A 509,614-nucleotide genomic window follows, 5' to 3' on the forward strand; every position below is an offset into this window, starting at 1 on the left:
AGCCATTGTAACTTTGACAAGATAATGCAGCAAGAAAAGGATTTTGACAAGATACAGCATTTTCACTCTACATTTTCTTAGCTTTTATTATATTTCCAATTATCAGTTTTATACACGCACTGATTAACTAAGACTAAACTTTAAAAGCATTAAAAAAGCATTAAGCATTAAAAAAGGTATCCTTTTGTGTAGTTAAATGGGGGAGGGGAACTTTGAAGTAGGGAAGGGGTCAGTGGCCTCCCACACCAGGATAGATAAGTAAGAGGTAAGTTGTCAAAATAGTTTTAGAAGTTGTTTTAAAAAAATAAATCAAGAGCCAAAGAATCAAGTTGTCTGGAATTACTAAAATTAATTTATTTATTGAACTTATTACTCTCTTAAAAGAGCACGGAGCACTGTAGCATGGAGAGGAGAAGCTGAAAAACTTGAAAGAAGCCTATGCTTTCACCTGGAAAATCTTTCATTTTGATGCAGGTGAGGAATGACGTGGAGGGAAAAAAAAGGCATTTATTCAAGCCGCTTCCCTGCAACCGACCCGCTGTCAGAATCGGACGCCATACTGTACAAAGAGGCGTTGCGAGCGATCCCTACACCTGGGAGGGCTGGCCCGCCTAGTAACGTCACCCCGCACCTTTCTTCGCGCTCTCCTTCCAGGAACGAAAAGTGGGAGGAGAGGAACTGGACGCCTCTATCTCTCTAATTTGGAGGGTCCTGGGCTGGCAGTCCAACCCCCGCAGGAGCCCGCCTCCTTCTAGTGCCTGCCCGGTTGCTCTTTGGACTGGGCAGATGCCCGTCAGCAGAGCTGAAAGTCGGCGCTCGAAAGTTTCTGTCCTTCCTCACGGCCGCGCGAGGAGCCCCCGTCCGTGGGAGTTTTGCGAGGAATGAAGCTAAGCTCCAGGACCCCCGGGAGACGGAGCGGCGCGCGCCAAGCTTAAGCCCGTGAGTGGGTGAAGCAGCACGTGGCAGTTCGGCTGGGCGGGGCGGGGCTGCGTTGGCAGAGGACGTTGCTCGAAGGAGGCAGAGTTGTGGGGGGGGCGGGGGCGGGGGCGGGAGGGAGAGAGTGAGAGAACGCTCGGCATGGGGGAGTAGGTTGGGTTGCCATAGAAACGCGATGTCTGTTGTCCCCGCCCCCGCCCCGCCCCCCTTTCAAAGCTCCTGGGCCAGAGAGCTGAGTTGGAACACTGTGGGAGTCAGCCGGCCTTGAAAAGAAACTGCTTTTCTCTTGTGCAACGGGTACAAATCCATTGATTGAGGGAAAGTTCTCAGGAAAAGGAAGGGCCAGCTTTCTTAGCCCATGGAACAGATGCCGGGGCCCTTTGCGCTAGGCTAGGCGAAGGAGGGTGGGCGATGTGAACGAAGGGTTTGCCGTGGCAGGTATCGTCAACGGAGAATCCAAAGCACTTGTGTGAGAATTTTTGTCATATTCGCGTCGCCCTCGCCGCTTCCCCTTCATTTGATTCGAAAATCATTTAAAATTAGAAGTATTGTTCTGCATGAAATTAATCTCGGTTCTCCATTTCAGAGTTTGCCTTGTTTAAACCTCTCTTAAATAGGACTTTTAAGCATGCATCTTCAGTTATTAAAACTTAAAATTTAAAGGGGAGTGCAGTTTCTGTACTGTGCTGGGTATTGGACAAGGGTCACTGGTGGCTCAGACTGCTAAGACAGTCTGTTATTAAGACAGCTGCTTGCAATTACTGCAGGTTCAAGTCCCACCAGGCCCAAGGTTGACTCAGCCTTCCATCCTTTATAAGGTAGGTAAAATGAGGACCCAGATTGTTGGGGGCAATAAGCTGACTTTGTATATAATATACAAATGGATGAAGACTATTGCTAACATAGTGTAAGCCGCCCTGAGTCTTCGGAGAAGGGTGGGATATAAATGCAAATAAAAAATAAAATAAAATAAAAAAAGGCTCAAATTCTCCCTTGGATCAGGGAAATCATTCTCACACTACTAATTAACTTCAGGGGTTGGCAAGAAGATAACAGAGGGGATATACCACGTCTGCTGCCTTGCAACCTCAGAGCTCAGTGCAGTAAATAAAAACAAACAGTAGCTCCTGGCTCAGGGAGGAAACCTACAGAAAACCTACTGCTTTGCATAGCCTGAGGATTAGGAGCATTGCATGGAGTGACCTTTCTCCACAATCCTCCATCTGGACATTTGAACCCATATTGGATTTAATTGGATTTGATGCATGCTTCTGAATACACATCGGGAGGATCAGTGCCCAAAAATGGGGATAGGAGAAGAAAATGGAAAGGTTTGATAGTGAATAGGGGGAAAAAACCAAAATACATGGGTCAAACTTTGTTTTGTCTTTTTGAAAGGACTCATCCCCACCTACCTTGGACATTTCCATTCCCGTGATATTCCACAGTTCTTCAAAAGGTCTATAAAAAATAAATACAACTAGTGAGTAAGAAGTAATGTTGAAAGTGGTTTGGCTTTTGAGAAATGCAAAGTAACATGAGTTTTGTCACAATTGGATGATATGTGAGTGAGGAACTACAAAGTATTATGTTTAACAATCCATAAAGTAAAGAAGTTTTTCAATGGCAATAAAAGTTTCAAAGTACCATGTGCACTAATTTAGCAATCATTAAAAGAAATTCAAATTTTATGTCTTTTATCCTGCCTCTCCCAATATTACAATTTTTGTGCTTAAATGTATGATTTAAGCCATCTTAAATGATACAGTGACTTAACTATAGTTTATTTTGTACATTACAATATATTGATTCTTTTTGTGTTATATTTCATTTTATTGAGATCATTTTTCCCTTTTTAGGTCAGAATATTTGGACCCAAATTGACTACATCTGAAATAACATTAGGAAACAATGTCTTTCTTAATCAAAGGTGCTCAAAAGCATGGCTTTATCTGTCAAGTCCACAAAGAATTATTCAAAAGATGTATACTGAAGAGTTCAAAAGCTTTCAATGGACAAAAGATGAGATCTTCACAAGCATCCTCTCCAGTTAATTCTAAAAATATAGACTCTTTCAATTATATAATAGTCGGAGCTGGGTCTGCAGGATGTGTTTTAGCCAACCGATTGACTGAAGATCCTAACAACACTGTGAAGCTATTTGAAGCAGGTCCAAAAGATACTGTTTTAGGTAGCAAACAATTATTGTGGAAGATTCATATGCCTGCTGCTTTAACTTACAATCTCTGTGATGAGAAATATAATTGGTACTACCATACAACGCCCCAAAAACACATGGATAATCGGATCCTGTACTGGCCCAGAGGACGAGTCTGGGGTGGTTCCTCATCCCTCAATGCCATGGTGTACATTCGGGGCCATGCAGAAGATTATAACAGGTGGAGTAAAGAAGGGGCTGTTGGATGGGACTATGAATTCTGTTTGCCATATTTTAAGAAAGCACAAACTCATGAGTTGGGGGCTGACCTTTATCGAGGAGGGAACGGCCCACTTCATGTGTCAAGGGGAAAAACAAAAAACCCTCTTCATTGTGCATTCCTGGATGCAGCTCAGCAAGCTGGGTACCCCTTCACAGACGATATGAATGGTTTTCAGCAAGAAGGCTTTGGCTGGATGGATATGACAATATATAAAGGTTAGCTTTGACGTGTTCAGTTTGGAAGCCATGTTGTGAGGTAGCCATGAACACCAGTCTTCATAAACTCTTATAATGGTTTGGAAACTTTTTTATAATGAAAAAAGCCCATAATTGCGGGTGTTTTCTTTTAAGGGCCTCATAGCATGCGTTGAGAAAGAGTTAGGACTAGACCAGAGGTGTGAAACTTTGAGGGAGGGACAAGGGCTACTCCTAGTATTTAAGTGGAATATTGAGGGCTATATATATCAAACCTAAATTTCATTTAATTTTTAAATTTAAATTATATTAGGTAATTAAACTAATACTCCCGGTATACTTAATAATACAGGTAATCCTCGATTTACAATGACAGTTGGGACTAGAATTTCTGTTGCTAAGCAAGGTGGTTGTTAAATGAATTGCCCTCAATTTCACAACTTCTTTTTTTTGGCTATTGTGAAGTGAATCACTGCAGTTGCCTATTTATTTATTTATATATCATTTTTAGAGACTGCCCATCTCCATCATAGAGCGACTCTAATTGAATATATAGTCATTAAGCAAATCCAACTTCCCCCGTTGACTTTGCTTGTTGGAAGCCAGCAGGGAACGTTGCAAAATGTGATTACATGGTTCTGGGACACAGGAACCATTGTATTAAATATACACCATTTGCCAAGCACCCAATTTTGATCATGTAACTGCGGGGATGTTGAAACAGTTGTGTGAAGACCTGTTGCAAGTCAACAGGAGCACTGTTTGCAACCTAGAGCTGTTTCCTCCATTTAGCTTGCTTTGATACTTTCCGCAGAAGCTGCTGTATTCAAGTTAATTCTTCCTTTCAAAGTACAGCTGTGAATAAAATAAATTAATTACAGCATAAGCCTTATACCAAGTAATAATTGATTTTAAATATTCATTAGGAAGAACTGACATTTCAGGATATGTCATAAAATTGTTTCTGATGAGTATCTCTGTCTTGTAAAATGCTCTGGACAAAAATCAAAGTTGAAGTATTTCTCCTGCCAATATAGTGTCTATACATATACCTAACAAAGTTCCCACGAGGAAATGCTTAACCTTGATAAATCAATATAAAAGTAGAATTATACTAATTTATTTATATTTTTCATTTATATAGTTTTTATTTTTTATTATTATAAGCTGCCCAGAATTACCCTGAGGTAAGATGGGTAACCTATAAATTTTATAAATAAATAAATAAATTATAAACTCATAGCCAGTATTAACTTCATTCATTTGCTGGTTCACTGGAAATGTTTATTTTGACTGACAGCTCAATTTTTTTCCACATTAAATACACAGTAGAGCAACAACTGAATGATAGCATATTAACCATCTGGTTTTCGTTTAACCTGTTTCATTTTTAAAGGTGTGGAAAGGTAGATACTTCTTTTGCCAAGGCAAAAGGTTTGGCATACAAATCCAGAACTGCAACTTAAAACTCTTTCTGCTTGATCCTTAGATAATTGTAATTGTCCACAATGGCAGCTGTTAAAATTGAAATAGATGCCTGAATTAAACCCAGAATATAGCAACAATGTAGATTTAGGGCTAGTACTGCGTGCCAGACTTAAAAGATTTTATAGGTATTTTTCACCCATTGTTTATGAGAAACGTTACAGTCTGTCACACCTGACACAAACTTAAGCCTCTAAATAGAAACAATCCTTGGCTCCATTTATTGAGACAGGTATAGTTTTATTAGAAATCAAATGCAATGTAGTAGTGCATAGCCAGAATTGTGAGAATAGCATGCCAAAATCCCTAAGTTCCACTTTTTCCTCCTTCAGCTGCATTCGGTCACTGCCTCCCCCCCAATGACCAATCAGGTCCAAGCAAGATGTTTTGAGAATGGTCACTTCCAGGATAGGTTGGTATGCAGCTCTGATTTTCCTCCCAGCCAGGTGACCTTGAAACACCATTGGGGGAGATAAATCAAGCAGTGTTGGTGGGGGGATGCAACAGTTACTCTTGCTTTCCCCAGACTTTACTTTCACTTTCCCCCAGTGCATGGTATCGAGGCACAAGTGAGTATGAGGTGGCAGCTGACACAGTCCCTTATGCATTTGGATGCATGTTGATTTAATACCATTCTAATCAGTTTGGTAGATTTTTTGCTAGAAGCTAAATGGCTTGAGTGGCCGCCCTACTCTATTGAAACCTCTTGTTGGGCTTTAATCCCATGCTATCCTTATGAACTCTCCAATAGAGTTTAACTTTAGCGGCATTCTTCAACGTGATTCCAGACTTTCTCAGTGTAAAATCCAAAGGGAGATCATTTGATACAAGCAATACAGTTTTCTACATGGCTCTGTTTTGGCCATTTTCAGTTATTTAATATTCTGTATAGAATTGCTCAGAGGAATTCATCCAGAATTTTAGAAAAAGGCATCATCAGTATCACATCTGATACAGTATTGTAATCTGAGTGCAAGGAATATCTCAATGTGCTCAAACATTATCTTCCTCAATATCAAGCTAGAGAAGTAAACAATTTAGATCAAGGCAATGTTAAACCTACAGTCAATTAACTAAAGAGGTAGACTGAGATTTGGGTTTTGAATTGGTTTCTACCCACACATATAGCAGCAAGAACATCAGGCTTGTAAGTGGGGTATGGCAGTGGCCCCCAGCCTTTTAGACACCAAGGACCGGTTCCGTGGAGAAAGGTTTTTCTGCAGACCAGAGGGGACATGGTTTTGCATGCTGCCTGCATCCCACAGATGGGGCTTCACTTGTTTTCGCAGCCTGGTTGCTAACATGCTGTGGACTGGAGGAGGTCCACAAATTGGGGGTTGGGGACCCTTGGTGTATGATATCATGATAAGATCCCTCTCACTGAAAAATCTGGTTGTCGTTTTTGTGAACAGAGGACTCACAGTTCAATATACAGTGGTATCTTGATACTTAACTACTTTGAAACTCATCGAATTTGGTACTCAATGCATTTTGTCCTGGTACTCATTGTTTGTTTGGTACTAAATGCACAAGCTAGAACTTGTCGATGTCTTGGGGCTCACTACATTATTCTTTATGGGAAAAATTTGCTTGGCACTCATCGTTTTTGCTATTCATCGCATATCATGGAACCAATTAACAATGAATACCAAGGTACTACTATATTTCATTTGAGAAATTGTTAAGGTTTAGCACATGGTTATTTTACAGATTAATCTGACTGTCTGGATTAGAAGTGGCTTTTTCGCCACTTTCAAAAACTTGGCCATCAGGCATGTAGTAAAATATTTTTCTCAAACTATGAAATGGACTCCATTTGCAGATGACTTGCAGTTAGTCTTCACTTTCTTTCTGTTTCTCGGAAAAGGATTCAAGATGTTGTTTTAAATTTTTTAATATTGTTTTAGCATTTTTGTCTTTTTAAAACAAACTTACATTATTGCTCTGGCTTGATGAATCTTGTGGACTACAGTAATAACTTTAAAGAATGTTAATATATAATCACAGTAGAACAGATAAAATTATTTTGGTATTTATTTTATTCATTAAAAATTTAAAACCAGATTTTCCCAGAGCAGTTTACCATACTGAGATAACATACATTATACGTATTGGTTACTGTTACAATAAAAGCATGTATTTTGTAGGTAAAAGGTGGAATACAGCTAGTGCATATCTTCGTCCTGCTTTAGCACGTCCAAACCTGTCTGCAGAAGTCAATACACTTGTTACAAAAGTTTTATTTGAGGGGACTAAAGCAATTGGTATTGAGTATATTAAAAACGGAGAAAAGAAAAAGGTAAGAATGTACAGTATTCTTTCTTCAACTATGAAAAGAAGATCAACTAGCAATCAACTTGTACTAACTTTTCACTTCTGGCTCATTAGAGTTGTAGTAAAGGTTCTTTTATTGTTGAAATAAAAGCAAAATACAACTGACACTTCAAGTCCATATCAAGAAAGCACTGCACTAACCTAATCAAAATATATCGGGTACCACTCCATTCTGCAGATGAGGTTAATTTCAGTTTTCCATGTATTTTGAGTTAACAGAGTCTCCCCACCCTCAACTTCTACAAATGAAATCCGTACTGGTTTGAAAGTAGGTATTTCTTTCATCGAGAGTCCTATCATTCTAATATTTTAAAGAGAGAGAAAGAAAAAAGTTTGTATTTACTAAATTCTAATACTTCCCTTTAAACCTCGGAGTAATTTTTTAATACTTGTTGTGACATGTGAATCAAACTAGTGCATATAAGAAGAAGGAGTCAGAACTGTATATATTGTAGCAAGGAAAAAAATCAAGAATAGAAACAAAAACAATTAGCCATTGTAAAAATCACATCAAAATTTACTGCTATTTAATGGACTCCAGCCAGATGACAAAGGACAAATACTGTGAAACTGTATGGTAATCAGCGTAAAAATAGCAGTAGCATTTAGATTTTTACAGTGTTCTCCAGCCCTCTCTAAACAGTTTACAGAGTCAGCATATTACTCCCAACAATCTGGCTCCTCATTTTACTGACATTGGAAGGATGGATAGCTGAGTCAACTTTGTATCAGTCGGCATTAAACTCCAGACTGAGGGCAGTGTTTGCCTATAGTACTGCATTCTAACCATTGCACCACCAGGACTCTGTAGCATAGTAAATGCCATTACATGATCAACAGATTTGATGATTTTATGAATCTTCAGGTTTTTTTTCCTTTGATAATTGACTTTTTGGTATCTTGATACTTAACTACTTTGAAACTCATCGAATTTGGTACTCAATGCATTTTGTCCTGGTACTCATTGTTTGTTTGGTACTAAATGCACAAGCTAGAACTTGTCGATGTCTTGGGGCTCACTACATTATTCTTTATGGGAAAAATTTGCTTGGCACTCATCGTTTTTGCTATTCATCGCATATCATGGAACCAATTAACAATGAATACCAAGGTACTACTATATTTCATTTGAGAAATTGTTAAGGTTTAGCACATGGTTATTTTACAGATTAATCTGACTGTCTGGATTAGAAGTGGCTTTTTCGCCACTTTCAAAAACAGCCATCAGGCATGTAGTAAAATATTTTTCTCAAACTATGAAATGGACTCCATTTGCAGATGACTTGCAGTTAGTCTTCACTTTCTTTCTGTTTCTCGGAAAAGGATTCAAGATGTTGTTTTAAATTTTTTAATATTGTTTTAGCATTTTTGTCTTTTTAAAACAAACTTACATTATTGCTCTGGCTTGATGAATCTTGTGGACTACAGTAATAACTTTAAAGAATGTTAATATATAATCACAGTAGAACAGATAAAATTATTTTGGTATTTATTTTATTCATTAAAAATTTAAAACCAGATTTTCCCAGAGCAGTTTACCATACTGAGATAACATACATTATACGTATTGGTTACTGTTACAATAAAAGCATGTATTTTGTAGGTAAAAGGTGGAATACAGCTAGTGCATATCTTCGTCCTGCTTTAGCACGTCCAAACCTGTCTGCAGAAGTCAATACACTTGTTACAAAAGTTTTATTTGAGGGGACTAAAGCAATTGGTATTGAGTATATTAAAAACGGAGAAAAGAAAAAGGTAAGAATGTACAGTATTCTTTCTTCAACTATGAAAAGAAGATCAACTAGCAATCAACTTGTACTAACTTTTCACTTCTGGCTCATTAGAGTTGTAGTAAAGGTTCTTTTATTGTTGAAATAAAAGCAAAATACAACTGACACTTCAAGTCCATATCAAGAAAGCACTGCACTAACCTAATCAAAATATATCGGGTACCACTCCATTCTGCAGATGAGGTTAATTTCAGTTTTCCATGTATTTTGAGTTAACAGAGTCTCCCCACCCTCAACTTCTACAAATGAAATCCGTACTGGTTTGAAAGTAGGTATTTCTTTCATCGAGAGTCCTATCATTCTAATATTTTAAAGAGAGAAAGAAAAAAGTTTGTATTTACTAAATTCTAATACTTCCCTTTAAACCTCGGAGTAATTTTTTAATACTTGTTGTGACATGTGAATCAAACTAGTGCATATAAGAAGAAGGAGTCAGAACTGTATATATTGTAGCAAGGAAAAAAATCAAGAATAGAAACAAAAACAATTAGCCATTGTAAAAATCACATCAAAATTTACTGCTATTTAATGGACTCCAGCCAGATGACAAAGGACAAATACTGTGAAACTGTATGGTAATCAGCGTAAAAATAGCAGTAGCATTTAGATTTTTACAGTGTTCTCCAGCCCTCTCTAAACAGTTTACAGAGTCAGCATATTACTCCCAACAATCTGGCTCCTCATTTTACTGACATTGGAAGGATGGATAGCTGAGTCAACTTTGTATCAGTCGGCATTAAACTCCAGACTGAGGGCAGTGTTTGCCTATAGTACTGCATTCTAACCATTGCACCACCAGGACTCTGTAGCATAGTAAATGCCATTACATGATCAACAGATTTGATGATTTTATGAATCTTCAGGTTTTTTTTCCTTTGATAATTGACTTTTTGGTATCTTGAAACTGCCCTGCTATTTTGAATGCCTCTTCACTATACTAATTGGAAATTTTCATAGATACTTTGTGTTTTGAGTTATTTTACTTAGTGACATCCGTAACTCTGGATGTAATTCTTTCACCTCTGGATCCAGTTCATTTATTAATAAATTCAAATGCAATAGTTTCAGGCTTAAAATTAGCAAATCTTAATGACTTCTTGTAAATTGTGAAGTGAATAGTTTATTCCTACTCTTTCTTTAAATAAAAAATGTTGGCGGTTCATAAGACAAATTGTTTTCTTATGCTATAATTGCAGTACTATAAAAATGTAGTGTGGAAGTTTTTGAAGAATATATTACATTGTTAAAATTGCACTATGGAATTAACCACACTAAAAATAGATAAATCTAGCTAAATCTTTCAGTACTGTATTGTTTTCAGTACCACTGTTCCTTGTAGACCACTATTGTTCTTTCAGTGATTAGCGAGAATTGTAATAAAACACAGTAAAATTTAATTATTGTAAACTTTAAATTAGAAAGGATGATAACAGATGTCTGAAGGATAAGAGATCATCATTCTGGGATAACTCTTTTTCAGACAAATAAAGGATATCATTAGTCATTTGCAAATTTGTGCTGCAAGATGACTATTCAATAGAAGAATGTGAGAACCCAATATTTATTTATTTTTTTGATTTTCAGAATGTGGATTCTTTTTCATTGATAAGTGATGAAATTATTGTTTTGGCTGATGATACAAAGCAAACATTTATTTTATGCGATTTTGTGAGTAATGTGAGATGCAGTTTAGGGGAAAAAGAGGCATTTGTAAGGAGAAAAATACATTATTTGCACTAATAAAAACCTTTGATTTGAATAATTTATGTTAACAAAGAGAAAAGTTTAGCAAATAAGTTTGGAAGGACAGGAAATATTAGCATTGCTTAAGAGGAAAGTTTATTTAAAAATATATGATAGAGCATATTTTAATAATTTCAAATTGTCTAGATTACAAAATGTCTGGCTATAACATGAGTATGAAAACTAAGGACTATAAATCAATAACATTATTTTATATTGACTTCGGTCTGCTAAAATTTAGCGTGATTACATTGCTATTATTTTATTTCAGGTTTTTGCTAGTAAGGAAGTTATTTTAAGTGGTGGCGCCATAAATTCTCCACAGTTACTTATGCTATCTGGAGTTGGAAATGCAGATGATCTAAAACAATTAGGAATCCCTGTTGTCTGCCATCTTTCAGGTGTGTATGATAGATTCAGTATAACTCCATGTAAGGTTGGGTTGGATTTGAAAGTAAAAGATGTTTAAAATGTTCATGTAGCCTCTGCCAAGAACTCTTTAAATCAGCTGTGTCCTTTCCTAGGATGACATGAATCCCATTCTTAGTAGTCACATAATCCCAGGAACGACCAATTTCATTTATAGAGGTGTAGACAAGGATCCCCACGGGCACTTTCTGCTTTTGACACCAAATTTTATCCCAATTCCATTGTTTGTAAATATTTGTAGTGTACATATATTGGACATTTCTTGTCATTTCTACTAGGGGTTGGCCAAAATCTCCAAGATCATTTGGAAGTGTATATACAGCAAAAGTGCACTCAACCTCTAACACTGTATAAATCACAAAAGCCTCTTCAGATGATCAAAATTGGTCTTGAATGGTTCTGGAAATCCACAGGTATGATTTAGAATTATATCTTGTTACATTCTCATTTTGCTAGAGATATAAAATCAGCTTTTAAAGTAAAGCTTTAATGAATGTATCCATTCATAATAGATTTTATTTATTTATTTATTTATTTATTTTATCAAACATCACAGTATATATAAGTATAAGCATGAAATAACTATATGAAATTGTATACAATCAAAGGGAACATTAGGACAGGAACGGTAGGCACGCTGGTGCTCTTATGCACGCCCTTTACAGACCTCTCAGGAATCGGGTGAGGTCAATAGTAGATAGTCTTTGGTTAAAGCTTTGGGGATTTTGGGAAGAGACCACAGAGTCTGGTAGTGCATTCCAGGCATTAACAACTCTGTTACTGAAGTCATATTTTCTACAATCAAGATTGGAGCGGTTCACATTAAGTTTAAATCTATTGTGTGCTTGTGTATTTTTTTTTATTTGTCACAACATTATATATAAGCATAAGCATGAAATAACTATACGATATATAAGCTTATATATAAAACCATAAGTATGTAATAACTATATGAAATTGTATACAATCAAAGGGAACATTAGGACAGGAACGGTAGGCACGCTGGTGCTCTTATGCATGCCCCTTACAGACCTCTCAGGAATCGGGTGAGGTCAATAGTAGATAGTTTTTGGTTAAAGCTTTGGGGATTTTGGGAAGAGACCACAGTGTCTGGTAGTGCATTCCAGGCACTAACAACTCTGTTTCTGAAGTCATATTTTCTGCAATCAAGATTGGAGCAGTTCACATTAAGCTTAAATCTATTGTGTGCTCGTGTATTGTTGTGATTGAGCTGAAGTAGTCTTCAACAGGAAGGACGTTGTAACAGATGATTCTATGGGTTAAGCTCAGGTTATGTTGAAGGTGGCGGAGTTCTAAATTTTCTAAACCCAGGATTTCAAGTCTGGTGGTATAAGGTATTTTGTTGTAATCAGGAGTGGAGAACTCTTCTTGTAAAATATTTCTGGACACGCTCAATTGTATTAATGTCCGAAATGAGGTATGGGTATGTTGTATATTGTATATACCCATGTTTTGTTATAATATAACAAATATAAGGTATTTTGTTGTGATCAGAGGAGTGGAGAACTCTTCTTGTAAAATTTTTCTTGTAGATGATTCATTTGACACACTATCATTCCAAATAAGGAAATCAAAGATTTTTCAGAAGTTCAGACTATGTTTACAAGTAGCTTTGCTTCACTGGAAGGAAGTTAATGTTTCTAGAAATTCTTGAGAATTCTAAGATTTGTTGTAGCAAGACAAAGAATGTTTAGAATAGAAGCACAAATAACTATTGTTACTGTTGTATAACAACACTGGTTTTCTTGTGTGCTGGTCAATAACTCTAACAAAGTACTACCGCTATTCCATGTTAATAACTTAACATTCTCAAGTGCAATAATTTTATGACAGCTATGGCAACTTAAAATATATATGAATATATTATATATATTTAAATATTTTGAAATTGTCAAATAATATATAAAAGCAATTATATCCAATTACAAATTACATTTCATGTCACGCGTGCCTCCATTCAAAACCCAAGAAAGAAAACCCCCGACTCCATGTTTGTAGAGGAGAGGTACTTTTACTGATTTTGAAATGATAGCAACGAAAGAAAAGCAAGAGCTGAAGTAAAAGGCGCAAAAGTTACATATTGAAAGTATCCCCAAATCCCTCCCCCCAAGGACTCAAGCTGAATGTCCAATCCCCAACCCATATGGTGTCATGTGGGGTGCATCTTCAGGTGTTTTTGCCCATCTGGTATTCCGGGACCGTTGACTGGGTACAAACAAGTCCACCTGCGCAGTAGAACATAAGAGCAGTCCTCCCTTTTTGTTCACACAGGCCATCTCCAGCTCATTTCCGCACCCAAATGCCAATCTTCCCCCCACCCTGTTACTATGGAAGCCGATAGCAAGCAAGCGTCATAGAGGCTGACATTTCATGTTATTAAAGAACTGTATTTCTAAGGTGAAAAGAAAACCTTTTTGAACTGTGAATGCTTTCATGATACATGAGATATGCTCTTTATTTCATAAGCTATAATATGATTTGGGTTTGTTTTGAATTAACATGTGACTCTAACACTCTTGCTTTGTAAACCATATTTTGTGTTACGTTAAGTAACTGACCTGCGAACTAGACTGCAACCAGAAAAGTAATGAGACTTAGACACAACTTTTACTGTGTGTGATGATTGTTTAAAGTAGAATGTAATATAAAATACAAGGAATGTAAAATGATCTTTTGAAACCCTCATTCTTTCATTTTCATTATTTATGTATCTGGTGTTTGGTGTTCCACCTTTCAGGAGATGGAGCTACTGCCCATTTAGAAACTGGTGGATTTATAAGAAGTCGTCCAGGCATTTCTCACCCAGATATCCAGTTCCACTTCCTCCCTTCTCAGGTGATTGACCATGGGCGAGTTGCTTCACAGTTGGAAGCTTATCAGGTGAGTAGTAATACCAATTACTACACAGAATATCCAGTGGACAGAAATATTTTCCTGGAATATATCTGTTCATTTGTTCATACAATTAAAGAAGCATGTTGTACTTTTGGAAATAGTTCCCAATCCCTTTGTTGGTGGCCAAAAGGCTTAACCAGAGATGACAAAGGTTCTCTTTCAATAAATATAGACAATGTAATTCATCCTATAACTCTAAGAAGGCATATTCCCATTGTAAAGGGTTTTGTGAATCTCGTGTGTTTGTTAATCAATATTAAACAAACTACGCTCTTTTGAATATAAGAGCTCCAAATTAATACAAGATGTGATTTTCACTTCAAAGCCAGTGAGTAATGACAGAAGTAGAAACCAAGCACTGAAACCTGGAATAATTGTCTAAATCAACCATGCAGTGTCCAAATAATTCATGCAACCCCATGTTTCTATGAATACCATTAGTTATTCTATAATGAACCTCTAGATGCCATATACCGTGGCTGTTTTTGGGATTGTTACAGGTCCATATTGGCCCTATGCGAAGTACCAGTGTAGGAAAGCTGAAGCTGAAGAGTTCAGACCCTACTGAGCATCCAATCCTTGAGCCTAATTATTTGTCAACAGGTAAATGCATAATTATCTATATTCTATTCTTTAAAATAAACTCGCCTTCTATAGTTACACTTACAATATAGACAATTACACCTTCTATAGACAATGGCATACCATATTACTAGTCTTATTTTGATGGCATTTCCCATTTCTTTGTATCTTTTCCACTTCCATCAGTCTTGGACTTTGTCAAACATGGAATAGTGACTGCATTATCTAGTAAAGATTACACCACAAGTGTAAAATGAGTCCAAGTAACTGTTTCCCCATTATACCTAAGTCTTCTATTCGCTAGACATTTATCAGACACAGTAATTCATCAAGTAGGACCCAGAAAGCAAGGCTAGTTTTTTGTTGCTCTTGCCCTGTGGCATATGGATAGTCCTTGTTCAGCAACTGTCTCATTTAGTGATAGTTTGCAGTTACAGCAGTGATGAAAAAGTAACTTCACATCCAATCCTCACATTTGCAAGGTTTATAGGATTGTAAAGCAAAGGAAGCCTCAAATAAGATCATAAGCAGTCAGTTTGATTTAGTCAGTCAAATAAGATCATAAGCAGTCAGTTTACATTGTTGATCCCAATAAAGGACTTTCTCAAGGACTACCTGTAGCATTTCTCCAGATATTCATAAAGCCCTCAACCTCCCATTTTAAGTGCCTCACTCTTTCCGCATTCTTTGGGTTGCTATAATGATCAGACCTCTTTTAAATTGGGGAAGAGTGTCAGGAGCAACTGGCCAGAGTTTCTCCTCTTAACTAGCCAGAACCTGAAGCAAGTTTTTATTCTTGGATTTAGATTTTCATTTGTTCAGGGTTGAAAATGCCAGTTATCCCGGTTTGGAAAGAAACAAATCAAGGACAAGTATTCCCTGATTTTTAGCTCTTTTTTTCATTAATGAAGAAATATGTTCTCTGTTTAGGTTATGATTATCAGGATTGCTAAGGCAGTGCGCATTGATGTGTTTGTTCAATCTTACTGAGCAATTTGGAAAAATGCTGGCTTATTGTAATGTCCAAACAGGGTCAGAGACTTCATTATGCTGGAATTTTCAGACAATCCAGTTTAACTGAATTTCCTTAGGCAAAAAGTTTCATACTTAAGGGCAGCATCTTCTGTTTGCTTAAAGTCTAGTACACATGTGAGAAACTCCATTTTGTGTCTATGAGAGGAAAAAAATGCACATCAAAAGGCTGGACATCTTAAATTGTTATGTCGAGCCATTATGACTTTAGGTCCTGCAGTTTTTAAAAAATAAATATAAAATTGGCACATAAAATTGTTATTCATGGATTGTAATTCATCAGATGCATAAAATAAATTGTGTTGAATTTTGAAGTATAACACGAATGAAATGCAGATGATGCAGACAGTGATAATTATTTCCTTAACGGATCATTGCAAAGCATTTATTGACGAAATCCTTGCATGGGTGAGCTAATGAACAAAGATGGGATGATTAAAAGCTGTTGTCTAGTCAAGGAAATAGAACTAAACTTTGTACAGAACCTTTATTACAATAAATCTATCCTTACAGGCCTTTGTGTAGTTGTTGCCATTCTGAATTTCATTTCTTCTTATCCCATTGTTGATACTTCAATTGTAGGGATATGGTGTGTGTGTGTGTGTGTGTGTGTGTGTGTGTGTGTGTGTGTGTGTGTAAGTTTACATCAGAATTATATATTTGAAATAATTTTGGTTATTTTTGGGAATAAAGAACTATCTGGATGAAGGATTAAATATCCAAAAAGCTGTTTCAAAATTGCTATTCTGCTAAATGGTATGAACAGGAAACCTATTCAATTTTCCTCATTTTATATTCAAATCTTTCTTTTATGGTGAATAGATACTAAAATACAAAAGCAATATCCGCTTCCCTGGCTTTCCTGTATCTTAGATTGTGTCATTTTATTCTGAATTGTCTGAAAATAAAAGAACGTTAGCATTGTGACTGCAGTGACTCAGGGGAGGCGTCCGAGAGTGGTCTTGGTGATATTTTATGGGATGAGTTTGACCCTGTGGCTCCCGAGGACATGGACAGGTTGTTGGGTAGGTTGAATGCCACCACATGTTTACTGGACCCGTGCCCCTCCTGGTTGGTGCTGGCCACCCAGGAGGTGACACGAGGCTGGCTCCAGGCAATTACGAGTGCTTCCTTGGTGGAGGGAGTCTTCCCGGCCGCCTTGAAAGAGGCGGTGGTGAGACCCCTCCTCAAGAAGCCTGCCTTGGACCCGGCTGTTTTAAGTAACTATCGTCCGGTCTCCAACCTTCGCTTTACGGCGAAGGTTGTAGAGAGTATGGTGGCATATCAGTTTCCCTTACACCTGGATGAAACTGTCTATCTAGACCCGTTCCAGTCCGGTTTCCGGCCCGGTTACAGCACTGAGACGGCTTTGGTCGTGTTGGTGGATGATCTCTGGAGGGCCAGGGATAGGGGTTGTTCCTCTGCCCTGGTCCTATTAGACCTCTCAGCGGCTTTTGATACCATCGACCATGGTATCCTGCTGCGCCCGGTTGGAGGATTGGGAGTGGGAGGCACCGTTTATCGGTGGTTCTCCTCCTATCTCTCCGATCGATGCATGAGCAGTGTTGACGGGGGGGCAGAGGTCGGCTCCGAGGCACCTCACTTGTGGGGTGCCGCAGGGGTCGATTCTCTCGCCCCTCTTGTTCAACATCTATATGAAGCCGCTGGGTGAGATCATCAGTGGCTTCGGTGTGAGGTACCAGCTGTACGCTGATGACACCCAGCTGTACTTTTCCACACCGGGCCACCCCAATGAAGCTATCGAAGTGCTGTCCCGGTGTCTGGAAGCCGTACGGGTCTGGATGGGGAGAAACAGGCTCAGGCTCAATCCCTCCAAGACAGAGTGGCTGTGGATGCCGGCATCCCGGTACAGTCAGCTGCAGCCGCGGCTGACTGTTGGGGGCGAGTCATTGGCCCCAATGGAGAGGGTGCGCAACTTGGGCGTCCTCCTGGATGAACGGCTGTCCTTTGAAGATCATTTGGCGGCCGTCTCCAGGAGAGCTTTTTACCAGGTTCGCCTGGTGCGCCAGTTGCGCCCCTTTCTAGACCGGGATGCCCTATGCACGGTCACTCACGCCCTCGTGACGTCTCGCCTAGATTACTGCAATGCTCTCTACATGGGGCTCCCCTTGAAGGGCATCCGGAGACTGCAGTTAGTCCAGAATGCGGCTGCGCGGGTGATAGAAGGAGCCCCTCGTGGCTCCCGGGTGACACCTATCCTGCGCAGACTGCACTGGCTACCTGTGGCCTTCCGGGTGCGCTTCAAGGTGTTGGTGATCACCTTTAAAGCGCTCCATGGCATAGGGCCGGGCTATTTACGGGACCGCCTTCTGCTACCGAATACCTCTCACCGACCCGTGCGCTCTCACAGAGAGGGACTCCTCAGGGTGCCGTCAGCTAGGCAGTGTCGTCTGGCGACACCCAGGGGAAGGGCCTTCTCTGCGGGGGCTCCCGCCCTCTGGAACGAGCTCCCCCCAGGACTTCGCCAACTCTCGGACCTTAGAACCTTCCGTCGTGAACTTAAAACACACTTATTCAGGTGCGCAGGACTGGATTAGATTTTTTAGCTTTTAAATTTTAAATTTTAAACTTTATACTGATTTTAATTGGTTTTATTATTTTTAGTTCAATTGGCCGGCTAAATATTTCATTTTAAAATTATTTTAAATTCATTGTCTATCTATGTATTTTAATATGGCTGTACACCGCCCTGAGTCCTTCGGGAGAAGGGCGGTCTAGAAATTTGATTAATAAATAATAAATAAATAAATAAATAAATAAATAATATTCCTCTTGGTTGTACAGAGAATCATTGTGGCTTTGTTTTCTTTTCTTTCAACAGAAATAGATGTCTGGGAGTTTCGCCAGTGTGTGAAATTAGCGAGGGAGATATTTGCTCAGAAGGCATTTGAAGAATTCCGCGGACTTGAGATTCAGCCAGGGGAACACATTCAGTCTGACAAAGAAATAGATGCTTTTATAAGACAAAAATCTGATAGTGCCTACCATCCTTCATGCACTTGCAAAATGGGACAGAGTTCTGATCCTACTGCTGTGGTTGATCCTGAGACCAAAGTTATAGGCACAGAAAATTTAAGAGTAGTTGATGCCTCAATAATGCCCAGTATTGTTAGCGGGAATTTAAATGCCCCAACCATCATGATAGCAGAGAAGGCTGCTGATATTATCCTGGGATTACCACCGCTTCAAGAGAAAAATGTTCCGGTATATAAACCCAAAACGCTGGAAACTCAGCGTTAACTTTTTGCTCTCCACTAGAAAGTTTGCCTCCATAGGAGAATCTTGGCCTACTTTTTCTGTAGGAATATGTATAAGGAGTAGCATCACTTGATATGTTTTTCTGTACCACTAAATCAGAAATCTATTTTCAATGTCCAGAAAAAGGATATACAATAGAAACGATTACTTCAGTTAATATTTGTTAATAATAGATTCTTGGAAGCATCTGATTAACCACATAATTGTTGTAAACCGACATTTGATGGTATGCATAGTAAATTTTTATCTCAGAACAGAAGTCAGATTCTGTACATTAGTACAAAACAGTGGAAGGAAAAATAACAAAAATAGAATGCAGTTTATGGCTTTTGATTTGATGGGCTAGTACATTTCATATTTTCCCTATTTTTCACATCCAGTCTAAAGGTGGAGAAAATAGCAATGTATTTTTTCAAGCACACAAAGCAGTATTTAATCTCAGAATGAAATAGCATTCTCAATCTAAATAGTTGAGGCCAAATTATGTTCAAGTTAGACCTCTTTGACCTATATTCTGTATTTTGTACATTTGGGTCATTTTTTTTTCAATTGTCACTAAAGAATTTAAAAAGAATGGTAGTCATGCTGAAGTGATGCAATGGTTTTAGTAGAAATAATCATGATTAAATTATGCTGCTTGTACTTTGCAAAAATATTTTATTTCTGGAATAAACAAATTCTAATTAATATAGTTATTATTTTTAGCCTCAGGTTTTTATATTTTGTTTTGCTCTCTTTTACTTTACGCACTACTACAATTTATTCTATCTTATTGTTTAAATACATTAAGAGAGTAATAAAGGCCTTGCATTGAATTGGTCTCATTAAGCAAGATTGTTTACATCCATAATTGAAAACTAGGAATTGACTTTAATCAACAGAACAACTGGGAAGTGGTCTGTTAAAAATGGCTAATCGGCTAACCTATAGGAGGATGGATTTAGTAGTGAACTAACTCAATCACACCGAAGGTTAAATTAATCAATGTGCTGTATTTACAGGAACTTCTAAACTACATTTTTGTATACCTAGGCCTCCAGAAAAGAAAGAACAATAAGATGAAATGATAAGATGGGATAGGTGGACTGAGACTGAAGAATTCTAATATGCAACCACAACATGCATCAGGGCAAATATTATTTAAGAAAAGCTCATGGTTGTCCTGAGCCAACGGAGTCATGAAGGTTGAAATACTCCAGCATAAACAGCTGAGAGCATTCAAAATCCAACTCGGCAATTTCAGGAAGAGATTAGCTATGCAGCCTGGCAAATGATAGACAAGCATTATTCCCTACTTGTTCCTACAGCCTGAACTCCACACAGATAGAGTACCTGGACCATATCACCTTAGATAGAGTACCTTTGCTGACCATCAAAATTTTCATGAGTATCACAGCCATCCTCCTTCCCTTTCCTTAGAATCATGAATAGTGAAGAACTCAGAATCTTGGAGAGCCTATCTCTAAAAGGGTAGTATCTGTGCCTTCACAGATTTCAGGTTTCAGCAATGTGCACCATCTTGTTTGTTCAGAATTTGAATGGCAAGATCCAAGGACCAAAGCACCTCTCTCCCTTTCCATAATGGTTGGCCAGCACCACTATCATAATAGCTTCCTTGACTTGACCTGAAATTACTACTCTTTTCTCTTTCCTTTCCTCTCAAGTTGCCTACATGCCATCCTTACTGCCTTTCAGCCAACTAGACATTGTCTTAGAGCTTATCTCTGCCACACTCAATTGGCAGTAATCTGCCTAATTTTGATCTCAGTCAAATACCCATTCTCTCTTCTCCATTCCTTCTAATTTTACCTGATCTAGGTTCTACCCCACTCTGACAGGAGTTTAGAGGATCAATCCCTATTTCACATTGGGGAAGAGGGATATTGTCAGTCATTCCCTACTTCTCATCCAGGGTAACTCTTGTTACATAGTCCCCAAGGACTTCAACAGCTTTGACAGGGCAAAACCTCTCACTGTTTTCTGGTCCTTCTATGGCTTGCTAAGACCCTGTACATTCCATCAACAGATTCATCCAGCCTACAAACCCCTCAGAATTCAAATCAACCGCACAGCCAACCAGAAACAATACTGACCTTCAACCAACCCATGTAAGCCCACCCACAACCAGCACTTTACTTCCCAATGACCCTCACCTGATATAACCTCCCCATCACAAGACACTAACTGGTGACCCACATTTGACCATCACAAAACCCACCACAAGGCCCTCACTTAACACACCACTCCTGGCCCATCCTAAGACCTTGGTCTGATATGACTCTCACGTGACATGACCTCACCATCACAGGACCTACTGACTATATAAAGCAGGGGTCTCCAACCTTGGCAACTGTAAGCCTGGTGGACTTCAACTCCCAGAAAAGCTGGCTGGGGAATTCTGGGAGTTGAAGATCACCAGGATTAGAGTTGCCAAGATTGGAGACCCCTGATATAAAACCCTTATAAACAGAACACTGACACCGACATCCCCTAAACTCTGCTGAAGATGTTACCCAGCTTGGTAACGAAAAGTTCAGAAACCAACCCACAAGCTCAGAGAATGAACCTCTACCCTCACCCTATACTTTGCCCAGATTCACTAGGGAGATTTTCAGACCAGCTTTCATTGAGGCATCAACACTTTTTGCATGTCAATTCTGGCAGCCCTGGTCCACAAACCAAGCTCTGACACCAGCTCCTTTTGTTACCTTGCCATGACAGCCATTGCAGCTGAATTCTCTTGCATTTTGTCTCCCATCTGATGTGCAGTTTCATGGTTCTAATCTTCCATCAACCCATCCAACACTGCCAACAATAGTTCAAAAGCAGCAGCACCCATTTCACTGTACATTATTCTGAAAACCTCAGTTGGATCACAGACCTTAGAGTGTGTTTCCTGTTGCCATGATGTCACTTGCAAATTCAGGTTGTGAACATAGGAGTGACAACTGATTCCTACTTCCTTAGAAAACTCCCTGTGGTGTTACAGAGGTCAGTGACTTGAGAAGAAAGAATCAACGCCTGTAGAACCCCATAGTTCAGACAAAGAACTGTGGGGCCAAAAGAAATCACCAATCTTTAGAATTGCATATGTTGGTAAAAAGAGACAAAGTATAATAACTTTATTACACAATTTTATTCTCAGTAACATTTTGCATTTATTTTCATACAAAATGATGTAGGTCAAGAAATAATATACAAACCTTTGAATTCTCTCCTGACATTTGAAAGAAGAGGTTTGTAAGGTATTTATAGCAAATTGCCACTGTGTACAAAAATGTTTATATTAATCTTAGCTGTGTATGTCACACTTTGAAAACGTGACACTTGCTACTTATTTTGTTAATACAGATAACCCTGATAAAGTTGCTTGGCAGAACAAGTCCATTTATCCAATGTTAATAAAATAAACTTTTGATATTTATTGATCTCCAAAATCATTGTCTTCAGTATCGGGATTTTACTGCATCACAAACAACATTGAAGCCCTCCTTTGATTGCATAAAAACAAATCCTGAAACATTACATGTAGAACATCAAAAAGTTTGTCAACCATGCCATATTCTCACCAGTTTAGGAATGTTTTGGTTATGTAAATCATCATCGTCATCATCATACATTCCACTTCAAGCTGTGTAACTTGTTAACTATCCATCTTGTAAATTATATCTATGTAGGAAATCTCTACTAAGAAGAATGCTCATAGTGGTTCAATCCTATGCACCTTCATTAAGAAATCCCATTTTATACAATAGGGCTTTCTATCAGGAAAATGATGTAGGATTGGAACTTCAGTTTGTGTTTATTTCAAAGTAAAAGAAAACCTTGCCAAATGGATAGCTTTTTTGATTCTCGTTTCTAGCTGTTATTGCAAGAGTTGTCGTAGAGATAAATAAATCCACAGTTTGTTTTCTGTCAAAAATACAGCAGATTCCAAATAGCTTTCCAAATACAATATTGTAATTACTCATTTTCTATATCTTAACATTGTAAAGTGAGAATCCAATTGACTGAAAATATTTTATAAAATCTCTGTTGCATCAAGTTTTTTTTTTAAATCTTTACTTCAAAAACATTTTATAATGAAGGTGGCTCTATTTAAATATTTAATTCTATAGTGCTATACAGTCCAAGTAAAAATACTTCTATTTAGAATTCAGTGAAGAATTACAATAATGAGGCTCCATAAATATTGCTGCGGTTCAATTACGGTACAATAATTACAAAATATAGAACATCTCTTTACAAATACAAATTATGGTAGATTAGAATTTATTTACAATAATCTCTGCTATATAGTTTTTAACAAACTGTCCTATCTAACTCTACTTTAACCTGGTTGCAAGTGCATTAGTAAAAATGCAAATATTCCAGTGTATTTTGCCCTTGATACGATAGTCATAAAACAGACTATTCTTAATGATATTTTACTATGTAAACTGCTGTTACATATGAGAAAAACGCTTTCAGCAGCGGATGAAACAATCTCTTGCAAAAAAGAGTTTGATAAAATGTATTAAGGAACTTTTTCAAAAATAATAATAAACAAATTTTAAAATAATATATCTGAGTGGATATGCTGAATGCAGTGGGTTTCTGATATGCTTTGTGATCAGAGGTAATGACATATTTGATTGTCATCACCACAGCCTTCTGAAGACCTTGTTAAAAGTGCCAATCTTTTTTCCACTGAGCATTGTGAACACCCTGGAAGGCAGCAGAACACAATTGGAAGACAGCAATCTTTCCACTTTCTGTTTTTGTTTTAACACAAACGGGTTAGAATCATCTTGGTTCTAAAGATCCACCTTCGTTCCCTGATGAGCTCACGACTCTGTAGCAAAGGCCTTGAAGAAATCATTCGAATCCTGATTCATCGTACTGGAAACACGTACTAATAAAGAAAAGTATGGCTTCCGAGACGACTTCCGGTATCCAGTGGCAACGGACGTCTGGAAGGTTTCTCCTGCCTCCAGCGCCCGAATCCGGCCGCCGCCGAGGCCCTCAGGGGCCAGGTGTTCCGAAAAGGACACCTGCCGTACGGACGGCTCGCCAGGGGTCTCCCAGCCGACATACAGGACTGTGGGGACCGATGCTGGCGCGTCCTAGGCTTGGCGGGGTTCGGAGGCCACAGGCCGCGGCCATTATTTTGGTCGTCGCCTGGGCCGCTGTGCCCGGTGACACCGGGGCATTGGATTTATAACTGCAGCAGCCTGGTGGTGAACAGGGCACGGAGTAGAATTGAGGAGGAGAAGGGAAGGGAATATCGGTGGCGTGGTGGAGTGCTCCGGTGCGGGGGTTTTCTCCCCTGCGGTTGGAAGGAGCACGAGTTATTTTGGAGAGAGGAGAACTTAAAATAAGAAGATTACGGTTTTGTGGAGCTCTGGAGAAGAGGTGAGGGAAAAATTGAGGGGGGAGGGTTTGAGGCCCCCCCTCCTTCTGGGGAACAGTGGTGGCGTCCAGCTTCCGCCTTCACTATGAGAATTTTGATGACATCACTTCCCTTCGGTTTCCTGGTTGACTAACTGTACTCTGGACTCGTTGCTCCTGTGAGTGCCCCCTGGTGGATCCGGAGGAAATTACAAGGATACTGTGCTTGCCTGAGGATTTTGATTCTTTTTTTTCAAATGGCAAAGGTCAGAGACCAACTGCTGGAGAGATGGAGAGAATTCTGGAAAAGTTATCCAATATGGACAAGAAACTGGATGATTTGCAAAGAGGCCAAACGGAAATAAGAGAAGAAATTGTGACTATCCAAAAGGATTTAAAGGATACTCAACAAGTCTCAGCAGAAAACAAGCAGAAAGTGGAAGGTCTGGAGGGTGAAATGCGGGCAGTGCAGAAAAGAGAGGAGGCGACAGGCAATGCTGTGCTTGGACTACAGATGGATAAAATGTCTTATTTCCTTAGGTTTCAAAATTTGGAAGAAGTGGACCAAGAAGACTTGAGAGATGTTGTGACTAAATTGTTGGGAGAATTTCTTGGGAGAAGTGTTGATTTCATGAATTGGGATGTGGATCGAGTTTATAGAGTTAATTCGCAATATGCACGCACGCATGCAGTTCCCAGAGAGGTTCATGTCAAATTTGTGAGAAGAGAGGCGAGATGAAATTCTTAGAAAACATAGGAGTGGGGCACTGATTTACAGGGGCAGGAGATAGCCATTCTGAGGCAGATTCCCAGACAGGTACGTGAAAAAGAAAGAAATATTATTTTTGTCAAGCAAATTGTACCAGAAGGAGTGGGCTTCAGATGGCTGATGCCAGAGGATTGATGATTTTCCGGGAGGGCATTACGAAAAAATCAGTACAATTGCGGAGGCTACGGCCTATGTGGAGGAACACAAAGCCTTCCTGGAATCAGATGACCCAGGAATTGAAGAAGGGGAGGTTATAGATCATGGGGCTGAAGCGGCTGCCGCTGTTGCGGCCCTGGAGTTGGGTCAGGCTGAACCCAGAGTTCTGAGATCCAAAACTAGGAAGTGATAAAGATATTTGGGATTGTGTTGGTTTTCCTTATTCTCTTTTGTACGATATTCTGTTTATTCTTGACTCTTCTTTATTACGTATTTAAAATTTGCAAACTTTGCTACTTCGTGTCACCTGCTTGCCTTATGGCTGTTGTATGTGTTAAAAAATTTGAGTAAAATTCTTATTTTAGATAAGAAAAATGAAAATTTACCATACCTGATATGTATTTGTATAAACCTTTTTTGACTAATAAAAACTTTTTGAACAAAAAAAAGAAAAGTATGGCTTCCTCACAACATGACAATATCATCACTCATGCAAAGCTTGATTCCTTATTGATTCCAACTAGTGCCTAGCATAGAACTAGGAGGCACTTCTGTTTGTTTAAAATCAAACATTTTTTCCCCTCACTAAATACTATAAGGTTGTAATGCATATCATTTCATCAGATAAGTCTTCTTCATATTTTCCAGTATCTGGCTCTTCATCACTAAAGCCAGGACCAAATTCTTGAAGTTCGTAATCTTGTCTATTTAAAATAGGGAACATGTCACCGTTAGTTCCATTGCTAATGTCTCCATTGAGAAGGTGGCTTGCAGCACTTTCCATCTCATCAATAGTCATGTCACAAGCATCTGCAATCTCATGTTTTGTTGCAGAAACAAACTTTGGATCCCTTGCATAGTGTCCTAATCCTTCAGATATAAGCACCTGAAAAGGTAACAGCATAAACATTATGTTAGCATTATGTTATCAAAGCAACAGTGCAGAACAGCAGAAGCTTATATGGCAAGTCTATTGCTGAAGAGATTCTCAAAAGAAGGCAACTAAAGTGGTTATTAGATTAAAGCAGGGGTGTCAAATTCAAATTTCATTGAGGGCCACATTGGGGTTGTGTTTGACCTCGGGGGTGGGTGGCCATGGCCAGCTTGATGTCACTCATGTCGGGGGTGCCTGTGACGGCCTCCTGCAACCCTCTGCGAGTGAAAACAGAGCTTGCGTGGGCCACACGCGGCTCTCCCGAGCCCCACTTTCTCTGGCAGAGGCACCATGGGCCAGTCCTTCACTGTTTCCAGGGTGGCCTCACGGGCCAGATCTAAGCACCTCGTGGGCCGGATTCACCCCGCAGGCCTTGAGTTTGACATCCCTGGATTAAAGCTTCTTAGAAACCTATAATATTTGCCAATTCCCTGTTTTGCTTTTTTATAATCTATCAAGGAATTTGATCTGATTCTTCTGTGCATGCCCGATATGGCAGCGTCTTGTGCTCCTCAGTGACAGTGGGTCGGGTTTCCTGAGCCGGGAAACCGCGTGGAGCCGACCACCAAACTGCCGAAAGCCCTCCGCCTCTTCTTTAAGCTTTCTGGCGGCCGATGGAGAGGTTTTTGACCTCATTGGATTCTCGGCCGCCGAGAATGAGGCTGGAGGTATGACTGGGCAGCGGACGGCGGCGGCCATCTTGGGGGGTGCGGAACGGCGCTCCCTGAAGATTCGGCGGCCAGCTGGCTTTCCGGACTGCAGACTTGCGGGCCTGTGGGCTTGCCGGCTGGCAGGAAACGGACGGCGCCGCTCATTTCGGGGGGGTGCGGTTCGGCGCTCCCTGGAGATGGACGGCCGGCCTTGCCGGCCCTGCTGGCTTGCAGGCCTGCCGGCCTGTTGGTTTCCGGCCTGTTGGCCTCCCGGATTGCCATTTGCCGCAAGTACCATCAGCGGCTGGAATTTTTCCGCTGGACTTAAGACCTAATACCATCCGCTGGACTTAAGACCTAATACCATCGACCTGGTCATGAGCCTGGACATCGGCTCTGTCATGAGCCTGGACACCGGCTTAGACATTGGCCCCGACATCGGCTGGACATTGGCGGCTTGGACGGTTTTTTGGCTTACGGTACTCACCTCACCGCGAAGGACATCAGCGGGATTATCATCCTAATGGGAACGACGTTGAGGGCCTCTTACCACCCCAGGCTTTAAAGGCCTAGATTATGGCTGACTTTAAGTTAACGATATTTGCCGCTATATCTGTCATCAGCGGCATTGCAGACATAATTGTTAACTGTCTGATGTAGTTAACTCCAAATATGGTCGCTCCTTACGGTGATTGCCTTGGCAGCGGTGTACCGGTCCGCTAACTCCCTCAGCGGACTTCGGACAGTTCGATCCCCGTTTGAATACATCTTATACGGACAGGGGGGTCGGTTTTATTACACCTTTAGTGACCTGCCGGCTTGGGATACCCTTCTCTTCCATTGTTATCTGAACTTTTTATGAGTTACTCGGCGCTTGAGCTCTTACGGCTGCGAGGTTCCCCCGCCTCGCAGGAGTGGCCCTCTGTTTTATCGAGGGCCTACCTTAATGAAGGGTCTTGGGACCCAGAGAGGTGGCATGCATCGAAGAAGAATCTTTGGGGTTTTTTTAATAGGTTTTTTAATAAGGGGTTTTTAAGGGGGGAGGGGATTGACGGGTAGGGGGAGTAACCCGTCGGGGAGGGTATGTCCAGTCCCAGCGTGGGCTCACGACACTAATTTAGTTGGTCCGAAGACAGGGGGGGAGGGGATTGTGCAGAGCAGAGAATGCTATCCCATCTGTACGGTAAGTGGGAGGGGCAGATATGGCGGAGGCAGGGGGCCGTATCGTTCTTCGGGAGCACGTGTTCGATGTTTAAAAGTGATCACGTGCTTCGGCCCCTCAGTCCTCACTCGTTCCCTGGTTGGTCAAGACCCTCAGAGCTTGGGTCTTCGGCTGATGCTTTGCAATGCCCGGTCCGTGGCTAATAAGGCTCCCCTGATTTGTGACCTTATTCAGAGGGAGTCCGCGGACCTTATGGGCATTACGGAGACCTGGTTGGGCACAGAAGGGGGTGTACCCCTGGTTGAACTGTGCCCTCCGGGTTTCCATGCATTTCATCAGCCGAGGGCCCAAGGTAGGGGTGGGGGGGTGGCGGTTGTGATTAAAGAAAGTCTGGAGCCGAGGGAGTCCACTGTTCCTCAGATAGCTGGCTGTGAATCCTTCCTTGTGAAGTGGGGCCACCGGAATCAGATGGGGCTGTTGATCACGTACCTGGCTCCTTGCTGCATGACTACAGCCCTACCTGAACTACTAGAGGTGCTTGCTGGCGTGGCGGTTGAGATCCCCAGACTTTTGGTCTTGGGGGATTTCAACTTGCCATCGGCCGGCTTGTCGTCAACGGTGGTTCAGGAGTTCCAGGCCTCCATGACGGCCTTGGACCTGATTCAAGTAACTGATGGCCCTACACACATCGGGGGAGGCGCGCTAGACCTGATTTTTATCTCTGGTCAGTGGGTAAATGATCTGGATTTAGGAGATATAGTGAAAGAACCAGTGTCATGGTCAGATCATTTTCTTCTTCGCCTAGACTTTCGGACCGCCGCCCACCACCGCAGGGAGACGGAGCCAATGCGTTGGTTCCGTCCCAGGCGCCTGATGGACCCGGAGAGGTTCCTGACGGAGCTTGGGCCGTTTCCTGAGGATCTTACCCACGGCACGACTGAAGAACTGGTTGCGGCCTGGGAACGGGCTGCGGCTGGGGCTTTGGACCGTGTCGTGCCTTTGCGGCCTCTGACCCGGCGTAGATCTCAATTGGCTCCCTGGTTTTCCGAGGAGCTGAGAGAGATGAAACGCCGGAGAAGACGCCTAGAGAGTACTTGGAGGTCTAGCCGTTCCGAGGCTGATCGGACACTAGTGAGGTCTTTTACTAGGACCTACCTAGTGGCAATGAGGGAGGCGAAGCGTTCCTACGTTTCCACCCTCATTGCATCGGCAGATAACCGCCCGGCCGCCTTGTTTCGGGTAACCCGTTCCCTCCTTCATCAAGAGGGACGGGATGACCCCTTACAGGGACGAGCTGAGGAGTTTAACGGTTATCTATACGATAAAATCGTTCAGCTTCGGGATAGTTTGGACCAAGATTGCGATGATCCAGCCGAGATGACAGAGACACGTCTTGTTGAGGTTATTTGGGATGAGTTTGATTCTGTGGCTCTCGAGGACGTGGACAGGTTGCTGGGGAGGTTACATGCAACTACATGTTTACTGGACCTGTGTCCTTCCTGGTTAGTATTGGCTGCTCAGGAAGTGACACGAGGCTGGCTCCAGGGGATTATAAATGATTCTTTGGTGGAAGGGGTTTTCTCCACCGCCTTGAAGGAGGCGGTGGTGAGACCTCTCCTCAAGAAGTCTTCTCTGGACCCAGCTATTTTGGGAAATTATCGTCCAGTCTCCAACCTTTGCTTTGTGGCGAAGGTTGTAGACAGTGTGGTTGCATGGCAGCTTCCCCGGCACCTGGAGGAAGCTGTCTATCTAGACCCGTTCCAGTCCGGCTTCCGACCCGGTTATAGCACGGAGACGGCTTTGGTCGCGTTGGTGGATGACCTCTGGAGGGCCAGGGCCAGGGGTTGTTCCTCTGCCTTGGTCCTATTAGATCTCACAGCGGCTTTCGATACCATTGACCATGGTATCCTGCTGCGCCGGTTGGAGGGATTGGGAGTGGGGGGCACCGTTTATCGGTGGTTCTCCTCCTATCTCTCTGACCGGTCGCAGACGGTGTTGACAGGGGGGCAGAGGTCGTCCTCGAGGCGCCTCACTTGTGGGGTGCCTCAGGGGTCGATTCTCTCACCTACCCTGTTCAACATCTATATGAAGCCGCTGGGTGAGGTCATCAGTGGTTTCGGGGTGAGTTATCATCTGTACGCTGATGATACTCAGCTGTACTTTTCCACCCCGGACCACCCCAACGAAGCGGTCGAAGTGCTGTCCCGGTGCCTGGAAGCTGTACGGGTCTGGATGGGGAGAAACAGACTCAAGCTCAATCCCTCCAAGACGGAGTGGCTGTGGATGCCGGCATCCCGGTACAGTCAGCTGCATCCGCAGCTGACTGTTGAAGCGAGTTAGTGGCCCCAAAGGAGGTGGTTCGCAACTTGGGCGTCCTCCTGGATGGACGGCTGTCTTTTGATGAACACCTGGCGGCCGTCTCCAGGAGGGCCTTTTACCAAGTTCGCTTGGTTCGCCAGTTGCGTCCCTTCCTTGACCGGGATGCCTTATGCACGGTCACTCACGCCTGGTTACGTCTAGGCTGGATTATTGCAATGCTCTCTACATGGGGCTGCCTTGAGGTGCACCCGGAGGCTGCAGTTAGTCCAGAATGCGGCTGCGAGTAGTAACGGGAGCCGCTCGTGGCTCCCATGTGACATCGCTGCTCCGTAGCCTGCACTGGCTTCCTGTGGTCTTCGGTGCGCTTCAAGATTTTGGTTACCATCTTTAAAGCGCCCATGGCTTAGGACCCGGTACTTACGAGACCGCCTGCTGTTACCTTTGCCTCCCACCGACCAGACGCTCTCACAGAGAGGGTCTCCTCAGGGTGCCATCCGCCAAACAGTGTCGGCTGGCGGCCCCCAGGAGTAGGGCCTTCTCTGTGGGGGCAGTGATGCTCTGGAATGAACTTCCCCCTGGCCTGCGTCAAGTGCCTGATCTTCGGACCTTCCGTCGTGAGCTCAAAACATATTTATTCATTAAAGCGGGACTGGCATAATTAGCGATGAATTTTAATTGGATTTTCTTAATATTTTAAAATTTTAAATCTAAATTTTTAATTATCAGCCTTTATAATTTGCTTTTTTTAAATGTTGTTTTAACTGTATATATTTCGTTTTATTTTGGCTGTACACCGCCCTGAGTCCTTCGGGAGAAGGGCGGTATAAAAATTTAATAAATAAATAAATAAATAAATAAATACTATTGACCTGTATTTGCTAAGCAATCTACTACCTGACATAGACCCAAAGGTTATTAATACATGGAAGTTGGTGTTCATGCATGTATATGGTAAATGACACTATCTTAACCTCTATACTTCCGGATAAAAATGAAATAGAATAATAAATCTTCTTTACTGTGTTTTGAAAGGAATGTAATTTGAGCCATGGTGGTACAGTGATTAGAATGCAGTGGTGCAGGCTAATTTTGTTGAGTGCCAACTGCCAGCAGTTTAGTAGTTCGATTCTGACTGGCTCAAGGTTGACTCAGCCTTTCATCCTTCTGAGGTGGGTAAAATGAGGATCCAGATTGTTGGGGGCAATATGCTGACTCTGTAAACCACTTAGAGAGAACTGTAAAGCACTGTAAAGAGGTATAAAGCCTAAGTGCTATTGCTATTGTTATAATTTTATCATGTAAAGCACGGGTGTCAAACTTGTGACATCATGTTACTGTCACATGATGTTTTGCAATGTTTTTCTCATTCACAGAGCTGGGGTAGACGTGGCCTGCATGTGACACATCCGGCCCACAGGCCATCGGTTTGACACCCTGATATAAAGTAATGTATTTTTTGGTATATAACACGCACCTTTTTACCCCCAAAAAGAGGGTGAAAATCTGGGTGCGTCTTATATGCCAAATGTAGCCCCAGCCACCCACCGGGAAGGAGCTAGCAGCTTACTCCCTTCCCCGAAGCCCTGCTATGGTTGCCTGCCTTCCACATCGGCTTCCGGTTGCTTGCCTTCACAAGCTGGACACCGAGACACTGGGAAGGTAGCTCGCCATCCGGTCGCCACCCGCTCGCCCTTCGGTCAGGTGCCAGGACCCATTCCCCGAGGCCCCGGAGCCGCCACCTGCTCACCGCCTGCCTCAACTGGGTCGGGGAATGCACCATCCCCTGACTCCAGTTTTTTCCCAGAGCTGCCGCCCACTCACTGCCCATTTGCCGCCCGTTCACCACCCGCTCGCTGCCCACTCGCCCTTCACCTTCAGTCAGGGGCTGGGGCCCAGGGGCGCCCCATTCCCCGAGGCCCCAGAGCTGCCACCTGCTTGCCGCCTACCTCAACCGGGTCGGGGAATGCACTATCCCCTGACTCCAGCCTTTTCCTGGAGCTGCTGCCCACTCACTGCCCATTCGCCACCCGTTCACCACCTGCTCTCTGCCCACTCGCCCTTCACCTTCAGTCAGGGGCCGAGGCCCCGAAGTCACCAACTGCTTGCCGCCTGCCTCAACCGGGTCAGGGAATCCACCATTCTCCGACACCAGCCTTTCCCCAGAGTCACCACCTGCTCTTTTTTCACCACACGGCGTATACTTACCTTCCTCCAGTGGCTGGCTGCCAGGAAAAGCAAGTGTCCGAAAGTTACCGGAGCTGCTCTCCTTGAATATGCCACGACCATCGCCACCTTGTTCCATGCGCTATTTATTTCATTCATTCATCTGTGGCAGGGTTGGGTGTGCACTTGCGCAGCCAGCGCATGGAAGAAGGCAGCAATGGTGGTGGCATATTCAAGGAGAGTGGGTCTGGTAACTTTCGGATGCTTGCCTTTCCTGCAAGATCGTTTTCCTGAGGACATGCGGCTGTGCGAATTGCATCAGGGAGGAAAACGTGATACAGGGAGGCAATGCTCTTTTTCCTCCCCGACTGCCCGAAGCAATTCGCAAAGCTGCGCACCCTCCTCCTCCTTTTCTGCAAATTGCTTCGGAGAATTGAGGGAGAAAATGCCAGAAAACGCCATGCAGGGAGGCAACACTTCGGGCAATCGGGGAGGAAAAAGAGCCTGCTTTCATCTTGATATTGGGTTGTGTGGACGTTAGGAAAGGAGAAGAAGAAATAACAGAGGAGTTGATAGATAGCTTATTTTGCAGACAATAGTTTAGCCCCAATGGGAGAAATCTAGAATAAAGCATTTCAAAGTTCACCTTAATTAACTCATTAAAAATGAGGCTGGGAATTCCTGCCGCAATTTCCATGATTTGATGCTGAGCTCAAACAAAGAATCAAGAAACCTTCCAGAAGTTTTAATCTTGCGCAGCCGTTTGGGGGTGGACTTTCTTTACTGCCAAGTTAAAAGAACCAGAACTTGTTCCAGCAGAAAATTACACTGGTACAAAATTTGCTTTTCTATTGCCAGTCTATATCCTGCCAGTATTGTCTATCATTTGTTTTGCTATTCAGTAGTGACATCTTGTTTTTGATTCATGCAGTACATATTAAACAAAGCAAAAGATAAAACTCTCTGGGTGCTGTTTTCTTGCTCTCTATCAATGGGCAGGAAATTGTTTGGAAATCAGTGCAATGGGCTTGGTGTGTATGTGTGTGTGTGTGTGTGTGTGTCTGTGAGAGAGAGAGAGAGAAGAGACAAGTCTTAACAAGTGACTGTACCACCTCTCTTGCTTTACTGCATGAGTCAAAGTGGATCAAACCTGGAATATGTAATTTAAAGTGCTTAAACCAGGAGTGGTTTCAGCCTGGGCTGAAGTTGTCACACACAGGCTATGCCCACCTCAGCTCCATGAATGTGAAAAATGTCATGAAACGTCATATGACGGCAACATGACACCATGCGTTTGACACCCATGACTTAAACCATCTCTCTCAAAAGCACATCACTGGGACGCTAAAAAACAAACAAACATGAGGTGGCCAAGGTGTGTTCATACTGTGATGAAAAGGCCTTGCTTAATTCCTTTGGAGAATGTGGTCAGGATTCATCATACTATGACGAAATAATTTAATGTACATTAGGAAATCTAGGGCATCCATTTTATCGTTATCACCAGGGAATGCTTGTAAAATTACAGAATTCTTCTATGGTATCCCTCTGCTTAGTTGGTTTGATTTGCAAAACAATATTGTGATTAATTCCAACCTTTGCTGCATTCATAATAGCATGTCGCCAAATGAAGGCTCTATGTCTGAAGGCTGAAAATGACATTAATTAATAAACGTACATGTCTGTGAAAAACATCGCCAATTACACAGCACCATCAACTATTATGGTTCTGTGAGAAAATATAGGTGACATTCCAGACCACTGTGATCATATTTAATGCTTAATTGATGGGTGCTGCACAGGTGTAAGGCAAGGCGCTGCCACCCAAAAACTGTTGCCATGATCTCTGCTGCCTGGAACTGCCCCAAAATGCGATGCTCTTTCTTTGCCTCTGCACACCCCATTTTTAGAACTGGGGAGGTAGTGGAGATCTCCAGGCGGCGGAGATCGTGGCAACAGTGTTTTTGGGTGAAAGCGCCTTGCCTTTGTCCCCTGCGCAGTGCCTGCTTCGCCAAGCAAGTCCTGACCTCCATGCTTCCCCAGGCTGCTCCCGTTATCAAAATCTGAATGGAAGTGAGGACGCCACTGATCCTGATGCTGGTAGGCAGAGGCAGAATTCTTTTTTTCTTGTTTCCGCCCCCGCCCCCCCCAAATTAAGGTGCGTCTTATACTCCGGTGCGTCTTATACATCGAAAAATACGGTATATTTTATTCTGAATATACCATTTCTCATAACATAATATGATAAAACAAAGTATTTGTAAGGTCAGATAACACTCCATTTTCAAAGGTTATTTCATGACCAGCTCAGAACAAAGGTTTGAAACACTTACCGCTTCTACTAAACTGTCGGCGCTTCTCTGCTTGTCACTATACTTATGCCTAAAGTCACTTGGTACAGTCAAATTAGCTGGTGTAAATGTCCGATATGCAATATCAGGGTCATCGGTATACCAGGAGCTCCTATGCAAAGATGGCAGGCTACCATTCATATATTCTGTAGAATCTGGTTGATCAACTTGTATAAGAGGTGTATAATAAAGAGTGCGGTCCCGGTTAGGTGGTGTAGCCCAGGAACGTGTTGAGCGACTTGGAGAATGCCTATGTACTTTAGTGGCATCCAGACCTGCAACCGCCATGACCTGAGGAAGAGACGAAACGTTCATACCATTCCAAGGTTATAGAGGCAATGTTCTAAAGGCTAGGGTTTTAAAGACTCTGGAATAATGAAAGGAGGGCAATGGATAAAGGGACAATGAAACATCTCCCCTCCTTAATATATTCATCCAGGAAGCTTTCATTTATTTCTCTTCTCTGGCTCATATAATAAAGCATATTATTAGCATGGATTATTAGGAGCTGTTTGTAGATTTAGAAAACTATTTTGGAATTTGATTAGCATTGGATGTTTGCTGCATTAGGATGCTGGCCTCTAAATACATTCTTTGCTTCTCTGCCCACATGTCCATATGTAACACCATTAATGTGTGCCAGAGACTCTCAAATTAGGTGTCCTAAAATGTTGTTGTTTACCATGGAACATTTCTTGACTTCTCTCTGCTTTCCTGTTTCATGAGAAATGATGATAAACTATATTCAGAACTGGTTATGGTTTTATATGCATCTTCCATTTAGTTATATGAATGTTTATGAATACTGCTCAATACACACAGAAAGACACAGGTATGTAGATACATAATACATTTCCATCGCAATATCTATCTCTATGTGAGAATTATTCTATCTTTGTTCTTTGACATGTCAGCATCTCCAGGGCAAGGTTTTAAGTGTAACATTTCAAAATATGTTTTTGTAACTCAATTACACTCATCATAAACTATTTTTAATATAATGGTTTTTTTCCAGATGTGTGTTTTTTAATGGATGTTTGATTTGGGAAAGATAAACAGAAGTCAGATTGCATCTGCTATTAGTGATTCTGCCCAGGCAAAATCTAGCTGGGATATCTAGAGTCTTTTGTGGTATTGTTGGGGATGAAATTGTTTTACAATTTGAGTGAAGACCTTTTAGTTTCTCACCTTGCTTCACTGGGGACACACAGATGTCAATACTCAGGACCTGACAAAGTTGAGTTTCCCTTTTTCTCCTTCTCTCTCCTTGGAACTTTCCCTTATTTTAAAATATGGAAAATGGGTAACCTGCCATCTGATTCTTTTGATTACTTCTGATGTTGGGAACTTAGGCTGTCACTATTCACTGGCAACGGGTCATGCTTTTCTATTCCTTGCCCAGCAGCCCTTTTATAGCTCTTGAGACTGAGCTGGGAGCAAAGTTATTTGCCATGTTTTAAGCCTCCTCGAGGAGTCCTACCATGGAATAGAGGTAGCCCTCATTACTGACCACTCATTCAGTTGAACTGAAGTTGTGAAAGCCTTGAATGAGTGATACTGATGACCAGCCCTCAAAATTCCAACTGCTGCAGTGTCACCATGGACATGTGATTGGGATTTTGAGCACTCAGCTACCAGTTCGCATTTATGATACCTGCAGCACCTTGCAATCAGTGATTATCATTTGCAATCATCCCAATCAACTTCCCATAAGCAAAGTCAATACAGAAGCTGGAAGGGAAGGTTGTAAGTCATTCTGGTAAGTCCCTGTGGCCTTCCTGCACCCATGCCTTGCCACAGCAGCCTTGTGTTTGTGCCATTCCTGCCCTTCTTGTGCTCATGCGTAGCCTGCTCTGAGTCTCGCAAGTCATTCCCTCCGATAGTATCCCCATCCTACTGCATCCCCATAGTCCTTACCTGGAACTCCCACTGCTTCCCATTTAACAATCCATGCATCTTGCTGTCACAATGGCAACCAGGACTGCCAGGATTGCCATCGCAAAACAATGCGGTGATTTGACACTGGACTTTTCAACTACATTGCTTAGTGACACTGGTCCCAATAGTTATCATAACCATAGGACTATCTGTATCTGCAAGGTTCAAAACAGTGTTACAAAGCTATGCAGCTAAAGTTAAGCTTTCACTTACCTGCTGTTGCATTAAATGCAGAGGTAAAGCAGTGCGCTGATGAAAGGTAGGGGAAGGTGGTAATTCATCATGACTGCTCTGCCTGCGGAGGCATTCAAAATTAAAGGAAGAGCGGCGATTGGCTGAAATATGAAAAGGTGGAATGGGTTGTTACTGCTTTCTAGAACTGTCATAGGAGCAGTTGGGTTAATCTGTTAAGGTGGAGTTTGAACTGAAGAAGCTTCTTGGATGAGAAGCGAAACTTTTTCAAGGGAAAAAAACCAAAGAAGTCCAATTGCCTTTTGAAAAGCATCTTTGGGACAACCATGACCTCGATGATAAGACATCCTGACCCACTGCTTTGCTGCACTGGTGACAAGATGACAGTCGAAGAGGAGCAGAGGCTAAATTTGTTTCTTTAATACTTGTATGGGCGTGTGAGAGATTAATTATTGGCGAGAATGGAGTTGTTCACCTTCCAGAAGGCTCTTGCTTTGATGCTCACTCTGAGTTTCCTAGCACTAATTTGTGCTACTGAAATGTGGCAAGCTTACTACTGTATTTCAGCAGTTTAATTTTGTTCTGGTGGGGGAGTGGCCATGGAAAGGTTAAGGGAAGGAAAGAGAGTGGTTTGGCTCTCAGAGACTTCTTAGAGCATTCTTATTTCCACCCTTAATTTTGTAGACAGGCAGGCAGGCAGGCAGGCAGAAGCAAGCAAGCAAGATCATGCCATCAGCCATTCAGCCACCAACTTCCAATCTGCAAAGTATTGGGGAGGACAATGAGATGCTGCATTGATTACTGCATCTATTAGAGGTAGAAGCTGTACAGTATGAAAGCACAAGAAGTAACTTTTTTTCCCCTGGGCCTCTTATTTGCCTTCACAAGCAAGGCAAATTATCAGGAAGTTTCAACTCTTTATTTGCCCTCACAGCTTAGATTATCAGGAAGTTTCAATTTTTAATCTCACCTTGTCACTACCTTAAGATCTCTATCTAAGACAAATCAGGTCATCTTGCCAAAGAGAGTTAATTTCTAAGAAATGTTTGTGCCTTTACTGAATATCAAAAGCGATACAGGACTGAGTGATGTAAGACTGAGTAAAATATGAGTCAGGCTTCTATGAAAATCAGATTTCTAATCATTATAGTCTTGTGACATCTGTGTTTCATAAGGATCACTGACATGCTTCCCTCCCTTCCCTCTTTTTTCTTAATTTGTAAGGGAGAACGAAAACTTTTCCTCAAACTTTAAAGAATTAGTTTTGTGCTCATGTGATCTCTAGGGTTTCTAGCCTAGAAACCAGGAGGTTGTGAATTATAGACCCTGCTTATGCACGAAAGGCATCTGGGTGACTTTAAGCCAATCTCTCTCTGTCTTTGTCTCATCCCAACCTGCTTCACAGGATTATTGTTGTGTCTTAAACATTATTTTACAAATGTCCATATGAATAGTGCTTTGGTTATCAGGCTGTGAAGCAATGTGGTAGCATGCTGACTGGAGAATTCTGGGAATTGAAGTCCACGCCTCTAAAATTGCTGAGGTTGGGAAAACCTGCTATAGAACATGAGAAATGTGAATGTAGCACCTGCATGCAGCACCCTTTTAGCAGCTACGATTTTTTTCCAGATAAGGTTCGGCTCCTTATAGATATTGCAGAGAAGTGCTAGTGTCACACCGTGGCACAGTCTTATATCTTATAATGTTATTTTGTTATTTATGACTATGTATTTTTCCCAAGTTAATATTAACTTTGATGTTTATTGTGGGGTTTGTGCATTTTTAGTTATTAAGTTCTCTCATTTTCAAAAGGCTTCTCTCTGGAGTTGTGCTATTTTGTTAAACAAAATTAAATGTTAAATTGCAGCCACCTGAACTAATTAAAATATGCATCAACCCTAATTCTGACAGTTGGAGAAAATTAAGGACACATTTCCAGTAGTATGGGGGGAACGGCAAATACTGTAAGCAATCCAAATATAAAGGTAAATTCATCCACAATTTTTGATCATGTTGTTATTCTGTGAATGAGCTCATTCTGCTGTTATAGTTGTGTATGAAATCCAACAATGGTCCTCAGTTATAAAAAGAAGACATGAGAAGCTACAGGAAGCACCCCACCCGCAAAGAAAAACCCCTCCTTGCTTCCTTTCCCTTTGGGTCACTGGGATGCCCCTTTGTATGACTTAAATCAACTAAAATTGAGAGCATAAGCAGAGACTACACATGGGTCTAACAGTAAAGCAAACACATCCACACCAGCTTTTGTAGTGAACTCACATGTAGGTGTTGGAGGTAGCAGCCGTCTCCTAGGAGATCTCTTGGAATCATAATACACGGGTGAGTCATCTTCTTCAAAAAAACCATGTGGGTGATGATAACCCTTTGGCCGTTCAAAATCTAAATCATTACAGTGATATGTGCTATGGTAATCGTGAGAATGCCTAAAGGTAAAGAAACAGATAATTGGTAGTGATCACCATAGAAAACTGAAGGCTCCAAAAATTTCTAACTTGCCCAAAATTATGAACTACCTCCCCCCCAAACAAAAACTAAAACAAAACACCGAAGTAATTTTTAAGAAGGAAAACAGTAATAGTGATTGATATCTAGCATGCCTTCTCAGTCAGATATCCAAAATTTCCCATCAACCTGGGTCAAGAATGCACAAACTGAATCTAAATCTTGTACTCCAATATATCTGGACAGCATTGAATTGATTTAAAGTAACCAACTCATTCTCCAGCAAATTTATGTTTATATTTCACAGTCAATTTTCTATTTTTAAATACAAATGAGAGGATGTTAGAGAAGCATAGTGGGGGGAAATGCACTTTGGTAATAACGTTTGAGTGCTTTTGCCCTATTTTCTATCCTGCATTTCGTAACTAGCACTTGTTGCAAGAACTTCCTTCTCTTTACAAGATACTTCAGTTCCAAGCATCCTATTTTTCTAAAGTACAGAACTCATACAACTCATTGGGGATTTGACAGGCGACTTTTTAAAACAGCACACAAATGGGGAAACTGCATTGATCAGTGATTAATAAGGAAATAAAGAAAATTGCACTGTTAAAATGAAAATGTTCAGTGAGTCTGATGAAATGATCTACTGAAGAATAGGGATCAGATTCCAAGCATCACCAAAACATGAGAATTTGATGGGACACTAGTAATTTGGTGGGTATCAAATTACACCATGGTTATTTGAAATGAAAATTATTCTCAACAATTTGTCACTAAAGAATAAAATCAAGTAAAGGCAGAGTTTGATAGCCCAGTATTAAGGGTAGATTAAACCTCTCTAATATTATAGATGCCTAAAACTGTAAAAATAAAAAATTCACCAACAGTAAGTGCATGAGTAATCCATTTTTTATTTTGTATGAAATACAAAATTTAGTATAAGATTTCTTTGCTGATCCATTATTTCCATTTTACCTCCCTCAACCCATTCTTTCCTGTTTGGTATAGAATTCTGTTATGATTCATTACATAATCAATCAGATGTTTAGCCTGGATTTGATATCTTTATCCACCTACTGAGTCTTTCCCAAGACCTGGGATAGGCAGGTATTGTTATCTGACGATGTTAAAGAATCGCAGGATGTAAACCGTTCCAAGGAAAGTGATATTTGCAATTGACTGATGGTGATTTTGTCATTGCTGAAAATGTCCTATTGCTACACCAAATGTTTTGGGATTGCAGCCAAGGTGCCTATTACCATTGGTACTACCTTTGCTTACTTTTGCCACAGTTGTTCTATTTCCATTTGCAGAACTTTGTATTTTATGGTTTTCTCCAGTTCTTACTCTTCTATTCTACTGTATCCAGGTATTGCCATGTCCACGATCCAGATTTTTTTTTGTCTTTCTTATCAACAGTTGTTAAGTTTGGGGTGTTATGTGGCAAGTGCTTGTCTGTTTGAATTCTAAAATCCTAGAGCATGTTAGCTTCTTCATTTTCTACGACTATGTCTATTTTGTTCCACCGGTTCTTGCTTGCAGGCAAATCATATTTCTTGAAGATATTCCAAGGCACTATTGTTGCTACCTTGTCATACCGTTGTTTGTAGTCAGTTTATGTGATCTTCTTGAAGCATCTTACTAGGTGGTCCACTGTTTCTTCAGCTTCTTTGCAGAGGTGACATTTACTTTTTCTTCTTGTCAATTATGGCTTTGTATGCATTTGTTCTTAAGGCTTGGGCTTGTGAAGCTCCACTGTCTCTTTTGTCAACTTTCCTGCTCTTAGTTATTGGCATGTCTTGTTGTTATCTGCTTGGCTATTTTTTTAATGTACTGGAACTGAAATACTCTGCTTTGCCACTTCTATTCTTCTATTATCTGTTCACAACGATGTGAAGTCACAGCTGCTAGTTATTTTGCTGGTATTATCCTTCATACACATCAAGTTCTTCCCAAGAACCTGAGATGTGGTAATATATCATAGTATAAGTATGTGTGGATCCAAGCATAGTGGCCTTTTGCAATTGACATATGGAAATATTATCTAAGCCAGGGGTCTGCAAACTTGGCTTCCAACTCTGGGAGTTGAAATCCACAAGTCTTAAAAGAGCCAACTTTGCAGACCCCTGATCGAAGCTGTTCAAGGGTTTTATTATTATTCACACAAATCTATAGTGACTCCGGGCGGCTTACAAAATACAACAGCGAAGGCAATAAAATGCAGTATAATAAAATTCATGCACATTAACTGTTGTAAAGCTAAATCTTACGCTCACATAGACATAAATTAGTGACATCTATCTCTGAGTAGATTTGTAAGTGAGAGGAGAAGGCCTGAAGTTCCTCCAGGCCCCCAGATGCTATTGGTTTCTTCATGCTGGAGGATAATGGAAATCATTGTTCCTTATATCCTCTTAGAAAAAGCAGGTCTTTCAGGGCCCTCTTTTCCCCATCATGAAGAAAGGAAATGTCAGGATCTACTTTTGAGTCTTGTCAGTCTTCTGCCTCTCTTTTCAAGGAAGGAAGGTGAAGCACGGAACAGACAGCCCTACTGAGGGAGTTCTCTCAGGAGTTCCAGCAGTGGTGAGGAGGGAATTGGGGGCAGGGGGTGGGGGAGGTGGGACCCACTCAAGGCATTCACAAACTGAATAAGCTATCTGAGATGTTACATCTCAGGAGCTCATCTCTGATGTACAAGAGCTGCTACATCATTTTAAAAAAAAAGGAACTTAAACGTACCAGTTTCCTGACAACATACTGTCTTCTTCATAATACTCATCACCACTAAAATATTCCTGATCATCCAGATAGCAATCATCATTATAATAATCTCTAATTTCATGTTCTTCTCGGCAAATTGTAGGTAAATGTCTATCACCCGAGTCTGACCTACAGTTGGAACAGAGAGATATTTTTATTACTTTTTATATAAAAAACACTTACGTATATCCTTCCCTCCCTACCTTTTCCCAAATCAAATTAGCAAGAGCTAAAACAGTAATAAAATAAAAGGATTTAAACGAACAAAAGTAAGACTGAAAAAAATACCAAAAACATACATAGGTTGTCCCTGACTTACAACCACAATTGGGATCAGGATTTTTGCTGCTGCAGTAAGAAAGGCAGTTGTTAAGTGAGTCATACCCATTTTTATGATGTTTTTGCAAGGTTATTAAACAAATCACTGCAGCTATTAACTGAATCATGGTCTTTAAGCAAACCTAGCTTCCTCCATTGACTTTGCTTGTTGGAAGCTGGCTGGGAAGGTTGCAAATGGCAATCACATGACCCCAGGATGCTGTAACTGTTAATACATGCCAGTTACCAAGTGGCGAATTTTGTCATGTGGCTGTGGCAATGCTGTGACAGTTGTAAGTGTGAGGAATGGTTGTGAGTCACTTTTTTCAGGGTCATTGTTATTTCAAACGATCACAAAGTGAATGGTTGTAAATTGAGACTACCTGTAGTAAAATCAGCAGGGCATATAATATAAAGTAAACTTTACTACACTTCCTATAGACTGAATGCCTTCCTAAAAGAAAGAATTCAACCACTGATAAGAAACAATCAGAAAGCTTGGCAGGATAAGAAGCAATAGATGGAAACTAATCAAGGGGAGAAGCAACTTAGAACTAAGGAGAAATTTCCTAACAGTTAGAACAATTAATCAGTGGAGCAATTTGCCTCCAGAAGTTGAAAATGCTCCAACACTGGAAGTTTTTAAGAAGAGATTAGACAACCATTTGTCTGAAATGGTTTAGGCTTTCCTGCCTGAGCAGGAGGTTGGACTAGAAGACCTCTAAGGTCCTTTCCAACTCTGATATTCAGTAAAATCAATTTGCATACCTGGCCTCCTCAGATTGAGAAATTCTACCATGGAGACACTCAGGCTATTGAGAAATTGTACTCTCCTTTTGCCTGATTATTTATTTGGCCTGACTTCTACTTTTTTCTTTTTTCAAAACACAGTTGTGACTTGGAAGTGGATATTACCCTCTAGATTAATTTGATTTATAACTTCCCGCATATACCTCTCCAGTGATGGCAAGTAAAAGAAACCTATGCTGCAGTTTCATTCTATTTCCAGTATCAGTAAATTGGCTGCCTCTTACAGGGAACTGGGGAAATTAAACATAGTGTTGTCCTAGGGATACTGATAGATGCAAGGGAAATATAAATCAGTGGTAGAAACATGAAGTTCCATAATGTTCTGCATAATTTCTAATAGCATCAACATGCAAAATGGTTTGGAATTCATAGGAAGTTCCTTGTATTGTGTCAAACCATTTGTCCAACTTGGCTATTATGCTGAAAAGTGGTTTATATACTTTCGAATGTGAATTTACCAGCCTTATTTTGAGATGCTATTCTGTACCACTGTGACATTCCTTCCTAAGTGAACACCTCATAAAAATGTAGGTTAAAGTCCAACTCTGGCATTTTGATATGGTCAATAGATAGTGTTGCAATTCTAGTCCTAATACTGTGCATCAGGATACATCCCCAACTACAGCTAAGCCAAGCTGTATATTCAGCTGTTCAGGACTGCATGGAGATTTCAATGTTCATGCTCAGTGTATGGGCCAAAGCTATGTTCATATCATATTCATGCTTCAGCATCATCTGCAAAGATAATGACTGAAAAAGGCTTATATGATGTGTTTCAATAAGTTTTATTGCAGCATGAAATGCTGTTTTCCATGATATGACCTTATATATACTTACCTAATGTAAGTTTCATAATAACGAGCTCTGCTAGAAAAAAAGAATATGGAGAAAAAAGTATAATGAATTTTAATGAAATGATGAGAAAGCAAATGTTATATTGTACTTATCAATGGATACATTTGTATTTACCCAAACTTTCCCACAGGATTTAATTCATAAATTATTATGATGAAAGAAAGAAGCAACAATTTGTCTTAACTGATTTTAGCTTATCCTCTTTAGACATTTTTCTACTGTAATTATGCAACAGTCTAACTATTAATGTTGTGAATTTATCTGATTATATTAATCTGACCAGTAAAGAGCTAGTTTGGGGTCCAGTGGTTGAGGCACCAGGCTAGAAACTGTAAGACCATGTGTTCTAATCCCTCCTTAACCTGAAAGCCATTGGGTGAATTTGGGCCAGTCACTCTTTTGTTGTTGTTAGTTGCGAAGTCGTGTCCGACCCATCGCGACCCCATGGACAACATTCCTCCAGGCCTTCCTGTCCTCTGCCATCCTCTGGAGTCCATTTAAACTCATGCCTACTGCTTCAGTGACTCCGTCCAGCCACCTCATTCTCTGTCGTCCCCTTCTTCTTTTGCCCTCAATCTTTCTCAGCATTAGGCTCTTCTCCAGTGAGTCCTTCTTTCTCATTAGGTGGCCAAAGTATTTCAGTTTCATCTTCAGGATCTGGCCTTCTAAAGAGCAGTCAGGGTTGATCTCCTCTAGAACTGACTTGTTTGTTTGCCTTGCAGTCCAAGGGACTGCAGGAGTCTTCTATCTCAGGCCAACTCAACCCACAGAGTATTGTTGAGGGGAAAATAGGAAGAAGGAAAGTTGGGTGAATTTGGGCCAGTCGCTCTATCTCAGGCCAACTCAACTCACAGAGTTGTTGTTGAAGGGAAAATAGGAAGAAGGAAAGTAATAGGTATGTTTGCTGCCTTGTTTATAAAAATAATAAGGGCAGAATCTAAATAAAATAAATAAGTAAATCACATGGCCCAAAGAATGATAGTAGTTGAAAAATGTAAGCCATACCTGGCTTGTAAACTACAACCTAATCAAGCCGATCAATGGAGTTATGTTAAAATTAAACTAGACAATGAATAAATTAGACAATCAAATGTAACAGTTCAAGGTGTTAAAAAAAGTAACACGAGGATTGGCATTTTCAACCAAATGTAACATTTTAGTGTACACTATAAAAATATAGGGATTTACCTCTTTTTGGATGATCGTCTACGTTGTTCACGGTGTTCTTTTCTGGAGTATGAATGGCTCCCAGTTTCTGACATACGTTCATGACTTCCAGTGCTTCCATGTTTTCTGTTTACCATCTTGGACATGTTAGCATTATTGAGATTAGCATTTGTGGAGTTTGGAACTTGCTTCCCTACTGAGTTGTGGTTGTGATGGCTATGATGATTATGGAATAAAGAGTTTCCTGTTGGTGGATGCACATTTTTCTCAGTCGTGTCCACCATACACGAAACCAGTGGCCTTTGCACATGAAGGGGGCGATGGGTAGTATTGATCTGTTGAAATGAATCCCTTGTATCAGTGCTAACATGATTGATATGGTTTCCAAACAGGGCACCATTTCTCTGAAATATAAAAAGTGATAATCAATTAATAACATAATATTACTTTGTTTGTCTTCACGTGCATATCCCGTGTGGGTTCACTTGGCATCCTCAGGTCAGACAGTCATATTGCCATAATATCACAATACCCTCTTCTAAACAGTCTTCTGTGTGATATAGGAGCTACCTATGATCACTGCAATTATATCACACTGCAATTAAAAATGTACCAAGAATAATTATTTTTTTAAGGTGGCACGTGTAGCCATATCAGTGGGCATGCGAGCTTAGCTCTGGTGTGCATGCGCGTGCTGGCCAGCTGATTGTCTGGCCTTCTGGGCCACCAGAAGTAGGGAAACAGGCTGTTTCCTGCCTCCAGAGGGGCTGGGGTAGTGGTGGGGAAGGCCCATTTTTCTCTCTCACCTGCCTCCAGAGTCACTCTATGAGTCTGGGGAGGGTGAAAACAGCCTTCCCCAATGCCCTGAGGCCCTCCAGAGGCCAGAAACGGCCTATTTGCCAACTTCCGGTTGGACAGGAAGTGATGTTTTTTGCTGTCCCAGCCTCCAGAGCCTCTCTAGGAGTCTCTGGAGGCCGGGGACAGCAAAAAATGTCACTTCCTGTCCAACCGGAAGTTGGTAAATGGACCGTTTCTGGCCTCTGGAGAGCCTCCAGAGGGATGGAGAAGGCCATTTTCGCCCTCCCCAGACTCATAGAGTGACTCTGGAGGCAGGTGAGAGAGAAAAATGGGCCTACCAGGCCATCGCGTGCCAGGAGCAGGGGGAGCAAGGAGGGGTCATGCACACGTGTGGGGCGGGGCACATAGAATTATGGCTGTGGGCACACGTGTACATGACCCCCCCTCCTGGCACGCGATAGCAAAAAGGTTAGCCATCACTGGTATAGGTGGTACCTGGCTCAATAATAGTAATTGTGAGAAGGATCTTGGAGTCCGAATAGAGAATCATTTAAATATGAGCCTGAAGTGTGCTGCAGCTGCCAAAAAAGCCACACAGTTCTAGGCTAGGGGGTGGTGAATCAAGATCATATGAACTGTTAATATTACTTTATAATGCTTTGGTAAGATCACACTTGGAATACTGCATCCAGTTTGGTTGCCACAATGTAAAAAAGATGTTGAGACTCTGGAAAGTGTGCAAAGAAGTGCAACAAAGATGACTAGTGGACTGGAGGCTAAAACATGATAGAAGAATTAATCAGTGGAAGGACTTGCCTTCAGAAGTTGTGAATGCTCCAACACTGGAAGTTTTTAAGAAGAGATTAGACAACCATTAGTCTGAAATAGTATAGGGTTTCCTGCGTGAGCAGGGAGTTGGACTAGAAGACCCTCAAGGTTCCAACTCTGTTATTCTGTTAAGTATCTGACTTCCCCGTTAGAAGAAAGCTTATGAGTTTTTACAACTAACCAAGAAGATGCTAAAGTTAAATGTGAGATAGGAGTGGTATTTCTTGGAACTCAATCTAAAGAAGACAGATACAATGATAACTAGCAGGAGGAAATAGCCTTGAAGTCTTAGCCCTGATTGGTTCTAACAGTGATTGCTCTGTTCTCAGTTAAATAGCAGGAATAATTTTTGTTCAGTTGTCAGAATAGCATTTTTGGATTATTTCAACTGGATGCCTCTGAAAATTCAAAGATAAAATGGGATTTGTTTTATGCTGGGTTTATCCCGAGCATTGTATCCAGATACTCACTTTATCTGTACTTAGCATCCAAACATATTCTGTATACAAAGCTTGTGATTTAACAAATCCTCAGTTTGACGGATCTTAGTTTTGCAAAGATAACATTTTCATTCAGACAGCACCCTGAAATAGTAGACTATTAGTCATCATTTGGGTAAAGAAGTCCAAACAGCAACCATTACTTTGCCTTAAAAATGGGCAAACTTTTATGCATGATTCATGTCTAAATTTGTGAGGAGAGAGAATTCAAGTAAGATTGAGAGGGATGCATGAAAAATATATTTTGCAAAGTCATCATGGGACTTGCCAAGATTCAGGAAAATAGCGTGATTGGAGAAAGCATGGACAAATATCATTTTTTGAGACAGCCACAATTTCTTAACCTTCACCTCAAAAAGTGAAACAGCCCTTGCTTTCTCAATCTAAAGGTGCTACATTTTTAAAAAATATGAAAAGGGAAAAACAAAACATAGGGCACCATTTCTTAACATTAAATACTAGAACCTTCAGTGACCAGCTGGAATAGAAGAATTAATCAGTGGAAGGACTTGCCTTCAGAAGTTGTGAATGCTCCAACACTGGAAGTTTTTAAGAAGAGATTAGACAACCATTAGTCTGAAATAGTATAGGGTTTCCTGCGTGAGCAGGGAGTTGGACTAGAAGACCCTCAAGGTTCCAACTCTGTTATTCTGTTAAGTATCTGACTTCCCCGTTAGAAGAAAGCTTATGAGTTTTTACAACTAACCAAGAAGATGCTAAAGTTAAATGTGAGATAGGAGTGGTATTTCTTGGAACTCAATCTAAAGAAGACAGATACAATGATAACTAGCAGGAGGAAATAGCCTTGAAGTCTTAGCCCTGATTGGTTCTAACAGTGATTGCTCTGTTCTCAGTTAAATAGCAGGAATAATTTTGTTCAGTTGTCAGAATAGCATTTTGGATTATTTCAACTGGATGCCTCTGAAAATTCAAAGATAAAATGGGATTTGTTTTATGCTGGGTTTATCCCGAGCATTGTATCCAGATACTCACTTTATCTGTACTTAGCATCCAAACATATTCTGTATACAAAGCTTGTGATTTAACAAATCCTCAGTTTGAGGATCTTAGTTTTGCAAAGATAACATTTTCATTCAGACAGCACCCTGAAATAGTAGACTATTAGTCATCATTTGGGTAAAGAAGTCCAAACAGCAACCATTACTTTGCCTTAAAAATGGGCAAACTTTTATGCATGATTCATGTCTAAATTTGTGAGGAGAGAGAATTCAAGTAAGATTGAGAGGGATGCATGAAAAATATATTTTGCAAAGTCATCATGGGACTTGCCAAGATTCAGGAAAATAGCGTGATTGGAGAAAGCATGGACAAATATCATTTTTTGAGACAGCCACAATTTCTTAACCTTCACCTCAAAAAGTGAAACAGCCCTTGCTTTCTCAATCTAAAGGTGCTACATTTTTAAAAAATATGAAAAGGGAAAAACAAAACATAGGGCACCATTTCTTAACATTAAATACTAGAACCTTCAGTGACCAGCTGGAATAGAAAGAATTCAGAAAGATATGCCAACTTTCAGCAGAAATGCTTCCCACAGTTGTAGTTTGATGGAAATTTTGCTGCCAGCTGACCATCAAGACAAAAGTTGAACAAAGTTTATCAAAATCACAGAGTTAGTCTACAAGAGTCATGTCAACTAGAAGTACAGTCATAGTCTAGCATTTGCAGCTGACTAATAGTTTTAAGGAAGGACAATTTCCAGTGCCAGAAAATCCACTGACTACAATGACTATGGAGATTCTCAGTCATCCAGGCCATGACCTGGATGACTGAGAATCTCCACAGATATTTAGCTATGCACTTTGGGATGAACACCCTTTGAATAGTGTGGGAGTATGGACTGATTTCCAGAAAAATTGCAGACTGTAGGAACCATTTGTGCTTCAGTTTCAGATGCAAGCACTACTCAGGTGACCCTGAGGACACAGATAAACCCCCAAGTGGCCTCAATGATTCTCTAAAAGAATGCAAATGACCAGCTGTCCACAAAGAATATAAATCCTTCCATTTCTCACCATCTAGTCAGAGCTGAAGAAGCTGCTTGGATGAGAAGTGAAACATCTTCAAATAAAAACAAGAAAGTCCAATTGCCTCTTGAAAAAATACCTTTGGGACACTGATTACAAGAGTTGAAACACTATTGGTTCTGGAAGTTGTTCTTCCCTAGGAATGGAGCAAGGTTATTGGGATGGTCTGCATCTAGCCACAACTTCTTTCTTGCTATTCTCATACTCATTCAGACACCCTAACATTTCATTTTAGGAATAGGTAAGTAGAAGGGGCTTTTGAGAAGTCAGGAGTCTTTAAAAAAGAGGGAAAGAATTGAAAAAAGGATTTTGATGGAGTGAGATGTAATGGCTGACACCTAAGATGGAACTATATAGTGATTGTTGTGAAAAATTTGGGTTGTAAAATTTGTTGTAATATTGGCTTGTGCACCTATATTGCATCTGGTAGTGTTATAGTCTTGTTGGGTCAAGACAGTGGTGAAATCCATTTTTTTTACTACCAGTTCTGAAGGCGTGGCTTGGTGGGTGTGGCAGGGGAAAGATACTGCAAAATTCCCATTCCCTCCCCACTCCAGAAGGAAGGATATTGCTAAATCTCCATTCCCACCCCACTCTGGGGCCAGCCAGAGGTGGTATCTGTCAATTCTCCAAACTACTCAAAATTTACGCTACCGGTTGTCCAGAACCTGTCAGAACCTGCTGGATTTCACCCCTGGGTCAAGGACAAATTTGGAGAAGGAGAAAATTACTGAAGAGAGTTGTTGGGTGAGATCCAGAAGAAGTTTCACTGAAGACTCAAAAAGGATAATGTGCTATGAGACATTTTCTACACAATACAGATTTAGGGGTTGAAGAGACATAGAAGTGGTCAGCAGCAAGTGCTGAGGGAAGAAGAATAAATGCAGCCAATGTTCAATCTGTTGTTCAACATTATAGCTTGAAAACCTATGCAGATAGAGCAAACTTATGCTACAATTTTGAATACAGAAAAAGGTTCCATTACATTTTTTAAATCTTGAAATACTGCAGGCAGGAGAAGGAGGGAGAGCAGAAATGGCCTTTCTCATAACTTGATGAGAAATGTGGTGAATTTTTTGCTTACTTTGATGTGCTTTTTGACTAAATGGTAAAACATCCAAAGTAATTTGATGTGCCTTTCCTCAAATCCCAAGAACTCACAGAAGGACTGTGACAGTCATTGGCTTACAAACGCCATCATCTCTGCACGATGCTCAATTGCCAGTTACCCATGTGGAAGATGCCATAAGCATGATAAGGGATCTATTTAGCTGGCAGCCCTTTGAGCAAAACAGAACAGAGCATATGCCCCACCTTCTGACGCATGTGCAAAGGGAACACTAATTCAGAAGTAGCTTGCCTTCATTAACTAGTACTGTATTTTCTATGAGCTTTAGTAGTGTGGGGATTACTGCTTCCATGTTCCATATCTATTTCCTTTGTGGCATTATTTTCTATCAGTGACCATGTTTAAAGAATTCTTTTGTCAAAAAATAGAAGACTGCCTCAAACTTGAGCGCATAATGAAATAGCTTGGAAATGAATGAAATGCACAGATTACTTTATGGGGGGAAATTCTTGCATTTGCTTAGTAAAGTGGAAAAAAGTCTATTTTATAAACTGAAGACATCTATCATACAGCCATTTACTTTATATACTTCTTCCTCCTCATGATGATTTTGTTCTGGTTCATCCTCTTGCAAATCACAGGAGATAGCTCGACGAATTTCAGGTCCAATATCATGAAGTGTTCTAAGCCCAGCCTAAATATGTAAAATATAACCAAAGTATATTAGAAATGACAAAATATTTTTCTTTTAGATTACTCATTTAAAGGATTTATGCCAAGAGTGTCTTGTAAACAAATAGGGCTGACATGGAACTTAATTGTTTTCATTCCAGTCCAGAAATATGGAAACATTTCCAAATACATAGTTCTACTTTTCTGGATTAAAACTCCTACTTCTAGATTTGTACGCATATCAGAAAAGAGGCAAATCAGAATTTTTTCTAATAAAAAGAAGAGCGTTTTATTTAGCTCTAGCATCATATTTTTACTTTTAAAAAAACTAATACTTCTACGAGATAGAAAATATGGTCACTGACATTTCTGGCTTTATTTCTTCCTCTTTGGGGACAGGGGAGTTTTACAATCAAAATGGTTGCATTAGCCTTACACACGTATTATTATTGCCATTTTTACAAAAGGAAAGATAGTAAGCCTGCAAAGATAATGCTGCCGAAACATACCCTGACTCCAATTTCTAGTGGCATACTCTTATGTTGGATAATTGCATATGGCCCATCCCTGGCCGTCTTTGTTTTTTGTATAGTATAACTAGCCTAGCATGGGATCAGTCATGGGAATTGCATCATGCTAGTAAAATCTAACAACACAAGCCTTACAAACCAGTATTAAGTTAAACTTTAAAAGAAATTGGAAGGCTTTTCAATTTCAGCTAAGAACTAGCATCTCCCACATTAATTTGGAATCCTAAACTGAGAATTTGAGAAAACTATATTGAAGAAGGCAATGGCCAATAATTTCTGTACTGCTACCAGGAAAATTTCATGGATGCAATCACCATATGTAAATTCCAATTTAAGGGAATCCTCACTCTTTTTTTAAACCCACAAATGTATCATACTATGTCTATTCCAGTATACTGTATGTTCTACCAGGCATTCCAAAACAAAATGTGAGAATCACAGGGATGCACGTTCTTCTCCACATATGTTGTGTGTTAGCAGCTACCATCTACAAGACAAGTATTTGATTCTACTTGATTGCACTATTTCGTAGAGTTATCAGAATCTAGGTTTCCAATCAAAAATATGCTCAGTAAATACATTTAGAGTCCTCATGGAATTCTTTTCTTATAACAGCTCATACATACAAGTTCATTCCCAGTCATCCTGCAAAATAAAATTCCTTGGAATTTATGTGATTGCTTAAAAAGTAGATTTCACCCAATTGCTGAATTTTTAGTGGAATTTTAAAATATTTCTATAACCAATTTATCAATAACAATAAGAAGCAATGATCATAAATGTTTCTTGCATAATAAAATATGATCAAATAATCATACAGCATCAGACCATGCTCCTTATTACAGAGAAAGTCTATGGTTTAATACTTCTGTATATATTTCTATTTGTTTTATATATATCTACTAAAAGAAAACTTTTAATTTATCTTGGCACAGAGAGAACTTTCCTTTTTGGACTTTTAAGTTATAGTAAAAAATAATTGTTGGTTGGTTGGTTGGTTTGTTACAATGGCACCACAGCATTAATATCACAACTTTTAATGCCTATAATGGAAAGTAAATGTAAGGTTCTTTCAACTACTCAACAGAATAAAAATATGGATATCTATTTTTAATCTTTCTTCAGTAAATCCACAAAGATGTACATAAATGATTGAGCACGTGTATCTCCCACAAACCCATATTCAAGGGCATGTTTTAAAATTAAAATATTTACAGTGTTGTGTTATTTCATCAATTTTCTTCCTGATTCTTTGATAAACATAATGCTACATCAGTCAGTCTATTTTTAGAAACAAATATGAAAAAAGACCATTCAAAACCTAGCTTTCAAGGGTTCAAAGGAAAAAAGGAAGCTTCAAAAGCCATTTTCAAATAATTGACAAGAAATCATAAAAACATGGACAAAAACATGTCCTGTTTCCTTGGAGATGCAGTGAAGTAGCTTGCTTATTTTTTTCTATAATTATAGAGCACTAAGATTCCACAAGAAGTTCATAACTCACCCAAAATCAACCAACACACACACACACAAATACAAATCAAATTCCACAATACAATAAGATAAACACTATTTTGTTTCTTTCTCCACAATAAACTAAAAAATCCCTGTGAAATAGCTTGTTTTCACTAGCTTCCCAAGAGAGAGGCCACCATACAGATCATTGGAGGAAGGCTATTTCATAGGATTTAAAACATTGGCTCTCCCTATTGGGGATCTGTAGTAGGTAGATGGCACAAAGGAGACATTTCTGAAGATATTTTAGGACCTAAGCTTGTAGGATTGCCTAGATGAAAACTAGCACACTTTGAATTATTCTTAGCCTATTAGTGACCAGTGTAGAACCTGAAACACTAATATTATCAGTACAAATTCTCTCATCTGCCAAAGTATAGGGTACTGTATTTTATACCAACCACATTTTCCAGGTAGTCTTTAAAGGTAACATATGTGTTACACCTTTATAAGATATTTCACCTGTCTATTCTAGAGATAACATGGAATGTGATGATACTGCTGTGGCCTCTTTCTCCACAAAGTGACTCCTGGCACACTAATCAGAATTGGGGAAAGTCTGTGAGTGGATGATGTGTGTCTACGTGTGCATAATAGGAAATGTATTTAAATTTCTGTAGTCTATATTTCAGCTTCATGCATAACTTCAAAAGTATATCCATCACTTCAAGTTTAACTCTGATTCAACTCTCCCCAGTGTCATATATGTGATTTGGCCTTCAACTCCAAAATCTTTTACAGTATATGTCATCCTACGAAGGGCGCAGGGAGCATTGGAAGTAAAGGAATAAACCAATTCTAAAGTAAGACTCAGTGGTTGGGGGAAAACAATCCAAGCTAAATGAATTGCAGATTATGCTTCCAAACTTTCCAAGGATTTTCAACTTTCAAAGACTTCTTCTTAATTTGATAGCCTAATTACTTTATCAGATCAAGAATGTCTTTCCAGTAGGTTGTTTTGTAACACACAAGGTTATAACTTAAAAGTGACATGATAATTCACTGCAGCTATGCTTTGGAAACATGCTAATACCAACTATTTACAATGACATTAATCATCAATACACCCACATTCCCCTGGCATAATTTCTGAACACACAAATATTGTTTTTTCTTTTGAAAAAATAAAATACCAAAATAAATAACACATTTGTTCTTTTAAATTTCCACAGAGAACTAAATAGCTTTCATAGATAAAATGCATTTCTATTAACAATTTTTATGTGATACATCAGTAATAAGAAACCATACTCCCACATACAGCTTTACAAGAATTATATTTACACCCTAATGCAATGTTCTTAGAATCATAAAACCTAAATTTAAGATGTCTGAAATCAGGTTTAATTACTGCCAACTCATTTCCTCCTGTTTCCGTATAAACAGTTAGATCTAGATAGGTGATACTTGTTAACGCCCCTATAATAAAAGCTAATAAACTCACATATCTCTTATATACAAATATAGATGACTGAACTTACCTCTATAATAAATTCTAAATAATATTAAGGACCTATATTGGAAATTGTACTTAAAGAATAACAATGAAATTTGAGCTGTCAGATGAAACAATAAATACAGGGGAAATGCAACTTTCAAAATTTAAATAATAAAGCTCACCAAAACAGTAATAATAAATAACTGGAGGTAATGACCTAATATTTAATCCCAATGTCAGTGAATATTCAGGATTCTTCCACCCTTTCATTAAAATAAATGCTGCTTGGTTGACTTTAAAAAATTACTATTCTTTGTAAATTTTCTGAAAATAAAGTAGAAACCAATCAACCAACCGCTGCTGTAAGACCTTACAACAAATAAAAATACCTTAAATAAGAGAAAGCTATCCTAATACTTTTGATTTCACTTACCTGATTTGGTTTATACAATTGAAAAGTTTCTTTACAAAGAATAACTACTAATAAAATACTGCATAATGCAGTATTAAACCAGTTAAGACACCCGCAATTCCGGACCACACACAATCAAACTATTAAAACGTGGGGCACCTACGCTATAGCAGTGGATGTAAGAAACGTAGTAGTCAAGTCCAGAATCCATTGTAGCATTTGAATTCACAGGGTCCATCATCCTATCTCAGTGCCTAGAAGCTGTGTTCCCTTCACATTCCTTACACAAAGAGATCTGTGTTCTATTATTAAACCCTGTTCAGCTGAGCTTGATGTGAGCCCAGTATGAACATTGCAGGCCAATGAAGTAAAAGCACAATGACGTACAACCCCCATTTGCATTTGATAACCATTGAAAACCTCTTTGTGGAATGTCATCATTATATGTTATTACTCTTATGGTAGCTAATTGAGGGTTATAGATACTGCACAAAAATAGCAAAGCTTTGTTAAATAGAATTGCACTTGATATTTTACAAACTGCAATGCCTTTATCTTTTATTTTACTCTGCAATCAGCCAGGTGTATTAATTTGTCCAAACACTGTATGGCACAATCTATTAATGGACACCTGTCATAAGCACTTCATGTATGCCATTCATGTATGCACTGCTGATTGCTAATTTTGAAAATGCTATTATGAATGTTTACTGAAAATATTATTCCCAGCTCAAACGTTGGACCACAATTTCCTTTTACCCAGGAAATGGCATAATTGATTGGGATTGACAGGAACAACATGGTTGGTGGCTACCAGGTTAGGAAAACAAACAAATCTATCATTAAATTAAAGCAAAAGATTGCCAAACTTCTTAGTTACAAAATTAATTTTGATGTGAAGTTGCGGGTGTTGTCACAAAACAGCTTCATGGCAGATACAGAACTCCCAGTTAGGAAAACATACTGGTGAGAGACCTATTGTCTCTTCCTCAAATGGTATTTCTTATCTCCAATGTATCATTTCCCTTTCCTAAACAATGCTTCCAAGCAACATCCTTGACTTTGAAAAGTCAAGTGGGGTTACTTAGTAAGGCTTGAGATGTTGCTTGCAACTTTCATTTGGGCACAGATTAATAGTTTTCAATTTGATGCACTTCCTGTGTGTTCTTTAGATAACAGGTTTATGTAAATCAGTGGTTTGGAGGGAATCTTGAATAACATATCAAAGATCAAAGATCCTTTCGACATTAATTATTACATACAATAATTCCTTCTGTATTTCTTTTCCTGGCTTCTTTTGAAATGCAGTGATATTGTAAGATGAATTTCTTCAAAAATACCTTTTTTCCACACTACATACTGTTACACATCATTAGCATATTGAAGGGGAAATGTATTACATAAATCATAATTGTTCAAGAACACCTTCCTGTATTTCTGAGAATTTCCCCAATTTCTCACAGTGCTTTCTTGAGAAAATCTACTTCCTATTAGATTAGATCTCTCTGTCTGTAGATCTGAGTCTAAGTGTTTTTCTTTTCACAGTGGTTGTATCTTTTGATGGTGCTGTGCTTTTTAAAAATACTAAACAGACAAAACCTAATATAATCTATAAAAAATAAGAGGATTAAAAAATAAAAAGTAGGAAGTGTAGAAAAAGAAAGAGAAAAATAGAAAAAATATAGCAAACAAAAAGGATGACTTCTCTCTTCATCACAAGTTTAAGCAATTTTAACAATTTATCACTTCTCTTAAAGTACAACTATTTCTTCATCCCATATTTCATCTTTTATCTATAAACATATCCTTAAAACCTTGTCAATCAGTTTTAATCAGGCTTACAAGAAATAACACCTATTTCAATTTCAATTAAATAAATCCATTTTGATAAAAAAAACCATTTTATATTCCTTCCTTTTACTTTTAGCAATCTTGATCTTTAATCCCTTCAATAATGTCCTGGAGCTTGTTTTTTTCCCCTTCATTATTTTTGTTGCTTTTCACAAAATCCTTCCAAAGTTTAACAGGCTTCCTTTGTAAATCCAATTTAAGTGAATTTTCCAAGTTGTTCTTTCAGTAGCTATTTTTATATCCCTGCTAATTATGAAAACATCAGCCAGTTTCACTTGTATATAGCATCTTTTTCCACATCAATCTTATAGTCTGTCTTTTTAAAATCCATTTTCAGATCAGTCTGTCTTATTTAGTAACTTGTTCCTATTCTTCAGAACATAGTGTGTTTATTATAATGGACACTTTTAAGATTAACTTCTGAGTCCATTGTTTAAAAATATCTTTCATCGCATCTTATGTTAAGATATTTTGCTCCATTCTATGCTAATAAGTTAAATGTAAATGTTTTTCTCCTTTAATTGTAATTTTTAGTTCCTTCTAGCACCCTCTAATGTCCAAAATTAAAATTCCCATCTTATCATGGTTTTTTTTGTTTTTAAGGATTCAAAACAGCAGCATTTTCCCTTGGGAACAATTCTTATACCCTGTTTTCCCCAAAATCAGACATCCCTTGATAATAAGCCCAATCGGGATTTTGAGCACATGGCAATAAGGTCAAGCGCTTATTTCAGGGTTCAAAAAAATATAAGACAGGGTCTTATTTTCAGGGAAACATGATAGTTAATTTCAAAATCTTGTTAAAATCCATCTTGACCCTTAATCGTCTTATAAAATTCCAAAATCATGTTCCAATTACCCTTTTGTTTTACATTCCAAAAAGGCATTTAAAAAAAAATATTAAGCTTACCTTTAAAATTTATTTCATTGATTAAAAGAAATTCACCTAGTGCATATTAAAATTTTTAGATCAAAAGGTTCTTAATAGTGGAAAAGCAGTGAAAAAGCAATTTCCAAAAGTGATTAAGAAATGAGACTCAGCAGAATTTGTTTCCATAAGGCTACATTGTGGGTATGAGCTTAATGGAAATCCCTTGACACACAGTTGCTTAGCTCATGAGCTGACTGCAGAAACCTCAATTCCTGCCATTTACTCATGAGAAACAGCTGTCCAGATGCTATCAATCTCATCACAAAACTGTCTCCACTCCTTTGGAGACATCTGCTTCATCATGAATCCTCGCTAGAAGCTTGGCTTTAAGGGATTTCTGCTGAACTGAATCCACTCAAGGTTTCTAATTTTTTTTATCAGTCTGGCATTAAAGCTCTCCTTCCACCTCAGAAATGGAAATTAGTTTGTAAGTTTTAATGGATTTTTTAAAAAATCAGGAGTGGATGATGATCATTTGTATAGTATGTTGTTATTTCTGATAAACCTTAGCAGACTTTTGCTGATTAAGATGGAGTGATGAAGATTTTACTGTAGAGAATGGGGTCAGATAGGGGGTTCTTTTTCCCTTTATGACAGGGGTGTCAAACTCAAGGCCTGTGGGCTGGTTTAGGCCCACGAGGTGCTTAAATCTGGCCCACAGAGCTGCCCTGGAAACAACAAAGGACCGGCCTGCGTTGCCTCTGCCAGCGAAAACGGAGCTCAGGAAGGCCACATGCAGCCTTCCCAGACTCTATTTTCGGGTGTGATAGCCTCCTGCAGCCCTCTGTCAGTGAAAATGGAACTCACATGCGGCCCCTCCAAGCTCTGTTTTTGTTGGCAGAGGGCTGCAGGAGGCGGTCATGGCAGAAAACGAGTGATGTTGAGCTGACACGGGTGATGTTCAGCTGGCCATGCCCACCCTGGCCCCATCCACCCAGCCCCCCCGACATCAAACACAACCCTGATGTGGCCCTCAATGAAATCGAGTTTGACGCTTTTGCTTTAGGAGATGGTCGTACTTGCAAGGAAGAGTCTTCTTCTTGTTTCTTTTTTATTCTGTACTTTTCTCCTTTCCTTTTTCCCTTTTTAACATATTTTTACTCTAGAGCGGGATTGGCAACCTTAAACACTCAAAGAGCCACAAAGGTCCTAACTGGAACCCCTCCCCCCAATTCAATTCTGGCACCAACCGGAAGTCCGGTTCCCACACCATAGAGTCTCCTCCTAGTGCAGCGTCCTTTTTCCTCTACCTATCTTAACTGAAAGCCCTATCAATTGTGGAGCTGACTGGCAACAGGAAGCTACAGCAGAGGGATGAAAGAGCCACATGTGCTGACCCCTGCTCTAGAAACTTTATTTGTATAATATAATCTTTAATAATATTACTACCAAAAAAGGGGGAAATGCAAGTTAGCTCGTTTTCTACATGGAGAGCAGTGAAATATGTAATCCATATATAAGTAATCACAGCAGAAAAATCACATTCAATCCTGAAAAATATAAACAGAAGGGTCTTTCCCACAATATGCAGGAATGTTTATAAAGGACATGTTTTGGATTAAAAAGTAGCTGCAACTTTTTCCAGGTTCATGCAATTGCTTTCCCATCCCTGCATATATTTAGAACCACAATCCTGGAAAAAGATGTGGCTACTCTGATGGTCTTTGAAGACATTGCCACATGTCATCTGTACCTCTATAACTGTCTGGTTTGGGTTTGCAACCAAACAAGACAGACATAGACTTCAATGGATAATTAGAACTGCAGAAAAAAGCAATTGCTACCAATCTGCCTTCCATTTAGGACCTGTACATTGCACGAGTCAAAAAGAGGGCTGGGAAAATATCTACAGATCCCTCACATCCTGGACAAAAATTGTTTCAACTTCTACCCTCAAAATGATACTATAGGGCACTGCACACCAGAACAACTAGACATAAGGACAGTTTTTTCCCGAATGCCAGCACTCTGCTAAACAACTAATTCCCTCAACACTGCCAAACTATTTACTAAGACTGTATTACTATTATTCTTCTCATCCTTCCTATTACCTATCTCCTCCCACTTATGACTATAACCTTGTTGCTTGTATCTTTACGATTTATATTGTTTTGTTTCCTAGTATGATTTGATTACTTATTTGTACCCTATGACTATCATTAAGTGTTGTACCTTATGATTCTTGATGAATGTATCTTTCTTTTTATGTACACTGAGCGCATATGCACCAAAGACAAATTCCTTGTGTGTCCAATCACACTTGGCCAATAAAGAATTCTATTCTATGTGTGAAACATAGTTTGGAAGGACATGCCCTAACCCTAATCCAGCCCCAATCAACAATGTAGTTCTAACCATCTAAATATGCCAAGACATGCTAATCTAATTTAGTGGCAGGAAAAGTCCTCTTCTTTTTGCAAAGTGTCTTCTGAGATTTTGCTTTTTTTTGTACAATGAAATATTTATAATTGTAAATATGCATATAAATAATACAGTGCATATGTGTGGGATATTCCACAAAATGAATCCCCATAGGCCAGTCATAATATTTTTAGTCTTTTCAGAGAAAATGTTACTATACTTAAGAATGTTTGAAGATCATGCATCAAAAATTAAATTAGTATATGGGTGTAGTATCTTTCACAGCAGTATCTATTGGGCAGAGTGGGGCTTCAGGATTTAATGATGGTGACTTAGACAAGATGCCCTGTGGCTGGTATCTTTAGAGGCAAAATAGTCTGCTTTGTAGATCACAAACAACTGAGCAAGGACTGATGGGGGGAGGGGGCTCCTGTCATTATAGTCAGGTGTCTTGATTCTTTAGCCAAGTTATCTCAAATTATCTCAAAATCACATCATCAAAAAAGGACAACAAAGAATGTTCTTTCTGCGCCAACTCAGTAAGTTCAAACTGCCCAAGGAGCTGCTGATCCAGTTCTACAGAGGAATTTTGAGTCTGTCATTTGCTCCTCTATAACTGTCTGGTTCGGTTCTGCACCAACAAGAAAGACACAGACTTCAGAGGATAATTAGAACTGCAGAAAAAAACAATTGCTACCAACCTGCCTTCCATTGAGGACCTGTATACTGCATGAATCAAGAAGAAGGCTGTGAAAATATTTACAAACCTCTCACATCCTGGACATAAACTGTTTCAACTCCTACCCTCAAAACGACGCTATAGAGCACTGTACACCAGAACAACTAGACACAAGAACAGTTTTTTCCCGAAGGCCATCACTCTGCTAAACAAATAATTCCCTCAACACTATCAAACTATTTACTAAATCTGCACTACTATTAATCTTCTCATCGTTCCCATCACCAATCTCTTTCCACTTATGACTGAATGACTGTAACTTTGCTGCTGGCAATCCTTATGATTTATATTGATATATTGACCATCATTTGTGTTGTAAATGTTGTACCTTGATGAAGGTATCTTTTCTTTTATGTACACTGAGAGCATATGCGCCAAGACAAATTCCTTGTGTGTCCAATCACATTTGGCCAATAAAAAATTCTATTCTATTCTATTCTATTCTATTCTATTCTATTCTATTTCATTCCATTCCATTCCATTCCATTCCATTCCATTCATTCCATTAACTTTCCATTAATATAGCTGAACCCCTAAGTATTATCTTTGATAAAGCTTTCACTACCAGTTCCCTTCCCAAACTTTGGTCACTAGCCACAGTCATCCCTATCTTCAAAAAAGGAGACCCCAGCTTAGTCGAAAATTACAGACCGATCTCTCTTTGCTGCGTCACCTGCAAAGTCATGGAATCAATCATCAACCAATCCATTACCTCACACTTAGAAACTAACAACCTACTCTCCAATAAACAATTTGGTTTCAGGAAAAAATTATCATGCAACTTACAACTTCTCCACTGTAAAAACATATGGACTACAAATCTTGATCAAGGCAAATCAATAGATGCAATCTACATAGACTTCTGCAAAGCTTTTGACTCAGTAGTACACGATAAACTTCTCCTAAAACTAACATCCTATGGCATCTCAGGACCCCTTCACAAATGGATATCTGCTTTTCTGTCTAACAGACAACAAGTGGTCAAAATTGGCAATGCTTTATCAAATCCTGTTCCTGTCAAGAGTGGTGTTCCTCAAGGCAGCGTCCTTGGACCAACACTCTTTATACTATACATTAATGATCTTTGTGACCACATCTCAAGTAATTCGTACGCTCACACAGAGAAGGACTTCTCAGGGTGCCGTCCGCCAAACAATGTCGGCTGGCGGCCCCCAGGAGAAGATCCTTCTCTGTGGGGGCTCCTACCCTCTGGAACGAACTTCCCCCTGGTTTACGCCAAATATCTGACCTTCGGACCTTTTGCCGCGAATTGAAAACGTATTTATTTACTCGCGTGGGGCTGGCTTAAATTTTGTTGTATTTTTAAATTTATATTTTATATTTCTAAATTTTATATGAATTTTAATGGGTTTTTAGAATTTTAAATGTTTTAAAGTTTTCGGCCAATTGTATAATAAAGTTTTTTAATTTTGTTTTAATTGTATATTGTATTGTTTGGGTTTTTATTCTGGCTGTACACCGCCCTGAGTCCTTCGGGAGAAGGGCGATATAGAAATCTAATAAATAATAATAATAATAATAATAATAATAATAATAATAATAATAATAATAATAATAATAATAATAATAGTGTTCTCTTTGCTGACGATGTCAAACTATTTAATACCACAGACAATACTTCTATCATTCAAAACGACCTTGATCATCTAACTGCTTGGTCTAAAAATTGGCAGCTCCAAATTTCATCCAGCAAATGCTCAGTCTTATATATAGGAAAAAACAACCCAAACACTAAGTACATACTAGATGGACATTACCTTACTGACGACCCCCATCCCGTTAAAGACCTTGGAGTTTTCACATCAAATGATCTAAGTGCCAAAGCCCACTGCAACTACATAGCAAAAAAAGCTCTAGGAGTTGTAAACCTAATCTTGCATAGCTTCTTTTCCAAAAACACCACACTACTAACCAGAGCATATAAAACATTTGCTAGACCAATTCTAGAATACAGCTCGCCTGTTTGGAACCCTCACCACATCTCTGACATCAATACGTGTCCAGAACGTGTCCAGAAATCAAGGTTTTGGTAACTATCTTCAAAGCGCTCCATGGCTTAGGGCCGGGTTACTTACGGGACCATCTGCTGCCACCGATTGCCTCCCACCGACCCGTACGCTCTCACAGGGAGGGTCTCCTTAGGGTGCCGTCTGTCAGGCAGTGCCAACTGGCGACGCCCAGGGGAAGGGCCTTCTCTGTGGGGGCTCCCACCCTCTGGAATGAACTTTTTTTTTGTTTGTTTTTTGTTTACATTTATACCCCGCCCTTCTCCGAAGACTCAGGGCGGCTTACAATGTATAGGGCAATAGTCTCATTCTATTTGTATATATATTTACAAAGTCAACTTATTGCCCCCCCAACAATCTGGGTCCTCATTTTACCTACCTTATTTATTTATTTATTTATTTATTTATTTAATTTAATTTTTATACCGCCCTTCTCCCGAAGGACTCAGGGCGGTGTACAGGCAAGATAAAAACCAACAATACAAATATACAAGTTAAAATACCCTTTAAAAAACTTATTTAACATAGCCCAAAGTTAAAAAATTGCCATCAGTTAAAACCCCATTTAAAATTAATAAAATTCCCCTTATTAAAATCCAAATTTAAGCCAGCCCCGCGCAAATAAAAAGATGGGTCTTCAGTTCGCGACGGAATGTCCGAAGGTCAGGTATTTGACGTAAACCCGGGGGAAGCTCGTTCCAGAGTGTGGGAGCCCCCACAGAGAAGGCCCTTCCCCTGGGGGCCGCCAGCCGACATTGTTTGGCGGACGGCACCCTGAGAAGTCCCTCTCTATGGGAGCGTACGGGTCGGTGGGAGGCATGTGGTAACAGCAGGCGGTCCCGTAAGTACCCAGGTCCTAAGCCATGGAGCGATTTAAAGGTCGTCACCAACACCTTAAAGCGCACTCGAAAGGCCACAGGCAGCCAGTGCAGTCTGCGCAGGAGCGGTGTTACATGGGAGCTACGCGTAGCTCCCTCTATCACCCGCGCAGCTGCATTCTGGACTAACTGAAGCCTCCGAGTGCACTTCAAGGAGCCCCATGTAGAGAGCATTACAATAATCCAAGCGAGAGGTAACGAGCGCATGAGTGACCGTGCATAAGGCATCCCGATCAAGGAAGGCGCAACTGCGAACCAGGCGAACCTGGTGGAAGGCCCTCTGGAGACGGCCGTCAAATGATCTTCAAGCGACAGCCGATCATCCAGGAGGACGCCTAAGTTGCGCACCCTATCCTTTGGGGCCAATAACTCGCCTCCGACAGCCAGCTGCGGCTGCAGCTGACTGAATCGGGATGCCGGCATCCACAGCCACTCCGTCTTGGAGGGGTTAAGGTTGGGCCTGTTTCTCCCCATCCCGACCCCTACGGCTTCCCAACCCCCGGGCAGCACTTCAACAACTTCATTGGGGTGGCCCGGGGTGGAAAAGTACAGCTGGGTATCGTCAGCGTACTGCTGGTATCTCACCCCGAAACCACTGATGATCTCGCCCAACGGCTTCATGTAGATGTTGAACAACAGGCGAGAGAATCGACCCTGTGGGACCCCACAAGTGAGGCCCCCCGCGGTCGACCTCTGCCCCCCCGTCAACCCCGTCTGCGTCCGGTCGGAGAGATAGGAGGAGAACCACCGATATACGGTGCCTCCCTCCCAATCCCCAGCCGCGCAGCAGGATACCATGGTCGATGGTATCGAACGCCGCCGAGAGATCTAATAGGACCAGGGCAGAGGAATAACCCCTGTCCCTGGCCCTCCAGAGATCATCAACCAATGCGACCAAAGCTGTCTCCGTGCTGTATCCGGGTCGGAAGCCGGACTGGAACGGGTCTAGATAGACATCTTCATCCAGGTATTGGGGTAGCTGTCGCGCCACGGCACTCTCTACAACCTTCGCAACAAAGCGAAGGTTGGAGACTGGACGATAGTTACCCAAAATAGCTGGGTCCAGGGAGGGCTTCTTAAGGAGGGGTCTCACCACCGCCTCTTTCAAGGCGGCAGGGAAAACCCCTTCCAATAAAGAAGCGTTGATAATCCTCTGAGCCAGCCTCGTGTCACCGCCTGAGTGGCCAGTACCAGCCAGGAAGGACACGGGTCCAGTAAACATGTCGTGCCGTGAAGCCTCCCCAACAACCTGTCGACGCCCTCGGAGCCACAGGGTCAAACTCATCCCAAATGGACTCAACAAGACGTGCCTCCTCTCCCTCGCTTGATCATCCCAAATTCGGTCCAGACCGTCCCTCAGCTGAGCGATTTTATCGTATAGATAACCGCTAAACTCCTCGGCTCGTCCCTGCAAGGGTCATCCCGCACCTCCTGATGTAGGAGAGAGCGGGTCACCAAACAGGGCGGCCGGGCGGTTATCTGCCGACGCAATGAGGGTGGAGGCGAGAACGCCTCGCTTCCCTCATTGCCACTAGGTAGGTCCTAGAATAGACCTAACTAGTGTCCGATCAGCTTCGGAGCGACTGGACCTCCAGGTGCTCTCCAGGCGTCTTCTTCGGCGTTTCATCTCCCTCAGCCCCTCGGAGGACCCAGGGGCCGGACGAGATCTCACGCCGGGTCAGAGGTCGCAAAGGCACGACACGGTCCAAGGCCCCGCCGCGGCCTGTTCCCAGGCCACGACCAGTTCTTCAGCCGTGCCGTGGGCCAGATCCTCAGGAATGGCCCAAGCTCCGCCAGGAACCTCTCAGGGTCCATCAGGCGCCTGGGACGGAACCACCGATAGGTTCCGTCTCCCTGCGGTGGTGAATGGCGGTCCGGAAATCTAGGCGAAGGAGAAAATGATCCGACCATGACATTGGTTCTGTTACTAAATCATCTAACACCAGATCATTTAACCACTGTCCAGAGATATAAATCAGATCCAGTGTGCCTCCCCCCGTGTGCGTAGGGCCATCATTTACTCGAATCAGGTCCAAGGCCGTCATGGAAGCCTGGAACTCCCGAGCTGCCGTTGATAACAAGCCAACTGATGGCAGGTTAAAATCCCCCATGACTATAAGTCTGGGGGTCTCAACCGCCACAGCAGCGAGTACCTCCAACAGCTCAGGCAGGGCTGTGGTCACGCAGCAAGGAGCCAGGTACGCGATCACCAAGCCCAACTGATTCCTATAGCCCCACCGCACATAGAGGGATTCACAGCCGGCAATCTGAGGAACAGTGGTCTCCCTCGGCTCTAGATCCTCCTTAATGACAACCGCCACCCCCCCACCCCTACCTTGGACCCTCGGCTGATGAAATGCTCGGAAACCTGGAGGGCACATCTCGACAAGGGGGACCCCCCCCTCTGGGCCCAACCAGGTCTCCGTGATGCCCATAAGGTCCGCGGACTCCCCCTGAATAAGATCACAAATCAGGGGGGCCTTATTAACCACGGACCGAGCATTACATAACATCAGCCGAAGATCCAAGCTCTGAGGATCATGGCCACCCGGGGAACGGGTCGGGACTGAGGGGCCGGAGCACGCGATCGCTCGCAGACATCGAACGCGTGCTCCCTCAACTCGGTACGGCCCCTCCCCCCCGCCATATCTGCCTCTCCCACTTACCGTACAGATCGAACAACCCACTAAACCTGGAACGTCCTCCCCCCCTGCCTTCAGACTAGATGGGATAGTGTCCCGAACTAGCACAGGGGCTGGATCCTCCCGACGGGTTCTCACCCCCACCCGCCACATCCCTCCCCCCCCTTAAAAAACCCTTATTTAAAAAACTATTTAAAAAACCCCACAACTTCTTCTTAACCGCATGCCACCTTCCTCGGACCCAAGACCCTTCGTTAAGGTAAGCCCTCGATAATTTGAGGCCATTCCTGCAGGCGGGGAACCTCGCAGTCGTAGTAGTTCGCAAACGAGTATCTCATGGGAAATAGTCAATAAATAGCGAAAAGATGTCCATCCCTGACTGGCGGAGATGTTCCGGTCATACCAATAGATCGTTGGACCTAATATTAGTCATATTACTAGCCACTCAGGCTACAATATTGGTCATAGTCCGTAGAAAATCCAAAGGGTCCAGAAGCAACCAAGGCCGAAAATCCGGTTCCGATCGAATGACCTCCCTCTCGGAGGTTGGCATAATAGCCTCCCTTGGTTGTTTCCTCGGCTACGAAGATGGAAAAGTCAATAGCCGGAATAAAAGTCTCCTCGATTTCGGCGCGTACCACCGGGACAAACCCGTGTGGTACGATAATCGGGACGAAATTATGCCGCCAGTGCCGTCAGTGCCGTCAATGCCGTCCATACCGCTGTCCATATCACCACCCACCAGCCGCGAGTTTTTTTTTCCGCTGGGCCCAATATGGCTCCAGCGCGCCGCTGTGCCGCTGTTGTAAATGCCTAGGCCAAGCCACCTCTCAGTTGCCGATGGGGAAAAAACAACCCAAGAAAGATGTAAGCCGTAGATGACTTGCGGCATTTAGACAAGCCATTAGTAGGCAGGCCATGGCAAAAAGTCAGCAGTGGGGGGAAAAGATGTTCCGGGCCTTGAAGGGAGGAAGGAAGGAAGGTAGGGGGAGGGGCAATAATCATGCCCGTACAGGCCCCACTCCAGCCGCCGATGTTACTTGCGGTCCAACTCGATCCAACACCCAAGCCCCAGCATACCACCATCGATGTCCTCCATCCTCTGTCCTCCATCGAGGTTTGGCACGCTCCCCAGCTGTCGATGACATCCGCGGCCGAAACGGCCGACAAACAGCTGAGTCAGGCTGGGCGTCTCCTCGCACCCCCCCCAACATGGCCGCCGCCCTCCGCTGCTGTTAAGGACTTCGGCTCCGTACTCAGCAGCCGGGGGCTCAATGGGGTCCAAAGGCCTCGCTCTCGGCTGCCCGAAGGATCGCATACCGGGCCGGAACCAAGCAGCGAGGCGGCCGACGGAGCGGCATTGCGGCCAAAGGACACTCAGCCGCCGTCTCCACGAAGCCTCAGAACGCCGCCATAACGCGCATGCGCAGAAGAAGAATAAAGGATGGAAGGCTGAGTCAACCTTGGGCCGGGCTCGAACCTGCAGTAATTGCAGGCTTTGTGTTCTTAATAACAGGCCTTACCAGGCAGAGCTAAACCGGCCCCCAGGACTACGTCAACTTCCTGACCTTCGAACCTTCCGCCGCGAGCTTAAAACACATCTATTTATTTGTGCAGGACTGGACTAGAATTTCAATTTTAAATTTAATTTTAATGGGGTTTTATCATTTTAATTGTAGTTTTAAATTTTGGCCTATTTAAATAAGTTTTTTAATTAGTTTTTATTTTGTATTATATTTGTATTTTTATCGGGCTGTAAACCGCCCTGAGTCCTTCGGAGATAGGGCGGTATAAAAATTCAAATAAATAAATAAATAAATAAATAAATAAATAAATAAATAAATAAATAAATAAATAAATAAATAAATAAATAAATATTTTACAAGAAGAGTTCTCCATTCCTCTGAAAACAATAAAATACCTTATCCTACCAGACTTGAAATCCTAGGCTTAGAAAGCTTGGAACTCCATCGCCTTCGACAAGACCTAAGTTTAACTCGCAGAATCATCTATTGTAATGTCCTTCCTGTTAAAGACTACTTCAGCTTTAATTGCAATAATACTAGAGCAACTAATAGATTTAAACTTAATGTCAACCGCTTTAATCTAGATTGCAGAAAATATGACTTCTGTAACAGAATCATCAGTGCTTGAAATACTTTACCTGACTCTGTAGTCTCTTCTCATAATCCTAAAAGCTTTAACCAAAAACTTTCTACTATTGACCTCACCCCATTTCTAAGAGGACCATAAGGGGCGTGGATAAGCGCACAAACGTGCCTACCGTTCCTGTCATATTATTTTTCTTTTCTTCTTCATATATATATATTTATATCTTTATATATATATATATATATATATATATATATATATATATATATATATATATATATATGTATATATATATATATGTAGATCTTTGGTTATTCGGGTTTTCTCCCACGTAAAATTGGAAGTGTCTTGGCGACATTTCGACGAAGTCTCATTCGTCATTCGTCATCTCACATTGCTCCCAGAAGCACGAAGCTGAAGCCTGAAGATGACGAATGAGACTTCGTCGAAACGTCGCCAAGACACTTCCAATTTTACGCGGGAGAAAACCCGAATAACCAAAGATCTACATACAAACACCCGCGAAAACCTCAGAAAACAAATATATATATGCTTATAACTCCTAATATTTACTCAAATATGTGTTTATATACTATATAATCTTTTTGTATGATACCTACATATATTGTTGTGACGAAATAAAAATAAAAAAAATAAATTCTATTCGATTCTATTCTAAATTGATGCAGGTTGGTAAGGTTGCTGATCTTTTGTTCCTGACCCTGATTGGTTGTTTTGATGGTGGTTCCTAATTGGTCTAGCATGAGCAAAGTATTTCTACAAAAATGCTTTAAGAGCAGAGGTGGTATTCAACAGGTTCTGACCAGTTCTGGAGAATTGATATTGGAAATTTTGAGTAGTTCAGAGAACCAGTAAATACCACCTCTGACTGGCCCCTGCCCTATCTATTCTCTGCCTCCCAAGTCCCAGCTGATCGGGAAAAAATGGGGATTTTGCAGTAACCTTCCCCTGCCATGCCCACCAAGCCACACCCACAGAACCGGTAGTAAATTTTTTTGAATCCCACCGTTTAAGAGGCTGGATTGAGTTCCACTGCAGGCCTGAGTAACTGTGGGTTAGGGGATCTCCCAGAATTAGGGATTATCTTTAGTTGTGAAAGGGGTAGTCCCTCTCCAGGCAAAGTTAGTATGTAAATTGGCATTTCTCTAAACTCTAGTTTCCTGCTCAATGAGCAGGTGATAGCCATAGCTGGGAGGATCTTTGCACAACTTAATTTTGTACACAATTTTGTCCATTGGTAGACTGAAAGTTTCATTCACTCATGCTTTGGCCATTTTTCATTTGGACTATTGCAATATGCACTACATTGGCTTCCTTAAAGACCACTCAGAAGTTGCCGATGGCTCAGAAGATAGTTGTAGGGGTGCCTCAATTCATCCATGATGTAACCTCTCTATTCTGCTGCATTAAAGGGTTGGAAAGGATCTTAACAATTGCTTAGTCTTATGGCCTACCCAATGCTGTAATCCACACTACAATAGTACCTTGAAAGTTGATCATCCATCATCTAAGCGCCACTAGCAAAGGAGAATTTGTCACCCATTGAAGCAGTCTATTCAATTATTCCACTCCTCTTATCATTAGGACATTTTTCCTGATGTCTATTGAAAAATCTAATTCTTTATAATTGAAAAATGTTTCTTTTCCCATCTTCTGTAAAACTGAACAATTCAGCTACACACTCTGCAGATTCAGACACTTGAATACAAGTATATTGTTTTTTCACATTCTTCTCTTCTGCAGATCGCCAGTGCCTCCAACTTTTCCTCATGTATATTTTTTTTACAGATTCCTTATCTCAGTTGTTCTCTATTCCAATTTAGCAATATGTTTTCCAAAATGAGATATCAAGAACTAGACACATGTTCTAGATAAGAACTGATCATCAGAGAACAGAGTGAAAGAATGACTTCCCTTGATTCTGATACCATACTTTTGTTGGTGCAACTTAAAACTGCATTTGCTTTTGTATCTCATGTTCAACTTGTGATCTAACAACAAACTTAAATTCGTTTTGCATGTACTGCTACTCAGTCTGGTTCCCTAACCCTCCAAAATCCTATATACATGCCTTTGATTCTTTCTATTTTTGAATTGTTGTACAAATTAATCTTGGTGGTTTCTGCCTACTGTTTCGGTTTGTCCAGGTCCACCTGAATGTTGACATTGCCTAAAGGTGTTTGATATATTCAGCCTGCAAAGTTTATAATCATATTTTTTTAAACTTTCACCTTAGTCATTTATACATACAATGAGCAGCACAGAGTCTTCCTTAGGCATAATTGTTAAACCAACTTCTATTCAACAAATGGCAACATAGCACAGCTCACATTTTGTCATCTTGTACACTTTTTATCATCCTGTACACCTCCTAACAGACTGACTCAAATTCCCATATTGTAGACATATGTATTTCTTTTATGTATATTACTTTTCTCATTTTGTCTGGGCTATTTCTTTACATTATCATAGATAACAACCAGGTTTCACCAATAACTATAAATGATATTTTCTTTCCAGCCTTAGATTTCTCACTATTCCTGTTTCTTCGCCATATTCTGCGCTTTTGTATGGAATTTTTAGAACCTGAACTATTCCTTGCTATATTTGTCTTCATATTTTTATTAGATTCTTGCTAGGCTACTTTGTGTTTTCACTGAGCCATCTGAATGGTTTCATATATGATAGTGATCTGGAAGAAGTTATTGGTCCAATAATTGGTTCCAAGACAGGAGAATGCAAAAAGTGAAGATTTTTTAAAATATCAACGTTTCCTTCAGTATTAATTTGGATTAGAATCTTTTAAAAAATAATCTCAATGTTGCATTTTTAAAGGTGATGTCTGATGCTTACAATAAACTATTTTGACAAGATTTCAGACAGGATGCTGTGGTCAAAGAATATTCCGCAAGCTCCTGAACAAAATACACCCATGGCTGTGTATCATGAAGAAAACTCAAGATAGTTTGAGCAGCCTTACTTCTTTCTCCCTTCAAGGTTATTCTTAAATATTTGATCAGTAGCTAAGGCAATGAACAACACAGAACTGGAGGAAATATCATCAACTAATTTATGATACACCTTCAGAAAAAACAAATAGTTATACATAAAAAATTGAAATATTTGTTCACTGTATGTCTTGCAATACTGAATTTTTTTTAAAAAAAAATCACAGCTGGTGCCAACTTCTGGTACAGAACAATAAATATATGTTTCAGAGAAACAAAAAATTTCCATATTGCAACCAAAAAATCTGAATGTTGCCTTTCTTCGTGACCTAAACATCTAAGCAATATACATTCCAGCTAAAATATTATAGTGTCATAAAAGCAGCCTTCGTTTTAAATGAAAAACAAAACTGTAATAAAGGAACCACTAGTCCAGGGCTGTTAAACTCCTGGCCTGTGGGCCGGATGCATCATGTGCTGGCCACACCCATATCCCATTTAGCTAAGGGGGGGAAAGTCCCGGTACGTCATGTGACACCGCAGTGACGATGTGAGTTTGACACCCCTTATTTATTTATTTATTTATTTATTTAATCATATTTTTATACCGCCCTATCTCCCAAGGGACTCAGGGCGGTTTACAGCCAAGTAAAACATAAATATAAATACAAGTTAAAACCCCAATTTAAAAAACTTATTAAATACGGCCGAATATTAAAACCACAATAAAATAGTAAAACCCCATTAAAACCAAATTTAAAATTTAAAATTCTAGTCCAGTCCTGCGCAGATAAAAAGATGTGTCTTAAGCTGCACTAGGAAAAATAGCTAGTCATTTTAGCTACAAAAGAAAAAAAAATAGCTAGCTAGAAAAGATGGCTACTAGGAAAAAAAGCACTACTCTAGCACCTGTTAGAGCTATTGTTGATTATTTGCGAAGGTTGCGAAGGTTGTAGAGAGTGCTGTGGCGTGACAGCTACCCCAATACCTGGATGAAACCGTCTATCTAGACCCGTTCCAGTCCGGCTTCCGACCCGGATACAGCACGGAGACAGCTTTGGTCGCATTGGTGGATGATCTCTGGAGGGCCAGGGACAGGGGTTATTCCTCTGCCCTGGTCCTATTAGACCTCTCAGCGGCTTTCGATACCATCGACCATGGTATCCTGCTGCGCCGGTTGGAGGGATTGGGAGTGGGGGGCACCATTTATCGGTGGTTCTCCTCCTATCTCTCTGACCGGTCGCAGACGGTGTTGACAGGGGGGCAGAGGTCGGCCGCGAGGTGCCTCACTTGTGGGGTGCCCCAGGGGTCGATCCTCTCGCCCCTTCTGTTCAACATCTATATGAAGCCGTTGGGTGAGATCATCAGTGGCTTTGGGGTGAGATACCAGCTGTACGCTGATGACACTCAGCTGTACTTTTCCACCCCGGGCCACCCCAATGAAGCTGTTGAAGTGCTGTCCCGGTGTCTGGAGGCCGTACGGGTCTGGATGGGGAGAAACAGGCTCAAGCTTAATCCCTCCAAGACGGAGTGGCTGTGGATGCCGGCACCCAGATTCAGTCAGCTGCAGCTGCGGCTGACTGTTGGAGGCGAGTTATTGGCCCCAAAGGATAGGGTGCGTAACTTAGGTGTCCTCCTGGATGAACGGCTGTCGTTTGAAGATCATTTGACGGCCGTCTCCAGGAGGGCCTTCCACCAGGTTCGCCTGGTTCGGCAGTTGCGCCCCTTCCTTGATCGGGATGCCTTGTGCACAGTCACTCATGCGCTCGTTACCTCTCGCTTGGATTATTGTAATGCTCTCTACATGGGGCTCCCCTTGAGGTGCACTCGGAGGCTTCAGTTAGTCCAGAATGCAGCTGCGCGGGTGATAGAGGGAGCTTCGCGTAGCTCCCGCGTAACACCGCTCCTGTGCAGGCTGCACTGGCTACCTGTGGCCTTTCGGCTGCACTTTAAGGTTTTGGTCACTACCTTTAAAGCGCTCCATGGCTTAGGGCCTGGGTACTTACGGGACCGCCTGCTGTTACCGCATGCCTCCCACCGACCCGTACGCTCTCACAGAGAGGGACTTCTCAGGGTGCCATCCGCCAAGCAATGTCGGCTGGCGGCCCCCAGAGGAAGGTCCTTCTCTGTGGGGGCTCCCACACTCTGGAACGAGCTTCCCCCGGGTTTACGCCAAATATCTGATCTTCGGACCTTCCGCCGCGAACTGAAGACACATCTTTTCATTCGCGCGGGGCTGGCTTAAATTTTATTGATTTTAAATTTTAAATTTTATTGATTTTAAATTTTCTATAATTAATTTTAAGCGGTTTTAGTTTTATATATTTTAAAGTTTTTTAGGCCAATTATAAAATAAGTTTTTAATTTGTATTTTAACTGTATATTGTATTGCCTGTTTTTACTTTTGGCTGTACACCGCCCTGAGTCCTTCGGGAGAAGGGCGGTATAAAAATCGAATAAATAATAATAATAATAATAAATAATAATAATTTATTTATTTATTTATTTAATCAAATTTTTATACCGCCCTATCTCCCGAAGGACTCAAGGCGGTTTACAGCCCGATAAAATTGAACAAGGATAAATACAGGATAAAAACAATATTTAAAAAACTTATTGGATTAGGCCAAATTAAAATTATAATTAAAACAATAAAGAAACCCCATTTAAAACTAAAATTCTAGGCCAGGCCTGCGCAAATAAATAGATGTGTCTTCAGCTCGCGGCGAAAGGTTCGAAGGTCAGGAAGCTGGCGGAGTCCTGGGGGAAGTTCATTCCAGAGGGTGGGAGCCTCCAGAGAAGGCCCTTCCCCTGGGTGTCGCCAGTCGACACTGCCTGACGGACGGCACCTTAAGGAGTCCCTCTCTGTGAGAACGTACGGGTCGGTGGGAGGCAATCAGTGGCAGTAGGTGGTCCCATAAATAACCCGGCCCTATGTCATGGAGCGCTTTAAAGATAGTAACCAAAACCTTGAAGCGCACCCGAAAGACCACAGGTAGCCAGTGCAGCCTGCGCAGGAGTGGTGTCACATGGGAGCCACGAGCGGCTCCCTCTATCACCCGCGCAGCTGCATTCTGAACCAACTGGAGCCTCCGGATGCTCTTCAAGGGGAGCCCCATGTAAAGAGCATTGCAGTAATCCAAGCGAGAGGTCACAAGAGCATGAGTGACCGTGCATAGGGCATCCCGGTCAAGGAAGGGGCGCAACTGGGAATCAGGCGAACCTGATAAAAAGCTCTCCTGGAGACGGCCATCAAATGATCTTCAAATGACAGCCGCCCATCCAGGAGAACGCCCAAGTTGTGCACTCTTTCCATCGGGGCCAATAACTTGCCCCCAACAGTCAGCCGCAGCTGCAGCTGAGTGTACCGGGGTGCCGGCATTCACAGCCACTCCGTCTTGGAGGGATTGAGCTTGAGCCTGTTTCTCCCCATCCAGACCCGTACGGCTTCCAGACACCGGGACAGCACTTCGATAGCTTCATTGGGGTGGCCCGGGGTGGAAAAGTACAGCTGAGTGTGATCAGCGTACAGTTGGTACCTCACTCCAAAACCACTGATGATCTCCCCCAGCGGCTTCATATAGATGTTGAACAGGAGAGGCGAGAGAATTGACCCTTGCGGCACCCCACAAGTGAGACGCCTCGGGGTCGACCTCTGCCCCCCTGCCAACACCGTCTGCGACCGGTCAGAGAGATAGGAGGAGAACCATCGATAAACGGTGCCTCCCACTCCCAAACCCTCCAACTGGTGCAGCAGGATACCATGGTCGATGGTATCAAAAGCCACTGAGAGGTCTAATAGGACCAAGGCAGAGGAATAACCCTATCCCTGGCCTCCAGAGATCATCAACCAATGTGACCAAAGCCGTCTCCGTGCTGTATCCGGGCCGAAAGCCAGACTGGAATGGGTCCAGATAGACAGTTTCATCCAGGTACCAGGGTAATTGACATGCCACCACCCTCTCTACAACCTTCGCCACAAAGCGAAGGTTGGAGACCGGACAATAATTTCCTAAAACAGCTGGGTCCAGAGAAGGCTTCTTGAGGAGTGGTCTCACTACCGCCTCTTTCAAGGCGGCAGGGACAACCCCTTCCAACAAAGAAGCATTGATAATGCCCGGAGCCAGCCTCGTGTCACCTTCTGTGTGGCCAGCACCAACCAGGAGGGGCACAGGTCCAGCAAATATGTGGTGGCATTCAACCTCCCCAGCAACCTGTCCATGTCCTCAGGAGCCACAGGATCAAATCCATCCCAGAAAGTCTCAACAAGACGAGTCTCCGACCTCTCATCTGGATCTACCCAATTCTGATCCAGACCATTTTATTTATTTATTTATTTTATTTATTTATTTATTTGATTTTTATACCGCCCTTCTCCCGAAGGACTCAGGGCGGTGTACAGGCAAAAATAAAACAGATAATACAATATACAATTTAAAATGCAGATTAAAAAACTTATTTAAATTAGCCTGATAGGTTAAAATATACTAGACTAAAAACCCCATTTAAAATTCATTAATAAAAATTTAAAATTAATAAAATTCAGTTCAAGCCAGCCCCGCGCGAATTAAAAGATGTGTCTTCAGCTCGCGGCGAAAGGTTCCAAGGTCAGGAAGCTGGCGGAGTCCTGGGGGAAGTTCATTCCAGAGGGTGGGAGCCTCCAGAGAAGGCCCTTCCCCTGGGTGTCGCCAGTCGACACTGCCTGACGGACGGCACCTTAAGGAGTCCCTCTCTGTGAGAACGTACGGGTCGGTGGGAGGCATGTGGTAACAGCAGGCGGTCCCGTAGGTACCCAGGCCCTATACCATGGAGCGCTTTAAAGATAGTAACCAAAACCTTGAAGCGCACCCGAAAGACCACAGGTAGCCAGTGCAGCCTGCGCAGGAGTGGTGTCACATGGGAGCCACGAGCGGCTCCCTCTATCACCCGCGCAGCTGCATTCTGAACCAACTGGAGCCTCCGGATGCTCTTCAAGGGGAGCCCCATGTAAAGAGCATTGCAGTAATCCAAGCGAGAGGTCACAAGAGCATGAGTGACCGTGCATAGGGCATCCCGGTCAAGGAAGGGGCGCAACTGGGAATCAGGCGAACCTGATAAAAAGCTCTCCTGGAGACGGCCATCAAATGATCTTCAAATGACAGCCGCCCATCCAGGAGAACGCCCAAGTTGTGCACTCTTTCCATCGGGGCCAATAACTTGCCCCCAACAGTCAGCCGCAGCTGCAGCTGAGTGTACCGGGGTGCCGGCATTCACAGCCACTCCGTCTTGGAGGGATTGAGCTTGAGCCTGTTTCTCCCCATCCAGACCCGTACGGCTTCCAGACACCGGGACAGCACTTCGATAGCTTCATTGGGGTGGCCCGGGGTGGAAAAGTACAGCTGAGTGTGATCAGCGTACAGTTGGTACCTCACTCCAAAACCACTGATGATCTCCCCCAGCGGCTTCATATAGATGTTGAACAGGAGAGGCGAGAGAATTGACCCTTGCGGCACCCCACAAGTGAGACGCCTCGGGGTCGACCTCTGCCCCCCTGCCAACACCGTCTGCGACCGGTCAGAGAGATAGGAGGAGAACCATCGATAAACGGTGCCTCCCACTCCCAAACCCTCCAACTGGTGCAGCAGGATACCATGGTCGATGGTATCAAAAGCCACTGAGAGGTCTAATAGGACCAAGGCAGAGGAATAACCCCTATCCCTGGCCCTCCAGAGATCATCAACCAATGTGACCAAAGCCGTCTCCGTGCTGTATCCGGGCCGAAAGCCAGACTGGAATGGGTCCAGATAGACAGTTTCATCCAGGTACCAGGGTAATTGACATGCCACCACCCTCTCTACAACCTTCGCCACAAAGCGAAGGTTGGAGACCGGACAATAATTTCCTAAAACAGCTGGGTCCAGAGAAGGCTTCTTGAGGAGTGGTCTCACTACCGCCTCTTTCAAGGCGGCAGGGACAACCCCTTCCAACAAAGAAGCATTGATAATGCCCGGAGCCAGCCTCGTGTCACCTTCTGTGTGGCCAGCACCAACCAGGAGGGGCACAGGTCCAGCAAATATGTGGTGGCATTCAACCTCCCCAGCAACCTGTCCATGTCCTCAGGAGCCACAGGATCAAATCCATCCCAGAAAGTCTCAACAAGACGAGTCTCCGACCTCTCATCTGGATCTACCCAATTCTGATCCAGACCATTTTATTTATTTATTTATTTTATTTATTTATTTATTTGATTTTTATACCGCCCTTCTCCCGAAGGACTCAGGGCGGTGTACAGGCAAAAATAAAACAGATAATACAATATACAATTTAAAATGCAGATTAAAAAACTTATTTAAATTAGCCTGATAGGTTAAAATATACTAGACTAAAAACCCCATTTAAAATTCATTAATAAAAATTTAAAATTAATAAAATTCAGTTCAAGCCAGCCCCGCGCGAATGAAAAGATGTGTCTTCAGTTCGCGACGGAATGTCCGAAGGTCAGGTATTTGGCGTAAACCCGGGGGAAGCTCGTTCCAGAGTGTGGGAGCCCCCACAGAGAAGGACCTTCCCCTGGGGGCCGCCAGCCGACATTGTTTGGCGGACGGCACCCTGAGAAGTCCCTCTCTGTGAGAGCGTACGGGTCGGTGGGAGGCATGTGGTAACAGCAGGCGGTCCCGTAAGTACCCAGGCCCTAAGCCATGGAGCGCTTTAAAGGTCATAACCAACACCTTAAAGTGCACTCGAAAGGCCACAGGTAGCCAGTGCAGTCTGCGCAGGAGCGGTGTTACGTGGGAGCTACGCGTAGCTCCCTCTATCACCCGCGCAGCTGCATTCTGGACTAGCTGAAGCCTCCGAGTGCACTTCAAGGGGAGCCCCATGTAGAGAGCATTACAATAATCCAAGCGAGAGGTAACGAGCACATGAGTAACTGTGCACAAGGCATCCCGATCAAGAAAGGGGTGCAACTGCCGAACTAGGCGAACCTGGTGGAAGGCCCTCCTGGAGACGGCCGTCAAATGATCTTCAAACGACAGCCGTTCATCCAGGAGGACACCTAAGTTGCGCACCCTATCCTTTGGGGCCAGTAACTCGCCTCCAACAGTCAGCCGCGGCTGCAGCTGACTGAATCGGGATGCCGGCATCCACAGCCACTCCGTCTTGGAGGGATTAAGCTTGAGCCTGTTTCTCCCCATCCAGACCCGTACGGCTTCCAAACACCGGGACAGCACTTCAACAACTTCATTGGGGTGGCCCGGGGTGGAAAAGTACAGCTGAGTGTCATCAGCGTACAGCTGGTATCTCACCCCAAAGCCACTGATGATCTCACCCAACGGCTTCATGTAGATGTTGAACAGCAGGGGCGAGAGAATCGACCCCTGCGGTACCCCACAAGTGAGGCACCTCGCGGTCGACCTCTGCCCCCCTGTCAACACTGTCTGTGACCGGTCGGAGAGATAGGAGGAGAACCACCGATATACGGTGCCTCCCACTCCCAATCCCCCCAACCGGCGCAGCAAGATACCATGGTCGATGGTATCAAAAGCCGCTGAGAGATCTAATAGGACCAGGGCAGAGGAGTAACCCCTGTCCCTGGCCCTCCAGAGATCATCCACCAATGCGACCAAAGCTGTCTCCGTGCTGTATCCGGGTCGGAAGCCGGACTGGAATGGGTCTAGATAGACATCTTCATCCAGGTATTGGGGTAGCTGTCGCGCCACAGCACTCTCTACAACCTTCGCAACAAAGCGAAGGTTGGAGACTGGACGACAATTACCCAAAATAGCTGGGTCCAGGGAGGGCTTCTTGAGGAGGGGTCTCACCACCGCCTCTTTCAAGGCGGCAGGGAAAACCCCTTCCAACAGAGAAGCATTGATAATCCTCTGGAGCCAGCCTCGTGTCACCTCCTGAGTGGCCAGTACCATCCAGGAAGGGCACGGGTCCAGTAAACATGTCGTGGCGTGAAGCCTCCCCAACAGCCTGTCCACGTCCTCGGGAGCCACAGGGTCAAACTCATCCCAAACAGACTCGACAAGACGTGCCTCCTCTCCCTCGCTTGGATCATCCCAATTTCGGTCCAGACCGTCCCGGAGCTGAGCGATTTTATCGTATAGATAACCACTAAACTCCTCGGCTCGTCCCTGCAAAGGGTCATCCTGCACCTCCTGGTGAAGGAGGGAGCGGGTCACCCGAAACAGGGCGGCCGGGCGGTTATCTGCCGACGCAATGAGGGTGGAGGCGTAGGAACGCCTCGCCTCCCTCATTGCCACTAGGTAGGTCCTAGAATAGGACCTAACTAGTGTCCGATCAGCTTCGGACCGACTGGACCTCCAGGTGCTCTCTAGGCGTCTTCTCCGGCATTTCATCTCCCTCAGCCCCTCGGAGAACCAAGGGGCCGGACGAGATCTGCGCCGGGTCAGAGGCTGCAAAGGCGCGACACGGTCCAAGGCCCCAGCCGCGGCCTGTTCCCAGGCCACGACTAGTTCCTCAGTCGTGCTGTGGGCCAGATCCTCAGGGAATGGCCCAAGCTCCGTCAGGAACCTCTCGGGGTCCATCAGGCACCTGGGACGGAACCAACGTATAGGTTCCGTTTCCCTGCGATGGTGAGTGGCGGTACGGAAGTCTAGGCGAAGGAGATAATGATCGGACCATGACATTGGTTCTGTTACTAAATCATCTAATTCCAGATCATTTAACCACTGTCCAGAGATATAAATCAGATCCAGCGTGCCTCCCCCCATGTGCGTAGGGCCATCATTTATTCGAATCAGGTCCAAGGCCGTCATGGAAGCCTGGAACTCCCGAGCTGCCGTCGATAACAAGCCAGCTGATGGCAGGTTGAAATCCCCCATGACTATAAGTCTGGGGGTCTCAACTGCCACAGCGGCAAGTACCTCCAACAGCTCAGGCAGGGCTGTGGTCACGCAGCAAGGAGCCAGGTACGCGATCAACAAGCCCAACTGATTCCTATGGCCCCACCGCACATAGAGGGATTCACAGCCGGCAATCTGAGGAACAGTGGCCTCCCTCGGCTCTAGATCTTCCTTAATGACAACCGCCACCCCCCCACCCCTACCTTGGGCCCTCGGCTGATGAAATGCTCGGAAACCTGGAGGGCACATCTCAACAAGGGGAACCCCCCCCCCCGGGCCCAACCAGGTTTCCGTAATGCCCATGAGGTCCGCGGACTCCCCCTGAATAAGATCGCAGATCAGGGGAGTCTTATTAGCCATGGACCGGGCATTACATAACATCAGCCGAAGATCCAAGCTCTGAGGATCATGGCCGCCCGAGGAACGGGTAGGGACTGGGGGGCCGGAGCACGTGATCGCTTTAAGACATCAAACACGTGCTCCCAACTCTCGATACGGCCCCCCCCGCCATATCTGCCTCTCCCACTTACCGTACAGATTGAACCACCCTCTAGTCCTGGAACAACGCCCTCCCCCCCTGCCTTCAGACCAGATGGAGTAGTGCCGCGAACTGGCACGGAGGTTGGATCCCTCCCCGGCGGGTTCTCATCCCCACCCGTCAAATCCCTCCCCCACCCCACCCCACCCCTCCCAACCCGAACCCGTCGGTTCCCACCCTCCCCTTAAAATTCCCATTAAAACTCCCCTTAAAAAACCGATTAAAACAGTTAATTAAAAATCCCCTGAGTCTCCTATTTTTGGCATGCCACCTCTCGGGGTTCCAAAACCCGTCCTCAAGATGGGCCCTCGATAATGTGGAGGGCCAAACCCGCAAGAGAGGGGAATCTTGCAGGTCAAGAAGGTCGGCCGCTGTAAATGTTCGCATGACAATAATCTGGTAAACCAAAGGGTTGCGTCCAGAAATATGTCATATCATAGAAATCACGAGAAATGGTGGAAAAGCAGTCCTGGTTGGTCAAGTTGTTCAAAAAGATGGTATAGTACACGGGACAGAAATCGGCTGAAAGGAATCCTTGACGACAAAAAAGGTAGGCAACGGACCAGGTGGTGGGGGAAGGGCCAGATGATTCAATGTTTATGTGAAGGTAGAGGGTCATCCCCGCAGTCGTCGCCCTCATTACGACGTCAACTGCCGTCGGGAAACCATCACCCCCAAAAAGCTGTCCAAAGAGACCCGTGGGCCGGCAAGCTATCTGTTCCGCCGAAGAGGGGGCAATGACATCGAAATGCCCCCCCCCCACCGGCTGCCGTCATCTGCTGGTCGCTTCTGGTCAGTTCTGCTGTTTCAATTTGGCTAAAAAGAGGGCGAGAGGAGGGCGAGAGTGACAAACGCCCCCTCCGCCCCCTCCGAGGGCGAGAGGAGAGCGAGTGAGAGGAGGGCGAGAGTGACAAACGCCCCCTCCGCCCCCTCCGAGGGCGAGAGGAGGGCGAGTGAGAGGAGGGAGAGTGTGTCAAACGCCAAGGGGTGAAAGGAGGGCGAGAATGTCAAACGCCCCCCGCCCCCTCCGCCGACCACCGCCGCCGCCGTCAAAAAACGGCGAAAGAAAACGCCGGTGGCCAGCCGCCACCCCAAAACGAGCCGACCGAGCTGGCAGAACATGTCAGCAGCATTTGGGTTCGTCCTGCCGGCCCAGCTCTTCCCGAGGGCAAAAACCCTCTCCCTGGGTCGGCAGGAAATCAGTTCAACCAGGAAGGGGGGGCAGCGATATCAAAATGCCCCTCCCTTCTGTCCAGACTGCCGGACAAGAGAGACCACCATCGCCCCCGCGAAATCAATGCGGCGCCATCTTGCGCATGCTCCGTTCATCCCGAAGCTGAGCAATTTTGTATAGATAACCACTAAACTCCTTGGCACGCCCTTGTAACGGGTCATCCCGGACCCCCTGTTGAAGGAGAGAGCGGGTCACCCGAAACAGGGCGGCCGGGTGGTTATCTGCCGACGCAATGAGGGAGGAGACGTAAAAACGCCTCGCTTCCCTCAGTGCCACTAGTGTCCGATCAGCCTCCGAATGGCTGGATCTCCAGGCACTCTCTAGGCGTCTTCTCCGGCGTTTCATCTCCCTCAGCTCCTCAGAAAACCAAGGAGCTGGTTGAGACCTACGCCGCTCTCAAAGAGGCCGCAAAGGCTCGACACGGTCTAGAGCCCCAGCCGCGGCCAGTTCCCAAGCCGCGACTAGTTCTTCAGCCGTGCCGTGGGCAAGACCCTCAGGGAACGGCCCAAGCTCCGTCAGGAACCTCTCTGGGTCCATCAGGCGCCTGGGACGGGACCAATGCGTCTCCCTGCGGTGTTGAGTGGCGGTCCGAAAGTCCAGACGAAGGAGAGAATGATCTGACCATGACAACGGCTCAGTAACTACATCTCCCAAAACCAGATCATTCAACCACTGTCCAGAGATAAAAATCAAATCCAGTGTGCCTCCCCCAATGTGGGTAGGGCCATCAACTACTTGCGTCAGGTCCAAGGCCGTCATGGAGGCCATGAACTCCCGAGCCGTCGTCGATGACATGCCGGTAGATGGCAGGTTAAAGTCCCCCATAAGTCTAGGGGTCTCAACCGCCACCCCAGCAAGCACCTCCAACAGCTCGGGCAGGGCTGTTGTCACGCAGCAAGGAGCCAGGTACGTGACCAACAAGCCCAACTGACCTCTATGGCCCCACTTCACAAAGACACTTTGTGTCTTCACTTCACTTCACTTAACACAATGTAAGCCGCCCTGAGTCTTCGGAGAAGGGCGGGATATAAATTCAAATAAACAAACAAATAAACAAACAAGAAGGATTCACAACCAGCAATCTGAGGAACAGTGGTTTCCCTCGGTTCTAGACTCTCTTTTATAACAACCGCCACCCCCCCACCCCTACCTTGGTCCCTTGGTTGATGGAATGCTCGGAAACCCAGTGGGCACATTTCAACAAGGGGCACCCCCCCTTCCGTGCCCAACCAGGTTTCCGTAATGCCCATAAGGTCCGCGGAGCCCCCCTGTATAAGATCACGAATTAGGGGGGCTTTGTTAACCACGGACCGTGCACTGCACAACATCACCCAAAAGGCCCAAGCTCTGAGGAGCCTGACCATCCGGGGAACAGGAGAAGTCTGAGGGGTTGGGGCGCGTGATCGCTTTCAAACAGCGGGCACGCGCCCCCAGAAATCGATACGATCCCCCACTTCCGCCATATCTGCCCCTCCCACTTACCATATCAATAGAACCACCCTCACAAATAGGAACACAATCATCCCCCATTACCTTCGAACCTAGTAAAGAACCGCCGCGAGCACACGTAGGAACTGGCCCCCCACCTGACGTGTTTATTTATTTATTTATTTATTTATTTTATTCGATTTTTATACCGCCCTTCTCCCGAAGGACTCAGGGCGGTTACCCCCGATACCCACCCTTTCCCTCCTTCCCCTTAAAAGTTCCCTATCTAAAAAACCCCACAAGTTCTTTTTTGCCACATGCCACCTCTGTGGGTCCCAAAACCCGTCATTGAGGCTGACCCTCGATAATGTGGAGGGCCATTCCTGCGAGGCAGGGGCACCTCGCAGGCGCAAGAGTTCACAAGAAGAGTAACGTATAACGCATGAAGATAGAAGTCGGCGATAAAAAGGCTCCATCTCCGGATTGGCAAGAATATTAAAATACGATGGTTATCCATATTAAGGATGGGCATAGGATGAAAACAGAAGGGACAGTCTAGATGGTAATCTGTCCAAAGCCCAATCCAAAGATCATGGAACAGGGGGTGGGGGTGCTTCAGTCGTGAACAGTGTCCTCCTCTGTCCCCAAGCGAGTCTCCCATCTACTCCCAAATAGTCCAAAAAGGACCAATAACGGCCATAAGAGTCCCAAAAGGCCGGGGAGAGGCATAGATGACATTGCAACAAACGAGGGATGACTGGCCGAGAACAAGTCGGGAATACCTCTGTCGCCTCCGTCGCCTCCCTACAGTCCTCCAACATCCACCTCCAGGTATGGCCAGGAGATACCATCCAGGGGGTCACCTCCATCTCCACCACCATCACCCCCCTAGTAAATCCAAGCCATTCCGGGGGCCAGATCTCTCCAAACCTTTCTCTCCAAGAGGCCAGGCCTGTCCAAAGGGCTGAGCCTCTCCGAGAGGCCAGAGGATTTGAAGGACGCCAAGTTCGTAATCTGGCAGCAGGAAAAAGGCCGGAAAAGCCAAAACTTCGTGGCAGATGAAACATCTCTGCTACAGTCCAAATCGTAGCAGAGAAAAGCCCAAGACACCGCAGTTAAGAAGCAGACCGAAGACCAGGCCAAGAAACCGGCCCGAAAAAAGCTGACTCATCGCCCCACCTCCTCGCCTGAAAAAACATGGCCACCGTAGTCCGCCACTCACTCTCCCGGCCCTGTACTCAACAGCCGTGGGTGCAAAAAGGTCCAGAGACCTCTCCCACGGCTGCCGAAAGATGATCAAACAGACCGGGGGGCGCAGGCGGCTAGGCGAACGGTCCAGGCACCGCCATCCTTAGAAAGCCCCGAGATCGCTAAAGCCGAATCTTCAACGCGGCGCCATCTTGCGCATGCGCAGAACCAGATTAATCACTGGTACCACCGTCCAGGACTCAACTATATATTTTTTCATGTGATCTGCTGGAGGAAGCCTTTTACACTATTATATGACTAAGTCCTCATCCCTAGGAGTTCAATTCTAACCATTCCTCAGTTAGACTCAGCTGATGCACACTCAGTGCCCTTTGGCGTCATAGGGGCATTTCCATAGTTAATTTAACTGCACTGAGAGTTTTGTCTTTTAACCTGCCGTCACCAGAACATCTTGCAATTGTTGTGGTTATAAAATAAAGGAATTTCAATATCTATCAACAACTATTTGTTCTGAGACCCAATGTTCTATCTGGATTAGGATGCCATTTATAAATACCAGTTGCAAAGAAATGACAGCAGGAAAAAGTATGTCTCATTTTTCAGGGCTGTTGTTTTTAGCACTGAGAAGCAATTAGTTGGCTATGACTTGAGTCATGGCTTGATCTAGCAGGCAGCTGTTTTCAAGCTCTAATTCCCGCCACCTGTGTATCACTAAACACAGTTACTATAGCCAACAGAAGATTTAAAACTGAAAATGTCCAATATTAACTTTCACAGTTTGGCAATCAGCCATAGAATCAGGATGAGAAAAGAAGATTTAATTACCACTTCACCCATCCAAATGGTCTTCAACTCAAGAGCAATTATGAAGGAAGAAATACACGCCCTATTTACTTGAGTATCCATTTCTAGAACATTTGTGTAAAAATGTAAAAAACGTAATAAGCTAAGGATCCTACAGGTCCAATAAAATGTTTTCACGTCCTAACAATACTGCTTCAGAAAAGAAAACTTGGACTTTATCGAACTCGAACTTCTTTAAATAGCTCCTACTTCAGCTAATAATTTAAAAAAACAAGATGTGACCCCCAAAATGACTGAATATCCTTTAGAAAAGTATTTATCAAATAAAAAAAAAGCAGGAGATAATTGAATCATCAGATTTCCAGTTCTGAAGCATATGTTCTGGTTGTGCTATTTGTATCACACCAATTGGATCATATAATTTAGACACATCTCTGGAATGATACATTTAATAAAAGAAATATTTCACAGCAACAAAATTAGCCCTGAACAAAAATGACATATCAACATGTGTGCAGGCCTGCCCTTCATTGCCCTCACATTCTTGATCCAGTTCTGGATTTTGCCAGTGTGGGGTATTAAAGGAGCAGGAGCCAAAGCAACTTTTTGTGGTTATAGAGAGATCTTGAGAATGTGTAATTTGAAGTAGGGAGTCAGGTTTTTTTGCTTGCCCAATTCTATTTAAAAATTTCAACCATAAAAAGTTGCGGCCCAACCAATTCTGCATTTGCTTTTTTAAGATTTTTCCATCTTTGGCTGCTGGTTGGACTGGTAGTTAATATCATACTTCATCTCCGACAATGAACTAGAATCTGCCATCTTCTTTAAGGATAGCAGGCTACCTTATGAACTGCAGGGCAGGCTTCCTAAAACAATCTGATATTTCACTGGTTGACCCCCAGGATTTGCTTCCTGAGGAGGCTTCTTCATTTTGCCCAAGGGTAGGGCCACCTCTACTTCTAGCACATCTTGAACCAAAGCTTTACCTCCTTTACCAAATAATGCTTCACAAAGAGCTCTCTTTATGTCCTTATCTTTCAGCAAATGGGAATGGGATAAATGCAGGCCAGCTTTTTCTACTGGATCATCATGTCCATAGACTTCATACATTGATAGTGAGATATATGTAAACAGAAAACCCCTTGCTCAGATTTATTAATGCTTCTATAGAACCATACTCATCTGTTCTTAGAACATACAGCATTATGTCCATGTGGATTTAATTAATGAGATGCTTTCTTACATACATCTTATAGTGTAGCTATTATATTGCTGATTAGGAAGGAGTGCAGATGAAAATAAGAAGTGTGTTAATTCCATGTACATTCATAGTATTTGGAGGTGTCTGTTTCCCCTCGAGGATCACTTTTAAGCTTCTTTATTCCTACTATCAATGTAGATTTCTGGTTCTTCTTAGATCTTCATGTATGCAGAAGGCAGTTCATATAGAAAGGTTCTTTATATACTACTTAAATTCACGTGGAACCTGACCCTCATACATGATGTTGTGGAGATTGGCATCTTAAAAAAATGTAAAACCTACCTTCAACCTATCTGCTGTGGCTTCTGTAAATATTCTTCACTTACCTTTCAACCCACAGAAAAATAAGATTACTCCTCTTAATGTTGAAGGGCCCAGGCATCATTACAAAGAACAGTCCTTGTAGCATTGCTGACTGCATCTACAGCCATTTACCTGTGGTTATTAATAAACTTGCAAGATGGTTAGTTAAAGTGTAGGAAAATAAAGTCACCTGTAATGCAACGGTGGTGTTCTTTGCAGGGTATTTTCCCACCAGTCCTTGTTCTTTCCGTTTCTTGAATTTCCTAAAGTAGTCCTGTATCAGAAAGGTGGCATAGAACTTCCCCACGGTTACCTCATCATCTAAATGAACAGACCAGAGAGATGTCTCCCACCTCAGCGCATTTCATTAAAAGCCAATATATACTCTATCCAAGTGAGAAAAAAATGTGATCGGTGCTCTGTGCATTAGGATTCTGGCTTATAACAAGGCAACCTGAATCTAGCATAAAGCAATGTTTAACAGGCAAACTAGGCTAAGCAGTAGAAGCAGATAAGTGAATTATGTCTTATGAAAGGAAAATAAATTATTTTATTAGAATTCAAAGAGGAAGCAGTTCTTTTAAGAGGCTGATAGCTACATGGACTTGAAATACTTTCATCCATTTGAACCAAATTGCTACAATAAGAGCATCCTGGGAAATTCTCAGGTTTATTTAGACTTGGTCCTTTTAAAGGAGGGATGTGCAACTTTTTAGGCAAGAGCTGCATGTTGGAGACGGTAAAATCTAAATTTAATTAAACAGCTAAACTGACGATTTCTCCTCCATGTCCAAAAAAACTGTAATTTCACTATCAAAATTTTATGGGGCTGCATGTAGCTTCGTCATTATTGATAAAAGGAACATATTTTTATAACAAATTCAAGTATGTCCAGTTACTGTTATTCACCTAACTTTCTAAACTATTGAGTTGCTATGTAGGTTTTCTCTGGGTGAAAATACTCAGCCAATTATACTCATATAAAATAAAGTGACAGGTATCAGAAATCAGACTTTGGAGCAAATGCTACTATTTTAAATTAATTACACTGGAAGCTTTGCTTCATTGGGTCTTTAGGAAGTTTTTGCAATGGAATACAAAAGGATTTTGGCAATGTTAGTTTCCAATAACTGGATAGGTTGAATGTGATGACCATTATTACTCATGAGTGATCATTTCAGGAACAAGTTAACTTCTACGTTTGGCTCACAGATTCCTATTGCTCTACTCTTATTCCTCACTGACAAGCTCCAGATCTCTGGATGGCCTTCCACACTTTATGATTTGAAGGTACAAAAGGGACAGTTTTTCTGAAAACTATGAAGAGTTTCTTTAAATTACTGGTGTTATAATCAAATATTTTGTTTTGCTACCATATCTGATTCTAATTTCAGAAAAGAATTTTTTTTTAAACAAGTCATCCATGTTACTTTTTACATTATGGACAATTACAAAGAATTTCATTGTGAAATGGTTTTAAATGCTTTCCCAAAATAATGTTATTATTCTGGTTAGATTAACAGTACTACCTACAGAGCAAGCCCATATTTGATAATTTATTTTATATTATGCTCCGTTAGAAGAATTAGAAGAAAAAAAATTAAGATTTAAAGTCGCTTGGTTGGGAGTCCAGTCTGTTCCATGCTGTCTCTTAAATAGCATTGCTGAGCCTGATCTTATCATGTGACAAAATGTCTTTTGAAAAGGTCCTCATCAATCTCCATTTGTGACAATGAAAGCTTAAAAGTCCTAGCAATTCAAAATCAAGTAATTTTTTTTCTTTAAAAAATTTAACTATATTTGAAAAGGATCAGAGCACCTAATGTGTAATCTACCTTGGAAACTATTTTCTTAAAATGAATCTCATCAAGACTATACCTGAATTAACTTCTCCTTTGAACCACTAAAATACCCACGGAATGTTTTATTGCACTGAATGTTCCCCTGTCCATATAAACAGAATTATTCAGAATTTTGTTAAGTAGAAAATCATGCAATAGTGACATGCATTTTGAGCCTACAGGAAAAAAAATGATTGAATAATTGTCATGGAATGATAAGAATTTGATTTTTTGATTAAGCCAACTGCCAGTATGTTCTCTCCTGATCAGTGATGCCTATATTAATCTAATATGTTGAAGGAGACAGCAACTGACAAAGTACACACCTTAAGGACTACCTTTGAATAAAAGATGGTGCTAAAAGTTGGATGTCATAAAAGTAATAAAATAAAAGAAATATGCACACAGATCTGATATTGGTAATGGTTAAGGTACCAGGTTAGAAAGCAGGAAACTGTGAATTTTAAGTCCTAATTTAGCCATGAAAGTGAATTTCGGCCACTCATTCTATCTCAACCCAACCCACCTGACAGGGTTGATCTTATGGGGAAAATAGAAAGAAGGCATGTTGGTTATGTTTGCCACTTTGAGTTATTTGTAAAAATAATAAAGGCGAGATACAAATAAAAATATTTATGAAGATAATTATGAGCTTATGACAAAGCTTCTTTTCAAAAAGTTCTCAAACTATTAATTTTAATAAGGGAATGCTATTTAAAATGGATTTCAGAGGACTAAGAAATAAACTAAATGGACCAAAATATTTTGTACGCTATAATAGACAAACATGCCTTAAGCTGACTTATCATAATATACAAATGTTTTTTTTTCTGATACATAAGCATGTTTGAAAGTGGATATTTACAAATTTGTATTTCCACATTCACCTGCCTTTGCTTGCAATTTCTTGCTTGTAGTAGAACAGCAGAATGAATATGCAAAGGGGAGAGATGCAGATCGTATTTCACAGATCAAACATGGATCCTTTCTGAGTTTCTTAATTTGGGCACAGTATGCAGTGCTAGGTATGTGAAGGGGAACAGTTAGGAAGAAGTGAGCATAGAAGAAACAGAGCTGTTATCTACATGAAAAAAATATTAGAAGGGAATGAATTTCAACAAAACGAATATGGAAGAAAAATGAGAATATTAGATAGGTGTCAGTGTGCTTGGACAAGAGTTAAGAATAGAAATAAAGAGAGACTTGGTGCCACCTTTCTCGCTGGGTGCTAATTTATGGCACTTCGCACTGGATATGGTAAAAGCCGGTGAAAATAGCAACGAACAGCTGTTCCCGGCTTCAATTTCCCTCTCTGGTTGAAAGAGAGAGAAAGAGCAGGGGGGAGAGTGGTAGATTCCCCTAGGGGCTTTGTTTTTGTTATGCAAAGTCCCAAAAGGTCGAATCCCATTGAATCCTCCTTTAATCTTCAGTATTCACTGCGCTCCTGCAAAAGCAGGAAAAGAGGAAGGTGTCCACTTCTGCTAACAACTGATTTCTTTTTGTGGATTTCTATAAGCAGACGGAAGAAGCATGAGTGAACAATTATTGGTTTGCAAGTATTTTTGATTTCCTGACTTCCACCTTCTTTAAAAAGAGGGGGAAAAAATTCCCCCCTTCCTTTAATTGTTTAAAATGGCATTTGAGAGCAACTGAAAGTAGAGCGATAAAGGAAAGGGAGCCTTGCTGCAAAACCGAAACTGAATGGAGATTTTATTTTATTGTGTTGGACTGTGGATTGTTGGATTATATTATGTTGTTTAAGTATTTCATAAGGGGATTCTCAGCAGGAACTTTGTCCTGAAGGTTCTTTCAGAAGAATGGATTCGTGACTTTATACAGGATTACACAGAAAGAATGTATTTAATTATTCAAAAATACGAATTGATAAAAAAATGGGGACGTTTTGGATGAGAGTTTGGAGGAAATTAACCAGTGTAATCAGAACTTGGAAAATGGAATGGAGGAGATACAAACAAAAGTGGATAAATATGAAGATATGATCGTGAATAAACAAGTTGATGTAAAGAAGTGTTCTTTAAATAGTTTGGATGAAATGCCTGAATTTGTGTTACAGGAGGCTGTCTCCCGAACCGAAAAAACTCACAGGGTTAATGCTTTCCAAGAGTTCTCTTTTTGGACTGATGGAATATACGGCAGTAATTTGTGGATTCTTGGACATAAGGAACTACTAGGAAATATTGTGACTGACTTTTCAAAAGGAATAATGAAGGAAAGACAGAGATTAATGCATCAAAAAAAATGGCAAGAGACAAAAGTATTATCCTTGAAACAAGGTTTTTTTGAAATATTAACAGACAAAAATATTAGTGTCCCGGAAAGACAGTATGTGAGGAAGATCTGGAAGAAATGGGTTGATTATATGTTTTATATCTATCATAAAAGACTAGATATTTGGATCTATACTGGATTTTGACGAGGAAGGATTAAAGTTGAATAGATATTGTAATTTTCTGTATTGAAATTTTATAATGTGTTGCACTGAATTTTAAATAGAATATTCTCGAAAGATCTTATGTAAGAAAGACCTGGGGAAAAAATTATATGGTTATAGAAGCTATAAGGGAGATATTCTCTGAATTGGATTGGATTTTTATGCTTTAGCTGGTTTTAAATACTTTAGGATTAATTTGTTGTATTGATTTATATATTTTATTACTGTTCTTCTTCTTCTTCTTTTTTTTTTTGAAGGATTTTGGTTATGTTAGGAGGAAGTCAGAGCTAGAGAGGGAAAATTGGTATAATAGTTTTGGGGAAAAATTTTCTTAGCATATGTTTGTTTTATTTTTAACTATACCTTGTGCTTGTTCCAGGAAGTCAGGGGGGAGGGTATTAGTGAAGGGAGGGGGGTTGGGGGGAAAGGGGGGGGAATTTTTTTTTGGTAAAACTTTTTGAATAAAAAAAAAAGAATAGAATAGAAATAAAGAAACCTTGGAATAAAACAGACGAATGGTGTCTAGTGGGTTTTTTTCCTATTATCATTCGTTTTGAACTACATTTTTTGCAATGTAACTTGTCACACAATATGCCAATCACTTTTAGTCTCTTTCAAGATATTAAATTTTTTTAAAAAACTGGATTTAATGCTAATAGTATCTAAAAATATCTAATACCTTCTTGTATTGGTATTTCTTATTCCGTAACACTGCTTATTATTGAGAGATGGTGAAATGACTGTAACATTTAGTCTGTTTAGGTGTTGTCTGAGAGACGTAATGCATATTGAAACTAATGAAATAATGTGATCTAATTTAACATAGTTTAAAACTTTGGTCTGTCAAATATATATCCTACATTTATTTATTTTCATTCTAAGCCACAGAATAGAATAGAATAGAATAGAATAGAATAGAATAGAATAGAATAGAATAGAATAGAATAGAATTTTATTGGCCAAGTGTGATAAGACATTGGTCTGATCTGAAATAAAACCAGTATAATTCACAAAGTTTTCTTCAAATTATGATGTTGCTTAAACTGAAGCTATATAATCTTGAATTTATTTCAGGCTCCTGAGAATCTGCAGGCTTGCTTTTCTATAGGTTTGTTTTTATTTCATATTCCTAGATTATTATTACGTCCTTTCCTTTTTCATGTTGCCTATACTCTGTAAAGATTTCTCTGTGCTTGTGAATTTAGTGTTGCACTAAAATTTGGCGGTCTTCCGTTTCCTACATTTTAATGACAACTTTTGTGCCTTTGCTTTAGGCAGGTTCGGTCACTCATCTTGTCACAATACATTGATATCTTTTTGTACACGGTGATGCAATTGGGCTGAACTCTCCAACTCCACTTTAAAGAAGGCCTGCATTGTGTGTTAGGTCTGAATCATATACCCACTAAAAGGCTCTTCATGCTCAGTTTAGACAGCCATGGCTTGCTATTCTGAAGCATGTCTCGGTATTTCAATAAAAAGAGGGGAATGAAGCTGGCCAGAGGCAACACTGATTCCATGCCACCACCCTAAAACAGAATTGCTTCAGAATATTCTGAAAAGACTGATAGTTGAAAGGAATAGAGGCTGCAGAAAAAGCTCAAGCACATCGTTACAACAAAAGCAAACTCATCTAGGCCATGCAAGAAATCAGCTGTGCGGCTAGAAAAAAGCAGAAGGGGACATAGAAATGTCATTTTAAATGTGCAGTATCTGTTCTCTGGACAGTTGGCATTGCTTGGCATTATCCCATCCCACCCTGAATCTGAATTGTCAGTTGCCAGGGGCTTCTTCTGGGCTAGCTGAAAAGTAGGACAGCTAAACATGCTCTTTCTCTTTGTCTCTCTCTCTCTCTCCTGAAATACTAAGGAGGTCATCTTTGGAGGGAGGACCGAATTCAGTACTTTTAGCAGTTAAGCCATTTTTAAAAACCTAAACCAGAGTGATCTTGAAGGGTGCAATAATACTAAAGCAGTACAGTAAAGCATAAACATTTTAGAAGATGAACTCCAATAGCTGGGTCTCTTGAATGTCTGACAGCAGCCTCAGATGTTTTCTAACTATGCAAGAGATTCTGCACTTTTAAAATGAAAACAGCAAATCAGAACATCACCCGCAGTCAACACTTTATCACTGTATCTATGAACAAGTATATAGCCATCCATATATAGTTGATATACATATTTGCATTTAACTTAGATGCATAATTTCATTTAAATCAATCATAACTTTCCTAGTTACATAGTTCTAGCTAATAGACTAACATTAGCGGATTGTTTACTCTGTATTTCTTAATAAAATTACTTACTCTTATTAAATTTAAGAAAATAAACTATTTTCTTAAATTTTGGAAGCAATTTAGCTTACATAATCATTTTGTGTTGAAGGAAAATAAATGAAAGAATGGCTCAAAAATTGTAGACTAAATTCCAAATTTAAATGCATTAGTGAAGATAATAAAGGCTTCTTATTAAATTGAAAGGTTTATGTATAAAGGAAGTTTAAATTCTTTATTTCAGAATGCTATGTTATGTGTTTTATTGTAAATTAGTATCTAAAACTTTACTATCTTGTCATTTAGTTAACATTAGCATTCTCTTATAATATTTTTTCTGTGTTTTGTATTTAAAATGTGGAAGCTATAGGAAATCATGTTACTAACCACCAGCAGGAGGAACAACTTGGTCCAGGAGCTTCATACTGGTTTTCTTCCAGATTTTCTTTATGACGGCCCTGAGTTCTTCATTTGCTTGCTCTAAATTTCCTGAGGAGAGTGAGAAGGAAGGAAGGAAGGAAGGAAGGAAGGAAGGAAGGAAGGAAGGAAGGAAGGAAGGAAGGAAGGAAGGAAGGAAGGAAGGAATTACATATATTAATATGTAACTAAAGAGCAAAATGTGGTTTGGAGCTCTACAGCTAAGCCAAAGTTAAATGAAGTTTCCACAAAAGGTCAATGGCTTTGACACTAGTTTACTTTGCTTTTGCTTTGGGACAACATCACATAGTCAAATATGACTGCCTCAAGATTCAAGAGACACAGATCCAAGAGATGGTCTATCACTTCCAGTAGCTTTGTGATGTTCTCCTCCCACAGCAAGTCTGGCCGATTGGATTAATAGATTTTGAAGTGGTTCCTATCTGGCTTGGACTGTTTCAGGTCCTCTGGTCTGCAGATACCAAATTGAAGCAAATGTGCAAAATAAAGAAGCTACTAATACCGATAAATTTCATATTTGATCAAACATATTTTCTGATGCATGTTACTTTGTCAACAATAACATGTTCCTTTCTATTATATACAATTTTTTGAAGGCCAAAGATTTTGAGAAATCAAGACAGTGTTCAAAGTGCAACTGATTCCCACCACCTATCCTATTTTTCAGTAAAAGGAAACTATTGCCCCACAAAAAACTGAGATAGTTGTGAAAGCCATTCATTGCTTCTCATCCAGGAAGGTTCTTCAGTTCTGACTGGATAGTGGGAAATGGAAGGATTTATATTCCTTGCAGACAGCTTGTCATTTGAAGTTTATATTAATAACAGCAGAAGAAGCTGCTTGGATGAGAAGCAAAACATCTTCAAAGAAAAACCAGAAAGTCCAGTTGCCTCTTGAAAAGAAGCACCTTTGGGACAACCATGACCTGGATGACTGAGAATCTCCATAGCCATAAATGCAATTTTTTACATTTACAAGGTCCACCACATATATCAAAAATCAGTACTAATTATTTGACAAGGAGAAATAAAGAACGATTAAAATATTTATTATAGACTCCTACCTTCAGTTTTGATCTTCAAGGCTGTTCTTACTAAAGCAAATAGAGTAGCATTAAACATAACTGTTCCATCACTGTTTAGGGGCATGTTCATGGCTACCAACCTCTGCAGATATTTAAAAAAGAAATAGATACAAAGAAGGCTTAGTATGCGTTTATCAGATGTTTAAAGTGTATGCCCAGGAAATTAATCTAAAAACATAGGAGGACATATCATAGTCAAGTGGTTATTATTATTCATATAATAATATGAATGAATATAGATGATGTGAGCTGAATACTACAGGGATATCTAATAAAATAGAGGAAATTCTGCCTGACGTGAGATTTCTATAAGTGAGTGTGTTTTATAATCAACACATAAAACAATTCATACCAAGCATACTTTATACATTAAAGGAAGAAGATAAATATTTAGGATGAGCATACCACAATTACTATAAAGTTTCATTTCTTTTTATTTGATAGCTTCATAGTTGTTTAGTTCTCTCATAAAATCAGTGGGAAATATTTATAGCTGCAGGAAGAATAAAAAGTAATTTCTGTGGATAATGATTCTAACTATCTTTGAAATTTCCATTGTTCTGAAATGAGACTTGTTTTTAAAAAAAATAACTATAAGAGTTTTATTTACCAATGAAAATAAGATGATCCTTTCCAGCATGCTCTCCTCATGAGTAATTTAAAGACATTTGTTAATCTAAATTAAGGGTAGAATGCTAGTTTCATGCTATGATTCAATTGTTTACTACTTCTTTGGTATAAATGTTAAGCTATGTCTAGGCATTACCACAACACTGCTGATCTGCTGGATAGGATGGTGTTTGTATATACAACTTCAGTATAAACTTGGAAACATCCACACAACCAGAAGCTACTGTGTTTTTCCTACTTATATTCTATGTTGATAGGCAACCGTTTTTGATCAAAGGACCGCAGCTGGCCTTTTAGTTCTAGCTGGAAGTTACATGAGCCAGCAATCTCAGGAGCAAAATTCATGTCATGTATTTTTTTAAAACTAAGAATCATCAATCTTCTTGCTTTTATTAGGGGCAGCTTTTGATGTATATGGGACTTCTTTACCTCCTTTCATAACTGTGAATAGGCAGTTTATAAAAATCTTGACTATTGGATGAATTCTCCAAAACTTTCTTTTGCTACCAGCCAAATACTACTCCATATCAATGAACCAGAACAAAGGAAAGAAGTGGCATTATTTTTGTAATAATATCCAACACAGCCTAGTGAAAAAGCTAATAATTAACACTGGAAAATTGGGTGCAATGAATACACAGGTATCTCTTCTCTAGAAAAGTGCATTACGTAGAGGTTTTCAAAGAATCAATGACCTCAGCCTACCTTGCAGGCTACTCTGTGAGGACATAACTTCCCAAAACCAAGGGGAGGCTGGATGCGTCGCAATAAAGTAACAACATCAAGGTGTTTTATTCTCCCTCTATAAAAAAGATTTTTAAAAAATTAAATAGCTCCAGCTGACTTAAATTAGGCATTATTTTGTTTTGCTTTTTACCCCCTTTGATAGGGGTAAATTGATGATTGTAGTCATGAATGTAACTTACTTTGCTTCAGGATCATATTCTGACCATATTCTTTTAAATTCATCCAGATGATGTGGCCCAAGGATAGACCAATCACGTGTCAGATAATCGAAGTTGTCCATGATAACAGCCACAAAAAGATTGATAATCTTAAAAACAATAGAAGACAGTTTTACCATATAGCTCAGGTAGCAATCAGAAAGATCACCTTGAAAGTTTTGTTTATTAAATTAGATTTGAACTCTGAAATAAATATATCTCTTTTTGGAAAAAAATTTGGTGCCTGTGAATCAGTCTTGATTCCTGGTGACTGTCTGGACAAGTCCTTGCAGCTTTCTTGGCAAGATTTTGGAAGTGGTTTGCAATTGTCTGCTTCCTCGGGCTAAGAGAGAGCAATTGGCCAAAGGTCAGCTGGTTCTCCATATTTATATTATGCCTTAGATAAATATAAACGCTTGCTAAAAAATAAGGTCTATAAACTTGCCTGTAAATTTAATTGCCTGCATTTATCTGGCTGTAAACACCCTTGCTTCAGAGTAGAATAAATGCAGGATTATGTTTTTTGCTCCTTTTGGCACAATGTTCCATAGGAAAACCTTTTCTTTTATGAACACCTTTCATTCTTTAATTGGCAAGTGGAAGGGTTATTAGAGCAATAGTTGGACAGATTCCTATAAGTGGAAGCTAATCTTAAAATGGCTTTGGTCCAGGGGTGGGCTGCTGGTGGTTCGCAGGGGTTCAGGACAGTGGTGGGTTTCAATTTTTTTTACTACCGGCTATGCTTGGTGGGCATAGCATGGCTTGGTGGGCGTGGCAGGGCAAGGATACTGTAAAATCTCCATTCCCCCCAGACTCCAGAGGAAGGTTACTGCAAAATCCCCATTTCCTCCCAATCAGCTGGGACTCAGGAGGCAGAGAATAGATGGGGGTGGGGCCAGTCAGAATTTTTACTACTGGTTCTCTGAACAACTCAAAATTTCCTCTACTGGTTCTCCAGAACTGGTCAGAACCTGCTGAAACCCACCTTTGGTTCAGGAGAACCTCTAGCTAATATTCTGTGCAGTTTGGAGAATTTCCAAATCCCACTACTGGCTGGCCCCGCCCACCCTGCCCCACCCAGGTGTCCCCATGCGGCCCGTTTTGGATGCAGTTAAGTGCAGGGTGCACATGGAGACTTGGGGAGGATGAAAAATGGGCCTACTGGAAGTTCAGGAAGGCCTGAAATGGGCCTGTTACCGGCCTCCAGAGGGCCCCTGGAGCCTGGGGAGGCTGTTTTCGCCCTCCCAGAGGCTTGAAGAAAGCTTCCAGAGCCTGGGGAGGACAAAAACTCCCCCCGCTATGGTGCAGGAGTCTGACTAGGCCATGGCCACTATGGCCATGCCCACCCAGCAACCGGGCAGAGAACCCCTTGCTAAAATTTTTGAAGCCCACCCCTGCTTTGGTCCCATACCATTTATGGCTTTGAAGATTAGAGTTAATGCAAGATATTCATAAATATACTAACATGTCATCTTCCTGTGAATTTGGAAATGTTATACCAACTCCGGGGATTTAAAATGTTAATTTTGGCAAACATTTTATAATAGAAACTGCAACAACAGTGACAGGAAAAAGTTGATTATTAAAGAAAAGGAAATGCTATGTTGAGCAGGTATAATATTATGTCAAGTCAAGAATATTCATGTCAAGTCAAGAAATATGTTCTCATTAGTCAGAATGCTATTAGAAGAAAATATTTGGAGAAAAATAATAGAAATATTTCCCTCAAATACTGGAATATTGCTATCATGTCACCCCTAGTCACTTTTTTTCTCTAGACTATCCAAACCCAAATCCTGCAACAGTTCTTTATGTTTTACTCTCCACGCCTTTAATTATCTTAGTTGCTCTTTGCACTTTTTCCAAAGTCTCAACATCTTTCTTGTAATGTGGTGATCAAACCTGGATGCAGTATTCCAGGTGTGGTCTTACTAAGGCTTTATAAGGTGGTACTAAAATTTACCATGATTTTGATTCTATGCCTCTGTTTATACAATCAAAGATTATATTAGCTTTTTTGGCTGCTGCCACGTATTGCTGGCTCATGTTTAAGTGATTGTCCACTAAGACTCCAAGGTCCTTCTCATAGATACAGTTTTTGAACCAGGTTTCGCCTAATCTATGTTTGTACCTTTGGTTTTTCCTGCCTCTGTAAAATCTTGCTTTTCTCCACATTAAATTTAATTTTGTTGGCTAGGGCCCGTTGTTCACATCTGTCAAGATCTTTTTGGATCCTGAGTTTGTTTTCTGGGATGTTGGTTATTCCTGCCAGTTTAGTGTTATCTGCAAATTTGATGAGTTCTCCTATTCCCTTCCATCTGAGTCATTTATGAAGATATTGAAAAATACTGGACCTAAGACGGAACCTTGTGGTACCCCACTGTTTACTTCCTTCCATCTAGATGTAGTACCATTAAGGACTACTCATTAAGTGTGTTTTGTCAAATAGTTACAAATCCATTTGGTGGTGATACTGTCTATCCCACATTTTTCTAATTTACCAAGAAGTTTTTGATCTACTTTGTTGAATGCCTTATTGAAATCTATGTATACATACATCAGAGATACAGAATTTCACTGGTCTACTAATTTAGTAACTTTGTCAAAGAATGAAATAAGATTGGTTTGGCATGATCTGTTTTTGACAAACCCATGCTGGCTTTTAGTTATAAGTTTATTTGTTTCTAGATGTTCACAGATCTGTTTTTTGATTATTTTTCCCAGTATCTTGCTAGGTATTAATGTTGGGCTGATTGATGTTAGGCTGATGTCAGACAATAGAAGGAGATCAAGTGCTCCATTATGGACTGCTACAAGACTTTATCTTTCCCCACTACCATGCAAAGCCACTAAGCTAGATCATCTGCTGGCATGAGTTGAGGTTTCAATATGCTGATGGTATCCAATCCAATTATATCTCCACTATGTAAGTGATATGGTAGAAGTCCTACTCAGTGCCTGGAGGCTATTTTGATCCAGAAATGGATTTCACTAAAATCTATCAAGACAGAATTGGATTGACTCCAGAAATAGTTCATATTTGATTCTGGATAAGATGTTATTTCTGCAAATAGAGCTGTCCCACAACTTGGAGGTCCTCTTGTACTCATGATTCTTGACTGAATAACAAGAGTAGGCTGTAGGCATGGATGCCTTTCTATAACCATCATTATATTGATTATTTCACTTGTTGTGATCTTTTCTGGATCAAAAGGCTTTCCTCTTAGTCGCTCATACCCTTAGCACCCTGTAGATGGATTACTGCAGTGTTCTATATGGGACTGTCCCCCACTTTGGAGGGTAACACACATCTTACCCTCCAAATATTTATAATCCCCTCTTCTTCCTATATTTTTGGAAAGCCATAAAATCCATGCCCTTCAGAAAGCCTTTTGAGGAAAAATAAGAGCATGTTATCTTGAATAGGGATACATTGTACTGATGGATAATAATTGAATTAACTCAACTTTGGTTTTACTCTGATATTAATACTGCAGGCATACAAAGTCTTTGAAAGTGGAGCACCACATAAGTAACAGCAACAAGGAAAGGAAACTATAAACTAAACTAAACTAAATAAACTAAACAAAACATAACATAACATATGCTTTGTGACTTAATATAATTAATCTTTAGTACATTTTCTTGTTCAAATTTTAGTCATTCAGAAATTTTACTTTCTAGACTCACCAAAAAAGCACATAACATATAGAAACTGATGAAATAAATAATAGCAAAATTGCTCCCACATGTGTATTCTTCTCCAGGGTTATAATCAGACTCTGGATCACAACGTTTTCCTGGCATGCAAGCTAGCATGATGTCTTGCCAAGCCTCTCCTGTAGCACACCTTTAATATGGAACAAAGGAAGATAAAATAAAACAAACAATATTGTTTCTTCTAGCACAACATTGCTATTATTGTTTCTTAATAATGGTCCCAGACAATATGAGTGAGGGCACAGTAAAGAGATTCCCATTAAAATCTTTAAAGTATAAGTACATTGATTTTATCAGTATTAATGTACTATTAATTACTAGGTTTTTAGTAATTATTCTCAATGGTTGCCTTATGATGTAGTGTAATAGGAGTTATATATGTTTTTGTATTCCTAAACTGCTTGTTCATGTAACGTTTAGAGCTCACATAGATTTAGGGGTTAAATGAATAAGCAGCCCGGAAACATAAAAATATGCAGAACTCCAATTGCACTTTATCATTAGGCAACCATTGAGAATGGCACAATTAACACAGGAGGTATTCTACTGTAGTTCTCCTTCCCTCTTATACTTCAGAGTCAGGGTGGAACCAGGTTGGGTCTCTTCCTATTCTTTCCTTGTTTCACAAGTTTAAAACATGTTTTTGCACATGTTAACATTTTACTTGTTTATGACCTATATTATATGTACTGTTGAAGGAACAGAAGATTAATTTCTTAGGTTAATAAAGTGTTTTTTCACAACCTACCACAAAACCATTCCACACATTTTTGAACTCTTTCTTGTTGTTGTTGTTGTTCCTAGAGTTTTCCCACAAGTTTAGAGTATCCTTTTTCCAGGTCGACCAAGAATTGATCCATTTGGTTGCAACAGGAATTGACCACCTGGTTTATTGCCCTAGCCTGATGTTATGGGCTGAGAGAGAAAGTGACTGGCCCAAATTCACCTAGCTGGCTTTCATGCCTAAGGTGGGGCTAGAACACACAGTCTCCTGGTTCCTAACCTAGTGTCTTAACCACTAGACCAAACCAGGTCCTTATGAATTCTATGCCAATAATAACAAATTCTACCGGAAAAGAAGAAGCACCGCTTGGGGGAAGGTTTGAAAGTTGTTGTTCCTGTTAATTTGATTGCCATCTTTCAGAGCAACTTTGCCAAATACCTGAAAGAGAAGTAACAGCTTACCGTGGTAACCTTTTGCAACTTTTATAAGCCTAAACAGTTTATTTTCTGCAGTATTGAATCAAATGCTTGTAATATGAAACGTTTCCTATTTTTGAACCCTAATACTAATAATGCTAATACTACTACTACTACTAATAATAATAATAATAATAATAATTTACTGGCACGTTGATCCTTAGCCATAATTGTCAGGTTTTACAACACAAATTGATAGTAAACCTCATCTCTCCAGGTGTTTAATCCCTTATTCTGGATTATTTTAACTAAGAAAAGACTTCTAGATATGAATCAATTGGATGAAACTCCATTACAGAGAAAAATGAAGCTATATACACATAGATTGTCCTCTGTGATATAAAGAAGTCAATGCCTTTATATAGGTCTGTGTTCCAGTCTTTCTTCCCATCATTCTTAGTTAATTGATGCTTGGTCAGTTTAAACACATTTATGTAATTCTCTAAGATCCAACACACTGTTTGCTGCTTTGCTATATTTGGGCCTTGCATCATCTCCATCTCTATTATCTTCTCCCCTTCTGTGTCACCCATTTCCTCCTTCTGGTTATGGGTTGCTGGAGGGTCTTTGCCTGTATTTTAGTTTAAACTGTAGATGAGCCACCCAGGGAACAGGTTAAGCTGTTAATCTCTGCTTCTCTAATATTGCTCCTCCCGATGCTGAATTTGAGCACTATAGGTCTGGCTTTGTTTCTTTCTGTCAACCAGTTGGCTTATTAGCAAGCAGCCAAAACATTAAACTTTAATTGCTTGCTACTACCGTGTAAATAAATAGTTGACTATGTCAATTGCCATATTATTGCCTATTTGGAAGCTTTTACTATATCAAATAAGGTGTTGCAATAAAGAAACCTCATTTCCCATTTGTAAATGAATTAAGTAGCATTGACCCCAGTTCAGTCCAGGGATTTAAAAATATATCCTTTAACTGCTAAATTTGACCTAAGTCTTAATGAAAGTGTTGGCAGCAAATTAGCACATTCTCTATATACAGTAGGTATTCCAACACAGATTGGCAAGAGACTGTCAATATCCCAGCCCTTAATAACTGACTTATATCATATACTTACTCATCAGGAAAAAAAAATGTTTTTATTACCTGCATTCCAATAACTGCATAGATGAAAAACAACATAGCTATCAGAAGGGCAACATATGGCAGAGCCTAAAATGAAAAGAAGTTTGAAAAGAATAACTTGCATCTATTTTTGAAGCTATTTTGCATGGACTATACATTTTTCTATTTTTAATTTCTACTCATCAGAAATAAATAGACAAGGATTGGCAGGGAAAGCTCTACAGTTATTTAAAATGCTATCCACACATGAAAGTATGTTGTACTAAATTATACTAATAGGTTGACTTCATTGTTGCTTGCTGTTTCAGGGTGGTGACTCAACATAAAACTGAGTCTTATTTTATTTTAAATGTTATTTTAAAATAACATATACAGGTAATCCTTGACTTACAACAGATCATTTAGTGACCATTCATAGTTACAATGGTACTGAAAAAAGTGACTTATGACTGTTTTTTTCCCAAATTTTTTTTATTTTTCCATAATATTTCCAACAATTTAACCAGTGTACGATACATTCAATTATCCAACATTTATTCCTCCCCATAAATTATGCTCAATCGGGCCTGGCCAGTCCCCACTCCCTTCCTTAAACCTTTCTACCCTTCTCTACCTTCTTTTACTTTCTCCACCTTCCTCCACCTCACTTTCCTACTTCCTCTCCTCCTTCCCATTTCTCACTTCCATCCTTTCTAACCCTCTCACATCCCCTCCTACTTCTCCCCCTACTACCTACCTACCTACTTTCTTCCTTCTCTCTTCTCCTCTCTCCCTACCCTTTCCCTTCTGAAGTGGTTGCTGAGCAGGCCCGACTTTGCACCATTCCAACTTAATTAATTCTTCAATTATTCGTGTACATTGGCAATCAATCAATTTATAATCTTCCCCCTTATGACTGTTGACTCCCCCTTAAGACTTATGATTGTTTTTCACAGTTACAATCTTTCAGCATCCCCATGATCATCTGATCAAAATTCAGGTGCTTGGCAACTGGTTCATATTTATGACCATTGCTTTGTCCCTGGGTCATGTGATCACTTTTTGCAAACTTCTAACAAGCAAAGTCAATGGGAAAACCAAATTCACTTAGCAACTGTGTTGCTAACTTAACTGCAGTGATTCACTTAACAGCTGTGGCAAGAAACATCATAAAATGGGGGGAAACCCCTTAACAAATTCTCACTTAACAACAAAAATTTTAGGCTCAATTTGGTTGTAAGTCAAGGACTATCTGTAAAGGATTAGACTTTATGATTAATAAATGCTTTTGAAACTAGTATTCCAAAATTACTAATAATTTTAATTAGTAATTTCCATCCTGTTGGAACAATTAGGAAATACGATGGCATATTTCTGAATGAAGAATTAGCATGGTTGGAATAACAGCAACAGTTACAAATCAGGTTATTACCCTCAGTCTGTAATCATGGGCACATAGTGCCTCACCAATTTCTTGTAAAAATATTTAATCAGAACTGCAAAGAATTGGACACAATTTAAGTGCTATGCAGATTATTATATTATTCAGATCTGTACCCACAATCAGTTCTTTGTTGGAATGTGGCCAAGGTACCTATGGAACTGTCTTCATCCTATCACATCAGCCCATCCCACCCAATCAGGCAGGGAGGGTATGTTATCTATCCCATCGTTTAAAGCAGGGGTCCTCAAACTTTTTAAACAGGGGGCCAATTCACAGTCCCTCAGACTGTTGAGGTGGCGGACTAGCTGGGTGGGCATGGCTAGGTGGTCATGTGATCAGGTGGGTGTGGCTAGGTGGTCATATGACTGGGTGGGCGTGGCCAATTTAACAGCCCATTTTTTTGCCTTTCTCCTTCCTAAGCTCCTGTTTAAATTGTTTTCAAAGACTTTTAATTTAAGGCAGTACTTTACAAGTCCAGAGCTGCTTTTCAAAGCTGCACCACCCCCTCCCCTATTCAAACACCAGCCCTGGTTCACATGGCTGTGAAAAAGACTTTTAATTTAAAGCAGTACTTTACAAGCCCAGAGCTGCTTTTCAAGTCTGCACCGGTGTGATCACCCCTGAGCTGGCCTTTCAGCTGGCTCGCTGGAAGATAAGGCCCACGGCAAGGAGGGGGGCTTAATCACACCACTCCGTCAGCCAGATACTTTGCATTGGCAGGCCGTATCCAGCCCATGGGCCATAGTTTGAGGATGCCTGATTTAAAGAATTCTTATTGGTGGGTTCTAGGAAGAGAGCTCTTGCCCCCACCTTGTGGAATATTATTCTGCAGAGGTCAGACTCACCCCCACTTTCTTGGCATGCCAAACAGGAGTTAAGACATGGCTCTGCAGCCTCACATGGTGAGCCCAGAGAAATATGCAGTCATGGGGCCAGTTAGTCTCTTGAAAGCCCTCCCTTCGCCTTTTAACTAATTTTAATCTCTTGTCTCCTCTTAAATTTTTAAAAAATGTTTTAACTTTCATATATACTGTTTTATATTTTAACATTTTATTGTATATCACCAGTCCCTCTTTGAGGGAGCTGGGCAGCACATAAATGCAATAAATAAATAAATAAAATAATGTAAATATATATTCCAATCAATATGATGCAAGTAAGATATGCATGTATATGTATGCATGCTCATGCACACATACACACAAAACACACATACACACACAACAGAGAGACACAGATATTGAACATCCTGATAATACACATCACCATTGTTTATACTGTGTTTCACTCTGGATCACCATGCAATACCTAACATATTGCATTTTGACTCAAGAAACCCCACAATTCTTTTAAATGTTATGCATACCTGAAATGACTTAATAAATGTCCACAATAAAGTTCGGATTCCTTCTCCCCTGCTGAGAAGCTTCACTAATCGCATAACTCGGAAAAGACGGAAAAATGTGATGGAGATTCTAGCACTGTCTTCACTGTTCTATAGGGTATTAAACAGAAATCAAACCATGTAAAAAGCAGAATACAGAACAATTCAGGGGAGAGAAAAAAAACAATAAAAAATGCAAAGGTGGAAGAAGTATGGTTGGAATATGTGTCTCTGGGTTCTTTTCCATTTTATAAGTATGAGGTGACAGGAAAAAATTACATGCTGGTACACAAAATCTGTACAAATGCTTCACTCATCGCATGCATTAACATGCTTTCCACATTGTTAATAGGGTCAAGTTGAACTTGCCTGTAGTACGGTTTGATAGGTACACTGACAACAAAATCAATCACTGCATACATTTTTTTAAGGATAAATAAAAAAAAAAAACCAGTGGAGGAAAGAATAATAAAAAGAATAAACTTGAAGTAGAAGTACAATCACTGGGGTTAGTTTGCTATCTTACCCCAGATTCATCAGTTGTGACAGTTTCACTTGGCTTTGGCTTTAAAAAATTAAGAACATTATGTATTAAAATCAAAGTAAAGATGCTGAAAAATAATTCTACTTGATGATACTGTGAAAAGGGAAAAAAAGAATTCAAATTAAAGTTTCATAATATGATGTTGATTAAGAAAAAAAATCCTTTTCACCTATGCCTTCATTAGTCATTTATGCTACTGACAGAACTGTGTAAAATGTGATGTTCTACTGTAGTAAAATACACTTTGTTATTATTAAATTATCTGATCATGATAGGCTTCCCTCTAAATCGTCTTTCTCCCAAATGATGTCTTCCATATCTTTTGGGATCACAGCTCCCCAATTTCTTACCACATTTGTGTAATTTTCAGAGTCCAAATGCATCTGGAAACCATCAGGTACGGAAAAGTTCTATTGATCCACTAGTCTCCAATTTGTGGGTAGTTATCCTAACCAAGTTAGGAGCTGATGGTATAGAAGTAATACTAACACAATTTTTTTTTAAAGTGAGAAGTTGTAAAGAGAGGAACAGAGAAAATGAAATAGAAAAGAATGGTGCCTCTCTATAAATTATTGTCCTTTTTACTATAAAACTCAGAGGCATTTTTGAAACTTGTTATTTTGTATTTCATATCTGAACTCTTAATATTATTGTTTTGGTTATCATAATGCTTCATAACAGAATAGGATTTGATAAAGGGCTATTAAGTTATTTACTGACTGTGGCTATTCCATAGAATGGTGAATTTACAAGTAGGGATATGGTCTAAGATGAATACTTGGCATACTGTTTGAACAAAACAACACTGTGTTGGTAACTTTAAAGACACACCTGAATTTAGATGGATAATAATTTATGATTTAGAAAAAGTTACGCTTCAGTTTTCATCATTATTCTGATTTTCTCATAGTACAGAGTTCTAAATGCTTATCAACTTCAGAAAAGTCCCTGTTTTACAGTCTATTCCTGCCTTTGCGCCCTCTAGATGTGATGGAACTGCAAATCCTCAATTCAGTCTGGGAATGGTGCATTTTGCAATCCAGGTAATTCTGTAGGGTATGAAGTTGGAGAAAGTTAATCTATATTATCCTTCAAGAAAATTTTTTGAGAGAAGTATAAGTTGTTCTATGTTCAACAGCAAATTAAATGAAGAAAATAAAAACTGAATAGAAAGTTCCAGTGACAATCTGTTAATAATTTTGTTTCTTAAGAGACAATATGGAACTGAGAAATTTTGAAAAGTCTCAGACTTTAATAGTTGCATGATTGTATTTTTAAAGGGAAGAGAAACCACAAATGCAACAACAAGGGAGCAAGAAATACAGTTCTTGTAAGAATGTTTGCATGTATTATCAAATGAGTATTGGTCAAGAAATCATTATGAAGCATAGGCAGCATATTGTCAGAGTACAGAGCAGATGTACTGCTGGCAATAACATTCTGGGATGATAAGGCTAATAGCATTTACTATCCATGGGGGCTTTCCATTCTCTGTGGAATTCAAATTACCACCTGATTGGGAAAAACTGAGATAAAAGGTTGCTTTAACATCCTGAATATTTGATTGATTCCTGGGGGCAGCAGAAGAGCACTGGATTATAGATGTCTTTGACTTGATTAAAAAAAAAGCTTTTCTCATATTCTTAGGAAAAAGAGTACATTATTGCTCTACCATTACTAATTTGGTTATTACTCATTAAATGTGATTTTCTTGCACCGAGAGACATAAATATATACAGACTACAGGGCACAGATTGAGTTAATTGCAATGGTAAAGAAATAGTGAGAGAAATTCCTAAATCCCTGCTTCATATGGCCAGCCATTTAAATATAAACTGTTCTAGTAATGAAGTTACAATTGGAAAACATGCTAATTAATACTGCTAATGTGCATAAGGTACAGACTCCTAATATTTAGACGTTAAGAAAATGGACTATTTGGTCCTTACTTTATTAAAAATATTTTACCAAAAGCAATTACCGTATATACTCGAGTATAAGCCGAGTTTTTCAGCACGTTTTTTGTGCTGAAAAACGTCCCCTCGGCTTATACTCGAGTATATACGGCTTATACTCGAGGTTTTTTTTTTTTCGTTTTTTTCACATTATACCGGCCGGCGCGAACTTGGCGGGCTTTTGCTTTAGCGCGGGGAAGCCCTGCCGGTGCAGTGAGAGGGCGGGGCGGGGGAGCCGCCAGCCTTCTCGGCCGAGGGAGGGAGGGTTTCGCCGACCGGTAGGTGCCTCATTTCCCACCCTCGGCTTATACTCGAGTCCCCAGTTTACCCCAGTTTTTGGGGTAAAATTGGGGACCTCGGCTTATACTCGGATCGGCTTATATTCGAGTATATACGGTAGATCATTTTGTAATCTGACTACATAAATTTTTAAGTACCTATGTTTGTCCACTGAAAACTACAGTATTTGGCATACCCCACAGGCAAGCAAAATACTTGCATGGAATTGGATGCTTACTGTTTGATCATTTTGTTTTTAGACAACAAACCTGAATATTAATGCATGATTCCCAGGATAATCTTTTTATATACAGTGGAGATTAGACAACCATTCTTTCCTGACAAAGGTATGATCAGGAGTCTCGTAGCACTTTTTTAAGACTTAAAAGGCTTAAGCTTTTGTGAGGTATCTCTTCTGATTTCTGCTACCATCGGCTAACATGGCTCTAATTTTACTATGTCTTTAAAATAGTGGTTCTCAAACTTTTATTCACCACAGATGCCCTTTAAATATCTTTTGTGGCCACAGACCATGGCCACAGACCCCCAAGACTTAACTCAAGATTTAAATCATACATTTCTTCAAGCCTTCATGGACCCCCTGTGTTGACATCATGCTCCCCCAGGGGACCACGTACCACAGGTTGAGAACTACTGCTTTAAAGGACTGAATGCACCTAAAATGTGAGGACGAAAGAAGAGCTCTAACCTGGATTTTATTTGAATGTCTAAATATGTCTCCAAGGACTCTTTCACAACTTTTTGTGTTTGTATTTTGCATTATATTTTGCATGTTAACATCTCAGTCTACAGTTTTACAGGTCAATATGCTGTAATGTCCTTTTATGTGGATTTTAAGAATCTTTGTAAACCTATTTTTAGAAACAAAACAAATATGACACATCTTTTATACTTAAGTTGTCTACGCAAAAAGCACAAGAGATGTTTAGAAATAAAATAAGGAGGAATGATTACTTGTGCCTGCTATGTATCATTCATTTTTCCCCTTTAAGATATAAAATATTAGTCTGTTACCTATTGGGGAAAATAGTGTGATATCACGAGCATGCTATTTATTTGTCAAGGCTAAGGAGTGCTATTATCTAATCTCCACATTTGGTTTTACAGATAACTGATATCCATTTGCGGTCTAATGAAATAGCCTGTATCTGTTGATATTGCTAATGCTGCATCCTGTTTTCACAAGATAGAAGTAGCTGCCAAAAGGTAACAAATTTACGAAAATAATTTTAGATTTTTTTACCTGCTGGATTTATAGATGTCATATATTTTGTAACACCACTGGATTGCAAGGTATACACATTTATTTAGATGGATGAATGGATAGATAGATGATAGGTAGGTAAGTAGATAGATAGGTAGATAGATAGATAGATAGATAGATAGATAGATAGATAGATAGATAGATAGATAGATGATATGTCTGTAGGTAAAGATCCACCTTTTAAAAAATTAAAATATATAAAAATCGTCTTTTCTAATCTTGTCTCTTATTTTATTTTTGATTGCATGTATCTATTTGTAGCTTCTGTTTTCAGTTTCATATCTGGATGAATTTAAAGTCATTTTGTGGTTTCTTTGAATACATCATTTATGTCTCTGAGCTTATAGACATCTTGGGAATAATGAGTGCAGGCACATATGAAAAATATTAAAAAGGCAATTCCAAGCATGTAACCAAAACACTCTTCTTTTTTCTGTGAATTGTGAATGCAATGCATGTTTTAAAGGGGACAAGGTTTTCTGCCATCTTGCCTTGCCTAAATGCACTTGGGGGAGAAAGTTGAGATATAAATTAAATACATAATCCCAAAATAATTTTGAAAAGTGGCACAAAATTGTTAAAGCTAAATAAATCTTGTGTAGAACTGCCTTAAAATATAGCTGATATACTTGAAAGGCCTCAGCAGAGAAACAGCACACCTAGTGGAATCACTGATTCCACAATTCAACTTCTTACTCCTACTCCTAAATTTCAGATGAAATCTACCTTCCTGTAATTGTGGCCCATGAGATCTTGTCATGTGCTCAATGCAGAGGACAACATTGGAAACAAATACAAAGCTTTAATTTTAAAAACATGTCAATATTCCTTGGTGTTCCACATTGTTCAGACTACATGCTGAACCAAGTTTTTATCATTGCATTTTAGGAAGGACAAACGTAAAGTGAACATGTCCAAAAGAAAGAAATCAAGGATGGTAAGGAACCTGGGAGGAAATATAATCAAAGGGTTGCTATATAGAAAACAGGTCTATTTATTTTGGAACAACAGACAGTCATGCACCTTGAAATACCATCACCCAACAGTAACAAGGAAGAAAGAGAAATAAGATACAATAAGTGAATGCTTCTTGGTCCTGATCACATGATATGCATACTTTGGGACTGTGGTTACTTGCGACCCCATGTAAGGAAAAAAAATCTGATTTTATTGGCAATGAGGAGCTTTCTCTTTGTTCTCATTTGACAAGAATCATATCTCACAGCAAACATCCCTCCTTGCTTCATTAAGGGTTGATAATCCATCACTCAAAGTAAATACCATTGAATACATAAATATGAACCTCCTCTTTCTTCCATATCATCTTGATTTTAAAGTTTGTTCTATTGAATCAGACAGTGTAAACAAACAATGAACATGTTTTTAAAATAGCCATCCAAACTATTTCTCAGCCTGACATGTTAACATTACCATAAGTTCTTATAAAGATAAGTATGTCCATAGTGATTTTTCCAAAACACTTGACTTCTTTATCCCAAGTGAGAAGGCTAACTAATTGCTAATACTAGTTTCAGAAATCTGGCACAACCACAGCTATTTGACTGTCCAAAAATAAAACAGAGACAGTATAAAATATATTTTCTAATTGTTTATTATACAGCAGAACATAAATTTCACAAAAAACTCACCACCGTAAGCCTGTAGTATATAATCCAGAATGAATCATTTAGATCATTGTTTCTCAACCATGACACTTAAAATCCTGTAAATGTCAACTCCCAGAAGATCCCAGCCAGCTATTCTATGAATTCTGGGAGTTGAAGTCCACGTTTTAAAGTGATCAAGGTTGAGAAATACCGATTTAGATAACTAGAGCTAGCTCTTAAAAATAAAATGAACATGAAAACTAGTGTCAGCGCTAGTAGAGAAACCAGAGTAGGAAATCAACTCCACAAGAAGGCTAAAAGTACTTCTATTGGCTACAATAGAATCTTGCAAGTCTGATTGTGCTGTACCTTCTCTTCCTATAGTTGAGTGAGTTACGGAGGTTTCTATCTAAGAGGCTTCTGAATCTTATCTGGACTTTAAAAAAGTTTCAGCTCTTTCTGCCTATGTAAGTAATCCTTTTCACACATCTCAGTCACAGTCATTTCCTTACTCCTTATAGCCCATTAACAGAATCTCATTATTGCTTGATAAATTAAATCAAAGAAGCAATTGCCCCAAATAAACATGAGGAATATGTCCTTAATAGATCAATGACACCAAACCACTTTGCTTAGCGACCACAATTAGACCAAAACTATGGTCACTTAACTGCCACAATCACTAAGTGGAAAATCATGTGTCTGTGACTGGCTTAAGACCTTATTTCCCATTTGTGAACCACCGTGATCATTAAGCAAAATATCACATGATTGAGACTTCCTCCTTATCTAGTAATTCTTTTGCCATAAGCCAAGAGCCCAAGTGGCAGTCGATAGCTATGGGATGCTGCAATGCTCATAAATGTGAGGATTGGTCACTAAGCAATTTTTTTCATCAATGTGACTGAACAGTTGCTAAATAAGGCAGTCAGTGAATGAGGGCTACCTGTACTTTTTCTGCGTCTTATGTTCCAATGAAATCAGGGAAGAACCTGCCTAAATTCTTTTGAATACTACCTTGCTTTCCAGAATTTAAGGTAAGTTTCAGCCCCCTTTGTTTATAGAATGGTTCTTGCCTATTTCCTTCAAGGTCATCACTAGGTTAGTATATTCTGGAGAAGCTATAATAAGGTGAAATAAAAACCTCTTTGTTTGCCAGCTGTTATACAGAGTTTTTTTAAAAAATAAATGTAAGCATACTTTCTAAAGGCAACTGAAAGTTTTTGAAGGATTTATATCAACTGTCCACATGCCAAATAGATAATCACAATAACTCTTCAATATATTCCATCAGTTTTGCAGCCAAAATCTGAATCTCTTGTCTGAATATCTCTTTTAAGAGCAGGATACAAAACTTCAGGGATTTTGAGTTTAATACTGGATTAATTTGAACCAATCACAATATTTCAGTCACATCTTTCTTTACAGTATGATGATAAAATAATGAAAGAAAGTTTGTTCCCACAATTCTGAGTTCTTTGTGAAAAAGCATTGTGATAAAAAATGTAATACATAAATTGTAGCTACACACTATGAAATGCAGACATGAACAACAATGAGTTTAGAAACAAATGTCCGATCTTCTTGGGCCAAGAAGCAAGCAGAAGAAGAAAAGAATTCAGACTTCCCAAAATGATCTACTCTTGTTCGACAAATCAGCTAGTTTATTTGTACAAATCAGAAGCCATATTAGCATGTCTCCAAATCCAGATATAGTTGAGTGCTCTGAATTCGCTAAAGGAAATTTCCGGTTCTATTAGATTAAGGCTGAAGCGAGATGAAACTAGCTAGCTTATCCAAAATTGGATCTATACCAAGACCATTCCTGGTATATTGTGAATTTCTCAATTCACAGTTATAGTTAAGATTAGAAAAAAAAGTATTATAACAGTAGTTAAAAAAGGTGCGTTTGTACGTGTACACAGATACTTATAAATAATTTGGAGCTTGATAAGTATTCCTTTCCCATGGACAAATACTATTGAGAAATTATAAATAATTAGATATATATTTATAACATAAAAACATGTATGTTGAAAAGCTTACAGCTGAGTTTTACACTCTAATTGTAAGCAAGCTCTGCTGTATCAATAAAATTTATAATTCTAGTTATAAAATGTCTTTACTGAATTTGTAAGGCTATTTATAAAATATGATTATTAAATTTTGGATAATATATACTTTATCATTTTTTTCTGTTTGCAGTACAACCTAATTTTCTTTGCTTTCTTCCACCTTGGTCTCCAGTCCCAAATATAGCTCTCTGCTAATGATGCATATATCTCATGGATAGCAAACTGAATCAGGTCTATGCAACTTGTGACCCATCAAAGAGATCACTTATTGTGCTTGGGGAAACTTGTGTTGTGCAGTTGTGATCATATGGTTTTTTAAATGTGATATCTCAATTTCCATTAGAAATCTTTGCCATAGAAATATGTGACTAGAATTCACAATTCCTCTTTTAATTTTGGGGCACAGTCTACAGGTATTACTGTACAAATGATAGAAGTTTCCATACAAGGCATAAAAATCCATCTCTTAATAGAAGGGGAAAGGATATATAACTCTTCCATGATGCTACCCTGATGCTAAATGGTCAGCCATTACTTTGTATGGGGAGAATAGGGTTACTTACATTAACTTCGGTTATAGCAATATCAACGACGCTACCAACAACAATTAAGGCATCAAAAGTGTTCCATGCATCAGTGAAATAGTGCTGTTAGGACAAGCATTCAGTAGCACGAGAAAACAAAAACAGAAAAGAAAGAGAAGAAAAGGACAGTGTTATAACACAGAAACACAATGTACCAGTACTGCATCTTTCCATCTCAAATCTGAGAAAACGGGAAGCAAACTATGAATTATGTCTGTCCTGCGTTTGGAGTTAAGAACATATCCAAAGTTCTGTGACTTGTCCAAATAACATAATAAAAGGGGGAAGGGAAAATAGAGATAAAGAAGGAGTTGGGGGAAGGAGAAAGAAAAAGAGAGAGACACAGCACAGTGGGATTGCAGATGTTTGCTGGGAAATACTCACATCGGCTTCACTGAGAACGATGTCTACTATGCTGCCAAGAACGACGAGGGAGTCAAACGAGTTCCAGGCATCACTAAAATAGCCCTGAACAGAGCAGGCAGGGTGCAAATGTTTGTAATTACATATGAAATGTCAGAATATTTGCATACTTCTGTTTAACTTTTTCATAAACAGAAATTACGTCAAACAAAAATGTTGTGGCCTCATGAGAAGAGAATAAACAATATTGCCTACTGAAGAGAAAGGCGTATATGTGACATGATACCACTGCCATATGCCAACAAAGGTCTGCAGCAGATGGTTTATGTTGTAAACATGAACATAGGGTACTTACAGTATGAGCAAAGAATATCTGTACTCCACACTGTTCCAATGATACTTCACTACAAATTAAGATCACTTCTAAAGTAGTTATAGTTATGGATGAGAACTACCACAAGCCCTGTCCAACTGACATTGCCCAAGGACACCAGTTTGCCACCTCAAGTTTAAGCTGTTGGGATACTCATGGACACCTGATAGCCTCCCTCACAAGTCACCTTCCACTGCCCAAATGCATCTTTCATAACATATACTGAAAGAATGGCTGCCTGTGTAAAATCCTGGTGGGCAGGACAATTCAGAGGAGAATATTAAAATCTAAATATAACTTCATGCTTCTATGTAGTTTACTTCTGCAAACTAATATGTTGCAACACTAAACATAAAGAAGTGTCCAGTAAGTACCCTATGTGTAGAATTATGTTTTAAGCAGAATCACTCCAAATCTCACCACGTAGGTAGGATCCCAACAGCTTACACAGTGCCAGACCATTTTCCATCAGAGTATGTTTTTTAAAAAACTTTGGCTGTGTTCACATGGCATGCTTAACTCATCATTGGTAGGACTAATGGTTAGTATGCTGTGAGAACACCTGTGCTCAGCCAGAGGTTGGAAAGGGGTAGCTTTAACCTAAAATAGAGCCAGGATAGTTGGAGTTTTCCAACAGTTTCAAAGACAGTTTTGTAGTAGCTGAGCTTCCTACAAAGATGGCTGCATTTTGGGTAGAAACAGTTTGGGTCAGTTATGTGATATGAACTGATACCTTGTCTAATAGTTTTGAAAGGTTTCCAAAAGAAAAATTCTCCAGTCCTATTCAGAAGGGCTAAGGATTAAACCACAGATCTTCTGCCTGAAAGCAAGTATCCTAGCACTAAAGTATGATCCTTCTGATATTGTGTTTAATAATGCCCAAAATGAATTAAAAATTGAACAAAGTCACTTTGACATAAAATACAAGAAATTATAAGGATAAGTGTGAAACTAATGGGCAACACAAAGATCCAGTGGCAGTTTAAATGAGCTTATATGACTCTTTTTTAAAATAAAATTCCCTGGGCACTCCAAAATGCTTGCCAATCCTTAACCAGAAAATGTTTGAATGGGTCCCTGTCTTACTAAGTCACTCTAAGATTATTGGAATTTTAAACTGCATGTCACATATTAATCAATTAAAGTACACCTTTCTCATGCTCAATATTGTTTTCAGAAATATGTAGGGGCAAAGCAAGCAAATACAAATAAGAACACAAGTGAAAGAAATCGAGATGATTCTGGAAAGGGGAAAATGCAATATATGGACAAGTCACAGCAAGTAAACTCGCATCACACATCTCATAACCTTCATCACTGCAATAACTGAAGATGAAATTACTTACTAGGTATCTTTTCTTTTTTGGCACACAAATCTGATACAAAATGGCAAGGGAAAATAATTCCATATTTGATTACAGAATGCTTGGTTTTCATGACCTCATGAACTTTGCAAATAATTTATGGTATTCAGTTTTTTAAAATTGGAAAACAAGTAGTGGGATGGCTTGGAGCATAAAGCAGGATGTTGTCTCCCATTCCTTCATTGGTAAGTTGCAGGGCTAAACCCCTAATGGCTTCTGGGAACTGAGTATGCCCATCGGGAAAAGAATTGCTAAGTTCAAGCAGCTACTGACAAAGTTGAGACTCTTGGCTCAACAGACATTCTGATTCCATAGGTCGCCTTATATGGAAGAGCCTGTCTTCTAATGGAGGTTATTCTCCATTCAGCATGTGGATATTGGAGGACCAGATTTTCATTAGTTATGAGAGATGACATGGTTTCACTCCTAGTTCAAAGTATAATTGACTACATGATGAATGGCAGAAACTATTATGCATCTACAAAGCCTAGGATCAGATTGGATCCATAACCAAAATAAAAATCTGATAATGGCTTAAATTGTTATTTCTGAATAATAACTGAGAATGTTAAACTACTGAATTTTAAACAAAAATGCCATGTTAAATTTCTGGAGTCCATTTGCTTATTTGCAAACTGTTTACAAGCTATACTGCTTCCAAAATGTGTCAGTGCCCACCTACATATGCATAACATACGCCTGTTCTATTTGCTCAAATTATATTTAAAAAATCTCTGAAATGTAACACATAAGGACACTGCCTGTTTTGTGTTATAGTACTACAATGGTTAAACATGCCTTGACATTGACATTCAATATGTTTGGGAGTGTAATATATGTTCAGAACTATCAGAAAAAAATAGTGGATTTATAACATTCATATACTCCTTATTTATATATTACCAGCAATACATTTTCTTTTTTTTTAAAAAATAAAGTTTCTACATTTTATTTCCTGCAGTTGCATAAATACTGCTATCAGATTTAAGATTTCTGGTGAAGATACTGTATTTCTCATGATTAACCATGAAAAACTTACATTTACCTACTTATGTGTGCTGATCTAAGCAAAAAATACTTGTAAATTAAAAAGAAGCAACTAAAAAAGAAATGCTAATTAAATCCTACATAATCTCTTACCTTCGGTTTAAATGCAATGAGTTTCAGAAACATTTCAACAGTAAACACCGCAGTAAACACCATATTCAGAATATCCATTGCATCATTAAAAAGTTTAGACTGTCCATAGTGCTATGAATAAAACAAATGAGAAAATTATTAATGAAACTAAATATTTTTTCAGACAATAAACAAAACAATACTTCGCTAACACTCTATTGCAAATCTGGTACTAAAAAGATTAACATGAAATCCTACGTTGTTACTACTTGACAAGGAGAAGTTTGGAAAGTGCAGCATAATACACTGTATTATGCCTTATACACTGCCTTATACACTGTAAGCCGCCCTGAGTCTTCGGAGAAGGGCAGGGTATAAATGTAAACAAAAAAAATAAAAATAAAGGCTAAAACTCAGGAGATGGTGTGTTCTAGTCCCTCCTTAGGCACAAAAGCCAGCTGTGTGGCTTTGAACCTGTCATTCTGTTCAAATATAAATAAACAAACATATGACAGCCTCTTATTGCCCAGCTACAAATAGCATTTATTTGTTGTGTCTTTCTAAATTTAGTGTGAAATAACATATTGACATCAAAGTAGATTATTGTTCCCTAAAAAAGAGGTATTATTTCTCCCAATATTAGGAAATAATTGTTCTCAATATTTATTAAGTCACCCCTTTATCCTAAAAATACCTCTTTTCCTAAATCCAATTGTTTTTTACCTCCAGATCATTAAAAAGATCATTAATATTGATATTAAATATCAATAACAATGATATTAAATATGATAATGCAATTAAGTTTAGTCTTAAGCAAGATTTAAAGCAATGCTCAAAAGCTAGCTTAACATTAAGTCATGATTTCTTTTAATCAAATCATGTTATTTGTTAAAGAAGCCGGGCATAGCATGTAAATTCAGGTAAAACCTATAAAAAGGAACTGACTAGCTTTGAGCAGTGTTAAACTGGAAGCTGGCAATTGGCTGGATTCATATATTGTGCTAAAATGCAATTTCTTTTCATTTTGGCTTGTGGAATAAACCAATGTGGCTTGATCCATATATAACTCCAATCCATAAGCAATGGTTTACAAACCACAGTGGCTGGGTTCATTAATACCTATAGCAAGCCAAGAAGAGACAGAATTATTAAAATGTGCACTATGACATCACAATGTAAGCACAACCTTTTCATACTGCAGTAAGATTGCAGACAAGTTGCAATAGCAATAGCACTTCTATATCGCTCCATAGTGCTTTTATAGCCTTCTCTAAGCAGTTTACAGAGTCAGCATATTGCCCCCAACAATCTGGGTCCTCATTTTACCCACCTTGGAAGGATGGAAGGATGAGTCAACCTTGAGCCTGGTGAGATTCGACCTGCCGAACTGCAGCTAGCAGTCAAGTCACTGCGCCACCTCGGCTCTTTACAGGTAGTCTTTCACTTACATCACAATTGTGCCCAACATTTATGTTGCTAAGTGAGACAGTTGCTAGGTGAGTTTTGCCCTGCTTTGTGACCTTTCTTACTACACATGTTAAGTGAATCTGGCTTCCCTACTTGTCAGAAGGTTGCAAAAAGGGATCATGTGACCCTAGGACACTGTTGCTATCATGAGTCAGTTACCAAGTGTCTGAATTTTGATCATGTGACCATGGTCATAAGTGTGAAAATGGTCATAAGTTACCTTTTCAGTGCTGTTGTAACATTAAGCAGTCACTAAATGAAATATTGTAAATCGAGGATTACCAGTATACAAAAGTATGGGTTTGGGGTTATGACACAATATTCATTTTTTTTTTGTTTACATTTATATACCGCCCTTCTCCGAAGACTCAGGGCGGCTTACAGTGTGTAAGGCAATAGTCTCATTCTATTTGTATATTTACAAAGTCAACTTATTGCCCCCCCAACAATCTGGGTCCTCATTTTACCTACCTTATAAAGGATGGAAGGCTGAGTCAACCTTGGACCTGGTGGGACTAGAACCTGCAGTAATTGCAGGCAGCTGTGTTTTAATAACAGGCTTCTTACAGCCTGAGCCACACCGCGGCCCGTCGTTCCCCTTGTTCACTGATACTCTAACCCTAAAGCAAATATGATAGCTTAGTATGAATTATGAACCCAGACAGTGTAATGGTTAAGCATTTGTTCAATGACTGGTTGAAGGGAAGAAGCACACAACTAAATGCCTGCTTCAAATATAAGGATTAAATATATGCAACTGCTATTACATAGGGAAATTTAGAAAGTCCTCATTACTAAGGCTTGTAGTTTTGCTTCCATTGTTCTTGTACAAAATGTTTCTCATTTCAATTAAATGTCCAAACCTGAATTCTAGTGAATGAAAGCAAGAAAGTTGGAAGTATTTTATTTTATTTATTTTATTTTTAAAAAATCCTTATGGAACAGACTTTCTGAACAATTATAGGGAGACCTGGAGAATTTGATGATAATTATAAATGTGGGCAAAAGTATTGTTGCCCCTCTCTTTTTCCAATTTGCTGTGAAACAAGTTGAAGCAGATACAAGTAAATGGTATACACCACTCTTCATTCCACAGTCCATAGAGCAGACATTGTGCTTTTGATGTATGACTTAACATATTCTCGTAGCAATAGCAATAGCACTTAGACTTCTATACTGCTTTACAGTATTTTACAGCAATAATGAAATGCTACCGGTTCACACTGATTCGGGCGAACCAGTAGTGATAAAAACTACCGGATTGGATGAACTGGTAGTAAAAAAAAAGCTACCTGTTTCTCCGAACTGGTATTTCTGACAATCAGCTGTGCCACCTGATTAAAGTTGCTAAAAAGCAGAAAATCCTGCTTTCTAGTGAATCTAAATCACACGGCGCAGCTGATTCCTCCTTTGCTGTTCTACTTACCTTCCCAAGCCTCCTTTTGGTACGTACTGTGCATGCATGTGCAGCAAGTGTCTGCTATGTATTGTGTAGGCACACACAGTGTGTGTGTTGTGCCTCGTCCTCCCTCCCATCTCCTGCCGGGCCTGCTATCAGATTCAGAGTCTGATAATGAAGAGGAACGGCCTGGCATGCCTCCAGCCCCCAGCCCTGGCCCCATGCCTGGAGGGGATGTCAGGAATGAACAAACAAACCTCACTCACACGCAGCATCAGAGGAAGTCAGCCACGGATTGGAATTGCCCAGGCCTGCTCCTTCTGACCCCTCCCTTTCTCAAACAGCAGAAGACAATCTAAAGTGGGAGAATCCTCGCTTCTGGAGATCTGAGAGGCGACATCAGCAGAAGGAAGGGAGGGGCAGGCCTGGATAAGTGCTGAGTCATGGAGCCACACCCCATGGCCGATATAAAGGACCAGCTTGAGTCAAGCATTTTGAGTCAAGCAAAGTCTCATCTGGTTTGCTGAAGTCATACCTTGGATTCTTGCCTGCCCTGAGAAATCTGAAAGGAATTTGGCAAAGCTGCAGAGGCTTCGTGGCCACGCTTGATACAGACTTCCCAGACCCGGTCGTTGGAGGGGGAGGGGGACACGACAGCGTGTTTGGCATGCATTATGCATGCACATGCACGCTGTGCATTTGGCGTGCACCATGCATGTCCGCCACACAGCAAGCTTGGTATGCACCAAGCATGCGCGGCCAGCAAACTGGTGGCAAAGCTGTTCAGATTTCACTACTGCTTTACAGCCTCTCTAAGCAGTTTACAGAGACAGCATATTGCCACCAACAATCTGGGTCCTCATTTTCTGACCTCGGAAGGATGGAAGGTTGAGTCAACCTTGAACCTCGTGAGACTTGAACTGCATTTTAACCACTGTGCCATCACAGCTCTTGTAAATAATAAAACTAAAATTAAAAGTAATTTTCTTAAGATTTTAGTAAAAAAAATAATAATTCCAAAACGATAGATCAAATCCACTGTTGCAAGCAAGGATACTTTCTGAAACTTTTCTCTGTGCCATCTTGCAGTATTTCTAAATCTGTAGGAAATGCTAATCACGTGCAGGATAATTCTTAACAAACAAGTATAGACGATTCTAAATAAAGTGAGAAACAAACTAATTGTAAAATAAAATGACCATACCCAATTTTCTTAGGAAAAGTGGCACCTTGTTTCATTCCTACCTGCATAGCCAAGCAAAGGGTGTTGAGCATGATGAGGACAAACATGATATATTCAAAGACAGCAGAGTTCACCATATACCAGAATTTGTACTGGTAAGGATTTTTTGGAATGTATCGACGCAGCGGCCGGGCTTTCAAAGCGTATTCTACACACTGACGCTGAAAATAGTAGAAATATCAACATCATGAATGAACTGCTATCTGTCTGTGGTTCAAGTTTTTATTTCAGAAACAAATCCATTCGTGAACAGTTCCATTGTATCAATAGTTACATCCCATACGCAGAGCCAGAAAGAATGATCCATTCCAAACATATATTGGAACTAAATTGTAGTCACAATGTAATTGTTAAATTCAATGCTTAAAACTGGCTCTTGAATCTGTAGCTCAAAATTTTCATAGTAATCGCAAGGAAGGAAACATTAGAATTCTGAAAATCATTATATATTTGATTATAATATTTAAATAGGTGTTGTTTTATTACCTGATTTTTGTCAAGTTCACAGTTTTTGTATTCTTGTTCTCCCTGTTCTTGGAATGTGACAATGACAAAGCCAACAAATATGTTCATCATGAAGAAAGCAATAATAATGATGTAGATGATGAAAAAAATAGAGATTTCCACTCTGTAATTGTAGACCGGTCCTACGTTCTCTCCATTTGAATCTATAGCTTTATAAAGAAGCCTGCATATTAAAGACAAATGAACAATGGATTCATCATGAAAACAGAAATTTCTAATTCTGGTTTCAATATTCAAAGGTATATTTTAGAAGGAAGATCCTTTTCTGGTCATGGAACAAGAGGGCAAGATGTCTGCCACTAAAGTATGATTCAAAGCATATTCAGTATTATTTGCAAAATGGTGGTAACATCAACAATAGAAATGTGACGGACTAGTAATTATTTTCATCATTATTTACAGTCTGTTTAAAATGTAGAAGATGTTCATTTTCTCTGCTCCAGTAACAGTATAGCTCTGTAACATATTGTACCTATAAAATGGTACATGCTCATTACATCAAGGCAATAGTATTTCTAAGAATCCCAGCCATAGTCTTCCTGAAAAGAAATCTATCACCTCTAAAATGGTTAGTCAAAACAAAACAAAATAAACTCTTTTGTAAATGATACACTTACGCAGGCCAGCCCTCAAAAGTAGAAACAGTAAAAAGAGCCATCATAGCAGTAAGGACATTATCAAAGTTGAAATCGCTGTTCTGCCATTGTCTCTCTCTCACCATTGGACTGTCCATATCTCCATCTTTATAAACAATAAATATTCCCCTATTGGAATGAGTTGGGGGGAAAAAGCAGATAGTTACTAGGGTAACTGACAATTATTTTAAAATTTCTTTCTATGTTTCTTAAAGTATGACAATCCTTTGTATGTTTTAGTAACCCTAATTAATAATGGGGAATCTTATAGCTCACTGAAATATTTCCACTTTTGGTGTTGTTTCTATTGTATTTATATGCTTAGCACTGATAATGTTACCTAATTTGGGTAATGAAATATCTGCAAGAAAACAAGAAAGCTCAGAGAGCGCCAAGATATTGAAGAGTACTGGGTCAAGACAGAACCTTGGGATACCACACTGCTTCTCTCGTAGTTCCATTGAAGACATTCAGTTACCTTTGGTGTCTACTAGGTACTTGAAGATTTATATTCCACCAAAAATCGGAACCTTAGGAACTATATTGCTTCTCAGCAACATTTGGAGACCCAAAAGTTTTTTTCTATCTAAAAATGCAGATTTTAAAATTTAAAAAATGTAGAAAATATTCTTACCGGCAGTCCACAGGATTTTGCTTTGCTTCATCTGTGCATCGATAGAATTTTCCCTGTGCATAAAAAAAGCATAGCGATAGACTCTAGAGCACCATTCCTATTTCAAAAATGTTCAAGTATCTCCGCAGAATCCTGAGGAATGATTTACAAGAGCAATTTTTATGTATCATTTGGTTTTTCTATGCTCTGGATTTCCCCCCCTTGTTCTTACCTTAAAGAGCTGGACACCAATACATGCAAACATGAACTGGAGTAGAGTTGTAACGATCATGATATTACCAATAGTTCGAATGGCAACAAAGACACATTGAACAACATGCTGTAGAGAAAGAGAGAGGGAGAGGGGGGGGAGGGAGGGGAGAGAGAGAGAGAGAGAGAGAGAATCAGTTCAATTTTCACTTGGTATGTAATCACTATGCTTAATAAAGCAGCACTTCATTTTTAAGACATCAATAAAAGGTTTCATTTGATATTTTAAATTATACCTTACTATTTCGATACTCAGAATAGGGATACAATAGAAAAAAGACACCTTACATTCCACAAATTCATTCTCACTATTAAACAGTCATAAACAGCATATAAAGAAACTAATAATGCAATATTAAATATGTCTAAAACAAACTCTCTTGAACTTGAGCTCAACAAGGCTTATTCCCAAGGAATATAATTAGGATCTCAAACTTTCATTGCTAGAAGATATGAAAAAATGGATTTCGTTCCTAGGTAGACTAAGAAATTAACATCTCTTTTAGATAAACTAAGATCAAGGATTAAAGTTCAAGAAATAGGATGAGGTGATGGGTATATAACCAAACTGGAATTCAGAAATAAGAGTTAAAAAGAAATCAAGAAAATACAGGAATATATGACAAAAAGCCTATTGGTTAAAAATATTTGGAAACAAATAAAGGCATCATTAAAACCAATTGAGAAATATGAAGCTCAAAATGATACAGATGGATTTATTTGAGCTAAAAGTCCCCCAGGCATTCTTAAGGCAATCTACGTTGAGGCAATTGATATATTAGACTCTTACTATATTTTATTTATAAACAGAATATGCACTTTTCAAAGAAAATTCAGATAGAAACCTTAAGTCCTTTTGCTCTGTTGATAGCCCTTAATGGTCTTAAGACTCTTAAAACTCTCAGAATCTTCACAACTGATATAGCACTTGATCTAGATGAAAAGTAAAATAAATAATACATTAGCTTGACATGACTTAATGCTACTCAAATAATATGATAAAGTTAAGTAATACTCATGCATATAGCAGCCCATAAATTCTAAAATTTAATTTGTTTCCAGGAAAAAATACTGACAGGCTTTTATTCCCCTGTTGTTCTATATCTCTTTGATGCAAAAGAAATCTCTGGAAATGGATAACACCTTAGTAAGCCGTTCTTTAATACTTAATTCCTAAGTAAAATGAATAAAATAAGGTATATGGCAGCACACAATTGGTCCCATCCAGGTTTTTAATTGTGTTTAATAACACAATTTCCCCCCTTCAAACTTAAAAAAACAGAACAAAAACTTTCCTCAGTTTTTGCTGTTGTCTTATTTATTTACGTAATATATATTGAAAATATTAAAAATATTTGCATTTTTATTTCTTAGTCTACAAATGACTTTTATTACCGTAAGTCTACAAATGACTTACAGTAATAATAAAAACCACAACAATACAGGTAATCCTTGACTTAACAACAACTGTTCCCAAAATTTCTGTCGCTAAGTGAGATAGTTCTTAAGTGAAATTTGCCCCATTTTATGACCTTTCTTACCACAGTTGTTAAGTGAATCACTGCAGTCGTTAATAAAACAGTTGTTAAGTAAATCTGGCTTCCTCACTGACGTGCTTGTCAGAAGGTGACAAAAGGTGCTTACATGACATCGCAACCATCATAAACATTAACCAGTTGCCAAGCATCTGAATTTTGATCTGGTGGCCACAAGGTCACAAGTGTGAAAAACAGTCGTAAGTGTTTTGAACGATCACTAAATAAACTGTTATAAGTTGAGGACTACCTGTATTAATCCTCCTTTTGGTCTGTTCTTTTACAGTTGTAATCATCCCTCTTATTTGTCTCTCAAAGGAGTTCCACAATAAAAGTACAGTATAATTAAAATGTTAATAATAAAATAAATATAATCCCTAAATGACAACACATTGTGAAATCTATTATAGGCAATATCCAGTACAATTGAATAAATGGGATCAAAATGGAAAACCTATATATCAGGGGTTTAACCAGCCAAAGCATCACATGCTAACATGGGATGATGATAGAAAATACACAAAAGCTTAGTTAATCCCATCCTTACTCTCTAAATACCACAACATATTTGCATTAGAATGGAAAATTGGGTGCCCTTGTGTCACCCCAGTCAAAATGTACCCCTACTGATCAGTTCTATTGTTACCATTATGAAGGAATACTGTGATATCTATCACATCTACATTTTCTCTGTCTCATTAAAAAATATTATTGGAAAGGCTAGCTTAATCAAAGAAGAATTAGTGGTAGAATTAGGATCTCCATTCAGTAACCGAGTTGGAAGGGACCTTGGAGGTCATCTGGTCCAACCCCCTGCTCATGCAGGAGACCTACACTAGGGATTCAAACCGCCAAACTGCCAACCTTTCTGATTGACAAGCTCAGTGTTTTAGCCACTGAGCCACCTAGCCAGGATCTAGTATCTATAGGCTCATGGACTAATGACCACACCAAGCACAATATTGTAATTTGAAATATCAAATGGGGAAATAGTAAAGAACATGAATTACTGAATGATATAAAAGAAAAATATGTTGTCTGCTTGTGTCACTAAGAATAGAGACTCATAACATGACTTAATGAAAGTGATCACTACATTCATGAAACTGAAGGTGTAAGTTTGATTATAAAAGGTAGGCTAAAACATTTGTCAGAAAATCTGGACTCATCTAGATTGTAATAATTTCTAAGTTATTGAAATAGAATTCTAGACATTGCAAAATACCTATGACTTCTTTTTCTCAAAATACAGAGAAAGGGAATACAATCTATTAGCCATCAAAGTTGATACAGGACGCTAAGCCCACAAGATATGACCAATGTACGATGGAGAAATAGTACTATTTATATTCAAGTCATAAAGGAATAAAGTAAAGAACAAGATGAACAATACTTACTGAATGCCAAATGACACAAGGGAAACACCTACTACCAACAAATCTAGCAAGTTAAAATAATTCCTGCAGAAAGACCCTTTATGAAGGAAGGCTCCAAACACAGTCAGCTGAAAACATAACAGTTACAGTTTGAATCATTTATAGGTTCTTTACAAGATATCTGCAGAGGATGTATGTTGCTTTCTATATCAGGGGTCTCCAACCTTGGCAACTTTAAGGCTGGTGGACTTCAACTCCCAGAATTCCTCAGCCAATTTGCTGGCTGGGGGATTCTGGGAGTTGAAGTCCACCAGGCTTAAAGTTGCCAAGGTTGGAGACCCCTGTTCTATATCATTCAGAATGCAAAGAAAAAGGGCCTCCCTCTGTTAATATTAGAAATCTTGGTCTAATACTATGTCACAGCATTTTTGAACTTCGCTCAATTATTAAATAAAATTAAATTAAACCAACATCTCAAAAACAATCATATGTTCGCTGTCAACAGCTTTCATGCTTACATAATGCACCCGCTAAACATTTTAGTTTTAGGTTTACACGTACATAGAACGGGTTTCTTAGAACAGGGTCTCCAACCTTGGCAATTTTAAGACTTGTGGACTTCAACTCCCATAGTTCCTCAACTCCCATAGTTCCTCACAGCTTTGCTGGCTGAGGAACTCTGGGAGTTGAAGTCCACAAATCTTAAGGTTGCCAAGGTTGGAGACCCCTGTCTTAGAACACGGTTACAAAACTTATATTTCACCCCAGAAAATGCTATAGTTTTAATAGAAGAGAAAACTGATAATGTATCATGAATAATCACATCATAACAATTTTTTTCTTTTGGTTCTATCAACTTTTTGCAGAGATGTTCCTCAAAGGCCAATTTACCTTTGGCTGCAAAAAGGTTGCATACTCCTGTACTTAAAATATGGAAAAACACTGTCATACTTTGCAAGAACATCGTGATATATCTTCTTGAAAAGCGTAACAGTACTTTGCAAGAATATAGTGATATACTCTTTTAGCTCTATGTAAATCTATTTCACAAAAAGTAATGAAAAATAACATGTTCCTCCTCTGAAAATTTAAGTTCTTTTATGATCTTTCTTTTTTAAAAAACAAGAGAAAAGGAAGGAGGGAAATCCATCACAGCGAGATATGTTTTCCTTCTTCTGACAGATTTTAAAAACAAAAGGGTTAAAATAAATTGCCAAATTGATGTAATGATAAAAAGGAACTTTTACATGCACCCAAAGGTTTGAAAAGTATATTAAAAGCTTAATAAAAAGTATCCTATCTGCATAAGTATATGGAAGGTAAAAAAAGAATAATACTTTATTGCTAAAGTTGTGTTTGAGTTAACAAGGATCAATGAACAATTAATTACCTTTAAAAGGATTTCCACAGTAAAGATGGCTGTGAAAGCATAGTCAAAGTAACCAAGTATCTGCAAAGCATAATATGCCACAGTGAGACATTTATTTACAAGCGCTTATGTTAGAATTTACAATGTTGGATATATATTCATATATACATTCTAAAAATACTGTCTTCTTATGGGAGTTTTTCAACTTTCATTATATGCCTGCGATTTCCTTATGGTGTCTAAGTTAGTGTCCAACTTCCAAACGCCATTCAAAATCAAGCCTACTTAGCATTTTCAAAAGATCACCGTGATTTCCTCAAATCATTAGGAAAACTACTTTTACCTCCTCGGATAAAAAGTTATACAACTAGATATCTTCATGATTACTTGTAATAAAATTATATAAGTTCACATGGATGGAATTATTTTAATTTTTTCAATGTTGATTACACTGAGAATCCTTTCCCTTTTCCTTGGTATGCACATGTAGTATTTGCTTTGATGACATTTTAAAGAAAGTGTTTCTGAAATCATGGCACAGGATAGATCTTATCATTTGTGGGCATGCTTAAAATGAAAGTGGGTAACTGTATAAAAAGTGACATTGCCAAACTAAACGATTTTAAGAAACTGGAGAAATAAGCATCTTAAGTAACTACTTAAGGCGATAAAACCTCCCTCGAGTTGAATTCAAATCTGTTGAATACATAGACACATCCATGCTATTTTCTGGGCAGATGTAGTTTGTCATGATATTTTGTAAGATCCTTGCCTAGTACATACAGTAGTCCAAGAACTAATGAGGTTTATTTTCAATATTCATTGAAAATATATCTGTAGAATAAGCATTCATGCTTATTCTATAGATATAGAAAAAGTAAGCTTTATCCATGCCTCTGCCTTTATGTAGAAACCATCATTGAAACAACACAGTGTCAACTTCGAAATGGATTGGGCCTGTCACAGCCATTTACTCAATTTCTTAGCTTGACACACTTTGGAGTGGTGGGGAGCTTGGAATGTCTAACCAGACATCAACAACTTACTATCTTGTGGGAACAAGGTCATCCCAACAGGTTCTGGCCAGAGACTGGAAGAGGTTATCAAGGAGACACCAGAACACCTAATTAGACAATGTGACCTGTGACAAGGAGGGAGGGAGCTATCTATTCTTTAATTATACTGAAAGTGCAGGAAATAGCCAGAGCTGGTTTTGTTTTTCAACTGTGCCAAAATGATGTACTTAATAAAGCAGTTCTTTGAGAAAGCTAAAAGTCTCAGAGTGGCTGGATTGGTTGGGTTCCTTACTTGGAATCTTGACATCCAGATTGTCAGTAAATCTAAATGTAATTTGAAACACACACACAAACACACACACACACACACACACCAAGATGGCATAGCTAATTTGCAAATTATAGACAGGTTATATATTGGATTATATTTGTGCCATCATACTGTGGGAGACTGAAGGAATATTAATTCAAGTAATGTAAACCTACATTTCTAGACATTTCAACTGCTTGAAAACAATAACCAAGTCTGATCCTGTGCAACTCAAGTTCAGCTAGATCAGGGGTGTCAAACCTGATTTCATTGAGGGCCACATCAGGGTTGTGTTTGACCCTGGGGGGCTGGGGCTGGGGTGGGCTGGGTGTGGCCAGCTTGACTTCACTCGTTTTTGGGGTGCCTGTGAGGGCCGAATGCAGCCCTCCTGAACTCCATTTTCATTGGCAGAGACACCGCGGGCTGGTCCTTCACTGTTTCCAGGGTGGCCCCATGGGCCAGATCTAAGCACCCTGTGGGCCAGATCTGGCTCCCTGGGCCTTAAGTTTGACACCCCTGAGCTAGATGGTGCCATCTTTTGAAATGTTCATGGACTAGTCCACTTTGAAAGACACAATTTAAAAAGATCATACATACAGATTGTAAATCTATTTTTTCTTACATTATTTCGAAAAGAATGACTGCGAATAGGGTCTTCAGCTGCAAGGGAAGCACTGCTGAGCATGATGAAGACAAGAATGAGGTTGGTAAAAATATGGTGATTGATTAATCTATGACAACCCACTCGAATCCTGAAGAACAAGAAAAGAATATGGAATATTACGTTACGACTGGCAGGTTAATTACTCCTAAGTTTTAAACAAAGGCAAAAAATGCTCATCTGAATATCTCTAATGTGGAAATCGGTTACTTTATTAACTGTGTTGATAATTCAGCAAAACTATAATTGTAATATAACACCGCATTTATTCTGTTGTAAAGCTATTGTATGTTGGATAATATTAAAGCACAATTTGCAACATTTCCATTTAAAGCATCCTCGTTTGGCATGTTTAAAACACAAATGTTTCACAATCCTGCTAGGAGTTTGATTTGAAAACAAATCCCATGTTAAAAAATATTTAATTATATGTTTGATCTTGTGCTAGATAAATCAGCAGAATAACCACCTTTAGTGGTTATGTGTTATCATTTTATGTGGAGGAAAAAAATCCTTTCAAGGGATATGCTTTTAAAAGGTTATTTACGGGTTTGTAGCGCTGAAAATAAAGAAGGAGCTGCCTTCAGGAATTGGTGTCATCTTCTCCTTCATATTAAGTTCAGATATTCTTCGGGGTCGGGGACCTGCAGGTACTTCTGGCTCTTCTTCTTCCTCCTCTTCTTCCTCTTCACCTACTTTATAGTGAAACTTTATTTATTACGAAGTAAATTAAAACATAATTCTGATAAAAAGCCATGTTCAAAATAGCCACCAAGATTTATATATTAAATGTAAATATATATGTCAATGTTAAATGAAAGAACATTCCTGGAACTTCTCAACAGTAGGTAGCATAATTACATTGTCATGCTGAAAAAAATGTGAAATTAGTTCTATAGTTTCTCTATAGCTTCTGGCTGACAGCAGTGCTTTTCGGTGACCTGCTTCTTTCTTGTTCGGAGTTTAAAATTAGTTAATTCTTTATTAGAGTAACTGACCAGGATTCAACAGGTTAAGAAACAAATTAAACATTTTCTATTTCAAGTAAGATGAAAAACAAACATAAAATTCCACATATATCAGAGGTCTCCAACCTTGGCAACTTTAAGACTTGTGGACTTCAATTCCCAGAATGCCTCAGCCAGCTTTGCTGGCTGAGGCATTCTGGGAATTGAAGTCCACAAATCTTAAAGTTGCCAAGGTTGGAGACTCCTGACCTATATCATTAAAGTCATGAAAACAATATATAAACAATTTCAGGGAAATTTTCCACATTTGGGGAAATTAAGTCATATTGGTCTGACAGGAGCAGCTGTACCTGAAATCAATCAGAACTGATTGGGAACTTCACCAACTTCACCAATTTTTATATTTGGCCTTAAGATATCTGTTGAAACATGCTAATATCAGCACTCTTTGGAGTTTAGGAATAGTAATGTATTTAAATATCTTGTAGGTCTGAATGACAATTTGAAATCTATTTATTGGTAAAACCATTAAGTTGTAAAAAGGTGATATAATGGCTCCTAACTATTGGTAAATCCTCTGCAGATGCCACTGCGACTCTAGCCCGTATATTGTATTTTTCTTCTTTAATTAAGGCTAGAAAAAGCCAGAAATATATTTTAGCCATTTGGCCTTTTGTTTCTGAATTGAACAGGAAGAACGGTCTTGCTATGGGGACGAAGCAATTATTTCAGGAATAACTTCAATGGTGTTCGTGGCTGTATATATTTTATCCAATTTAAAGGTATGCAGAAAATATTAGATTGGTTATAAAGATTATGTAAACCAAGGATTACTAGTGCTAGAATATCTTCAGACCATTTTCATTTACCCAGCCCCAAAAAAGGCTTTTTCAAAAGTCAGGGGACTCTTCATTATGGGACCAAAATGGAGGAGGGAAATAATTGCACCATTCAAATGGACACTGTTTGCATTTCATAGTTGCATTCACATAGTTATGAAAATATTTACAGACCCCTCAGATCCTGGACATAAACTGTTTCAACTCCTACCCTCAAAACGACACTATACAGCAGGGGTCTCCAACCTTTTGGACCTCAGGGACCACCAAGTTCATAATTTGAAATCCTGTGGACCACTAATACCAGCGCACCACTTGCTGAAGCGCCTGAACTCCCAGTGACAGGGTGGGGTTCTTCAGGCACTGTCCTTCCTGTCTCTTTCTTTCTTCCCCCCTTCCCTCTCTCTCCCACTCTTTCTCTTTCATTCTCTCTCCCCCCTCTCTCACCCACTCATTCTCTCTCATTCTCTTTCTCTCTCCCCACTCATTCTCTCCTCTCTCATCTCTTCCTCTCTCCCCTCTCTTTCTCTCTCTCTCCACTCTTTCTCTCTTAGTCTCTCTTTCTCTCCCCTCTCTCTCCTCTCATTCTCTCTCTCTCTCTCACTCTCTCTCTCATTCTCTCTTTTCTCTCCCCCTCTTTCTCTCTCCTACTCTCTCTGTCTCATTCTCTTTCTCTTTCTCTCTCTCCTCTCTCTCTCTCTCTCTCTCTCTCTCCCACACACTCTCTCATTCTGATTCTCTCTCTCTCTGATTCTATTTCATTCTCTCTCTCATTCTCTCTCTCTCTGATTCTGATTCTCTGTGCGTCCCTTTCAGAGCCAGGTGGCTTCGAGCAAGAGCTGAAAAGAGTGTGGGCCCCCGGGCAACATCCCCAGGGAGGCGGGCAAGCCGGGAGGTGGAGCACCCTTTGAGGTTTCCCTCCGGTTGAGTAAGCAGCCCAGAGACTCCAGGAGGAGGAAGAGGAGGAAGAGGCGGGCAGAAGCGGGAGGGGAGCCGGAGTGCTCCAGAAAAACAAGGCACACTAGGAAGGACTGAAGCCTGCTGGGCCGACCTCACAAAATTGAGGTGGGGGGGGTCAATACTTAATGGAAGACATCCCCCTTCACACACACCCGCACTTCTTCCAAGAAGGCAGTGCTCTCTCTCTCTCTCATTCTCTCTCTCTCTGATTCTCTCTCTCTCTCATTCTCTCTTATTCTCTTTCTCTGACTCTCATTCTCTCATTCTGATTCTTTCTCATTCTCTCTTTCTCACTCTCTGATTCTCTTTCTCATTCTCTCTCTCTCTCATTCTGTCTCTTTTTCTCTATTTCGTTTTGTGCGGCATCAGCATTCCACCTCGGTATATTTGCCCAGCTGGTGGAGCAAAGTAGCCCTCGTTTCCTGCTTTTTGGGACTTGGAACTGTAAACGGCATCCGATCAGGGGAGCAGCTGGATTTTGCTCTCCATTGCGGATGCCAGACGCCCCCCTGCAAGCTCTTGTCTCTCGAGAAGCCTGGCTGAAGTTTCTCACGCTGCTTCAGCGAGCGCTCCTTGAGAGACGAGAGCTTGCAGGGGGCCGATCTGGCACCCGCAATAAAGAGCAAAATTCAGCTGCTCCCTGGACCAGTCGCCATTTACCGCTCTGAGTCCTAAGCGGCAGGAGATGAGGGCTGCTTTGTGCCACCGGCCGTGCAAATATACAGAGGTGGAATGCTGATGGTGTGCAAGTGCAAGTAGTGCTTCGCTCCCACAGCTTCCAGCCATCGCAATCACTGCTTCAGCCCGCTTGCACCGCAGCTATTCCACCAGGGTAGACTGGCAAAACTACGAAGATTTCTCCACGGACCACCAAAATTTTTTCGCGGACCACCAGTGGTCCGCAGACTACCAGTTGGTAACCACTGCTATAGAACACTGCACACCAGAACAACTAGAACACAAGAACAGTTTTTTCCCAAACACCATCACTCTGCTAAACAAATAATTCCCTCAACACTGTCAAACTAGTTACTAAGTCTGCATTATTATTAATCTTCTTGTTGCTTGTATCCTTACGATTTATACTGACTGTTTTCTAATATGATTTGATTGCTAATTTGTACCCTATGACTATCATTTTTTTTAATTTTGAATTTATATCCCGCCCTTCTCCGAAGACTCAGGGCGGCTTACACTGTATTAAGCAATAGTCTTCATCCATTTGTATATTATATACAAAGTCAACTTTTATTGCCCCCAACAATCTGGGTCCTCATTTTTCCTACCTTATAAAGGATGGAAGGCTGAGTCAACCTTGGGCCTGGTGGGACTTGAACTTGCAGTAATTGCAAGCAGCTGTGTTAATAACAGACAGACTTAGTCTGCTGAGCCACCAGAGGCCCCCTATCATTAAGTGTTGTACCTTATGATTCTTGACAAATGTACCTTTTCTTTTATGTACACTGAGAGCGTATGCACCAAGACAAATTCCTTGTGTGTCCAATCACACTTGGCCAATAAAATTCTATTCTATTCTATTCTATTCTATTCTATTCTATTCTATTCTATTCTATTCTATTTTATTCTATTCTATGAAAATTCATAGCCTTGGGGTAATATTTATATATGTGTATGTTGGTGTGTGTATACACACATTAGATTTGCAATTCAAATTACATAATCTTATAATCGTATATATTTTATCCAAGTCTTTTCTTTTAATTGTGTTAATGAAATTGGAGTTTTTTTGAGTTATTTTTTGCATTTGACACAATAAGTCTTTCTGCCAGTGTGCAAAAGTGAGCTGGTACCTGGGATATCACAAGGTGGATACGGATCTTTGTCTTCTTCTTCTCCATATTCATTGATTGTAACCTCAAGTAACAGAAAAATAAACATTTCAAAAAGAGGAAAGTAGCAGAGTAAACTGGTACATCTTGCTAATTTCAGGACACTTTTTCATCTGTTTCTTTCATTTGGAAATGCCAAATGTTACAATTTTTTAAATCAAGAATTCTGGCTGAATAAGTAAATTTATGAAATTAATATTAATCCAGAGCATCTCACAGAATCTCTACTATGTGAAATAGATAATCTAATATCTCTATTATTAACTCAAACAGTTGGTAATTTTTTTCCAAACCAAACCCTTTCACTTAATTATTGTTAAACAGATGGCACCTTACAAACATCTGGTAGACCATTACTAAAAAGCTCGGACACCACCAAGGACCCTTGTTACTATAAAGTCAGGATGTAAATGGGAATGAAATCTTCATTTAAATATGCATTAAGAAGAAATCAGGACCAGCTATGACATATATCCATTCTACCCTCTAAACTTATCACAAGGAGATCCAAAAAACATGAGTCAATGCAGAGGACAAGGTTGTTAGGATTAGATGGGTATCTGTGTATTCCTGAGCTGAAGAGTTTCCCTATGAAGGAGGAGATCTTAGGTACCTTAGTATCCTTGGCCTTCTTTGGTTCACCGTCTGGTTTGTCCCCCTTTTTAGCATCCAAACTCTCTTTTCTACAAGGACCATAAAAACAAAACCATGGAGAAAATGATAAAAGATCCAGAATCATTGTTAATTAATGATTGTAATAAAACTCGAAAAATAATATTTACAGGAGAAACAAAATAGAGACAGAATAAAATTTTCTCTACACCCTTATTTTATTTTGCATTATGTTAAATAATTTTGCACAATTTAGGATAGTTTCACCATTATTATTTCTTAGATGGGTGTGCAGTAAAACATTCAGAGATGTACTCATAACTTAAATATTTTACTATGTGTATACAGTTCATGATAACAACCATATCATTAATATGATGCACCAAAAGATAGAGAGTGAAGGCAAATGCAGATTTATAAACAAATCAAGGTGGCAAACATAACTAATATTAACCATCATCTTTTAATGACCCCATAATCCCTTTCCGGGCAACTGAATGGAGCTGAGTGATTACTGGCCAGATGCCTTCCTGTCGCCAATGCGGAGTTATATTCAGCAGATATATTTTTCATTGTGTCCAGAGAGAGAAATATCTGCCTCTACTTAGGTTCGAATTCACAGCCTCCTGGTTGTGAGGCGAGAGCTCCACCTCTAGGCCACCACACCACTCAAACATATCTAATACTAACAAAGGAGAATATTTGTAGCTCAGGATTGAAATGGGAGGGGGACTCCTTGGTGTTCCCTGATCTTGGTTGTTTTAGGTATTAGGTAATATCATCAATGCTAGTACCTCTACTTTGGGTAATGAAATGCCTGAAAGAAAGCAACCAAGCTCAGAGAGCACCAAGGACCTCTCATATCTAATATTTCTTCTTCCTCCTATTTTCCCCAGAGCAACCCTGTGTGGCTGGGCTGAGAGAGAGTGGCTGGCCCAAGGTCACCAACCAGCTTTCATGGCTAAGGCAGGACCAGAACTCCCACTTTCTAGCTTGGTGTCTTAACCACTAGACCATACTCTCATACTCTTGATGATCCAGGTGGCCCTAAATTCAAATTACATAACAGACCACGCCCACCCTGATTTTAAATTGCTCAGCAGCTTCTCCTTTTTGTTCTTAAAATCCATTTCTTCTTCCAGATGGATGGGTAAATGGATGCATGGACAGATGAGGCAATCGTTGAACATATAATTGCAGCAACATTATTTGTAGTTTGTGCCTCATTTTTTACAACCATTCATACCCTGATGATTTGCACATATGGATGAATTTTGGTAGAAATTCTTTCAAAGAATGGAGTAAGACATCTTCTATGCCCATATGCTTTGCAAATAACATAATAATACATTTCTTGTATATACAGTGTACTTTGCATCAGTTTTCTACCCTACTTATACTATCCAAATTTTCTCTTTCAAAAGAATGAAAAGAGAAAATGAAGAAAACTACAAAAATGTACATATCTTGCGTGATTTTCTCTGTACCTGGCACTCTTTTTTCTCTCCTTTTCTTCAGCTTCTTCTTTCTGAGCTGTGTTCAGACTTTCAGCATCTGCCAGGTTATCAACCGCAATAGCCAAGAAGACATTTAACAGGATATCTAATTGAAATCATTTTAAGGATACTAAACAATCAATGCAAGTTCTCTTGTTAATTGGTTATTCAACAGTAACTATCCAATTGTGACAATTATGTTATAATTTGACTTTGGAAGTTCCTTGCACAGACCAGAATAAAAGGACATTTCCGTTTTATTCTTATTTATTAAAATAGAAGTATGAATATAAAATTCTACAAAATTCAAAAAATAGTTGTTGTTTCATGCCAATTTGTTGTTCTGATACACTAATTTTTTTCCCCCAGTAGCTTTTCTTTCCTGACATGGAAACATCCCCTCAAGTTCACAAAATACCACTCACGGTGCCTTTTGTTTTTTAACCTTTTCATCTTCTACTTTGAATGATGTCATCAACTGCATCCAAATATCAGTTTCTTGCATTTCCTGTACTCTTAATCTATTTACTCTACCTTCATAGATTTGTTTTGAAACTTTTACATTTGTTTTACGTTTTTTTCTATCCTAGTGCTGACTTTTACTTATCATCGGAATGGGTGCTGTCAGTAGATGGTTTTTAGTTGTTTACAAACTATTGAAAATATGTGTTTTGGGCTGAATTGTGGAGCAGCCTTCCAAATTTGAGCCTTGAATAGGCTGAGCAAGACGCCATGGAGATTAATTTAACAGTAATCAGTGGGATCTAAAAGGATCTTGTTGAGAGCACTGGATTGAAAATCAGGCCTTACTCCCACAGATGAGTGCTAGGCAGGGCAAGCTTGGGATCATAAGCTTTTTTGGGAGGAAATGGGAGCAGTAGAGACAGGCATGTGCTTTGAGATTTGCTAGCAGTTTCAGTAGTATTTCATCATTCAGTAGTATTTCATCTTAATTCGTATTACTGCTTTTAAAATTATTTTAAGTTGTATATTTATTAGTTGCTTGAACAAATGATAGTAATTTACTTCAGAGATTTATCCCCTTGAAGAGCATCCGGAGGCTCCAACTGGTCTAGAATACGGCTGCGCGGGTAATAGAGGAAGCTACTTGTGGCTCCCATATAACACCTCTCCTGCGCAGACTGCACTGGTTGCCGGTGGTCTTCCGGGTGCAATTCAAGGTGTTGGTTACCATCTTTAAAGCACTCCATGGCACAGGACCGGGCTATCTATGGGACCGCCTGCTGCCACCGATAGCCTCCCACTGACCTGTGCGCTCACACAGGGAGGGTCTCCTCAGGGTGCCGTCAGCCAAACAATGTTGGCTGGCAACCCCCAGGGGGAGAGCCTTCTCTGTGCAAGCACCTACCCTCTGGAATGAGCTTCCTCTGGGGCTACGATTACTCCCCGACCTCCGGACCTTACGCCGTGAACTCAAGACTTTTCTGTTCCACCGTGCAGGGCTTGCCTGATACATTATGGTTTTAATTGGGGTTCTTATTACTTTTATTATAGTTTTTAAATGGGGTTAGCCTAATTGAATAAGATTTTTAAATTGCTTTTAAATCTATTTATAATTTGTTTTATCTTGGCTGTAAACCGCCCTGAGTCCTTCGGGAGAAGGGCGGTATAAAAATCTAATAAATAAATAAATAAATAAATAAATGAATGAATGAATGAATGAATGAATGAATGAATGAATGAATGAATGAATGAATGATTGATAATAATAATAATAATAATAATAATAATAATAATAATAATAATAATAATAATAATAATAATAATAATAATAATAATATCATCTATCTGATTGCTTGCCAACATATGGCTCAGTGGACTAATTGCAATAATACTAGAACATGGCTTTAGCTAGACAAGAATATAAAGTGCATGGTTTTAACTGCACTGGCAGAAGAATAAAGGAGAACAACCACTATAATAACTGAGTGATTTACAGGAAAACAATCAACAACTTATTCCTCTATTGTTGCAAGCCCAGTACAGGTGGAACTATTGAATTCCACTTCCTCTCAGTTGCATGCCACTGAAATGAGTACCATTACTATATGCAAAGCAACACTGTGGGCAACATCCTATATTTAGGAACAAAAGGGGGGAAAAGGGTAATTTTTTTCTCATTTCTGATAAGCTCAAAATCCAAAGCGTATGTGATAATCTCAGCTGGTGGTGAGTGACTTTTCCTCCATTAAGAAAAATGTGGTTATAAGGTTCCTTTCCTTTCTGTCCACTGGCCCATGAGGGGGAGTTTTAAGTTTCTCCCTCCCTCCCTCCCTCCTTCCCTCCCTCCCTCCCTCTCTTTCTCTCTCTCTCACTAACATATTCCATTTACTTAAGCCTAAGTTATGGCCACTATATAACCAAAAGGGTAATATTCATTTGCTTTTTTCACATTGCAGGGAAAAAAAACCTATAAAATATAAAAAGTAGAAGGAGTCCAATCAGAATGGTTGGGAGCTATAGGCTGTAGTATGTTTCTTGTTCCTGGATCTACAATTCAGTTGTGGGTTGGTCTGGTTCTATAGAACCAGTAGTAAAACCGGCATGAGGCTCCACCCACCCGCCACGACATCATCATGGGTGATCTGCACATGTGCAGAAGCTTCTGCGCATGTGCAGAAGCGTGCACACACAGTCCCATTGCAAACCGGTAGTAAAGGTAAGTAGAACCCACCCCTGTTACAATTCATAAGAAGGGAAATACAGCACTGTGTATTGTAAGAGAAAAAGTTGAGCCATTTGGAATATAGCAAATTTAGAATATAACCTTTTAAAAAAATTTCCATGCTTCTTCTTCTAAACCTTTAAGAACTTTAACCAGTGCTTAATTATAAATTAAGAACATGACATGAATAATTAATTTGAGAAGTTAGAATAATGAGACTTATCTGAAATTAGAACATGGAAGATAGAAAGATTATAGATAGATGATAGATAGATAGATAGATAGATAGATAGATAGATAGATAGATAGATAGATAGATAATAGATAGATAGATAGATAGATAGATAGATAGATAGATAGATAGATAGATAGATGGATAGATAGATAGATGATAGACAGACAGACAAGCAAAATGAAATCATGCCCTTTTAATGACCCTTCCATGACTTGGGAGGATGGATGCAGTTTTTAAAATGAAAGGATACAGTTACCACAGATGAAGAGGATGATGAAGTAAATACAGACTACCATTCCCGATGAAGATGGGCCTCCATATGCCATAATGCCATCATACATAACAGCATTCCAATCCTCACCTGTTAGAATCTAAAAAAAAATGAATTACTGAATTAGCACATATTATTAAAAAAAATTAATAGTTCCTTTCGCATCAGAGGAAAACGAATCAGCAAAATCTTTATATAATTGCATTTTAATTATTTTATAAGATTGATGACACTCTTTATTTCTGAATGCATTATTTCATTCTTCTGCAAACTAAGGCATACTTTTGTTTGAATGTCATTAAATACCCTGGAATACTCCAAGAAAAATAACTTTGTTAATGGAGATAAATATTTCAAATGGTTTATCTCAGACTAATATTGATAGCAGCAGATGAACATCCCACTGAGTTTATGGGGAAGAATAAATGTTAAACTGGAGTTAGACATTGTTAACTCCAAGATTGCTAAATATTCTTACATATATATATTCGCTATGCATTGCAAACTCTCATGTGAGAATTTTAATTTTCCACCATTGGTCTTTAAATTTGACTTCTTATTCTTTGTGGACTTATGATTATCTCAAAAACCACAATGAAATATTACAAAATTATTAGACCCAGTTGATATCTTGACTGGGATTTGGTCCTATTTGCTTATTGATTGATTAGGTGTTTTTTTTTTTATTAAACCTTGCAAAACATACCATGTGTAATGTTGGAAGGAAAAATTAATTTCAAAACATTGTTTTCAAAAGATGCTGACACTATGCACTAGCAATATTTGAAACATTTCAAATAATAATTATTATTTATAAACTCAGATATCCTAGAAATGGATGTTGAATTTACTAAATTTTACTTAATTAATTTTTTGGGGCATAGTTTCATGAAAAAAACATTTTTTTAAAGAAGTATGGACATTTGGGACTATTTCTATGACACTGTATTTCCTATCATGATGAATTCCAACAGTTTTATATATATATATGTATATTCACTTGCTTGTACAAAATGGGACACATCAACCTAACATTTCTGACATTTATTTAATGCAATCTTTTCCAAGTCTGCTGCCCTTCAGACATGAAGAGCTTCAATTCATATAATTCCTAATCTACATTTTGAAATAGCAAAGTAGATAATTATAGAAATTGATCCAAAATAAATCCAACCTAAAATAGAAAACCAACGTAACAAATCTTAAGCCTTTAAAACTCCCTGCATAAATTATCTCAGCAGTTTTTACAGCAAGTCTGAAGTTGGGTTTATTTTACTAATAATTGTTTCATAACACTAAAGTTATTAAGACAGGATATTCCACAGGACCTGGCTACAGTCATAACCTCAAGAACAATTCCCAAATTACCTTTCCTCGTTTTTTAAATAAAGTTATTTGTGAGATTGCGAAATCCTGAAATATTTTGTCATTGTCTTTGTGTAAGATAACTCAAAACCAACCTAGGCTAAGAGATATAGCGATGGACTAAGTGAACGAGGACCAGGTAAACCTACGTGCAACTACGTTATCTACTATGAAGCTTAAAAGATCCTTTTGGGTTAGTCCCAGTCTCAGTGTACCCTCCGCATACACTGTTACTGTGGTAAAAAGGATGGAGGAATTCTATGTGTGTTGCATGGAAGAAAGCAGACTTATAAAAGGGGGGCTTTGAATTGCTCTGGCTGGTATGCCAATTGTGATATAACCTTGTTACACCCTCATCACCATCTGATTAGATTAATGTAATGTGCTCCACATGGATCTGCTTTTGGAGACAACCTGGAAACTGCAAACTAATATAAATAATCCTGAAGCAGGATTGCTGAGGAGACTATCCTGCAGTCCTGTATAGAATAGTATCTATTTTGAAATTAGTGCATTGGCTACCCTTAGGTTTCTGTGACCAATTCAAATGTTGGTCATTACTTTTAAAACTTTTAATAATGCAGCACTGAGATGCAAAAGTCAAGTTGAATCCTGAATTGTGGCTGATTTTAACTACAGTATGGTTTCTTTAAGTAAGTCATCTAATTAAATTAAAGTTTGGAGTTATCTTGCTCCAGTGACTAACAGACTAACAAGACTAACAATATATCTGGCTAAATATAATGATGAAGTTTCTAATCCTTTCATTGTGAAGAGCTGAAATATGAGCGCTGCGGTTATCATTACATCCCAAAGCAATTGCCCTTGACAAGAAAGCTAATTTTTAAATTGGATTAAAATAATGGCACATTAAATTTGGTTATGTGCTATCAAATTGTTTTCAATTCATAGCAACCCTCTAGGTAGATTTTCCATTCCTAACTTGTTCTTTCAGGTCTCCCAACAGTGCACCCATCGCCACTAAAACTGAGTCCATTAAATAAAACTGTGAAGGTGCTGATTAAACTGATCATATTAGGAACCTTTATACAATATTTCTATTGTAATAAGTAGGCTTAAAAAAGAGCTCATGATCCTGAATTCTAAAGCATTGGTCCTTCGAAATTGGTTAGGAAAATTAACACAATATTGTTTTCAAATGTTCAGTTTAGATTCAGTATGATAATTTTTACTTGTTTTCTCCAATAATTCATAGCATTTTTTCCTGTTATGGTTTGTTTTGTCTGTGGAAGCTGAAGTAATAAGCATGGGGGTTTCCACTGATTATATTTTTGTGGTGACAACCCTTTGAAGTAAGTTAGGCTAAGAATTACTGGCCTGAAGTCATCTAATGAACTTTGGAATCAAATAACATCTGAAACTCCTCAAACCAGTTCCAGTTCCTTATCTATAATATTAAACAGGTTGTCAGTGAAGATACTAATGTACATATATGAATTTAGGGGAGAAAACAAGAAGTGAGTGGACTTACGCTTGTGGAACATTGGACAGGCCTAGATTTTATTCAAAGCAAAGAAATTAAGCAACCTTGTTTCATATGAAAAAAAAAAAGAATGTTTAATCTAAAGGTCTGGATCATAAATAGGAGTAACTTACCAAGGTATAGATTTAAAATGTGCACAATATAAACAATTGTATAAAGCAATTAACCATTACGGAAGAATTTTGCAATTAATAACTGTTTTGTTAGCTGTATTTGGATGAACGAAGACAACTTAATATTAATGATGTTAACATAAAAGCTATGCTGCATAGAGAGATTGAATACGTGATATGAACAAATGGTACAAAATGATGCAAAAATTACCAAAGATTGACTTTTAATGAGCAAAATGCTATTTAACATAAACAGAAGGAACTATCGTTGTGATAAGTGACTTTTATTTTTATTTTAGGAGACAGGATTACTTAGACAGTGTTGTTGTTCACAGATTTTTTAAAAAAATGTTTTATAGTGGGTGAATAAAATTACCTGGAATACAGTTAAAAGGGCTTGTGGGAAATTATCGAAGGTGCTCCGTTTTGTTTGAGTTTCATCAAAATTAAATTTGCCTCCAAACAGCTGCATTCCAAGCAATGAGAAGATTATGATGAAGAGGAAAAGCAGAAGCAACAGTGAAGCAATGGACTTCATTGAGTTTAACAAGGATGCTACCAAGTTGCTCAGGGATGTCCAGTGCCTACAAATTAAAATGTGTGTGTTAACAGAAAAAAAAAACCGTAAAAGAACAGTGCATGATGAAATATTACAAAAGAGCAGCGGGTCATACAAGGGTCAGTAAAACTCAGCACCAAGGAAAGTAAGAATAAGTTTCTCTTACCTGGTGACTTTAAAAATACGGAGTAGACGGACACAGCGGAACACTGAAATTCCGAGAGGGGACATAATTTGCAGCTCTACCAGGATGGTTTCAACAATGCCGCCACAGACCACAAAGCAGTCAAAACGATTAAAAAGGGACACAAAGTAAGACTGCAGCCCAAGACTGTACATTTTTATTAACATTTCGCAGGTGAATAAAGCCAGAAGGACTTTGTTTGCAATATCTGGTGGGGGGAAATATTCAAGAATTAAATTGATTGATGAGTTCCAGTTTCGTGTCTTATATCTAATATGAGCAATGATTTTTTTTTCCTATTTCTCCCTCTTTAGACAAAAAACCCAAATTAAGATAAATAAACAATACATGAAATAATAATACAGGCATTTAGGCCATTATATTGTATAGTTACATTTTCTTCTTACAATGTATTGAAGATTAACTTTCAATATGGACATGATTTTTAGCAACCAAAGTTTTGACATCAGTATATACAGTTCCTAAAGTTACAGTCTACTTGGGCAACAACCATCTAAATTGAGCCAAAAGACAGAATTGATCAGGATGGTTCATAAAGAAGAGCTCTGCAAGTTAACTGAAACTGCTCCTTGTAAACCAAAATCTGGCCCTATGAATATAAGAAAGTATTTCCCCTGGTACAGACTCTGACTCAGTAAAAATACTGTACTAGACCAAAGAAATCTTTTTGGCACTCATAATGAATGTCAATCACCAGACTAGGCCACTAGACCAGTGGTCACCAAACAACAGCTTTTGATCCAAATCTGCCACACCGCCTGCTTTTGTACAAATTAAGAATGGGAAGAGTAGGAGATTGCCCATTTTCTGCCAGACCCAAAGCTCAGCAGAGCTCCTAGTCAAAAAGTATCGCTGTGGTAGGGGCATCCTGGATGGCAGCAGCAGCCTATCAGTAGTCTCCTTGCTAGCACACCAACCCTGTCCAATGACCATTGCACTCTTTGGCCTGCTGTCTGCCTGCCATGGCCATAGAGGCAGAGATAGGGCATGATTTTTAACCTTTATGGAACAAAAGTTGGCTTTCTTGTGCATTAGACTATGATTAAATTGATATTAATCTACAATAAAAGTTCTGTAGAATTTGGCTAAGTTCAACTATGGAGGTGGACAACCTACAACCTATATGTAGGTTTTCGTAAGCCCTCCTCTCCCCAACCAAAAGGGCTTCCAAAATGATGGGGAACACCCCCCTCCCAGAATTGCTATGGTCTAATTTCTTAGGATTTTAAGAAGAAAACAGGCTTAATACAAATTATTAATAAAAAGGAGGCTTCCTATTATCTCTAGCTTTTGGCTCCCCATTACAAAATGATGCAGATCTCTTCATTGCTACATTAGTAACACATGTTTATTTATTATTATTGTTGTTGATTGCTCAGTCAACCAGATGCTTAGACTTGATTTGGCATTTTTGTCCAATTATTATCCTGGTTCATTGCATAATCAGTCAGATGTTTATACTGGGTTTGGCATTTTTATCAACCTATCAAGTCCATCCTATGGACATGAGATAAGCACATGCTGTTGTTTGTTGGGGTTAAAAAGTATTCTCACAGGATTATGCTGTGAGGATTTACTTGAATCTGCCTTATTGTTAAATCTTGGATGTTACACACACTTGTTTGTTTGAATTCTACAGTCCCAGAGGAATTTAGCTTCTTTATTTTCTATTACTTTGTTTATTTTTGTGATCCCACCAGTTCTTTCTTGCAGATGTTCCAATAATCTATTGTTGCTACCTTGTCATGCTGTTGTTTGTCATAAATCTATGTGATCTGTGCTCCTCTTGCAGCAGCTAACTAGGTGAGCCACTGTTTCTTCAGCTTCTTTGCAGAGGCAGCATTTGCTGTCTTCTCAATTCTAGTTTTGTATGCATTTGTTCTTAAGCTTGGACTTAATCAGCCAGAATTAGCTCTTCTCTTTCTTCTACTTTGCTGCTCTTAGCCCTTGCCAAGTCTTGTAGTTATCTGCTTTTCTGGTAGTTTTTATATGTATTGGCCATGTAATACTTTGTCTTGCCATGTCTCTTTTCTACTCTTTATCTGGTCTTTCTCATAGCCCAATTTGGTCTCTCTGGTATTCAGTAAGCTTTCATGATGTACCAGCTTCAGTGCATCTTCTTCACTGTCTTTCAGATAGTCTTCCAAAGCCATTTTCCCCCTTTTATTATTAGATTTATATCGTATTTTTTTTACAACTCATGATTAAGTATATAGTGCTCTCATCCCTTGTTTTCCCACAACAACCAACTGTTAGGCTGCTGAAAGAGTTTCTGGCCCAAGGTTACCCAAATAGTTTTCATATCTAAGGGAGGACTAAAACTCACAGTCTCCCAGTTCCCATCCTAGCACCTCACCCACTATGCACCATTGGCTCATGTCATCTCACTGGTATTTACCATAACACTGAACAACATAGACTAAGATGTACAAAAAGGAAAGTGAAAGTGTTTTTCATTGATTATAATAAGAAACAGGAAAATTATTTTCATTTTACCTTGTATTTCTGTTAGCCAGTCAGGCTGATTATAATGCTCAGATGAAATAGTTAATGTGTTTAGGAAGACCAGGAGAATGACTAACCAATAAAAAGAAACAGATTTTACAGCAGCTCTACATCGTCTTCGACTGAAACGGTTCCATCGACGCCAGCGTCGGCTAAAATGACAGCATTATAATGAAGAAACATTAAAATACAGAATATAAAATTAGACAACGAATTCCGACTTTTAAACATAGTCCCAATATTTTGATGCTATCATTACACCTACTTTCATGCCCAGTAGATGATGGAAATGAAGGTTTGTAACTGAGAAGGATCTGTAAGGAGTCAGGACTGGGATTTGGCTGGATTTCTATGCCCATAAGCACTATGCCTTTGTAAAGCAGGGGTATCCAACCTTGGTCACTTTAAGACTTGTGGACTTCAATTTCCAGAATTCTGGGAGTTGAAGTCCACAAGTCTTAAAGTGACCAAGGTTGAAGAACCCTGTTGTAAAGCATACCGGCTGGAGCAAAGAATCCTCCACTTTAAGTATTAAAGCAGCAACATGAGCAGCAATTGAAAGAGTTACACAAAAGACAGATCTTATCTGTCTGTATACTGACATGGATGCCAACTACTTCATTTGACTGGTGACCCCAGAGAAAGTGCTGTCCATACATGAACGCTGACATGCAGACCAGTGACAAACTTTGGGGGAACTGTACAAGTCTTCTTGTGAACACAACTGCTTTGATGCCTTGATGGGAAGGCTTTGCTTCTGGCAATATGTTTTAAGTGCCCCCTTTGAATGCCAGGCAGGGGAACAAACATTAAACTCTCTGAGCTTATATTTGCTTAAAGTCAGAACTACGTTGCAAACTGTCTCCAAAAATGAATGGACAGCTAATGCAGATTATAACATTGTTGCTGTTTAATATGCTGACATGCTTTACCTAATACACAATCTGGCAGTTTCATTCAGGAAATTTCTAAACTGTTTTCAGAGATAACTTACATAAATCTTATTGAAATAATCCATGAGCAACTATTGACCAATCCACATAGGGCAGATTTTGCACTTCTCTATTGTCCCAGCTCCATAAGATGTTTGGCGAAAAGGAACATTTTTAAAAATATATCTTTCCCACATCCTCAACTAGAAATCCTGTCATGTGTATGTTTGGGATCCTCCATATGCCACAGTAGGGATGAATTCCACTATCACCCAGAGATGTTTTTGGGACAGAAGATACACTGTATCTGAGTGTGTATAAATGTATTGATATTTTTTTTCATAAAAATTATGTAAGCGAGAATGAATTTTAAAGTAGTTTGGTTACATGTATAACCTGATTCATGTTTGGTTGAACTAAGGAAGACATACCCAATGGACACTGTCAAATATTCTAAATGTTTTATACAGATTTTATTTACTTCTCTGACATATTAGCTCTCTATAGGCCTTTCAATGTATCACAAATCAGTATTTGTTTTCTAATCTGCTACATATATATTGATTCAAGCTACAAGACAGCCACCCAGACATTGTGAGACCTGGATAGCAGCAGCAATGTTGACTCATTGGAGAAGAGCCTAATGCTGGGAAAGATTGAGGGCAAAAGAAGAAGGGGACGACAGAGAACGAGGTGGCTCGATGGAGTCACTGAAGCAGTAGGCATGAGTTTAAATGGACTCCAGAGGATGGTAGAGGACAGGAAGGCCTGGAGGAACGTTGTCCATGGGGTCGCGATGGGTCGGACACGACTTCGCAACTAACAACAACAAATTGCATTTTATTTCATTTTCCAATTAAAAATACCAAACTGATTTGTGATAATTATAGCAAATGCAGTATGGCATAGAATAAACACAGGAAAATCAATAATATAACCTTGAATTTAAAAATAATCATTCAGGCAGCTGATGAAATCAAGGGAAATCTTATGATTTGAAATCTCTGGCAGAAGTCCTCCCATGAGACACCCACCTTATCTCTATTCTACCCAGTATTTATTACCCAAATGCTGGGTAAAACAAAGATAACCCTTTCCTACGCTTATTCCATGCCAACCCTATAGAGGTAACCCTATCCCAAGCCAACCCCACATCAGTAAATGTGGTACTGTGATCATGAAGACCTAAGTAGAACTAGATTGAACCTTAGATTTTAGGACTAACTATTTCCAAAGTAAATAATTTTCACATTTTTAATGTGAATATTTGTAGGTCTGGAGAACAGAAAATGGCTCAAACAACCAGAAAAAATACCCTATATCAATATTACGGTTACTTCTGGAAATGACAGTAGCAGTAAGATGACAGAACTGTAACCACAGCTAAAAATCGGCTTAATGTTCAGGCAATTCTATTCACTTTGCTGAAAGGCAACAGAGTGAATATGGGCTTTAACATGCATTTCCATGATAAGGATTTCCATCACCCATTCATATTCCATGTTAAACAAGTAATGATTCAAAATAGCTAAACAAGACTGTTGACCTAGCTCAACCGTAGTTTACTAAGCAGTCAGATTTTATTTTATTTTATTTATTTATTTTAGCAAGAATGTATTAGGTAATAAGTATAAACATTGATTGATACATAAAATAGATACAAATAGAGGAAACATTAGAACAGGGACGGTAGGCATGCTGGTGCGCTTATGCACGCCCCTTACAGACCTCTTTGGAATGGGGTGAGGTCAACAGTAGACAGTCTAAGGTTAAAATTTTGGGGGTTTGGGGAAGAAACCACAGAGTCAGGTAGTGCCTTCCAGGCATTGACCACTCTGTTGCTGAAGTCATATTTTCTGCAATTGAGTTTGGAGCGGTTCACTTTAAGTTTGTATCTATTGTGTGCTCGTGTATTGTTGTGGTTGAAGCTAAAGTAGCTATTGACAAGTAGGATATTGTAGCAGAAAATTTTATGAGTTATGCTTAGGTCATACCAAAGGCGGTGTAATTCTAAGTTTCTAAGCTCAGAATTTCAAGGCTGGTGGCATAAGGTATTTTGTTGCGAGCGGAGGAGTGGAGGACTCTTGTTGTGACATATTTCTGGATTAAATCGTTCATACGAATCAGGACACCAGAATATCAGTGACAGAAACATTTGTGAATAGATTTCATCCCTAAGAACCCAGAAGCAGAAGAGATGAATTGGAACTGCAGGAATAGAATATTAGAAATCTTAGATTCAAAAAGAAAGCAGCTGTGACAGTGCAAAGGAAAGAAGGCCTGGCCTTAAGAATTGAGAAGGAATTGGGATTTTCAGAAAAGATTATTCAGTTCTGAGAAAGAGGGAAGCATGAGAAAGAAACTCAAACTAACCCTATCTTGAAGATGGAGCAGAGAGAATCTCTTGGAGTTCTCATATCAAATGACCTTAATGCCAAAGCCCACTGCAACTACATAGCGAAAAAAGCCCTAAGAGTTGTAAACCTAATTTTGCGCAGCTTCTTTTCTAAAAACTCTACACTACTACTTAGAGCATACAAAACATTTGCCAGACCTATTCTTGAATACAGCTCATCCGTCTGGAACCCATACCACATCTCTGACATAAATACAATAGAAAGAGTCCAGAAATATTTTACTAGAAGAGTTCTTCACTCCTCCGAAAACAACAAAATACCTTATACCAACAGACTTGAAATCCTGGGATTAGAAAACTTACAACTCCGTCGACTTCGACATGACCTGTGTTTAACACACAAAATCATCTATTGCAATATCCTTCCTATAAAAGACTACTTCAGCTTCAATCACAATATTACAAGAGCAAAAAATAGATTCAAGCTAAATGTCAACCGCTTCAAACTTGATTGCAGAAAATATGATTTCTTTAACAGAATTGTTAATGCTTGGAACTCATTACCTGACTCCATAGTCTTTACTCAAAATCCCAAAATCTTCAACCAAAAACTGTCTACCATTGACCTCACCCCATTCCTAAGAGGACTATAAGGAGCGTGCATAAGAGCACAAAAGTGCCTACCGTTCCTGTCCTATTGTTCCCTTCATCATATCAAATTGATGATGCATATTTTTTTACATATATGTATATATTTTCTTCAAAATATGTTGTTTTATCTATGACAATTGTTTGTGTATACTGTTGTGACAAAAAGAAATAAAAAAAATAAAAAAAAATAACAGGCTTTCAAGATTCAGCAACAAACAGCATTCATAGAGCCCCTGCTGGTTCTTTGAGCTGGAGCTGGCCTACACAAGATCACTGATTTAGAAAGCAAGAGGTTTAATCCTCTCTTGAAGGGCAGCTGCAACTTCAGCAATCGGGTGAGAGGAAAAACAAATGAAGAATCATGGAAGGAATTGTAGATTGCTGGGCCACCTTTTTTCACAAGTTTCATCATGCAAAATGAAATATGTCTCCATTTACTGTTCCTTTTACCCAAACATAGAGCATTTCTTTCTCTCTGGAAGAATATTTGCTTTAAATTGGGTAGGAATATCTCTTGTCGCAAAGCAAAACACCCCCATTATATATTAAGGCCCTGAGTGAAATCAACAGAATAAAAGCAACCGTTTGTAAAAATCAAGCACATGAGACCATGAACAAAACCATGGAGGACTTTGAATTAAGCATAGTTCTCAGAAATCAGTAAAGGCTGAAAGTCTGCAGGGAACTGATCAAATTTCAGATTGAGCATTGGATATGCACCTCTATAACTGTCTGGTTTGGTTCCGAAACCCAACAAGACAGACACAGACTTCAGAGGATAATTAGAACTGCAGAAAAAACAATTGCTACCAACCAGCCTTCCATTGAGGACCTGTATACTGCACAAGTCAAAAAGAAGGCTGTGAAAATATTTACAGATCCCTCACATCCTGGACATAAACTGTTTCAACTCCTACCCTCAAAACAACACTATAGAGCACTGCACACCAGAACAACTAGACACAAGCACAGTTTTCCCCCGAACGCCATCACTCTGCTAAACAAATAATTCCCTTAACACTGTCAAACTATTGACTAAATCTGCACTACTATTAATCTTCTCATCGTTCCCATCACCCATCTCCTTCCACTTATGACTGTAACTTTGTTGCTTGGATCCTTACGATTTATACTGATATTGATTGTTTCAATATCAGTATAAATAGACTACATTTGTAGTCTATGACTATCATTAAGTGTTGTATCATTAAGTATTAAATTTGTACCCTATGACTATCATTAAATGTTGTAAGTGTTGTACCAGTGGTGGGTTGCTACCAGTTCTCCCCGGTTCGGGAGAGCCAGTATAGGAAATCTTGATGGGTGAGCAAACTGGTTCTCTCCGTCTGTCAATTGGGCCCTCCCGCCCACCCCCACACTATACATACCTTTATTCCTTTGTTTTTAGCCCAGCTGTAAGGCGTGGCAGAGTGGATTGCCATGCCTCAGCTATATTTTTTAAATGTGCTTGCGCAAAGCGCAAGTTTGGTGCGCGTGCGAGCGTAGCAATTAGGTGTGTGGCAATCACACACAAAGCGTGTGCACGAAGCAAACCGGTGGTAAAACCAGTTAGAAGCCACCACTGTGTTGTACCTTGATGAAGGTATCTTTTCTTTTATGTACACTGAGAGCGTATGCACCAAGACAAATTCCTTGTGTGTCCAATCACACTTGGTCAATAAAATTCTATTCTACTCTATTCTATATATGAAGAGATCTGTTGCTTACGTCCAGAAAATATCATATTTTGTGACTAAAGCCATGGGTAAAAAACTTTGTGTTCTTCAGTTACTTAGGATTGCAAGTCTTATAATCACAGGCCACTGAGCATACTGGCTGGGGTTTGTAGGAGCTGTGGTCAAAAATATACAGACACTTGGTTGGCTCTTTTAAATACTAGCCTCAAACTGAAGGTGAAATTTATCTGGTTATCAATGTAGCTTTAGTCATAATTTAACTACTTCTGTTATCAATATATCCAGGGAGGGAAATAAAAATTCCTATCAGGGAAAATTTGAAGCCCAGTTAAAGTAATATTGACAGTTTGAAGTTTAAGATCAAGTTTTAAAGTTTAAGTTGGACAGAGTAATAAATGCAGAATTTTGGAAAGCTTTAAGAAAAGAATTATATCTATGTCAGTACATATTGTTTGTTTGTTTGTTTGTTTGTATGTATGTATGTATGTACAGTATGTATTGGAAAAAATACTACTGCTTCTTTTAGCATTCTTCAGGTTTTAATGCATATAAAGATAAAGTTAAGAAATAAAGCAAGATGTACAGTATTGCAAATATGACTGACATTTTATTGTGCTTGTAAATATTTGCTCAAAGAAAAAGAGACAATTACTAATGAAAGAAGTCATCAATAAAAATAATAATAAAATAATACTTGAACGCATTTTTAAAGAAAATCATAATATTTGGTTCTTGTTTCTGACATATTATTTGCAAAGCTGCCTCTTTGAAATGAAGTATACAATGTTCATTTTATATTTATAAAATACAGTATAACTAATTCCATTTATCAACTGCCACACACAAACGTCCTCATAAAGCATTATTTTAGCAATGTAAATTGTTTTGTATGTAAGTTGAGTGAAAAGGCTAAATCGTGTATGTCAAACATTCAGCAGATTGTCTTCTGGTTGAAAAGACAAATGAAAATGTCCAGCAAAGCTTTCTTTAAAGAGCTTTTCATGAAGGATATTGAAAAATATACCCATTCCCACTAAAACACAAGAATTCTGAATGCAAATCTTCCATACGTTAGCTTTCTACTTTATGTCAATCAGTGCCTACAGAGATGAGATCTGTATTTGGCCAGGGAAGAGTATTTTATCAACACTGTCTAATGGATTAGAGAGCTGAACATGGATTTTGAATAGTGATTTTAACATGAACTTCCAAAGTTTAAATCACACAAACTTGCCAACCTATCATAGTTACAGAGTTGTAATTTATTTATTTATTTATTATTTATTTATTAGATTTTTATACCGCCCTTCTCCCGAAGGACTCAGGGCGGTGTACAGCCAATATAAAACAATAACAGTGTACAATTAAAACAGAAAATTAAAAAACTTATTATATAATTGGCCAAAATTTAAAATGTTTAAACCTAAAAACTCTTAAAATTCATATAAATTACAACCCCAGTTAAAATTAATATTTAAAAATTAAAAATTAAGAATTTAAAAAGTTTAAGCCAGTCCTGCTCGAATAAATAAATACGTTTTCAGCTCGCGGCGGAAGGTCCGAAGGTCAGGCAATTGACACAAACTAGGGGGGAGTTCGTTCCAGAGGGTAGGAGCCCCCACAGAGAAGGATCTTCCCCTGGGGGCCGCCAGCCGACATTGCTTGGCGGACGGCACCCTGAGAAGTCCCTCTCTGTGCGAGCGTACAGGTCGGTGGGAGGCGCGAGGTAACAGCAGGCGGTCCTGTAAGTACCCAGGCCTTAAGCCATGGAGTGCTTTAAAGGTAGTAACCAAAACCTTAAAGTGCACCCGAAAGACCACAGGCAGCCAGTGCAGTCTGCGCAGGAGCGGTGTTACATGGGAGCCGCGTGTGGCTCCCTCTAACACCCGCGCAGCTGCATTCTGAACTAACTGAAGCCTCTGAGTGCACTTCAAGGGGAGCCCCATGTAGAGAGCATTGCAATAATGTACTTATTATGAGCTTATCACTGGGCTGAATTTAGGGTAGGTCTAACCAATAGGTACCAAATCGTGGTAATAATATTCATATTTCTGTGCAATTTCTATCAGCTTGGACATTGTTTCCCAAGCTTTCTAGCTTTGCGGACTAGTGGGGGGGGGGGAGAAAGGGGATGTTTCCGCATGAGTGCATAGAGAGACGAGATCTGTATTTTTGGTAAGAAGAATGAATGTTCATCAAGATTTTGAAACCAACTACCAAATTACATTTGGAAACAATGGCAGAAAAACTACAAGCAAGGGACTGAAAACAAACATGATATAAGTTTTCTTTCCATCTCCCAGCCCTTTTTCTTTCTCCTTGGCAGCAGATAAACCAGCAGACTGTTTGAATTGCCAGTTTAAGAGAGAAAATATTTTGGGGGGAAATCCCTGCACATGAAATTAATGAGGATATATTTATTTTATTTATTAAATTTGTTATGTTTAGTTTCCATTATTGCAGATCCCTTGTTTTATCCGTCCTTTTGTGCATAAGAAATGGGACATTCTGATATAAACAACTATTTGCAAAGTAATAGAATTAAGCAATCCTTAAGATAATCCATTAAGCAGCCAAGAGTTGAAGTCATAGTAAGATTAAAAAAAAGGAGGCTCAACAAAAAAAAAAACCCCAACCTCTACCGCCATCATATCAAATCCTTCAGCAAATATATCTAAACTAAAAAAAAAAAAAAGATTTTTATGGATCAGGAATTCCAGAGACAATCAGAATTCCCTTCTCCAAACAGTGTGATTATTTCTTGATAGTGTCTATTTTTATATAGAGTGCTTTTATGAACAGCATACAGCTTAGTAAGCTAATCAGCAAGAGTTCTTGCTCTTTCAGATGCATTATACACATCATGATATTAATCATCTGCCATCCTAAAACTTGAAGAAACACAGAACAGCAGCATTTGTGGGAGACACATAAATTGTCTTCCACCGTTGCCATTGTCAATGAAATAACCAGCACAGCACTTTCAAGTTAAGGCTTATGTTGGCATCTTAAGAGGATATTGTTAATTACTTATGCAATTAGGGCATGGAGCTGAGGTTCCCCAGTTCCTGTCTCCTCTGGATACTCACACACCCCTGCCCATATATAACATCATTTGATACTTGCTCTCGATGGCATTTTTCTGCCCGAAGGAAATCCTCATTATCTGTTGGATGATGGCTTTGATCCAAGCTACACCTTAAATGTAATTTGATGTAACAATAAACTGCTGGCACTCTTCTTTTTATGAAAAACAACACTGACAAGAACAAGCAGGAAATTGAAGATGTATAATCTTTTTCCTGTGTGCCAATTTCTCTGCAAATGGCTCCGCTACCTCTCTTTGTGGCTTTTTTCCCCCCTGAGGAATTTCAAATGCACAGATGTCTTCAGAAAGTCATATTGTCAATCATGTGATGACCAAAACAGGGAAATTAATTTAGAGTAGAAAAATCACTGAGCAAGAAAACAATTAATTACTCTCCTTCATTCGTTCATTTTTTTTTCAGGAAAGAGGGTTACATGGAATAGTTATTTTGTAGTTCTGTCTTTCTTTAAAAAGAAAGAAGCTATAGCTATTATATAACATAACAATACAAGAGCAAACAATAGATTTAAACTTAATGTTAACCGCTTCAATCTTGATTGCAGAAAATATGACTTCTGTAACAGAGTTATTAATACTTGGAACACACTACCTGACTCTGTGATCTCTTCTCAAAATCCCCAAAGCTTTAACCAAAAACTGTCTACTATTGACCTCCCCCCATTCCTAAGAGGTCTGAAAGTGGCATGCATAAGAGCACAAACGTGCCTACCGTTCCTGTCCTATTGTTTCCTTTCATTGTATCCAATTAACATAGTTATTACATACTTATGCTTATATATATGCTTATATATTATATAGTTATTTTCATGCTTATGCTTATATATACTGTTGTGACAAAATAAATAAATAAATAAATAAAAATTATAACAGCACAATGGAAAGAGTAAAATGTGATGATGTATATAGTCCTTTTTATATTTACTAACACAATCTTAAAAATCAGTCATATTCACCCATGATATTTATAGATAATCAGCACAGAATTATGATATATAGCAGGAAAGGGAAAGGGAAAGAATACTGACCTGAACTTGGATTTTGAGATAATTTGACTAAAAGAAAAGGAAAACACATTTTAAAGAAAATATAAAACAAGAATATACACATCTCATTTCACCTTGAAACCATAATTGGAATTATTTATATATTGGATGTCTGTTAGATATGGACATATTCAACCAACATAAATTGTATAATAATGGCCTTTCTTAACTGCTCTTAATAAACCACTATCATAATTAATTATGTTTTACAGTTATACCTTTTTTGAAATTATGAATGCACGTTTTCCTTGAAGCTCTTACTCAACAATCTAGAAAGAGATTCTAATTAAACTACTGAAATAGAAATAACATGATAATTGTAATCTGGCACTCTTTCAAAAAAAAAATTGAAAAATTGCTTCTTCACGATAAGCCTACACTATAGGCCAGGGAAGAATATTTTATCAACATTGCCTAATGGATTAGAGAGCTGAACGTGGATTTTGAATAGTGATTTTAACATGAACTTCCAAAGTTTAAATCACATAAACTTGCCAACCTATCATAGTTGCAGAGTTGTAATGTACTTAATATGAGCTTATTACCGGGCTGAATTTAGGGTAGGTCTAACCAATAGGTACCAATTCGTGGTAATAATATTCATATTTCTGTGCAATTTCTATTAGCTTGGACAGCGTTTCCCAAGCTTTCTAGCTTTGCGGACTAGTGGGGGAGGGGAGAGAGGGGATGGTTCCACATGAGCAGTGGGCAAAAGGAGTACATATGCATATGCTCACCCACTACTCCTGCAAGTGAAGATGTATGTACACTTGCTGCTTGCTCCGTGGCCCAATTCTGAGTGGGTCACAGCCCAGTAGTAGGACACAGCCTGAAGATTGGGGACCCCTGAGCTAGGACACCCTATAAATTGTTATATATAAATTAAGTACAGTAGGATACAAATGATAGTCTTTAAAAACTCCAGTCTGCTATATGATGATGATCTATTTAAAAATATATTGTCTTTTTTAAAAACAAAATCTCAGAGAACTCTTTCTTATAATTCGCAACCAATAAAGCAGTCATGATCAATGTAATTGGCTATGTTAAGACTTACAATCAAATAAAAGTGAACTTTTGTTTCAGAAAACTTGGTCCAATCCATTCCTCCAGTGAGTGTTGGGCTAAAAGCTTTCAAGAGTTCCATCATATACTCACCACAAATTTCCACAGCATGTGGTCTCTCCTTCACCAGCCACATTTTCTGTATTCACTGATTCAGTCTCACTTGCTTGCATGCTTGCTGTTGCAAAATAATGAAACTATAATTAGCTTTGTTATTGAAAAACAACATATGAAAGTGTCTCAAATGTCTCTCAAATATTATTTTTATTTTAGAAATGGTCTCTCCTGTAACAATTTGTAGTAGAATCAACATAAAGAATGAATTAATAGCACCTAAAAGGTACAAATAGATCATAGTTCAGGATTCGAAGCAAAGAAAATCCTAGCGCACGAGCAGAAAAGCACAAAAGAAAAGAATTTTATTATTCTAGGCACTATCAATAGTGCAGAATTATTCTTCTGCAAGGTATAGTGAAGCTATTTACAGTTTTCCACAAAATGATATTTTCCCCAATGCTTGTGTTAATATGATGAGAGCTATGAGTCTTCAAATATGGTTGCAACACTTGGAACAATTTCTTATTGAACTGTTCTCAATGACTTACTTCTGAGTTATAAGAAGTTAGTCCTGTCTCTGCTTTCAGCTCACACAACATTCTGTCTTTTCATTTTAGCAACCTTGGATCAATGACACTGGTCTACCCTACAGACCTGATGTTCCTCAAGTATAAACTCCAGTTACCAGGTCTAATCCATGGAGGGATGGATCATGGCATATAATCTGAATCTATCCTGAATGTATTGCCTGTAACCACTTTAAGAATGTATGGGCTGACACAAGCAAAAATATTTTCAATTGCTAGCACAAATATACTAATACAACTCTTGAAAGTCAACTCATAATTATTATAGGTGCACATGTCAATTCAGATAAAAGGATTATCTTAGCATCCAGAATATAAATGCACTTTGTTGCCTGTCCACAAAGATACGCTGTCATCTAAAGCAGAGCAAGCAATAAATTTACTTTCATAAAGTGCCAGTTGCATTTCTACTTTATGCCTTAGCAAGTTTTGCCAGGGACAGTTCTGACAGCTTTTATTATCTTGGTCCTTGTTTAAAGTGAACCATCTCCTCAGATGTCATTGTTTCTGGAAGAACTGCCCTTGTGGATATTTTGAAGAACAGCTAGATTAAAAACATATTGTTCACAGTTTGGTCCAAGCTGCAAAATTTATGAATCACTAAAATTGAAGGCTGCCAGCCAGCTATACACAGTGATCTGCCAAGTTTAAGACTCCTCCCTTTTTTTGAATCCCGAACAGATAGGAAGGTCAAGAGATTACTGAAGTTTTTCTGGGGCATATTTTATAACTGGAGGAGTCATAATATATCCAGGCATGGTTCAAAAATTATATATGTGGACCAAAAACTTACAAAGTTAGGAATATAACTGCAGGAATATAATTCTGGTTTATACTTGGACTCATGAGACTTGAAGGAGAAAACTCAGTGCTCCATACCACCTCTACCTACCCAATACCCATTTCCTTCATTTCACTTCCTCTGGTCCAGAGGTGGGTTTCAGCAGGTTCTGACCAGTTCTGGAGAACCGGTAGCAGAAATCTGGAGTAGTTCGGAGAACCGGTAAATACCACCTCTGACTGGCCCCGCCCCCATCTATTCTCTGCCTCCCAAGTCCCAGCTGGAGGAATGGAGGAAATGGGGATTTTGCAGTAACCTTTCCCTGGGAGTGGGGTGGGAATGGAGATTTTACAGAATCCTTCCCCTGCTACGCCCCCCAAGCCACACACCCCAGCCATGCCACGCCTCCCAAGCCACACCCATGGAACCGGTAGTAAAAAAAATTGAAACCCACCACTGCTCTGGTCCTTTTCATATTACAACTGTTTTCTGAAACATTTATCACAATCGTACATGCAGAATTAATGAGAAGGAGCTTGTGCAAAAACACTGGAGGAAACCTCTATATCTCACAGTCAACTGGGGAAGATATAATCTGACTGTGATGCAGCCCTTTGAAAACCTTGTGAACACTTCAAACAAGTAACCATTCCTAATTATTTTTGGGAGATTCCTTCATTAAAGCAAACATTTGTCCCAAATTATAACAAAATTGTAACCTTCCAATTTACTTTTGTAATAAAGTTATCTTCCCATCTGTTATGTGAAATAATATGGTATGCTTTGCAATAGATTCATGGCTAGGGAAGAATGCTGGTAAAAGGGGTAAGAAAGTAATTATCATCCACAAAAGGGCCTTGGATTTAATTGCAAGGGAAATAATCAGAACCTGGCATATGTAGATTTTTCTGGTTGCTACAGTTGCCAGACTCTGATAAGTATCAGAGCAATTAATTATACCATTCAAATATCCTCTGATTTATGTGATTTCCCTTTATTCTGGAATGGGTACATAACTCTTATGCTCATAGAACAAGGAGAGCTTGTGTTAATTATTTTAGAGACAAAATATAGCATAAATTTATCTTTGGAGGGACCAGTACACGTGTTCCTTTAAAATAAATTTTTCTTATTCGTATTTAGAGTTATATCCTGCCTTTTCTTTATGTGTTCAAAACAGTGTGCTTAATACAGTATCCTCCAAGTTCCCTAAATAAGGAAATCTAGAGTGGACAGTGAAATAAGGACTGGTTCAAAGGCAACCAAGTTTCATGAATTGGAACTTGAATCTGGGTCTTTCTGGATAAAGTTCAGGATTGCAACTACTAGATCATGTTGGCTTTCAGAAGTTGTTCTAAACTTTTCATTCACACACAGGATGAATGTAGAGATGGGTAGTATTGAGAGACAATCCTGTAAGTGAACATCCCACAGAGAGAAAGAACTAACTGCTGCACAACTACTTATTGTTTATCTGATACAGATGGAAAGGGCAATAACTATGTGGACGAATATGGTTATTATAAAAATTCTAATTAGACCATGGGGTTTTCTGGTTTCAAACGTTCAAGTAGTAAACATATATGGCTGTGTGTACCTGCAATAACTGAATTATTAAACCAGCGTTTTTCAACTTTGGCAACTTTAAGATGTGTAGACTTAACTCCCAGAGTTTTCCAGACAGCATTTAAAACATTAATTAAAATCAATAATATGCACTGAACAGTTTAACATACATAATAACAGAGTTGAAAGGGACCTTGGAGGTCTTCTAGTCCAACCCCCTGCCCAGGCAGGAAACCCTACACCATTTCAGACAAATGGCTATCCAACATTTTCTTAAAAATTTCCCGTGTTGGAGCATTCACAACTTCTGCAGGGAAGTTGTTCCACTTATTGATTGTTCTAACTGTCAGGAAATTTCTCCTTCCTAGCCTAGAATTCATTATACGATGAGAGCTTTTCTAAAGGTTCATTGTTTTATCACTTTGAAATTAAAATAATGTACTCATATCTTGCTCATTTGCTTTTTTTAGCTTGATTGGGTGTATATATTTTCTAAGAACAACAAACAAAATTTCAGTGTTCTAAACTACTACAGAATAATCTCTCAAAAACATGTAGTCAAGCAGCAAATCATGCTCATGCAAAAACATGCGTAGGTGTTTTTCTAAATGTGTGTATGGATTTTGAAAAGTAGCATTCAAAGTTCATCATTTCAAATGAAATGTTCCACTGCAAAACACACACACACACACACACATTTTACCATGTTTGTGGGCCCCACGACAACAGCTAAATCTGCTTTTCTTCTTGTTTTCTAATAAATCAGCCAGCGTAACCCCTTCATATTAAGTACATGCAATCCCATCCATAATACAGTAGATGGCAGCAGCAGAAGTGCAGAAGACAATAAATTAGCCATATCATTCAGTCAGTGCAAGCAGACTGAGTAGTAATACAAAAGTTAAACTTGGTTGAATTATCAATAATACTTGCAAACCTATACCTATGCTTGTATAGTGGTGTTAGTCAGGATAATTGTTAATGGACTTCTATCTCTCTTCATAGTTTAACCACTTGTATAATGTCCAAAGCTCAATTATATGTGATAGCTGGGATATAACGAGGCCAGATAGATAGATGGTTGCTGAAAAGATTTCCCAGCAATTTAAGGCGAAATTGCAGTGCATTCCTTCCTAACTCTAATTTAAATAAGCTATGTTAGCTACCTCTCTGTAACTAATATGGGATAAAATTAAGCTATAGGTGGAATATGTATTTTCCATGCAAAATGTCCTAGATTCAGCCATGTGTATTTCCAAGAAATAATTTTGCTCAAATCTGAAAAGCTTCTGGAATCTAGTATTCCAAACTAAATGATCCAATAAGGCAACTTTTTACAACCCAAAAATGTAATGTATTCTACATTAGTGTAATATTTTAAGCAATAATTTACTTGTGGATATTGATGTGGATTAATACAGATTTCCCTAAATTAAATTAGAAATAGAATAACAGAATTGCAAGGGACCTTGGAGGTCGTCTAGTCCAACCCCCTGCTCTGGCAGGAAAACCCTGTACCATTTCAGACAAATGGTTATCCAATCTCTTCTTAAAAATTTCCAGTGTTGGAGCATTCACAACTTCTGGAGGCTAGTTGTTCCACTGATTATTTGTTCTAACTGTCAGGAAAAATTATTCCTAGTTGTCAGGAAAATATTCTATAATCTATCATTCTTAGCCAAGATCAGACTGAAATAACTGTGAAAACAAAGATGAATTACTTCTTCTAACAGTTACGCAGCTCATTCAATGTCTTTTACTGAATAATAAGCGTCCAAATAGTTTTACAAGAGTATCACATGGAGTAAATAAAGATTAACGTTGAATTACAGAATCGCAAATCGAGATTGTCTTTCTGTTTATGCTAACTGTTTTTCCTACCTGGCTGAAAGTGTTAATTCCTGCAAGCATAAATTGCATATGTATATTGGCATTCAACCTCATGATAGGCAGTGAATCCAGAAAGCTCTATTTGTGATAACTGTAGGCCAAAATGCATTCCTACCAGGCTTACAAACCCCTTAGCACATACTGTGAAATCTCCCTTATTTGTATGTCTCTGTGAAGTTTTTCTAAAGAAAGAATGGTGGACTTTGATCTCTGACTGAGCCTGTAATTCTAAGTATATTTATCAGGAAACAAGCCTGACTAAACATAGTGTGACTTTCTACCAAGTAAGATGCAACAGGGAGGCTTACACATAAATAAATCAGTTTCTCCACAGATTCTCAACAGAGAGCTAGAAGAGTCTAAGCCAGCCCATATCCAATTCTAATTCATCCAAATATTCCAAATCAAAACCAAAAAGGAAACAATGATGACTGTACAACTTTATTGCAAAACAGTAAGATTAAGAAAGACCACACAAATCCTGCAATTGAGTATTATCGATAATAAAAGATTAACTTCAATGGAATTTGTATATTAAAACTGACCCATCTCAGCATTCAGCAATGCCGAAAATAGCAATACTGGTGCAGCAGACGTGTAAAAACATTTTGTCATGTAGGAAAACTTGTGTCACTAGTTGTACTCATCCATTGACAAACAGTGTGCCATTTTCGTAGAAGATAGCAAGTGCTTAATTTTCTCTTCCTTATCAATAGTTATCACACAATGGTATTTTAAGTGGCAGTGTTTGTGAGAATTAAAAGAGATATCTGCACAATTTCACAGGCACTCTAGATTGTGTTTTGGGAAACATGAATTAGCAGAGGTAAAAATGAAGAGAAAAAAAACACAATCAAGCAAGCCAATAAATAATCTTATGAAACATTAAGGTTTTAATTTAGATTGATTTAAGGGATTCTAAGATATCACATCTAGTCTACTAGCTACTCTGCAACATGTCCCATTAATATTAACATCTCTCTTGGTTATAGGATGCTATTTGATATGCAGCACAAAGTACTGCTTTAAGATGTCATTAACAATAAGTCATAAGGACAGTAGATACTTAATCAGGAGGAAAGAACATCTCTGCAGACCAAGTTTCTAGTGTGAACTCTCTGAGAGCTTGACATGTTTGTCTCTAAATTTAGCTGATGAAGTAGATGAAATGGTTCTTCCCTTTTGCAGGTTCTACGTATTCTATCTACAGAAAGTCAAATTTTTCCCACTTCCACAAAATATTACTATCCTATTTCAATTGTTCTATAGCTATCATTTATTTCTAAAGGAAGATTGAAAATATAAAGGATTTTCCAGCAGCCCAATTCTGCCTTCTTTTAATATGTCTATCGATTTAATTGCTCAAAAGTGTCTGTGAAGACACAGAAAGTCTCAACAGAAGAATTCTGGAGTGGTGCAAGAATAAGATGGCATGTCAAAGATGTTTAATTTGATATAATGCTGTTCTGTCTAGAAATGGATGTATGTTTAAAGAACTCATTATTACATCACACATTTCTACGCAGTATTTACAGGTATCATTAGGTACCTTAATAATTAATTAAGAATTAATTAACAACAAAAATGCAGCCTGACGTTTTGAATTAAGTATATACATGTTTCAATTCTGCATGTATCTACATAAATGTGCATCTTTTCCTAACATTGAGGAGATTAAATGGGATCTACTGCTACAAATAAGATAAAGAAATTGTTCCTCAGTCATGCAAAGTGACCCTGGAGCTCACTAGATGAATCCCAAAAGACACAGGCCTGTGAAAGCTCAAACCAATCCTCTTTTCTATACTTTTGCAATGTCTAAAATGTATGGTAGGAGATAAAGTGGAGACAGCAAAAGGTTATATTCCTTCTGCCAGGAAAACTTAAGCTTCTACTTTATGTTACATAATATATTCCATACTGTAAACATGCTATAAATCAAATAATAAGAAATAATTGTCATGAACAGAGTAATTCCCAATTCCTAGCTATTGTTTGTGGCTTCTTCTCACATGCCTGACTTTTAGAAATAAAAATTATAAAAGGTAACAGTTGTTCTGACATCTAAACCCCAATATGAGTTTATATATATACATATATATATATATATATGTATGTATGTATGTATGTATGTATGTATGTATGTATGTATATTTGTTTTCTGAGGTTTTCGCGGGTGTTTGTATGTAGGTCTTTGGTTATTCGGGTTTTCTCCCGCGTAAAATTGGAAGTGTCTTGGCGACGTTTCGACAAAGTCTCATTCGTCATCTTCAGGCTTCACCTTCGTGCTTCTGGGAGCTTCTGGGCTTCAGCTTCTTGCTCCCAGAAGCACGAAGCTGAAGCACGAAGATGACGAATGAGACTTCGTCGAAACGTCGCCAAGACACTTCCAATTTTACGCGGGAGAAAACCCGAATAACCAAAGACCTACATACACACACACACACACACACACACACACACACTGTATATCCAAATTATCTCTTTATCTTTTGAATGAATGTCAGTACTGTATATATTGCATGCCTCTCCTAATTAGTGGAATATGGACAACAGTATTTTAGCTTGCAAGATATTATTTAGATTAAAGATTTGTGTTTGCACAAAAGTGTATTAATATTCTTGAGTAAATCTGGACTTTGGTTGTGCTTGTGGCCTAATGGTCAAAATCAACCAATAGAGTTCTACTGTAAGCAGAGAATGTAACCATGTGGCACGGATGCAGCTAAGGCCGGTATTCTAGTCTAGACTGCACTTTTGTATTTTACAAATAAATGTGAAAGCTTTCATAAACCAACTCTAGGATAATAGTGGAAGTCAGCATCTGGGGGCCATCTGGCGACAGTCATAGTATATGAAAAATTGTAGGTTGAATGTAAAAGGAATAAATAAGAAGGAGCATGAGTTTAGAAGTGGAATAAAGAAAAAGACAGACTTTGTGTCTTTAAGCATAAGAGAAAGGGAAAGTTGCAACAGATCTAAAAGAAAGAAGGTAATTGGGGAGATGAGTTGATGAATTCATGAGGGAAAGTAAAGTTTAGGTTAAGGCTCTTCTGTTGCATACAAAAGAAAGAATCAATACGATGACTGAAAGAAAGAGAAAACGCAGGCTAATTTTGGTAGAAATAAATAATGGCTGTGGAAGTGCACGAAAAGGAGTAGACAAGGAGTTTTCATCAGAGAGAATGAAATTAAAACAAATGTAATAAAATGATTTAAAATAAAACCAAAGTGAGGGAATGTGGGAGACTTCAGAGATTTGTATAATAAGGTTAATGTCTGAGAAAAAAACTGATGAAAAGGAAGTAATAAATGTGAGAAAAATGGTCTGCATTGTTCTTGGTAGAACTGGAGAAGTGTTAATATACAAATGGGATTTGCTAATGGAATGGCTATGCTACTTAGTTAACATATGTATAATGAGGGCATTTGTACCTGATAATTAGGAGAATACTGTCGTTTCGTTATACAAAGGGAAATATAGCAAGAGAGAATGCAAAAACTACAGGAGTATTAATATGTTAATATGGGGCCGGGATAGCTCAGGCAATAGAGAAGCCTGTTATTAAGAACACAGTAGCCTGCAATTACTGCAGGTTCGAGCCCGGCCCAAGGTTGACTCAGCCTTCCACCCTTTATAAGGTAGGTAAAATGAGGACCCAGATTGTTGGGGGGGGGCAATAAGTTGACTTTGTAAAAAAATATACAAATAGAATGAGACTATTGCCTTATACATTGTAAGCCGCCCTGAGTCTTCGGAGAAGGGCGGGGTATAAATGTAAACAAATAAATAAAAAATAAATAAATAAATAATAATAATGTTACTCCTAGGAAAGAATTTGGCAACATACTATTGGATGGGGTTTGAGAAATCAGCAAACTTTGAAAAATGCTGGACAGGCAGCATGCTGACCTCATTTGGGAAAAACATATGAATCTGAGAAAGTTGATTGTATGTAATCACGTCCTGCCTTCTCCAACCTGATATTCTCCAAACTTCTAAAATTCTCAGCAAGTTTACGCAATATGTACTCCCCAAAGTATCTATGGAGATTCTCAGTCATCCAGGTCATGGTTGTCTTAAAGGTGCTTTTTCAAGAGGCAAACTGGACTTTCTGTTCAGCTCTGAAGAAAGCTGAAGAAGGGGACATGTATCAAAGGAAAGTTCTGCATTGGACTTCTCAGGGCAAAGAGATATGTGGGATGGGGAAGTATAGCATGGAAGCAAAAAATGGGGATCAGGATCAAGGATACTCCCTGAGATAAGCCAGCAATGTTGGGAACACAAGGTTTTCCAGAGAATGGGATTCTCTGGAGAAAAGGAATTCCTGCACTGAGTACCAAAGGTGCTTTTTCAAGAGGCACTTGGACTTTCTGCTCAGCTCTGAAGAAAGCTGAGAAAGATTCTTAGATGAGAAGTGAAAGAGCTTCAAAGAAAAACAAGAAAGTCCAGTTGCCTCTTGAAAAAGCACCTTTGGTATTCCCCAAAGCCATGATGATGAAGTATTCTGGAATTGCTGTCCAAACATATTTGGAGGAGGTCAATTAGAGAAGATTATTGTAAATCATTTTAACAACACAGAATCTTCTTTTATCAGTGAGTTTTAACTGAGGAGCTTTGACATACTATTTCGTTTGCCTTCTCCATCACCTTCCTCTTCATTCTCTGGGTCAATGTCTTCTGCTTGAGTAATCCAATCCAAATAACCTTTGAGGTCTTCTTCTAGCTGTTGTTTTTCACGTAGCTTTTGAAAATCTCCCCTAGCCTTGGCTTTTTCTCTTTCCTTGGAAAATTCTCTATGGATGCAGATAAAACACAAGATATACTGATTTACGAAGCTTTCAACAACAACAAAATTCAAACCCCAATATTTTTTCTTTATTTTTCCTTGACAAGATTATATAAATAAAGAAAATTTACAAAAATACAAACACTTTCCACATATCACATAGCAATTCACATCACTTGCCATGCTACATTCCTTATGCCTTATACTTTTAAGGACTCATAACAAAATGCATTCCAAACCTTCATCTGCCAGACTTGCTCTGGCATCATTCTGGATCTCCTCTGAAGTAGACTGGACGTAATGCTTTCTTTCATCTTCTTAAATATAATTAGGGTCTCAAGTGACCCTGCCAGCTATTTTATTTATTTGTTTTGTCTAATTTATATAGCCTCCCATCTCACATGAAGTATCCCTGGGCAGCATACAATATAGCATACTATTAAAATATAGTGCAAAACAAATTAAAAACAACACAATAAACATAGGTAAAAACAAAACCACAAGCAGGAGAATATTACACATAGTGCAGCCAACATGCAGGTTCCCTAATACCAGAGGATCCCCAGGCTTGTTTTAAGGGCTTTTGGAAAGTAATGAGGATTGGGGCTACCCTCACCTTAACAGGGAGGGTGTTCCAGGTGGTGAGTGCCACAGCAGAAAAGACTTGCCTTTGGGTCCCGTGAGATGAGGCTCACTGCAGACGGGACCCACAGCATGCCTCTCCTGCCAGACCTATAATTGGGAAAAAGCAGTTCCTCTGATACCTGGCCGCACGCCATATAGGGCCTTAACGGTCAAAACCAGCACCTTGAATTGTACCCAGAAGCAAACTGGTAACCCATGCAGCTCATGAAGCAGAGATGTAATGTGTATACATAACTGCCTGTGCTGTTGCATTTTGCACCAGACGAAGCTTCCCAGATACTCTCCAGGGCCAGCCCATGTAGAGTATAGCACAACTGTTTGATGAGTCAAATTTCAAAGGTTTCTAGTTCCAAATCTAAGTAAATACCTTCCAGGAGCAAAACTGCTGTACCTGTCTGAATTTGGCAGGTGTTTTTATTCATTGCCCAGAGAACATCAGATTAACAATATAATGAATACCGTATATACTCGAGTATAAGCCGAGTTTTTCAGCACATTTTTTGTGCTGAAAAACGTCCCCTCGGCTTATACTCGGGTCTATACGGCTTATACTCAAGTTTGTTTGTTTTTAAGCCCCTCGGCTTATACTCGAGTATATACGGCTTATACTCGAGGTTTTTTTTTCTTTTTTTCACATTTTACCGGACTGAAGCCCTGCCGGTGCAGTGAGAGGGCGGGGCGGGGGAGCCGCCAGCCTTCTCAGCTGAGGGAGGGAGGGTTTCCCCAACCGGTAGGTGCCTCATTTCCCACCCTCGGCTTATACTCGAGTCCCCAGTTTACCCCAGTTTTTGGGGTAAAATTGGGGACCTCGGCTTATACTCGGATCGGCTTATATTCGAGTATATACGGTATATAAAAATGTCCTAAAATAGCACACTGTGATGGTAATATTTTGCTCACTAATACCTTTATTGGTTGTGCAGCACCAAAGATCAACGTTGTTGGACTCAGAACCATATCTTCTCAACAGTAGCCCCTGCCCTGCCCTCACCATACAGATGGCTCCAACCCTGTTAGTCTTTTCACAAGATATTGAAGACTTGGCTGTTTTCCCAGGGATTTGGGTCAGATAGTTAGATGACCTCTGTTGTTTATTTGTTTATTTATTTTATTTTATTTTTCTATATGTGTGAATGGTGCTATTTGTTTTTGAGCGCCTAGGGTTATATGTTGTGGGCTTTTCTGTGTTTCTAATGCTTGTTAGCTGCAGAGTGTCAACTTCATTTAATGGGTAGCTATAAAAAGCCATACAAATGATGAATGAATACATAAAATGTTGGTTTTATTTTTATTTTTGTTAGACTCTTTGTGTTAGAGAAGGGAAAGCTCTTATGTTCTCTTCCTATTTATCCTTAGCTCTGTTGAGAAAAGGAATGCTGTCAAAGTGACTTCGTTTGCTTTTGCCCAGAAACTGAAACTGACAGTTCATTGCCATTTTCTATTTAGTGCATCATTATTTAAATGCCTTTTTCTCTTAATCCTGTATGTGCTACACTGCAGCTGTTTTTAGGGAAGTATCCACATAATTAACTGAACAGTTTCTCAATAGAGGAATCCAAGGGCACCTACTATAAGAACAACACGGCTGTAGGAATTGCCAGGAATCTATATCCTTACAAACCCATTACTTTCCCATATAGAAGGGTCGTTCAGGGACATACCAGAACATTAGTCTCTTGCTGTCCTCAAGCAGGACAATATATTCAGGTTATAGTATGAATGTATGTTTGAAAAGTGTGTTCCCATGACTACTCAGAGAAATAGCAGTGCTTCCAGTAGAATCTGTCTTCACAGAAAGCATCCTCTGGTGGGTAACACAGTTCCTGAGGAGCAGATTAGCCTGCCTCATTAAAAAAAAAAGGTCTTCCACTTGTAAATAAGAAATGATTCTCTTACTGCTTCAAATATTTTATGTTAACAATATAATAACCCCTGAATGGTTGACATTTTAAATGTGCCATTTTAAAAATGAACCTGTTTAACAAAAACAACTGCTATTTCTATATAATTCATTCCCACTCTACAAAGGAGTGGGAGTGATTTTATAATCTGAAGGTAACAAATCCACTGGATGATAAATCACAGTTTGAGCAGCTCCCTTAGATGTGCCCAGAATCAAGGTTGTGGTCTTGACTAAACCAAAAATTCAACAGGAAATAAATAAATAAAACTACTCTGAAAATCAAATCAAGTGTGATGAAAAATATTAGTTTCCTGTGGCTTGTTTCCAGAAAGAAATGTCCTGTTTAATGTTGGGAATAAATTTTTCACTGAGACCCCTGGGAACTTTTTTCATATTTTTGCAAACAAAACAAATAACCTCCAGTGATCTAGCTTTGTGGTTTGCTTAACTAGTTTTGTAGGTTGTATGGACCTAACCATTGTGTTTTATAAACTAATATCATCAATCATTGTAGCTGTTGTCTATCCACTGTAGGATGAAGGCCTCTTCCACATGTTTCCAACCAATATAGTCCTGAACTTTCTTTTGCCAATTGGGCCTGCTTTATAAACTATGTAACATAGTTTAGGATGTTGTATGAATCACACCAATTATGGTTTTGTTGTGGAATATAGGCTGTTAGTAGGTATTCAGGAGCAAAAGATCTCTCATTAATTAATTAATTAATTAATTAATTAATTAATTAATTAATTAATTATGTGCTTTGCTGAAGCAGCTTTGCACTAGCTATAAAAGAATTGCTCTCTTGGTCTGTGGCCTTGTGCAATTCACAGCCAGACTGCTTTAATGCATTTTGTCTAAACAGATTTGCAGAGCCAAGGAGTTCCTGAAAACAGGAAAACACCCAAATTTTCTGTAACAAAACAATACTAAACTATAATGGAGGTAGAGGAAGAAAAGAGAAGCAGTGCTTCAATTTAGAGTTAAAGGAGAATTTCAATCACATTTGCTTTATACCGTTCTTGAATGTAAATATTTTAAACCTCTTTGTACAAGGAAAGAAAATATTGTTTCTCAGAATTCTGAGCTTCATTCAAACAAGGTTACTTGTCAAATTACTGTCAAACAAATACAAATGATACTCTGCTCAGCAGCTCCCCACTTGAATTCTCTTTTCCTCATCAACAGATGGATGAAATAGATGCACTTAAAGTGAGTAAGATGGTGAAGATATTAAATGTTTTCACAGCTTATTCAATAAACCATGATTAAGAAAACTATAATTTCGCAGAACATGCAGACTCCAGTTTTTAAAAAGCCATCTGAACTAGTGGCAATCAATACATGATGCCTAAGTTCCTACAATAATTATAATTAGGTGCTTGTCGGTTCAATTATAGAAACCACCCCATTAGATTAAGAGACCTAAAACAGCTTTAAATATAGATTCAGTTAATTAGATCTTTAAAATTTTGCAATTGCAAACAGTGTGAATCCTATTCTGAAAAGATAATAAATTACAGTGGTTAAAATATTTTTCATTAATCAATTATTCAATTTCAACCAACTGCACCCATTAATTAACTACCTGGTTTAATACGTATACTGCAAAGTTCCTTTTTTAATGGCCATAGTGGTCAGCAAGAATCCCTTCTCATGCTTAAAATTGTATAAGAATGTTTTGATTTCCTTTACTGGCTGCATTTGTGTTATGGTTGGCTAAGTGTTAAATTGTAAACTGGCAAGTCTACGTTCACACTTATCCTAACTGCAAACACTCTGGATGGTTTTGAGGAAATGATTCACTTCTTTCTATAAACTATGCCTGGTAAGGGCATTTTGAAAGTAAAAGAGATAGAATTCCAAAATATTCCCCCAGTTATTTGAAATGTTAAATAAGGGCAAATGTCCTGACACTCTCTCATGTGGTGACTGTTATTCAAAAGACTTTGGAGCATGTACTGATAACTCTGACTTAAATTGAAGCATGCACATATATAATATTTTCAAAAATACAAATATACTAGATAGGTTTGCATCAAGATTACGTTCTTAAACTGAAATAGCAATTCAAAGAATATAAAGTTTGAGGCAAAGAAAATCCATATAAATGAGAATAGATTCAGGAAAATTTTTAATCTGAAATATGATTGAGGAGTGATACTTGATGGACAGCAGTGATTGAAGTAAAGTCTTCCTAGTTCAGCGGTGTTAAACCCGCATCATCATGGCATCCTGTGACATGTCAAGACTCCCCCCCCCTTTACTAACGCATCCGGCCCATGGGCAGGGAGTTTGACATCCCTGTTCTAGTTCCTTAAATCAAAGTTTGGCAACTTGATGTCTTCAAATGTTTTGGGTTGTAACTCTCACATGACTAGCCAGCATAACTAATGGCCAGATTTAGTATGAGTTAACATTCAAAATAGGTAAGCATCAGTTGCCTACATCTAACTTAATCTTATGAGTTAACTAGAAATTAATTAAGATAGTCATATGCACTAAGAGATCTATCAACTGCCACCATAATTAAAAAAACAGTGCCATCCAAGTATCTCTGTTAATGCATGGGCCAAATAAAGTTATGATAAAGATCAGACAGCGAGCCCTTCACTTGGACTGGCCAATCCAAAGTTTTAAATTATTTTAATGGAAGTATCTGTCATAAACATTTCGCTGTTCCTATTTCCTAACATAACTTCTAGAAGGCAACTTTACATTAGCAAAGTTTAATGCTGAAAAGGGTTGGACAGCAAGTTCAGAAACAACCCATATTTGGAGCCTATGCTTAGACCAGTGCTTCTCAATTATTTTCTGTCATGCCCCCCTAGGAAGAAGAAAACATTTTTCGCGCCCCCCCCCCGCGCAACTGTAAACACGGGGCTTAGCTTATGACAGTGTTTGCCGAAGGTCAAACGTGCCCCCCTTTACGGAGCCTCGTGCCCCCCCTGGGGGGCCCGCCCCACTATTTGAGAAGCACTGGCTTAGACAAAGCCACAAAGAGAGCCTGGCATGTTTTACTTAGTGTTTTGGATTGATATTCTCCATCTTTGTTAAATATACGAGTTGTCTTTAAGTTGTGCACTTTTTACTAACAGATCCATCTGCTGAAATGTCCATGAAAGTTGCTAAATGCTGCTCCGTTGTAACTGCCATCAGAGGTGCAGGGTTTGTATCATAATTAGGCGTGCTTGCTTTGCCTATTTATTGTGGGCTTAGAAGTTAGAAAGTTTATAATATAAACTACCTGCTCTATCTTTCCAGCATGCTAATGTCTTACTTTGTTTATGGTTTCATATTGTATCTGTGTATACTTTCGGTCCATGAGTGTAAAATTAATTCTACATGCAGCTGTCCTTGAAGAGCATTCCAAAGCCTCAAAAAGCTTCTGCTCACCTGGAATGCAGAGCTCATTTAATGTCGCTGCTAAGTGAACTATATTGGCTCCCTATGGGTTCTGGGTATAATTCAAGATCTGCTTGCTTTTACTTGTAGGACAGCCTCTCTGCAATAGTTTCTGACTGTCTCACCAGATCTGGCAGAAGGCGCACACTCTAAATTCCCTCAATGAGACAGTGTCATCTGGTAGGTCCTAGAAGCATTTCTTCTGTCATAGCACCTGCCTTACTGAATAGCCTCCCTCCAGAGATCTAGATGGCTTTGACCCTACAGGCTTTTCAGAAGACTGTGAAGTGGTGGCTGTTCCCCAAGTAGTGGGGGCTAGGCTATTAGTTCTGAAAAACTGGCTGTCAACCCTGAAGCTGACCTGGCTGAAGCCATCTTGGAGCTTCAGTGCTGCCACACTAGAGCAAGGGAGGGGGAGATTAGAGCTGGCTAAGGAACTCTGGTAGTTGAAGTCCACAAGTCTTAAAGGGACCAAGGTTGGAAACCCCTGGATTAGAGAAAGCCAGGGTTGTGTAGTCAAAATAAAATTCCTTCGCCTGGGAACCAAGGATATTCTCACACCTGGCCAGAGGAAGGAGGAGTAATGTCACCAGATGAGTGGACGCTGCTGTGATTGGGCCAAATGACTGATTGTTTGGGATTGGGGGGAAAACTTTTAATTTTAATTAGGTGAAAACCAAAGGGCCCTTCAGGGTTGGTTTTCACCAGACATGTGCCAATTTGATATTTCCAATAAAGCTATTCTTTGATGAATCCTCCTGTTTTGGAGTTTTGCCTGAAATGGATCTATTACTTGGAACCCTGACACTGGCATGGATGTATGCTATGGTGCCTATTGAGATTTCTATTGCATGGAAGGGGGGTAATAGGTTTTTCTTTAGTGTTTGAGATTGATGTATTTTGTTTTGTTTGCTGCACAAAGTTTCCCTGGATCAAAGGGTAGGCATTATATGTTTGTTCGATTAATAAATAAATGATATTTAAATCAGAAAAGGGGTAGTTTTCCTCCATCTCCCTCAGTCAGCTTATGCCATGCATTCTGTCTATATATAAATATAACCCTTCAGATTATTTTGTGCAACAGGAACCACTGGGAATATAGAGAATGTGATCAATGCAGACTAGAGGAGATTAGCATTGTGTCTATTTCAGTATATGGTCACCTAAGTGTCTACATAGGTTAATGAAATTTCCATCTATCCTGCAGAAAAACTTGCCACAGTTGGAAAATTATAATAATAAATGGAATATGGTTCTTCCCTTCCACAAAACTCAGGACAATTTGACAAAATATATTTTGTATTAAAATTGATCCGTTGGCTACAATTCTGCTTAAGAAACATTCTTCCTTTTTTGATGCTTATAATACATGAAGCCCTAAAGGACTTGGGGCCTGTCTCTCTGAAAAAGAGCAAATTCTCCCTCTGAGCTTACTGTTAAATTCTCTAAATGGAGGTTTTTTGAGTCTGAAATATTAAAGAAAACTCCTCTGATCCATCACATAATGCTCTCTCTGTTACTCATTCACTGAGAGTCCAACTGAGTTACATTCAGGTTGGCTGTGTAACTTGATTATATATAATTGACTGGATAGTATATTTTAATGAGATTCTTATGTTATTCAACTTTACCTTACTCTCATTAGGAAGTTCCAATTTAAAGGAAATAAATTGTTTAAATTCAATAATAAATTAAATTAAATTAAAATCAGGGCATTGAAACTATTTAATGAAAACAATGCCAGAAATTGTAAATCAAAGTTAACTAATATGCTGAAAGGAACAGAACTGCTTCTTTAACCATATTCTCTGAGCTTAGGAATGAAGTATGTGATAAAAGGGGCCTCTGGTGGCTCAACGGACTAAGTCTGTATGTTATTAACACAGCTGCTTGCAATTACTGCAAGTTCAAGTCCCACCAGGCCCAAGGTTGACTCAGCCTTCCATCCTTTATAAGGTAGGTAAAATGAGGACCCAGATTGTTGGGGGCAATTAAGTTGACTTTGTATATAATATACAAATGGATGAAGACTATTGCTTAACACATTGTAAGCCGCCCTGAGTCTTCGGAGAAGGGCGGGATATAAATTCAAATTAAAAAAAAAACTAATTTTCAACTAATTCAATTCTTGAAACAGGAGTGTCAAACTGGCGGCCTGCAGGCCGGATGCGTCACCCATAGGCCATGCCCATCCCAGCTCTGTGAATGGGGAAAACATCACAAAATGTCACATGACGACAATGTGATGCAGCGAGTTTGACAACTGTGCTTTAGGACATCTGGCCCTAAAACAATGGCCTTTTGGCCAAGATCTGTGGGTTTTAACCTTCTAGATTACATGAATATTAATAATAATAACAACAGAGTTGGAAGGGACCTTGGAGGCCTTCTAGTCCAACCCCCTGCCCAGGCAGGAAACCCTACACCATCTCAGACAGATGGTTATGCAACATTTTCTTGTTGTCCTGACTCACAGTGGGGTGGCTATTTTATAAAACAATCAATAAATTAATGATGTCTATATTTAAAATTATATTCCTCTCTGTATTTAGTTCAAGGAGTAAGTAGTTCTCCAGATGTCACCCCTCTTCAATCTTTGTTCGTGTATTCTTAAAGGATGATTTTCAATTTCCTAGTCTACAGCCTGGTTATTTCCTGATAGTCTTCCATCCAAGTATTATTCAAGTCCAACTCTGCTTAGATTCCAAAATCAGGCAAAGTCAGCCAGCTACCTGCTCTAATTGCTCATGAACGGTAATCAAAATAATGGGTCACATTCTGTTTAACAGTGAATGTCTGTTTCCCAGTTGTGACTTCAGCAGTAGTTGCAGGATAAGGCAGAGAAAAAAAGAGTATATGCTTTATGGTACATGGTGCAACCACTATTTTTGGTTTATGTTTTTTTATGATTTTATACTACAAGCAATTTTTCATATGTTAATACACAAACACTACCTTGAGCCAGTTATTCTTTCTCTCAGCCCTAGGAAAGAGGATGCAAAGGCAAACCATTTCTGAAATTACTGACAAGAAAACAGCAAGACTTGCTCAGGCAGTTGCCAGAAGTCAAGACTGACATGGAAGCACCTGCACTAAACCGCAAAGCCAGAGGATGTGAAAAACTCATTGATTCGGAAACAGAATGTTTTAAAGAACTCCAAAATGGTCTATTCCCCCTCTGGAATGATATGGTCTCTTCCAAAGGGCATATCTCCAAATTAGAGGGCATTTGATGTCTCTTGGGTAGGTTCTATCTCTAAAATAGAATATTTTTGGTCTAACATACAGGGGGGGAAATCCCAGTTAATTTAAATGTATTCCATTTTGGAGGAATTATTTCTGAAAATTGTTACATAGCTTCTAGAAAATATGTTCTAAAGGAGATTTAATATGGACTGGAAGGAGAATGAAATGTTCAGGGGTTTTCTAGAATGTTCCATTTCCAAATTGTTAAGCTTTGCACCTAATAGGCAATCTGCCAGTATTCCAGGTTCTTTTTTTCAGTACAGGAAATAAACCTTCTGGAACACATGATGGTGAGATGACAACCTTTCCCTTTGGCAATGATGAAATGGCTTGCACTGATAAATTGTTATGTTTTTTACAACTGACAGCAAAGCAAGCTATTTATACTATTCCTTAGATTAAATTTCATGTCTTTAGACAGGATGTTTCCCTCAATGTTGGAGCAGCAAACACTTAGAAAAACCAAACAATAGGCACAAATAGAAAGAAAAATGAAGTGCCTACTAAACTATGTCTTACAGATGATTTACATCACGGGTGTCAAACTTACAGCATCACATTGCCATCACGTGACTTTTGTGACATTTTCCCCCTTCACAGAGCTGGGGTGGGTGTGGCTTGCCCGTAACACATCCGGCATGCGGGCTGCCAGTTTGACTCCCCTGATTTACATGAAAAGCCTGTGTGCTAATGTGAATGTTGCATTTGTGTAGGTAACAGGAAACAACAGCATTATCCATATTTAAAAATACTACTTAAACAGGTGATTTAGAGTACTCATATCTACAAAGGGTGCAGTGGTGTAGTAATAGCAATGTTAGTTCTTCACTGAATTGAAGGAACTGGCAAGCACTGTAAATGTGTCACAGGCAAGTACAATGATAAAATTCAGGCAATCGGAAAAGCAAACATTCATAAAATAGCATACCAATCCAAGGCACATGCAGAAAAGCCAGCAGTGTGAAATTTAAAACAAACGCACAGACCATTTTACACACTGGTGGGAAATGCAAATTTAATTTAACGGCTTACCCACTAAGTACACCAAGTACCAGGTTAAGTACGAAAAATGAGCCCAGAATGATAAGACTAACAAAATAGATCCATGGCCACTCACATCCTATTGCATCATTTACCTGTAAAATGTAAGGAAATAAGTTATGATTCAGCCGTTCACTATACAGCAGAGTCCTTTCACAATTGACAGATCACATAGGTTTTCAGTGTATTGACACCATCTGCTCTTTTTAGCAGCACACTACTTCTTCATTTACCAGATTTTCCAGCACTTACTCATGATGTCTACAATTTCACTTACTTATTATCATGAAAATTAGATAACTTTTTGTATCCTTATACCATGTGGAAGTATACAATATGAAAAGGGTTGATTAATTAATTAATTAATTTCTATTACTGTATTTTTCATATCTAATGCTATACTTACATTTAAATTGATTTACTGGGATTTTCTTTGTTTTTAGAAAATGGTCTTCAGGAAGCTCTGGTCCACCATGTTTTAATTTGGAAATCTTATTCCCAATTCTTTCGATTTAATCTCCATAGTCTACCTATGTGTTCATGGCAACTGAAATATGGACTCTGCTTCTAGGATGAAAAAGGTGTGTGCTTACCCGCTCAATACACCGAGAACAAGATTTAGAACGAAAAATGACCCAAAGATGACGAGACTGACAAAATACACCCATGGCAATTCAAATCCCATAGCATCATTCATCTGTAAAAAATAAGATGACCTTGTAGAAACATTTGCTTCCATTTGCAATAGTGATCAGCTGGTGACCAAAACACATGCATGTGAAATGAATACAGTCACTTTTATAAAGTACCAGACAGAAAGGGAAAAGAAGATTAAAACACCCATCATTTTCTTGTTACTGTAGATGTATATTTAGAAACGTCAGGGAAAAATATAAAAGCACTAAAGCTCCATACATCTTATATAATAAATTTTTACATACAAAAATGAATAGACAGAACTGAGTAGCGATACATATATTGCATCAGTGCAATGATACCACTGAATACAGTTCCAGTCATTTAAATATGAAGTTTCAGTGTTCCAGTCCTTTGTTTTCTGTGCATCAATTCAAAATCAAAAATTTATCTTTCTCTCTGTGTCTCTCTGTCTCTCTCACACACGCATACAAACATACACACACACAAGCAAGCAAACAAATACTGTCCAAAGGAGAAATCAGAAGATAACGTGGACAGTTTTGCTATTGAGTCAAAATGTTATCATTCTACCACCGATTCTCTTTTAATTTCCAAAGATGTATTGTGGAAAACCAAGCACAGAAATTTAAAAAGATTACCAAAAGTGGTTTTATAAATAACTCCTCAAAAACTTGTCTGAATACTCAGATAAATGAGTACAGTATGTAAATTTAATAGTCAGAAACACATTTGTGAAAAGTAAATTGTATGAAATAGATAATTCATCAGGATTATGAATTGTTGATGTTATGCCGACCATTTCGTATAATTGAGGTTTAGATGATAATAATAGAAAGTAACATTGTTAGAATATGTGCCTAGATGTTTAATAGTTCTAAGACAGTTCTTGCTATTATAATAGCAAGGAAAGAAAGAAAATTATATACATTTAGGATAGGACACTGAAAGTAACCTTAATTTAGTTTTAGGATTAAATCCAAAATCCGCTCAGTTCCCCAATTCCCACATAACTTTGCATCTGTTTTTAAAAAGCATACATACATACATATACAGTATAAATGCATAGAAACATACCAGTAGTGGGTTTCAAATCCCGTCACTACTGGTTTGCTCGTGGATGCACGTGTACGCAAGCGTGCACACAACGCTTCTGCACATGCGCACAGATGTCTGGGTGGGTGGGCGGAGCCTCCCGCCACTGCCGCTACCGGTTTGCCCGATCCAGGGCAAACCTGTAGCAACCCACCACTGAAACATACACATGCTAGGAAGAAAACACATTTGGGGGGATTGGAGTGGTCCATATGAAAGAGCACTTTGTTTTGTGTGTATGCTGAGGAAAGAAAAAAAAAGTTCAGAAGTACAATAACTCAGATTCCAAAAAGCAGAAAGAGAAAAATAGATGGAAACACTCCAAGGTGCTTTGGAGAAAAAGTCTATCCATTCTTCTCTGACAGCCTCTCAAGTACTGGAAGACAGCTATCATGTCACCCCTAATTCTTCTCTTCAGGGTCTCAGCATCTTTTTTAAATATGGTGATCAGAACTGGATGTAGTATTCCAAGCATGGCCTCACTAGTGTAGTATAGAGCCATACTCTCATGTCTCATGATCTTGATGATATCCCCCTGTTGGTGCAACTTAAGACTGCATTGACTTTTTTGGCAGCTGCAGTACACTGCTAGCTCATACTCAAGTGATAGTCCACTAGGACTTATCGATCTCTTTCATAGTTATTACTGTTGAGCCAGGTACCACCTATTCTATACCTGTGCATTGGGTTTTCCTTGCCTAGGTGTAAGATCTTACTTTCCTCAATACTGAACTGCATCTTGTTGATTAGGGCCCAATGCTCAAGTCTGCCAAGATCCAGAGGGATAAAATCAAGTTCACATGAAGTGTTAATACCACTTTATAATGCCTTGGTAAGGCCACACTTGGAATACTGTATTCAGTTTTGGTCGCCACGATGTAAAAAAGATGTGGAGACTCTAGAAAGAGTGCAGAGAAGAGCAACAAAGATGATTAGGGGATTGGAGGCTAAAACATGAAGAACGGTTGCAGGAACTGGGTACTGTATGTCTAGTTTAATGAAAAGAAGGACTAGGGGAAACATGAAAGCAGTGTTCTAATATCTTGGGGGCTGCCACAAAGAAGAGGGAGTCAAGCTATTCTCCAAAGCACCTGAAGGTAGGACAAGAAGCAATAGGTGGAAACTAATCAAGGAGAGAAGCAACTTAGAACTAAGGAGAAATTTCCTGACAGTTCGAACAAAAGTGGAGCAACTTGCCTGCAGAAGTTGTGAATGTTCCAACACTGGAAGTTTTTAAGAAGATGTTGGATAACCATTTGTCTGAAGTGGTGTAGGGTTTCCTGTCTAAGCAGGGGGTTGGACTAGAAGACCTCCAAAGTCCCTTCCAACTCTGTTATTCTATTCCTTCTGAATCCTGAATCTACCATATTTTTCCATGTATAAGACACCCCCATGTATAAGACCGTGTATAAGACACCTCCATGTTTCATGTAGTTTCTTGTAGGAAGCACACTATAAGCCATCACTGTTCAGAATCCATCTTGTTAGAGTGAGTAATACAACAAGAACAGGAAATGCATCATAGGAACAATAGAGATGAAATTTAAAGTGGCAATGTGATACAGGAAACAACTACAATAGGGAGGAATGATAGAGCTGCATATAAGATAGAGGCTTATCCGGCATGTTCAGCCTTCTCCTCGCCCTCCTGTATATAAAACGCACTTCAATTTTCAAGTAAATATTTTAAAGAAAAAGTAGCGTCTTATACATGGAAAAATATGATATTTTCCAAAGAGTTGGCAATTTCCCCCAGCTTGTTGTCATCTGCAGATTTGTGTGTGTCATTCTCAAGATCCTTTCTTATGTCAGTCTGTCAACAAATTATCAATGAAAATTGTTTTCGTTCAAATGCAATTTTTCCCTCATTTGGGAGGGCGGGAAATCTATCATTGTCTCATCACACAACTGCATACTGAATAGAGGTTTTGACTGGCTTCATACTAGTGCTAGGCAGAGAATTTAGCCCATGTGATTTTGTATTAGTTCTCATTCAATCTGATGAAAGAGAGTTTCCTTTGAAAGAAATTCAGAACTTAGAATGAACTCAGACATTCTATTCTCCTTTGAAAGAAATTTCAAAGGAGAACAGAATTTCTAAGTTCATTCTAAGTTCTGAATTCATTCATTATAGCCTTCCTTTTATTCAGGAGCTCAAAGCAACATGCCTAGCACTATGTCCTTCTATTTTCCACACAATACCAACTCTGTGAGGTAGACTGGACTGAGAGAGAGGGACTAGCCCAAAGTCAACCCGTGAACTTCCACGAGGCCGATGATGGCTTAGACCCCAGGTATTATTGCTCCGAACTCAACACCTCAACTACTACACCATAGTCCCTCTTTTAGGCTTTAGAAATGTAGTCATTTTGCACAATATGCTAAACAAGAACAAAACAGAATTGAATATTCTGTGAAAATCCCACTATCATGTTAAGCTGTAATATATTTATTTTGGCCCCAGCATGTTATAAAAGTACCTCAGTGGTGTTTTCTTAACCCAGATTTAATATTTAGTTAATTATATGAAGTGAGCCATTTACTGTAAAGCTCTCAAAAATATACTGCCTTTCACTGTATAATCATCCCTTTGGGCTCCCAGGCGTTGATTAAATCCCAAAGGAAAACATCAGGAAGGAACTCTACCAGCTGACAATTTTCATTAGCCCTTGGTGTTGTCACTAGCACTAAGGTATCCTTCCTTAAAAATTAGAATTTCTCCAATTTCTCCGTCTGCAAATTTGGTGAAAGAAAAAGGCCATTTGTAACCAGCTTTAGTTCATATATCATACTAACCTACAGATCGATTGCTTGGTTTTGGGCTTGTATGTTGTGAGTTAAGATAACCATACTTTAATGCCATGAATATAACAAGCATGTTCATTTTATCATTTAAGGTGGTGAAGCTTTGTCATCTTATGCTTTATTTGTCCTCATTCCATCACCCAAATCTCTCTTATCCCAGTCTGGATCTAGTAGTGAATCTGAGCTAGGCTACATACAACAAGTAACGATGCTAGATGGGGAAGTAGACAGGAAGACTCAGATCTTATTTGCAGCTCTAACTTCTGATAAGAGAAGAAAGGAGAAAGAAAGGTGAATATTCACCTTCCTGGAAGAAGTAACTTTTATAGACTGGAGATTAAATAAATGAATGTTTCCCTTTTGCTTTTAAAAAGAGAGAAAATAGTCTTTTACTTGCTTTTAGTTCTAGGGAATATCTCAATACTTCATATGCAGTAGTGGACAAAATCAGATTGATTAAGACCAACCAATAAGCATTTGTGTTCAGGTTGCCTTCTGTCTCCCTTCTGTCTCTTACCAGACAAATTATCTGAAATTCCTTTGATTATTTGGAATAAGGTCAATTTCTGTCCAAGGCTACCACAGTATTGCGATATTTAGAGCTGGGTAAGAGATGCCTATAGTATTACTATATCGCTAGTATTTGAGATCTATCAAGACTTTTAAGAATTGTAGGCTGTGCAGCAAGAGATCCAGCTGAAATATTGTTTTTCAACACTAGAAAATGAAATCTACAGCTGATTTGCAAAAAAGGAGTATTAATATGTGCCACTGTGAGTAAATCCCACTATATTTCTGACTAAATATTAATCTTCAACAATTCTATTGGAACTAACTGCTCTTTCCTGATTCTTTCTGTCAGCAGGAGCAGATGAAAATCCAGCAAATCTTATTCAATCTTATGCTCCTGGTTTGTTAAGAAAGGATCAAGTCAGAGATCCTGGTTAGCTTTCCCACAGTAGCAGGAGGCAGCATGTGCTATTCACACAACTATTTGCCAAACTTTATTGATTTCAACTTTTGCTTCTTTTACCAATATGTTTTAAGTTAAATTGGCTTTAACAATAATTTTCATTGTTATAAAGACATTGATATTTCACAGCAATTGAAATAAAGAGAATTTCTGGTTGCTTTAAGCTTCTTGGGAAATACATTCAATCTTCGTTAGCTTTCTGGAAGGCTTTTAAAAGATGTTTTTTGTCACCCACCTTGTAGATCCCAAGGAGAGTCTGCAAGATGACGATTTGAGATTAAGTGGGGTTTGTTCTCCCACAATCTTGGGTTTTATGTTTGCTTTTTTATTTTACTTATTTTTGATTGTTTGCAGATTGTTATGGAATGTTTAACTATTGTTGTACTGCATGCCCCCAGTGTCACATGTCTGTGAGATTGGCAGCTGTATAAATAAATGAATAATTCTAAATGAATAAATACTTACCAGATTAATACACCAATTTCATCATTTAATACAATTACATGTCCACTGAGAAGTAAATACCGTTTACTTCAATGAACCCTTCTCTTATACATACATACAGTACATCTCCATTTTAGTCCTTTTAAATACTGTACCTGTTACATGTCTTGAAATGTGGTATGTAGTGCATGTGTGTGCGTGTGTCACATAATATTTTAATTGGCCTTTAATATACTGGAGCTTTTATCAGCATCTAGAATAGCCTTGAGAATCAGGATTTTCTGAAACAGTGCAAGCTGTTCTAATAGGCTTTGATGTCTGAATAATAGGTCAACCAACCCTTGAACGCAGACTTCTAAGTGCCTGGCCAGAATGACATACAGTTTCTCCAAACCTTGCTGATTTCAAAGGCTCTGCTCTAAGGTCTTAGAGGCTCATATATCAAACAGGCTTAAAAGGGAATGCTTTTCAAATCTAACAGCTTACCCACAGCTTATCTGTCAGAAAAACTGCCCTATGTTCTTCCCTGTGTTCTCTGGATTTCAAAACACAAACATACCACAATCTGTCTCTTATCTACATCCTATATGTCAAGTGCATTGAGGGAGGATATAGTTGCTACAAGAATCACAGCACTGCCATTGCATGCTTTCCACTTGGAATTTAATATAATACAAAAAAAAAAAAATAGCCCAAGAGTTCTTAGAATAATTGTTATGCCTCTGTGTGCAGCCCATTTACTCCTAAAATAATACGTAAGCATAAAATAATTTGTCACGTGTATAAAATGGGCCTTTGGCCTTGTTTGATTTCCTTAGAAGTCAGGATCATAAAATAGGCATTCTGACTGAAATGAACATTAAGGCAGGATCTGCTGCTCCAACTAGACACTAAAAAGAACCTTCCTGCTTAGTGGTGGTTTCGAGTACATTTATATGTGTATGGTATTTGTTCAGTGTCTCAAGCCAACTGGACCATCAGCAGTTTGCGGATATTAATAATGCATAAATCCCCATATTAGTGGGGATTAGGTTCAAGTTCTACATGACCATAGAGCTCACTGGAAGGCTGTAGAACACTTGCATTTTTATCCAAGCTACATCAGATAGTTTTTATGAGAACACAATGGAAGGATTCCCATTGAGCTCCTTAAGGGAAAATTTGGATATAAATAAAATAAATGACTAAAGAACTAGGACTCAATGAGCTGAACATGGTAGTATTTATGTCATTTATATTATACTAAGATTCTTTGGACTTTTGTTTTCTTGTTCTCCACAAATATTTAATATATTACCTATATCTTCTTATCTATACTTCCCAATACCAGCGTAAGTGGTATTAGTTGGGTTAATTATATACGGTAGTTGCCAGAAACTGGGGGACTGTAAACACCGGATTGTTTGACCAAAACCATTAAAATTATGTCACATCACACCTGATTTTATATTTCACATTTTTGGGAAAAATAAGAAGGTAAGAATTTTGGGGGGGGGGGATTTGCTGAACATTCAATTAATTATTGCCTAATATACATAGTACTTGAATTATGAAGGATCAGAAAAGATGCACTTCTACAGTAACAAAACACTAACCATTACAAATTGGGAAAACATTAACAAAGAGCTAGATTTAAATCTAGATACCTTCCAAAGAAATCACATTGACTTTTAAACTCCTAATCAATTATGACAATCCACGTTGTCTGCTCCATATAGGTGTTATTTTTATTGCGTGACATACATAAGGTTAAATATGTAATTATAAATAACTTATAGAAAGTTTTAAATAATTAAGAGACAGATTTGTTTATAAATATTACATAAAGACACAATGACAGGTTGTTACAAACAACACTCAGATCAAATTACCTAGTTACCTATTGAACTCTGAAACCAGTCTCTAAGAATCAGACATGACTGAACAGATTTAAAAAAAAGAAAAAGAAAAAGAAAACACTCATTAAACCATATCCAGGGCTTTCTACACAATGCAAACAACTAGAATAAACAAAGACTCATCTTCTCACATAGACTCAGCTGTAATGTGTCCTTCAATTATTGCTAAAAACTATTAATTAAAAGCAGTGAGTATAAATTTAGAAAAGAAATTCTACACTCTGATACAATATGATCACACCATAAAACATGAGTCTAGGATACCCCAGAGTAGTCTGGATGACCACGAAGTGGCAGCAAATGGCTATAGTTTTCTATATTATTTTTGTTGCCATCTAGTAATTGATTGGATTGTTTGTTTTTTGCAGCCTAGATATGGTAGCTAGAATCATGGTGTAAATGAACTTAGTCATTTGTGATAGGTTCTACAATCAAAACCAGATTAGCTGCAAAACTCCTGAAGTCTTTAAAATAATCAAAGTTTACAGTGTTAAATCCATATAAATAAAGATGGTTCAAAAATATTCATTTATTTAGTTGTCAGACTTATACCATGCCTTTCTTCCAGGAGTGCAAGGTCACACACATAACATTCTTTCCGCCATCTTTTTCCATGCAACCACATCCTTGCTGAGAGACAGTGATTGGTCAAAAGTTCCTGAGTTTCTATGGCTGATGGTGGACAAGAATCTGCGCTCTCTGATTCACATTCAACAGCTTAAGCACTACATCTCACTAGTTCTTTTTATAGTGAGAAAAGCGTCTTTCAAACCATCTTCTGGAGATATGTAGAAAATTCTTACAAGGGAGTACTTCTATGCTTTTCTTACACTCTCTGTTAGGTACTGTATATTGTAAAACCGAAAACACAAAGAACTATGGCAGATTAAGTTTTGCTCTGTTGGGATAGTATTCCATTTAAAGCAGATTCAGATAATTACTCTCCATGTGAGATCCTCATGGTACATGGTTCATTTAAAACTCTTGACATTTAACCAGCATGCTTCAAAGTTCTTTTCTAAGAGAGGCGCTTATTAATGGATTCTCCTTCTCTGGATGTGATCAAATGGAAACCAGCCAGCCATCTGCTGGACATGAAATTTATATTTCTGCCGTAAACAGATGGTTGGACTCGGTGGCCTAAATGGCTTCTTCCAGCTTTAGCATTCTAATAGTTTCATCTGGCAACATTCTCCACAAATCTGAACCTTATTAATATAAACTTCACTCATTTTCTAGCCTTGTGGTGCAACCAAAACAATCTGGAACTGAACACACTCAAAACCGTAGAAATGGTGGTAGACTTTAGGAAAAACCCTTCCATACTTCCACCTCTCACAATACTTGACAATACAGTATCGACAGTAGAAACCTTCAAATTTCTGGGTTCTATCATATCGCAAGATCTTAAATGGACAGCTAACATCAAAAACATCATTAAAAAAGGACAACAAAGAATGTTCTTTCTGCGCCAACTCAGTAAGCTCAAACTGCCCAAGGAGCTGCTGATCCAATTCTACAGAGGAATTATTGAGTCTGTCATTTGCACCTCTATAACTGTCTGGTTCGGTTCTGCAACTCAACAAGAAAAACACAGACTTCAGAGGATAATTAGAACTGCAGAAAAAATAATTGCTACCAACCTGCCTTCCATTGAGGACCTGTATACTGCACGAATCAAGAAGAGGGCCGTGAAAATATTTGCAGATCCCTCGCATCCTGGACATAAACTGTTTCAACTCCTACCCTCAAAACGACGCTATAGAGCACTGCACACCAGAACAACTAGACACAAGAACAGTTTTTTCCCGAAGGCCATCACTCTGCTAAACAAATAATTCCCTCAACACTGTCAGACTATTTACTGAATCTGCACTACTATTAATCGTTTCATAGTTCCCATCACCAATCTCTTTCCACTTATGACTGTATGACTATAACTTGTTGCTGGCAATCCTTATGATTTATATTGATATATTGATCATCAATTGTGTTGTAAATGTCGTACCTTGATGAACGTATCTTTTCTTTTATGTACACTGAGAGCATATGCACCAAGACAAATTCCTTGTGTGTCCAATCACACTTGGCCAATAAATTCTATTCTATTCTATTCTAAATTCTATTCTATTTTCCCCTCTATTCCTTACCACTGCAGTTTTATTTTTGATTCTGTAGTTTGTAAAGAGATGGCTGAACATTTCTCTTGGATAGAATTTTAGATAGGAAACCATCTAGGAACATTCTTTTTGAATTAGCAAAGGAATAATTTTCAAAGTTCTCAATCCTCTCTGAAATGCATTATCAATTATTCCTTTGCATGTGTTACAATGGTTTCCATAAGAGAACTTAGCATTGGTCAGATGCCATCTTGTGCTTTGCATCACACTTTAAGAAGGAGTCTGACTAACTCATAAAGAACTCCGAGAATGACAGAAAGAATGGGCAGGGAGTAGGAATTAAGCCTATATAAGGAAAATGAAGGAACCTGAAATGTTTAGCCTTGAAAAAAGAAGGATAAGACAGTATGTTTCAAATGCTTGAAAAGATGGCAGCCAGATTAAAGGCCTGACTTCTACTGATCAAGTGCAGGACACAGGATAATGGATTTAAATGGCAGGAAGGCTGCTCAATTTGGATTGAATGTTAGAACAGAACCTCCTAACGATTACTGTAGCTTGGTAGTGGAAACAACTAAATGTTTCTGGTTAATTGGAAGAGTTACCACTAAGAATTATGAAGAAATGGCCATCCTAGCCATTTATTTCTTCTCATAAAAATAAACCGGGGTCCTTTCCATGATATGGCAAATAGGACCATATTGTGGTGAACTTCAGGGGGGTACTGTAATTGTGCAGTATACACAAATAGAGTGTACTACCCATATAGTAATGCGAGATATTTAAAAAGCTTATACGGTAATTAAATGGCACCGATAGACAAGAATAGCATCTTTGTCTATTGTTTTTGTTGCTGAATATGTAAACACAGAATAGTTATTTTCTGTTTCCATGGGTGGCAGAAGCTACTTTAGGAATTAGTCCCACATGGGAGATATTAATTAAATCCCTGTTGGTTGTAGACACACTTAATATTAATGGAGTTCTTCTGCCACCTTCAGTAGGAAGTAGCCTTTAGTTGAGGAAATAACTCTCTGTCCATCACAGTGGTTAAAATCATTACAATGTTTGACATTGCAAACATTTAAAAAGTTGCCTAAGGGAGGAATACGGTATATACTCCAAGCATTTGTCAGCCTTCTGCGGCATGACATTATGTTCAGATAATTTTCAAAATAATTTTCAAAATCATACAAGAAGTCCTCACATGAATAAGACAGTTTTATAAATAAAATAGATCTGGAACCCCAGGAACCAACCCTAACCCTAACCCCCTTTTTTTAAAAAGGACAACAAAAAATACTTTCCCACTCAAATTTATGCTGCTAAAATAAACAAAATTAAACTAATTGTGCAAAAGTATTGAACTGTGCAAACGTATTGAATTTTGATATTCAAAAAGAAATTCCAAGGTCCAGAATAATTTCAATCACCTGAACCAGTTTTCAGATTAGGTGGAATATGTCTATAACATATGGACCCCAAATCTTTGCCTGCTGTCTCATAAAAATGGCTACAGCTTGAGTCTAGTTCTATTTCAGATAATGAAATGGCATTAATATTATTTCCCATGTACTTTCCAATTTGATCACAACAAACATTGCAATTTGGTAGCATTTTAGAGAAGTATCAGGTCAGCTGTCCATCCCTATTGTAAAGGACTGGAATCACTTTGAATATTTAGATCTAGGCTGCAATCCTTGAATACATTTGCTGTATAGGAAAATGGGAATACTTCTGTGTAAAAAGGCATAGAATAGTGCTATTGATATTTTTATTACTTCGATACATAATTTAAAAAGTATTTGTAGCCATCCAGATGTCTTATTTGTTCCCTATGACTATTATTATGTGTTGTACAGTACCTTATGGTTCTTGATGAATGTATCTTTTCTTTTTTGTACACCAAGAGCGTATGCACCAAGACAAATTCTTTGTGTGTCTAATCACACTTGGCTAATAAAGAATTCTATTCTATGTTGCGGAGCTACAACTCTCATTAAGAATGGCAGGAAATGTAATATGTTTCATTATCATAGTAAAAGGAATTTGAAGGAGATAATTTAGTCACTGCTTTTAATTATATTTTATATGCTCAGTACTTGCCAAATAGAATAAAACTTTAAAAAAAGGTTATTTTTGAAAGCATGTTGACATGGAATTGTAAATATTTTTAATACAGAAATCTCAAAGTGCTTAAAAATCATCAGATACAAAGACTTCCGCAAAACTGGACATCTTGATGAAACATACCGTGGGAAAACCTAAAAACACAAATTTTTAAAATTGTCCATACTGTTTTAACACAAGTAATCCAAGAAAAGTGAGCTGCAGCTACTTACCAGAGTGGCTCACAATTATAAAATAATCCCAGAACTCTTCTTTTAGGTGAAATGTTTTCAAATATACAAAAAAAAAAACACCACTTACCCAGTATAGCACATCTGTCCAGCCTTCCATGGTTATACACTGGAATACCGTTAACATTGCATAACCAAAATTATCAAAGTTTGTTATGCCTCCATTTGGTCCAGGCCAACCGCCCTTACATTCAGTGCCATTTTGGGGACACTGACGACCACTCCCTGAGAATGCACAAGGTGCAGGTTCCTCTTCAACTAATATTTCTAAAAGTGAATAAAAATATTTCAGGTTGAGCAGTCTTCAGTCTCTGGCTCAGAAAAAAAATCACAGCAATCACAAGGATCATGTGTCTGAATGAACATTAAAAGCTCGATCTCATTACTGCAGAAAAAATAATTGCTACCAACCTGCCTTCCATTGAGGACCTGTATACTGCACGAATCAAGAAGAGGGCCGTGAAAATATTTGCAGATCCCTCACATCCTGGACATAAACTGTTTCAACTCCTACCCTCAAAGCAGCTATAGAGCACTGCACACCAGAACAACTAGACACAAGGACAGTTTTTTCCCGAAGGCCATCACTCTGCTAAACAAATAATTCCCTCAACACTGTCAGACTATTTACTGAATCTGCACTACTATTAATCGTCTCATAGTTACCATCACCAATCTCTTTCCACTTATGACTGTATGACTATAACTTGTTGCTGGCAATCCTTATGATTTACATTGATATATTGATCATCAATTGTGTTGTAAATGTTGTACCTTGATGAACGTATCTTTTCTTTTATGTACACTGAGAGCATATGCACCAAAACAAATTCCTTGTGTGTCCAATCACACTTCGCCAATAAAAATTCTATTCTATTCTATTCTAAAAAAAATTAGACCTTGAATACTGGTTTACCCAAATCATTCTTCAAACAAGCTTACTCATGTACATGCTGTCATCTATCTGGGGAGGTTTCTTTGTGACTGAATTATACAAAGAGCTACATACTGCAATGCCACAGTTTTCACATCTGATGCTACAATGATATTAGAGTTTAACCTTGATGAAAAATGGCCTTGAATATACACTCTGTGTGTGTGTGTGTCTGTGTCTGTGTCTGTGTCTGTGTCTGTGTGTGTGTGTGTACATTCCTATCAACCTATTAGGAATGTGTGTACACATTCCTCTATACTAATGTGTACTTACCAGTCTTGACTTTCTAATAAAAATCAGGTAGAATGGTACTTTATAAAAAAAAGGTGTTATATATTAATTAATATAAAATATTATATCCCATCTTTCTAATGAAGCCATCCCCTTTTTGATTTATATTTTATACATATAAAATATATTTTATATTACATGCCAATAGAAAAGAAATCATATAGGGATTAATAATTACAGATTTTCTTCAAAAAATAAGCAAAAATATGTTTTCATCCATTTAAGAATAGTAAAACTGTGCCTGGTCCCAGAATCATGTTTCCTATGGTATTTTCTTATTTAACACTACATTGCTATATATTAATAATACCTAATTCTAAGTCAGCAGATTTCTATTTTGAACTTTGAACCGTTTCTTTGTGAGATTGTCAAAACGCATTAACCATTAAGAATGAATTTTAAGCAGTTATATTCTTTTTGAAAACCTAAAGATACAGAATCAGCCTCAGAGAGAATATCCTTTTTCAGGTTATATTAATGGAAAATCCTTCATAATATTGCCAGACTCCCTATCATTATTAATCATCTAGTACTAATTTTCACTTTTAGGTAGCAGGACTCAGCATCAGTCCCATAGTAGTATTTATTGTACCCTAGCTGGCTGCAGATCTGAAAACCAGTTACAAATGGTTTTAACATTTTCTCACTATTTTGTTCTGACGTAGAGAACTTGAACTGAGAATTTTTACTGTGAATGTCACATTGAGTGATGCAGAAAGCCGTAGATGTCTCCCATGCAGAGGAAGACCGGGAGGATATAATTCTGACCCCATTAAATCTGATTTTTCAGAAAAAAGCAATCTGTAATCTGTATTTATTTGGTGAGAACTATTACAGCTTTCAACCAATGGTTTCTGATGCCAATTTGATTCAATTCCAGCTAAAAGTAAGAATTGCTTTACTCACCTGAATCTTCAAAATAACATGATTTGTGCATTTTTCCAATAAAAAGTTCCAATCCTATAATAGCATAGATTATGATTACAAATAATACCAAAAGGGCAATATGGAGCAAGGGGACCATGGCTTTTATAATTGAATTCAGGACAACTTGTAAACCTGTAAGATAAAGAGCACTGGTTATACTGTTTTGTTTTGGGGGTTTTTTGTAGTTACAAAGAACAAATGCAAAAACACAAGTAGGCATCAGGACTAAAACTGCTGCCACCCCCTCCTATTTTTAGTACAGCTTTTACAACCTGGGGCACTGCAGAAATATTGGACTACATTTCTGACTCTCTTGCATGATTGTACTGGGGGTGGCAGACAGCACAGATAAAATAAAATCTTCATGCAGTACTTAATAAAATCTTCATACAATACTTTAAGATGCATTTGAGCATAATACAAGGTCTCATTTTGTTAAGGGAAGGAAAAAGAGCTAACTCTTATCTGAACCAAGAATTGTATACATACAAAATTAGAGATATCAACAATGAGAATTTTACATCTTACTAAAAGGCTTTTTCTCCATTTATGGACTATCTCTGACAATTGCTTGATCCTCCATTGAAGTGATTTTCCTGAACCACATCAATTGCCATCATTTCCATGGCAACAGATTATAGTGTGATAAACATAGCATTATGACCTTGCGTATGGGTGAAATATTAAAAGCAAAGAGATTAAAAGAACAGATGCTTCATTCAACCAGAAATATTCTCAGAGAGAGAAAGAAAAGAAACAAGAAAAGAAAAGAAAAGAAAAAGAAAGCCAACGAATGCTTGTAAAATGTTATATTAAAGGATTACATGTACAGTAAATCCACCTGTTATTTTGTTGAACTAGATGTTCCAGTAGCCTTCCTGCATACAATAGACCCACTCTCATTAGTTAGGGCCACAGTTTAATAGGGTGAAAATTGATTTTTTTTAAAAACAAATTATCTTAGAAACTTTTTGGAAATTCTAAAAAAAGGTCATGAAAGGAGATAAGTGATTTTGTATGGCCAACATGTTGGACACAGCCTCAAGTGTAACTCCTTGAAGCATAACAATTACTTCGCTCATCTGCATATATTGGCCACATTCACAATCATACTGCAGGGCTTTTTTGGACTTTCAACTGAAACATTAGGTGAACCCAATCACTGCTGACCGCAAGATATATGGCATTATTTTATCTCTATGCTAACAAAGCCATGATTTCCATACCCAGTAAACTATGTTTAAGTAGATCATGGCTTATCAGAACATATTGACACACATAGGATTATGTGCCATGGTCAGACCTGTTACACAGAGCAGATGAATTATTTCTATAATGCAGAATGTTTAAAAACTGTTGCTCAGAATAATGACGTTGTATGTTAGTCACATTATATGAAAGTGGAAAAAAAAGCAATCTAACTCACACGCTGCTGAAATTACCTTATTGACTTAATATCTTGATACAAATATTATTATCTTCTAGAAGGCATTAACTTTTAGAAATACTTTAAGGGCCTAATGGAAGTAAATTACATATGTGAGAGCCACCAAAGCTGGCAGCTGTGCATTCGGTTCTCTTTAAAATTTACTTGAATTTAACTATATAAGAGGTGTCAAACTCCCAGGCTGCTGGCCGGATGCATCACGCGCTGGCCCCGCCCATGCCCAGTTTAGCGAAGGGGGGGAAGTCCCGATACATCACAACGATGAGGTGACAACATGTCATGCCCCCATCAGAGTCTGAATCTTATGGAAGATGAACAGCTGAGAGAGAGCACAAGAATGGCTCTGTTGGCTGTGGAGGAAACTGGGGAAGGTCAAAGTCAGGCTGGGCAGAGCAGGGGAGAGATAGAACAAGGGAGAGCTGGTTCAGATGACGACCAAGGCCCATCTCCTCCTCATCCTAAGGCACACAGGGAAAAACGCAACATGGGTTGCGTGGCTTACAAGGAAGGAGAGGGCCCCAATTCCCTTCACAAGGCACACCTGGGGATGGAGTTTAAAGGCAAGGCAGTTGGGAGAAGCGTTTGTCGGGAACAAATGCTGAATTCATCTAGTGTTGAGAGTTGTGGCCTGGCATTCCTCCTGACTATTTGAATTAGTGCCGTGATTCTGTGTGCTTATCTTGTCTTGCTGGAATTATTACCATGATTCTTCACTTCTGGGACTCATTATCTTGCCTTGCTGGAGTGATTGATTGCAGTCATTCTGCTTACAATGTTTGGACTGGAGTATCTGCAGCCAAAAGCTGCTGCAGGTTTGTGCAAGAGCTTTTCTCCAGGCCGGAGTGTAAACGGGACGTTGGGGGCAAAGTTGGTGCCAATAAAGGGACTGGTACCAGTTCTCTGGCTGTGTTGCCTTTGTGCCACACGCCAGGTCATCACACGACGTAAGTTTGATACCACTGATATATTCTAATTTCACATGCAGCAATGTCAGTGAATGATGTCATATAATATAATATTCTGACACTAGGTCACTGGGTGAGTTCTGCTAGACTCTTCTGAGACAAACCATACATGCATCAACCAAATCTGTAACAGTGGTGAATATCTGTAGCTCAGGTATAGGATGAGCGTGAAGGTTCATTCTCCAAGCTTGTGGGTTGGTTTCTGAACATTTCGTTACCAAGCTAGGTAACATCTTCAGTGGAGTTTAGGGGATGTCAGTGTTCTTCTGTTTATAAGGGCTTTGTGTGGTGAGTCTTGTGATGGTAAGATCACATCAGGATAGGGTCCCATCAGGTCAGGGTCTTGTGATGGGTCAGGTGATGGGTCAGGAGTGGGTGTGTCAAGTGAGGGTCTTGTGGTGGGTCTTGTGACCTGACCCATCACAAGACCCTCACTTGACACACACACACACTTGAAATCCTTATAAACAGAAGAACACTAACACTGACTTCCCCTAAACTCTGAAGATGTTACCTAGCCTGGTAACGAAATGTTTGGAAACCAACCCACAAGCTTGGAAAACGAACCTTCACCCTCAAATCTGTAATATTCCAGATGTTTTCTACTTCCAAGTATTCAATTTTATTTTAGATTGCCTTGAGTGCTACAGGCAGAAAGGTATCCACCACCACAAGCAGCACTAATAATAATGCCTTTTTTAGGGGCAGAACAATACATGCGTAATATAACAGTTATTTTACTACCTAATGTGTAAATTATGGCCTAAACCATGAAGCATAATAATCTAAACTCTTTTGCTTGCTTTGTGGACTTGAAATAGATCCGTATCCAACTTGAAATCTCAGTTTGGACTGTATCTAAGTAATCTTATACTATGTCATCACATTTTACTGTATTGTACTCTACAGAGAAAGGGGAAGGAGAGGATATACTTCAGCCTGCAGAAAAAAATTATCAAAGTAGCCTAGGGATGTTTTTGTTTGAATTCCCAAATAATTAATGAAGTGATGACTTACTGGGCACTCCTGATACAAGCCGGAGAGGTCTCAGGACACGAAAGGCCCTTAGAGCTTTTACATCAAAACCACCTGGTTTGCCACCGGAATGGCTACCCCCTTCTGTTTCTTTGGTTAATTGTTCCAAAATTACACTAAACAATCTGGGGAACAAGAAATAAAAGATTCCATATTGTTGTTACTATAACATAACATAATAAGCTTTTTTCATAAAGGAGGTTTAAATTTGGTGTAATTCAGAAGAACCTTTAATGATTTATGCATACATACGTATGTGTATTGTGTAAAACCTAAAAGATCACCATTACAACATTAGAAGAGCAACTTTCTCCCTTTAAAAAATAGGTAAAGGTAAAGGTTCCCCTCGCACATACATGCTAGTCATTGCCGACTCTAGGGGGCGGTGCTCATCTCCGTTTCAAAGCCGAAGAGCCAGCGCTGTCTGAAGACGTCTCCGTGGTCATGTGGCCGGCATGACTCAATGGCAAAGGCACACAGAACGCTGTTACCTTTCCACCAAAGGTGGTCCCTATTTTTTCTACTTGCATTTTTACGAAATGCTTTCGAAACTGCTAGGTGGGCAGAAGCTGGGACAAGTAACCGGAGCTCACCCCGTTACACAGCAGCACTAGGGATTCGAACCGCTGAGCTGCCGACCTTTCGATCGACAAGCTCAACGTCCTAGCCCCTGAGCCACCATGTCCTGGCTTAAAAAAATAGCTCAGAGTAATTCAAATGCTTCCTCCTTGGAACTCAGGGAGAAAGTATCTTTCAGGAGTCAGACCTAAAATGTCAAATTCAAACTCAGACTCACTACAACTATCCAATTAATATTTCTTCATGTTCAGACCGAAATGTGTTCATATCCAGATGTTGCAGTCAGTTTTATGCACACTTTTATATTTAGCTATTGCTCAGTTTTTGTGATAACCAGTGGCCAAGATAGACTGCTAGAGATACTGTTTAGTCAATACATTGGAATTGGTTTATTTTGTCAGGGAATAGTTCAAGTGATGCTTATCTTTTGGACTACAGTTTCCACACAAAACAATAATTCAAGCAATATCACTCAGAATGCAGAATAATACTTTAAATGTTTGCAAACTATTCATTGGTGAGAGATTTGTTTCTTAATAGCTCCTCATTTTTGCCACTTTCATTTAAATAATCTACATTAATTGTCTAAAAGCAAAAAACTTATTAATTCTTCTGATACAGTATTCCAAGACAAAGTTACTGGAATTATTTCTACCAAACAGAACTCTCATTATACTTTTCCTGAGTTTTCCCTTATATCTTTAAATTCTCAGTTTTAATAATTATGGAAAAATATACATAAGAACCCCACGTTCCTCTCATGTACTAAGTGATCTCTTTGGAGTGAAGGAATCTGTCTCGTGCTACATTTCACACCTCAGAATACACATATACTGCTTGCTATGCAGATATTATTTCTGTAAAAGAAAACATTATACAGAACAATTCTAAGTATGTGTTTATATAAACCTTACTAAAGGATGTTGTTATATAAAATTCAGTGGTGTCTTCTTAAAGAGCAAGGGAGGAATATATTCAAGGATTATATTTCCTATTTGGGAAATCATTGCAAAGCAATTAAGTATTTGACAACACTGCAATCTCATAAAGCTGAAGAGAAGGATAATTACAGATTTCTTGTTTGAATGTTATAGCAAATACATAAAGTAGAAACATTTTAGATGTTAATTTCTTAGAAAAATTAAAAATTGTACTTACCCTACTATAACTATTACAAAATCCAGTAAATTCCATCCATTTCTAACATATGCGTTGGGATGTAATAATAATCCATATGCTACAATCTTCAAAAATGTTTCAATTGTAAAAATAATCAAGAAGGCATATTCTACTTTTTCCTGCAATACACACATTAAAAAAATGAACAAACCAATCAATAAATTAAGCACTGAATTATATAATACATTTATAATTTGTCTCTTCTAATGCTTGAGCATCAATCAAACATTAATAAAAAGAATATCCAGTATGTTCTTTCTTAGCATTCAGATAACCAGTGAGACTGAAATACCACAAATGCATGCACAGTGTCAGAGTAAACTTCAAGTAAATGCTTAATCCCTTTTAAACTACTGAAATTGCTCACAAACTTCAATGAGTGATTTTAGACTAATGGTTCCTTAAATGATAATATCATTATATTGTGCAGCTTATTTATTTATTCAATTTGTATAGTTGCCAATCTCAAACTTGTGACTGGGCAACAACGTTATTTCATCTTTATTTCATCTGTGTGTTCTTCAACAGTTAATGATTGTAAACTGTTCCTTTATAAGTTTAAAACAATCTAAAATGAGTTAAAGCATAATAAAGATTTTAATAATAAGCACTCTGCTACCATTAATGCAAATTGTTTCCCCTATAAACTAATAACATATTGAATGATCAATTGTATATTGCAGTCTTCCCCGACCAGATGCTCAATGAAGAATAGAATAGAATTTTTTATTGGCCAAGTGTGATTGGCCACACAAGGAATTTGTCTTGGTGCATATGCTCTCAGTGTACATAAAAGAAAAGATACTTTCATCAAGAATCATAAGGCATAACACTTCATGATAGTCATAGGGTACAAATAAGCAATCAGGAAACAATCAATATCAATATAAATCATAAGGATACAAGCAACAAAGTTACAGTCATACAGTCATAAGTGGAAGGAGATGGGTGATGGGAACAATGGAAAGATTAATAGTAGTGCAGACTTAGTAAATAGTTTGACAGTGTTGAGGGAAGTTGTAGGACATTTACATTCTCTGTAAATACTGGTAGATAATCAGAAAGACATCAATCAGAGACCTTCAGAATGACATTACGTTGTGTTAAACTTTCTCCAGCTGATCAACCTGGAGCCAGAAAAGCCATCAGCTAATATTAAAGCATAATTGGCTGATTGCAAATAATACATTCAGCATAATCTTGCAAAATGACATCACACCAGCATTGCACCAGTCTCATGAAAGCTCCACAAACTGGTATTTACAGTTATCTAAAATTTATGTAAGGTTTCTTTTATTTCATTTACAGATTTTGGGGTGAATAGGAATTGGGAGAAATCCATTCATTTTTAATGTTTTTCTAACTGGCCAGGAACATGAAAAAGGATGTTAACACAGTAAATATCACTGAAACTGGAAAGCAGTAGGAAGGTGCCAGTGATGAGTTTAGAGAAGAGGAAGAAATGAGAAGAAACCCAGATGAAGCGTTTATAGAAAACCCAGGGATGGTGATGTAAGGAAAGTAACTGACTGGGAAGTAGAAAGGCTGTTCTTCTAAAGCACTGGGTGGAGCTGAGATAGGGATTTTGAAAAGTCTTTAATGTAGTCCCCTTTAATGTAGCCTTTAATGTGTCCATGTCTGTGTGTGTATTTGTCTCTGTGTGTGTACCCATCTTACTGATAAGATGATTCTGGGTGACTTACAAAGTGTGTGTGTGTTTGTGTGTGTGTGTGTAACAATTAAAATCTTAAAAAAACTATATTAAAAAACTAGTACCAGGAAGATAGAGGCACAGGGTACAATCTTCTTCTTAACCCATCCACCACCGGCAGTATTGAGCACCCCTCTCAGGGACCCAAGTCAACCACAAAAAACAGGTTTTGATAACCTTCCAGAAAGCCAAAAGAGTGGAAGCATTTCTCACCTCCAGTGGTACAATGTTCCAAAGGGCTGGGGCAACAGAAGAAAAAGCTCCTTCACTTGACCTCAACCACTGGAATTTCTTAGCAGACTTGGTCCACAGGCAAGCCCCTTCTGCTGGAGTGAATGGAGTGAAGAGCAGGCCCCTTCCACTGGAGTGAGAAGGCTACTCAGATACCTGAACCTTATATTTTGCCATTAGAGATTATAGAAGAGGTAGGATAGGCTCGGATAGGGCTTAGAATATCAGCAGGAAGGACTGGGAAACTAATAGGGTAGATTTGATCAACTTGCGCTATAAAATCTCTCCTTAATTTCTCTCAACTGAATCTGGAACAAACATAATGTTCTGAGTTTTTGTTCAGGCAAACCACAACCTACTCAAAACAGTTCAATCAAACTTCTACGGCACAATTTATTTATTTATCTTTTTAAGGTCTGAAGCAAAACACATTTCCTATTGCATATGTATCTCTATCTCATACCAAAATGGCTTTCTGTGCTCTTAGAGTGAGTCGGACTATTAAAATGGACCGTAATAGCTCAGGCTGTTAAGAAGCTGTTAAAATGGACCGTAATAGCTCAGGCTGTTATTAGAACACAGCAGCCTGCAATTATTGCAGGTTCAAGCCCGGCCCAAGGTTGACTCAGCCTTCCACCCTTTATAAGGTAGGTAAAATGAGGACCCAGATTGTTGGGGGGGCAATAAGTTGACTTTGTAAATATACAAATAGAATGAGACTATTGCCTTATACACTGTAAGCCGCCCTGAGTCTTCGGAGAAGGGCGGGATATAAATGTAAATAAAAAAAAAATTGGCTCTTTCCATGCTTCAGAATCAATATCGTACTTCTTATGCTGTTGTCTATTTGGCAATTTCAGACCTGCTACAGCATAACCCAAGTTGGAAAAAAGCAGTGTTTCTGTTTGCAGCGATAAAGCTTGATAGAATTTATGACTAATGTATTTTCCAATTACAGATAGTCCTCTATTTACAACCATTCATTTTGCTACGGTTGCAAAAAAAAATGGCACTAAAAAAAGTGACTTGCAGCTGACCTTTGCACTTATGGCACTTGTAGCTTCCCCATGGTCACATGATCAAAATTCAGGCCCTTGGAAATTGGCATGTATTTACGACAGTTGCAGTGTCCCAGGGTCACCTAACCAGCATTTGCATCAGCATTTGCAACGGAAGATGTCCAATTCACTTAATGATCATATGATTGGCTTACTAAACATGGTAAAAAAAGGTTTTAAAATCAGATGAGACTCTCTTGACAACCCCCTTGCTTAGCAATGGAAATTCTTACAATCACCAGGTTTATCTGTATCAGAAATTTACCTCCTCCCACCTTTTCAATTCTCAAACTTCAGCTGACCATGTATTTACTTCGCATGTTCTTGGGAAATGGAAAATATAATATGGAAATGTATTTACTTCAGTTACTCCGTCAGTTATACTGTTTAAAAGGCCATGAGTTACACAGACAAAAGTAGAGGAAAAGAAATGCTAATATTATGACATTGGTGAAAACCCTATCACAGGGGTGTCAGACTCAAGGCCTGAGGCCAGATCCGGCTCATGGGGTCCTTAGATCTGGTCTGCAGGGCTGCCCTGGAAACAGTGAAGGACCGGCCTATGGTGCCTCTGCCAGTTAAAATGAAGCTCAGGAGGCCCCCATAGGCCTCCTTGAGGTCAAATCTGATGCAGCCCTCAATGAAATCTTGTTTGACACCCCGCCTTATGAGAAATAAACAGCTATTTGCTTGCTTTGACTCCACTTCCTGTAAACTGACATCAAATGGGTGTGCATTTATCAAGCTTTAAATAGTGGCTATGTTTAAACAACATGTTGAACATGGTTATTGAATTACCACAGAGATCCACAACCCTTGGGCTGTAGATTGACACTGGTCCACAGCACGCTAGGAATCAGGCTGTGCAAGCTACAAAGCCCTATCTGTGCTCATGTGGGATCCAGGCAGTGCATGAAACCACACACACCCAGTCCATGGAAAAACTCATCTCTAGGGAACCACTGATATAATACACGAAATGACCAAAAATAAGCAAGATTCAAACTATATTTGACATGTCCTGTGAATGTGAATTGTATATTTTTACTGAGTTGAGTTGTATTCCAGTCCATAAGTCATTGGTTCGAAAAAAGATAATTAATCACAACCCTATTTTAAAAAATTAAGTCTCATTAGTACTTAAATTGTATGTTTCTCATTCCCTTAAAAAAGTTAAAATTTTCCTAATATATTTAGTAATACAAAAATCAGTGAAGAAATTATTTGTTCCATGTATTAAAGCACTGGGAATATTAGACCAGATTATGGCCCATGGTTAGGTTCTTATTTGTTTTGATTTGGGGTTACTCTTGCTTTGTTATTTTGTTCTTGTTTATTTTGTCCTTCTCTAGAGATATGAATGAGAATAAATCCTTAGAGGGCAGATTCTACAAAGCCAATGAGTAAAAGTAGAATGCTGGAGGCAGATAAAGTATTACTGGAGAAAACAATATTCCCTTTCTCTACTGCTGGTTCTAGAGTTGTTGAAGGCAATCCTTCACTGCAGATTAAAGAGATAAGGTCTCATGTTAAACTTGATTCCTGATGACTTCATTGTCACATATCCATGTTGTTTTCTAGGATGAGAACAGAAGTGATTTACTACTGACTTCTGGGATTTTTTAAAACTCAGTTTATCCCCTCCATCAAAAGATTAATTAGAACCAACCCTGAGGTGGCTCCAGAAAAGCCCAGAAGGATGGCTTATTTCTTATTGGTCAAAACAAAGGCTATACCTACCATCCCTGTCCTACTGTCTCCATTTATTCGTATCAATTTACTATGTTCATATTTATGTTTATACTTATACCTGTTATCATGTACATGTTAGACAAAATAAATAAATGAAATGAAATGTTGCCATATTACCTATCTTGCTGCTCAGATTTTCTGTGCTCCAGCAAGACTTTAATGGCTGTCGCAAGTAATATCAGGTTCCACAACTTACTTAATTTTATTCGTCTTTTAATACACTTTTGAACATAATTGTTCAAAATGATGTTCAGAGGACTCACTAGCTCTTTAATCTGGCACTATGAAGCAGTAAGTAACTCAAAGAATGATGGAGGAAATTTGAGAAAATGTCTACCGGATAGCGACTAGACCAGCAAATTAGATAATCACAAAGTGTATCTGTCATAATTCCATTGGCATTCAGTGAACTAACAGAACTATTTCCTACTCTAAAATATTCATTACAAGAAGAATCAGTGAAAATTGAAAAAGTCAACTTGCTTGTCTGCTATGAAATTCGTACGAGAAGTTTTATAGATGAAGTTGCATGTATTTATGTATGTGTGTATGTATGTATGTGTGTATGTATGTATGTTTCACATTATCCAGACTTAGAAGCATGAAATAAATCATGTGTACAACTGTTTTTTGGCTGTTCTGGCAGATTAAGGCAGCCTCTGTAAATTTAGCAAAGTAATCCATCCTTAGATTGAAGCATATGATCGCGGCTAGAATTCCCAATTTGTAGCCTGCTTACTAATGCTGGTGGAGTTGAATGCAAAGCACATAATGATAGCCAGATCCATGGATTAGTAATAAGAAGACCAAAAGAACACCAGACAAGGACAAAAATTGAGGCATGCAAGCAGATTCCTGCTAAATCTTTAAAAACTGCTGTTGTGTGGCACCACTAGCTGCAAAACAGCTAATTGGCATACTAAGCATGGAAGCTCACCTCTGCTGTCAAGCAGCTCACAACATTCTGGAAAATTTAATGAGTGAGCCAATTCCAACATACCACTACATGCAAGTGAATTGCCAGAATGTGAGTTCAGAGAACAGGGTTATGAGAATAGTGATGTTTCAAAGAAGCAATTATTAGAACTCTCCGTTGTTTGATATAACAAATACATCAGTGGTGGGTTGCCCCCGGTTCGGACCGGTTCGCAAGACTGGTTCGCAAGACCTGTTCAGACTGGTGGGAGGCTCCGCCCACTGACCCGGATGTCATTGGGAAGCTTCTGCGCATGCGGTCCCATTGCGAACTGGTAGTAAAGGTAAGTAGAACCCACCTCTGAAACACATTGCATTTAAAAGTACAAAATCAAGCATAAAAAAATAAGTTAAGCAAAACAAAGGAAGTTTGTTGTTTAGCTCTATCAACCATTAACAAAAATTCTATTTATTGGTCATGTTTCAGTAGGACTCTTATAGTTGAGAAAGCAACTAATTATAAGCCACGCATCTGTTCTCAATTACTTTTCAGACCAAATTTAAAATATTGGCAAAAACTTTTAAAGCCTTAAAGCAGGGGTGTTAAACTCAAGGCCTGTAGGATGGATCTGACCAATGGGGTACTTAAATCTGGCCCGTGGGGCCAGACTGAAAATATCAAAGGACTGACCTGCGGTGCCTCTGGAGGCTAAAATGGGCCATGTGCAGGGGCCCCACACTTCATTTTCACCCACCATGGCCTCCTGCGGCACTCTGCTGTCCGAAAACAGACCAAAAAACGGGCTGAAAAATAGGCTAAAAAATGGCCTGCATAGTGCTGCAGGAGAACATGTAGGGTAAAAATGAGGTGCAGGGGGGCCGCACGCAGACCCCCAATGCCCCATTTTGGCCCGCAGGGTGCTTCAGGCAGCATCCATCCTGCCCCACCCCGCTAACCCATAGAGAAGAATTACAGTGCTGATCCGGCCCTCAAAGAAATCCAGTTTGACATCCCTGCCTTAAAGGAACTAGGTCCAACAAATTTCCTAGTTCATTAATGTTTTGTTGGCCTGTTTTATTTTCTTTCTGCCATACTCTTTCACCAATGTGAACAATATATATTATTTCAAATGTCCTGAATACTTGTGTTTATGTTATCTTCATAACACAAAAATAATACTTTTTGCATGTTCTCTGAAGATGCAGCTACAATAAATGACACAAATATGCATGGACACAACTACGCCAACCAGTTTCTTGAAAAAAGCAACATTTAGTTAAAAATATAAAGTATTTTCTGGGGTTACCAAAAATAATCTAAAATAATTACAACAGGAGAAAGCAGTATCCTAAGAGATCTTGAGCAAATATCTAAATTTATCAGAGAAAATCATGGGGGAAAAAACCAGCACTAGTTTTTTTTTAACATACCACAGTGAATTTCTTCTTTCACCTAACGTAACCTAACGTGACCTAAGGTAACCTAACCTAACCTAACCTAACCTAACCTAGCCTAGCCTAGCCTAGCCTATCCAAATCAAATCAAATCAAATCAAATCAAATCAAATCTTTATTTCGGACATAGATCAGCATATGTTACTAACCTAATTCCATAGAGAAACTGTTGTAATGCCAACGTCAAAAAACTGTCAGAAGATATTAGAACTTCATTTTCATAGTAGAGGACGGGGTTTGGTTCCCTCTTACAAGCAAATCAGCTTAGTAGAAACTAAATTCTCAGAAATCTTTGTTTCCCAGGCAGATGGTATATATTAATCATCATTTATCTATGTATTTCCAAAATCATCAGTGAAAATATGCAAAGCTGTTACTACATGAAATAAGCACTGAAAGTATGTTAAGATGTCTTTACAAAAATGGTTTTGAAATAAAATATGCATAGCTTGCAAGTCTTTCCCCTCCTACGTATATTTGCTGTATAGCCATCTTAGAGCAGTTCTAATTTGTCTTTTTTTAAAAAATCAAATCACTTGTATGTTCAGAATACTAATTTTGAAAATCCATAAATGAAGATAGGAAATTTTTCTGAGATATGAAGCATCTTTATGAGACAAATCAAGATTATAATGAAAGAAGTGGATAACAAAACTTTCTCATGCTACAAAACAAATTACAAACGAAATAACTCAGAGAAAGGTTTTATAATTAAGATTTCTTTTAAAAATATGTTTTCTAAATCAGACTCCTGTGTTTTGGGCATTTCAGAATCCATCTTGTCCATCATTCCATTCTATGGGAATATTGTGCTTCTTCCTTTAGAAAATGGGTAGGCTTATGGGTGGAAAATAATCAAGGAGAGAAGCAACCCAGAACTAAGGAGAAATTTCCTGACAGTTAGAACAATTAATCAGTGAAACAACTTGGCTCCAGAAGTTATAAATGCTCCAACAGTTTTTAAGGAGAGATTGGATAACCATTTGTCTGAAATGGTATAGGGTTTCCTGAGTAAGCAGGGGGTTGGACTAGAAGGTCTCCAAGGTCCCTTCCAACTCTGTTATTCTATTCTATTCTATTCTATTCTATTCTATTCTATTCTATTCTATTCTATTCTATTCTAAATACTTTTTCTCTTGCTTTGGATAATTTTACTGCAATGTGTTTCTATATAAATTACAAACTGCTTTTACACTTTATACAGAAAAAGCAATATGATTGGAACCAATAACCCAGAGACATAATGGTTCTCCTTCACCAGATGACTTCAAGAAGAGGCTCAACATATGTGACAGCTTATGAGGAGGCTGGGAAATGAAGGGGACATAGATATAAATAATCAAAAGATAATGGGCAAGTCAAGTGATAATTGAACAGCAATTTAGCATGGGTAAAAAAAAATCTAGGAATAAGCATTTCAAAGCATTCAAAGAAATTGCTTTAGTTAGCTCATGAAGGATTGTAGGAAATTCCTATTACACTTTCCAGATTTCAAATAGATTCCAAACTAACATTAAACTTACCTCACTGAAATTTGTGTAGTTGTTGCTTCTTGATCTTACTTAACTTTGAGAGAATCATTGGGAGTGGGAGATATCAGTGGGTCATCAATTGAAGATGCTTTAATTTGGATTTTTATACTGAGAGAGAGGTTAGATTTAAAGCCACACTTCTGTGATTCCATCTACTGAATTTTATAGGCACCAAAGCACAGTTTTTACCGACTATTTTCAAATCAGGACCTTACTCCTACCCCACTGCTGTTCTCTTCACAGTGCTGTTCAGTAAAACTCTTTGGACTAGGGAATCAAGTATTAGAAGTAACTTGTTTACAAAAGCTTGGTTAAAAAGACCAAGATTTTAGAATGCCCAATTTTACAAATGAAGAGAAGTATGCTGTGGGCAGAAAAACTTAAAGCAAAAGAAATATAGCTAGCTGGAAATTGTTGAAAGAAAAATGAGGATAGTTCTGTTTGGACCTTATTATACCAATGAGAAAGAAAACTAGGAGATGGCTAAAGGAGCCAATGTAGTTGAACAAACAATCTGGAAAGGACTTCAGACTAAAGTTCATTGGAAGAGGGATCTAACAATCAACTAATTCTACAAAACTTCAACGCGGTCATGTAAAAATGAAATCAGGGAGATAAAGGTAGAAAATGAGGCAAAGCTACTAAGAAAGGGAAAATCTAGAAAGAACAGTTTCTTCAAAGATGTCAACAACAAAAAGAAGATAAAGGAGGTGGAGATAATAATAATTTATTTATTTATTTTATTATTTATTTATTTAGATTTTTATACCGCCCTTCTCCCGAAGGACTCAGGGCGGTGTACAGCCAAAGTATAAAAACAACACAAGGTACCATTAAAACAAAAACTTAAAACAAACACAATCCATAAATGGCCGAAATTAAAACAATCAAATTTAAAAACCCTTAAAATTTATAAATAATAACCTCGATTAAAATTGTTTAGAATTAAAAGTTTAGAATTAAAAATTTAAGCCAGTCCCGCTTGAATAAACAAATGCGTTTTCAGCTCACGGCGGAAGGTCCGAAGGTCGGGTAATTGGCGCAAACCAGGGGGAAGTTCGTTCCAAAGGGTAGGAGCTCCTACAGAGAAGGCCCTTCCCCTGGGGGCCGCCAGCCGACATTGCTTGGCGGACGGCACCCTGAGAAGACCCTCTCTGTGTGAGCGTACAGGTCGGTGGGAGACATAAGGTAACTGCAGGCGGTCCCGTAAGTACCCGGGCCCTAAGCCATGGAGCGCTTTAAAGGTGGTAACCAAAACCTTAAAGCGCACCCGAAAGACCACAGGAAGCCAGTGCAGACTGTGTAGGAGCAGTGTTACATGGGAGCAGTGTGGGGCTCCCTCAATCACTTGCGCAGCTGCATTCTGAACTAACTGAAGCCTCTGGGTGCACTTCAGGGGGAGCCCCATGTAGAGAGCATTGCAATAATCCAAACGAGAAGTGACAAGAGCGTGAGTGACTGTGCATAAGGCATCCCGGTCAAGGAAGGGGCGCAACTGGCGGACCAGGCGCACCTGGTAAAAAGCTCTCCTGGAGACGGCCGCCAAATGGTCTTCAAACGACAGGAGAACACCCAAGTTGCGCACTCTTTCCATTGGGGCCAATGACTCACTCCCAACAGTCAGCTGCAGTTGCAGCTGACTGTACCGGGGTGCCGGCATCCACAGCCATTCCGTCTTGGAGGGATTGAGCTTGAGCCTGTTTCTCCCGATCCAGACCCGTACGGCTTCCAAACACCGGGACAGCACTTCGACAGCTTCATTGGGGTGGCCCGGGGTGGAAAAGTACAGCTGCGTGTCATCAGCATACAGATGGTAACTCACCCCGAAGCCACTGATGACCTCGCCCAGCGGCTTCATATAGATGTTGAACAGGAGAGGCAAGAGAATCAACCCCTGAGGCACCCCACAAGTAAGGCGCCTCGCGGTCGATCTCTGCCCCCCTGTCAACACCGTCTGCATCCGGTCAGAGAGATAGGAGGAGAACCACCGATAAACGGTGCCTCCCACTCCCAAACTCTCCAACCGGTGCAGCAAGATACCATGGTCGATGGTATCAAAAGCCACCGAGAGATCTAACAGGACCAGGGCAGAGGAACAACCCCTATCCCTGGCCCTCCAGAGGTCATCCACCAACGCGACCAAAGCTGTCTCCGTGCTATGTCCGGACCGGAAGCCGGACTCGAACGGGTCTAGATAGACAGCTTCATCCAGGTACCGGGGGAGCTGCCATGCCACCACACTCTCTACAACCTTTGCCACAAAGCGATATGATAATAATAAAGCGAATAATAATAATAATAACAACAACAAAACAACAACAACAACAACAACAACAACAACAACAACAATAATAATAATAATAATAATAATAATAATAATAATAATAATAATAATAATAATATAATTTTTATACCGCCCTTCTCCCGAAGGACTCAGGGCGGTGAACAGCCAAGTAAAACAATACAATATATTACAATAAAAACTATTTTAAAAACTTATTCCATATGGCCTAAATTTAAATATATCACACTATTAATTCCGATGACCAAGGGGGAAAAAAACCCAGAAACTCAACTTGTCTCTCTTTACCTCAATTTACCTTGATATGCTTTGTGTATCAAAGACTAGAAAACAACAACACAACACAGGAGGGTGTAGGTCAGGAAGAATGTGATAAAAGATATGTAAACTTATTTATTTATCTCCCATTTTCATTGTTTTATTAATAACTCAAGGCAGTCAACATATCTAGTACTCATTCCTTCTCCTATTTTCCTCAGAACAACTCTGTTAGGTGAGTTGGACTGACAGAAACTGACTGATCCAAAGTCACCCAGCAGGCTTTCATACCTAAGAAGGGACTAGAACTCACAGTCTCCTGGTTTCTAGCCTGGTGCCTTAACCACTAGACCTAACTGGCTCTTCTCCCAGATTCTGATGAAATACACTCCAGAATCCTCAAGGAATGGTGAAAGAGCTCTCAGGAACTTACTTAGTTCCATCAGAACAGTCTTGGAGAGCTGAAGAAATACCAGAGGACTAGAGAAGGGGAAATGTCAAGAAAGGAAAATAACAGGATTCCAGTAGTTATTGCCCAGTGATCTTAACATCAACACCTTGCAAGATGTTGTGGCAACAAACATTTTAAAGCTTTTTGTGAGCTTTTTGTAGACAATGCCCCAATTGCTCAGCATAGCTTTTTCAAAAATAGGTCATATGAAACAAAGCTCATCTCCTTCTTTGACAAAATAACTACTTTAGCAGACAAAGGAAATGCTGCGGATACAATTTACCTCAATTTCAGCAAAACCTTTAACAAGGCTTTCACTTGACATTCTCACTGTAAAACTGTTGAAATGTCTGTGAAGAGTAAGGAAGATGACCTTGAGATATACAGGAAGTGTTGCCTAGCCAAAAAGGGGCTGAAGCATTTTTCAAGCGAAACGGTATGAGATAACTTTCGGAAGTGGCTCGGGCACATGCGTCCCTAATTCACTGAACTATAAAAAGGAGGGAAATGTACAGCATCATGAAACTGCCAAGATTCTGTTACTATAATTAGTCTCAATAAAAGTAGCCTTAGCCTTGGTGTGGCATTGATTTCCTGCTCTGGTGTGGCTGACAAAGTGGTTGGGATGGCACTACATTTAAGTGGCTCAGAACTGGCTGACTAACTGCACTCACAGAGTGAGTGGTAATGAATCTAATCAGTAACCAGTGGAATCCTTTATTTTATTTTTTTTTATTTATCTATTTTCATCAAGCATGTATTTTATGACAGATACAAGTGTAAACATAATTATAAACACATGCAAAGCGTATGAATAAAAGAAAACATTAGGACAGCGACGGTAGGCACGCTGGTGCGCTTATGCACGCCCTTTACAGAGGGGTCAGTATTATTCAATTTTTTAATCAAGGTCTGGACAACATGAGCAACGGTGTGTATTAAATTTGGAGACTAAATAAATTGGGAGGGTTGGACAACACCCAGGATGACAGTATGAGACTGTAGTTTAATCTGGACAGGTTAGAAGATGGGGCCGAATGGAACAAGATGTTCCTCTGCAGGGAGAAATTTAACATATTACATCTAGGGAGGAAAAATATAAGGCAGATATACAAGATGTGGGATTCATGGTGTGAAAGTCCTTTATCGGAAAATGACTAGGGTGTAGACACTGACAACAAACAAATAAGTGAACAGTGTAAATCAGATGCCCCCTTTGGGGTGCATTAGAAGAAGCAGTCTATCAAAGGCATATGAAGTTCTTATTCCTCTCTACTCTGCACTGATGAGACCACACATGGATTCTTGAAAAAGTTTGGACAAACTTGCAGCTACCCAAACTTCATTTTAAAATAAAGATCTCCCTGCCCCCCCAATAGCAAGATCTGTACAACAGTAGAAATAGCCTCTCTTTTGGGATTGTGGTTTCTCCATTTCCGAAAGTTTTTAACCATTCCAGCTTCTAGAATTCTATGTTTCTAAAATGTGCTATATAAGTAACACATTTTACAGATAAAATAATTCACTGGATTATACCTTTTTAAACAAGATTTTAAATATAGACTATTATGATGTCACTTGGTCAAATCCCTCCTTTTATCTCTTATGTGGCACAATCAAATTAAGTGAGTCTCTTTGGACCAAGATTTAGCCATAAATAATGTGGTTCAAAGTACAGAGTTTGGTATCTACCTCTGCCTAAAGGCTCTAAGGGATGACACTTAGGGAATTGATCATGCAACACCAGATATGCCACCAGGCTTACTCTCGGAGGATTTGATTTACTTGATTGCTTGTAAAAGATGTGAAGTAACAAAATGAAAACGATGTTGAGATTCGCCTAGATGATTTGAGACCTGTTTATCTGTCCCATTTAATGTCTGGGCAAAAATTCTAAAGATTTATAGTTATGCACTAATTTGTGACATTCACAGCTGTCTGTCTTTCCCTCGCCTATACAAGATAATAAATTTGTTGTTGTTCATGTTGTGATACATGCAACAAGACATTCACAGCTAGCAGGTGCTTCTGCATTCTCATTTTGGGCAGGTTTGGTTGAGCAGGCCTGTTTTAATCTCCAAATGATGGAACTGCTAGCCTGCCTATCTTAATATCTCATAGAGAATCTAACAAAGGAAAGTCAGTTTCATTTTTATTTTATTTTTTTCATTTTTATTTGTCAGTTAATTCAAACACATCTACAATTAATTCCTGTTTAATTCCTGTTTCATTCCTGTTGCATTTCAAGCTGAAAATCCTCCAAGGTATTTTTTTTTTCTTGAAAGGTCAGTGTAACAAAATATTCAAAATAAGAATGATGATATACTAATATTGATAAATATTTTCTGTACATGGTTCAAAGCCAATGTTATATTTTTAACATTTGTTTAACTAAAAAGGGAGGGAAAAATCCAAGTTTTGAATTACACAAAGAAAAAGAATGGCATGAAGGCCATACATAGTTTTTTCTTAGATTGGTGACCCAAACTTTGCTATAATACAAACCACACTTAAGGTCCAGTAAGAAATTCATTTCTAGTGCCATGGCCAAGCCACAATCAATATGACATATAATTAGTTTAACATTTTAAAAATTGAAACCATGCTTCTTTATTTTAACCTGTATTTTATACAAAGCATGTGCTTAGTTCCTGTTTTAAAAAGTTTGGGGTATATAAGTATTCAGAATTTACTAAGGTGTTTGACCACAGACTCATTCTTGACAAAATAGAATAATGGGTAGAGGATTATTCTACTACCAGATGGATTGACAATTGGTTAGACAATTCACCTAGCCCATGATCCTTAATGGTTCTATTGTATGCCATCCATGGAATGATTTATCCAGTGGGGAACTCAAGGATGTCCAACACCTTGTGCTCTTCAACATTTTCATGTGTGATTTAGAGAATGGATAAGACTTAGAGCAAATTTTAACGACCTCACCAACAGTTCCGAAACAGCTAAAAATTTGCCATGCCAGCAAAGATTGTCAGTCATATCTTATCTTAGTCCCACTACCTTGCTCATACACATTAAACACACCTTCTCTACCATGAGGCCTATATCCCTTAAATCCTTCCAAAAACTTTTCACCTGTGAGAGCCGATACAGCTGCAGCTGATCCAGGTGCTGGAAAGTGTTTTTTATTTTTTTAGTTTAAAACTTAGACTTGAATATTGGGGCCTATTAAATACAATTGCATGAAAGTTACACAAAACGTAAAAGTTTTGTTCAGTTGCATAAAATGTAAAGGTTCTGTACATAGATAAGAAAAACCAAAATGCAGCTATAGGATAGGTGGTACACAGCTCAACAATAGTACTTGTAAGATGCATCTGGTATCCTGGTGCATCAAAGATTAAACACAAACCATTAGTGCACTGCAACTGCCAAAGTGTTAATTAAATCTATAGACAGATATATAGTACAAAGATCACAAAAAATGATAGTTCTAACTATGTTAATCAGATTGCACTTGGAGTACTGTGTCAGGACTTTTCTGACTGGACTTTTTGCTTAGCTGTACTAGCCAAAGCAATCAATAATATAAAGTTTTTCTTCTTGGAACTAATGAGTTGGAACAGTGTTTCTCAACTTTAGCACTTTTAAGAAGTGTGAACTTCAACTCCCAGAGTTCTCTAGTTAGCATGCTTCCATGGGAATTCTGGGAGTTGGTTCACAGATTTTAAAGTTGCCTAGATTGAGATAGTCTAGGAAGCAGTGGTGGGTTGCTCCCCGGTTCGGACCGGTTCTATAGAACTGGCAGTAAAACCGGTGGGAGGCTCCGCCCACTGACCCAAATGTTATCAAAACTCTTCTGCACATGCGCAGAAGAGTGTGCACATATGCAAGTGGAGCAAGAGCGCAGGCACGATGTGAATCAGTAGTAAAGGTAAGTAGAACCCACCCCTACTAGGAAGGCCCGTCAAACTGGTGGCCCATGGGCCGAATGCATCACATACAGGCCACGTCCACCTCAGCTCCGCAAAGGAAATAATGTCATGATAGGTCACAATATGTCACGTGACGTGATTGTATTTGATACCCGTGGTCTAGGCTAAACTATCAATATTTAATACAAACATTTAAACTTATAAATACGTTTAAACAAAGAATTTTAATTTCTATTGTATATTGCATACTTTTACTGCTATTAATCCACATAAATATATCTGCTATATGTTAGGATTGTCAGAATTCCCCTAAAGAGTTAAATGTTATCCAGAGTGAATTCAAACTATACTGTCAGTTGTGATTGTTTGCCTTTTTCTCAATTCAACTTTCTTTTTGCAATCAGTAGTATCTTCCAACAGCATTTTCTAAAAAAAGCAACAATATATGTTAAAAATGATTGCTGCTTTGTTTCTCTTTGCTTCTTTTTTAATGAAGATATGAAGATAAGTTAAAGGCTGCATTTTACTTGTATTTTAAATATTTATCACAGTATGAAAGAGATGGCATCATAACAGAAACGAAAGGTTGACTTTTGCCTTGAGTATCTTTTATTCTCCACTGAAAGCTTCCAGCTGGAACCTGAAGCATAACAATCGGGGTCTGCAATGAAAAGTAGTGACTGTTTCCGTCAAGTAGTAAATGTTGTGATGAAAGCTATTTAGAATTAAATGATCTATGCAATTAATAGACAAGTTAAGGGAGGAATTGATTTTGAATAAAAATACCAGGAAGTAATCCACACTAAATGGCATGGTTTGACTTTTAGGAGAGCTTCAGAACTACTTCTCTGGTTTATACTCCTACTGATAGATAGAGATAGGTTTTGGAAACACAAATTATAAACCTGCTCTTTCACTCAGTTCAGCAGGGAAGGCCCTCTTGGAAAAAAGTGTGTGTCAGTTTGGACTAAGGGAAAGGACTAGCTGCTTAAGGAGGATACAATTAGCTCTGCCCTCCCAGCTTTTAAGTGGTTGGTGAAATCATGTATTTGCTTTTCCAACTTTCTATAAAATACTCTGCTCTCACTTACAGAGTTTTTGCTGTGGAGCAGGGGTGTCAAACTTGATTTCATTGAGGGCCGCATCAGGGTTGTGTTTGACCTTGGAGGCCAAGGGTGGGCGTGGCCAGGTGGGCACGGCCAGCTTCACATCATTCATGTCGGGGGTGCCTGTGGTGGCCTGAGCGCTCTGCCAGCAAAAATGGGCTCCTAAGCGCCATTTCAGCGGTGATGGCCTCCTGCAACCCTCTGCCAGCAAAACCAGAGCTTGGGAGTGCCGCCCGTGGCTCTCGTGAGCTCCATTTTTGCTGGCAGAGGCACTGCAGGCCGGTCCTTCACTATTCCCAGGGTGGCCCCGTGGGCCAGATCTAAGCACCCTATGGGCCAGATCGGGCTCCTGGGCCTTGAGTTTGACACCCCTGCTGTAGAACTAGTATTCTGGGTAAAGGACTGAATAGTATTAGTTCAGAAAGATAATGTACATGATTGTAACGTGAAACACATTATATATTACAAATAAAACAAGCAAAATAAAACAAGACATGGCTTCAGACTATTAACAGCAGCAGCAGGAAAATCAGCACAGTTTGGACACCACCATTGATTACCTTCAGCCATAGAAGGCCCTACCCCAGTATCTCATGTTGTATTATAAGTTCTTGTATGTTTCATATATAAATTCCTTTTATGACCCTGTAGTCCCTTAGTTCAGGATAGAGTCAGGGCGACTGGATGGAGCTGAGCATTTACTAGCCAGACGCCTTTCCTGACACCACACAGTTTGCAGCATGTATAAAGGTAAAGGTTCTCCTCGCACATATGTGCTAGTCGTTCCTGACTCTAGGGGGAGATGCTCATCTCCGTTTCAAAGCCGAAGAGCCAGCACCATCCGAAAACGTCTCTGTGGTCATGTAGCTGGCATAACTAAATGCCAAAGGTGCATGGAACGCTATTACCTTCCCACCAAAGGTGGTCCCTATTTTTTTACTTACATTTTTTATGTGCTTTCGAACTGTTAGGTTGGCAGAAGCTGGGACAAGTAATGGGAGCTCATCCCATCATGTGGCACTAGGGATTCAAATCATTGAACTGCCGACCTTCCAATCGACAAGCTCAGCATCTTAGCCACTGAACCACGACGTCCCTTAACGTGGTGTATGCCTCCCCTCAAAAAATGAGAGAAGGTAATTTTTAATTATTATGTATATACATTACAGAAAAATTATTATGTACACAGTCAGTCAGATGTTTAGCCTAGATTTGGCATCTTTGTCTACCTATAGAATTCTTCCCAAGGACATGGGATAAGCAGATGTTGTTGTTTAATAGTATTAAAGGTATGATTGCACGATGTAAGCTGTTCTAAGTAAAGCTGATTTTTGCAATTGACTAGTGGTGATTTTGTCATTGCCGATGGTGTTCAATCCTCCAGATATTTTGGAAGTGTACTCAAGGTTCCTCTTGCTATTGGTAGTATCTTTGCTTTCTTTTGTCACAATAATTCTACTTCTATTTGCAGGTCTTTGTATTTTGTGATTTTCCTTCAGTTCTTTTTCTATTTTGCTGTCTCCAGATACCGCAATTTCTAATATCCAGGCTTTTTTTGTCTATTACAGTATTGTTGTTTTGTTGTTGTTGTTACATCAACAGTTAAATATTTTGTATTTTAACACATGACTAAATTTTTAACCCATCAAATACCAGAATGCAAAGGAAATATCTTCCAAAGCATTTGCAAAGTAAACCTCAGACTCACAGGGAAAAAATAGAGGCTTCTGTATTATTTCTGGTGCAGTTACTTGTAGGCTTAAAAGAATACCACAGATACAATCTGCTTGTTAAAAAGACAGATGAGAATCAAACTCCATCTACAAATGACTGAAAACAAGTTCTTTATTTGTCCTTCATCACATATTTATGCTTGAAGCTGTTCAGTAATCTTCTGTATCTGGGTGGCAATTTCCATTGCCATTGGTGAACTTCTAAATCAAAAAGCAGATTTAGAAGGATAATTTGTATTATGATTTCGAGTTAAGATTGGCCTTCCCATGCATCCCAGATGTCACTTTATGATGTTACTATGCAACATTAAATTATATAATTGAATGTCATATGAAATTCAACTGGTAGTTTTCAAATATGCTAGTCTTACTTCTCATAATTCTTATACTTATAGATCCCTTCTACATCATCTTTATTTTTACCCCTCAAGATTTCAGGAACAGTTTAAAGTTGACATGCGTTTGTCCGCACTGCAGCTAGCTGACTATGAAAAGCTGGGAAGTCTGAAACCAAATGGTACACCTGTCAACTGATGAGTTGCAGAGTTAAAAATGGTACCAAATCACGAATCTGTAACCTTTTGTGTTGCATTTATTTGCGAAAAGTCACCTTGGACTGAAAAGGGGCTGAAAAACCACTAAAGCCATATTCTTTTGTAACAGAAAATACAGTACTCAAAAACAAGTGAAATTTTCATATGGAGCTATGGTGGCTTCCTCGTACGAGAAAGGAGATGATCCCAGGGTCCAAGAGAAAGGAATTTTTGTCAGTGGGGACAAATGTTCCACAGAGCTCCAGGCTTTCAAATGAAAACCTAAATTCACAACAGCTTCCAAAGCAGAAATAAATTAGCAGAAATGTCACTGAGGACCAGTACAAATGCCACCTATGAGATTGGCCAAGTCAACAAATCCCATGAGCACCACCCTTGTTAAGCTCGATTACATGAAAATGACTGAGATTCCCTGGAATCAGCATATACATTTTTTGAGGCCAATTTGAGTAAGCATATTATAGCTTATTTTAGGCATTACAGATCACTTGCTCTCCTTAGCAGTACAACACAATACAATATTTATGAAAGGAAACACTTCACCGTGGATAGAAGAAGCATAGACTTCTAACTTCAATTCCTTCTTGTTTTTTTAAATACGCAACACATGCAAGATTTAATAATCTCTTATTAAAAATGTCAGGGAAAAATGAGACTACACATATTGCTAAACCACGCAATAAAAAATTGCATACTTTGATGGAAAATTTATTGTGCTGTCAATGAAGGCTTTTGAATGCCCAATTTCTGATATCATAAATCACCATGATCACCATTATTGTCATTTCATTTTTTTCTTTATAGAACCAAGTGAGGTGTGCTGTAAATACAGCAGCAAAAAGAAGTGTCTTGTTACTGAAAATAATTTATGCTGTAACAAGATGTCATATATCATATCTCTCAGGGCTACTAATAGTAATTGTGTCTGATACCTATTCCTTCCCTGAGAACATAAGAACATTAGCCGTGCCCTGCTGAATTGAATCCTCCTTGGCCCATATAATCCAACAGTCTGTTCTTGCATTGGCCAACTGCTGCACAATGAAACCTATTAGCTTCCCAGCAGACAGCCTTCTGTCATACTATCATCAAGGTTAATAGCTATTGATCCTCATGATTTCTATAATTGGCCCAATCCTTTTTGAAGCCAGCCAAGCTGACAGCCTACACCACATCTCATTGTAACAATTTCCAAAGTTTAATTAGGTGTGGTCTAGAAAAAAAAAACATTTTGTTTGTCCTCATTCTTTCAAGATTCAATTTCATTGCGGGGGGGGGGGGACTTTGGTTGTAGTATTGTGGGAATGGGAAGGTAGTTTCTCCTTTTTTACTGATGTGTATAATCACCAAGTTTCAACCGTTCCATATCACTACTTTCCCATGCTTTATAACTACCTGAAAAAATAGACACAAAGAAAAGTACAGAAAGGCATAAAATATCAGTACCAATGTTAGCTTACTTATTTACTTAAAAAGTTATTCACTTTTCATTAAAAGGACATGCAACCTTTGAAAAGTCAGGAATCAAAACTTACCCCTTCACAATAATATTGTGATACCCAGATCTGCAAGATGGGAGCTGGGTGGTGTTTTTTCTCCCCCATAGTGGGAACAGGAACAGTGAGCTTCTGATAAGCACATTACTTCCATTTCTACCCTATTTTCCTAAAAGTTTCCCAATCAACCATAATTCTTCACTTAAATCTTGTTATAAAATTATGGGTGTTCAGTATGCTATTTGGGAATTTTGGTGACATGATTAAGGAAATAAATGAAAGTAATTTGCTTCTTTGAGACATCTCCTCCTCCTTTAACATTGGCTGCCTCACAGCTAAATTTTTATGATTATGAAGGACTCAAGACAGCCTAGGTGTAGGGATTTGGGAATGGAATTACACAGTCCAGGCATAGCTAGAAGCAAGAGGAAGAAACTCAAAGTAATCCTTTCTGGCTTTTGTTTAGTATAAATGAAACAAGGAGAAATTTGGGCAGGCATATTTTGTTATTCTACTTTACTACAATAAACAGCATTCCTGAAATCCCTGCCATGCTTGTTTCTTGGTCTGGCCTACCTCAAATGCATTTGGATGGCAAGGAATATGCAGTCCATGGATTGCCCACCCTTGATTAAAAACAATTCTAAGTAGGGTTATTTTCTTAACATGATATTCCCTGACATTTGTATCTACAAATACTAGGCACTGTTTCAAAAATGTAATTCCTATCATTGAAGGTCTCGAACAAAGACTAGCTTTAATTAAAAAGTTGTTGGGAGTGGGGCCATTTCCACTTCATGTAGAACAGATACGCCATTTTCACAAGTGCAGTGGCATTTCAATGATTAAGATCTATAGTCCTTGCCCAGTTCTTTGAAAGATGGAAGCAACATTAGCATGTCAAAACCACTCCTGAAACAAATAGAGATTGGCCCAAACCCAGGAGTGAAATCCAGCAGGATCTGACAGGTTCTGGTGAGCCCGTAGAGGAAATTTTGAGTAGTCTGGAGAACTGGCAAATACCACCTCCGGCTGGTCCCAGAGTGGGGTGGGAATGAAGATTCTGCAATATTCTTCCCACAGGAGTGGGGAGGGAATGGGGATTTGCAGTATCCTTCCCCTGCCATGCCCACCAAGCCATGCCTCCCAAGCCATGCCCACAGAACTGGTCATAAAAATCTTTTGATTTCACCACTGCCCAAATCCATTGGGAATCTATCATGCTGAAAGTGGTAGGTAGACACAAAAAGGGAATGAATTCCTTTGTTCGGCTGCAGCATTTTTAAATAAAAGGGGAAAAAGTGTGGTTCATAGCATTTGCCTCAAAGTATTCTTCTGAAAATGCACAGCCTCGTGAAGGAGTCCTGTCACATTCTCTAGCTTTCTTTGGGGGAAGTAAGGAGGAACACAACTGAACTACAGCTGCTGAGGTCATAATCCCAAAGGCAAAAGAAATTGACAAATGAAAGACAACATTGTAGATCATACAAAGTAGTTTGGATAGAAATAAACTCCCTTTTCTTTTACTGAATCTTGAGTCACCTATCCTAAGAGAAAATGCTGCAGTAAATATCAGAACAAAAAGGAAGATAGACATCTGGTATTCTGTCAAATTTTATACATTTGGGGAGGGGGCAGGGAGTAATTCTGAAACATGTTAATAAGAACTAGAAATATTTGGAAAAGTCCAAACTCAAAACTACAAAAATTGCTTCCAGGTGAGAACATTACTAATTTGATCATGCTGCTGACAGACCTGTGAAGTTCTTATTATTGAGTTTACTTTGCAAAACTAACTTATTTATTTACTTATGTCGATTACATTTAATAGGCAATGTTCTGGACATTACACATTATATTGTGTATATACACAATATATTAAAAAGTTACATTAGTTTACATTAGTAAAAGGAGACATTGTTAACTAAATATATGGTGGGACATTTTTAAAATCAATGATTTATGTTGTTTTTAAAGTAAAGCAAAGTAATAAAGTCAAATAGGCCTCTCTAGAACATTCAATCTTCCACAATTTATTGTTCAAAAGAAAACTTTCCTTTTCTTCTTCTTCTTTCCCTATTAATAAAATGGCTGCAGAAAAGATTACATTAATTTCTAAAATGGAAATATTTCAAAACCAGGCCTAAAATTTATCCTTACTACTAAAATATTGTGCCTTTTGCTTTGTAAGTTTAGGTTGCTCAACTGTCAGTTGTTACTCTCTGGATGCCAGTTAGCTTAATGGAACACCACATGTATACTTCTCATAAAATGTAATATCAGGAAAAAAATTGCATAAAGATATGAAACAGGATCTGCATTATGAAAAGATAGGCTATTCCTAAAGAACATAATAAGATGAAGATACCTAGAAGAATTATTATTACATGGTTCTAACAAAAGTTTGTAAAATTCTATTAGGTGGGTTCTGTTAGGTAACTACAAAACCAGTATTTGCATAAGAGAAGAGCTAATAAGTGTTTGGTACAACAATTCAACGAATTGTTGTACCAATTCATTTTTTTGAATTGAATTGAACGATTCAATTGAACAAGGCGGCTGGATGGAGTCACTGAAGCAGTAGGCATGAGTTTAAATGGCCTCCAGAGGATGGTAGAGGACAGGAAGGCCTGGAGAAACGTCCTTGGGGTCGCAATGGGTCGGACACGACTTTGCAACTAACAACAACAACAACAATTCAACAGGAGCAGGAGAAGGGAGTTCCTGGAAAAGTATTGTATTGAGAAAAATAGTATATCCAGCTATAAAAGATGAAATGTAGGTTATCCCAATGGGGAGATTACTAATATATACGTTCTTTCTACTGCTGGTGCCTTAGGAAAGATGATGAAAATATATGGACAGGACTCTTCAATCAAGGCTTACATTGCTTGTGGCATATTTGTATTCCTATCTAAAAACAAACTAGAATATATCTGCAACAAATTCATTCCTATATGAAGCTTGGAAAAAAGAATCAGAAGGTTGAAACAACATGTCACACTTTAGTTAATAAGAAAGAATGGAGATTTATGAGAACAAACCGGGGGGGGGGCATTAGGACAGGACCTGACAAGGAAGCAAGGGTACATAAGAAAGAGAAACTAAGAAGCCTAGTGAATATCACCAAAAACCAGAGTTAAAAAAGCTACATTATGCTATTTGTACTCAAAATATTTATAACATAGCAGAGACTGTTACAAAGCTCCAAAATTCATATTTCTTTTTACCTTTTTTATTATTATGAAAACAACTCAGTGTACTTTGCTTGGCACCTTTTACTACTCTTATATTAAATATCACTTTTACACTTATAATAACTATCTGTCCATATATAGAAATTATCTTTAAAATGTGAAAAGTAAATGAATATTCGGCATTAAAAACTGAATAATAGCTGCTATAGTAAACCTTAGCATATGCAAACAATGTATGTATACGTCCAATGGTGGGTTTCCGGGGCGAACCAGTAGTGGCATAAGGAGGCTCCGCCCACCCACCCGGACATTATCACCGACGCTCTGCGCATGCACAGAAGGTTCTCTGCATGCACAGAAGCACCAGGCGCGAGTGAAGCGAGCGTGCACGTTCTCATAGTTCCAAACCAGTAGCGAAGGTAAGTGAAACCCACTAATGTATATGCCTATACATAGAATAGAACATAGAACATGATCATACATAGAATAGAACGGTGATGGTGAACGTATGGCACACGTGCCTGAAGTGGCACATGGAGCCATGTCGCCTGGCACGCGCGGCATCACCCATTTCAGTAACCTGAAGACTTGCCAGCCGGTGCGCATGCGTGCATCAGAAACAGGAAGTACATTTTTGGTGCTTGTTTGCCAGCTGATTGGCGTGTCCGCATGAATGGCAGTAACCTGAAGATGATGGACCTGAAGCTTGATGGACATTACCTTATTGACGACCCCCTCCCTGTCAAAGACCTTGGAGTTTTCATATCAAATGACCTAAGTGCCAAAGCTCACTGCAACTACATAGCAAAAAAAGCTCTAAGAGTTGTAAACTTAATTTTACGTAGCTTCTTTTCCAAAAACTCTACACTACTAACCAGAGCATACAAAACATTTGCCAGACCTATTCTTGAATACAGCTCATCCGTCTGGAACCCATACCACATCTCTGACATTAATAGTATCGAACACATCCAGAAATATTTTACTAAAAGAGTTCTTCGCTCCTCCGAAAACAACAAAATACCTTATACCACCAGGCTTGAAATCCTGTGTTTAGAAAACGTAGAACTCCGCCGACTCCGACATGATTTGTGTTTAACACACAGAATCATCTATTGTAATATCCTTCCTGTAAAAGACTACTTCAGCTTCAATCGCAACAATACAAGAGCAAACAATAGATTCAAACTTAATGTCAACCGCTTCAAACTTGATTGCAGAAAATATGACTTTTGTAACAGAGTTGTTAACGCTTGGAACTCACTACCTGACTCTATAGTCTCTACTCAAAACCCCAAAATCTTCAACCAAAAACTGTCTACTATTGACCTCACCCCATTCCTAAGAGGACTATAAGGGGCGTGCATAGGAGCACAAAAGTGCCTACCGTTCCTGTCCTATTGTTCTCTTCATTATAGTATTATATGCATATTTTTACTTATACTTTTACTTATATATACTTTTTCTCTCATGATGGGTTATTGTTTATATTGATGATTGTATATACTGTTGTGACAAAATAAAAAAAATAAAAAATAAAAGATTTGCCGGCAGTAACCTGAAGAAACCACAAGTACATTTTCCAGTGCGTACATGTCCCTGGCAACTCCTATTCCTGGTCTCAGCCCAGACGTGTGTGCGCATGTGCCGAAAAGGTTCACCATCACTGGAATAGAACATAGAACATGATCATTGTACTCTGCTGATACTTCTGGAAACCAGATACTGACTGAATACTTTTCCTGTGTGTACTTATTAATTCTGCCAATTCTTCTGTAGGAAAAGAGGAGACATAATTAAAGGGGGCTATTGTTTACTTGAATCTTTAGCTAAAAATATCAATCCAAGCACAAAAAAAGCTGGAGCCATCTGGTTTTCTGAATGAATTTGTCTTGGCTTGTTTTTTAAACTTTTTTTTTTTACTCTTAATAGGGAACTGAGAAAAGGTGAACCCTGAGACTCTACTGATTAACGAAGAGTTTAAATGGAATCAATTTTACACCATACCAAAAAGCAGATGTAGCTTTTCATTTGTTCAAAGTTTTGTTTATAAGACTTACAACTCAGTCTTATGCCTGGTTATTTGGAAATAAGTTCTACTAATTTCTTGTTCCTTAATATACACACTTAACTGTGATTAAGTCCCTGGTAAAGAATGGAAGACATACTTCCAGGTTAATATTCAGTTGTGATCCTATATGTACACTTATTTTAGGATCCTTCCCACAGATTACTAGATACAAGAAGAAATGTGGTCACCTAGCTTTATTCCCTGCTCAATACAATAACTGCAAAACAGCTATAAAATCTTAACAAAAGGCTGTCGAACTTTTATTTACATGTCGGAAATGAAGAAAAAAACCTACTACTTTCAACTGTAGAAACATAATACTTTCCACATCTCTTTCATTATCAAAAACTGTATTATACTCTTTTCTGACCTACCCCATCCCACTGCATTCCATTCCATTCAGATTTTAGGTAAATCTGCTTTGCAACAATTTGCAGTTGATGGTTGAGGTTCTACTCTATGAAAGTGGATAAATCTTCTATCTGACAGTCTTTTTTGTCTTTCTTTTTAAGCTTCTCTTTTCGGGAAACACACTCAGTTATTTCAATTGTTCTTCATCATAGGCCTCTTCTCTGTTTTCAAAGCCTTAGGCAGGGAACAACAGAAGCGGGGAGGAGTTACAGCTTTTTTAGGTGGGAATTCTTTCTCTATTCACCAATGCAGAACACTCCAGCAATTGCAATTACAAGGGAGGAGATTTTTAATTAGGACTTCCCTTGCTGGAGGGCTTCCTGCTGCTGGATGTGGGAGGTCAATTTAAATTTTAAATAAATTTAACACCCTATAAAAGTCTCTTTAAATAATCATCTAATTTGAATATAAATTGCCTGAGTGAAAATTAGTGCCCACAAGAACAAATTAAATATGGAAAAAACTCTGATCCAAACTACCTTGGGGAGGGGGGGAGCAACAGGGAATTGAATTCAATAACTATCAAATGTTAGACTGTGTAATGTGATAAGGAGCATGAATATTATGTCTATATTAGCTGTGTTTGACAGCGAAGGTAGAATAAATAATTGACAATAAAAACCACAAAGGACTGAATCAAACAAATTTGTATGTCTTGGTAAAATGTTTATGCTAAATGGGAAAATGGGAATAGAAAACATGAAAAAGATACATTTTATATTGCCAATCGCTGAAAACACAGATTTGAAGGGAAAGAAAGAGGCCTAGGGAAGAGGATCTTGCATTACCAACATCCGTCCTTTCCAGCAATTAAAGCCAATCTTAATCTATTAATGCCAAGCAGCTCAGCTTTCCGCTTTAGAAAAGGAAGATGATTGTGCAAATGTCAAGAAGTTAAATGGGCTTTCCGACCAAGAATCAGAAGAAACCAATTTCAATCCATTAGACCAGGAACTGAAAAATCACAACAGTAGAATATCTAGCACTGATGTTATTATCATTAATAATATATAAGAAATTTCATTATTAAATGAATGTTCCCCAATTATCACTTGAGGTTATATAATAAAGTCTGTGGCTGGGTAAACCGCTAAGTGATTTATTCAATTTTTGGCTCAGCACGTTAAGTGCAACTTGCCACCATGGTTTGTAAAAATGTAATAGCTTAGCATAATGTGTGAACAAGACCAAAAATAAGTTATGTTCAACAAATTATAACTAAAACAAACCATGGTTTAAAATGGTATGTGAATCCACATGCTTTACTCCTTAGTCTTTTAGATTCTTCTTATATTGTAATTGAACCAAAAGAAATTAAGTTTTCATATATTTAATTAGAATAGAAAGTAGTATTCATGCCAAACAAACTTACATATGGAATTGATCTATTCCATTGTTTGATAACAACTTCATAGACATCCCTATAATTCTGTATATTATATTTAATTCTACATTAGAATTTCCATACAATTCTCAAAATAAAAAAAAATCTTTTATATTAGAAATTATTATTAGCTCCATTCAACAATTAGGTTTCTGAAGTCAATGAAGAGACATGCTTCCTCCATCCTCAATCATTCTATTTTGACAGGGGAAAAATAATGATATTAAGTTTTTGTATTTGCTGTCATCTATGCATTCAGAAAATGTATGTTCCCTGAAATGATACGTTTTGAACACCTGACAAGGATATACTGTATTATTGTTTTGAATGGCTGCCCAATTTCACAGAAGAATTGGTTGCTCTTAATGCATCTGCTGTGACTGGGTAATGGGCAAAACCTAAGATAGGGAAGGAATGAAATCAGAAAGCAACCCTTAAGTAAGCAGTTGCAGATAAACATTAGCAGCAACAGCAACAAGGAGATTATTTAAGCTGGCCCCCATACTTCTGCTTTGCCCTGCTGCTATCACCTATAACTCCCAACACCCCACCTATCTCTCCCCCCCCACCGAAAAAATCTCTGCCCTTTTGGCCTTCTTGCACTCTCCCACTGTCACCTATCCCTGATGCCCACCTGACACTTTGACATCTTCTTCCTCTTGTTGCTGACAAAGCATGCCTGCCCGAGACAGCTGACAGCCTGGGGAGGGTTGGGGGAGAGAAATATGGGCTGGTGGAGTTGAAGCATACAACTGTGACTTTGAAGCCCAGTCATAGCTACTGTTTGTTCAATGGCATTCTAACTCTAAATAGTTGCTAAACAAACAGCCACTAAACAAGAATTACCTGTAACAGAACTTCTTAATACTTAAGAATGCAATAATTTTTAACTACATGTAGAAACTCACTCCTTTGGCAAGTACAGCTGCTATTTAAGAAGGCGGTTGTTATGGACACTTTCCTATTTATCCCAAAGGAAAGGAAAGTTACCTGACTTTTTCACATCCCCAAAAGAAGAGAATAAGCTCATTTATATTTTTCACGCCTTCTCTGTGGTGGCTCCCGCCCTCTAGAACATCATTTGACTGGCCCCCACTCTGACAGTCTTTCGTAAGGCCCTGAAGATGTGGTTTTGCCAGTGAGCCTGGGGAACCCAGAGTGGGATGAAGCCCATTAAATGGCTGGTATGGGTGTGAGTTGTCGCCAAGTGGAGTAGGGAGGTTATTGTTTTATTTTATTTTTTATTTCTTCTATATTGTGTTTTTGTTTTCTGTAAGTCACCCACAGTCGCCATAAATGAGTAAGTGGCTATATAAATTTTCCTAAATAAATAAATAAAAATAAATATATCCTTTATTTAGTGACTATAAGAAGACCCTCCCATTTTAAGATAAATTGTTTTAAGGGTAAACTATTTAGGAAAAATTGTCTTCATTTTAGTAAATGTGGTACAGTATATTTATAATGATATGTATGGATTGTTGCAGATAAATCTGTAATTCAAAAATATAAACAGAATCATGCTGAGATGGTGAGGCTATAATATATGTCAGATAGAAGTGAATACAACAGGGGTGTCAAACTCAAGACCCAAATTCGGCCTGCAGGGGGCTTAGATCTGGTCCGCAGGGCCACCCTGGAAACAGCAAAGGACTGGCCCGTGATGCCTCTGCCAGCAAAAACAGAGCTCAGGAGGGCTGCCCATAGGCTGGCAGAGCATTGCAGGAGGCTGTCACAGATGAAGATGGAGCTCAGGAGCCATTTTCGCTGGCAGAACACTTGGGCCACCACAGGCATCCGCTGACGTTGAGTTGGCTATGCCCACCTTGGCCCCTCTAGGCCAAATACAATCCTGATGTATCCCTCAATGAAATAGAGTTTGACACCTCTGCTCTACAATGATTAATGTGTATCACATACGCTAGACTGTGTAGTGACAGGTTTAGGAATAGGATTATTCAAATCTAGCATTGGTCACAGAAGCTCTCAGGGTGATATTGAACAAATCTACCTTGTGAAGAACAATGGCATATAAATCTAAAATAAATAAATATGAATACATGGGGACAAACTCTACTAAATCCAGCAAACTTGTCTTGTCATAGTAGCACTGTATTCTCAAATCTCCTAAATTAAATAATCCAATAGGACCAAGAGAAGAACTTAAAAACTGGATCGAACTATCCTAAGTAATCACCATTATCATTTTTATGCATGAGTTTTATTGTCAATGTGTCAAGGTTCCAGAAATGTATAACTTGATTTGCGAATTGTGTTCTTCAAAACCCTGAAGAACTCATTCACAGAGCTAGACATTTCTCATTATTTTCCTTATTGTACTGCCTTATCTACTTCGACAGTTATGGCGAATCTATGACATGCGTGCCAGAAGTGGCATGCAGAGCCATCTCTCCAGGCACACCAGCTGTTGTCTGTTGCTCTTCTGGGTTCCAGCGCACACATGAGTGCCAGCCAACTGGTCTTCATGCGCGCATGCATGCCAGAAACCGGAAGACCAGGTTACCAGCACACACAAAGGTTCACCAACACTGTACTACGACCTCAGAAGAAAAACACCAATGATAAATAAACATAAGGGCTCAGATGGTGAACAAGTGAACAATTAAGATTTCAATTGTACCAATGGTTCCATACAATTCTCTTACAGGTTCCTTCCCCTTGGATGATGATGTTGATGACGATGCTTCTACTATTAATTTTATTTTTTCTTTTATGCTATGTCATGTATAACCTGTGGACACTAGAAGAAGCTTATTAATTGATTGACTGGTATTTTTTCATAGAGCCTATACCCCTTTCATGGAGGTTTTAAAAAATCTAATATAGTATCCTAATGGCCAGGGTCAAAGTTCTCTTCCTGACTACCTTATTTTTCTAGCACTCAAAAAGTTTATCCCTTTTCTTTCCTAAACATTTTTCAACAATAATCATATGAAGGATTGGGCATTCCTCCATTTTAACTTCTTTTAATTGCCATTGAAAAAACTAAATAAAATGTGTTTTCAGGAATTTAACCAGAGAAGGATGATTCTTACTTTTGCAAAGCTACACTTTTCATTATATTTTAGGTTATTTTAACAACTAGATCAGGGGTCTGCAACTTTAAACACTCAAAAAGCCATTTGGACCTGTTTCCCACAGAAAACAAAACACTGGGAGCCACAAAACCTTGGTGGGTGTGGCCAACTCAAAGTTACTCACTCCCACCCAGTCACATGACCCCTCTCAGACATGCCTACCCAGGTTTTATGGCTCCTGGTGTTTTCTATGGGAAACAGGTATCTCTCTCTCTCTCTCTCTTTCTTTCTCTCTCTCTCTCTCTCTCTCTTTCTCTTTCTCTCTCTCATTTCTCTCTTTCCCTCCCTCTCTCCCTCTCTCTCTTTCTCATTTCTCTCTTTTTCTCCCCTTTTCTCTCTTTCATCTCTCTCATGCATGCACATGCGCCCAAGTGGGATACCCTCCTGGCCCAGGATCATGGCAGTGGCAGGGAAGGTGATTCCTCCTCCTGCTGCCACCACTGTGCAGTGAAGTGAGCAGTGGGCTGTGCTGCACAGGAAAGCCCGCCCACACTGCGCAGGAGAGCCTGCCCATGCTGCGCAGAAGAGTCCATCCTGTGCAGGAGAGCAGGAGCTCTTCTTTCCCTGCATCTGGCAGTGGCAGCTGCTCCTCCCCGTTCCTGTCCTTCCTGAGCCGACATGAAGGGGACCACGGCTGGTGCTGAGGTGCCTGCGAAGGATGCGGAATTGCAAAAAGCAGCCGGTCATAGGCAGTGCGGAGAAAATGGTGGGGCACTTCAGCCACGCGCCTCTGCAGAGAGGCTTGCGCCTTCTCAGGGCGGAGAGCAGATTGTGCTACTGTGTCAGCAGGAAGCCACAGGAGAGGGGTCAAAGAGCTGCATGTGGCTCTGGGGCTGTGGGTTGCCGACACCCGAACTAGATTAATAAAATGTCTATGGAGATTCTCAGTCATCCAGGTCATTGAATTGTCCCTAAGGTGCTTTTTCAAGAGGCAACTGGACTTCCTGGCTTTTCTTTGAAAACGATTTGCTTCTCATACAAAATAAGCTTCTTGGATGAGAAGTAAAATGTCTTCAAAGAAAAACCAGAAAGTCTAGTTGCCTCTTTAAAAAGCACCTTTTGGTTAGATTAACAAAAGAACATAAAAGTGTCAGTGCATAATATAAAAACAAGACATACCTGGGAAAAAAAAAAAAAAAATCAGGGAAGTTTCTCAACTACAAAGGCTGTTTCAGCTTTTTGTACTAAACTTGCAGACTGTCAAGAATTTATTTTATTTATTTATTTATTTATTTATTTATTTATTTATTTATTTATTTATTTTGTCACACAGTATATATAAGCATAAGCATGAAATGATACAAAGCTAGTTTATTTCCCTTGATTTTGAACTTGCAAAAACTTTTAAGTTTCTCAAAGAAATATCAGGAACTAATAATTAGAAAGTTGAAAATAATAATGCATTTATATATTTTTCACTGCTTATATTAAGATGCTAATTCTGAAATGTCATATTTTGCTACAATTAACTGAATATGTATCGTTCGGAATAAATTTCACACTACTTTCCAATGTTTTCTTGTTCCGTCAGGTCATGATGCTATCCCAATGTTGAAGAATCAAACTGTGAACTATTCTTTCTGTAAAACCCAAGAGTTTTCTTAGGACTGGCATACTGTAACCCAGGGGTGTCAAACTCGTGGCCCATGGGCTGGATGCGTTTCCCCTCAGCAAAGGGGGAAAAAGTCGCAATACAACATGTGACGACACAAGTTTGACACTCCTATGCTCCATGATAGATCAAGCATTAAGAATTTCATCTCTTTCACAGAATCTTACAAAACCTTCAAATTATTACTCTATAAATTTTCAGGTACCCTGTCTCTATGTCATTTTGTCTTTAAATCTGGCCTACCAAGAACTTTTTCCACATTCATTTAGAGCTGTTTGAAGTTACAATGGCACTGAAAAAAGTATGATCATTTTTCACACTGAAAACCATTGCAGTATCCTCCATGGTCACATGATCAAAATTTGGTCACTTGGCAACTGGCAAGTATTTATGACAGTTGCAGTGTCCTGGGTTCAGGTGATGACCATTTGTAATTTTTCCAGCCAGCTTCCAACAAGCAAAATCAATGAGGAAAGCCAGATTCGCTTAACAACTGCATTATTTATTTATTTATTTATTTATTTATTTATTTATTTATTTATTTATTATTTATTTATTTATTTATTTATTTATTTATTTATTATTTTAATTTATATACCACCCTACTCCCGAAGGACTCAGGGCAGTTTACAGCCTAGTAAAAACAAAGATCACAAAAATTAAAAAACATAATTAAAAAACTAATTCAATTAGGCCAAGGAAGACTAAAACTCGAGTAAAACCCCTATTAAAACTAAATTAAGCCAGCCCTGCGCGATGAAACAAAAATGTCTTTAGTTCGCGTCGAAAGGTCCGGAGGTCGGGGAGTTGACGTATCCCCGGAGGCAGCTCGTTCCAGAGGGCAGGAGCCCCCACAGAGAAGGCCCTCCCCCTGGGGGTCGCCAGTCGACATTGTTTGACTGACGGCACCCTGAGGAGACCCTCCCTATGGGAGTGCACGGGTCGATGGGAGGCAATTGGTAGCAGCAGGCAGTCCCGTAAATAACCCGGTCCTATGCCATGGAGCGCTTTAAAGGTGGTAACCAACACCTTGAATTGCACTCGGAAGACCACCAGAAGCCAGTGCAGCTTGCGCAGGAGAGGTGTTACATGGGAGCCTCAAGGTACTTCCTCTATTACCCATGCAGCCACATTCTGGACCAGTTGGAGCCTCCGGGTGCTCTTCAGGGGGAGCCCCATGTAGAGAGCATTACAGTAGTCCAGGCGTGAAGTGACGAGGGCATGAGTGACCGTGTTATTCACATAACAACCACGGTAATCCACTTAACAACTAGGACAAGAAATTCATAAAATGGGGTGCAACTCACTTAATAACTGCCTTGCTTAGCAACAGAAATTTTGGGCTCAAAAAACTAACTTGAGGACTACCTATGTAAACAAGACAGAGAAAAATCAAGGAATCAAATGAAAATGCCACCGAGTTAGAGCAGCGCTCAAACAGTCCCAATAACATGTTGGGGTTCAGTTTATAGTAGCCTAGGTTTAAATTATGATGACATTAGTTTTAATTAAGTTACTTGAAACACCATCCACAAAATATACTATTTAAAATAGCAAACAATTTTACTTTGCTGAACTGTGCTGGAATGCAGTAACAGCTGCTACTGTATGGATTAAACTGCTCAATTACCTTGAAGAGATGCTGAAAATGCAGTAATAAAAAGACAGAAAATAATATTTCAACTGGGTTTTCAGTTCTGTTGATATTTGAATGAATGCTACGGAGGAAATTAAGAAATATCAAAAAATTAAATATAAATAATAAATTAGATGGAATCATACCTATCACCTCATTCTTACTATTTTACATTCAATGCATACTTCTATATTATACAAAATGCTAGATTCTCACACTAAAGGCTTATTTTTCTTTCTGTAATTTCCCATATGTCCTGAATTTTTCAATCTAAAAAGGGATGGGAGGATTCTCTCTCTCTCTCTCTCTCTCTCTCTCTCTCTCTCTCTCTCTCTCCATACATAAATGCATACACACACATACAAAATAATGTTGCTAATCTGAAATTATACACACAATTAATATAGTTACACATACATCTGATTCTTATTATTTAGTCACCTAGGGTAGCCCTATGGTGAAATAGGTAGCAAATGAATTTAACAAACAAATAAATAAGCAAACACTGATATGTGGTAAATTGTATAAGTGTATGATTTTTACTTAAAATAGTGTACATAAATTATTGTTTTGTTAATATAATTTACATCTCCAGCTACTGAAGAGGGGAGGGGAGGAGAGGGAGGGCAGGGGAGGGGGAGGGAGGGAGGAAGGAAGGAAGGAAGGAAGGAAGGAAGGAAGGAAGGAAGGAAGGAAGGAAGGAAGGAAGGAAGGGATTTGCTCACAAAGAAATGACTATGAATGGAGGCCAAGATGAAAACATGGTTAATTGAAGTCTAAGGGCACTTTGGGATGAAGACTCAGATCCACTTGCACACCAAATTAACTTCCAGTACTATTCTGTTCATAGCTACTGGACCCATGCAATTGTGCTAGATCATTTTTTTTTTTAATTGCTCCAATTCAAAAGTGGTTTATGGTTTATGTTGCAAACTAAGAAAATCCATAGTTAATGCATGTTGCCAAAAACCAACTAAGTTTTTCTCTAATCTCAGTTGATGGCCAGTTGCTGAGCAATGATGGTCTGATATATCTCTATTTATTTGGGTAATCGAATTATCATTTGATTATCACCTCTAAATGAAATGTATAGTTGATTAAGAAAGGGAAATTGCAGGAAGATTCTATCTAGTCAAAGAAAGTTAGTTAAATCATATGTATGTTGAATTTGGTACATTTTTAGCAAGATGTAAAAAATCTCCAAAATGTTTTTCCAAACTTCTAGCATTTTTCCTGGAATAAGATTTTTGAGAACACTTTTAGCAATTTCAGTTGAAGCTATGTATGATGAAAGATGAAGAGGTTTATATTGCTTTAATGTGTGATATAAATTTTCTTCCTCTACCTCTGAAAGAATGCAAAAGGAAGAACAGCTTGGAGATCTAAATACAAAGAGGGAAAGCATAGTAATGCTTAATCATAAGACTTGCTCCAGGCCCTCAATCACATTGGCTGCCCTTTTCAGCATCATTTCTGGCTTTACACAATCTTTTCTGACATGTGTAACTGGAACTGAAATTAGGGTTTGCTTTGGTGAGAAGAGTATCCCATGGTCGCCAATTATTAGTTAAGTGTAAAACAAAGCAATGCTGTGCACCTTTCAATTTTAATATATTCCTCCTGACCTAAAAACCCATAGATTTTGTGTGTGTGTGTGTGTGTGCGTGCGTGTGTGTATGAGAGACAGAGAGGGAGGGAGGGAGGGAGGGAGGGAGAGACAGAAGGGGGTATACATTTATATAGGTACATATTTTTTCAGTTTTCTCTCAATGTAGGTTTTCCTGAAATATAATGCACTATATGTGTTCATCTGACAAGTGGCAGATATACCAAAATGAGCAAATTAAAATCTATTCGAGGTTTTTTTTCTTAAAATAAGAAACTCATCTTCCACACAAGAAGGTCCTTTTATTTGTGAGTTAGATTAGTCAAGTACACATCAGAGGAAATTCAATATATGCAAAATCTACTTATTTTTTATTAATAACTACATAAAACATTTAATGCAACAAAAATAATCAATTCAGAAAGATACTTTTAATATATTTGTTCTGAAAATCTTTTTTTTAATTAGGGCATGCATCAGATAATAGTGGCTGGGGGTTATAATTGAACTGTATGCTGCTTATTAGATCAAAATATTATCCCACCTACATTTAAATATGATACATTAGAATTTTGCTAGTTAATGTATTTAAAACCTTGCAATAAGAATTTACTCTCTTTTCAATTTCAAATCAGATTTATTCTTGAGTAGATTTGATTTTGAAATCTCAAATTGAGTTGAATTTTTCAAAAAGTAGTATATTACTATGTTTCTCCGAAAATAAGGCCCTGTCTTATATTTTTATAAGCACTTGGCTTTATTATCACGCACTCAAAAGCTCAATTGGGCTTATTATCAGGAGAAACAGGGTAGTATTTATTTTGGGAGAAACAGGGTAGTATTACTCTACTGTTTTATCAGAAAAATAGTTTTAAAAAATAAAATATCGATCAAACTATCTATTCAGCCCTCTCTGGGTGGTTAACAAGAGTGATTAAAATCACAAATAATAAAACCAATACAAAAAGAAAAAAAATCAAGAAAAAACAGACACTTAAACCATAACGATATCCATTTATCAATTCAATCCAGAGCCCCAATCTTAAAAGTCCAGTTCATGGAGTAAAAGCCATCTCTTCACCAATTCTGGAGGCTAGGAGGGGGTCTACCAAATCTCAAGGGGAAGGGTCCTACAAGGAAAGAGCTGCTATGGAAAAGACACACTCTCTAGGTCCTGCAAGAAGACAAGTTTTAATGGAAGGGACTTATCCAATCTAATGGAATGGGGAGATGCCCTCATGGAGAAAATATCTCATTCATTGATTGTTGTTTCAATCATTTTAAGTATTTGTGAACAGTTATACAGAAAAAAAAAACACCTTGTGATTTTGAATATGGGGGGCGGTTACTACAGAGAAAAATCTATGTCAATAGATTAATAGATTCCAGTTATCTTATAGAAAATATAAGTATAAAAAACAAATAATATTTACCTAGAGACATTCTACATTAGTATCTTTACAACTTCTAGCAATTTAATTCTATTTAACCCACCAAAAGTCACAATTTGTGAGCCAGGCAACCATACAAAAAAAATAAGTAAATATATATATAAACATACTGGATTTTTAAAAGAAACAGGTAGTGAAGATTGCCACTACTGTATAACGGACATTATTTGCTAGAATTCTGGAATAAGGAATTTGAGTAATCTACATTTGCAAATCAATGACAATGGAATCTCAAAAAAATTAAGCATACATCTGTTATGATCATAAAATTAATAAAATCAAAATAATAAATAATAAAATCAAATAAAAAAGTTTTATTGAACTCCACAGAAAATCTTTTAAAAAGATTTATACTGCACTAGAGTATAAAATGGATGGCGGGATGTATATTCTAGTGATAAAAACTTGTCCTATCAATGCTCCATTGTTGTTTAATATCTATTAGATTCACAACATGGTGACGCAAAGGTCATTATAATTTAATTATATTATTGTACTTTTGAAATTACCAAATAAATCATAACTCATCACTATATGAAGAACTGTGGATTTCTCGAGCATAGGAACAGTAAAGAGCATAATCTTCAATGTCAGAACCTGGATAAAGGATATGTACTTATTAATTGTTTATAAGATGACTTATATTTATTGACTTTTTATTATTTATTTATATCACTTATTGATTTAATGGACGGACTGTATTTATGTGGTAAATTTTAATGATATAATGACCAGGATAAATTTTGTGTAATGGAGTGTTATCAATTATTTTTGTATGTGATTTTTTTTAAAAATTCTTGATATGGGTTGGGCATCAACCATCTTTAGCAGTTATATAAAATAAAGAAATTCAGCAGATTAATTTGTTACACAAACTGAACTCTTAAATTCTCTACTTTGAACATGCAGTGTTCTTGCTACCTGGATTTTAAGATTCTATAGTTCCATTGTTTGAAGTATAATGATTTATAGTTTTATATTTTCAATCTTATTTCATATTGCCTTTACAGCTATCATAAATATAATATATTCCTCTGATAAAATATACACTTTGAAAACACTATTGCATATCTTGGTGCTTCAGAGACCAAATTTTAAAACTATAAAATTTTAAATATAATTAAAAACAGCGATCCCCAACCATTTTTGCACCAGGGACTCATTTTGTGGGATACAATTTTTCCATGGACCGGGGTGGGTGGGTGAAGGAGGAGCATGCAACCCAGATCCCTCACAAGCACAGTTTACAACAGGACTCATGTTCCTATGAGAATCTGATGCCTGATGATCTGAGGTAGAGCTGAGGCAATAATGCAAATAATAGGGCTGCAAATGCAGATGAAACTTTGCTGTCTTGCTCACCTCCAGCCCAGTGTGGCCTGGTTCCTAACAGGCCGTGGACTGGTACTATCATTGCATCTCTTTGCCAAAACTATGCAAGGACTTGGAGTTACCAAGGCTGTTGATAGCAATAGCCTCCATACAAATCTTTAAACTATACAGGTAGTCCTTAACTTATGACCACAATTGTCCTGTCCTAGTCCACACACACACCAATGAGTTTTAGCGTTAGTCATTTCTCAGGTTCCACTTGCAAGAAGCTGGCCAACAAATGGCACTCTACACAGTCACAATAAATCAGAGCCCACAAAATCCAGGCATGAAATCAGATGACAAGGCACGAAGTCCAAAGTCCAGGCACAAAACTGGCAGGAATAGCCAATACACCAGAAAATAGTTCTCAAGGTACAGAAGGATCAAGAAGGACTTGAACATTGTACCAGGGCTGAAAACTAAAAATTCTCCCTACCGGTTCTGTGGGCGTGGCTTAATTGGTGGGGGTGGCTTGGTGGTCAGGTGACCAAGTAAGCATGGCCAATAACAATAAATAATATAAATAATAAACAAAGTACACAAAACAGTAAGAGGTACCAAAAACCAACTTTCACACTTTACACACACACAACACAACTGACTCACACACAATGTAAAAGCAGCTGCACTTCACCCAAAATGGCCCCTGCAACAAGCAGGAATCTCACACAGCCACAAAAAGCTCAAAAACCAACTTTCACATTTTACACACACACAACACAACACAACTGACTCACACACACACACACACACACACAAAATGCCACATACAGCTTTGTGAGATTTTGTATGTTTGTGTAATTAGAGTGAAACACTAGTGAACACCTGTCTACCTTAGACGAGTTCAAATCATCAGGGCCGGATGGATTACACCCCAAGGTTCTGAAGGAACTGGCAGACGAAATCTCAGAACCACTGCACTATATCTTTCAAAAATCCTGGAGCACAGGGGAGCTGCAAGAGGACTGGAAACGGGCTGATGTAGTTCCCATCTTCAAAAAAAGGAAAAAAAAAACAGATCCAGGAAACTACAGACCTATCAGCCTGACCTCAATACCAGGGAAGATTCTAGAAAAGATAATCAAGCAACGAATCACCAAACACCTAGAAGCAAACAAAGTAATAACCAAAAGCCAACATGGATTTGTCAAAAACAGATCATGACAGACTAATCTTATTGCATTCTTTGACAAAGTGACAAAATTAGTAGACCAGAGGAATGCTGTCAATATAATTTACTTGGACTTCAGTAAAGCATTTGATAAAGTAGACCATAACCCACTACTAAATAAAACAGAAAAATGTGGGTTAGACAGCACCACCACCAGATGGATTCGTAACTGGCCGACCAACCGCACTCAACGTGTAGTGCTCAATGGAACTACATCCACATGGAGGGAAGTATGCAGTGGAGTACCCCAAGGCTCTGTTTTAGGCCCAGTACTCTTCAACACTTTCATCAATGACTTGGACAAGAGGATAGATGGGGAACTCATCAAATTTGCAGATGACACCAAGCTGGCAGGAATAGCCAACACTCCAGAAGATAGGCTTAAGATACAGAAGGATCTTGACAGACTTGAACATTGGGCGGTATCTAACAAAATGAAATTCAACAGTGAAAAAAGTAAGGTTCTACATTTAGGCAAAAAAAACCCCAAAATGCACAGGTACCGTACATGTGGTACCTTCTCAACAGTAGTACCTGTGAGAGGGATCTTGGAATCCTAGTGGACAACCATTTAGATATGAGCCAGCAGTGTGCAGCAGCTGTTAAAAAAGCCAACACGGTTCTGGACTGCATAAACAGAGGGATAGAATTAAGATCATGTGAAGTGTTAGTGCCACTTTATAATGCCTTGGTAAGGCCACACTTGGAATACTGCATTCAGTTTTGGTCGTCACAATGTAAAAAAGATGCTAAGACTCTAGAAAGAGTGCAGAGAAAAGTAACAAAGATGATTAGGGGACTGGAAGCTAAAACATATGAAGAACGGTTGCAGAAACTGGGTATGTCTAGTTTAATAAAAAGAAGGACTAGGGGAGACATGATAGCAGTGTTCCAATATCTCAGGAGTTGCCACAAAGAAGAGGGAGTCGGGCTGTTCTCCAAAGCACCTGAGGGTAGAACAAGAAGCAATGGGTGGAAACTGATCAAGGAAAGAAGCAACTTAGAACTAAGGAGAAATTTCCTGACAGTTAGAATAATTAATAAGTGGAACGACTTGCCTGCAGAAGTTGTGAATGCTCCAACACTGGAAATTTTTAAGAAAATGTTGGATAACCATCTGTAGGGTTTCCTGCCTGGGTAGGGGGTTGGACTAGAAGGCTTCCAAGGTCCCTTCCAACTCTGTTGTTGTTGTTGTTGTTGTTGTTGTTGTTGTTGTTATTTTTATTACTACTACAAAACACACCAAATCTCAGAATGCTGCACAAATATTTTATTTTATTATTTTATTTTATTTATATTTTTTAGATAAAAGCAGTTAAACTTCCTCAACTTTAAATTGCTGTCTAAAAAAAACTCCTTAACAAAAACCCAATTAACTATTTTCTAAAGCCTTCCACCCCCTATTTACTTACCCAATTGAAGGCAGGAAGATTGAGTTGCTCACCAATGAGATGGATTGCAGGCAGGCAGATTGAGTTGCTAGCTGATGCAATTGATTGCAGCAGCCAAAGCAAAGCAAGCCAGAGGAAAAAAAGCTTTTAAAGGGTTCTGATGATCCCAACTGAGTTGCGCAATCATCAGAGGCTTTTTTTTTACTTTTAAAAGCATTTAATTTGGCTGAAGAAAAAATGCTTTTAAAAGTAAAAAACAACAACAACCTCTGATGATTGCGCGGCTCAGCTGGGGCAGGAGGGTGCAGGGATTTTTGCTACTGGTTCTCTGAACAAGCAAAACTTGTGATATCCTTTACATATATTTATTGGTAAGTAAGTTTCTTCTGTTAGAATCCACATCTAATTCAGCATTAAACTGTTCATGAATTTTTCCTTTGGTTTTCTCAATTTTTTTATTGCTGTTTTAAGCCACTCAGAGTTGTTTTAAGATGGGTAGCAAAATAAGTTTTTAAAATAAATGAATGAATAAATGAATGAATGAATAAATAAATAAACAAATAAATAAATAAATAAATATACATCTTAATTGAACACAAAAAATATGAACCGTAAACTTTAATATAATTACAGCATTTATATGCTTTATAAACAGGCTTGTAAATTGCTTAGAACACATTCAGCCATTTTATCCATATTATTTTTACCTTAAGAGTACAGTATACCCAATATTATGTATGGATAATTTTTTTTCATGGGATCTTTGACTAGTTTTTCCTCAAGGTTGTTCTCTATGAATGTGAAACTGTCCAAAATTTAGGGGTTATTTAACAATAGGACATGGACTGTTATTTTGCAATCCTTTAGAACAAGAAATACTACATTTCAGCTTGTGCACATGTAAATATCAAAATCAATATCAAAATAGAGCTGGAAGTAACCTTCAAGGTCTTCTAGTCCAACCTTTGCTCAAGCAGGAGACTCTATCCCACAGGTGTCAAACTCACCATGTCACGTTGCCGTCACGTGATGTTTCATGACATTTCCCCCATTTGCGGACCTGGGGTAGCGGTGGCCTACATCCGGCCCATGGGCCACCAGTTTGACACCCCTGTTCGATACCATTTCAGACAAGTGGTGTTCAGTTTCTTCTTAAAAATCTCCAATGATGAAGCACCCACAACTTCTGAAGGCAAGTTTTCAAATGGTTTATTTCTACATTCATAAACTGGTTCTGAAAATTGCTATGAATATTTTTCTTATATTCATTTGCATCAATGATCTAAATCTGCAATCAATCCGAAACCAATGTTTCCGGAAGAGAAAACTGGGTTCAGGAAAGAAAAAAAATGTCAAGTGTTTTAGATTGCACAAATAGACAAAACTAACTGAAGGAAATACTGTATATCTATAGACCTTTGACAGTTTTGCCTTCTGAGTTTGTAATAATAATCCTAATTTATAAATTGACAAACTCTCCTAGTGGCTTCATGTAGATGTCCAATAACATAGGGAAAATACAAAAACTCTGTTGTGACTCACATTAGAACTGCCATGGATTCGAGCAATTTCCAATTAATATCAACAGGCCTGACTACTCAAGCAGAACTACCATATAAAGGTGACCTCCAACTCCCAACATTTGTACTGTCCTGTACTGAGATACAGCCTGGACAATGGTTATCAAAAGCTGCTGAGAAATCTAACAGACCAAACCAGGTAGCCCCTGCCTCCATCTAACTCATATACTCCACCGGGATGCCCTATGCTGTTTCTGCCTCATAAACACAAAAATATCCAAATAAAGAAATTCCATTAGGATCCTCTCTGTGGTAGATGATTCTTCACAGCTTCTCAATCTCATCTTAAAAGCCTAGAAGCTGGGCAAAAATTGCTAAACAGGGGTCATTCCAAGGATGGCTTCTTCCAATGAGGGTGCTGTGCTGCTTCCTTTCTTCATTCATTCACTCCCTCTCCCCCTAAAGGAAGTGCTGGTTATCTCCCAATGGCAGCCTTTTACAGTCTGCCTAGCCATCTAAGAAGCAAGAGAGACATAGCGAAAATCTGTAAGTGATTGAGTACAAATTAAGAAAACACTTCCTGCTTTCTGTGGTTCCATGAATTCAAAAGAATCCCAGATTACATGACAAGGAGCCCCTTCACATATCAGCATGGGCTCTGCCCAACTGGCATCCAGAGCTGAAACAAGAAACTTTATCATTTATCATTAACTTTATCATACCCGGTTCCCTTATTCTTTTGTCTATTAAAGGGCATCCCATCTACTAAGTACTATAACTCAAAGTTATTACAAGTACTGAGTACTCCATTTTTTTGTTTGTATGTTTTGAAGAATGAGAGAGCATTATTGAGAGAATGGCAGAGTAATCAAATATGCAGATAAAATAAATAGGTATTTGCTCTCAAACAGTTCCTTTAATAGATCAACCTAATGCTTTTTAACTTCTATGCTAAGCCCCATTAGCTCAACGGCACACAAGATGATAGCCTAAGTGCTGTATCTCAAACATTAGGCGTTTAATGCCTTTGAACATCTCTCATGCTATTTAGAGCAATTTCTAATCATGTGGAAAAAAGACATTTGTAATGCAAATAAGCACTGTGCTCAGCTGGGTTTTACAAGCACATCACATAGGAACTTGAACTAGGCATCCTCTTTGGGATGCATACCTAGGCAAATGTCTTTCACTTATTCTAAACTTTCCCAATAAGGTACCCTTCAGATGTATAGTAGTACAACTGTCGCCATCCCTAGACAATATAGCCAATGATTGCATTGCCTGTCAATATTATGGGCTTAAACCAAGCTGCACATCTGGAGAGCAACAAGTTGGGAAACTACACACATATAAGAAGAAGCATTTAGTTTTGGGCTGAAAAGTATTTAAGACAATTATATATGACAGAAGTAGTAGTGGAAAAACCTCTAGCCCAGCCAATGGTGCTTTGTAGGTATCCCAGGAGTTTAAGTTATGGTAGAAACTCAAAAGAAGGTAGCAATGGGAAAACACTTCCATACTAGAGCCCAAACCCATCCATGATGGTGTCTACGTGCAGTAGTTACCAGAAGATGACTTCAAGGAAGCTTTGCTTCTTTATGGGTTTGTCATGTTGTTTTCTTCCAGAGAACTGACCACTATCTTCATTGAAGTTAATTTTTGAGAAAAAGAGTATATCAATTAAAATACTGTATTGTGAAAGAGTTACAAGTAAGATGAAATATAAACCACAGACAAGAGGGCTGAATATTGGCATTTACAAGAGACATGTGTATCATAAATCTATAGATTCCCAAGGCATGCAACCTATTATAGACTACTTTTTTCTGTATAGAGTTATAAATGACAGGTGACAGTAGTTAACAGCATTATAAATTTCTCTTTACCCTGTGTTCTCAACTGCTCATCCTTCGTAGCAATAAAGGTGGCATAGGTATAGGTCAGTGATGGCGAACCTTTTAGGCACCAAGGGCCCAAAGTGTGCACGCATGCCCAAACTGCAAGGCACAGACACAGGCACGCATGCACCCGGTGCATGTGCTGCAGAACCCCAAAGACCAGCTGGCTGGTGGGAGGCACGTGCACATGCGCGGCAGAGACCCAAAACTGAGCTGGGGTGATGATGCGCATGCCCACAGAGAGGGCTCTGCATGCCACCTCTGGCACATGTGCCATAGGTTCGCCACCACTGGTATAGATCAAGTTATAATGACAATTGGGACCAAAATTTCCATCATTAAATGGTACAGTTTAAAAGTGTGATGTCATGTAATTACTTAAGCTGGGGGGGAGAGAGAGAGAGAGAGACTTATCCAAACAATTTGCAATCTTAGTTTTCAGCTTCCCCATTGACTTTGCTTGTGGAAAGCTGGCAGGGAAGATTGCAAATAGAATAGAATAGAATAGAATTTTTTATTAGCCAAGACAAGGAATTTGTCTTGGTGCATACGCTCTCAGTGTACATAAAAGAAAAGATATGTTCGTCAAGAATCGTAAGGTACAACACCTGATGATAGTCATAGGGTACAGGAAATAATTAGGAATCAGGAAATAATCAATATCAATATAAATCGTAAGGATAGAAGCAACAAAGTTCAGTCATAAGTGGAAGGAGATGGGTGATAGGAAGGATGAGAAGATTAATAGTAGTGCAGATTTAGTAAATAGTTTGACAGTGTTGAGGGAATTGTTTGTTTAGCAGAGTGATGGCATTCAGGAAGAAACTGTTCTTGTGTCTAATTGCTCTGGTGTCCAGTGCTCTATAGTGTCGTTTTGAGGGTAGGAATTGAAACAGTTTATGTCCAGGATGCAAGGGGTCTGTAAATATTTTCACAGCCCTCTTTTTGACTCATGCAGTATACAGGCCCCCAATGGAAGGCAGGTTGGTAGCAATTGTTTTTTCTGCAGTTCTAATTATCCTCTGATAATAAATGGAGTTCACTTGACCACAGGAGCACTGCAACAGCCAGAACTTCAAGGATCAGTTGTAAATCCCTTCTGTTGTGACTCCACCCCGAGCCTGTCCTCATGGAAGAGAGTGACTCGGAGAGTGAGGGAGAGGAGCCAGCAAGGCCTCCCTCACCAGGACTCTCCTCGCTGGCACCGCCCCAAGTTCCAGCTGCAGGCCAGGAGGAGGAGCTGACAAAGCCTCCCTCTCCTGCACCCTCCTCCTCCCTGGCAATGCCTCAAGTCCCAGCTGCTGACGATCAAACCTGGATTGATCTGAGGCAGCGATGAAAAGATCAGTGTGTGCAGCAGAGGAAAAGGTGTGGCAGGCTCAGAGATTGCTGAGTCACTGAGCCACACCCCACAGGGTATAAAAGTGGGTGGAGCTGCCATGTGGCCCTTGTGATGGACAAAAAAGCTACCAAGGGTGCAATGCAGCTCAGTTTTGGAGGGTTAAAGGACTTTGTCAGTGAGTTTTGGCAACGGATCTTGGACACGAGATAATGGACTCAGAACTTGGCAGGCCTTTGCACGGTCACTGCCAAGTATTTCCTCAACTGAAGAAAATGAAAAAAGGTCTGTAGCAAATAAAAAGACTGGGAGACACGCGTCTTTGCGTTTGCTCTGTGAAGTGGGGAGGGGGACATAACACCTTCATTCAGCACCACTATAACTTTGAGTGGTCACTGAAAGGAATGGATGTAACCTGAGGACCACCTAATATAGCACCATTCTTTCTCTAGGCCTTTCCTTTAAGGAATGGAATAACTACAGATAGTCCTCAACTTAACAACATAAATTTTGGGCTCAAATGTGGTTGTAAGTGAGACATTTGTTAAGTGAGTTTTTGCTACAGTTCTTAAGTGAATCACTGCAGTTGATAAGTTAGTAACCTGGTGGTTAAGTGAATCTGGCTTCCTCATTGTTTGTCAGAAGATCGCAAAAGAGGGCCTTGGGACACAGCAACGATCTTAAGTATGAAACAGTTTAAATTTGATCACATAATCATGGGGATGCTACAAAGGTCTTAACTGTGAAAAACGGCCATAAGTCACTTTTTCCATTGCCGTTGTAACTTTGAATGGTCACTAAATGAACTGTTGTAAGTTGAGGACTAGTTGTAGTCCTATATTTTCCTCCATTCTGTATCCCCTACTTCTGTAGGTGCTGCTAGAGGTTCAAGCAGCTTGGTAACAATTCCTTATTACAAATTGCTTCTCAGACTGTCATTCCTTATCAGTTTATAGGTGGGTAGAAAAAAATTACTTGTTCCTGGCTTGCTCTAACTGGTCTATGACTTTGGAAAGCTATTAAGCTCTGCTACTTCTTTGCCAGCTGTATTAGCTTCAGACTCTTGTTACACACTCCACCAAACTCTTAATGTTCAGTTTTTCCTCCTCCATGCACGACTGCTTTCTCCTTCAGTTCTCCAAGTCATCTTACTTTCTCTCTTCCACCAACACCCATGCCCCTGTGCCTTCAGCATTTCTCTTTTTATTTCTCTGAAGCACAGGTTTAGTTCTTCACCCTTTCTTGTTAAGAGTTTTTCCTTCTGCATGTAGTTCTGCGGTATATTTAATTTTAGCAGCAGCATTTTATTTCCAAACGCATGAATAAAAACCTTAGAACCAATATCTCAAAGGAAAAGTGGCAATCCAAAGAAAGTTGAAGATTGTATGCAAGGATAATACCCATACGGTATACATTACTCCTTTTCAAATGCCTTCCTTGTGAAAACTGGATTTGTTCATTTTTCTCTGTAGAGTCATTACAGTTTTATAACACACAGTTGCTTAGAACAGATGATCAGGTCCCAGTGATTTCAAAAAGGAAAAATGTACTTTCCCCTAACTTGGTATTCCCCAGTTAAACAGAGACCTCCATTCTTCATAAACTTTTTTCAGGGGTGAAATGGTAGGGGTGAAATGTGGGGGCTTTTTTCAGGGGTGAAATGTAAAATTTGTTACTACCGGTTCTGTGGGCGTGGCTTGGTGTGAGGGGTAATGTGACTGGGTGGGCGTGGGCAACTCTTTTTTTTTACTTTTAAAAACATTTTTTCTACAACCTCTTTGACTGAAGAGCTTGTAGAAAAAATGCTTTGAAAAGGTTCTGACAATCCCAGCTGAACTGCGCAATCATCAGAGGCTTTGTTTTTTTACTTTAAAAGCATTTTTTCAGCCGAAGTAAAAAAAAAACTTCTGCTGATCGTGCAGCTCAGCTGGGCATGCGTGGGACGGGGGGCACGGATTTTTGTTTCTGGTTCTCCAAACCATCCATCACCATCGCTACCGGATTGGGCGATCCGGGTCAAACCTGGCTTTTTTCCTTCTCTTTAATTCGGCCTGATTCTCAGAGACTACCTGGATAAGTCTATTTTTATTTTATTTTTTTATTTTATTTTATTTATTTGTCACAACAGTATATATAAGCATAAGCATGAAATAACTATACGATATATAAGCATATATATAAGCATAAGTACTGTATGTAATAACTATATGAAATTGGATACAATCAAAGGGAACATTAGGACAGGAACAGTAGGCACGCTTGTGCTCTTATGCACGCCCCTTACAGACCTCTTAGGAATGGGGTGAGGTCAATAGTAGACAGTTTTTGGTTAAAGCTTTGGGGATTTTGGGAAGAGACCACAGAGTCTGGTAGTGCATTCCAGGCATTAACAACTCTGTTACTGAAGTCATATTTTTTGCAATCAAGATTGGAGCGGTTCACATTAAGCTTAAATCTATTGTGTGCTTATGTATTGTTGCGACTGAAGCTGAAGTTGTTGTGCCTCGTCCTCCCTCCTCTCCTCAGCCGGGCCCCTCCCACCTACACCCGGGCCTGTTATCAGACTCTGAGTCTGATAATGAAGATGAACAGCCTGTCATGCCTCCAGCCCCCGGCCCTGGCCCCATGCCCGGACAGGATGTCAGGAATGAACAAACAAACCTCACTTCTACAGCATGTGAGCAGGGAGCCAGCCACGTGCTAGAATTACCAACAGCAGATCCAGCTGAAGAGAATTCACAGTGAGAGGATCCTCGCTTCCGGAGATCTGAGAGGCGACACCAGCAGAAGGAAGGGAGGGGCAGACCTGGATAAATGCTGAGTCATGGAGCCACACCCCACAGCCTATATAAAGGACCTGCTTGTGGCATTCCAACCTTTAGTCAAGCAAAGTCTCATCTAGTTTGCTGAAGTCACAACTTGGACTCCTGCCTGCCCTGAGAAACCTGGAAGGAATTTGGCAAAGCTGCAGAGGCTTCGTGGCCACGCTTGATACGGACTTCCTAGACCTGGTCGTCGGAGGGGGAGGGGGACATGACACAAGTAGTCTTCAGCAGGAAAGACGTTGTAACAGATGATTCTATGAGTTAAACTCAGGTCATGTCGAAGGCGGCGGAGTTCTAAATTTTCTAAACCCAGGATTTCAAGTCTGGTGGCATAAGGTATTTTGTTGTAATAAGAGGAGTGGAGAACTCTTGTTGTAAAATATTTCTGGACACGTTCAGTTGTATTAATGTCTGAAATGAGGTATGGGTTCCAGACAGGCAAGCTGTATTCAAGAATTGGTCTAGCAAATGTTTTGTATGCTCTGATTAGTAGTGTAGTGTTTCTGGAGAAGAAGCTACGCAAGATTAAGTTTACAACTCTTAGAGCCTTTTTTGCGATGTAGTTGCAGTGAGTGGGCTTTGGCACTTAGATCATTTGATATGAAAACTCCAAGGTCCTTGACAGAGTGAGGGTCATCTACAAGGTAATGTCCATCGAGCTTGTATTTAGTGTTCAGATTCTTTTTAAGTCTTAGTAAGACAGAGCATTTGCTGGTTGAGATTTGGAGTTGCCAAGTTTTTGACCATTCCGACACAAAGTCAAGGTCTTTTTGAAGGGTAGCTGTATTGTTGGTAGTGTTAAATAGTTTCTTGGCAAAAATTTTCAGAAGTGATTTGCCATTGCCTCATTCCTAGGGCTGAAAGAAAGTGACTGGCCCAAGCCCACTCTAGCCTAAGGGGTTAAAATTCAGTCTCTAGGTTTCTAACCAGATGTTTTATCCACTCTACCAAACTGGTTCTCTATAACCTTGGTTAGCATGGCATAATTAATAGTTCACTGAATGAACTCTCTTGTATGCTTTTCTACAATATTTTAATCTTGTTTTTATCTTTAGAATTTAAATTTTAAATGTTTCAGGGTTTTTTATTCATTTGAATTGTTTTTACTATACATGATACCCAGACTGAGATGGTTTTATCACTCAAAATCAATAGAGCAGTCTTAGAGCATCCTTTTAAACAGTTTTTACACTTTACATGAGTAGGAGAGAAAAAGAGATGAGCTTCTCTTCCTGACTTCCTGAAACGCTGAATGAAAGAGATTACAAAGGTTATAAATTGGTGGGAAATTGTCACTGGGGGGAAGTTCTAGATACATAACTCTTTCTTACACTCTGATGATTTGTTGCATGGAGCATTAATGGACTCAAAAATGGAACTGCTAAAATAATGCCTTTATTTCGCCGCGAACTTAAAACTTATTTATTCCGTCTTGCTGAACTGGCTTGAATTTTTAAAATTTTAAATCGATTTTATGGGTTTTAAATTTCTGTAAATTTTATAGGGAGATATTTTATTTCAATGTGGCCATTTGAATAAGTTTTTTAAGGGTTGTTCTTAGTATTGTATGTGTAGTTTGTGTATTTTATTCTGGCTGTGCACCGCCCTGAGTCCTTTGGGAGAAGGGCGGTATACAAATTAAAATATTATTATTATTATTATTATTATTATTATTATTATTATTATTATTATTATTATTATTATTATTATTATTACTACTACTATTATTAATGCAGATTGCTTTCCAGTGCTGTAAAAACTTTTGTGAAGTTTTTCATTTTTAATCAAGTACTGTTTAGATCATGCAGTGGCTTAGTGGTTAAAGCACTGGAAAGCCAGCAGCCCAGATTCGAGACCTGCGTGTCACACAATGGAGTGAGTTCCTGTCCATGCCTCAGCTCCTAGAAGTTCAAAAGCATGGAAATGCAAGTAGATACATAGGTACGACTATGGTGGGAAGGTAGCAGCACTCTATGACTTCATGCTGGCCTCATGAGCATGGCAATGTCTTTGGACAGCGCTGGTTCAAAGGCCTTGAAATGGAGATGAACACTGTCCCCTACAGTCGGCAATGACTAGCCAAATAAAATCTGCAGGGACACCTTTACTTTTCCTTTATTGTTTGGGTGGCGGCACCATGGCTCAGCAATTAAGATGCTGTGCTTGTTGGAAAAGTCTGACAGCTCCTGTTTGAGACAGGACCATTGTGCGATGGGGTAAGCTCCCATCATCACCCGAGCTCTTGACAACCTAGCAACCTAGTTTGAAAGCATGCAAATGTGAATAAATAACTAGGTATTATTTTGGTAGAAAAGTAACAACACTGTGTGACATCATGCTGACCATGTGACCATGGAAATGTATTTGGACAGCACTGGAGATGAGTGCTGCCCCACTATAGTTGACAATGACCAGCAGAGTAAAATCCTCAAGGACTCCTTTAATTTACTGTTTGGGGTTCTAAGTAACGTGATGAGATAGGTAATGAAAATTGGTCAGGCTTTTAAGAAGGGAGAAGAGAATTTGACATTTGTTCTCTTTTCTAATTTAGAGTCTATTCTTGATAACTACCAAATGTTGCCATTCGGTACTAGACAGTAACTGGAAAAATGGTTTTGTTTCCAAGTTTTATCCTAGGGGGAAAAAAATCGCTTCCACATTTCCTGGCTTACAGTATGTGGCTTTAACGGTATCTGAGAAATCCATGACAAACGTTAAACCCACAATAAAAAAAAAATGACCCCAAAGTTCAAGATTAATATTAAAGTGGGCATAACTGGGATATACAAAACATAGTCTTTGAATCTTTAAGTCCCATCAATGGTTTCAAGACCTTCAAAACATTAAAATGGTATTGATGAATTTGACACTAAAATTGATTCATCCAAATATTTTATTTCAAGTTTATTGGACTCTCCAAAGAATTGTATTATCAAGGACGTCAGCTTTTCTTTGCTGGAAAATATTCATCCAAATATTTTATTTCAAGTTATTGGATTCTCCAAATAATTGTATTAACAAGGATATAGTTTTTCTTTGCTGGAAATATATATATTAAAAAATGAGGGTTTCTTGACCCATATGATTTGATCTTGTGAACTACCGGCAGTGTTTTGAACAGTATGTCAATGTACATAAGGAGATTTGTGGGGATGTTAAAGATGTTAACATGATGCTGAATTATCTGCCAAAATTCTGGAAGCTGACTGTCTTTGAGGAATTATTATTGCATTGGAGGTGGGAGGTAGCAAAAAGAATTATATTGACAAACTGGAAAAGTGCTACTATTCCAGATGTTAAATTCTGGCCTCTGAAAACATGTTATAAATCCATCTAGAAAATAACGAAGGAATATGATATAAATTTCATGATATTTTACAATAATGCAGTAGCATTTTAAATGATAATCCCATCTTTTTCTGCATGATAATAATATAAATTATCTTTTGCAAACCAGCAACATCTATATGTTTATCATATTTTTAGATGTTTAGTATGGCAATGTGCTAAGTTTTATTAGAGTCTAAAATTTTTGAGGGTGATTTTTTTCCCTTTTATTTCTTGGCTTAGTTTGGTTTTATTTTATTTCTGTTTATTAATTGTATTTAGTTTTGCATGGCCCTGTTCTATTGGTTATATTCTGTATTCTGATACTCTCTTTTTGTAATGTTATTTTAATAAAACTAAACAACATTTTTAAAACAAAAATGATATTTTTGAAAGAAATGTTATGCCACTGATGAGTACCTATTAGGCTAAAATCAACCAAACAGGGCATATGGTAAGATCTACTCTAGTCCAAAGGAATGATAGTACTGAAAAAGTGTCTTTCTGCCTTAATGTGTGAGGCCAATTTTATTAAACATCTATACTTCAGGCAAAGGTAATTAATATAATTATAGTTTTTAATCTGCTAAATCTGTTTTTGGAATCTGAAAGCAAGCCTTTGCAAAATACCTTAGAGTTATACAAGGCTTCATGGCCACCGGCTCATTCTCAAAGTAACTGGTAACTAATATACATTCTGATTTTATTACTGTCATATTACATTAATCTGTACTGTACTTAGCTGAGAGTATTCTATTTTCACGCTGTGCAAAGATTTCATAGCTGCAAACTATAAGATATATTTGCAGATGTACATATTTCTTAATTCTTGATCTCAACCAAGCAAATATTTTTTAAAACAACATTAACTTCATGCATGTGTTTTAATGTGTAATATTCCCCATTTAAAATTAGTGCTTTTTGAATTCTGATGGAGAAGATTGTTATTGAGAATACCTTAGGCCAAAAGAAGAACAAATAATTCAAAAATATATGAAGTATAATTTACTGTTCACCCCAACAATATAGTGACCAGATTTTAACATTGGTAAAGCGGGACACCATTGACCGGGGGGGGGGAGGACAGGGGGGGGTTCTAATTTTTTTTACTACCGGTTCTGTGGGTGTGGCTTGTTTGGTGGGTGTGGCTTGGTGGTCATGTGACTGGGTGGGTGTGGCCAACTTGATGTCATTCACGTCAAAGGTTAGGGTGCCTGGCCTCTCCTCGCCTCAATTTGTATCCATCCATCCATCCATCCATCCATCCTCTATCTGTCTGTGTCTGTGTCTGTGTCTGTGTCTGTCTGTCTGTCTATCTATCTATCTATCCATCTATCATCTATCTTTCTATCTATCTTTCTATCTATTATCTTTCATCTATCTATCTTTCTATCTTTCTATTATCTATCTATCTATCTATCTATCTATCTATCTATCTTTCTATCTATCATCTATCTTTCTATCTATCTTTCTATCTATTATCTATCATCTATCATCTATCTATCTTTCTATCTTTCTATTATCTAACTATCTATCTATCTATCTTGCTATCTATCTACCTTTCTATCTATCATATGTCTGCCTAACAATCATCTATCTATCTCCCTTTCTATCATCTATCCATCCATCTTCTTTGTCTGTCTCTGTCTATCTATCTTTCTATCATCTATCTATCCATCCATCCATTTTCTGTCTGTCTGTCTGTCTCTCTCTCTCTCTCTAATCTGTCAAATTTGTCATCTGTCAATCTTATCATCTGTCAGTATCTGTCAGTCAGTCAGTCTGTCAGTCTGTCTACCAATCCTTCCTTCCTTCCTTCCATCCACCCACCCACCCATCCATCCATCATCCATCATCTGGTAGCCTTAAAGCTAAATACAGGTATATGTATGTGATCCCAAGAGTTGGCCCTGCCTACAGGTATCTCTGTCTCGAAACTTCTCCTTAAATCTGAACTGCCTAACTATGCTTGACGGTCCCTTTACAGCAGCACCCAGTTCTCCCCGCCCCGCCCCACAAAACGCAAAGTCCGCACCCTTCCTTGTTCCACAAGTTGACGACGACCAAAAAACAAAACAAAACCCAAGAACGTGCTGACGTTGTTGCAGTCTAATAAACTTTTCGCGGCTTTGCCTCCCTTCCCTTCTACAGCGCAGTGATCAAACGCGGCGTAAGACAAGCGCGGCCACCCTCAATCCCCCCTCCCAAAAAAAAAGATCTCTCTCTCCATTTGCTCAGAGTGAGACGCTGCCTCCCTTCTGCCGGCTGCTTCCTCTTGCAAGAGGGGGACTCTCCAGGTTGCCCTCCTCCCTCCATCCCTTGGAGCCCTCTTCCCTTGGCTCCTAGCTGCTTCCTCAAGGAAGGCGCCTTTTCCCTGGGCAGAGTTGGCTTTGCAGAGCCGGCCTCCAGGCGAGCCCTCCGGAGGGTTCAGCTGGAGTGGCTGGAACGGGGGGCGGCCGGAGAAACGGTCCTGACGTGCTCCCCACCTGCCCTGGCGGGGATGGGGACTTCACATGCATCCGTGGCAGCCGGCGGGCTTTTCGCGGGTGGACCGGAACCGGCAGGGTTCCTCCTGCCCACCCTTCCCCTCCTTTCTTCCAACTCCTCGCCGCTCTCTTGGAAGGAATCTCCTGTCTTGGGGGCTCCTCTGCCTCCCCGCCCGCCCCAGGTTTGCCAAGGCAGCATCGGAAGAGGCAAAGTGGAGCCCAACTTGACCGCGTGAAAACTCTGCCTCCTGGTCAGCCAAGGACCCTCGCTCTCACTCTCCTGGGTGGGGGGAGATTCGGCTCTGCCTAAAATGAACGGATGCCGTAAAATGCACCCTCACCTCTTCGGTGCCTCCGCAGGAAGTCTCAATCGGGACTTTTTCAGAACGACGCGGGACAAATTTTAAAAACACGGGACTGTCCTGCCAAAAGCGGGACGTCTGGTCACTATACCCAACAAAGAATATTTACACCAAAGCTTAAATACTTTATACAGATAATGCAAAGTCAGCAGAAATTGGAGAAGACTCTGATATTTGGAAAAGGCAACTGAAAAAGAGACAACCAAAGTTAGCTAGATATTATCACTGATGACACCAGTATGAGATTGCAAGAATCTAAAGAATCAAAATGTTTATTGGCTCAGAAAAAAAAAGTTGGAAGGGATTGAACAGCATAGTTCTAGGTAAGAGAAACACCATAACTGAAAGGGGAGCAATATAGTCCAATATTATTATTCCACGTTCTGATATGTGTTGTTGCTGTTGGTGATTTCAAAAAGGAGGTCCAGGTGAGAGAACTGCAGACTTGATTATGGCAGCAATACCAAGGGAAGGGCAGACTATGAACCTGATTGTCTTTTCATTCAAAAGAAGATTAAGGTTTTCCCATTCAAGAGAGAAGACTATGGACTTTTGACACTGACACTGAATGGAGAAACAATCCAAAGGGCTATTTCCCTTTTCACCAGGGTAATTTCTGCTATTACTTTACTGTTCTTTGCCTCCATTTCCTTCAATCAATTGACAAAGAATTCAGCTCTGTATTGTTACTACCATGGTCTCTTCCATCCCACCTGGCCACTTTCTGACCATAATTCTCCATCTCAAATATGCACACACCTTAGGAAAGAATGTATTCACTCAAAGGCAGGTTTATTCCAAATCCAAGCACCTGCATTCACTTTCACCTCAAAAACTCATTTGGATGCTCCCCTGAATCATGAACCACTTCCTGCTGGCTTATTTTTGCATCTGGATTGTTTTGTGGCATTTACTTTACCTTTAAAAAAAAAAAGCCAGTTATTTACTATGGACACACAGGAGAACTGATTACCATCTTATTTCTAAAAAGTACCTACATTTGCTTAATTGCTTATGATGCCATCCTTCACGGGGTAAGGTTAAGGCAAGGTAAGGTAAGGTAAGATCAGCGTACAAGCGTTTTTATCTTCCACTGCATAAAATTGAAATTTAAGGTTTTTTCCCCCTCCCCCCCCCCATGTAATAAAGAAGAGTACGACCTTTTCAAGCTGTCAAAAGGAAGTAGATGTTAACTCTGGCATGGCATCACTGGAATAAAACTGGAAGCAAAAAAAGCCTCAGAGCCTTTCCCTCACTCCTTCTGCTGCTTGATCTGCATCTGACTAAGCCAGGGGGATTCAGCTGACTCTGCTCCTAATCTTATTTTGCAAATGTATGTAAAGAAAATGTTGCTTCAGTTATTCCCAATTACATATTCAATACCGTGCACATATATTAGCAAAATGCAAACATGTACTTTTTCCTAGTGTGGCTTATCTTGGTAATTAGATGCCTAATGAGTTTTGAACAGAGTTATATAATAAGCGTTCTCATATTATGAAGCAGACATTGTTGTGTACAGCAGACTATCTTTGTAGTCTGCAGACTCAATTTTCTGGAGGGTATACAGCAACAGAGTTATAAAAAGATTGTCAGGGGGGGGAAAACAAACCTTGCTTTACTTATTACATTCATTGTTTAAATTAAAATTGCCAGCCCCCAATACCTCTGATGATTTCAGAAAATGTTTTGACCCAAGGCAGGAAGAAGTGACTTGGAGAGTCTCTCTTTTCAAGTAGATTTGGGAAGATTTGCCTGCAGAATATCGAGGAGCCTTATGAAATTAGACCAAGAATCTATCTTGTTCAGCCTTCCTTAACATAGTGGACTCAAGGCAATGTGAACTTTAACTCTCATAACTTAGGTATCCTGGTTAAGCCTATAAAGTTGAAAGATAACACATGTGAGAGAAGGACAGGAAGGCTGAATAAGTCCAGCATCTTGTTTTCCATCTTGTCTGGTCAGCCAGACACCTCTTGGCAGCTGATCAAAAAAGAAACGTTGTGCATTTATACTTTATATCTGAAGACTTGCCGTCATGGCCATGCTGATTGCTTCATCCTTGGGGATCAGGGCGGCGGGGAGGTGGGGGAGGGGCAGGGTGGAGGAAGCCTAAGCACCATTTTAAACTATTTAAATAATCTACTCTCCTCCCGCATGTCAGAATGGGACTTCTTCAAAAAGAGTCAGATGAAGAGGTTTGCGGTAGGAAAGATGGTCCCTTAAGAGAGTCAAGCTAGCAAGACTTTTGATTGCTCAATATTGGAAGAAAGAAGAATTACCTACAATTGAAGAATGGACACTTAAAGTATCAAATCTGGCAGAAATGGCAAAAATCTCTGCTTATTTGAAAGCCTATACACAAGAAAAATATATTTTAGAATGGAAAATGTGGATTGATTATATTCAGAATAAGTATCAGATAAAAAAATATCGAATAGCATATGAGTAAATTTAGGAAATATTTTGTATTAGATATATTTCTGAAGGAGAGGGGAATTGAGAGTGTGATTAAGTGTGGAGAGACTAGAGATTATAATTTAGGAATTATTTTAGATTATGATTGTTAGTTTTGATACCCTGCATTTTGTTCTGGGAAGTCGGGGTGGGGGTGGGGGTATGGGGAGGGAATTGGGGGTTGAGGCTAGAGATGGAGTGATGGTGAATGTACAGGGATTATTGAAGATGTATAAATATAATTAATGTAGGGTCGGGTCTACCCAGTTACCATTTTAGAACGGTGGGGAGGGAGAAAAGAGAGAGTAGGAGGTAGGAAAGAGGAGAAGAGGAAGGAAGAGGGGTAGAAGAGGGAGAAGGAAGGTGGAGGGTGGAGGGAGGAGAGGATGTAGATAAGAGAAGGAGAGGAAGGTTTGGATAGTAAAAGAAGGTAGAAGAGGGGAGTGTTAAAAGGGGGGGGGTGACTGGGCAGGCCCGACTAAATGTATATAACTGTACATTGAATGAATTGTTTGACATGATTGTAAAAATAAAACTTTTTTACTAAAAAAAAAAAAGAGAGTCAAGCTGTAAATCTTTGGGTCTTTAAAAAATAGAACAAATACTTTGGATCCAGAAAGCAAGTAGCATTATCTTCCTTGCTTTAAAATGTTAGCAACTTACCGTATTTTTTGGAGTATAAGATGCACCTTCACCCCCACCCAAAAAAAGGGTGAAAATCTGGGTGTGTCTTATACTTCAAATGTAGCCCAGCCCTGCCCTGCCCAACCTCTCAAATGGAGGTTTCAGAATGAAAAAAGCATCAGAAACGAAGCTTCAGAAAAAAAGCCTCAAAAAGGAAGTTTCAGAGGCTTTTTTCCTGAAGCTCGGTTTCTGAGGCTTTCAGAGGCTGAAAAAAAAGCAAGGCACATAGCTCACAACCAACGAATCTGTTGCTAAAATTCACCTCTGAGAACAGCTGATTGGGGGTATTCTGGGAGGCCGATCCACCTGCCAATCAGCTTTTTTCTTATTTTCCTCCCCAAAAACTAAGGTGCGTCTTATGCTCCAAAAAATACAATAGCTGCCTTACTTTGTACCAATATAGCCATGTAGAGTACATTCCAATAACCAAACAGGATACAACAAAGGCTTGAATAAAAGTTACTAAATCCAGCTGGCTCAGGAAGGGTTGCATTTGGCACACCAAGCATAATTGCACCAAAGCACTACTTGCCATAACTACTACTTATGAATTTAGTGACAGCTGAAGATCATGGACCAGTCCAGAAAGCAAACTTGCTCTTTCAGAATGAAAGCAACATACCCAAACCAATTTTCTAACAGCACGCCAAATTTAACTTCAGCTTGTTCTACCACATTCGCTCTTCATCACACTGGGCAACATTTGAGGGTATTAAATACTTATTTGGAAGTGAATGGTTAGAAATAGCAAGGATGGTACACGCATCAAGATCTATCAGTGCAATCATACTGGCTTCTTATATAATGAATCTGCAACTTTAGGCACATAACAATAGAAATGTTCTACATTTGTTTCATAACTGTTATTGTGATTACATTGGTCCAGACACTTTGTCTTTCTGAAGTATGTTTAAAATACATTATTTGTATGTGAATACGTACATATGCACACCACACGACAAAGAACACTTTAAGAAAATGCCTCTGCAAGCATAAAGTGGTTAATTTTTCTTTTACAATCAGATTTGTATCCTAATCTATTGTAATTTTTTAAAGAAAGGCATTCAATTCATATTTCAGGATACTGTCATTTAATCCAATACAACCTATAGAAATTAGGGGAAAAAAAATATTGCTTTCTGTTTTTAGGAACCACTAAAAAGATTAGCTTCTCTGTTTTATTCCAGAAATATTCTCTATTCAAATATGTATTTGTGGAACACTAAATTTCCTTTACAAACACATTATCATTTTTTTTCCTCACGCCTGAGCAGATTGAACTGTAAAACCAACTTCCTGTCAAGCATTCACCATTTTAAATTCGCTGCTCAGCTGGCAGATTGTTAAATTGTCAAAAGCTTCTTTAGACGAAGTAGCTTCATTTATAGTATGTTCCCACACAGGGAGCCTCAACCCTTTTCAAAACCTTTTAAGCTTTTTATGTATGCTGCATGATTCACTTAAATCAAGGGACATCCATACCACACCCTTTCCCTTAGAATAGGAATTGATTTCCATTTAAAACTAATATAATCTCATCATAATTTTTATTCTAGTCATAGAGTATAATATATATATAATTATAATCATTGCAGGAAAATGAATTTAAGGTATAGAGTGAGAGTTGCGAGTTGCTAGTTATTCCTATAAAATAGAGAAATTACTAGCATAAAATTGTAAAACTTTATAACATTAAGATCTGACTACAGGAATTATACTGATGTTAAAACTATGATTATTCAATTTTTTTACCCAACCATTTTTAAAAAAATAATAATTAATAATTAAGAAAATATGAAAAACAATAAGAGGTACCAAAAACCAACTTTCACACTTTACACACACACAACACAACACAACACAACTGACTCACACACAATGTAAAAGCAGCTGCACTTCACACTTCACACAGCCACAAAAAGCTCAAAAACCAACTTTCACACTTTACACACACACAAATGACACACACACACACACACACACACACAATGCCACATACAGCTTTCTGAGATTTCGTGTGTTTGTGTAGTTAGAATGAAACACTACAGAAACACACCAAATCTCAGAAAGCTGCACAAATATTTTATTTTATTTTATTTTATTTTATTTATTTATTTTATTTTGGACTTCAAATCCCAGAGTTCCTCAGCCAGCAAAGCCAGCCAGTTGATCACCGAGGACATAGATTAGCTAAGCGATTGATTCTGTCTGGCTGAAAGTGAAACTGCTTTCGGGCTGGAAAAAGAGCCATGCGTTCATCAGTAATCAGGTAAGTGCCTTAGAATCTCTACTCTTACTTGTAGAAAACATGTTTTCTACAAGTAAGAGTACAAGTAAGGTTCTGCTAATGAGGAACTCAGGTGAGATCGCCAGTGGAGACTTTAATTTTTGTTTTTAAGTTTAAAGTCTCTGCCGATCTCAGCTGAGGGGCGGGATCCTCAAAGGCTTTTTTTTACTTTTAAAGGCATGTTTCAGCTGAAACAAAACTGGCTTTTAAAAGTAAAAAAAAAAAACCTCTGCAGATGGTGCAGCTCAGCAGAGGCAAGAGGGCGGGGCCAGGGATTTTTGCTACTGGTCCTTCGAACCAGCAGCCGCCATTGCTACCAGATCGCACAAGGCGGTCCAATCCGGGAGCATTTTACCCCTGCTATGAACTATATTAATATTTGTAAACTAAAAACAATAAAATATTGCAATACAATGTAGATGGTAAAACAAGATAGCATAACGTAAAATAAATAAAATAACAATAACACTTAGACTTATACTGCTTCACAGTGCTTTACAGCCCTCTCTAAGCGGTTTACAGAGTCAGCCTATTGCCCCCAACAATCTGGGTCCTTATTTTATCAACCTCAGAAAGATGGAAGGCTGAGTCAACCTTGAGCCAGTCAGGCTCGAACTCTTGGCAGTGAGCTGTGAATAAGCCTGCAATTCTGCATTCTAACCATTTTGCCACCAACAATCTAAAATATAAGTATAATAAATTTACTATATTTTAATATAAATTTATATAAAATTTATAATCAATTTACATTGTGAGTATTATGCTATAGATTTTATTCATTTAGTTTTGTCCAAGACTAAGATCTGGGAAAGAAGCAACAACCAGACAACCAGGCACACAACAAACACTGAAATGAAAAAAAAAATTTTTTTTCAGACATCGGCTTTATGTTGAATCACGCCATCACCTCCATTATGCAAAAGAGAAGGTACTAGCTATTCATTTAAAATCCATCATCAACATTTAAAGCATTGTCCTGAATTAATTCCACAGATAACAAGTCAAAATACCCTAGATAGAATAAGAAAGCATGAGGTATCTGAAATTACATTTTCCCTATTTTTGGGTCTACATTTCTCACAAGGCATAATCTGTATCTGCAAATTCTGTCTCTGCACCCTCCACATGACAAAACCCATCTGGACTTGTATATAGCCCACAGAGTACGACTTGTTCAGTAAAGAAGAAAGCCCTCATTAAAGTGGATACAAGGTCACAAAATGCTGCTTTTTTCCTAGGGAAGGGACTTCTGTCTTGGTTCTTGCAAATTTGGCACAGTGAATTGTTTCCATAGCAGGAAGGACATTCAGATCTTACCACCATATCAGAAAAAAAATCTAAAAAGATTCTTCGGCCACATTTTAGCAGCATGTGTTCTACTTTAATTGTCCCCAAGTGATGCATTTTTCAGCCTCCAAAGAAGTTCTAAGGCCATAAGTTCCTAAAAGTACCCTGAGACATTTACTCCACTGATAGCACAGGAAGCACAGAACAGACTTAAAAAAAAAAAAGACTAGTCTCTCTGTTTCATTGTAGAAACTATTTATCCATTCAAATATCTATTTGCAGAACACCACTTTTTTCTTCACTCCCTTTATCCAATTTTTATTTCATCTGAGCAGACTGAGCTATAAAATTAACCTTCTGATAAACATTAACATTTCTGTAGATATCTACTCAGACATAAATTGCTTTCATTTCAATGGGATTAGTAGGGATTCTATCAGATTTTATCTGTTTATGACCCTACATAAGAAAGAATGTTCATGGACATTGTGGAGCTCAGCAAATCCTATTTTCCAAGGAGCACAATGGATTGAACATTTTATATACATGGACAGTGTCAACTATCTATAACATTTATAGCCTTTCCTCTAGGAAAATTACAGCGTGCCTATATAGGCCATATGAGGTCTACTGTTTTGTTTCAGACAGGGCACACATAGGCCAGCATGATTTATTATATACTGGTAAGAAGCAAGAAACCAATGTAAAGGGAGGCACAGAATGGAGTGCAAGTGTTGAAAAGAAGAGTAAGGTCTTCTCAATAGCTGCGTGGTTAAAGTTCAGCCCAGAATCAGATGAAGCAGAGGTTCAGAGAAGCAAAGGTCATCCACAAAAGTCCAAGATCAACACCAAGAAGGTCAGTGACCTGGACTGAATTGAAAAGCCAAGAGGCAGCAAGCAGAGTTGGGAAGCAAGGAGATAGGACTGCAGAGCTCAGGACTGCAGAGCTGAGGAAAGTAAGGTTCTACATTTAGGCAAAAAAACCAAAATGCACAGGTACTGTATATGTGGTACCTTGCTCAATAGTAGTAACCGTGAGAGGGATCTTGGAGTCCTAGTGGACAACCATTTAGATATGAGCCAGCAGTGTGCAGCAGCTGCCAAAAAAGCCAACACAGTTCTGGGCTGCATAAACAGAGGGATAGAATCAAGAACACATGAAGTGTTGATACCACTTTATAATGCCTTGGTAAGGCCACACTTGGAATATTGCATCCAGTTTTGATCGTCACAATGTAAAAAAGATGTTGAGACTCTAGAAAGAGTGCAGAGAAGAGCAACAAAGATGATTAGGGGACTGGAGGCTAAAACATATGAAGAATGGTTGCAGGAACTCAGTATGTCTAGTTTAATGAAAAGAAGGACTGGGGAGACATGATAGCAGTGTTCCAATATCTCAGGGGTTGCCACAAAGAAGAAGGAGTCAAACTATTATCCAAAGCACCTGAGGGTAGAACAAGAAGCAATGGGTGGAAACTAATCAAGGAGAGAAGCAACTTAGAACTAAGGAGAACTTTCCTGACAGTTAGAACAATTAATCAGTGGAACAACTTGCCTGCAGAAGTTGTGAATGCTCCAACACTGGAAATTTTTAAGAAAATATTGGATAATCATTTGTCTGAAATAGTGTAGGGTTTCCTGCCTGGGCATGGGGTTGGACTAGAAGACCTCCAAGGTCCCTTCCAACTCTGTTATTATTATTATTTGGCAAATTATTCCCAATTAAGACCATCTGCTGGCAACTGCTCTTAAATAGCTCCCCAGGCAGTGGTGAAATCCAAATTTTTTTACTACCAGTTCTGTGGGTGTAGCTTGGTAGGCATGGCTTGGTGGGCATGGCAGGGAAGGATACTGCAAAATCTCCATTCCCACCCCACTCGGGCCAGCCAGAGGTTGTATTTGCCGGTTCTCCAAACTGCTCAAAATTTCCGCTACCGGTTCTCCAGAACCTGTCAGAACCTGATGGATTTCACCCCTGCCCTGAGAGTATCATTCATATACAATATAACTAGCACATAAGCTCTACACCATCACTGGACCACAGGTGGAATAACAAGAAAGGCCAGCAGGGTTGGGGCCAGTCTAAGCTGCAGGGGAATAGTTTTCCAAATGGCAGGTGCTGCAGCAATAAAAGGACTTCTCTTGGGTCCCGTAAGATGAATTTTTTGGTAGACAGAACCCACAATATACTTCTCCTTTTGGTCCTGATGGGACAGGTAGATGTAACAGGGAGAAGTGATCCATCTAATAACCTGTTTCCATGTCCCATGAGGGTTTATAAGTCATTATCTGTACTTTGAATTGGACCCAGAAGCAAACTGGCAACCAGTGCAGCTCGCTGAGCAAAGGTGTAATATGTGTTGATCGAGAAGAGCATACATAGCTGTCTTCACCAAACTATTTTTCACCATCTGTAGCTTCTGGATGCTCTTCAAGAGAAGCCCCATGTACAGCATGTTTCAGTAATCATTCTGCCAATGAAGATCAGTATCTTCTCAATCCTGCTTCACCAACATATTTATATAACCTTTTTTGTTTTGTTTTAACCCAAGCAAGAAAAATTAGTTTTACTTGAAATGCATTTTTTTTCTTCAAACATTGATGCAGGTAGTATTCAACTTACAATCAATCGCTTAGTGATTTTTCAAAGTTACAACTAAAAGTACCTACCCAGATTTGAATTTCTTTTTTTTAATAAAGGTTTTTTTATTTATAAACAAACAAACATTTAATACATCAGTCATTTCTTCCATGTGACATCTTGTTGTTTTTTTCCTGGCTTTTCAATTTAATCTTACAGTTTTTTCCAATAATTCAATATTCTAGTTATCCCATTTTCTTACATATTTATCAATTTACTTATTCATATCTTTTTTTCTAACCAATGGTAAAATTGACCCCATATTTTAAAATATTCTGAATCCTCTCTTTCTTTGATCATCAAACCAGATTTGAATTTCTGATGACCATCCACTTCCCAATCATGTGTTCATATTCTGGGTGCTCAGCAATCAGTCTAAATTTGCAGCCATTTTCAGTGTCACACAGTCATGTTACAGTTATTCTGGGCTGCATAAACAGAGGGATAGAATCAAGATCACGTGAAGTGCTAGTACCACTTTATAATGCCTTGGTAAGGCCACACTTGGAATATTGCATCCAGTTTTGGTCGCCACGATGTAAAAAAGATGTTGAGACTCTAGAAAGAGTGCAGAGAAGAGCAACAAAGATGATTAGGGGACTGGAGGATAAAACATATGAAGAACGGTTGCAGGAACTGGGTATGTCTAGTTTAACAAAAAGAAGGACCAGGGGAGACATGATAGCAGTGTTCCAATATCTCAGGGGCTGCCACAGAGAAGTGGGAGTCGGGCTGTTCTCCAGAGCACCTGAGGGTAGAACAAGAAGCAATGGGTGGAAACTGATCAAGGAAAGAAGCAACTTAGAACTAAGGAGAAATTTCCTGACAGTTAGAACAATTAATAAGTGGAACAACTTGCCTTCAGAAGTTGTGAATGCTCCAACACTGGAAATTTTTAAGAAAATGTTGGATAACCATCTGACTGAGATGGTGTAGGGTTTCCTGCCTGGGCAGGGGGTTGGACTAGAAGGCCTCCAAGGTCCCTTCCAACTCTGATGTTATGTTATGTTATGTGACTATAATTTATGACTTTTTTACTTGAATCTGGTGTTTATTTCTGGTTTCTGGCAAAAAACACCCATTGCAGGCAATGAATTTGCTTAATGCCATTTACATTCATTTAGCAACTGCTGCAAAAAGGATTGTAAAATCAGGGTGGTCACATGATGATGTGCTTAATGACTGACACAACTTATGACTGTAATTTCAGACTCAATTATGGTCATAAATCAAGAACTACCATATTTTTCGGAGTATAAGATGCTCCGGACTATAAGACGTACCTACCTTTTGGGGGGAGGAAAACAAGAAAAAAATCTGCCTCTGCATCCCAGCAATTTGCCTCCTTGCAGCAAACAGCCTGTTTTAGTTTCATTTTCATTTTCAGCACATCCTGATTAGCACAAGAAAAAAAAATCTGCCTCTGCCTCCCAGCAATTTATCTCTTTGCAGCAAACAGCCCATTTCAATTTCAGCTTCAGCACAAGCAGCTGATTGTAGCTTGGCTCGGCCTCCCGAAGATCAGCTGTTTTTACTCCGAAAAATACGGTATCTACTTACATAAATAAAAAAGAGGATACCCTGATAACAACCCTATTATTATATATGTTATATACAGCATATAAAAGAAAAAATATAAAATATTTTATTCAGATACTCCAGATGTTATCCTATTACTTTTGGTATGTTGTTCATATGAACATGAATTTGGACAAACTCTGGGAGACACTGGACATCAGGGGAGCTTGGCATGCTATGGTCCATGGGGTCCCAAAGAATCGGACATGACTTAGCAATTGAACAACAAATGTTGTCCTTAGAATTATAAAAAGAAAGTGAATATGTGATGTTCTAAACCAGCCTTCCTAACTTCCTGGTTTTGGGAAATGCAGTTCTCAGAATTCCGAGGATGCATTGCCCAAACATCTGGATGGTGCCAAGTTGTGGAAGGCTGTTCTAATGTCTTCTAAATTTGTACTAATAAAGCCACAATCTATCTATTTGCAAAAGATGTTGGTGTTTTGTTCAATCAAAACATCCAAAATTGAATATTTTGACTGGATCTTGAAAATGAGAATCTTAGAATTCTTAAAAATAAAAAAACGAGACCTGAGAAATATTGCATTCCCTCCTGGAACAAAATTGGGTGCTGATAAATTATTCAGCAACCCTCCATTGCCTCAGTTATTTAGAAAGTTAAAGCACAGAGGGATCTTTCCCCCCAAACATAAGAACTCACTGACAAAATATGAATCTGTGCTTACTCCTAGCAGATATATTTGGATACATCATGTTATGCAATCAGTCACTACATTTTCACAAGAGGTTTATAATAAGAGCTTTGGAACTTCAGCAGTCAGGTCTGCCTACATTTCTGAATAAAAAATCCCAAATCATTTCCTTAACTTTTTCCACAACATCCACAGGGATGGTAAGAAATTCAAGATGGCACCCACGATGGACAGTTAAAACCCTGTCTGTTTTATGAGTATCACACATAAAAAACAAGCATAACTTCAATAGCACCATCATGGCTACCAACGTTTTTGTGGTTTGTATACACGCGCGCGCACACACACACACACGTGTGTGTGTGTGTGTGTAAGTGTGTGTGTGTGTGTAAATATTGAAATATTAAAAAAAAATAAGGGAGAAAGAGAATGTTGAAATAGAAAGGGAGGAAAGGAAAAACAGCAATATATTTAAAGGACTACAGGTAGTCCTCAACTTATGACCACAATTGAGCCCAAAATTTCTGTTGTTAACTGAGTCATTTGATAAGTGAGTTTTGCCCCATTTTATGACCTTTCTTACCACAATTGTTAAGTGAATCACTGAGGTTGATAAGTTAGAAACTCAGTTGTTAAATGAATCTGGCTTCTCCATTGACTTTGCTTGTTAGAAGGCCCAAAAGAAACATGACCCCGGGACACAGCAAAGGTCATAAACATGAACCAGTTGCCAAGCATCTGAAATTTGATGGTGCAAAGGTCGTAATTGTGAGAAATGGTCATAAGTCACTTTTTCCAGTGCCGTTGTAACTTTGAACAGTCACTAAATGAACTATTGTAAGTCGGGAACTACCTGTATTTGATTTTTTTTTTAAATTGAGATATAGCAATCTTTACTTTTTTACCATACCCTCTTACGTCTTACTGACAAATCTGCCTATTCAAATCAAATCAATAGGCAAATCAGGCTATTCACTAATACATTCATATTTGCATACAAATCAGAACAAAAGATTGTATACATTTCAATAGTAATTTTTTTGAGCAAAGAACATTTCCCAACCAATAATATTCTAATCAATATAATGTTCCAGAGAGGTAGAAATTATACCTCCTCCTCCTCCTGCACAAGTATTTGCATTTTCTCTCTTCAACTGTTCTGTAGTTTTCAAAGATCCTCTTCTTTCCTTGCCTGACTTAATATATTCTTTTGGATGAGTTTTATTCCTCTTTTTCTTAAAGTGAATCCAAAGTCCCATTGTAATTACCTTGTGCAACACATTGGTTAGAAACAAGTATATGTTGTTATGAGGATAATTCAAATGAATGCCCTCATTTAGAATTGGCTTCATATGGCAGCACCTTGTCAATTCAGATTGAGGGCATGTCATATTCTGCTTAGATAGTCCCGATAAATGATCACCCTTTCAATAATTTTGCTTTTTTTCTTACTATCCCCAGCTCACTAGAAACTGTGATTTTTAAAGATAAATGATTACCCTTTCAATAATTTTGCTTTTTTTCTTACTATCCCCAGCTCACTAGAAACTGTGATTTTTAAAGAGAAAAGGAAAATATTTATGAAATGCATTCCAACCATTTGAGTTTGACTGATTTTAAAGACTTTGGGTACTTTTTACTTAAGCTTAGTAGAAGTCTAGTGGTCTTAAGAACCATTTCAGAAACTCACATTACGTGTGCTTTTTCTCAACATGAACTGATATTCTTTCAAACAAAGTGACAGCTGTATACACTATTCGAAAAGATCTGTTTATCTTTTACAGCATAAAATTTGAGGGTAAGGATAGCTGAACATTTTTACGTAGATATTGTTAACCAGTTTAGGCTGTGAAAAATCTTTCCAAAACTGTACATTATATTATATCCAATAAGATGGCTGCTTACCTTAAGATTTCTAACTAGAACAGTCAAAAAATAAACAGTACCTTAATCAAGGAACTACCAACACAAACAAATACGCTAATACAGGTAGTCCTCTAATTATGAATGGAGCCTGTCCATTCCATTCGTAACCCGAGGATTCGTGGGAGTGAATCTCATACTTTGAATGGGATCACTCACTCCTTTTGCCCATAATAGAATGCGAAGCTCGTTAAGTGCTCATGAGGTATTTTAGGGTGGGGAAGGCTGGGGGGGGGGGCCTAGTGATGGAACAGGCCATCTGCCTAAGACCACCCCAGGCCTCCTCAACCCACTGAAATACCTCGTGCTCACCATAATTGCTTTTTCCCCCACCTAACTTGCTGTCCGGGTCACTTACCTTGTGAAGATCTAGCAAGCAGTCACTTCTCCAGCCTCTCAGCCACGTGCACCCCTCTGCACTTCCGTTCAGGCCTCCGTGGGCCTCCCCTGGCCTGTTGAAGCCGAAATAGAGCTTCTAAGGGCTGGATCCACCCTTCAGAAGCTCATTTTAGACTGTAATGAGCCAGACAAGGCCTCCAGAGGGCCGAACAGAGTATCGGAGGGGTGCATCCAGCCAGTGGTGGGATTCAGCCAGTTCACACCAGTTCAGGAGAACTGGTTGTTAACTTTCTGAGCAGTTCCGCGAACCGGCTGTTGGAAGAAATCTCTTTCCAACAGCCTTTTGTTTTTCCTACCTTAAGGGGTTCATCCTGTCAGGAAGGCGGCAGGAGACATTCTAGTGTGCCTCTGTGTGTTGTTTCTAGTCTAATCCTGTTTATCTTTATTACCCTGCTTAAGTGTTTTCAGAAACTGCCTCTTCAGTTAAACCTTCTTACATTGTAAAACTGTTAATGGTTTTTGGCAATACGCCCAGACTTTCTATAGCCTGAGCGGCTTCTCTGGAGATTTTTTTCCCTTTGCTGGTACTTTTATTCTTTACTTTCTTAAAGGGGAAGGGTTGTTTTAAGCTTTTTTACTGCTTTAGTGGTTCCTGGCACTGTCTTTTTGGGATGTGCTTCCAACATGGCTGAATCCCCTTCCAGCAACTCCTTGCCTCCTCCACCCCCAGTTAAGGGTGGGAGGGGACAATCATGGGCCTCTTTCTTCCCTGGATCTATAATCTTCTCTAAATGGAGCAATCTGGCTAGTCTTTGTCTTCTTTGTTTGCTACAAAAAAAGGGGTTGGGGGAGGTCTTCCCCCTGCCCCACTGATGGAAAAGTGATGCGGTAATCTTTTTGGACCGCCACTGCCTGCCTGATCGAGTTAAGCAATGCTGTCAAGAAAAAAAACATCTTTTTCAAGCTGTGTCTTTTCCTCTTCCCTCCAACACAATCTTTCCTTAAATCTGGACAATTTCCTTAAGACATCTTGTGAGATGAGTCAGACCAGCTGGTATCTTTAAATGGTGCAAATGGATCTAAGGATTACTTCTCCTGGGTGGAAAAGGGTGCTTTGTCAGTTCACTGAGCACAGGAGTCTCTTGTCTATGGGGATTCTTCAGTCATCCAGGTCATGGTTGTCCCAAAGGTGCTTTTTTCAAGAGGCAACTGGATTTTCTTGGTTTCCAGAAAGTCCAGTTGCTTGAAAAAGCTCCTTTGGGATAGGAGTCTCTTGCATTTTGGAGTGGCCAAGGCACATGATTGCCCATTTATAGTAAGATTTAAAAAAAATAGGAGGTAAGGGTATGGATCCACTCTCCAATTCATTTTAGCTTTCTCTCATGATAATAAGGTTTAGTAACATGACAACAGGCTTGAAGTTTATTTAGATATCCGTGGCATGTACTAATTTTATTGTGATCCTAACAAGCTTGGGAGGGCAGAGATTTGAACTTGTGTCCCCTTCTATTTTGTTAATTTGTCTCTTTAGCTCGGCATTTTGTAGCCCAAGTATGCCCACCCACTTTCTGGGGAGCTTAAATGACCTCTCTGCTAAAGGGTTTCACTTTATGAGTAAGAGTTGGCTGCTGATAGTTATCATTGCATTTAAACTATTTTAATTCCTCAAGGTGCTCTGGCACCCTGCCTGATTTGTAACTCCGGGTTGCAGCTATTGTTGATGAAAAGGAAAATTTTCTGACAGAATGGATTAGGTTTCCATGACCGCTGTGACTCATTGATCTTCAGTATGTATTCCCCCATTTCTAATCTAATGATTGGTATTTAGGGCAGCTTTTTGCAAGCAATGAAGCTATTTGTATTTTTGTACAGGTAATCCTTGATTTACAACATTTCATTTAGTGACTATTCAAAGTTACAATGGCACTGAAAAAAGTGACTTATAACCGTTTTTCACAGTTCCGACCGTTGTAGCATCCCCACAGTCACATGATAAAAATTCAGATGGCTGACAACTGTCTCCCGTTTATGACAGTTGTAGTCTCCCAGGATCATGTGATCCCCTTTTGCAACTTTTTGACAAGCAAAGTCAATGGGGAGGCCAGATTCATTTAACAGCCATGTTACTAACTTAACAACTGCAGTGATTCACTTGACAAAGAAAAATCTTGAAATGGGGCAAAATTCACTTAATAAATTAACAGCATAAATTTTGGGCTCAATTGTGGTGGTAAGTCAAGGAGAGGCCAGGCATGACAAGGAGGGGTTGGGAGGGAAGGGGAGAGGTGAGGCAGCTAGGCATGGCAAGGAGAGGCCAGGTGAGGTGAGGCACCCCTCAACATGAGTGATGTTGAGTTGGCCACTCCTACACAGTCACATGACCACCCAGCCACGCCTACTCAGCTGGTCATTAGGATAGAGAACCGGTTGTTAAATTATTTGAATCCCACCACTGTATCCACCCCTCGGAAACTCCATTTTGGCTGGTAACACTCAGGATGAATGTTGCAGAGCCTCTGCGATCATTCATAAGGGCGAACAACTGCCATGGTGCTGCAAGATTCATAGTTTCAGGACTTGTTCCCAAACGCTAGGGGGCACTTATCACTTAACTTCAAACATTCGCTAAGGGAACATTCATAACCTGGGGATTACTTGTAGTAAACAACAGCCTAATCAAGGAACTACCAAGAACACTTCATCAAAACCATCAGGGTAAGCTACTAGTTGTGGCCATCAAAACTTCCTTGCAGTCACGAGAGCAATTTGGGCACTTGGCCGCCAACTTGCAATTACAACAATCATAGTGTCCCACAGTCATGGGATCACGATTTGTGACCTTCACTGCCAGCTTCTGACAAGCAAAGTCATTGGGGAAGCTGGCAAGAGGTTGCAAACAATAATCACATGATCATGCGACATTGTGTCCATGCAGATTCACTAAATGATGGTAATTGGGACTGCCACAACATAGTTTCATATCATGTTTTAGGAGCCCTGAGGGAGCAATGGTTAAAGGGCAGTAGGGCAGGCAAACTCTACCCTCAGCCTGGTGTTGGATCCGGAAAGGGGCTCAAGGTTGACCTTAAGTTGGTAAAATGAGGGCCCAGATCATTGGGGGCAATACTTACATTGTAAACCACCCATAGAGTGCTGTAAAGTGCTATGAGCCAGTATATACAGCTAAATGCTATTGCTATTTACAACCATGTCGTTTAATGATGGAGTTGCCAGTCCCAATTCCCATAGTTAAGCAAGAATTATTTGTAGTGCAACTCACAGATTAGTGATATAATACTGCTATAGTGAGGTATACCTTTACCTGCCCAGCTGCTATATTCTGAACTATTTGCAAGGGTAGCCTCACGTAGAGTTATTATTGCAATGGAATAATCTATCCAAGAGGTGACCAAGGCATAAATGATGGTGAGCAGTGCCTCCAAATTCAGAAAAGGGTGCAATTGGCATATTAGATACATGTAAACAAAGGATCTCCTGGTCACAACTATCATCTACTCTTCAAAAAGGAACTATGAGTCAAGGAGGATCTCCAAATTGTGCACTGGTTCTATATGGGTTAATACTACCGCACTGATACCTAACAAGATCCCCTAAAACCCAAAACCACTCAGTTTTTCTTGTATTGAGCTGAAGACTATTCTTCCCCATCAATACTGACTGGAACCAATCTTGGACAAAGAAGTAGAACCACCACAGTGCCATGCACCTGACTGCCCGGGCCAGTCCAAAAGGATACCACAAATAATAGTACCAAAAACCAGGGAGAGGTCGGGGAAGGTACCATCCTCATCTCATTGCAACCAGAAGTCATCCATAAGTGTGATCACTACATTACACACTTTAGCTCCATACCCAGGCCTAAAACCTGACTGGAAAAGATCATTTTCCTATGGGATTCTTGGAAGCTACATTATGATCATCTCCTCAAAACTTTTTCCCAAAAAGAAAAGGTTGGAGACAGAATGAAAATTATCCAATACATTAAGATCCAGACACAAATTGTCTTCCAGAGGGAGGGTTATAGCTCTAATAAGGAAGGATAAAATCCCAAGTAGCCTATGTCACATGATCTTTTCAAAAGAGTGACCAGGATCCCAGACCAGACTTCCCTCCAACCAATAACCTATACTTAGATAGCAATAGCACTTAGACTTATATACCACGTCATAGTGGTTTATAGCACTCTCTAAGAGGTTTACAGAGTCAGCATATTGCCCCCAACAATATGTGTCATCATTTTACCCACCTCAGAAGGATGGAAGGCTGAGTCAATCATGTGCCGGTGAGAACCGAACTGCTGGCAGCCGACAATCATCAGAATTAGCCTACAATGCTGCATTCTAACCACTGGGTTACCATGACTCTTCTAGATATGCATATACATACAAACATACACTGAATTTGGGGAAAATGTGGACTTTTAACATTTGGGCAGGAATGGTATTCAATATTTATAATTATGATGTTTCTATTCTCATCCAGCTTAGCTTAAAGCTTAAAATCTGATCCATCACTTGGTTGCCAAAGCTGAAGGCTGTCCATCCACTGTTTTTAAAACCTAGATGAAAAATCTACAGAGAACAAAACTGTCAGATTACCTAATGTCATTTCCAAAGGTCCTAGTCTTCCATTTCCAAGAATCCTAGTGGCAATTTATCTCTGAACTAAACTCCCACTTTATACCACCCAAACATTCATTTTTGGAGCCCTTCTTTTACCGTTTCCAAAGCCGCAGAATAAAAGATGGGCTAGGTTCTCTTCTGGTACATTTTTTCTTATACTCCAGTTGCATTTGCTTCAGTACAAAGATGCAAAATCCTCCTCCTATTTCCAAAGCAACCATGAAAAGCAGAAGATTGGATGGAGAGGAAGCCCCAGCGTGCCTAATTTCCCCTAGCAGGATAATTTGCTGTGAGAAAGAGGGGATAAGGGACTAAAGCGCTCCATGGCATAGGGCCGGGTTACTTACGGGACCGCCTGCTGCTACCGAATACCTCTCACCGACCCGTGCGCTCTCACAGAGAGGGACTCCTCAGGGTGCTGTCGGCGCGACAGTGTCATCTGGCGACACCCAGGGGAAGGGCCTTCTCTGTGGGGGCTCCCGCCCTCTGGAACGAACTCCCCCCAGGACTTCGTCAACTTCCGGACCTCCGAACCTTTCGCCGCGAGCTCAAAACTCACTTATTTATTTGCGCTGGACTGGGTTAGCTTTTTATGGGTTTTTAATTGGGTTTTATCGATGGGTTTTTAATGGGTTTTTAATGGGTTTTATTATTTGCTAAATTTTAATTGCGGCCAAATTGAATAAGTTTTTTAGTGGTATTTTAATAGTATTTATTTTGTAATAGGAATGTTTATTTTATCTGGCTGTAAACCGCCCTGAGTCCTTCGGGAGAAGGGCGGTATAAAAATTTAAATAATAAATAATAATAAATAAATAAAATAAATAAAAGAATCTTTTTATTTTTTGTCACTAAACAAATGGAATACAGGCTTTTTCTCATCCAGAGCTTTGGAAAAGGATCTCAAAGCTAAAGCTCTCAGCATTCAATAACACCCCAATAACACCCTCAAGAATGACAGTGGCTCACCTTCTTCCACAACTTCCACTTTCCAAGTGTGTTGCTCATTCAGCTCTTTCTTCCACTGCATGACACAACTCTCTGACTCTTAGCCTGTATTTCTGTTGCTCTTATTCTGCTCTTAGGCTTGACATCCAGAGTGGTTCATGGAATTCTGTAGCACTATAACACTGGCTAGCTATGGACAACAAACATATCTCTACTTCTGCCTTCCTTCTGTTAGAAAACCACCAATGATTTAAATTTAAGATGTCCTAAGTGCTCTTCAGCTAACATGGAAAATTTATGAAATGCCACAAAACCTTTCAGATTTGTATTTATTTTCTGATTTGTTTTGGATGGCAGAAGAGAAATTATCAATTGATTTCATACGTTTTTTTCCTGCAACCTAGATAGGTAAATAGTAATTCTATTAAGTAGCGACTTACAACCTGAAGCCCATGTAAAATTCTCCGTTCTCAAGCATTACATCCAGCTATTCTATTCTCACTTATCGTACCTTTTTATATCTTCTACAGCCTCTTCATTTACTGGTTTTTAATCTAAACCTGCCTTTCTCATTTGGAACTCTCTAGAGGTGTTGGAGAAGCAACTGCAGTTCTGGTATAGCTGGAAGTACTTACGGGACCGCCTGCTGTTACCTTATGCCTCCCACCGACCCGTATGCTCTCACAGAGTGGGTCTTCTCAGGGTGCCGTCCGCCAAGCAATGTCGGCTGGCGGCCCCCAGGGGAAGGGCCTTCTCTGTTGGAGCACCTACTCTCTGGAACGAACTTCCCCCCGGTTTGCGCCAACTATCTGACCTTCGGACCTTTCGCCGTGAATTAAAAACTTATTTATTTATCCAAGCGGGACTGGCTTGATTTTTAAATTTTCAAATTTTTAATTTTTAGTAATTTTATATGGGGTATTTTAGGCTGGGTCAATTTGACGGTTTTAATTTTGCCATTATTGAATATGTATTTTAATTGATATTTTAATTTTGTATATTTAACTGTTTTAACCTTGGCTGTACACCGCCCTGAGTTCTTCGGGAGAAGGGCGGTATAAAAATTTAAATAAATAAATAAATAAATAAATAAGATGCCAGGATGGAGAAAAGCAGCTTAAATAAAGCAGCTGGCCAAACTGGAGGAGGGGAGACATCTGGCCAATAAAGCAATATTAGACTAGTATAACAGGCAGGAATCAAATGTTTGATTCTAAACTGAATCAAGTTTGATTCTAAACTGAATCGAGTTTGATTTCCAAACTGAAACCAATTTTTCCTCTAAATTGTAAAAGGCTTCACCTACCTATTTCTTCAGAACAAGCTGCTATTAGAGAATAAGACAGACCTCTCCCACATGCATGCACACACTTCAACAATCAGCCCCAGGAACACCTACTTACCAGCCATTTAGGATGTTTGAAGAACCAGAGGAAGATCATGTTAAGTGCTCAGCATGGATTCTCACATGAGATCAAGTCCTTGAGCTAACAGGATTTGAAGGGCCCTTGTGCTACCCCAGCACTGATCTGCTACTCAGTATTTGTATATGCCTACATAGACTTACACAGTCAAAGAAATCTAACCATAATAATGCAAACGCATTTGATTTATTATATATACTATTACATTCTCAGATGCATTATGTTCATTATTTGTCCTTACTGGGGAAAAAAGGAAGCTCGTATTTTTTCTAATCCTACACAGTTAATCCTTCTCCATCCTACACAGTTCACAGTTATCAAAATAAATATACACACATATAGGAAACATAAATGTACAGAGAAATTCTTACACACACACACACACCTTTACCTAAAGATAAGCACATGATCCCCTGCTTTAGACATAACCACTAAACTAGACCAGAAACAAGTCTTATTCAAATAACATGAACTTTTGTTGTAGCTTTATGTACTGTGGAAACCTGGGGTCATATGCAAATAGACCAGGCCAAGGGTCTGCAAGCTTGGCTCTTTTAAGACTTGTGGACTTCAACTCCCAGCAAAGCTGGCTGAAGAACTCTGGGAGTTGAAGTCCACACGTCTTAAAAGAGCCAAGTTTGCAGACCCCTGGACCAGGCAGACACTTTTTTGGTGGTAAAATGCTCTTTCCTCCCAAATTCTCCGTGGATTCCTTGGGCAACTACGTAAGTACATTTCAACCTTACTTACTCAGGAGGATGTTGTATGAAGACAATATTTTGAATATTTTAATTTTGTAGCTGGAAGAATAAGTGCATAAGCAAAAATAAGAATAAGAGCATAAGCACACAAAAAAAACCCCACTCTGACACACATATACACACACGCTAAACACAAGCACAAAATTGCTTTCTTTCAATTATAAGGAAATAGATATTTAAAATCTCCGTAGCTCAAAAGTTCCCGGCACCCTCAAAAGATCTCACGGCACCCCTTAGTGCCGCGGCACACTGGTTGGGAACCACTGTCCTACAGGGTAAGGCTATTGTATCTCGGATACAAAAATCCAAGTGACTGTATTTTTTCACTGTATTGTTAACATTTTGAAGTAGAATAACTTCTTTTGGCATCTAAATAGGCAGCAATGTGCTGCATGACATTTCGTTTTTTTCCCAAATGTTTATGTGTAATATCAAGATGCATCCCATATTATAGAACCCTAAAGAAGAAAAGGAAGCCTCTTGGTTTTCAACAACTGTTCATTTTGAAGGAAATATCAACACAATTTCCATTATTTCTTTATTTATTTCAGTATATATACATGCTATTCCAAAAGTACTCTGGGTGGATAACAGCAAAATAAAGTTGGGTTTCTTTCAAAGCAATTGGACACAATAGTATCCTGTAACTCAGGGGTCTGCAAACTCGGCTCTTTTAAGACTTGTGGACTTCAACTCCCAGAGTTCAACTCTGGGAGTTGAAGTCCACAAGTCTTAAAAGAGCCGAGTTTGCAGACCCCTGCTGTAACTCATCTCCTACAGGGTAAGGCTATTGTATCTCGGATACAAAAATCCAAGTGACTGTATTGACAGTATTTTTTCAGATCTGATACTCCTATTATAAGAACTAGAGCAGATATAGGTAAACTATTTTCTTTCTTTCTTTCTTTCTTTCTTTCTTTCTTTATTTAGATTTTTATACCGCCATTCTCCCGAAGGACTCAGGGCGGTGTACAGCCAAATTATAAAAGAACAACACAATGTACAATTAAAACAAAAACTTAAAACTAGCATAATCCATAAATGGCCGAAATTAAAACAATCAAATTTAAAACCCTGAAAATTTATAAATAATAACCCCGATTAAAATTGTTTAGAATTAAAAATTTAAAAATTTAAGCCAGTCCTGCTTGAATAAACAAATGCGTTTTCAGCTCACGGCGAAAGGTCCGAAGGTCAGGTAATTGGCGCAAACCAGGGGGAAGTTCGTTCCAAAGGGTAGGAGCTCCTACAGAGAAGGCCCTTCCCCTGGGGGCTGCCAGCCGACATTGTTTGGCGGACGGCACCCTGAGAAGACCCTCTCTGTGTGAGCGTACAGGTCGGTGGGAGGCATAAGGTAACAGCAGGCGGTCCCGTAAGTACCCGGGCCCTAAGCCATGGAGCGCTTTAAAGGTGGTAACCAAAACCTTAAAGCGCACCCGAAAGACCACAGGAAGCCAGTGCAGACTGCGCAGGAGCGGTGTTACGTGGGAGCAATGTGAGGCTCCCTCAATCACCCACGCAGCTGCATTCTGAACTAACTGAAGCCTCCGGGTGCACTTCAGGGGAAGCCCCATGTAGAGAGCATTGCAATAATCCAAACGAGAAGTGACAAGAGCGTGAGTGACCGTGCATAAGGCATCCCGGTCAAGGAAGGGGCGCAACTGGCGGACCAGGCGCACCTGGTAAAAAGGTATTCTTCTAGATAGTTTGGATTATAATCTGAGTCATCTCTATCACTGATCAGCGACGTCAATAATTATGAGAGCTGTATTACAGGTTGTCCTCAACAACCACAGCTGAGCCCAGAATCTTAGTCACGAATGATTGCAGTCATTAGCAGATTACCACATGACCTGATGATTTTACGACCGTTTTTATGAAAGTTGTGAAGTGAATCATCGTGATTCTTGGGAAAATCAGGTTATTAAGTGATCACTGCAGTTGTTAAATGAATCTCTTCTCAAATATCTTAAACAACATGTGATCGAGGGATACAAATGCAAGTTGTAAAGGTGAGCTGGTTGCCAAGCCTGAAATGTGATTATGTGATGGGGAGGGCGGGGGATGCAGCAGATGTAACTTCAAGAACAAGTTGTAAGTAACTTTTTTTGGTTGACATTACCATAATGTCAACTAGTTGGCTATATGACCAGTTGTTACGTAAGGATATAATCTATAATCTAATCTGGATACATCAGATTTTCTATCTACAATAGAGGTTCTTAACCTTTCCTACAATGGGCTCCTTTGAGGTTTTGATGAAATCTACAGATCCCCTTTTCAGGGAAAAAGTATTTAAATACATAAAATAAAATACACACTAATTATAGTATAAAGGAAACTAATTATTCTCACAGCCGGCCAAATATTGAAATACAGCAAATATATGCCTAGCGGTATATGTTTTTATTTATTTTAATCCATTAAATCAGTAGCAAGACAATACCCTTTTTAAGTCTATAATCATTTTATATAGATATACCGTATTTGCCAAAATTAACCAAAAAAAATTGAAGTCCAGAGGCTAGAGATTCGTCACCTTACATACAGTATATTACTGAAAATTGCAGCTTGAGGTTAAACGGAACAGCAGTTTAGAATCTGGACTAGGTTGTTTGAAGCTAATATAATATATCCTCTGCGGAGTTCTGCAGATCTGATACATCTAAACAAGTACCGTAAGTGTGCATTCAGTACTGGCATGCTGAATTGGGGATTTCAGCTCTTTGAAGACAAGGATTTATCTGAAACATTTACACTGGAATTTTGTACGCTTAGTATTAGAATAAATTTATACATTATAAATTGCCACAATTAAAAGAAAATGAGTTCCATCTTCTTTAGGTCCTGGAATTTGAGACTTAATTTATTAGCCACTTTAAAAGCAAGTATTTCAATTTCTTTTAATTTGGAAAATCAAGAGTCTGTATCAGATTCAGAGACCATGCTCAATTTGGTATTTTAACACCTTGCTCCAGAAGACCTGGGTTTTGCCCTCGGCTATTTTAACACTATGTCACAAGGCAATCTCTACAGGAACTATGCCTCAATGTAAGCAACCCTTCCAAACCTCTTAGTTACATTTAAGAGACAAAGTAAAAAAAAACAGTGCAGATAACTGCATTCAGGTGTGATATGGCATGCTTTTAGCACGGAGCCTTTTATCAAACAAGAATAATATGCATCACAGATTGAGGTTTCCAAGGAGCTTAGTAGAGCAGCTCAATGTGGAAGCAATTGCAAATCAGGTTTTTTTCCCCCTGAAATGCTGGGTTATACTGTATATTGTTTGTTCAGCCACCTGCTTATTGGGAAGTAAAGCCTGCAAGAATGGTGATAATATCAAATTAGCTTTTATTTACTCTCCCTGATAGCTACATTTAGTCAGGTTATATTATGGTTCCTCTGGGTTTATGGAAAATGTGAGAAGGTGGGTGCTGTTATATTAAGGAAGAACATTTGTTTTTCTGTATTTCTGTGATTCACGAGAAACTTAATCTTTTCCCCTTAGTACTAAATAAACATCTGGTACTTCCATGCAAAGTTAGTAATTTCCTTACAGAATAGAATCCTCCAAAGAATATGAGTTATTGCAAAACTTTATAAAACTTCAATGGGTAAATATATCCATTTTGAGCAAAGACTGAAATGGAGCAAATTATCTTTAGAGAAGCCTCATAATGATAACTAAAAAAAACACATCAAAATCCAAGGCAAAGCCATGAATTTAGTCTAATTAGAGTAAGGCAGATTTCATTGCCCTCTCTTTATAATGGCCTTTTGTAATCTGAAAGGGAATTTTTACCTGGTCACATAAAACATTGGCATTGAGATTGGGAGAACTACAGACACCTTGGTTTAAAATATTGCCAGAAACATTTTTCACCAATTCAGTTACTTTTAAACTGAAAACCCGAACTCAAAAAATATTGGGTTTTTGGTGAGGGCTTAGGCTAGTGCAAAAAATGTTATTAGGTTCTGTCTGTTGCTGAATGCTTTTCTAACATAGATCTACCTATCCTACATTGTGAACCTGTCACTGTAACTCCTTTTCAGATATATCTACACTACTAGTACAAGCCTGCCAGAAGACATGTGGCAGAACTGACTTTGTAACAGAAAAAGAGCAAGTAATACCAAGTCCTCCTGGCCCTAATATCAATATTTTACCCCGACATTGAGTTTGGCCAAAAATTACACACTGAATTCAACTATCAAAAACTCTTACAACTCAAAACAACTTACAATTGTGATTGGTAGGAGCCTGTAGGATTGCTATAGCAATTGTGATTTGGCTGGTAATGCTACACCAATCTGTTTTCTCTCACTCAACTTCTGTGCTGACTGGATTATAAAATCTGAATTAGGCTAAGTAGCCCAGCGATGTGAAGTTATCTAACTCCTAAGTATCATAATTTACTTCCCCATTATCAATGCACAAAAAAGACCAGCAGTCTGTCTCTTTCTCTCCAAGTATAGAGAGACACAATGTTCCTTCATCAAGGAACAAAATGGGGCAAGCTTTGTTAGCCAAGCCATCTGGCCTCATCGCCAAGACTATTCTAAAGTTTCCTTCCTTTCAATATGGTAACTAAGGAAAGAGCAGTGTTCTTTCCTGAAGAAGTCAGTCCTACAGCCTTAGATGTCATCTTAAAAGATAACCACATGGCACCGTTAAAATTATTGGCCAAACTGTAGAGATTATAATTTCCATTTCCAGATGACCACTAGATAGCAGGGAAGAGTTAAGGTTTTCTGTATCTCTTTACTGCCATCTATCGATTGTCCAGATTTTACCGCTGAGATTTGATAGCTTTATTATAAGGGGTTTCAAACTATATGTGGTAACTCTCTAGGGACTGCAAACTCTTTAGAGGGAGAATCACGATCAGGGTTGTGCAGAGGGAATGGGAAGAAAGCCCAGAGTGAGTTCTGAGAAATGGTTCAACCACAGATTTAGCCATCTGTCAAAATCACATTACAGTCAGCAGCACTATGACTGGCAGATGGCTTCCTGTTGGCTGGTGACTTCCATTCTGGTACACGGTAGAATATCCATCATGTTTGCACCATTGTGGAAGTGTACATTTTAATGAAGTTCAGTATCTCTGTTATTTAAATTTCAGACCTTTCAAACTGAATAGCTTTTGTGGAGCTCTCTGAGCTTGTTTGTCTGCTTGACAATGTTCCATTATCCAACTAGGTAACATTATCAGTGTAAGTGTCTGTCAGGTTTGTTATTTGTTTGTATACAATAGCTTACCCTGGATAGCTTTTGTTGTAGTAAGAGATTACCAGTGTAACCCAGTGTTGATGACAGTAAGCCAAAGTCAACGTAGTATATGGGTAGTCCTCAATTTACAACAACAATTGAGCCCAATATTTGTGTTGCTAAGCAAGACAGTTAAGTGAATTTTGCGCCACTTTACAACCTTTCTTGCCAGAGTTGTTAAATGAATCGCTGCAGTTAAGTTAGTAACATGGTTGTTAAGTGAATCTGGCTTCCCCATTAACTTTGCTTGTCAGAAGGTCACAAAAGGTGATCACATGACCCCTGGATACTTCAACCATCATAAATATGAGACAGTTGCCAAGCATTTGAACTTTGATCACATGACCACAGGATGCTGAAAAATGGTCATCAGTAGCTGTTTTCAGTGACGTCGTAATTTTGAATGGTCACTAAATGAACTGTTGCGAGGTGAGGACTACCTGTAATAATGTAACATCTAAGTAATCTGTAATTCTGTAAAAGGTGAAAGGAAAGAGAAGAAGATGAATCCCAGCAAGGTAGATGGACTCAAGGTGAACTCAATTATGGCAGTAATGGGTGCACCACTGAAATATCTGATGGACCAAGTTGGGAATAAATCCTGCTAGAGAAAACCCATCTACATCATCACTAAGACTTCATCGACTTGAAGGCATATAACCAATCTGAAGAAAGTATGGTGAAATGTATGCATTGCATAGTGTCATATTTCCTTATAGTAAAACAATAATCCTTATCAAATCAATAATTTGATTTATGAGAGAAGTTCCATAACACAAAACTCATGATGTAGTGGAAAATAATGGATAGCAAAAGAAACCAGCAATGGACCTTGATGCAGTTGGATACAGGAGAAGCACATTTAACATGCCTGATGGAAATGAAAATTCTCTTATATTTACTTTTCTCTGATACAGTGAAACCAATACCTAAACTCATCTTGAGATAAAACATGTTTGATGAAGATGCATTTCAATTATTTTCAATTATTTTGGAGGAGCAATCAGCTGTTTTCAGAACTGATAACCCTGTGCAAAATAAAAGGGTTTTTTTTCTGAAAAAAATACTTTGGATAACTTGAAGAATCAGTTTACATTGTTGTCTTATGGCGCACAGATAGGGAGCTGCTTCAGATTCTATTTTATAATTTTATGGGATATATGCATATCTAAACACTGAAACAATTACAATTAGTAATGTATTTGGAACCTGGTCAAAAAGTGGCAAGAAATGAATCTTTTGATATAGCATAGAAGTTATAACCAAGACAACTGCTGTTCAAATCTTCTGAAATAATAACATGAATAATGTATGAAATATATATTCTGTCTAACTCTTAGTGTCTCCGAGCTGAGATTAGTGACTATTCTTTAGTAAATTATTTTTTTTCCCTACAATCAAAGCTGCTCTATATGAAAAGCACTGAGATAATATAACAAAATATGCATGTGTATTTATTTAAATCATCTTTGGTGCTTCCCAATTCCAGAATGACTCTGGAATATAATATAAATATATAGTAATGCTAAATGCAGTTATGAGGTTCATTGTGCAATATAGATTTAGCTTAGTTTTACTTACTTTGTTTGTTTGTTTATTGACTGTCATAAAACAATATACTGTAACAGTAACATACACAATTCCTAGGTTGGCATTTAATCTATATTACTGGGAAGCAAACCTTATTAAACAGAATTTGCTTTTTAGGCATGTACAGAACTGTATTTTAACTCATATCAAGGGTATATTCAGATACATCTTTTATTATCACCCTGCCTTTTCTATGAAGGGCCAGGTCCTGGTTATATTATATTATAATATAGAATTTTCCAGTTTGCAAACTATTTCTTCTTCTTTTTCTTAACATAGTCAATACCAAAACAGCTCCAGGAGACAGAAAGTACAACAAAAAAGTGTCCATTATCATTAACATATTTCTTTGCAAATGATCTCAGCAGAAGTTGATCATCACAGCAATACTCTAAAGTTAATTAAGGTGAGATTTGCCTAAACTCATCTAGGATTTAATGAGTAGGGATTTGAACTTCTGTTTCTTGCTTCAGGATCTCAAGTGAATACTGTACATACAGACAATGTATGGTTAGTACTGCAGAACTACAGCTCTCGTCATCTGTAAACATTGGCATGACAAGGATGGAAGTTGAAATTCAAGATTGCCCGTCCTCACTAGCATCAGCATCAAATCCCCAATGTCCTGAACTGAATGGAATGGTTTCTTAAACTGATTTTCTTTGAAAAATAATACCTCCATCAAATATTGAAAAAAGATCATTCTGTATATAATGAAAAGGATTATTCTGTATATTATATCATTGAAACAAGGCACTGATCCAAAAATTTCTTTTGCTATAATCAGCATATACCTCAACACCATAATGCAGCAGCAATTATACCTATAATCCCTCCTGAAGAGCCAAAATTCATGCTCCCCATCATTGTAGATTCCAAGAAACAAAGCTATCACTTCAAAGCAGAACAGAAGGGAGAAATAATAAGTCTTAACAGAAGTCAAGAAAGAACCCAGAGTGAGAAGCACAAAGAAAGATAAGAAGAGGCATTCACTAAAATAATAGAGCTAAACAGTATCTGGGAAGAAAGCCAAAGGATATAAAAACAGAAAGGAAAATACCATCAACAATGTTCATAAATTAAGAGGCAGCAGTCATTAGATTCATTGGATTCTTATCTGGATTATACAAAGAGAGAAAAGAACAATTCTCAACAGAACTCTAACATGGCATTGTTCCAAAATTCAGGCAGGTGTGGGATCGAATACTAACTTTCTAAAATTTAATAAAAACCTAGATGACGAAGATGATGACATAATTTGTATTCAGTTGTAGAAAGCTTACTCAAATTTAAAGAATACTGATTTTCAAGTTACGTTGTAATAAAAGATTACAAATAGTGGGTTCTATTCATGAGGTAGGTCAAAGCGGGGTGGGGACCGCACTCGAAATACCTTGCTTCTCTGACTGGCACAAGCAAAAATCACATGAACTAGAGTCTTTACTAAGAGGGATTTTAAAACTGCAATACTTTTACAGTCTTGGAAATCAGATTTTTAGTTTTTATATTTTCTAATGCCATAATTATGTCAGAGACCAGATCTAATTTATTAAGTACTTCTGGAACGCACACAATTTCACAAACCGTTATTTTGAAAAGGGGGGGTACAGATCAGGGGTGGATTCCAATTTTTTTTTACTATCGGTTCTGTTGGCGTGGCTTATTTGGTGGGCGTGGCTTGGTGGTCATGTGACTGAGTGGGCATGGCCAACTTGAAGTCACTCAGGGCAAGGTGGGGTGACACCTTGCTGTGAGTGACATCAAGTTGGCCACACCCACTCAGTCACATGACCAATGCTGCAGAGACAGGGCAATTTCTCCCGGGGGACAGCCAGAGCTTCGCCGCTTCCTCTTTTCCTCAGAGGAGATGCCTCCAAGTCCTTGCAAAGGGACACACACACACACACACACACACACACACACACACACACACACCACAACACAACAGACTCACACACAATGTAAAAGCAGCGCACTTCACCCAAAATGGCCCCTGGAACAAGCAGGAACCTCATACAGTCACAAAAAGCTCAAAAACCAACTTTCACACTTTACACACACACAACACAACTGACTCACACACAATGTCAAAGCAGCTGCACTTCACCCAAAATGGCCCCTGCAACAGCAGGAACCTCACAAAACCACAAAAAGCTCAAAAACCAACTTTCACACTTTACACACACACAACACAACTGTCTCTCTCTCTCTCTCTCTCTCTCACACACACACACACACACACACACACAAAATCCCACATAAAGCTTTGTGAGAGTCTCTGTGTTTGTGTAGTTAGAGTGAAACACTACAGAAACACACCAAATCTCAGAAAGCTGCACAAATATTTTATTATTTAATTTTATTTATATTTTTTAGATCAGGGGTCTCCAACCTTAGTAACTTTCAGGTTTGTGGACTTCAACTCCCAGAGTTCCTCAGCCAGTAAAGGCACTGAGGAGATGGATTGCAGGCAGGCAGGCAGATTCAATTGCTAGCTGATGCAACTGATTGCAGAAGCCAAAGGAAAGCGAGCCCGAAAGAAGCAGTAATTATGTAAGTGGGGAGGGGGGATTGGGTGGGCCAGAGGAAAAAAAGATTTTAAAAGGCTCCTCTGACGATCCCTGCTGAAGTTGCCTAATAGCAGCCCAAAGCTCTTAACTCAACTGGGATCACCAGAGGAACCTTTTAAAACCTTTTGTTTTAACAACCTCTTCGGCTGAAGAGGTTGTTTAAAAAAAAAACTTTTAAAGGATTCTGATGATCCCTGAAGATCCCTGAAGATCCCTGCTCAGCTGCACGATCATCAGAGGTTTTTTTTTTACTTTTAAAGGCCTTTTTTTGGCTGAAGAAAAGATGCTTTTAAAAGTAAAAAAAACCAAACCTCTGAGGATCGGGGAACCGGTTTGGGGGCGTGGCCAGCCAGCCATTACTACCAGTTCTCCCAACGCCAGCAGATTTTTACTACCGGCTCTCCAGAACCGGAGCGAACAGGAGCAACCCACCACTGGTATAGATTCCTAACAAAATATTCAGCATTTTCACACAACAATCCTTCTTCTAATTAGTTAGTTGGTTGGTTATCTATTTATTTATTACAACTATTTCTCTCCCAGTTTTCAAGGTGATTTAGAAGAAATATACAAAAATACTTGATATTTGGTATTAGGAGTATTTATTTATTTATTTATTTATTAAACTTTTATCTTCCTTTATTGCTATTTTTATTCCCATTAAACATATTTGTTAAGTAACAGTAATGCTTATTAACCTAATCACCAACAAAATTTAAAAACATGCAGCATGAAACTAAAATCAAATGAGATAAAATAATAACATGAGTCTCCATAATAAAAGTTTTTAACATACTCTACTATAATAGTTAATTGTGCAAGTATAAATCTAAACTATTGCAATCTATGAAATAAAAATACCTATCACCTAAAACAACGTAGCTAATATATAATAATATACTATTATGTATAATAAGACTGAAGAAAAAACATAACAAGTGGTTATTCCTGTGACTAATTACTTGGATGACTGCACAATGAAGGGTTAAAATCTCCTACATTTATTAGTTTTGTTATTGGTTTTCTCCAGGAGTTTAAGATGGTTGACATAGAAACCTCCCTTCCTTTTATCCTCACAATATCCCTAAAGCTGAAAGAAAGAAATTGGCTCTGAGTTATCCGATGAGTTTTTCTAGCTCAGAGGTGTCAAACTCGATTTCATTGAGGGCTGCATCAGGGTTGTGTTTAACCTCGGGGAGCCAGGATGGGCACGCCTTGGGTGGGCATGGCCATCTCGATGTCACTCATGTCGGAGGCACCTGTGGTGGTGCCCTACCAGTGAAAACGGGCTCCTAAGCTCCATTTTTGGCTGCGACGCCTTCTGCAACCAAAAATGGAGCTCAGGATTCCATTTTCGCTGGCAGAGGCACCGCGAGCAGGTCCTTTGCTGTTTCTAGGGTGGCCCTGTGGGCCAGATCTAAGCATCCCACAGGCTGGATGTGGCCCCTGGGCCTTGAGTTTGTTAACCCTGCTCTCGCTGAAAGTGAATTGGAGCCTACTCTTCATCCAGCACTTGAACTTCTACACCAAGCTGGGTTGGAGAATCTTTCCCACATACTGGTGGGCAGAAATGGCTTGATTGGAAAAGAGAGAAGAGTCCTTCCAAGGTGGTTTCTTGGTCTTCGTGGCCTTCCTTTCTTCTATTCCTAAAAAGAATGTATGAGTTTTCTTTTTCTAAAAAAATGGTTCCCTTAAAAAAAAAACTGTCAATATTACAGACTGATTTTTTTTTTCTTCCAGCAATGTCACAATAGCACCCGCTGGGTTTTATTTACAACATCACTGCAGCCTTCTTACAACAGGTCTTGTACTATTTATTAATTTTATGGAAAGTAATGTCTGACAAACAGCTATAGAAGAAAACAGTTCATAGGTACTCAGACTGCCTCTCCTGAAAAACCTATCAGCAAATAACTAACATGACTCACTAGAAATAACAACTGACCTTCACTATTATTAGATAGAAACAGGATTGTCATTTTGGAAACACATGTCATGACCTTAAATGGATGATAGATTTCAGTTATAAACATTATCAATGCCATTCATACTACTGTATTCAGTAGTTTGTTTTTTTTAAAGAAACTCTACAATTGATCGACTTCCTTTATATCACCTTCTGGATTGATTGTCTTTGTAGAAGGCAGAGTAAATTTTAAAGTTTACTGTATAAGCCACCTAAGAATCTGACATGAATAAAGATGAATATTCTTTAGTAAAGTGAGCAATTCACCAGTAGAATCAATTATATAGCTAGAGCTGCATTGCCTCAGCAAAAATAAAACCCGTGCCTCTTTTTTTAAGTCTTCAGACATTTTAAAAGACAGTATCATTGTTTTTGAATGTAGGCCAGAGATGAAATCCAGCAGGTTCTGACAGGTTCTGGAGATCCGGTAGTGGAAATTTTGATTAGTTCAGAGAACCAGCAAATACCACCTCTGGCTGGCCCCAGAGTGGGGTGGGAATGGAGATTTTGCAGTATCCTTCCCCTGCCACACCCACCAAGCCACGCCTACCAAGCCACACCACACCAACCAAGCCATGCCCACAGAACCGGTAGTAAAAAAAAATTTGGATTTCACCACTGATGTAGGCTAAGAATTGACAATAAGATAAAATCACAACTATAGAAAGGCATTGTTTATCTTTAAATTAAATCTTTACATTTAAAATGCCAGTTCTTTCATATGCCAATGACTTATCTAGATCCTTTTAAAGTTAATGTTAACTTTAACTTTAAAGTTAAAGAAATCCTGCTTTAAAAAATATTTTATGTAGAAGGCTGTCCAGAGACTATACCACCTAAAAGCCAAATGCAATTTTATTCTGAAAAAGACTGCACCCCTGATTTAATGGGGGTTTAATTTAAAAGGATTTAAATTAAATTAAAAGATTTTAAGGCACAGTCTTTGTATTAAATTTGACAATGTACTTAATTACTGTATGCAGTAATTAAGTACCAACTCATGAGAGAGAGAGAAAGAGAGAGAGAGAGAGAGAGAGGGAGAGAGGATGGATCAGTTGCTGCACCCTTTTTTCTAAAAAGAAATTGCAGAAAACAATTTCTAACCATTTTTTTCTCAATTACGTTGTACAAATCCTTACTCTCTGTACCTTCCATGAACAATGCTTTCCATGTCCTCATTTGCAGTCAATCGTTTGCTGTACAAAAATACACAATTAATGCTGCAGACGCAATCCATTAGTTTTTAAAAACATCTTATTTATATTAATAATTGTTTTGAAAAGACAATTAAAATGCATATTGTACAAATTAGCTTAATGTTCAAAATAATCACTGAAAAAACATCATGGGCCATGAGAACCATTAAAATAGGCAAAATGATGGACACAACATTGTGAATCAAAAGGTTTTGATTCACCACATCACACTTGCTACCTTGTTGATATCCATGATAATAATTTATGTGCACAGCCAAGGTACAATATGAAACATATATCTGCATCTGCGTTCATATGCAGCATTCATAACTGCTTTAAAGATATACATGTACTAACCAAAAAGAACTCACATTTGCTGCTTCCAGGAAAACAGTGTAACTCTGAATTTATTTAAACAAAAAATTCTAAGGGCTGAAACTATGTTTGAAAGAAATAAACCCTCAGATAAGAAAAAAAAGAACCTTACTCTTTGCTTAGAAGACATATATATGAAATCTAAATGTTCTATAAAATGACCTATCCTACTCGCACCAAGAACAGTATTTGTTATGTATAAATTTGTTATTTATATAAACTTCTAAATGGACTGAGAGCAAAGTAGAGAACGGAGTCCTAAAGTTTTAAAAACAAAATAATCCTTTGGGTCAAATAATTGATCCAACATACTGTTCTTCTATCAAGGATTTTTTGTATTATCCTGAAGAAATAAACCTATATAAAACATACCAAATTACTGTATATATGCAGCATATTCTAATAAAACAAGTAACAGTTTTAAATGGCTGTTCAGCTGTGACTGCTTTGTACAGAAATATACATAGACATTTATTCAATAAACCAAATGTAAACAATTTTTTACTGGCCAGCTTTAAAACATTCCCTATATACACCTCTCAGACTATGAAATGAGAATGAAACACTGCTTATCAGAAATTCCTTCTTTGTTTAAACGCTTCTTGCAAGTATTTAACATCCATAGAGATCTGCACTTGTCCACGTTGCAAATAATAGAATCTCCCTCCTCCAAGAATGTATTACTGCATAAGCATGTGTGAACATAATGAATGCTTTCACTACACTCATGCAGTATTATCATTTACCTGGATATGACTTTATGCATCCCAAGAAAATCTGGTAGTCCTCAAAGACTTATGCCATAATAAAATATGAAACAGTTGCTGTCACACAAATGTTACAGTTAAATGATGTAGGAAGGTGTATAACAGCTACACTGTAGCTAGGTAGTTAGATAAATAGATAGAGAGACATGACAGAATCTCTAGAAAACAGCAATACAATCAATAAAACATGACTATCAACTTGTTAAGGATTATTCAAATATCTATATTTGAAGTAGCAATCATGTGCCTCCTTCTCCAACTCTGAGCTCCCAAATCTGGATGATCACTACATGGTATCAAGCAGACCATTAAATGGCTGGTTTGATCATTTGAACTCCTGCAGCTTTAATTTAGATCCTCTCAGTTTTCAACTATTTTCTACATGAAAGTTATCGCACTACACAGAAGGCATTCAAATATGAAGGCTTTTCGTCTTAAGTTTCCAGAAACAATTCACGGTATAATAGATACAGTTGTGTCACATGCCTTTAGTCTAGAACAAGCCTTTGCATTAGTGCCACATCACAGATTTCTGATCACTGAATATTCATGGTTACTTCCATTGTCTCAGGATCATGACTAAATCGAAAGCAAGAGAAGTATGAAATAACTCTGTAGCGTTAGAATTCTCCGTATGATTACACACAAATGGAATACTTGTCACAGAGTATTACCATAGTCATAATATGGTAATGTTGTAATTTTTTCCCCTTTTGTTCAGTTGTGTCCAGTTCTGGGACACTACCTGCAATTTTTCTTGCCAAGGTTTTTCAGAAATGGTTTGCCTTTTGTCCTTCCTAGGGCTAAGAGAAAACGACTGACCCAAGGTTTCTAGCCTGATGTCTTAACCACTACACTAAACAAAATGCTAACACAGTACTGTACAGTATGGTATGGTACGGTGTGGTGTGGTGTGGCATGGCGTGGCGTGATATAGGTATAAGCAGGAGGGAGAACATTGTAATACATCAGCAGTTTGAATTATAGTGGGAAAAGCCACAGAGGTACAGGGAGGAGGCAAGAGGACTCAAGTAATGAAAGCAGGGTCACGATATGATAAATACATACAAAAGCAGTGCAACATGGCTTTTAATATTTTAATTAACACCTTTAATCCTGAAGCTTTGAAAGCCCAACATAGAGATAAAAATTTCCAATAGATATATTTGTTTAATTAGTAAAGGATATTAAAAAAAAACCCTGCATATCTCATAAAACATAAATCTCAAAAGTTGAGTATCTTTTGCAGATACATGACAAATAACAATGCAAATCTAATTTAAAATATCCTATTAAATTCAGTGGAGATTACTACCACCTATGTAGGCATAGTTTATCAATTTTGGTTGAAAGGCATGGCCATTTTGTTCTTAGTTGTGCATGGTAGTTATCACACATAATTAGTTTGTTTTTCAGTTGCCATGATTGCCAGCTGAAAATGGCCCAATGGTTCCTTCACAATGGACCAAGCCACAAAGAGGAACTTAAAACCAGCCATATGTTTCTTTTCTGGCACACTGCAGCCAAAAGAAACTATCATTTTCCACCTGGAAGACTCAGCAACCTAAAAGCAAGCCGTGATACTTCACAACTGTACCCTTGAGTCGAGAAGACTGTAGGCAAAATTTCAATGAAACCATAGTAAGCTGCAAGCATTTTATATGCATGTACTGAAAGAATGACTTTCTCTTTCATCAACACAAATACAAAAAAATTCAATAATGCAATACTTTATCTAATTATTTCAGCCAAAAATCTCTTCATCCCATATCATATTTTATCCATTGGCAAATAAAGCCTCATATTTCAATCTGAATCAGCAAAACTCCATTAAAGCTGCCAGAAATAACAATATACATATAATCTGTAAACCAGTAAACCAATTTAATATTTTTTCTCTTTCTTTATTCAGTATCATGTCATTTTATCTAAAAACACAAAGAAGAAAACCCTTCCTATGTCTTATACCTATAAACAAAACTTTAAAAATTCATCATTAAATCTTAGCCTTAAAAAAATCCATTAAGAACTACTAGAAACAACTGATTAAATATTAATATTTAACTTCTTCAAACGATATCCCACAAATTAATTTAGCATCATCTTTTTATCTCTCCTCAATTTTAATACCATAAATTATTATTTTCTTTAAAAATACAACAAAATTCTGTTCCACCCATTTCATATCTACTAACAAATGGTAAGAGTCTTAGGATTGAGTCCTAATCAAGAAAAATCCATTAACAGCTCTTAGAAAAAAAGGATCATAGACGGTTTAACCTTCATAGAATAAATCAATTTTATTAACTTTTGTTTTCAAAGTCTTAATTATTCATTTTAGTAACATCCCAAAAAATAGATTTCTTCTCTCTCCTCAAGAATTCTCTCCTCAAGAATTCCTTTATGAGCATAACATATCGTTTTTGTAAATCCAAAGTAAGAATATTAACCAAGTCAATTTTCTAAATTAAAATCCATGTATCCAAGTCACTCTTCTCTTTTATTATTTGTATATCCCTTTTAACTATTAAATTTTCATTGTTTCATTTGTAAATCCTGTTCTATATAATCTTCTGTCAATATCATCCTTGTATCCTTTCAATTTTAAATCTATGTCTAAAACAGCTTTTCAGTTATTGTCTTCTATCTCTTCTTTTTAAGCCTGTTTTTATTGCCTCAGACAATACGCTCAATGTATATTGTTCTCAAATATACTTAAATTCTTCTAGAGTGAATTTATATGTGTGCTGTTGTTTCTCTTCTATGTATTTTCCTTTTTTTCTTTTCCCTTAGCTTTTTTCTTTCTTTCTTTTTGCACTTATTTTTTTAAATTTTTAATATTTTCCTTAGTTTATCTTAATTTTATCTAAACAAAAATATTATGAATGTACACAAAACTGATGCAATCTCTGGAAAAATGTTTTTCCTTCAAGCCTTCTCTGTTAAATGAGAAACCATTCTTCCATGATTGGAAAACACTTTCTGCTAACAGAAGCCAAGTCTATAATTTTAACATGCATCTATTTATATGAATATCGTCCTGCTAACACACTTTCTTTAAAGGAATATCTGACATCTGATTATCTGGTTAGGAAGGCAATTACATATGTAAGTTATTTTCTGGAATATTATTCCTGCCTTGAAAATATATTCAATATTTTCTATTGATAGCAAGGAAGCAATCAAAACGAAGTGAATAGAGAAATAAAAGTTCATGTGACAGCCAGATATAAAAGAACAGAGAGCACTGACACAGCAAACAGCATGTAAGATTAAACAGCAGCCACCTATAAATCCAATTACCATTTTCCTGGTAATGCATCTTATTATTTCAGAAACCAGAATATGCCTCTCAGACCTTACAATCAAAGTAATATATTTAATGTTTAAATGTTGATTCACTTTTTTCACCTGACTAAATAAACAATTCTTTTTAACTTTTAAGGGCCACCTGAGCAAATTCAAAAAACATTTTAAATATTTAAAGACAGTTTAAAGATGAAGGTAAAAATGCTACTTACCAAATCATGGTTTGTTGAATTAGAATCATCTTCTGGAAATGGGATGTAAACAGCTAAGGCCACACAATTGGCAAAAATAGCCAATAATATAAATATGTCAAACGGTCTTAAAGATCTTGTTAAGGAACATTCAGTTGTAAGACATAGAAATATTTGTCATAGTACTATTTTCTGTTAATTTTGCATTATATACAAGAAATGTCTTTCTGAAGTTAAATTGGCATGCTCCTGTCATTTGGTTTGGTTTTGTGATTGATGAAAGTGACAGCTACCTTCCACAGACAATTATGTTCCCATGTCGGATTGTCTTTGAGCACTTAGGGCCTTTCAATGTCTTATTACTTCACATTACATTTTTTCATAGTAGAGTTATTAAAAAATAATCTAAGTTGTATATGTATATAAAATCAGTAATGCTTAACCATTATAAAATGCTTTCAAAAATTTTTGCTACTTCGTGTCCATCCATTCTTACCACTAGTACTTAAGGAACTCGAATACAAGTAACATGACAGAGTTGTCTATATTCCTGCCTAGTTACCTACACATTTATTGGATTTAAGTGCCCATAGTTCCCATCAAAGAAGAAGCAGGAAAGATGTAGTACAAAGCAAGAATTTCTCTTCCTCATTTCCAGGCTATCAAAGATTCAGTCAACAGGATAATGCTTCAGAATCATCAGACATCCAGTTGCTTCCAGTAATAGTGAAATTGTCTTCTATTCTTTCATTTCACCCTCTCAACAGCTAATCTATGAGGTAGATTTGGCTGAGAAAGAACAAAGAACCCAAAGCACACTCATAAGGGTACACTTCAACATGGATCTCCTTGGCCCTAGTTCAACAATCTAATCACTACCCCATGCTTATTTTTTACCAAATACTAAATCAAACTATGCACCTTTTACATTACTGAGAATGAGCATAGTAGATGCAAAGGTACATCAGTTACTGTAAGGGACACCTGCAGGATTCAGCATTTTTGTCAATTACCAAGAAGTTATCATGCAAATATGATGTAAACTGAGCCCCATCATATCCATAACACATTTACAAAATGATTAGAGTGAGCCTCATGATGTAATAGATAGGTAGTTGATATTTTGCATCCTTTTTCACACACCTCCTTGAAAACACCTATAGTAACTACTTTATCCCAAGAAATCATACCAAACTGACTAGAAGCTGACTGTCCGCCATTATGAATATTGTTAGCTGACTTCAAATTCTTAAAGTTAGACCTTCAAATACTTTGAAAAATTGCAAAGAGGAATGGATGAGTAAAGGATGTCACGTGTATTGTGACATCATCATGGAAATGACACAGATTGTGATTATGACATAAAACCAATAATATGAATTATACAAACTGGATCATTTCCATAACAATGTCACAATGCAATGACATGGTTTGCTCTCCCATCCCTATTTGAAATCTCTAATTAAATATTGAGTGAATTTTGGGGCATTTGTTTAATAAAGCCACTCAGATTTAAGAGAACATGGACTCCATCTAGATAATGACAATAGAAATGACTGCGTCTTCATTCTGGGAAGCCATCTGGAATTATTTGAGCCTGCCAATCTTGAGGAAGCCGAGTGGGCTTTCTATAGTATTACTACCATCAATTCTCAATTGGATTACTGCTCTTCATGGTTGGTTAATATTTCCCATGAAGTGGCAAGAAGTTGGATTTGAGCAGTAATCAATACTACTTTGAGCGAGGGTGTTCCTATCACTTTAAGAAACCGTCATACAATCTGGGATAATCTTTGTAGCCATTCACTGGTAGCCTTGCAATCTAGAGAGCATAGAGGTAGCAAATTATATGGATTTCCTGATTTTCATTCTAATTGCCAAGTATTGAGGAGTATATTTCGGGTGGGGGAGGGTTTCTTTTGGGAAGATGATTCATTTTATGATCAAAAATTAGAATCTATAGGATTGGGCAGCATACAATGACGTAAATAAATAAATGTTGATTGACCCAAAATATGCCCAGTAAATGCTGTCTCAGTAGAAACAATATCCAACTATAATACAAAGTACATTGGGTTAAATCCAAAAGTTCCATTCCACTGATGGAAATGCTCCTTCTATAGAGTTTTTGTATCGAATCCAATTTGTGTGCGTCAATTTTACATATGCACAAAGTGATGAGTTTTTAGGGGAGAACAATCTAAGAAGCTACGTCACTTAAATAACAAAAAGTTGTTGATATTTTATGAAAGATGCACAAAATTCCACTGAAAACTCAACACTGACTGAATGTATGCATTAATTTAAATGAAATTAGAAGCATAAATTTACACTTCTTCTAAGAAGTAATGACCACTTATTTAATGGGAGTTACTGCCAGTTCATTGGACATAAGAAACATTAGCTTGGAATGGCTCGTATTGAGCTGAATTTAATTAAGAAGGGAAGAATAATTTATCATATATTATTATTATTATTATTATTATTATTATTATTATTATTATTATTATTATTATTATTATTATTATTAGGGTTTCCTGCCTGGGCAGGGGGTTGGACTAGAAGACCTCCAAGGTCCTTTCCAACTGTTATTATTATTATTATTATATTTATAACCCACACTTTCCAGCAAGTCTACTATGGTAGCAAACAATAAGGATTGAAACAATGCTTAAGAAATCCAAAATTAATTAAATATTTTCAAAAGCTTCACAATAGAATATAAAAGCTTTATATTACAACATCCAACAAACCATAGTGTTTAATGTGAAATGTAAAAATATATTTTAAAAATCAGTCATATTTTTTTAAAAAACTACTAGAAAAGGAAGAATGAGTGGAAAAAAGTTTTTAGACTCTTAAAAGAAAGCAGATATGGAGGAAACCAGACTTCATTTGGTCATGAATGGTTCTATTACTGAGAAAGCTTTTCCTAGTCAAGGCTGACCAGTCAGTACCTGCAATAAACCTTTTAAAGACAATATGATTTCAGTCTGGCAAAAGATGCTGTCATACTGTGCCAAGGAAAATCAGCACTTCCAATAGCATATTATTTCTTCAAGGAAAAGAAACACCACCTAGTGCAGCTAAGATATCATCCATACCATTAAAAAAAGAAAAAATGGAAACAGGTATTCTGCATGACACCCAGCCCTACACTTTCTTGCAATCACTCCTAGCAGTATGTTAAAAACATGAGTGGCAGAATAAAAACTGTACAATAATACCATCACTTCCCAAAAGCAGTCAAGGATACCAGTCAACAGTATCAAAACCTGCCAAAACTTGCCTTATACATTGTAAGCCGCCCTGAGTCTTCGGAGAAGGGCGGGGTATAAATGTAAACAAACAAACAAACAAACAAAGCATCCAGGATGAGAAGAAAAGAAATATTATCCTTGTCACACTCTCTTAACACATTGTCCATAAAGGTGACTCACTGTCCTTGTGCTCTACTTGGGCCTGAAATCCAACTAAAATGGATCCAATAAATCAGTTTCAATCAGACAACGTTAAAGTTACCACTTTGCTCAGTCCCGTTGACCAAAAGTGACAAATTCAAAAATGTCCTGTATTGTCAAAAAGCAATGGTTCTTTCAATAGGAAATGTACCCTCCCTCTCATCTTCATGGCTATAACCAGTGGTGGGATTCAGCCAGTTCGCACCACTTCGGGAGAACCGGTTGTTAACTTTCTGGGCAGTCTGGCAAACTGATTGTTGGAAGAAATCATTAGGGCAGAGAACCGGTTATTAAATTACTTGAATCCCACCACTGGCTATAACCCTACCTTCTCACTGAGGAAGACCCTAATCACCAAGCATATTATCTCCCTTAAAAGATCCCAGAGCCAGTCTCAGCCAAGAGAAAGAAATTCTAATCTATATGAACTCATCAACATCCTGCCCATGTCTTCAAGAAGGAAGGAAAATGCAGACTTTCTTTCGACCACAATTTATTCATCATAACTTGCACTTTGCTCAGGTTGACGTTGCCCTAAAAGACCTCTAAAAAGTACTGAATTCCTTCTATTCTAGAGAGTGAGCCCAAGTATGTCTTTCTGATATGATCTTCATGTCTGCAGAGAACAGGAGATAGAAGTAAATTCCAGTAAAAGGATACTTCCATTCTACTATACTAATGCAGGCTCTTCGGAGTGGGTTATTGAGGGATAGACAGAAAAGAGCACGGGCTGGCCGACTATTAGATGTATTACCCTGTTTTTTGCTCTTGGCATATTGCTGACGCTTTCTTTGGGACAGAGATCCTATAGGTTGAGCTGGGGTGGTGCTCATGCCTTGGGCAGCCTTAGCTTGTCTAGCAGCATCAATTGCAGCTTGCCAAGATAGCACCGTTTGCTTGGTAGGTGCTGAATTGTTCGGCTGGAGTGCTGGGCTGTCACCAGGAAGAGGAATTCTGGTGCTATTTGCATAGCTTGCTTCTGTGGAAATACAAAAGAGAAGAAGAAAATTAACCTGAGTTTTTCTGAAGTAATCCAGTTCTTTCAAACTTCTTGAAAAGACTTAGGTTTTGGTAAAATTTGAGGCCTTTTCTTTAAAAAAAAGAATAAAAATCAACAGACCCTTTCTACTGAAATTAAAAGATTCAGGAAAAAGCATCAAAGGCCTCTGTATCTAACACTTTGCAAAGCTAAGAAATTTCCCATTTAGATACACCTTTAAGAAGCTGAACATCATCTATTTCAAAAGCAAGGGGGAAAACATTCCAATTTCTTTCTTCCTTGGAGTGTTAAGTATTCATTGTCTAAGAATCAAAAAGCCAGTCCAACCCACCCTGCTCAGAACAGGGATTTTTTAAAAAAGCATCTCATTAAAGGGATCTTCTCTTGCTCTGAATATATGAGCAAGCATTAGATATTCACTGATGTGTAATATTTCTATTACTATGGAAACTCAAATGAAATAGCCAACAAGAAATATTCTACTAGAAATATGGCCTGCAATATTCTTTAATATATTTGATTATCAAATGGTAATTCCACAGAAACTAAGACAGTTAATAGTGAACAACTTGTTCCACTGATTGCAATGAGACTATTCCTGCCACCACTGAAATCTGGATTCACTAATCTTGCTTAGTGACTACATATATTAAATAAGAGAAGACTGAGTCCATTCACCTTGGTTGGCATTGTTTCCGGTTGCTTTTTTTTTTAAAAAAAAAAGTCTTTTCTTTGGCCTCCAAAATACAACGTGAATTCAGAATCTGACATTGTCACTCTATCACATCTCAACTTTAGGAAAGGGATAGGAGTTTGCCCTTTCAAATTGCATTTTGAAGTTTGACTTTAGGAAGGGTAAACTCAAAATCAAGTGAAAGAAGAATCAACAACATAGGGGAAATAATAATTGAGGTGACTAAGCTTGTAAATCCGTGACCGTAAGTTGCAAAATGTCAATTATTTATGTCAATTATTACACAGTCAATGTCAATAATGTCAATTATTACACAGATGGTGGATGTTGAAAATACTACTATGAGATTTCATCCACACTGCAGTACTGTCCTGCATACAATATTTCACTTTCCTGCCCTATTTAGAACAAAATGGCAACCACAGGGCAGAAAACAAAGGCACCTTCGAAGAATTATGAGATCATAAAGGAGCTCCCACTTGGCTGTTCCTGCTAGTTAAGCAACTAAAGAAACCAAAGAAGCTATTTCTGCACTTTGTTTAGCACAGTGTGTTACATGTGATCCAGAAATTGCCTCATTTCTCTTCTAACAAATCAGACTTAGAAGCCAAAAACAAAACACAGGTAGTCCTCATCGGACGACCTCAATTGAGCCCAAAATTTCTGTTGCTAAGTGAGACAGTTGTTAAGTGAATTTCACCCGTTTTACAACCTTTCTTGCTTCAGTTGTCAAGTGGATGACTGCAGTTGTTAAATTAGTAACAGGGTTCTTAAATGAATTGTCCCATTGATTTTGCTTGTCAGAAGATTGCAAAAGGTGATCACATTACAACTATCACAAATATGAATCAGTTGTCAAACATCTGAATTTTAATCACATGATCACATGTTTGCTGCAATGGTCATAAGTGTGAAAACAGTCATGAGTCACTTTTTTTCAGTGCCATTGTAACTTTGAACAGTCACTAAATGAACTGTTGTAAGTCGAGGACTACCTGTATGGCTTGCGGTTTGAGGCTGTCAAAAGTTTACAGATCAGAGTTTATACTAACAAATTGTGAGTTAGCAGAAAATCTTGGCAGCCATGATAGAGTGATGGACCTCATTGCAATGCTCATGTATGATCTTCTTTTGAACTCTATTGTGCATGTAACATGACATGCAAAAAAAAAGGAAAGGAAAGGAAGGGAGGGAGGGAGGGAGGGAAGGAGGGAGGGAGGGAGGGAGGGAGGGAGGAAGGAAGGAAGGAAGGAAGGAAGGAAGGAAGGAAGGAAGGAAGGAAGGAAGGAAGGAAGCTTGAAATCTGTTCCTTTCTCTTCCCTCCCTCCTTAGTGATATTTGATTTTTAAGATCAATACTCTGAATGTAGCGGAGTCTGAAAAAAGATTCCATCCAAACATGATTTAACAGTGAAAGAAAGACCAAAGTTAGGAACATTAATTTGGGGAGGGCAGGGGGCTTATGTGAAGTTTTAAAACTGTCATTTTGAACAACCCTGAATCTAAGAACAAATTATTTTTATTCATTACGTTATCTTATTCTTCTCCAGAAGTGTAAAACATCCTGTATTACTGAATCTCTAGGCAATTGGCTGGTCCTAAAGATAAAATTAATGAATCAAGTTATTTTCCTGCTCTTATTTTATATCCATAAAAATATTGGAAGGTACCAAATATGTGCAGATCTGAGCCTGTGTCAGCCTGTTTGTAGTTCAACACTCAAATCATTATCCTATTATCATTGGTGGCACCTCTCCCCACTTTAATGACTAATGCCAGATTGAGTATTTTCAGCTGAGAGATGGATAGAAAGACAGAATTGTCTCACAGATGGGGAAAGAGCTGTTCTTCCATGTGTGTGTAGTGAAGATGTTTGGTGTTGCTGTGTAAATAAGGTTGCTGCTTTATATTTGAAAGTGAGTCAGTCTCTGGACAAATCATACCTCCAGTTCACACCAATGTGAACACAACCCACCCACCATTTCCAGAGGGTGTGTCATCCTCAACCCGCCCCTATTCAATGCAACCTCCAGCCATGTTTTCTGGATTTGTGTCAAAAACTGCTTTACATCTGCATTGGTTCAGTCCAGGGGTGGGCTGCTGGGGGTTTGCAGGGGTTCAGGAGAACCTCTAGCTAAGATTCTGTGCAGTGCGGAGAATCCCCAGATCCCACTCCCGGCTGGCCCCATCCACCCCTCCCAGGAGTCCAGACACGGTCCGTTTTGGATGCAGGTAAGTGCAGGGCACACATGGAGGCTCAGGGAAGTTAAAAAAAGGGTCTACCAGAAGTCCAGGAAGGCCTGAAAGCCTCTGGAGCCTGGGGAGGCCATTTTTGCCCTCCAGGAGGCTCATCAAAAGCCTCTGGAGCCCAAAAATGCCATCTGCCCTGCCGTGGTGTAGGAGGCCAACTAGGCCACGCCCACCAGGCAACAGGGCAGAGAACCCCTTGCTAAAATTGTTGAAGCCCACCCCTGGTTCAGTCCATGCAACCCTGTTTGCATGCTTTAAAAAGCAAGACCCTTCTTCTCCAACCAGCTGTTGTGGCCTCTGGTACTCTCAATCACTGTTTTTGTTGCTCACAATGTCATTTTCTTTAACAAGGTCACAGGTGAAAGGCTGAAAAGCTGAACTTGCTCCTCCCTCCCTCCCCCCCTTCCATTTATCAATGGAATTGAGCAAGTTTAAACTACTTTGTTTTTGTTTGTTTTTAAAACAGGTGAATTTCTGCCACTTTCCCTTTCTATCCAACTAGTGACAAGAAAGGGGTGTAAAACTTATTTTTTTAGGCTCCAATCTGGCCGGTTGCCAGGACCAGAGGTTTTAGCCTCCTGAGCTTTCTGACTTGTTCTGGAGCATCTTCAGAGTACTTCTCTCTCACTGAAAAGTGTGGGGGTTTTTTACATGGTAATGGTGGAGCTGGCCACAGGCCAAAAGGGGACCCATCAATCAGAGGTTGTGGTAACAAACAGTCCAGATCAAATATAAGCCATCACCATGGCCAAAGCACTGCATGGGTTAAGGCAAGGTTGTCTGAATCCACATTGATTTCTAACCAAATTATAAGCAGGACAAAAGTAGTTAAAGCTGCTGAAGTAAAAAAAAAATTAAAATAAAATAAGAAATTAAAAAAACCACCCTGAGTCTTGTGAATAAAATCTGTAAATCTTTTTTACGTGGTTAATTCTTTGAATATGTAATCCATATTATGACTCCCCTTGCGGCCTGTGCTTTGGAGTACATCCACAAAACACTTTTCTGTGTTTTGAATTCTTGTTCATATTTTCTGGATTAAGAGTCTGCAATAGTAATTATGGAGAATTCTGTTACTGTGCGTTGATCTACCTAGTCTGTACCTAGTTTCTACCCATTATAGAAACAGTTACAGTAAACTAATTCTTGAACTGTTAGATACATTTTGAAGTTAGTAATACAAAACCAGGGATATAAAAACTCGTAGCTAAGATAAGAAAAATTTGAAGGAAGCCTTTCAAAGCTTTAATGCAGAGTAGAGAACCATATAGAACAGGGGTGTCCAAACTTGGTCCCTTTAAGACTTGTGGACTTCAACTCCCAGAGTCCCTCAGCCAGCAAAGCTGGCTGAGGAACTCTGGGAGTTGAAGTCCACAAGTCTTAAAGGGACCAAGTTTGGACACCCCTGATATAGAAGCTTACAGCTAGTCTTGGTTTAGCAACAACATTTGGGACCAGCAACTTAAGTCATTAAATGAAATGGTTTCTAGTAGAACTGTGACTGTGCTTATGATCTTCAACTTTTCTTTTCTTTGCAGAAATGCAAAGGTCATAAATGCGAGGACTGGTGATAAAGTTATTTTTTCATCACTGTTAACAGTTGTAAATGAGTAGTACCTGTACTATATTACAATTAAGCACCATGTTGAAAGTGAGATTGTTCATTTCATCTCTATGGTTGAGCTTACTAATAAGTTTACTAATATCATCTTTTAAATATTTTTTCCAATTACTTATATGCTGCATCTCACCCAAAGCATTTCCAGAGATATTTACAAAATTAAAAATACATTTAAACATAATAAATTAATATAGAGATAACGTGGACTAAAATAGAGTAATAAACACATCATACAAAAGTTGTCACGGCTGAACCACACAACATTTTGAGTCACTGTCTTAATTTGGCTTTACTGTGGCATTTCACTTATATACTTCTGCAAGTGGCCTGCTACCTAACTCCAAAAAATCCTATGTAAAATGCTAAAAAACAATCATAATGAAATGAGCGATGAAACTGACATAATTATAAATTCAGAAGAGTTCTCAAAGTTAAAAAGGAGAAACGACAAGCTATGTAAGGGAGCTTTCATACCTGAAATATATACAGAGAGAGACATACAACAAATCTGAGCTTGTCAGAAATTATGCCCAAATGGTGATCAATGAAGATTAGACACGTTAAAGAAATATCACTTTCCTTTGCAGATATCACTTCCCTTTCTATCAGCACAATAATTTAACAAAAAGAGAGGGAGTTCTGGACTCCCTTCCATATTATAGTGATAATAACCATGTATTATCTTTTGGAGATGTTCCTCTCCTTTCCACTCCTCCAGAGGTACATGCAAGTATGCACACATCCAGAGAGAGGTGAAGAACAGAGGGTGGGAGGGTGGAGAGGGGAATGTTTAAGATGGCTCCCTTAATGTGCAGCTGAGTAAAGGTAGCTCTCCGAAGTAAAGGGCATTTTTTACTGACCAAGAAACTACCATGGATCTCACTCAGGGATCTCTTGAGAGCAATCCAGGGGGTGGAGAGCAGACAGGACCGCAACAAGACCAGGTTATTCAAGGAGCAGAGCGCCCTCCTGGCCTGTAATCACTCCAGAGGAGAGCAAACGCGGTCAGATCCACCCGACAATGGTTTCTCCTGAAATCATTTCATCATTTCTTCCACCACCACCCCCCACTTTCCATTTATGCATTTTGTTTGTTTATTTGGCTACTTCTGGGCCTGGATCCCAAGGAATAAGGCAGCAGATACCACCCCCCCTCCTGCCCATTCTCCTTTGCAAGGCACCTCTGAAAGTGAAGCAGGTGGGCTCCCGAGAGAGTCGCTCTTTTTTTTTTTTTTTTTGCCCTCTGGTCACACACGCGCGCGCGCGCGCACTTTCTCAAAGCGCCTGTCAATTCAAGCAGGATGAATCATTTCCACGCAGCTCCGGGAAGCCGGGGAGGGAGGTGAGGCGGCGGCAGCAGCAGCGTCTCCCCGAGTCTGTTTGCCAAGGGGAAGAATACACACGAGCCCCGTGCGCCTCCTCTCCCTTGACGCTTTGGCAAGCGGGAGAGGAGGCAGGAGGAAAGGCAGCGCTGCCTTTCCTTAAGACCACCTCGCCGAGCCCCTCCGGTCATCCCGAGCGCTCTCGACAATGTATACGCTGTAGCGTGACCCGGGGGCCACCGCCGCCACCAAACGCCGAGGGAAATTGTCCTCCCCCGCCCTCCCATCCTCAACACAGCCTTAAGGCAAAACAAAAAGGGGGGGGCAGACGTGCCAAATCAGTGCAAGGCGCCCGGAGGCGAAGGCGGCGGGTTGTGAGGGCAGCGTCGCTTGTGGCGCGCCCAGCTTCGCCTCGGAAGCTTGCCATAACCCCTGACCTCCTCCCTCGATCCCTTGGCTTCCTTCCTCTGCTTTTAATCCTTCCCGCGACCCCTTTCTTTAATCCACTGCACTCCCGGTTTTCCCCCAATCCGCCGCCACTTAATCCCGGCACGGCGGCAGCGTTTTGTTGCTTTCCCGCGGAGGGAGCGAGGAGCGCTCGGGTCCGGCAGCTTCTCTTACCTTCAGGGAATTGCTGCTGCTGCTGCAGCAGCAGCTGTTGGGGCAGCATGGTCACTTTCCCGGGGAGCCCCGAGGCGCGGGCGCGCTCCTTCCTTTGCTGTTCCGAAGCGGGTGGGCGAGGATGGTCCCCGTCTCTTCGCCCCAGCCCCTTTCCCTGACTCCGCTATCCGGCGGTCCTCCTCATGATGGTGGTGCGGGCTGGCAAGAGGCGAAGGCTGGGGATCGCTGGGTCTACCACCACCGCCGCCGCCGCTGGGTCTTCCCCTCTGCCGCCGCCGCCGTCGCCTGCGAACCTCTTCGAGTTGGGGCCAACATGACACTCACATCCGGGTGACACGGGCGCCCTCCATCCCTAGCAACCCACCGCCCGCCGCTGCCGCCGCCACCACAGCTTGCACCCTCCGTCGGTCCCCGGCTGCCGCCTCTTCTCCTCCCGCAGCCGCTGCCTAGCTGCCCCCCTCACAGTCGCGGCCACGGGGTTAACTCTCTTGCGCCTCTGCCGCTGCCGTCGCTGCTGCCGCTGCCGCCGCCGCCACCTGCTGCTCGGGGAGGAGGAAGAGAAGGAGGAGCGCGAGGAGACTGGCCAGGCGAGCACGGCCGAGGGGCAAGACTGCGTACGCCGGGCAGCCTCGCCGCGAACTCCCAACCCGACCCTGCAAATAGAAAAGTGCGCGTCGCGGCCTTAACCCCTTCCTTTCCCGACGCCGCTTTAAATACTTCGGAAGAAGAGACTTTCAAGGCTGCCGCGAAGCCCCGCCCACGGACATGCAAATTACTTCGACGTGCAAATTGACCTGACCCTGGATGCTCTGATGCCAAAAAGCTAAATTAACGAGCCTCCAGTCCACTATAGGGACCGACTAACTCCAGATGCTTGGAAAATAATACCAAGAATCTGCCTCCTTCCTACTTGTGAATTTCCAGAATTGTAACTTCTGTGTGTGAAACAGCATGGGAATTCTTCACCTTAGATGTAAGAACACTTTTCTCACAGGAAAAGGAAAAAGAAGCTGAAGAAGCTTCTTGGATGAGAAGTGAAACTTCTTCAAAGAAAAACCAGAAAGTCCAGTTACCTCTTGAGAAAAAGAAAAAGCAGCACCTTTGGGTTTTCCCACAGGAGATCTGTAATATACTACTATAATATGTATATTTTTGGCATACCAGTTGCACAGCACACAAGCGTTAGCAGTGTAACAGCTATACTGGTGTTTCTTGGAGACTTTTTCCGGTCACAATTCCTATTCTATGGCAATTTAACAACTATTTTAATAATGCATTCAAGTAAGTAAATAATTTTCTCATTGTGGAAGAATCAGTGACGTTTGAAAGGTCATATGAACAGAAGCCATGAGCCACAACACAGACCTACTGCTGTTTCAAGTTATTTTAAAACTGGATGCATTTTTATAACTATGTAGATATTTATGGTTAAAAATAACAATGATGTAGTTACAAATATGTAAGGCTACAGTAAAAGATACCCTGGATCAGGGGTCTCCACCCTTGACAACTTTAAGACTTGTGGACTTTAACTCCCAGAATTCCTCAGCCAGCAAAGCTCTGGGAGGAATTCTGGGAGTTGAAGTCCACAAGTCTTAAAGTTGCCAAGGGTGGAGACCCCTGCCCTGGACTATTCCTGGCTTGCAAACCCTCTTTGTGTGTGTGCGCGTGTGCGCACACACACACACACACACACACACACAAAGTGAAAAAAAGTTATACTCTCACTCATAAATGTTGCATTTTTGTTGGATTGGAACATATAATTTAATAGTGCAGCAGAATATCAGTGTGTCTTTTATATCTAGACTAGGGGGGAAAGTGGAAAAAAAACATTTGGAGTATTAGTTGAAAGATATACCCCTTGCCAAATAGGTGAGCCATAATCACAAATGTTGAGAAACAGTTTTGAGATGAATGCAAGCAAATCACCTGAAACCAGAACAGCCCAGTTCCTGTTGGTGTTTGCACGATATAGCTGTGTCTGGATCACTGACTACTTGTCTCCTTTTCCTGCTTAACATAAGCCACTCTTGATCTTCTTCAATTGTGTCTTTTCAGCTGCTTTGCCTAAAATCTGCAGCACCATCACATGACCCTAAAACTAAGTCTCCCACATCCAGGATGACTGTGTTTCATTCCCGGACTGAGAGGATCATACAGACCCTCATTTGCTATACCAAGAAGGGCAAGCACAGCTCCTGGGTGTGGGGGGCAAATTCTTTACTCCTGTGCCACATCCACATACCCAGAAAACATTTTCAGTAATTTAGTGGGGTGTTTCTTTGTAAATCTCTATGGGGTTCTTCAATTCTGAAGACATCTCTGAAAAAGATACAGATGTCAATTAAAGATGGGGTTTGGGTTTTCCATACATTGAATTGCACCATATACTTTCTGCCTAGCACCAAATTCTGGAAGTCTTCACTTAATGGACATTCTCCTTTCTGAGCCCTCTTGGAAATCTGTATATAGCATCTTTAATTAATTGGATGTCCTGTTACTATTATAGCAGGTTGAAAATGGTGGAATATTCTTTCTGGAGAAATTGTGTTTTGATTGTTTTTCTCATGCTATATTGATGCTATGGGTTGATCTAAACTTCAAAACTGATTTAAACAACTGGCTTTAGGAAGTGCTGATGGATGCTATATTTTTATATTAGATCAACTACTAGTGGATGATAATAATGATTATTATTATTTACTATGTTAAAAAATAAATACCATTGGTCAATTGCCACCCACTGGCTGTATTTACAATTACAACATTTATTTATATCTCAATAAATGTACCATGGCATTTATAGCCTCAGGGACACTTAAGGTATTAAAAAGTATAATTATATATTATGAGACAAATGGCCTATAATCATTCTTCATAAATATCTGCTATCAATACATCAATTTAATATGCAAAGTTTAAAGACTGAATGGAATAAGGAACTGGAAACCTCCATATTGTGTAAACAATAGGAAAATATTTTAACTTCAAAGTCAAAATCCTTATTAGATCTCAGATTATGGCTACCACAAAAAAAAGTGGTCTATCCATTATTTTTATACAGAAAAGGAATTAATAAATCATCATGTTGTTAAAGATGCAACCAGTTTAACACTTTATTAAATCATGTACTTTTTATAAATTCATGAAGACATTGTATTCTGAGAAGTAATTATATATATTAATTTGACTTTGAAAACAAGTTTAATATTTTCAGACCCATTCATTATTTTGAGCTATGTTCCTACTACATGGAAATTGACAGCTAGACAATGGGAATGTATTCTTCATAACCTGCTTATTGCTGCCATGATAGATGTATGTATGTATACATGCATGCATGTATTATTTGTTTATTTATTTATTAAACTAGTGGTGATGCAGTGGTTAGAATGCAGTACTGCAGGCTACTTCTGCATTGGATTTCTCAGGGCAAAGAGAGATGTGGAATGGGGAAGTACAGCATGAAAGCAAAAATGGGGATCGGGATCTAGGATAGTCCCTGAGATAAGCCATAGCAATGTTGGAAACACAAGATTTTCCAGAGAATGGGATGCTTTGGAGAAAAGAAATTCCTGTACTGAGTACCAAAGATGCTTTTTCTTTGAAGATGTTTTGCTTCTCATCCAAGAAGCTTCTTGAATGAGAAGCCAAACGTCTTCAAAGAAAAACGAAGTCCAGTTGTCTTTTGAAAAAGCACCTTTGGGAGAACTATGACCTGGATGACTGAGAATCTCCAGAGACAACTGCACTGAGTACAAACTACCACTTATTGGCTATTATCACAACTTCTCTTCTCTTCTATCCCCTCCTTAGTAACAATAATACAGTTTCCCATTTTTGATTGGAAGAGCAGCCAGTGAAACATGGTGCTGCTTCAGGATGCTTGGTCTGTGTGCTTTGTGTTGTCTTAAACATTCCTTTCATCAACAGTATAGCCCTCTCTTCTCCATGAGTCTTAAATGACTTAGAATGAGCTTAGGTATGCCACTATCCTATCCAGTCAACAAGATGAAAGTCAGGGTTGCAAGAAAAAAATCCCAACCTTTTCTTCACATGGGTGAAGCTCATTATTATCAGTGATGTGGACTCTTTAACTCTTATGTGCAAAATATGCAGAATATTAAGTGGTCTTTTCCTCTCTAAAATTGAGTAGTTCTGCCTTATCATTGAAAAATACACAAACAAATTGCCTCTTTCACTGCCTGTATAATGAGATCTGAATCCACAATGCCTTCTACAGTCTCTTTATATTACTGAATCACTGCTGTTTCAGTCACTAGCCCTTTCTGTTTTCTTCTGAAGGGCACACTAATTTTATCTAGGTCAGGGATGTCAAACTCGATTTCATTGAGGGCTGCATTACGGTTGTGTTTGACCTTGGGGGGCTGGGGTGGGCGCAGCCAGAGTGGGCTTGGCCAGCTTGACATCACTTGTGTCAGGGGCGCCTGTCATAGCCCGAGTGCTCTACCAGAGAAAACGGACTCTTGACCTCCGTTTTCGGCTGCGACTTCCTCCTGCAGTGAAAATGGAGCTCAGTGCGGCCCTCCTGAGCTCTGTTTTCACTGGCAGAGGCACCACAGGCCAGTCCTTTGCTGTTTCCAGGGCAGTCCTATGGGCCAGATCTAAGCACCCCATCGGTCATATCCAGCCCCTGGGCCTTGAGTTTGATACTCCTGATCTAGGTAAATACGGCATGCACAACCACAATGCTGTAATTATGATACCTCCAATCCTGCGTTTTTCTCCACTTCATATAAGCGAGTACATTTTGTAACAGTTCCCCCTTGCATTACTAGCCCTTTCCCCATAATCTACACCAATGTTTCTCAAACTTGGCAATTTTAGGATGTGTGGACTTTAATTCCCAGAATTCCCCAGCCAGCCATGCTGACTAGGAAATTCTGGGAGTTGAAGTCCACACATCTCAAAGTTGCCAAGTTTGAACAATGCTGACGTATACCATCGAGAACCCAGTTCTCAGAACGAGACTCATAGGCGATATAGGAGAAGTCAAGATTCAAACGAAGATTCTTAAAAATTGTTACACTGTATTACACTTACAATTCAAGCAAATATACTTTGCATCCACAAACAGAATGTATTTGTTTCCGTTTACTGTGACATTGCAAAAATCATAATTATCACCATGGTCACTAATATAGTGATTTCATTTGTAACTCAGTACTATAACTTACTTTGTCAAATTTAGAAGATATTAATTAAACTATTTAATATACTAATTCACCCTGAAAAACTAGTTTGGTAGACACTGATATCCACTTACTTTTCTAATATTATTTTCTTTCACCAACCATCCTAAATTGTGTGGGAGGTTAGGCTGAGTTTGATTGGCGCAGGGGTGAAACGCACCCGGTTCGGACCGAATTGGCCGATCCAATAGCAATGATGGTGGATGGGTCAGGGAACCGGTAGCAAAAATCCCTCCCCCCACCGGCCCATGCCCACCCCATACCCAGTCACCCACTTCCCTGCTTGCCGCTTCTTTTTAAAAAATGCTTTTAAAAGTTAAAAAAAAAGATTGCGCACCACAGCTGATCACCCACCCACCGGGTGCGCTGTTCTACTTACCCCATGCCTCCTTTTGGCATGCACTGCGCGTGCGCACACACACCTTGCATTTGGTTCGTGGTGTGCACTGTGCTTGCACGCGAACAGCACAAATGCGCAGCCAACGAACCGATAGTAAACCAGTTCAGATTTCACCACTGGATTGGCCCTAGTTATCCAGTGACTGAAGCTCGACTTGAACCTGGGTCTTTCTGATTCTATTCTAACATAGTAACAATATGTGTTCTGTAGATATGGTTTGACTATTATTAATAGCCAGTGAGGTGAAGCTTTGCAGAATACACAGAGCTAACAAAGGAACAGTCTTTTTGTTTGCTAAGTTCTACATCTAATGTCACTTCAAACAATTCATTTATATATTTACATTAAAGCATGTAGATTAAAGATTCAACACCAGTGCCATGAATAACAATAAATCAAACATGTAAGTGATAATTACATTAAGCCAAACATTTAATGAAAGGATGCCATGGGCTGCCTCAAAAGTGCTCTTTTAGAGTCCATTTAAAGGAGAAGTAAATTTAAGTTTGATTAGTTAACAAAGGATGGAGCAAAAAACTTTAATAATGGTATTTTTATGGATATCTTTGAAGATTGGTCTTCAAAATTATCTGATATGATAGATAGAAGGTGTGTCAATGAAATTATTGAAGAAGAAGAACCTATACAGGCTAAGTCTGAAATTAATTTGAATGTGGATTTAAATGTGACAAATAATTCAAAGGATATGGAAAAAAATGTACTGGACATAAAAATGAAAGAAGTTGATGCTTCATTGCTTAAAAGAAATACACAGCTATTAAAGCAAAAAACTGATTTGGAAAGCTTTTTCTCACTGGATATACAAAAGAGGTATATTAAAATTATGAGGGATTTTTGAAGCAACTGAAAGAAGTTCCAGCTTCTTTCATTGGGTATATAAATGAGGTCTATTAAAGTTTTGAAAGATTCTTTGAGTAGACATAAATAAGAGATCTTTAACTTTATATGAAGGGGTCAAAAGATTGTTAAACGTATGAAAAAAGAATACAGGGTTAGCTTTTGGGGGCAAGGTTAAAATAATTAGTTATATCTGGTACCCTTGCTGGATATTTTTCTGTAAGGAACTAAATGATTAGGCTTTTGGATGTTGTTTTTAGCTAAGGGATGAGATGTGGGGTGAAGAGAGCTTATTTATATTTTAAAAGATGATGATAAATTACTAAAATTGTTTATACATGTCATAATGAAGAAGAAAGTTACTTTTTTTCCCTTTTAGATACATTTTTCTTTTTTATATTTCTGTCTTCCTTATTAGCGTTTTTTTTTTCTATTTGTAATATTTAATAAAACTATTTTTTAAAAATTAAGTAAGGGAGAATATCCAGAGCCAATTATGACCCAGCTAATGGCTAGAAAGTTACTATAATGAATGTGGATAGTATTAATGTAGTCCTTTTTTACCTTTTTTGAAAATTGTTGGGCCAATTTCAGTACAAGAGACAGCTCTAAATTTTGGGTTAGAAGTCTTTCAGGATACATTAATACTCATCAAAAGTCTTGATAAGGTATATCCAAAATCTACATTTTGTAGATGTAATTATGCCAATGGTTCCTTCATCTACAAACCTACAATGGTTCCTTCATCTACAAACCTACAAAATCCCCATTCCCTCCCCACTCCTGGGAAAAGGATATTGCAAAATCCCCATTCCCTCCCCACTCCTGGGAAAAGGATACTGAAAAATCCCCATTCCCTCCCCACTCTGAGGCCAGCCAGAGGTGGTATTTGGTGGTTCTCCGAACTGCTCAAAATTTCCGCTACCAGGTTCTCCAGAACCTGCTGGATTTCATCCCTGGGTTCACTGACTAAAGCCTTGCTAGTTACTGATTTGAAGGCTTCTTTTGTTGGACAATTAATTGAACCTGTACCCTGGACAAACTGTTCTGATTTTTGCAATGTTTGAGGAAAGAGAAATAAGACTGTCAGTCAGGCGGTTGCAGCCCCATAAATAAGAAAGTTGAAATGCTAAGACTATGGATTGACAATTGTAATAATGTGAGAAAGAGCTGTGTTAGGTTTCTAGTCTTTTTACTATGCTAACACAGAGGATTTGGTGACCTCTAGCAGAGAGCATATATTATTTCCTAGCGCAATGACAGATTGGATATTATAAAAAGCTGAAACATATCAAATCAAAGTATCAAATTAACCTTTCTGGAATAACAAACAAATCACTGAGGTATCTTCTGACTTCCTATAAGTTGCCCTTGAACATAATAGAAGTTATTTGAGAACAACCACATCTCTCTACTGCACAATCACTTATCTTTGAAAAGTACCAAATCATTACAGTGGGAGTATGGTTTGGAGCCAAAGGTAAAGTCTTGTTTTGCAGAGCATGGAAAATTTAAGTTGCAATACAAGATTCTGCTTTCCTAAAAAGTTTGCATGTCCAAATGAATAAATGTTGGCAGATCTATCATCACAGTGTAATAAGTAAAACGGGCTCAGGTTGACTATGTCTTGAGGTCTTTCCAGTTTGCTGTTCTAAAATGTTTTTCTAAGCCAAGTCTGTGCATATATCTACTCTGGATATTAATCTTTTCAGTCATTTAATTTGCATGTTGCGCTTTATTGTCCTCAAGTCGTTTCTTCTCATTAACCATAGGCATAATGCTTCAAAAATGATTCTTAGTCAATCTGACATTTCAAAAAGTATTATTTCTGTATTCTTATTAAATTAATTGCAGAAGGAGAAAGGTCTCATTTCAGAAATGACATCCAATGAAATCGCTGTGAAAATATGCCAATAGATGGGGGAGGGTGTGAAAAATGTGCCAGTGACAGTTTTGAGGAAGAAAGACTGTGTAAATACATATTTTAAAGTTGGGCTTTGAGCTGTCATTTTTATTTGGGAAACACATCTTTTTTAAAAAAAAATACACTTTCAACTTTTTATTAACAGTTCCCTTCTGTCTTTATTCTCCCAGCAATAAGTGTTGATCATGTGCTGCTTTGAGAAAGAAATCCTGCATGTGTTTACTTCAAAGTAAGTTCACAAGCAAAATTCATATGCTCCGCTAAAAAAAAATTGGTGGTTTATTTTACTATGACTTATCATGGTGTGCAATAATGCATGTTATTAATAAACATGATTGATGGCCTAAAGTTATGTATAATGTCAGCCACCAAGGCTTGTTTCAAACATTTAACCGTAGCTCAGCAGGATATGCCAACAAAACACGCATGATGTTATAACCTTATTCTATCAGTTATCCTGGAATAAAATAATATCTCTTGACAAAAAAAAGGGTTTGTCATCCATCTGATGATAAGTAGGGAAATTCTTTATAGGCAATAGACACACCTTTCTTTTTGGCCAGTAATTTATTCTATTTGAACGATGAAGCAATAATTCATTGGGAGCTACTGTATATGAATATGGGGGGAAGGAGTCTGTATCTACGTGGTTCTTGTCCCTGCCTTTTCATTAGAGTTGAGAAAAGCATATTCAATAATGTTGAAGAAGGCGTATCTGGCCAAAGAACCAGCAATAACTGGGAGACAAACACGTTCTCTTGTCTTGGATTTTATAAACTTCTGACCTTTGAATTCAAGAGGCAGAAATTATTCCATGTTTTCAGTGCAGTATCCTCAATACTGATGGGCTATAATCAGGGGTGGGTTGCTGGGGGTTCACAGGGTTTCAGGAGAACCTCTAGCTAAGATTCTGTGCAGTTCAGAGAACACCCAAATCACACTCCTGGCTGGCCCCGTCCTGCCCTGCCCACCCCTCCCAGGAGTCCCCACATGGCCCATTTTGGATGCAGGTAAGTGCAGAGTGCACACGGAGGATAGGGGAGGGCGAAAAACGGGCCTACTGGAAGTTCTGGGAAGCTGGAAACAGGCTCATTTCTGGCCTCCAGAGGGCCTCCGGAGCCTGGGGAGGCCGTTTTCAAACTCAAGGAAAGCCTCCGGAGCCCAGTGGGGGCAAAACACCCTTCCCACCATGGTGCAGGAGGCCGACTAGGCCACATTCACCATGGCCATGCCCACCCAGCAACCGGGCAGAGAACCCCTTGCTAAAATTTTTGAAGTCTACCCCTGATTATAATCCCCATTTATTCTAGCCTATGCAGTCAGTGACTAGAAATGAGGGGAGCCACAGCCCAACAACCTATGAGGTAACTCTTGTCACCTTGTTGTTTTGCATTATTGTTCACTAATACGTTCAGTTTATAGAAAAGTTGATTAAAGGGAGAACATCTATATACACGCTTTAAATATCTGAAGGGTTGCCACTCAAAAGAGGAAATAGATTTGGTTTTTATTGTCCCAGAGGGCAGAATCAGAACTACTGGGTTAAAAATGTATGAAAGGAGTTGCAGGGTAGATGACAAGAGGAATTTCGTGGCTGTGCAAGTTATGAACTTGGACGAGGAGAAGGCGAATACAACAATGATTCCATAATCAAAATCAAAATTAAATGCATACCAGTAATAATATTTTTCCACAGTGTTTTGAGTTTTGGCATTATAGCCACTATGACATGGACAGAGGATTCCTATATTTACTTTTTTTAAAGGAGAGAGATCTCAGTTTTATCTGTTCAACGAATTTCTAACTTAGGTATTTCTTACTCACTATAACTTATTTCCTGCAATTCACTACCATTAATGTTACTCTGTATTCTATTCTTCGTATATAGTGTATGAGACTGTATCTTTTACTCTATTACCAGTTTCTGGTACTAATCTAGTTTTTCATAGTCTTCCCAACTAAACTGGATCCAGTGGTGGGATTCTACCGATTCAGACCAGTTCAGATCGGTTTGGGCAAATTGGTAGCTCCAACAACCAGCTGGAAGCGAACCGGTTCGGCCCAATGATCAGACCCATGCTATTTTCCTACCTTTATCTCCTCAGCTGATTCACATGGCAGAGCCTATTGCCACATGAATCAGCTGTGTTACTCTTCCAAAGAAACCCTGAAGTGAAGATTTGTTTATCACCGAACCAGCTGTTAAGCCGGGAGGATCCCACCACTGCCTGGATCCACCAAAACCTATGTTAGGTGATACAGATTCTAGCTGTCTCCCTTTGGTCCTTGCTGGGCTGATCTCTGAGTCCTCAAGCCCAGTCCTTGAAGCTGCCAGGACCTTGGGTCTTTAAGGAATCATGGTGGTGGCTCTTGCCTTAACTTTTCATCTGAATGCCAGCATTCTTTGTCTGCTCAATAAGTGTCCTTGTCTAGACCACTCTAGCAATATGCTACCACTTAGCATCACTTGTAATTTGCCAAAATCTACACCACTCAGGTCTGACATCTTCAAGGATGAGCCACAGTCAACAGTACCTTGACTTGGCTTTGGTCTTTTTTCTTCCTCCTTTCTTCTTACTTCTTTTGCTGTTTTACTTAGATTCAATTATCTTCTTTCTTGATACCATCAGGCTTTGGCCAGCTCAATCCGTTTGTAAGGGCAGAGCCCTTAAAAAAAATCAGGAAGGAGGTGAGCCATTTCAGCCACCTTACTTTATTCCTCATTGTATCATTTTTCTAGACCAGGGGTGGGCTGCTGGGGGGTTGGAGAACTCCCAAATCCCACTCCTGGCTGGGCCCTCCCACTCCATCCCTCCCAGGAGTCCCCATTTAGCCCATTTTGGATGCAGGTAAGTGCAGGGTGCACACAGAGGCTCAGGGAGGGCAAAAAATGGGCCTACTGGAAGTTCGGGAATGCTGGAAATGGGCCTCCAGAGGGAAACCAGAGCCTGGGGAAGCTATTTTCGCCCTCCTGGAGGCTCGAGGAAAGCCTCTGGAGCCTGGGGAGGGCAAAAATGCCCCCCCCTGTATTGCAGGAGGCTGACTAGGCCACGCCCACCATGGCCACACCCAACCAGCAACCGGGTAGAAAACCCCTTGCTAAAATTTTTGAACCCCACCCCATTCTAGACACACTGCATTTTGCAATTAAATGCATAAGTTTTACTCAGTACTGTTGTGTCTTGTTCGCTTCCCCCGCAGCCGGGCCCGTCTTATCTGCTTCCGAACACTGAGAAATGTCCTAGCATGCCTTCCGGCCCCAGCCCTGGCTCCATGCCCAGACAGGCCGAGGAAGAAGAAGTGCCTCCAGCCCCCAGCCCTGGCTCCATGCCCAGGCAAACGGAGCAACTAGACCCCTCCCCCTCCCCCACAGCATGTGAGCCTGAGGAAGGTCAATTACCAACAGCTGGAGACTGGAGTGGCCCTCGCTTCAGGAGAATTGATATGCGGCGTCAACAGAAGGAAGGGAGGGGCAGGCCTGGATAAGTGCTGAATCATGGAGCCACACCCCATGGCCTATATAAAGGATCTGCTTTCTGGCATTCTCTGAGTCAGGCAAAGTCTACCTTATATTGCTGAAGTCACTTTCTGGTCTCCTGCCTGCCTTGAGAACTTTGCTAGGACTTTGGCAGAGCTGCAGAGGCACGCCTGATTCGGATTTCCCTGACCCGGCCATCAGCGGAGGAGTGGGACACGACAAGTACTTTCTCCCTACTAGACTTTACTTTCTTTCTTTCTCAAGGCCATTCTCTTTCTTTAAATTTGTAACAATTGTAGACACCTAACTTGAAAATATTATTCTGTAAACTGCTTAAGAAAGCCTAGCAGCAAGTCCATATTAAAGTGAGAGTGCTAGTAATCTGAAATCTCCACAAAATAGCAATAGTTTTCTTCAGTATATTTGGCTAGTTCATAGTCGGTGCCATTAATGAATGTATGAGTATTTAGGTGTGGAAAGCAAATTCTATGAAATAAAGCACCGAAAATGTATAATTTTCTGAGCATTTCAAAGAACCTCTGTTGTCATGTATGAACATTTTTAAATCTGTGCCTTAAAATTTTAGAAAAATGCTATATCTGGAAACTTTCTTAAAATAATTGCATGGTGATAAAGTATTTGAAAAATCAGAAGAACTGGCAACATTACAACACTGTCCTTCTGACAGCAAGCAGGCACTCCCTGCTGATGGCTCCCTATATTTATCTGCTGTTCAAGAATTCTGTTCATAATCTGCCAACTCCAAAAGGGATTTCAGAATAAAATTAAAAATCCAGGCAAAAGTAGTTGATATGGCACTGATTTACAATTCTAGCCCCAATACATAGCAGTCTCACAAAAGATGGCCACACAACAAGCTCTCAGATAAGTTTTGATGATTCTCCTCCTTTCGGTATATTTACCAAGATAAACACTATTGACAAAGCATAAATCTGTGCTTTCTATTGTAGCAAGTTAGCACCCACCCCTCTCCTAGGAAAATGAGATATTTGGGGAAATATTGAAAGGGCAGAATATTTCCCCAAAAAAGGAGGCAGAAACTCATGCCCCCCCATGTCAATGGGCCATTAAGGCCTGAGCCAGCTCATCTGCAACACAAAAGACATAACAGGACCCATCTAGCAATAGAAACTCACCACATGGCACCTGGGAAGATTACATCAGCTAGCAAGTCTCAAGCAAGCCTGGGAGACAGCCTACAAGGTTAGCTAAGACCCCCGCCCCCTGGGAGTCTGACAGCCAATGGGATACATTTCCTGTACAGGAACAGCAAACTCTAAGGTGGGGCCCACCAGAGGGCATAAAACCAAGGCACTCTCAGCATCTCTTCCCTTTTTTCTGCTCAGGAACTCAGGCGCTCAGGAAGCCATGTGATCCTATCCACCATTAAAACCTTCTTTCCAAACAGCCACCATGTTTCCAGTGTCTTTCTCCCCGCTTGGAACTGAACCCAAAAGGATATTTCTTCCAACACTATATAGCCAAACACCAGTACCAGCCCACTAATATTTTATGAGTGCAAGAACTGATCTCCTCCTCCTCCTCCTCCTCTTCCTCCTCCCCTTCCCCATGTTTGTGTTTTTCAACTTCAATTCAAAATACTGTAGCTGTTATTTGACCCAAGCCATCTTAACTCCTCCATAGAAGTTGGTTCCCAGCACTTGGTGTCAAGCAACAGAACCAGCTCTGACTGGCTGCAATGCCTGGCACGCCCTCTCCACTCTAATAGCTACACACTTCCAATGCAGCCATCTTGTTCTGGGCTGCTATGTTCTCCACATTTAAAAAAAATAATATTGTGGTTAATAATAGCTTATGTCAATAAAATATCTTCAGCTCTAGCAGCTCCTTCTCGATTCAAAAGTTATATCCTCCAGTGGCCCTTTCCCCACAATTTCTGCCCAGGTTGGGTAAAGCATGTTTTCCCAATCCATGCCCACAGTATTGCAAAGCTTCCCTTTCCCTTTTCCCCTGTTTAATTAAAAAAAATTCAAGCACTGACATTGGAATATTGTTATTTTCTGTCTATGAATCTGCATTGTCAAGACTCCCTCCTTGCAAATATGCTGTGAGTCTTCAGAGGAAGATAAAAAGGAAAGAACAGCCTGTTCTCCTGATGCTTTGATTATTGTAGCATCAGCACAAGGAAGGAGTTGTAAAGGGAGAAAGAGAAAGGGTCGACTTTAAAGTCAAAGGAGATATTGTAATGTGGGAAAGGCATGTGAAGGATTCATGCATGCAAGGGCCTGGCAAAAGAAGCAAAGGAAAGGCACAGAGACTGAGAAGAGAAAGGAGAGGAAACAATCCAAAAAAGAAAAGTCAGATACTGATGGAACAGTCCATGCAAGGACCAGCCAGCAAATCTAGTCTTCCTGCACAAAAGGAAAGGCCAAAAACCGCAGAAACCACAATCCAAATGTTCATGGTCTGGATTGAGCTCAATTTCATTGCCAGTTTACTGCAAAGCTGGACTGGAATTTCTGAAATTGGTTTAGAAACAGCATGGAGGAACATGGGAGACGAGCAGTTTAAGATGCAGCGGGGAATTGCTTTGGAGTCAGCTTTTATCAATAGTTTAACAGTCAGACATTTTCTGTGCCCGTAAATCACTCCTGGTTAATAAAAAAAGAACAGTTTGATATGTTTACGATACCACCATGCAGGTTCAGGGCTGTACTCATTCCCAAATAAGCCTCCACATGATTACAATTTTATTTATTGAAACAAACAGTCAGGCAAAACCACTAGTTCTTATGGCGAATGAATTATTTGCTTGCATCTTTTCCACACTCCTGTGAAAAGTCTGTTCACTAAGAACTGTGTCTAACATAACTGGATGGGATGATCAGGAAAAAGAGGTGGTGTGTGGCAAAATAATATATAGGTTCTGGAAGGAATAGTCTGAAGGAAAAGCTACATTATCTGATGACACTTACAGGTAAGTTCTCAACTTACGACAATTGAGTCCAAAATGTTGATTGCTAAGTGAGGCAGTTAAGTGAATTTTGCCCCATTTTACAACCTTTCTGGCCACAGTCGTTAAGTGAAACACTGAAGTTGTTAAGTTAGTAATGCAGTAGTTAAGCGAATCTGGGTTCCCCGTTGACTTTGCTTGTCAGAAGGTTGCAAAAGATTATCACATGATGCAGTAACTGTCATAAGTATGAGTCAGTTGTTAAGAATCCGAGTTTTGATCACTTGACTGTGAGGATGCTATAACAGTCACAAATGTGAAAAATGGTCATTAATCTCTTTTTTCAGTGCCGTTGTAAGCTTTGAACAGTCGCTAAACAAACTGCTGTAAGTCAAGGACTGCCTGTATGGTTAAATTCAAAAAATGCATGACTTGGAAGATGGCTTATAGGTCATCTAATCCAATCTCCTGCTGGAAGTGCAGAAATCTAATAAAGAATCCCTAGCTACCCAGATCTGTTCGAAAACCTCCAGAAAGGCATTTTTACAACACTGTTCTAAACAGGCTGTTCCAATGCTTAACAGTTCTTATCATCAGGAAATGCTTTCTAATAATACATGAATTTCTTTTCTTTTAATTTCAGTCCATTCTGGTCCTTGTTCTATTCTTAGTCTCAACAGAGAACACGTCTGCCTTCTCTTGTTCAGGAACATCTTTTAAGCGGTTTTTGGCACTGTGATCTAGTTTATAATTTTTTTTCTTTTGCAAGTTAAATATGTCCAGCTCCTTAATAATTATTAATTACACTTCGCTTTCAGTACTTATCATCCTAATAGCTCTTTCTGAATTCAGTCCACTTTCTCCATGACCTTTTAAAAATGTGGTGCCCAAAACTGAACATGGTATTCCAAGTACAGGCTAACAAGCACAGACTATACTACAACTATTACTGTATCTTCTGTAATCAGATATTTCTGTTAATGCAGTCCAAGATTTTCTTGGCCTTTATAGCTTCTGCACCACACACCTTGCTCAGTTAGTTAATGGTCCAGCAGCAGTTCCACCATATCGTCTCTCCATTCTTGTACCTATGCATTTGTTTTACTAGTTAGTTAGTTAGTTAGTTAGTTAGTTAGTTAGTTAGTTAGTTTGTCAAACATGTACAAAATAACAGGAATAAGTATAAGCATGGATATGAATACAGGAAATGGGTACGAATAAATGGAGACAGTAGGACAGGGACGGAAGGCATGCTGGTACGCTTATGCACGCCCCTTACCTCTTAGGAATGGGGTGAGGTCAATAGTAGACAGTTTAAGGTTAAAGTTATGTGGGTTTGAGGATGTAACAACAGAGTCAGGTAGTGCATTCCAGGCATTGACCACTCTGTTGCTGAAGTTGTATTTTCTGCAATCGAGTTTGGAGCAGTTTACATTGAGTTTGTATCTATTGTGTGCTCGTGTATTATTGTGGTTGAAGCTGAAGTAGTCATTGACAGGTAGTACGTTGTAGCAGATAATTGTGTGTACGACACTTAAGTCAGACCGTAGGCGGCAAAGTTCCAGGTTTTCCAAGCCCAAAATTTCAAGCCCGTTGGCATAAGGTATTCTGTTGCGAGCAGAGGAGTGGAGGACTCTTTTCGTGAAATACCTCTGGACTCGCTCAATTGTATTAATGTCCAAAATACAGTGCAGATTGCAGGCAAACGAGCTGTATTTGATAATTGGTCTAACAAAGGTTTTGTATGCCCTAGTTTGCAGTATAATGTTACCGGAGATGAAGCTTCGCAAGATTAGGTTTACAACTATTAATGCCTTTTTGAAATGCTGTTACAGTGAGCTCTGGCACTTAGATTGTTTGAGATGAGTACTCCAAGGTCCTTGACAGAGTGAGGGTCATCTATGAGGTCGTATCCGCCCAGCTTGTATTTGGTGTTCTGATTTTTTTTTTGGATATTTTTTTTTTGCCAATGTGTAAGACAGAGCATTTGTTGGTTGAGATTTGGAGTTGCCAATTGTTTGGCCATTCTGACACATACCCAAGGTATGTGCCCTACATACCTTTGTAGGGCTGCCACATTGTCGGTGATGTTGAATAGTTGCTATTCTGCTGCAGGATCTTTTACCTGTCGCATTTGAACATCAACTTGTTAACCAATCCTCGTAAGTTTGGCATCTTTCTCAAGTGGTTACTTAAATCACAACTTTTCAGTCACTACACCTTAATTCAGAACATAATTAGTCTTGGCCGTAGACTCTCAGATACCACTTATCTGTATTATGAACTTTATTGCTGAGATGGGTGAACGTAGCAGTTGATTGCCTGCTCTATGAAGTTAAATTCTACTCAAAACCATGCTCTAATATTTAAACACTAAGGTTTTTCTTCCCACATTTCTGGATCAATGGGTTCCTGGCCACCATCTTGGTGGCCTTGGAAGTCACCTTGAAAATGTTTGTATAATGGTTCTCTGGTATCTGATGGTTTCTGCTTCATTAGTCTTCCCCCCTTACCCTTTCATTCCACTGTGTAGATAAATTGTTAAGTGCTCGAAAAGTACAGACTGAGGTTGGAGACCAGAAAATCTTATTCAATGCTTCACTTCATGGCAATGCAGGAGCATTTATAAGCAATTTTTGGATATAGTTATTCAACCAGCTGCTAATCCACCGGACTAATTTCCATTTGTCCTTCTAGTTCCCAAAACTTTCCTAATTGTACCCATACCATTTCCTTGAATTTTGAATCATTCTGCCATAAAGGGAAATAGCTAAGCGCATCTTAATTTTGATAAGGGTAGCATTCTTAAATGCTCCCAGATATGCTTTTTTAACAATCTAATCTAGTTCACATGTAAATCATTAATCTGTAGTTTCTCACAGTCTCCATCTTTCTTTTGTGATGATTGTATTTTTTCCATTTTTCTTGTGCCTAGATCAGAGTAGGAATAAGGTAAAATTCACAACCTTCCTGCTTGATTAGCAAGGAAAATCGCCTGATCCCCTCCTAGCAGCTGATCATGCAGATCAACTTTTAGCTGGGAAATGAGGACAGACTGTTTCTAATTCACATACAGTTAAAGCTGAGAACTCCAATGTAATTGGAAGCAATTTTTTTTACTACCAATTTTTTTTACTTCTGTGGGTGTGCCTTGGTGGGTGTGGTGTGGCTTGGTGGGCATGGCAGGGGAAGGATACTGCAAAATCCCTATTGCCTCCTCACTCTTCGGGGAAGGATATTGCAAAATCTCCATTCCCACCCCATTCTGGGGCCATTTGCTGGTTCTCCGAACTACTCAAAATTTCCGCTACTGGTTCTCCAGAACTTGTCAGAACCTGCTGGTTTGAAGGCCACGGGGTTGTTTCTCTGCTCTACAGAAGATAAAGAAGAGATTTGAAAAATTTCAAGAGTCCCAGTCTCCTCCCTTGGACTTTTGTAGCTTTGCAATGAAGAGAGTGCCTTCCTTCTTTCTTTTTGGAAAACATCACTCTAGTCTTGTTTTTATTCGGGTGGACCTGAGTTATTGTTTCTTCTAGCTTTAGATATACAGTACATGTGAAGTACATTTCTATACTTGATATGTCTTAACATGTTCCACTTCAGTTTGATAAAATACCAATTACAATTGCAAACTGAAACTCAACACCAGATATTGAAGGGGATGCTGAATTGTAATTAGGCTTGTTTCATGATTGAAAATGATTGAAAAAGGAAAGAGATGAAAAGAGCTAGTTCATTCATACTGTACCAAGAGCAATATCTTACTATACCTTTTTCCTAATGATGCCACTCATGCTTAGTTGTTGTTTATAAATGTTGGCTTAGAAACAGCTGTTGGTTCCCAATGATTCTGACAACCCCTTTTTTTTTCCTTATTTAATATCAATCATTTTCTAGGAAAGGTGACAGCTCTTGGATGTACCTGTATTAACTTCAACAAACAGCAGCAAAAACCTGGGCTTAGGAAAAAAATGTGTTAACAGAGAAGAGGCTGATTTGTAAAATTGATCCCTATGGCTCTGCACAAACACAACCATGCAGGATCTGACTAGGTTCATGCTTGGTTGGAAGGCACTGACAAAATCCCTGGATTGTACTCTGGAAAATTGAAGCAGCAGCAAAGTAACATAGGTATGATCTCCAGGAGTCTTAAGAAAAGAGTTACTTTTGAGGAAGGCATTTTATATTGCTTTCTTCAACTATTTTCATTTACAAATCTGGATAAGGATATTAATGCAAATTTTTTATGGAAACAGATGGACACTGTCTGTTGGAAGTTCTGTTCTATCACTCTGCATATTTTCAATCACTCCTATCACTCAGTTCCCTTTTTGGGATAAGCGAAACTATGTAGAGTGTCAAAGAAGACTAAGGAATAGTAAAGCCAGAAAATTCATGAGATAAAGAAAGGAAATACAGCTAAATTGAATTTACGCCAACATTATTTACGCCAACATCATTGACACTGCCCTTCTGTCTTTGCAAACCAGCTTAGGTCCCATCAGGTTCATTCACTTATTCAAACACTGCATTTTCTTCTTATTTCTTTCTGATGATCTCATCAGTTCCATTTAACTATGACTTTTTCAGTCTTTCCCTTCCTTACAAGTCTTTTATTTGCAATTCAAGCTTCATTCATTCTGTCTATGTAACTAAACTATTCAACACACTTGTTTTGTCCCTGATACTTTCCTTTACTTATAACCCACATTCATTCAGCAGCCATTCATTCTGGACCTTCTTCCCTTACAGTTTATAATTCTTATGTATCCCATTCCTAAATATTCCATACACTTTTATGTTAGTTTTGATATATCCAGTTCTTACTTCCATATTATAGTTAACAAAAACCCTTATAGAAGCCTATTTTGGCAAACATTCATTCCAACAATAAACCATAAACTGCTTACTATTAATATGTTACATCTTAAAATTCCTCTATTCATTTCATAATTTTTGGTAAACATTCTACCAAAATACACAGATTCATCTGCTTAGCTTTTTTTTAAACTATTTATGTATTCTTTGCAATGATTCCTACTCTTTTGTCTGTCAAACACAAACTTCCTCCAACACATTAATTTTCAGATTGTTATTTCTCATTGTATCAGAAGATGCATCTAACATTCACTGCAAATCATTTAACTTCTCAGCCAACAACAAAGCATCATTTGCACACAAAATATACCTATAATGGAATCTACACCTGTAGCAGTAGGGGGAGTATTTTGGCAATTCAGAGCCTTCCCAGAAAGAAGCCCACATTAAGAGACTGCACAATTCTAAGCTGGATCGGAGAGAGATTTAGGATAGCCATGTCCCATAATCTCTCAAAATATATCTAATAGGTTAGAATGTTAGCACTTTACTTTGGTAAAATTCTCTGTATTACACATAAAATATTGAATTTTATTGGATCCCATTGTCTTATCTCTGGACTTGGGTATGACATCAGTCTTGCCAAACACACAACCTAAGTAAACCATTTCAAATTTTCTGGCATACATTTTAGCCCAATTATCCATAACTGAACATACTCTTACATTTTCCTGCATGAATCCAAGATCTAACCCTTCATTCAGCTCTATTATAAGATTCCTCTTTTGCTTTCTTTTACAGACATACATCTCTAATTTTTCCTCATATTTTATCAATTTATAGTCTTTACTGACACCCCTTCAAAGTGTCAATCTTCTATATGCTATTGTTATCCTAGATGGGTTCCTGGATACAAACTTCTGCCACGCATCATCTCTTTGATCAATTGAGGGTTTCACATAAAACTTGTTACTAGGTTTTACTGATTGATTCAGTGGTGGGTTGCCCCCAGTTTGGACCGGTTCTATAGAACCAATAGTAAAACTGGTGGGAGACTCCACCCACCAACCCAGATGTCATCATAGGTGATCTGCGCATGTGTAGAAGCCTGGTGTCAAGGTTCCAGAAAAACCTCTTCTGCATAAAAAAACTCAGAAGCCATTGTTTTTCAGAGTCCTTTACTAGCATGAGGAAACTGGCACACGATGAGTGAAATTCCAAAACTGAACTTCCGGATTCTTTTCCCAGTTATACAAACCCCAAGAGTCCCACCCCCCTGACCCCTTTGATGGTCACATGGTCCCACGTTCTCCCAGTTCATTCGAATATCTTCTTGCCACTCTTCCTGCAGATGTGAACACCATCCGACCTTGACCGCTTGAAGAATGTTACCACACCCCTCAGCCCCCCTTCTTCCCCTCAGGGGAAAAATGTGGCAGCGTCTGGAACCCTAAAGTCTAGTATGGTTTCCAGCACCTGGCACATACGCGAGCAGAACTCGGCATCCACGCAATCCTGTTGTAAACCAGTATAAAGGTAAGTAGAACCCACCTTTGGATTTATTTATTTATTCATTCATTCATCCAAATACCATCTAATCATGTCCGTTCACAATATTCTAGCAAGCAAGAATTTTTAATCTAGAGACTACAATAAAAGGCAGCATACTATGCTAGCATCCAACCAAACATACTTTACATTACATAACAGAAAATGTAAACAGAAAATGGTGGTTGGGGAGACAAAGCAAGGAAGAAATATAAGTGAAAATCAATATAAATGAAAAGACTGAAATAGATGAATGGGACAAAGAAATATGAAAGAAGAAAGCAGGTGATAGTTATTTACTGATTTATTGACATGGAAAAACCCATATGCAGCAACAAACATAACTAAAAATAGAACTGAAGAATAAATTATCAAATGTCTTTAAGAATTTGTGAAAATAGTTTTATAGTATACTTATTTTTAGTATATGTACACACTTTTGCAAATGTATTATTAACCATAAATATTCTTAATAACAGATTTGACTTTTTTGTGTAGGCAAATGAAACACCCATTTTTAAAAATGGGATTTGGCAGATAGAAGTATAGGCTTCTTTTTAATGCAATAATGTGGCAGGTTTCTATAGAGAGAGACATATGGGATGGATATTGCCAACTACTAGTATATAATTAATGCACCAGAATGAGGTGGCGTTGAAATGCTGATACAGTGAATTAGAATGAAGAGTGCCATTTCAAAGTAGTAGTTCTAAGTCTTATTTCAATAGAGGTCCATCAGAAGATTCCTTTCAAGTAGAAAACAGCCAGATCAGATGATAACATTCGTACACATCTCTCTCTTCTCTTTGCATACTGAGGACTTATTTACCGAAGAAAGCTTTTTAGAAACAAGATCTCCTAACTTCAACACCACTGATCCTCATTTTAGAACTTACCCTTCCTTCACTTTGATACATGAACTGAAAGATTCAATTATTCTGACAAAATCTGGATTACCAAGAACAGGGCTATCAAACTCTCGCCCCATGCACCGGATGCATCACGTGCTGGCCATGCCCATGCCCAGTTTAGTGAAAGAGGGGCAAGTCCTGATACATCACGTGACGCTGCCGTAACAATGAGAGTTTGACATACCTGACCTAGAAGTTTACAATCTGTCTCTTCCTAATCTTCTTGTATTTAATGATAAGACAAATGTATATGCTATGGGAAAATCTGATTATTTATTGAGATAATGAAAAAATAGCTATAAAGTAATAATATCATTGCCAGTATAACTAGAGTTTTTGGTAATTTTGGGTTTTAAAGCACTTCATGGAAATATATATATATATATACATGTATGCATTTCACCTACCTCTCTCCAACTTTGGGTCCGGGTAGTTATTACATTCAAAGGAAGAGCAAATAGGAAAAGCAATAGAAAGAATATGCATTTCAGACAATTGCTGTTCACTGGTAATTCTTTCATTAACTATTAGTTCATTGATATCTCATGAATAAACTGCTCATATCTATGACTGGATTTTTGCAATATATTTTCATTTTGTAAACAGCTGCTACGAGGTGGCTCAATTTAGACCTCTTGGGGCAAGAGAGGGCAACTGTGTTTCTTTTCAGGACATTTTCCCACATGGGAGTACATATGAGTGGCTGCAAAGCAAATGTTTGTTTGTTTGTTTGTTTGTTTGTTTGTTTGTTTGTTTGTTTGTTTTGTCAAACATGTAAGAGATAACAGGAATAAGTATAAATATCGATATGAATACAGGAAATAGGTACAAAGAAATGGGGACAGTAGAACAGCGATGGAAGGCACGCTGGTGCGCTTATGCACACCCCTTACAGACCTCTTAGAAATGGGGTGAGGTCAATAGTAGACAGTTTAAAGTTAAAGTTATGTGGGTTTGAGGATGTAACAACAGAGTCAGGTAGTGCATTCCAGGCACTGAGCATTCTGTTGCTGAAGTTGTATTTTCTACAACCAAGTTTGGAGCAGTTTACATTGAGTTTGTATCTACTGTGTGCTCATGTATTATTGTGGTTGAAGCTAAAGTAGTCATTGACAGGTAGGATGTTGTAGCAGATAATTTTGTGTACTACGCTTAGGTCAGACCGTAGGCGACATAGTTCCAGGTTGTCCAAGTCCAAAATTTCAAGCCTGGTGGCATATGGTATTCTGTTGTAAGCTGAGGAGTGGAGTACTCTTCTCGTGAAATACCTCTGACTCGCTCAATTGTATTAATGTCCAATATACAGTGCGGATTGCAGGCAGATGAGCTGTATTTGATAATTGGTCTAGCAAAGGTTTTATATGCCCTAGTTGTTACCGGAGAAGAAGCTTTGAAAGATTAGATTTACAACTCTTAATGCCTTTTTAGCAATGCTGTTACAGTGAGTTCTGGCGCTTAGATCATTTGAGATGAATACTCTAAGGTCCTTGATAGAGTGAAGGTCATCTACAAGGTCGTATCCGCCCAGCTTGTATTTGGTGTTCTGATTTTACTAGCATGATGTTGAATAGTTTTATTTCATCAGCAAAGAGGACACAGCTGCTTATAATATTATTACAAAGTCATTTAAGTAAAGTATAAAGAGTGTGGGTCCCAAAACGCTGCCTTGGGGGACACCGCTGTTAACTGGTGCAGGGTTTGATAGGGCGCTCCCTATTTTGACTACTTGTTGCCTGTTTGACAGGAATGCAGCTATCCACTTATGCAGGGATCCAGAAATGCCATAACAGTTTACTTTTAACAATATAATTGGAGGAGCCACAAGAAATGTGCGGAGACTTCCTTTTTTTTGCTGTTATAATCTCAATCTCTCTCTCTTTCTTTCTCTCTCAAATTCTAGAATGTATTTGATTAACAAGAACAAAAAAGCCTTTTACCAAAGAAATTACACTCACACTGCCTTGTAAAGATATATAAATTTTCCAATTTGGCGGTCTCCCCACCTGCTCCAAACTGATACAAGTCTCATAAAAGTTCTCAAATAAAAACTGCCATGTATTTTTGTTTAGAGATTTATCCCATCTTTACATTTAGTGAACGCAAAGTGTTGAATATACTTAATATTCATGCCTCCTATTTTCTCTTACAACAATAATAATCTTGTGAGGAGGTTGCGCTGAGAGAGGCTCACTGGCCTGAAGTCACCCAGCTGGCTTTCCTGCCTGAGGGAAGCCTAGAACTCACAGTCTCCTGGTTTGTAGGCCAACACCAAACTGACTCATAGAACTTCCTGTGGTATGCATTTCTTCTATATGCATGTAAAAAAATTAAGAGATTTCTACAAGAAGGACACAGAAAGCGTCAAGTCACCTTTTTCTTAAAAGACCTGAATCCCAAGACCCATGAGTCATGATGGGCATCCTGCAAAAGAGCAACAATTTTACTGTGTTTTTGAATACATTTCAGATGAACTAGAAATGTATTGTTTTTAACTATATCCAACATTGTAAGAACCTAGAATTATTTCTGAACTTGCACAGAGACCTTGTAGAAGTTCTCAGCATGTGTATATGTATGGATGTAAGCAACTGTTGGAAACTTTTACCATGTAACTGAAGTACTCTGAAGCCTGTGACAGTACTTCTCATTCTTCAAGAAGGCAACCCAGACTTTACTTTTAATTGATTGACTATATATTTTTATTTACTGTATACTTTTTACCCTTTTGGAGTTTATGTCATTATTCTACAATTTATTTTTTAATCCTAATTTAATTTTAATTTTAGCATTAATTTTTATATGTTGTTTATCAGTTATATTATACACTGCCCAAGGCCCCTCTTTGGGGAAGATGGACAATTTAGAAATAAATAAAATAAAATAAAAATACATTATATAGAGTATATGCCATTAAGTCATATAGTGTTGACTCTTAGTGAACATGAAGATACAGGATACTGTATCAAACCCAGTCCTTCAGATTTTCCGAATGATGCACCTATTGCTGTTGTAAAATTGAGTCTGTCTACCTTGTTGCTGATCATCCTGTTTTCTCTTGCCTTCCATTTTAATTTCTTCCATATGTGCCAGATAATGCCACAAAAAGAGACCATCATCTATGGACTAGGGGAACAATAAACTTTTGTGTTCATTTCCTTTTGACCAGCAAAGAGACTTGATATACCCATGAGGCTATTGTCAGACAAAGTGACCTTTAAAGAGTATGTGTCATTTCTCCCTGTTTTCATGCATCTCTGCTGGCTGGATATGCAAAACTCTGACACTCCTGTATTAATCATATAAGTAAGTTTGGTATATTGGGTCATGGAAAGATTGAGTGAGATGGCTATTTCTCACATTCAGTTAGCAACAAGAAACAGGACAAATCTAAGGGTAAATTTGGTTGTCTCCAGAGGCCCGCAAGCGAAGATCATAAATCTTATCTTCCATGTACAGTGGACTGGTTTCAGCTTTAATGTAGTTTAAACACTGAAATCGTCTTTCAATTAATATTTATCTGACTACATGACCCTGGAGTTCATTAAAAATTGCGGCATGAGTTAACACACTAATTGTTCAGTTACCCATCTGGCTTCATATGTTAATCAGTATGGACAACTGGAGTGGTAGAATGGGATTAAATGATAAGATTTAACATGAAAAAATAGTAAGTCTGCTTAATATTGTATGTCCCTTAAAGTCTGATAAATGATGATGATGATGATGATATATACACATGTGCATGCAAATATGCTGCCCTCAAACTATTGGTGGGGGGAGGTTCCTTACTTTAGTGTATTTGCAAGGATGCTAAATGCAATTTACCAAGCTTTAAACTGGCCCAGATGGCTAATCTTCTGGTTCTATTTATTCTGAATAGCACAATGGTGGGTGATAAGCCATAAGGCTTTTACCTTTGGGATGCAAAATGTCAACCCCTGACTATGCTAATAGCATACTGCAGTCTAGTAACTTATGTCTGCCACTTACAGGTTGATCCCCATCTAAACAGCAATCATCTGTCATTTTTCTTAAATGTTAAGTTCCCTAATGGGGCTTTTTGTGCAGAGACAGTATTTAATTTCAACACTAAGGCAGATTCTGGATTTGCTCAGATAGAGTGGAATGAGCATATCAGCAGAGCTCCAGGCAATCTGCAATTCTGTTTTGTAGATTAAGAAATGTTATTCTTGACCATTATGGTACAAACATCTAGAGGCTAGTGGAGTATCTGATCAATCAAATATATTCAGGACTCAGACTGATCTAAAATGAGGATTGATCAAGAATAATATCTATAGGAAAATAATAATGGTTAAATAAGTTCTACACACACACACACACACACACATCCACTTCTAAACCTTTGGGGAATATATAAGAGAGAGAGAGAATCTTATTCAGATGCCATATTCCCCAAAGATGCAGAAGTCCCATTTTTAATGCTTTAAATTAGGGATCTCCAACCTTGACAACTTTAAGCCTGGCGGACTTCAACTCCCAGAATTCCCCAGAGTTGAAGTCCACCAGGCTTAAAGTTGCCAAGATTGGAGACCCCTGCTTTAAATTACCTGAGATAATCCTGTGACTCCTACTAATTTCCTTGTTGGTCATTTACTTGACTGGTCACTTTCAAGATATTCAAGAACTGACAGATCGTCTGCAGACTGACAAGGCTCCAAGAAGTGGACAGGCACCGGTTGAGCTCATGAAAGCAAATGCTGAGTGTTGGGTTTAAGTTTTGGCATCTTTTTTTAAAAAAAAAATCTCTCAAACAGCATATAATTGTAATAATTTGGACTTGTCTATAAATGTCCCAATAAAACAAACATCCAGGATGATGCAGCAAACAGCCCTTGATAAACCTTATGCCACCAGACTCAAAGTATCTCTAGGATTTTTAAGTGCACCTTTGGATCTATCTCTAGAGAAGTCTTATAAGGAAGAACATAAAGCTTGAGAATTTGGGAAGGATTCTATGATACTCTGGGAAGGATTCCATGGATGAAAATCTTAAAGGGGAAAACAACTCAAGAAGCTTGGGAAACTCTGAAAAACATGATTTAAAAAACTGTCCAGCACAGTAGCACTGGGCGGGGGGAGAGGGAGGTTCCACCACCATAAACAAAACTTATGAGTAAAAGCAAATTCCTTTTTAAGGGGTAATAAGAAATGATATTGAAAACAGAGAATCCCCAAAATGCAATGCATGTGTGGTCCCCGTGCATGCGCCCATCCCACACATGCATGACAGAGACCTGAAGACCAGCTGGCCGGCGTGAGACGCATGCGCATGTGTGGCAGAGCTGAACTGGAGTGATGGCTCGTGTGCCCACCGAGAGGGCAATGTGTGCTACCTCTGACACGTGTGCCATAGGTTCGCCATCACAGCTATACAACATTCAGAGGAGGGCAACAATGATGAACAAGACGCTGGAGATGTTTTCCTATGCAGAAAAGTTGCAACATTTAGAACTTTTTAATCTAGAAATGAAGCAAATGTCAGGGGACGTGATTGAAATATATGAAATTATGCATGGAAATTTTTGTACACCTAACGTGCAACTCTCAGTCACAACATACAAATGGTATTCCTACTCACTCTTTTCCAAACGTTATATAACTTCTTCGGTAGTGTCATCTGGACTCTTAAAAGTGCTGGGAAAAGTTACCTGTAGTATTTTATGCAGATGACACTATGATTTATTCACGAACTCTAGTCAGCAGTAACCCGCAGTAGAGCATTGTGACCCTTTCTCAGTAGTATGCTGATAACCATCCACTGATTAATTGAAAGACAAGCCACAAGATGAATATTTGGAACTTCCGTAGCAACCTTACTGCACTGAGCAGATTAAATACTCTAAATCACTAGGGGATGGGTATTTCATGACTCCTAAAAGAGAAGGGCCCAAATTGAAAAGAAGACACTAACAGCAGAAAGAAAAACTGCAGCTGTTGTATGCTTTTGTTGTTATTTACTTAACAGAAGCCAGGTTTATGTCTACAGCCATCAAATTACCACCCTCTAACCATGGCAGCAAGAACCATTTTTCAAAGACATGGCCTCACAAAATTGCCATTATCCCATCCCCAGTCCTGCATCTTTAGGGGTTCCTATTTAGAAGAAATGTTCCTCTTCTTCCTGTACGTCAATGCCTGCTCAATAACATCGGGGGCTAGGATTTACTTGCTCCAATGGCCATTTTAGGCTGATGTGTTGTTGTTAGTTGCGAAGTCATGTCTGACCCATTGTGACCCCATGGACAACGTTCCTCCAGGCTTTCCTATCCTTTACCATCCCCTGGAGTCCATTTAAGCTCATGCCTACTGCTTCAGTGACTCCCTCCAGCCACCTCAGTCTCTGTCATCCCTTTTTTCTTTTGCCCTCAATCTTTCCCATCATTAGGCACTTCTCTAGTGAGTCCTTTCTTCTCATTAGGTGGCCAAAGTATTTGAGTTTCATCTTCAGGATCTGGCCTTCTAAAGAGCAGTCAGGGTTGATCTCCTCTAGGACTGAATTGTTTGTTCGCCTTGCAGTCCAAGGAACTCGCAGGAGTCTTCTCCAGCAACATAGTTCAAAGACCTCAATTCTTTGGCGCTCAGCCTTCCTTATGGTCCAACTTTCACAGCCATACATTGCAACTGGGAAAACCATAGCTGATGTAGATACATCCTTTACATGGGGTCCACTGCAGGAAAAGACCAGCCCCTCTGCCTTATGCAGAGGCAATTGAGGAAAGGGGGAGATAACAAAAAAAATATTCCTTGATCTTAGTTTACTGTAGCCATGCACAGCATTGCACGATTACACATGAGAAGCAAAATTTGCCTGCCCATTTGCCTGCTCATCTTGTAGCCAGGAACCCGCTTCTAGCTTTTGAAGCTGATCTTCATGGAAATAAAAGGAGCTTAGTCCCAAATCAATTCTGATTTGAATGGCATGGTTATGTGTGGAATGCCCAACAGCATTTAACATTAAAAATAAACAGCTTGGTTCCAATTGGTGGTTATTGTTTTCATAAATGAATGAATTGATTTGAGTTCCTGATAACTACAACCATGGTACTTTTGAGTAAGTGACTTGTACTTTGCAGAGGAAGGCAATTTTGAAAAAGAGGAATGCCCACCACCTGCCACTAAGTGTAACATAGCTGGTGCATAGTGGGGCTTAAAGAATAATAAATTAAACAAGTAATTCAGCTTTCTTGCCAGCCATAGTGCTTTAGCCTCTGATGCCTCTATGATATGTCTGTTTCAATTATGTACTGCATTGCTGTTTGGCCTTTGGGGTTTCTGCGGGATATTTTTAGTTGCTGGTCTTTGGCCATAATAAGGATATCTATCTATCTACTGATGCACATACACATAGCATTAATTTACCAACCATAAATCTAAAGACTGGGGGCAGACGTCTCTCACAGTGCCCTAGAAAAGCTTATGGCAAGTATGGCAAGCTCCGATTTCTTATTCTTGGCTGGAATAATAACTTTATATATAAAAGCTACCTGAATAATTGCACCCTTTGATCATGCCAAAAGTTCACTTTTGCATCTATATTTTATATCCCGGTGAGACATCATTTCTAAGTGATCTGAAACAAAGCTTGATCTCAAAAATGTCAAACATGCTAAAAGAGAGCGAGAGAGAGAGTTGGATATTGCAATCTTTGTAGTTCCCACTCTCAAAGGCTCTGCAGTTTCTTTTAACTCCATTAATTAAAGCTGACTTAGAAAAAACGTTACGGCTTTTGTGTTGCACCCAACTGTACCACTGCTGTGTGTTCCTTTAGAATAATATATCTTGAAGAATATGCTGTAGCGTATGTTGCCAGGGGCCCAGCTGATCTCTATCCTCTGGATTTTATGAGCACTTATCTGATGCTATGAACTGGCAGTACAACTCCTACCCACCACCATAGCAGCCTGGACTCTGGCCAAGATCTTGCAATTCCCCACAGCAGTTTTTTCCCCAAAGAAAGGCAAAGATGTCAGCCTTCATCAAGTGACTGTTCCAAACTGGCAATGAGGAGTCAGAAGGAAAGGGCTTTTTAAAGTGGGCTTCCCTTTTGAACACAAATAGGAGCTCATGATACATGACCTTCTTGCTGTATCACCTTGTTACCTTAAGGCAGTTTCCCTAAACAATATATGTGTGAAAATAGATGCAGATGTATCGTATTGGGTCTTGCAATAGGGAGCCTGTGAAATGAAAAGGAATCAAGCAAGCAAGCAAGAAGGGAAGCTACTTTGCCATTGAATTATTTTTATTTTATTTATTTGTACCCCATCTTTGTAATTTTTACAAATAACTCAAGGTGGCAAACATATCCACCAGACCGTCCTCTTCCTATTTTCCCCACAACAACAACCCCATGAGCTGGGTTGGGGTGAGAGAGAAGGACTGGCCCAAATCACCCAGCCATCTTTAGGGTCCTTTCTTAGGAATTAAATAGCTATATCGGTAAAGTCAAAAACATAGAACACTTCTTTTGAAAATACTAAAATAATGATGGGTTTAGTAAAGAGAAATTGTGGGGCTTAGGTGGATATGACTATACAACTATATGTTCTATGAAGTACCCCACAGCACTCCTTACTAGCACTGATGATGTTACCTAGTTTGGGTAATGAAATGTCTGCAAGAAAACAACCAAGCTCAGAGAGCACCAAGGACTCCTCATTTCAACCCTGAGCTACACGTAATTCTCCTTTATTGGTATGAAGTACCACATTTACAATCATACCTCAAAAGTTAGCACTCTGATTTCCCCAATCTTGAGATGCTTGCTGGAGAAGTACTGCTGGATAATGAGCTTAGTAACAGTTACATGACAGAGCCACTATAATTTTGAAGAGCTACAGTCGCACCAGATAGCAAATAACCCTGTGCCTTTCAACTGAAATTTGAAATTCTGCTAATTGGACAGAAATAGAGCAGAGTGTGGTGCTCAAGTTGTCAGAGCTTGCCTCAGATCCCTAGAATTGAGGCATTTGCTTTTATTAAGGGACGTCTAGGTAGGTGTACAAGTGAAATACAACTCTGTAGTTCCCTTGGCAACCTATCACCTATAGTTTACATAACAAAAGCATGTATCTAGCCAAATCTGTCCAGGAGATCTAATCAGATTTAACCAGCCCTGCTGCTACATAAGTGCTCCCTTATAATACAAAATTACAGGGCAGTTACAGTTTTTTAGCATATTTTTTCAAGATAATATGATTAACCACAGTTTGTTAATTATTAAACCATAGAAGACAGACTAGGAATACAGATCAAAATAGGCAAGAAACTGGGAAGAAAACACCTATCCACACTAGATTAGTTCAAATCTCCAGGACCAGATGGATTACATCCCAAGGTTCTGAAGGAGCTGGCAGACATGATCTCAGAATCACTGAACATAATTCTTCAAAGATCCAGGAGCTTAGGGGGGACTATCAGAGGACTGGACAAGACCTGATATGGTTCCAATCTTCAAAAAGGGGGGAAAATGGATCCAGGTAATTAAAGACCAATCAATCTGACGTTAATATCTGGGAAAATCCTGGAAAAGATAATCAAATAGAGGATTTGTGAGGACCTAGAAATAAGCAAAGCTATTACTAGAAGCCAACATGGCTTTGTTAAAACAGATCATGTCAGACAAACTTTATTGCCTTCTTTGACAAAGTGACTAAATTAGTGGATCAGGTAAACACTGTGAACACAGTTTACTTAAGACTTCAGTAAGGCATTTGACAAAGAAGATCACAACCAACTTCTTGGTAAGATAAAAAAAAATGGGATAGACAGCATCACCACCAGATGGATTTTTAACTGGCTGACCAACCACTTTCAACATGAGGTCCTCAATGGAACTATATTTAAATGGAAGGAAGCATGCAGTGGAGTACCTCAAGGTTCTGTCTTAGGCCCAGTTTGCTTCAACATCTTCAAAAATTGTTTGGAAGGGAGGATAGAAGGGAAGTAATCAAATTTGCAGACAACACCAAGCTGGGGGGAATAGCCAACCTTTAAAAGATACACTCAAGATACAGAAAGAACTTGAAGACTTGAACACTGTGCCCTATCTCAGTTCAGTGGTGAGAAAAGTAAGATCCTACACTTAGGCAGGAAAAACCAAATGCATAGTTACATGGTACCTGGCTCAACACTAGTAACTGTGAGAAGGGTGTCCTACATATAGCCACTTAAGTATGAGCCAGCAGTGTGTTGCAGCTACCAAAAAAAGCCAATGCAGTCCTAGGCTGCATCAAAGAGGGATGCTATCAAAATCACAAGAAGTGATAATATCATGTTACAGTGCACTAGTAAGACCACACTTGGAATACTGCATCCAGTTCTGATCACCACAATACAAAAAAGATGCTGGACTTTAAAAAGAGAGAGAAGAGGGGCCTCTGGTGGCTCAACAGACTAATGCAGTCTGTTATTAACACAGCTGCTTGCAATTACTGCAAGTTCAAGTCCCACCACGCCCAAGGTTGACTCAGCCTTCCATCCTTTATAAGGTAGGTAAAATGAGGACCCAGATTGTTGGGGGCAATATTATATACAAAGTTGACTTTGTATATAATATACAAATGGATGAGACTATTGCTTAACACAATGTAAGCCGCCCTGAGTCTTCGGAGAAGGGCGGGATATAAATTCAAAAAAAAAAAAGAGTAACAAAGATAAAGGGTCTGGAGGCTAAACCATACAGGTCTATGACAATTCGCCACGGCCAACTCGCCATGGCCAAATTACCACAGTCAACTCACCATGGCTAACTCACCACAGCCAATTCATCATGGCCAACTTGTTGCAGAACTCCTCACCATGGCCATCTTGCCACAGGACAACTTGCTGCGGGACAAGAATTACACTAATATCAAAGAAATGGTGGGACAGAATCATTAAAGAAAGGATGCAAAAGGAGGGATAGAATGAAATGTGAATGGCAAAAATTAAAATATTTTAATTTATTTTAAATAATAAAATAGAATTGTTGCATTGTCCCGCAGCGAGTTGGCCCGCAGTGAGTTGCCCATGGGGAGTTGGCTGCGACAAGTGGGCCATGGCGAGCTGGCCATGGTGAATTAGCCACAGCCAGTTGTCCCATTCCCAAACCATACAATGAAGGGCTTGTAGGAACTGGGTATGTCTAGTCTAATGAAGAGATTATATGTGGCATGATAGCAGTCCTCCAATATTTGAGAGACTGTCACAAAGAAAAAGGAGACAACCTAGGTTCCAGAGCAAGACAAGAAGTAACAGATGAAAAATTATCACTTTAGAACTAAGAAGAAGTTTCATGACAGTGAGAACAATTAATCAGTGGAATGGCTTGCCTCCAGAAGTTGTGGGTGTTCCTTCACTGGAGATTTTCAAGAAGAGACTGAACAGCCATTTGTCTGGAATGGCATAGAGTCTCCTGCTTGAGCAGGGAGTTTGACTGTAAGATCTCCAAGGTGCCTTCCAACACTGTTATTCTACGTTCTATAGCTAATACATTCTCATCTCTGGTAATCAAAAATGTTGGTGTGTATGGCACAACTTCCTCTTCACTTCCATCCTGCTATTTGTTCTCGGGAGGATATATGTTGCTAAAAGTGTTTTGTTGCAACTCGTCATTCCAACCATTTCCTTTGTTAGGAGAAACATTCTGTTATGCAATTTAAAGATTTATTTTTAAAAAAATAAATAAATGAGGTCTGCCTCAGAAACCTATTTGGACCTGTTCTTTCAGTTAATAAATGTCTGCACTGTGTAACAGATGGGGAAGAGTTTTCAGCAATATGTAACTACTGGTGGGTGGTGAACTGTTACAAGTGTAGAAAAGTACCCAGGTCTTTTTATTAGTGAAATGTTGGTTGTTAGTTAAATCACTGGGGATCCAAATTAGGTGGGGAAAAAGGCCCACAAAACTAAAGCTCAGCAACAATGATATCCAGCATTTGGAAACCATGGGAACCAGCCATGGGAAGGAAAAGCCCTGCAATTAGACTTAAGTTTGATACACTCTGTAGAATCATATCAATGTGGATATCAGGTTAACCAAAGCAAGTTTAGATGAAAATGAATTGGGAAAAGAAATGGCTGTATCACAAGCTTTTGTAGCTATACCGCAGTAGAGAGTACTAGAAACCATTTGGGATCAAACCAAAATCCACAGCGTGCTAGAAACCCCACTGAGATTCTATTTGTTCTAGAAACAATTGGTTTTGGAGCTCATAAACAGCCCTCAGAACAATAATAAGAGCTTGTTCTATTATTTGTTAAAAGCAGAGTTACAGTTTCACTTGGAGGGTGGAAGAAGGAAGATATTTTGTGAACTAAAAAGCCCAAGGGGTGATTGTGTTAAATTCTTCTTGACAATGTACATTGACAGTGTATATCGGACATTAATATGATTGAACATGTCCAGAGGTATTTCACAAGAAAGTACTCCACTCTTCTATTCACAATAGAATCCCTTGTGCCATCAGGCTTGAAATTTTGGGCTTGGACAATCTGGAACTGCGCCGCCTGAGGTCTGATTTAAGGATAGTAAACAAAATTGTCTGCTACAACATCTTACCTGTCAACGACTTCTTCAGCTTCAACCTCAATAATACATGGGCAAACAGTCCATACAAACAAGGTAAACGACTCCAAATTCGATTGCAAAAAATATGACTTCAGCAACAGAGTGGTCAACGCCTGGAATGCTCTACCCGAGTCCGTTGTTACATCCTCAAACCCCCACAACTTCAACCTTAAACTGACTACCATGGACCTCACCCCATTCCCAAGAGGTCCATAAAGGGGACGTGCATAAGCGCACCAGCGTGCCTACCATCCCTGTTCTACTCCGTCCATTTATTTGTATTAATTTCCTTCATTCATATCCATTGTTAGGTTCGGGCAATGAAGAGGCAGGAGACCAGTGAGTGACAACAGCTCTTTAGTTTATAGTGATCCCAGCAAGGACAACCGGCAAAACCCCCTCTTTAAATACTCTTTTGGTTGAGGCTTCAACCAATCAGCAACGTGCAATTTTCCCGCCCAAATTCCCTCTCAAAGTTCAAAATACATTACACTCCTTCCCTCCCAGAACGCTTTGTACCTCTATTTACATAATATTTGCATGCTATTTCTCTACGTAGTCACGCAGGTAGACAGGGCGTCTCCTAACTCTTTCTGACCTGCGCAGTTCATTCTCTGGGAGAGAGTCGAGCTGGTCGGAGGGACTGTTTGTTCCTCCCAGCTCCTCCTCTAGGCCGTCCGGCCCTGGACTATTGGCTGAGCTGTCCCTGTTGCCTTCAGGAGGAACCGGTTGGCGTCGCTGGACTTCATCGGAATCAGATAAATCCTCCGCTCGCCTCAGGTTTGAGTCAGCTGCAGATTCCAACAATTGGTAGTCAGGGCCTGGTTATTTGGTTTCTAGTTTGTTTGGTATACATTTTCTTAATTGGTCTATGTGGCGTTTCCATACCCGGCCGTCCTCCATGTCTACTACGTATGATTTGGGTCCGGTTATGCCCAGAATTTCCCCCTTTAACCATGTTGGGCCCTCGCTATAGTTGTGTGCCCATACTGGGTCACCCACTGTCATTTCCCTGGTTTTTCCTTGAATACCCTTGTACCCGTCTGGGGTATAAGTTGGGTTTAGTCGGTCTAGTGGGCACCTGAGTTTCCTGCCCATTAAGAGTTCCGCTGGGCTGCGGCCAGTTGTTACACAAGGGGTCCTATGTTGGACAGCCAGGAAAGTGTCTATTTTCGTTTGCCAGTCGCCTGGACTTATCCTAGATAGCGCTTCCTTGGTGCTCGAGCAAGCGTTCTGCAAGTCCATTCGTCGCCGGGTGGAAAGGCGCCGAGAGGACATGTCTGATGCCCTCTCCCACTAAATACCCCTCAAACTGGTTTGCCGTGAATTGTGGGCCGTTGTCAGAGACTAGGGTGTCTGGCAGGCCGTGTGTTACGAATAGATGCCTTAGGACTGTGATTACTGCTTCGGCCATTGTGCTTTTCATGAGGATGATTTCTAACCATTTTGAGTAGGCATCTACTACAATTAAAAAGGTCTGCCCATGGAACGGCCCCGCAAAATCTATGTGAATCCTGGACCATGGCCCCTGGGGTTTCTCCCACTCTCTAACTGGGGCTGTAGGGGGTAGCGACCTCGACTCTTGGCAGGATTGGCATTTCCCTACCCTGTCGCTGATGTCCTTATCCATTAGGGGCCACCATACATAACTCCTCGCTAAACTCTTCATCTTCACAATCCCTGGGTGGCCCACATGCAACAGTTCCAACACATTTTCACGCAATTTTTCTGGGATAACCACCCTATCCCCCCATAACAGACACCCCCCTTGAACCGACAATTCTGATCGTTTTTTTGCAAAGTCTTTGAAACGCTCGCCCGGCGCAACGGGCCAACCCCTTTGCACCCAACCGATTACAGTCCGTATTGTAATGTCCCTGTAAGATGCCCTAGCCACTTGCTTGGATGTGACTGGGCCAGAGTCCAAAGAGTCAATTAGCAAGACGGGTGTCCCCGGGGTTGGGTCTTCAATTGTCTCTGGTAAAGGGCATCTGCTCAGAGCGTCCGCATGCCCTAAGTCTTTTCCTGGGCGGTGGAGCAATTTGTAGGAGTATGCCGCTAGGAAAATAGTCCATCGGGTCAGCCTGGGAGAAAGTGCCACGGGTGTTGGGCGGTCACCCGCTAAGAGTTCTAGAAGGGGTCTGTGGTCCGTGATTATCTCGAAATCTCGCCCGAACAAGTATTCGTGGAATTTCTTAACCCCGGAGACTATGGCCAATGCCTCCCTATCTAGCTGGCTGTAGTTCCTTTCCGCAGAGGACATCGTCCGGGAATAATACGCTATAGGGGCTTCTGTTCCATTCGGTAACCTATGGCTGAGCACAGCCCCCACCCCATATGGTGAAGCATCGCAAACTAGTACTAGTGGCAACGTGCCATTGTACTGGATGAGGAGGCTATCACTGGACAAAAGGTTTTTTACCCCCTCAAATGCCCTAGCCTCTTCTCTGCCCCAGGACCACACAGCTTTCTTTGCTAGCAACTTATGTAGCGGTTCGGCTACTGTTGCTTTATTCTTTAAGAATACCGCATAGAAATTAACAAGCCCCAAGAATGCCTGTAATTCTGTTTTATTTTTGGGGGCTGGGGCCTTTCTAATGGCCCGTACCTTGCTCTCCGTGGGGTGGATCCCTTCCCTGTCTATTCGGTATCCTAGGAATTCTATAGATTTCACCCCAATGTGGCATTTGTTGAGCTTAACTTTAAGCCCAGCAGACCTAAAAATGCCCAATACCTAACATAACATAACATAACATAACATAACATAACATAACATAACATAACATAACATAACATAACATAACATAACATAACATAACATAACATAACATAACATAACATAACATAACATAACATAACAACAGAGTTGGAAGGGACCTTGGAGGCCTTCTAGTCCAACCCCCTGCCTAGGCAGGAACCCTACACCATCTCAGTCAGATGGTTATCCACCATTTTCTTAAAAATTTCCAGTGTTGGAGCATTCACAACTTCTGCAGGCAAGTCGTTCCACTTATTAATTGTTCTAACTGTCAGGAAATTTCTCCTTAGTTCTAAGTTGCTTCTTTCTTTGATCAGTTTCCACCCATTGCTTCTTGTTCTACCCTCAGGTGCTTTGGAGAACAGCCCGACTCCCTCTTCTTTGTGGCAACCCCTGAGATATTGGAACACTGTTTTCATGTCTCCCCTAGTCCTTCTTTTTATTAAACTAGACATACCCAGTTCCTGCAACCGTTCTTCATATGTTTTAGCCTCCAGTCCCCTAATCATCTTTGTTGCTCTTCTCTGCACTCTTTCTAGAGTCTCAACATCTTTTTTACATCGTGGAGACCAAAACTGGATGCAATATTCCAAGTGTGGCCTTACCAAGGCTTTATAAAGTGGCACTAACACTTCGCGTGATCTTGATTTTATCCCTCTGTTTATGCAGCCCAGAACTGTGTTGGCTTTTTTAGCAGCTGCTGCACACTGCTGGCTCATATCTAAATGGTTATCCACTAGGACTCCAAGATCCCTCTCACAGGTACTACTATTGAGCAAGGTACCACATATACGGTACCGGTGCATTTTGGTTTTTTTGCCTAAATGTAGAATCTTACTTTTTTCACTGTTGAATTTCATTTTGTTAGATAGCGCCCAATGTTCAAGTTTGTCAAGATCTTTCTGTAACTTGAGCCTATCTTCTGGAGTGTTGGCTATTCCTGCCAGCTTGGTGTCATCTGCAAATTTGATGAGTTCCCCATCTATCCCCTCGTCCAAGTCATTGATGAAGATGTTGAAGAGTACTGGGCCTAAAACAGAGCCTTGGGGTACTCCACTGCATACTTCCCTCCATGTGGATGTAGTTCCGTTGAGGACTACACGTTGAGTGCGGTTGGTCAGCCAGTTACGAATCCATCTGGTGGTGGTGCTGTCTAACCCACATTTTTCTACTTTATCTAGTAGTAGGTTATGGCCTTCCTTAGTTTTACCCCGAGTTCCTCTAAGTTTTCAGCTGATACCAATACATTGTCGAAGTATGGTACCACTCCTGGTAGGCCCTGTAATAATCGCTCCATTAGGTTCTGGAAGAGCCCTGGGGCCACGCTAACTCCGAACTGGAGTCGCGTACATTTGAAAGCCCCGCGGTGCGTGACAATTGTCTGCGCCTCAGCTGTGCTGCTATCTACTGGTAGCTGCTGGTAGGCTTGGGCCAAATCGAGTTTGGCGAAGACCTGCCCTTGCCCTAATGAGTGCAGAAAATGTTGCACCACTGGAACGGGGTATGCACTTTTCTGCAATGCTTTGTTAAGCGTTGCTTTGTAGTCAGCGCAAATCCGGACCAATCCGTCCGGTTTGACTGGGGTTACTATGGGTGTCTCCCATTTTGCATGATCGACAGGGACTAGTATTCCCTGGCTTACTAGCTTGTCTAATTCTCAGTCAATTTTGGGCTTTAGGGCGAATGGGACCCTCCTAGCCTTTAACCGGATGGGGGCGACTTGGGGGTCAAGGTTGAAAGAAATAGGGGTCCCCACGTACTTGCCCAGGCAATCCTTGAAAACGTCCTCGAACTCCTTCAGTAGTTCGTCTTTGAGGATGACGTCGTTCCTGTGGACCCCGGTCACTCCCATGCCCAAAGCTCAGAACCAGTCCAGCCCTAGCAAACTCGGTAGAGTTCCGTTTACTATGGTGATTGGCAGGGTTTTTTTGAATTGTCCATATTTGACTTGGACGGATGTGACTCCTCGAACAGGGATCCGATTCCCTTGGTAGTCTTGCACTCTCAGCTTCTGGGTTTGTAGCTGACGTTTTGCGATGGCTGGCAAGTCTCTCACGATGGTGTCCCAGGACATAATTGTGATTGACGACCCAGTGTCTACTTCCATTTGGCACTGCACCCCTTCAATGTAGACTTGGGTAAATATTTTCTTCTCTAGTCGTGTCGATGCGTGGCCCACTCTCACAGTGGTCTGGTTTAACCAGCCCTTTTAAATGGACCAATCCCAGGCGCCGCTGCTCCCGCTCTGATTGGTCGGTTTGAATTTTTGGCGGGAAGGTTGGGGGGCTCGGCAGGCCCGAGCTATGTGTCCTTTTTTTTCACACCGCCGACAAACCGCGTCCTTGAATCTGCAGTTTTGCCGTTGGTGTTGGCCCCCACAACTCATACATTCGTCCCGGTCACCTCTCTCCAGCCTCCCGGTGTGGAACACCTCTTCCTCTTCCTCACCTTCCGATTCGGCCTGGACTTCCTCGCTGTGGACCGGTGTAGTCTTTGTCCCGGCACCCTGCGCGATTGGCTTTTGCAAGGTCTCCGCTGCCTTGGTGGACATCTCGTGAGCTCTGGCTTCGTCCAGGGCTATCGCCAAAGTCAGGTTGCTTTTAGACAGCAGCCGCCTTTGTAGTCTGATGTCCCTGACCACACAAATGAGTTGTTCGAGTAAGGAATCCTCCAAATCTCTGTATTCACAGTGGTTTGCGGCTTTCCTCAAAGCGGCCATGTACATGCTTATCGATTCGCCCTCTCGCTGTACCCGTTGCCTCAACTCGAACCGTTGGACGAACTTTGAGGGTACCGGTGCGTAGTGCGCTCGAAGTGTTGTTTGTAGTGTTTGCCATGGTACCGATTTTACCGGCGTTGGCTCTGAGAGTGACTCCGCCGTATCGAAGACCTCTGGACCGCAGTGGCTCAGGAAGTACGCTCGCTTCCGATTATCCGAGACTCCCTGTAGTTCGTTTGCTTCGAGGAAACACTCGAAGCGAGCCATGTACGACCCCCATTTCTCCTTTGCTGGGTCAAATGGCGCTGGCAGTGTGTAGCTGGACATCGCTATTTTCCGCCTTTGAGAACTGACTGGGTTCGCGAATTCCTGGTTCCTTCAGCTCTTTACCGATCTCACTGCCTCAACATCCCACCTTCGTCGCCAATGTTAGGTTCGGGCAATGAAGAGGCAGGAGACCAGTGAGTGACAACAACTCTTTAGTTTATAGTGATCCCAGCAAGGACAACCGGCAAAAACCCCTCTTTAAATACTCTTTTGGTTGAGGCTTCAACCAATCAGCAACGTGCAATTTTCCCGCCCAAAATTCCCTCTCAAAGTTCAAAATACATTACATCCATGTTCATATTAATACCTGCTATCTTGTACAAACTAATTTGACAAACTAATAAATAAATAAATAAATTCCAGGTCCACTAACTTCCCATTCTGATTATAGGACGAAATCAAGGGTATTTTGTGTCCCCTGAATGAGATCTAATGGGCAAGACACCTTGTTGCCATTGTGGCCATTGTTTCAAGTAGCATGTTTCAAAACTTTTAGAATCAGAGTGTGATGGAATACAGGGAGGAGGTGGATTCCCAGCAGGGATGGGTGCATTCCAGAGGAGGAAGAGGCAACTCAACCCAGATATTATATGTGAGAGAAAGAGGGTGAAGACAGACCCTCCCTAATAGCTCACAGGGTATATTGTAGATGCAGATAGCAGAGTACTCAATCTAGGAAGATTTTGTCTATAGGTGAGAAACAATAAAGAGCTAAGCTTAGAAGAATTACCACACATCTTTCACTGTTTTGGTTCTGATACAGACAAAAATCCCACTAAAATAATCACCTTTTCCATCCCACGTTCCACGTCTTGACTCCTTTGCCCCAAAGGAGGTAGGGAAATGAAGCTAGAAGAACATCCTTTCTCCTGAAGCCCCAAAGTCAGAAACTCTGGTCAGGCAAGTCTTCATGCAGATGGAGAAATGGGTCACAGAACCAGTGTCCAAAAAGTGGAAAAGTTTTTTAGTGGTTTCAAATACACTGCAATGGAGTAAATAAAGCTTCAGTAGAGCTTCTGAAACACAGCCATAATTGTGGACTTCTGGACAATCAGACTTGGTTTCGAATGTGTTGAAGAGCCCTATGTATTTCTTTGCATGTGTATGATTAAATTACTTTGCCAACTTAGTATTTTCTTTCCCAAAGAGCAAAAATTTAAGTCAACGTCAGAAGATATTTAAATCACACCTTTCAAGCAAATGTGTGGAGCTGAGAGAAGGAAGAGCAAGTGTTCTTACTGCAAGTTCTCTGACCATTTGAAAAAAAAAATTCTGATGAACTGGGGGGGGGGGAGTGTAAGATAGCTAAATTTGGGTTTCCTGATGGCTATTTGCTCTTTACTGCAGAGCTCTAGATGACCAGGTAATGGCAGCAAAGTGTTCTGTGTCTCTTCATTGCCATCTAGTGGCTCTCTAGATTTTTTGTAGCCCAGATCTGACAGTTTTTTCCCCAGCCCCATCTGTTCAGTTAACTCCATCCCTTTTGGTGTTAGTAAGATGTGATTGTAACAGGTCTTGGGATCACAGGGAATCAAAGACATGATCAGATGGCTACACAACAGAGGTAGATTCATAATCTCTCTCTCCATGCCTCAGGTTTGTATCGGGGTGAAATCCAGCAGGTTCTGACAGGTTCTGGAGAACTGGTAGCGGAAATTTTGAGTAGTTCAGAGAACTGGCAAATACCACCTCTGGCTGGTCCCAGAATGGGGTGGGAGTGGAGATTTTGTAATATCCTTTCCCCAGGAGGGGGGAGGGAATGAAGATTTTGCAGTATCCTTCCCCTGCCATGCCCACCAAGCCACACCATGCCCGCCAAGCCATGGCCACAGAACCAATAGTAAAAAAAAATTGGATTTCACCACTGGTTTCTATATTTACTTTTAATTGTATTAATATTAATTTTTGCCTTGGTTTTAATATGTTTATGTTATTGTTTTTATGTATGGATTGTTTTATTGGATTATTCTAGGCTACCCAGTGTCACCTTAAGTGAGATGGGAAACCATATAAATTGAATGAATAAATAAATAAAATAAATAAAAATAGTCCCAGTATATTTTGCTTTTTGTTTTATCAAAATCAGTACCAACTTGCCAAAAGTGATTAATTGAATTATCTCTCAGTGTAGATTGGACTGCAAGGGGAATCACACAGCAAATGCATTAAGATAATGCAGCTTTGCAAATAGTGTTGACTCAAGGAGAAATCAATATACCCAAGAAATGCAGAGTTGGAACCCAAAATACGTTAAAATTGAAGGCATTTCACCAAGGTCAAGCAAAAATGTGTTGAAAGAGAAATCAGAGGTTTTGTTTTCTAGCCTTTCCTGAAGAGATAAAAACAAAGGTACTGAAGCCTGAACTTCTCCCTTTGTCTTTTCAAAAAATTAACAATTCACTTCATTGCACAGAAAAAGATGGATAGCAAGTAGACTTTCCTTTTTCATTCCAGGTGTTTAGAGAATAAGATGTGTTAACATCCCAGTTTTCTACCCAAGATTACAGATTGCTGGTAGTTCTTATTGATTTTCTTCAAAAATATATTGCCAATTTATATTGCTATGCTGTGAGAACAAGGCATGAAGAGGATAGAGTCATTACCATCCTGATGTAATCCCCAGCTCTGTTGTCAGTGTGAGATACTGAATACATTTTAGGAAAATCAATTATATAATAACTACAAGTTCTTCTCACTTACACCCACACAGTTCCAGTGACGTCAACGTGGGCTGGAGAATTCAGCCTTCCGTGTTCACAAATTCACTGCAAGACCACATATCTTAGGAATCCACACTGCTTGCTGGACTAATTTAAATGTGGCCACATGTCTAATGAAATGAATGATCAAGCAGTGATAGATTGAGTATTGTATACTTCGAATTGCTTGTTATTTATCATCAGCTTAACAAACAAATGGACAGATGTAATAAGAGTGTACAGGCTCCTTGACCACAGGGCAGAGAAGCATTTAGAAAGTAAAAGAGATGAACAGAACTATCTGCTCTCAATGTTTTGCTTGGTGAAAAAAATCTACATTTTTTTTATAAGCACAGGGAGAAAATCAGTGATCATAAAGTACTGGCTGCCTTGAAGTGTGTTGATGTAATGGTCATTTGGAGTACCACTGTAAAGGGGGGTAATGTTTGAAGGAGAAGCTTGAAGACCAAATACACAGCTGGCTTGATTTGTTTTTGTTATTATAGAGCTACATTCTTCAAACTTCAAATTGTTGTTACAATCCTGTTATTTGGAACTAAAGAGCCCTTACAGCAAATACTTATGTGTTTGGCCCCTTGAAAAAACTGGGGTGGGGGGTGTTGGCATTTGGACCAGAACAACTGAAGCAAATGTTTCAGATAAAGAAGGACAGCTCAAGTTAAGGACTGCATATATATTGGTCAATTATGACTCTAATGAAAAAGTTGTAGTCAGGATCTCTTTCTTTTTCTACTGGAGTTTGTAATATGCTTGGATTCATAAAAATAAAAATGTCATTTTCTTAGCATGTCCAAACAGCCAATATTTGACAAACAGCCAATAATTCATAGAAATTAAGGAGAGTTAATTAAGTGGTACCTAAAACTGCAGCAAAATATGATGCCAAATAAAATTATTTTTTTTTAAAAAAGGAACAAAGCTTCTGAAATTTAGCAGTTCTGTCACTAAAACTGCCGTGTAAGAGACAAATCTGTTGAACGTGTTTAACACTTTTGTAATTTTATGTATGTTGTTTATGCTACAACTGGAATATTAATTGAATAAACCAATTATTATAATAAGACAATTTATAATAAGGAACAAAACTAAAAAAGCTGAGCGGGCATAAGATCATTTGACATGCTGAGGTATATCTGAATTGTATTCTGCAGTACTGCTAAAGAGCATAAATTTATACTACACTATAATTCTGTACCAGGATAACAGATTAATAATACACCAATAATTGCAGAGAATCTGAAAGAACTGGAAGTGTCGTGGCAAGATTGGCTGGAAAATAGCAGGCTCCGACGAGCCTTGCAAAAATCCATCCAGACAAACCTCTGTTGGGGGGGGGGGGTCTTCGGAACGGATCCATCTTGTAGAGATGGTGAAGAAGGAGATGCACCTCAGATGACCAAGACGAACAGGCAAGTTCCTCAGAGGTTGGAGGAAACTCTTTGATCCAGCGTCAGGGGCAGCGGCCATTATGACTGTCATGAAGCTGGGGCAACCAGAATAAGATTTGTGCAGGAGCAGTGTTTTGGACAGAGTATTGATACCGGTTGAGTGATTGGCCAACTCACAGGTAAAAAAGTATTTTAAAATTTTAAAAAGTCCCGGTGAGGAAATAGCAGCTAATTGGCATTGGGGAATGTTAATGGAGGGAGAAGAACAAAACAGAAGTTAAAACACTAAAGCCCAGAACGGAGCTTGGTATTTGGAATGGAAATTGGATTTGAAGATATTAAAATTATTATAAGAAAAAGAAACCCAAAAGAAAATAGTTACTGAACAAGACTGGACATAATTTTAAAAGTTTTGAACTTTGAAGGAAGAACAAAGAAAAATTCAAAATAGAAAAGCCCTGTAAAGGAAATTTTTCAATTGGATCTGAAATTGGATTTTAAACTGGAATTTGGGATATATAAAATTAAGAAAAGAAAGAAGAAACTTGAAAAGCATTTGATAAGCAGATTTAATACACAAATTGGATATTTTGCAACTTTGTTGATTTGTAACTTGTGGATTGAAGAGAGACATCTGCTGGTGGAAAAAAAGCACTAAAATGAACAATTTGAAATCTGGAAAAAATTAAAGTGACCTTGAGCTACAAGAGCCATGAAAAGTTTGAAGGAGGATTTGTTTTCTTTTAAGCTGTTTAATTTCGACAACCAAAGGAGGTGGAAAATAACAAAACTGTAAATTGGAGTTAAAAACAAACCAGAACATCAAAATGTGGCAAGAACTAATTGAGATGGTTAAAATGATGCATGTATCATTTAATCTTGATAGAAAACGAGAAATTGTGTCAGAATTGTGTCAGAATATTCTAATGGATAAAGAGGCTAAGAACGAGAAGCAAGAAAATAGCACTGAAGATAAAGACATTGATGATGAAAAATTAAATGATTACATTGGGAGTAACAATGAAAAAAAGAGAAGGGATAGAAGGAAACAACCTACAAAGAAAAAGCAAACTAAGGGAAGAAAAGGAAAGGGGAAAAGGCTAGAAGAAAATATTTTTAATGATTACACTGGAATTAACAGTGGCAAAAATAGAGAGGATAGGACGAAGCAAAAGAGAAAAGCAAAGGGGAAAGGATTAGGCACAAAAAGTTTAAATGATTACACTGAGATCAACAGTGGGGAGATAAGAAAAGTGAGAGGAGAAAAGAGGAATAGATCAGATGGGAACTTAGGGCAAACTAGACGAGTAAAGGATTTAAAAGTCAAAGGAAGGATATAGAAGAAAAGACATAATTATTATTTCATTTTTATTTATTTATTTATTTATTTTGTCACACAGTATATATAAGCATAAGTATGAAATAACTATACAATATATAAGCATATATATGAGTATGAGTATGTAATACTTATATTAACTGGATATAGCAAAAGGAAACAATAGGACAGGAAGGGTAGGCACGTTTGTGCTCTTGTGCATGCCCCTTACAGACCTCTTAGGAATGGGGTGAGGTCAATAGTAGAAAGTTTTTGGTTGAAGCTTTGGGGATTTTGGGAAGAGACCTCAGAGTCAGGTAGTGTATTCCAAGCATTAACAATTTTATTACCGAAGTCATATTTTCTGCAATCAAGATTGGAGCGGTTAACATTAAGCTTAAATCTATTGTGTGCTTGTGTATTGTTGTGGTTGAAGCTGAAGTAGTCTTCAACTGGAAGGACATTGTAGCAGATAATTTTATGAGTTATACTCAGGTCATGCCAAAGGCGGCGTAGTTCTAAATTTTCTAAACCCAGGATTTCAAGTCTGGTGGCATAACGTATTTTGTTGTATTCAGAGGTGTGGAGAACTCTTCTTGTAAAATATTTCTGGACATGTTCAATTGTATTGATGTCAGAAATGTGGTACGGGTTCCAGACAGATGAGCTGTATTCAAAAATTGGTCTAGCAAATGTTTTATATGCTCTGGTTAGTAGTGTAGTTATAATTTTAAAATTATAAAAGAAAAAAAAAGAAAATGAGAGAATGGGATAAAGGGAGGAAAACTTTAAGAGGTGGATTGCTGGATGGACCAAGAGAAAATGGTTAAAAGGAGTAATTAATAGAAAGGAGGAAGGGTAATACGATATAGACCTATAGTAATAAGTGAACTGTATTATTATTCATATTTGTGATTGTAATACAAAATATATTGTGTAATACAAATGGTAGAATGGGAAAAAGCAAGGGAAAGGAGGAAAGGAAATATGCTACATACCTATAGAATTAAATGAATTGTATTAATATCAGTATTGTAAAAATTTAATTATAATATAAATTGTAAAATACAAAAAGAATGGTAGAAGGGTTAATATGACCTTATTATGTATTTAGAAGGGGTTAAGATATGGAAGCTCAAATGAAATTGAAATTGAATAAAATATTAATAGAAATTAAGAAAAAGAAGTTGATTAAGAGATTAAGATAATATTTGTATCTGAAAAAGGTGGTGTGAAAAACAAATCTGAAGAAATATATTGTTTTTGGTAAAATGGTAAAATGATTAATAGGGAAATAGGAAATGATAAATTGGTCTACCTTAGAAAATAATTGACATTAAGAGATAAATGTGAAATATCAAGCTATAATAAAAAAAATAAAAACTAAGGATGGAAATGACTATGTTTAAATTAAAGGGTTTCAAAAGAAAGAAGGAAATAAGAGAAAACAAATTGATGATAATTTACAAATGTGGTGATTTTGAGAAATATATGTGATAAATGGAGAAATAAGATAATGAAATGAAATAAGATTAAGATTGTAGGTTAGGGTGGATGGTAATATTGATAATATATTAAGTATTAAGTAGAGAAGAAAAAGAAAAAACAAGCTACACTAGATTGATATTGCCTGTTAATGTTGTTTTATCTTTGTTTAATCTAAAATTTGGGGGGAGGGGTTAGTATTGAAGAGTAAATTGGCTTTCACATTCTATAAGAGATTCCGTAAGTCTTCCTCACTTTAGCCACAACATATCTAAGTTTGTTAATGTTTCTCAATTTTAATTCCAATGTCTATTTCTTACAGATTAGCATTTGTTATTTTATATTGTATTTTATACCTAAGTTAAATGAATAAGGTGAGAGTATACATTCCTTCCCAATTTTGAACAATTTGGTTGTGCCATATTCTATTCTTACTTTTGCTTTCTGGTCCTCATATAATTTTTTCCTTGAGCAGATGAGGTGACCTGGAATAAAATCTCATATTTTTACAAAAATACACATAATTTATTCTAGTCTACCCAGCTGAAAGTCTTTACTTACTCAATAATGTTTCATTATTTCTACAGTAAACAGCTTTTTAATCACTGGCCAATGTCCTGATATTACTGGTAGGCTACATCTAGCTTAATTACAGTGGGAATTTTGAATATCACCCATCTACTCTTTCCAATGCCACATCCAACTGTTACTATATTGATAGCATTGCCAGGCTACTATGTCTATAGTCATCAGGAACTTGAATATAGCACTAGTACTTAGCAATAGCACTTAGATTTATATACCACTTTATAGTGCTTTACAGCCCTCTCTAAGCAGTTTACAGTGTCAGCATCTTGCCCCCAACAATCTAGATCCTTATTTCACTGACTTCGGAAGGATGAAAGGCTGAGTTAGTCTTGAGCCAGTCAAGATCGAACTACTGGCAGTGGGCAGAGTTAGCCTGCAATACTTCATTGTAACCACTGCACCACCCCAACTCTTATATAAATAGACTCTGAGCTATAAATAGAATTTTTTAAAAAAATAACAGTATAAGTCCTAATCAGCATTAGCATCAGAACACCCACAAATCCTGGCAGAGATTATGATTCCATGGGATTGTGGTCTAAGAATTCCAATGATCTAGTGCTTGTTAACATATCTTCGTATATTTGTGTTGAGTTGTACATCCAGGCCTTTTTTGTTTCCTGATTAATCTTCCACTCAGACAAAACTCTGCCCCTCAATGAATGGAAATAACTTTTTGAAAGAGATTTATGTAGCTTCCTGGATGTGCCAGACAATCTGAAGACCACTGCAGTTGGCCTGAGCCAAGAATCAGTTAAAGCTTTAGAAAGGATTTCAGCAAGGAGGATAATACACAGTTAATGTTGAGTTCTTAAACACAAGTTGTCACGTCTTAAGAATGTTGGCACCTTGCACTTGAACAAATTGTTCCAAGGCAAGTTTATTTTTGCTAAGACAATGTTCTTAAATGTTCATGTTAGGCATATTAGTGAAATTACAATAGTAAGTAATGTACTACATCTTTCCCTTAACATATGACTTTCAGATATATTGGACTACAGCTTCTATAATCTTGCAAACTGCATGAGATATTATCTAGCAGCAAAGCCGCCAGGAAGTCTTCCCACTTTGCTATAACTTGGCAAATAGAGGAAATAAAAATCCCAATTGACCTCAAATAGCACTGTATAATTACTGAGCGTTATTAAATATTAGAAGTATATAGAATCAGATTTGAACATTTTGTATCAGTCCCAGAGTCTTTGTGCTACATATATCATTATTAATAACCAAAAGACTGATTCTGAACAGATTTGTTAAATCACTCATTCACAGTTGTTCAAGCAGGGTATGCAGCTTCAGCCTAAAGGTAAAGGTAAAGGTTCCCCTCACACTCTAGGGGGTGGTGCTCATCTCCGTTTCAAAGCCGAAGAGCCAGTGCTGTCCGAAGACATCTCCGTGGTCATGTGGCCGGCATGACTAAATGCCAAAGTTGCACGAAATGCTGTTACCTTTCCACCAAAGGTGGTCCCTATTTTTCTATTTCCATTTTTTACATGCTTTCGAACTGCTAGGTTGGCAGAAGCTGGGACAAGTAACAGGACTCACCCGGTTATGTGGCACTAGGGATTTGAACTGCTGAACTGCTGATCTTTCGATCGACAAGCTCAGTGTCTTAGCCACTAAACCACCTTGTGGCAAGTAGATCTAGGGGTTCTGTAAGTGGGCTATAGGACGCTTTGCTAATCAAGAGCCTGTTTGTTGTGGTCATTAAGGAACCAGGATAGAAACTGGGAGACCATGAGTTCGAGTCTTGCCTTAGACACAAAGCCAGCTGAATGTCTATGGGCCAGTCACCAGGAGATATGCCTTCAAATCACATGTTTTGTTAATGCACAGTATTGTCAGAGGCACATGGGGTGATACCTCATGCTTTATAGGGAAATATGCTAAAGAAACAAGCTAGTCTTCACTGAAAGTTGTTTCCCCCAAAATTATTTCAATTGTAATGACTAAAAAAGATAGCTATATAATTGTGCAATTGAAAGAAAGAATTGATCTATCATCAAGGATTTGAAAGAACTACTAGGCAAAATGATGCCAGTCAGGGATGGGTTCTAAATTTTTTTACTACTGGTTCTGTGGGTGTGGCTTATTTTGTGGGCGTGGCTTGATGGTCATGTGACAGTGAGTGTGGCTTGATGGTCATGTGACTGAGTAGGTGTGGCCAATTCAATGTCACTCACATCAAGGAGTACCTTGCCTGGCCCCTCCCCTCCCAGCCATTCCTTGTCACACCCAGCCTCAATGTATCTATAGTTCTGCAAAAATGTTGTTCACCTTTTTTCAACTTTATTATCTACATACTATAGATCAGGGGTTTCCAAACTTGGGCACTTTAAGACTTGTGGACTTCAACTCCCAGAATTCCTCAGCCTTTGCTGTCTTAAAGTCTTAAAGTGGCCAAGGTTAGAGACCTCTGCTATAGATGCACTTTCATGGACCACTGAAAGGAGGAAATGGCTCACATGCTTTGCCCAAGAGTGTGATAGGCAACAGGTTTTAAGGGGTTGCTAGAAAGAAGGGGGGGCAAAGTATTTTCCAAAGCACCAGAAGGCAAAACAAGCAATGGATAGAAACTCAACAAACAGAGAAGCAACCTAAAACTAAGGACAAACTTCCTAACAGTGTGAACCTATATAGGTTTCAGTCATAATTTCACATATAAAATAGCCATTCATATAATACAACCTGCATATTGTTTAAAACAGTCATTAGTATTATGGCTGATGTTTGACAGCAAGCCTAAAATCTCCATTCCCTCCCCACTCCAGGGGAAGGTTACTTCAAAATCCCCATTCCCTCCCCACCCCACTAATCTGTTCTGGGAAGGAATCAAACTCCCCCTTCTTCATTTCCCAAATAAAATATTATTATATAATTAAGAAATAATTAAGCTGTTAACAAGGAACCTGCCTGGAATTCCACATTGCTGCCAGCTGCATAAAGGAAACTTTGTAAGCAGAAAACAGCTACCGGTTCTTAGAGGTGGAAGCCGGAAGTTCGGCTCCATTTACAAGCAGGCAGAAAACTCATTCAAGACAGGATACTTCACAATGGAAATTGCCCAAACCTTTTTAGAAACACAAAGCCCCATGTTGCACAAACCCCAAAACTTCAAAAACTTTGAACCATATAAGAATTCCTCCACTTATCCAATTTGTTGTTCAGCTGACCCAGAAAGGAGCTTCTAGCTCTGTCAATTTAAAGCGACAGCGTTTCCCCCCCCCCCTTTCTTCTTTGCCAGTTGATCTCCTGGCTGAGAAGCAAGTCCTGATTTTTTCATTGTAGCTGATCAGTTGGGAGGCTTCTTGGCTTCTCAATTTAAAGCGACGGTGTCTTACATTTTTTTTTCTCTTCTTTGTCAAGTGAGCCCTGAGTTTTTTCCTTCCAGCCGATCAGCTGGGAGTTGGGAGGCAGCAATAGATTGGGGGCAGGGCCAGGCAGAATTTTTACTACTGGTTCTCCAAACTACTCAAAATGTTTAGTACCGGTTCTTGTGAACTGAGGAGAACTGGTAGCAACCCACCACTGATGTCAGTCTTAAAATTGCTTTTTTGGCATTTTAATAATCAGTCACTTAACAGAGGGTATCTCCCTAGGAAAACATCCCTAGAGTGCATTAATATTGATATAGTAAGGATAATGTCACTTCATAATCTGCTTTGAGAAGCATAGGTATATGCCGCATTGGACTATTAAAATTGTATAGTAATATGTAAAATATTTGCCTATTATTGCTTTTAAATTTAAGGGTACCCCTTCCAATAAATATAAAATGTATTATATTTGGCAATAAAATGATTTGGCAAAATTTGTATATATTATACATAGGCATGCAGTAGTGTGAAAGTGTAGTCCAGTATACATCTACATCAGTGGTGGGTTTCTACCAGTTCTACCCGGTTTGGGAAAACTGGTAGCGGTGGAGACGGGAGGCTCCACTCACCTGCCCGGACATCAACATGGACATTCTGTGCATGTGCAGAAGGTTCTGCACATGCGCATCCATGGCGTGCGCGCTCACATTTGCGAACCAGTAGCAAAGGTTAAGTGAATCCCACTGCTGATCTACATAAAGTTCAATCTTCAGATCAAGCACAAGATAAATGCTATTATATTGTAATAGAGGAAAAACTAGGGGAAAAAGTACCTAGAGTAAATATTTCACCTAGCAATTATCTGGCTAGTGATCCATAATAAGGTAAACAGAAGTTTCTGTATATATAGGAACCCTCTATATTGCATGTATACATGTACACTTAAAAAAAACCCCAATAGCTGGAGAATGCCAACAAAAATATGCAATAGGTGGGAAGAGAAAGTTAAATAGACAAAACTTTAACAATGACAAAACAAGCATCATTCCAGGAATATCAGTATTCTGATTCTGATTCAACAAAAATATTCCTCCTGTTTTTAATAAGAAAAAAATGGACTTGCCCAGAAAAGTCTGCACCTTGAAACTTTCTATTACCAATAGATAGCATAAAAGCCATGAGATTCAGAGCTCTGTTAACTGATTTTTGCATTTCCAAACCTTGAATATTTTGATACAACATAGGTACAACATGGTTATATTTGGTGGCTGGCAACCAGCAATTAACTCTCAAAATTTAAACCACCAGGTAGACAATTTAGGATGCTTCTTCAACAAGGATGACTGTTCTCTGTAATGCAGAGCATATGGCCACCTTGTTTTGCGAACACATGTCAAACTTCAATCCTCATAACCGAATGTAATAAGCAAGATTGCATCAGATTCTGAAATACTCCAGACCCATCAGTTGAGATTAAGTGAAAGGCTATTATGAAATACTATTTGGCAAACTGTGGACTTAAAGTTATTCCACAAGGTTTATATCTTCATGACAGCCCAATATGAAAATAAGTTAAACAACTATACAACTCTTTGCTAGGTGGTCTCACTGAATGAATCTGCCTATTTTGAAAGGCCTGTTAGGATGCAAGTACCATCAAAACTAGATAAAAAAACTCTGAATATTGGAGCATAATTCTCCATACAGTATTTAAAAACCAATTACACTTTGAAATGTAATTATCCTTACAAGATGTCTTTAATTCAGCATGTTTTGTTACACTAGGAATTTTGAAATCTTAGACTGGAATTGATAAGTATTTTCTGTAGACTTTTATGAACGTCATGCAATCCCAAAAGTAGGGCTTGTGCTATAGATTAAGGGACCAGCAGCCAAAGAATACATTATGCTAATTGCATTTTTTCCTGTATGTTGTTTAATACTGCCATTTTTATCCCAAAGACAAAGCAGCAGCTATGGCCTCAATCCAGCATTGTGCTTTCAATATGGAGCTAAACCAGACACTGGTTTGTGGTCAAACAGTGCTATTAACCGGAAGGTGCCACTTGCTATAAACAGTCTAGGAATGAACAAAAGTGAACAGCCTACAGTTCATTTGGGTACATGTGTCATTAATTTAAACGAATGTTTCTTTTAAGCAAGTACATAGAGTAGTCATGAAATCTGAAGTGAACCTCTTAAAAGTTCAGAAACTGCTGCTCTCAACAATCAAACAACAATCAAACATCACATATGAGGTGATATTTGCTAATTTTGTATAGATATTGTTTACCCATATGCATAGTATCTAATACACAGTCACGGAAATCTTATTTTACAGCAGTGGAATTACCATCAGTTACATTACTCTTATCAGAATGCTGGCAAAATCCAAGGAAGTTTAAAAAATAAATAAATCTCCTTGCTTGCTAATGATATCTGTCACTTAATAGATAGCACAGAAACATATCATGAAAATACCAAAGTGCGCTCTTAATTTAAGTGTAAAAGTAAAAAAGCATAAGTTCAAATTGCACATCCAATTGCTCGTTTGCTTTAATAATTCTGAAAGAGATCCTTTGAAGCTAAAATGGTTTTCCACTAGTGAATTGCCCATTGGTGGACAACAAACCCTTTACCTGTGCTATGATACCGCTTGCTCTCCTCAAATAAAAGATGTCATACTGATGAAGCCAATTTCTGCCACTTGTCCATCTCCAGCTGGCAGGCTGCTACTGTCTTTCCAGCAAAGTTGCCCCCCTTGCACAGTCCCCAGATGAAATGGCATCCCCCTTCAGAAGAATCCAGGGGATTGGATTACCTGTCTGTACCAGATCATTGTTTTGAGGAGGTGATCCATCAATTATTAATCTACTAATGTTCTTCAGCAAGGTAAGGAAGGCTGCCTTTGACCTATTTCAACCTTTCCTACAGCTATTATAAGAACAGCCTTGTCGTAGCAAAACAATTGGCTAACCCTAGCCCTGCTCTCATTGGACAATCACCTTAGTGTGTGGCCATTTTATTTTTGCAATGGCCATTTCACACCCATGGTGTTAACTTAAATTCACAACTGGGAGGGAGACACGACAGAAAATTAAATGGTTCCTTTATGCAATTTGACTAATACTTTATTACACTACATGCCTTCAATTATTAATGATTTTTGTAATGCTTTCTACTTCATGTTGTTTCTTAAAGGATTTCCTCAGCTTCATAGAACAGAACAAACAGCATATTGATTCATACTGACTTTCCCACACTTTATATTTCCCAAGAGGCCTGGAGGTATTTGAAAGATGAAATAGAAAGAAAAAAGGACAACTTATATTAGATAATTAAACTGCATGGTTAAATCAGAAAGCTATAGTCATGGTTTTCTCCCTTTATTATTGGAAGTATATTTATTGTGGAGACTGCAAATAAATACTAATCCATCAACTGCATTATGGCTCAACTCAAGGCACTTTCACATAACCAACATTTTCAACGACCAATCCCTTATAAAACATTTTGAACCTGAGATGTGATTGTCTTGGCTTCTGCAGATCCTAAACCACACACACAGCAAGTAAACAATCGGTGTTCATTCTTTAGTTGACTAACAAAAAAGCACAAAAAACAAAATCCAGTCAATATCCCATCTTCTGAATTACCACTAATCATGGAATAACAAAAACCTCTACAAATTATATATCTCACTTGCATTCTTCACCCAAAATAGAAATAAAACTACTACCACTCACTATGAGAGCCATATTTTTCTATGAAGATGACTGTGCAAGGAAGCTAGCTGCTGGAAAATTGATTTAAATATTAAGGGGTTTCATTTATTTCAAAGATCAGATTATGCAAAGAAATCAAATTTAAAAACAATATAGGTAAATGAAAGAACTTCATGCATCAATCAACACTAACGTAGGCTAGATTTAATAGCTTCTAAATCAATGCAATAAGAATAGATTGAAGCCTTGGGATTCTACTAGAGATCTTAGGTTATTTGTAAACCCAATCTTACGTAACTTCTTCTCCAGAAACACAACACTACTAACCAGAACTTACAAAACATTTGCTAGACCAATTCTTGAATACAGCTCGCCTGTCTGGAACCCATACCACATTTCAGACATCAATACAATTGAACGTGTCCAGAAATATTTTACAAGACGAGTTCTCCACTCCTCTGAATACAACAAAATACCTTATGCCACCAGACTTGAAATCTTGGGTTTAGAAAATTTAGAACTCCGCCGCCTTCGACAGGACCTGTGTTTAACTCATAGAATCATCTATTGCAATGTCTTTCCTGTTAAAGACTACTTCAGCTTCAATCACAACAATACAAGAGCAAACAATAGATTTAAACTTAATATTAACCGCTTCAATCCTGATTGCAGAAAATATGACTTCTGTAACAGAGTTATTAATACTTGGAACACACTACCTGACTCTGTGGTCTCTTCTCAAAATCCCCAAAGCTTTAATCAAAAACTGTCAACTATTGACCTCACCCCATTCCTAAGAGGTCCGTAAGGGGCGTGCATACAGTAACAGCACAAATGTGCCTACCGTTCCTGTCCTTTGTTTCCTTTCATTATATCTAATTAATATAGTTATTACATACTTACGTTTATATATTATATAGTTATTTTCATGCTTATGCTTATATATACTGTTGTGACAAAATAAATAAATAAAATAAATAAAATAAAGCAAGAAGTTGCTAAAATCCTCATCTATTAAGTATGAGGGAAAACATATGGTTAGAGCATATATCCTGTAGGGAGAGCAACACAAAAGTTCAGGTCTGGAACTTAGTTTCTTGACCTTCATGTGGGAGTACATTTGCTTGAGATGAGAATGCTTTTACTTCAGTGCCTCCAAGGATGCAGCCTTAAAGCAAACTAGGAAGAAACCTCTGAAGTGGCTTTAAACATATAATATTAGATACTTTACCAGGGAACAGGTTGCTATTAATTCCCAACCTGCAAAGGCTACCAGTTCATTGATTCTTCTGGAAGGCTCTACTTTACCTAGGGCATGATTTAAAGTTTCAGTTTTAGCCCTGTTGAACCCCAGTATTCTCAAAAATTGGCTTGAAAAATCACTCTAGTAAGCATCCTTTTGGAACAGCATCTTCCACGTCAAATAGAAATAATCAGGAAGAATCAGAGCAGCTAAATTAGGAGCCTTGGTGGTGCAGTAGTTAAAGTGCAACATTGCATGCTAACTTTAATCACAGTCTGGAATTGATCCTGACAGGGCTGAGGTTGCCTCAGACTTCAATCTTTCCAAGGTCACTAAAATGAGGATCCAGAGAGCAATATGTAAATAATGCTTCAACATTATAAACCACCCAGAAAGTGCTGTAAAAGCACTATGGGATGGTATATAAATCTAAATGCTATTGTTATTACAAAACCACCCCTAGTAAATGTTAGTTGAAGCCAATAATTAGTTGACAAATAAGTTCTTCATCAATTCAGCTTCAAGTTGAGTGAACACAGTAGCAAAGAAAAAATGGGATTTGAAAAATTTGGACTGGATGTTTTTTACTGGATTTAAATTTTTGTAGATGTTCACCTGGAAAACATTGAGCATCTGGGGAAATGTTTTTGCTCTGAAACTTAGTAGCCTCGTCATGAATAGAATAAACCCGAAAATAGCCACTCCTGTTGGCTATACAGTGGTTGAACTTTTTTATTCCTTTACATTCCAAAGGAATAGACAAAAGGTTCAAGATGCTTCAGAGAACCGTCTGGCTTTATTAAATTTCCATTTATTTGCAAGAAGGACAATCAAAAACGTCCAAAGGCTTCCTACCATTCCTCACTTACATTTAAAAATACCTCTGTGTTGCAAAGGTAAAAGAAAATATGTTGCCAATTTTAGAACCAGGTGCTTTTTGCAAAAGCACTTTCCATGATGTGTACTATTTAAGATGACAATATTGAGGAAGTAAGAAACAAGAAATCAACAGTGTATTAAAAAAACACGATGTTGAACTGCCATGGTTATGTCTGTAGAGAATAATGGCTGATCTGAATTCAGAAACTAGCAAAACCATAAAATTCAAAAGAAAATATTAGTTTTGCCATATATCAGAGTCAGAAATAAATGCACTCAGTGTCCCCAAAAACCTCTCACTGTGAGATCAATCAGAACCCTGGTTCATCTTCAAGCAGTGCAAAATACTGCAAGTGGAAATGTTCTCAGCGTTTGAATCTAGACATTGCTCTCACTTCTTAAAATAGCATAAAGCTGGCAAAACAGAGTGCAAGTTAAAATACTCCTATTTCCACTCAGTGCAAAATGGATTTTTAAGTAAAATGTGAAAATCCACTTGTATGGCTACACTGCCACCATAGAAGAAAGGATGTTAAGACTTTTAAATTCTGTTGTATAATCTGCGTCGGTATAGATGGTATAAAAATATTTCAAATAAGAAGCAAATACATTTGCAATCAATAGCAATGCACCAGCAAAGGATTATCCCTGCCAAGGAATCCATAAAACAAATCATCCTGGCATAAAGTCTTGATATACATTAGTAGTGTAAGGAACATTACTGGTGAAAGTTGTGCTGAAAAAGGACTTGTTGTTAGCAGGAAGTGCTTTATACAAAAAGGACATACCAACCTTTGTCTTCTCAGATCTTCAGTGTGAACTTTATTTCAGGACTACACCCAGCAAATGCAAATCTAAACTCCATTATTTTTATTTTGATACAAGAAATCACACCAGGAAGTTGGAAACAAGAAATCACCAGTAAAAAAGAACAGGATGCTAAGCCACTATCTGTGGAGAGTAATACGTATTTTAAAAATATAGTAAGGTTAGGTTGGGTTAGGTTAGATTAGGTTGTGTTGTGTTGTGTTGTGTTGTGCTGTGTTAGGTTAGGTTAGGTTAGGTAGGTTAAGTTAGGTTAGGAATGCTGATTATTCCAGTGATTCCTGTTGTATACATTCATTCCTCATAAAAATACTGAAAACTGGTTAGTGCATAAGCATTTTTTTTTATCTCAAAAGACTCTGCTTGTGACTCTTGCATGGGGTACAGGCAAAATAAAATTTGTGAAAGAAGGGAAGCAGAGTAGTTGTAGTTCTGGATTCAGACATGCAGATAAGTTTGTTTTTGATGGCAACCCTTACTACCATAAGCTTGTGTCATAAGAAATGAATCTCCAAGTATGAATAGAAAGCAAGATGGCAGTCTTCACATTTCTTCATGTAGGAAGTTAGCACCCACCCCTCTCCTAGAAGAATGAAATGTTTTAGGAAATATTAAAAAGGCAGAATATATTTCCCTGGATGAGAAATGGAGAAACATTTTTTAAAAACAAAGCAGCTCCTACCTTCCTGCCTCCCCACCCCGACCTTTGTCAATGGACCATCATCTGCAACACAATAAGACCCATCTAACAACAGAAACTCCCTACATGGCACCTGGGAAGATGACATCAGCCAGCAAGGTTAACTAAGACCCCCACCCCCTGGGAGTCTGACAACCAATCAGGATACTCTTCCTGTGCCCCAGGAAGTTCAAAGCTCAGAGGGGGCATAAAACTAATTTTAAAACTGGCCTGATTCGCCAGTTGCGCCCCTTTCTAGACCGGGTTTCCCTGTGCACAGTCACCCATGCCCTCGTTACATCCCGCCTGGACTACTGCAATGCTCTCTACATGGGGCTCCCCTTGAAGAGCACCCGGAAGCTCCAACTGGTCCAGAATGCGGCTGCGCGGGTGATAGAGGGAGCACCTCATGGCTCCCATATAACATCTCTCCTGCGCAGACTGCACTGGGTCCCGGTGGTCTTTCGGGTGCAATTCAAGGTGTTGGTTACCACCTTTAAAGCGCTCCATGGCTTAGGACCGGGCTATTTACGGGACCGCCTACTGCCACAAACAGCTTCCCACCGACCTGTGCGCTCCCACAGGGAGGGCCTCCTTGGGGTGCCGTCGGTTAAACAATGTCGACTGGCAACCCCCAGGGGGAGGGCCTTCTCTATGGGGGCTCTTGCCCTCTGGAATGAGGTGCCTCCGGGGCTTCGCCAACTCCCCGACCTTCAGACCTTCCGCCGTAAAGACTGTTTTATTCCATCGATCTGGGTTAGCCTGAATAAGTAATTTTAAATGGGGTTTTAGTTTTTATTATTGTTAGTTTTAGTATTTTGGCCACTATTTATATAAATTTTATTCTGTTTTTAATTTGTATTTATTGTATTTTTAATTGGCTGTGAACCTCCCTGAGACCTTCGGGAAAAGGGCGGTATACAAATGTAATTATAAATAAATAAAATAAACTAAGGCACACTCAGCATCTCAGCCCTTTTTCTGTTCAGGAACTCAAACCATATGATCCTGTCCACCATTAAACCATCTTTCCAAGCAGTGTCCATGTTTCCAGTGTCTTTTTCCCCACTTGGAACAGAACCCAGAGTTCTTCCAACACTCATTTGTTTGTTTCCCTGAAAGATTTGATTAGAGTGTAAGCAGTTGGTAATCTTTTGGGAGCTGAAGGTGACATTCAACATTTCAAAGATTAGGTGACAAAATGATGCAAAGCATTTAAACTATGCCACACGTAGATGGGACCAATATTTCCTTTTTTGTTTGACTATCCCCTTCTGGGCTTTTTGAAGGAGAAATTTGGGGTTTAAAAGCTCATTTAATGACTACATTATATTTTTGAGTATTTTCCACTTCCTGTTTTCAGTCTGTTTCATTGCTGAACAGTTCGTACCATTAAAACTTCCTGATTTCTAACTGAAATTTAATTCCTTGTAATTCTGTCCTGTCTCTTGCATTAGAGAGCTTCAGATACTTGAAAACATCTATCATGTCTTTGTGGAATCTTTTCTTCTCCAGCTAAATACTGGTATCTAGTCTCCAACTGTTCTTTATACATTTTTCCCTTCCTGATCATGATTCCTTTCTTCTGGATATTCTCTAGTTTATCAGCATCCTTCCTAAAACGCATTAGCCAGAGGTGGAAACATCATTCTAGATATGATCTGACCAAAATAGAACAGAGTGAAACTATAGCTTTCCTTGCTTTTGTTACTATGTTCATACTGCGATGGCCTGCAAATTGAACTTCTGAAAGGGAGATTCTGGAGAATCACATGAAAAGAATGACTTTGTCACTTTAAATCAGGAGTCATTGAAGCAACAGTTCACTATCTTCTCTATTGTCAATCCTGCCAAGATTTGCAACACAAATTTATCATACCACCATTAAATCAGCATCAAGCCGCACAGACTCTTTTTATTTCAATTATCTTTTAGCTGACCAGAGTGATGCACTCTAATAACGTTGCCAAGTTTTGATTAGATTCAACATGACTTCACTAAGAACAGTTTGTCTTGATTAAACCTGTTCCAAGTTTAATAATAACAATAACTGTGAACTTTTCTGATAATCCGTTTCTATTTATAAGAAGGGTCTTTTGATTAAACCCTTAGCTTGATGTTCAAGAAAGTTTTACCTATGCTGGTTATACTCAATTTATTTTTTATTCAATTTTATTATCATATTTTATTGTTTTATGTTATGTAAGACTTGGCAGTGACCAAAATAAACTATTTTTTGTTCTTGACTCCTTTCTCTGTTGATACAGCCCAGGCCTAGAGTAGGAATCTTGGTGCCACATAGAATGTTGAGGATTCCATTTGTGTGCTGCATTCAAATTTATCATCTCTGGCGATCTTTTAAAAAATCTTACACTTTCTTGCAGCCATTGTCTTTTTGTGAATGTGGGAGTGCCTGCACCTCTGATTCTAGTTCTTTTTCATTTCAGACATTTTGCTGTTAATGTCTGGATTCCAGACATTTCTGGAATTTCTTCAACTCTCTAGCCATTTAAACTCCAGAGAAGCTAGAGGTGTGCATCTAATATCTAAGCAATGTTCTTGTTACTGCTGGTGTGAAAAATGATGCTGTCAGTCTGTACAGTATGCAGATGAAGAAGTAAAAGTGAAACTAACAGTTTATGATGAGTTACACTCCCAATGCTGTCTTTTGATTTCTCCCTTGCCTGTGGATGAAAATGGAAGTGTTGGTTTAATACTACCAGGCAGTAGAGAGATTTGTTTTTCTTTGCTGCCATCTAGTGGTCTCCAGATTTTTGCACCCAGATCTGTGCAGAATACATTTTGTACAAAAAAATCCTAGGTTCAGTACTCTGTGTATACTGGAAAGGCAGAAAACTCTGTGAATACAGCCAGACAGCCAGTGGTGGGATTCAGCCAGTTCGCACCACTTCGGGAGAACCGGTTGTTAACCTTCTGAGCAGTTTGGTGAACTGGTTGTTGGAAGAAATCATTAGGGCAGAGAACCGGTTGTTAAATTATTTGAATCCCACCACTGCAGACAGCTATATAAAAGTACAATCCAGTAGTCCTTCAAATAGCAGAAAAATATGGTAGCATAAATGCCAAGCTTTATTTTGGCTTATCGACAAAGCTAGCTTTTTTTAGCACAGATCATCTTTTTTTCTTTTTCTTTCTTTCAAAGAGAGTGCTAGACTCTTGTTCAAAGAGAGCTGGAAGGTCACAAAAGAGGAAGTTTATGAGAAGCATCAAGTGAACTTTTTCAGCTTCACCTCTTTGTGCCTGTGATCGGTCAGCTGGAATGACAGATATAAAGAAGTGGGAGGTGAAGTGGGAGGAAGCAATCAGTAACATTCTTGATCAGTTCATACTTTTTCCACAACTAATGAAGCCATCAATGCTGCTTCAGCATTGTCAGCATACAATCCTAGATGTGAATTATTGTTGGTAGTATCTCTTATCTGTATCAAAGAGAGGCAAGTCCTTACAGCATCTGTCAAAAATTTTTGTCTCCACAATTTTACAAAAAGATGTCAGATAATTTTTACAATCCTTCCCTATTTTTAAAATAAGTTATATATGCTTTATAGAAAGAGAAAAAGAGCTCAAGGTAATATAGCATAGAGGACAGTGCCCAGCAAGTAAATGAAAATGGCCATTAGTGGCAGGCACATGCCAGCTCCTAACGATTTGGTCATCATCCAAAACTTTAATGAAGTATGCTAGATTGTATCCCTAAGAAAAACTTGGGCTGAGAAGAAGGAAAATACTACTTCAAACTGAAGCAAAACTTCATAAGCTGTGGGAAGAAGAAGAAAAACGTAACATGCTGAGGACATCTCATATAAATACAATTACCATAGCATGCCCACACCCATATAGATGAACATTGGGATGATTCTATGCTGACCCAGAAATTAGTTTTATTCAATATAAGTCAGGTTCCTGTTGTTGCTACATTTGTACATCATACTATTACAAAATATAATGCATTAGTTTGGGGCCAGCATGTTGGATTAATCTTATGTCTTATTTTATAAGTCATAGTTTAAAAATATATAGTTCAATGTTTTTATGTAGTTTGTAGTCCTTCTAAATTTAGTACCTGAAAATGTCTTAAAAGCTGACTAAGCAATATTGACATTACACCAGACTAAACAGGATAATGCTGGATCCATTGCATTATCAGGGTCAGGAAACCAATTTCCAGCTTCTGTCTTCCTTTACCCAATTTTATGGAATCAATGATTCTGAAATGTTTTAAATACATAATAAGTTATGGCATCCTTTTACAACTTGATGCTTCTAGAAATGTTGGAACTTCATCTGTCAGAATTCCAATAATGACACATTTGGGGAATACTAGAGCAGATAACATCCAGCCTTCCCCAATCCTAGGCGAAATGTTAGTTGTTGTCTATGTATTTCTACATCATTTATAAAAATATAAACCATTCAAATGGACAGGAAAGAATGAAGGACAAGTTTTCTACTACAATTTATAGGAAGGAAGAAAATAGGACCCTACCAAGGTCCCTTCCAACTCTGTTGTTGTTGTTGTTGTTGTTGTTATATTAACAAAACCAAATGAGAGTTTATTAACCTATTTCATTTTTCAACTTCAGTAGCAAATGTACTGTCTTTCAAGGTCATTCCATTTCCAGTACAACACTTTTAGAATGACTTGCTTTGAGATCTGGACATGTTCTGATAGCAGACTGACACCTGCCAGGGTAACAACTGACTTCAGACAATTTGCACATTTCTATTGGTGTGTGTTCAGAATGTTAACTTTTCAAGTCTTCCTTGGTATATCTGTAGAAGGTTGCCAAGTAATAAAAGTACCATCGCTCTCCAATTTAGATAAATTTGTAAAATCACACTTAAACTTTTAATTGGATATAAGTTAAAAACTGAAGAATATAATCCCTTTTAAGAAGAGCAATAAATTAACTCAGAAAATGTCCTAAAAACTTCTTACCGCACTGGAGTGTCTAATATCTTCTTTTTCTCTTATCATTGCCTATAAAAAGCATTTGGTCACCACTTCCAAAATATTAATTGCTCATTAAGATCAATTGCTTATCTGTATCTGTAAGCTTTTCTTATTTATACTGAATATCGTACTTATTTCCATCTTCCTTTTAAATATTTGTAATCAACAAAGCAGCATTCATGTTAAAAACAAACTATATTAAAACCATCTTAAGAATTAAAAGTTGAATTAGTTAAATTAATATTAAAAGTCGAATTAAAAATCTACTTTTGAAGATAACATGGCAGTATCTTTAACTGTAGCATCAGATGTCTATGGAGATTCTCAGTCATCCAGGTCAGGGGTCTCCAACTTGGCAACTTTAAAACTTCGGACTTCAACTGAGGAATTCTGGGACTTGGAGTCCACAAGTCTTAAAGTTGCCAAGGTTAGAGACCCCTGATCCAAGTCATGGCTGTCCCACTGTTGGAAGAAATATCCATCTGGGTTCAGTTCCAAGTGGGGACAAAGACACTGGAAACATGGAGGTTGCTTGGAAAATGGTTTAATGGTGGCCAGGATCACATGGCTTGAGTTCCTGAACAGAAAAGGGAAGGGATCCTGTGCGCTCCCTGGCTTTATGCTTTTTCTGAGCTTTGAACTTTCTGGGGCACAGGAAGAGTACCCTGATTGGTTGTCAGACTGCCAGGGGGTGGGGGTCTTAGCTAGCCTTGCTGGTTGATGTCATCTTCCCAGGTGTCATGTAGTGAGTTTCAGTTGCTAGATGGGTCCTATTTTATGTTGCAGATGATGGCCCATTGACAAAGGTGGGGAGAATGAGGTTCTACTCTGACCCATTGACAAAGGTGGGGGGAGTCAGGAAGCTGCTTTCTCTTTAAAACATGTTTCTCCATTTCTCATCCAGGGAAATATAATATTCTGCCTTTTTAAATATTTTCTAAAATATTTCATTCTTCTAGGAGGGGGGTGAGTGCTAACTTCCTACACCACAAAGCTGCTTTTTTTCCCAAGAGGCAACTGAACTTTGTTTTTCTTTGAAGACTTTCGCTTCTCTTCCAAGAATAAAATAAAAAATAAAATAAAATAAAATAATAAAATAAAATAATAAAATAATAAAATAAAATAAAATAAAATAAAATAAAATAAAATAAATAAATAAATAAGTTCAGAACACGTTCTGGTTTATAAACTAGCCAGTAACAAGTAAACAGTCTTCCAAACTGTTCAATTCGAATTTGTTGCGGAGAAAAGATCGCGAACGAAAAAACGAGGAGAAACAAAAAACACGGCGACGACTTCTCCGACGCCCCAAGCCCCACCCCACCCCATCCCCAAGGACGGAACGGAAAGTCCGGGGTACAAATTCCCGCCCGGCGGAGGAGGAAGGTTGCACGCAGAGCGGAATATCACTGCGTTCCCCGCGGTTTCCGCTCCCCTGTTCTTTTTCTCTTCCTTCCTTTCTCCGCTGTTGCCGAGATCCCGGATCCAAGATGGAGTCTCTGAATAAAGCGGGGCAAGAGATGAGCCTGGCGGCCTTAAAGCAGCACGATCCTTACATCACCAGCATCGCCGACGTGACCGGCCAGGTGGCCCTTTATCGCTTCAGTCCAAAGGCCAACGAATGGGTGAGTGGCCTCCAGGCCGAGCGGGGCGGAGGGTCTCGAGGAATGCGTGGCTTCCGACACCGCTTCCCACGGCGCGCCTTAGCGGTTGGTGGGGCGCCTCCGCTTTCTTGCCCTCCCTCGACGGAGCGAGCCTCTTGCTGGGTTGGTGGCAGGAAAGGAGGGCGACTCTTCGTAGCCCCGTCCCTCTGCGGCACGGAGCCTCTCCTGGAGAGGAGAGCTCCGAAACACACCCACTTTCTCGAGGCAACTGGTCGCCGTTTGTCGTTCCGCCCCTTCCTCGCAATACGGTGGGCTCAGCACTCGAGTAATTCGGGGTCCTGCGTAACAGCCACCGCTGCCTTTCAGGTACTCCACGGTTTAAAATGAGGTTCAAGCTGAGCTGCAAGCTGAGCAGCAACTAACAGCAATCACCTCAGAAGTGGTGGTTATGTAGTTGGCCTGTTTCTCAGGTAAACGAAATGGCCGCTCCTGGACTCTCGACTTGTAGTCAGTCGTCCAGGTCATGGTTGACCCCAAAGGTGCTGGTTTTTCTTCTTCTTCTTCCAAGAGGGAACTGGACTTTCTGGTTTTTCTTTGAAGACGTTTCGCTTCTCATCCAAGGAGAAGCTTCTTCAGCTCTGACTGAACGATGGGGAATGGAAGTATTCTACCATCCAGGCAGAGCTGAAGAAGCTTCTCCTTGGATGAGAAGCGAAACGTCTTCAAAGAAAAACCAGAAAGTCCAGTTGCCTCTTGGAAGGGGGAAAAAAAAAGCACCTTTGGGTGCTTTTGACCTATGGATTATTCAACCTTTACATTATTCAGTATGGATGCCAAATATGAAAATCTTTCAGAATTTAAGAACAGCTCTGCGCAATACTGTGGCTAAAAATGTTGTATTGTGATATGTACTCCGTCTGCTTATGGCATACAGAAACGTTAAAAATATCTCAAATGTAAAATGAGTCTCGGCAATTTACTGTATTTTGTGGTGGTGGGCTTTTTTAAAAAATTTTCTTTCCTTCCCTGTCCTAGCAGGAATCATATTCTTGCATTAAAAATTGCATTAGTTCTTGCAGGTATGTAATTGTAATATGTTGGTAAATGCCATATTCAAACATGAAATAAAATATTTAATCTTTGATGGGCATGAAAACTGGATGTGGCATTAAACCTTATGTACACTATTCCATTCATAAATCCTAACTAGCCTAACTTTAGGACTTTTCCCTCAGATAGTTGAGGATATTTTGAATTAGTAGTAGTAAAGCTGTAGAACAGGGGTCCCCAACCTTTCGGACCTCAGGGACCACAAACTTCATAATTTTAAATCCCGTGGACCACTAATACGATCCATATTAGTTAATGACCAGGCTGGGTGAGTGTGGTTAGGTGATCATGTGACTGGGTGGGCGTGGCCAACTTGATGTCACTCATGTCGAGGGGCACCTCACCGGCCTCTACTCGCCCCTCCCCTCCTAGCCACTCCTCCCCTGCCTGCCCGAGCTCCTTAGGGCCCCAACAGGAAGCAGTTATTGGAGCTAAGCAGCCACCATGAGAAAGAGTTGGCAAAACAGCTCAGTTCAAATTGGATCTCACCGAGGAGGCGGCTCAGCAGAAGTACTTCACTGAGGACCACTAGCATAGGCTTTCCAAGCAGAGGGAAGACCTGCGGAAGTACAAGGCCAGGTACTGGCACCTGGAGGCTCAGCGGGCTGAGATAATCAGCCAGTTCCAGACCATGATGCAGTCCCATTGAAATAAGGTCCTCCGGCTCTTCGCCCAAAGCCTCACACCAGGAGGCTGAAGTAGACCCCAACCCATACAAAAAGACCCTGAAGGGAGAGACAAGTGTTCATTGAACGTATCCATCCCAGGGGCCATAGTTTGAGGACCCCTGATTTAGTGCAATATAAAAAATGCAAATAATTTTTCTGCAGACCACAAAAATTTTCTTGCAGACATGAGTCTGCAAGTTGGTGACCGCTGCTGTAGAGGGTGTAGGAAATTGCTTTGAAGGACAAGAGGAAGAGCCTCTGTCTACTAAGACAAGTGGGGATTGAGCCCTTTCCAAGAAACTAATCTGAGTAAACATCCTAGATTTTTCTAGAATCCTTCCTAGATTACACAAAGATAAAGTTAGGAAGCTGGAGGAAACATATCGAGATTTGCAAGATTCTGTTACTTTACAATAAAAATAGTCCTGACCTATATGGTATAGGTTTCTTAATTTGGTGTACTTGATATTGCTCTATATAGGATGAAAAGTTGATAAACCCCTCTCAGAAAGCTGGGATCTACACCTCCTAACTACTCTCCCTAATTTAGTACAGTAGTTTGGTAATACTGTTGCCACCACCTATTTTTCAGGGAAGCATTTCACCTACTGTTCTCTCTCTAATGGTGTTTTGTGGTGTTCCTACAATTTGATTTTGTTTTGTGGCAAATTAAATGGGGCAGGGAATGAAATAAATTATATAGTGCCCCATAGTATTGAGATACATAGCTGGGGAAACCACTTCCTTCCCCATTCCTTTGTAGGACGATGAACCAATCTCTTATGAGGTAAATAAAAATGAAATAATATTTAATTTAAAAAGGAAGAAACAGAGGTAATATAAGTCTTTTTAAAAACTTTAAATATATTTATGTGGAAAAGAGTATAATATAGAGCAGGATTGTCAAACTCATGTTGTCATGGCATCATGTGACATATTGGGACTTTTCCCCCTTTGCTAAACCGGGCGTGGCCAGCATGTGATGTATCCAAGCCGTGAGTTTGACAGCTGTGATATAGAGCTTTCCAATTACAAATAATTTAGAAGATATAATGTAGGGGGGAAAAATCAGGTGCATCTGACACACCAAAAGATGATACTGTTTTGTCCCTAATTTGAATAATTTCTATTCTAAAGAAATACTCAATGACATACAGCAAACAGTCATTGAGTTTGCATAGAGAAACTAAACACTAGAGAAAGAAATTAAACTTAAATAACATATGCTGAAAAAGGAATGCATTGAGCTCAAATATAGCACATGCTGAAAAAATAATACAGGTAGTCTTCAACTTATGACCACAATTGAGACCAAAATTTTTGTTGCTGAGACATTTGTTAAGTGAATTTTGTTCCATTTTATGACCTTTCCTGCCACAGTTGTTAAATGAATCACTGCAGTTGTTAAATTAGTGACACGTTTGTTAAAGGAATCTGGCTTCCCCATTGGCTTTGCTTGTCAGACATTCGCAAAAGGTGATCACGTGACACTGGGACACTGCAACCATCATAAATATGAGCCAGTTGCCAAGCATCTGAATTTTCATCACATGACCATGGGGATGCTGCAACAGTTTTAAGAGTGAAAAATGTCATAACTCACTTTTTCGGTGCTGTTGTAACTTTGAACTGTTGCTAAATGAACTATTGTAAATTGAGGACTACCTGTACATTGAATTTAAATAGCGAATATAAATAAATTAAATTTAGTGTAATTCTTAGCTAACCTTTTCTTATTCCTCTAGAGTAGTGTTCCTTAAAATGTAGTTTCAGGATTCCTAAGGGGTTTCCCAAGACACTCTCAGGAGTCGTCAAAAATAAAATTATTTGCCAAAATTATTGAAAAGTAATATATTAAAATCTCATCATTGATAGTGTTGTAAATCAATTGGGAGTAGTTTGTTTGGCAAACTTAAATGTTGAGGTTTAATTGTTTCCTTCTCTGTACTGCTACTCTGAACAAATTATATTTACATGGAAATAATGTCAATATATAAATATGATTTTATTTTTAAAAAGAAATGTTTGTCTTCATTTTGTTGTCTGAATAGAACTATTTTATTTATCAAATCTGTATGCAGTCTAGTTCCCAATTATTTTAAATTATGCCATTAGAATCTCTGTGTTAAGTTTATCAAGACTGCCTTGTTTGAACAAGAATTGCCTCATTAAAACCAATCTGGGACTAAAGGTTATTTGGAGGATTATCAACTGAGATGTTTTTGTACTGCAACTTCGTGATGTTGGAAATCAAGAACTTTTACTGTAATATTTTTTTGTTCTGGATTCTTAGAGATTCTTGTTCTTCAATTTTCCTGCTGACTAATTTCAATTTGAATGTGTCTAGCAAACTTCGGTCTCAGAAGAGCTAAGCAAGAAGAGATCTGTTTAGTACTTAAATGGGAGACAACTAGGACATATAGGTTAGAATGTACAAACAATAAAATATTGTTGATGGTCTGTTCGTTCTACACCTACATTTTTCAGACCCTTGACTTCTTAATTTTTGTATCTTCACCATTTCTACCTATACACTTCGTCCCTGAAGTGAATAAAATTTGAGCAATATAGTGTGGTCACTCACATGAACTGAAGTCTTGATGTTGAAGGCATATATTCTTTTTCATGTGTCAGATTTTAGTATGAAAATGCAATGCTCTGCGATACAACATTGTGTGAGAGAAACGTCTTTAAATTTGTAATCCATCAGTGTTAGCATTTTATGGTGACTTTACCTGGAAAAAAGCAAAAATGTCTTACAAATTTAACTTTGCTGTTGGTGCTATGATTAATATTAAAAATTAACTCACTTTCTTTTATTAATATGCTTGAAGAAGTTGCTAGACCAATAAATGATGTAGTTTTATTTTTTAAAGTCTTACTATTACAAAATCTATGACTATATCATTAATTTGAAGACTGTAAATTATAAACTTTTTAATGATATATTTCCAAGTCTACTATTATGCAGTCAATATTTTTGAAATTATTTCTAGTGAAGGTATTAATGAATTGTTATTAGTGTGAATCTGGACTTAGGTATAACAGTTCTATCCTCTGCTATTGAATTAAATCAATCCCATTCATTATGTCATAGTTATAATTTCTTATTTAATGAAACTTAGGAATGCATCAAATGACCTTCTGCTTGAATTAATTTGTTGTTATTGTTTCTCTTTGTTATAGGAGAAGACTGACATAGAAGGTACCTTATTTGTATATAAAAGGTAATGAAATAACTTTCAGGAATAATTGGATTAACAGTATAGTAGAACAGTCTGTGACATTTGTCTCTTGCTGATATAATATTGTATTTACTAGGGCAATTAAACAATATTGCATTATTCTTAGTCAGTGCTATGGTTTGTATAATGTGTTGAAATGAACCCAGAGATGCTGTGTCTCTGAATGGTGGTTCTGTTTTGCAATAGGCACTTTTAAAATTTGGTATAGAATCTTTGAAACTGTGCTTCTGTTTGCACAAAGCACTCCATAGTCTCTTGCAGAAAATCTCAAGGATTGTGCTAATGCAGAGATTGCTAATTATCTGGCTCTCTGTCTTTTCTTCATTTTTCAACTTACTCTTCAATGGCACTTTGAGAATGCTGCTGCTATCAAGCTTTCTTTTGCTTTTGCAGATCAGTTTATCCATAGTTTGTTTCCCTTGAAATAATAGGTCTGCTTCACCTTACCATGGTTTTACAATTGTAAATCGATTGAACATGCACAACTTGGTTGAGCCCGTAAACAAAGACTTGGAGTTTCAACTTCATGAACCTTTTCTTCTTTATAGAAATGCCAACTGTAAGTATGCCCTTGACTATATTATTTAGGAAATACCATTTGTAGAAGTGTAGAAAATTTCTCCTATTTTAGGTGCAGTAAAATCTCAGTTTAGCACTCTTTATTTAAAGGATTTTGGATTTAGTTGCACAAAGTTTGACTTCACAAATGCCACCAAGTATGAAATCTGCCCAAACAATTGATGTAATCTATGTAATTACAGTTACTGTAATGCAAATTTATGCAAATGACATTAGTGTTTAACATTTATATTTATTAAACGCCTTTCTTTCAAAAGGTATGTTGAATCAGGATTTTAGTGTTTATGTATGACATGATCTTGGAGAGCGACTGTCCCAGTTGGGAGGAGGACTCAAGCGGGAATTAGTCTGAACTCATTACTAGTCTAACACAAGAGGGCAAGGTCCAGTTCCCCTCCCCCCCCAATGCTTTTGAGCCTTATCTAGTCTTTCCCAAGCAAAAACTGCCAGTCTGGGGAGATTCCTGTGAAATAGGCCTTGAACAATAAAGTAGCTAATTTGAAGTTACATTTGCAGGTCTGGTTTTTCATGCCTGACATACAATGAGGACAAGTTAACATTCAATTTGGGTTGAACGGATGCAATTAGCTGATACAAAGAAAAATTAAAGAACTTTGAAAGTGTTATAATGGGAAAGCCTTTACTCTGGCTCAGTGTCATTTCCTTCCCTCAGCTGCCCTTGAAGGCCAACAGGAAAATTCCCTACCCAGAGAGAGAATGCCTCTGTGACTGGATATATAGAAACAACAGAGTATGTACTTCAATGCCTGTACGGTAGTTGTATGCAGTTTTATTACTGCACAAATATCCAGGGTGCACAAGACAATTATACACCTCCCTGCTGCTTGCAGATACTAACCCTGCTACAACATATAATATTGCCAGGTTCTGCACAGCAGTGTTTAAAATCTGTCAGAAGATGACCTGTGCCATAAACTAATCTTAATGAGCAGTTAATTCATTATTCAAGTGTGTTTTTGTGTGACAGATTTAATTTGCCATAGGCTAACTTTTATGTTCCCTTTCTTACATCTAGTTAATGTTTCTATCCCTCCTTTTAGATTTTTTTTACCCTTGATTTTTAGAGTTTTTAAATATTTTAACTTTTTAAAAATTAGACTTGGATGTATTTTATACTTTTATATTTTTTAGTGTTTTTTAAATTACCAATTGTTTGTATCCCTTTATGCTAATCTATGACTGTAATAAGGATTTGATTTGAAAGTATTGTTATGCAGCAGGTAAATAGCACATACCTCATATATGGTAGTACCTCTTTTAGTAACACACTGAGGGAGTACATCAACCTTGTGAACTCGCAATTTTCTTCTTTCCACTACATATTCAAACTTTCCGCTACTGTGATGTGTGTGTGTGTATTTGGGTAGATACATACTTACTCTTGAGAGTAGGCAACAGAATTTCATTTTTAATGTAGGCCAGTGTGCTCACAGTAAAAAAAAATGACAATAACATTATCAGGAGATTGGCAATGTTGGTAGGACATCATGTGCTTCATTGCAGAAGACGAATGAATTGGTAGCTATCTTAAGCATTTTCAGCCAAGATAAGGAGTGGGACTGTTTTGCTATTTCTGTGGACAGAAACAACGAAATTGCATTAGGGTTTTTATAATGGAGTTTAAATTGAGAGCAGCCAAATATGTATAGTCGTGTGATGCACTGAGCTAATGTGTCAGCAGCCGTCACTGCAATCTATTGCAAAGTATTTATCTCTTTTCTTTGATAGCTTTGTTTAGGACAAACCCATTAGCTCTTGGTTTTGATATCCACTTTAGACACACTGTGTGTTTTATTTCATCATGCTTATAACTCTAATTAATTATTCTTCATACTGAAATGCTTGAAATGGCATCTAAAGAACTTAGGGTTCCATATTCTGATACATTTGCCTTCCAGTACAGTACATTTATTTCTGCTTTGTAAAAAAATATTAGTAAGGGAGCGAAAATATTATGGTTCTGGTGGCCAAAATCAGACCAAAGGGTTTTTCTTTATTGTCTGCTCATGCCATTGGTCAGCAAAATCCTACTAAAATTCACAGGGATTCTAAAAGTTCTAGATTATTCTATGTTCAGCTTCTGATTGAAGTTGGATTAGTCAAACCAGATAGTTCTAGTTTTCTTAGAGTAGAGCCAAATGAGCTCTTCTATTAAGTGTTCTTGAATAGATGGCTTCACATATTGAAGTTGCATCTCTTCCAAGTGGTGGATTTACCAACACATTTTCATCTTTGTAGACCAGCAGTCACCATCTGGTGGTCCATGGACTACTGGTGATCCATGAGAAAATTTTGGTGGTCCGCACAAAAATTATTTGCATTTTTTATATTGCACTAAATCAGGAGTCATCAAACTACGGACATTGGGCCAGATAAGTGAAATGAATGGTTGTGTTGCTGCAGAGTCTGCCCCTTTGGGGTCTTTTTGTGTGGGTCAGAGGGGGGCAGAAATTCCGACTTGAGGTTTGCTTCAGCCTCCTGGTCTGGGACTTTGGGCGAAGGCTAGAAGGAAGTGCCTCTGGTGGCAAATAGCCTGGAACTGACTGACCATCTCAGACAGCTGAGCCTCCAGGCGCTGGTACCTGGCCTTGCACTCTCGCAGGTCTTCCCTCTGCTTGGAAAGCCTATGCTAGTAGTCCTCAGTGAAGTGGACTGACTGATTTTTTAAATTCCAAATTTTAAAGTTTTAATCCTTTGTAATTTTATATGGGGTATTTTAGGTTAGGTCAATCTGACGGTTTTAATTCGGCCACTATTGAATAGGTATTTTAAATTGATATTTTAATTTTGTATACTTGCTGTTTTTATTTTTGGCTGTACACCGCCCTGAGTCCTTCGGGAGAAGGGCGGTATAAAAATTTAAATAAATAAATAAATAAGTACTTCTGCTGAGCCTCCTCCTCGGTGAGATCCAATTTGAACTGAGCTGTTTTGCCAACTCTTTCTCATGGTGGCTGCTTAGTTCCAGCAATTGCTTCCTGTTAGGGCCCAAGAAGCCCGAGTGGGGAGGCGAGGAGTGGCTGGCAGGGGAGGGGCAAGTAAAGGCCGGCAAGGTGCCCCTTGACGTGAGTGACATCGAGTTGGCCACACCCACCCAGCTGGTCATCAGACAGATCAAATTGGTGGTCCGCAGGATTTAAAATTATGAATTTAGTAGTCCCTGAGGTCCGATAGGTTGGTGACTCTGTTGTAGACCATTATTTCTACAGTCCTAGAAAGAGATAGTCTAAGGTGTTAGTTGTTGCACTTGGATATGTATTGCTTTTTCACATCACAGGAATTACAAGACATCAGATTAAGCATTATCTCCCAAATGATCTGAATTAGCCCCAAACTGGCTCGCAGAAAAAGATAGCCAATGGATAAATTAAAAGTAATCCCTAGCACACTGCCATGAAGAAACATTGTCTCAAGAATCTCACAGAATAAGATCCAAAAATCCTAATTTAGCTAACATGTCCAAATGCATAAGAAAGACAACTTTCTGCACCCTAATGGGTTACAGGATTTTCAAAGAACTCTCAGGATCTTAAGCAGATCCTATATTGACTTCATATATTGCATGGCAATCCCCACTTCTGAGCCACTGCACTAAGGAAGGCTTTCTGGGATGCAGGGGAAAACTAGCTGTAGGAACCCTGATCAATACCATAATATTGCTGTCCCAAAGCCCAGACAACCAGACTATTAAATAATATATAGTTTATAGAAATTTTCTCCTCTAAAAAAATGTTTGAAACTAGGGTTATGACCCAGAAATTGCAGTGTGATAATTATATATATTTGGTGAACTTTATTTTATTTATTAAATAAACTTTATTTATTTATTTTATTTATTAAATACAATATTTATTAAATATTGTATTTATTTATACTTCAGGTTTTTTAAAAATATATTTGGCTTGGCCCCCATATTTTTATGCCTCTCTGGTTTGCATCTGAATCACCTGTCCTTCCCAAGTGATGTTTTTTCTTCTTGCCCTTTGTTTCATTCAACCTTTTTCTTCAGTCCCTACATTTTTTTAGCCATCTTCATTTACCAGTTATGCTTCAAATTTTTCCTCTTTTTATTGTTTGACAATAGGTAGAATGAATTACTGTTTTTAAATTTTGGGAAAACTACTCTTTTGAGTTCATGATATTAATCATGTTTGAGAGTTCATTTTTTTGGTACTATGCAGAGGTGGGTTGCAGCAGGTTCTGACCAGTTCTGGAGAACAGGTAGCGGAAATTTTGAGTAGTTCGGAGAACCGGTAGTAAAAATTCTGACTGGCCCCACCCCCTGCAATGCCCACCAAGCCACGCCCACCAAGCCATGGCTGAAAAAAATGCTTTTAAAAGTAAAAAAAAAGCCTCTGATGATCGTGCAGCTCAGCTGGGATCATCAGAACCTTTTAATAGCATTTTTTCTACAACCTCTTCAACAGAAAAGGTTGTAAAAATGCTTTTAAAGGGTTCTAGTGATCAGGCAACTCAGCTGGTTTTAACATTGAAAACTACATAGTAGTAGTACTTAGTTTTGCATAATGATTTTAAGTAAATTGCAATCTATTCATTCTGCTTCTGCTTTACATTTTTATTTATATATCCTCTGTAATAGTTTATTTCTTTAAAAAAATAACCACTTCTTTAAAATATCTTCCAGTGTTAATTTACAGTATCTGGTTTTATGATAAGAATGACTGTCATCGAATAGCAAAACTCATGTCTAAGTAAGTACCTAATTTTTTAATATATAAATTGAAAGAATGACTAAGCATGCTTAGGTTATTTTTAGCTTTATAGCTTCTCAGTGCAAAATTGATTTTTGTGTGATTTTTTTTTCTTCTCGCCTATCTTCTAAAGGGGCATTATGACTTAATATAATACATTATGACAAAAATACATTGTGACTTAAAGTTTGGGACAAATATTCAAATCGTAATTCTGTATCTCACATTTGGAATTAAGATATGGTTTTAATTAAGGTATGGAATTAAGGTATGGAGATAACTTGAAATCATAATGACTGGTAGCACTGATTGTTTATATTGATTTTTTAATCTTAATATAATTGTATTGTAACACTCTCTGGAAATGGAGTGGTATATAAATTATAACTTCAAACATCTTGATCTTAAAAATGCCAGATACAAAGATGCACTTTCCTACATTGTCACACAAGGCTTTGAATTCTCAGGAAACATTCAGACATTCAACATATAAAAGTTTATGTGATTTTTTTTTTAAAAAATAACCTAAGTATTTCTTAAGGAATACATACTTCTTTTCAATCAAAAAGCATTTAAAGAACTGTCCATGAAGGTTCTCACTCACCCAGGTCATGGTTGCTCTAAAGGTGTTTTTATTTTAAAGGCAATTCGACTTTCTGATATTTCTTTAAGACATTTCACTTCTCATTCAAAAAGCTTCTTCCGTTCCAACTATCTGGTGGGGTAAAGAAGGGATTTATACTCTCTGCAGTCAGCCAGTCATTAACATTCTGAGGGTGGTTGGAACAACCTAGAGGCTAATCTGTGTCCTCACGGTCACTTGAATCAGAATGCAAACAAGGGCAGAGCCCTGTTGGGACTGGGCTGCATTGTAAATGATGATACTGTAGAGTGGTGCCAAGATGAGATGAATGGTGTGGTGCCATATCCCTTCTCTCTGATGAGAGAGAACTGTTCAGCTTTAGCCTAAATAAATTTAAACAAATGTGCCTTCCATTTTTCCTCCTTTTAACAACTTTTACAGTAAGTGATAGTAAAATAGTGATTTGATCTGTGTGTACCTGTGTGTATTCATCTCTGACCCGGCGTAGATCTCAATTGGCTCCCTGGTTTTCCGAGGAGCTGAGAGAGATGAAACGCCGGAGAAGACGCCTAGAGAGCTCTTGGAGGTCCAGCCGTTCCGAAGCTGATCGGACACTAGTGAGGTCTTTTACTAAGACCTACCTAGTGGCATTGAGGGAGGCGAAACATTTTTACGTTTCCACCCTCATTGCATCGGCAGATAACCGCCCGGCCGCCTTGTTTCGGGTGACCCATTCCCTCCTTCATCAGGAGGGACGGGATGACCCTTTACAAGGACGAGCTGAGGAGTTTAACGGTTATCTATACGATGAAATCGTTCAGCTTCGGGATAGTTTGGACCAAGATTGTGATGATCCGACCGAGATGACTGAGACACGTCTTGTTGAGGTTATTTGGGATGAGTTTGATTCTGTGGTTCCCGAGGACGTGGACAGGTTGCTGGGGAGGTTACATGCAACTACATGTTTACTGGACCCGTGTCCTTCCTGGCTAGTGCTGGCTGCTCAGGAAGTGACACGAGGCTGGCTCCAGGGGATTATAAATGCTTCTTTGGTGGAAGGGGTTTTCCCCGCCGCCTTGAAAGAGGCGGTGGTGAGACCTCTCCTTAAGAAGCCTTCCCTGGACCCAGCTATTTTGGGGAATTACCGTCCAGTCTCCAACCTTCGCTTTGTGGCGAAGGTTGTAGAGAGTGTGGTTGCATGGCAGCTTCCCCGGCACCTGGATGAAGCTGTCTATCTAGACCCGTTCCAGTCCGGCTTCCGACCCGGTTATAGCACGGAGACAGCTTTGGTCGCGTTGGTGGATGACCTCTGGAGGGCCAGGGACAGGGGTTGCTCCTCTGCCCTGGTCCTATTAGATCTCTCAGCGGCTTTTGATACCATCGACCATGGTATCCTGCTGCGCCGTTTGGAGGGATTGGGAGTGGGAGGCACCGTTTATCGGTGGTTCTCCTATCTCTCTGACCGGTCGCAGACGGTGTTGACAGGGGGGCAGAGGTCGTCCGCGAGGCGCCTCACTTGTGGGGTGCCTCAGGGGTCGATTCTCTCGCCTACCCTGTTCAACATATATATGAAGCCGCTGGGCGAGGTCATCAGTGGTTTCGGGGTGAGTTATCATCTGTACGCTGATGATACTCAGCTGTACTTTTCCACCCCGGACCACCCCAACGAAGCGGTCGAAGTGCTGTCCCGGTGCTTGGAAGCCGTACGGGTCTGGATGGGGAGAAACAGACTCAGGCTCAATCCCTCCAAGACGGAGTGGCTATGGATGCCGGCACCCCGGTACAGTCAGCTGCAGCCAGTTCCTTGACCTTCCTTGACCGGGATGCCTTATGCACAGTCACTCACGCTCTGGTCACGTCTCGGTTGGATTACTGCAATGCTCTCTACATGGGGCTGCCCTTGAGGTGTACCCGGAGGCTACAGTTAGTCCAGAATGTGGCTGCGCGAATCCAGAATGCGGCTCCCATGTAACATCACTGCTGCGTAGTCTGCACTGGCTTCCTGTGGTCTTTCGGGTGCGCTTCAAGATTCTGGTTACCATCTTTAAAGCGCTCCATGGCTTAGGACCCGGGTACTTACGAGACCGCCTGCTGTTACCCTATGCCTCCCACCGACCCATACGCTCTCACAGAGAAGGTCTCCTCAGGGTGCCGTCCGCCAAACAGTGTCGGCTGGCGGCCCCCAGGAGTAGGGCCTTCTCTGTTGGAGCATCGACGCTCTGGAATGAACTTCCCCCTGGCCTACGTCAAGTGCCTGATCTTCGGACCTTCCGTCGTGAGCTAAAAACATATTTATTTATTCAAGCGGGACTGGCATAGTGGTTTTAATAGTTTAATTTTAAACTGGGGTTTTTATTGGGTTTTTTTAAATCTTTTATAATTTTAAATTTAACTTTTAATTATCAGCCTTTTGTAATTTGCTAGGTTTTAATTGTTGGTTTTAATTGTATATGTATTGTGTTTTTATCTTTGGCTGTACACCGCCCTGAGTCCTTCGGGAGAAGGGCGGTATAAAAATTTAATAAATAATAAATAATAATAATAATACCTAATCAAGCATTGCTAAGTTGTTATTAGATTTAATATAGAAGCTCATTCCAGTTAACATTTTCCTTGCTTGTAATGTAAATAATTTAAGCTTTTAGTTATATATGTCTGTGTATCTGATCACTATTTCTAACTCGCTCACTATGCTGTCTGCTGTTGTATTTTAGATTTATCTGTTATATCCAAGATGGAGTTGCCCTTTTTCAGAATAACCTCAAATATTTTATCAAGCTATCTATCACAATCTATTTTTATAAAGACACTATGAACTGAACCCAGCATATGCCATTTATGTCCCATTGCAATCCAAAATGATTCTCAGTGGGTTATAAGGTCATTTTGTATTTATTACATTAAACAGTTCATCATTTTAATGTCTGCTCAGTTTAATAAGATCATTTAAAAGGTTTTGCTGCCTTTTGTATTTTTATCATTCTAAATAGCTTAGTGTTATGTTCCTCACCAAATCCAAATATTTATTAAGAACCTAAAACCCAGTATAAATCCATATGTGCTTTCTTCCATTTTGAGAACTGTCAATTTATTCCTACACTGTTCTTTAACTAGAAAAGAACATACCTGTAAGTTTTTGGTGAAGGAATTTGCCAAAGCCTTTTGAAAACAAGTCACCTGATTGGAGTCATTACTATGTTTGTTTTCAGAGATGTCTAAAAGGTTAGTGAGGTTGGACTTTTTACAGAAGCCATATCGATTTTTTTCCCAGAAGGGTTTGTCTTTCGCTATGTCAATTTAACTCCTTTCTACCAAGGATCCTGAATTGCCCTGCAGTTGATTATGTTCCATCAAGTCAATATCAATTCTTAGGGTCTACATAAAGCAGTAAATTAAGGATCTTTCTGTGGTCTTATCTGTAATTTAAGAAATGTTTCTTTCTGAATATAACTTTTAACTTTTTCTTAATACCGTATTTTTCGGAGTATAAGACGCACCTTAGTTTTTGGGGAGGAAAATAAGAAAAAAGCTGATTGGCTGGTGGATTGGCCTCCTGGAATACCCCCAATCAGCTGTTCCCAGAGGTAAAAAAAAAACACCTCTGAAGCTCCGTTTGGGGCTTTTTTTCTATTGCTCCATTTGGAGCTTTTTTCCTAAAGCTCCGTTTGGAGCATCTTTTCTGAAGCTCTGCTTGGGGCTTTTTTTCTGAAGCTCCATTTGGAGTATAAGACACACCCAGATTTTCACCCTCTTTTTTGGGGGTAAAAGGTACGTCTTATATTCCAAAAAATACAGTAACTTCATTTATTCTTGTTAGCAATGCTGGTGACATTTTGGGTAGCATGTTACCTTTGCACTGTATATTGTACCTGAGTTTTTATTTTAGCTTTACAATGGAGAAAGTTAATACATTTGGTTTTCTCTTTTGGATTGTTTTCCACAAGACCTTTCTTGGAAGTTTTTCCTTTTGAAATTGAATATGAGAGTAACATAACAACCCTACTAGTAATGGGTAGATTTGGTGTGAGGAATTGATTCACATATGATTCCCTTGACTTTAATTCAAACTCTTAATCATACTTTTAGTGTTGGGGATACTGTACTAATCTGACGATATATACCTGCAGTATTGTAGTGGCATACGAATCTAATAATAAAGTGTATTTATGTAATGACCTAATCCAAATTAAATGTATTTTAAATTTGGTATAAATTAGAAGCTTTATGCAGCTTAAGGTCAGTTTGCATTCCCTGATGCAGTTTAGCAGCTATATTGCAAAATACATTAAATAATCCACATTATAGCTAATGTAGGCTTACGTTTCAGAAGATGGATGTATTCAGATTTTGTTTTATACTAGAGATAGCCAGTGTAGATTTTACAAACTTAGTATTGCCACATTTAGTGTTATTTTTACTTAAATAATTTCTTTTAAGTATACAGAAACTCGCATACATCCTTAGAAAATGCAGCTTTGGACTTTATTTGCTTTGCCCACTCTCCAAAAAAAGCAAAGATATATTGATATACTGTAATAGAGTTAACCATTGAGATTATAGAAAATATCCTCATAATAACAGTAATAGGCTAGCTCTCTGCCATGGCAGCCATTTTGTGAGAATGCAAAATATTATTAAATTTTTTATTGTTCAATATTATTTTAATATTATTACATATTCTCATCATTCCAAATGCACCCAAAATGATTCATAGCATCCTTACCTGGCTTAGTTTTTAAGACTATAATCTGTACATTTTTTCTTTGCAAAATAGATACCTGCTCCATTACTGTTAGTATGTCATACTAGTTTGATCTATATATCCTGTCTTTCCCACATTTCAGTTTACCTGGGAATCTCACTTCATTTTATCCTCATAGCAACATCTCTATGAAATGGATTGACTTGAGAAAGACTGTTTAGTCCAAATTATCAGCCATGATTGAGGTAGCCTTAAATCTGGGTCTCTACAGTCCTAGTCTGATATCCTAACACCTGCTTTGTCTTAATTTCAAGTTGTTTGAGCCAATTTATTTTAAGTTAGTAGAAAACTGAAGATTAAACATTGTATTTCATTTTATTTTATTCTAAAGCATTGTTTATATTTCTGGGCAAATGTATTGTCACAGAGGTTTATAGATATTTAAAGTAGTTAACAATAATATATTCAGCTAAGTTGTAATGGAGATAGTAAACACAAATTATTTGAAAGTGCTCAATAAAGAAATTGTGAAGAAAACATTCATGAGGTTTTTAATGCAATGTATGAAACAACCAGTTACCTGTTGTTCACTGATTTATGGCCCAGTATTATGAATTAAGGCACTATTAACTTATTCAGCAAACCATAGTCAGAGCAAATGGTTGCTTATTTCAATTTGTAAATCTTTTTATTAAAATAAAACGGGCATATTAAAGATCAGTGTAAGAAGGAATAAATACTGTACACTTTATACTGATTAATCTATGTTGCCTATTACATTTTAATCTTGTTGGTTGTTATTTGCATGTTATGTGTGCTCTTCCTTTCATTAAAATCATGCTTTTCCAAGAAAGGTATATGTTGTTAAAATATATTCTAAATATAAGTAGTCTTTTCTTCTCTTTTGTAATAGGGTGGTACAGGAAGAAACTCAGAGATCGCAGCAACAATTTCAGGATAGAAAACATGTCAGTCGGGTTAATGGTTGCACAGATATCCTAGAGTTGCTTAGTAAAGCAAAGGTTGAATATGAACGGGTAAGAAAATTGTGCATGTTATAATTTTAAGACCAGATTCTGATTTTAGTATTTCATGCATTTAAAAGCAAAATAATTACCCAGAAATATGCTTGAAAGGGTCCTCAAATTATGACCATTCATTTAGTAACTGTTTGAAGTTGCAATGCTATTGAACTACTTAAAATTAGTATTCAAAGTTCCAGTGCTATCCTCGCAGTCATGTGAGTAAAATTTGGTTGCATGGCATGCAGCTTGCACTTACGACCAATTGCAGTGACTTGCAACAACATGGATACCAATTTGTGACCTTCCGTGCCAGCTTCTTCCAAGTAACATCAATGAGAAGTCGGCAAAGAAGGTTGCGCAGATCTACAATTTCCCTCTAATCCCCCCCCCCCACACACACACACCCCAATGCCTTCTTTCATTCTCCTCCCTGCGCACACACAGGCACATACTCCGTGCCTTCTTCCCGAAGCCCCCCTGTGATTGCACACATGTACGCACACCCCCACGCCCTCTTTCAACAGTTGCCCTGCAATTGCACACCCCCAGGCATCATATCCCGGCATTTCTGAGTTCATATCACACTGGGCATCTCCTCCCCTGACTTGGGTGCAGCCTGCTCCACTGCTCCCAGGGCTTTGCCTATTTACCTGTAGCATCCCTGCACTCCTTACCTGGAATTTCCTCAGCTTCCCACTTGATAAGCCAATGCATCTTGGGTTATGATGACAAGTGGAACTGCCTGGGTTATCGCTAAGTAGTGTCCTGTGATGTCATGCTTTCTGACCACATCCCTAGCAAGTGGCAATCCTGGTCTCAATTGGAAGTTCCTGGTCCCTTCTAATTGCTATTATTATTTCATGCTGTGAAAGTTTTGTTTTGTTTACAGATCTCTATATTACGTTGTTTATGGTAAAATTCATATTCAGCAAATGATTTAAATCCTTTTGTAACATCTTGTTCATCTCAATAATAAAAAGCTTTCTACATTTACATCTATATTTCCGTAAGCCTTTTCTAACACTGCACATGTAGCACAGAACTACAACTACTTTGGTTCTAAAAATGCATGACAACTTGCCAATCCAAAAACCCATAGATCAGAAATATCCAATCTATAATCCTAATTCAATGGTCTACTCTCTGTGTTAAACAAGTAGTTTATAAAAATGGAGATGATACAGTACCATCCCATTTGCTGTTAAACTTGACTGCTGTAATTGGTTTTACTTCCTTACATTTGTTACTCACTTTTTTATATTTGGGCTAGCTTCATAAAGTGATTTTAAAAATGAAGGTTTTCTCTATGATTGCCAGTCAATTCAGTTCTTCTGAAATATATGTATTAAATTTGTAGATGATATCAGCCACAAAACTGACTCATTTATTTATTTTAATATTAATATGTTTGCCTAATGTGTGAAAACACATTCGGCACATGCTGGGATAATTTTATAATAGTTTTGCAGTCAGCATGTTTTTTTTGGAAACTTCTTTTTTTAAGTTTAGAGTAGTCTTGTGGTTGAAATTAATTTTTTTATTTAGTTTTACTTTTTGAATATTCGCATAAAAGCTTTCATTAAACACTTGGAAACACAGTGATTTATTTGACACATCATCATAATATAACAACATAATTCATATTTTGTATGAGCATGTTATATGAAGCCAGATAGCACATTTATTCATCATAGCATGCTTCAACAAACCATGTGATGTATGAATTCTGTCAAAGAGTTATGGGCCTCTAACAACACTTAACAATTGGCTAAATAACATCCAGAATCTACAATGGCAGGATTGTTAGTCATCAGGCAAGATTGTTATTAAAAACTCTTGATGACTAACAATCCTGCCATTGTAGATTCTGGATGTTATTTAGCCAATTGGTAAGAAGGGAAAAATGGATGAGTCTTGAAATTGTGTCTGTATACAGATAGTCCTCAACTTATGACTATTTGTTTAACGACAGTTTGAAATTACAACAGTGCTAAAAAAAAAGTGAGTTACATATGATTCTCACACTTAATGACCATTGCAGTGTCCCCATGGTCACATAATCACAATCCAAGGGAGAAAGCTTGCTGAGATCTCCTAAAGGTATTACTTAAAACATAATTATTTCACTCAGTCCAAACTGCAATTTAAAAATAATATTTCTTCCCTTTTTATTCTTTTAGAATCATAAAAGTGACTTAATTTCAGGGACACAAGAAAGTGGAAATCTTACAAAGACTGAAAATACAGAGGCATCTGAATACGAAACACCAGTGTTACAAGTCCAAGATCATGTATGTTAAAATAAGAACCTACGAGATCTGTCTTTTTATCCTTATAAAGTGCTATTTTAAATGGAAGTACAGGTAGTCCTCAAATTACAATAGCTCATTTAGTGACCGTACAAAGCTACAACGGCACTGAAAAAAGTGACTTATAACTGTTTTTCACATGACCGTTGCATCATCCCCATGGTCATGTGATCAAAATTCGACACTTAGCCACTGACTCATATTTATGGCAGTTGCGGTTTCATAGGGTCGTGTGATCTCGTTTTGCAACCTTCTTACAAGCAAAGTGAATGGCGAAGGCAGATTCATTTAACTGTAGTACTAACTGCAATAATTCACTTAACAACAAGATAAAATGGGGCAAAATTCACTTAGTAAATGGTTTTTAATTAGCAATAGAAATTTTGGGCTCAATACTGGTCATAAGGTCCATTTGGAGCCCAGACTGAATATGCTTTTGCAGCAATAGGAGAAAAATGGAGACGGTCAGCCATGCGTGGCAGAGCCTGTGGAGTGCAGGCATTGGGGGCAACTAGGGGTTTCTGCAGTGATGCTGGGGTAGCTCGTTGCAGTATAGGCCTTGACGCAGCATTTTTCAGTGATGGCAGTGGTAGCACTGGGTCTGAAGTTGAAAGTTGGGATGATAGTAGCTGGCTGAGACTCCTTCCACCCCAGCTGCTTCTATCAAGTGCTGAGCAGCAGTGGTGCAGTGGTTACAGTGCAGTATTGCAGGCTACTTCTGCTGATCACCGGCTGCCAGCAGTTTGGGAGATTGAATCTCACCAGGTTCAACTTTGACTCAGCCTTCCATCCATTACTAGGTAGGTAAAATGAGGACTCAGATTGTTGGGGGCAGTATGCTGACTCTATAAACCGCTTAGGGCTGTAAAGCACTATGAAGCTGTATATAAGTCTAAGTGATATTGCTAGTGCTAAATGCTGCTGCGCAGGAAAGCCAAAAGGGCTTACAGTTGCAAGAAAAAGTATGTGAACCCCTTGGGATTACGTGGAGTTTTGCATGAATTGGTCATAAAATGTGCTCTGAACGTCATCTAAGTCACAACAATAGAAGAACACAGTCTGCTGAACATAATACTACACAAACATTAGATGTTGCCATGGTTTAATTGCACATAACATGTAAACATTCACAGTGCAGGGAGGAAAAAGTATGTGAACCTTTGGACTTAATTTATTTATTATTTATTTATTTATTTTTTTTATTTATTAAATTTTTATACCGCCCTTCTCCCGAAGGACTCAGGGCGGTGTACAGCCAAAAGTAAAAACACAAAATATATACAATTAAAACCACAGTTAAAACAAAGCAGAATTATAAAGGCTGATAATTAAAATTAAAATTTTAAATTTTAAAATATTAACAAAACCCCAAAATTAAAATTCCACACTATTATGCCAGTCCCGCTTGAAGGAATAAATGTGTTTTAAGCTCACGACGGAAGGTCCGAAGATCAGGCACTTGACGTAGGCCAGGGGGAAGTTCGTTCCAGAGCGTCGCCGCCCCCACAGAGAAGGCCCTACTCCTGGGGGCCGCCAGCCGACACTGTTTGGCGGACGGCACCTGAGAGACCCTCTCTGTGAGCGTCTGGTCGGTGGGAGGCAAAGGGTAACAGCAGGCGGTCTCATAAGTACCCGGGTCCTAAGCCATGGAGCGCTTTAAAGGTGGTAACGAAAATCTTGAAGCGCACCCGAAAAACCACAGGAAGCCAGTGTAGACTACGGAGCAGTGGTGTTACATGGGAGCCACGAGCGGCTCCCGTTACTACTTGCGCAGCCTCATTCTGGACTAACTGTAACCTCTGGGTGCACCTCAAGGGCAGCCCCATGTAGAGAGCATTGCAGTAATCCAACCTAGACGTAACCAGAGCGTGAGTGACTGTGCATAAGGCATCCCGGTCAAGGAAGGGACGCAACTGGCGGACCAAGCGAACTTGGTAAAAGGCCCTCCTGGAGACGGCCGCCAGATGTTCATCAAAAGACAGCCGTCCATCCAGGAGGACACCCAAGTTGCGGACCACCTCCTTTGGGGCCACTAACTCGCCCCCAACAGTCAGCTGCAGATGCAGCTGACTGTACCGGGGTGCCGGCATCCACAGCCACTCCGTCTTGGAGGGATTGAGCTTGAGTCTGTTTCTCCCCATCCAGACCCGTACAGCTTCCAAACACCGGGACAGCACTTCGACCGCTTCGTTGGGGTGGTCCGGGGTGGAAAAGTACAGCTGAGTATCATCAGCGTACAGATGATAACTCACCCCAAAACCACTGATGACCTCACCCAGCGGCTTCATATAGATGTTGAACAAGGTGGGCGAGAGGATCGACCCCTGATGCACCCCACAAGTGAGGCGCCTCGAGGACGACCTCTGCCCCCCTGTCAACACCGTCTGCGACCGGTCAGAGAGATAGGAGGAGAACCACCGATAAACGGTGCCCCCCACTCCCAACCTCTCCAACCGGCGCAGCAGGATACCATGGTCGATGGTATCAAAAGCCGCTGAGAGATCTAATAGGACCAAGGCAGAGGAGCAACCCCTGTCCCTGGCCCTCCAGAGGTCATCCACCAACGCAACCAAAGCCGTCTCCGTGCTATAACCGGGTCGGAAGCCGGACTGGAACGGGTCTAGATAGACTGCTTCCTCCAGGTGCCGGGGGAGCTGCCATGCAACCACACTCTCTACAACCTTCGCCACAAAGCGAAGGTTGGAGACTGGACGATAATTTCCCAAAATAGCTGGGTCCAGGGAAGGCTTCTTGAGGAGAGGTCTCACCACCGCCTCTTTTAAGGCGGCGGGGAAAACCCCTTCCACCAAAGAAGCATTTATAATCCCCTGGAGCCAGCCTCGTGTCACATCCTGAGCAGCCAGCACTAACCAGGAAGGACACGGGTCCAGTAAACATGTAGTTGCATGTAACCTCCCCAGCAACCTGTCCACGTCCTCGAGAGCCAGAGAATCAAACTCATCCCAAATAGCCTCAACAAGACGCATCTCTGTCATCTCAGTTGGATCACCGCAATCTTGGTCCAAACTATCCCGAAGCTGAACGATTTTATCGTATAGATAACCGTTAAACTCCTCAGCTCATCCCTGTAAGGGGTCATCCCGTCCCTCCTGATGAAGGAGGGAACAGGTCACCCAAAACAAGGCGGCCGGGTGGTTATCTGCCGATGCAATGAGGGTGGAAACGTAGAAACATTTCGCCTCCCTCATTGCCACTAGGTAGGTCTTAGTAAAAGTTGGTTGACCCTCCTTTGGCAGTAATAACCTCAACCAAATGTTTCCTGTAGTTGCAGATCAGACCTGCACAACGATCTGGAGTAATTTTGCACCACTCCTCTTCACAAAACTGTTTCATTGTAGCAATATTCTTGGGATGTCTGGTGTGAATCGCTCTCTTAAGGTCATGCCACAGCATTTCAATCGGGTTGAGGTCAGGACTCTGAGTGGGCCACTCCAGAAGGTGTATTCTGTGCTGTTGAAGCCATTGTTTTGTTGAGTTACTTGTATGCTTTGGGTCATTGTCTTGTTGCATCACCCATCTCCTGCAGAGCTTCAGTTGGCGGACAGATGGTCGTACGTTTTCCTGCATAATGTCTTGATAAACTCTGGAATTCATTTTCCCATCAATGACAATAATCCATCCAGTCCCTGAGGCAGCAAAGCAGCCCCAAACCATGATGCTCCCTCCGCCATGTTTAACAGTGGGGATGTGGTTTTGATGTTGGTATGCTGTGCCTTTTTTTCTCCACACGTAGTGTTGTGTGTTCTTCCCAAACAACTCAATTTTGGTTCCACAGTATATTTTGCCAGTAGTGCTGTGGAATATCCAGGTGCTCTTTTGCAAACTTCAAACGTGCTGCAATATTATTTTTGGACAGCAATGGCTTCCTCCATGGTGTCCTCCCATGTACTCCATTCTTGTTTAATGTTTTTCTTATTGTAGATATGTCAACAAAAATGTTAGCATGTGCCAGAGATTTCTGTAGGTCTTTAACTGATACTCTAGGATTCTTCTTTACTTCATGCAGCATTCTACGCTGTGCTCTTGCAGTCATTTTTACAGGACGACCACACCTAGGGAGAGTAGCAACAGTGCTAAACTTTCTCCATTTGTAGACAGTCTGTCTTACCGTGGACACATGAAAATCAAGGCTTTTGGAGATACTTTTGTAACCCTTTCCAGCTTCATGCAAGTCAACAATTCTTGATCGTACGTCTTCTGAGAGCTCTTTTCTGCGAGGCATGGTTCACATCAGACAGTGCTTCTTGAAACCAGTAACCCCACAACAGGTGTGTGTTTTTAAAGGGCAGGACAGCTGTCACCAATACATCCAATATCATCACACTGATTGGAGTCAAGGTTGGCTCACTCCTGGCTCCAGTTGGCTCTGGGAGAAGTCATTAGGCTAGGATCTCACATACTTTTTCCTCCCTGCACTGTGAATGTTTACATGTTATGTGCAATTAAACCATGGCAACATCTAACGTTTGTGTAGTATTATGTTCAGCAGACTGTGTTCTTCTATGGTTGTGACTTAGATGACGTTCAGTTGACTCAGCCTTCCATCCTTTATAAGGTAGGTAAAATGAGGACCCAGATTGTTGGGGGGGGGCAATAAGTTGACTTTGTAAAAAATATACAAATAGAATGAGACTATTGCCTTATACACTGTAAGCCGCCCTGAGTCTTCGGAGAAGGGCGGGATATAAATGTAAACAAAACAAAAAAAAGACCACATTTTATGACCAATTCATGCAAAACTCCACGTAATCCCAAGGGGTTCACATACTTTTTCTTGCAACTGTAGATCTGAGGGGGTAGAGAGATAAACAGGTATGGGTGAGTTGAAGCATTTCTGTGTTGGTAAATTGAATTGTGTTCACATGACTGGGCACGTTGCAGTGGTTGTAACTTCAGTCACTGAACAAATGGATATAAATTGAGGATTGCCTGTATATTTGTATATTGCATTCTTTTTGTAGTAATGAGTTTTTGACGAATAGATTTCCCTGTTACTATACATTTTATGATTGTTCCCTTAAATGGACTACATATATATTTATGGGTATAGTATATCTCTATATATTTGTGTGTGAGAGATAGATTGAACGAGAGACAAGACTAGGATACAAGAATTGTTGTTTATTGTTGATATGGGGGAAATGTGCTTCATTTGAATACAGTAATACTTTTGCTGCACTAGATGGCTTTGTGGCAATTTTTTTTTTAAAGTAGCACTTTGGCATTCATTTGTATGCAAGGAAACAAGTGTATGCATTCTATATTAAGCTAAACTTTTATACTTTTTTTCCTAGTCATGTCAGTCCATCCCTAAACATCTAACAGTGGAAGAATTATTTGGAACTTCATTACCAAAGGAAAACTCCACAGCTCCCATGTCCAATCCAGAGAGAATAGAGAAAACTGATACCTCATGCAGAGAACACAATTTGCTTTTACCCTTTTCATTTGAACAATCAACAGTGATCCATCAACCTCTGGGGAAGCTGGATGCTCCAAGTCTCAAAAATAACTCTTTGACTTTATTATCACAGGAATGTGTACCGTCTGTACTAACTTCATCACCTTCAGTTTTACAACCAGAAGTAAATAAAGTTTCAAACTATAACGTGCATTTAAGTCCTATCCTTAATTCAACTTTGGCAACAGAAGCACCTTGTGGTCCAATGCTGCAGAATATCAATGCAAACAATAATGTAACGCTTATGCAGCAGACTACCAAGCAAATACCTTCACTTGTGAATCAGCCATTGTGCGATATGAACCACGGTACACAAAATGTAAGTTCTGCTCAAAACCAATTCCTAGGATCAATGACTTTGCCAAATACAGGAGATGCTTCAAACAAATCACTTCCCAGTGTAGATCTTCTTCAAAAACTCAGGTTGACACCACAACATGACCAAATGCAGCAATCTCTTATTAAAACCCCAGTAGCACCAAATGCTTCTTCTATTAGCCAGCTGGCAACACCAGATTGTTTCAAGGAATCCCACATCAAGCAACAGGCTTTGACTGGTAAAGTCATTCATCCCTATCAGGTAGGTTATTTGTAGGTGAATAAACTTCTTGTGAAGTCATTTGTAAGTCATTAGTGAAAATGGCTCCTGTGTCATTATGCCATGGTCTTCCTTGAGTCTGGAAATGCCATCATAATCTCTTCATTTTGAATGAGGGATGCCCTTCTTTTGATCTGTATCAGCCATAAATTCAATTAATTAACATGCTGTTTTGAGATACAGCGCTACATATTGTTAATATATATATGTCAGTATAATGTTATTGATAATACAACAAAATTAGGGTTGATGACTTGAATAAATAAATTTGTAAATTTATTTGAATAAATAAATAAATTTATACGGTGAGTTTGGTTATTTCAGAACAGTACTATATGTGCAAGAAAGAAATTGTACATAAAATATTTTATTTTTGTTTTAAATTTGTAGGTTACACAGCAAAATAAGGAGCCTGAAACATTTCCAAATCCTAAAGTGTTGTCAAAAGCAAACCAGGTACATATTAGAAAACAGGCATTGTAACATTGCCTTCATGGAAAAACTTCCCTCTTCAACCTCTCTTAATTAACTAATCAGTTGAAGCTAAATATACAAAACGAACTTATTTGTCAGCTTCTGTTTTGTTGTTTTAAAGAATACCTTATTCCATCAGATATATAACAAATATTATTACAAGTTGTAATATTAATATACTTTTTCTGGAGAGACTTTCATATCTTGCTAGAATCAAAAAATGCTCTTTGTGGGCATCTCATAAAATTATTGCAGCTAACTATATTCATATATTTTTTCTTCCTTAATGCCTTCTATTGTTGTCTGAGCATATACTAGTATCTTTTATTTGTAAGATTGAATCTATTTTTAATAAAGTCAAGAATATATAATACATCCATATTATAAACGGCAACATAATAGTCTTTCAAATAAAGTGTCAATATATAAGAATACACTTTGCATAATTTCAAGTTATTTAATTATGTCCACAAAGGTTCTTTTAACTTTAATATATTTAATTTTTGTTATGTACTTTCACTTGACATTTTTCAAGAATTGAGAGTCTCTGCAACCTTTTTCTGTTTTGGTAATAATGGAAGTAATGGACTTAACATTATGGGAACTGGATTTATAAAGTGTTTGTTCTTTGAAACAATAAATAAGGATTCTCAAAATTGCTTTCTTTTTTTTTTTTAGGTTCCTTCTACACAGTTTGCTACCACTGCAACCACAATTGCACCTTCTGTCCTCCTTTCACCTAGTGTGTTTCAACAGTCCACTATGAAATCCTCTGAAATGGAAAACAAAGTTGGCTCACCTTCTCCTGTTACACTTGGTACAGATGTGCAGACATTACCTCCAGCGGTACTCAGTAGATCTCAACTTCAGCAAACTTTGATACATCTAATAAAGGTAAAATTACAATTTTAAGATAACAAGCATTACGTAGAATCCACTGTTGATGGAGCTGCTTCCATAAATAGAAATAGAAGGAGCTGGTTCCCCTTGACTCCCAGAGATGTCGATTATTGGAAATCCATAGAGCAGGGAAAAGCACTTGCTTTTGGAAGCAGTCATATTTTTTATTTTTTATTAAATTTATTTTCAGAGTAACTCTGGGTGGCTTAAGCATAATGCTAATGGTTTCTTAATATCACTATTGCAGCAATATTGCAATATTAACGCACCATGTGCAAATTATTTTAAAATATAAACTTCAACTGAAAAATGAATATGATTATTTTCAGTACAGGTTGTCCTTGACCTACATCCCAATATTTAGCAACCATTTCAAGTTCCAACAGACCTACCTGGAAGGTACTTATGACCCAGATTCAAAGTGACCCAGATTTTGACAGTAACACCCTCCCCATGGTCACATGACTACATTTCAGGCACTCGGCAACTGGGCCATATTTAACAAAATAATAGAGTTGGAAGGAACCTTGGAGGTCTTCTAATCCAATTCCCTTCTCAAGCAGGAGACCCTATGCCATTCTAGACAAATGGCTGTCCGTTCTCTTCTTAAAAACCTCCATTGAGGGAATACCCACAACTTCTGGAGGCAAGCCATTCCACTAATTAATTGTTCTCACCAACAGGAAGTTTCTCCTTAATTCCAGGTTGTATCACTTTTTGATAAGCTTCCATCTGTTACTTCTTGTCCTTCAGGTACTTTGGAGAATAGGTCAACCTCCTCTGTTACTGCCCCTCAAATATTGGAAGATTGCTATCATGGTCATTTTCATAATCATACAGTCATGTGACTACATTTTAAAATGGTTTTGCCAAAAGCTATCATTTACTCTCAATTTTCAGAAAAACCAGCTTAATAACCATGGATTTGCTTAATGACCAGTGCATAATGGATCACAAGAATAGGTCAATAACATGACCAACCTGCTTTACATGAATTGTGATCATGATGGGCAGATTCCATTATGGTGATAACTCGAGGACTGCTTTTAGTAAAACTGTTGGTACAACTATATACAATTCTTGCTAGATCAGACCTAGGCAGCATTTTTGCCTGTAATAGTTAGCCACTCTAGTTTCTGTTCTCTAGTATACAGTAATAAAATGCACAGTGCCTACAACGTATCTTTTCTTTTATGTACACTGAGAGCATATGCACCAAGACAAATTCCTTGTGTGTCCAATCACACTTGGCCGATAAAAAATTCTATTCTATTCGATTCTATTCTATTCTATTAGAATAGAATAGAATAGAATAGAATAGAATAGAATAGAATAGAATAGAATAGAATAGAATAGAATAGAATAGAATAGAATAGAATAGAATTTATTGGCCAAGTGTGATTGGACACACAAGGAATTTGTTTTGGTGCATATGCTCTCAGTGTACATAAAAGAAAAAGAAAAGAAATACCTTCATCAAAGGTACAACATTTACAACACAAATGATGGTCATAGGTTGCAATTTAACCCTTAATGATAGCAACAAAAAGTTACAGTCATATAGTCATAAGTGGAAAAAGTTTGGTGGTTAAAACGATGAGAAGATTAATAGTGCAGATTTAGTAAATAGTTTGACAGTGTTGAGGGAATTATTTGTTCAACAGTGTGATGGCCTTCGGGAAAAAACTGTTCTTGTGTCTAGTTGTTCTGGTATGCAGTGCTCTATAGCGTCGTTTTGATGGTAGGAGTTTAAACAGTTTATGTCTAGGATGTGAGAGAACTGTAAATATTTTCACGGCCCTCTTCTTGATTCGTGCAATATACAGGTCCTCAATGGAAGGCAGGTTGGTAGCAATTATTTTTTCTGCACTTCTAATTATCCTCTGAAGTCTGTGTCTTTCTTGTTGGGTTGCAGAACCAAACCAGACAGTTATACAGGTGCAAATTACAGACTCAATAATTCCTCTGTAGAACTGGATCAGTAGCTCCTTGGGCAGTTTGAGCTTTCTGAGTTGGCGCAGAAAGAACAATCTTTGTTGTCCTTTTTTGATGATGTTTTTGATATTAATTGTCCATTTTAGATCTTGCGATACGATAGAACCTAGAAATTTGAAGGTTTCTACTGTTGATACTGTGTTGTCAAGTATTGCAAGAGGTGGAAGTATGGAAGGGTTTCTCCTAAAGTCTACCACCATTTCTACAATTTTGAGTGTGTTCAGTTCCAGATTGTTACTGTCGCACCATAAGGCTAGTCGTTCAACCTCTCGTCTATATGCGGATTCGTCATTGTCTCGAATGAGACCAATCACTGTTGTGTCATCTGTGAACTTCAGTAGCTTAACAGATGGATCGTTGGAGATGCAGTCATTGATATACAGAGAAAAGAGAAGTGGGGAGAGCACACAGCTTTGGGGGGGCCCCTGTGCTAATTGTACAGAATATATTCTTTTCATGCCTGGTAGCTAGTTCTGATAAATATATCTTACTCTCCTATAATGGCAAGAACCACTGAATTAAATTCTGAGATAAATATACACTATTGAAATATGTCGTTATCTGTTCTTCATCTTTTATGATTCTGAATATGATTTCACTGATTATGAGACAAGGCAAAAAATTAATCCGTATGGTATCTTTTACCTTTTGGAATTTTGTACAAGTCAATCATATCCCTCATTTTGTTATATTTAAAATGATATATATCCTTAATTATTTATGTTAATGTTCTGTATTTCTTGGCAATTTTGTTTCCATACAAATTAAATTTGAAGGCAGTGTGGTCACTGCTTCCCAATCAGTTTAACAGTGCTTTCTTTTCAGATTTGACACTGGACATCACTAATAATTTAAGTATGAAATATCTGTCCTCTCTATCTGATTTCAGGACCAAGTGGTTTGAAACATATTGTTGTATTTTGTATCTAAAAGTATCTAAAACATTTTATCTTTTTCATAACAATGGAATACGCATTTAACCAACATCTATGAAAATATTTGAATATTTTTTAGATTTGATTTTAGTGAACTATTCAAAATTACTTTGGCAAATTGATCTATTCCAATTGCTTCAATAAATGCTAAACAGGAGTGAGGAGAAAATCAAGTCCTGAGGCACCCTACACAAGAGGGCTTGTAGGGTAGACTTTTACTCCCCATCAACACCGACTGGAATTGATTTTAGAGGAAGGAGGAGAACCATAATAATGCTGGCTCCAATTACTAAGCACCAGTTGCCTATGGAGATTCTCAGTCATCCATGTCATGGTTGTCCCAAAGGTGCTTTTTCAAGAGGCAACTGGACTTCCTTGTTTTTCTTTGAAGATTTTCACTTCTTATCCAGGATGCTTCCTCAGCTCTGACTGGATGGTGGGGAATGGAAGGATTTATATTCCTTGCAGACAGCTGGTCATTTGCATTCTTTTAGAGAGACATTGAGGCCACTTGGAGGTTTATCTGTATCCTCGGGATCACCTGAGTAATACAAATGGGTGTGGAGCCTTCTTGGAACTGCAGACCAGCTGTCTGCAAGGAATATAATCCTTCCATTCCCCACCATCCAATCAGAGCTGAAGAAGCTTCTTGGATGAGAAGCGAAACGTCTTCAAAGAAAAACAAGAAAATCCAGATGCCTCTTGAAAAAAAGACTCCTTTGGAACTTTTAAGCGGCAGAGTTAATCTAGAAGAATACTATGCTATAGAAAGCTACTGAAAGATCTAAGAGAGAACAAGGATGTATGCACTATGCCCATCCCATTCCCACAAGAATTCATCTGTAAATGTAACCCATGCTGTTTCGGTCACATGCCCAGCTTGAACCGAACTGGAAGGGAACCAGATGATTCAAAATTGTATTTTTCTCTTTGTCATCAATCAAGATACCAATGTTTAGTGCTATATTAGTACATTTTAGTTCTTTTTTACACTGTTGGAAAACATTATATAAAGATATAAAAATAGCAATTCACTGAAATACTGTACCGTAATAATAACATTGAAATGATTCCATATTAGCTCATATAATCAATTTTGCTGCCAGTGCTTTGTTTTGTGCATAGCCTGCTGTTTCTTTTTTTCTTCAGGACCACTGTTAAAACAAAAATCTTGCTGACTTTGAAGGGAGAAACATTTTCTGAATACAGGCTGAACTGTCAGCAATTTTACATTGTAATAAAAGTAAAGAATTTTTCAGATTCCTGTCCATTGTTTTGATATATTTTGCATTGCATTAATTGAGATTTAGACTGCTTGTCTTATGTGTTGTGTGCCTTTTTTGTTCATCAAAACCCTATTCCTTTCGACAATCAAGGTCCATGCATAAAAAAAAAGAAATGTTTTGTTTTGGCTTAGAACTGTCAATCTAGAATATGCAAGGTTATTGTTTCCAAGGGCTAATTATGAACATGAATAATTGAGGAAATGTTTATTGTTGAAGCTTAATTACAATGCAGCAAAAATAGCAGGGTACAGAAAAAATACTAGGGTGAATAGATCGTTTCACTGGGTGGATGTAACCGAATTCAGTGTTTTTTGAATTTTAATTACAAAGCATTTAAAGATTATTGGGTTAAAAATAATACCATCAAAATACTGATAGTCTTTAAAAAGTCAGCATGTGTGAATGCACAATAATCAGTATACAAACAGTAATCTGCGGTCCAGAATATTTGTTAAAATCTTAGTATCCAATATTTATAAAGTAACTTGTTTTAATTATCGGGTATATATAAGATATAAATTCTTCATTTTGGAAAGGATTAAAAGAATTCAGATTTCTTTAAATTTTGCAAAATATCATTAATCCAAGAATATAATTTGGGATGATGACTTATTATGATATAAAATTGGATCTAAAACTTGATTTTGATCTAAGATAGTCTTCTGATCAGGTATTCAGGATACTGAAAACAATTATGCATTTGCTTTAGATAATCACTGATTTAGGCAATATTGATTCAGGAATCCTAATTAACTGTGTTCTTTTTCTGATATTTCTTTTTCAATTATCATCTTAGAAAATTTACCAATCCAAATTAAATCACACCATGTTTTGAATACTTATTATCACCCCTTGCATAGACTTTCCTCACTCATGTTCTCTGTAAAAGCTGTTTATCATAAATAAAAAAGTGATATTCCCCCCCTAGAAAATTTTTGAACACTTGACTAATAACTGGAGATCCCAACTTTTAACATTCAATGTTACAAGGGAGATTGCTATTAAATATATTTAATAGTAGAAAAATAACAGAAAGAAGGCACAGAATATATGTATTCTACTATATTTTGTAGTATACGCAACCATCAATATTAATTTTATTTTTGAATTTCACATCTTGTATAATGTTAAAATGATCATTCTGTGACTGGGAAGAAAAGATATATTGAACAAATAAATAAATTCTGATGGGCAAATCTTTTGTTGCTGCAAATGTATTGAATTTAATATTCTGCATGTGCTTACATAATTCATGCCAGTTTCATTCATTTATATTTTGTTTATTTGTACAAACTATTGTCTAAATGCTAGTCAAACATCAGCATTTCTTGTACTTTTATGACTAGTGTAACACTGATACAGTTCAAAATGATTGAATGTATGATTTCAAAACATGTAACCTATTTGTGCTGTTCATTTGGCTGTCTCAAAATCTAATCTTGACAGCATTGCTATGTATCATTCCTGGTAAAAGCTTTGTTCTTGTTTCTTTCTTCTTTGATCATCTGAATTCGTCAGTTTGTTCATTAAATGTGTTTCCCGGACCGTACAATGCAAATATGTATTTATTTAGCAGTGATATTATGAAGTATTTATGTCATTGGGCTGATTATATTCTTTTTTTCTCTCTCAGAATGATGCAGATTTTCTTAATACTCTACATGAAGTCTATTTACAAGTCTTGACCAAGGATACTGATAGCATCAAGCTATAACTGCAATGAATTGAATCCTACTGACCACCTATCTGCTTCAGAAACATTATGCCTCTTCTGTACAACTCTTATACTTTAAAGACATTTTTTGAGTTCCTGAAGTTTCTAAGCCTCCGAGGAATACTGTTCCTTAGAAATATTGTATAAATGATGTTCTAAGAAATGGTGTGGTTTCACTGTGACCAGTTACCAGCAGGATTTTATTTCTGTCTGGGAAATATGGTCTTACGGTTAACAGCACATTTTTCTTATTGTTTTAAGCAGTGTCAAATATTTGATATAATTCTTTACCATATGCACCCTGAATGTTCAGGATAACTAAATTAAGAACACCAACCAGCTTCAAATTTAAGGAGCAATGGAAGAGTTTAAGAGGATACTTCTAAGGCTTTCGAAGGAATGGACATGCAGTATAACATTTCTGCTTTTAGCCTTAACATAGCAACAGGATGACCTCTAGGTCATATCAACCATAAATTGGCTCTTCTGTATGCAGAATACTCATTCACTTTTACTAGGAATATATGAAATATGATTTGCCTTGAATAATAAGTTCAGTGTGTTTTGTCAGAGATATATATATTTTTAAAAAACATTTTAAAAAATTATTTCTGTGGAATATCATTTTTCCCCCTATCCAGGTCAAATGCCAATTTTGGTATAGATTTTCCTGTAGAAAAGTCCTGTTGACTTGTTTCTAGATAAGCTGTTCTTCAGTTACTGTTTGGAATAGTATTAAGAACTCTCCCTAAACTTGCATTATATACTGCTGTAAAGATCAAACTTCTTCCCAAAATAAGTCAGAATCTGATCTCTGTTTTATATGCTGCTATTGGTCTTTTGTGATTTCTATTTATTTTATTCTAGCATGTTACAGTAGCTAGCAATACTTAAGTGATAGCATATACTCAATTTACTCAAGCAATAGCAATGTAAAGATTAGCATTTTAAAAATTATGTCTTTGTTTTATATTGTGAAACGTAATTTTGTAGTCAGTTTAGCCATTCAAGTTGCACTGCTTATTTTTCAAAGCATGGTTGAAATGGAGGAGGAGCATAGTCTTCGCTCTGTATATTATGGCATATTTCTGTGAAGCCATTAAAGGAGGGCTGGCAAAAAAGTAATAGCCTACTATATATGCCCAAGAGAATCTGGCGTAAATTTTACTAGTCACTATCAGTGTGATAATGAAAATAGCATCATTATCCAGTTGTTATTTCTAAATTCATCGATGAAGTTTTGATTATTGTGACTCCTTCACAAATCAGTGTTTTTGATATAAACAGTGTGTTATTTTTTTTTAACTAATCAATATGTATACTTAGATTTTGAGTGATTTTAGGTAGAAGTTTTTATGTTTAGCAAACTCTGCCTTCTGAAAGAACCTCTTCAGCCTTTGAAAGTGTTTCTAATAACATAGTATTTTATATTGGTTATATGTACAAAATTCAGGGAAATATGTGTATAGTGACACATATTTGACAGGCTTTAATAGTGAAACTCAAAAGTATCTTTTCAGGCTTCGTAGACTTTTTATAGAAAACCAGAGAGCTCTCTGCTTGTACACTGGATTAGTTGTAGCACACCCATGTACGTATACCAACAACACATTTGCTTAGTGCAGCATTCTTCCATGTATAATTACAGGCTATTGTCAGACTATTAAAACTGAATTTTGTTACCATGTTTTGTTTATGGACAAGAAAGAAATACACAGTCATAAATTATTGTAGAAAAATAACCTCAGCCATAAATGTGAGATTTGCAGTGATGAAACATATGGAGTATGATAACAGTGAATGCAAGTATTATATTAAATATATAGAGAAAATGTTTCTTGACATTGAATGTACTGTTCCTCAGTCTCCAAGAATTAATGAGAAAGGGAATATTGCTTTAAACAGCAAAGAGATATCTTTGGTATGTTTGTTCCAATAAAACTTTTTTATTCTCATTTACTCTTTTGTATTGAAAAAGCAGTGCAAGAGTTAGCTCATGGCAATTCACAATTCTTCAGGACATATATAAGGATCACAAAATAAGTCTCTATTCTCCAGAAAATGTCCTTAATTAGAAGGTAGTTTGAAAGCTTAGTGATTTTTAACATTTTTCATTGATACTGAGTCCTCTACGCACATTAACATTGCAATACGTAGCAAGCTAGGAGAAGAGGGGTGTACTATGTAGTAAAAAGCACTGTTGGCAGCATTCACTGTTATCACACTAGTGCTCTTATTTCTTGTGGTCATGTTACAAAATGAAACGCTTTTTAAGAATTGCTTTGACAAACAGAGTAAAATCACAGATGTTTACAAAATGTGAAATCACTGGACAGCTTTAGCCTGATTACATAAATTTTTAGTAAAAGTTTCACTTTATATTCTCTCTTACTGTTCTCTGCATGCACCAATAACAAATGCTTAAATAACCAATTTAGGCTATTGATTTTAATTTTTCTCCTGGCAAAGTATCTCTTGAAAGTAGCTCATATTTTAGACTGTATTCTAAAATGAATATACACTATCTAAGCATGTATTTTTACACTGCCTATATGCAACTTCTAAAAAAAATTAATATTTGTCTAAAGTGGCTTTCAAATATGCAGCTTATTGAAGATCCGATTGTTGTTTTGTAGGTAAAGATATTTGTCTTTGAATTGTGCCTAATAACTATACATTTGTGACACATTTTACAGCATCTAAATATTTTGCAAAGGCCTAAGGCACAATGTGACACAGAAAAGCAATTTGTATTTTCAGTCTTGAAATGGAACTTATATTTCAAACTGATTAAATTTTAATTTTTCCTGTTTGTTTGCTTGGGTCTATTGCATCCCCAGAACTTTCTAATATTATGTGTTAGCAAGGGTATAATTATTAAGGGACTTTCAATAAAAGTATTTAATGTCAAGTGTTTGGCATAAATAAAAAGAAACCAAAAAAAAAAACCCACAAAAAAAACCCTAGCAATCTCTTCTTGGCTATTTAGTTGCTCTTTTAGCATATCTTAAAGAGGAAAGTGTGCAATATATATACATATATATTTCACCTCACTTGTTGACATTTGCAAAAATGTTAAGATGCAATATTTTCACCTTCGGTGGGGAAAAATTGCAATAATCTTCCCCTTGTAGTTTGCTTTGTAACAATAGCATGTCTTTGTTCAAAATCCTTACTATATTCAGTATGTGGATTTACTGCTTTAGTTTGCACTTCCATACTGATTGTGAGTTTGAGGAGATTCAGATCTTTATTATCTTAATAACTTTTGAAGATTATTGGACATAATTATATCCCAGTGGTGCAGCACCTATATCTGAAGAATTGCAATAAACAAAATATGACCTCAGTTTCATAGGTCTGTGGACATAGTAGAAAACACTAAAGGCCATTAAGGAAGAAATACTTGTGTATATTCTCTTCCCAATCTCCCTGACTGTAATATAACTTGTTTATGACCCTGTGCACAGTTATTGGTGAATCAGCTTGTTGGAATACATGTATTGGAATCCTTGATCTGTTGATGCTCCTAGGATAGACTGAATTGTGCCTACTGGTTTTCAAGCAGTTTTTAAATTGTCATCACAATGCATCAACAGTTCAGTATATGGGTATGTAATTTGTGCCATCATATTATGTTGGCAAATATTAAGTTATTGCATAAATGTTTAAAAATGAACATTTTCAGTGGAAATTTTGTATGTTTTCAAATATATTTTTGTAATAAAAACTCAAAGACAAAAGTTTCAATCTGTCCTGAAACTTTCTTGGTCATAGTTTAACTTTGTGAAAAAAAGCTTAGGCAGGCAGCATATCGAAATACGTCAGTTGGCTTTATAAACGAAACAATCTGGAAGCTGAACAAAGCATTTTTGTTTTAAACCACCACCACCACTTTTTTTTTTGGTATTGTTTCCAGTGTCTTCTATGGCATTTGACATAAAAGGGTATTAATTTTGGTTATCTGGTAAAACGTGATAGTCAGAAATATAATTTGACTTCATTAGACAGTACTTAAATGTGCTGAGCTATGCTAGGTTTTATTGATAGGTCATTATCCGCATCACTACAATTACTCATAATTAAGAAGAGCTGAACTGTGGGGATGTTATTTTCCTTTGGTATTAAACTGACAAAAGCAACACTGACAAAGGATAAAGGTTTGTGAGTGAAATTCCAATTAAATGCTAATAAGTGAACCATTGTGATTTCATGATGGATTGTATCCAACTGCATTCTTCTGCCCTTAATTAAGAAACTTAATTAAAATGCCTTCTGTAATTTTCTATACCTCCTAGATTTCCAGGTAATCCTCCACTATAGATTCAGCAGCCATTTGGAATTCCAATGACTATTACAGCATACACACACAGTGGTCACATTATTAAAAAATTGCAACTGACAGAAGGGATGCTGCTATTGTCCCCTTCACCTGCCTTTGCCTCATCTCAGCCATTCACCAGCCCAATGCAAGCAAAGTTGCTGCAGCCCCTGGACCCTGCTTCCTGCCCTGCCAGGTCCTTGAGGCCTTTGCCTTCCTCCCCAGTCATACACGTATGGGAGGTATAAACTGATTTACTTCCTTTTTTATTTTTCTGCAGCTGCTGACAGGAACACCCAGCCAATGAAACACATAGCCTTACTGCAGAGGCCACCTTGCACCATTCTGTGAAACAGCTGCCATTCTTGTGATCTCTCAGAAAGTTCCTTTTCCTAAGTTGCTTCCAAAAGTTGCTTCTCATGAAGCAGCCTCTGTAGGAAGGCCACTCCTTGCATCAGCTGAGTGATATTTTGGAAAAGCAATATCTGATACATATGTATTTTCTACCATGATTACATAGTGCATTGCATTTGATAAAACTTTAAGTGTAAAAAATGAGCTATTTGGAGCTGGCAGAAAAAGATATTGAGAGAATTAAGAGCTTTTAAAAGACTTCATTAATGTGATCATAAAGGGGGGGTGCTACTAATGAAACTGGGGGAGGGTTCATTTTGAGGATTAAGGAATTTTGTCAATGTTAATTACTACAACTTACCTATTGATACCTATGCAGAGGTCTCAATTCTTTATGTTTGATTAAAAGTTTTAGAGAACATTACAGAACAAACAGAGTGAAGAAAATTAAGAAAGGCAAATGTGCAGAAATGTGAAAATAGAAGCTTTCTTTTCAGTAAATATAATTACAAAGCTCTCTAGAGTTCTCTATATGGGAACATGAATCAGCTTCTTAATATAAAATAGGAAGTGACCGATCCAGACAACATGGTGGATTTCTTTTATTTCATTTTTAAAGCATCCCAGTTCCAAACTTCAAGCTTGTTAATTGCCTATCATTTCAAAATTATATACTGGGATTGGTAGGGGGAGCAGATCATGAGGTTAACAAGTCTACAGAACTAAACCTTGTGTCAAAAAAGTTATAATAAATACTTAAGTCTTTGAAGTAGGAACACACAACTATTAGCTTAAGAAATTGCTTGTTAAGTCAAGGATTGTACCATATTTCATTGGGCAAGTCAAAAACTACATTACACTACAGACCCAAAAATGGGTCTGAGCAAACATGGGTGGAGGCTATTCTTTTCCTTTAAGTTTTATTCATACCATACAGTACTTGCAAATTCCTCTTCTCTCCCACAAAAATGGCTACAGCTTTTTTTTTGCATTTGTAAAGGCCTGTGACCAACTTGGCATTGCAGCTGTTCTTTGATAAAACACTGGATTTGTGCTTTTTCTTAGAGCCAGCAAGTACAGTACTGATAAAACCCCAAGCATTTTATGTTTATTTTGTTCGGTTTTAGGGGACAAAATGATTAAAGTGCTGGCTTACTGAGTTCTAGTTAGCCTTATGCATGAAAAATCAGCTGGATGACTTTGGGCCAGTCAACAACTCTCCCAATGCAACTAGTCTCAAAGGGTTGTTGTGGGGAAAATAGGAGTGTTGGTGCATTCACCGTCCTGAATTGTATATGAAAAAAAATGCTGAATCAATGTTTTTTTTTTAAAAAAATGAATATCCTTTTCACACTTTTTTTTTAAAAAACCCAGTCTAAAAATAAGGGTATTTGGGTATGTCATCAAATCGCAAAACAGATCTAAAATATTACACCCACTCAGTTTCAGGAGCTGCCTAAACTGGTGGTTCAGTCTTGCTGCATCAAATTGGGCAAGAAAAGTGCATGGCATGTGGCTCGTTCCTACGTGCCTACTTAAAGCTGAACACGGAAGGTGTTTTTAATCAGTACGATCGTTTGCGTGGTTAGAGAAAGTGAATGAAGAATCAAGCACCAGCAGCAGCATCTCAGTCCCTGCACAAGCCAGCCACTTCCGAGAACTACACTTCCCAAGATTCTTCGAGAAAACAAATGGCAACAATCTGAGCAATCGGTACCAAGGGTCAGAGGCGCAACTTTCATCGGCTACACAAGGAAATGGCAGATTACGTAATCACCCGTTGAAACGTGTATTTAAATCTAGGCAAAACAGAGCAAGCCCCAACCTGTATCCCTGAGCAGGGCTACCACCCGCGCATCTGCCTGCCTAAGCTAAGAACCCCGTAAGCAATGAAACCTAGGCATAAACGCGCGCTGCATCGCTCTGCAGCGACAACACTAAAAGAAGGGCGCGGGAATGGAGAAGACGACGTTGCAGAATACCAGAGTTAGAATAGAATAGAATAGAATAGAATTTTTTTTTTATTGGCCAAGTGTGATTGGACACACAAGGAATTTGTTTTGGTGCATATGCTCTCAGTGTACATAAAAGAAAAGATACGTTCATCAAGGTACAACATTTACAACACAATTGATGATCAATGTATCAATATAAATCATAAGGATTGCCAGCAACAAGTTATAGTCATACAGTCATAAGTGGAAAGAGATTGGCGATGGGAACTATGAAACGATTAATAGTAGTGCAGATTCAGTAAATAGTTAAAAGGGGCCTTGGAACTCTTCTAGTCCAGGGGTCTCCAACCTTGGCAACTTTAAGCCTGGCGGACTTCAACTCCCAGGGGCATTCTGGGAGTTGAAGTCCGCCAGGCTTAAAGTCGCCAAGATTGGAGACCCCTGTTCTAATCCAACCCGCTCCTCAAGCAGGAAATTATAGCGCTCCAGACAAATGGCTGTCCAATCTCTTCCTTGGATTTTGTTTCGGGAACGAGACTGAAAGCACCGGGTTTTTTAAACTGATCAGAACACCTGGGCGTCTCATCGGGATTGCCAGAATGTGTTCCCCAAAAGTCGTCCTTGCTTGCTGCTGACTGAATAAAAAACATTTGCGAGTGTCTTGTGTCCCCGCGGGTTTAAAAATCACCCTCCCTCTCCCCCCCAAAAAAAATTCCCACCAGGGAAAAAAAAAAAGCAAGAGGCGCTTGGAAACTACGCCAGCCAGAAAAGAGGCGGTTAGTCTTTCTCTCTCTCTGGCTTTGGCGCAAGTGCCCGCCAGGCCGGGTGAAATGTCTGCAGGGCGCACGGGGAGCGAGACCCTCCGTGGTCGCGCCGTCGGCATTGAAGCCCTGGCCACGACACCCCGGGCCGCCCTTCGGCAGCGAGGCCGCGCTCCACGGCCTGCTTTCCCGCCAGGCAGGCCCCGCCCATCCCAGAGGCCAGCCGCGCTCTTTGGCCCCTCCCGCCGCCTTTTGGCAGGACTTGGCTGAGCTGCTCCGCCTTCCCTTCGCCAGTCGCGGAGCCTCCCTCTCCAGCTGCCGTCTGTAAACTGAGCTCGCTGCCCGCCGCCCGCCGCGTTCCTGTTTCTCCATGGAGGATTACCATAAGCCCGATCAGCAGTCGCTGCTGGCCCTGAAGGACACGGCTAATCGCCTTCGCATCAACTCCATCAAGGCCACCTCGGCGGCCGGCTCCGGGTGAGCCAAAAGGGGGCTTGGGAGGAAGAGGCAAGGCTGCAAAGCGCAGGAGTGGGGCCAGGCGCACGACGTCCCTTCAAGGGGGCCTGGCATCGCAGATGCTGGGAAGGGGAGAGGGGGAGGAGAATCTGGCGCAGCGGGGAAACCCTGCAGACATCGCTTGCACTCCCGTGTCCATCTCTGCCTCTCTTCCCACGTGCTGTGGAGAGGAGGCTTGCCCAGCTCTTGCACAAGAGGGTGAAGAATCGGGAGCGCCGTTCAAATTACAGGAAGAGGCGGGTGGGAGAAAAAGGTGGCGGTGAAAAAAGGCTATTTTCGATCATCCTCCAGGTCCTCGTCGGGGTACCACTCTGCCTAGCGAAATATCCCGTGCCTTCATCCTTCTGTCAAACAAGATGTTCAGAGCAGAATGGCTTTTTTCCTTCCTTCCTTTCCACCATTCTCATTCCTAGCACATCAAACAAATCCAACTTCTGAAACCAGTAACACTAAGGTTTTGTCTCTGACAAAAGTGCCATTATGCACAATTGTCTCACAACTTCCCTTCCCCCTTACTTCTAGATTGCTAAGTGTTGATGTATTGAAAGGAGTGTTGCCATCTCTTGAATTCATCTGCCACGATGGAACTTTAGAGTTAACCCAGAAATGATTAAATATTGATGCTAAAAAACCCTACTCCGTTGGATTAGCTGTGCCTTTGCCCTTAAAATGAATAACTCTGGATTGTAATCTGACAATCTTGTCTGTTGTTGGGTTTTTTTAGTGGGTTATTTCTCCCAAGAAATTAATCACTTTGCAGCATGGCCAAGTTACAGTGTTTAGTTTTTACATATGTCACTATTTCTACCTTAAAAGCAAGTTGAACAAAATAAGATGATAATTTAGGAGAACTTGGATTGCACAAAAGTTTCAAGGCTGCCTGTGGGGTAAATTTATATTTTGAAATATAGTGTTGAAACAGGCTTTTGCTTATATTTCATAATACCTGCAATGAAGAAATGTTTGAGAACCTTATACTGTCAGTTTCAACTGTCACTTGCTGCAGTAGATTTGATTGTAAAAGCAGATGAGAAAGTTAGGTATAAACTAGAGTTGCAGATAAAACATCTCATTTATTAATTATTTTGTTTGTGTTTGCTTGTGTGATAGAATGTCGGGAATGCAGAACTTTTACCCAAAAAAAAAGGCCTCTCCTGGAAAAGTAGAAAGCATGAGAAAGAAGCTTAAAAAAACCCCAAACCCTTTACCTTGATTAGGTATAAATTGAAACAAGCAGCTTTGAGGATTCTGTTACAATGTGTTAAGTATTTTCATAAACTCCTGGTGACTCCTAGCAATGGTCAGCAAGTTCTGTATAAATATTGTTTTAAAATGAAAATCTTATCCTGCTTTAGAGTTTTTGTATTTTGTTGTGTGATTATTTTTCATGTGAAAAAGTGGGAAGTATATTTTACAAATAAGAATAAATAAGCAATTTAAGTTTTAATCACTTTGCATTTGATAAAAAAAAATAGCTGCAAAGAGATGGATTTTTACCTCTTCATTCTTTCTGTCACAAATATGCATGTTGTATTAAATACAGTGTTGGCTACTGGCCCGTTTCTTCTGTAGAAAGTATTACTTAACTTATGAGAAGTAAGGTCAGTTACAGTGGAAAAATGAAGAAATAGGAAATTGCTCTCTCATGGTGAAGCAGAATTATGGTGCTGTTTTGGAGGAAGTTGTCCTGTACTTCATACTGTTGATGTGTTGTTGCAATAGCTGTATCAAAATAGTATCCATTTCCTTTTCTCTAGCTAGACTTCCACACTTGTTAATGGGCTACCACAGGCTTGTAGTTTTTGTGTGATATAGCTGGACTGAAGAGAGAAGGAGTTTCAGGAAATTCTGTATGGCTACTATTTTAACAAAAAATAGCATGGATAAGGCTCTAGCAGAGCCTTATTAGTGTAGCATCATAGGCAGTCTCAATTGTTGCTTCCTTTGTCATTGAAATGATGCCCACTTGTTGCTTATCGTAGGTGTGCATCTTTAATCCAAGTTTGTGATGCATACTTGTATAGTAAATACAAACTCTTATAAAAGTTCTGATTACCTGCTATATACTTTCTGGTTATTTTTTATTTCCTTTGGCTATTTTTGTCTTGGCATAATTTCTCCTGCCTCTGGTGAATTTTTGCTTAGTCAACTGTGCGTGTTAAACAGGAATTTTAGTATGCAGCTCTGTTTGATTTGGGTGTGTTGAAAGTGCTTTTGTGTTAATGCAAACAGTTTGGGTGTCCTAGAGCTAACAGAATTTGATCCTTGAATGACTTGTTGCTTCAGAGAGTAAAAAGAACAATTAATTGATGGAGTATGTTAAAGGAAATTTTTTATAAGATAATTTGAAAAAAAACTTATCTTTTTAACATTTATTTTACATATATAAATTGAACATACATAAATCTGTTTTCATAAGAACTTGTAATTTATTACATTTAAATGCTTAGATCATACTTTATAAACTAAATTCCAATGATAGGTGGAGTGTGAAATAAAATCCATTTATTCTGAGGCATACATTTTAAATACTTCAATTCATTTGGAAAAACTTGTACAAAATAATAAAAATCGCAAGTCTTTTTTCCTTTTGTAACATCAGTTTTCCTGCAGTCAAATTCTAAACTGATATTTCAGTCCATTGCACTTAATGAGACTTGTATTTCTGATTAGAACTTTATGCAAACATTTATTTCTAATGAGTAAATTAATTTTTACTTAATATTTTCAGTATTTGTTTTTATTAATTCAGGTTTATGGTGCTGTCATTTAAAGTGTTAACAATATTATAGGTCTTCTACCAATGTAACTTAGTTACAACAGTACAAAAGTGAGCTCTACTATACAAAAGCCTGTGCCCGCATAAATATATTATTTTTTAAGAATTGATTCTGGCCTTGGGTAGTGTCTGTTGCTGATTTTTTTTCTGTAAACTGTTTTAATTTGTGTTTCTTCCTTCTGCTTGTTCACCAATAGGTTTGTTAAAATCTTTTCCCCAAAGCAGCAGTTCTTTAGAGAGATGGTTAAGTATAACATTTATAAGATCTAAGAAATGGGCACTAAGCAAGCATGTTAGGATTATTTCTTAACTGCCATGTATAAATACACATACTAATTTGTAGTGATTTCTGTCTTCAATTGAATTTCTATTGTGCAAATACTTACCAAGAGATGGTCACTAATCTTTATTTACTTCATGTGTTTTAAAACTGTTTGCATGTGTTTCAAAAATTAGTAGCATGTGTGATGCTTATAAGTGGATTAGTCTTAGGATATACTATATAATTGATTGATAACCTATTTTACAGAGTTATATTGATATCATTATATTATTTAAGATGAATTAAATTTTTGTAATGTTAAAATGCTAAAAATAAAACAAATTAAAATATATAATACAGTTATTCTATAAATAGGGTATTTTACCAAGGTAGTACAGAGTAACAGTTAAATTCACCAGCTTATCTGCAATTACACTGAATCATTACAGAAATGTATTGGCTTTTTATATGGAAAACAAATAAATCTGCAACCTGCAGTATATCTTTCCAGGCAAAATTTTTGGAGTGGTAGATTTTACCTGGAGCAAATAGTTCTGAAGGTAATGAGGATCCAAGCCATAAAAGGCTTCCTATTAAAAAAAATATCTAGTTCATGAATTGAACATAGAAGCCAACTGACAACTAATGCAGTTTTTGCAAAATTGGTGTTCCTCTGTATTTATTCTGTTTCTTCTCAGTCAGCATGTGGGCCACTGCATTTTTGTGTCAGCTGCAGTTTCCAAAATACCTTCAGGGGCTGCCCTATGTAAATTGAATTGAGGTATTCCAAGTGAAAGAGGATAAGGAAAGGCATTACTGTTGGCCAGTTCATGCAACGACTGGAGACATTTGTGGGGTTCACCTAAAACTATAAAAGTAGAGCAATAAATATGCGAATGGTAATATTGTTTAAAATGAAGATCAGTAGTGTGTAGAAACTGAGAGAACATATTCTTACTGGATGTATTTTTTGCAAACTTCTTTCTGCATGTTTTTCTTGGAAAGAAACTTGAAAATTAAAATTAAATAATACACACAAATACACACACACACACACACACACACACACACACACACTGTATATATACACCAGTAGTTAGGAATTGTTATGTTCTTGGTAAGAAGAGGACTACCCCAGTTAAAAAAATACAGAAAACAGGATTTATTTATTTTTTGATTTGATTTGATTTGATTTTTATCCTGTCTTTATTACTTTATAAGAAACTCAATGCAGTGAACAGAAAATATACTCCTTCCTCCTCCTATTTTCCCACCACAATAACCCTGTTTAACTAAACTAGGTTCAACTATTTATCAGGTAGACTTCATCAACTATTTATTAGGTAGACTTTATTAAAATCAGCAATTGCTGATTTTGATGGTACTAAAAAAAGAATGGCCCTACTGTCTCTCTTGTTAGTAAGGGTAATAATTAAATATCCATTTTAGCTAAAATAAGACAAGAATCTGCATTTACTTAAGATAGCGCCTTTACATACATGATGTGACATATTTTCCAGTAGATTAGAAAATGGGCATGCTGATGTTTCAATTATGGAATGTTACTTGACGAGAAATTGCTGTTGTAAAATTTCATGTATTTTGACTTCTAGCCACCCCACATCATGTTGCAGTGCTGCCGAAATTATGTCTGTGCTGTTTTTTCACACTATGAGATATAAACCACAGGATCCCAGGCATCCTAGCAATGACCGATTCATTCTCTCCAAGGTAAGAGCTAGAAGTTTTTAGGCAGTATTTCCCCATTTTTCTAAGTGAATGAATTTAGAATGAATGTTCAGTTTCTTAACATTAGTGGGGGAGAATAAATTCCACTGCAGAATTGTTATATAATGGTATAAAAATGTGTGTGTGGGGGGGGGGATTCTGTACTGACTTCTGGATTTTTGACAGCAAATTGTTATTGATCTGTAAGGACCTTGGTTTAAAATTAGCCATTGTTTAATTCAGTTCAGACAGATGGGGTAAACTGAGTGATTTTTACATTTCTTTGGCAATTCACTGTGGCTGAAAAAAATAGGATTAGCCTTAATCCTGTTGGAGAGAAATGGATAAGCGAATCAGAAAATTTCATGGATTTTATATTAAGAGTTATTTGGGATTCTGTATATATATATATAAAATAAATGTTATAACTGTTGTCTTCTCAGCTTCTTTAGAGTCGGCCATCTTTGCAGTTTGTAACTTTACTGTTAATTTCTTTTATTGCTCATTAACTCTAAGTAGGGGTTGGGGTACTTTGTATATTATTTTGCAGATTATTCTAATCATTAATGTTGTTTCATGGTTCTGTGTTCTTCCTAAGATGTTTTGTAAATCCTAGACTTTTGTTTTTTCTTGTAGGGTCATGCAGCACCAATCTTGTACGCTGCTTGGGCTGAAGCAGGCTTCCTTCAGGAGCCAGAATTGCTGAAACTGAGAAAAATTGATTCCATTTTAGAAGGACATCCTGTCCCCGTAAGTGTTTTAATCTGAAGTTTCAGTGACTCTTACAGTATGTTCAATTAATGTGTGGTGATTTTAGCCAAAAAAAATTAACTTACAAATGGAAAAATGGATTGAACAAATAAAGAAAATTAAGGAATTTTCAATGAATTTAAAGCAAGCAAAAAATTCTACTGCAAAACTTTGTTTTAATTGATTAATTAAGAAAAGGAAGTGCTTGTTATATAGAAACATATGTTAAAGTATATAGTGACAAGTTACATAATTGATGAAACAAATGACTCAATTTCTCAATGCATTAATTTCATAGTAATGTCAATAGGCAAATTATTGAATTGGTGCAATGCCAAATTTAGTCATTGTCAATCTCTATTAAGTTTTTACCACTGCATGTTTTGCAGTCCAGGTATGGATGTCCTATTGCCTGATTCCTGATGTTTTTATTCCCTCCCTATATTGTGATTGTCTATCTTGGATTCAAAAATCTAATTTGATCTTTGGGATACAAATAATCTTCGATTTACAATGGCAATTGGGGCAGAAATTTTCATTGCTAAGTGATGCAGTCGTAAAATGAAACCACATCACTTAGCAATGGCAGTAACTACAGTCCCAGTTGACAATTGAATCCCATAATCATTAGGTGAGGCAACTTCTTGCCAGCTTGTTACAACCAAAGTCAGCAGGGAAGCTGGCAGGAAGTTGAAAGTCCCAGGCTTGTAGACAGGTAAATGGCGGTGTGGGGGAGATGCGGCAAGGTGAGGGAGGGTGCAAAGTGGTTTGAACGAGGTATTGTGAGGGCCAGGAAGTGTGTGTGAGTGGCCAGTGTGGTGAGAGTGCAGAGGGTGTGCAGATGGAGGAGACTTATCTCAGTGATTTAGAATAGAATAGAATAGAATAGAACAGAGCGGAACAGAACAGAACAGAACAGAATAGAATAGATTTTGTTTATTGGCCAAGTGTGATTGGACACACAAGAAATTTGTCTTGGTGCATATGCTCTCAGTGTACATGAAAGAAAAGATATGTTAATAAAGAATCATAAGATACAACATTTAATGATAGTCATAGGATACAAATAAGCAATCAGGAAACAATATCAATATAAATCATAAGGATACAAGCAACAAAGTTACAGTCATAAGTGGAAGGAGATGGGTGATGGGAACGATGAGAAGATTAATAGTGCAGATTTAGTAAATAGTTTGACAGTGTTGAGGGAATTATTTGTTTAGCAGAGTGATGGCGTTAGGGAATACACTGTTCTTGTGTCTAGTTGTTCTGGTGTGCAGTGCTCTATAGCGTTGTTTTGCAACTAGCTTCCCCTTTGATTTTCTGGGGAAGCTGGCAAGGATGATTGTAAATGATGATCACATGATCACAGTGCACTGCAACTGATCATAAGTGCAAACAAAATGCCTAACACTCAGATCACAATCACAAGACCAAAGGGCTGCTGGGACAGTTAGACTTCCATGGACCGGCTGTAACCCTAATCTGTTCAGTGCTATCATATCTTTGAAAAGTCACTAAACGTATAGTTATAAGTTGAGGATTCCTGTGTCCATATAGAAGAACAAACACAAAGAGATGTGGCCCAACTTTATTTTGCTATACCCAGCATCGTCTGCAAAACAGCATTGTGAAATTGCAGTACAACCTCTGTCCCTTTTGAGCATGCATGCAAAGCTGCAGTACATACAGAAAAGAGTTTAAGCTTGTGTTGCTATTCCAACACTGCTGTTTTCATCAGTCTTAACTCCTCTGGTTGCTCCTGTCCCTCTCCCCAACTGATGTTAAAGGAAAAAAAAGTTGCTTGGCAAAATCATTACTACGTTGTCCCAGGAATACCTTATGAAAATAAAATGTTCCCTTCCTCTAATTCTTATTCTTGGCACAATCTTAATTCGTGACAGTATAGTAATATGACTGGTGCAACTGGCTTGTTTTTGTTATATTTATTAATAAATATATTGTGTTAATGTTGGCAGATCCTAGAAGTATAAATATTCTTTGGGTATTCATGGCAATGAAGGATTAGAGTCATAATTTTTCTAAATTGGAGGTTCTGTTTGTAGGATTGTTGCCTTCTTGTTTTTCTAGAAACAAGCTTTCACTGATGTGGCTACTGGATCACTTGGCCAAGGATTGGGTGCTGCCTGCGGTATGGCTTATACTGGGAAATACTTTGACAAAGCCAGGTAATTTTATTTCCAATTTGTCTAAATTGTATAAAATTGAATGAATGAAGTTCTACGTATGGTTGATAATGATGTTTCTTTTCAAAGTCTACTTTATCTTTTAGATTTATTTCTAAGATTGCAGATAATGGTAACATTCTATATAACAGAAATGTGAATGAGCCTTTTAGTTCTGTTTGCAGTTCCTTTTCAGTTCAATACAATACAAACATCAAAGTCATTTGTTATTTGAATTTGCAAACTATGATTAATATATACCAATTCTTCTTAACTTATATCTTGGAATAGCTTTGCTCTTAATTTGATTATAGAACACAGAAATGCTAAAGCCAGCATATTGTCTTCAGATTCAGTGATAGTTTTTCCTGTCTCCATCCAGATATGCTTTATTTAGGCACAGGCAGTTCGTAATCTTTAGTTTGCATGATGGGACTTTCATTCAAGAGATGTTAAGGAAATATGACAATGTAGAACAAAAGTGGGTGTAAAGAAATAACAGAGTTATTGTATTATGCAATCCTTGAATTGCTCAAGGGAAGGAATGTTTGGCAATAAATCATTACTGACATGAAGTTCTTCACATGTTATTCAAAAATAGATATCTAAAGTCATGTCTGCACTGGAAAATTAATACATTTTACAAAGGAAAAGATGTAATTTCAATCTGTACATTTAACTAGCTTGAAAGCATTTCTTTGAACAAAGATTGACTGCTCTTATATAATCTCACTGGTGATATTTTTATGCTTTTTTGCTTAACCTTCTTTGTTTGCTATTTCTAAACAGTGCTGAAAATAGCTAGCATTTGGTAAGACTTTAACTTAACTGAGCTTAGGTTGCAAATATTTTTTTAATTTCTGCTGCCATTTTAGTACATTCATGTTACACACACACACCTGTATATAATTTGTACAGTATTTATGATGTTTGGGCAGAATGACAAATCTTGGCAAAAGCAACATAATCTTCTAAAAATAATTGAAAAATATACATGCGCCCAAAACTGTAATTTGTAATTTGTTTTAATTCATGAAATACTAACACCGTGAGAAGATAATTTGAGGTTTCCAGCTATTTTACTTTCTATGCCTCCTGAAATTTTAACAGCTATGTGGTAGATTAAAATTGATAATGTCTTTCTCACAAGAGTGACAGGATTTTTGAATTTCAACCAATTTAGTGTGGTTTTGTCAGAAAAAGCTCAGTGTTCTTCCAACCAATACTTGAAATAGCAATATCCACATTAAGTAATGCCAAATTCACACAATCTGTCTAACCCCTGCTGTACCTACTAGTAGTTGATACAATATGTAAACTGTGCAGATCAGAGGGTACATGCTTTGCCACCATATTGAATAAAGAATTCCCTTTTAAGTTATTTATGAAGCAATATGTTTTCCCTACTTCTAAAAGTGAAATAAAACAATCAAATACAGTAGTGGCCAAAATTGTGGAAACCTTTTGGGAAAAATGTATTTTCTAAAACTAGCTAATAACACCACTTTTTTTTAGTAGTAGCATAATATTATATATCAATGGAAAGATAATTTAATCAAGAATGTAATGCAATAACTTTTATGAAGGATTTGCTATTAGAATAGCAGTTACAATATAAAGAAGAAAAGTGAAACATGTAGGGAAAAAAAGATATAAGAAATTATCACCATAGAAAAAAACAAGATGTACAAAAATTATCACATCAGTTAATACTAAGTTGGGTAACCTTTAGCATGAATTACGGCCATACAACATCTTCCCATGGAGTGAACCAAGTCTTTTAGTTCTGCAGCTGTTATACCGAGATTGAATGACTGCTTCTATTAACTGGGTTTTATTGCTGGGTCGCTTCTGACTAACAAGTTTCTTTAGTCAGCGCCATAGATTTTCAGTTGGGTTAAGGTCTGGGCTATTCCCAGGTCATTGCAGCAGTGGAATATGATTATCTTGAAACTCCAAAAAAAAAGTGGTGTTATTAGCCATCAAACCTCAAAAATACACTTTTCCCAAAAGGTTTCCACAATGTTGGCCACTATTGTAGGGGCTGTGGAGTAAGCCTTTTCCACACTATGGGCCAAAGTGCTCTCGGGCTGAGATGCTTCAGCATTGTTGTGGGAGTTTCTGTAGGGTCCATCAAAGCTACCAGCCTGATACTCCCTCCGGTGGTCTTTCAGGCTGGGCAGTTTGGCACATGCTGACCAAAGCTTTTCAGTCTGAAAAATACTTTGGCTAGCCTAAAATCCGCCTTCTTCCAAAGGGCTGACCCACGTGGTTTGAGGATAATGAATTGCCTTGTCAAGTTGAATCTTGTAACAGCTTTGATCAAGAGAATCCTGTTACATCCACAGCACAAAGTTCTTCATGAAAGTGAAGCTCAGTCACTCCAAACAGGCCTAATAATCTTTATTATTTTGTGATAAACGTGGGGAGAAAATAATGTATGCTTCGTTTGAACACTATCTCCAGATGATTCATGCTAAGTAAACAAAACCCTTTGCTGTGTTAAAAGACAAACCTGGAGGGAGGATTTCTTCCCAACCCAAAGTATTACAGGCTATTTACCTTCAAAGCTTTTGAAAAACATGTCCTTTTTCCTTTGAAGTCAGGCTGATAATTGCTTTATTGTATATGAATAACATTTATTAATACAACAGATGAATTAAGTACTGCAGCCTTACAACATTTTGCACACATTGTTGAACTTCAGAATCATCCTATACGGTACTTGTTATGTTAGGCAACAGAATAATCAATACATTATTATAATAAAATATGTATTATTATGTTTATAATAACCTAATAATATATTGTAGTCAATTGTATGGTTTCTATTCTCCAGATTCTATGCAGCTTGCAATTATAAAAAAGTTCTACCACTGCTAGCCACCTAACTGGACTATTCCATCCAATGATCCAGCAAAAAAAAACTCCAGTGCTCTTACAAACATTCTAATTTTTAACATGGTGGAAGCCAATATGAACTGGGAGAGGCAAGCTGTTCCAAAGTAGGTTAAGGTCTACGTAACCAGCCTCTGGTGGCCCAGCAGACTAAGTCTGTCTGTTATTAACACAGCTGCTTGCAATTACTGCAAGTTCAAGTCCCACCAGGCCAAGGTTGACTCAGCCTTCCATCCTTTATAAGGTAGGTAAAATGAGGACCCAGTTTGTTGGGGGCAATAAAGTTGGCTTTGTATATAATATATAAATGGATGAAGACTATTGCTTGATATAGTGTAAGCCGCCCTGAGTCTTCGGAGAAGGGCGGGATATAAATTCAAATAAAAATAAAAAATAAAAAAAGTAAGAGGAGTGCTACTTAGATGATTCTCTAAGGCTCCTACAGTGCTACCTCCTCTCTGCTATGTACTGGCTGGGCGGAATGTTTCTGGAGAAGATGGTTTCAGTAGGTTTTGTAAATACCAATTAGACTTGAAAGTCTACTTGCAACTAATAATGCATCCAAAGTATAGGTGTTACTCTAATAAACTGATTAGCAGCAATCAGTAGGTAGGCCAGCAACAGCATTTTGTGCCTGCTCTAGTTCCCAGGTCATCTTTAAGGACAGATACTTGGAAGAACGAATTGCAGAAGTCTAATTCTTCCAGATGACAAACACATGAATCACTGTTGTGATTATTTCCTAGTCCGGTGAGAGTTGAGTTGCAACTGGCAAGCCAGCCGAAATGGCTGAAGATTTTCCTGATCATGGCCTCCACCTGCTGCCTTAGCAGGAGCTGAGTAGAAACTCCAGATTGTGCATCTGCTTATTCAGGAAATGCAAAACCCCAATCACAACAACAGATGTAATCCAAGTTTCTCTGCAAAGATAATTTTAACTTCAACCTAAAGCTTTCATTGATTCTGCATCTAGAACCTGGACGGTGTCTGGGAAGCCAGAAAAGAGAATTGAAACCAAATTTCCTATAACTCTTCCATTGTAATGGCCACCTAATATTTCCTGTGGCTGTCACTACTGTAATCCTTCTCCTACTCTCTAGCCCCCTTCTCTCAACTTTCATCCCTGACATAGTTTCTAATGGCATTCCCCAAGTGGTCACTCTGATGTCTACTAAGAAGCTATGTGGACATCCTCTCACTATCTGTGGTCTCTACCTCCTCTTCCTTCTGACTGCTGGACTTCCTGCCCTGGATTCTCTCTAGGACAGGGGTGTCTAACTCGCGGCATCACCTTGTTGGCAGGTGATGTATCCCAACCTTTCTCCCCCTTCACTAATATGAGGGTGGGCGTGGCCAGCATGTGACACATCCGGCCTGCAAGCTGCAAGTTTGACATCCCTGCTCTAGGAGGCCCCTTTATCTTCCCTGCCTCTGATCCAAGTTGTGATCTTCCTTCATTCCTGATTTTTGGAATTGTACTCAAGCTGCCAGAGCTACTTACCATTTAATGATCTATTGAGAGGAATCTTGTGATATATTTTTTTCCTTTGCTTTTTAGAGACAAGAGCTCCCAGAAGACAGCAGTTTTAGCTGATAACCAAGAAGGGTGGTGCTTCATGCCACAGCCGAGAGGGATTTTCATTTGACTGACAATAAGAAGGAGGGAAAGATTAAACCATTCTTTCAATGGAAAGAATGCTCGTGGGAAGCTGTTACCTGTTAAAATCAAATCATTAGCATTGTATTTGTTTTGGAGGGAGGAGTGAAATTCAAAATTTCATTTCCTTGATATGTGGAAACATGTGGAGATGTACAAACACAATTTGCCATATTGAAATGAGGAAGTAAGCTGTACTTGTTCTGCATGGGAGAGCTGCAGTTTCTCAGCAGTTTTGCTGAGTCACAGTGATGGTGCTTTAAAAGACAGCCGAGCTTTTAGAATCATTGTTAGAACCTCTGGTTTCCTAAGATTTTATTCACTATTTGACCTTAATATATCATCACATTTCTTTAAATATCCATGGGTGTTATTTTAAATAATTGAGAAATAATTCATATTTCTGATTATTTCTTGATGGTCTTGCTTGATTTTTTTCACAAATGCTCAGGACTGTTGAACTGCAAGGGGAGAAAGAAAAGAAGGAAAAATATTAATGTTAGATACTCTAGGACAGGGGTCTCCAACCCTGGCAACTTTAAGACTTGTGGACTTCAACTCCCAGAGTTCCTCAGCCAGCAAAGCTCTGGGAGGAACTCTGGGAGTTGAAGTCCACAAGTCTTAAAGTTGCCAGGGTTGGAGACCCCTGCTCTAGGAGATCTTGAATTTAGTTCTCAATAATCCCTGGGCAGAACTGAATTCAAATAAATGACCTCATTAGGGATCTTTAATCTAACTGAGCATATGCTATATAAATGCAGTGCACTGTTTGCTCCCTTACTTAGTTTGGTTTGATTTATATCCTGCCTTTCATATTGCAATTCATGAAGAAAAGATCCTCCCATTTTCTCCTGCAACAACAACCCTGCAGAGTAAATTGGGCTGAGAGGAACTGGTCCAAAGTCATCAGTGTGCATCTGCAGCTTAGAGTAGACTACTGTTCTCCCCTTTCCTAGTTCAACGCCGATGTGCTGTCATAACCCTCAATATTGGGTATTTATTACATATTTATCCCACTTGTATTATTTTTATAAATAACTCAGGGCAGTGAATATACCTAATACTCCTTCCTCCCCCTATTTTCCCCTCAACAACAACCCTGTGAGGTAGATTGGGCTAAGAAGAGTGATTGGCTCAAAGTCACTCAGCTGTTTTTTATGCTTATTAGGCAGGACTAGAATTCACAGTCTCCTTTTTAACAACTATATCAAACTAGCTCTAAACATTGCATGTGCCTATATGCATTAGTATGAGAACACCTTCTGATTAATGGCATTTCCTGCTTCTCTCTTTCTATGATACAGGCACTTTCCCAAACTATTTTCTTATGACTCACCGAATGATATAATTGTTAGTTTTACATATTTAAACAAACTATGTGCAAGAATGTTTAAATAGATTTATGCTCAAAGGAACTTGCTTAAGGCTGACTTTGTCACAAGAGCAGATTTCCCCGAAGGAGAGCTACTAGTTCCTGCCTGTCAAACTCCAGATGGCCACCAGATTACAGGAAGAATTAAGTAGATTTTGCTTCCATCTAATGATTACAGTCCAGATTTAATAGCCCTGCCAAAAGGAGATGGAAAAAGTGGAATAAAGTTTACATAGTTTGTCTCAAATGGATTAAGTGCAAAAAAAAATTTCTATGCTATAAACCAGGGGTCCCCAACCTTTTGGACCTCAGGGACCACTAAATTCATAATTTTAAATCCCACGGACCACTTATATGATCTGCCCAATAACCGGCTGGGTGGGTGTGGTCATGTGACTGGGTGGGCAGGGTCAACTCAATGTCAAACTTACATCAAGGGGCGCCTTGCCACCCTCGCTATTCTCCCCTGCCCCCCTGGGCTCCTTAGGTTGATCTGGCTGAGAAGGAGGCTCAGCAGAAGCACCTCACTGAGGACTACGAGCATAAGCTTTCCAAGCAGAGGGAAGCCCTGTGGGAGTGCAAGCCAGGTACCGGCACCTGGAGGCTCAGTGGGCTGAGATGGTCAGCCAGTTCCAGGCCATGAGGCAGTCCCACTGGAATAAGGTCCTCAGGCTCTTCGCCACCAGCAGCACCTCCCTCCAGTCTTTTCCCAAAGCCCCATACCAGGAGGCTGAAGCAAACCCCAAGTCAGAATTTCCCCTCTGCCCCACACAAGAAGACCCCGAAGGGGGAGACTCTCTGCAGCAACACAAACGTTCATTGCATGTATCCGGCCCAGGGGCTGTATTTTGAGGACCCCTGATTTAGTGCAATATAAAAAATGCAAATACTTTTTCTGCGGACCACCAAAATTTTCTTGCAGACCACCAGTTGGTGACCCCTGCTATAAACTTTGGGTTTATGTTACAGATTTAAAACTAATTGTAAACTGGGTTAATTCCATAATGCCCTTGCTTGATAAGACCAGAGACCCAGACTAGTTTTTAAGTAATTAAACAAGTTTATTGCAAGCTTACATGCAGTCAGAGCACGTGTTCTTTTATTTAATATAATATAATATAACAGCAGAGTTGGAAGGGACCTTGGAGGCCTTCTAGTCCAACCTCCTGCCCAGGCAGGAAACCCTACACCATCTCAGTCAGATGGTTATCCAACATTTTCTTAAAAATTTCCAGTGTTGGAGCATTCACAACTTCTGCAGGCAAGTCGTTCCACGGATTAATTGTTCTAACTGTCAGGAAATTTCTCCTTAGTTCTAAGTTGCTTCTTTCTTTGATCAGTTTTCACCCATTGCTTCTTGTTCTACCCTCAGGTGCTCTGGAGAACAGCCCGACTCCCTCTTCTTTGTGGCAACCCCTGAGATATTGGAACACTGCTATCATGTCTCCCCTAGTCCTTCTTTTCATTAAACTAGGCATACCAAGTTCCTGCAACCATTCTTCATATGGTTTTAGCCTCCAGTCCCCTAATCATCTTCGTTGCTCTTCTCTGCACTCTTTCTAGAGTCTCAGCATCTTTTTTACATTGTGGCGACCAAAACTGGATGCAATATTCCAAGTGTGGCCTTACCAAGGCATTATAAAGTGGTATTAACACTTCACGTGATCTTGATTCTATCCCTAGAATCAACCCCTATTTGTAGCAGACAAGCACAATTTTGTGATTTAACCTTGCATTATAAAAGTAACTCTCATGCAAACCAGGGGTGAGGTGGGATATCAGGTGAGTCATTTCTGGATGACAGGTGATGGCAGCAAGAACTACGCAGGTCTTACCCCACAGGAGGAGAAGAATAACAGTAACAATATCACAGAGCTGGAAGGGATCTTGAAGGTCTTCTAGTCTAAGATCCTGCTCAAACAGGTGATCCTGTACCATTGCAGACAAGTGGCTGTCCAATCTCTTCTTATAAATCTCCAAGATGGAGACCCACAACTTCTAGAGACAAGCCGTTCTACTGACTAAATTTTTCTCACTGTCAGGAATCTCTTTTTAGTTCTAGGTTAAGACTTCTGGCCTTCTACCCTGATAGCTGAGCAATTCCATTCCCTCTTTCAGTAATTTAGGAGGCTAAATTCGTCATTCTGCCTTTTCTTTTATATACAGCTATCGAGTATATTGTATGCTTGGAGATGGAGAATTATCTGAAGGCTCAGTTTGGGAAGCAATGGCCTTTGCTGGATTCTACAAACTGGATAATTTGACTGCTATTCTTGATATTAACCGGTTGGGACAAAGTGATCCTGCTCCATTGCAGCATAATGTAGAAACCTACCAGAAACGTTGTGAATCCTTTGGGTACGTGGTCTTATAATACTTTAATGCACTGTATTTGTTTTAAATCTGTATTTGGGCTGATAATTAAATGCAGATTAATAAATAACAGAATTTGATCTTGGAAATAAAATGAAATAAATGCTGATAAAATTCTTATATATTTCATGGGTTATTAGTCTTTTTTGTTGAATCTGAAAGGTATGGTAAGGATGGTATTTTACCTGACTCTCAATTAATTGTTGATAGTCATGTCTTCCTGTTGCATATTATAATATTGGCACATTTAGAAAACAAAATTTATTTTGGTGTGCTGGGTTATGTGCACTCAGAGTAGCTCCTCTGTTCTTGCTTTGTTTTTTATCCTCTGGATATTTTATAAGTGAAGGAACTGAGAAAAAGATTGGCTTTTCCCTATGGCATGTACAATGACTTTGTTAGCTTTGTTTGTTGATTGTTATGAAACAAGACAAGACAACAAATCAACACCCTTCATCCATGAATGCCAAGGTAGTCTAAGGCCTTTGATATGTCTCAAATGATTCTTTGGAATTTGATTATTTTGAACAGCTGACAACAATCCCATCAAAGAGAAATCCTTATATATGTTTCCTATGCATAAATATGCATATTTATACCTTTATACTTCACAGACCATGTATATTGGTGTCATACTTCAAAGTATTTCTTTGGCTAGCTGGCATTATTTCTTGAAAGCTAATTGATTTGTTTGCCTTCTAGCTGGCACGCAATCATTGTGGATGGGCACAGTGTGGAGGAACTGTGCAAAGCTTTTGGTCAGACAAAACACCAGCCAACTGCAATTATTGCCAAGACCTTCAAAGGCAAAGGAATAACAGGTAATTCCAAGCCGCAGGCTCCTCAGAACAGCTGCAACCACTATTTAAGGATTACATTTTTGTTTGATTTAATAAGAAGTTAATTATAAGTAATTCCATAAATTCTTTGTGTTTAGAGCACTTTCTAAATCTTACGTTGTAATACTTAATGTTTTTTGTGGGTTACAATTTTCCCCATAGGGCAGATAAGGGTCTTAAGCAGTATATTTAGGTTCAAGATAAATGTGTGAGATTTCAATCAGGAATTTATATTTTTTTACTTAGTTTGTTTTAAATCAGTCCGAGTTGGTTCTCTCCAATGAAAAGGTTTCAATCAACCAACCAGTTTCCTTCTATAATTCCTACAAGTATTCTTAAACTACGAGGTTTTGCCTACAGTATATCTGTACAGGTAGACTTCACTTTATGGCCATTTGATTAACAATGCTTTGAATTAACGGTGACCTTCAAAAAAGTCAGTTGTGACTTAAATTTGAACTTATGGCCATCACCCCACCAGCATGGTCATGTGATTGTAATTGCTTGGCAGCCAGATTGCATTTACCACTGGTTGTAGTGACCTGCAGTAACATGATCACAATTTGTTACTTTTTTGCAGTTTCTGGAAAAAAAGTTGGTAAAAACTGCCATTGATTAAACTGAATTTGCACTTAGAATTGGGTGACTCAACTTACAACTATGGTGACTTGACTTACAACTGTAGTAACAATTCTCATCAAATTGGGTCTACTCACTGATTTGACTAATGACTGCAACAACTTAGAATGGAAATGTTGATCCCAGTTGTGATCATAAATCATGGACTAACTCTAGTAACCAAATTTGATTGATAATCTTATTATACAATTTTGAAACCAAATATTAATACTTATATGAATCATCTTTTATAATGGGTTATTTTAATGGAGCTAAAATGCCAGAGATTTTTGCTTTGGTTCTGGAGTTTTTTTATTCAAATCTTTATTGCAGCTGCATATTGTAAGGACAGTAAAAACGTATACGTCTCGCAAGGGCTGGTATTGGAATGTTTTAACTGAACACTTAACATTTTTGTTTTCCATTGAGCCTTAGCTGTAGTTGAACCATCAATGCCTTTTACTGTAGCTATCGTGCTACCAGCATGAAATCACCACAATGCTTGAATATCAACTTTTCTCACCCATTTCTAGTAGTAAGCAAAAGTAGAATAAGTATTTTAAGTGTTTTTGGACAATATTTTCACTAGAAATGCTAAAATATGCTACAAAATGGCAAGAATTTTACTCTTATTATACTATTTACTATTTATTTAAAAGTTTAATAAAATTATAATTTAGAATCAATCCAAGGATGAGGAAAAGAGACCAATTAACTAGTATATATTGACTTCCATATTTCCATGCACCAGGAGAATGATTGACTATATATATATCTCCTAGGGATTGCTTAACTTTCACAATTTGTACCATAAGAAAAGACAGAAAGCAAGTGAGAGACCATTGTTGGTGAGGGCTATCAACTCATATCTTACTTGTGAGCTTCCTTAATGAAACTGGTTGATCTTTTGGTGTTCTTCAATAATCTTAGTCCCTTAGGTCTTAGGCCCTTTCAAAAATAGCCACATAAAGCTTGAGATATTTGTCATTTTTCAGGAACAAATGTTGCCACTTTTTGAAAATGAGAAAAGAGTCTAGTATTTAGATCCTTTTACAGTGAGGACTCAGACTACCTGATGCTCTTTTCTGAAGCAAAGAAATGTTTCATGCTTGCACATGATTTTGATTGAAGAATTTGAAGAATCCTTGCCTGCCTATTCAGTTCCTTACTTACCAAATATCAAGATTGTCATTCATTCTGTTAAGATTACTGATACGCTGACTAAATTAATTACTATAGCCCACCCATGCTTATGGAGTCAAGACTTGCAAGAAATAAAAAGGATGGGATGAGCTGCAGAAACTCATTACATAAAGAATATACTTTGAGGTATAAGGAGAATAAGAAAATGTATTTGGGATTAGATAATGAATGATTTATCTGGCCGCAAAGCATTTCAATTACAAGAATGAAGTGGGTATGGCAGAAAATAGCTCAAAATATGTATAATAATTCTACAGGTGTTGAAGATAAGGAAAACTGGCATGGCAAACCTCTTCCAAAAGACATGGCTGAACAAATAATTGAGGAGATCATTGGCAAAATCCAGAACAAGAAAAAGCTCTCTCCAACGCTTCCGCAAGACGATGCACCAGCTGTTAATATTAAAAATGTCAAGATGCCGTCTCCACCAAACTACAAGATAGGAAATAAGGTACTATGATGTTTTCAAATATTATTAATAATAATAGACATTCAGGAGAGCAAAAAGGGCTTTCTTTTCCAATGACTGCTTGGTTTATGGAGGTAGATTATGAGAATAAATGGTTTTCATTCAGTAGTTTATAATCTTGTAAAATATGCTGGAGTGGTTTCAGAAGCCAATCCCCAGGAGTTGCCATTGTAATTGATTTTTTTAATAGTAGTATTACCTATCCAGAACAGTGAGAGTGACTGATGGGGCCAGGTAAGATTTTTTTTAAACAAAGATTTTTCCTTATAATTAAATTAAATTTTCCTCTTGTTAAATGGCCAGTCCAGAATTCAAGAGAAAGGCCCTTGCAAGATAACCCAAATGGAAACCTCATTTCAGAAATAATAAGTCGCAGTGTATGCTTAGGATAATTCATCAAAGTCTTCTCTGGGCAATAATTCTGTAAAACCTTCTGAAAAATGTTGGAATCATCCATGAATAAATTTAATGAGAACTTCATGCAAGGGGTTGCCTAAATACCATCCCAAATGTTAATCAAAGTGGAGACATGTAAAGATTGGAAAAACCATATCCTAATAAAATTCATATATTAGTTTGTCATTTTTGGAACTCAGGAGTCTTATTGTGGTTGATAAAATAATATGTGCCCTCCTTCACTTGTTAGTGTTGAGTTGAGGTCCCCAGGATGATGTGTGCAAGAGATCTCTGGCTCCTTACATTACATTACTCTGGCTCATAGACATTCTTTGAAAATCAGCATGAAGGTTGCTGCAATCCATTGCTTTGTTTGGAATTGTGTCAGCTGTCCACAAAAGAATGAAGGTTAGAAATAATAGAGAATCTCTGCAGGAGAGAGTTTAGTAGATGGGTGGCTGCAACACTGATATAAATTGGTACTTCATAATTGAGTGTGTCTCCTTTATTATATCAGTGACATGGATCAGCCACTTAAGGCCGATTAGTCCTGCCTCAATTTTTTATCAGTGCTTTCATGAAATAGTGTGCTGCCTAAAGCAGAATAACATGCCTCATTGAGCCATGGATCTAATTAGATGCATAGAAATAATTTTATGAAAATAATATCCAAAAGATATGAAATTTTCAAAAAAGGTTTTTGTAGGTATTGCCTAGATATGCCAAGATAAATTTGGGGTCATCAAATGCTAAATGTTTGAAAAGTTTGCTATGATTAGTGCCTCCGAAACCTGTCGTAGACCTTTCTATTTTGTAACATTAAAAAAAATTACTAGGAGATTTTTCTAAACTGCTCAGGGAAATAATGATTATTTGGATTTTTTTAATCGCTAAAATATTTTATTTCCAAGAATTATGGAATATTTTTAAATGTTGCATCTTGGTTCACTTCACAGTTCGCAACCCGCAAAGCTTATGGTGTGGCTCTTGCAAAACTAGGCCAAGCCTGTAACCGCGTGGTTGCTTTGGATGGAGACACCAAGAATTCTACTTTCTCTGAGCTGTTCAAAAAGGAACATCCCAGCCGTTTCATTGAGTGTTACATTGCTGAACAAAACATGGTATGTTCTTGTGCTGCATACAAATTGTGACATGTGCAAAATAAATTGATTTGTTAGTGCTGACCACCATCATTACTATATCCTTATCATGATATGGGGCGGGGCGGGTATTATATTGGGGTGTTTTTTATTGTTTTTAAGCCACCTAGGGCAGCCATATAAATTCAGTCGATAGATAGATAGATAGATAGATAGATAGATAGATAGATAGATAGATAGATAGATAGATAGATAGATAGATAGATAGAAATGATCTCCTTTCAGAAATATCTGAAATTGAGAGGTGCAGTATAGCAAAAAGTAATAAACTTGATTTAAAGTCCTACAAGATGGGGCACATATTTCCTAATACTACAATTCTCACATTCTCCTCTTCTGTTCTGTTCCCTCCCATCCTTTTTTTACAGCCTGTTTCCCTTCCCTCAAGCCTTGAATAATCTCTCACTTCTTTGCCAATACCCAGATTGCATGGACCTTGAGGTGGTTGTTGTTGTTCAGCAGCCACATTTATTTCAATCAAGCCTGAGCATCTTACAATCTTATGTAAACAAGATTAAAATAGGAAAAAACAGCTTTGGTTGTATACACAGGTTTCCCTTCTCCAAACTTTGACAATGCCTCATAGTGATGAGGAATAAAATGAAACATGGAAGGAAAAAGTCATAGCTAAGCTGGGCTCTGCAAGTTACAGCTGCTGAATAGGAACAGCTAAAAACAGCCTTTGAGCAGATATTTCAATTTAATTTAATTCAATCTAAACCCTCTTTTCCTCCAGAAGCTCAAGACAACGTATAGAGAATGCTCTCCTTCACTTTTTCCTCACAGCAACAATTCTGAGATATCAATCAGAGCAGGAACACCTCTTTTTTAGTCCAGAATAATGATATATTACTTTCTATTAATTCATTGTATAGGTCACTGAATATTGTGCTAAAGATTGATGAATTTCTCAAAGCCAAAAGATCCATCATTTCCTGCTGCTCCTCTGTGGCACACCAATTTTATTATTCAAAAGTGTTTGCAGTTAAATTGTTCCAATTACATTTACCATACTTATTTTTAAAATGTTAGGCTATCTTTAAGAGTCGGAATTATTCCCAAGTGGTTTAAGCAAAGTTTCAGTCTTTCTTAGGCCACAGAACCTGTTAGTTCCGACTTAGAAGCAAAGCACTGATGATAGAAAATTGGCAATAAAACAGAAAGTAAACTATTAATTATAAATGCAAAATTAGCATTTTCACCGTACTAGAATTGACTCTTAAATTTCATAATTACTTAGGAGGTTAACGCTTTCATCAAACAAATCATGCTCCCTGACAGGGATGTGATTGCTTTTCCTTGGGGAAAAAAGTTCATTATTTGGAGCAACTGATGCTCTTAGAAGTAGAATTTCTCAAAGCCAATTTATTTTATTTGGCCTATTTCTACACTAGTTTTTGGTTGCTGCATATAGAGAGAAAGTTCTCTCACAGAACTCAGTTTGAAAACTTCTGTTTATACCTCAGTGAAAATGTTTTTATTAGCAGAAAATCCAACCATAATATTAAATCCAGCTCTAATGTTGTTTCTATTCCTACATTCTTTTTTCTTCTTTCCCTTTCTTTTTATATTGAATTGCATAGTGGTTGTTAGTTCTTTCAATAAGGTACTTCAAAGGTATGATGAAATGAATCATAACAAACAAAAGTGTGTTTTACAATATTTTTTTCCAAAGCGCCCCCCCCTCCCCCCCCCCCGGTTGCAAGTGAAAACCCAGAATAGAATAGCAACTCCCATTTAAGGGAAGGTGTGACAATATTGATAAGTCTTTGATATTTTTTTTTAAAGTTGGAAGTGATGGGATCTGACAAAGAATCCGTAGGAATGGAATCACTATAGAAAAAGCTCTCTCTCTTTTGTATTAATTAGTTTAACAGTCGTGAAAAAGCAATATGAAATGGCTCTTCTTAATTTTAATCATAAAAATGTTTAATTGGTGCAGAAGGCATGGAGTCTCAGGATCAAGTGCCCACTCATCCATAAAGCACCTCATCCTGTGCCTCAGCCTAACCTAACTAATGGGCTTGCAGATTTCCCATAAGAATGAAATAGCTAAGGAGAAACAGCCTCCATGTTTGTTAAGGGAACAGCTGGACATCAACATAACTGTTTGAAGCATTTCTCAAAATATGTCAAATGCCAGGATAAATTTAGTTCTTTTTCTTCCCTACTTTGCAGGTGAGCGTTGCAGTTGGCTGTGCTTCCCGTGACAGAAACATTGTCTTTGCCAGCACCTTTGCCACATTTTTCACCAGGGCTTATGATCAGATACGTATGGCAGCCATTTCTGAGAGCAACATTAATCTTTGTGGATCTCACTGTGGTGTATCCATTGGTAAGTATCTTACTTCCCCCCACCCTCCAAACTGTTTGTAGTCCTTCAAGGCATTGAGAGTTATTGCACATTTATATATGTATTACTAAAAAGTGAATACACTTGAGGGCATCTTGGTAAACATGCCAAACCCAGTGTGGTGAAATCTGACACTGAGTTGCAGGAGGGAGGGACTTGAGTCCTTGGTATGCAAGAAGAGGCCCAGGAGGGATCTTCCCTAAACCTTCACAGGATATGTCTAATAGTTGTGTAGAGTGTGCTTTAGTCATGGTAATTGGGAGAAGCTGCCTTATATAAAAAAATGAATGCCCCAGTCAGTATGTTGCCAGCACCCCAAACAAGGCTCCATCTCCATTGTCCAAAGGCCAACACTGGTCAAAAGAAGGTTTGTGATTATAATTGTTATTCTTTTGTGGTGGATCCCAAGCAGAGTGTGTGTTGTAGAGTCCACTTCTACAGAACATCTACATCTAGCTCTGGCTTTTACATTAGCTGTCCTCAGTAACTATCTTCATGCTTGGTCCTTCCTTCCTTCCTTCCTCCTTCTCTCCCTCCCTCCCTCCCTCCTTCCTCTATTTTCCTTCCTTCCTTCCTTCTGTCCTTCCTTCCTTTTCTTCTTTCCCCCACTTAATTTAGGGACAATGCCCCCAAAGTAGCAGCTCCCTGAGTGCTTCCGCTCCTTCTGCTGCATATTAAGATTACCTATGTATCTGAAGGGCTTCTACTCTTTGGAAGAAAGACTTGCAGAATTGGTGGTTTGCTTCATACTTTGACTGAATTCCCACTTTTAAATGACATCTTTTAGACCAGCTTCCCCATAAGCCATCTATGTGTGAATTACGAACCGTATGCTGGAGTTTGTAATTGTACTGAAAAATGTTCCAGCTAGTGCTGGTACTGTTGCTTAGTTTCTGACAGTTTTACCATTGTTTTAATATGTGAGAGAGATTGGCTGTATCCAACAAAAGTGAAACAGCAAAGTGAGATTTTAAAAACACCTTTTTTCCTTTTATGCTGTTTAGATAATATCATTTTGTTGTATCTGACAAAGTCAGTCAACCAACCAGTTTTAGCCTCATCTCCAAATAATTTTGAATAGCACAGATCCTCCTTAAGCTTATGCAAAGTATTGAGTACTGTAATGGTTTCAACATTACCAACTACCGTAGTTATATTTTTTTCTGCACAGAAAACCATATTTATTTCAGAAATATAATCTCAAGCTTCAAAGCTAAGAAAAACCTCTGTCTTTGCCATTTTTAAACTCTGCAGATGCAGAAAAATTGTTGAGTTTTCTGCAATAGACGACTTTGACTTTCCATTTCACTGAACCATTCATTTTTCATATAAATTTTTACTGAATATAAAAGGGGAGACTTGTTTTAAACTCCTATGACACCTTAAAGAAGCAAGTAATGTTCCTAAGTAGTTTAATCAAGTGGAAACTGGAAAAATACATTGCCAAGATTTATTCTTAATTTCTTCAACAGCAACCAAATCATAGAGTAATTTTTGAAAATGGTTTTCCTGGAGGAAGTTGGCATATGAACAGACTGTGTCATCTCTTGCTATGTATATAACAGTACATTCCTGTTGATTTTAATTTTTGAGACCCACTTTTGATAAAATATAGGATATGTTAATTTTGCTTTGATTTTGATGTTCCCTATAAATGATCTCAGTGAGATGCTATGATAGATTTCTAAATTCTTCATTCCAATTATGTTTATTTTATTCTGTGCTTGTGTGCATGATGTTTACATACACACTACTTCTTATTTCCTTTTTCACCACTGTGCTTGCTTTATTACTGCTACCTTATCCTTGATTTTTCTTTTTAACCCAGGTTTTCTTTCTTTTTAGTTTACCTCTATCTTCTTTCTTTGCTATTTAGAGGGGTCCAAGTTTAACGACAAGATGGAAGGTGGTCCGTGAGTGTGTTATATTTATTTTGGATAATTTTGTTTGTTAGTTTTAAGAAGTACACAGAAAAGGCATTTGCTCAATTTTATGGTTACATCTTCAAACTTTCTCTTTCTAGGTGAAGATGGGCCTTCACAGATGGGACTGGAGGATCTGTCCCTGTTCCGAGCCATTCCTAATTCAACTGTATTTTATCCTAGTGATGCTGTGGCCACTGAAAAGGCGGTAGAATTGGCTGCAAATAGAAAGGTCAGGAACTCTTACTTTCTTTGCTGTAAGGAAGATGTGAGCAATCTTTTGTTAAATCTCATTCCCAGCCAGTATTGCCAAAACTGGGGAAGCTGGGAGTTGTAGTCAGCAACTTTTAGAGGGCCCTGGTTCCCCTACCCTTTCCAAAACCTTGCTTAAAATTCTGTAAGCAGTATTGAGTTTACATTTTAATTGGATTGAAAAGAAAGCTAACTTTGACAGAATATCAGCTGAACATCTTCTTGAAGGCTAAAAGAGTTCAACCGCCTAGGTGCCAATTACTGGGAAACATTTGTTACTATTGTTTTCATTTCACAAATTTGAGCCTGTGTACATTAACCACAGAGTAGAACAGAGTCATGTCCTTAGCAAGGATCTAATAAAAATTTATGCAGTTCCTCTGTATAAGCTTAACTTGATATTTCCTCCTCTTCCTCACCTTCTTTATAATGCACCCTTTGTTCCTTTGGAAGCAATCCATTTCCTCTTCTTGATTCATTGTAATTAATCTGGAAGTTTTCTGTTAAACAGAGAAATTACTTTATGATATGTCATGCTTAGCACAAGACAATTTTTTTTTTAATTTACATTTATATCCCGCCCTTCTCCGAAGACTCAGGGCGGCTTACAGTGTATAAGGCAATAGCCTCATTCTATTTTTTTTGTTTTTGTTTACATTTATACCCCGCCCTTCTCCGAAGACTCAGGGCGGCTTACAGTGTATAAGGCAATAGTCTCATTCTATTTGTATATTTTTACAAAGTCAACTTAATCTGGGTCCTCATTTTACCTACCTTATAAAGGATGGAAGGCTGAGTCAACCTTTGTATATTTACAAAGTCAACTTATTGCCCCCCCCCCAACAATCTGGGTCCTCATTTTACCTACCTTATAAAGGATGGAAGGCTGAGTCAACCTCGGGCCGGGCTTGAACCTGCAGTAATTGCAGGCTGCTGTGTTCTAATAACAGGCTTCTTACCAGCCTGAGCTATCACGGGCCTATCACGAAATTTAAAGTTTCTTCAAGAATTTAGGTGGTTCCATGTTTTGGCATCAAGAGCAACTGATCAATAGAAAAAGTCCTACTTATTTTAGTATGTAAAAAGAGAAGTTGGTGAAAGGATGGAGGAAGTAGGCAAAAAGTTTATTCTATCCAATCTGCTTAAGCTGAGATAGGATCCCCGGAGTGCAATTCTTGCGCTAATAAAGCTGTGGTCCATTGTGCTCATGCCATTAATGAAGTAAACAAAGCCTTTTATAAAGGATAGCTTAAAAACCTCAGGTTTCACATTTTTCATTTATATCTCCTCATTTGGGGGAAACTCTTTTAAGCAATTGCAGCAGTTTTTCTGCCATAGCAACAGTTAACCCCATCTTGATAATTTTTGTAAATTATGTAAGATCTCTTGAAGTGGTTGCCCAGATTTCCTTGAAGAATATTCTCAGGGTAATGAGTTTTTAGGTTTGAGATCAGTATGATAACCTTGGGGATCCTCTGAATTTAAATTCTCTATCTGTATTTGAAGAGCACAGGTAGTCCTCCACTTACAACAGGTCATTTAGTGACCGTTCAAAGTTGCAACAGCACTGGAAAAAGTGACCTGTGACTGTTTTTCACACTTACAGTCATTGCAGCATCCCCATGATAAAAATTCAGAATCTTGGCAGCTGTGTCATATTTATGACCATTGTAGTGTCACGTGATCTCCTTTTGTGACCTTCTGACAAGCAAAGTCAATGGGGAAGATTCCAGATTCACTTAACAATCATGTAGCTAACTGAACAACTGCAATGATTCACTTAACTACTGTAAAGTCGTAAAATGGGGCAAATTCACTTAACCAATGTGTCACTTAGCGACATAAATTTTGGGCTCAATTGTGATCATAAGTTGAAGACTTCCTGTAAATGAGTCTTTTCTGAAAATGAATTTTCCTATGGATTCAGATAAGAGTATTACAACTAAGAAGTAGACTTAATGAAAAATCATGAATGTATTCCCCATTTTAATTAGCTTGTATTTTTAATTTTGGGTTTAAATTTGTAGCTTGCAATTGGCTTTAAAGTTCACACTGTGTTCCTTTTAAAAACAGGGCATATGCTTCATAAGAACTAGTCGCCCAGAAAATGCTGTAATTTATGATAGTGGTGAAGACTTTCAAGTTGGACATGCCAAGGTGAGTGATTTCACAAGTCACCAAAATAAGTGAACTATAGGAACAGGGTGGATTTGATTTAAATCATTATTATCCAACTGGTTCAGAATGCGGTTGCACGGGTAATAGTGGGAGCAACTCGAGGCTCCCATGTAACACCTATCCTGCGCGAGCTGCACTGGCTTCCAGTGGTCTTCCGGGTGCAATTCAAGGTGTTGGTTATCACCTTTAAAGCGCTCCATGGCATAGGACCGGGTTATCTACGAGACCGCCTGCTGCTACCAATAGCCTCCCATCAACCCGTGCGCTCCCATAGAGGGGGTCTCCTCAGGGTGCCATCGGTCAAACAATGTAGACTGGCAACCCCCAGGGGGAGAGCCTTCTCTGTGGGGGCTCCTGCCCTCTGGAATGAACTGCCTCCGAGGATACGTCAACTTCCTCATCTCCGGACCTTTCGCCGCGAGCTAAAGACCTTTCTGTTCCATCGTGCAGGGCTGGCTTAATGAAGTTTTTTAGTGGGGTTTTAATATAGTTTTATTATAATTCTTTCAGCCTTTAATTTAATTAGTTTTTAAATGCTTTTTTAACTTTTTGATTTGTACTTTTTACCATGGCTGTAAACCGCCCTGAGTCCTTCGGGAGAAGGGCAGTATATAAATTAAATAAATAAATAAATAAACAAATTTAAATCACTAGTAAAAAGGCTTGATTTAAATCAACTTGATTTAAATCAACTTGATTTAAATTGTACTTTTTAAAGAGCAATTGTCACCTCTGTCCCACTGCGGCTCCTCCCCTGATCTGCTGTTGACTCACCAACCGTCCCAATATTGCAGAATATACAGCCTCATGCTATATAACTAAGCTCCATTTCATACTGAATAAACTAAGTTATCAATGTATCTTAAATAGAAAAATATTTTTATATAGATTTTTACTCCAAAAGTATTTTATTAAAATAAATTTGATAAAAATAAAAAAAATCTGATTTATTTTTTTTAAAAAATCTGATTTAAATTTTTTAAAAATCTGATTTTTATTTTTTTTTAAAAAAACATTGATTTTTATCCACCCTGTACAGGACTGTCATTATTGTGTCTTTCATTGCAGCACTAACCATCTCTGCAACAAATTACCTAAACATACAATATATCTAATTTCAGTTTGCATGTTGTTCTTGCCAGGTGGTGTTCAAGAGTAAGGACGACCAGGTTACTGTCATTGGGGCAGGAGTGACTCTGCATGAAGCAATAGCTGCAGCTGAACAACTTAAAAAAGGTGACTATAGAGAACTCTCTTGGAAAATTTTGAATTTTCAGGTATCATATAAAATGCAAAAAAACCCTAATAAGTTGAAATTTTAAGAAGGGCAAGAGATGATGGATAGACATAGAATACTTTTTAATAGGTGGTTATTCTAATAAGTGTTAGAAAAAAGAAGTAGAAAGTAGAAATTGGGAAAACAATATTATGTAAACTGAACTATAATAGAACATATGATTACTATCTTTACACAAATGTTAAAAGTTGAAAAAGTATGACTATGTATATTTAAATGGTAATATCACTATCAGAATCGTATGCAAAATGTATTGACCCAAATAAATACACGGTCCACTAAACACACACACATACACACACACATATGTATGTATATATGTGTGTATGTGTGTGTGTGTGTGTGTATGCATGTGTGTGTGTGTGTGTGTGTGTGTGTGTGTGTATATATGTATTCTGAGGTTTTCACGGGTGTTTGTATATAGGTCTTTGGTTGTTCTGGATCTGGATTCCAAACAAATAAGATTACCAAGCTAATCCAAAAAGAACCCCCCACTAAAATCCAAGACAGAGAACAAGAAAACGGCACAGCCCTCCTCCCATATATAAAAGGCACCACAGACAGAATCAGCAAGATCCTCCACAAACACAACATCAAGACAGCATTCTGCACAAACAGAAAAATATCCACCATCCTAAGAAACCCCAAAGACAAAATTGAGTTAGAAAATCAAGGAGTATATGAAATCCCATGCACCGCCTGCCCCACCACATACATTGGACAAACCAACAGAAGAATAAGTGCACGCATTGAAGAACACAAGAACTCATTCAAAAAAGAGGAACCAACTTCTTCCCTGGTCCAACACTTTAAAGTCACAGGACATGATATTGACTTTAAAAAGACCAGAACTATCGCCAAAACTGAACACTTTAACAACAGAATAATCAGAGAAGCCATTGAGATAGAAAACGCCCACACAGCATGAACAAACGAGATGACACCTCCGCCTACCAGCCATTTGGAAACCCGCCTTATTGACAAACGAGTCCCTAACACGAGGAATGACACCAGACCCACACTCACGAGGTCCACACAGGATGTCACCACCGCACATCCACCCAGAAAGCAGACCCAAACCCACACTGATCATGAAGCACGACCAAGGACCAGAAGCCAGACCGCAGCTGCAACATTAGCCATTTCAAACCCCTCCAATCCATACATGCAGCAGACTGACACCCACTATGAAGATGTAGCACGACCACAAAGCCAAACAACAGCTATGCAGCTCACCAGCTCAAATCCCCCTGCAACACAGACTAAACTGAGCACAACCAAGCCCCCACCAACACAGGACACACCCCCAGCCAATCAGAGCACAAAAAACCCACCATCCAATCAGAGCACAGCCAAGCTCCCACCCAATCAGTTCAAACCCCCACTAGCAGTTAAAAGGAAGAAACAGCTGCGATCACACATTGCTCCCAGAAGCACGAAGCTGAAGCCTGAAGATGACGAATGAGACTTCGTCGAAACGTCGCCAAGACACTTCCAATTTTATGCGGGAGAAAACCCGAATAACCAAAGACCTACACACACACACACACACACACACACACACACACACATATATATAAAACAACAATGAGTTATAAAATATAACTGCTATATGGACTGTAATGCAAGAGGATAGCAAGGAGTTAAACTTTTATGACTTTGCTCCTATCTAGTTGTTATCCTGCATTTTTGCAGCCAGATATGATATCTCTAAAGCTTTAAAAAGGGAAACAGGAGGTGTGATGCAATTATTAGTGTTTATCTTGGAATCTGGATAACGACATTGGATCCAGGTTCCTCTTTATAGCTATTTATAGACCTTGTGTAGCATTAAAAGTCCCCAAGTCTTAACTATTAGTAGCAGAATGGATTTGTGTAATGTCATTTCTTCCCTTCTATTTTTTGAAAGTTTGTTTTACGGCACACTATGATTGAACTAATATTAATAAGCATATTTCCTTTTAACATCAATTTGTAAATTGTAAAAAACTTGTTTCAAATTTAGGGTTTCATACTTAGCATGGTGACAGACTGTATTAATGCTTCATGTACCACTTCATTTGTGACTAAAAACATGAAAAAGGTACTGAAGCATACAAACCTGTAAAACCAGATGCTCTGCAGTCCCAGTTACATCAGAATTGTTGAACCCGTATGATATCATATTGGGAAGTTTGAGTCAGTCCTCATTATTCCATTTGCATACAAACAAAGACAATACTCTCAATCAACACCAATAAAAAAAAATTAAAACATGTACCAGGTACCATTATACCTTTTTTGCAGACAACTTGTTTAAGAGCAGGATTCTGGGCTCATGGTAGAAGAAAGGTGCAAAAATTTAAACATTTTAACATTTGCCAACATTGAAAAATCTATGTCACTATCCAAATTAAATGAGTTTACAAACTATAGTATTAGAAAAGCAAAAAAGTGTTTAAAACCAAATCAATACAGGAATCCATAATATATGACACTAATAAATTTGGTGTGTTGTCATCCCCCAAATGCTGTGTGGAAAACTTTGTTTTTACTATCTGTGGAAGATCATTAGGATTGGTACCAATCTGACTTCAGGAAGAAGCTGTTATAACATAGAGGCTCCAATAGAAAACTGCAATGAAATGGCCAATTAAATTGGGACTTTCTCATCTCTGATTTTATGTCGTATAATCCCTGGACAAAGTGGAAACATGAAAGTTGGAGAGATGTGAGAATTGGGAGATACGAATATCCTCTTTCAAAAGGTTGAAGAAACACAGATCTGATTTATATATTTGAAAGATAATAGAAATATAAATACATTTAAGATTATTTTTGGTATTCAGTACTTCCCTCAGATCTCATAATTAATTTGCTAAAGACATTTGTGGTTGAATGTTTACATTTTTGAAAAAAATTAAGTTTCCTGATTTGCAGTTTGTGAGGCACGTGTTGTACTACATGACTGTATTTTTATTCCTCATTTACAGAAAAAATTGTTATCAGAGTGATTGACCTATTTACTATAAAGCCTCTGGATTCAGAAACTATACTCAAAAATGCAAGAGAAACAAAAGGCAGAATTATCACAGTGGAGGACCATTACCCTGAAGGTAGGCTGGAATACTGAATAGAATAGAATTTTTTATTGGCCAAGTGTGATTGGATACACAAGGAATTTGTCTTCGGTGCATATGCTCTCAGTGTACATAAAAGAAAAGATATGTTCGTCAAGAATCATAAGATATAACACTTAATGATAGTCATAGGGTACAAATAAGCAATCAGGAAACAATATCAATATAAATCGTAAAGATACAAGCAACAAAGTTACAGTCATACAGTCATAAGTGGAAAGAGATTGGTGATGGGAACAATGAGAAGATTAATAGTAGTGCAGATTTAGTAACTAGTTTGACAGTGTTGAGGGAATTATTTGTTTAGCAGAGTGATGGCATTTGGGAATAAACTGTTCTTGTGTCTAGTTGTTCTGGTGTGCAGTGCTCTATAGCGTCATTTTGAGGGTAGGAATATGAAAAAAGGAGCATCTTCACTATTCAAATGCATTGTATAATGAGTGTCCAGCCTCTCTTCTACCACACTGCAACAAGGTTGCCTGAGACAGAAAGTCCTCAAAGGAAAGACAACCGAATATAGGTAGTCCTCAACTTACGATGACCGTTGAAAATTTCTGTTGCTAACTGAGACATTTATAAAGTGGGTTTTGCCCCATTTTACAGCCTTTCTTGCTACACTTGTTAAGTGAATCGTCCACAGTTGTTAAGTTAGTAACATGGCTGTTAAATAAATCTGGCTTTTCAATTGAGTTTGCTTGTCAGAAGTTTGCAAAAGGTGGTCACGTGATCCCAGGACACTGTAATCATCATAAATATGAGTCAGTTTCCAAGCGCCTGAATTTTGATCACGTGACCATAGGGAAGATGCTGCGACAGTGGCAAGTGTGAAAAAGTCACAAGTCACTAACTATTTAGTTACTTACTAAACGTACGCGCCTCACTTACCGTCTTCTCTACATCTTCCTTCTTTAGGTGGCATTGGAGAAGCTGTATCTGCTGCTCTGATTGGCGAACCAGGGATTGTGGTCCGTCGCTTGGCTGTCTCTCATGTGCCAAGAAGCGGGAAGCCGAATGAATTGCTCAAGTTGTTTGGCATCGATAAGGACGCCATCATCCAGGCAGTGAAGTCGATGGTCTCCAAATCAAGGAATGCTGAGTAATCCCAACCTGTAACGTGCTGCTGTTATCATGAGTGGATCTTTATTTGGCAGAATTTTGTTTTTATAGAGCACTGTAACATTGGAGTACATGTTTAAAACTGTGTGCAAACAGTTCTAATAAAAGTAAATGTTTCCGGAAAAAGTTGTCTTGATTGTCTCATCAAAAAATACTTCGTATTAGAATGCTGGAATTGTTTGGAAACCTGCGACCTGCGACCTGGCATAAAATGTGAAACATGGACTTCTATCTTCATCCTCCTAAAATATCAAATTGCCATACTTTAATGGTATTGTCCAACACACTGAAATGCTTTATAAATCTCCTCAAATTCAAAGATGGTGATCCTTGGAATCTATTTAATGAGTTTCATAAAAAGAACTAAAAAAAACGATTTTCTGGCTGATTACTGTTTTTAAACTGTTGCTCTTTCCAGCCTTAAGGTGAAGATGGCCTGTTTTCCAATCTATCCATATGAATTACTTCTTGAAATCGGTTGCAGGTTCATCTCTTAGTCTTGCCTGCCTGACAGCGGGGTTGTCTAAATGGTAACACGTAGTTCCTAGCTGACCCATTAATCAGTTCGAATAAGCAGAAACCATAGACCAGAAGCCATAGTTCAGCTTTACAATCTATTATTAGCCTACCCAGCAGCCATTGAGGTTTAGAACAAGAAATCCTGAGAGAATTGAAGAGAAAGCAAAAGTTTGCAATTATTATTTTTATGGCATTTCACTGTTCTTTGAGAAGTTCAGAGAACTTTGAATGTTTTTTTTTCACATGGTCTTTTGTTCAGAACCTTGTACATTTAGGTTCAAGCAGTAATGGGTTTACATTTAATTTGCTACCAGTTTGCTCATGCACACTCATGCAAGCGTGTGACAATCCTTGACTTACAGTTATTTGTCCAGCAACTATTCAAAGTTACAAGAGAAGTGAAAATAACCAGACCTTGCATTTACAATCATCACAACATCTCCATTATCATGTGATCAAAATTTGGGCCCTTGGCAACCAATACATATTTACTATGATCGCAGTGTTATGGGGTCATGCACATCGCAATTTGCAGTCTTCCTAGATGGCTTCTAACAAGCAAAGTCAATGGGGGAAGCTGGGTTCACTTAACCATATGATTCATTTAACAACTGCAGTAACTCACTTAACAACCATGGCAAAAAATGTCATAAAATGGGGCACAACCTGACAACTGCCTTGCTTAACAATGGAAATTCTGATCATAATTATGACCCAATTTTGGGATTATTTGTTGAGATTGCAAAAAATATCCTGCCCCTAGGTTTGCCTGATGAATTATGATAGATTTCAATCCCTTAGAAATCAATGACTATTTAAATGCAAATGATACAGAACTAACATCATTTCAGCAAAAACAAACTGAAGTTCATTGATCTGGTTGCATTCCTGCTTAGTATTTCAAATTTAAAAGTCAGTTTTATTTCACGCATCACACTACAGTACCAAGTTTTATTCCTGAATAAATCTCATTCAGCTAGTTTGACATATTACAATAAGCCATGCTATCATAATCCATAATGAATGGGATCTCAGACATTAAGTCAAATTTTACTTATCTCAAACTGTTTTGTGTTTGTGTTTTAGAAAATTTGAACCAAAGCAAGGGATAATTTGTTTTGTCACAATGGTTGTACTAGTAAAGTGGATGAATGTGGGAGGTACAATACATTTCCTCCTTATTAGTGTACATAAAACACCCTTTCTTAAGGCATTAAAGGAGCCATTTCCTCTGGAGAGCTTGTCCAACTGCTTCAAGAATTTTCTCACCAGACAACACTGCCTCTGGACAGGGAAATGAAGTGGTTGTGCCATGTGCAGGCACACAGAGAGGCAGGCAGCCTGTGAGAGGCACAAGCAGCCTCACATGTTACAAAGGTCACAGCTGCTTTAATGCTTGTGAAGGTATTTGTGAATTACAAAGCATCTCTTTCAAAAGCTCAAAGACCCCTATTTAATTGTTCTGAAAAACTCATAATAAAAGTGTTCTGTGAAGTGTTACTGCATTCATTCACAAGCACACTCAGAGAGAGAGAGAGAGAGAGAGAAAGAGAGAGAGAGAGACCTGAATTGGATTTATAATCCTCTTGGCATGAGATGGGACAACCTCAAAACCTTCAGAAAATGTTTATCTTAAGAATTATCTTAAAGTGAAAACTGAACTCCCTAGCCTAGTCTAATTGGATTTCCAGTTGTGGAGGAGGCTACATAAACAGAAGAGAACTTCAAAACTTCTGTAAACATTCATAAGTGAAAATTGTGGTGAGAAATAAAACTTTTCTTTCCTGTGATTTAATTCTAATTTATGCCTAATGTATATCTTTTACATGGGTTAAATAACAACAAGACCTAGAAGTTAGACATAGATTGTAAAGCATTTTCATAGAATAAACTGTGATTAAAGGAGTCTGCATATGCTTATGAAGAGTCAGCAGAATGTCCTATTATTGAAATACTTCAGAGGACTGTATAATTGTTGCAGGAGTATAATTGTATAATTGTTGCAGGAGTTACAGAAGCCACAAGAGGGAGCCAAAGACAATATATTTACAAGATTAGCATTTGAAAATTTGTTCTGTTTTTTATTTAAAAAGAGGGAGGAGCCTGTGATTTCTCAGTAAATGTATACATAGATGATTATAACTTATATGGAGACCAGTATCTCATTTTTTAAAGATAAAAAAAATAATGTCTCCTGAACATAGGAAGAAAGATAGGGACTCAAAAGGATCTGGACAATCTAGGGCAGGAGTATCAAACTCATGTCATCACATGTTGTATCGGGACTTTTCCCCACTTCGTTAAACCAGGCATGGGCGTGGCCACAGGCCAGTAGTTTGATAGCCCTGAGCTAGGGTATCTAAAGAATCAGAATTGGACAGAATCATTCTGAGGTTTAAAATGTCCATGCAAATGAAGAACCAGTTTCACCAGTTACAAGATAAAGCGTTCTACATATTAGAGGAATCAAATGCACAGTTGAAAACTGAATCAAGAGGACCTACATAAAAAAGTGCAAACCAACACTCAAGACATATCAAAATTGAAAGAAAAATATGAAAGTCTGAAAAGAGACGAGGAAACTCAATTTAAAAATTGTGAGATAGAAGATGTTTTGGAAATTTCAGGCTCTCAGCTAAGAAAGCTCTCACATTTGGTTCATAGTGCGCACGTGTAGCCAGCGAACCAGTAGTAAACCAGTTCAGATTTCATCATTGCTCTCTGGTAACACAGACACAAAGTCACAAACTAAGCAGAAAATTCAAGGAAAAGAGTTGGGGATAGATAAGTAACTTTATTGCAGTACCAGCATCTCTAATGACAGAAACAGCTTCTAAAGAGTCTGAAAGTCTAGCTATATTATACGCATTTGCCAAGGTTTAAATTCTGAGTTGATTTCTCCAGTCCTTTCCTTGTAAAGGACTGCCTGAAGGCCATTTCCCTTCGGGCTGTTGTGGAGCTGTTGATGGCATCTGTGCTGTGTTTGGATGGCCCAAGCTCTTCATCCCATTTTACCAGCTCCAGTCCTAGGATCTCAATTCTTTAGTCCAGACATTGATATTGTTTGCAAATTGTTACAGTTGTCACTGCAGTCATGAAACCAACCAGGATTTTTGCAGTGCTTCTTGAGATTTCTGGCTTAGTTAAGTTTTTTGAACCCTACATAACAAAAACAAAGAAAAAGGTATCACAAAGATTAGTTATTAATTACTTATTAATATATGCTTGTAGAAATGCAGTAAAGATGAACATTTAGCTATGCCTTTAATAATCATTTCACTTAGCTGGGATTTGTGCTGCTCTAAACTGAGATTTGTGTAGCCAGAGATTACGGAATAAACCATGTTGGATCCAGCTCTGGTCACAATGATATAAAGAGAGTTGAGGCCTTGGAAAGAGTGCAAAGAGCAACAAAGATAGTAAAGGGTCTGGAAGCTAAATCCTATGATGAAGGTTAGGTATGTCTAGAGAAGGAGTCTGCAAACTTGGCTCTTTTAAGACTTGCAGACTTCAACTCCCAGGAACTTTGGGAGTTGAAGTCCACAAATCTTAAAAGAGCCAAGTTTGCAGACCTCTGCTCTAGTGTATCAAAGAGAAGGATTATGGGGGACGTGATAACAGTCTCACAGTTCTTGAGGGACTGTTACAGAGGAAAAGGGGTCAATCTAATTTCCAAAGCACTAGAGGAGAGGGCAAGAAGTAATGGGTGGAAGATCATTAAAGAGAGATCCAGCTTAGAACTAAGGAGAAATTTCCTAGCGGTGGCAGCAATCAACCAATGGAACAGCTTGCCTTCAGAAGTTGTGAGTGCTCCATCACTGGAGGTTTTCAAGAAGAGACTGGATAACCAGTCTGGAATGGTGTAGGGTGTGAGCAGAGGATTGGACTAGGAACAGCGGCCCACAACTTTTCTGGCTTCATAGACCAGTGGTGGAGAGCAAGGGGGAGGGGAGGGTTCTCTTGCACGTGCAATAAAGTTTCATTTGCTCACCCATCACTTGTGAAGCCCAGTTCCCAACAATCTGTGGACTGGTCCTGATCTGTGGATCTGAAGTTAGGAACCCCTGGACTAGAAGACCTCCAAGGTCCCTTCCAACCCTATTAATCTATGTTCTATGATTTGCACAAGCAACTACCGTATTTTTCAGAGTATCAGATGCACTTTTTCTCTCCTAAAAGAGAGTAAAAATTCGGGTGCGTATTATACACCGAATGTAGCCACGTCTACCTGCTGGCCCCCGAAAAATTGGGTGTACAGAGGTAGCAATAGGCTATGGCAATCCCTGAAGCCTCAAACAGCTGATCTTCGGGAGGATGATCCAACAGACAATCAGCTGCTTGTGCTAATCAGGCTGTGCTGAAGCTGAAGCTGAAGCTGAACCAGGCTGTTCGCTGCAAGGAGGCAAATTGCTGGGAAACAGATTTTTTTTCTTATGCTAATCAGGCTGTGCTGAAGCTGAAGCTGAAACAGGCTGTTTGCTGCTGGGAGGCAGAGACAGTTTTGTTTTTTTTCTTGCTAATAAGGCTGTGCTGAAACTGAAACTGAAACAGGCTATTTACTGTTTGCTGCAAGGAGGCAAATTGCTGGGAGGCAGAGGCAGATTTTTTTTTTCTTGTTTTCCTCACCAAGAAAGGTAGGCAAGTCTTATACTCTGGAGTGTCTTATACTCTGAAAAATATGGTAAGCATAAACCATGGTTTATAAACCAGTTTATAAAGAGTGGCCTTCTTTACAAATGAGGTAAATCCAATCCAAACAAGTCATATTTGGCTTAGACAAAATGGGGATCCCTGACAGTGGAGACTTTTTTGTCAGCATGACCTTGAAAGTTGCACAGGGTTTCAAAAAGAAACAATAAAAAAATAGAATTACCAGGCATTCTGATTCTTTGGATAAGGGGAATGAAAGATTCCAGGATACTTCGAATGCGTTGCCCTAATAGAAAAGAAACAAGAAATCCGCTGTCAGAAAAGCAACCAAGTAGGTAATTAATATATCTGACCATTACAATTTGAGTTATTGAAGAATTGCTTATTTCCGTCATAGTAACATCTTAAATTATGAATACAAGGCAGCTTGATTTATTGGTGCACAAATTAATACAGATGAAACACTCACAAAGGCCAAAATATATTCCTGTTGTTTCTAGGGTTGCAAAGGTTATCAAACCAATTCCAGTGGAAATTGTCCAGTCTACAGAAAGAAAGAATGATATTATATTTTGCTCTCTCTTTCTCCATGTAAAACCAATAGATTGTAATGTTCACTTACTGTTATATTTATAATAGCAGACTAATAACATTCCAACAGCAAAACAAAGAATGACAAAATGGAAGAATTCATCTAAAAAAAAGAAAGAAGAAAATATTCAAGGCTCTAATTTAATGGCTGTAATTTCATATATTTCCATGAAAATAAAGATCTAATATTGGACGTTGTATGCAAACATACAGTGTTTGCATTTGTGTGTGTACACATATGTACACACACATACACACTCATACACACACATATATGCATAATATGAATATTTTCATAACTTAAACAGCAGTTTCCCCCAGAGTCAGTAAGGAAAATACTTTCCCATGTACATTAAGCAGAAAAGAACTTGAGTCAACTTCTCAAGATTACATGTTATGGGAGAAGAGAGCATATTCTGTTTACACACTGGTAGGTAGCCTAACCCTTAAACTTATTAAAAATAGGATATTTGCTGATCAATTTGAGAGACTGCCTCTCCCTGTTATATCAACCTGCTCCATTAAAACTGGCAGAGCAGGCATGTTGCGTGTTCCACTGGCAAGAGATGAAACATTTGAAGGATCACAGGGGATGTGCCTTCTCTGCTGTGTCGTCTGCCTTATGGAATATCCTTCCCCCCAGCTCCCCACATTAGATTGGACCCATCCTTTTTGATATTCTGAATGGTCCTCAAGACCTGTTTATGTCATCAGATTTCGTCTCTATTGTTGAGGTAGCCATTTTTATTCCTCTGGTTGTCTAGGATTTGTATGTTTGGTTTTCTATGATGTTTATTGATATGGATTTTTACATCTGTGGTTTTTAACATTGTTCTTTTTATCTCAGTGCTGTTTGCTTCCCAGAGTTGTTTTTAGTGGGATCGACAGCTATATAAAATTTTATTACTAAAATAAATAAATAAAATTTGCTGAAAGTTTTCAGGTTAAAAAAACCTAATTATGGTTATTTAATTAGAGAAAAAGCTTCTTTATATGGATATGATGTGCCCCTTATCTATATTAATGTTGTGTACAGGGAAAATACAAGATATGAATATTCTTTTTTATTTATTTATTTATTTAATTATGCCAGTCTAGGATAGAAATCTAAACATCCGGGCTTAAGCCTTGCCTCACAGAGAGAAGAATTTGTGATTTAAGTTTGTGATCAGTTATATTTTTACCATCTTTCCGAATCCTTGGAATCCACCATCTTGAGTGATAGACACCATCGTCATACACTGTGGGAAATGAAATTTGAATTAAAATGTATGGTTTAGCAAGCCCCCCCCCAAGCCCCTTTAACTCAATTAAGGCATTGAAGCTGACAAATATCTGTTTACCCTCAAGCATTGGATAGTGACAATATGCTACCCATTACATTAAAGACGTTGCTTTTTTATCAAGCAGGCTCCACTCCTTGAACTTTCTAATACGAGAAGAACTATTGTTAGGAACTGTTTTAGAATTTCAGATGCCAGTGAAGTGAAGGCAGCAACTGAACCTTTCTAGTGACCTCTTATCAATTATTTTACAGACTCTTTCTCTTCCTATAAATCAGGAGGATGCATAGTGCTCCCCTGACTAAATGGATGAACAGCATTAAGAACAAATTTCTATATTTCCTATCCAGAGGTGGTATTCAGCAGGTTTTGACCAGTTCTGGAGAACTGGTAGCGGAAATTTTGAGTAGTTCAGAGAGAACCAGTAAATACCACCTCTGACTGTTCCCATCTATTCTCTGCCTCCTGATCGGGAGGAAATGGGGATTTTGCAGTAACCTTCCCCTGGAGTGGTGAGGGAATGGAGATTTTACAGTATCTTTCCCTTGGAATGGGATGGGAATGGAGATTTTACACTATCCTTCCCCTGCTACACCCACCAAGCCACACCACAGAACCGGTAGTAAAAAAATTTGAATCCCCACACTGTTCCTATCCCTGCACAAAAGGGAAATTAGAGAATTTGTCCCATCAACTGGTCCTTTGAAAGAGCAGTATTTGAGATACATACAATATTTTTGTTTTTCAAAAACAATGACCCTTCTGATGAGAAATCACCAGCCAAGGGTGCTTAGGTTTTCATATCTTAGACAAATAACTAACATATGATACAAATAAAACATACGTATTGTTCAGAAGAAAACATATAGGATTTTAAATAGTTATATTTACCAACTGCAGGTGTTCCTTCTGTCCTTGATATTTCTGATAAATAACAAGTTTGCATTTTAAAAAGGCACTTCTTTGTTCAAAAATGAATTCATTTATGCATAATATCATGTTTTTTACAATAGAGCTGAGGAGCATAAAATGGTAGTTCTCCCAGCTGACTTGAGATATTTGAAGTAAGACCATATGCATTTTTGTTCACATAAGTAAGAAATAAAGATTTTGAGAAATTGCTGAAGGTCTGCAACAGATCAAGAAGGATTCCTATTATTATTAGAGATCATATTGGAGTTTGTGATATTCAGTTGTGTTCTATTTGCTGTTTTCTTAAATAAAACATATTTAATATTCACCGTAATGAATGAATTCTAAATATCATTGTAACATTAAACAAAAACGTTAGGCTAGCGAGAATTCTTGTGCTTGGTTGTCTTAAACTTTCTTTAACTCCAAAACACACTCTATCTTAAACTCAGAACCTTTAGATTTAAATGTATGGCTACTTAGAGTTCAATAATCTAGGCTTTTCCTTAAAAAAAACTGTTTAGGACCCACAAGCCTGATTTGTTTAGAATGTGTGTGCCAAGAACATGTGGGTTATATATGGGTTTAGGACTTTTTGCCTCAAAGTCTTGGTGCTGCCTATTTCTCTACCAGGGTTTCGCCTCCGTATTATTATGCCAAGGCACTTTGGGCCACGGCCCCTCCATCCCAGTCCCTTTGTCGCGGCCAATTCATCACAGTACAGTTCATCTTGGGCTTTTGGGCACACAGGACAGTTTGAAGCTCCAAATTGACATAGTCTCCCTCTGAACTGCAGCCCCCGCTCTACTCCCAAAGCCTGAGCCCCTGCACCAATTGGCTGTGCACAACAAAAACCCGACGCGAACTGTACTGTGATGAATGGGCCATGGTGAAGGGACTGGGACAGAGGGGCCATGGCCCAAAGTGCCAAGGTGTAACAACGTGGCGGCAAAACCATGGTGGAGAAACAGGCAGCGCCAAGAGTTTGAGGCAAAAAGTCCCATTCCAGTTATACATGTAGAAAGTTTTTTTTCAACTAGAAAGATTTGATAGTTGTGAGGTTATCACTTTTGTATCACTTTTCTTGTTTATCACCGTGTTGTGATTGTAATTCATTGACTCAGACAATTATCTTTTAAAAGATGCAAAAAACAAAATAAAACCTTTGTTGCAGTGGCCACTAGCAGATTAATACCAGACCAATAATAAAGCAGAAAACAATATTAAGGAATTACCAAGGAGAAAACCACACACCAACTGACACTGGTAGGGCAAGCTACTATATACAAACAGAAACCAAACCCCACCCTCATTAACACTGATGATGTTATCTAATCTGATAATGAAATGTCTGCAACCAAACAACTAACCTCACAATACACTAACAACACCACCTCAAGGAATGACGACAGACTTTGGGAAAAATTATTAAAAAGTTTAAACAAAATTAATGAATTTAATTTAATTAATTTAATTTAATTAATACTTGTAGTCCAGTACTTCTAGGAGATTGGGGCAAAGTTGCACTGATCACCTTTCCAGAACCACATCAGGGGTGGGTTCTACTTACTTTTACTACCGGTTTGCAACGGGAGCGCACGCATGCGCAGAAGCCCCTTGATAACGTCGGGGCGGGTGGGTGGAGCCTCCTGCCAGTTTTACTACCGGTTCTATAGAACCAGACAGAACCAGGAGCAGCCCACCACTGTACTATATCCCTGCAGGAGATTCAGTGTTGAAGCTTTGAGCTTCCTGCTCAAAGCTGCTCTTCCAGCTTGTTTTGCTACTTGCTTATTGCACAGGCAGAGGGAGCAGGAAACCAGGGAAGCCAAGAGAATTCACTTCCAAATGCCTCCATTTGTTCTCTTGGTCTCTTAACATGACAGCTGGTCAGGAAGAGACAGCAGATGCATGAAAATGTGCAATGCCAAGGTGGTGGAGAGAAGGAAAAAGGATTGGGCTTACTTTTTTTTTTCCTATTCAATCATGTCTGATTTGCAGGGTTCCTGCAATTTTCTTGGCAAGATTTTCAGAAGTGGTTTGGAATAGAATAGAATAGAATAGAATAGAACAGAACAGAATAGCATTTTTTATTGGCCAAGTGTGATTGGACCCACAAGGAATTTGTCTTGGGGCATATGCTCTCAGTGTACATAAAAGAAAAGATACCTTCATCAAGAATCATAAGGTACAACACTTAATGATAGTCATTAGGGCTAAGTGAACGTGACTGGCCCAAGGTCACTCTGCTGGTTCTGTGCCCAAGGTGGGACTAGAACTTATGGCCTGATGCTTTAACCACTACATCACTGATTCTCTACTTAGAAGCCCTCAGATTCTATAACAAAAAAAGAGCTTCTGATGTGAGCCTCATACCTGTTTCAGAGTATGGAATAATTTCACTGGATAGATCTAAAATGACAAAAACATACAAAATCAACAAATTAATTCATGGTTGTTCAAAATTGTTCCAACTCATGCTGATATTAAAACATAGAGATTTTTCAAACAAGGAAAATTCAAGAAGTAGCAGAAAGATTTTCATATAAATGAAGCTGTGTTATTCCAATCCTCCTTCATTATTGTTGTTTTACTCTTCAGTTTTCACGAATCTTCAAAAGGCGAGTCCTCATGATGACAAAGAAAAAAAAAATCTGGCCAGTTTTCAGAGAAATGTGGCCCATTTGCAGAATTACTTGCTAGGAAAAGGCTGATTTGAAAACAAAGAAAAATGATTTCTTGAGGGCAGCAGCCATCTGGACTTGCAAAAAGGATTTGCAAGTAGCCCTACTGGCTACTAGATTCTGGGAAGGGAAAGAGGGAATAGGGATCTAGGACCATGATGGCGAACCTATGGCACACGTGGCACACGGAGCCATGTCGCCTGCCACACATGACGTTGCCCATTCCTCTTCCGGGTTTCTTCCAGGCATGCGCAAGCGATGACCTTTGTGCATGTGGCAGTGCTGGAAACTGGAAGAGCGTGTGCGCCGGCCAGCTGATTGGCGCATGCGCATGCGTGGCAGTAATCGGAAGACTTGCTGGCCAGTGCACATGTGCGTGCTGGAAACCGGAAGTGCCTTATCCGGCACATGCATGCCCCCTGGGCAGCTCCTCTTCCTGGTTGTGGCCCTGATGAGCATGCACGCACTCCCTTTTTAGCACTTGGTGCCGCCGGTGCGTGCGCATGCTCCCTTTTTGGCACTCAGTGCTGAAAAGGTTTGCCATCACTGGTCTAGGACATGCAGAAAGAGATGTAAATTCTGGAACTTGATGAGCTTATGTGTTGCAATATAGCCATATGAATTCCATCTGAGAGATTGCCTATGTGCTAGATTGGCGTGGGAAGCCCCCAGCTAGTTGGATCACATAGGTAAAAACTTGTTTGATGTTAAAGTCACATCAGAGGAGCAGGATATTTACCTCTATAGTGTGAAGATGCATTTACAGTTTTACATCCTTCTTCCTTTTCCTGATAAGATCTTTCTCACAAAGATCTAAGGAATCCCTTTATGTGAAGATCAATTAGTATGCAAGGTTAGGATGTCACAGGATGTATTGCTATGTTTTGCTACATGATCGATATACATGATTTTGTTTGATGTGTACGCTTTCTGATAGACTCTCTTTGATGTGTGTGCCTTCTGATGTTATTGTCTTTTATGCAAATGTTTTCCTATAAGAATCCTAATAAAAGGAGAGGCTTAGATTTTGTTCGGAGCTCTCATCCCAAAGGAAAATTGGTCACACTGCTTGTTCTGTGCCCAAGGTGGGACTAGAACTTATGGCCTGATGCTTTAACCATTACATCACTGATTCTCTACTTAGAAGCCCTCAGATTCTATAACAAAAAGCAGAGCTTCTGATGTGAGCCTCATACCTGTTTCAGAGTATGGAATAATTTCACTGGATAGATCTAAAATGACAAAAATATACAAAATCAACAAATTAATTCATGGTTGTTCAAAATTGTTCCAACTCATGCTGATATTAAAACATAGAGATTTTTCAAACAAGGAAAATTCAAGAAGTAGCAGAAAGATTTTCATATAAATGAAGCTGTGTTATTCCAATCCTCCTTCATTATTGTTGTTTTACTCTTCAGTTTTCACGAATCTTCAAAAGGCGAGTCCTCATGATGACAAAGAAAAAAAAAATCTGGCCAGTTTTCAGAGAAATGTGGCCCATTTGCAGAATTGCTTGCTAGGAAAAGGCTGATTTGAAAACAAGGAAAAATGATTTCTTGAGGGCAGCAGCCATCTGGACTTGCAAAAAGGATTTGCAAGTAGCCCTACTGGCTACTAGATTCTGGGAAGGGAAAGAGGGAATAGGGATCTAGGACCATGATGGCGAACCTATGGCACACGTGGCACACGGAGCCATGTCGCCTGCCACACATGACGTTGCCCATTCCTCTTCCGGGTTTCTTCCAGGCATGCGCACGCGATGACCTTTGTGCATGTGGCAGTGCTGGAAACTGGAAGAGCGTGTGCGCCGGCCAGCTGAATGGCGCATGCGCATGCGTGGCAGTAATCGGAAGACTTGCTGGCCAGCGCACATGTGCGTGCTGGAAACCGGAAGTACCTTATCCGGCACATGCATGCGCCCTGGGCAGCTCCTCTTCCTGGTTGTGGCCCTGATGAGCATGTACACACTCCCTTTTTAGCACTTGGTGCCGCCGGTGCGTGCGCATGCTCCCTTTTTGGCACTCAGTGCTGAAAAGGTTTGCCATCACTGGTCTAGGACATGCAGAAAGAGATGTAAATTCTGGAACTTGATGAGCTTATGTGTTGCAATATAGCCATATGAATTCCATCTGAGAGATTGCCTATGTGCTAGATTGGCCTGGGAAGCCCCCAGCTAGTTGGATCACATAGGTAAAAACTTGTTTGATGTTAAAGTCACATCAGAGGAGCAGGATATTTACCTCTATAGTGTGAAGATGCATTTACAGTTTTACATCCTTCTTCCTTTTCCTGATAAGATCTTTCTCACAAAGATCTAAGGAATCCCTTTATGTGAAGATCAATTAGTATGCAAGGTTAGGATGTCACAGGATGTATTGCTATGTTTTGCTACATGATCAATATACATGATTTTGTTTGATGTGTACGCTTTCTGATAGACTCTCTTTGATGTGTGTGCCTTCTGATGTTATTGTCTTTTATGCAAATGTTTTCCTATAAGAATCCTAATAAAAGGAGAGGCTTAGATTTTGTTCGGAGCTCTCATCCCAAAGGAAAATTGGTCACACTGCTGGTTCTGTGCCCAAGGTGGGACTAGAACTTATGGCCTGATGCTTTAACCACTACATCACTGATTCTCTACTTAGAAGCCCTCAGATTCTATAACAAAAAGCAGAGCTTCTGATGTGAGCCTCATACCTGTTTCAGAGTATGGAATAATTTCACTGGATAGATCTAAAATGACAAAAATATACAAAATCAACAAATTAATTCATGGTTGTTCAAAATTGTTCCAACTCATGCTGATATTAAAACATAGAGATTTTTCAAACAAGGAAAATTCAAGAAGTAGCAGAAAGATTTTCATATAAATGAAGCTGTGTTATTCCAATCCTCCTTCATTATTGTTGTTTTACTCTTCAGTTTTCACGAATCTTCAAAAGGCGAGTCCTCATGATGACAAAGAAAAAAACAATCTGGCCAGTTTTCAGAGAAATGTGGCCCATTTGCAGAATTGCTTGCTAGGAAAAGGCTGATTTGAAAACAAAGAAAAATGATTTCTTGAGGGCAGCAGCCATCTGGACTTGCAAAAAGGATTTGCAAGTAGCCCTACTAGATTCTGGGAAGGGAAAGAGGGAATAGGGATCTAGGACCATGATGGCGAACCTATGGCACACATGGCACACGGAGCCATGTCGCCTGTCACACATGACGTTGCCCATTCCTCTTCCGGGTTTCTTCCAGGCATGCGCACACGATGACCTTTGTGCATGTGGCACTGCTGGAAACTGGAAGAGCGTGTGCGCCGGCCAGATGATTGGCGCATGCGCATGCGTGGCAGTAATCGGAAGACTTGCTGGCCAGCGCACATGTGCGTGCTGGAAACCGGAAGTACTTTATCCGGCACATGCATGCCCCCTGGGCAGCTCCTCTTCCTGGTTGTGGCCCTGATGAGCATGCACGCACTCCCTTTTTAGCACTTGGTGCCGCCGGTGCGTGCGCATGCTCCCTTTTTGGCACTCAGTGCTGAAAAGGTTTGCCATCACTGGTCTAGGACATGCAGAAAGAGATGTAAATTCTGGAACTTGATGAGCTTATGCGGGTGTCAGACTTTTCTGCCATTTTCAGAAATTGTGTGTGTGTGTGTGTGTGTGTGTGTTTGAACATGTATGTATATACAGGTAGACCTCGACTTACAACTATTAGTTTAGTGACCCTTCAATTACAACAGCACTGAAAAAGTGACATACGACTATTTTTCACATTCATGACTATTATAATATTTTCATGGTCACATGATCAGGCACTTGGCAACTGGCATGTACTTATGACAGTTGCACTGTCCTGTGGTGGTCATGTGATCACCATTTGTAACCTCCCCAGCTGGCTTCCGACAAGCAAAGTCGATGGGGGAAGCCAGATTTGTTTAACAATCGTATGATTCACTTAACACCTGCAGTGGTTTACTTAATAACCGTTAAGGCAAACGGTTGTAAAATAAGCACAACTCAATTACTATTGACTACTATATGTCTCACACAGCAATGGAGATTGTGGGCTCAGCTGTGGTCCTAAATCAAGGATTACCTGTATTTTCCCACACACATACATTCTCTCAGCAGAAATGATGGGCACCTAGTTTTCAACACAAGCAATTGCCCGAAAAGGAACAGACTGTTCTTTTCTGTGGTTAATTACAGCAGGAAACCAGCGGCCCACATTATTGCTCAAAAGGGGAGAATCCACTGTTGCTTATTCCATCTTCCCAGTCTTGTTGCTTGTGACTTTTGATGTGGCGGCGAAAAGAGTTTAGGCTTAGACTTAGATTTTAACTTAGACTTAAACTTAAGACTTCAAATGATACTACTGAAAAATTGCTGTGTTCCATCTGCAAGGGGCCCTTTGTTGATTTGACACTATGAGGAAGAAAGTTTGTGTCACTTTTTTTTTATTATTTGCATTTATATCCTGCCCTTCTCCGAAGACTCAGGGCGGCTTACATTGTGTTAAGCAATAGTCTTCATCCATTTGTATATTATATACAAAGTCAACTTATTGCCCCCAACAATCTGGGTCCTCATTTTACCTACCTTATAAAGGACGGAAGGCTGAGTCAACCTTGGGCCTAGTGGAGCTTGAACCTGCAGTAACTGCAAGCAGCTGCTGTTAATAACAGACTGTCTTACCAGTCTGAACCACAGAGGCCCTCTGTGCTTGTACAACCCTGCCCTCTGGGAAAGGCAGAAGGACAGATGAAGGTGAGTTTGAATGAGTCTATTCCCTTGTACCTCCCTCCCCCTCCAAGTCTTTGAGCTAAAAATGCCCATTAGGTCTCTCAGGCCTGACTCCTGGTAAGATAAACATAGGGAGCAGTTAAATTTTATCACTGGAGGTTTTTAAGAGGAGACTGGACCGCCATTTGTATTTGGAATAGTATAAGTCTGTCTGAGCAAGGGGTTAGGCTAGAAGATCTCCAAGGTCCCTTCAAACTCTGTTATTCTGTATTTTACCTTGTTGGGGACTCTCTGTTAACTCTTCCAAAGAACTTGCATCCTCATTTTCTTCTTCCATTTCTTCGTTTTTATTCTGTTTTGGTTTCCTGCCTTTGAAATGATGAAAAGAAAAAAAAAACATTTAAGAATTTACTTATTATGAATCAAGATGGAGGATGTGCGGTTTTACATACCTGCAACTGCTGCTAGCAAGACCAAATGTTAACATTGCTTTGATTTCTTCCTGAGGTTGACTTTTTTTTTTTTTTTTACATTTTGAATGACATATGATATCCTTAAACAGTGGGTGGACAACCTTCCTCAGACCATAGATGAAGAAGGCAATTTTTAAATTTTAGTAAGGAAATGCAATTTATGTGAATGTACTTTACTATTTTCTTCCTTTGTTACATTAAAATTACACTTTTGGAAGGGTTCTGGGTATTGGACTCAAGGCTTTGGGCCTTAGGCTGTACTTTTTTTCCCCCCCTGAAGCTGACTACAAAAATCAAAAGCCACTCTGTAATTTTAGAGTCTGCAAAAATGGACATCAGTGTAATAAAACCACAGGAAACACAGCCATCGGTTTCACTCATTTTCTGTGCAAAATCCACGGATGACTGAACTCGCTTATACTTAGATTGGACCTGCAAATTTGTAATACTGCCGACATCTCTAAGTACAAAAGTAATTGTTCGCGTGACTGTTTCATTCATTTAAGCGTTGACCTGTCCAGAGAGTGATTTACATCTTAACACACATGTGCGGGGGAACCTTTACCTTATTTACATCCAAATCAGGAATGTCTAATCTAGAGTTTCAATGGTGTGTCAAGCTATTATCATAGCAACCTGACTCAAACTGTGGTTTAAAATAGCCTTCCCTTCCAAATGCTTCTGGAAGATAATGCCGAAACTAAAAGGGTGTGTGCTTTTTGGAAGTGTTCATTTTAGCAAAATTCACTATATAAAGTCTGCCTACTATCTGGCCTGCTTATCTTTGTACGAATATTTAAAGAATGTGTGTAATTGCACTGGTGGATGATTAAACAGTTCTATTTGTTCCCAAACCAGTTTCTAATAATTCTGTACTGTTTGTGTTACCTTTCTGTTTTGGTTTTTGAGACGAAGCCACAGAATCTGAAGTATCCATTGTAGTGCTCTAAAAACAGAAAGAGAATTTACAAAACAACTTAAGTCCTTCAGTTCTTTTTCATTCCCCTTAACAGCAATACAGGACAATAATCTTGCATTTGATTTTTTTTTTAAGACCAAGAATTCTCTTGTGTTCTTTAATGCTACATGAAGCTACTCTGAGACATTGATTAGGGATTTGGATTAGGTGTGTTCTTCCGTTAAGAATTTAAACTATTTTGACTTCTTTTTTCTTATACTGATAGTCCTTGACTTATAACAGCTTATTTAGTGACCAAAGTTACAACGGCACTGAAAAAAGTGAGTTATGACCATTTTCCACACTTATGACCATTGCAATAGTTTCCCATGGCCAAAATTCAGATGCTTGGCAATTGACTCATATTTATGACAGTTGCAATGTCCCAGGATCATGTGATCCCCTTTTGAGACCTTCTGACAAGCTACGTCACGAACCAGACTCACTTAACAACCGTGTTACTAATTTAACAACTGCAGTGATTCACTTAATAACTGTGGCACAAAAAGTCATAAAATGGGGGCAAAATTCACTTAAATGTTTCACTTAGCAAGAAAAATGTTGAGCTCAATTGTGGTCGTAAGTTGAGGACTACCTATGTAATTGCTTTTGTATGTAGAAAGTCAATGGGCTATCAAATGAAGACTACAGTCCCTACTTATCTGGGAACAAGATCCAATTAAATCAGGAAAGTTTATATTGAGTGCAAATTTATTAGAATTGTTTCGGCATACATGAACTGAAAATGTTTTATACATACATACAGTCCCATGAAGGAACCCGTTCATGAGGTTGTCTATAGCTAATGCATTGGATTTTTTTTTCCAAATGATCTATTTTCATCCTACCAAGTGATAGGAAATATTTATTGTGCAAAATAAGTTGTATGTGAATCTATTTAATTATAGAGGTGCAGCACTTTCAAGTGAAAAACTGTGAGCATGAAGCAAAAACTTCTGAAAGAAAATCTGCCATAGCTGAATAAGCATATTAACCAGTAATGCTATTGTGTAAATTATTTTATGTTATGGGAATAATCTGTTGGCTTTGCTGTTTAAAGGCAAACTCTTTAAAACTCTTAAACTATAAATGAAAGACATATAGAGAGCTAGTGAATACTCCTTGTTGGAGCTATAAGAAGTGGGTGTGTATCTTTCTATGTCAGAGTATCAATCATAGAGCAAATATGGGGTGGGGTGGGTGAGGTGCAGCAAGTCACAACCAAGTTATGGATGTTGTGAGACGTATTGTTCCAGGCCACCTGACTCCTAACTATGAGTCCCAATGCATAACCTCTGACGCAGGCCACAGGGAAGTGATTGTGGATTGAGATTGAGATTGAGATTGAAAGGAAAACAGTAGTTACACTTTCACCTTCCTGTCAAGAGAAATGGTGGCCTTTAAAAAAAATTGTTTTCAGTTATAGTTAGCTTGGATCTCTTTGCTTCTTTGCTTCTGTTCTTTGAAGGCAGTTGGTTCTGATTAAGAAAAACAAATTTTCAGAACCAGGTCTTACTTAATAGTGTCAATGTTCACCTTTGACCAGAGGATTTTAGGTCTAGAATTTAGACACCTTTCCAGGGTATAAAGGTAAAGGTAAAGGTTCCCCTCGCACTTATGTGCTAGTCGTTGCCGACTCTAGCGGGTGGTGCTCATCTCCGTTTCAAACTGTCTACTGTTGACCTCACCTCATTCCTAAGAGGTCTGTAAGGGGTGTGCATAAGCGCACCTGCGTGCCTACCGTCTCTGTCCTAATATTCCTTTTTACTTAATCTTTTCATGTATCCAAATTATGTTTATACTTTTACCTGTTATCTTATATATGATTGACAAAATAAATAAATAAAATAAATAAAAATTCTCCAGATGTGCTGGAATTCAAGTCTTCTATAGTGGGATTGGGCTGGAAGGAGAGATCTTAGCAGACCAATTACAGGAAAGAAAGGTAAGGCTGAAATTCCCTGCCATTGTTCACCGGTTATAATTCAGAACTGAGGACAAGCACACAATTAAACACACAAGGCAGTTTCTCTTCACATTTATATTGGTGCGATTTATGAAAAATAATAAAAGTGGGATGAAGGAAGGAAGAAAAGAAAAGAAAAGAAAAGTTGGAGTCTCAGGAGATCTGATTACATAATCAGCAGTCTGTTGGCTCCATCATGGTGATAACAGAGATTTAGTCAGAAGTGAAAAAGTTCTGTCTCAGAGGCTATTTTCCAATGGTGAAATCCAATTTTTTTTTACTACCGGTTCTGTGGTTTGGTGGGTCTGGCTTGGTGGGCATGGCAGGGGAAAGATACTGCAAAATCCTCATTCCCTCCCCACTCCTGGGGGAAGGATATTGCAAAATCTCCATTCCCACCCCACTCCTGGGTGAAGGATATTGCAAAATCTCCATTCCCACCCCACTCTAGGGCCAGCCAGACTGCTCAAAATTTCTGCTACCGGTTCTCCAGAACCTGTCAGAACCTGCTGGATTTCTCCCCTGCTATTTTTCCCCAAGTGTCTTAAGGTGTCTTTGTAGCAGCAAGAAGTCATTAGTGATGCAATATGAAATCTGCCCCTATCTAGGGTTGGTTTGACTCTAGAAAATTCTTTATAATGCTACTAGGGAAATACCCAAAGTGGTTCTTTTAACTTGCTGAAGATACCTGTAGTGGAATCTGGATTGCAGTGCATGTACTGTACCATCAGTTCTTCCAAAGAAGCTACCGGTATCTACCAACAATACCACTGTCTTCTATGCACTAAAATAAGGATTGCCTTAAGCGGAAGATGATCCTGGATGACTATCTATACATTGTTCTTGGCACTGTCATTTTATGCCTTATTCTTTGGTGTTTTTTCAACTTTTCTTTTTTTTCCCTTCTTTTCTTCTTCTTTCCTCCCTCCCTCCCTCCCTCCCTCTTTCTTTCTTTCTTTCTTTTTCCTTCCTTCCTTCCTTCCTTCCTTCCTTCCTTCCTTCCTTCCCTCCCTCCCTCCCTCCCTCCCTCTCTCTTTCTTTCTTTGGCAACTCTGGACAGTATACATTCTTGTTTCATTTCTGAAATCAGCAACATCATCTAGGCCTCCTTTGAATTCTACTCAATTAGTCTTGATTGAACCCATGAATCCAGACCTTGCATTTAATACAGCTTTCATCTCATGTACTTTAGAGGAAGAAAGGAGATAGTGTTGGGTGTTGCCTGAATACACAGAGCAACACATTCATCTGTTTCATATAATACTGTTCACTGCGCCTGGCTGAAGCTAAATATTGCCTTGCATCTAAACAGAGGTCTCTAGCATAACTATCATATGGCAAATCAGGAATCACCTTTTAAAAATAATTAATCTGTTCACAATTTAAAAGTGATAACTCTTTCATAAAGGATAAATCCAATCATCTTTTAAATAATACACCTGACCACCTTTTAAAAATGATAACTCTTTTTAAAATGATTAATCTATTCTGTCCTTAGGATTGGTGACAGGTAATAAATCCTGTTGTTGATTTACTGACCCTTTTCCTAAGACAATGATGCAACATAATAAATTGACTTAAATTTATTGATAACTGCTAAGTTTGTTGTTGCAATCCATCAGGAAAAAGAGGTGCATACAGTATATTTCTGGACCGGTGATATTTAAAAATGTCTGAAAAATTAAAACAACTAGCTTTAAAAACGAAGTATAGTTTTTTTTCAAAGTAGGCCACTAATGGTATGAAATATTAACAAACTTTTTATAATGTATCACAATTGATCAAATACTTTTCCAAATAAAAATATTGAATAAAGATTTTTAATTTTTGCAGTTTTCTTGACAGAAGATGTACATACAATCTTTCCAAATTTTGGATTGTTTCTCTTTATGTTCTTTGTCTAGTATTTATAATTTTCTCTTTGAAATTCTATTTTTTTAAAAAAAAGGAATGATCTTATTGAGAAAAAGGACTGACATGCAGAATCAAATAATGGTATTGTGTTTATAATGAAAGAAACAGATCCTCATCATCCATAGAGCATATGGAGATTCAATAACGGTAACACCTAACATTGATATTATATAAAAAGCACTGTAGTTTCATTTATTCCATGATGAATTATGTTTCAAATTAATAGAAATAGCACTTAGATTTATATACCGCTTCACAATGCTTTTACAGCCCTCTTTAAGCAGCTTATAAAGTCAGCATATTGCCCCCAAAATTATTTTATTTTACTGACCTCGGGAGGATGGAAGGCTGAGTCAACCTTGAGCCTGGTGAAACTCGAATTGCCAAACTTCAGTCAGCCAGCAGTCAGCAGAAATAGCCCGCAGTACTGCACTCTAACCACTGCGCCGCTATGGCTCCTAATAACAATGCTGTATATGTCATGTTTTAAACCTAATGTAGTAACAGTTCTGTATTTATTTATGAGAAGTAGAGGCCTCCCTATTCCAGACAACTGGAGGAGGGGAAATAATCCTAAAAAACAATAAAATGAATTTTCCATGCATCTGTATAAACCGCCATGGCAGAATCGCAACTTATAAGGAATCCATAAGCACCCTAACCCAAGACATGGGAGAAAGCCAAGTTTTCTAAGACTTCTGGAACATCATTATCATGGGAACAAATGGATCTCTGAGGAGATTTTATTTCAGAGGACAAGACCATGACAGAGAAGGCAAAGACCTGTTCACTCCAGAAAGCCATAGAACCATGGCAGCTAAATACTCTTTTCGGGTTATAAAGGTATCATAGACTATATAAATAGCTCATAGTTGAACTGTGAAGTCCTTGGTGCTCTCTGAACTTGATGGTTTGCTTGCAGACATTTTGCTACCAGATTAGCTAGCAATGAAGATGTTACCAAGTCTGGAAACAAAATGTCTGCAAACAAACATTCATGGTTAGAAATTCATGGTTAATAAGGTACTTGCTGCTGAGCTGATCCCACTGTGGAGTGAGACTGTTCACTCTGCTGCCTGCTTACTCCCTGGCAGCTAATTGAGAAAGCTGAGGTGCTATTGCCAGCCCCTTATAGGTAACAAGTTGCTTAATTTGATTAGTTACATATCGGGATCCCAAGGCTACAAAATACTTTATCAGCTAGTGAGCTATTTATTTGCGGGGCAGGGCGGGTGTTCTCACCAGGAGACTATGAGTTCTAATCCTATCTTAGACAAAGCTATCTGGGTGACTTTGGACCAGTCTTTCTCCACCCTAGGAAGAAGGCCAAGGGCAAACCACTTCCATATAATATTGCGAAGAAAACTGCAAGGATTTGTCTACAGTGACTGAAAGGCATTCCCACACACATGCACGTGCACACACAAAAACCCAATAAATTTATTTTTCCTACTTTTTTCCTCTTATTGTCAGTTTAATTTAATTGATTTGGCTTTAATTTTTGGCTATAACCCAGTTTGGCTGACCAGAAAATATATAAGGAAACAGAAATGAGATAAGCCATAGGTTTTATGGGAAATGCTAAGAGGTGTGTCAGAATAGGGATCAAACTACCTGAAATCTGATGCGAGGGGTTCTAGAATGTCACCTTCACTTTTGCTTTGAAATGGTTACTACCCCCTAAAATTTGAGGCTCATCTACCTTGCAGATTTATACCACTTTGGCTTTGACTGGCTCTGTTTGCAATTTAATAAACAATAATTTGTTTAATCATGGGTCATAGTATGACATTCTTTACTTAAATATGATACACTAAGTAACGTTCAGTTAACTGGATTTAGACACAGTAAATATGCTACATCATATTAGCCATGATTTACTGGTATATGTTGTAATGGTTGGGTTCACACAACATACTACACCAAAAGCAAATAAATGTGGCACATGAATCCGGCTATTGCCTTTGATTATTGCTGGAATCCTTGAAAATTTATTTTTGTGTGGGGAGTCAAAATGAGACGATAAAAAAGCATAATTTATTTCTTTCCAGAACTTCAAGTCCTATTGATTGAAAACAATTTTAAATAGCTTTAAATCCCGATAAAACATGGAACATGGAAACTTGCCAGATATGATGTTTCCCCTAAGGTAGACTGAAAAATCAGCACAGCAGATTTCCATTATACCTTAGGTTCCTTCCCTGAGATCAAAGCAGATGAATTTGGAACTTTTCTTAATTTAACAGGAGTCACATAACAGAAGAAGATATTAACCAGATCATCTTTACTGAAGACAAAGGTAGATACAGTAGAATAGTATTTAATTAAGAGAACCAAAAGCTTTAATCAAAAGAAATCACTTACCAATAGAAAACTTAGGCTTCCATCAGGGGGTCATTCAAACATCCAGAACCAAATAAAAGTTTGTTTAAAATAGTAACACAGAAGACTAATAAACTCCCAGAAGAAACATTCCTTAAACAAATCTTTCTGGTCTGATTAGTTATACTCCTCTTCCTGGTATAGTCTATTTGACCGGATTTAGTTATTACTCATAGGTTTTGTTACGAATTGCAAAACCTGTATGCTAATAGGCTCATGTTAATTTTATTTAAATTTAACTGTTGCATAATAATGTGGTGCTACAGTCATGTAATGTAATTCTTTCCTGCTTAGTTTTAATATTGCTCCAGAAGAGAATAATGTGTTACTGAGCAGCTGAAATTCTGGAAAATTTTTAAACATCTTCTGATTAAGAACCTCAATCTTTCTGACTGTTCCAATGTCCAAAATTTCAGATTTCAGACCAAGATTACGTTTGCCATCTGCTTAAAATTATCCTTAGACCAAATAACTATAGAATGGGTGGAGAGCTATGAGCCTTTTATAACTTATGGACTTCAACTCCCAGAATTCCTGAGCCAGCATGGCTCAGGAATTCTGGGAGTTGAAGTCCACAAGTCATAAAGGGCCATAGTTCCCCACCTCTGCTATAGAACACTTAAAAATGTATTTATTTGAGAGTACAGATACCATGTTTGTGAGCAGGTAGAAGATGACCACCCGAAATTTAGAGCTTTAAACTCCCCTATAATAATCCTCAACATTCTTTTGAACATCTAGTGCTAAGAAATAAAGATTGCATTCTATTCTAGTTAACTCATTACCCCATACATGTCTTCATCAGGAGTGACACACATAATTACTTCTAATGCTTTGGCATTCACAGAATGCAGTTCTTTGTAACTTTAAAGCAAGGAGCCGTACCTGCATCTAAGTATATGTATGTGTTAGATATGCCTTGGGCAGAGCAGCCTTTCAACAGAGCAGTAAAGATTATAGATAGCAGACACATTTTAAGGCATATTCCTATTTTCTCTATGCAGGTTATAAGGAAGTGGTTTGTTTCTAAACATTTGTAGGAAGTTAGCATCCACCCCTCTCCTAGAAGAATGAAATATTTTAGGAAACATTAAAAAGGCAGAATATATTTCCCTGGATGAGAAATGGAGAAACATGTTTTAAGGACAAAGCAGCTCCCTGCAGCTTCCTGCCTCCCCCCCCACCTTTGTCATTGGGCCAGAGGCAGAAACTCATTCTCCCCATCTTTGTCAATGGAGCATCATCTGCAACACAATAGGACCCATCTAGCAACAGAAACTCACCACATGGCTCCTGGGAAGATTACATCAGCCAGCAAGGCTAGCTAAGATCCCCACCCCCGGGAGTCTGACAACCAATCAGGATATTCTTCCTGTGCCCCAGGAAGTTCAAAGGTCAGAGAAAGCATAAAACCAAGGCACGCTCAGTGTCTCGTCCCTTTTCTGTTCAAGAACTCAAACCATGTGAACCTGTTCACCCTTAAACCATCTTTACGAGCAGTCTCCATGTTTCTAGTGTCTTTTTCACCACTTGGAACTGAACCCAGATGGACATTTCTTCCAACACATTAATAGGATAGTTTGATTTGTACTCTACTTGCAAATAAGTAAATCTGCATTTCCCTATCTAATATTTCAACAGGAGAAGATATTTCTGGCTGGCTGCGGGAGGTGCAATACTAGTATGACAATGTCAGCAGAGCCAACCGGGCAGAAGGCAAGAGGGCATCTGCATCATTCCACAAACAGCAGTCATGTGCTCCAAGTCTCAAGAATTGTGTGAGCTTTCTGTCTGTTCACAGATTTGTCGCAAGTAATAATTATTTTACTATGATTGCAAGAGGTGTTAAGTATTCCATATAGTTTGGCTATCCAGATTATTTCCATTGGCCAGTTGTAGAATTGGCTTTTTTGCTTTTCCTATTTTGCCAACTTTGGCATGTTGCTTCAATCCATTCAAGATTTCATTTTGCTTTATAAGCAGAGTGTTTGTAGCATCACAATTCAAGAACTAAGCTAGTTATATAATGACTCCTGCTAAGTCTACTCTTGATTCTAGTGATTCTTGCCATCTTTTAAAACAGGGGTCTCCAATCTTGTAAATGTTAAGACTTGTGGACTTCAACTCCCAGAGTTCCTCAGCCAGCAAAGCTGGGAGTTGAAGTCCACAAGTCTTAAAGTTGACAAGATTGGAGACCCCTGTTTTAAAAGGTAAAGGTTTCCCCTTTATCTTTTAAAATTGTTCCCCTGGACAATTGTTTCTGACTCTAGAAGGTAGTGCTTATCTCCATTTCTTACCCGGGAGAGCCAGCGTTATCTGAAGACATTTCTGTGGTCATGTTGCCATCATGATTATGCCAAGGTGCAAGAAACCTTCCCACCAAAGTGGTACTTATTTATCTACTTGCAGTTGCATGCTTTTGAACTGTTAGGTGGGCAGGAGTTGAGGCATGTATCAGGAGCTCGCCCCCATCATGCACTTGCATCTTGAACCCAGCCTGTCAGTTTTCTCTGACCTTAATTATAACTTGCAATTGTCTCCAAGGACAATTTGATTAATCTCTTGGATCCTATAGAGAAGATGACAAAATGTGGGGTGGGCTATGTTCTTCATTAGATGGACACAGTACTTGTTGAACTATTACACATGCATCAGCTCTGTATTGAGCTGGGGAAAGCATTATGTGGTAAATTATATTGAAAGGTTATTATCAGCACATAAAAAGATCCAGTAAACTTGGTGAATAACAAGCTGATTATGAACCAACAGTGTGATACTGTTACAAAAAAAAAAAAAAAAGAGCAAATACAATTCTAGGATGTATTAACTGAAATTCAGTATCAAGATCAAGGGAAAACATTCTCTTTAGTCTATATAGTTCATATCATTTTATTGAATATTTTATTGCATCCAGTTCTGGACAATACATTTTAAGAAGCATTTTGACAGACCAGAGCACGTCCAAAGGAAAGCATGACAATGGAGGTATTGGACATATTCAGTCTGGGGGAAGAAAAAAACTATGGCTAGATATGATCGCTTTCTTCAATTATCCAAAGGATTTTCCTGTTGAAGGCAGAATTGTGCACTGTTGTTCCAGAAGACAACTGTACAAGGAACAATGGATAGAAATGACAAGGCTATAGTTAGATTTCAGCTGGAAAATTTTCCTTGCTGTCAGAGCTGTTCAACAAAGGAATGGACTGCCTCTGGAGGTGACGGATTCTTCTTTGCTGAAGGTTTTTCAGCAGAGGTGGGATTGCCAGCCTATTAAATATTCCATTTAGCTCACTACAGGCAATCACACAAACCAAACCCATCGTATTCTTGCCTGTGATCTTCGACGATGTGATTCCAATCAATCTATTTCGGTAGAGAGTCTTGACTCTTTCACATCAGGGAGTCACACATCACCTGCTGAACCTCCAATTATTAAAGAGGCAGAAAGAGGGTTTCTGTGCTATTACAGAATAAGCCTACTATTCTACAAGATGCCCATGTCTAGCATCAGATAGCTATTTTACTTAATGGTTGGGTTTATAGACTATGCAGAGTAAAGTCATATTCTGGTTACTTTGGATTTGCCTTAGTATGGGATGAAAAAACTGCCATTGCATGCTGTAAACCATGCTTTAAGATGAATCAAGTAAATACCGTGGTGGTTCATTCATTAAATCATTCATTTATCAAATAAACTATAAACAAACCAAGGTTTAGCATGATATGCAATATCAGAACAATACATTCATCAGAAAAAATAGTGTCGAGAGTAGAGAGTAATGAAGGTGAGCTTGACAAATATATGCATGAACTGCTACCTAGACAAAGGATTGTTTTAGATCTAACTTTTGGAGAGAGTGGTGCCTTGTAACTCAAAATAGACCTAAAGAAATTGGATTATTTGAAGCAGGGGTAAAATGCTCCTGGTTCGGATCGGATCAACTGATCCGGTAGCGATGGTGGCAGGTTGTTCGGAGAACTGGTACCAAAAATCCCTCCCCCATCACCCATGCCCAGCTGAGCCACATGATCATCAGAGCCTTTTTTTTTACTTTTAAAAGCATTTTTTCTACAACCTCTTCAGCTTTTAAAATGCTTTTAAAAGGCTCTGACGATCCCAGCTGAGTTGCCTGATCATCAGACGCTTTTTTTCTTTTAAAAGCATTTTTTCTACAACCTCTTCAGCCATAGGTTGCAAAAAATGCTTTTAAAAGGCTCCCAGCTGAGCCACGCAATCGTCAGACTTTTTTTTTACTTTTAAAAGCATTTTTTACAACCACTTTGGCCAATAGATTGTAAAAAAATGCTTTTAAAAGTAAAAAAAAAGATCGTGCATCGTTTTATTTACCGCATGCCTCCTTTTGCCATGCACTGCACACGTGCACACCTCGCATTTGGTGCTTAGTGCGCACTGTGCATGTGCAGCCAGCGAACCACTAGTAAACCAGTTCAGATTTCACCACTGATTTGAACCCACGGCAGGTTTCAGGCCTCTATATAGTATAGAAACTGCATTGGTTACACTTGTGGATCATCTATATCAGGGGTAGTCAACCTTTTTATACTACTGCCCACTTTTGTATCTCTCTTAGTAGTACAATTTTCTAACTGCCCACTGGTTCCACAGTAATGCGCCGTGTATCGTCGTCTGCACATGCCTCTCACGCATTGTGGATTGGGTTTGGAGGGAGGTGCCGGCTACCAGCTCTGCTTGTCTGTTACAGCTGGGTGGTGTGGGGGGAGATGCGCGAGCTATTCTGGGATGAGGCTCTTTTGTTTGCGGTCACACTATAGTGCCATTTAGTTTCACTTAGGTAACATGAACTAAACTTATGCGCGGGCGATACAAATAGTATATTTTCAGAAATTTAAATTGTCACGGGGAATTTTATGAAAACCTAATGAAAATGTTTTTAAATAATGCTATGAAAATTTTTTAAAAAGTCAGTTAAATTTAAAAAAAGGAAAGTGCTTCAGTATTGGACAAAACCCCTACAGCCCACCATGAAAGCTGGAATGCCCACTAGTGGGCGGTAGGGACCAGGTTGACTACCACTGATCTATATCAACAGCAGACAATGTAATCCTCTTGGTCCTTCTTGATCTCTGAACAATTTTCAGTACAATCAATTGTGGTGTCTTTCTGGACATCTCTCTAATCTTCTTAGACAGCGGCATCGCTCTGCAGTAATTTTTCTTTTTTATGAAGTGGCAATTGGGGAAAGGTGGCTCCCTCCAGAGACTTCTACTCTTTCCTTGCCCCACTTCTCTTTAATTAAAAAGGATGGGAAGAGGAGTCATCCATTGGCACAAGATCCTGTATCATGAGCAGATGGTATGGATACTCAGCTACTGTGTTTCCCTGAAAATACAACCTATCCCAAAAATAAGCCCTAATTAAGACCCCACTCAGTCTGCCCCACCGTCTGGTTGTATGACATGGGGCAAGTCTTAAAAATCAAACTAAGGGATGGGGGGTATGAGCCATGAGGTCTCTGGCTGAGAGCGGCCGCAGAAGTCAAGCAGCAGTGCGACGACAGGTGTCGGGGCGTGGGAGGCCTGGCTGCAATGTCCCAAGGGAAGTGGGTAAGACATCCCATGAAAATAAGACCTGGTGCTTATTTTGGGGCCCAAAAGAAAATAAAAACGGGTGTTATTTTTGGGGAAACACGGTATATATCTCAGTTCCAGATCAAACTAATTGAAAAAATGGCCAATGTCTGGACTATTTCAGGTACTTGATGTGGAGGAATAGATTCAGACATAATCCTTCCAAGATAGAGTGGCTTTGGATTTGTGGGCTTAATAATTCCAAAGAAATACCATTTGTGAGCCTGAATGGAGTTTTATCTCCACATTTAGAGGTGATTCACAATCTGGTGTTTCTTCTGAACTCACACATCTTGCTTAATGAATGGGAGGTAGCTATTACCAGGAGTACATTCACACATTTACAGCTTGTGCATTAAATACAACCATTACTGCCTTGGAAAGCCCTGTTCACTGTCATTCCTGTCTTAATCATTTCCTTTTTGGATTATTTAATGCATTTTATATGAGACTATCCTTGAATAAAACAAATGAACAATATAGCTTGATCTAGACCCAACCTTGGTCCCTTTAAGACTTGTGGACTTCAACTCCCAGAGTCCCTCAGCCAGCAAAGTTGGCTGAGGAACTCTGGGAGTTGAAGTCCACAAGTCTTAAAGGGGCCAAGTTTGGAGACCCCTGATCTAGACCAAGTGCTTTCTTATATTGTGTTGGTAGTAATTGGCAGAGACTGGCTCAGGACAGAAGTTTCTTCAACCGTGAATCTTTTCCATTTCTGATTCTAAAATGGTAATTTATGGGACTAATTTAAATTGCATATGCAGATCTAATTTAATCATGAGATGAATAGGCCACTGGTGATACCTATGTGACATATGCAGAAGGAGGTAAGGATGTCATGAAAATGCCCCAGGCTTAATGAATGTAACTGCCTGTCACACATCCTGTTTTCTCAATATCAGTGATGCTTCAACATTTGTTTGGGTTCTAGATTTCAAATGATGATGATTTCCCAAAGTCATGTTATTATAACCTTAATTATCCATTGTAATTATCCATTTTAATTACCGCATACCAAGGAAACAAATTGGGACACACGGAAAGGCTCAAAATACATGCCCACAAGATTATTTTGCCGTGAGCAAAAAACTTTACTCAATCATTACACAGCCTACCACACACAGTCTAGCATATAGAGCCAGTTGTATAAAATACAAGCATGAACAATATAATGTGCAATGCCAAGCTAGAATAAACTTCTACTGGAATAGTCTACACACCGGGGGTGAGGGGAATCTTTGTGTACTTTACTTATAAATTATTGCTCATATTTTCATAGTATCTTAAAGGTATCTTTATTATTTAGACACAGTTGGGGAACAGCCCTTCATTCACTCATTCAGAGTTTTTTCTATGTTGCTTTTTGATGAAAAAAATCCAAAAAAGGATAGGAGAGATTCAAGTACAAAGATACAGTGGGTCAGGCAGCATATAAATCAGTGGTGAAATCTGAACCGGTTTACTACCGGGTCGCTGTCTGCGCATGCATGCTGTGCACAACATGTGCAATACGCACCATGTACCAAATGCAAGGTGTGCGCGCATGCGCAATGCATGCCAAAAGGAGACAAGGGGTAAGCAGAAAAGCGCGCAGGTGTGTGTGTGATCAGCTGTGCATGCGATCTTTTTTGTACTTTTTTTTAATTGAAAAGTTTTACAAAGAAAATTTTTTAAAACAATTGTTTCCCCCCATTTTCCCCCCGCCCTCCTCCTTCCTCCTTCCTCCCTCCTCCCTCCTCCCTCTCCCCCCACCCCCTCCAACCCCACCCCCCAGACTTCCCAGAACAAAATGCAGGGTATAACATCTAACAATCGTAAGCTAAAATACAACAAAAATCTTAACTCATATCCACCCTCTTCCAACACACCCTTAACTCCCCTTTATCATATAAACATATACATTAATATATGCCATTCCTAACATTATTCATAAACTATTTGATACTTTTTAGTCTGATACTTGTTTTGAATATAATCAATCCAACTTCTCCACTCCAATACATATTTTCCTTGTGAATGGTCTTTCAAATACGCAGAAATTTTTGCCATTTCTGCTAAATTCAATACTTTAAGTGTCCATTCTTCAATCGTAGGTAAATCTTCTTTCTTCCAATATTGTGCAACCAAAAGTCTTGCTGCTGTTATTAAATTTAAAATCAGCTTAGTCTCTATAACTGTACAGCCTGTAATTATACCCAATAAGAACAACTGTGGAGTAAATTTTATCTTCTTTTTCAAAATATTCTGCATAATCCAGCATATTTTAATTCAAAATGCTTTGATTTTTTTTTACAAGTCCACCATATATGAAAATAAGTAGCATCCTCACAATCACATCGCCAACATTTAGCTTGCATATTCGGATACATACATGCCAATTTTTTAGGATCTAAATGCCATCTAAAAAACATTTTGTAAAAATTCTCTCTTAAACTTTGTGCTTGTGTAAATTTGACATTTCTAACCCATATTTTCCCCATGTTTCCATCATTATAGGTTGTTGAATATTTTGTGCCCATTTTATCATACAATCCTTAACTAATTCTGTTTCAGAATCTATTTCTATCAATACATTATACAACTTCTTAATATGCATTTGACCTTGATCTCTAATTTGTTTTACCAAATTTTCTTCATTTTGCATAATACCAATTTTCTCATCTAATCTCCATCTAGCTTGCAACTGTCCAGACTGAAACCAAGTATAATTCATGCCTTCATTTCTCAGTTTATTTAGAGATTTTAATTGTAGTTTACCCTTTTCTACAAAAAGAAGTTCTTTATAAGTAACCACCACTTGTTTTTGTTCTATATTTATATTCTCTATCGTATGTCTAGGAATTATTGGTATGTTATAATCTAGTTTATATTGATATTTCTTCCACACCCTTAACAAAGCACTCCTAAGAATATGACTTTTAAAAATCTTACCCACTTTCTTATCATAAAATATGATAAAATACCTTATCATAAAATAAAAATAAAATAAAATAAAAATACCTTATCATAAAAGCTCTTTGTAACTTGAAACCATCTCTATCCATTGGACCTGATGGACTTTGTGCTTACTTCTTAAAAAAACTCTCTAGTAATTTAGCAGAACCCCTAAGTATAATCTTCAATAAAACTTTCGCAACCAGTTCCCTTCCCAATCTCTGGTCACTAGCCACAGTCATTCCAGTTTTCAAAAAAGGCGACCCCAGCTTAGTTGATAATTATAGACCAATCTCCCTTTGCTGCATCACTTGCAAAGTAATGGAATCCATCATCAACCAATCCATTACCTTGCACTTAGAAATACATAACCTTCTCTCAAATAAACAATTTGGCTTCAGAAAAAAATTTATCATGCAATTTACAACTTCTCCACTGTAAAAACCTATGGACTACAAATCTTGATCTAGGTAAATAAATAGATGCAATATACATAGACTTCTGTAAAGCTTTTGACTCAGTAGTACATGATAAACTTCTCCTAAAATTAAAATCCTATGGCATTTCAGGACCCTTACACAACTGGATATCTGCTTTTCTGTCAAACAGACAACAAATAGTTAAAATTGGTAATGCTCTATCAAATCCTGTTCCTGTCAATCCTGTTCCTGTGGTGTTCCTCAAGGTAGCGTTCTTGGACCAACTCTCTTTATAATATACATAAATGATCTTTGTGATCATATCTCAAGTAACTGTGTTCTCTTTGCTGATGATGTCAAACTTTTCAACACCACTGACAATACATCCACAATTCAAAAGGACCTTGACCATCTAACTGCTTGGTCTAAAATTTGGCAACTACAAATCTCAACCAGTAAATGCTCAGTCCTGCATATTAGAAGAAAGAACCCAATCACAAAGTACATGCTTGATGGACATTACCTCACAGATGACCCCCACTCTGTCAAAGATCTTGGAGTTTTTATATCTAACGATCTAAGTGCCAAAGCCCACTGCAACTATATAGCAAAAAAGGCTCTAAGAGTTGTTAACTTAATTCTACGTAGCTTCTTTTCAAAAAACACCACGCTACTGACCAGAGCATATAAAACATTTGCTAGGCCAATTCTTGATTACTGCTCTCCTGTCTGGAACTCATACCATATATCTGATATCAACACAGTTGAGCGTGTCCAAAGGTATTTTACAAGAAGAGTTCTCCACTCCTCTGAAACCAATAAAATACCTTATTCCACCAGACTTGATATCCTGGGTCTAGAAAACTTGGAATTTCGTCGCCTTCGACAGGACCTGGGTTTAGCTCATAAAATCATCCATTGTAATGTCCTTCCTGTCAATGACTTTTTTAGTTTCAATAACAATATCACAAGAGCTACCAACAGATTTAAACTCAATGTCAACCGCTCCAGTTTAGATTGCAGAAAACACGATTTCTGTAACAGAATTATATATGCGTGGAATGCATTACCTGACTCTGTGGTTTCTTCTCATAACCCCAAAAGTTTTACTCTAAATCTATCCACGGTTGACCTCACCACTTTCCTAAGAGGACTCTAAGGGGCGTGCATAAGAGCACAAATGTGCCTATCATTCCTGTTTCTTCCCCTATATATATATGTGTTTATAGTACCTTGTTTCTCCTCATATATATGTTTATATATTATAGAATCCTCTATGTTATACTTGTATATATTGTTACGACGAATAAATAAATAAAAAAATTAAAATAAATAAATAAATAGGCATGCCATCCATACAACAAATCATAACCTTCTATATTCCAAGTTCTTTCTTCTGTTAAATTAAACCAATCACTGATCAATGAAAGAACAACTGCATCATAGTACAACTGCATCAAAGAACAACTGCATCAAAGAACAACTGCATCAAAGAACAGCTGCATCAAAGAACAGCTGCATCAAAGAACAGCTGCATCAAAGAACAACTGCATCAAAGAACAGCTGCATCAAAGAACAACTGCATCAAAGAACAACTGCATCAAAGAACAGCTGCATCAAAGAACAGCTGCATCAAAGAACAACTGCATCAAAGAACAACTGCATCAAAGAACAGCTGCATCAAAGAACAGCTGCATCAAAGAACAGCTGCATCAAAGAACAGCTGCATCAAAGAACAGCTGCATCAAAGAACAGCTGCATCAAAGAACAACTGCATCAAAGAACAACTGCATCAAAGAACAGCTGCATCAAAGAACAGCTGCATCAAAGAACAGCTGCATCAAAGAACAACTGCATCAAAGAACAGCTGCATCAAAGAACAACTGCATCAAAGAACAGCTGCATCAAAGAACAGCTGCATCAAAGAACAACTGCATCAAAGAACAACTGCATCAAAGAACAACTGCATCAAAGAACAGCTGCATCAAAGAACAACTGCATCAAAGAACAGCTGCATCAAAGAACAACTGCATCAAAGAACAGCTGCATCAAAGAACAACTGCATCAAAGAACAGCTGCATCAAAGAACAACTGCATCAAAGAACAACTGCATCAAAGAACAACTGCATCAAAGAACAACTGCATCAAAGAACAACTGCATCAAAGAACAGCTGCATCAAAGAACAACTGCATCAAAGAACAGCTGCATCAAAGAACAGCTGCATCAAAGAACAGCTGCATCAAAGAACAGCTGCATCAAAGAACAACTGCATCAAAGAACAACTGCATCAAAGAACAGCTGCATCAAAGAACAACTGCATCAAAGAACAGCTGCATCAAAGAACAGCTGCATCAAAGAACAACTGCATCAAAGAACAACTGCATCAAAGAACAACTGCATCAAAGAACAGCTGCATCAAAGAACAACTGCATCAAAGAACAACTGCATCAAAGAACAGCTGCATCAAAGAACAACTGCATCAAAGAACAGCTGCATCAAAGAACAGCTGCATCAAAGAACAGCTGCATCAAAGAACAACTGCATCAAAGAACAGCTGCATCAAAGAACAGCTGCATCAAAGAACAGCTGCATCAAAGAACAGCTGCATCAAAGAACAACTGCATCAAAGAACAACTGCATCAAAGAACAACTGCATCAAAGAACAGCTGCATCAAAGAACAGCTGCATCAAAGAACAACTGCATCAAAGAACAGCTGCATCAAAGAACAACTGCATCAAAGAACAACTGCATCAAAGAACAACTGCATCAAAGAACAGCTGCATCAAAGAACAACTGCATCAAAGAACAACTGCATCATAGTACAACTGCATCATAGTACAACTGCATCAAAGAACAGCTGCATCAAAGAACAGCTGCATCAAAGAACAGCTGCATCAAAGAACAGCTGCATCAAAGAACAACTGCATCAAAGAACAGCTGCATCAAAGAACAACTGCATCAAAGAACAGCTGCATCAAAGAACAGCTGCATCAAAGAACAGCTGCATCAAAGAACAACTGCATCAAAGAACAGCTGCATCAAAGAACAACTGCATCAAAGAACAACTGCATCAAAGAACAGCTGCATCAAAGAACAGCTGCATCAAAGAACAGCTGCATCAAAGAACAACTGCATCAAAGAACAGCTGCATCAAAGAACAGCTGCATCAAAGAACAACTGCATCAAAGAACAGCTGCATCAAAGAACAGCTGCATCAAAGAACAGCTGCATCAAAGAACAGCTGCATCAAAGAACAACTGCATCAAAGAACAGCTGCATCAAAGAACAGCTGCATCAAAGAACAGCTGCATCAAAGAACAGCTGCATCAAAGAACAGCTGCATCAAAGAACAACTGCATCAAAGAACAGCTGCATCAAAGAACAACTGCATCAAAGAACAGCTGCATCAAAGAACAACTGCATCAGATCGGCCGATCCGGTCCGAACCAGGAGCATTTCACCCCTGATATAAATGTTATTTTTATTATTTGTCCTGCGAACCAACTAGGGCCGTCCCCATAGTTTCGGGCCCACACCGGTCGCCTATGCTCATTTCCTTGTCTTTTCTAGTTCCCCTTGTAACCCTCTGGTGTGTAATGGGGTTCAAGCGGTCAAGTGGGCACGGGTTTCCGTCCCATTAGCAATTCGGCTGGGCTTTTCCGGTGGCGTGCTTGGGGTTCTGTGCTGGACGGCTAGGAAAAAGTCTATTTTGTTTGCCAGTCACCTGGCTTGAGCCTGGACAATGCCTCCTTAGCGCTCGGACGGAGCGCTCTGCAAGGCCATTCGGCGCAGGGTGGAAAGGGCCAGCAAAATCAATGTGGATTCTTGACCAGGGCCCTTGGGGCTTTTCCCATTCTCTGACTGGGGCCGTTGGGGTAGAGGTCTGGACTCTTGGCAAGCTTGGCATTTCCCTACCCTCTCAGCAATCTCTGCGTCCATGAGTGGCCACCATACATAGCTTCTAGCTAACCCCTTCATCCTTACGATCCCTGGGTGACCCTCGTGGAGGAGGTCCAATACCTTTCCCTTAACTTATCAGGAATTATTACACGATCACCCCATAACAGGCACCCCTTGAGCCGAGAGCTCATCTCGTTTTTAACAAATTCTTTGAACCGTTAGCCCGGCGCAGCGGACACCCTCTCTGTACCCAACCGAGTACAGTCCTTAACACAATGTCGGTATGATGCCGAGCCACTTCCTTAGATGTGACTGGGCCAGAGTCCAAAGAGTCAATAAGTAGGATGGGCGTCCCGGGTGGGGTCTTGATCGCCCCTGGTAGTGGGCATCGGCTTAGCGTCTGCATGCCCACTTCTTTTCCTGGTCGATGCTGCAGCTTGTACGAATATTTAAAGGTACAAACATGAATACATAACACTCCTCCTCCCAGAAAACACTTTGCCTCTATTTACATATTTATTTACATGTTATTTTTCGGCGTAGTCACGCAAATAACCTGGGCGTCTCCTAGTTCTTTCTGACCTCGCGGTTCAGTTCTGGGTGGTGTTTTGAGCTGGTCGGAGGGCTGTTTTCTCCTCCCAGCTCTTTCTCTGGGCCATCGGGCTCCGGATTATTGGCCGACTCTTTTTCTTGGCCATCCGGCCTTGGATTAATTTTGGAACTTTCCTGCTGTTTCCCTCGGGACCTGATGGCGTCGCTGGAACTCTGGGACCTCAGCTAAGTCTTGCGCCTCCCGGGTCATTGTCAGCTGTGGATTCAAAGTGGTATTGGTCATGATCTGTTTCATTTGGTTCGGTTTGGTCAGTTATTCGTTTCCTTAACTGATCTATGTGGCGCCTCCACACTCGGTTGTCTGGTAGCTCTACCACGTCGATTTTGGGCGGTTATCTTTATTATTTGTCCTGCGAACCAACTAGGGCCGTCCCCATAGTTTCGGGCCCACACCGGTCGCCTATGCTCATTTCCTTGTCTTTTCTATTTCCCCTTGTAACCCTCGGGTGTGTAATGGGGTTCAAGCGGTCAAGTGGGCACGGAGTTTCCGTCCCATTAGCAATTCGGCTGGGCTTTTCCCATTCTCTGACTGGGGCCGTTGGGGTAGAGGTCTGGACTCTTGGCAAGCCTGGCATTTCCCTACCCTCTCAGCAATCTCTGCGTCCATGAGTGGCCACCATACATAGCTTCTAGCTAACCCCTTCATCCTTACGATCCCTGGGTGACCCTCGTGGAGGAGGTCCAATACCTTTCCTTAACTGATCTATGTGGCGCCTCCACACTCGGTTGTCTGGTAGCTCTACCACGTACGATTTTGGGCCGGTTATCTTTATTATTTGTCCTGCGAACCAACTAGGGCCGTCCCCATAGTTTCGGGCCCACACCCGGTCGCCTATGCTCATTTCCCTTGTCTTTTCTTGTTCCCCCCTGTTACCCCCTGGTGTGGAATGGGGGTTCAAGCGTCAAGTGGGCACGGAGTTTCCGTCCCATTAGCAATTCGGCTGGGCTTTTCCCGGTGGCCGTGCTTGGGGTTCTGTGCTGGACGGCTAGGAAAAAGTCTATTTTTGTTTGCCAGTCACCTGGCTTGAGCCTGGACAATGCCTCCTTAGCGCTCCGGACGGAACGCTCTGCAAGGCCATTCGACGCAGGGTGGAAAGGCGCAGAGAGGGCATGTCGGATGCCCTCCTCTGCCAGGTATTCTTCAAACTGGGCTGCCGTGAATTGAGGCCCATTGTCGGACACCAGAGTGTCCGGCAACCCGTGAGTTGCGAATAGGTGGCGCAGGGTTGCGATTACTGCTTCGGCCGTAGTGGACTTCATGAGTATGATCTCCAACCATTTGGAAAATGCATCAACAACCACTAGGAACGTTTGGCCGTGGAAAGGGCCAGCAAAATCAATGTGGATTCTTGACCAGGGGCCCTGGGGCTTTTCCCATTCCCTGACTGGGGCCGTTGGGGGTAGAGGTCTGGACTCTTGGCAAGCCTGGCATTTCCCTACCCTCTCAGCAATCTCTGCGTCCATGAGTGGCCACCATACATAGCTTCTAGCTAACCCCTTCATCCTTACGATCCCTGGGTGACCCTCGTGGAGGAGGTCCAATACCTTTCCCCTTAGCTTATCAGGAATTATTACACGATCACCCCACAACAGGCACCCCCCTTGAGCCGAGAGCTCATCTCGTTTTTTAACAAATTCTTTGAACCGTTCGCCCGGCGCAGCGGGCCACCCTCTCTGTACCCAACCGAGTACAGTCCTTAACACAATGTCCCGGTATGATGCCCGAGCCACTTCCTTAGATGTGACTGGGCCAGAGTCCAAAGAGTCAATAAGTAGGATGGGCGTCCCGGGTGGGGTCTTGATCGCCCCTGGTAGTGGGCATCGGCTTAACGCGTCTGCATGCCCACTTCTTTTCCTGGTCGATGCTGCAGCTTGTACGAGTAAGCGGCTAAGAATATAGTCCATCGGGTCAAGCGTGGCGAAAGTGCCACAGGCGTTGGCGATCGCCAGCCAGTATCCTAGTAGCGGTCTGTGGTCAGTCACGATTTCAAAATTCCGCCCAAAGACATACTCATGGAATTTTTGACCCCTGACACAATGGCTAGTGCTTCTTTGTCTAATTGGCTGTAGTTCCTCTCTGGGAGGACATCGTTCTAGAGTAGAAGCTATAGGGGCTTCTGTGCCGTTTGGAAGTCTATGGCTGAGTACAGCCCCACCCCATAAGGGAGGCATCGCAAACCAGCACTAGGGGTAATGAGTCGTGATATTGGATGAGCAGGCTATCACTTGTGAGCAGGTTCTTTACTGATTCAAAAGCCCTATTTTCTGACTTTCCCCAAGACCAAACAGTATTTTTTCCTAAGAGCCTATGCAGCGGTTCCATAGCAGTTGCTTTGTTCTTTAAAAGACCGTAAAATTAACCAATCCCAGGAATGCCTGCAGCTCTGCTTTGTTTTTGGGCGCTGGAGCCTTCCTAATTGCCTTAACCTTGCTCTCAGTAGGGTGAATTCCTTTCTTGTCTATCCGGTAGCCCAAGAAATCGACGGATTCGACCCCTATCTGGCATTTGTTTGTCTTGACTTTTAATCCGGCTGTCCGGAAAATGCTCAAGACCTTTCTTAACCGCTCCCCCAATTCCTCCATGTTTTCCCCTGAAATTAGGACATCATCAGTAGGAACTACCCTGGGAGCCCTGCAGTAGTCGTTCCATCAGGTTTTGGAACAGCCCTGGTGCCACACTGACCCCAAATTGCAATCGGTGCACTTGAAGGCCCCCTGTGCGTCACAATCGTTTGGGCTTCGGCTGTGCGGGCGTCTACTGGCAGTTGTTGGTAGGCTTGGGCCAAGTCTAACTTTGCAAAGACTTGCCCTTGCCCCAAAGAGTGCAATAAGTGTTGCACCACGGGAACCGGGTAAGCGCTTTTCTGTAAGGCTTTGTTAAGCGTCGCCTTGTAGTCAGCGCAAATTCTAATTGACCCGTCCGGTTTTATGGGGGTGACGATTGGCGTCTCCCACTTTGCGTGATCGACTGGCACCAAAATCCCTGATTATGAGCTTATCCAGCTCCTTATCGATTTTGGTTTTAGGGCAAAGGACTCTCCTCGCCTTAAGCCTAATGGGGGCTACCTGGGGGTCTAAGTTGAAGGAAATAGGGGTCCCCTTGTACTTGCCCAGGCAGTCCTTGAAGACATCTTCGAACTCGTTAAAGAGAATGTCTTTCAGGTTACAGTCACTTCTGTAGATGCCAGTCACTCCCATGCCCAGGGCACGAAACCAGTCTAGTCCCAACAGACTGGGCAGAGTTCCTTCGGCGATCGTGATGGGCAGGGTCTTCTTGTGAGGGCCGTACTCGACTCGGACGGAGGTGGTCCCTCGAACAGGGATGCGATTCCCTGGTAGTCGTGGACTCGTAGCCGTTGTGCTTGCAGGTGGCGCCGCGACGGACGGCAGCGACCGCCAAAGTGTCCCAGGACATGATGGTGATCGCTGATCCGTGTCTACTTCAAGCCGGCACCGAACTCCTTCTATTTTGGCTTGGTGAAGATCTTCTTCTCCACTTTGGTCGAGGCGCGCCTATGACCACAGTTGTTTGGTTGGAATCGCGCCTTTTTGTTTGAGCCAATCGCGGGTCGCCTTGCCGATTCAGCGCTCTGATTGGCCGATTTGAATTTTCGGCGGGAAGGTTGGGCGCTCGACAAACTTGAGCTAGGTGCCCTTTCTTCCCACACCGCCGACATGTCGCATCTTTAAATTTGCAGCGTTGGCGCTGGTGTTGACCCCCGCAGCTTCCGCATTCGTCTCGGTCCCCTTTGTCGCGTTTTTCGGTGCGGCAGACCCCTTCCTCGTCTTCACCGTCGGATTCGGTCTGAACCTCCTCCTGGTGCACCGGGGTTGCCTTCGCGCTCGCCTTTTGTGGAACCGGCTTCTGTAGCGTCTCTGCCGCTTGGGATGGCATTTCATTTGCTTTTGCTTCGTCCAGGCGTTGGCCAGCGTTAGGTTGCTCTTTGCTAGCAGCCGTCGCCGTAAACGGATGTCTTTGACCCCTCGGATGAGTTGCTCGAGGAGCACCTCGTCTAGGTCACGGTATCCGCAGTCCTTGGACGCTCTTCTTAGGGCGGCCATGTAGTCACCGATAGACTCGCCCTCCATCTGCCTTCGCTCCCCGAATTCAAACCGCCGCACGTATTTGGACGGCGTTGGTGCGAAGTGGTTCCTTAGTAAAGTCTGTAAAGTTGGCCACGACACCGACTGCAACGGCGTTGGCTCTGCCAGGGCTTCCGCGATGTCGATGACCTCCGGACCGCAGTGGCTTAAGAAATAAGCCCTTTTTCGGTTGTCTGGAACTCCGTGCAGTTCGTTGGCTTCTAGGAAACTTTCGAAACGGGTCATATACGTTCCCCATTTCTCCTTAGCCGGGTCGAACGGTGCGGGCGGAGTGTAACTGGCCATCTCGCCTTTTCTGCCCTGGATTTGCTGGGTTCGGGTCTATCGTGCTTCAGCTCGGTTCTGGTTCTCCTCGCCTCGAGATCCCATCCTCGTCGCCAATGTTAAGTTCTGGAAGTAACGAGGCTGGAGACCAGGGTAGTGACAACAGCTCTTTAATATAGGGTGAACCCAGCAACAGGCTGGGGGAAAACCTCTCCTTTTATACAGTTCTCCTGGAGGCTTCGTCCAATCAGCAACGTGCTGATTTCCCGCTCAAATATTTAAAGGTACAAACATGAATACATAACAATTCACACAACAGGAGAAGCCATAAACCAAACAAACCATATAGTGAGTTAGGGTGACATACAAATCCTGCCCATATATTGCAGCCATCTAAATAGACTATATTCAAGGAAGATGCAGCTCTGGCTAAATCTGGAGGTATCTTCTTAAATTTAACTTTTGAGGCACTGAGCTTTGGTAGTTTAGTAGTTCTTTAGTTCTCCATGAAGATAATTTCTCTCAGAAAAACAAAAGGAAGCAAGAATAAAAAGTCTAGCTTGCAGTTATTGGGGGTGGGGGTGGGAGGCAATATCAGCTAATATTATTCTGCCAAAAAGGAGGCTATTTATGCTACGTTAAAACTGCCATCTACTTTCAACATTCCTTAGGCATCCCAGTTCACAAATTGTTAGCCATTTCATTCTTTAGATCAAAGGGATGGTTCTAGACTTCTTCTCCTCAGCTAATGGGGTAGAATCATGATCACTGACCAGCAATAGGTAAAGTTCAAACTAGAGGCAGAAACAAAAATAACTACTGTAATCGTTTTTAGGGTTAGTGCTGTATTTGAGCTTTATCAAAACTGTTCTTTTTTTAAAAAAATATTTTTTATTATTTTTTCTTTAAAAACAAGAACAGAAACAAACACAAAATGTAAATTTCCATTTTATAACAAATGTAAAACATATTTTACAAAAGTGTTATTATGGTCGTATAGACTAATAATATTTTTCTTGTAGATTGGGGGAATAAGACTAGAGTGGTTTAGTTTCAGCCTTGAATATTAAATAATATAGATTGCCTTGGCATGCAAAGGAGGGCACAGGTGCCTCATTGCTTCAGGGAGCAAGATTTGTTTTTAGCCTATCATTTAGCCAAATGACAGTTCAAGCCATGTCACACTCAAAACATTATTAAGGGGGAAAAAAATCTAAACCAGAGATACTATTTCTTAATTTCCTTTTTTAATGTTTGAAAAACCTCAGTGTATAGAAAGTCACACAGGATTATTAAAGCCATGTAGAATTTTGCTGAATTTTACACTGAAAATGCAGCCTTGAAATATGAGGACCACAAAAAATTAAAAAAAACAACAACTCCACAAGAAAACTCTGTCTGCTGGAGTACATTAATTTCCTTATTTTGTCACAGAAGTATATATGATTTCAGGTTTTCTTTAATGCTCCTAAAGCATCATACAATAGGCTTACAAAAAATACAATGATCCTTCAGTAAGATTTTGATTACAAGTTAAGTTAATCTCGCCTTCCAAGGAGCAGAAATGAATATCAAGAGGTTCTCCTGTTGTACCATCAGATTGTGCACATTAGATATTGGAATTTCTTCACTGCTTCCAAGGTAGTATTCAAACAAATATTTTTCATCAGCCCAATGTCCATCTCAACCTTCCTCAACCTTGTTCAACAATATCTCACTGTCACTAGGTAACACAAATGTCACAGCACAAGGAAGCAACAAAGACTAATGCAAGGTTGCGAAAGGATTGGGAAGCGTGCAAGCCAGAGGTGGGTTTCAGCAGGTTCTGACCAGTTCTGGAGAACCGGTAGTGGAAATTTTGAGTAGTTTGGAGAACTGGTAGTAAAAATTCTGACTGGCCCCACCACCATCTATTCTCTGCCTCCCAAGTCCCAGCTGATCGGGAGGAAGTGAGGATTTTGCAGTAACCTTCCCCTGGAGTGGGGTGGGAATAGAGATTTTACAGTATCCTTCCCCTGCCATACCCACCAAGCCATGCCACGCCTACTAAGCCATGCCCATAGAACCGGTAGTAAAATTTTTTGAAACCAACCATTGGTGCAGGCACCTCATCCTTGTGAAGCCACACTAAGAAGTTAATGCTGTAGTTCTTCTTTTTAGAAGAACTAACCAGAGTTTCAGCAGGGGGCAGCATCAGACTGACCTTGTGTAAGTTTAGAAGCTATGCTGGGTTGGGCCAAAAGAGGATTTGGATGGATTGCCAGGAAAGAACAGGGCTGCAGGAGTGACTTTGAAATAGAAAAAAAAATAATGCACAAGGAGGCAGTGGTGAGCTACTTTTATGTCCTTTGCATGACAGCTTCATGAAGTTACCGGGACTGAACCCGGTAGAAGACTTTACGTCCTAACTTTAAAAAAAGGACCACATCATGTACTTTCTGCAATGATTAAGACGTTATAATTGTCTCTCAGAGGGACAAAAAGATGCAAAAGGAAATCAGAACCAGAAAACATGTCTTGCTGTTGCCTACTGTTGGCTACTTCTGCTTCTTGCTCCATGACTCACTGATTCAATTGACTGTATCAAGAAATCATTCCTGGCTCTTGTTCCATTGCAAAGATGTTTCTTACTTGCATAGCGTAGTAAGTTAGCACCCACTCCTCTCCTAGAAGAATGAAATATTTTAGGAAATATTAAAAAGGCAGAATATTGTGTTTCCCTGGATGAGAAAAGGAGAAACATGTTTTTAAAGACAAAACAGCTTCCTGCAGCTTCCTGCCCCCCCCCTTCAACTCCAGGGTGATGGGATTAAGACATGGTCCTCAGGACATGATAGGATTAGCCCTCTCACCCATCTCACCACATGGCACCTGGGAAGATTATATCACCCAGCAAGGCTCAACCAAGCCTGAGACTCAGATCAGCCTACAGAGTTGCCCCTGCATGGCCCCATGGGAGTCTGACAACCAATCAGAACACAAGCTCAAATTCAAAAGCCCAGAGAGGGTATAAAAACTCAGGCACTCTCATCATCTCTTTTTTTTCCTTCTTCACCCAACATCATCAAGGGATGTGATCCTGTCCACCATTAAAAACCATCTTTCCAAGCAGTCTCCACGTTTCCAGTGTCTTTTTCCCCACTTGGAACTGAACCCAGATGCACGTTTCTTCCAACAATTGTAAACTCAAAGGGAGAGAGAATCCCTCTTGCTCAAGGTCTCAGAAGGAGAGAAAAACCAGGCAGGTGGAAAGATCTTTTAAAACCTTCTAGGGAGTCATCAATTCTTGAATTGAATATTTGATTAATTGATTGATTGATTGATTGAGTATGCTACCCCTCTCACTGATAAGGAAACTTTGGGCAGCTTACAAAAAGGTAAATGCAGAAACAATTACAATTACTATACAAAAACTAGAACTGAGGTGATGGAAGGCATGGGGATAGCTCATCAGCTACTTCCCATGGTGAGTATCCTCTTCGGGGGTCCAAGCCAACTGGTAAAAACCAGGTTTTGATAACCTTTTGGAAGGTTGGAAGCGTGAGAACAGTTCTCACTTCTGGTTATTCCTGATTATACCAACTTATACTTAATTCCTGCATTGTTCTCTTTTTTAAACAATTTTTAAATATAAAGGAATGTAGAAAAAATCAGGAGTTGTACAGCATCTGAATGGACATCAGAGGTGTCCATGGATGATAGTCTACTTTATCAGATTTCTAGCAGAGGACCTTTTTCTACACAATCAATTGTTCCCTGGGAAGGGGGAAGAAGAGAGAAAGCCAAGGGTGGGGAAGTGAGGCACCATGAGATGGAATGACTTTAAAAGATAGAACAGAGGGACAACATTAGTTATTAATCATAAAGAAGTAGCAACCAACAACAGAATTCTTTTTTCCTGTAATCATGGCAGCAAAAGGTCAGGGACATCTGCAGCAAAATGCAAGGTTGGCAAAATAATTGTATCCTGAGATCTGACGCAAATATATAAGTTGGGGCATTTGCATGAAGATTTTGCACCTGGCAAAATCTTCATGCAAACGCCCCAACTTATATATTTGCGTCAGATCTCAGGATACAATTGTTATGAAAAATAGAGCACTGTAACTTTCATAAAAATGATGCCTATTTTGTAGAAACTCATACAATCCAAGATCATAAATGACAGCAACTTCAATCCTTATGATTTTCAAAGACATTTGTCTGATGTAGCTTTATTTTTTAGGTTGCAATTCTCAAAGGACTCTGATTCTTTGCATGTTTGCCTGATTCTGATCATAGGAGTCCAGTTACATAAAGTGACACAGACATTTATGAAACATCTCTGGGTTTCATAATAAAGACATTATTAAAATTAGTCAAGGGATATTCTTTTCTTCCTACGCAAAAAGTATCTGTAGGAGATGACCAGGCAGAATCCAAGGTAGGGGTCAAGTGCATCATCAGTCTGGAGTCCTTTCATGCCCACAAGAGATCTAAGTCCAGCTCACCTTTAATTCCGTAGACTCTTATCTGTCACCAATTTGCTTTGACTATTAGTAGTTCAGATTCTTGGTGCATTTTATACTCCAAAAAATACGGTACTTTTATTTCCACGTGGAGACCACTTCTAAGCTTTGTGCTTGAAGTGGAAAAGAATGAAACTTTGATTTTGGGTTTTACCGATTAGATTGATAGATCTTTATAGAAACGGCTTGTTCATATTATTATGAAAAAACAAAAAGTTGTGATTTGATGTTAATGCCTTATTTTACTGCAACAGAGAGAGAAGTCAACTTTTTTTCTTTTTTCCTTATCCTTCCTCACTTCTCTTCCCCCTCTTCCTCCCCACCGTTGTCCTATTTACTTTTGTATTTTGTATCTTATTTTATCTTATACAAATGTTAAGCCTGAAAGACCACAGTCGAGTATTTATATGAGCTGATGCCAAAAACCTGGATTATCTATTAGCAAAAATGATTTAGGAGGTGACCTCTGGAATTTTGAGAGAAAGTCAAGGATGATGAGAGCTGCTTTAAAACTTATTTACTATAGAAAAACCTTCCTTTTTGGTGGGTACCAAAGAAAAACCTTCTTGGCCAAAAAGGTTCCTTTTTCTATTATTTAATGACTTTACAGACACATCCCAGCTAGTCAGGGGGTGGAATAGAAAGAAGAACACATATGTTTAATCAGTTTAATCCTCCCCATGCATCAGTCACATGAAACCATTCAATTTGTGCTAATCATCTTAGCCTAAGCAATGGTTGAATATATGCAGTTTGTTTAGATAGCATACAAACCTTAATATAAGAACAATGACCCATGTTCTGTGCATGAGAGCACTTGCAGGTCAAGCCAATCTACTGGGAATTGATTCAGTTTACCCGCCCCCCCACGCCACAATATCTTCAGTTTCCATTCTCCTCTAGGCCTGATTCCTGTCAGCTCTGCATCAGGGGGTGGGTTCTACTTACCTTTACTACCGGTTCACAATGGGACCGTGTACGCTCTCTTCTATACATGAGCAGATCACCCATGATGACATTGTGGCGGGTGGGCAGAGCCTCCCACTGGTTTTACTACCAGTTCTATAGAACCAGACTAGTGATAGGTTTCAAATTTTTTTACTACCGGTTCTGTGGGTGTGGCTTGGTGGGCATGGCAGGGGAAGGATACTGTAAAATCTCCATACCCTCCCCACTCCAGGGGAAGGTTACTGCAAAATCCCCATTTCCTCCCAATCAGCTGAGACTCAGGAGGCAGAGAATAGATGGGGGGTGGGGACAGTCAGAATTTTTACTACCGGTTCTCCAAACTACTCAAAATTTCCGCTACCAGCTCTCCAGAACTGGTCAGAACCTGCTGAAACCCACCTCTGGACCAGACCAAACCAGGAGCAACCCACCATTGCTCTGCACCCTCAGGAAAACATCAGATCTTCCAGTCAAAGCCATTATCCAGCAGTCTCTTATTCTGTAGATTTCTGAGTCAAGTTTATTTAACAAGAAGAATGTGTTTTGGAGCTTGAGCATTAAAAGGACTCCGGCTTTAAATTCAATAAAAAATGGGACAGACTTTAAATTCCTGCTGGGCTTCTGCATCAGGGGGAGATTCTGTTTTAACAGGTTGCTAGGTAGGGAGGAGAAAGCGGCCTTTTTGCTTCTTCCAGTGTGCTGCAATTTGGGTGAAAAATAAAAGCTCTTTATTCATTCAGCTGCAAATGTTCCTTGTGCCTTTGAGACTGTTCCCCCACCCCCCGGAAGAAAATTGTACTCCACAATATAATGCACAGAATTAAATAGAAGGGATGAATGCAGCGGGACTGATTTGAAGCAGAGAAAACTGGAAGAAAGGGAAAGCTTTAGAAAACATGTGTAATATTTCTTTCTTTCTTTTAGTAAACAACAGGAAATGTTTGCCTGTGGCATTCCGATTCAGAAGCATTGTCTCTGAGATGGCTTCTCCTGATAGCTGAACACAACACTACTAAAGATGGCTGCAAAAGAGCATCTAGCATCTGAAGTGATTTACAGGTGAGTGGAACCTTTTTGTTCCAGCTCATTCTAGTGGAAATATTGGGGCCTGGCTGCCACGGAAAATTCAGCTCTTCCCTGTTTCTTTGTTTTACTGTCATCCTTTACAGCGCCTTCTTAAGCCCTCTTATGATTTCCTTTCAGGTCTGTTGACCTTAAAACACTGAAGACATTAAAAGAATAACATGAGTCAGTCAAAACTCCAGCCAGATAACCGGAGGAGCGTGAATAATGGTCAACCATCCTCTCATTCCTGGTTCTACAGCCAGTGAAGTTTCACTCCCACTTTATGCAAAAAAATGTGAAATGCATAGGTTGCTCTAACTACTGCCCATCCTTCATCCATGTTGCCATGGTTGTTTATTAAAAAAATAAACTGGAAATATCCAAGATAATTTACCCCTCTCCACAGGTGGGTTTCAGCAGGTTCTGATCAGTTCTGACCAGAACCAGTAGCAGAAATTTTGAGTAGTTCGGAGAACCGGTAGTAAAAATTCTGACTGGCTCCGCCCTCATCTATTCTCTGCCTCCCGAGTCCCAGCTGATCGGGAGGAAATGGGGATTTTGCAGTAACCTTCCCCTAGAGTGGGGAGGGAATGGATATTTTATAGTATCCTTCCCCTGCCACGCCAACCAGGCGACACCCATAGAACTGTAGTAAATAATTTTGAAACCCACCACTGCCCCTCTCCCATAGTTTTGCAATCAGATGAACGGGTAAAAGGAGAAGATATATACCCCAAATGCAAAAAAGTCAGCACAAACAAGACAGCCTGAGTGCCCAAGAGGCAGGAATTCTTGCTGGTGATGGAACCGGATGGTCATGGGTTCTACAGATTTCCATTCCCTCCCCAATCCAGGGGAAGGTTACTGCAAAATCCCCATTTCCTCCTGATCAAGGAAAATGCTAGCTTTGTTTTGATGAGGGTTGGCAGTGTGGTGTTCATTCATGCAGCACCCATTCATTCTTAATGCTGTCCCAATTTCCTTTGGAGTTCCTCCTGACAAAGCCAATTCTCACTGACCTGTTAACAAAGAGGGCAAAGCACACTCTTATGCACATGAGTTTTTATTCCAATAAACAGACCACATAGCAGACTACCTTGCTAATTTGCTTGCCTTAAAATTTCTCCACCATGTAATGAATATTTTATCCATTTGATTATTTTAGCTTACTCCGCTGTTTTTGCAAGACATGTAGTCTTCCTTTTTAGATCCATATTTCTTGTTCAGTCATACCATCTATCCAGTGGTGGGATTCAGCCAGTTCGCACCACTTCGGGAGAACCGATTGTTAACTTTCTGAGCAGTTTGGTAAGCTGGTTGTTGCAAGAAATCATTAGGGCAGAGAACCTGTTGTTAAATTACTTGAATCCCACCACTGCATCTATCTAGTATTTTATTTATTATGTATTTTATTTATAAATAAATAATAGTATTCACTATGTAGAACATAGAAATATATGGTTGGAAGGGACCTTGGAGGTCTTCTAGTCCAATCCCCAGCTCAATCATTCACTTCTTAGCCAATAACACTACAGCATCTATATATAACAGTTCACATATGTTTACATCCCTAACCAATACACTTCTAATGCCACCATGAGCATTCCTTATATATTTAAACAACCAAGGACATATAACTCAATTTTATTCTCTCCTCAGTGTTAAGCCCTTAGTGGAACATTTCATTTATTCTTGTGAATATTTTACAGTATTCCTATCATGTAGGTCAGGTCACAGAGCCTATTAGTTTTGGGGTGTTTTTTAAATCCCAGAATCCCTAATCAAGAAGCAAAGCTCTAGTGATAGAAAATTGGCTGCTGAAAATCCTCATGTGGAGGATGGTAGAATTCCATATTATAATCATGTTTCTATACTTCAGTAATATTGCCAAGATTATTTCACATGGTTAGCATGTCCTTACCTGCTTTTGCTAAATTCTTTCATTATCATTAATGAACTGTATGTCAGTGAAATCAAAGCTCATCAGATTACTACGTACACATATTATTTAAGGCATATTATTTGGAGTAACTTGAAGCAAAAATAATGTTTGTAATAGAATTAAGAGACTGAAGGGATTACTCATTTTCCATTGAACTTTTTAAAGAATCATGAATTTAAAAAAGGCATTATTTTGAAGAAAACCCTTGCTTCAAAGCTCTGGCAGAATTTTAGACTTAATTGTATGGTAGGTAGTAACAGAATAACAGAATAACAAAGTTGGAAGGGAACTTGGAAGTCTTGTAGTCCAGGGGTCCCCAACTCCCCTGGTCTGTGGCATGCCAGCAACCAGGCCATGCAAACAAGCAAAGCCTCAAAGTGGGATGAGGCAATATGCGAAACCATGCCCCCTCTGGTCTGTGGAAAAACCTCTCTCCACGGACTTGATCCCTGGTGCCCAAAAGGTTGGAAGCCATTATTCTAGTCCAACCCCTGGCTCAACCCAGATCATATATGTTGTGGTCCGTCAGCAGCCTGAGGACCTGGCAATGGAGTCAGACAGTCAGGAGGTTGGGGAGAACAATGGGCCAGTCCTGGAGTCAGGGGCATATTAATATAATATTATATAAGAAATATAATATTTCTTTCCTGGAATGACATATATTTGAAGAACATTCTGATGATATCACACACAGACTGAAAAAGTTTCAGAATAATTTTATTTATTTATTTATGGCTTTGTTTAAACACATCTCTTAACTCTGTTCTCTGTGCTTTCGATGAGTTCTACTTACCTTATGTGAGGGGAAAAAATCAGTTGTATTGGGTATGAGGCCTATCTATAAACATTTGCTATTTGTTTCTGTGTATGTGTGTGTGTATACACACACACACACATTTATATCTCCACAATAGGTTTGCAACAAATCATATTTGTTTTCTTTTTGGAAATGGGTTCCTATCATGATTTTTTCATTGAAACTCTTCTTTTGTCAGAAATCTTGCCTTGCCTGGTACCCATAAAAACAAAATCTGCATTATTTTGCATTTGAGTGGGGGGTGGGAATGAGACAACCTGGTTGGAATCTTTCAAAACCTGGAGTTCAAATTCAGCCGTGCATATATAGGAGTGGATCAAATCCATTAAGAGTATGTAGAGACAGATGTTTAAGGTCTGAAAAGGGTGAGTAAGGTTTATTGAGGAAGCAGCAGACTGGTGGGAGGGTAGGAGAAGAGGAGGAAGGGGGAGGCAATTGGGGCTGCTAAATCCAGATGGTTACAAGATGACAGCAAAGAAATAGAATTCTCGTTGTCTCCCCTGGAGATCTGGATTTTTGCGAACCAAATCTCCAGTCTTTTACAATCCAGATCTGGTGGTCAGAAAAAGAGGAACAATTTATCTCTCTTCTTTTTCTTTTCTTTTCTTTTCTTTTCTCTCCTCCCTCCCCCCCTCTGTTTTATGAAAGCAATACAATTGTTTAAAAAATCAGCAAAAAAAATCAGAAGAAGTCTAGTAGCACCTTTTCCAATTAAAAAGGCATCCATTGTTGTGAACTGCACTCACTTCATGTGTTGTCTTAGGATGAGAGCCATGTTAATCCATTAGCAAAAGGACACAGCAAAATAGGTGCTGAGCAGGAGTGAAATGCTCCTGGATCAGACCGGATCACGTGACCGGGAGTTCGGCGATCCAGTAGCAATGGTGGAGCGAAGCTCCTCCCGCCCACCCCGGTGTCATTACTTCCTGGTTTTAACCAGGAAGTAATGTGTTTTTTACCTTCTGCGCATGTGCAGGTTTTGCGCATGCGCAGGTTTTCACGTACATGCGCATGTGCACTTCCGAGCTGGTAAGGAAGGTAACTAGGTTTCACCCCTGGTGCTGAGTGGCTAAGTTCCCCCCATCCCTGGCCAAAAGCGTAGCCCCATCTGTTCCAGTGATGCCATGAGTTCACAAAGAAGATAGCAAAGCTTGCTACTTCGAGTGAGAGGGAGTCAATTTTCACATTTGAGTAAAGGGAATCAGTTCTTATGACTAAAAATAAGAATCACCCTTCTGCTTCATCAGACCTAAAGCCAGATGGCTGACCATCTTATTTCCATAGTGGGCCACCAGATGCCTCTAAGAAGACCACAGGAGGACATGAGTGTTATAGTTCTTCCTACTCACATACTCTACCCACTAGAATTGAGACAGCCACTTTCCATATGACATCTTTTTCACTGAAATTAGAGAGGATATCCACAGAAAACCTTGAAACAGCCATTTTGAAGTTCATCACTAGAAAGAGTGTGATACTGGGGGCAAAAGAAGTCATCAAGAAAGATGAAAGTATGTATTCATTATATATGCACACTGAGATAAGGTGAAAAATTAGATTTAACTCCACTATTAACATTCTCTCTCCTTTCATTTCTCTTCTCTAATTTTATATACTGCCAATCAAAGTGTTTTCAATAGCATATTTTTTTGACTAAAATGGAGCTCCTGAAAGCTACAAAATGAATTTACAGGCTGTTGTGCTTTGAGTTAGCAATCCCGTAAAAATTACTACGGAAAAGTTGTCAATCAACTGTCAGGAGTACAATTTTCAAATGAAAATGCATCCTTCTTTTGTTAACTTCTCCTGTCAGATGTCTTAAAGCTATGAGATTTTTGCTGCAAATTCTTCTTCCAGATCAGGGCTTCTAAAAAATAACTTTATGTATTATTATTTTTTTAAAAAACAACAACATTTTGCTTTGCCCCCTTACTGGGCCTTTCCTTCTTCTCTTGTGCTCTCTAATTTTAATCCATGTTTTATTGGGAATCTCTGGACAAGAAACAGATTTTGTCAGGGATTTCCAAGGAAAGAGGTCAAATCAGAATGATGGCCACAACCAGGTGATCAAAGGACTGCCCATTTCTTTGTAAATGGTTTGCAATTGTCTTATTTCTAAGGCTGAGAGAAAACAATTGGCCCAAAGTCGCACAGCTTAATTTGGGTGTAAAGCAGGACTAGAATGCAGCCTTCCCAGCTCTTTGTTCGCTAGAGTGGGGAAATTATATTTTATAAGGGGCTGCTGTATAGATAATCTCATATAATCCTGTGTATGCTATAGCTCCTAATCCTAGGTAAGAAGGACTGCTGTTTTAATTAATAAAATAATTTATATTCTGTAACATGTTCTTAACCTCCTAATATTTTTTTGTAATATGATCAAGAAAGCTAGCTGTAAGGAAATACTTACATTTTAACAGCAAAGTACAAATTGCAAGAAGGATCCATTTCACAACTCTTCAAAGCAGCTACTAGGTTCATAGAGTCTGGGGAACATTTAACAGGGAGTTAATTTATGATCCAAGGCTTCTTCCTCAGAACAAATGCTTGTTACAAGAACTTGGCTAAACTATTGATAGATATTTCATCTATGCCAGGTTTCTGAGTAATTTCAAAAAGTAATCAGATGATGAGATACATATTTACTAGAACAGCTGTGGCAGTTTTATCTTCACCAAAAGGAAAAAAAAATCCCACCAGGGATGTTACAGAGTCTGAGAAATCCTGGATACCCAAGAAGAACCATCAGAATTTCACATACTTCAAATAGTAGCTGCTCAAAGTATTGTTTATGCTGTGGAATATTCACATCATTTGAATTTGGATTCTTCTTAAAGAGCTGGAACTTGCAAAAAAAAAAAAGTATTGTCATCTAATTTATCATCTCAGCATGCTCAGAGACAATGAGAATAAATACACGCCAAGCAAATATATGCTTAGAGATTCAGGATGGGGTGTGTGTGTGAAAGGGGATATAGTTACCAGTTCTTGAGCGGTGCCTTATTTAGCTGGCTTATGCAGAAAGGCTGTTTGCAACACAAGGTGAACAGCTGAAGATTAATTTTCCTCCCTATCTCCTCTATACAACCAGTCCACCCTAGTCCTGGCAGGGCCCTGCATTTCGTGTTGAGCATGCACACCAAATCCACTTTGCAATATGCACTAACAGATGGCATGCCAGACATACTGGAATATGGGCTCCCTGATCATTCCCTCCAGGCAATGAGGCAAGATCCTGCTGTGACAGAAGAGAGAGGCAGGCCCTTTTCTATTCCCAGTTTCGTTCTACTTTCCTGAAATTCAATAAAACCAGCCTGTCCAGATTTGGGGCTAAAATAACAGATTTGGACATGATGCTCTCTCAGTTTCTAGTTATAAACCCCAACCTCATTATTAGAATATATATACAGTGGAGCAGACTTCATTCTGAACTAGATCTTGTTTTCACTTTGGTGCTTTGTGAATGCCACAAAGACAGAAAAAGAATGCCAGAATTAATAGGTGGGATTGTGCATTGTGAGTGCATAGTTTATTTTCCAAATGCAGCTCCTGGTCTGAACAAGTAATTCTTGATGTGGACAAGTGGGCTCTTCTGTGCATTTCTAGAAAGCTATGATTATTGTCTTAGTACGTCAGACAGTCACATCTGCAAAAGCAAGTCTAGCTTCTCTCTTTGCTATGCCTAAATAGCAGTGGCTCATGGTGCAGAAAACGTAATGGAAACTGGAAACGTAATGCATCACTATCTCTATTAAATAAAAGCAGAAAACAGTAACATGAAGCACATTACTCAGTCTAAATTAACTAAGTGCAGAGCCACCTAATGACTAAACCATTTAATGACACTATCCATGTAATTAGCAGGCCTGGAACACAGGAGTAACTTCTCCTTTATTTTCTGTCTGGCTACCTTAATGCTATTATCAGATCCAGCTCTGGTTTGGTTACAATATATTACAAAATTTAATGAGAAAGATTAGAATGATTAAAAGGTGAAGAAATGGTGGACATAGCAAGATGAATCCAAGAGGTAAAAATGGATGACTATGCAGGCAGGAAATCAGAGCAAAGGAAGGACAATGAAAAAAAAGTAAGAGTCTTCAACTGTAAATTTATTTATGCATTTTCTATGTTTTAGCTGGTAACATTATTATTTTAAGCAGTTAATTAATTAAAGACAGTTAAATAAAGACAAATTGTATTCAACGTATAGTGGAATACAATGGAACTACATCCACATAGAGGGAAGTAAGCAGTGAGGTACTCCAAGGTTTCAGTTTAGGTCGAGTTTTCTTTAATATCTTCATAAACAATTTCGACAAGGGAAGTGAAGGGGGAACTCATCAAATTTTCAGGTGAAACTAACCTGACAGGAATCACCAACATCCCAGAAGACAAGCTCACAATCCAAAAAGATCTTGACAGACTTGAACACTGAGCCCTATCTAACAAAATGAAATTCAACTTAGATAAAAATAAAGTTATACTGTTAAGTAAGAAAAACCAACTGCACAAGTATAGACTAGGTGAAACTTGGCTTAATGCCAGTAACTGTGAGAGGGATCTTGGAGTCCTAGTGGCCAGTCACTTAAATATGGGGACACGATAGCACTGTTCCAATATTTGAGGGGCTCCTACAAAACTGACAGGGCTCAAACTAGTTTCCAAAGCACCAATAAGCAAGACAAGTAACCATGGCTGGAAACTAACCAAGGCCAGAAGCAACCTAGAACTAAGGATAAATTTCCTAACAGTGAGAGCAATTAACCAATGAAATAACTCGCCTTCAGAAGTTGTGGGTGCTCCATCATTGGAGGCTTTCAAAAAGAGATTGGACAACCATTTGTCTGAAATGCTATAACTTCTGCTGCTCCTGCTCGAGCAGGGAGTTGAACTAGAAAACCTCTGAGGTCCCAATTCTATTACTTATGTTCTATGTTCTAAGATGACTAACAACAATTCTTAAAACAATAAAGATTTTGAATTAATTTAACAGTAAATATAGAAACATGAGCAGGCATTAAACACACTTTGATCAATAGCTGAGATTTGTTAGCACTTGGCTAATCTTGTTTGACTCTAGAAGCTAAGCAATGTTGGGCCTCTTAGAAAATGGGAATGAGATCCTACAAGTGATTTCTTGGGCTGAACAGTCTTCTAGAAGACTGCAATAGCCAATCACTTCAAAAAGTCCATTAATGTGTCCATCAAGAGTCAACATGAGCTGAAGGTTTATTTCTTTATTCTTTTAATTCTAACTTAGCAATCAATTGAATACAATTATTCAATTCACATTTGTTTTCAATTGCTCCTTACATTCGCTCTGTGAATCAAAAATAGTCTTATTCATTTCTTTTTAACTTTTTTTTAATTCCACACCTTCATTAAAGGTGATCTAGAATAGAATAGAATAGAATAGAATAGAATAGAATAGAATAGAATAGAATAGAATAGAATAGAATAACGGAAGGGAACTTGGAGGTCTTCTAGTCCGACCCCCTGCTCAGGTAGGAAACCCTATTCCATTTCAGACCAATAGTTGTCCAATCTCTTCTTAAAAACTTCCAGTGTTGGAGAATTCAAAACTTTTGGAGGCAAGTTGTTCCACTGGTTAACTGTTCTGTCAGGAAATTTCTTCATAGTTCTAGGTAGCTTCTCTCCTTGATTAGTTTCCATCCATTGCTTCTTGTCCTGCCTTTAGGTGATTTGGAGAATAGGTTGACAAAAACACCCCCCCTCTTCTTTGTGGCAACCCCTGAGATATCAGAACACTGCTATCATGTCAGTCATTCTTTTCATTAAACTAAATATACCCAATTCCAGCAACCGTTTATCATCTCAGGATGATGAACTTAAAACTGTAAAATGCAATTGCAAACATAAATATTTGAATTAAAAAAACAAGCATTAAAGGCGTTAAAAATGCTGGAATAAAAGCTTGTAAGAACTGCTGAAATAATGTGTGCTGCCTCTGAGTATTCAGAATACGTGCTATAAATGCTCAGCATTATGATGGCTCATGTTATCATTAACATGCTGCTAACAGCAGGTTAAAAGGCAAAAGTGGGAGGATTGAACAGACTCACCACTTCCTGCCTTGCTGAGATAGAAATCCCAAGAGAAATGTTGGATAATTATGGCTTGATGCAGGTGTGGTAATTTTGGACTCCTGCCAGGCTGGACATAAGTAATTACAAGCTTTTATTATGCTAATCACAGTCCTCTTCCTCTCACATGAATTCTGTCATTGGCAATTTGCCATTTTTTTTAACCCTACCAGATGTTCCTGCAGAATAGCAGTTGCTGCCTGCTGATGACTGGCCTTCATATTTTTGGCAAGTGTGCTATAAAAATAGATTAGGAAGGTAAAGGCACATTTGAAAATGCAATATCAGAACAATTCATGCCAAACTTCAGTTTGCTTAGCTATGTACTTGCCGTTTCTTTGTTTCTTGATCACTTTGGAATCTTCTATTGCTTTTTAAAGTGCATACATATATTTACATGCTGATATACATCTATGATGGGGATTTAGTTTTCAGACTGCTGCCTTTAAAACCTGAATTTAAAGCACTTTTATTTTTAAAAATAATTTTGCTTCTTGAAATATATTAAAAAAAACGTAGATTATATTATGCATTGTAAGTTCCTAAATTTAAGAACAGCTAACTAATGATCTTAGGATTTGGCTCACCATGCACAGAGCAATGTGTGAGATAACTGAATGTTTTGTATCCTGACATACATCTTCACGTGCAGGAGATCAACTGAAAATCTTGCTTAATGAGACTGTTTACATAATGTGGAATATAGTGAATAAGAACGAAGCTGTAAATGTGAAATTGCTTTATAGATTGGAATAAATGCTTTTTAATGGAAGGGCAAGTATCCGCACAATTGTAGGCACAGTATTAAGGCTGAGTTATATTTTGGCTCATTGAAGCTAATTTTAAAGTATGTGGGGTTTTTTTGAAGATGCTTTTGCTACCAGAATGCTAGCCATTTGGACTTCCTCATCTGACTCTGAAGCTATACAATGCACTAACTCCTAAAGAAAAAAAAAATAAAGCAGAATTTATAGATAATGGAGCTGAAAAGCCTGATTATATTTTCATGATGATCCCATCAAGGCGAGATGCAAACCCAGAACTAAGTGGTACCTCATTCTCTCTTGTCTCTTTCACATGATCAAAACAGTATGGCTATTTTTCTATTTAATGATAAAGAGTCCATGTGGAAAGTTTGCACTGAAGACAGCAATGTGGCTTTTAATTACCTTGAACCCCAACCTCTCTTTAAAATTAACCATTGCCTTCAGATCATACAACAGAATTGCCTTTCATATTTAATATAATTTGAAAATTCTATATTAGAATCTGGATTATTCTTTCTAGAATCAGAATTAATAGGATCTTTGATGGTATCCTTATTATTTTATTTTTTACAAAACAAGGCAGGAATGCAAACATGTCGATCTTTTCAACTCTGCTTTAGATGTCCCATAATACATGACAATGTATTTCTACAATTTTTTATATATATTGTTAATCTATTGTGATTTGAGGGACTAAATTAAGAATCATATCCGCTAAGCAAACCATGCAGATGTAACTTTACCTCTGGATACAAAAGCATGGCAGTTATTATATATAAACTTCTACTATAATAAAAATAACTTTAAGGTATAATATTAAAGCTGTATTTTCTGTAGCCCATTTACTAATAAAAAATCATTCAGATTATTTATCATACTTGAAAGTATCAATTCTTGATAATTTTACCATCTTGGTCTTTTAGTCCAGTCTGTGCTATATGGGAAGCAACAATCTTGGTGAGTTTGGCTTACCAAATCACAACTGGGTCATCAGATAACTAATTGATATTGGGAAAGGAAGACAAGATAAGGAACAGGCCTTATAAAAGGCTGAAATGACCACTTTCTGATCATGCAAGAGAACAAAGCAGGAATGAATCAACGAAGAGCTTTTGAAATGACTGCCCTGCCAGGAAACATGTAATTGGGCTTTATTTCAGGCATGAGCCCAGGGAAAGAAATCTTGGGGAGAAAGGGCCTTTGGAAATTATTCCTCCTGTTCTACCTTTCTAGCTAATATGTAGCCAGGGAACCATAGGAGGAGTTTTTCTCTGCACCACACAGGATTAGCCCAATGTGGCTGTGCCTAATGCAGAACCAGCCTTTATGGTGCACAGCATGGGCAGTGATTTTGACACCTGTGTTCTGTTTCCCTTCCCCCAATACTCCCAGCAAAGAGTCCGTCAGAGGCCTTCCTTTTTTTTCCCCTTTTATTTACATAGATACATGTCCTGGCCACGTCTACCCACGGGCCTGCCAAGTTTCTGGAGATAACGAGGAAATTATAGATAAGGCCAGAATTACTCACGAATATATTCTTTCCTCCATTGAAATAGTTAGCTCGCGCCAATTCATTAGCTCGCGCCAACTCATTACTTTGTCCAAGACAAAAAACCAGGAAGTCCCGCCTCCTATTTATAGTCTCTGCAGATGTCACTGCATGACAATTATGACTTGGCTTTGTCCCAACTCTTCCGCTGCTGCGCACGGCGATTACGTCTACGTGACCTTGCATCGCTCCAAAACTGTTCTTGGGGCGTTGCCAAATCAGAAGGAGGCTCCATGGAATCAGGCTGTGCCGGCCCCTCGCCATCGCTTTGAGTGGGTGCCAGGGAGGGAAAGGGCTCAAGAGAAGCAGGGCTGGCCAGGTCTTCTCCCTCAGTTTCTGAATCATCCGAGTCCAGGAGTCCGGGTCCAGGAACCTGGGTCACAACACTATCCTCACCGCAGGGCCCTTCCCCGGGCTGACGATCGGGATGCGGTCGGGCTGGGTTCTGCTCATGGAAGGCCTGCACCAGGTCAGGGGCATGAGCGTCGGAGGCATCTACCCAGGAGAAATCAGTCCCGTATCCCTTCCACGCGATCAAATATTGGAAACGACCCTTCAGCCAGCGGGAGTCTCGTGCGCTGTGGACTTCAGATTCCTCCGATCCGTCCTCGGCGACAGTGACGGGTGCTGTTGGGCACCGAAGGGGACTCGGTGTGGCCTCAGGAACCAGAAGGGACCGTGAAAACGGGTGGATCCGCATGGATCGTGGCAGGGTCAGTCGGTAGGCTACCGGGTTGATGACTGCCTCGACAGGGAACGGGCCGATGAATCGGTGGTCCAACTTTACCGGGCGGTCGGACGGGAGGTGTTTGGTGGAGAGCCACACCGGTCTCCAACTGCCAGCGGGGCGTTGCCCGTCGGGAGCGGTCGGCGGACCGTTTGTAATCCTCCTTTGCCCGATTCAGCTGCTGGCGTACCAACTGTTGGACCGCATGCAATTCCGTCAGGAAGGTCTGCGTTCGGGAACAGGAGAGTCCGGTGGTGCCAGAGGAAGAGCCGCGGATGGTACCCCACATTGGCAAAGAACGGGTCATCTGAGTAGAGGTGTGCTGAGAGTTGTTAAAAGCAAACTCCGCCAGGGACAGGTAGTCGGCCCAGTTGTCCTGTTGCTGGTTGATGAAGCAACGGAGATACTGTTCCAGTATACCGATGACCTTCTCTGTACCCCGTCGGTCTCCGGATGGTGCGATGACGACAGACATACCTGCACCTCCAACGCGCCATCAGGCTCTTCCAGAAGCGGGCTGTGAACTGAACTCCAGCGGTCCGAAACCACCCTGTCCGGTAGACCATGGAGGCGGAAGATGTGCTGCAGAAAGAGGCGGGCGTTTTGCGGCTGTGGGCAGTCCGCGGCATGGGATGAAGTGTGCCATCTTGGTGAGCATGTCCACCACCACCAGCACCGTGGTGAACCCAGAGGACGGCGGCAGGTCTGTCAGGAAATCCATAGAGATCGCCCCAGGGTCTGTCGGGTGTCGGCAAGGGTTGAAGGAGCCCGGAGGGGCCCCGTGGCGGTCTTGGCTTGCCGGCACGGTACGCAGGATGTCACGTAGGCATGTATATCATGCCGCACTGGGCCACCAAAAGGTCCGTGTCACCAGGTGGAGGGTCTTGAAGAACCCAAAATGTCCTGCTGCAGGGTTGTCGTGGCACTGGGTCATGACGAGGGCTCGGAGTGGTCCTGTGGGCACATATAATCGCCCCGAAACTTGAGTAAGTCCTCCTCCAAGGTCCAAGGAGGCGTGGGGCCCACCTCCGCTCTCCTTTGCTGCGACCAGGCGTCCTGGCGCTGCGCCTCGCACCTGGGCCCGCAAGTCCACTGGCCCCCGTGCTGCGGCCAAGGCTTCTGCCGGCAGCACTGTCCGTGGAGGAAGGGAGTCCTTGGCGCAGAGGTACTCTGGCTTGCGGGACAGGGCATCCGCCCTCCGGTTGTGACCGCTGGGAATGTACGTCACGCGGAAGTTGAACCGGGCAAAACAACGACCACGGATCTGCCGCTGGTTCAACTTCCGAGCTGTGGTGAGGTGCTCGAGATTCCGATGGTCCGTTCGGACCTCCACCTGATGTCGGGCCCTCCAGATGGTGTCGCCAAGCCTCGAATGCAGCCTTGATAGCCAGCAACTCTTTTCCCAGATAGTGTAGTTGCGCTCGGAAGGATTGAGTTTCCGGGAGTAGTAAGCGCAGGGAAAAAGTGTGCCACCATTCGCCGGAGCCTGTAGCAGCACCGCCCCAGAGCCACATTGGACGCGTCTGTTTCCACCACAAAAGGCCGGAGCGGGTCGGGATGCCTCAGGACGGGTTCCGTGACGAAGGCTTTCTTGAGGGCTGTGAATGCTTCTTGCTGCGGGGACCCCACCGAATGCAACCTTCTTCCTGAGGAGCTGGGTAAGTGGAGCTGTCAGTGTGGCGAAGCCGGGATGAAGGTCCGGTAGTAGTTGGCGAAGCCCAGTAGGCGCTGAACATCCTTCACCCGACGAGGGGCTTCCCAGCTACACAAAGCTTCTACTTTACATGGGTCCATGGCTATGCCCTCGGGCGAGATGATATGCCCGAGGAATTCTATGGAAGTCCGGAAGAAGACGCATTTCTCCAGCTTCGCATTGAGTTGTTGCTCCATAGCGTTGCAGAACCAGACTGACGTGTCGAAGGTGGCTTTCCTGGACCGGGAGTAAATCAGGATGTCGTCGAGGTAGATAACCACGAACCGATCCAACATGTCTCGGAACACGTCGTTCATGAAGTGCTGAAAAACGGCGGGAGCATTGGTCAACCCAAATGGCATGACAGTGTATTCGTAGTGTCCGTATCGGGTGCCGAATGCCGTCTTCCATTCGTCTCCTCGTATCCGCACCAGGTTGTAGGCCCCCCGGAGATCGAGCTTGGTGAAGATCGTGGCCTCCCGCAACCTTTCCAGTAGCTCCGGGATGAGCGGCAGGGGGTAGCGATTCCGCACCGTAATGGCGTTTAGCCGGCGGTAATCACAGCATAGGCGCAAGTCCCCTGTCTTCTTCTTCACAAAGAGGACCGGGGCCGAGAGAGGGGACTTTGGAGGCCGGATGAACCCTCGGGCCAGGTTTTTGTCCAGGAAGTCCCTGAGGGCGGCCAACTCGGGCTCCGACATGGAATACAGGCGTCCCACAGGCAGTGGTGCGTTGGGCAGAAGGTCCACGGGGCAATCGTAGGGCCGATGCGGGGGTAGTCGGTCCGCCTCCTTCTCGCTGAACACGTCGGCGAAGTCCGTCAGCTCAGGAGGCAAGGTGATGGCAGCGGTGGGGACGTTCTGGCCGGCACAGGTGTGGCGGATGTGATCGACGCACTGCAGACTCGGGAAAGAGATGGTGTTCCGCGACCAGGCCACCTGAGGATCGTGGGTCCGAAGCCAGGCCATCCCAAGGACCAAGGGAAAATGAAGGTCCGCCGTGACATAAAACTGGATCGCCTCCTCATGGTCCCCAATAGCCAGGCGCAAAGGCTGGGTGGCAAATTTAATGGGGCCGGACACCAGTTCTCGCCCATCAATTGTCTCTACCGCATCGGAGGGTCCACGGAACCACGGGGACCGCAAACTGGGCCACAAAGGCCTGATCCATAAAGTTTGTTGTGGCCCCTGAGTCCACCAGCGCATGCGCCTGGAGCCCGTCCAACTGGTTCCCCAACCATATCCGTGTGTCCAGAATCAGATGCCGAGGGGGCCCAGAGTCTACTTCCATAGCGTCCAGTGGGGCTTAATGCGTGCCCGACCTAGGGTTTCCCGAGGTCGGGCCTGCTCCGTTTCCCGATTGGTCACGCTGTGATTCGGGGACGGCGTGCGTGCCCCACTTCGCTTTCTGGGGCAAGAAGCGGCGAAGTGGCCGGGCTCCCCACAGTACAGGCACAATCCCCCTTGGCGCCTCCGGTTCCGCTCCTGGGCTGTCAGGCGAGTCTGGCGCTCCCAACTCCATGGGCTCTTCAGCAGCGGTTACAAAACGTGGGGCGACCCTGGGTGCTGGTGGTGCAGGAAGTGGGGGTGCAGATGTCGACGGCGGGTCCCGGGGGGTGCGACGGGACGGTCGCCGGTGCAGACGGGCATCGAGGCCGAGACAAAGGGGCACCAAGTTGTCGAGGGTCCGCGCGCCCACGCGGGCCAGCTCGTCTTGCAATTCCTCTGAGAGTCCCTCCTGGGCAACGTCCACCAGCGCTGCATCATTCCAGTCAGAGTCCTGGCACAAAAGACGAAATTCGCGATGTACTCCTGCAGGGGCGTTTCCCTTGACTGAGTTCCTTAAGGCGCCTGGTTGCCGTCAGCATTCGAACGGGTCCTCATACATGGTGCGCAGGTGCTGCCAAAAACGCTGTTGGGCCGCCAGCAGGGGGCTGTCCTGGAGCAAGAGGGGCGTGGCCCATCGAGCAGCCGAGGCGGAAAGAAGGTTAATCACGAAGGCCACCTTAGCCCGGTCGTCTGGGAAATCCTCTGGCCTCATAGCCATGTAGAGCTGGCACTGTCCCAAGAAGGTCGGGAACATCTCAGGCTGCCCAGAAAACTTATCCGCACGGTTATCGGGCACTTGCGGCGAGGAGGAGGTGGGAGGATGGGGGCTGCAGGCACATTCCTGGCAGCAAGTTGGCCTGCCAAGTGAGCCACTTGCTGCTGGAGCTGTTGATTAGCTGCTTGTAGCTGCTCTAACTGCTGCTGTACCTGCTGCTGATCCATCTTTGGTGGAAGATGTTTTAGTCAGGTCTTGGACAAAATGTTCTGTTCCCCTTCCCCCAATACTCCCAGCAAAGAGTCCGACAGAGGCCTTCCTTTTTTCCTTTTATTTACATAGATACATGTCCTGGCCACGTCTACCCACGGGCCTGCCAAGTTTCTGGAGATAACGAGGAAATTATAGATAAGGCCAGAATTACTCACGGATATATTCTCTCCTCCATTGAAATAGTTAGCTCGCGCCAATTCATTAGCTCGCGCCAACTCATCACTTTGTCCAAGCCAAAAAACCAGGAAGTCCCGCCTCCTATTTATTGTCTCTGCAGGTGTCACTGCATGACAACTATGACTTGGCTTTGTCCCAACTCTTCCGCTGCTGCGCACGCGACACGTCTCGTGACCTTGCATCGCTCCAAAACTGTTCTTGGGCGTTGCCAAATCAGAAGGAGGCTCCATGGAATCAGGCTGTGCGGCCCTCCCATTCCTTTGAGTGGGTGCCAGGGAGGGAAAGGGCTCAAGAGAAGCAGGGCTGGCCAGGTCTTCTCCCTCACTTTCTGAATCATCCGAGTCCAGGAGTCCGGGTCCAGGAACCTGGGTCACAACAACCTGACTGAAAAAAATATATCCCAAGACAGTCTCTTCTTGAGAATCAAACTTCTGATAAATTAAGTAACTTGCTATCTGCTCTACAAGCTCAATTTCTAGAGGCTGTCTTTCCACTCCTGCTTAATCACTAAGCCAAAATAACGGTACAATGATCATACAGCTTCACTGGAGAGTACGAAATACCTTGCACCTTATGGGGAAGCTTCGGTGTCTGGAGACTGGGCATGATGAAAGTGGACAATGATAAAAGCAGCAAAGCTCCACCTCTTTGTACACATATTGTGACATCATATTCACAGAAAAGCGGGCAGGACTTGCACTATGACAGCACAGTCTTGGCTACCTGTACGGGGAGGGCTTATAAATTCATGCACCTGCTAAGTTTCATGTACAGTATCTGATAAAGGGAAACTCTGCAAAGTCGTTGAACTGCTCTATAGGGAAGCTGGATGCTGAAGATGCAAAGATAAGGAATAAGGTAAAGGAAATTTCTTAACATTAAGGGTATTTGTTAAAACAAATGCTCTTTAAAACTTAATATTGTGAGGTTTACTCTATACATAGAACTTTTGGAGAAGGGATCAGACCCGTACTAACCATGGGATAAATAGCAGCTGTCTTTGTAAAACAACACAAATGTTTGCTGCATTTCTATGGCACATTGGATCAAAAGGTTTAGTTTCATTGTAGTCTAGCATAGTGTGTATTTAGCTTATAGCTCAGGTCAGTCGAATAAACTACTCTTCAATTAGACAGAGAGATACATGTTGTGAGAATGCAGATTTATAATCAACTGCAGGGGTTAATCACAGAGCATTTGCTTCTGAGTTATAAATCACCCTTGCCAGGAATGAGCAAGCTTACTGCATTTTTCCATAGTCCTAAAGACATTGTGCCTGCTGAATACTAAGCCTTTCCCCTCTAATTTCCCCGATGGTTGGAGATGCAGTATGCTTTCTGCATGGAGAAAAAAAAGATCCAGTCAGTAGAGACGCCTATAGGGTTTGCTTCATGTCTTCTCCCCTCAGGTTACTCAGCTTGCCCTATTTACTGCATTGTGAGTTGAGGGAACAAACAACAACTTTAAAATGGAATAAAAATGAAATGAGTCACAAAAGGGAAAGATTGGGTACTTGCCTAGAAAATTAGAGTGTGACCAAAACCTAAGATTTCTTCCAATCCTGTGGCAATGGCATTACAGCTTCCTTCCAAAGGCTTCAGTTAGGATGCTTCTATACGTGGCAAGATTAGTTCAGCTCAGATGTTGTACTACATCAAAACAAAACAATGTTGTGATTTAATAAGACATGTCAATCTAGCTACCTTCTGGTCAGTATATCTCCTCTCCCTAATGCCTGATATTGCTTCTTCTTGGCAAACATGATTGCAAAGGAGGCCTGTAAGAATAACACTGACCACAACAATTTGATTTTATGCTACTTTTCCCCGTAATGGGTGCCAGTGTATAGAACAATGAAAACCATCAACAAATAACCAGTGCTAAAAGACAATAAAATGACTAACATTAAAAAAACGTTCATATTTTAAAAAGTTCTGGAACTATTGTTGTTGTTCCAGAACAATCATCCCAAAAAATGCCTGAGTAAAGCTTTTATACCGCTATGTTGCTTTTCAGAAGAGCTGAAAGAATTTTGCTGCTGGAGATAAAGCAGAAATTCTGCCATCTCCTCCCACCACACGAAGAGTGCAGAAAACACTAAACGTTATGTCATTTTAGGGCCTGACAAAAAAAGAAAGAAATTAACTTTTACCTCCCTCCCTGGAATTTGAAGTAGAACAATGAAATCTGAGGTGTCTTGTCTGCCTTCTGCATAAAGGGAATGCTGGACCAACAAAGACCAGCCTTTAACTGGAAGCCATATTCCTGTAAATGCTGGGCAAGACTCAATAGTCAATCATATAATCTATTTAAAAGTGATAAATATAGTAATAGGTTCCTTCACTGAGGAAGAAGCAGTGGTGGGTTGCCCCCGGTTCTGACCGATTCTATAAAACCGGTAATAAAACTGGTGGGAGGCTCCGCCCACTGACCCAAACGTCATCAAAACTCTTCTGCGCATGTGCAGAAGCTTCTTCATGCAGGCATGATGCACACTGGTAGTAAAGGTAAGTAGAACCCACCCCTGGGAAGAAGATACTAGCAAGCCACTTTTAAAGATGTTGCCAAGAAATTGGCAGGGCCATGTGGCTGAAGTAAAAAAAGGAACATGTTGTTGGCAAGACAATCTTTTCCAATTCCTGCCCAGTTCAGATTATTCTTTCTTCAAAGAATAGCATCACGAAGAAGCTCTGTTTGCACAATAGACTTGCCCTTGAACTCTAGAATTTCCTGAATTTGCCAGTCACACTTTGGGGATTCAGTATACCATGTGAATTCAAGCTTAGGATGTTGAAAACAAGATGCTAATTTGCAAATGCAGCCTTTCAGTTGAAATGGAAAACCTTGCTAATATGTTTCTGAACTCTTAGAAAAGGTAGAAATAGTTGGCTAAATACTAAATTAAATAAACAAATATTCCAGGTGAAAGCATTTCTATCTGATAATCAAACTGACCCATCATAATATAGACAGATATTTATTTAATATAGTATTCTTGTTAAATAGGGATGGGAAAGTTTACAACTATTTCTAGACCTGTGACATAAAGGGGAGGAGAATTTATCTGTTTTTTTCCAACATCCAACCTGGGTGGATTCCATATGTTTAAAGTTAAATTTATTTGATACTTGGGTCATTTTTTTTCTTTTTTGGATGTATGGTGTTTTTTTCTGTTTTGTATTTCATTTCTGTTGATAAAACAAATATGTATTTTAAAAAAAGAAATAGTTGAAATCTGGACTCAAAAGCAGATGCTGAAATTTACCTTAGAAGATTTCTGAATGGCTTTTGTTGGTCTCTCAACTTTTCTCTACAAGGTTTACCTTCAACCTGCTTATTTTCAATTCCCATTAATGGCGGTCCCATAGAAATTTTACATAAGATATTGGAACATCCCCAAATCTTGAATTAAAATCAGGCAGATCAGGTATGGGCTTGACATACATAAATGAGAAATTAACTAAATACCTGTTAAGATGTTAAAGGACATGTGAACAAACTCCACAGGTACACTCAGAAAAGATCAGAAAACAATGTTAATTAAATACATAGGGGTGGATTAAATCAAACTTCTTAATATTTTGGTTTCAGGCGAGTTTAATAACAAACAATGAGAGTGTTATATACATTCACATGATAAATCTCATCATAGGCTAAAAAAATCCAGGAATTAGTAAGCCAAAACAACTCCTGGCTCTGAAGCTACAACTTACAGACCACATTATTAAAAGGAATGCTTTAAATATTTAGATCAGTTTGGATCAAAATGATTGAGAGGAGAAAGATTAAAGTGTTTTCCAAAGGCCTTGGGCAGGGCACAAAAAATGTCACCTGACGTAATCTTCAGGTGTGCTTGTTTTGATTTAGTAGGCATCCATCTTCTGCGTTTCCTGCTACTTCTGAGTATAAAAGAAGGATTATGCTGAATCAGATATAAAGACTGATTCCAGGTTCTCATTCTTCATGGCGATATCCCAACTTCATTGGGATCAAAGCCTAAACCTTCAGTAGATTTGATTCCAAATTGGATTTTCCCATGTATTTTATAAGGATTGAAAAGTCAGCACCCTGCTAAGTATACCGATGTCCTACGAATCCATTGTTACTGTCCATTTTACTCACTGAATTCATAAAGCCCTAACTCTAATCCTAAATGGATTTCTCCCCAATGAGATTTTACCTTGTATTTTATCAGGAAATGTAGTTTAAGCAAGCTTGAAAACTCACCATGCTCCTAAGCATACCAATGTGCTTGAATCAATTAGAAGAGAAGAGAAGAGAAGAGAAGAGAAGAGAAGAGAAGAGTTGGAAGGGACCTTGGAGGTCTTCTAGTCCAACCCCCAGTTTAGGCAGGAAACCCTATACCATTTCAGACCAATGGTTATCCAATCTCTTCTTAAAAACAATTGGCAATGTTCATTTTACTCTACAAACTCATGGAAACCTAACCCTAACTGAATTTCCCCACAATGAGATTGTCCCATGTATTTTATCACGAAAGGTAGTTAAGACAGTCTTGAAAAACAGAGTCCTACTAAACATACTGATTGGCTATGAATTTGATGGCAACATCCATTTTGCTCTCTGAATAAATGGAGACCAAATCCTATCCATAAGTAGGTTTTCCCTCTAATGGGATTTTCCTAGGGGTGAAATGCTCCCGGATCGGACCGGATCGGACGATCCGGTAGTGATCGTCCCAGTTAGTTCGGCAATCCAGTAGCAATCATGGAGTGAAGCTCTGCCCACCCGCCTGGGTGTCGTTCAGCTGCAACCACGGCTGTCTGTTGGGTGCGAGTCACTGGCCCCAACAGAGAGGGTACGCAACTTGGGCGTTCTCCTGGATGGACGGCTGTTGTTTGAAGATCACTTGGCAGCCGTCTCCAGGAGAGCCTTTTACCAGGTTCGCCTGGTTCGCCAGTTGCGTCCCTTTCTGGACCAGGATGCCTTATGCACGGTCACTCATGCTCTCGTCACTTCTCGTCTGGATTATTGCAATGCTCTCTACATGGGGCTACCCCTGAAGTGCACTCGGAGACTCCAGTTAGTCCAGAATGCAGCTGCGCGGGTGATCGAGGGAGCTGCACGTTGCTCCCGGGTAACACCGCTCCTGCGCAGTCTGCACTGGCTACCTGTGGTCTTTTGGGTGCGCTTCAAGGTTCTGGTTACCACCTTCAAAGCGCTCCATGGCTTAGGGCCCGGGTACTTACGGGACCGCCTGCTGTTACCTTATGCCTCCCATCGATCCGTACACTCCCACAGAGAGGGTCTTCTCAGAGTGCCGTCCGCCAAGCAATGCCGGCTGGCGGCCCCCAGGGGAAGGGCCTTCTCTGTTGGAGCACCTACCCTCTGGAACGAACTTCCCCCCGGTTTGCGCCAAATATCTGACCTTCGGACCTTTCGCCGGGAATTAAAAAATTACTTATTTATCCAAGCGGGACTGGCCTGATTTTTAAATTTTAAATTTTAACTTTTTGTAATTTTATATGGGTTATTTTAGGTTGGGTCAATTGACGGTTTTAATTCGGCCATTATTGAATATGTTTTTTAAATTGATATTTTAACTTTGTATACTTTATTGTTTTTATCTTTGGCTGTATACCGCCCTGAGTCCTTCGGGAGAAGGGCGGTATAAAAATTTAAATAAATAAATAAATAAATAAAATAAATAGGCAAGTGGGCGGCAGTCACCCAAAGGCCGCACGGAAGCCAAGCGCGCCAGACCAAAAGGCGAGCGAGCCTCGCAATGTCCCTCTGAGTAGTCTCGCATATCTATCCCTCTCCCCCCCAGCTGAGAGGTGCTAAGAGGTGCCTACCCCGCTGCCTGAATCCAGCCCATGACGGGGGACGCGCCACTTCCAGGCCAGGCTGCCCACCCTCCCAGAGGACTTTCTTCCTTCTCCTGCAGCAGCCACTGGAGCAGAAACTGCTGCTCTGCTGGGGTGCACATGGGCAGCTCCGGGAGGGCAGGCAGATGTAAGGCCGATGCTGGCAGTTGGAAAGGGAGACCCGCTGCGCTCGGCCAAAGAAGAGCCACCTTGGGGGAACTGGTGAGGCTCGCTTGGCTTCCACAGGGCGTTTGGATGACTACTGCCTGCTTGCCTTCCCCTCCACTTTGGGTCCTGCTGCCTGCATCCATCCAATGATGGGGAATGCATCCGGCACACACACACCCCGCTATTCCCCCGACTCCACCCCCCGCCATGCAACCAGCATACAGCCCCAACTACACCTCATCAGGACTAGCAAGCTTTAATTAATCCTGTGCTTCCTGGGCTATCGAGTTCTGATTACTCCTGGGCAAGCCGCGCTGAGTAATCCTGGGCAGCCTGGGTTGCTCCCGATCAGGCTTGGGGCCTCTGAGCAGGCATGGAAGCGGCCAGTGCCGACCTGAGCGCCTGCTGTTTCCTGTCTGCCTCTCAGCTGAGAGGCGGTAGGGAGCAGGCAGCAACAAGGAGTTCTGAGGTCCCAGAACTCGGGCAGCGGTCCCAGAAGCAGCGAGCAGGAGTGGGAACCACCAGCGAGCGACAGGATGCAGGGCTAGTAAGTGGAGCCAGGGTGAGGCTTCCTGGGTGGCTGGAATGTGGGGCGGTTAGCTCCGTCAGCTGCCATCCCTGCCAGAATGAGAGCCCCCACACCCCGGGGCTGACGAAAGAGTGAAGAAGGAAAGAGAAAGAAAGGAAGGAAAAAAGGGAGA

General features: G+C 39.2%; 5 protein-coding genes and 1 long non-coding RNA gene across 14 annotated transcripts; 3 read left to right on the plus strand and 3 right to left on the minus strand.

Annotated features, from left to right (window-relative positions):
• The first annotated feature begins 396 nt into the window (after positions 1 to 396).
• On the plus strand, positions 397 to 19,886 carry CHDH (choline dehydrogenase). Its single transcript, XM_058172621.1, has 8 exons — positions 397 to 939; positions 2,796 to 3,592; positions 7,204 to 7,355; positions 11,195 to 11,324; positions 11,631 to 11,765; positions 14,111 to 14,253; positions 14,769 to 14,871; positions 18,725 to 19,886. Exons 2-8 carry the CDS (start codon positions 2,848 to 2,850, stop codon positions 19,141 to 19,143), a joined length of 1,827 nt encoding a protein of 608 aa, XP_058028604.1. The 5' UTR covers positions 397 to 939; positions 2,796 to 2,847; the 3' UTR covers positions 19,144 to 19,886.
• Positions 19,887 to 25,905: 6,019 nt separating this feature from the next.
• CACNA1D (calcium voltage-gated channel subunit alpha1 D) lies at positions 25,906 to 301,526 on the minus strand. Its single transcript, XM_058171105.1, has 48 exons — positions 301,002 to 301,526; positions 294,155 to 294,473; positions 290,055 to 290,160; positions 196,543 to 196,682; positions 194,788 to 194,930; positions 191,338 to 191,490; positions 189,277 to 189,473; positions 177,448 to 177,551; positions 166,452 to 166,621; positions 157,037 to 157,121; positions 155,861 to 155,887; positions 146,082 to 146,242; positions 143,547 to 143,772; positions 143,198 to 143,405; positions 139,819 to 139,939; positions 136,639 to 136,753; positions 135,153 to 135,222; positions 134,501 to 134,564; positions 130,470 to 130,617; positions 129,884 to 130,013; positions 127,957 to 128,016; positions 126,588 to 126,694; positions 124,501 to 124,588; positions 123,618 to 123,725; positions 123,407 to 123,459; positions 122,755 to 122,901; positions 122,099 to 122,300; positions 121,615 to 121,773; positions 117,525 to 117,635; positions 114,669 to 114,752; positions 106,482 to 106,520; positions 105,938 to 106,066; positions 103,170 to 103,235; positions 101,942 to 102,033; positions 100,842 to 101,001; positions 97,134 to 97,261; positions 96,913 to 97,009; positions 95,557 to 95,659; positions 94,443 to 94,544; positions 87,678 to 87,808; positions 51,365 to 51,478; positions 45,563 to 45,945; positions 44,357 to 44,386; positions 42,371 to 42,520; positions 39,446 to 39,609; positions 37,187 to 37,308; positions 35,018 to 35,326; positions 25,906 to 26,342 (listed from the first exon to the last, which is right to left on the minus strand). Exons 1-48 carry the CDS (start codon positions 301,048 to 301,050, stop codon positions 26,049 to 26,051), a joined length of 6,468 nt encoding a protein of 2,155 aa, XP_058027088.1. The 5' UTR covers positions 301,051 to 301,526; the 3' UTR covers positions 25,906 to 26,048.
• Positions 301,527 to 366,063: 64,537 nt separating this feature from the next.
• DCP1A (decapping mRNA 1A) lies at positions 366,064 to 402,300 on the plus strand. Its single transcript, XM_058169349.1, has 10 exons — positions 366,064 to 366,237; positions 371,181 to 371,221; positions 371,671 to 371,798; positions 376,485 to 376,551; positions 382,750 to 382,873; positions 385,042 to 385,152; positions 390,486 to 391,232; positions 391,641 to 391,706; positions 392,403 to 392,618; positions 398,474 to 402,300. Exons 1-10 carry the CDS (start codon positions 366,103 to 366,105, stop codon positions 398,552 to 398,554), a joined length of 1,716 nt encoding a protein of 571 aa, XP_058025332.1. The 5' UTR covers positions 366,064 to 366,102; the 3' UTR covers positions 398,555 to 402,300.
• Positions 402,301 to 406,220: 3,920 nt separating this feature from the next.
• TKT (transketolase) lies at positions 406,221 to 439,514 on the plus strand. The gene is made up of 14 exons (XM_058172881.1): positions 406,221 to 406,422; positions 411,116 to 411,233; positions 411,867 to 411,980; positions 414,072 to 414,169; positions 422,260 to 422,451; positions 423,169 to 423,287; positions 425,384 to 425,577; positions 426,948 to 427,112; positions 429,330 to 429,486; positions 431,528 to 431,658; positions 433,752 to 433,835; positions 434,999 to 435,092; positions 438,126 to 438,248; positions 439,185 to 439,514. The coding sequence occupies exons 1-14, from the start codon at positions 406,316 to 406,318 to the stop codon at positions 439,370 to 439,372; spliced, it is 1,884 nt and encodes a 627-aa protein (XP_058028864.1). The 5' UTR covers positions 406,221 to 406,315; the 3' UTR covers positions 439,373 to 439,514.
• A 3,167-nt stretch (positions 439,515 to 442,681) lies between these two features.
• On the minus strand, positions 442,682 to 462,611 carry TMEM40 (transmembrane protein 40). 9 transcript variants are annotated; one of them, XM_058172883.1, is made up of 13 exons: positions 462,439 to 462,609; positions 460,406 to 460,532; positions 456,125 to 456,182; positions 455,040 to 455,132; positions 452,728 to 452,763; positions 451,224 to 451,259; positions 449,720 to 449,755; positions 447,323 to 447,355; positions 446,333 to 446,389; positions 445,180 to 445,251; positions 445,027 to 445,101; positions 444,781 to 444,843; positions 442,682 to 443,066 (listed from the first exon to the last, which is right to left on the minus strand). In XM_058172883.1, the coding sequence occupies exons 3-13, from the start codon at positions 456,171 to 456,173 to the stop codon at positions 443,047 to 443,049; spliced, it is 570 nt and encodes a 189-aa protein (XP_058028866.1). In that variant the 5' UTR covers positions 456,174 to 456,182; positions 460,406 to 460,532; positions 462,439 to 462,609; the 3' UTR covers positions 442,682 to 443,046. The 9 variants fall into 9 exon arrangements, with proteins under 9 accessions (XP_058028866.1, XP_058028870.1, XP_058028869.1 ...); XM_058172887.1 differs by having other exon boundaries at positions 460,406 to 460,544; XM_058172886.1 differs by having other exon boundaries at positions 460,406 to 460,566.
• A 19,796-nt stretch (positions 462,612 to 482,407) lies between these two features.
• On the minus strand, positions 482,408 to 494,318 carry LOC131193090 (uncharacterized). The gene is made up of 3 exons (XR_009153844.1): positions 493,948 to 494,318; positions 491,992 to 492,067; positions 482,408 to 482,967 (listed from the first exon to the last, which is right to left on the minus strand). It is a non-coding gene; the product is annotated as an uncharacterized LOC131193090 (long non-coding RNA).
• Between the last annotated feature and the right edge of the window lie 15,296 nt (positions 494,319 to 509,614).

Source organism: Ahaetulla prasina, chromosome 2 (assembly GCF_028640845.1).
Source record: "Ahaetulla prasina isolate Xishuangbanna chromosome 2, ASM2864084v1, whole genome shotgun sequence".
In the NCBI taxonomy this organism is placed as follows: Eukaryota; Metazoa; Chordata; class Lepidosauria; order Squamata; family Colubridae; genus Ahaetulla; species Ahaetulla prasina.

Bases quoted from the DNA above. Each gene is read 5' to 3' on its own strand.
- TKT (XM_058172881.1), top strand. From the start codon at position 406,316: ATGGAGGATTACCATAAGCCCGATCAGCAGTCGCTGCTGGCCCTGAAG. The intron at 433,836-434,998 runs GTGAGTGATTTC...TGTTCTTGCCAG, and splicing joins TTCAAGTTGGACATGCCAAG to GTGGTGTTCAAGAGTAAGGA. The intron at 438,249-439,184 runs GTAGGCTGGAAT...TTCCTTCTTTAG, and splicing joins GGAGGACCATTACCCTGAAG to GTGGCATTGGAGAAGCTGTA.
- CACNA1D (XM_058171105.1), bottom strand. From the start codon at position 301,050: ATGCTGCCCCAACAGCTGCTGCTGCAGCAGCAGCAGCAATTCCCTGAA. The intron at 135,223-136,638 runs GTACAGAGAAAA...TGGTCCTTGTAG, and splicing joins GAGAGAAAAAAGAGTGCCAG to AAAAGAGAGTTTGGATGCTA. The intron at 37,309-39,445 runs GTGAGTTCACTA...TTCATATTTCAG, and splicing joins GCTACCTCCAACACCTACAT to CCAATCGCCGCTCTTCCTTT.
- DCP1A (XM_058169349.1), top strand. From the start codon at position 366,103: ATGGAGTCTCTGAATAAAGCGGGGCAAGAGATGAGCCTGGCGGCCTTA. The intron at 366,238-371,180 runs GTGAGTGGCCTC...TCTTTGTTATAG, and splicing joins GTCCAAAGGCCAACGAATGG to GAGAAGACTGACATAGAAGG. The intron at 371,799-376,484 runs GTAAGTATGCCC...AATATCTTCCAG, and splicing joins TCTTTATAGAAATGCCAACT to TGTTAATTTACAGTATCTGG.
- CHDH (XM_058172621.1), top strand. From the start codon at position 2,848: ATGTCTTTCTTAATCAAAGGTGCTCAAAAGCATGGCTTTATCTGTCAA. The intron at 11,325-11,630 runs GTGTGTATGATA...CATTTCTACTAG, and splicing joins TGTTGTCTGCCATCTTTCAG to GGGTTGGCCAAAATCTCCAA. The intron at 11,766-14,110 runs GTATGATTTAGA...TCCACCTTTCAG, and splicing joins ATGGTTCTGGAAATCCACAG to GAGATGGAGCTACTGCCCAT.
- TMEM40 (XM_058172883.1), bottom strand. From the start codon at position 456,173: ATGGATACTTCAGATTCTGTGGCTTCGTCTCAAAAACCAAAACAGAAA. The intron at 449,756-451,223 runs GTATGAGGCTCA...TTGTCATTTTAG, and splicing joins TATTCCATACTCTGAAACAG to ATCTATCCAGTGAAATTATT. The intron at 447,356-449,719 runs GTATGAGGCTCA...GTTATTTATCAG, and splicing joins TATTCCATACTCTGAAACAG to AAATATCAAGGACAGAAGGA.